Source organism: Brienomyrus brachyistius, chromosome 1 (assembly GCF_023856365.1).
Source record: "Brienomyrus brachyistius isolate T26 chromosome 1, BBRACH_0.4, whole genome shotgun sequence".
Lineage (NCBI taxonomy): Eukaryota > Metazoa > Chordata > Actinopteri > Osteoglossiformes > Mormyridae > Brienomyrus > Brienomyrus brachyistius.
In genome coordinates this window covers 19606040-20182755 of record NC_064533.1, presented here as the reverse complement: position 1 = coordinate 20182755, position 576716 = coordinate 19606040, and the positions used below count along the sequence as shown (strand labels likewise).

At 44.9% G+C, this 576716-nt stretch overlaps 20 protein-coding genes and 1 long non-coding RNA gene across 45 annotated transcripts in view; 7 read left to right on the top strand and 14 right to left on the bottom strand.

Moving 5' to 3' along the window:
* The window catches only part of rab18a (RAB18A, member RAS oncogene family), a 9384-nt gene extending 7993 nt beyond the window's left edge, over nucleotides 1-1391 (bottom strand). Inside the window, exon 1 of the mRNA XM_049006138.1 lies at nucleotides 1239-1391. Coding sequence (XP_048862095.1) covers nucleotides 1239-1306 — 68 coding nt within the window. The 5' untranslated portion in view covers nucleotides 1307-1391. The remainder of the gene's footprint in view (nucleotides 1-1238) is intronic.
* Nucleotides 1392-4666: 3275 nt separating this feature from the next.
* Nucleotides 4667-10492, top strand: ptchd3a (patched domain containing 3a). The gene is made up of 4 exons (XM_049006117.1): nucleotides 4667-5615; nucleotides 5983-6104; nucleotides 7343-7488; nucleotides 8207-10492. Exons 1-4 carry the CDS (start codon nucleotides 4773-4775, stop codon nucleotides 9955-9957), a joined length of 2862 nt encoding a protein of 953 aa, XP_048862074.1. The 5' UTR covers nucleotides 4667-4772; the 3' UTR covers nucleotides 9958-10492.
* Nucleotides 10493-15773: 5281 nt separating this feature from the next.
* Nucleotides 15774-25400, bottom strand: LOC125734299 (uncharacterized). Its single transcript, XM_049006112.1, has 7 exons — nucleotides 25329-25400; nucleotides 25074-25144; nucleotides 24608-24761; nucleotides 24109-24269; nucleotides 23353-23556; nucleotides 22360-22541; nucleotides 15774-22267 (listed from the first exon to the last, which is right to left on the bottom strand). The coding sequence occupies exons 2-7, from the start codon at nucleotides 25129-25131 to the stop codon at nucleotides 16718-16720; spliced, it is 6309 nt and encodes a 2102-aa protein (XP_048862069.1). The 5' UTR covers nucleotides 25132-25144; nucleotides 25329-25400; the 3' UTR covers nucleotides 15774-16717.
* Nucleotides 25401-33696: 8296 nt separating this feature from the next.
* Nucleotides 33697-35212, bottom strand: LOC125749538 (uncharacterized). The gene is made up of 3 exons (XM_049026899.1): nucleotides 34957-35212; nucleotides 33818-34858; nucleotides 33697-33708 (listed from the first exon to the last, which is right to left on the bottom strand). The coding sequence occupies exons 1-3, from the start codon at nucleotides 35125-35127 to the stop codon at nucleotides 33697-33699; spliced, it is 1224 nt and encodes a 407-aa protein (XP_048882856.1). The 5' UTR covers nucleotides 35128-35212.
* Nucleotides 35213-39387: 4175 nt separating this feature from the next.
* On the bottom strand, nucleotides 39388-48169 carry LOC125734403 (ATP-dependent zinc metalloprotease YME1L1-like). The gene is made up of 18 exons (XM_049006121.1): nucleotides 47990-48169; nucleotides 46500-46619; nucleotides 45631-45796; nucleotides 45358-45459; nucleotides 44849-44958; nucleotides 44466-44616; nucleotides 44097-44180; nucleotides 43388-43561; nucleotides 43119-43271; nucleotides 42886-43018; nucleotides 42726-42788; nucleotides 42302-42414; nucleotides 42064-42219; nucleotides 41681-41832; nucleotides 41445-41571; nucleotides 41282-41355; nucleotides 40807-40893; nucleotides 39388-40649 (listed from the first exon to the last, which is right to left on the bottom strand). The coding sequence occupies exons 1-18, from the start codon at nucleotides 48020-48022 to the stop codon at nucleotides 40506-40508; spliced, it is 2142 nt and encodes a 713-aa protein (XP_048862078.1). The 5' UTR covers nucleotides 48023-48169; the 3' UTR covers nucleotides 39388-40505.
* Nucleotides 48170-48230: 61 nt separating this feature from the next.
* Nucleotides 48231-57869, top strand: mastl (microtubule associated serine/threonine kinase-like). Of its 2 annotated transcripts, XM_049006119.1 has the most exons (13): nucleotides 48231-49346; nucleotides 49443-49580; nucleotides 49683-49822; nucleotides 49918-50006; nucleotides 50404-50510; nucleotides 50670-50835; nucleotides 51133-51290; nucleotides 52444-53556; nucleotides 53663-53801; nucleotides 54650-54763; nucleotides 54904-55005; nucleotides 55127-55236; nucleotides 56916-57869. In XM_049006119.1, the coding sequence occupies exons 1-13, from the start codon at nucleotides 49170-49172 to the stop codon at nucleotides 56976-56978; spliced, it is 2616 nt and encodes an 871-aa protein (XP_048862076.1). In that variant the 5' UTR covers nucleotides 48231-49169; the 3' UTR covers nucleotides 56979-57869. The 2 variants fall into 2 exon arrangements, with proteins under 2 accessions (XP_048862076.1, XP_048862077.1); XM_049006120.1 differs by lacking the exon at nucleotides 56916-57869 and having other exon boundaries at nucleotides 55127-55790.
* acbd5a (acyl-CoA binding domain containing 5a) lies at nucleotides 56939-66345 on the bottom strand. Of its 3 annotated transcripts, none has more exons than XM_049006130.1 (13): nucleotides 66258-66345; nucleotides 65771-65886; nucleotides 65185-65305; nucleotides 63993-64065; nucleotides 63790-63907; nucleotides 61126-61272; nucleotides 60829-61044; nucleotides 60590-60684; nucleotides 59788-60007; nucleotides 59514-59707; nucleotides 59015-59065; nucleotides 58753-58862; nucleotides 56939-58298 (listed from the first exon to the last, which is right to left on the bottom strand). In XM_049006130.1, the coding sequence occupies exons 2-13, from the start codon at nucleotides 65844-65846 to the stop codon at nucleotides 58286-58288; spliced, it is 1434 nt and encodes a 477-aa protein (XP_048862087.1). In that variant the 5' UTR covers nucleotides 65847-65886; nucleotides 66258-66345; the 3' UTR covers nucleotides 56939-58285. The 3 variants fall into 3 exon arrangements, with proteins under 3 accessions (XP_048862087.1, XP_048862086.1, XP_048862088.1); XM_049006129.1 differs by having other exon boundaries at nucleotides 66209-66297; XM_049006131.1 differs by lacking the exon at nucleotides 66258-66345 and adding an exon at nucleotides 66175-66248 and having other exon boundaries at nucleotides 65771-65890.
* A 424-nt stretch (nucleotides 66346-66769) lies between these two features.
* On the top strand, nucleotides 66770-94469 carry abi1a (abl-interactor 1a). Its single transcript, XM_049006139.1, is given in 17 exon segments — nucleotides 66770-66967; nucleotides 75438-75605; nucleotides 82363-82455; nucleotides 82457-82540; nucleotides 86349-86363; nucleotides 87017-87079; nucleotides 87081-87118; nucleotides 87690-87808; nucleotides 87811-87829; nucleotides 88990-89093; nucleotides 89799-89915; nucleotides 91139-91204; nucleotides 91207-91353; nucleotides 92145-92231; nucleotides 93458-93463; nucleotides 93466-93639; nucleotides 94243-94469. Coding segments are annotated over 17 exon segments (1593 nt in total). The 5' UTR covers nucleotides 66770-66850; the 3' UTR covers nucleotides 94419-94469.
* Nucleotides 94470-96418: 1949 nt separating this feature from the next.
* pdss1 (prenyl (decaprenyl) diphosphate synthase, subunit 1) lies at nucleotides 96419-100074 on the bottom strand. 2 transcript variants are annotated; one of them, XM_049006132.1, is made up of 11 exons: nucleotides 99846-100074; nucleotides 99229-99290; nucleotides 98993-99125; nucleotides 98614-98744; nucleotides 98366-98507; nucleotides 97999-98110; nucleotides 97736-97845; nucleotides 97570-97650; nucleotides 97361-97474; nucleotides 96984-97064; nucleotides 96419-96902 (listed from the first exon to the last, which is right to left on the bottom strand). In XM_049006132.1, the coding sequence occupies exons 1-11, from the start codon at nucleotides 99960-99962 to the stop codon at nucleotides 96762-96764; spliced, it is 1224 nt and encodes a 407-aa protein (XP_048862089.1). In that variant the 5' UTR covers nucleotides 99963-100074; the 3' UTR covers nucleotides 96419-96761. The 2 variants fall into 2 exon arrangements, with proteins under 2 accessions (XP_048862089.1, XP_048862090.1); XM_049006133.1 differs by having other exon boundaries at nucleotides 99911-99985.
* A 960-nt stretch (nucleotides 100075-101034) lies between these two features.
* On the bottom strand, nucleotides 101035-121646 carry LOC125734419 (amyloid beta (A4) precursor protein-binding, family B, member 1 interacting protein). Its single transcript, XM_049006122.1, has 14 exons — nucleotides 121179-121646; nucleotides 117440-117499; nucleotides 116163-116250; nucleotides 114615-114883; nucleotides 113790-113867; nucleotides 112025-112184; nucleotides 111124-111245; nucleotides 110390-110464; nucleotides 110045-110188; nucleotides 109095-109205; nucleotides 106785-106883; nucleotides 106348-106462; nucleotides 106147-106235; nucleotides 101035-105742 (listed from the first exon to the last, which is right to left on the bottom strand). The coding sequence occupies exons 2-14, from the start codon at nucleotides 117497-117499 to the stop codon at nucleotides 105293-105295; spliced, it is 1860 nt and encodes a 619-aa protein (XP_048862079.1). The 5' UTR covers nucleotides 121179-121646; the 3' UTR covers nucleotides 101035-105292.
* A 3688-nt stretch (nucleotides 121647-125334) lies between these two features.
* On the top strand, nucleotides 125335-131193 carry nell3 (NELL (neural EGFL like) family member 3). The gene is made up of 6 exons (XM_049029599.1): nucleotides 125335-125513; nucleotides 125655-125951; nucleotides 126297-126962; nucleotides 127711-128225; nucleotides 128389-128455; nucleotides 128741-131193. The coding sequence occupies exons 3-6, from the start codon at nucleotides 126314-126316 to the stop codon at nucleotides 130261-130263; spliced, it is 2754 nt and encodes a 917-aa protein (XP_048885556.1). The 5' UTR covers nucleotides 125335-125513; nucleotides 125655-125951; nucleotides 126297-126313; the 3' UTR covers nucleotides 130264-131193.
* A 10429-nt stretch (nucleotides 131194-141622) lies between these two features.
* gad2 (glutamate decarboxylase 2) lies at nucleotides 141623-158613 on the bottom strand. 3 transcript variants are annotated; one of them, XM_049020714.1, is made up of 17 exons: nucleotides 157948-158613; nucleotides 157219-157455; nucleotides 156727-156789; nucleotides 156393-156533; nucleotides 155667-155900; nucleotides 154503-154593; nucleotides 153697-153809; nucleotides 152203-152318; nucleotides 151579-151658; nucleotides 151422-151476; nucleotides 150816-150932; nucleotides 149467-149531; nucleotides 149092-149170; nucleotides 148539-148688; nucleotides 147537-147644; nucleotides 146333-146422; nucleotides 141623-144454 (listed from the first exon to the last, which is right to left on the bottom strand). In XM_049020714.1, exons 2-17 carry the CDS (start codon nucleotides 157289-157291, stop codon nucleotides 144281-144283), a joined length of 1749 nt encoding a protein of 582 aa, XP_048876671.1. In that variant the 5' UTR covers nucleotides 157292-157455; nucleotides 157948-158613; the 3' UTR covers nucleotides 141623-144280. The 3 variants fall into 3 exon arrangements, with proteins under 3 accessions (XP_048876671.1, XP_048876682.1, XP_048876693.1); XM_049020725.1 differs by lacking the exon at nucleotides 157948-158613 and adding an exon at nucleotides 157871-157910; XM_049020736.1 differs by lacking the exons at nucleotides 157219-157455; nucleotides 157948-158613 and adding an exon at nucleotides 157521-157856.
* Nucleotides 158614-159254: 641 nt separating this feature from the next.
* On the bottom strand, nucleotides 159255-212305 carry myo3a (myosin IIIA). 3 transcript variants are annotated; one of them, XM_049020693.1, is made up of 35 exons: nucleotides 212190-212305; nucleotides 206822-207005; nucleotides 205069-205203; nucleotides 195349-195453; nucleotides 193817-193916; nucleotides 190804-190880; nucleotides 189471-189616; nucleotides 187625-187690; nucleotides 185855-186010; nucleotides 183941-184040; nucleotides 182044-182160; nucleotides 181469-181573; nucleotides 181305-181388; nucleotides 180061-180263; nucleotides 179271-179369; nucleotides 179055-179169; nucleotides 178007-178133; nucleotides 177150-177360; nucleotides 175382-175529; nucleotides 173843-173996; nucleotides 172508-172596; nucleotides 172266-172395; nucleotides 170321-170400; nucleotides 169970-170047; nucleotides 169436-169641; nucleotides 169222-169333; nucleotides 168949-169111; nucleotides 168262-168348; nucleotides 168013-168136; nucleotides 166782-167748; nucleotides 166510-166654; nucleotides 164764-164855; nucleotides 163786-163826; nucleotides 161775-161924; nucleotides 159255-161435 (listed from the first exon to the last, which is right to left on the bottom strand). In XM_049020693.1, the coding sequence occupies exons 2-35, from the start codon at nucleotides 206987-206989 to the stop codon at nucleotides 161327-161329; spliced, it is 4989 nt and encodes a 1662-aa protein (XP_048876650.1). In that variant the 5' UTR covers nucleotides 206990-207005; nucleotides 212190-212305; the 3' UTR covers nucleotides 159255-161326. The 3 variants fall into 3 exon arrangements, with proteins under 3 accessions (XP_048876650.1, XP_048876643.1, XP_048876658.1); XM_049020686.1 differs by lacking the exon at nucleotides 212190-212305 and adding an exon at nucleotides 210285-210574; XM_049020701.1 differs by lacking the exons at nucleotides 190804-190880; nucleotides 193817-193916; nucleotides 195349-195453; ... (1 more) ...; nucleotides 206822-207005; nucleotides 212190-212305 and adding an exon at nucleotides 189718-190058.
* Nucleotides 212306-225877: 13572 nt separating this feature from the next.
* Nucleotides 225878-237241, bottom strand: anxa13 (annexin A13). Its single transcript, XM_049020761.1, has 11 exons — nucleotides 237084-237241; nucleotides 235427-235502; nucleotides 234558-234652; nucleotides 234061-234231; nucleotides 233652-233685; nucleotides 233202-233281; nucleotides 232699-232767; nucleotides 232330-232431; nucleotides 230165-230240; nucleotides 228274-228386; nucleotides 225878-227017 (listed from the first exon to the last, which is right to left on the bottom strand). Exons 1-11 carry the CDS (start codon nucleotides 237096-237098, stop codon nucleotides 226898-226900), a joined length of 951 nt encoding a protein of 316 aa, XP_048876718.1. The 5' UTR covers nucleotides 237099-237241; the 3' UTR covers nucleotides 225878-226897.
* A 16802-nt stretch (nucleotides 237242-254043) lies between these two features.
* gpr158a (G protein-coupled receptor 158a) lies at nucleotides 254044-309336 on the bottom strand. 3 transcript variants are annotated; one of them, XR_007381084.1, is made up of 12 exons: nucleotides 308022-309336; nucleotides 300983-301088; nucleotides 290103-290205; nucleotides 286189-286406; nucleotides 285673-285741; nucleotides 272954-273063; nucleotides 268161-268399; nucleotides 266341-266479; nucleotides 261147-261252; nucleotides 260754-260900; nucleotides 256443-260110; nucleotides 254044-256403 (listed from the first exon to the last, which is right to left on the bottom strand). XR_007381084.1 is itself a non-coding variant. In XM_048969771.1 (11 exons), exons 1-11 carry the CDS (start codon nucleotides 308903-308905, stop codon nucleotides 258296-258298), a joined length of 3936 nt encoding a protein of 1311 aa, XP_048825728.1. In that variant the 5' UTR covers nucleotides 308906-309336; the 3' UTR covers nucleotides 254044-258295. The 3 variants fall into 3 exon arrangements, 1 of the variants encoding a protein (XP_048825728.1); XR_007381083.1 differs by having other exon boundaries at nucleotides 254044-256442; nucleotides 256521-260110; XM_048969771.1 differs by having other exon boundaries at nucleotides 254044-260110.
* LOC125704317 (uncharacterized) lies at nucleotides 262238-262754 on the bottom strand. Its single transcript, XR_007381086.1, has 3 exons — nucleotides 262484-262754; nucleotides 262320-262360; nucleotides 262238-262278 (listed from the first exon to the last, which is right to left on the bottom strand). It is a non-coding gene; the product is annotated as an uncharacterized LOC125704317 (long non-coding RNA).
* A 21082-nt stretch (nucleotides 309337-330418) lies between the features above and the next one.
* LOC125732480 (threonine synthase-like 1) lies at nucleotides 330419-333794 on the bottom strand. Of its 2 annotated transcripts, none has more exons than XM_049005963.1 (2): nucleotides 333579-333794; nucleotides 330419-333341 (listed from the first exon to the last, which is right to left on the bottom strand). In XM_049005963.1, exon 2 carries the CDS (start codon nucleotides 333329-333331, stop codon nucleotides 331097-331099), a length of 2235 nt encoding a protein of 744 aa, XP_048861920.1. In that variant the 5' UTR covers nucleotides 333332-333341; nucleotides 333579-333794; the 3' UTR covers nucleotides 330419-331096. The 2 variants fall into 2 exon arrangements, with proteins under 2 accessions (XP_048861920.1, XP_048861919.1); XM_049005962.1 differs by having other exon boundaries at nucleotides 333644-333793.
* A 113-nt stretch (nucleotides 333795-333907) lies between these two features.
* On the top strand, nucleotides 333908-337125 carry enkur (enkurin, TRPC channel interacting protein). The gene is made up of 5 exons (XM_049005965.1): nucleotides 333908-334101; nucleotides 334363-334508; nucleotides 334808-335040; nucleotides 335545-335691; nucleotides 336421-337125. The coding sequence occupies exons 1-5, from the start codon at nucleotides 334031-334033 to the stop codon at nucleotides 336592-336594; spliced, it is 771 nt and encodes a 256-aa protein (XP_048861922.1). The 5' UTR covers nucleotides 333908-334030; the 3' UTR covers nucleotides 336595-337125.
* A 120-nt stretch (nucleotides 337126-337245) lies between these two features.
* Nucleotides 337246-352184, top strand: prtfdc1a (phosphoribosyl transferase domain containing 1a). Its single transcript, XM_049005966.1, has 9 exons — nucleotides 337246-337456; nucleotides 338305-338411; nucleotides 339427-339610; nucleotides 345750-345815; nucleotides 348323-348340; nucleotides 349499-349581; nucleotides 349800-349846; nucleotides 350072-350148; nucleotides 351840-352184. Exons 1-9 carry the CDS (start codon nucleotides 337415-337417, stop codon nucleotides 351885-351887), a joined length of 672 nt encoding a protein of 223 aa, XP_048861923.1. The 5' UTR covers nucleotides 337246-337414; the 3' UTR covers nucleotides 351888-352184.
* Nucleotides 352185-360216: 8032 nt separating this feature from the next.
* Nucleotides 360217-420508, top strand: LOC125732318 (rho GTPase-activating protein 21-like). 9 transcript variants are annotated; one of them, XM_049005950.1, is made up of 26 exons: nucleotides 360217-360330; nucleotides 361751-361974; nucleotides 389493-389669; nucleotides 391023-391044; nucleotides 397027-397119; nucleotides 397431-397509; nucleotides 398249-398303; nucleotides 400076-400099; nucleotides 401150-402908; nucleotides 406446-406592; nucleotides 407021-407123; nucleotides 407211-407256; nucleotides 407515-407634; nucleotides 411787-412086; nucleotides 412940-413004; nucleotides 413089-413231; nucleotides 413348-413490; nucleotides 413580-413738; nucleotides 413832-413910; nucleotides 414279-414352; nucleotides 414435-414524; nucleotides 414761-414886; nucleotides 414981-415022; nucleotides 415272-415377; nucleotides 417197-417225; nucleotides 417714-420508. In XM_049005950.1, exons 2-26 carry the CDS (start codon nucleotides 361900-361902, stop codon nucleotides 419340-419342), a joined length of 5685 nt encoding a protein of 1894 aa, XP_048861907.1. In that variant the 5' UTR covers nucleotides 360217-360330; nucleotides 361751-361899; the 3' UTR covers nucleotides 419343-420508. The 9 variants fall into 9 exon arrangements, with proteins under 9 accessions (XP_048861907.1, XP_048861908.1, XP_048861906.1 ...); XM_049005951.1 differs by having other exon boundaries at nucleotides 360239-360659; XM_049005949.1 differs by lacking the exons at nucleotides 360217-360330; nucleotides 361751-361974 and adding an exon at nucleotides 368410-368874.
* A 3720-nt stretch (nucleotides 420509-424228) lies between these two features.
* On the bottom strand, nucleotides 424229-566927 carry dpp6a (dipeptidyl-peptidase 6a). Of its 6 annotated transcripts, XM_049005958.1 has the most exons (27): nucleotides 566326-566927; nucleotides 566140-566215; nucleotides 465072-465186; nucleotides 458688-458786; nucleotides 449378-449472; nucleotides 448789-448863; nucleotides 447751-447803; nucleotides 447229-447310; nucleotides 442493-442613; nucleotides 435824-435978; nucleotides 435613-435710; nucleotides 435369-435492; nucleotides 435250-435288; nucleotides 434826-434933; nucleotides 434344-434435; nucleotides 433706-433753; nucleotides 433494-433612; nucleotides 432050-432097; nucleotides 431391-431489; nucleotides 431168-431237; nucleotides 430501-430695; nucleotides 430280-430334; nucleotides 429436-429535; nucleotides 428402-428460; nucleotides 427088-427160; nucleotides 426845-426918; nucleotides 424229-425903 (listed from the first exon to the last, which is right to left on the bottom strand). In XM_049005958.1, exons 2-27 carry the CDS (start codon nucleotides 566194-566196, stop codon nucleotides 425754-425756), a joined length of 2403 nt encoding a protein of 800 aa, XP_048861915.1. In that variant the 5' UTR covers nucleotides 566197-566215; nucleotides 566326-566927; the 3' UTR covers nucleotides 424229-425753. The 6 variants fall into 6 exon arrangements, with proteins under 6 accessions (XP_048861915.1, XP_048861917.1, XP_048861913.1 ...); XM_049005960.1 differs by lacking the exons at nucleotides 566140-566215; nucleotides 566326-566927 and adding an exon at nucleotides 551964-552505; XM_049005956.1 differs by lacking the exons at nucleotides 566140-566215; nucleotides 566326-566927 and adding an exon at nucleotides 522122-523002.
* Nucleotides 566928-576716: the final 9789 nt, after the last annotated feature.

The window sequence follows — 576716 nt, the reverse complement described above, 5'->3', positions numbered from 1 at the left end:
TAAAATATTAATCTTTAATTCTCTCATTGTGCAATACCCAAAGAGTAGGCTTACATTTAGTCTAATTCAGTTCATAAAATAAGGCAAGAATAAAAATAGAAAACCATCCGGGATAACATGTGTATGATCCTGAATCTGTACTTAAAATTGAACATACCCAGATCATAGTTTTAGTTTCAGCGGTGCTTAAAAAACTCTTCAGAATATATGAATATATAATTTAGCATCACATAAGGTGTAAACTCAACTCAAGCACATTATAGTATTATAATACCCGAGGAATTAAATATTGACTATTTTTATGCCATGTTCATTGAAATACTGTTGCATTTCATTAATAGATGCAAACAATCAGAATTAACAATTTGTTTACTACATCATTAGAAATGAAACCAAAAGCTTGTGGCATTACATTATTGGATTTAGCACGAGCATTTCTATGGTTTCCTTTCTTGTGAGTTCTCCTTAAGGGCTTCCAGATCTAAATTTGAAATCCCTGGATTGAATTAAACACAAGAAAAAACAAACAGAATAACATTCCATTTTCAATACTGTGCAGTAAACGTATAGTAGTTCATACGCGCAGTTTTACTACCAAAGCTGGGTGGCGTTAACCGGTTATGGACATAAACAATGCTTGCAAGTTGTTAGTTTGAGACTCAAAGGTGTCTTGCTTGTCAACAACAACAGATGTTTCTCGGACGTCCAACCATATAAGAATCTCTTTGTTACACGGAGTATGGGAATGAACCACCCCCTTCAGAGCTGAAATGATGTTTTAATTTTGCCCCAGCCGCATGATATTGACTCATATTAGAAAAAGATAGCCAAAACTGTGGATTTGGACATTCTTCTTAGCTGCCATTAGGAGTACAAGTACCTAGCCATCCAAGTGCTACTCCCACTACCTGTTAATCCGCCAGCTAGGACAGAGAAGAGTTAAAACATGTTTTTAAATTTAAATCCAGCATACTGCGAACTAGCAAGAGTGAATAATACTAGGCTACATTTCGCAACGAAAGATATCTAAAATACCCAGGCTTGTTACAGCGGATGCTGAATTGAACTACTTCGTTTCAGATCATTGTTATTGTTCATCAGAAGGCCACCGAAACACCCGGGCCTGCCTTGGCAGACGCTGGACATTTGTTAGCCGCCTAGCATGCCATTCCAGCCGGCCGCAGCCATACGCAAAAGGAGTCGATTCGCGGCGAGCAAGGGCGACTAAAATAGCTCACCTGGACTTCCCGACGCCACTTTCCCCAATTATGAGGATTTTCAAAGTTGTCAGGACGTCGTCGTCCATCTTCCCTGTCACTTGAAGCTAAGCGGGCGCAATGAGACTATCGGTCGCGAGCAAGTCTGACGTCGCCCAGCGCTTTGGCAGCGAAATCCGGTCGCGCGGTGACGTCACGCGGAGGCCGCCGCGCCGCCGACTGCCAGCAGGGGACGGTATAGGTGAACAAATAAATGTTACGTGTTCGTAAGTTATTCTTTCACCGTATTCTTGTATCAGTTGCTTATTGATATATTTATCTCAACTACATACTTGCCGTACAAAGTGATGTTTAATTTATTTAAATTAATTTTTTATTTTATTCTGAAACTGTTTTTGATAGATTTTGGTTTACATGAAATGTAGGTCTTATGATTTGGACAGTGTGACTTGGCACTTAACCATCTCTACTATTTGACTCTCCCTGCCGGCCCCTGGAGGATGGGCTCCCCCTTTGGGTCTGGTTAGGGTTAGGGCTTCCTCTGCTGCCCCCTAGATGATGGGTTGGTACTGATACAGCACTGATACTTTGAGTCTGGTCCCTCCCAAGGTTTCTTCCTTCTAGGGAGTTTTTCCTTGCCACTCTCGCCTATGGCTTACTCTTACTCACTGGGGGCTTTGGGTGGGGATGCTGTAAAGCGCTTTGAGATGATGTAATGTTGTGATAATGCGCTATACAAAAATAAATTTGTTGTTTGTTGTTGTGTATCTGTTTTTTTGTATATTGTAGCCTAAACAAATGTGTCATGTCCGGGTATGGATGATGGTCCATAATGCAGCTTTCAAGCTCAGGCAACTTTATTTCAAACTAAACTCAAAATACTCAGAAACAAAATAGACCACGATAGGTCAAAACAAAGGCAGGCAAGTGATTAAAGAGTAACAAAGACTCAAACTAAACAGGCGGGAACATGGAGTACATACACAGATGCAGGAAAGGGATTTCAACAGGGATCATCTAACAGCGAACACATTGAATAGCTGACAAAGGAACAGGAACAAGACAGGAATATATCTGAAGAAATAACCAGGTCCAGACAAGAGACATTAACAACTGTTCAATTAACTGAGCACAAGTATAACAGGAGATACAAAGAACACTGCGCGTAAATGCAAATTAGGCACAGGGGCAAAATATACAATTAAGGCACAGACAGGTTTAACCAAGAAGAAAGACTAACAGCAAGGACCTAATCAGAGTACAGAAACACATGGAACATGATTCACACGTCAGGTTGAGAAAAACAGAGTATTGGGCCATAAAAAACCAAAAAGTGCAATGTTGCTGAGCTTGGTCTCACAATGGTCTGAACCATTAGCCACACATTCAGCCCATTCAGCTAAGGCGCAGCCTAGTGTAGAAGGAGAACTATGGGTACTGTGACTGGGGATAAACCTAATAGCTGGGCTGCCCAAACTTGGTCCTGGACATTTAAATCCTTCAGAGCTTAGGTGCAGTTTAACACACCTGACACCTGACACTTCAGTAGCATCTCAGTATCAGAGCCAGTTTAGCTTCAACATAGTTGGCTCTGATGCTGTGATGCTACTGAAGGGCCTGATTATGTGTTAAATTGAGGTTGCACCTAAGTTCTGCAAGTTGGTAGTTCTCCAAGAACAAGGTTGGGCAGCCCTGACCTAAGGGAACACAAAGAGCTGAACAAGATGACTTGTGGCACCTGCTGGTCAAACATGGAACTACAACATAGGACTTTGACACTGGGAGAACACCAAGACATGGACTAGGCTAAGAACATTACAAAACACTAGTGATATGTGTTGTTCATCAGGGGAAAGCAGAAAACTTAGGAAAACAAAGGACAGAACAGGACAATACAGGATCCAGTCCTGACAGTAGGTGCCGAATCATTCAGTACAAATGTATCAGCCAAATAAATGAGTATAGAAATATGAATGTAAAAAGCACCTGAATGTTTTGAATACCAAACAAATCAGCAAAATAAACTGAAACAGCATCTTAAATGCCATGAATCTGCCATGAACACAAGAAAAAGGCTGATGATTTGATGACAGGTACAATCACAGCATATATATTGTATTACCAAAAGTATTGGGACACCTGCCTTTACACACACGTAAACTTTAATGACATCTCATTCTTAATACACAGACTTTAATATGGAGTTGGCCCACCCTTTGCAGCTATAACAGCTTCAAATCTTCTGGGAAGGCTGTCCACAAAGTGTAAGTGTGTTTATGGGAATTTTTGACCATTCTCCAAGGAGATCATTTGTGAGGTCAGGCACTGATGTTGGACGAGAAGGCCCGGCTTGCAGTCTCCGCTCAAATTCATCCCAAAAGTGTTTTATCGGGTTGAGGTCAGGGCTCTGTGCAGGCTAGTCAAGCTCCTCCATACCAGACTCGCTCATTCATGTCCTTATGGACCTTGCTTTGTGCACTGGTGCACAGTCATGTTGGAACCAGAAGGGGGCATCCCTAAACTATTCCCACAAAGCTGGGAGCATGAAATTGTCCAAAATGGCTTCCAATGCTGCAGCATTAAGGGCTCCTTTTACTGCAACTAAGGGGCCAAGGTCAACACCTGAAAAAAAAAAACCCATACCATAATCCCCCCTCCACCAAACTTTACACTTGGCACAATGCACTCAGGCAAGTACCGTTCTCCTGGCAACCGCGAAACCCAGACTCGTCCATTGAATTGCCAGACAGAGAAGCATCACTCGAGAGAACACTCCACTGCTGCTCTAGACTCCAGTGGTGCTGAATTCTTGAGAGTGACCCATTCTTTCGCAAATGTTTGTAGAAGCAGTCTGCATGCCTAGGTGCTTGATTTTATGCACCTGCGGCTATGGAACACCTGAATTCAATGATTTGGAGGGGTGTCCCAATACTTTTGGTAATATAGTGAAAGGACACATTGTCATCCTGGAAGATTCTTTTCCCATCAGCCCGAAAATGTTTTAGAACACGGTTACTTGGAAATTCAGGGTTTGTATTTATTACCAGTTACCTTGGATTCTAAGCGGTTGAGTGGTCAGAAACCATGGCAGCTAAATGCAGCCAAGCACACCATGTAATATAAAAGCCCCGCTTGTATAAAAAAGACGGCAACATTTAAATTGAAGCCTGACATTTTTTTTCTCCATCGAATTCTTTCACATTTCAACAATATAGGAAAATCTTTATCACAGTGTAATTATACAGTGTAAATGAAGCTATGTTTCACTGGAAATAATTAACCACTAGACCCTGTAATAATTTTCGGGAAGACATCATAAAACAGACTATGGGGTTTTCCCTAGAAGTCATGTACTAAACATAAGGAAGTAATGACGTTTCGGTGTATAAATTACCTTATATAAACACTGGAAGATAAGATTAAGTCAGAACATGTGATTTCCTGAGAATACCACCAATGCTTCAGTTGGTTTAATTTTTTTTTTTTATTACGGAAAAACTATTCATGACACAACAGTGTTGCCTAACGACGTGAATCAATAACTAGGTATAATATATGGGAGGAAATATCCTCGCCAAGCAGTTCCGTTATTATGGCAGCGTCCGTATCTCCGCTCTTTATGTCATCCAGGTAAGAGCGCTTTGTGAAGAGGACAGAGAGCTTATTCTGCGGACTATGGAGCGCTGCCGCACAGACTGCATCGAAAAGCCTCTATCTAGGCTTTTTATGAAGGTTGGACGCTTTGTCAGCTCATACCCGATATGGTTTTTCATAATCCCTATGCTGATTTCTGCAGGACTGGGAGCAGGGTTTTATTTCCTTAAAGAGGCGAATGACATCGAGGACCAGTTTACACCTGTAAATGGGCCAGCAAAGCAAGAAAGAAGTTTTATCAAGGACAACTTTCCTTACAACATGTCCATGTTTTCTAGTCAGAGACTCTACACCGAGGGGACATTTGCATCGCTGATTATCACTCTTACTAATAAAGAAAATATATTAACGAAAGAGGCGTTTGAAGAAATAATCGCCCTGAACAAGCAGATACAAGAGATCTCTGTGAATGATGGGGGAAAAACGAGTACTTTTCTCAATTTATGTGCCAGGGCTTACGGACAATGTGACCCTAATGCAATATTTAAAATCATAAACAACAACGCCAGTAATATCGTTAACACCAAAATTAAGTTTCCCCAGCATAATGCCAACGGTCAGATTTTTTTTCTGGGCACCACTGTCGGTGGGGTAAACGTGGATGCCAGTGGATTTCTCCAAAGTGCTCAAGCCATTAGACTGTACTACTACCTAGAGGAAGACACAGAGACCCAAGCGAAAGCTACTTTATGGTTGGAGGCCTTCCTTAGCTTCTCTGCCAATCTGAGCGTGCAAAATACTACGGTAAGGTTAGATTATTTTGAGAGAAAAAATTCGTTTAAGCTTACTTTATAGGTATTTACTTATTAGGTAGGTAATTATGCCTACATAAACGATCATTAATTAAATATATTAACTGTATATATTAAACTTGTGTATTAAATTGTACAATTATCTTTATTATTTGATTAAATAATCTTACAGTTTTTATCTATTAAAACACGGTTATGATATTCAGTTATGTACGTATTTATGTACAAAGGATAGTATCGTGTATACACGACGAAGGGCCACACTTTTCAATTTCTGGTGGTAGGGCTATATTTTTTAATTCAGATATTTACTTGTCTACTGATAGAGTCCATTACTTGTGTTTTTTTTTTTTTGACAGATTTCACACTTTACATCACTATCGAGGCAGCAAGAGATGGACAGAAACACCGATGACGTGATCCCATTGTTTTCAATTACATATTTTCTCGCCATAACTTTTTCAATTACATCGTGCATGAGGTTCGTGCATGTTTGAAATTCAAAATGTTTATAGGCTACCATAATTATTACAAATATTACTGGTTCCTTTAGGCATGTAAAATGTAAAAAAGAGTCCACACATTAAATCAATGGCTAAAAACCCATTTTTAAATAGCTTAATGTGTGACGCGTTGCAGCCATCGCGAAGGCAAATGTCGGAAGTAATTTTGAGAAAAATCTAAAAAAAAAAAAAAAAAAAAAACTATAAAAGAAAAACACACATAAGATGCTTGTTATTTATCATTTGCATCACTTGTAGATGGATAATTTAAAACTTGTTTTAAATAAAAAAAAAAATAGGAATGTCCGCGATCCTACATATGTCGTTTTAGTGTCTACACGATCTGCCAGCCCTTTTGGGAAAAGCAAGCAATTCGAAATACAATTTAAACTGTATAGATATCGCTTAAACAAATAAGCCTATCATAATACAGGGGTCTTCAACATTTTTAGGCCAGGGACCCCTTGGTGGGTAAAGAGACAGAGCAGTAGTGACCTCCCTCTTCTTCACACATTATGAAATAGTGTTACAGATTAGGCCTGGCCTGCATTAACATGAACATTAACTATATTAACCTGTTAATTTATGAACATATGAATAAATATAAATTATACTATTAACATATTACTTTACTTTGTCTTGATGCTTAAAATGCCAAAACTTTAACCATTAAAAGTATACAGAATTAAGATGAGCATTACTTTGTATGTGACTGTGCTCATTAACATAGCACATTTTCAGCTTATGTCACATTAGTCCAAGCAGGGTACCTGTACAATAACATCCGAGCTAAATAAAGAATCTAGATGACAACCAACCAGGATATGTAATTCAGAGAGCAGTTTACAGTGATTATTTAGCAGTGGTTTGACTTATTACTGGTTTGAGTTAATAGGAAATTTATTTATAAAAAATGCTTTTGAAAATTTCACAAAAAGTTGTTTGTCATTGTACAATGATTCGGTTCCGCTGTGGACCCCCTGGGGGTCACGGACCCCTAGTTGAAGACCCCTGTTTCAGCTATGACCTAGAGACAGTAACCATGTAATTTTCATTTACAAATATAATTTTTAAATGGAATGATGTTAACATCCCATTATTAACACAGGTAACAGTCACATACAGGTACGTTTGCAAAATGATTTTATGGTCACATTGAAAATGACAGATCTTTCGGTATGACTCTCTTGTGTTTGTCTTCCTCTCGATCTTTCAGGCTGGATAACGTAAGGAACAAGGTGTGGGTGGCTTCTTTCGGTGTCATTTCTGCCGGCATGGCAGTTCTGTCCAGTTTCGGCATGCTGCTGTATATCGGTGTTCCCTTTTCCATGACGGTCTCAAACGCTCCCTTCCTGATCCTCGGTGAGGCCATCAGTCGATATGATGTGCTTTTTTTATATATAAGTTCTCTGAAAAGGTGTGCTCGTTGCTGTTAAAATAATTGAGGAAAAACTCCGGAGTCTGGGTAACATTCCTTCCGTATTTTAACCATCAATTTAAATTCGGTAAAAACATTGTTTCAAACTTAGGCTAATTTCTGGGGTAACATTTCCTAGAGTAAGACAAGTCCTAGATATAATGTTATCATAAAAAAAATAGGACATGACAGACAGGGGGGCGGCATGGTGGTGCAGTGTTTAAAACTGTGGCCTCACACCTCTGGGATCTCCGCCTGGGTCACATGTGTGCAGAGTTTGCACGTTCTCCCCATGTTGTCATGTTGAGGCTAAATGGAGTTACTAAATTGTGTGAGTGTGCCCTGCGATGGGCTGGCCCCCCATTCTGGGTTGTTCCCTACCTCATGCCCCCAGCTTCCGGGATAGGCTCTGGACCCCCCACGACCCAGTAGGATAAGCGGTTTGGAAAATGGATGGATGGATGGACATGATAGACAAAGAGCTAATTAACAATGGAAAAAAATGTGTCATTTTCATTTAATTTCATCACATGATATTCAGTACTATGTAGTTGTGTGACAGAAAGTCTTGAATGAGGAAACATGAAAAAATATTCTATTATATTTTATGAACTTTGTCAATTACAGTAGATTATCCGTAAAACCCTGCTTTCTGCTCTCTAGGGATTGGGGTCGATGACATGTTCATCATGATTGCTAGCTGGCAGCAAACGAATGTCCAAGATGATGTCAGAGATCGGATGGCTCACACGTACAAGGAGGCGGCCATTTCCATCACTATAACCACCCTGACCGATGTCCTGGCCTTCTACATTGGCACCATGACTGGGTTCCGCTCTGTCCAGTCGTTCTGCCTCTACACCGGCACAGCTATCCTCTTCTGCTATTTCTACAACATCACATTCTTCAGTGCCTTCATGACGCTGAACGGAAAACGGGAGAAGAGCAACAGGCACTGGCTGACCTGCAGGAAGGTTCCGAAAGAACATTCGGCAGAATTCTCCAAAGGGTACAACATCTGTTGCACAGGAGGGGCTTATGACAAGAATACTGGAGCAGAGGAGATTCAGCCAATTAATTTTTTCTTTAAGAAATATTATGGGCCGTTTCTAACGAATTCCTTCACGAAAGTGTTTGTTGTTTTATTGTACGCAGGGTTTTTAGGGGTAAGTATTTATGGCTGCTTCCAAATTAAGGAAGGCATAGACTTGAGTAATTTGGCCCCAGATGGCTCCTATGTTGCTGATTATTATCATGATGAAAAAACGTACTTCACAAAATACGGGCCGAATGTTATGGTGGCAGTGAAAGAAAAATTTCCATACTGGAATAATACCGAAAGAGCCCGTCTTAAGAAGACTTTAGAAAAGTTTGACAACTTGACATTTATTGATAGCAGTTTATTTTTATCTTGGCTGGATTATTTTGTAACTTATGCTGGCCTTATTGGCGTAGATATAAGTAATGAATCCGATTTTAACGCAAACTTACCACTGATTCTGCAGTCAACCTACTTCCAGCAAGATGTTAACTTGACAAATGGTGCGTCCCGGTTTTTCATACAGACTGTAAATATAACAGATGCCATTGCTGAGAAGAATATGTTAAATGCACTCAGAGCAACTGCTGAGGAGGAATCAACCAACAATGTCGCTCTGCTTGTGTATCATCCGGCGTTCATTTATTATGACCAGTACGCTGTTGTGGTGGAAAACACTGTCCAGAACATCATAATTGCCACGGTGGCCATGTTGGTGATTTCGCTGTTGCTTATTCCAAGCCCCATCTGCTCCCTATGGGTGACTTTTGCCATCGCATCTATCATTGTGGGTGTGGCCGGCTTCATGGCACTGTGGGATGTCAATCTGGACTCTATTTCAATGATCAATTTGATCATCTGTATCGGCTTCTCAGTGGACTTCTCTGCCCACATCTCATATGCCTTTGTGTCCAGCAGTAAATCTAGTGCCAATGAGAAGGCTGTTGAAGCTCTTTTTGCTCTGGGCTACCCTATTGTCCAGGGGGCCATTTCTACCATACTGGGGGTGGTGGTCCTGTCTGCATCGAGTAGCTACATTTTTAGGACCTTCTTCAAGATCATGTTCTTGGTGATCACCTTTGGAATGGTTCATGGTATTATGTTCATTCCAGTTTTTATGACCTTCTTTGGCTGTTGCAATAAGCCAGGTAAAGTCAACAACGACGGAGGTCAGCAGGTAGATCCTACAAATGAACAGAGGAACAGAACCATAGCTATTTATGATAATATGGGGTATAAAGATAATGGGTTTGGTGAAATTACATTTCCTCCAGTCAGCAAAATAGGAAACTTGAGTGCTAATGCGCACTATGCTGATGATCTGCACAAGAGACCAATGCAAGAGACCTTCCACCCTGACCCTGACTGCTACTGACGTCACATTATCATCAGCTCAGGTCTAGGGACAGGCCAGTTTATGAAGCCTAGCTGATCGGACTAATTATTTTATTAAAGTTTTCTTCGGTATGACCTGCGTGAATCCTGGAGAGATGTTAGAACAGGAGGTGTTCCAGAAGATGCCTCTACAGCTGTGAGATGTTAAATCTTTATTTCGCTATAGTATACATTATGGATTTATTTTTATTTAGTTTTTGGTTTGCTTTACTTTATAGGGTGGTGAATTCATTTCTGTATTTGTTTGTTTTTTCTTCTTGTTTTGGTCTTTCTTTGTCTACACTGTTCTTTAAACCCTGTTGCTCTTCTGAAACATTTACTATACTCTAATATGAAGGATCTGCAGATATGAGTAGTTTGCAGTAGGTGCTTATATGGTTGAATTGTTCCAAGAGTTTAAAATGCAAGGATTACTTTTCTGATGAGATATTTAGGTAGGTATTCTAGGTATTCTAATTACTCTTTTAAAGTATACATAGTAAAATAGCTTCAACATGCTGTTTATCTCTGCTTAATTGAATTTTAAAAGACATACTTTATTAAAGTTTATTAAAGTTGTTACAAAAGCGTCCAGTCTCTGTCCACAGATTGAACTCATAATAGCGCCCCAAAATATGGAAAACCCATACACACACACACACACACACACACACACACACACACACACACACACACACACACACACTATATTGCCCAACGTATTGGGACTACCTTTACACACACATGAACTTTAATGACATCCCATTCTTAATACATAAGCTTTAATATGGAGTTTCAACTATTCTGGGAAGGCTGTCCACAAGGTTCATCCCAAAGGTGTTCTGTCGGGTTGAGATCAGAGCTCTATGCAGGCCAGTCAAGTTCCTCCAAACCAGACTCCCTCATCCATGTCCTTATGGACCTTGCTTTGTGCACTGGTGCACAGTCATCTTAGAACAGAAAGGAGCCATAACCAAACTGTTCCCACAAGGTTGGGAGCATGAAATTGTCTAAAATGGCTTTGAATGCTGCAGCATTAAGAGTTCCTTTCACTGGAACTCAGGGGCCAAGTCCAAGCCCTGAAAAACAACCCCATATCAAAATCCCCCCTCCACCAAACTTCACACTTGGCACAATGCACTCAGGCAAGTACCGTTCTCCTGGCAACCGCCAAACCCAGACTCATTCATTAGATTGCCAGACAGAAGCGTGATTCATCACTCCAGAGAACACGTCTCCGCTGCTCTAGAGTCCAGAGGAGACATGCTTTACACCACTGCATCCGACACTTTGCATCACACTTGGTGATGCAAGGCTTGGATGCAGCTGCTCAGCCATTGAAACCCATTCCATGAAGTTCTCTACATACCATTCTTGAACTAATCTGAAGGCTACATAAAGTTTAGAGGTCTGTAGCTATTGACTCTAGAGACAGTTGGTGACTTCAGCAGACTGTGCGCCTCGCCATGCATTGCACGTGCTTTGGCATTTTACTTACCTTTTTGTGGCTTAGTTGCTGTTGCTCCCTATTGCTTCCACTTTGTTATAATACCACTAACAGTTGACCGTGGAATATTTAGTAGCGAGAAAATTTCACCAATGGACTTATTACACAGGTGGCATCCTATCATGGTACCATGCTTGAATTCACCGAGTTTCTGAGAGCGACTCATTCTTTCACAAACGTTCGTAGAAGCAGTCTGCATGCCTAGGTGCTTCATCTTATACACCTGTGGCTATGTAAGCGATTGGAAAACCTGAATTCAATTATTTGGAGGGGTGTCCCAATACTTTTGGCAATATAGTGTATTTTACCGTATGTGCAGCATGAGGCAAGAACTGTAACAAACCAATTGTGCTGCTACCTTGTGGTTTAGCTAAAGGTGATATTGTACCTTAAGTTGTACAGGATGTATAACATCTCCCATATAATGATTGAGTGATGCACAGATTGACTTATGTCCAATTTTCTGGAACGTAACCCAGATGCAAGTCGATGGATGTGTGTACACTCCTTGCTGCCCTGATGCCATAGGCACCAGGCATTTCACAATTTGTCCTGCTGCCAATGTTCTTATTATCCCACTCCTAGTGTGAAAGGAATCTTGGCTGTATGTCTCGGAGGCATGGTAAACCTTGTTTTTAGACATACTGTATTTCATCCATCCCAGAACTGGTTCTTAATCAAGTCAGATGTCTAGTGACCTCCAGCTATATAAAAATTCAACTACTGCCAATTCAAATTGTGTTTCTATAGGTATTCCAAGATCCACAATGATGAATGCACAGCATTACTTTATACATGTCAGATTAGCTGCAGTCAGCCTTTAAAAGAAAGTGACACTTGTGTTACTTTGGTCAAATGCCTTGATGAGATTCATCCCTATTCCTTGGAAGAGGATGCCTATTATAAGCACTGCATGCAAAAATTCTTTTGCAATAGTTCCTTGAACAGCAATCAGATGTTTGCGTGTATCCATGCAAATGGACAGAGCCTTTGAATTTTGATCCACCAACATACAATGACAATTCTAGTTTTTAGAAGGGATGGGGAAGTGAAAAGTGACAGAAAAGGGAATCTACTGGGAGAAATTAAATCCCAACACCAACATTATCCCAACACCCAACACTAGAAACATTAAACAACGTAGATCTGTATGACCTGCCAGCAGTAAAGTGGATTACGGAGCCCGACGGACTACCTCTACTCACATACCTGGACATTATAAATTACCTTGTATTTGGAACAAGTGCATACATTTTGCGTGAGTTCAAGAGTTTCAGTGGGTTTAAAAAGTATTCGACCCCCTAGACAAATTTAAAATTTCGTGTAATATTTTTCTTTAAAGCATCTTTAGTTTCATACTATTACATACAGATGAGCGCCTCTCGGACAATACATTTTCATGAAAAAATCCTGAAAATCAAATTATGCAACAACGATAAAGAACATAACAGTGAAATCTGCTGTTGAGTAAGTATTGGACCCCTAAAAGCTTGGAGACTGTATGTGTCATGCCCCAATCGTCCGCTCCTTCCGTGTGCCATGTTCCTTCATTAACCCCGTGTGGATTCCCCGTGTTTACCAGCTGTTTCTGATCGTTGTCATTAGTCTAATGTGTTTAGTCCGCGTTCAAGTCTGTTTCCCCAGTCCGGTCATTGATGTTGCTAAAGTCTGTATGTCTTTCATGCTTCATTTATCCATTAAACCCTTTTATTTACCCTGGTCCCGTTCCCCGTGCCTGCTTCCCCACTCCACACAGTGTTGGATGTGACAGTATGATTGTTAACAATGCAATGAGGTTAACAAAAACAGGTGCAAACAATCAATGGATCCTCTAGCTTGTTGACTGGTCCATAAGTGATTATTTAGGCCAGTTCTTAGGAACACAGAACTGAGAAATCAGTCCAAGTGGCATATTTGGTGAAACCTCAGAAACTGACAAAAATAAAGACACAGGAACTTTATAATGACTGTGATTGATGACAATGGTGCCAAGAAGATTGTCATGCTCTTTAGCCTCAGTGTATCCACTGTGAAGGAGCATAGCGGAAGACAACTGGAAACAAAGAGTCCAGGGGCCTCATGTATAAACGGTGCATACGTACGAAAATGTTGCGTACGTCCGTTTCCACGCTGACGTCGAGATGTATAAAAACGAAACTCAGCGTACAGCTACGCACATTTTCACGGCAGCTCCACACATGGCGTACGCACGTTTCTGCTCGGTTTTGTACACGGACGGCTCCCAGGGTAAGTCATTGCTACTGTGGTTTCCCTTTTTAAACTCACGTTCATGACGCTGACTTTATCCAATACACCGACATTAATTGTATGTTGTTTATAAATGTATGGCACCTGATTTTTATTCAATTTGTAACAATAAAACGGTGCAGAAAATGACCGAACTATTACGACTGCCATGGCAGCTCTTGCGTTATTGGAAGACGTAGCTTATGGAAGAACTGGAAGAGAGCGCGTATTCAGGGATCACAGTCAGGTGATTTAGTCAACGCCAAGTCGCGCCATGCCTGCTGTATGGGGCGGTATAATCCGTTTGTCAACCGGATATATAAAAATTTTTTACACTGTGGTCGAACAGGCAAACATTGAAGCGTAATTTGCAGCGATGTCCGGTTTTCCCAATGTAATCGGAGCCATCGACTGCACTCATATGGCTACAAAAGAACCTTCAGAGAACGAACTTGCCTATGTAAAGAGAAAGCACTTTCACCCTATTAATGTACAAATTATGTGCGATTCGAACATGCGTTTCATTAATGTAATAGCAAGAATGTAAAGCAGGTAACCAAACACCACATTTATTTTTTAACTAATTCTTTTAATGTGTTGTTAATATCACACATCGTATCATTTAGATGTTTTAATTCATTGGTAACCTCTCTTACACCATGTGCTATTGCATTTTGTGACTGCAGCACAGCTTCAGTCAGCACACGGCCGGATGGTCGCCCCTGGTTTCCGAGGCACGGAAATGTGTGCAGCCAGCGCCCAAAGATGTGCTCGGCACAGCAGTACCATCGCCGCCTGTGTCGTTCTCGGCACTGGGGGCACCTCTTGTACTATTGTCTGTAAGAATAAACAAACAATAAACAAAAGTAACCCTACTTGTTATTCATAAACATGCAAGTCATTCAAACAAGTATGCTACGAGAAAAACTTACCCGCGCTGACATCGGCGTCCCGCTCATCCGATAAAGTGAGAGACCGGGGATTCCGCTCCCTCCGCCTGTGCTGTTAAGACTCTCGTTTTGTCACGTCGACTTTAATGTCGGACCACTTCTTTTTAATTTCGGCCACCGTGCGAATAGATAAAAACACTTTTAACTGGCTCCACCATGTTCTGCCGCTCCGTCAACTTTAGTGCTGATGCTACTAATTAAACCACCAAATAATACCCTTTTCTTTTCTCGATCTCTGTTAACATGACCTCCACTTCAAACTCACTAAAATACTTATTTTTCCCACGTGGTTTATCCATTGTTTAAGAAAAACAGAACAAAGTTTGTATTTATGCATATTTGCATATGTAAATCTGTATAATCATAGGCGGGTCGGGGGGTGGCTGTGGGCTCGTTCACGTACGTAAAATTTCGCGCTCATTGGGATTCATAAAGGGAATGTGCGTCGATCTGTGCTTATGCACAGTTTTGTGCATCTGGATTTTTTCTTGCTTACGCACATTCCTAGTTTTGTCCGAACGCCATGTCTAAGTGTGAATTCTATGCACGTCGTTATACATGAGGCCCCAGATCTGATTCCAATTGAAAATTTGTGGTGTGATCTCAAAAATTTCATTTCACAAACAAAAGCCTTAACACTTGGCCCAGTTGGAGCAGTTCTGCAAGCAAGAATGGGAAAAATTGCCTACATCCACATGTGCTAAGCTTGTGGATAACTATCCAAAGTGATTTCAAGCAGTTATTGGGTCAAAAGGGTGCTGCTACCAAGTATTGACTGTGTCTCATGTGAAGGGGTCAATTACTTTTTCAACAGCATTTTTCAAAACATGACTGTCAATTTGCATTTGTTTAATTCACCAAGCTCTAATTATTTCAAAATATGCACACAGAGAAATAGAAGTTCATTGTGTGTGATTTTTATAGGTTGTAATGATGTAAGATGGAAATTTGGTGGCTTTCCAGAGAGGGTCAAATACCTTTTTAACCCACTGTACTGTATAAATCTCTTGATATTCTGTGATTTATAACGCTATAATACATATATACATGCACTGAATTATATATATACATATACACACACACACACGCTAGAAACAAATGTCATTCCAAGTCTTTAATATTGTCATTTAAAAATTTGCACAACAGTGTCTTCATTGAAAGCATCCAAAATACTCGTAAAGTCAATTTTGCTCATGTGATGTGGCCTGGCGACATAAACAACATAAACCAGGTATTGACCGACAGAAATTGTCCTAACAGTCAAGTTACTTTTTAAAACAAGGACTGGATACAAATGATCTGGGAGCTGCAGTTACTTAATATCTTTGTTCAACCTCTAAGATTATGATTAGTGTTTAAGGTGAACTACACAGCCATGGGACTACTATCAGGGAGAGAGTCACAAAAGTACACTAACGCGACACCTGCACAGGGCGGCAGAGTACCTCAACAATCCTGCACAACACCGATAACACTCTCTATGTGTGACGTCTTCTTGTCACCTCCTCAACCTGCTTCCATTCCTGTTTTTTCCATGTAGGAAAGGCAAAAAAAAAAAATAATTCCATTGTCCAGTTTTCTCCTTGAAAGATGGTGTGACCTACAGTTGCAGTTCTTGATGCAGCAGGTCTGACATGCCATGGCAACGTTTTTCACAATCACAACAAAAAACCCAAACACAACTCCCGACATAGCGATTGCCTTAAAACATGGCGCATAAACAATCGTTATGCAAAATTCAACGTGGCATAACGTCAGTCGCATAGCTACTATTGCAGTTGGGTTCTGCAAACATCAGATGCATCTTCAGATTGTATGTGCTTGAAGGCAGGTAGATCATTAACAGCTGATTTACAAAAGAAAACAGGTAAATGTTCAAACATTACAGAAAACATCACTATCATATTAAAATACTTCCAATTAAAATGAGTATAACAGTTAACATACACAAAAGATTGCAATATAACAGAGTTGTTTTATGAATCTTTGTTGTGTTTGATTATTTTGTTCATGTTATTCAAACAATTTTTGTTCCCTGTCTTCACCTTCCTTTATCTTTAAAATTTTGTATCATCCATGAGTTTATGTTGCCCAATTGATTTCTGTTCTCTTTCTTTCCCATCCTGCATCATTAATACCAAGGAGGAAAGTGTAGTATTTGGGTCCAGCAGTTTAACGAGTGGGATGTTCACACCTCGGTCTTGGAAGATGAGGTTCTGGATGGTCATGACAGACATAGAGTCAATACCAAGGGCAGCAAGGGAACTGTCATCATTAAGCTCATTCTCATCCACACCGCAAGTTTTGCTGACTAAAGACCTGATATATTGATCAACAGAGGTCTGAGAGGTGTCCTGCTCCTCCCTGGTTTCTGGAATTACCTGTTTTTTTAATCCTTCAATAAGAAATGGAAGAAAACGCATTCTTTGTGGTTCACTCTGAGAAAGGACGAAAGTGTTCATCTTCCTGAACTCAAATTTGCACACGACCTGCTGAGGGTTGTTCAGCAACAGACTTTGTTCTAGGCTTTCAAAAATTTCTGGTACTTCCATAGTTCCCAATCCTTTTGTCTCCAGGAACTTTTGCAGGTGATCCTTGTTTGATAGGAGGCCGAGATTCAAAGCGCCCCAGTTGATGGCCTGCCCAGGAATTCCAAGGTTTCTCCGATAGAGACAGAAGCTGTCCTGGAATGAATTGGCTGCAGCATAATTACACTGTGCAGCGTTACCGATGAAGGATGTGACAGAGGAGTAGCAGACAAAGTAATCTAGCTTGCAGTGTCTAGTGGCATGATGCAGATTCAAAGTCCCACTGACTTTGGGTTTCAGGACTTTTTCGAAGAGCGATTTGTCAATTACTTCGATCAGCCCATCATGCAAGACCACTGCACTGTGAAAGACACCCCTGATCGGATAAGAAGGAAACTGTAGTTCAATATCACTGACTACCTTATGGACCTGCTCGGAAACAGAGACGTCACACTGCAGACTCACGAGTGACGCTCCACTTTGATTCTGTATTTCTCTAAGCTCATGCTGCATTTCAGGAGATGGAGCTCTTCTGGAAAGGATGACAATGAATTCACCCCCTTTTTTGGCAATGAATTTCACTGTTTCAAACCCCAGCCCTGTGAGTCCTCCCGCCACCATGTACACTGATTTTTCTTGGAAAAGTTGTTTCTTCCTGTCAGGCACTGGTATGTTGGACCTTTTTGCCTTTTCCAAGTCATGCAGCACAATTACTGGCATAGTCTTAGAGCAGAAATAGGACTGAGTTTCTTCATCTGCTAGATAACAAAAGCTTCCAGAGCCCATTGTCTGAAATGTGGTGCTGTGCAATTTTAAACTTTTTGATGATACATTAATTGATTTCAGCCAGTTGTAGATCTTTGCTTTCTCCTGCTTCAGATGTGCTTTCTGCAAAACTTTGTCCATGTGCAGGGTATGAATGTGAACATTTTCATTGTCCATTCTAATGTTTGAGTGAGGGATGGATCCTTCATTATCACAGATGACAACAATGTGCTTCACCGTAGAGACACTACATGCTTTAAAAACTAGACTAGCTGGAAACGGAGGAAAAACGACAAATGCATCACATTCATTCACTATTTCTACTAGTCCACTAAACTCTGTCCTTACTAAATACATCCATCCAGACTGCTTTGCCATGTACACCAAGATTTGCAGGAGACAGGAGTCAGGATGATTTGAGAAAATGCCCATCTTCCTGACCTGTTTTGATTTAGGCAATGCACAGTGCAAAATCTCCCATGATAGGACAAAGTAAGACACACAGGGCGCTTCCTTGAGAAATGGAAGTCTCTTGGTCTTGTAGCACACGACCTCTGGAATCATGACTTTGGAGGATGCAACAACAGGGTAGCATGAAGCAATGTGATCTCCCACCTTCAGCTTTCTCACATCCTTCCCTACAGCAGTAACCTTGCCACTGAAATCGAGGGCCAGAAGCTTGTGATTCTGAGTTGTGTGTTTGTTCCAGTACACTGTCTGACCGAAATTCAAGTCAGAGAAACTGACAGAGAAGTAGTCAGATGAATGAACACATAATTTATGGAGCTGCACCTCTACTTTCTGTCCCTCCACACAACTTTCCCCGACAGAAGGAACAGCTGACAAGCATGACATTTTGTAGGCATCTGTGGTTTGCAATGTGAAATGTTCTAAATCCACAGAATTAACTTTTTTCTCAGTGCTAATAGAGGAATTTGCAACTGTACGATTCACTTGTGCAAAATTAATCTGACCTTTGCTGATGACCAATTCAAGGTATTTGCTGCAGGGGCATGATTGTATCACATGATCTAAGGCTCTGATGTCCTCGTTTGACACAGAACCGACATCAATGAGCTGAAACGACATGTTCGTATATTCAATTGCACAAGATCGTACCATGCCAGGGAGCACAAAGCTTGGACTAATGGCATCAACTGTACTACCGTGCAACCTGTAAGTCACTGCCCTGATGCCACCAGAAAACTTCTCATTTTTCAGCTTTACAATCAGTTGCCGGTAAATCTCACAAAAATTAACCAGGCACTCAAGGACCTTCTCTGTTTTCATATCGCTAAAGTTTTGAATCCCCCACATGAACAGCACTTCACTGTAGTCCTTGCTATTAATGCGATCATTTGGCTTGGAAAACAAAGATTGAATGTCAATGTTCTTGTAAGAGTCTGGGTAAGAAATGCAAAATGACTTCTGGTGCAAGTACTGGCACAATTTCTTGGCAACACCAAGTGTGTCTGCAAAGACCAAGGCTCTGGGTTTCTCATTAACATGGACATCCTCTGAGACAGCTATCAGTTTATTCTCAAAGAAGAATTTCTCAATGACATTTGTGGGACTACCTAAAGATTTGACCCGGACATGTTTCAGCTCAATTAGAACATCACCATTTCTATTGGCAAAGCAACCACATACCTCATAGTAATCTGGCCCTTCAATGGTTCTTCTTAGATATATCACCATTTCTCTCTGAATGGGCATGGAAATTATCATTGATCCTATGGCTGTAGGGAATCCTGGTCCCTGTCTTGTTCCGCCATTTGCAAAAATAGCTGTCATTTGCAAAAAGTAATCCAGCACCACAGGATGAATGTGGTAGTCATGCAATTGGCCAAGAAGTTCCTCTGGGACAGTCACTGCTGAAGCAGCTTCCTTGAATTCCTCCCCAAAGTGCACATTACCAAGTTGTTTGAAAACTAAGCTGTACTGAAATCCAACATTAGAAAGAGTGTTGTATATCTGTTCAGCCTTCAGCACTGTTTTGCATCTTTTGAAGATAGAATCTATAGAGATGTTTGGCTCCTCGAGAGATACTTCATCGGATTGGCTGATAGATCCTGATGCGTAAGTTGCTAATGGAGACTGCACTCTAAACATTGCGCCTGTTTTTGTAGGCTGAAGCTGTACTCTCATTTCTGGTGAGTTTTTGGAAAGTGTGAATGGATTTTGGAAGCCGACCTCTAGTTGCAGGGAGCTAAGAGGCATTTTCGGTCGAAACCATGCCATGAATGATGCAAGACCCAGCTCAACATACAGAGATCCAGGGATGATGACAACTCCATGGTTTTTGTGCTGAGATAGATATGATGTTTCCTCAGAGTGCAAATTACAGATGAATTCTCCGTTATCAGTTGTCTTAGAAAGTATGGGATGTTGAAAATTGGACATTGTATCATCATTTCTCTGTGCTGCATGAAGATATGTTTCTTTCTTCACAGAATCAAACTGATATCTTGGTAAAGGTGTTGGTGGTCCTTCCCACCCTTTGTAAAACTGATCCCAGTCAACTTGCACACCCAACTCAAAGAGTTTGGACACAAGAGTGAGGAGTGTCTCGTGGTCTTTCTCTGGCTGTACAGAGGAGAACACTGGGGTGTCATTTCCCAATATCTCCTTGATGTTCCTTTGTAGGGCCCTTTTTGGAGCTATCTCTACAAAGACAGCATTCTTCTTCTCCCTTGCTGCTGACCTTACAGCTTGCTCAAATGCAACTGGATCCCGAATGTTCCTTGCCCAGTAGGTTCCAGTGGTGAAATCACCATTGGAATTCATCTTTCCTGTCACGGTTGAAAGCAACTCCGTCTCTGGTTCCTTCCCTTGCAAGGTACCTATGTTCTTCTCAATTTTGGTCAGTATAGGATCCATCATATGACTGTGATATGCAGCAGGGACATCTAAGATGTGGAGGAAGAGACTGTTGCTGTTTTTAGAAGTTTTCAAATTCTGATGAAGACTGTCTACAGCTTCTGCATCACCCGACAAGGTGCAGGACTGGGGACTGTTCATGGCAGCCAAGTAAACTTTTCCTGAATAGGCAGGGAGAAGCTTCAAGATTTCTGATACTGATGTGTTGCTGACAACAAGCATTTTCCCACCAGTGACTTGGCTCTGCAAGTTACTGCGAATATAGATTACCTTCACTGCGTCCTCTAGGGACAGCAGACCAGCGCAATGGGCAGCAGCAACCTCTCCAACAGAATGCCCAAGAATGGCATCTGGTCTCACACCCCAGTGCTTTAACAGACTGCAAATAGCAACCTGAATTGCAAATAGGAGAGGTTGCACAATGTCTGGCTTAGAAGAATCATCATTGTCATAATCACTTTCCAGTTTTTGCAGGATGCTCATGCTACTGTACTTCTGGAAAATGTTCTCGATTTCTAATATTTTTTCTCTGAAAATGCTCTCTCTTTTTAGCAACTGCTTGCACATGCCTCTGTAAGTAACCCCGTTTCCACAGAAGACAAAAACTAATTGGGGGTCTGACTTTGATGGCAAGAACTTTTTGTTAAGGGATGATTTAAGTTCAGCCTGTAGTTCACTAAGAGAGGAGACCATGAAGACTTTTCTGTACTTGTGCTTTGCATGACTCCTTCTGCAGGCTGATGTGTAAACTATGGCTTTTACTTCTAATTTATTGTCAGTACTTATCTTTTGCACTGTGTCCTCTATCGTCATTTTAAGTGATTTCTCAGAAGCTGCAGATAGTACAAATAACTGAAATGAATCTTCAGTGTTTGATTTACATATCTGTGGTTCTCTCCATTGTCTCACAATTGCATGGGCATTAGTCCCACCAAACCCAAAACTGTTGATTCCTGCGACCCTTCCAGCTGGACCAGAAATTTCCCATTTCTCTACTTTAGTAGGAATTTTTATATTCAAGGCTTTAGCATCTATACTGGCATTATCCTCAGAATAGAAGACGGAGGGAACTATGGTTTCATGGTGCATCATCAGAAGTACCTTGATGAGTCCCGCTACTCCAGCTGCAGATTCAGTGTGGCCGATGTTTCCTTTGACAGAGCCAATGTAAAGTGCTGCTGATCCTGGTGGTCTGCCTTTGGCAATAACCTTAGAGATGCTGGTAGCTTCTGTGGGATCTCCCACTGGAGTTCCAGTCCCATGGGCTTCTACGTACTGAACCTGTGATGGATCTGTCTGTGCAGAGTAAATTCTGCGCAGGAGCTCTTCCTGCTGAACCATGGATGGCTTGGTGATTGGAGTGACGGAGCGGCCATCTTGATTGACCGCAGTTTTACTAACGATCCCCCACACATGGTCGGAGCTCCTCAAAGCCTGTTCATAAATGATAACATATTTGCAAAATTGTTAGGAAATTTCTTCCACTTATTCATCTAAGGTCACAGTGACTCATTTTACCATATTACCTCCTTCAGCGGTTTCAGGATGACAATCCCACAGCCTTCTCCCCTTCCATATCCATCTGCTCTACTGGAGAAGGGCTTGCTGGTGCCATCCGGTGAGATCATTTTTGCTTTGCTAAGAGCAACAAAGATTCGTGGTTCCATGATACAGCTGACGCCTCCACACAGCGCCATCTCACAGTCCCCTGGAAAGATATAGAGTATGTCTAAAAAGATATTGTGTGTAATGCTTTAGCAGAAATATACTTGGATCAAAAGAAATATGCACAGTATTGTGGTGCGGGGAGGACCGAGACATCGCGGGAGCAGAGAAGGACAAAGATATTTGCTTGCCAGAGAAAAAGCGTTTTTTAATAGCAAGTCCTTAACAGGACTATAACAGCCACCCAACAAGCACTGAACCAAATACCCAGAGCAGAAACACAAGGTAAAGTAAGGTGCAGACATGGTGGGAGATTTATACAGGCTAAGAACACACGAGGATCATGTGTGTGCACACAAAAGACGGGTAAACACAAGCGCAACAATAGGGAAATGCAACCGTTGACAACAGCAATACACCAAGGGCCATTTACAATTGGCCTTGTTGGCACATGCACCCACAGTATTGTAAATTTTAGTAATTTGGGAACCCTTGGCATCTAAAAATTTTCAGCAGGGCTTATTCAACTATGTTTCACAAATCCTACTCTTTCCATTAGTATTTTTTGCTCAGTGTAAATAGATATTACCGACATACTCCCTATATCGTAGCTCCTGTAACTTAAACATGAATAGATCCCTAAAATCTTCCTGATTCCTATGATTCCAAACAGCTTGATATAAAGGTCAAACCAAAATAAACCTGCCAGTTGGACTTGGGACATTTAGCCATCCCAGTTGGGGTATTAGTGTTGCCATCTTGGGAGAAATATTTAATGTTTGCAGTTTGAATACATTAACTAATTTTCCCAGCATGTAAAGAGGACAGAGGAGATTGTGACAGAGTATGGTTACCTTGTCTTATGGCTTGACAGGCAGAGTGGAGAGCCACCAGGGATGAGGAGCAGGCACTGTCAATGGTGAATGACGGCCCAGTGAGGTTGAAGGTGTAAGAGATCCTGTTGGCAGCTATACTCATAGCTATTCCTGTGCTGGTGTAGTGGCATATCGACTCTGTATTCCAAGAAATTACTTGCTCATGATCTCTGTTCATGAGACCTATATGTAGAAAGAATATAATAATAATAATCAATACTTTATTGATCCTGTTGATGCAAATTGTCTTTACGCCTCCCTCAACTTGCTCTTTTTCATAGAGGAAGTTGTCTGCGAAGAGCTGCCACCCGTAGTGGCGCCCAGGGAGCTGGGGGTTCAGGGCCTCGCTCAAGGACCCACATGCTGAAGCTGGGTTTGAACCTGCGACCTTCTGATTACAGGCACACAGGCTTAGCCCACAGAGCCACATGCTGCCCCCAATAAATATTGAATATGCATAAATATAAATTTATAGTTTCACATACATCAGATTCCTTCAATTCCAGTTGCCTTAAAAAAAGTTTTTGTTTCATGGAAATTTTATCTGGACATTTTTATTGCTGAAATGACAAGAACTTCATGTACCTAATTATACACCATTGTATCAATGAATCAACATAAATAAGAAAAGGATAATTTTACTTATATAAATAATCAAATGCATATGTTAACTAATTTTTAATGCAATATTACTTGTTTATGGTGTTTCATTGCAAGAAAAGGACAAAAAGTTACCAATAAACACCCCTGTCCTGGTTCCGCTGGCCTTCTCCATCGGTATCCCAGCATCCTCTAGCGCTCTGTAGCTACACTCCAGCAGGAGCTTCTGCTGAGGGTCCATGTAGTCGGCCTCTGCCTCAGTGATGCCAAAAAACTTGTGGTCAAACTCATTAAACCTAAACAGAGAATGAAAGTCCAAGATTTTAATAAGTTAATCAAAAATGTGGACTGGATACAGGGGATAAAGTCCTGTATTTGTTGACCAGGAAATTATTGTTATTCCTTCAGGAATAATACAGCTCCTGAAGAATCCCTCTGTATATTTCATTATAAAGTATTACACACACATTATTATTTTCACCAAATTATACTTCCATAGATCAAAAGAACAGGATTATAGTGTGATATGTTGACAAAGCTAATAAATATTAGTGACCCTGACCGGTCACTAAACTGGTTGAAATATAAATGATTGTATAGATGGATGGATTTTATTTGAGAAGCATTGGAGTACCTGTCAATAAACGCGGCTTTGGCTGTGCGTGATCTTGCTGCCTTGTTCTCATCAGGATCATACCAGTGTCTGACATCAAACCTCTCCTCGGGAATCTGAACTGTACAGTTCCTCCCATCCAATAGAACTTTCCAGAAGTTCTCAAGACCTTCACCTTCAAACCAATGATACCAAAACTACATTTTTTTGCTGATATAAAACGAACATCTTTCAATTATACAACTGAAATTCAATTATATCTTAATTTCCTGACTTTTTTGCATCAATATCAATCACATTTCAAAAACAACTAAAATTAAATAACCAAGATTTGTTTAACTATAACGGCTTAACCTACAGCCATTCAGCTTCACATAGATCACAGAGAGTAAAAGAGTAAATTAAGGAAAAAGCGAACCAGACTGAGATTCGTTATAAATAACATATGCACATATAATTATTATGATAATGTACTCAGACCCCTTACCTCCTGGGAAATTGCATCCAATTCCCACTATGGCAATGTCCTCATTAGCTTCTTCCATTTTCTAACAGGTTCTGGGAAAGGAGTAAATAGCATGAACAAACAGCACGAGCATTCGTTGGATATGTACTCCACAGCTTTATATGCTGTCCACAGTCGAGCATTCCGCCATCACACAGGCATAGAAAAATAGCATGTGAATAAAACACATAAGCAAACTCAGGGGAAAATAGTGAGAGCTTTCCTTTGTGGACATACTTCTTGTCCGTCGTGTGTTTTCTGGTCATTCCTGGATTTGATGTTTTTATATGCAGAGACTGAAAAAAAATGACTAAAGGATGACTAATATACGCTATAAAGTTCTAAAAGGCACAGTATGAAGCAGAGGTCAAGGGTAGCCTTCCTTACAGTCAATACAAAAAATCCTGTGGGAGTGATTATTAACTTGAAATTACAGGGAAGTGCATTTCTTGCCAACAAATGTTGGGCTTTTCTTTTATTGACTCAATTTTTGTCAATTTATTATTTTGTCAACTTATTTAGCCGGTTTTTGTCCACAAACAAACTTTTAGGCAGCTATTTTCCCTGAATATGGAAAGGCTGCGTTACATTCTAAAATGTTTAGGGGAAAAAAAAATATTCATGGCACTATGAAAACACTGCTGCATTTATAGGAAGACATTCTTAAACTTGAATAAAATTTACTGGTAAATGAAGAATCTAAATATCAATTAAGATTTCCATAATGCCCTTCACATGCCCTTCGTATGGCAATTCACAGCTTGTTACATGTGCTGAGGTACAGTAGCTTATCTTGGCTTGCATCCACATCCCAATTACAATTGCTCTCATTTATAACCTTCTTTCCAAACATGATTGTCTTCTCCTCCATAGAAGTCAAACATAAAATCATTATATAACTGAGACACTTCCTTCTCGGAATAGTTCCAGCCCCTCCCCCCCCCCTTTCTCTGACACTGTGACACACTGACAACACCACCACCCCACGCATAAATACACTGGTAGAATCTATTTAGGTTTCCTATATTTGTGAAAAGGGTACATTCCTGTATACACATTGGTAGAGTTTATTTGTATGGTTTTTTTATATTTACGTATGGGTACCTATCTGCATACACACTGGTAGAGTATACTTTACCTTTGAAATTTATTAAAAAGGGACATATTTGTATTTGAGCAACTGACAAAGAAAATGTTGAACATTTCATATTCAGGTCCTGCTATAAAGTACTGGGCCCCTGAATCTGCTGGGAAATACATGCCCCTCCGACACCTGTGACTGAGGCCTTACTGAAGTTATAAAAATGAACTTCACGAGCAAGAATGAAATAAATAGAATCTGAATCTGAATTCACTTTATTGGCCAGACATACTTACATGTACTAGGAAATTCTCTTGGCAGTTGTGGATAGCGATATCTGCAGGGGAACAAGGACATAGAGGGAGGCTCTGTGCGTACCAAAGTTAATCTATGGACGCAGGCTGCGGTGACAGTCGCTAGGCAAATGATATAGGGTTGGCACAATAACTTGGAACATACAGAACTACACGTTGCACCAGATAAGCTGAAATTGCCAGAAAGTGGAAAAGTACGGACGGGGGGGTGGGGGGGGTGGGGGTGCTGCTTGTAGAAGTGGTATAAGACAAACGGTGAACAACAAGGAAGTAGAACTCTGTGGGGAGTTGCAGAGTTCCCAGATCGATCTGCTGGAATAAAGGTTATTTGACAACTCATCCACGCCTCCGGGTGATCTCTTCTCATCTACGGACTCGGTGGAGACGGCGAACTCCAACACAGTATTATTTAAATGATTAAAATATAAATATAACCAATAGTGCAAAATCTTAATACGATTCTAGAATGTTCATTTCGTTGCTACTTTGAATAATGTAAGAGCAATAACCAGTTCTATTGTTAAGCAATCTGAGAGCATCGAACTGATTCTATAAAGACTCTATAAAGTGTATATTCCTCAGCATTGCTGAATTATGCTGAATTATTTTCTTATGGTGCAATAAAAGAGCAGCACACTTACCCAACCTTAACCCTATGCCTATGCTGCATTTCATTTGAACCCGAAAGTGGGAAATTCCTATGTTCCTAATCATAAATTTCACCTGCCACAAACCCTGAAGTCGGCATTCTGACTCAGGAAGTCAGTGGAATCTCTGCAACCTCAGAATCCAAGATGGGGGTGCTCTTCATCAATACAAGAGAAAGCTATACTTGTATACCGTGTAGTAGCACCTATGTATTATTTGCAAACGTGGAGATTTCAGGTCCAGAGACTACAAATCCAGACCATGATTTTATTTCAACCAACCAGTTGAGTACTCTGTGACTGTGGCTCTTTATGCTCAACTGGTTGGTTGAAACAAAATCATTGTCTGGATTTGTACTCTCTGGACCTAAAATCTCCACCTCTGATTATTTGTGGCTCTTTAAACTGGTTCTACACAGTACTGTCCAAGCACTGTCTGAGGACTTGTTGCTACAGTGTTTCTATGTGCAAAATGAAATAAATGGATAATACTTTATTGATTCCCGTGGGAAAAGTGTCTTTTCACCTACCCCATCTTGGTCTCCATGACACACATGTAGGTGAGAACAAACCTGGCAACAAAGGGCAGCCACCCACGGAGGTAAGGTTCAAGGATCTTGCTCAAAGGCCCACAGACACAGACTATTCTGCTAAAGCCAGTCTTGAAGCAGTGACCTTCCACAGGGACAAAGGCTTAGCCCAGTGAGCCACACACAATATCAGGTGTTGTCATCAAATGATATTGCCAATAATGGATAACAATGAACTCCATTGAACGTGCTGAGTAATTGCACTTGGCCTGTCCCTTTTATAAGCTCATAACAGATAATATGTGTTATCTTGTCTTGCAAAATGACAGGAAATACAGAAATTCAAATTCGATACTTAATATTCAGCTTCCTGAGAACATAATCGTATAGAAAGTTCCAATTCCTTTTTACCATATCTGTGTCACGTGACCCTTCTTACAGAGAAAGTGGCTATAAAAAAATTCCTTGATGCAATTTCTGGCATTTATCTTAGTAGGTGTGCAGCCGTTTTACAGATAGCAAAAACGCAGATGTACCATTCAAAGATACAGTACATTCAAAATAAGTTAAATTGGGATTTGTTCAAGCTAGTTGATTTGACAAATCTCTTGTTGCTTTGTCTATATATTTACACAGAAATCGAGCTACTGTACAAATAGATAAAATAGGACTCTAGTGCTGATCGTAGTGTGTGTCTGCACCATGTACTACATGCGTTTTCTTGACAGTATTTGGAAGTGGAGAATCATGCACTTTATTGATGTTATAGAACCGGCATCGTCAACCCGTCTATATATGGGCAAACTGATCAGTGGTAAAATGTTTTGACTGAGGAAAAATCTATGTAGCCTACACTTTCAAATGCCATATCCATAAGTAAAAATTCCATTTTTATCTAAATGTTTATCAGAATGGAGTGTTTGTAAAATTAAGACTTTGTGTATAATAACAGTGGGGGTGGCGTGGTGATGCATGGGTTAACACTGTTGTCTCACACCTCTGGGACCTGGATTCGAGTGTCTATCATGCCTCAAGGTGTGTGGACTTTGCAAGTTCTCCTTGTGTCATCATGGGGTTTCCTCTGGGTACACTGGTTCCCCTCCCCTACCCCAAAAGCAAAAGGTTAATTGGTGCTACCGGTAGGAATAGGAGCAGAAAGGCTCTATAGTCTGAGGTCAGGCCTGCCAAAGATCCCACAACGAAGCACAACTAATTCATCAGAGTATCCATTTAAAATGCATGGCAGACATGACAGTGCGTGCAGTGATGCTGATTTCCTTGTTCTGTCATGGAGATTGCTATTGGTGCAAAACGTTTCAATTTCACTTTCTAGATCAAACTCATATAAATGACACAATTTTTCCTCTATGTTTGAGATATACATATTTTTATTTTTGTGGTGAAAATACAGATGATGAATTACTAATTTGCACAGTAAAGTCTAACGACTGCACTCGAAGAATGACTTCCATTAGGTGGCGGTGTGGATACATTGAGAGGAAAGCACCTGACCACAGTGCCGATTTCCACAACCTTTTTTATAACATAGCTCTCCCCTGCATTCTGATTACAAGTAATTATCTGCTTATCATAACTTAACTTCTACTTACATGTGTCCATCACTGTGTACGTTTCCGTTCGTAGTTAACCCAAAGTCCTGCTCGTCTTCTAGTTTATTTCCTCTTTCGGAATTGATGATGGTAATTAGGGTCAAAAGTGTACTATTTGGGTCCAGCAATTTAACAAGGGGAATGGTCACTGCTTGTCCCTGGAAGAAGACATTCTGCAGGGTCATGGCCAGCATTGAGTCGATGCCCAGGGCAGAGAGAGCAGTGTTGTCACTCATCTCCTGCAGGTCCATGTTGCATGTTTCGCTCAGCACGGACTTCACATATGTTTCTGGTGAGAAGGGAAATGTCGGCTGCTGGAGTCTGGCTTTTGTTACTCGCCTGGTTTTCAGTTCGAGCTCTATGAGGGTAGATAAGCGTGCCTGTAGGGAGATATTCTGGGAGAACACGTGGCTCTTGAGGTTCTTGAAATTAAATTTGCACACTACCTGTTGGACTTTGCCGAGCAGCAAACAGTGCTCCAGGCTCTCATGAAATTCTGGCACGCCCATGACCTCCATCCCCTTGGACTCCAGGAACCTTTGGAAGTGCTGCCTATTCAGCAGGAGGCCAAGGTTCAAAGCGCCCCAATTAATGGACTGACCTGCAAGCCCATGGTTCCTCCGGTAATGACAAAACAGGTCCAGGAACGAATTAGCTGCAGCGTAGTTCGCTTGGGAGGCATTTCCAATAACTGATGAGATGGAAGAGTAGCATACAAAGTAGTCTAACTGAAAGTTCATCGTTGCAATATGCAAATTTAAAGCACCAGTGACCTTTGGCTTTAGCACTCTCATGAAGGCTGATTTGTCAAGTGCCTCTATCAGCCCATCTTGCAAGACCACGGCACTGTGGAACACTCCTCTGATTGGGCAAAAAGGGAATCTCTGTCCAGTGACTGAGATGGCTTTCATAACTTGCTCTAAGTCAGAGACATCACACTGCAGACACATAATTGACACATCATATTGACTCTGTAGAACATTAATTTCAAATTGCACTTCTGTAGAAAGATCTCTTCTGGACAGAGTCACAATACATCTACCTCCTCTACGTGCAATGAACTTTACTGTCTCAAGACCCAAACCTGAAAGGCCCCCAGTCACCATATATACAGAGTCCTTCTTGAAAAGTTGTTTTGATGTCACCAGAATTGGAATGTCAGATTTCATTACATTTGTACCATTATCTAGCACAACTACAGATACTGCCTTGGATCTAAAGTAGGACTCAGGACTCTCAAGAACTGAGGAGTCACAGTCTCTAGATACAGATTTTTGAAAAGTAATGGCTGGAAAGTTTAAAGATTCTTCGTACAAAAGCATTGATTTCAGCCAATGATAGATCTTGGTTTTCTGCCTTTTTAGGTAGGCTTTTTGGAATATATCGGCCACCTGAATGTTCTGGATGTAAACATTTTCGTTGTTAATTCTCATGGTGTTGTCTGAGAGGGGACTTGACCCTTTCCTGTCACAAACAACAAGTATGTGTTTCATGGTGGAAACACTGCACATTTTAGCTACTAGGCTTGGGTTGAAAGGAGGCAAAAGAATTAACACATCACATTCATTCACATTGTCTATTGCTCCATTGTGGTCTGTTCCCACAACAGTAATCCACCCAGATTTTGTTGCTGTATGCACCAATATCTGGAGGAAACTTGAGTAAGGGTTAGAAGAACCAATGCTTAACTTTCTCCCTGGTTTTTCCCCTGCCATCGCAATATGGAAGATCTCCCATGCCAAGACAAAATAAGACAGGCACGGAACTTTCTTGAGAAAAGGCAGTTTCTTTGTTCTGTAGCATACAGCTTCAGGAATAATGACTTTAGATGATGCAACAACAGGGTAGCATGAAACAACATGATCTCCCACTTTCAGCTTGCTCACATCCTTCCCTACAGCAGTAACTCTGCCGCTGAAATCTAGGGCCAGAAGCTTGTGATTCTGAGATGAATGTTTGTTCCAATAAATTGTCTGACCAAAATTCAAGTCAGAGTAACTGACAGGGAAGTAATCAGAGGAATGAACACATACTTTATCCAGCTGAACCTCAACAGTTTGCTCGGTTACACTGTTATCCAGGCTAGGGGAGGGAATAGCGGACAGGGTTGTCACTGAATAAGGATCAGCAGTCTGCAGAGTGAAAGACTTGGAAGTAGAGATCTTTTTCTTAAAACGTTCAGTATTTTTGAAGAGGGTTCGAGTAATAGTACTTGAATGAATCTGCCCTTTCTTTATCATGACTTCTGGATACTTACTGCTAGGATATGAGTAAATAACATCAGCAAGGGCACCAATGTCCTCACTAGATACAGATGCAAGATCAATTAATTGAAAGGAAATATCTGACATTTCAATGGCACATGACCTTGTCATACCAGAGAGCACAAAGCCTGGACTGATGTGGTCCACAGTATTCTCTGCTGATCTATAGGTTATGACTCTGACCGTACAGCAACGTTTGTCCTTCTTCGTCATCAGGACAACCTGCCGGTAAAACTCACAGCAATCAGCCAAGCACTCCAGAACCTCTTCTGCTGTCAGTGGACTAAGGTCCTGCATGCCATGCATGAACAGTACATTGTCAAAATCCCAACTGACACCTGAAGGACTATTGGTACGAAGCTGCAGGCTTAACCATTTTCCAGAGTCAGTAAATGAGATAAAAGTGGACTGCGGACCCAAATGATCCTTCAGTGCTTTAACCACTCCCATTTGATCTTCAAAAACTAGAGCTTTTGGGTTCTTAGGGAGGATTTCATCCTCAGAAATAACATGGATCTCATTGTGATAGAAGCATTCCTTAACACCACCAGAAGCATCACCCACAAATGTGATCCTCACACTTCTTAGTTCAACCAGAACATTGCCTTCTTTGTCTGCAAAGCAACCACATATCTCAAAGTAGTCAGCTGTCTTTTTGGTCCTTCGGAGATACATGACCATCTCCTCCAACATTGGCTTAGAGATTATCATGCTGCCTATTTCAGAAGGGAAAGCAGGTCTAGATGTGGATCCACTGAGAGCAATGACAGCTGTCATTTGCAAAAAGCAGTCCAGCAACACTGGATGGACACAGTACTCATGCAGGTGTCTCAGTGTTTCTCCAGATGCCTTAATAACTGACACAGCTTCCACAAGCTCCTCTCCGTAGTGGATGCTTTCCAGGCACTGAAACACAGAGCCATACTGAAACCCTGCCTGGGACAGAAGTTCATAAATCTTCCCTGTCGTTATAACGGACTTACATCTTCTAAAAACTGATTCTAAAACAATGTGCTTCTCATCAATGGAATCTTTGGTGCATTTATGCCCAGCTAAGCTCACATGACGAATGACACCTGACGCATATGTTGCTATAGGAGAATGAATAGTAAAGTTTGTTTTTCCCTTTTCGGGTTCAAGCCGTATTTTCATTTGCCATGAGTTCTTGTCAAGAACACATGGGTTTTGGAAAGTAATACTGAGCTGCAGTGAGCAGACGGCCATTTTGGGCCTCACACTTGCAATAAGGGATGCCAAAGCCAGCTCAACATAAAGTGCACCAGGAACAACAACAGCACCATTGTGTCTATGTTCCCACACATATGATGCTGCATCAGATGAAAGGTTACTGACTAGTCCCTCTGCATCCTGTCTAGTCTGTATTAGCAGAGGGTGATGCAACTGACTAGTTATCTCATTGCCTCGCCTGACAGCCTCAAAATACACCTTCTTATTTTGACGGTCAAACTGATAGACTGGGAAAGGTGTTGGTGGTCCTTCCCACCCTTTGTAAAACTGATCCCAGTCGACTTGCACACCCAACTCAAAGAGTTTGGACACAAGAGTGAGGAGTGTCTCGTGGTCTTTCTCTGGCTGCACAGAGCAGAACACTGGTGTGTCATTTCCCAGTATCTCCTTGATGTTCCTGTGTAGGGCCCTTTTTGGAGCTATCTCTACAAAGACAGCATTCTTCTTCTCCCTTGCTGCTGACCTTACAGCTTGTTCAAATGCAACTGGATCCCGAATGTTCCTTGCCCAGTATGTCCCTGTAGTAAAGTCCCCTTCGCCATATGCCTTTCCGGTCACAGTCGAGAACATTTCTGTCTTCATCTCATTGCCTTGTAAATTGCCTATATTTTCCTCGATTTGTGAGAGAATTGAGTCCATCATATGACTATGGTATGCAGCAGGAACATCCAAACTGTGGAGGAAAAGGTCCCTATTATCTAATGAGGTTTTCAAATTCTGATGGAGACTATCCACAGCATTTGAATCTCCAGACAGGGTGCATGACTGGGGACTATTGATGGCAGCCAAGCAAATCTTCCCTGAATAGGCAGGGAGAAGCTTCAAGATTTCTGAAACTGGCATGTTGCTGGCAACAAGCATTTTCCCACCAGTGACTTGGCTCTGCAAGTTACTGCGAATATAGATTACCTTCACTGCGTCCTCTAGGGACAGCAGACCAGCGCAATGGGCAGCAGCAACCTCTCCAACAGAATGCCCAAGAATGGCACCTGGGCTCACACCCCAGTGCTTTAACAGACTGCAAATAGCAACCTGAATTGCAAACAGGAGAGGTTGCACAACATCTGGCTTAGAAGAATCATCATTGCCATAATCACTTTCCAGTTTTTGCAGGATGCTCATGCTACTGTACTTCTGGAAAATGTTCTCGATTTCTAATATTTTTTCTCTGAAAATGCTCTCTCTTTTTAGCAACTGCTTGCACATGCCTCTGTAAGTAACCCCGTTTCCACAGAAGACAAAAACTAATTGGGGGTCTGACTTTGATGGCAAGAACTTTTTGTTAAGGGATGATTTAAGTTCAGCCTGTAGTTTACTAAGAGAGGAGACCATGAAGACTTTTCTGTACTTGTGCTTTGCATGACTCCTTCTGCAGGCTGATGTGTAAACTATGGCTTTTACTTCTAATTTATTGTCAGTACTTATCTTTTGCACTGTGTCCTCCATCGTCATTTTAAGTGATTTCTCAGAAGCTGCAGATAGTACAAAGAACTGAAATGAATCTTCAGTGTTTGATTTACATATCTGTGGTTCTCTCCATTGTCTCACAATTGCATGGGCATTAGTCCCACCAAACCCAAAACTGTTGATTCCTGCGACCCTTCCAGCTGGACCAGGAATTTCCCATTTCTCTACTTTAGTAGGAATTTTTATATTCAAGGCTTTAGCATCTATACTGGCATTATCCTCAGAATAGAAGACGGAGGGAACTATGGTTTCATGGTGCATCATCAGAAGTACCTTGATGAGTCCCGCTACTCCAGCTGCAGATTCAGTGTGGCCGATGTTTCCTTTGACAGAGCCAATGTAAAGTGCTGCTGATCCTGGTGGTCTGCCTTTGGCAATAACCTTAGAGATGCTGGTAGCTTCTGTGGGATCTCCCACTGGAGTTCCAGTCCCATGGGCTTCTACGTACTGAACCTGTGATGGATCTGTCTGTGCAGAGTAAATTCTGCGCAGGAGCTCTTCCTGCTGAACCATGGATGGCTTGGTGATTGGAGTGACGGAGCGGCCATCTTGATTGACCGCAGTTTTACTAACGATCCCCCACACATGGTCGGAGCTCCTCAAAGCCTGTTCAGAAATGATAACATATTTGCATCAGCAAAATTGGTAGGAAATTTCTTCCGCTTATTCATCAAAGGTCACAGTGACTCATTTTACCATATTACCTCCTTCAGCGGTTTCAGGAGGACAATCCCACAGCCTTCTCCCCTTCCATATCCATCTGCTCTACTGGAGAAGGGCTTGCTGGTGCCATCAGGTGAGATCATTTTTGCTTTGCTAAGAGCAACAAAGACTCGTGGTTCGATGATGCAGCTGACGCCTCCACACAGCGCCATCTCACAGTCCCCTGGAAAGATAAAAGACAAACCTTCTGCAACTAGCAGGCTTACTTTCTTTTAGAAAACTCTAATCAGTACAGAAAAGCATTTCGTATCCTTCGCCGTTACCTTGTCTTATGGCTTGACAGGCAGAGTGGAGAGCCACCAGGGATGAGGAGCAGGCACTGTCAATGGTGAATGACGGCCCAGTGAGGTTGAAGGTGTAAGAGATCCTGTTGGCAGCTATACTCATAGCTATTCCTGTGCTATTATAGTGAGTTATTGTGCTGGGACTGTTGTTCAGAAGTGTTTCATAGTCCCGGTTCATGAGACCTGTTCAAGAGACCAGTAGACAGAAAAAAAGCTGAAGAAATACCTAATTTAATAAGCCGTTCAATATCTTTAAATGAAATATCAGGGTATATAAAGCATGTTATATAAAAATTTATGACAGCCCACTTTTTAAGGTCATTGTCATTAGACAAGGTGGTGATTATAAAGTTGAACTATTGACAAATGACAGTAGAAGAGGTGACAGGTATTTCTGTTTAGCTGAAAAACCTCTTCTCATTACCAATAAACACCCCTGTCCTGGTTCCGCTGGCCTTCTCCATCGGTATCCCAGCATCCTCTAGCGCTCTGTAGCTACACTCCAGCAGGAGCTTCTGCTGAGGGTCCATGTAGTCGGCCTCTGCCTCAGTGATGCCAAAAAACTTGTGGTCAAACTCATTGAACCTAAAAATAGGGAGAATTAATATACAAGAGGTCAATGAGTTAATCCCAGAGCAGAATATGTTGAAAGCCTGAATATCAAGATGACAGGAGCGCAAATGCTGCATTCTCCAGAATTAGAATTTAGTGATCAGTGGTCATTGTTGACACACCACAGCACACAACAATGAAATGTGTCCTCTGCATTTAACCCATATGTGACAATGTGACGTAGCAGGGGGCAGCTAATTCAGTGCCCGTGGGGCAGTGCTTGGGGGTGGTACCTTGCTCAGGGTACCTCAGTGGTGCTTTGCTGGTCGGGGATTCAAACCAGCAATCTTTCAATTACTGTGCTTCCAGAAACATCAAGCCACCACTGCCCACAATATGTATAGGTTCCACCTAGATTTGAACTCGGATTGCTGGATTCAGAGTCCAGAGTACCAATCATTACACCATGGAGGGGAGGGGAGCCCTCTCTGCACTTGAAATATAAGAACCTTATATTCCACGTTTTTGTTCCGGCAAGTGGGTGTAGGAATTAATTTAATTTTTTTCCATTAAAAGTGATCTGAAATTTCCAAACATTCCCTAAATATATAAAAAAAATCTTCAACAACACTCTGTGTGGTACCTGTCAATAAGCGCGGCTTTGGCTGTGCGTGATCTTCCAGCCTTGCTCTCATCAGGATCATACCAGTGTCTGACATCAAACCTCTCCTCGGGAATCTGAACTGCACAGTTCCTCCCATCCAATAGAACCTTCCAGAAGTTCTCAAGACCTTCACCTTAAAATGAAGCAAATCATACTGCCTGATCTCACAGAGAAACATACAGGACTATGTGGATAGTGAAAAACACAGTATGTACACTACACTATATGTATACTACACTATATGTATACTACACTATATGTACACTACACTATATGTATACTACACTATATGTACACTACACTATATGTATACTACACTATATATATACTACACTATATGTATACTACACTATATGTACACTACACTATATGTATACTACACTATATGTATACTATATACACATCGATCATGCATGCCAGCCAGGATCAGTGAAACATATGAGAATTCTATATAATGATTACTAATAAATCTTAGTGTGCCATGACTCTAACAATGTTTCAGTAGCTGGTTTAATGATTTCTTTCCAAGGCTACATTTCATTTAACTTTGCTATTGTACACAGAAGTACTAGAGTCACTCATTAAAAAGGTTCACAGTCTGACCTCCGGGGAAGTTGCACCCAATCCCAATCACAGCGATGTCTTCTTCGGCCTCCTCCATTCTTAATTTTCCATGATAAACAGAAGCAACAAGACAAACAAACCATGATCACATACATTTTCTCATAGATATTTCAGGTGAAGAAAAAGCACCTTTTTACCACAAACTGTGCATCACACACTGAGAATTTTAACAACCGAAATTACAATATGAAGCCATTATTTAAACATTAATGACGGGAAAATTATATAAATACACTTATACATAAAATACATGTACATACAAAATATAAAAGGTAATATACAAAGGTAAAGCCCAGACTGTTTATCCATTACCTGACGTCTTTGCTCTGAAAAGCCCATCTTTCCAGGGAGCACTTTATATAATCTTACACCCAGACCACCACAATGGGGGTGGGGTCCCAAAATAACATCAAAAAAGGGGGGGGTGAAAAAGATGTCTAACTGAGGCCATTCTTTTTCATTTTGGGAGGCACAGACATAGCATCCTTACTTGTAGTATAATGGCCTTTATTGTATGGAAGGCAGCCTCTGTTTCAGTCCCTAAAGATCTTGTTCATTATTCTGTGGGTCTATAATTTGACCACAAAAGAGCTTAATCGAGGCCTGGATGCAGCCGGGTGGCCAGTCCCTGGGGCTCTACTGCATGAATGGCACACCACAGGCTGAAAGAGGGCCACCTGTCTTCCGCATCAGGCAGTAGGGTTTTTCCTGTTCCCTTGTCCATCAGCTCGATCAGGCGCTGGGAACAGGGGTTCAACAAAAGCATTAATATTTCAGTACTTCCAGGTCCATTTTAACTCATTCCGTGGATGTATCGTCAGTCCTGATCCGATGATCCATCCAGGTTGTACATAAGCTGACTGTTTCCTAAGACAGGTAGCAGATAGTATTACCCATACTGGGTATGTGATAATTAAAAGTATACAGAGTGATGGATTATGGGATATGTGTTTTTTAATTTAAGATCTCATACTTAATTCAGCTCTCATGCTTTCAGGCATGAGTTTCTAGCTATTAAAAAGATCAGGGTCAAGTTTACATGGGGCTTGACTCTTTGTTTTTTTTTTGAAGGAAGATTGGCATCAGGGATAAAATACTCGGGGCTATAGGCCTGGGTGCTCCGACCTAATGACACCCATTCTTTCAGGTCACTATAAGCTGCTTTCAACCCAGCACTGGCAGAAAGGAGCAGAAATTTCCAATAGGCAGGAAAACCAAGTCAGGTAGTAATAGGCTTTAAAAGGATCAAACCGTCCTCCAGAAGACACGGCCCGTGGGCGGCACGGGCCATTAGAGTCACCAAAACCAGGACCAGAACCACCAATTAAACTTCTGAGGACTCAATGAATTGAGTGAATGCTTCTTGTTATTCTGAACCACAAGCCAGTGGTTTCTTTTGAAATTCTGAAGAACTTCCATGGAACTGATATGCTTGACGGTCAACTGGAACATTTGAATGTGATGACAGAGGTGGAAAGTGACTGCCTTCCTATCTGAATGTGGTAAATGAACACAGACGATTGGAGAAGCCCAGTCTGTCATATAAAACTGGCATGAAAATCTGATTTAACATTTCTTTGAATGTTAAATTTGGTTTATATGCACTGGCATAAAAACTAACAGCTTATGGACCTTTCATAATTAGGGCGACTAAACCCTAATCTGTATGCATTCCTCAAATGTACCATCACTGTATTTGAATAAAAAAACGACTTCAATGAGGGAAACTGCATGCACGCATTTCTGTGGTTTTAACTTGAAATTCTTTCTAATACTCAGAAAATGCTATTAAACCCTGCAATGTGCTGTTACCCAAAACACTCCAGCACACTTTTCTTTACCATCACATACCCTCACATTACAATAACGGGGCCCCTGAAATACTATCACACACCCTCCAGCTAAGCAGGTTTTCTCTGCAGTGGAGGCCGGCATCAACACACACATACTGAAGCTTCTTCCGTTGGTCTCTCTCAGCTATAAAATAAGAGGATTGTATTTGGACGCTGTTGGTTAACACCCCATCCTTAACCATTTTGCTGCTTGGTGCTGTTTTGACCGTAAACCAGGTTTAACCAGTTGAGTGCCACATATGGGACAGCAGAGAATAATTCATCATGAGAACAGTAAGAAATCCTAAGCATTACTTCAACTTCATTATTATATTATTTCCTGATAGACTTCAAATAAATCTAACCCCTTTTAATATTTGAGTGTAGCTACTCATCCCACCTTCAGCGTAATACCTGAAGTAATGTTTATGTGTATTAAAAGAAACACACCAGACATGCTTTGACTTTTGTTTACTTTAACAGTTTCAAAGAATGCCGAAAGAGTTTAAAATCCATGGGAAGCATCCCTAAATTCCAAGTCATACATTATATACAATAGTCCCATACACATCCAATGTGTAGCAGAGCAGAACAAGAGCAAAGAAACATGTTCGGTTTGGATAAATCCTATAGTACTTCATAAAGTACATAAATAGGTCACAGAGGTTATTACAGAATAGTGCTACACCTAACAGTGCCCAATGCCTAAAGCGAATATACAAATATAATTAAAATTCAGAGGAATTCACATATACACTAAATGAATCCCATTCCTGCATTGCACTGGTAGGGCATTTCCGTCACAACCTTCAAAATTTGCCTTTTTATACTTCTGTATTTGTATATTTTTTATAATCTGTAATGTTACCCACTCCAGGCAAATGAAAACCTAAGTCTTCAAGCAGGACACTCCTCCCAAACCAAACACGAGCAGCCGTATCATCAGAATACTGCCCATTTACAGAATATGATCTGACAAGAGGAGAGAGCGTGGGGTTCTCCTTCAAGGTAGTCACACCAAGTCCTTGATTTGAGACACAATACAGATTATCACCTCACCAATCCTCATCTGAAATCAGTCAGAGGGAAAAAGAGGACACACAGCTTTGTTTAAAGGGATATCCACGTAGCGAAGGGCCACGTGTTTAAAGCCCCAAGGACCTCAAATCAGCCCAAGCAGATTGTACACAGGCAGGGGACACATGTAGGGGGGGGGGGGGGGGAAGGGGGATCGAACAGTATGTTTATGCTACAATATTCAATAAAAGGGCCAATTTTGCTAACCAGAGATAATCAATTATTACATAAGACCTCAGAGAAGACATGTGACCCTTGAGGAACTGGAGATGGAGGGGCTCGAATTTTGTGCCCCCAATATACTCAGAAAGAGTAGGACAGCTTCTGAAATTAGCACCATTGTTTGAGAATAAATAAAATCCAAGGTGACTGAATTTCAGGTAAGAATGTGTGCTCAGCATGACGTCAAATCAGAATTAGTTTGTGTGGGTAAAGGCCACTGCTCCTCATCGTGCCTGCATATTCACATGGAAGGGAAGGTCAAGTCTCTCAAAGCATCATCTGGCCTCCAGTTGCTTGCCCTCAAGGACCATCTGGATTTCTTTGGCATCGAGGGTCTCGTAGGTCAGCAAGGCATCGGCCAAGATCTTGTGCTCCTTGCTGTAGGTCTTGAGGATGTGTTTTGCCCGCTCATAAGAGTCCTAATTTAGAGGGAAACAATTTGTTGAATAAATAAAAATCAATTTCAGGCACATTAAAATGTGTCTCATCACAAAGTAATAAAGCATTAATGCGAATGACCAGTTGACTATAGGTACAGTTTAAGTAGCTGGGAGGAAGGTAGAGAGCTATGCCTACCTTCAAGAGCTTCCTGACTTCCTGTTCGATAGCAGCCTGTGTCTCTGGGCTTTGCTTTGACAGGTCCCCGTATGTCATGACACCCAGCTGTGTTACCATGGCAGGAAAATTAAACAAATGTATCGACTTTAACAATCAACTGCAGCATCTATTTGTGACCTTTGTTTAGCTAGGACTTGCAAATACCCCATTAGCTACAATGGAGCTGTCAAATACAACAGACTGTTAAAAACAGGGGGAAAACCAGCAATGCAAATCGCATGCCATTTGACCTGAAATGCATATTCACATTCTGGTTACCCAAAAGATCAGAATGTCAATGAAGAGCAGGACTGTGGGGATTAATGTTTAATCTTCATGAATGTGACCTTGGAGATGTAGCACAGTGTATTTGTTTACAAGGAAGTATTCTAGGATTCTGGGAAATCCTGGGCTACACTGGGAAAAGCAGTGGTTCGAACAAGATAAATGTCACCTTGTCGCTCATCCCAAAACGAGTCACCATCATGTTGGCTATCTTTGTGGCGCCATCAAAATCGCTCGATGCTCCTGCAGAGACAGGGGCTACGTTTCAGGGGGCAACCAGAGACATGCTGACCGACGGGAAGCTTGACCTTCAGCAAGTTTACAGGCCCTACCGGTGGTGACGTTGTCGTTCCCGAATATGAGCTCCTCAGCCACCCTGCCGCCCATGCTAACGTCCATCTGCGCCATCAGTTGGGACCGGGTCTCACTCCAGCGGTCATTCTCTGGCAGCAGGGACACCTAGGGGTGGTCAGTTGCTTAATTAATGCATCACATGACTATAAATAAAAATAAATGCACCTAGAGCTGTCACTCATCCACCTGCCGATTGTCATCACAGGTGACTCACGTGGCCGAGGCTGGGTCCACGAGGCATGATGGTAGCTTTGTTGATGGGCATAGCATCTTTGGTGTAGTAGGCCACAATGGCGTGGCCAGACTCATGGTATGCGGTGATGGTTTTGTTCTTCTTGTCTATCTCCACGCTTCTGCGCTCAGGACCTGCAAAAGGATGAGGATGGAGAGGGAGGGCATTCATTAAATGGAGGCTATCAGCGAGGTCAGCTCTGGTCTGAAAGTAGTATGTATTTTACCAAGCTGTTCAAACTACAACCTCAATTCCAGCACCTACACCGCATAAAGGAATCATCAACTTTATACGAACTGAAAATATCCCTTCGTGTCACTAAAACATCAGATCTTCTATTGTGAGTTGCTATAGCAACTGCTGACCCATGAGAATCTTGTCCTTCGCGAACTCCAGCTCCTTCATGGTCACCATGTCTTTGCCATCAACCGCTGCCTTCAGAGCTGCCTGGTTGACCAGATTCTCCAGCTCAGCACCAGAGAAGCCAACCGTTCCCCTGGCGATGATCTCCGCTTGGACAGCTGCAAGGCCGTGACACCAAACATTACCATCTGCACTGTCAGGAACCTCAGCTGTGAGCCTGCGACGGCACCCTCTACCTACCAGAGTCTACTTTTATTTTTTTTAGGTACCAGTTGAGGATTTCTGTTCGGCCCTTTATATCAGGCCTGGGCACAGTAACCTGCATGTCAAACCTCCCAGGTCGGACCAGAGCACTGTGTGGAGACACGTGATGAAAAGTTGAAGCTTCCGTAAACCTCTGTGTAGCTGGAAGCTTCAAATACAAACCGCAAACTAAAGCTTGACAAAGATCAACATCATTATAAAACTCTCTACAATAAAAGGCCCAGGTCTCTAATTCATGCAAACAATCATAAAATGGAAAAACACACTACCATTAATAAAATTACATTTCCATGTGACTGACTATAGGGTTAAACCAATGGTGTTAGATGCCGAGTGACACTTATGAGAAAGACTGAGCTAGCTTCAGCGCAGTGAACAAGAATATAAACAGTTAACGTACTTATCAAGAGCTTCTGGGAAGTTTGTGGCCCCAATGATGATAATGCCTTCATTTGGCTTAAATCTGCATAAAACCAGAAGAATCAATGTCAGGGGTCTTAATGCATCAGAGCAGTAATTCACTGTGTACTTCAGAAGTGTACTTCTCATGACACACATACCCATCCATCTCTGCCAGCAGCTGGTTAATGGTCTGTCTGGAATACGGGTGCATTGGAGATTCAATTCTCTTCCCACCCACGCTGTCGAGCTCATCGATGAAGATCACGCAAGGGGCATTAGCTTTTGCCTCTTCTACAAAAAAAAAAAAAAAAAAAACACGTTAGAGCTAGCCAATGCACACTGTGGTAAACCAAAAGAACATTGGAGCTACACTGGTTCACACAAAGCTTACTGAAGAGATTCCTGATGCGGCTAGCTCCCACGCCCACAAACATCTCGTCAAACTCTGAACCTGAGGCATAATAGAACGGGACATCAGCCTCTCCGGCAACTGCCCTCGCCAGGAGCGTTTTGCCAGTGCCTGGGGGTCCCACGAGCAAAATTCCTGTGGAGTGTGAAAGGGATAGTGTCATTCTCATGTGTTTGCTCTCCAAAGCAAATTTCCCAAAAAAACCTTTGAGGAAGTTTGTCCCGTGACAAACGACTTAGCAGTATTCTCGCCTTTGGGTAGCTTCCCGCCAAGGACGGTGAACTTTTGTGGGTTCCTCAGGAACTCCACGACCTCCTGAAGCTCATTCTTTGCCTCCTCCACCCCCTTCACGTGCTCAAAAGTAACGTTCTTCATCTGGATTGGATCCACTGCAGAATCCAGACCCGAAGTAGTCCGGAATCTCACTGTTGGAAGCAACAAGAACAGAGCTAACATGCAAATACCACCTACCAAAGGTCTTGTTACTAAATCGACATCAATGAGCAGGACAAAGCAGAAGGTTCTCCAAGATGCTAAGAACCAAAATGTGAACACATCTGTCTTCAATGCGGCTTTGGTAAAAGGACACTCATCTAACTTAGTGCTAATGCGGCAAACCCAAAGTTTATCCAATTTTCCAGAAGTTTCAAATAGTTGTAGAGAGCTGCCAATGCTATAAGCATGTTACAGCCCATGGACCTCAAATGCTAACCAGAACAAATCTCTTGACGTCAGAGGGTGAAATTTTTCTGAAAACCTACAGCTGCTTCATGAGATAAATCTGCATCAATATTTAGAAAAGAGCGTGGAGATTTTTTGGCGGAATCTTTTCATTACTTAAGGGAAAACCTCAAACTATACTACAATATGCGGTGATTTATAAATGTGTAACGTGATCTGCACATGTGAGGAAAATGTAGTAAATCTGAAACAAACCAGTATTAGAAAAGGAGCTTTTACCCGATAAAAATGGGGTTCTTGAGAGGCCATAGATGCCCACCAGCAGAAGGACAAGCAGAATCAGCCGCGTCCTCCTCAAAGAGTCTTTCGGGATAAAAAACACAGCATGAAAGAAGCAGAGACAACATACCCAGCAAATTCTATTCAACGGCACCATCTAGTGGCAGGTTCTTCAACATATTTTTAAACCAGAAATGTTTGATTCACAAAGGGTTACCATTTTGTAGTAAAATACAGCAACGAATTTTAGATTTTATACACACACAAAATTTTGAAAAGTAAAAGGAACTTTTCTCCCTTGAAACCACCGGCCGAACATGTGAAACACAGCCCTGAAGTCCCCCCCAGGCACAGATAGAAGGTATGTACCTTGCGTCCTCTGGGTCAGAGCTTGAGCTTTGAGGAAGCCCTCCGTGAATCCCGTCTTGAAGGCATCTCTCTGCGCCTCTGGGAGGCTTTTGTTCTGGATAATCTTATCTAGGCTCTCCGTCTCTGGGCCTTTATCCCTCGTGAGGAGCCCCTGCAGAGCAGCACACGAGAACTGGCACCAGGAACCACCTGTAGTGGCCAACCCGACGAAAGTGTGGCCATATACACTAACCTGATTCATTTACCATTCCCTCAGATGACTGTACAGTAGCCATCGAAACATTTACAATATGGAAAATAAACAATTCTTTGCACCAAGGCAGAGATACCCAAATAAAGCTTTGAGTCTTGTGGCGTTTTGGCAAGTGGCAGGGAGGGCAGACCTTGAAGAAGCTTGGAGTGAAGCTTTCGGGTTCAGGGGTGCCCTCATAACCGGCTTGCAAGCGCCTGGTTCTGGATCTCAGTGTTTTAAAGCCTCTTCTTTGGATCCAACCTTCATAGTGGGAAAGGAGGGAGAGGGAGACAGTTTTGAATTAGTCCCCCAAAAAAAACACACATAAGCAGGAGAGATAAACCATGCATAATGTCTAACTTTTGAAACAGAAATCAAAGGGAACATCACATATTTAAAAATACACTGAATGAATCCATATAGTTCAAATATAGGCAGAGGGGCTGAAGCGTAAAAACACAGAACTGGAACGGTAGTCAGAGAAACTCCCAGAATAAGCATCCACTGGCTCTCTTCTTCCACCATTATAAATCAAATTATCAAGGCAATTTGCGCCTTTTGATCATATACCAAAATGCCACAACAGAGCCTTCCATTCCATTTCAAAGCGATTTCTGCCCTTGAGCTCCCCTGTGCACGTTTCTGGGCTCCTATACCGACCTGGCCAGTGCTGAAGGTCTGAGCAGACTGCCTGCAGAGGACCGGGGCTCCGTCTATATGGGAGCGCGGAGCTGAAACCATGCCCAGGTCTCAGCGAGAAACCTGGTAATAAAAGAGCAGCAGTCAATGACAGCGCAAACTGCATGAAATCATTTAATGAAATTTCCTTTTAAGAGGGCAAAAAAACAGCCAATTACGAACGCCTGACATTTGTTTAACTCATTGGCCCTGGTTCAAAGAAGAGGAGGGGTAGGCAGGCAGCCAGGTCCTCACCATGCTTGTTTTCAAAGAAGGATTCTGAGGAGATATGGGACTCTTTCCAGGAACCGGAGCCAGGGTCCCGTTCAAGGGGCAGCCCGGGCAGGAGGCTGTTCACCAGCTCATTCAGCTGAGCCGGCCTAAGCTCCAACAAACCAAGGTCCCTCAGGCTGAAGGTGGACTACAAGTGAACAATTCATGGTGAATACCGACGCTCCTCAACTTACGAAGAGGACTGTAAGCCCAAATTGTGTTAATTGGGCTCCCGTTTCCTCACTCATCTACCTGCCCATTGACATCACAGGTCATCATTTTTTTTTTTCTGCGCACTAATTCCGCCTAGTACGACCTCCGGCCGCTACTCCCGCCGCGCAGCAGCGTAGCGTGCGCACTCCAAGCATCCTAGTTCTTTGTACTTGCATATACCCTTAAAATGACGTTGAATAATGAATTACAAAGATTTCAAGTTACGAACAGCCATTTGGAACTCATCTCAATCATAAGTAGAGGAGCATCTGTATAATGCTTTAAGAAATTAGATCTATTTACACTATTAATAACAGAGTGCAGTTTCCTTAATTAACTTTAAATCTCATGATAACATTATATTTTCCTTTCACAAACAAACATGAATCCTAAAAAATCACAAGCCATTATTACCCTGTATCATCTACATTTACACTTTAGTGCATTTGCTCCCTCTAGTGGTCACTATTAAAGCCTTTGGCTGATGCAAGACTTATTTCACAGTGCAAGCACTCATTATGAACTGCTATGGGACACACGTCAGGACTAGTGGTCTGCCACAGCTACAAAGCAGAGAAGAAATCATTTCATTTCCCTTAGATGTGCTGAAGCTTGTGTTTTTGTTCCAGGAAACCCACCTCACTGATTGACAGGTCATGTTCTAAATGATGGTCCTTCTGCAGACCCCGAATAGACGCACTGGCTGAAGTCTTCAAGGAGTGAAAAGCGCTGAGAATGTGACCAAGTGGAACAGTTACCTGCGTAGGGGAACACGAGGGTGAACATATTTAGAAAAGCAAGCTCCACTGTAAACATTTACCTGACATGCCATTCGGATGTCAAGCAATTGAGGCTGCCCTTTTTATCCAAATTTATTTGCTTCTCTCCCCCCATAAAAACAAAACATAACATTTAGATAACATTTTCGTTTATAACAAGAATATCATGTGACTAGAACAAAATGTTCTAGCAAATGAGAGTAGCACAGCACCTCAGACATACATATGACACACCTCCAAAGACACGTGTATAAAAATACGAGCCTACAAAACGAGGTGACCAGTTATAACCTACCACAGGATCACTTGGAAAGGAAGCAGTGATTTTTCTGCCTGCGAATCATTGACTCACTGGACCATATACTCGAAAGTATCAGGTGTATTTCCCATCCAAACAGCGAATTTGTATAATTAGTACAGGGATGACACAGAACGATAGGTCTGGGATTGCCAACTTTGGTCAGCTGGTGGGCATGAGATTTTCATAGAGACAAGTCTGTGCACACACACACAAACACACACGTATTTACATGTATGTGATACTTTTAAACCTTGATAACACATACGTAAGTTTTAAACCTTGCAAATTGTCTGCAGGATTTGCAAACTGCCACAACGCTTTTGATGTAACTAATTTTAAGTTTATAATGGAACAACAGGGATTTGCCGTAATATTTCTTGCGTGAGTGTGGAAGCGTCAGTGTGAAAGCGTCAGTGTGGGTACAGAACGTGATGTAATACAGAGGCAAACATGCAGTTCCAAGTCAATGACAATAGTTTTACCAGTAAACGTGGGGGGAGAGAAACACCAGTATTTGAAATTTATCAAGAATTCGTCTTAAAAGATTGCGTACTGAGAAAGTTTGCGAAACATTAATCACACCATCATGCCGCCGTATTGAAAACCAGTTTCCTTAACATATTACCCATATGACAGCCTGTACTTATTAATCATAAGCTATAGAAAAATAGACAAAAGTAATATGATAACACAGTAGACGATCAGCCGATATTGTTCGTTATCACAGTTGAAGCAACAACCCTCGTCAAAATGACATCTTCAGATTGCCATATGGGCTACAGGAGGAAGGTGTTAAGATAGGTAGCCGGGCACCTGGTTACCCTGCCAGCCATTTAGCCGGCCGGCTTCCATTGTACTGGAAATCCTTCTTCATTAGACACAGATTCTTACACAGACTTTCATTACATGGCGTTCATGGCTTTAGTAGACAGCAAAAAAAAAACCGCATCAAACCGGTAAATTCTGAAAATCACTCTCGAGCTAACGTTATGCAGCAAAAACATGGTCAGGTAACGTTGTCGGCTATAAATAACTATGAATGACTTACTTGCGGCTGCAGGGTAGTCGAAAGGGAGAACATGCTTCCAATACCATATATTTTGGTCGACTCCACTTAGTTATTGCGTGTTAACCGGACGAAACAAACGTCTTCCGCTGCCGTCCTTTGAAAATTCCCTTCTTCTACAGTGAGTTGTGAAAATGGCTTCCATAGGAAGGTCGACCGGAATCTGTTGCGGTTCCACTTCCGGTTTATATTATTACGACACTAATGGAAAACCAATGCCGAAGACATCAATATGGCGGCAGCTGCACCCAACTCTATTCTTTTCTACTAATACTACACGGAACACGATAAGTTTATTTTCATTTTTATCTTGTATCTCAGCATGTCTGGGAGACTTGTGGAAGTGGATATTACAGAATCACCTTTGTCAAGAGCCCATACTCATTATTTCCTTTACGTGATGTACAGTTTTACGCATTAAAATAATATTTTACTGGAGAAATCCAAAACACCTTCAAACAGGCTCTCTTTTGAACATGAGCACCACCTTTCAGTATACAAATCTGCATCGTTTAGGGGTAAAATTCAACTGTAGAGTCCCAATATCAAATGTATCTAAAATTTGATTCTCTGCTTGCAATCTAGTACAATGTGTAGCTACCAACATATACTGAATTATGTCACGTTTAACTATGTAGTTTTAATATCCACAATATTTAATATATCTGGGTGGGTCTCAGTAATTATCACGTTTTCGTTTTCGAAGAAGCAATGACGCACGTCCCAGGATACATGTCGTTTTTGGCCGTAGTTAGGTGACCATAGTACTGCCTATTTTTGATTGCGCGTTAGTTCTTTGGAAACTCTCCAAAATAAAAAAGCGTTTACAAATATCATATATTGCTTTATGCCGCGAAATACGTTTTTATACTAAAGATTCGAAGTGGTTAATAAGGCGGGGTTCTGGTTATGAGGCACTTGCGTCATGAAGGACCCAAGCCTGGTACCGATTTCAAATTTTCAAAACAAGTCAGGCAGCTGTTTATTGAGAGTATGAACGGTGTCTTGCTTTTTCTTTCCATTCAAATCCAGCTTAAACAGTATATGTGGATGACGATCGGCTTTTGTCATTGTTTACTCTTTAGAACAGGGATTTATCGTGCAGTTAATCAGAAATAAACTCAGTTCGTTTTTACGTTTCTGACGTTGGTTGGCTAGCGATATGGAGGGAGAAGAAAAGGCTGACGATGGTTATCCACCCTGCTCCATCAGCACACTGCCTGTCTCTAAGCCCCCTTCCATCGAAGATTTCGTTGTGATTAAGCCGATCAGCCGAGGTGCTTTTGGAAAAGTGTATCTAGCGAGGAAAAAGGGCAACTCAACATTATATGCCATCAAGGTAACTTTTAGATCTTGTAACTGTATTTTGTGCGATTACATTACTGCCAACGTTTACCCAACGCATATCTTGCCCTTATTATCGTTGTTTTTTAAGGTAGTGAAGAAGGCGGATATGGTGGACAAAAACATGACTGACCAAATGAAGGCAGAGAGGGACGCCCTTGCTCTCAGCAAAAGTCCGTTTATAGTGCACCTGTTTTACTCTCTTCAAACGACTGCTAAAGTCTACCTGGTAAGATGCGCTGTTTTGTTCTGGCTGTCTTAGTGGAGAGTGACTGAAATATAGGAAAGAGCATGTATTTATAATCTTTGTCTTGTGTCCTATGTTCCTGAGGTGATGGAGTACCTCATCGGTGGTGATCTCAAGTCTCTTCTTCACATCTATGGCTATTTTGATGAAGACATGTCAGTGAAGTACATCTCGGAGGTGGCTCTTGCTTTGGATTATCTTCACAGGCATAAAATCATCCACAGGTATCGGAAGGAGGTGCACTCTGTGGTGACATCCTAATATTTGGTTCTGGTTTGTTTTCTCTGGACGCTTCCTGAAATTCTCATCGTCCATTTAGAGACTTGAAACCAGACAACATGCTTGTGTCCAACGAGGGACATATCAAGCTTACGGACTTCGGCCTCTCCAAAGTCAAGCTTGATAGAGGTCGGTGTACATGGACGGATTCTATGCTTCTGTGTAGAATATCAACATTTTACTGTGTTGTTTTTTTTTCTATTGACCCTTCAAGTTAATAATGCATTAATGATACATTATTACTAGATTTTTTTATATGATTTAAATTCAGGCCCCTCCTAATTTATTACCACTCATCTGGTATCTGGACATCAGTATGGTATCTGGTATCAGGATTAATTTTGCCACTAAATTATTTTGAAATTATTAGTATGGCTAGCAGTAATGCAACTATAGAAAGACCTTGGGAAGTGTAGCATGTTTATTTTAGCCATCATCCTGACAGCTCTGTGTTTTATAAAAAAATGCATGTAATTTATGCAGTTCGTTAGCTGCAGTCTTCCATGTTTCTGAACTACTTCTTCAGAGCTGAGACCGGCAGACATCCTGACGACACCTTCATTAGTGAAGCCCAAGAAAGTTTATTCCCGTACTCCCGGTCAAGTCTACTCCCTGATTAGCTCCCTTGGCCTTGTGAGTATTGGTGTTTTTAGGTGTAGATATAACTAAAACCTTGTAACAAACCGTGTGTATTATTGCATGCTGGCTTTAATCATCAAATATTTAAAAGTTTATAGTTTAAAGTCTTTTGTAACCACATGTATATATCTACCTTTTTCTTTTTTTTTTAAGAACACACCAGGGATGGAGGCCAATTGTCACAGAACCTCATTGGCCATGTCCAGCCCCATGTCTTGTGGTAAGACACAGCAGTTCAGGAGGTCTTTCTGCTCACCTCTGTTGAAGAAAGAGCCTCTGGACTCCCCAGCTTGCTCAGCCCGGGCATTACAAGGCTCCCGTGAGTGTTGACGTCCGGATCATAGTCTTTTTGGCTTTGGGGTGGGGGAACTAATTTTGAAATCATGCCGGTACCTGGGGTTTGGTCATCAGCTGTGAATGGATGCCTGAGAAATTCCTGGGTTCCCTGCCCCCCAGCAGCAGGGCAATATAAGGGGCAGCGTTTCCCTGCCCCCCCCCCCCCCCCCCGTAGCAGGGCAGAGGCCTTCACAGCAACTTCACAACAAACGGAAAAAACCAAAGTGTCACATTAAAGCTTTAGGTCGGACATGGTCGTGTGTTTTGGTTTCTCTTTCAGGTGTGTTTAGTCCTGCCATTCTGGCTAAGAGTCTGACTCCACGGCTTCTAAAGTCCAGGAAGCGGTTTGGGACGTCGAGTGCCAGCAGTCAATCCTGCCTCTTCCCATCCACCACGGATTCGGAGGCCTGTGTCAGCCCACTGTGGGAGAATGAGCAGGTTGGTGCTATTGCGTGCATGCTGGGAATTTGAGTCCTGTGTGAGATGCATCCTTTGTCAAATCTAGGTGTGTTTGTTGTTCTTCATGTTGTAAAGTTGCATACATTGTGGATGCAGACAATTTTCATTGTTATAAACAGAGGAGCAAATTTATGAAAATTTAAAAAAAGAATTACTATGGACTGAAGTTTTGGAAATTTAATGAAAGTTATGACGAGGAAGCCAGACACTATCATTTGAACTAATCTTGAAAAACAACAAGAGTGCATTTTGGAAATTTGCTGTTCAGTTAATTTGTTGTTACTTTAGTATTTTTGCAGAGGTGGACATTTCAGGTCCAAAAAGTAAAAAAGTAGACCAGTACTCAACTGGTTGGTTGAAACAAAACCTGAAATGTCCACCTTTGATTTTCATAAAATTAATGTTTGAACTAGTACTGTCAAAATTAGCACATTAATTGTGATTTAATTGAAAATAATTAACGTGTTAATGTGATTAATGTCATGGCGCATGACCTTCTTCATTGTTATCTTTGTGATTATACTACATTAATTTGGTGATTGTTTTTTACATTTAAATATGCATCATAGCATGCTTTACTCTTAAGATTAATTCAGCCCTATGACAGCCCTAATTTGAAGTCATTCGTATTTATAAATTTGTTTTGCTTTCCTTCATAAAGATAAAGAGTCCTTCATTTAAGCCTTTTAAATAAACTATCCCTGACTAATACTGAATAAATCGACACGACAAGTGGATGAAATAGGGAGGCATGGTGGTGCAGTGGTTAGCACTGTTGCCTCACACCTCTGGGACCCGGGTTCGAGTCTCCGCCTAGGTCACATCTGTGTGGAGTTTGCATGTTCTCCCCATGTCGTAGTGGGGTTTACTCCGGGTACTCCGGTTTCCCCCCACAGTCCAAAAACATGCTGAAGCCAATTGGAGTTGCTAAATTGCCCGTAGGTGTGCACGTTTGAGTGAATGATGTGTGAGTGTGCCCTGCGATGGGCTGGCCCCCTATCCTGGGTTGTTCCCTGCCTCATGCCCATTGCTTCCGGGAGAGGCCCACGACCCAGTAGGATAAGCAGTTTGGAAAATGGATGGATGGATGGAAGTTGAATGAAATATTGAAGGAGTGGTGATGTTTTTGAAGGAAATCAAGGATGTGGAGAACCTGCTGGAGAGTGATGTATTTGACAAAGGTGGCAGACCGGCGATCATGTCCAGTTTGCTGGGAAGGAGGATGGCCAGTGACCTTCGCAGGCCGGGTCGAGATCCAGCCCTCTGTGCTCTGGACAACATTGACATGAATTTGTGTCAGAGGGGACAGCCGGTGCCTGGGTCTCCAAAACCGAAAATCAGTGCCAAGCTGGAGCCTTTGGTGTCAAGGAAGCTGTCGTCATTAGTTAAACTGGTAGACGAGATAGCTCCTCCCACAACCAGGGAAAAAGGAATGCTGGGAGTCCTGGAGAAAGCCGTGGGCAAAGTGTCCATGAAAAGAGGGTTTGACCACGTGGAAAAGAGTCCTGATCAGTATGAGGCACAAGCTAAGAAGAGCGACTCCTTATACAAGCGCTGTTGTCAGATCCCGAAGAGCAGCAGCTCCAGCACCGGCCTGACAGCGGTGTTTGCCACCGTTCAAGTCAGCGCGTCTCCGGGGGATGTGGAGTCGAAGCAGTCCGGTCCAGCTTTCGTGGCGAAGAACCTGTTGCATGAGCTGGATGGGCCATGTGAGGGTGGTGGTTGCAGCACCGGTAGTGAAGTGACTGTGGACTCCAGTTTTACATTCATCAAGAATAACTATGAGGACATGGGTCCAATAAGGAATCTGAGCCTAGACTCTGATGACTCCCTACAGGACATGTCCATAGTCGCTGATAACACGCAAGTCCCGGAGCTGGATGGCGCGAAGGACTGTCAGTTGTCTGAGCAGGCCGAGGAGAAGGATATCTCTCTGAGTTTGCAGGACTGCTGCTCCTCATCTGGAGTGGTGACCCCCAGGCAGCATAGAGAAGAGCGGTCCAAGCATCTCCTGCCTGTGGAGTCCAGCAGCTCTTCACCATTCCTCAAACCCCGGAATGTGGTGGCCTTCAGGAGCTACTGCAGCGCCATCGACCGGTCCAACGCATCGGGCTGCTCGCGTCGGAGCATGGGCTCTGTCGACATGATGGACGTCTCCAGTTCCGCCTCCTTCTATAGCTTCCCTGCGGCGGTAACTCCGGTACAAAAGAGACGGGGCCCCAGTTCCCGTAGCTCGCCGTACCAGGTGGGAAGCCAATTTCCAGAAGTTTCTGTACTCTTCAGTATTTTAATGCGAATGTGTGTCTTTCCATGGATCAGTACAACGGTTTTTATGTTGGGCGGTTTATTAGACACCACAGCAGACGACCAGCCACACCCCTTTTAGGACCCCAAAGAGTGTCCGCAGAGGGCCTGAACCTGTAGAGGGAGGCCCGCTACTAGGGACCCCTGACTATCTGGCCCCGGAGCTGCTTTTGGGAAAACCTCATGGTAAGTGTAAGGAAGCTTCTTTTATCCCTGTTCCAGACTCAGATCAAAACATGCTGCCATTGGATACCTTACAGGGGTGAGTTTGCTGTTTCTGGGCTCCCACTGAAAACATCACTTCAGTGGCCCCTGCCAACCCCTAGTGTAGTCACTATTTGTGCAGATGTGGTAAACACCACCACTGCCTGCTTGTACCGTATGTGTTTGGTTCATTTCGCTTTGTGGTAGGCCCTGTGAGAAGTTTGATACTACTCTTCTCTAAGTTTCAGGGTCCAGTCATGGTAAGTACGCAGTTGTCAGGTTTGGTTGCTCAGTGCATGTTTGCAACTCTTGCTGCAGCTAAATGACATTTTGCCTGCCTGCATTTTCTGTTTAACCTTCACCCCCCCACCCCCATTATATTATGTATGAGTCATGCTGGGTTTGTAGCCACCTTCAGGTGAGGCAAAGTAACACCTTAAAAATCCTCATCCCTTAGGGTGCTGTCACTGAGGCGATTGGACTCACTTAACTCCAAGGCAGTCAATTCACTTCTCAGTGAATCGTTCATTCGTTCATTTTGTTTTAATCTTCTAAAATCTGCTTGAGGAAACTTTTCAGTGCTCTAAGATGCAAACTAGTGTGGTCATGCTTAATATTAATGAATAATAGAATACAAATAATGAAAAATTACCTTAAACTAATTTGTAGCTTTAAGCACACTTGGCTCAATGTGATGTTAACGTATGTGTATCAATGTTTTATTTGTAGATTTTTAACTAAGGTCCATAAGATTATTTTGTTTGTAATTGGTGGGGAAACCTGAACAAAATGAGGATGAGAAATTCTAAGTGTTGCTGCCGTTGTTTCAGACTTCATGGTGGACTGGTGGGCCCTAGGAGTGTGTCTGTTCGAGTTCCTTACCGGGGTGCCCCCATTCAATGACGAAACTCCACAGCTGGTGTTCCAGAACATTCTTAAGAGGGGTGGGTTTCCCCTTTTTCATCTCTGACTACGGATTCCTGTTGGTGTAGATGATTACCTGTCAATATCGGGAAATTTATGCAGTTAACTAAGATGTCAGCTTATTCAGTGTGTATTTTTCATGGATTCCAATCATTAAAAGACATTCCCTGGCCGGATGGTGATGAGGCGCTGTCACAGAACGCGAGGAGCGCCATCGAGAGTCTCCTGACGACAGACGTCACCGAACGGGCCGGTCTTAAAGGTGACCATGCCTCCTTCAGATAAAAGCTCCTTGACGTTGGTCTCTAAACCTTACCAAGCGGTCAGATGTGTTGAGAGCTCTGATTGGATGTTTGTAAGCTTAATAATAACTTTTATTTCAGAGCTGAAACAGCACACACTGTTTAAAGGCCTGGACTGGGACAGCCTGCAGAACCAGCCCATGCCGTTTATCCCTCAGCCGGACGACGAAACGGACACCTCTTACTTCGAGGCAAGGAACAACGCACAGCATCTGTTCATGTCCGAGTTTAGCCTGTAGGGGAAGCCCCCCCACTCACCACCTGCCCTCCTTGTTTGGGGGCTGGTGAGGGGGTCAGCTGAATGGAATGTGTTGAGTCAGCTAGGATATATCTGCACCTATAGTTTAAATCACTGAAGATGCAAAAATACAGAATGAAGGTATTCATCAATGCTAAGGAATCACTGCTGCTTCTCTGTTACAAAAAGATGGTCGTTCTACGCTAGGGACCCCTGAGACCAACACAAGTCTCGGCAAACTAGGCAGGTCACTAAGTAATTGGTTTGTTTAAAACTCTTAAATCATTAACTATTTCTGTGCGTCTTCATTATGCATGTTTGGTCTGCTGGTTGCGTCATATTTTAAACATTTCGTGGGGTTTATGGCTGATGTGGTTTTAGACTAATTTACCGCTGGTCAGGCATGCGGCTTCTTTTGAAGCAATAATGTCTTTTATTTATTTTCTCTTAATTTTAATGTAACATATTGCTGCTGGATCTTTATAAATCTGTTTTTGTTCACTGTAAGAGTCTTAATGGCATAATTCAGTTCTCATTTTATTGCAGAAAATGAAGGTATTTAGGAATCTGTTTTTCCCACCTTAACGAAAACAGCGTCTAACCAGACTCATTGAGTGCTTGGAAGTGAATGTTATGAAATCCGAGAAAAATATCCTGCATCCCCCTGAGACCGATATTATTGGATATTATTGGAATTATTGCCAATTATAAGTAAACAAATGTAAAAATCAGAAATCTAGGACATTTGGTTAAGTGAAAGTGAGGGATGCATGCGGCATATTTTGATGTAATGGTGTCTGAAGATGAAGCTCAAGGAAATGAATGGAAAACTAGCTGACAAACCCACACTCCCACCGAACAGACTGGTGCATGGAGCACCATTCTCCATGGAGAGGTGTCAACAGGCTCGTACCTGAGAGGCTATCGCCTGAGCTGTTAGGACACCTGGGCGTTAGTCCACTGATTCCAATCACATTGGGTTGTGTAACCCCGCTGCCCATCATTACTAATTTATTCATTGGCTGATTTTCTCCAATAAGGAATCGTAGTGCACAAATTATTGGTCACATTCAGTAATCACTTTTGTATTTCACACACTTTACCCACTTGTTGGATTTCTAGTTTTGGAGAAAATGCCCCACTTCCTTTGACTAAAAATTACCACATAATACTTTGTGTGTGTGTGTATGTGTGTGTGTGTCTAAGAGAGAGAGATACAAATTTATTGGATGCGTCCTATTTTTTCATGTGTATACCATTATCAGAATTTCCTATTGATGTTTTGAAATATTTTAGTATTTTTGAGATTAAAGATGAATTGTGACTGATGGACAAAGGCTCTCAGTTGAAGTGTAATGAACACAGCAGTAAATTGTGTGTGAAGTTTCTTTTCTAACGTCATTTTAAAATGTGTTTAAAGCTGCTGTTCAAATTTATTAAAACCTTTAATCAAAACTTTTGAATTAATTACAAAAGGCGCCACTGAGATGCACAGCTTTGCTTATCAAAAAACTGCTTTTGATAACCTAACTAAACAATCATTTGATAAAAATTCCTGTATGTGTTACCTAAAGTGAGAAGAGCGCTACTGCAATACAACTATAATGATCAGAAGCCATTTGTTTCCTGCAGGTAAAAGGCAGAAGATTACCAGGTGGTTCAAGGAAATTTTATTCATGCTTCAGGCCGCACTAATCTCATGCTAGCCGCCCCTTTCTGAAGGTAGAGAGAAGGAGGGAGGGAGATGTAGTTCATTTCAACAGAAACGTACTACTAGTATCACTGAAAGGGAGGCTTTAAATCAATCCACGGTCAATGCAAATCTTATATTACACAAGTATAAATGCTCATACTCTAAGTCAACAGTAAAGTGCAATGAAAATATTGCACCTTGTTTTAGAATCAACTGTACAGCTATTAACAGTAATTAACGCTAAAAGAAATTATGTTTTAAATCTAAAACAGTATTAAAGACACTGCAGAATCGTATTGCCCGTTCAATCTGCCACAGCCGTTTTACCCACTGCTGGTTTTTTTGGGGATTTTACAAGTTAGTACTTAAGAAATGGACTTTAACTGAAAAGTACTGGGAGAACAAAAACTACATACTGTCAACTACCTCATAAACCTCCCCCATATCCTGCCCCAGATTCATCACATCTTAGCAGAAATCAGTCCAGTAGTACATCTGCTATTAGGATGACAGCGATTATCCAGATGTCACCCAAAACAAACTGGTTTAAAGAACGATTCAAAAACCATTCAGCCTGAAACCAAAGACTGACCATGGAGGTCCTCTCACATCCCCCTCCACATAGACATTTCCCCATTTTAATTCCCTCCAGCCCACAGAACCTCCTTCCCACCCATAATAAATAGACGCCGATCGGATCAAATGTACCAGCCCCACTCCGCATTTAACTGCAGAAATGTTGGTACGTTAGCAGCAATGTCTGCGAAACTTCAATAAAATGCTGCATTTTGTTCCCAGTGCGGCTCGTACCCATGAGCTTACAGCAGCTGCTGTTGGACCATAATGCCCTTTTAACCTGAGGCTGACGGTGGTTTTTTTTTAAATCCCATTTTTGCATGCTTTAAAAAAAAAAAGTTGGAAATCAAAATTAGGGCCATTATTCTGTTAGTGGTGCTGTGACCAAACCATGGAAACCAAACATCTCTTCCGATCTGTCAACTAATATCTCAAAAGGAAAATTAAAAGATATAACCAACTACCTCTACTTCTGTTTACAAAAGCCTGCGTGATTATGATTCGCAATTCCGTACATTCCCATTTTTTTCCACCCCATTGTAGGAGGATCTGTTTTTAGTTTATCTAGGTGCTAAAGTAGTTGACATGTTACTCATAGTGTGGTCATTTTAGTGCAAAAGCTAAGGTTAGACGAGTGATGACGCGGTGACCGGCTACGCCTGGCAGGGAAAAGACGACCCTGAGGCTCTCATCCCGGGACGGGTCCTTCCTAGGCGATGGGCGGCACATGTGCTCAGTTCATTCTTCTGCAAGGAAGGAGAAACAAATTAAACAGAGGTGTACGGCTGTTTGTCCATTTTCAGAAGGTCGCCAGTTCAAATTGTAGCCGGCAAGGCCCACACCCCCCCCCAGGGATCATCTAACCCTGCTTTCACAAACCGACATAATTATTCTTCACAGGTAGCATGTCACCTGTTCATCAACCCACCTACCCACCTTTCCTCCGTATCACTTCAGGTGGCACCTATCCCAGGATGCCCTGGGAGTAAAGCAGAGGCTCCCACTGACCCTGAGGGGCAACTTGGATGCCAGCTCACGTAGCTACCTCACCCTATTTATTCACCTCTTTACAAATCCTGATAAATGGCCCACCCTATCCTCTTAATGTGCGTTTTTATTACTGGGGTGTGGTCTCCAGCCCCGAGTCCCCCCTCCCCCACCTCGGTGGACCGGGTCGTGCAGGCGTGCTGTCACACTCACCGTCTCCTCCGCTGCATGTAGAGACGCATCAGCCACTGCGCCAGAAAAGGCCAGAGCACGGCGAAGGCCACCGTCGCCGGGGAGACGTCAAAGGGCCACCACGACGGCTTCTGCAAGGCATCGCTGCAGTGACGCGTTTGTTCGGAACTTATTGGTAAACGGAAGGCAGAAGTACGGCTAGAAGCTTAATGTCGTCACTGACAGTCTGGACACGACAAGTCTTTCAAACCTATTTAAATCTGTTAAAATCATGTTTGCCTACCTTATTTGCAGGTGGCGATGGATAATTTGGTTGGAATGCTAATGACCTTGCCTTTGGAACAAAGGAAAAAATAAGATGATATCTAGATATGAAACACAATATTCAAAAACTGCACTTAGTAGTTACACAAGTAGGTATAAAAAGTAGAATCGAGTTCTACTTACACATTAAATACATTCAATTGAAAGAGAGATTATCCTAAAGATAAATAAAAAAAAAACTCGAAATCCTATCAAACAAATTCTTGTTAAAATGTACAATGGCCTTTCGGACCTCTTGACAATACATAGTCTTAACAGACTATAAAATATACCATAAACCACTTGATATTTCTAATGCATTGCCTGGCTGTATGATTCAAACACTAACACTTTTCACATTTACATAAATCTGAAGAAATGAAGTTCCTTTTCTCAAATGGTACTAGAGCCCCTCTTGGGACTTGATCCAACAACCTTCCCAATAAGTCCTTAACTGCTATGTCACCCCCTCCCCTCACCTGCGTGGCGGTGAGGGCCTCCAGCGTGTGCAGCCGCTGCAGCACGCTCTGCATGTCCTCCTGGAGCCGTGCCAGGGCTGTAACGATCTGCTCGTTCAGGCTGCCGGCGGCCCCTCCCTCGGGCCCCCAGCGCTCGCCGTCCCCGCCGCCACCGAGCAGTCCCCCGCGGCCCCCTTCACCAGGCATCCTGGAGCCTAGCGGAGAGGAACGGCCATGTCAGATGCAGATGCTACTCTGAAGCTTTAACTGCTAAGGAAGTCGACAGGAGGCTTACTCTTTCCTCTCCTGCCAAGTGAGGTGTCCATTCGGTCTGCGCTCAGCCTCTCTCTGGGGGGCCCGCCCCACTGGGCACCCCCGTCCTCGCCTCCATGCTGGACCCCATGTCGATCAGGGCCCCCGTGCAGGTCACCCTTCCCTGGCCAGTCCCCTAGGACTTCAGGCTCTTCTAGGGTGCTGCTTGTTACTGCAGAATGGCTGAGGGCGATTTCAGAGCCCTGAGGAGACAAGCGGCAGTCCCCAAGTTACAAACAAGATCCCTTCCCTATGTCTGACTAAGTCAAATTTGTATGCAAGTCGGAACAGGTGCAGTACATATGGTTCATATTTAGTGTCAGTTATTCAAATGTTTGTCTCGGTATACAGTAAATATTTTACCTTTCTATGCATATAAAACACTTAATAATATAGTACAAAATAATATAGTAACAGCGCAGCTACATATGGCACTGTACCTCGAGCCTACTGTAATGTATATATCTTAGGATGCGTAAATGCTCAAACTGACGCATGTGCTGTTTGTATAATGTTCATTTATACATCATTTGCATCATAACAGTAACAGTTTTGTTAAATAATTCAAGTCCTCATTAATACATCGGAGCTAACAAACCTCTGAAACCATGTAATGTCAAAAGCATCACAAAGTAGTGCGTACGTTTGTAACCATTTTTGTAATAATATAGACTTTAGGACAGTCCAATTGTAAGTACGGCTTGTCCGTAAATCTGACATTCTTAAACCAGGGGTGGGGACTGTCTGTACTCTACTAATGCGCCCCCCTGCTTGTGCAGGCCTACCTCCTCGAGACCAAATTGATCCATCGAGTCACAGTACACCTCGCTGTCCGAGTCACTGGCCAGATGATGGTGGCTTGATACATCCTCATTGTGATCTGGAGAGAAAACCAAGGAGATGAGGACTTCCGGCAGGAATGAAGTAGAAGCCACCGGCACAGGGAATCGGAGTCCATCTCGTTAATCATTACCGCCCCCTACTGGTATGAAGGAAATGGAAGCTAACGAGGCGTCATACATACCGCTGAAGTGGCCGTTGAGCTCGGCGCCGCCTTCCTTGACCTGGAAGGCTGGAGTGCTGTGCGCAAGCTCCTCTTCTGATTCCAGATCACCGTTGAGGTTGGACCTGGAGCCGTGTGTGCCGTTGGTCAGGGACAGCACTTCCTGTTCCACGCTGCCGTTGGGGATCAAGGGGTCGGCTGATTGCCCGTTCTGCCTCACAGTCTCGGCTTCCTTCTCTGGTGATTAACGTATACACAATAGCTGGTTAAATGTGAGCATTGGTTATCATTATTTATTATATGAACGCGCTAGCATACCAGGCTCCGACTGCTCCGCTTTGGTGTTACTGCTCTGGAGTTCGGCGCAGTCCCCGTGGTTCTGCAGCGTGCCATTCATCGCCAGGCTCTTCACTACGCTTTTGGTGATACTTTTTGGCGTTGGTGAAGCCAGCATGTTGCCAAAACCTGAGAACAAGCCATCATACAAAAATTGACCTCATTTTCCATAAAGCCATATAAGTAATTAATCAAATTACACCGAAACCAATTAAAATTTCAAATAAATGAATAAGATATAGGGGCGGCGTGGTGGTGCAGTGGTTAGCACTGTTGCCTCACACCTCTGAGACCCGGGTTCGAATCTCCGCCTGGGTCACATGTGTGTGGAGTTTGCATGTTCTCCCCATGTCGTCGTGGGGTTTCCTCCGGGTACTCCGGTTTCCCCCCACAGTCCAAAGACATGCCGAGGCTAATTGGACTTGCTAAATTGCCCGTAGGAATGGTGTGTGAGTGTGCCCTGCGATGGGCTGGCCCCCCATCCTGGGTTGTTCCCTGCCTCGTGCCCATTGCTTCCGGGAGAGGCCCGCGACCCAGTAGGATAAGCGGTTTGGAAAATGGATGGATGGATGGATGAATAAGATATATATTTTTAAAGTAAACCCACAAGAGAAACTCTCAATCTCTGAATAAAGCAACAGGGTTGTAACAATTACACAAAATTAATTACAGACACTCCTCACTTAACGACCAAATTCCTTTCCAACAACTACATAGTTAAGTGAATTGGTTGATAAGTGAGGAGCTGCTCCTTACCGATATTTCAGACATTACCATGTCAACCATCTTTAGATATTGTCTTAATGTCACCTTTGCATAATTTATAACATTTTAGTATATTTATGCATGTTTATACAGTAACGTATTGTATACCGTAATAAACAGAATAGGGAAAATCACCTCTAATATACATTTGTAAATACAGGTAATCATTCTTATTTATCCCGAATAAAGAAAATGTGTAAAGGTGCAGAGGAAACTCCAACTTGATAACTCTGTTTTAATTACCATATCTCAATGATTTCATCGAATTGATCAACAAAATTGATAAACGAGATATGAAATACACATGGAATACTGATCAACTGCAGGAACAAGACAGGTGATGCGAGATGAGATGCTTGACGCCGAGACGCCGGGCTGCTATTTCCACAGCCAAAGTTCTCGTACAGTGTGCGATATCGACTGGTCAGAGAGCTGCTCCAAGGTCTAGGTGGTCGGTAAACAAGTAGGTCATTAAGTGAGGAGTGTCTGCACTAACATTCAACTAAAAGAATCATAATGCACTGTTCTAATGATTTCACAAAGGCTGGTACGATCTTTCATATGGCGCATTTCCACTGCCACCAAGAACCGAGCCATACCACCAACTGGTGATTTTTCAATGTTAATCATGTGAGTCGTACCTGACCTGTATCTGACTTGTACCTGCAGTGACATAGTCCTGCTTACTAGCAGGGCCGAAAGCGTGACCAAACCCAGCTGGTTGCGTCACCACCATCTCATTGGCCGAAATGGATGGAGGTGCTGGTGTTCTGCACATGGATTTTCTGAAAAGCGTACATCCTATATTCATTAACAGTAATATCACACATCGCCATGTACTGACGCTTTCTCGATAACTTGGAACTTGAAAATTTCCAACGTCCTAAAGTACTATAGAACAGCTGAATGGAATAGATTTGTAATGCAAATTTATGCAAGTGAATGCTAATTCTGCTAGTGTTCGATACGGCAATTCTCGCAGACATGCTAGCCGAAATTAGCACACAGTAAAAATATAAATAAATGAACGCACATAGTAAATCATGATGAACTAGTCTCTCTTAGCAGTATGGCTCAGGTACACGTCGGTTTCTGTATGCAGTGGAAAAGCGCCAATAGTCTCTTCTAAGCTAAAAGCAGCACTGAGGATTTCACAGTGAGACACACACTTGCCTTCCAGTGACCTAGCAAATTGTTCCAAACGTGCTGAACGAAATTAAACAGGAAAAAAGTTATACATATTTGATGTTACTTGTATATTCTTTGTATCTCACTTCAGCTTATAAAATCTTTTTATGTAGTTTTAGTTTTTTTTATTTTTCCATTAACAATAATAACCCTGATACAGAGGCAGAAAATAGAGAAGAGTATAAACCAAACCAAACAGCATTAAAACATTTTAACTTCTTTATACCTACTGTTTGTTTAAAACCTTCTGCACAGCAAGCACGCTGCAACATTGTCATTATCCAGTTTCTGGCATCTATGAATAATTCCTGGACATCTTATAAAAGAACTTTGTACTGTTACTTTCAAAGTTAAATGTAAGCTAGCCGAGAGGCGATCGGATTGGATCATGTTACCGGTATGACGATGGACTCCATTCTAGGGATACATTTACACTTAAATGTGTTTGTCTGGTTAAACAGGGCTGTCAAGCCGACATTAACACAGAGCAGTAGCCAAGGGGGGTATTCCACAAAGTTGGACTTCTTCGTTAGCCAGATAACTTGAGCCAAATGTAAGGATTGTCCAATAGGAATGCCACTTACCCATCTTCCTATTTGACAGTTTTCAGGTTTGGCTTAAGTTATTCAGATAACTGGGAAATTCTACTTTGTGGAATAGCCCACAGAAGAGGTGCATGTTCCACGCCCGTACCTGTGGTCAGGTCAGACACCTGGCTGATCTTCTTTTTCTCATCTACGATTTCGTAGAACGGCCCTAGGACCTGCAGCAGTTCCTCTACCTCGTTGGTGACCGGCATGCTCTCCAAGATCTGTAGGGTTGATGCTCAGAGTGGATTCCAGCACATGATGACAACAACACACAACAACAACAGGCAGCCGCCTCTGAACACTTACCAGCTTCAGCTCGTCCACATATGCCCCCATTGCCTCCTCCCTTGGCATGTCTCCTAGAGAATTCCATGCGTCCCTGTGGGCATGGAACGGCCATGTATTAGATGAAATGAAGCTATGTTCCGCATCTGCACAACTGTGAGTACAGGTACACGGGAATGCTTCAATTTGCATAACCCATCGTTTTTTTTATGGGATATGCAAAAATAAGCATTCCAATGTAAGAGACATTCACACACATGTATATATGAAGCTTGGGATCCGAGAATTGGGTCAGCCCTTTATCCGGCACCCCTGAAGCATTTCGGTGGGGGGGAGGTGGTTATACGACTTCTCAACTGCCCAATGGACATCATGTGACTATTCTGCTGATCTGAACCAGTGACCTTCTAATCGCATATACAGAGGTCTAACCCCCCCCTCCCCCCAAAAAAGAGGCCATTCCCTGTTTTGCCATGTGTCGTATGTGTCACTGTGTTGCTAAATGGTTAATAAACTCCCCCCACTCTACATACACATAAACCAAATAATTTCACTGTACAGCTACCAAATGGATAAACAATAAATAGTTCTTCAGAATAACAAGGCAGCAATCAATTCAAGTCCAAAACAGCAGCAGAACACCAGGACAGCCACAGCGCCACCCTGTCCCTGACAGCAGTACTGCGGGAGCTCTGACCTTTGTCACATTTGGCAGTTTGAGCAAGTTCCGGAGGTAACGTTCTAAACAGTAATGACACTCCACAGCACTCCTCGAAGTGAGCTTTCCCACCCTAAAGCAGGGATCAATGTGTGCTCACCAGTGGGTGAAAAAGGACCTCTGCCTTTTGTGAAAGTTATTATCAAAGACACCAGTTGCACTTTTGGTTGTTCTGTCCAAGTAATGATATTAGTCAGTTTCTTTCCTTTACATTTGATACCGCTTTTCCCACAGCTTCTAAGAATTCGTAAATTTGAATTCATTACATATGGTTTCCCAATTTATTGTTGAAATACATGCTAGAAATTTCCAGTTCCACATTTTAAACTAGACAGACAATGACTTTAACTAAATAAATACAGTAGTCAACAACTAGACTATCATGAATGGCAATGGAGTATTTGGGGTAAGAAGGTGCATATTGTTTAAGCTTAAATAAAAAACTTACTGGACAAATAGTTTAAGCATACAATATCCCCCATTCTAATATTTTACCATTTGACTTTTCCAACAGGGTCCCAGAAGCCTGGCCTGGGAATATCACATGGGCCTCGGGTGGCCTGCTTGTAGTAACTGTAGAACTTCAGCATCATCTCATTGGAAGGCTGGAAGGAACCTTTGATGGGCATGAACATCAGAGGAGAAGCAGAAAATGATGCGGATAGCCTATTCAACATGTCTCCTCAACTGGCTTTCCTGGAAAAATTACTGGATCTAATAATCAAATTATAAACTCATTCAGAGCGTGGCAAAACACTGCGCTTTCTTAACACGTTAATCTTTACGAAATATTACTTTATCAACAAAGTCACTTTCTTGTTTGTGGTATCAACAACTAGGGACAGCGCCAGGTGCTCATTTCAGAGCAGAGGCTAATCATTGCAGCTAAGTAGGTGGAAAACACGCTGCTCATATTGCAGCTAATTATATGACATTTAATATAGATCACATTTCTAATTTCTAAATGGACCTAAGTATACGGCGTTCAGTCAACGCATCCAATTAATTTTCGCGAAAACACGCAAAACAATAACAAGTGAAGGCATAAGCATACGTGAAATTTGCACTGTTGATAATTTACCGTTTGGAGGTAAACTCTGAATCACTTTAACCGCGGCGTTAAACCTCCGTTCCTGAATCGGCTTGTCATCCGCCATTATGACACAAATGCAAAGTGTCAGCAGCAAATCTTTGGACCTGGAGATTATAAATAACGTCTGTCAATTGAATGCAGCGCTCAGCGGACGAAAGCGTCCACGAAACACAAAAGGAATACGATCTTCACAGGTATGGACAGACGCAGTTATCACAGACATGAAGCGATCTACAAAGTTTCCACAAGGTGCAAATGTCGAACATTTGCTATTGCAAAAACGCATAATAACATAAGCTGCCAATAGTCTTTCACTTCGTCGCACCAATATATCCAACACTAATACAATAACCTTACATGCAAGACGCCAATACAAAATCACACTTATCTGGTTTAAGTGAATACAAAACCAAAAACAATCCGCACCAGAGTATTTACTTGTACTTGTACCCTACATAGCAATTTAATAATCTACCTGCTGTAAGTACTGCGACCTCTCAAATACGTCCCAAAACATAAACGACACGGACTGCGATCCTTCCTGTATGCTCAGGGAACTGTAGTTTAAACATTTGTGAAGACGCGTTTATTTTGCTACGCTTTGCTGAACAGAATTACTTCAATGCCCATAATGCTTCATAGACGGCGGGGCATTTTGGGAGCGGTAGTACTTGGAACGTCAGTCTTTAAACCATCCAATTATGACCTTAACATGTGTGTCATAGTAGATAAAATAGTAGAAAGCAGTATTCAGTCCTCGTTTTAAAACTTCCTGGCATATTGAATTACATATATGTGACAAATATTGCAGTAAATGTATATATTTGCGCACCAAAAACATTTCGTTGGTTGCGGAAGACCAAAGACCGAGAATCTCTGGGCCGATTCTTTTAAAAGACTACATATCCCGTTATGCAATTTTTGTGTTTTGCGTCTTGTGAGGTCAAGAGTCGTCCTGACAACGAGTTCCAAATCCCACAATACTGTGCGGCGGAGCTCCCTTTTCGGGGGCAGAGCTTGCGGTCTCAATTGACGTGAGGGCTGAGGAGCGATGCTGAGGGATGTAAGATGGCAGAGCTACAAATGTTGTTAGACGAAGAAATTCCAGCCGGGAAACGAGCCCTGGTGGAGAGTTACCAAAACCTCACCAGGGTCGCGGAGTACTGTGAGAACAATTATGTCCAGGTAAGGGGCGAAAACGGTGAATTGTGTGCTGGTGATGGTTTGCCGGGGATGTTTTTTGGGGGTCCGCATGGGAAGCTGGCGACAGGAAATGTGGAGTATTCTCGCTAGGCAGACAAGGGAATTGGAAGAATCACGACCGGGCAGGAAACACGCTTTGTCGTTAAATATGTCACTTTTAATGTCGTGTCCATTTGTCGTCTGTAGTGCGTAACCCCCTCCAGCGCGGCATGGAAACGGGGAGTTTAATGTCTCCCATTCATTTCGTGTTTGGTCGCGGAGGGTGAGCCCGAAGAGGGTGTGTCTCTTATCAGGTATTGTCACGGCTAGACCGATCGCCCTCCGTCGTTGCGACAGCCCACATCGAGATCACCTAAAGCCAGCTTTGCAAAATAGGCAGGAATCGCCTTCCTGTGCCAGGAAATCACATCCACATAATGGTTAACTTGATTTACATGGGAAAGCGCCCCGCAGAGGACATCAGATGACCCCCCCCCAAGCGTGCTACAATTAAGATACAATCAAGATCGATCGTTCACCAACTTGTAACTTGTGTATCAATATCGCCTGTTAGTGAAAATAATGGGATTCATGTGTGATCTTTTTTTTTATTCGGCAATCTAGGAAATCATAGTAGAAAAATCTCGTTAATTTTATCGCTGTCACGTGTGGTTTTCCTGACGATTTACTTGCCAGCCTGGGGCATTTATTTAGAAATGGCACGGAAAACACCGTTGCAGCCATTAATTCCCTTGCATTTTCCAACGCTAGTATTTTTAATGCGGGTAGTTTAATATTTGTGCGTGTGGGACAGTTGGACCACCTACGTGTGGTTGATCGGTGCTGTATTATAATTATGTAATAATGTAATGTAGTAAATCCTAAAGTATTGTACACTGCACAGGACATACAGTTGGTCATGTTTTTACTGTAGTATCCCAAGGCAATATTCGAGTTACACAGCAATGTTGTACTAATTACTAATGTTTTTTTATGTCAGGCCCTTTCAGGCTATACCGGTTTTTTTCTGTAGTGGAAAAAATACCGTATCTGGATCAGTAAAATTTATCTTACGGGACAAATTCGTACTTCCTCTGCTACCGCAGAAGTTGCCTGTGTATTTTTAAGCCCATGGTTGAACTTAAACTCCGTGATCCTTACCGCAGATCTGTAGCGACACTCAGAAACCGGATGATACGGTCACGGCCCCAAACTTACATTTATATGGGGCAGCTTAGAAAAGTAAGAGAGAACCCGATGCATTTAATCAGAATACTTTTTGAATGTGCAAATGACTGAACGTCACAAGACTTTGATTTTTTTTATCTTATGAAATCTAATATTTATTCCAGAAACAGTGTTTTCAAGGCGTTTATGAAGGCAATCGAACAACTTTCTTGGCTGTTTTGATTTGATAAAAACATTTTTGTTATTTTGTCCTGTGATGGACAGACATCCTGTCCAGGAGACACCCTTGTCCTATTCTGTCTGGAACAGGCTCACATCCCACCCCTTAAATAACCCTTCCTTGGATAAGTGACTGTTAAATGGGTGGGATTTATTTTACATCATAATATGTATATTTACACTAAGATACTGCACATAAGACAGCAGTTAGGTAAAATAAATGTTTAAATATGAAAATGTAAATATTGATATGGATGTATCTGAGTATATAAATATGGTATGGAAGGTATGCTGTACATGCATATCAGCGTAAAGAGGCTGCAGCTGTTTTTGAGGATTATTTCACAGTGGTTGGGGACTTATTCTATGTTTGCGCCTAAGTTTGGTTTTGTGGTGATGAGCGTTGGGTTAGAGGTGAAATGAACCGATTTGTCATTTTGGTCTGTTTCAGTGCTCAGAATCTCAATGCGACATGAGTCAGCCACACATAAAGAGATCAGATATGAGGCGAGGTCAGTCCCGCTCACTGCATGCAACACACAGTGGGGCGTAGATGGGTATTTCACAGTTTGGTACTGTTTGGCAGGCCCCACCCGGGGACTGAGTCTTTGCCGGAATGCAGTGGCGGAGCTCTAAGGTGTGACTGTGTGCCACACTGGCAGAGAACCTGAGCAGTGCTCCTGTGTGCTGCGTGCAGTTTCGCTTCTCGTTTTGCTTGCAAAAAAAATCCTCTGTGTATGGATGGCACTTAACCCACTATAGCCTGTTTATTTGGACTTTATGGCCTCCTTAAATGGGCTGGACAAACTCTATCGAAGTTTTATTTCTCGGATTTAAGTGTTTGAAAAGCCCCAGTCGCGGTCAGTTCACAGCAATTTGCAGGACTTCAGCAAGTGTGTTTACGTGACGTTTTTTCACTGCAATCTCGCTGACACACCTCCCTTCTTAAACGCCACACATAACCACCCTCTTGCTCTGGAATGAAGCAGCCTCAGGTCGACGTGCCCCTGCTTGCTTTTCCCCATCTAACACTCATTCTCAGGTTTGAGTCTGTTTCCCGTCCCCTACGCAGTTGGCCGCCTGGGACTGTGTCTCCTCTGTCATTGGGTCAGTGCAGCTCGCCACCTCTGACAGCAGTTTGTTTATTATTTTATACGTGGCGCTTTAGAGAACTGTAGCTTTCCCCTGTGAGCTGTCATGGTCAGTCCTGTTTTCCTTCCTGTGTCTGGTGGGACAGGTGGGGTCACGTCCGCGACAAAACACAATGTGTCACTTTCCATCACAGATGTCGACCTCGCAGCTACCTGGGTGATCATGGTGGTTGTCTGTAGGGCAGACATAGTGAGACCTTCTCCCTTCGGATTTGTGTTGTTAGGGTTCACTGTAGGTTGATTTGTGCTACCTTCCAGTACTCCTCTGGTGGGGGGCTTACCGGCTGACCATACCATGGCCCCTCCCCAGAAATAAAACCAAGGGGAAGACAGGCCACTTAGGAAGGAAGCTATCCCTCACCATATTTCTTGGCCTTGTTCTACATGCCAGGAGAGTGAACTTCCTCTGTATGGAACAGCTCAGCTTTGTGTAGGTTTGGGGCCCTGCTGTGCTAGCCCGGTGATGATGTCCCCCCCCCCCCCCCCCACCTGCCATTAACACCTAGCTGGGTAGAGCACTTTACACAGCTGGTCTTTTTAATCTGCCTCTTGTCTATGTCAGGGAGATGTCATCACAAAACAAACTACTTCAAAGAACACCCTCAGACGACCTGCAGGTCACCTGGTAGTTCAGGTTGTCTGATTTTAAGCAGTTGGTTGCCGGTTTGTATCCTGTGGGTTTGGCTTTGTGGCGTTAATTGATGACCGTTGTGTTATAGAGGAGAAATGGACTGAATTGTGTAATTGTGTGTGAAGGAAATAAAATAGGTTTGATCTGGGATTTTCATATATTGTCATGTTTGTAATTATTATGTGATTTGGATCCTGCCCCGCCCAGGTACCTGCTACAGACATTAGTCTGTGCCATGATAGAATGTGGCTTTTTCTTATTTGCTAAAGAATTGCATAGAACATGCAATTCTGGCACCAGAGTGAGGCAACAGCTAAGTGTGAGAAGCCATGGGTGAGGCCCCACCCCTTCTCCCTCAGATAGGCTGTCAGCTCTATTGTAACCTGTGTAACTGTATTCATCATGGAGGTGGGCAGAAGTCTGTGATTGGTTGACAATATCAAATTTAAGTATATTAAAGCGAATCAAGTGCAGGCCTTTGTAATGTGAGCTGTAATTCCTCAAAAATGTTTTTCCCAGCCAATCACTGGAAGCTCACTTGAGCTGCACCTGCACCAAAGTTGTCCCCTTTGACAGCTTAATGCTTGTTATGCATTATCTGCCTGTCTTGTATGTCGCTCGAACAAAATCATCTATCCGATAAATAACTACCAATGTAAAGATTCTCACCTCTTCTGTACCTCAATTTTTGGCCAGTGTGGTGTTTTAATGTTTAGTTTTTAATTGGAATATCATCAATGTATCTTTCTATCAGATTCATGAGGTTTCCTGTTTCGCTCAGTGTGGGAACTTGTGAAAGATCTTAGAGTTACCAAAGAAGAGGATCATTCTGGTATGTTCAATAAAACCCACACTGAGCCATTTTGCAGTTTGTGCCGTTACGCTCTGCCCTTGCATCACCTTTCTTCATTAACAGAAGTGTAATTGGCGGCAAGCATAGTAATGCAGGTCTTGTTGGCGTGTGCCTCTCTACAGTGGAGGAGCAGGCACCTACCAGTATGGCTCCCAGGCCCGATTCACGCTCAGTGATGCCGACGTCGTCAGGAAGCGACCGCATAAATGCAGCATGGCTCTGTTTTTGAATAGTGGGCGGATCCCCCTGCTTGTTCTATGTTTAGCTGGTCTCTCATGGTGATCTGCACACAGTCGCTCTTGCCCTTTTGTTTTGCCTTGAGTGTGACAGGGCTGGGTTTCATGTCGTCTGACTTGGCTTCCTTTAAGTTGGATGCTCAGTTCCTCACTGGATCTAGAAGGTCTGGGGAGGTAGCCTTCTTTAATCATTTTTTCACCCCCCCCTCTCCCCCAAAACAAAGGGGTTTTCAGAAGGTTGCATCATGCTGAGATTCGGAACGCAGGCCAGGCGGACGCAGATGGCCACCAGCCGCATCGGCGGGGTGTAAATCAGGGATTTTCAATAGCTGGCTGACAGGTCAGATGGAGGCACGCTTTGGTTTGTGTGCTCCCCCCCCCCCCCCCCCCCCCCTGAATTCCCAGCATTCAAAGCGAGAGACTCCAAAGATTGGGAAGAATGAGCCACACGAGACATTTGGTGCCTCCTTGATGCTGCAATCTGCTCAGGGGTTGGGAACAGCCAAGCGGTGCTCAGGCATCTGGTACAAAAAAATAAAATAAAATAAAATAAATGACCACTGTTGGGTTTCCCACCCTGATTCCGCTGAATCCCTTTCTGGTGGCTGGTGCCCACCTCCCTCAAAGCCAGGGATCCTCATGTGGATCGATACTCGCCAAACAGCTGTCCCTGACTGCTGTTCTGAGTCCCGCTGACTGTTGGCTTCTGGGCATGTGGAAGTGTCTCCGCCCAGCTGTATCTTGGTGGGTCATGTTAGACCCCATGGCACCACCTTTATGTAACTGTAGAAATGAGGGTGTAAAATGGCTCTGGGATATGGAGGCTAGGAGCTGATCTGATATCCAGTGCTGCTTCTTACTCTTATTTGGAGTCATGTAGCTACTTGTGAATTTCGAGACATCATGTCCCCGCCTATCTGGGTAGCTGTGCTGCGTCTAGCGAGTTTCCTTCCAAATCAATTTTATTTTTAAATATTTTTTGTGGACAGTGAGTAACTTTACTGGCAGCTGACTAACTGCAGTGTACATCTCTGCCAGCTGGAACCCCAGTCCCTCTGACTCAGTCCTTCCGGTGGGCCGGGTGGGAGTTGCTGATTTATACTTTTTTTTTTGGGGGGGGGGGGGGGCGGAATTTAATTTTGGCTGTCATTTCCTCCCCCTTTGACCTCTCTCCCTGGCATATGAGGCCTGTGTTGGACGAGTCGCCCTTTCCATCACAGTTTGGGTCCGGGCGGAATGTTGCCTTTGCTTAGGGTAACGAAGACGTGGGTTTCTTTGTTGCTGATCAGCTCAGCGTTAGCCTAATGCGGTTTTTAGTTATGTGGACTTCCTACCCCCCCACCCCTCCCCCCAGGATGCTGCAAAGTTCAGAATAAGCCTGTGATGCCGCACTAATGTCGGCACTGTGAGTAAAACCAGCGTAGGTGAAGAAGATGAGTGATAGCGGTGACGGGATGCAGCAGTCCCTGTGATGCTGGCTCGGTGTTGGTGTCTTATCCTGATAGCCGCCTCACTGGCAGCTGTCATGAGAGTCTTGACTTTGGAAGCCCTGGTTCCTCATTTTTTGCATGGGGGGGGGGAACCTAGTATTAGTCATCGCCTTGTAGATTCTTGCTTTTAGAAATAGGTCTTACCTTTAGCACTGGACCTTGTCCTAGTTTGGGTGCTGTGCTGATAACTGGAAGGGCTTCTGTATTGCGCACCCCCCCCCCCCCCCCCCATTTGTGTTGTAGCAGAAACTGCACGCCAAAGTACACCTTGTGGTTAATTATTACCCGGCTCAGGTAGTCTTATCGACAGACTGCTTTATATGTATGCGTGTGATAAGACTTCAGAATGTTAGTCTATCTATGTGCTTGACTATATATGTCAGCATTAAACATGGATTCTTTGTGATGAAGATATTTTCTGCATCCAGTTTTGAATCGGGCAACGAGAGGACGGGGTTGTCGCCCTGGGTCACTTTTCCCCTTTGGCCATGCTGTCTTCAGGCATGAGTTTCACCATTTCAGGAGTTTAGTCACGGAGCTCTGCTTCAGGTCGTATGTTGGGCTGTCACCAGTAACCAAGGGTGAGATTCTGAGCAGTCCCCTCGCTTCCAACGCCCTTATCTCTGTAGCTTGCTGGTAGTTCATTCCGGCCCTCTCCATGGTGAATTTCACCTAGCGCTCCGTCCTGTTTGCTCTCATACTGGCTTCTCTCTTCACCTTCTCACAGTTTTCCCTTGAGGAGATTAAATGATCACGCTTCATTGGATAGCGTGTCGGCGGGGCCTTAACCGGCGTGTTGGCTGTCCGCTGTCCGCGCCGATGTGACGATAGTCTTGGCGGATCCGAACCGCATGTTCCCTCATGGGCTTTGCGGGGATTTCCGAGCATTTTGCCCCGTGAGTAGCTGTAAATGATGCGGCAGATCACGGCTCTTCTACTGCGTCATGAAGAGAGTACGGAAGAGAAAGGAGACGTTTTGTGCGGCGTTTAAAAACGTGCATTTAATTTGTCTTTCTATGCTGTCGGGGAGCGAGGATGCTGTTAACGGGCTTGTGTACGTCCAAAGGACTGGTTCAGCCCACCTTCCTTCCAGAGGCCCAGAATACACATCTGCTATATCACTCCTGTCTGGAGGAGGAGGCAAAGTGTTGTCATTTTCCTGTGGCAGCAGGAGATATGAGGATCTGAAACCAATGGTGGGTTTTACTCACTAGTTTAACCCATTAGGACCCAATTGACTGATATGGTTGATGTTTCAATGTACCACTTCTAGAGGAACATGACCCAAACTCGCCTCTTTCTTTTTTTTGAACCACACGGACAAGTAATGGCGTAATAATATAAATGTTCCAAATTGGTGTGGCGATGAGACGGCTACTGGTTTTACCCACTTCTTTGTGGTTACTTTCTTGGTCTATGTCGTTATCTCTGTGACCCTGCACACCACTTGTTTTGGAGTCATATCCCCAGTTTGGTTTCGTACCCTTTTCGCCATCATAAGTGGCCACGTACAAAGCCAGCAGTCGTAATAGGTTGAGGCCCTTCACTGGGAGTTTCCCCATTTAATCCAGCTAGCTAGCACTGGGTTTTCGCTTAAGCCCCACACTCTTAATTAGCACTTTTTTTTTTTAACTGTAATTATCCAGAGGCCTGAGTTGCCCAGTAACGCGTTTGCTCTGAAAGCCTGGCACCCATTAAAAACATCTTTCATTTTTATTTGGCTGCTCTGAAGATAACTCCTCTCCTTCTTAACTCCCTAATTGGCTTCCTGTCTTCCTGGCTGATGTGTGGATTTGATTTACAATTGTATACATATTTTTCCCAAGACCTAGGAAAATCAATCGAGAAATAAGGTCCAATCACTTTATCTTCACTATTTTCTGCCGCCCCCCCCCCCCCCCCCCATTACACACTTATCCCATCGGTCCTTATTTTGGAGTACATCTTTAAGTACTTGTCGATGGTAAGTTTGGCAATGCTGCTGGTTTGGCATGGCGCCGAACTAGGGGACAGCAGCCGCCGACAATCATGTCTGATCACGTGGCTGTGCTCCTGGCCACTCAAGATCTTTCATTACAGGAATTCTTTACATTCTTTGGAAGCTGCCATCTGCCGTCACCTTTGTGACCTCCCCCGCCTCAGACCCCAAGTTCTTGGAGGCTTTTCTGACTTATTTTGGAAGGTTTCACCTCCAGCTGCCTTATGAGTGAAATACATTTGCCTCGAAGAATTCCTAGACGGCAGAACATCTTCCTGGATCTGGATTCCAAAATTGTCGTCTGCAGTTGGATTATCCGTGAAGGGAGCGAAGGAGCCAAAACTACAGGGCTTCTTGCCTTTATAGCTCCATGCTGTTTGCACATTTTATAATTTAAATTCCATTTATTTAGTAAACACATCCATCCAAAGAAAACACGATCAGACAATCCCTGGAATTTGAACCAGCTACGTTCCCATCATGGGCATAGAATGCTAACCCAGTCACACATTGCCCCATAATTATGTATATTTCGCTGTTTGTCCCGTAGTTACTCAAATGACTTGTAATTTTTATCCAGCATATAGACCCAGATGATGAATCAGGTTACCCGAAGCACCTTCTGGTGTTTAGGTCTGCGACTGTTGCGATTCCCAACCATGACACGACACTCTCTGATCAACGTGCTGATTTTTGCCGCCTTCCACCCCCCCCCCCCTTTCCACAGGCCCAGGACAAGAAGGCGGCTCTGGAGGAGACCAAGGCTTACACCACGCAGTCCTTGGCCAGCGTCGCCTACCAGATTAACGCATTGGCCAACAATGTGCTGCAGCTGCTGGACATCCAGGCATCGCAGCTGCGCCGGATGGAGTCCTCCATCAACCACATCTCCCAGGTGGGCCATTTCTTACGAAGTCCACGTGGAAATGCAGCCCCCTGCACTGCTCTGCTTCTGGACAACTGCAAGTTGGACGGGAAATTAATGTATTGTATGCACTCTAATGTGTTACCGTAATGTACCTAGTTTGGCCCGAAGTATGTTTTTGGCCGGTCAGGAATAGAATCTGAGGGGAAACTGTCCTCTCTTCTCTGAAGAAATGGATGCCTTCCTCCTTGAAGGTTTTTAAGATCTTTAATCTGGTAGTCTGGGGGGTGGAGGCAGGAACCTGACTGCATTTACAGTCTCCCTGGAAACAGTTTGAGGAATCCCAGACAGACATGGATGTGTGGCAGGCAGAAGCCTCTTTCAGCATTGTTTCTATGTGTGTGCTCAGCAGAGCTCAGCTCCTGATCTCCCGAGAGTCTGGTGTCTCTTTTTAATAACAATAATTTCCAATATACAGTCTGGACTTAGCTGTTTGACAGCTGTTTTAGCTCATAAGATACCATGGATTTGTTGAATCCCTTGACATCTAAAGAGATTATGATGATGGTCATCGTCATACTGCTTGTCCTGGTGTGGGTTGCGGTGGGAATGTGCCAAGCAGTTCAGAGACCACAGGTCATTCCTGCAGTATCCACAGATCCCCCCCCCAATGTGTCCTGGGTCTGTGCCGGGACCTTCACCCAGTGGGACATGCCTGAACAGCTCCCTAAGAAGCCTTCCAGATGGTGTTCATCTCTAGATGTGAAGGAGCAGCGGCTTTATTTTGATAAACTGCGTTCCAGTGTAGACCCGCATGAAAGGTACCAAGAGTAATCTGCCCCGGACAAGGTTATTGGGTTCCACCCCTGAGCCCGGCCTGGGAATGGTGTTCAGCATTTGAGATCACCACTGATAAGGTGAAGGGCTGAGTGGATGCCAAGCATGAATGGAAAGGACCTGAATCCATCTAAAATGACACAATAAATGTGATGTATTAAGTAACAAAAATGATTCCATTGTGAGTTGGGCCTCGGTGGAACTACATTTTGGCTTTGCTTGCCTTTGAATCCATTAAGTTATGTTTTACAAAGCATGAGTCTGTCTGTCTTGAGGCCCCATCTGTGAGGAGTTTTAGCGGGTCGGAACTCAAGGCAGCGGCTTACCGTCAGAGCAGAATGGCTGTTTGATTCTGAAGGTTACAGGCATGTTTGCGTGTGACGGCCGTATCCATGGTGATCTGCAGGTCCTCCGTGGTCAGTGGAGGCCAGGGCTTTCTGGGAGATGTTTGCCTTTCATGTGCTGGCCTCTGGTGTTAATTGCTGTCAGACGATGCTCCATGTCCGGGGATGACAGCAGGTTCTCCTTTTGCAGAATAATCACTAATTGCCTTTGTTGTCCACAGCCCTCTGCCTTGTTCTGTTGGCTTAACTTCAGCCCATGGAAAATGAATTAAATTAAATGAACCCTAGCCTGGAAGCTTTTTAAATTGCTTTTCGTAATGGTGGGTGGCATCGCATTCTGCCCAACTGTCAGAGACTGCTGCGTACCGGTTTCTTCCTGTCTAGGGGTATAAGAGCAGAACAGACCCTCATGTGACCCTCCACCCTGTGACCCAGGCCCGCTACTCTTAAAAGTGGAACTTAAAACCATTACAGTTTGTTTTGTTCACTCTCTTTTATCCTGATAGTTACGTGCTAATGAATCCCTCTCTCTGGAACCATCTGAGGGTGTGTGCCTGGTCATCCCTATCTGTGTTGTTTTGAAGAATGTTCCCATTAACTTAACATTTAACAAATATCAATGAAATGGACACTGAATGTGGAGCTGGAAGGCTGGTGTCTTGTGCTGGGTGTTGGCGCTGCCGCGCCCATTGTCCAGCTGACACTGCTGCCTCCTTGGATGTGGGGCCTGGTGGCCCATCCCTTTCCCAGGGCACCCCGCCAAAGCGCTGGGGCGCCAAGTGTCTCCCCTCTTTCCACGGCCCGGCTGCCACAGGAGATCCGCTGTGAACAGTGGGGGCTTTGTTTACACCCACCATGGGATGTATGGTGAGAGGGGTCACACTTAAAGCATTGTGGGTGTGTCTTGACTCTGTCACCCTATTTTTTAATATCCACTGGGGAATTGGGGCTAGGAGAGAGACCTCTGAAAAGATGCAGGTTTTTGGCACCTCTGCACAGTAGGTCTGGGTGACATTGTGTGACATCACATGTCAGCCTCTCCCAGCACGATGATAATGGCTGTCATTAGCGTGGCTCTAGCATATCTAGGAGCTGCTTAATTGTACCTGTTGCGACGCCTTGTACGCGTCAGTATTTTGAATTCCATTTGGTTGCCATACCAATTAGGAGTATGTTTTGGCATGGTGATCTTGTGACCAGGTTTAGGTATTTGACTGGTCTGCAGAACCCCCGAGGGACATTCTGTGAGAAAGCAACAGGTCTTTCTGGAAAAAGTGCAGGCTAGTAACCTGATTAGTGAATGAAGCAGTTTCAGCCTGGAGAACGGATTCACATTGCAACCAGTGATCTCACACAGCCTGTCACAGGGCAGCTGGAGATCACCGGACTTCCTGTTGGTAATAGGAAGCTGGTTTTGACATTCCTCTGGTCAGCGATTGGTTATCTAATGCTGCCTCGCTTCCAGTAAAATCTCTCTGCCCCTGTATTTGCGTTAAAGTGTAGATGCCACTCATAAATGAAGAACAGCCAGACTTTGGTGTGGGTCCTCAAAACCGGTGGTTGACTGTGACGTGGGAGGTGCGAGTCAGGCCGGCTGTTGTGTTGAGGATTAGGCTGGCTTCTTAGCCTCTAGCCCGCATCGGCGGACTCGCTATGCTGGCCTCCTGGTGGCTTTTGGAGAGCTTATGGTTGGTGTGTCACTGCGTGCTGGGATTTCCGCTGTGACTCACCGCTCCCTCCACTGATCCTCATTTTAGTCTGGAAAGGCTGACCAATGGTCCATGTGGTGTCTTCCCTGGAAGTCCAGAGTCATCACACCAATCGTTCATCAGTGTTTCTTAAGCCAAGATGTCCGTCTTCTACAGGAAATCCTTTTCGTTCAAGAGAATATCGGCTTGAGTTTCCTCTCATGGAGAAGCCAGGAAGTCTATGTTGGTATATCTCTCTACTTCATTCTCTGCACTGATGGACCTCTGCAACCTTCGAGTTCTTGAAATTGCTGCCATACCCTTTAGATTTTTTTTTTAATGTGAGTCATTAGTTGGCAACACCTTAACAGAACAAACTCCTTGATTCAAATCCTGCGTGCATTGGCCCAGCCGTTCTGTCTTGGCTTATATTTAATGATTTCCTTGCTGTGAGCATCAAATCCACAATCTTCCCAACACTGGGAGCCCGTCAGGAGCAGCGTAGATCACTTAGCCCCCTCTTAGTGGCAGCCGCTAATGCTGCCGTTGGTCATTTCAGGGCATTTGTAGCGGCTGACCCCTCCCTCTCTCAGCCCGACCATCTCGCAGGGTTGGACCATCCCTGAGGGCTTTTGCTTGAAAACACATCCAGGAAGTGGGTGGAGGGGATCCTATTTGCGCTTGCTTTTCTGGCTCCTTATTTTATTTGCCATTGTTGTGTGGGGGGGGGGGGGGGGTGGGGGGATACCGCCATCACACACAAAGGTGCCCACCTTTTCCCTGCTTACTTTTGATGCTAAATCAATTTATTAATCTTACTACTTCTTATTGTGTGAGTCCAGATGAGAGTGAGGAATTGTGGCTTCGGGACCTGGCATCCGGAGAGCTGTTTGTGTGGGATTTTGCTGTCTTTCTTTTGTTTTTTTTTTCTCCCCCTTGAAATGCTGATTGCTAAAGGAGGCACGTTCTGGATTAAAATTTATAATTTAAAATGTGACAGGCCCACCCCTACCCACGAAAGTCACCTCATGTTTCTTAAACCTTTCACTGTCTGCTTGTTTTTGAAGCCTCCTGAGAGCTGTGTTAACGGGGTCTCTAGTGGGGGTGGGGTTTGCGGGGGGGGGGGTTGAACAGATGGACCATCTAGAACGTTCAGCAGGCCCCAGGGCAGCGAAGCTGTGAGGTTGTTTGTCTGCACTGTTCCTGGGTCAGAGGTGTGTCTCGTCTGTGCTCCGCTCCGCTCGGCTCGGCTCGGCCTCGGACAGCCCCGAGGATGTGCCCCCTCCCCATGAAGGGGCTGTCTCCTCATTCGTACCCTCAACCTTGTTGCTCTTGTCATGGCAGGAAGCTGCCGTCATCGGTTCCACCCTGTCAGTTACTGAAACCCCTGGGTGTGACTGCGTTCCCCCTTCATTTTTTCTGTGTGTGTGTGTGTGTGTGTTTTTAATGTTCTAAAAGTGCTTGTGTTATTTTTACCTATCACCACGTTTTGCTCGCCGGATTAACCACACCGTGACATTCAGAGCGTTACTCAAGCTGTAAGCATTTTGCGATCCTGTCTCCCTGGAGAGCGCAAGGCTGCACTTTGTGGCAGTTTCTGTGCATATATATAATTTTTTTTTTTTCATCTGTAAACTGCTGAGGTAGCTTGTAGATTGATGGAGTGTTTTCTGGCGTATGGCCACGCGGCGTATGAGGATAAAGCCTCATTTCCCGTGGCTCGTAAATTCCATTCTTTTGTAGTTTTCGTTCGCTGGTGTGTTTGCCCTTTGACCCCTCACAGACACGTGCGACTCGAGTCTGAGCGTGCGTGTGCCCAGTGGATCGCCGCAGGCGTGCGCGGCTGACACCGAATCGCAGGCCCAAAACCGGAACCGACACGGCTTAAGCTTTGGGCCAGAAGTCTTGTCCGAGAAGTCTAAAAATGGCCTCACGCAAACAAAGCCCTAAATTGTTGGAGATCAGCTCAGAGTCCTGTGAGGCTGTGTCGTCATGTGACCTTGGCCCAGATGGAGCCGCTGAAGTTCCATTTGCTTGCTGGGATAGGGCCTCCGCTTCACGCTACTTGAGGTCATTGGCCTGCCAGAACATGCTGAAGGAGCATGCAAATCGGACCCTGTGCACCCAGGACTAGGGAAGTCTTCCCAAAAATTCTGCACTCTCCTGCCCCCACACACCCACCCTCTAAGGGGATAGAGGTATGGGCGTAGGCTTTGGGAGGGTGGACTGAGAGCTGGACTGAGACGAGGATGGAGTGGGCTGAGGCAGGACAGCTGCTGGAAGGCCTTGGCAGTGCTAGTGTGGGGACGGCAGCTGCTGGTGCCCCCCCCCCCCCCCCCCCCAGCCCTGTAAGCTTCCCTGTGTACGAGTGGGGCAGTCATGATGTCAGCGTTGCTTGGAATTCTGGGACAAGATGAATCTCAGAGGCCGTGCCATTTAAGAACTTGATATCTCCCTAAAATTTTAAATCTGAAGTGTGTCTCTTCGCTGAAACAAGGAACATGTTGTACTCTCAAGAGAACAGTTAGTTGGTTTCACATTTTCCCCCACCAGGATTTCAGTATCTTCTGGACCCATCTACCTTTTCATTCACACCAAAGGTTCATGGGAAACGGGGGGGACGGTAAGCAGGTATCAAAGGACAAAAACACTGGAGCATATTGCAGCACGAAGGACAGCCTTTCCTCTTTCACCTGGGAGGAGAAACCCACCCACCTACATCTGGGTCTTTCACTTCCTCCTGCTTTAAGCTGTGCAGATGCTCACTGTGGGTTTGGCTTAACCCTGCTGAGTGCTGTGGTGTTTCAGGGGAGCCTGGGGCCAGTTTGCATCCCCCCTCCCCATGTGCCCGATTGGTGGAGCCTTTTTAGTATAACAGGTTAACTTGCTTTTGTAGCCCCTGTATTGTAGCTGTCTTTGGTACATAGGCTGGCTCAGACGCCACCCTCCCACCCTGCCCCCCCTTCTGAGACTGTCATTGCTTGGGGTGGGGTGCGTACAGGGTGGGTGTGGTAGGTGTGTTCCAGTTCAGTGGCTGCCATTACAGTGGCGTATGTCTGCAGCTGTGTCCAATGGTAGTTATGTCACTGGACATGGAGGGTTTTCTTCAGTCTGAACTTCCTAGTAGCTCTGAGTTGAACGGATAGAGTCCAGCTGTCTGGTAAAGTGGTCTCTGTTTGAACCGTCAGTCCCCCCCAGATGCAAACATTAACTGGGTATTAGCAAACTGGCATGCCAGGTGTGACAGGTGACTGACAGGAGGTGCATATCTGCAGGCGGGGGCCGTGGGCAGCCGGGCCATCAGTCCGGGGTGAGACCATGAGGCGTGTGAAGGGATCTTCCCCTCTTGTTGAGACGGTCATAACTTCCCTTTGAGCTTAATGTGACTTGGTGAGGAACCAGCCTCAGCATGGAGCAGCCCTGCCTGCATGTGCATGCTCCCGCGTTCCCTTGGGTTTTGCCCTTAGCCCTAAAACATGCCGTTTCGGTGGTATAGGGTAGGGCTGGCATCCAGCCCATGGTATTCCCCTGGAGAGTGTCCTCTGCTTTCCGGGAAATGCTTTAGGCTTTTCTCACTCAGTAATGTGTGTGGTGCGATGGACGAACGGATGGTTGGATGGATATTCTTTTGATGGAGTCCTTGAAAACATGCATGAAAGAACAAACGATGTTAAACAGGTGTAAGCCTGTATTCAAGGTAAAACTCGTGAGGCCATTGTGTTGCATTTTCTTTGCATAGCTGTTTTATGACCTGTGGTTTTACTTTGCCAGCATTTGTGTACGTTATGGGCTCAGAGAAGTGTTTGAAGAGTGGCGTACCTGTCTGGTTGTATTAATTAGAGTCACTTTAACATCCTCCATGCTCTCAGCTTTCTACATGCCATGCATGTCATGTTCAAGCCCTGTTCTCTCATCCAGACAGTGGACATCCACAAAGAGAAGGTGGCCAGACGAGAAATCGGCATCCTGACCACAAACAAGAACACGTCCAGGACCCACAAGATCATTGCCCCCCGCCAACGTGGAGCGGCCTGTGAGGTACATCCGGAAGCCCATCGACTACACCGTGCTGGACGACGTGGGCCATGGGGTCAAGGTGAGGGCCTGGGGAGTCACGGCACTTAGCGGCTAACATGCTAAAATGCATGTTTGCAATCCTGTTGACTTGAAGATTTGTAACATGCCTCTATATGCAGCTTTTTACACAGCTCTACTTAATAAAACTAGGACTCAAATTATTTTTAATTTAACTGCTGTTATCTTTTTTGTTCCTTTCACACTTAATTGCATCTCATGTCCACAGTAAGACCTTGGAAGCTTTTCTCTTTGTACATTTATTTCAGGGTTTGAATATTTACTCCCAAAAAAAAGATGATGCGATAGCTAATGGAGTCTGGATCTCGATAACGGGAGTCTGGTTTGCCTGCCGCTGGTGGAATCAATTTGTTGCCGTTGGATTGAATTAAGCGGCCAAGCATTGCCCGGGACGGCCGTTTTATGGAAAGATAAGCGGCGGTAATGCCAGTGAGAGCCAGTCACGGGTCAAAAAGGTCTCTGGAGAAGATGGATGCTTATGTTATTGTCTCTTGTAAAAAGTTTGTATGCAGGCACATCAGTGGTATCTGAGCGCATTCCTAAATGACTGAAAACTGTTTTACTAAATTAAGATGAACATGCCCCTAAAACGTGGACCAGATATATTTGATGATGCTTTGGTGGGGTAATGATGTGATCGATCCCCTTCGAGCAGAGCTGTACTGGTGGTATATGGTATTTATGTAAGCTAGTGCTGGCTGCTATACCGATTTTAATGTCCTGTACGGTATAAATTTTTCATATACCGCCACACCGTAGCATCGCTAAAGCAAGAGCTGTAACACTTCAGTAGGCAGCAGATGATATCATATTGTTCCCTGCTACAAGCATTATGGATCGCTGGGCAGAGAGTATTGAGAGGACTATTTCAAAATACGGTACAGCTGTTTTCAATGCTTTTCAAATGGCTGTACTGTACAAATTAAATTACTTAACTGTGCAATTCAGATGCTATAATACTATGCAGTACTGTATGTAAATATTCAGTTTCATTTAAACATTGTTACATTACATTGTCTCAAAACATTTATTGTAGTTTCACTGCTGTATCTCCGTCTCTATCTATATTTGTCATTGAGAGAAAATGACTTTCTTTTCCCCGTCATGCTTTCTCTGGGCACGCAGCATTAGCGTCAGGTAGCTAGCCAGAAGCAGACGGGTTACCGCAAGGCAAATTAGGGCGATCAAAGTAAAGGGAAAACAAAAATAGAATTACAGCAGTTTTAATTTTTTCCATGTGTTGTCATGTTCAAAAAGACCCAAAATGAACACAGCAAGCGGACTACTTGATTACCTTAAGCAAATTATGTAAGCAGTATTAAAAGTATGTAAAGGAATGATTCTACCCGAATCTTTTTGAACCATATAAGTGGTTGGTCATTATAGCCATGATCACTATAAGCGGTTTCCGCTGTATCTAACTAAATGCAAGCAATTTTTTATAATAGCCCGATTAGTTAAAAACAAGTATTAAAAAAAAAAACCATTTGTAAACACGTTTTATTGATGTAAGCGCTTCTTGTCGTAGTAAGGGTGAACTGGGGGGGGGGGGGGGGGAGTGGGTGAAACCACCAGAATCTTAAAACACCCTGCAACTATCGTCTGCCCATCCAGAATGTTGTTAGAAATGCATATCAGTCAGAGGATAATTGTGTATACACAATTATATGGTATAATAGTATACCCACATACCCCAGTCTAGCAGTACACCACTGCCTTAGAGACACAGATGACTTGTCTTGCGATCAAAAGATGTTTTCCCAGCTCATATTTAATTCTGGATGAGCGTTAGTTATCCTGCGGGAAAGCAGAAGGAGGAGTTTTCCTCTCCATTTGAACAAGCCACTGCAGTTCCCAGTTTTAATGAGAATTTCCCTGATGTGTTAATGAATGGTCCCTTATAGCCCCCCCCCCCGAAGGGATATTCCCTCCCCACTTGCAGGCCCTTCATCGTGTGGGCTGGATTTCAGAGGGGCAGCAAGTGTGAGAGTTGGAGCGAGTCTTTTCAGCATAGATGCTGATTGAAAAATGGGGCCTGTCAGGGATTTCACAGGCCTGGGGAGAAAAGCATCATTTATCGTCTGTCGGCGTTTCGGAAATTACATTTCGAAATTAGCTCCATGCCCTCCTCGGGAAGAACGCTTCCCATCATCAGTTTGTGTAGTCTGTGCCGAAAACTCGCCCGCATGGCAAAAAAGCCCCTCCTCTAGCTCTGTCTGCTGCTGTAATCACGCCGGCCACCCCTAGAGCCAAGGAAAGGGAACTGCGTAAATGCGTCCTGGTAATCCTGCGAAAATATAATTCTGCTTACTGAAATCCCTGCGGGCCTCCCAAGAGTCGTCCAATTCAAGGATTATCAAGCCCTGCAACAGTAGCCGTAGCATTTGCAAAATGGTTTATTTTATTCCATCAGCTCTTAAAGAGCATGGAAGGGATGGGCTTGTTTTTGAGCTTCTGAGAAGCAGTTACATGTATTATCAATAGCAAAGGGATTAGCCTTAATGCAGACAAACTGGACCTTGGTGAACAGTAAACATACTCCGACTGATCTCTTTGCCTCAGTGTGATGTTCAAGTCCACTGTAAGCTGTTCCCGTTTTCCTGGGAATTGCGAGTCGTCCTCTTTGTATTTGCTGTGATCGTAGCCAAGGATGCTGCACAATGTCGTTTACACAGAGCTTTTAATGCTTTAACAGGCTCAGTAGTTGCCAGGAGACTCTCATTTTGCCTTCTGATATTAGTTCTGTCTCTAGCGCCTCTGTGCCCAGCATTTGGGAAGCTGCTCGGGTGACCCCCAGGTTAGATGCCCTCCCTAGGGTACCACACCTGGGCCTTCCATGAAATTTCGGGCTGCCCCAGCTGCACCTCGGCTCATTCTGCAGCTTGTTTTGCAAGTGTGAACCGAGGACATCCCTCCCACAGGCTACAGAAATTGCTCATACCGCCGTCAGCCGTCTCATTCCTGACCTGGACAGGGTGGCCCCCACCCGCGGTGGGGTGTGGGATCGGCTCTGAACCTGTCTGGGCCGGTTCTGCCAGGCGTTGGCTCCCAGGCTCTGAGCACCCAGTGCCTCAGGCTGTGAGCAGCTGAATTTCCCCAAGTTTTTTCCAAAAATAAGTGTATCAAGTGGCGATTCAGAGGAAGTGCTTATTTTGGTTTTTATGTTTTATTTTGGATGGGCTTGGATCTCATACCCATACAGGCTTTGAACTCTGTGTCGTCTGCCCCACTCGCTCACTGTCTTCCCCATATCTCTGTTGCGTTATTTTCTGCTTTATCTCCGCCCATGAGTCCTGCTCGAGCACGCCTGTTCCCAGCCAGCCTTACCACATTACCCCCTTTGAAATCTCTTTGCCGATAGCTGCTCTGAGCCCCTTCATGTTTCCCAGGGACTGTTTTCTTCTGAGACGTCGCCTGTTCTCACGGCTCCCTAGGTGTTGAGTAAAGCAGCCTGACTGTGAGCGTCAGGTTTTGCGTTTGTGTAGCGTTGCTGTAATGTTTAGATACCCTGCTGGCCCTTTAACACGAGTCATTGCTGCTTTCATGCACTTACACCACGTTATATGTCACCAGTGCCCATCTGGGGGGCTACAGCCAGGCCCCTGCCCACGCCAGTGCCCCCTCCTCCCTGAAGTGTCAGGCGTCCTTTCTGTCTGATCCGACCTCCACCCTAAGACAATTTCTCCATCCGTGTCTCCAAGACCATTCAGATACTTGTGTGGAAAAATGAATGTTTACCTTCCGCTGCACCTTTTTTTCCTTTCCTTTGACATGTTCTTCTTTCTCTCTCTCTTCTGCCCCACATTAAGTGGCTGAAAGCTAAGGTAAGTGATGTTTGACTTGTGCCCCATAATGCTGTAGCTCACTTCGGCTGCTCTCTCTATAATGTGGCTCCTGTGCCTCTTAGTTCCTCATAGATGCACTGTAGCCATACTAGAGCTGCCATGTTTCACTCGCCTCTAAATGTCATTAGTGTAGTTTATGCCACGCTAGTATTGCCTATAAAGGATTTTCTATGTATTTGTATTTCCCAGGTTAAAGGATTTTAAAAAGTAAAAATAAGTACATGAAACTGCTGTGCTCAGTGGCAATTAAGATTTCAGTCTGATCTTCATCTTCTTGACTGGGCTGTGTTATGAAAATGGCCGAGATTCAGAATATTGTGCTTTTTTTTGTTAGGCTGGGCCTTTGTACTTTGAATTTTATCAAACGGAATGAGACTGAACATTTAGCTGACCTTGAGTTATAGACAAACCCAATTTGTGTAATAAAACCTCCCTCAGAAAACAGGTTTGCCAGTTAGAAACATGTTTTTGAGTCGGCTACTGTGTAAGTGTGTGTAAGAAGTATAAGTGTTTATAAGAACACGGTGAATTTTAAGATCGCTTTATATCTGGGAAGTACCGTTCAGTTATCTGTACGGACCACACTAAAAAGTTGTGATATCCAAAAGGTGTCCTTGATGTTTGCATTGCAGCATGGAAGCAACCAACCGGCGAGAGGGGGAACGCTGTCAAGGACCAATCCGCCGACGCAGAAGCCCGCCCAGCCCGCCCATGTCAGGCCGTGGAACCCTGGGGTAGGCTGCCCTCTTTGCTGCCGCTATTGTTGTGGGAATAACAGTTTGCCTGGTTTTGATCAGAGATGCCCGATGGGCCAGTGAGTGGGGGGCCCGTGGCTGGTACCAGTTAGGGTAGTTATGCTCGTGTGTGTGCTGAGCACTGGCTGTTTCACACATCTCTGCAGGATGTGCTGACTAAAAATTCTAAGATGCTAATTTTGTCAGCCTTTGCTGCTGGTTCCTGCTTAACTGAGCCCACCTGCGCTGTAAGAAGCATGGCCCCGCGTGCAATGCACTAATGCGCGCTCGTATTTGCATCGCTGTTAATTTTGGGGAACGCATTCACTTCTAGTTCAATGTGTTTTGGGTCCCTCTCAAACCCCAATTCAGATCGGGCTGGAAATTGAGGTGGCACGTTGTCTTTGGTGGGGGTGGGGGGGGGGGGGGGGGGGGTGTCAGAGAACCTCTGCAGACGTTTTCCCACAGCAGAGGCTCACAAAGACGGGGCGGCTTGTTCGTTTTTTCTTTCTCTTTTTTTTTTTTTTTTTTTTTTTTACTAATTCTCTCCCCCCCCCCCCCCCCCCCCCAGACGCAATACTCCTTACAAAACCCTGGAGCCCGTCAAGCCCCCCACGGTCCCCAACGACTACATGACAAGTCCCGCCCGCCTGGGCAGCCAGCACAGTCCGGGCCGCACTGCCTCGCTGAACAGAGGCCCAGGACTCACAGGTACCCCCCCGGTCCATGGTCCGCGCCCTGCGGCCTGTACGTCTTTTCACAGTCACTCTGCTGTACCGATGGATACGTGTGTATTTTAAGAATGCGATACCTTTAGAGGAAATGGGTTCTGTCAGCGTTGCTGCCGGATGGGGTAAACGTCAAGTCAAGCAACCCTGAGGGTTGTTACTGGTTTTCATGGTCACACTGCATTGTGTATGACGCTCCTCTCCATCGTTTGGGGACTGCTGGGTCTCGACAGCTCAGGAATGTCTGCAATAGCGAGTTGTTGGTTGAGTAGCTTGGCTGGTGAAAGCTGTTACCATGGCTGTGCAATGAAGGTCTCCCCCCATAAGAAATGGCTTCATACTCCTCCATCGTTATGCTTTTCTAGCATGTTAGGAGTGTGACAGCAGAGCATTCATTAAAATACTCATTCAGTGATTCATGGAGGTTGTTTAATTGAAGAGGTTTAGCATGTCATGGGACTCCAACATGTAAACATTAGCAGTAAGAATCCTGGAGTTCAGCTCTGTGTGATTACAGGGTGACACTCAGAATGCTCTGCCTGCCCCACCCTGCCCAACCCCCCGCCCCTGACATTACCTCAGCCTACGGAGGCTGTCTCACTTCCTGTTCCTGCCATAGCGATACGAGCGCGTGCAGAGGCAGGCTGCAGCACACTCTGCATCCGGGGGCGGTCATACTGTGGTAGAGGAGCCGGGATCGGTGGTGACGCTCTCGGTTTACTGTGGTTTTTGAGCCCTGTTTAACATACCAACTCTCGTTTGAAAGAGAAGAATCCTGTAGCTTGTAGTATTGTCCAGGCCCTCCACTATTACAGTTCATTTAAATATGTCCATTTCTGCATGAAGTTTAATTGTATTACACAGTCCCCATTGTTTCCCCCTCTGGGTGTATTGTCTGCATTGGATTGCAGATGACGTGCTCCATTGTGTGTCATTTAGAAATGTATCCAGTGAAACACCCCCGCTGTGAGTTCATTAATCTCATTTACCGCTTCCAGTAGAGCGCATGTTAACGGCGGCTTTCGGCTGGCTGTGAGTGGACCTCCGAGTGATGGTCACCCTCGGCCGTGATGAGCTGGCAGAGGTGGCGCTTTCCACATTAACGACACCATCGCTAACGACTCTATGTATCTCCGAACGCAGCGGCAGCAGTGGGGGCAGCGGCAGCCGGGAGAACAGCGGTGGCAGCGGCAGCGTGGGAATCCCCATCGCCGTGCCGACCCCATCCCCCCCCACCATGGGACCAGGTGAGACCAAGTTGAGGCGACAGAGGGGCCTGATTGCATTCGTATACCATAACTGCACCAAAATACACCAGTGAACAGAGTCAGATGATCAGATAGACTCATGCTGTGGAACATCCACCATTGGATGAAAGAGCAGCCAATCAGATCATCCTTTGTGGCCAGCATGACTGTCTCTGACTTTAGTGTGAACTTCCCCTCGCCTCTGCGATGGGTACATTGCTCTGCAGGTGATGTCAGAAAGAGGAACTGCAATTCCCATCAGCTTACTCACACCCTGCCTGCTCTGCGTCGAGAGCATTTATGCAATGACATCATGACTCCTGCATTCTGGCGGTCATTTGGTTCACTTGCTTTGCCCTTTCTTAGAGTATAATAGTGTCACACGTCTTGCTGGATGCAAATGTGATGGAGGAGGCGGCACTGTTCGGTGTGTTGGCCTTCACCAGGGGAACACATGGCGAGAGACAGGAAAAGGAAAGCACTGATGCTGAATGGGACTTTTGGAGAGCGTGTTTCTATAGCAACGCCCCCTTATATTTACTCACAAAGAAGTGTGTGTGTGTGTGTGTGTGTGTGTGTGTGTGTGTGTGTGTGTGTGGTGTGTGTGTGTGTGTGTGTGCAGGAAGTGACACAAATGTAATAAACATTATGAGGCTTTGTGTTTTTTTTTTTTTTTTTTTAATAATTTTTTTTGACACTGCCCAGTGCCGCCCATGTTCATTCCTTCCGGAGCCCCCCCCCCGCCTCCTCCTCCTCCTCCCCCTCCCCCTGTTCCACCCCCACTTCCTGGGCAAGGTCCCTTCATGGCAGCGTCGCCGATAGGTGAGCCCCGCCCACACCACACGGACCTCGCTGGGATGATGGCGTCCCCGCAGCCGCCTTCTCGCCCGCCTGTCTGAATCGGGGTCTCCCAGGTTTCTATGGTGATAAGTCTGTCCCTCTGCCACGGAGAAGAGTCTCAACGGCACGCTGACCCCTCGGACCCAGACCTCTCCTGAGGTTACTTACGCGGTTGTGGGGCCTCCTGTACTTTCTGGGTGATTAGCAGCATCATGTCTGTGTGGTGGAGGGCTCGCCTACGCCTCGGATGTCTGTCATGTGTATGTTTGGGTGGGATTTGGCAAAAGTGGGCTGGTCAGCTGGAGGAGTTTGTGCAACATGAGCCCTTCACATCCTGTAGTCTTTTTTTTTTTTTCTTTCTTTTCTTTTAATTTTAGTGTTATGTGTTCAGACGTGTTTTTAAGTCAGACAGCCAATGAGAAATCTTTGTGACAAATATGCTGGTAATCTGTCTCTGTGCCTACTGGATAAGACGCTCTCCCCCAACAAGCCCCCCCCCACCCTTCTGTTATCTGCCAGTGTAAACAGGAAATGTTTTATTGGGGCGTGGGGGTGGGATTCGGCATGTCCCCTGATGCCCTGAAGTTAATCTGAAAATCTGATGGTCTGGTCCTACGAGGGTCTGCCGCGTGAAGCCCGATGGAGGGGGGGGGTCTGCAAAAGGGGGGGGCTTTTTTTGGTGTTGCGTCTTAAAGATCAGCTCACAAACCCAAGCAGGGTCTCGTCACCCTCCAGGCCGGGCGTCTCCACCACCGTACCTCCCTGCTCCCCATCACCGTCTCTGCACACGGTTCCTGCACCACCATCACACACCCCCCCTCCCCCCCCCGTGCTTTTCTACCTTGCTGCAGAGGAGTTGACCTTTTCGCCATCGCAGGGCCTTGCGCAGCTGCCAAGATGCAGCTGCCCGCTGTTGGTGTGCGTGCCTGCGACCCGGCTGCTCGCTCTAATGGTGCCCGCCTCTGCTGGTGATGGGGGTGTTGGGGCTTGATGTTGCAGCCTTGAAAGTGCTTGAATGTTGCTGTTTTTCATAGTTTCCACACCTCCTCAGCAGTGCTGTCACCTGTTGGGTGGTAAGCTGGCTCTCCCCCCTCTTTTCTGCTGGATCAGTAGGTCCTCTTGGTGGTAAGGGTTGGCTAATTCTCCCCTCCTTGCTGCTCTCTTTCTCTCTGCTCCTCCCCCGGCTCCTCCACTGGTTCCTGCAGCTGCTGCTATGGGCCCCGGCCTTGGCCCCGCCCCTGTGTCACAGTTTGGCACCGTGTCTCGGCATATCTCCGGCACGGTTCGGCCGCCTCATCTGTCTCCAACGTGTCGGCAACAGGGACATACCGGCGGGCGCCGTCTGTCACTGCCCAGTTCCCCCCGCAGCAGCAGCAGCCGCACATTAACGGGGGTCCTCCTCTGTACCCCCCGAGCTCAAGTAAGCAGCCTCGCCCCGGCCTCCTGCATGCCCTGTCCCCGACAGACTGCACATCCACCCCAATCCAGCAACTCAGAGCTGCCTGTTTAGCTTGGATCACTGGCTGTTCGGCCATGTTGACTGAAGATCGGTGGAAATATAACCATCCCCACCATGACAATTTCACATACTATTTAATAACACACAACATAAAATAATCAATGTAATGAACACTCTTATTATTAATCTTACTAAATCCCCTAAGAAATGTACACAAACTCAGATGATATGATATAGTCTGTATTAGTTGCTACAGTTTTCCACCCCCAGCTGATTCACCCCCTTCCCCCTACAACACCTTCTCACGCAAACACACTCCTGTAGGTCAGGACCAGTATGATGGACAGCTCAGGTATGACATCGACTCTGAAATGAGCCCTTGACTAGTGGCTCCCTGGTGCCCTCTACACCAAACTCGCTACCTTGGGTACAATGAGCATATGAGCCTTTGCTGCCCCTGCTTGATCAACAGCAGTTTAGAAGAGAAATGGCTATGCTGAAGCCCCTCCTGCCTGCCTGCCCCCTGCCCCCCGTCCTGACCGCCTGCCCTACACTGCAAAGGGGTTTCTGGGGGGTTTCTGGGTGGCCAGTATCACTGCTGAGCCTTCCTCTGCAGCTTTTGGTCTCACTGTGACTGACATCTGGTTATGTTTGTCTCCTCCCTCCCTCCTGATCTGCTCTCGTGTGTGTGTGTGTGTGTGTGTGTGTGGGTGTGTGTGTGTGTGTGGTGTGTGTGTGTGTGGCTCCCTCAGTGTCCATGGCCCCCCCTCCTCCCCCAATGCCCCAGCTGACCCCACAGATCCCCCTGACAGGCTTTGTTGCCAGGGTGCAGGAGAACAGTAAGTCTGCCTGCTCCCACCATGCCTTGCTGCACCACGCCCCCCCCCTCCCTTCCTGCCCCAACAGACCAAACGTTTCCCTCCACCGTCAAACATCCCCCCCCTCGTGTAGCATCCCCATGCCAGGCTATCCAGCTCCCCTCCAAATGGTGGAGGAGAGGTGGGGGCTGGCAGCTGGGACGTCTGCAGGGGGCCCAACAGCATGTCAAACCTTCTCTCAAAAACATGAATGGAAATGTAATTTTTTTTGTTTTTTTTTTAGAAAGTTCAAAAAAAAAAAAGAATACAAATGGAAAAAATAGAATTCAAACAAGTGCTGTGGATCTGGCCGCCAGAAATCCAGCCTTCAGAAGATGCGGTGGTGATGGCGCATGTCGTGATGAGCCGACCACGTGATGCACTTTCCTCATGGCCCATCAGTCATTTTTTTTTTTCCTCCCAGTCTTACACTAATCTGAATGCCGCTTCAAGTCTGATGGGGCCCTAGGGAAAGCTGCTCTTGCTGCCATCGCCACCTACTGGCTATTCAGAGAATTGTTTGATAAATTCACAGTAGTATTTTGTGGCTGGGTGGTATTGCTGTGTGATTTTGTTCAGGCTATTAGTGTGCCCAGTGGAAATCCACACCCTGTTCTCTGAAGAGATACATTTCTGGCTGTTAGGGTGCAGTTCTGTGTGCTGACACTGCCATCTGCTGGTAATAAGCCAGGACTCTGTCTACCTGTTTCATTAGATCAGTGTTTCCCAACCCGGTACTTAGTGACCCCAGACAGTCCCATGTTTTTGCTCCATCCCAGCTCCCAGTAGGACTACAGCTTTAAATGCAAGTCTGTAAAGCACAGGCACAGATATTTTCACAGTCCAATTTTTGCTGAGTAAAATTAAATTAGAAGTTCGAGTGCCATTCTGATATTGTCGTGCCAATTAAAAAAAAAATTTTAAGTTTAAAAAAATTAATTTCAAATTATGTTGCAAATTAAGGCCAAACGCCTTCCTCCCTCAAACTGTTAGTGTAGCGTTAACTGCATGCAGACGCTTTACACTAACCACTCCTCCAGCTGAAATGAAATCTGCATGGTGACTGCATGAAGCAGAGGATGCAATGCATGACCTGCCTGTTCCGCCCATGCAGGCCTATTCAGGTCAGCTGGGCCTAACAATCAATCAGTCAATCAATCAATCAATCAATCTGACTCTCGTATGCCTCGAACGCCCTCACTTTGCAGTCGCGGACACCCGACTCCGCCCCCTCCCCCACCACCTGATGACATGGGCATGTTTGATGACTCCCCACCCCCACCGCCCCCACCAGTGGACTATGAGGAAGAGGAGCCGACCGTGGTGCAGTTCAACGACCCCTATGCTGATGGAGACCCGCACTGGGCCCCCAAGAACTACATTGAGAAAGGTGACCACTGCCATACAGTAATTAGGGATTATTCGGGGGTTGCTGCTACTCCATTTTTCCAAAAATATAGGGAGCTGCACACCTCTCTTGTTCTGGGTGGCTGCCTGGTCCTTGGAAGATGCCAGACTCTGGCCTGTTAGCGTAGCCTGGCTGGGTGTCTGATCCCCGTAAGAGGTCTAGACTCTGGCCCGTTAGCGTAGCCTGGCTGGGTGTCTGATCCCCGTAAGAGGTCTAGACTCTGGCCCGTTAGCGTAGCCTGGCTGGGTGTCTGATCCCCGTAAGAGGTCTAGACTCTGGCCCGTTAGCGTAGCTTGGCTGGGTGTCTGATCCCCGTAAGAGGTCTAGACTCTGGCCCGTTAGCGTAGCCTGGCTGGGTGTCTGATCCCCGTAAGAGGTCTAGACTCTGGCCCATTAGCGTAGCTTGGCTGGGTGTCTGATCCCCGTAAGAGGTCTAGACTCTGGCCCGTTAGCGTACCCTGGCTGGGTGTCTGATCCCCGTAAGAGGTCCAGACTTTGCCCTGTGTTAGCATAGCATGGATAAGTGTCTGATCTGCCTTTTCTCTCCCTGCTCCTCCCTCTCTCTTCCTCCCTCCCGGCCATCAGTCGTTGCAGTTTATGACTACAGCAAGGACAAGGACGATGAGCTGTCGTTCATGGAGGGCTCCGTCATCTACCTCATCAAAAAGAACGACGACGGCTGGTTCGAGGGCGTCTGCAATGGCGTCACGGGCCTGTTCCCGGGCAACTATGTGGAGGCCATCATGCATTATGCCGACTGAGCGAACTCCGTCATTCAGACACAGAGCACCAATCCACAAAAGCATAGACAAGTGCATTAAGATGAAAGCTCGTTTTGTAATTGCATCTGAGAATAACAATCTTTTTTTATACGAGGATAAATATGATAAAATGAGACGTGAGATGTGTTTATTTGTATTCTGACCGTAGATAGCTGTCAGTTTACTTTACTGTACTTCACCTCACAGGCTGCCCTGGATTTTGTGTAGTGTGTTCCTGTGACTGTCCATCCTGCCATCTTTTTTTTTTTAATATATATATATATTATATATATTTTTTTTTTTACCAGAAACAGGGGCAGACTGGGATAGGTGGGATTCACATGTTTTGGATCGTAAATTTTCTGACTGTGCCATTCCTATAGCCTTTTACGGGCCGACCAACACTAGGCGAACATATCCGATTATTGGAATACCTACTTAAAAAAAGAAAAAGTACTTCAAGGTACTACTGGTCTTTCTCGATTCCTGAAACGTAAATTTTAGTGCAAAGCATGCGTACAACTTGCAAAACATGAGAACTGTATTGTAACATAAGTACACTTATGCTTCCGTTGTGTCGTAACGCGTGTCTTGAGCGCTGTTTTGAACAAAAGGTTCAAACTTTTTTTAAGGTTTTTTTTTTAATTTTCTTCAAGATGCTCTCGTTTTGTATTTTTTGCATTTAATATCATATTTACACAATGGCTTTCTACATCTGGCCCTGATTTTAAAGTCTGCCAACAGACTGCAACACCTACTTGGGTCCGAGTGCTAATCAGTGTTGGGTTTTTATTATTATTATTATTATTATTTTAATTAGAAACACACCTTCACAGTGATCAGTTACTGCTCTGTAAAGAGGATGCAAACCTAAGTACTGTGGGACTTTTGGATGTCAGTACCAGCTGATAATTGCAAATGGCCAGTCTGGTGCCTAAAGGTGTAGTTTTATCATTTTTGATTATGTTAACTAGAGCCTGACCGATAGAGTTTTCCAATGATATTTCAGGTTTTAAAAGCCCAATAATGATATATGTGATATATATATGATATATCCAGTATTTTTTTTTCTCAAAACCATGTACAAATATTTTCCCTAACATTTATGTGTAGTTATTTAAAGTCCTCACCAAGATAACAGGACATGATGCAGTTTAAAAATTTGTTTTATTGTCATAGATAGTACTTTGGACAAAAATGCAAGAAAATATATTAAAATTTTGATTAAATGACAGTTAAATGTATGTTCCGTCTTGTATGTATGATCCGTATTCCGTCTCTGTTTCTTTTTGTCATTTATCGGCCGTTATTATGCCAATACTGATTTATCTGCAAATAGCTCATATCAGCCGATATCGGTACGCTGATTTATCGGTCTGGCTCTAATTTCCACAACCAATGGCAGGTGACCAATGCAATGGGAGGGCATTGTTTTTCCATGTCAATCAGTGGACTAGCCAATCACTTTTTGTATTCGTATATATTCATATAAAGAATTTTTCTTCGTGATTTTAGGTTGTCATAACTCAGGTTTATTGTATATAAGTTGGTCCCATTCTTCAGTAGTAATTCATCTGAGGTACACAGTGTAGTTATTGTGAATGTGGCATTTTAGCGGGCAGGCCAGAAGCTGGAGGAGGCTGGGTTTGTTCAGACCCAGAGCTTTAGGGTGGTGACTGTCAGTAAGCCACTGTTTTGTAGACACCTACTGGGGTGTCTTACTGGATCTGTACCTTTTTATATATGTCCAGCCTTTTGGCCATGTTTCTTCCCAAAGCAATGAGGACCATGCGTGAAGCACTTGGTCACGGATCCTTTCAAAACCGTGTTGAAGTACCGGTCAGCTTTGAGATAAACGCTGGAATTGTGGACTTGCATGGAAAAAAAGTGCCACTGTCCCCCTTAATTTGTATATATAAGTGTTGAAACTGTATGTACAGACTTTTATAATAAATAATCCTTATATCCAAATGTTACTGTAGTGGATGGAGACAGACAACTCAATAAAAATCATTTTTATTCGAATACATGACAGAAGTATTAAGGCCACAAATATCGCTAACACTGAAGCACCGCACCCTTGTCATACGAGACTGAGGAATCTCACGGCTCTCCAGGGACTTTGCATCCCCAGTGACATTTCCGCTCCCATCAACCCCGGGAGTCAAAGTCCCTCCCCAGTCATGGAGGCCTGAGACGGAGCATGTGGTACCGTGCTGCCTTAATCATCTTTCGTTCCTCGTTAACCTTTGGCAGGTCAAGCATGGCTCAGTGCCGTCCCTCCTGCTCTGCCACACGATCCTGGAGCTGCTTGGGTTGTCAGTGGGATGGAGGGGACAGCGATCACTTGTCCCGGCTCAGGACCAGCCCCGTCAGTCGGATCAGCGCCTCACGCTCCGAGGATGGGCGGAGCTGGCTGATCTGCCGGATGGCCTCTTGGCAGTAGCTCTGGGCGAGATACAGGGTCTGCTGGACGCCATCGCTCTAATGAGACAGCATATGTAAGTGGCCTGGCAGACCCACCCTCTCATTGAAAACAATCTGATGTCATGAGTTTGACCTCACCTGAAGAACGTACTGCCAGGCCCGGTCCACATCCCCACTGGAGCCAAACCTCCTCATGATCATGGCATGTAGTTCAGGAAACTGCCAGTGGTGGGAAATATTATTTGTAGAGCCAATCAAGTACATATCACTATGCAAAACGGATTGCATGCCATCAGATTGTGGCACATCCGGGTCAAACTGATAAGCCAGTAAACAATCCTGATATTTAGACAAACCAAATTAAATTTAGCATTTCAAAATCAGTAAATGTCAACTTTGCATATTGTTAAGTATATCTGGACCTTGTGGTGTGCCAGTACTGCTCAGTTCTAAGAGCAGGACTAACTGCAGCAGTAGATGACAGATCAGCAAGCCACACACACACACAATCCTACCTGCTGGCAGGCAAACAGAACTGGTCCTGTAGCCAAGCCAAGCTTGAGGTCAGCAGCAGAGGGCTTTCCTAGCTGGTTTGCACATGATGTAAAGTCCAGTATATCATCAATCAGCTGTGGGACAAACCACCAAGGTTGGGTAAGGGGGAAGACAAGATAAGACAACTCAGCAGGGCACACTTATGCTGTACAGCTAGAAATAGAATTACCTGAAATGCGATTCCGATGTTCCTTCCATACTGATAAGCAATTTCATGGATCTCAGGGTCAGAGCTAACAAGAATTGATACCTGATGCAGGAGAGGAGCCAGTTACTACATTCGACACCGTGCCCACCGGTCCCACATGCTCACTGCAATTACAGGACGTACATACTGCTTTACAACTGTTCGCGATCAGACTGGCGGTCTTCTTGAAGGTTTTCTCGAGGTAGTGTTTGAATCGCTCACTCTCGTTTTCTTTGGATCCCAGCTGCATAAATTCACCTGCGGAGTTCAAATGTGGTATAAACCCCAACTCTCGATGTTGGTCTTGTCCAGAGGAAAAGGGATAGTGTTGTGTTTTTCGGTAAAGTGTAACTGTCAAGCTGATTAGAATGAAGTACTTTCCAGGCATGAGCACGAAAGGGGCTGAATTACCTCTCACCAAGTCCTCAATGACTTGAGACAATACTGCTACCACGGTGTTGTTGCCAATCCGGGCCAGAGCCATGGAGGCTGCAGAGAGGATGAAATCCCCAGCCAGAATCGCCTGCGAAGCACAAGAGAAGAAAACCCTTGGACCAAATCTGTCCCTCAAAAAACCAAGGATTTAAGCCCAGGTAGAGACAGTATGGGATCCATTTGCCATAATAAACATTGGGGTTCCACTTGGTACTCAGAGACTTATCTTTTTTAGCCAATAGAAACTGTGGCTTCAGTAGTAAATCTGGAAACAATGAGAAGTTGTGGAATATCTGAGGGCACTTAGGAGGTCAGAGAGATGACCACATGCTCAGAGACTGACCTTTCTCTCGCCCCAGACATTGTTGACGGTGGTTTTGCCTCTCCTTATGTCAGACCCGTCGATGACATCGTCATGAACCAGACTTGCCGTGTGGATCATCTCTGAGATCATCGCTATAGAGCGCTGGGCTGGTAGAAGATCACTAACAAAACCCAATGGGCAAAATTATTTAGTATCACACGTGGGTATTTGAACCGTTCTAACCCTCCCACCATATAGCATTTCACCTTGCTTTACTGCATACCTACCCATCTCGGTGGCTGTGGAGGTTACAGGCACGAGCCATCAGCACCACTATCATAGGCCGGAAAGCTTTGCCCTTCCCGTCAAAGTAGTAGTCACACAAAGATTTTAGCTCTGCAACAGATACGAACATCTCCTGCAAAGGGCACGTTAATCAACACCCAGTAACATTAATTAGTGCCAGTTTGTAAAAAAAGTACTTGAGTATTAGATCTGACTGAGTCAATCACCAAATGCTAACTAGTGTACTTAAAGTTACATAAAATTGCCTCGATATAAAATGCACAACGAATGTCACAGCCAGATGCTTTATTCTGTAAACACCTGGAAAAATTATACTACATCACGAAAGTGTTAAACTTCATTAACATCAAAGACACTAACCTTCTTGATGTCCTCGTACAAGTTCCTCAAGTCTTTCTGTGCGAGCGCAAAGGGGTCTTTTATTTTGGCATCGCTGTGAACCTCGCCGCAGGTGCAGGCGCTTCCTGAACCAGGGAGCGACCGGAAATTATCCCTGAGTATTACAGGGAATCAAATCAAAGCATTGGTAAGCCCACCCAACGTCACCTTTGTTACATTCTGAGGGAAAAAAAGGTCATAAAACGTCGTGAATTTACCTCGAAAGACTCCTGAATTTCTTGACTGGCGTTAGATTCACAAGCCTGTCCCCAGACAAAATCTGAAATAAATTAGTTATATGAAAGCCGATCATTTCCCATAAGTGCCTATGAAACGATTTAGAAGATCACTAAATATATATTTATCAACAAGGCTTGGTGCTGTCCAGCTACATGCAGAAGTGCATAGTTTTTTTTGTTAGCGTGAAATTTACTTAAACCAGCCGGCTACAAACAAGTTGACATCGACTTCACCTGGTTAGACTAGCTGTCTAAGCCAACAGCCACCGGAGCAACAATTTCAATATATTACTGTTTACCTTCCTAATTATAAAATAGTGATAACGTTTACTACCAGGTTGCTGCTTAAAAAAATCTCTAAACAAATTAAATGAAGCCACTTAGCTAGAAGACAAATATTAATACTCGGCGGTTATACTGCCGCAATTTTAACACAAGAATGTAGTTCCATAAGCAACTAATAGCTGCATAGTATTGCACTGATACTAGCTTACTACCGGTTGACCTTCTTGAGGCTGACAGCACGCCTAGTGAATGTCTTGCATTTTCCTAAGCCAACTCGTTCCCCATATTAACTGTTTAACCCTTCTCCTCACCGACGCGGTCGCAATAGCAGCAGGACGTCCATTACCGCTACATACAGTATTTAATAAGGATATACCGGCACTACTCCCTAAAGTCCACCTCCAGCAGCGGCTCAATGGGAGCGCCATGTTGCTCGTAAACGCTCCAGTGCAGGTTACGAGAAGGAAGCGGAATGCAAGTTCAGAGCGTGACCAATCAGGACACAGAAAAGTATAAACTACGCACCAATCACTGACAAGAGGAGTTACAACACAGCAATCCCCAACAGCGAAACATTTAAGTGTACCAATCAGAAAGAACGAAACAAAATGTCAAACAACGAAGGACGGTGGAATATTACTAGGCGTCAATCAGGGACAGTTGAATATAATGCGAATAAATAATATTCCGTTATCTATATTTTTTATTACTCTTTTTACTCGTAGATTTTATTGTGTCATTGAATAATACCTCATGACGTTAGAGTGACATTTATATATGTCTCATACGGACTCGCCTTTGAGAATTTGTAATAAACCATCAAAGTTAATTGTCTCATTGGCGTTAATGGTCAATAAGGAAGTAGCGACATACATTCTTAAGCATGTCGTTTTAAAAAAAGCTTTCCCATGACAATATTGGGCGTTAACTTGTAGTGCCGGAGCAGTTGTAATAACTATCTTTAATAATGGTCCCTAGGACGATCTAGGTTGGAGGATTTCATTCACTACTTAAGTGATAGTGAACTATTACAACTCCATTATGCTCCAATATTAAGGCCATTGGGTATGTTACAGCCTGTACCACAGTTTTTTACGCCTGTATTTGCTCTTTATGCACTGAAACCGTCTTCAGTCTCAAATGTAATTTTCCTCATAAAAATTAACCTGGGAGATTAAGCTGGCTCATTTACTTGGTGAATACACCAACATATAAGTAGTATTGTAATCATACAAAGAATTATCCTGAAGGGGTTTGTATGTCATCCTTTCTCAGGCAGCCATTCACCTGGAAATCTAGAAATGCTTGTGCTAGATTATAAACCGAATGTAAATGTGAACTTCATCAGTGCAGCTGACCTTCTTCATGCAATTACACAAATTCCTCAGATATTTCTGGGCAAATGTGAAGACTGGAGTATACAACCCTTGGAATCATCACACTTAGTGGATGTTTACCCAGATTTGTTTAAACTTTGTAGCAAACAAATAACAGATAGGACACAAAACAGTTTTTGTTTATTAACTGAAAAATTTGGCTTTATGGAACATACCTCGACAAGAAAAATGATAAATATTTTTTATGGAAGGTATATTTTTGTCAAGATCAAGTAGAGGAAAAAATGATGGAGTCACCTTGTAATTTGCATTTCTAAAACAATGCAAATACAAATTAGTCTGTAGTTAAAAGAGAGTACTTACAAACCTTAATTAGCTGTTGGACTTGACTAATTGAAAGGAAACATGGTCCTAATAAGAAAGCTGTCATTTGAAACAAGGCAAAAGATTATAAAACTTCTAGAAGGAAATCTAAAATGGTGTATGGCAAAAGATGTTGGTTGTTCCCAATGAACTATGTCTAAAATTTAGTGCAGTTATAAAAAACGGGAATATTATATAAGAAAAACACATGGTTAGGCCAGGGAAGACATCAGAGTGTCAGGATTGAAAACTCAAAGCAATATGCCTTAAAAATAGAAAATGCCCAAAAAACAACAGAGAAACAAATGGGCTGAAACAAGAAATCAGCTGATTTACATACAGAAAAGCCAAAATAATACCATACAAGGTTACAGTGGGCTAAAAAGGAGCAGTCATGGACTGTGGATGATTGGATGAAAGTGATATTCAGTGATGAATCACGAATCTGCATTGGCCAAGGAGATGATGCTGGAACTTTTGTCTGGTGTCATCATGAAACATATGATGACAGTCTGAAGAAAACAAGTACATTTCCCAAATCACTTATGATATGGGGTTGTATGTCATATTAAGAAGCAGGGGAGATGGCAATCATTACCAATCAATGCACAGATGTACATAAACATTTTGGATACTTTCTTCATTCCAGTGATTTTTTTTGTGTGAAGATTCAGTCATTTTTCAGGATGATAATGCATGTTGCCACAGAGCATGAAGTGTTAAAGCTTTTCTTCAGGAAATGCATATAATTTCAATCACATGGCCAGCAAACAGTCCAGATCTCAATCCAAATGAAAATGTATAGTCTCTCCTTGGCCAGCAGATGTCGCTGTCCATTTCTTAAGAATCTAATTATCAAAATAATGTGTCATGGAAAAAATAACCAATTTGTACCTTTGAGGGTACAATTACTTGTTACTGGGGTTGTACCCTCAAGGGTCTGTGAATTGTATCCTAGTTGTAGATATTAATGTATCTCTTCGTCTAATTTAAGGACCTGAAATGGATGCTGAGGAACAATTTTGAACTATTGAGGGAACATTAACGTTGTTTGTACCTTGGGGAACAAAATTGTACCAGAGCTACGACCTTTTTTCAGACAGTACATTTTGCTAATCGTGCTCCATGGGTCTCACTGTGTTCCCCAGCTTAGTCATGTAGGTCAGTGTAATTGTCATCATCCATGTAGTTACTCCTGTATCTACCTGTGAGAGTCCTCTCTCTATGGGTCCTGCCCCGTAACTTTTTGTATTCGGTTCTTGTTCCCTTCCACCTTTATTTTTATCCTTAGTTACCAGTTTAATTCCTTGTGGTTCTGCTTTGTTTCTGGTTCTATTTTGCATAATAAAACCCCTTTGTCCTGGGTGCACGGTCGGATCTGGGTCAGTCCTCTCTCCCTGAATGTGGCAGAATACCAAGCTCTGTAATCGACCCAGCAGCCTACCCCCTTGACTCCCCCTCTGGGACTCCATATTCCCAGCAGATGCCATTGCTCATGTCCCAAGCCCTGAGAAGTTTAGAGGGACGGCTCCTTCTGAGGCAGGTTATGAACAGGCTGGCAGTCCTCTTCCCTGACTCAGATCCCCAGAAGGTTGAGAGGATCTGGAAGCACCTGCTGGAGTTCTACCAGCTGCTATCCCGTGGCTATAAGCTGTTGCCACTCCGCCCACTGCAGTCCCGCGACCAGAGGTTGCCGCTCCGTCAGCTGCAGTCACGCGCCTGACCTAGGCGAGACTGTTCTGCCTGCACCTGGCCCAGGTGAGACTGACCCTGCAACTAAAGGTTTGTCCACACCTACTCAGGAAGTGGTGTCTCTCCTGCTGTCCTTTCGGTGTTCTCCTCACCTGCTGTCCCATAGACACCTCCTGACGTTTCGTCTGATGTCCAGTCGGTGCCTCCTCTTCCCTCTTCAGGCCCCTGAATTCCCATCCGCTGCGTTTCCCCATTGTTTCTCCTGCAGTCTTGTGGGTTGGCGCCCCCTTTGCTCGTTGGTGGCCCTCTGGCCTGCTCTTGGACTAACCCTTTGGCACTTTTCACCTGTCATCTTGTTGACACTAATTGTGATTTTTTTTTTTAAATGGATGATTCCATCATTTTTCCTTACTTGATCTGGACAAAAACTGTCCCTGTTTCCTGAAGCCACAATGGATGGATGGATGGATGTATTTCTGCAACCTTCTGCAATATCTCCTGACTGCCTTGGCCAATCCAAGTGAAATATGGCAGATACGTACTAGGACCCAGCCTGAGGTCAGACAAGTACAATGGCAGTCATAAGTCCTAAAAGTGTGGCTGCCATCAACCAATCAAAATCAAGCAGCCATTTGACAAGCTGCTTTTTGACACATCTGCATTTCTGCCTACTTCTCCAGAACTGTCAAGCCTACAGTTGAAATTCATTGCTAGTCCAATTCACTATATCATGCCAAATCAAACAACATATAGAACTTGGTTCTCCATCTTTGCGTTTTCCCATGATTTATATAGGTCTGAAAACAGGTATTTTCGTTAACCTCCTAGGATTTTCGCCCAATATACATAAATCTGGTATCATTCAAATCAGGAGACAGTCTTAATAAATAATTATTCAATAAATCCTAACCTTTTTGTAAGGTACGGCCAGCAGGCACATCCTTACTGTACTGGTGCCACGCCCATTTCAATCAGACAGCTATATCTCAGACATGCTTCAGCCAATCATTACCAAATTTCACTCCCTAATGTAGGGCTGTACCCCAGACATACCATCCAAATTTCGTGATGATCGGTCAAACGGGAGCGCTACGGCTGCTGTTTATATATGTCTAAGACCCAGCTAGGCTAATTTAGCTAAAATGAGTTTCCAGATCAGGTAGGAAGCTCTCTGCCTACAGTATGTCACCCTTCTTACCCAAAGCCGTGTGTGGCTCAGTGGGCTAAACCTGTATGCTTGCAATCAGAGGGTGGCTGGTATTGGACAGTTATGTATTTGACAGTTATAACACCAGTCTATTGTTTATAATCTTTCCCAGACAAGATGCAGCAAATATGGATATTTCTGTTATTAATGTTCAACTACAGACTGGAAATAATGCCTGGATCAGTGAGAGCAGTCAGTCTGGATGGTTCTGCTGCAGAGTCGACTTGAAATCATAGTCGAGGGGGTCATCAGTAAAATCAACAGTGGTGACATCAGGTTACGGAAAATGACATCAGGACAGCACCTCCAGCTGCTGAAAGAGTACTTACAGCTTGTGAAGGGTGTGTTACTGTTCCAGCAGGAGGGCCAAGTGTAGCGGGTTTACGCGGCCCGCTCAGAAAGTGGAAGACAAAACCGCCTATGGTTCTCATCGTGATGAAACAAAGACCATGAAAAATGTTTTGTTTTGGTCTGTATACTCATGGTTGGCGATGAGCCTGGGAGGTAAGGCTTGGGGGGGGGGGGTCATTTTTAGTAGACTTCAGTCCTTTGTTAAGTATTTAAAGATTTGGATTACTGGCACACATTGTCTGCGATGGGCTGGCCCCCCATCCTGGGTTGTTCCGTGCCCATTGCTTCCAGGATAGGCTCCGGACCCCCCGCGAGCCAGTAGGATAAGCAGTTTGGAAAATGGATGGATGGATGGATGGATGGATGGCACACATTGTTCATTATAAACTGAACTGCCAGCTGCTCTTCCCAAAGAGACCTGATTGGCTGTTGATGAACCTTTCGGCCAATAGACTGATGACACTGATTGTGTAGCGGTCACTTGACTTCAGCAAGATGGAGTGAGTTTTTTTCACCTGGCACAGATGTACTAGATCGTTCACATCCATAAAAGCAGATTGACTTTGAGTGTCTTTACTTGGAATCTTGTCTTCGAAATGTATATTCAGTGACTGTCCGAGTTATGTTAACAGATGTATGGTAATTTAATGCACTGTGTATGATTTAAATGTTACATTTTTTTTTTAGTTTTCTACATAAAGATACGTTTGTAAGTTTTTCCTTTTTTTAAAATTATACATGCTAATTATCATGTTGTATTAAAATATTTATAAATATATTTTCCAGACCCTGAACATCCTGACCTCCTTTATAGGGGTTTTCGCTTCTTCTGCATTGCTAACATCAGTTCTGACATTAAGTCTCCACCGTCGGGCGCTGTGGCAGCAGGGGCCATCCTCTGTGGGGGAGCAGGGCTCACCTTCTTTGGTGCAGGAGCTGGATTTGGCAGCACTGCGGGCGCGGGTGGGGGTGGGGGTGGGGGAGGTGGAGGGGGTAGGTGAGTATGGGTTTCCTGTTCACCAGGGGCCGGAGGAGGTGGTGGCAGGAAGTCGGGGGGCAGCTCAAGCAGGTGGTCTGGAGGCGGGGGCGGAAAGTCCATGGCTGGTGGTGGCGGTGGGGGGAAATTTCCGCACTGCGGCTGTATGGTAAGTTTGTCTTTCTTGGGCGGAGCCAGTGGGGGTGGCGGGGGTGGCGGTGGTGGCGGTGGTAGAGTGGGGTCCGGAGGTGGCAGTGGCAGAGAAGACAGGTCACTGTGATCCTGGTAAGATGGATGAGAAGTGCATTCGTTGTTAGATAATTTCATACTCGCAGGGGACTGGTAATCTCGCTAAAGACACCAGCACGGCCTGAGAGTCACAACTGGACTCCAAAGTTTGACTTGAAGTGGGAGTCCTAACTGTAGCAGTAGCTGAAACTAAACTGAGTCACAGCCGACTGTTATATGACACCCTGGGCCTCTTCTTCTGCCTGGAATTAAGGAGCATCTGAGGGGGGGTCGGCGGAACAGCCCCAAGGTGACTTTTTCAATGGGGTCCCAGAAACAACGACCCCCTCCCTGGCAATGTCAGATGTCTCAGTTCATGAAAGCTTGTGGATGCATAGATGAATTCGGCACAGAACCAGTAACATTTCATTGTCATGCTGTAGCAATGGTCCACTCACCTTATTCTCAGCCAGGGTCCAAGCTTCAGAGAACGCCGTGGCGAGGGGGGGCGGCCCTGCATGTCCGTTGGCCTGAGCCGGGGTCTTAGCTGGATCAGGAGGGAAAGCGAGCTGAGAATCGCCGCTTTTGAGCCACTATATCCATCCTCAGATCTCAAGCGAACGATAATATTGAAGCAGGGTGAGGAGACAGGCTCTTACCAGCAGGGGCAGCAGAGGACGTGGAGGTGGAGGGGGCTGCACGGTTAGCGAAGAGAGACGACGTTGTGGCTTTCAAAACAGCGGCCTTGTAATTATCATACAGCTTCACCCCGTACTGAGAAGGGGGGGGGGGGTAGTTCATCAGATCATGGGAGTGTGACTCTACTGCGTATGACTCATTAACACTTTGTTCCTTTCATTACTAACGTTTTAAATGTATATTTAGAAGTTCTCGGTCTATATTTATTCCCTCCATTTTGTACTTACATTTTTTATCAGATCAGAGATTAGATGAGGTGTACGTTTGCATATGCACATCATGATAATGCATGAACCATATCCCATGAAAAGCGCATCTGTTTTGATCGGACAGCTAGGATGTGTCCTTAGTGTCACAGTTTCGCCGTGCAGGTCTCAGTCCCAGGTGTCGGGCTAACCTTAGCAATGCGAATGCCGGTCACCCACAGCGTCATGGTCCATGCATCATCACAGCAAAGGTACTTGATGTACTGGGATTCTTTCTGGATCTGCGGGTGCTGGAACAGGAAGATTTGAGTCACTTAGGACGGGAAACTCATGCTGACGTGCCAGTGTGACACCCTGCGATGGCACCTCCAGCAGTGGCGATCACTCTCGCAGAATGTTGGACCACTAGTCGCTATTGCGGGTAACACCCACATCTTCATGGTTCTGCAGTGACATGGCCCTTCTTGACCTTTTTGAGCAACTTCTTTTCTGAGACTGCAGTAGAAGGTCAACCCCCAATACCCCCCCCCCCCCCCCCAGATCCTAATCTCTGAAAACCACACTGCTGCTCTTCCCCATAATGACCACCAGATGGCGCAAAAGCGTCGCGGTTTACCCCCCAGTTCAGTCAAATCAGTAGAGGTGTAAGTGTAAATATTGCAGCGCTGTCTGCATACTGGAGCTGAGTAAGTGCGCTGAGCATGCTGGGAGCACTTGTAAATAACCCTTTTATGTGCCCTTTTGTAAGTAGCTGTGTGTAATTGTAGCGTAAATGTCTGTGCTCCCGAGTTCCAGTGTACCCTGACCTGTGTTATATGTGTAATTATCCATCTTGTGTGCCCTACTGTCCTTAGCGTCACTGTCCCGTGTTTGTCGGCCGTTCTAGGCTCCTGTGCACAGTCCTTTTCTGGACTATATAAAACCGTTGCTTCTCGTCATTTGATGTCGCTGCCCCGATGCGAAAACGAAGTCTCTTACTTAAATTAAGTTTTCAATATTTATTTCACCGGTTTAGATGTACCCTCCCCAAAACATCATGACGACAAGACTTGGAACCGCGATTTCCGACTGTGTGTGTGGTTCCGTGCGACGCATGCTCATCAGAATGACTACGGTGAGAAGAGAATGAACTAGAATCAAAATCATGTCTCTAGATCAGTGATTCCCAATCTGTTCCTTGAGGACCCACAGTCGGTCCATGTGCTCCCTCTCAGCTGCTTACTAATTTTGACTCTAGTCCATTCTCTTCTCAAAGCAGTAGTATTGATGCTTCAGCAGGTTTTATAATGAACAGCAGAGTAATACTAAGTAAAACTTTCTCCTCAACTCAGGTTTGTAGCAATGTAAGAAAAGTGTATTAGAAAAGGAAAAAAGTACATGCAGTTTACCACTTTCAGACCCTAATGTCCTAGTAAAACTGTGACTTTCATTATTACAAACATACACGTTAACACCTTTATTATATAGTGTTGGGTAGAAGTTATTTTTCTTTGAAACAGAGATGGTAAATACGGCAAACGTTTGCCAGGCAAGCTTGCGTGTTAACCATGCCGTGGAGTGTGCATTTGTGTGGACCAGCATCCCCGGTTGCCCTGCAGTTTCGTGAATTGCGTGTGGTGTGATTGTGTTACCCTTGTACCCACAGCAGCAGCAGAAAATGTCACCAGCCGTCCAGCTGTCTTGTTTTTCTCAGACTGTGATGAAGCAGCACAGGCCACCTTATAAACGGTGTTTCACAGTCTTGTCGCACCAGAGTGTATAATCCGGATCTTAACCCTGCTTTTTTCGGTGTTTGTGTAGGATGAGATCATTGTTTGTTCCGGCACCCCTGTATAGCTGACCGAACATACTTTTGGTGTCCGGCTTGACAAAGTGATGCTCACACTGAACTCGAAGTAACCCAGGGTGTGTCAAACGCACAGTAGTAAAGAAAATGGTGTTTGTAGGACAGGGAGGGGGGTCATACTTAATACTGATGTCTCCTGCCTGTCCTTTGGCAACATCAAACCTTCCTGTCGATCTGGTTCACATCACCCCTTCGTTACCCCCCTATCAATATTATCACATCCTGCAGTGACCCTCGCCAAGGTCGCCTTGCCGATATCAGTCTACTTCAAGAGAATCTGGGTTTCAAAATCTTACTCAACTGGGCTAAGGCAGCATGTAGGTAGCACGGCATGTTTATGCATTGAAAACCCCCGCCACCGAGGAGTTAAAACAGCTCTATAACTCTTCTGCTTGTATATGAACAGGAAATTATTTTGAATGGTATTATTAGCTGAGGTATTCTGTACTTTGCTCATGCATTGTGGAGTGTGTGGGGGGGGGGAGGGGGGTTTGACAGTTTTACAAAGACGTTCTGGTAATTAATCTTTCTTTCTCACTCATCCTTCATATTGTTTGTCCATATGAAAAAAACCCAGTACCAGACAGATCTATCGCTTATGCTGACAATAGGTAACAAGGTGGACCAGTGGTCTTGCTAAGGAGGACTGGCTTACCTTGAGGACAAAGCAGAAGTCCGTGGGCGCCTTGAACTTGTTCTTGTACTCCTTGCCATAGTAAATGTTGACGTTGTCGAACTGCACGAAGCATGCCAGGTCACGGGAAGTCTGTCCAGAAAGAGGCAGCAACCCCGTAAATCGCTATCAGTCCCACAAAACTCCAAAAAATTGCTGGCTGTACACAGCCCCTGTTCTTCCAGTGCACGCTAATGTCTGCGCACATTGTGTGGTTCAGCCAACTTGATGTTAAAATTACCTACTCTGTAAAAAGCATAAACTAAGATGATGATGCTCAATGTAAATGTAATGCAGTGTGACTCTGGTATCTTAAAAGGTCACTTTAAATCAGCCCCTGTCAGGCTGTTCTCAGGGGTCGTCCCAGACCAATAATGGTATGACCCTCTCGGTCCTCCTCTGTGGTGTCTGCTTACACTGGCCTCTTTAACCCCCTCAGGACAGAAAGGTGGGGGCTTTGGGGCAGCACAGTGCCCACGGCAACCAACGCAGATCTTCTCTCTCCTGTTTGTGAGTCTTTTATTCAAGCAGCACCACCGTATGGAACGCCATGGCAACCACAACTCAAACTGGTCTCTTAAAAAAATCAATACTCATTAGGTTTAGGGGAGTGCAGCTGTCCCAGCAAGGGTAGGACTAGTAAAACCCAAAAGTGAATCTGGATTCTTAGACCTGGATGCTTTTCAATATGCCATACTATCTCAATATATAGCTTTGGGGAAAAACAACATGTTTTATTCAGCCTTGGGCTAGAAACACCTCCTCCTGTCAGTTCCAGAATGTTCTCGAGCTCATGGCTAATGTTTGTACAAGTGTTTTTGTTTGGGGAGGAGGGGGTAGGTTACGGTCCTGTCAGCCGCAATTTGTAGGGGTTTGGAGGGGGGGTGTAGATTTATACCCCAGTCTGGGGGCTACACGAAAATCTTCCTCACCTTGGTTTTCCCTTTTGGGACATAGTAAATTCCGGACGCCCGTAGCAGAAAGTATCGTTGCTTCCACGATTTCTTCCCGTCCTCCTTCAGATAGAGGACTCCCTCCAGGTCTGGTACAATGATGGAGGTCCCGCAGAAATTCTCCTACATTGGGAAGCAAGCCAAGATGTGGCGGCTCACTTGACATTTATGTTCTCGAGCCTCTTAGTTCCACTATACCGAAGGTCATATTCTTCAAGGCCCCCTGTTTTTGGAGTAATAGACGTCTGTTTTAAGACTAAAGAGAAAATAAGCCCTCTGCTTTCTAGATGTGTCTTGAGGACGACGAGCAACGGGAATCCTTACCTTCAGGAGTAACTCCTTGTCTTTGTCTTTCACGTCCTGGAGAGCTTTTTTGTCTTTCTTCCAGAGGTAGAAGTTCTACAGAGAGAAATCCAGTGAAACAACATATGTCACCTTCCACTGTGTCAAGAACTTCACTGAAATAAAAGGCAGGATATGACATTATGCTCACTAGTAACCAGGAAGTACTAATGGACTCCACTGGCACATCAATAATCACACATGGTATAACATTCTAGTAATGTGCTGCATTAAACATGATTGTAATTGTTGTTAATTATACAAAGATTGCTTATGGTTGTTGTGTCTATCATCACTAGTTGCCAGCAGGTATACCGGAAGCTGTAAGCATGGTCAGGTTTAATGGCACTGAAATGTACATTCTTAATGGTTAAAAAATTTTCTTTTCTTGCCAAATTTTGAATCACGCTCCTGGATTTCCCATAAGCCACCACTGGAGGACATCTGAGACATCAGTCTGGCAACCACATAGCACTTTCTTTCAGAGCTATGAAAGTGGTGAAGGTGGGGCTGTCTGCAAAAGCTTAGAAGGAGGTCTATGTAAAGGGAGAGGCTCTTCCCCGCGAACGCCCAACCTTTCTGCGGCTGTTTCGTTCTTCTCAAGGGTCAGAGATCACTTGTGTCAGAGGGCTTGTAGCGTGTAATTCTCTGTACAAACGTATCCTGTATCTGCCCCACTGAACGCGATTTGGGCGACGCTTTCAGTATGACATTACCTGTGGGTTTTTAAAGACGGCATATTTCTCAGCCTTCTCCAGGAAATAGATTTTGTTCTCGCTGTCTCTTGTCCATGCAGATAAGGTCTCCACTAAATGTTCATGGTCTTCAAATCCTCTTTCTGATAAAAAGGAAGGTGATATTATTATTTTATCCTCCAACAACTATACCAAGTACACACATCAACCGTTCAGAGGGGTATCTATTAAGGCACTTCCCCCCCGCCCTGCGGTTGACCACAGAGACTCTCTGACTTTACAGCGTCAACAGTGGGGGTTGGGCGTGGTGACTCTTATGCTCAGTGCATAATGTACTAAACTAGTGGTGGCTCAATCAAGCCCTGTGCTTGTGTCCACACCCATAACTGCTCATTGCCCATTAGCAGAAAAAAATAAGGGGCAGCTTTGGAAATCTCCACAAGGCTCTGGGATGGAAATTAGTGAAACTTATCATTCACAAGATGCCACATGTCTGTTGAAGAGCCCAACTGGATGGTGACACTCATAATGACTCGGCAGCCTTAGCGTGCCACTATGAGTAACTCAAGCTCCACCCCACCCTGCCCCCATTCCACTTGGAAAAGTCCAGACCGGGATTTTGGTTCAACCAACCGGTTGAGCATAAAGAATCACAGAGTAGTCAAGTGGTTGGTTGAACCAAAATCCCGGTCTGGACTTTTACTCTCTGGACCCGGATTACCCATCTCTGATTGTTCGGCATCATTATGTCATGCAGTGCAAAGCAGAGAGTTCTAGCTGTGGACATTTACCAGCCACTTTTATCCAAAGTGACTATTAGAGGGGAGGGGTACTATTATGCATACTCCGAGGGATTTCAACTCATGATCATTATCCTCTTAGCAAAATATTCTACTTGCTGAACTACAGGAGCAAGTCTCACCAGTGTTTAGCTCGGGGTTGGTCTCGATCAGGGTCCAGTCCACGCTGCAGTTGCAGTGTGTCTTCTCAAAGAGGTTGTCCATCACATCTCGCACCATCTGCCTTTCGTCCACCATCAAGGTCTTGGAAGATTCATCGCTCATGGTGACCTTAGTGACGAGCTACGACAAGACGTCAGGGAGACATATGGAAGTTGGCGGTATCCTTTGACATTGCTCTCCTGGCTCATGTGCTAGTTAAGCTCATGATCCTCAAGGGAGTCATCCTCTCTGATACAGCCCACAGAACCCTGAAGAGCTACTCAAATGGAGGGACCTTAAATGATAGGGCAGTATTTCAATGTAACACTGAAAAATAAGTATCCTCAAAGTCTGGAGACCAGTAAGCTGGGTTGTTTCATGGAGGAAATGTGCCATATAAAAGTAGATTATGTCAAATGATAACTGGTACTGATAGCTGGGCCCTCACAAGGAGAAGAGGTGGGATGATGGGACATATTCCTGGAGGGCTGTTGCAAGTGTTGAATAATAAGTGTATTGCTTCATGTGACAGGCAAACAGAAATGGTTACTAAACAAGTGGAAACACACAGACCGAAACGACACCAAAGAAACATGTATAAGAGATTAGAGGGAATTGACTCTGAAGAAGCCCTTTCACAATAGCAGCTAGGTGTGCTTTAAGACGACGTGGGGGCATCCAGCTTCCTGTTTCTTCTACTTCCTGTATTTCCCAAAACTGATGTCAGCCATTTGCATGCTAAGAGTCTAATGAAATTCATTCACAATGACTTCTGGGTGGTTCTTGCAAAAAAGATAAATATTTTAAGCTTGTGTCATTATGTCACACTTAAAACTGCATGCCAGCTCTTGAGCCATGACCCAGCAGTGACATCACCATGAACGGTGGGACTTGGGGTGAAGGAAGCTGGATTCTCACTGAATCCCACTAGGCCTCTGAACTGAAAGAGATGTGAAGATGTGGCCCCAGGACTGGTCATTCCATGAGATCACTGTGATCATATAAAAATAAGGTAACAGATACATTTTCTTCTTGTGATTACTGTGATTGCAGCCCTGAACTACCATTTGGGTTACATTATTTTTTGGAAGTTATCTAGTGTAGTATTTCTCAACGCAGTCCAAAGGGACTTCCAGGTAGTCTACATTTTTGCTTCCTCCCAGCTCTCAACACGCCTGTGGTATTTATTGTTCTAATTGGAGGGAGCAAAAATGTGCACTGACTAGGGGTCCTCATGCACTGGGTTGAAAAAAATCTATCTAACCTGTGATAGAAGTTGACTGTTCCATTGTCAAAGACAACACCTTGTGCTACCAAGGGTCCGTCCAGAGATGTGCCTATTTCATTTTCACATGCCAGTCGACTGACTCCCCCGGCCAGAGGTGCCAGTAGAACCCTAGCACACACTGATGTTCTCCCCCATGCCTGGCCCCCACGCTGTGTGCAGTGGTGGCTTAATGGTTAGGGAAGTACACTTGTAATCAAAAGATTGCAAGTTTAAATCCCCAACCAGCAAGGCACCACTGAGGAACCCTGAGCAAGGTACCGCCCCAAGTACTGCTCCCCGGGCACTGAATTAGCTGCCCTGAGCAAGGTACCCCCCTCAAGCACTGCTCCCCGGGCACTGAATTAGCTGCCCCCTGCCATGTCACATTGTCACATATGGGTTAAATGCAGAGGACACATTTCGCTGTGGTGTGTCAATAATGACAACTGATCACTAATTTTTGAAATTGTAATTCTCACCTTCTTCACTTTGGCCTCCTTCAGCTTCTCCAGAGCCTGTTTTATTTTGTCTGCTTTGGCCTGAGCCTCAGCATCCTCCTGGGAAACAAATAATCATGAAATAAAATGTGTTTTACATTCACCTGTCAGAGGATTAAACAGCACTTTCCCAATGTTTGGGATATGATCTCTTCCACCATCACTAAGGATTAAATTTGTTGCTAACAATTTTGAGATTTTACTGCACTGTGATAATCATTATGCTACTTTACCATAGTTCTGGTTTACTGCGCTGGGATAATCATTAAGCTACTTTACCATAGTTTTGGTTTACTGTGCTGGGATAATCATTATGCTACTTTACCATAGTTCTGGTTTACTGCGCTGTGATAATCATTAAGCTACTTTACCATAGTTCTGGTTTACTGTGCTGTGATAATCATTATGCTACTTTACCACAGTTCTGGTTTACTGCGCTGTGATAATCATTATGCTACTTTACCATAGTTCTGGTTTACTGCGCTGTGATAATCATTATGCTACTTTACCATAGTTCTGGTTTACTGCACTGTGACAATCATTATGCTACTTTACCATAGTTCTGGTTTACTGCGCTGTGATAATCATTAAGGTACTTTACCATAGTTCTGGTTTACTGCACTGTGATAATGATTATGCTACGTTACCATAGTTGGCCAGCATTGCTGTTTAAAGTGTCTTCTCTGGAATACAGCATTTGAATGACAGCTCCATATACATATTCTTAAGGTTTTTTTGTGTCATCCCTTTAAAGATAGTACCACATCATATAAACAGCACCGAACAAGAGCGAGGACCCCAATTTACCGGCAGTTGTGGTTTGAGTGCTGGAGGTAGGGGGGTTAAATCCAAAGAGGACACTTGTGGGGAGGGCGCAAAGGCCGGGATGCTGGGGCCGAGGTTGTTCTGCACAGCGAGGTGAGGGGCTGCATGGTCTTGCGTTTTTGGTGGGAGGGGCTTAGGGGCCCCACCAGCACTCTTTGCCTGCGCCACGCTCTCCTCCACGGCATTGATCTCTGCCACCAGGTCCGCCATCAGCGCATCCAGGTCATTGTCCTCCAGCTCGTTCAGGGATTCTGGTAGGGTGTTCGACACAGGATTGAAGAAATAACAAATTAGGAACTTCAGGGCACAAGACTTCCAATTGTTTGGGTCAGTAATGACCCACAGTCCAGGTTTTGTATTATTTAGCACGGTCTTGTATTGCTCTGCACTATCTGCATCGTCTTTGAACCTTTCACAAAAAGGCCTTTTCACAGCAAACGCAACACAAAAAATGAAAAGCAAGAATTTGTGAAAATTTTGGAAGCGAATTTGACACATCAAAATCTTACACACAAAACATGATGTGAAATTTTCACAATTGATTTGAAAAGTTTGTATACCGAAAGGAAACCGTCAAACTAGCAAGCAGCACTGACAGCAGTGAGAAAAAGGTTTTTTTTCTTTCTTTTAAGCAAACAAATAAAAAGAAAAGGCAAATTACTGGATACTTCCCATTCAAAAAAGGTTTATTCTTCATATTGACTGGCTCACATGGTGATAAAGAGCTTTGGGCGTATCGATCTATTATCAGTTAAATAACTACAGGGGATATTCCAGAAAGCAGGATTATCTGTATTTCAGGTGAAGCAAAATTAATAATAAGAACATGGCAGCAACATCATCTATTATCAGTTAATGAATTAAAGGAACAGAGAAAACGGAGTTTATTGATTATTTTTTTATTGATTTTGATTTAATATTGGTTGCATACATGTCTATAAATCAAGAAAAATAAAAATGTTAATAAATAGCTGCCAAACCTTCAAAAAAAAATAAGGAAAAATCAACCGAAAGACAAGCAACCATAAGAGCTGCAAACAGCATAAGTCTCATGTCCCCAGTGTGGATTCTGTCGATCTGAATGTTTTCATTTTGAGAATCGAAACTGATCATGTATAAAAACAGACATCCTATTGGTTGTTCTTTTTTTTAACACATCTGAATTCCGCAGAAATCGAACTCTTTCCGAATAAAAAAAAAAATCTCGGATCTCGACAATGCAAATTTGTCAGACTTGGTATGAAAGCCTTCAGAGAAATATGTTTATTCGTTTCGGAATAGTGTCGTTCGTTTTTTGTGAGAAAAAAAATCAGACTTGGCGTGAAGAGGCCTTAAGGCTGAACAGCATTCCAGTGCACCTGATGCACATAGCCAGTAAAGGTCCTTTATACTTGAACCTTCAAGTGCTATTGACATTGATAATCTAAGCCCTATATTCTAAGAGATACTAGGTAGTGCAGGACTGCGAGGTGTCAGTCCCCTTTGGGAAGTAAACCACACTGGAACTTCGTGAGCTGCTGTCCTGTTTACCTTTGAGGTCTGTAAAACCCAGGGAGAAGTCCATCTCTACAGGTGAGGCAGATGGGGGCTGTGGGGGCTGGACCTCAGCGTCGAGACTCTGCAGAGAGAGGAAAGGGACGCTCATCACAGACCCATAAACCCAGCACCCTGCCCATTGGAATCAGTGTTTTTCTTCTCATAATGAAATACAGAAGGAGTTACTCCTGAAAGCACTTCAAAACCCCCCCCAACATCATACTGAAAGTCTTCCCCGATTGAGAACAGAAGTATAGCTACATTATATTCATGCTTTTTGATTTGCTGTATGTTAAAAATCAGAGTGTGTGTTTTTGAATGACTCACAAAAATATATTGCATATAAACGATGTAAATTGAAGTATGATGGTATGGACTTGGATGCAACCTTACAGCAACCTCTACTAGCCTGACGCCCCTCTATGCTCCCTAGACGTCTGCTCAGTGAATAGCAGTCTTATTGGGTTCTCCCTCTGTTTGGAAGGTGTTGTGTACTATTTACACTAGTATCTGGTCATTAATTGGAAGACCAGCCTATCGGCATAGTCAACACTTTGACAGCACATATGTTTGTAATGTGCTGTTTGTTTCACATGCCGTTTGCTTATGACAAAAATGTCAGCTAAATAAGAATAAATGGAAACGTAAAGCAATTTATTATGTGGGGGATTCTTCTGGGCGAACTCCTGAATTCAGTAATAGTGTCTTAAGTTCAAAAATTGCTTGTGCATTAATGGTCTTTCAAAGGGGAGTAATGGACGCGAGTATTTTATGTGTCATTTCAATGAAAAAATAAAATTGCCTCAAGATGTTTTTTTTCCCCCAGTGGAAGAAGAGGAACGGACTCACGCAGTACTTTTCTACTTCTCGTGTCTTAATTTCATAGGGAAAAACACACAGGAAATTTGGGTATTGAGGCAATCTGAGTAGAGTTCAAAGCAACGCAACGCCATGTGTTAACGCTCAGCTACAAACAGAAGCGTTAAAATGTGAGTTTGACCCCCGAACCAACTGAGGAAAGACTAGGATATATGATGATCTGCCCCTACTGAGCTCTTGATTGTATCTGTAGCCTTTTAAGACGCCCAAACATTATCAGGAGAAGCAAGACACATGGAAGATGTCAGTTTGGTCACTAATTCTGTTACAGTCGTAAATAATGAAAGGTGGTTGAATCTGACTTGAAGCTCCTCTCTGTTTGGCTGCATTCCCATTGGAGATCTGCCCAACCAATCGCGTCATCTGAGGCCAGCTGTTCCCGTGGAGCTCACCTGGGTCAGGGCATCCATCTCTCCGAGGAGGTCGGAGAACATGGCGTCGATGTCTTCCATCTGTCAGAGACAATGAAAGGGGTGGAAGGTCTGCTCAGGTCTTCGTGAGACATGGTGGTGATGAAGACCACCATTTGGAACATGGGGTGATTTGTAAAAATAGGCAGGATAGGATCTGAGGTAGATTTCTTATATACAATATGCGGGTGACTCTATAGTAATCAAATCACAACTGGCTGTACTCATGGTGCATATCAAAACAAAAGCTAGATACTAAGAAACAGAATCTAGCCTTGACCACAGAGCAGGAAGTCTAAGCACCTGGACAGGGACGAGATACACTGAGCCTCAGATGCATTAATCAGATACCAGGTGAAATAATCAGCCTCCAGCAATCTCACTCTTCTGCGAAGCTCTGACATCAAGCTAGGAAACTTGCATAGTCTTGCTATGCTCTGTTAAGACACGTAGCCTTGGAGAAAATACTATCGCTTATGAAAGATTTAAGCCCGCAAGAAACATGATTTTCGTGAAGCCACAGAGGTGTTTGAGCACAAAAAAAACAGGAGAACGAACATTTCTGTTACCATTTCAGGAGTGAAAGATTTGTAAATACGGTTGTAAATCCGCTGCCCAATTTAACAGGACGAGCACTGCGATGGTCACTAAAAGCAGCGTGACTGCGGTTTGGTTTTTATTAGACTAGTAGCCTCTTCTGTGCATTGAGGTGATGCTGCCTACGCTGTCAGAAGTTCTCAGGAAATAAATCAGTTATCCCTAGATCACCCCCCTCCCCCCACCAGACCCATCCCTCCCGTCACAGCCTCTCCAGGGCCACATATGTGGGACTAGCACTGCTTCAACATTTCCACAGACTGCTCACAGTTTCTGTGGCATCTAGATCTGTGTCCCTGCAAAGATCCCCAATGCACTCTTACTGAGAACAGACTACAATGGTTATGACAGTGTAAGTAATCCTAAAGTGCACCTGGAACGACCCGGAAAACATCCCACCCAAATTTACAGCCCAGATCAGCACAAGGCCCAGACAGTTACCCTGTTGACAAGAATCACAGGGCTCAGATCGCCACTGTGAAGACACTGTTTAGGATAGCCAATCGATGCCATCGTTAGATTCCAGAACAGACATGCTTGTTGTCCTGAAAAACGTCGTGTCTTTATGTGTATGTAAACAGTAATGCTTTGCATCGCACCATCAGTCTGAGCAACATGCCCTCAGGAAGTGGTTTAGTCACACAGCTGGAGGAGCAAGAAACAGGAAACAAAAGATATGTAACTTCAGCAAGAATGACTAAATCCTCACAAAGTGAAGAAATTTGCAAATAATCAGTGGATTTTTTATGGATTCTTTTTAAAAGAATCCTGACAAAATCATCATCACAAACAATGGAATGTATAACTTTGATGTCTTCATTTGAAATTACCTTTCTGCCTCTACTGATTAAATTAAACATAATACAATGACATAATCAAAGAAACAATGCAGCTTATGGTTTTTCGACCTGGGTTGAGTGAGAAGCTAATTTTTCTTCTTGAGCAGAACAGCCTAACTTCTTCTCAAGAAACTTGAGTGAGCAGATGAGGTAACTGTGTGACATGCAAATCAAGGTTTTTCATATGTTTGTACAGAACCACATCAACTACTGGCCGCATGAGGATAACCCCGGCCGAAGTTAAGCACCTTTTCATGGCTACACTGTCTGCAGCAAATCCCTGCTAGAAAAAAAAAACATTGAAAGGGAATTGTCACGTTTTTGGCCAAATCTTAAATAATAGAGACTTATGTTCAAGACCGGACAACTTAGCAGACAGAATGGAGAAGCAGCCAACCACTGAAAAATCATGCAGAGAACAGAGATTATTACTGTTTGAGAGCCTGCAGAGGAAAGGACACCTTGTTGAGAGTCATTTGGGTGCTTCTTCAGAGCTTCAAAGAAACCACCATTCTCTCAATGCATTCAGTAACGCAAATACAATCCAAGTAGAAGGGAAAACTAAATGTATTTCACGTGTTTTCTGACTGTAATATTGGTGAGAAGAGCTAAATATTTTATGGACACATTAAGTTTTCATATATATTTTTGACAAAGGTTCTCCAAATGGTGTGTTTAAATTTAAAATTTAGTCAATATAGCCTCATAAAGTGGGTCTATGTGGAGATTTTTATATGCCAATTCAATTGGTACGAATCTGTAGTCACCAATATGCTAACCCTATCCCCATGTCTGTGCCATGGTCTCCCCCGCCCTGGTGCATGTTGCGATAGTCGAATGCATGCATGTGAAGTTCTGCTTGCAACTGGTCTGCAGATCAGGCTCTGCCAGCGGAGACAAAGCAAAGGGAGGAGCGCTGCTGCTGAAATAGAATGTGGCACGCCAAGGTTGTGCGAGAGGCGCCTAGATGGGTCACATCCGTCGTCTCTCCACCTCAGCATGCGACCAGCCAACGACTCACAGAAGGGGACTTTCATGGTGGGGGGTACACTGCCACCCCTGACTCAGGAGGGAATTGAAATGCGCAATGCGGGGGAATCTGACAACTGGTTGTGAGCAACTTAAAGACGGACAGAATTTTAATCATTCGGGTGGTTTAGAAAAGCAGAGCGACAGAAAAGAACATTAAGTAGAAAAAAGGCTTTTCTGAAGATCTTCACAATGCATCCCATCACCTGATAGGTGAACCGTGGTCAACAGAGGTCACGGTGGTAAGCCGATGTGAAATGGCCTCCAGTGTGTTGTTATAACCCTCTGCTGAACTCCCTGCTTGCCACTGAAGGAAGGCGGGGGGCTGGTGGACCACGGTAAAAGCGGATGGGGCTGTGAACGCTGAGTGCTCCCAGTGGGACAGTCCACAAACCCTCCCGCAACCCAAACTGAAACGTGTGTCGCTGTCCTTCCCGAGGTTTGTCTAAATGATCTACGCCCCATGGTGATCACAGCGACTGCCAGTGAAGTCAGCCTCGTGCCAAGGTACAAGGAATACGCACGACCGGACAAAATTAACTAATAAATCATCCTTCTGAGCTGCTTATTCTGCACAGGCCAGACTGACACCTGTCTCAAGAAGAACAGGGTTTCTAGTACACTGCATTTGGATGTTTACCATCCAGCTTGGCGCATGTTCAGGAAACTGAGAAGGAATTTCTAATGCAGGTTTTCAAAATGTCGGCATGAGCTCTGAAAACGTGTCCCGAGGGAAGGGACGTGCACAGCGCTGTCACGAGAGCACACGTGCCCGTTCTGGCACAGAGCAGATGGAGGCAAGCAGCTTCTTTGTCATGTAGCGTACAGGGTCACATGCATCAAACTACAGCCAGGCATCACTGCTGACAAACCTCAATCCAAAATAGTAATATTAGCTAATTTTCTCTCCCAGTTCAGCATCCAGTACAACCCCACCCCCAGTAAAATTCATGACATCAGCTTCATACATGCAGCTATCACACTGCTAAGTTTCCCCCGTCATTGTTAACTTTCGCAGTGGCCCATTTCACTGCACACATGGGCGCACCATTACCTTAGTTTTAATCTTTAGGTATGAAGTCAAAAGTCTGTTTTCACACTGTTACCTGCATGGTCATGCCAGTGCCGAGAGAGATCATCTCACCATCGAAGGCAATAGCCCATCCAGCAGCAGAAAGTCCGAAAGTCGCACATTACACCATCTCGCCAGGTACCAGAAGGCAACAAATGTTCAAAAACTGTAATTTCATACTTACCTTTGGTGTGAATCTTCTTGCTCAGCTATTTGAAAGTCACATATAACAAGGTTTATGTTAAGTATATAAGTACAGCACCCAGGCGTAACACCGCGGTGTTCTGTGTCTGCTTGGCAGCGGTTAGCGATCAGCTTCCTGTATTTTGCGGAAGTCAGGTCCGGACCTGTTCGCATTCCAGCAGAAGCCTGAAGCAGCCCATCCTCGAGGCGGGGGGGGGGGGGGGGGCTCGAACTCTCATGAACGCATTCCCATCCCTCTAACCAGTAAGCCAGTGAGTTCAGGCTACTGGAAGCTGAAGAACCGAGAGGCCATGCAGTTCATGCGTTCATGTAGAGACCTTCTCTTTAAACCCCGTTTTGAAGCAAAGATGACATTTATCTTTGCTGACCACCCAGCTTTCTCTCCGTATAACTCCATTCTTTGTTTTTAGGTCTGGCACACTGAGATAAATGCTCCTGACAGCCGAAACAGCAGCAGGAAGGTGATGTGGAGGGAGGGGGGGGGCATGCAGAGATAGGAGTGTGATTTATTACGACACACTTACATGTCGGCCTGTCGCAACAGCCAGGGCTGCGCCTCCCTGGTCCGCCTTATAGTCAACTACTGCAGAGCACTGGATTGCGACAGATATGTCGCATTAATTGCACATTTTTCAACTGGTCAGTGGAAGAGGAACAGGGGAAAACTTATGAAATGGAACAGAACAAAAAATCCCCAATGTGGGGAAAAAATAAGAGAAACAGCCAACATGTTAACTCAGTTTCATTTTTTTTTTTTTGCATATTCAACTGCACGACAGAAAGGCTCCGCATGGCTGTTCACTAGGGTAGTAGCTAAGTAGCAGTAGCTTAAGTAATTACCCCATCTTACAAGGGAATATTACAGACATCAGCCATCCCTCCTGTGATGTCATGCCAGCACAACTAGCAGCATGTTTCTGGGGTCTAGCCAGTAATGAACAAACCCCCCCCCCCTTCCAGAAGGTACTTTTAAACTATTAATTAAAATATATAAATTTTGTTCAACATTAAAGAGGAGAAAAGAAGAATGTCACCAGCATTAGATATCCATCATTAGCTCTGTCATTCATTGTTAGGGATCTCAGTGACCCCTCCACCTCGGAGGACAGGCAGACCACCCTCTGAAGAAGCAAGCTGTCAGCATAACAAGACCCAGACATGTCACAGGGGCAACTTAAACATCAGAGGCCACTGGGCATTGACACTTTAAATAAACCCTCCAGGGTTGAATCAGTGGAGGAATTGATCAATTACTGTGGCAAGACCTGGAAAGATAGAATGTTCACAGCATATGAGATGAAATATTCTAAATCACCAGCATCCACAGGTTTGCTAACAACAGGACTACAGCCTCAGATATGGGAGTCCTATACTCCTTGCAGGACCACAGATGGACACACTTCAGAAGATATGAGTCCAGGTGGTGGTCACAGGTGAGTGGTCAGCTCGACAAACCGATGATGATGTGAAACCTGAGTTAGGACTGTATATTAATGTCAAGTTTTCTGATAATACACAGCAAAAGTAATCTGGTGATATGAGGAACCAATTAGTCTCAGAAAAAGAGGAATCGGATAAAAACTAAATCTTGTCAGCTTCAGCTGAAACTTTCTTTTATTTTCTGTTCCTTGGGAGAAGTTTCCAGGTTCCACATGACCCTGTAATGGATAAAAAACTGGATGATGGATGAATGGATGCATGGTTGGATGGATGGATACATGGTTGGATGGATGCATGGTTGGATGGATGGATGCATGGATGAGGCCCAAATTAAAAGACCAAAGGCTTTCAAGATGAAACCCATGAGAGACTAGAATAGAATAGAATAGAATAGAATAGAATAGAATTAACTGGCTTTATTGCCATTACACATTTGTTACACAATGAAATTTGCAGAGCAGTCTGTGGGATGTACAAATATCTAGTTACTACAACATAAGAAAAATAAAAACACAGTTAAAACAGTAAAAAGGAAAAATCCTATATAAATATAAATAGATATGCATTGTTTTGCCAAGTTATTGCACCGTAATCACAGTTATTATAATTTGCAGTTTCTTTTCATAATATTGCACAGTTTTCATAGTATTGCACAGTTATTGAGCCAAATGTGACTTGTTACTTTTAATCTGACTGGAGTTCCGTTCGGCGATGGCTTCGGGGAAAAAACAAACTGTTTTTCAGCCTGTTAGTGCAGGTCTTTGGGGTCTTGTAGTGCCTCCCTGATGGTAACAGGGGGAAGAAGTGATGGTAGGGGTGAGATGTCTCTCTCAGGATGGTGATGATTCTGCAGAGGCAGCGTGTCATGAAGATTCCTCCATTGAGGGCAGAGGAAGTACTATGATCTTTTGGGCTGTGTCAATGACTCTATGTATTACTCTCCTATCTACTCTCCTCTCTTTCTATAAGGAACTATAGGTGCTTTCACACTGTAGGAACTTTTTCAGGAACCAGAACCTTTTTCCAGAACCATGCAAAAAACTTGTCGTGTTCACAACGCAGAAACTCAACCCAATTGTAGTTCCTCGAAGGCAGTTCCAGAATTCGTTTTAGTACCGACTCCAGACTAGGGCTGTGTTCAAGTTTTGGGGCTGCATCCTGTAGCTCTGTCAGAATTCAGGGGCAACACTCTTCTAAGGTTGCATTCGAAGACTGAATGCATCACAGCGGTGTAGAAGGCTCCTTCGATCGTGGTTTAGAAATGCATCCTTCCTTTGCCGAGTCACAAAGGATCCATCTGATGGATCCTTCGCAGCCCAACATATCCCAGCATTCATTGTGCAGAGGTAAAGTGGGTGTGTCCCAGCTAGGCGACAGGACTGGTGCTTTGTGACTAAAGGGTAAGGGTGGGAACACCTGGTGATGGAAATAGGGAATTATCCACAGGCCAGACCATCTCATTTGAGCATATGTGTTATATGTTCACAACACATACACATACGCATCATGGCCGCGACACCTTTTCAGCATTCATTCCATGCGTTGTAGGTGTATGGAACACAAAACAGGTAAAAAAAAAAAATGTAACGTGTAGAATACACTTTAATGACAAATGCTGAGGGAATCATGAGACAGCACTCACCCTGCCTATCTCCTGTTTCACCTGTTGCCTTCCGGCCAGCGCTACAGGGCAATTAGGACCAGGACTAATAGGCTCAGAGACAGTTTTTTTCCCACAACCCATCACTGCACTGAACAGACACATACAACACACACCACACACAAAGACAATGTGCGATAATTTTTCACTTTTATAATACTATACTATAGTTTACTAGGCTATGTACTAATATAGCATAATACAATACTTAAAACTATGTGTTATTGCATCTCAATTCATCTGTTTACTATTGTCTATTGCAGAATGCTGTTTGTATTGCAAACGTAATATCCGTAAGTGTCTGCACTTTAGAAGTAGCCACTGCAATTTCGTTGTACAAGTAGCATCCGCGCTCCAGCATAATGACAATAAAGGCTTTCTATTTCTATTTCTATGTCTAAGTATATTGTGGCCCTTAGTGTGCCGCAATATGGCGGCGCCCTCTAGTGACTCACTGCAACATTCACCATGTGTGATTCGGGGAGCATCTGCAGTGAGTGGTGGTGCACTGCTGCCAAAAATCATTGAGAAATTACACCGCGATAAAAAAAAAAAAAAAACAATACTTAAGCTGTTAAAGGGTGGTATACTTGAGAGGAAAACTTTGACACGTGTGTTACCCATTTTGCGCAGCGTGGGCTTCACGTAACCTCCAAGTAGATGTGCCTGTTCTTCATCCTCCATAGAATAATCCTGGCCTGGATAGAGAAACGTCAATATGTGGCGATTACTGGAAATACTTGAAGGAAGAGCAGCTTTACAATGATTTATCCTAAGATAATGATCAGTACCTTCTCAATTCGTCATTACTTGGTGCAGATTTATCCTATAAAAGCATGGATGGGATCCCAAACATCCTATCCATGCTATGGAACCAAAACGTGAATGGCACGCAGTCCTTTAAAATTATATTACCAACGTGCGTTCATAATGAAAGTAGCGTGAAATGGCACAGGCAAAACGGTGATCTTTCAACAGCCTAATGCAAATTCCAGAGCTTCACCCGAGGTCTTTGGTGACCTGCTTAGGTCAGTGACATCCGTGAGCCTTGGCTCCATGCTGACAGGATACGTCCTACGCGAAGGACACAAACTGAAAGAATACAGCTGTATCAATAAACTTACGGTTAAAGTTTGGCACTTCCCACACCACGGACCAATACTCGTGCGCAAAGAAAAGTACAGCAATGCCAATCTACGCAACTGAGACTATAAAGTAAAAAGCACTGCATATGTTTCTAAAGAATGTTTCGAATTGATTTAATTTAGCTGGGAAATGAACGGGACTGGCAAAAACCCAAGACACAATATTTATACCGCCGGTGCATTTCATGCAAAATCTTCTTTTAAATGACAGATGGAGTGTATTTGATAGCGCAAACGGTGAAACGAGCATCCAGATCCCCCAGCTCCAGTGCCAACTGCAGCCTTAACAAGCGAGCCTGTAGGAAGGTAGAGGGTTAATGTAGAGACGGGGAAACCTGATGCTAATTAAGTCCCTGGAATGCCACATCCTGACATTCCCGTCCGGAATCATCCAGGCTTAGTCAGAAGCCCTGGATAAGGCAGCGAGCGGCGGGACATGGACACGTCCCGTTATTTGAATCCTTACTGACGTCCGCAGGACCCACGAACTGCAACCCAAAGGCTCAACGTAAGTTCCCCACGTCTGCCGTTTTTTATTGCATTTACTTATTACCAGCTTATTTTCTGATGAATTATTCAAACGGTTCTGTATTGAAATAGACCTATATGTATGTATGTATGTATGTATATTAAAAACCATATCACTTTAGAAATATTCGTTTGGAAAAAAGTAGCTTGTAATGATTACAGATTATTACAGTATAAAAACAAAATGCCAGATATTGAAAACAAATCTGAAAGTTGTTTCATTTAATTATAATTAATGTTTTATTGTTGTATTAATCTTAATAATAAGTTACCAGTTTGCATTAATGCGTTAGTCATTTTCCTTCATTTTTGGCATGAATTGCAGGAGGAAACACCTTCAAAATGACAACATTAAAAATCTGGCTTTTTCTCTTCTGCTGGACCGCTTTAACGTTTGCCAGCGTGAAAAGCTTTGAAGAAACATGCAGAGGAACGCATTGCTTCGGCGCGGGGATCGCGGACCCGAAGCCCTGCTCCGGGACCCATTGCTCGGGGCGACATGTCAGACCCATTCGGCAGTTCCCGGCAGGGACGCAGGGCTGGTCAGCACACATCGCTCCCAGCCACCACAGCGGACATCCGAGCAGCCACACCAGGGTGCATTCAGAGCCGTTTACGATCGTTAATCCTCATCGTGGAGCCGGAGACATGGGCAAGCAGGGTGCCCGGGGAAGACCCACCGACGGACTGGGTGCGGGGTGTGCCGGGGCGGATTGCGCCACCCCGCACCGACAAGGGAGCAACATCACAACGGATTGCTGGGGGATAGAGTGCAAACTGCCGCTCAGGATACGGCCGAAGCCCAGACCACGACCGTGCGCCGGAGAAGGATGTTCCGCCAGTTCCGACCACGCAGAGAGTCAGGCTCCTCTGCCCCACATGCCGGACAGGGCTGCCCAGTTCTTGGGGGAGTTTCCAGACTTCGGATACCCAGCGTCGGATCTTGGCGGTGCCCCCCTCGGAGTTCAGCTTACTTGCGACATTAAACCAGGTTAACCTCTTAACGCACTGTGTCAAAATATAACCTGCTTATGACAATTAACTAAGTGACTCACCAATTACTCCATAACACATAATTTAATTATTCTTCACCTCTTATACATCGAAATCTACTAGCAATCCAGAATAATGTATTCTATTTTAATAGAAAATTACCGATCTAAATAAGCTTCAGCAAAAGTAAGGCTACCAATATTAAAAGAAAAAAAAAAACAGATTGCTAACGTGCAGCGAATGCTTTGACAGCCCGTCCAAAATGTTGCTCCCCCCACCGCACCCCCCACATCCCCATCTGTAAGAGGGGCTGCTAAACTAGGAACACATTTGACAGGCGAAGCGGCTTGATGCGGGTTGGCTTGCGTGTTGAATCGTCTCCGATTCCGCTTTGGGTTTTGCGTTTCACTGTAGGAACAGGACTTTAATATCAACGCGAAATACTTTGATATTCTTCTCAGATCAAGAATTATAACTCTGCCCTGCGCCCATCAAAACGCAGCTCCTGGTTACGTGTTACGTCTCTTTCTCACGAGAGATTGAATGTGTCTGCCACCTAAGTTATGAATGCCCCTTTTCGAATTTTACAGTGGGGACCTTCCCCCAGTCCACGGTAAAGTATCTTTGCTAACTTTTACAGCGAGCTGTAATATCTTTTTAAAGGCAAACTGCCACATTTCATTGCTCCCAACACTGTAGACCTCTGAATGGAGGTCCTAAGTCACCGTTTTCCCCTGTCCTCACAGGGGAGAATGAGGTGCCCTCAGAGGATGCCCTGGTCCTGCAGCTGCAGCTAGCTAAAGGGCAGGAGCAGTTGGTGGAGGCACTGCGGAGCCAGACCACTGCGATCCGGGAGCTGCAGCAGCGGCTGGCGGAGCAGCAGAGCGCCCTGATTGGCCAGCAGCGTGAGATCCTACAGCAGCAGCAGGAGATGCTGGAGCAGGTGGCAGCGGTCAAGGCGCAGTATGGGACGCTGGCTGAGATGCTGAAGCAGGTGTCGCCGCAGGGTCTCCATGGCGACATCCAGGGCTACTTCGCGAGCCACCTGCAGAAGTCCTACGCCGTGCACAAGGTGGACTTGGATGCCAAGGTGATGGATATCGGGCCCCTACCATCAGCACCGCAGCACTGCGGAGCCTGCGAGCCCGAGGAGTACTGCAACTTTCAGAGGGAGCCCCCCCAGTGCGAGAGGTGCACCATGTGCCCCCCTGGCTTCTTCCTGGTGTCGCAATGTTCGCTGAACGCTGATCGCATATGCCAGGTAATCCCGTCCATGTCCTGTGACCCGGCTCAACCCGAATCGGGGGAGGAGATCCTGCCTCATTTCTGTTTTTCCAGCTCTCCGAAATTCCGGGTTTACTTTCCTGGTTTTCCATTGTTAGGTGACACATTGGCAACTTTAACCAAGCTGCTTTTCTCTGCAGGACAGAGATGAATGCCTTGAATTACCAAACCTCTGTGGCGAACGAATCAAATGCCTCAACACTCCAGGTACGTCTCACATGCAGGTACGGGTGTGTGGGCTTTAGAAAGGGCAGACAAACAACTCTCTGTAAATGAAGGTCTTATACGACCTTCTTATAAGGAAAACATAACTACACCAGTGCAGGTCAAAACACTAGTTTACATAGGCGGCTGCCTAGGGGATCATCTTCAGTGGCAATTTATCAAGCCAATTTCTCTTTGTCCTGGAGTGTGATGCTTGCCTAGTGCGGCACGTGGACTTTGAGCAGCATTAAACCATGACTGACCACTTGGTTGGGGTGTGTTGAACAGGTGGATTCAGGTGCCTGGGTGTCTCCGAGAGGGATGCCAGTGCCGGTTTATGTGGACATGACTACTTCTACAACATGGAGCTCCAGGAGTGCCAGGCATGTTCTGATTGCGACGGGGAGTCGGTAGTCTTGGCCTGCTCAGCGGTCAGCGACACCATGTGCGGCTCCCCCTCTGAGAACAGGCTGTCCCGGGCCTGGGCCGCGACGATCCTCCTGCCCTTGGCTAAGGAGTCTGCCGGGCACATCTACCCCGGCATGCAGCTCAGCATCCAGGGGAAGGAGGAGGGCCAAGGCCTGCTATCCAACACGGACGGAAGCCTGGTGTTCCAGCAGCATGGCCTGCTGTGGGGCGACTTTAACTTTGCCCTGAGACACAGCTGCCGGAACTTCCTCCAGGTCTCCATAAGGATGAACAACAGCGAGGAGGGCCTGGAGCTCAGTGGGGCGCGAGTCGAGCAACCAGAAGGGAAGTACTACCAGAGCGTGAGTGTAAGCGGTACGGCAGAAGTGGAGCCGGAGCACATGCTGTCCCTGTCCCTGAAGAGCCCCAACCAGTACTGCAACCAGAGCAAGGACGTTCACGTCTACGAGCTCATCACACCCTTCAGCCTCTTCTGGCTGTCTCACGACACGGGTGCCGTGACCATGACGGCCCAGACGTCCATGTCAATGCAGTACCAGACAAACTACCGGCCCACCTTCAAGGTGACATCCATCTCGGACCCCTACATGGTCAGTCTGTCGCATGACGGCCGGGCTGTGAGGTTCACTGACAAAGGGGTGGTGAAGTTCGTTTTCCAGCAGGCTGTCTACTCCATGGGACATACCTGTGTGCGGGACGGCTTCTCAGTGGCAGCCTACCTGAACTCCAATGGGACCAATTCAGAGATCACACAGGCATTCAAGTCAGGGGTGAACTACCGGGACACATCCGTCTCCGTGTCCGGGGTCAGTGTGGTCGATGCTGGTGACACACTAAGCTTTGAGATCCATTCACCGGCACAGTGCAACGTCCGCTACTTTGGTGACAACTCCGGCATCAGCACGATGAGCCTCGTCTGGATCCCCTCTGCTATCTCCGTTGCCCTGTCATCCACTGTCTCCAAGACGGCCCTACCGTCGGGGGCCGTGCGCAACAAGGCACTGCTTTTCCGCCAGGTGACGCCTGGAGTGGCACAGGTGCAGCTGGTGGCTTCCGGCCAGTGGGCGAGCAGAAACTTCGTCTTTCGGGAGACTGGCATAGCCAGCGTCAGCCTCAGCCTCAAGATGATCCATTCCTGCAACGTGGTGAAGCTCACGCTTCACCGCCAAGGGAGTGATCGGCTTCAGCCGGCGCCACTGGCCCAGCAGGTGGGCGGACACATGCCCGAGGGCACTGACTGGACCAGCGTGGGTCTGAGGGCCTCCTTCGAGGTCCAGAATGGCACTATGGTCTTCGCCACACTTGACTGTGTGCGCGGACGTGTCAACCAGATCGCTCACGAAGGGGCCACTGATATCTCCATCCTCTGGGTGGCTGCTTGATTCACAGCAACTGGTTCCGAAAAGATGCTGTGAAACACATTTATGGTCCTTGGGACCACGACATGTGGCACAAAATGCATTTTTGGCGTGCGTCATGTGACTTTCTTCAGTTTACGTTGTCATGTTTGTGTGACTTGTGGATGGGTGTAGTGTTTTATCTAAAGCTAATGTACAATGCACATATTTACTGAAGTAATCTAAAAAAAAAACACTTCAGTATTTTATAACACTGATGCTCCATTTTCTATCACAAGTAAATGTTTTTCTTAAGGGCTCTTTTCTCTATACATGTAGGCTGGTTGATAACTGACCAAAATCAGAGGACTGTTTTCATTGCATTCACTTCTGTGTGTTATTTTCTATACAAACCAAGTATCAATTGTACATTATTTTGTGTGTGCATGTTTGAAGAAGAAATACGTAAAATGTTTTCATTCAAGAAAATATTTTATTCATGTAATCTACTGTAAGCGTACAGTACAGTTGATTAAAAAAATGCATCACATGTAATTCAAATAAGCAAATTTAAAGTCGTGATATTCAATATACTGTACACCATTGTTTCACAGATAAAAGACTTTTAACAATGACAAATGTCAGTTTAGTTTACAGAGGTTATCTGCAGCTGTGCAGTTACATACATCTTTACATATGAGAAGCCCTGTGGTTGGGCATTGGCAGTTTAATAGTGTTACTTGGTGCTATGCCTTATCAGTGGCATGAGATTTCACCCCATACAGCCTCATGAAAACCTTATTTATCAGCTTTTATGGGACAGTAATAAGCTGCATCTTATGAGTCGGGACGATGACACTTGAAACACGGTAAGAATTTTATGGGTAACGTCTCGATATTATTTACCTATATATGTAATTAGTGTTTATACCCCTTTTGCAACTAATAAAATTCACGTTTATTTTGACAGATATAAAACAATTTACTGTATTATTCATTTTTATTCTTGCCATGCCAAATTTTTCCCAGGTTTGTTTACTAATTTTTTTCCGCTGCTCAAAGATTCCCTCTTCTATTCCTTCACACAACAATATGAACTCTAATTAGTTCATTATCTTTTATAGTTTTAAAAATGAGCTGTACATTGGACCAAGGAATATATAAGGTGCTAAGCAGGGGGCCCAGCACTTTGTAGGCCCCCCAAAACCTATCCTCCCCCCTTACAAGGTAACATTTTGCCAGGTGGGGCATAATTTCAAGGTACACCAACGGTTCTAAGTAAAGACGGCAATTTGAGCCCAGAAATATGCAATATATGAAATCATGCTGAGCCCTGGGGAAGGAGAAGGTGGTGACCTACAGTCAATTTCTCATATTCATCCAGAATGAAAAATAAACCCTGCGTTTCATGTGTTGGAAAATAGTTTCCGTTATTGCGTAGTGCATAAGGTACAGAAAGGGTCAGCCCGCATTTCCAGATTAGAAGCAGGTGTGGGACATGCCAGATGGATAGAGCGAGATCCCAGAGAGAGAGACGGAGAGAAAACAGGAGGAGAAGAGAGTGGGAGAGGCACCCTGGGAAAAGAAGTGGCTGAACACACGTCACAGTGGTGTCACCCCGCTGAAGGGCAGGCAGGAGTGTTTAGCCAAAGGCCCTTTATTTACATCTGCCAGCTCGGTGTAAATGCAGAGTGTGACTGAGCAAGCCAGCAAATGGGGGAACAGCTCAAAGGCTTTGCAGGCACGCTGGTACAGCAGGAAACCATCTGCTTTTTCTCTCCCACAGATCATATTGTACAGGCTCCCAGTTCCTAGTTTGGACTGACATCAGCTTGAGCAGAAGACATAAACACTGATATTTGCATAAAGTGGTCAAAATATTTCCTGTATATGGCCTAAAGTTAGCTGTCCTCATCATTTGTTACAGTACTGGGAACTGAAACTCACTCAGTCCTCATGTACTTCAATGAGAAACTTTTCTTACATTTCCAAAACTCACTAAGTCGACAGGCATTTTTCTCGTAAATGTATCTCATGGACTGAGTTTTGTCTTCGTATTTGTTTGGGGGAGAATTTTGGAACATACCACGAGACACGCATGCACTGGTAACTCACCCCAGACATCTAACCATGGTTCCTGATGGTGAACTGTAGCATAAATTTAAACTCTGCTTACAGTGTATCTCAATCATCCGCTGCAGGATCTCGCCAGGCACCAGTAACCATTGTATATGTACAATGACGGGGGTATAGGTCTTCCAGTATCCCAGGGGGCTTTGCATCATTTTTTGTCCAATTCCCACATGACATAATCATATAGCCATAAATTCTCAATTCTAAATTACCTGACAAAACATAACATGTATATCACACTGCTGCAGCTACACTGGTTCTGACTTTATACAGCACTGCTAGGGCTATGAATGATTTCGCCAGACCTGAACTCTAGATTAAACTGTAGCAGCTTTGCCCATTTGTCTCCATCTTGCACGTCGGTAGCCCTTTTCCGGTGAAACACAGGACATTCCCAGACATCTATTCATGAAAATCCGCCGTTTCGGGTTACGTTATGAGACGGGGTTCAAAGGCTCATGTCGCGCCGTTAAACGTCGGCTGGAGCTCGAAATGTGACCGGCTGCTTCCAGGGGGCAGCAGGAATGGGGGGGCGCTTTCCAGGAGCACACCTGCCCCGACACTCGTGCGCTCAGTGAATCGTTACAGCATCTGTGAATTATCCGCCAATCTGGCCGATTTGAGTTCAGCTCAATGACCGCAGTCTGGATGCAAATATAAACCCCGTTTTTCATCACTGTCTGACTGTGATAGCTGAAGACCTGCTTACTTTAACAGGACATCCCAGGCATGTCAAACCCATACAGTAAAATATCTCAAAAAACACTCTACCATTCACTGTTTTGCCCTGTGGAATTTTGGAGTATCTGGTAATACTGTAATTCAAATTATTAAGCAGTAGCTCAATCGAATGCAATTCTTCATGCTGTATAAACCACTGTGGAAATGTATTCTGTTGATTTTGCATTCTGTGTTCATTGTGCACCTACGTGTGGAATTAAGGGTATGCGTACTGGGCAAAAGTCTTAGGCAGTCCAAAGAAATGTTTAAAGCTGTTTACCAGGGTAGGAAGTGTACTTTGGCTTAGAACAAAAAACACAATTTAACATTAGAACATGTGCAAATTAAGAGTAACACAATGAAAACTAGTAAGAATTTCTTCTATTTCTTAAAAAGTTACTGGTATCTAGCCGGATGGCTAGATGAACATCGCTTCAAGTTCCCAAACTTCTCCTCAGGGGCACCTCAGCCGTTCCATGATTTTGTTAAATTTCACCAGCAGCTCAATTAAATAATTAAATATACTGGTTTAAAAAGTCGGTGAGAGATTGACCAGCTGTATGATGTGTGTTAGTGGCCAAGTCAAAAAATACATGGCTGCACTGGACGGTCGCTGCAAATACTAGGATGATTTTAGCAGAGGTTCTGAAATGGCGAAGCTGACACACTTTGACAGGCATAATATAGTTTTACACCAACACGAGGACAATCTGAACATCATTTTCTTTGTCTGCCTAAGACTTGCACAGTACTGTATGTGAGATGCAACACCACCAAGTATCTTGGGGGCAGTATGGTTACCTTTTGTCACAGAAGTATGTGATTATGTGACACAGTTATTATTAAAGTAGCCTCAGATTTTATTTTTTAGAAGGAGTGACCAGAAGATATTCAAAAGTGAATATTTTCAAAGGCAGAAGAAAAAATATTCAGAACACTATAGTTTGCCTCTGTGTACAGCGTCTTCAAAATGTAACGACAGTTTAAGTTTCTTCTGCTTCCCAGTTCAGTCTGAGCTAAGAAAGCAGTGTCATATGTACCAAGTACAATGTACAAAGCATGATGAAATTCCTACTCGAATGCCTTTTCCACAGACTGCGGATAATTAACAGGACAGTGTAATGTTACAATGCAAAAAGCACTAAGTTGGGCTGGGTGAAGCGTGATATTAATATTGACATCTAAAGTTATGGACATGCATCTCTGACAACACAGCCGGGCTGAGATCAGGCTTTCGCATACCTTCATACTATACGGACCTTATACCGCGGTATAAGGTATTTTCAGAAGCAATGCTCTTTAGTAAGACACATAAACTTAAAGTTTTGATAGGTTAAAATTAAAGCGATACACATTAATGTGAACGGATGAATCCTCTCCAATATAACAGGTTCATAATAACTTGAATGTTCAAAGTACACATTTTGTTTTGTTCACCACAGATTGAAAAGACATGGAGCCAAATGTTCCATAGAAGATATGCAAGACTATCCCCCCCCCCAGAACCATCCCACACTTACTGCAGTTCTGGATTAATTCTTAACAATTACATCCACAATCAAAACCTCAGCGAAACATTAACATAACCAAACTACAATCCCCCACCCTCGTGTTAAATAAACACGGCCATCTTCAACAAAACTTACTTCAATCGAAACGGGGAATGTAAAGCACATTGCGTTGTCACATACACTGAACGCCTGAACAGCACCTGACTCATTTCACACTGGAATTACATGTATCTTTATTGAGCAGGGACAGATAAGCCTGTTAAAATATTATTTTAATTTATGCAGGACAGTAAGCTACATGTATGCATCTTTTAGTAATTGGCCTACGGTGTGTTTATTATGGACAGTAAAAAGACCGAAGCAGATCTCATCTTTAAGGGCCTGTTTCATGAAGCAGTATTTCTTGCTTAGCCAGATAACTTGTTGGATTTAAGGTAATCTGGGATAATGTAAGTGAATGAAGATAGTTCATTTAAACTGTACCATAAATGTGTCAAGCTTTCCCGCTAAGCAAGAAATTCTGGGGGTTGTTCCATCAAATCAAGATTCCTCAGTTAGCTGAGTTAACATAAGCTAGAAGTCATGATTGTCCAGTAAAAGTATAGGTAAGGAGCATTCCCATTGGACCCAATCATGACTTCTAGTTTAAGTTAACCCAGCTAACTTGCTATCTTGATTTGTGGAGCACTCCCTGCCTCACAAAACATTGTGAGTTTCAACAGAGTAACTATTTCTCTAGTTTCTACCTGTTTACTCAATGTGTGCTCATATTGTGTCAGTCATACACAATTCAGTCCAACTCTGGAAACACTAAAGTAAAAGATGTCAGTGAAATGAGAGCCTTGTCTGCGGTCCAGATCACGTAAAACGCTGACAGCGCGAAACTTTCGAGGCGGCAAGGATGCAGATCCTCTGTGTATTTTTAAACCGCGCCGACAAGAGCTGCGAGGTTAATTACTTTGCCTCTCTGGCGCGGAGATAAAAGGCCTCCCAATGCATCCTCACATGTTGCCTTGAATACATTAAGCTGGTTAAAATTACGCAGCGCACACAGCAAAGCAAATAATAAGCGCAGCCCGTATTACATGATGCGTGATCATTTTTTCCTAGATAAATGGTTACAAACCTTTTCAAAACACGAACATTTTTCTGGATTAAAATTAAAGGCAATAAAAACCTTCAGACAAGGTCGATACATTTTTTGTAAGCGGTTTTTAAAAGCGTGCATGACTTCATGTTCTGGTAGGGTTGACAGATATGGTCTTTACAGCCATTATTATTATTTTTCTCTGTGGTTTTAAAGTGAACAAGCTTTCAGCGTTGATGATAATCGCTTCATTTAACAACCGCTTGCGATTAATGAGTTTTTCCCCTTATGATTAGGAAATGCTTCCTTCACCACTATAGCCAGGGGTTTAGTGAAAATCAGATGTTTGGCCTAAACATAGTTTCTTTAATCACATAAATAACCGTGATGGGTTCCAGTTATCAATGTGTAGCTTAAAAACGGTGTGAGGTCTCCAAGAGAAAATTAAATATTGTCTACTCTTAACCTCAATTTAAGTAAGAACAAATTAAAAACATACAAACGGTTTCCAACATAATTCGAAATACTTCAGGAAAAAACAACCACAAAAACGAAACCCCAGAACGAGCCGGCGCATTTGCCATTTACGGATCGCAAGATGTATTCGACTTTTTGAAATAATTTGGAGATCGTCAAGTTATAGACAGATACCTTAAGGCTGGCCACTGCATTTTTATGGCGGTATTAATGGCTTTGAATGCCTAGAAACTATTTCACATTTATTTGGTATTATTCTCCCCACATACTCAACGACGGATAAATCAGCGTCACGCAACAGTGATACTGGAATAAAGGGAAACAAAGTGACGCAAAATGAAACCAAGGTTGATAATACGAATTTTAAGATGAATTTAGTTCGCTTTAAATAAACCACCCATCCGTCTTCCGTTCCACTTCTCCAGTTCCTGTTTGTGCATCTACACTAGATTTAACAGTTTTAATAGAGTGTGTGAGGAGTTTATATGCGTTGTATAGGTTCCCTCCAGCAGTCCGAATGCATGAGGTTAGGCTAACAGGCATCTCTGTTCATTACCCATAGCTTGTGCGTGGACATGGACTGGCATCCCGTCAAGACTCTACCTCTGCTTGGTGCCCCATACTGCCCAAGATATGTTCCAATGTCAAGATTCAGTAAAACCTAGTTCATACTTAACTTTATTGCACAGAATCGTACTCATGCTACGTTTGTCCGTAGGCGCAGATGGTTGCAGCCGACGCATGCGTACAGCAGTGTTATTCCACCAAACCAGCAGAGGGCAGAAGTATTTTAAGTAACATAAATACAAGCAGTGCAAAGCAAATGAAGTTTGGAAGTTGCTACTAATTTAATGTAATACGGCATACCACGGTATTTTGAAATACTTGTGCCAACATTTTAGATAGATAGATAGATAGATAGATAGATAGATAGATAGATAGATAGATAGATAGATAGATAGATAGATAGATAAAATTAGTGCACACAATTACACATATCGCACAGACTCAATACACGTACATACATACACACATACATGCAGATTGCACCATCCATCCATCCATTTTCCAAACCGCTTATCCTACTGGGTCGCGGGGGTCCGTAGCCTATCCCAGAAGTGATGAGCACGAGACAGGGAACAACCCAGGATGGGGGGCCAGCCCATCGCAGGGCACACTCACACACCATTCACTCACACATGCACACCTACGGGCAATTTAGCAACTCCAATTAGCCTCAGCATGTTTTTGGACTGTGGGGGGAAACCGGAGTACCTGGAGGAAACCCCACAACAACATGGGGAGACATGCAAACTCCACACATATGTAACCCAGGCAGAGACTCGAACCCGGGTCCCAGAGCTGTGAGGCAACAGTGCTAACCACTGCACCACCATGCCGCCCCCACATATTGCACCGAGTGATGTAAATAAATGAGTGATGTAAATTCACCCCCTTGCTCAGCAAATTTAATGGTCAGGATTTAAAAAATTATGGAATAGTGTTGATCTGAAAATATGATATTCCGTAATGTCTGGACAGTACGGAAAATTAGACATTCAGAGATCCTGCACAGTTATGAAATATAGCAAAGGTCCGTGTGGATCATCGCCATTTTTGCATAATAAGGGGTGCTGCCTCTAAAAAATCCAGAAATGCGATGAATGCAGTTTACAGTGTCCCAGGTGCACACAGGTTGACGGTAAAGTCCCTTTTTTGTTTCCGTGGTAATATATCGTGTTGGATGCCCCCAACTTATACTGTAACCCCAGAAATGGTAACCAAAAACATATGTGCATGTGCTTTGGGTCTCAGACGCTTCCCTTAAGACCAAAAGGTCCGGGAGGGCCTGTATCTGCACCAACTCTGAAATCCATCAGGGTCGTCCTCTGACTCTGCTAACGAGAACAGGACAAACTTTTCCACATGGTCCAGGAGAATGCATCTCTGGGAGCAGCCTAAGGGGGGCACCAAAGTTCAAATGTCCTTCATCCTTGCTCACTCTTCATCCTTGACTTTTACTTCTCCAACAAGACTGACCTTTAATATTTTTTACATAGAACTACTTGAAATGAAATAATAGTGAAACTGGACTCTATAAGTCATCAGCTTTGACAGGTTTCATTTGTTGAGCCATTATCAATATGGATATTGAGCACTATTGCTGGGATTTTAGCCTACAGACCTAATGTGTATGAGGTTCTCAAAATGAGAGCATGCTTGATAAAACATCTGAGCTAAACCAATATTGTGATTAATGTGAAAAGAAGAGAGTTTTGAGTGCTTTATAAATTCTGATCACTAGGGTATGATGGTCAGGTCCTGGGAGCAGTGACAGTTCATTCTCCAGGTGTTTCTGTCACACGATCCTGTTCTGGACACGTAACATGTCTTACACAATGCACAGGCCAGTACACCCGTTTAAGTCTTTATTGATCACTGTGTTCAGACACAACTCAAAGTCAGACAGTACTAATGCCCTAAAACCTAACCTGACATGATGGAAATGAATTCAGCCACTGGAACACAGCGACTCCTTTGTGTAATTGCATCAAAACCACTGTCTGGCAGAATCACGCTGTTCTTATTAATGGAACACAGTGTGGAGACATGTTTATTGTAATGCAGGAAGGCCACCTAGGGGCAAACACTCTTTGCCCCCCCCCCCCCCCCCCACCAAAGCTTGTGAGTGGGAGTGGGCAGTGGGCTACGTTATTCTTGGCAGCCTCGGTGACGTGATCAGCAGCGCCGTTCCAAATTTCAGAAAATAAATGTAGCCTCCCCCACAATGAAAACCATAAGCACCGTGCCCCAAAGCTGCACCTCGATCGAACGATTGACGCCCCCCTTGCCTAACGGAAGAGCGAGGAGCTGGAGGGCAGTTCCAAAGGAGGCACAACATCTGGAAGTGCTTCCCCGGCGTTTTGAGGAGTGAAGGGTCTGCTTAAGCTGCCTCTGGTTCCCCACCAAAAGCATTCCAGCACATGAAAAGGCACTTCGGCTGGGGGGGTGGGGGGGGGGGGGGGTTGGAGTTTATGGAAATAAAGATTTGCAATGGAAGCCAGTGACCTGAAGAAAAATTAGCAAATAAACAAACTGATATTTTCAGTGAGCCAACCAATTAAGGCAGAGGCATTAAAACTATATGGAATTAGAATGGACGTGGCAGAAGAGCGAGAGAGAGCGAGAGAGAGAGAGAGAGAGAGAGGGAGAAACGTATTTTTTCCGAAAGGTTTTACAGATGTGGAAACAGTGACACCTAGAGGCAAAAATAATGATAACATCCCTGTGCAGGGACAGAATATTGCTCATAGGAAAGGGTGTAGATTGGGGTATGGACAAGTAGGTATAAGTCTCTACCAATACTGTGGGAGTACCGTGTGAGTCTGGGATGATGGGGGGTTTGGGGCTGACTTTGTTTCCTACCAATGTTGAAACCTATCCTACACCCTTGTTCTTAGAATATCTGCCTTCAGCGTTGCAGCAGAAATCGTAAATCATTTTTTACTTCCAAAATTTCAACTGCTCCTGGATTGAATCTGGAAATTCACCCTTGTCAAGTGTCTGCTGACAAACGATGCCTACCTACATGGTGTATATCCACACAGGGTACAACTAAAAAGAGTGTACCCACATGGTGTGTACCTACTTGATGTACGGTACTGTGCAAAAGTCTTAGGCAGCCAAAAAAATATGTTTAAATAAGTGTCATGTTGCTGTAAAACTATGCTGTTACGCCTGGCAAAGCGTGTCAGCTTAGCCATTTCAAACCCTCTGCTAAAATAACCGTTATTTCCAGCAACCATACAACACACCTGTGTGTTTTTTGACCTGACCACTAGCCCACCTCATATATCTATTCAATATCTCGTTCACTTTTTTGACTAATTAAGTTAATCAATTAAGTGAGCTGGTGGTGAAATTTAATAAATACATAGAATGGTTCGGGTACCACTGAGAAGTTTGGAAACTGAAGTGGTGTTCATCTAGCCATCCAAGTAGATATCAGTAACTTTTTGGGGAACAGAAGACATTTTTACTAGTTTTTATTGTGTTACTCATAATTTTCATACATCTACATGGTATATATCTGCATGATATGTACCCACTTGATGTGTACCTATATTGTGTATATCTACATGGTGTGTACCAACATGGTGTGTATCTGCATGATATGTACCTACTTGATGTATATCTACATGGTATATATCTGCATGATATATACCTACTAGATGTATATCTACATGGTGTGTACCTATGTTGTGTATATCTACATGGTGTGTATCTACAGTACATGGTATGTAGCTACATGCTGTGTAGCTACATGCTGTGCATCTGCATGAGAGACAGGCTAAGAGAAAGTCCAAAAGGGAGTGAAATGAATGAAGAAAAGTATGTTATAGTTGCAGCCTAGAAAGTTTTATGCAGTTAATTTCCTACACATTCATGGGTAAGCCAAATCCTACAGCTCAGGGAAAGAAAAATGTTTTAATGATTGACAAATATTTCATTGTTCCTACAAAGAAACCGAATCCAACCTCAAAACCACATTAAGTTTTTCTCTGTAATCTCAGCAGGTTTCAGTCATACTTACCTGACTTCTAATGAGTCACAATTTCAGCAGAGATCAGAAGTGAATCAGTGGAACAGCAGAAGCTGAGCACAGCAATTTAGATCTTTCGCATCATTAGAAAGGTTTGCTGTTTCTTTGTTCTATCATGTTGTTGTTTTATGCTTCACCTGCAGTACTGAGTTTCCAAATTTACACACAGTGGAGCACATTTTCGTGGCTAGATGTAGTAATGGAAGCTTGAGATCTGTACCAGCAGGAGATCTGAGCCCAAACAGAGCGGTTTAAATACAGCAAGGAATTATTCACAGATCAGCTAAGCAGCTATGAAAACACACCACATGCAATAATAACAGCCGTGCTGTTAAGTGCCCAAAACTTACAAGTGGTTGGTAGAGAAGCCTAAACCTTTCTGCTTTCCTGAACAAGCACTCAGAGATCCACTCCAATCCAGGAGAGGTTTACTCACATCCGTTGATCTGGGGTCTTATGTAACTCTTCCCCGTTTGATGGTCTTTGCTCCCGCTTAGAGAGCCCCTTTTACGCTCTAATGCACTCAGTCATGCCCACGCTGCTCTGTCTGTTGTGAATGCGGGGGAAGAGGAACAGACCTCACAATCCCAGTTAACTGAAAGTGTTTTCATCTCTTTTTGGCTCCAAAATTGGCAAGAAATTAAATTTGTTTCTGCTAAGTGTCTTCTTGCATTTTCGGAAGGTCACCCAAGTGAAAAGTAATAAATTCAGTCTGTCCTTAATGAATATGGCTTCTTAAGAGCGGGTTCTGTAGTGCATATTGCGATATCCAAGGGATGCAACATACTGTTTTTCAAACGTAGCATTGTTTAGCTCGACTCAGATGCAGTGCGCTCCGGGACGGACACAAGGAGTACCAGAAGACAGCTGGGCCAGTGTTCATCAAGTAAATATTTATTCCTTTATTGGTTCCCCAGAGATTTGACACAGCTCATGAAAAATAAAAACACCATTTCACAAAGGGGCTGGCCTGTACGTCAGCGCTATTCAAGCTGAAGATCCTCCCTGAATCAAAAAGTAAGATTTAATCAACTAAATATCTAACATCAGCCAGCGTATCGTTTAAAATTTTGGTCCTAATCTTACCCTGTCACACAGCGCTGAGAAGCAGGTGATGGATGATTACAAGGGACATATTGTCTTCATGCAATAAAGTTTGCGTTTATACGTCACGGCCTTCAGCGAACGGGCAGCCAAGGGGGGCTAGAGTGGCAAGGAACAGCTCCACTGCCTCGAAGCTGCGAAGGGGCAGAGGTCACGACATTGAGCGAGAGCCAAGAAGGTGACGGAAAGAGAGTTACGCCTATGATCTAGAGACAGACGAATTTCTACGTTCAGAGCAGAGGCCTGCTAGAGAAAGCAAAAAGGAGAGGCTGAGGCAGAGCGAGGCAGGCCGGCGGGCAGGCAGGCATGCACAGCATCGGTCAAAACGGGGAGGGCGGGCATTAAAGGGATCTAGCGGCATAGCATTTGGCTGAAGCTGGCAAAAGCGGCGGCTTTAATTTGAAGCTGGTGGGGTGGCGGCGTTCATGCAGGTGCAAAACGAGCAAAGTCAAGCAGCAGCAGCAGCAGCAAAACAAAAAACAGAAGGTCAGCGGCCATTTTTACTGCAAAGCTACACGTGTCAAAGTGAGATTGCCAATCTAGCATAGAAAACTGCAAGCATGTTCGCTTTGGAAACAGAAGAGGACAACCAGCATTTATATATATTTATATATATATATATATATGTATTTGCCTTTATAAAGTGACTTTTTATCTACAAATTACTCCAACAGACTACAAAAGCAACCGAACAGCAAACACAAGGCTTTAAATAAAATCTAGGCTTCCATCTTCAATAGACGCTGAAGTGGAGATTTTTACTAATCACAGATTATTATTAATTTTACATCAAACGCTGACTAACCATGGACATCATACATAACCACTTACGCATCAGAACTCTAAAGTGCACGATCCCAGAGAAAAAAGGACTACATTACACCGGCAACGGTAACCAAGGCAACAGGCGGTCACAAACACACAGAACACGAATTACACATACAACTCTTGGCGAGTATTATCGGCCTTTTCAAGGAATGGCTTCGAGCGCGTGCCTGGAAACGTGCAGCGCAGGGTGTGACCTTGCACACTGCTTTCCTTCAGGTCAGGTTTGATGCCCTCAGAAGCATCTAGAAACTCAGAGTCCTTCCCTTCCAGATAGGTGAAGCGGATAATGGACACGCTGGATGACAGAACCTGCCATCACAGCGTGACGTGCTTACAAGGAAAACTCAAGTATTTATACCGAGTAGAGAAAATATCAGTACCACACAAAATTCTCTTATAATATGAAATATATATATGTACATATATGTATAGACTCCTGGATATGTGATTAAAATCATATTTACAGTAGACAATAATGGTATCTTAACATATACTTATAGACTAATTGTGCTTCTTTTTGAACTTCAGATGGAAGCGACCTCCAAAGGTCATATGGAGAAGCTTTCGCTACGCCTGTCGAGCCGTATTGCTTGACGTAGGAGTATAAAAATCTGCAGGGCAGTGCAGCTGCCCGTCATTCCTCTAGGATTTAGTGCAAGTTAAGTGGGTTTTCCCTTTGAGCACCGTGCAATAGGCCCAGCTTCTGGTATCGGCACGCCTCGGAACCATCTGCAGCTCCCGAGCTCGTGGTGTTGAGAGAAGGTGACTGTCTGCAACTTTTGCAATGATGTTTTTCTTGAATTGTACAGTATTTCTGGGGTATGTGGAGTTATGCACTACGCTTTACGTTAAAACTGTCCGCACCCTCTAGTTCATTCTACACAGTATCCAGACACTTACTTCCCAGGTCCGTCATACTACTTCGACACGGCCGTACACAGTTCACTCTTATTACATCATGGGCACAGTCTACTTGGATCCTTTCGAGCTCCGGAACGACCAGCGACGTTTGCTCAGAGGACAGGGACGCTGAAACCCTGCACTGGTTTTTATCAAGTTTCACAACACAACAAGGCACCTCATCCTTTATCCGTTACAATCTACTGTAATATATGCAGAATCTATTTAAGGTTTATACCGGTGCTTTCTGAAATAGGATTTTCTCATCCCTGCAAGGGCATCACTCTGCAAACATCGACAGACAGAGCAAAAGCAGGCCGGTGGTGGCCCCTTAATCTATGCGCTTTGCATGGCTCTGTTTGTTTCCGAATAAGATCAAGGATAGCTCCTAATTAATATTTCTTCTTTTAGTTTATAACCAATTGCACCAATGTGGAGCAGCTGACTTGTACTGAGAGTGTAATATTTCCTCGACTATTCATGACAAAACATCGCAAATTCTAAATTATACACAAAAGCTAGACAAAAGCATCAAAAACAGCTCGGGACAACGTTGCTAACATCAACTACCATATGGAAATACATATAATCTGTGTTTTTCATAAGTTATATGTCGGCATTTGGAGTTACAACCATGACAGACTGGTACATTCACAACAAACGCTTCAATTTCAAGTTTCTCACAAAGCAGTGCATTACTCATAAGTCTTGTCCGAGACGCTCGATTTCCTCGATGAGAAAGTCGATATCCTCCACAGTGGCTGCCGGGTTCGAGATGACCATGCGGAAGAAATTGACTTTATCTCCCTGCGGCTGGTAGCTCACCATGGTCGTCCCATACTCCATCATCCTAGCCTTGATGACTGGTGCCACCTGCAGGAGGGAGAGTAGGGGAAATGGTTAACCTCTCCTTTTCCTTGTAAATATTGTAGGTTTGAGTATAAAACCAAGAATATCAGTCCAGGAATTTCAGTCTTAAATACCTCCCTCTAATGCTCGCCACAAATCGAACTGGCGAACAAAGTTATGGTTTTAATCTGATTGTCACTGTCAAAAAAACATCTTTCAGTCAGTATGTCTTGAGGTGCAAATTACGTCAGAAGCGGCAGAAGATGCTTTATGTATGGGGCAGTATCTGGCCAGGTTGACCAAGATTTCACAGCATCATTGACGCTTTATCTTGGGGGAATCGGAGCAAGACAATTTATTTTCTGGTCGAATCGTCATGGGGGCCAATTCGATTACGGTCTAAGGGGCTTTGTGAAAGGAACCGGTGACATCATCACTCTTGCGCTGAAGCTGCTTCAATAGGTGACCCGAGTTTCCCGCCGTTGACGTTATCTCTCTCAAAGCCAGAGAGACGCCAGAGTGACCAAGGAGACTTCTGTCCATCTAAAGACTCTCCATTGTGATGTTTGAAATTAGCTGTCAGATGTTCTGCAGCCTTTCATCCTTCGGAATCTTCCAATGCATTCAGGTCAAAGTATTTTAAATTGGTTTTGCTCTTATACTCTGATAAGCTTTTCCATTCCCACTGTACAGGATTAAATGCACAGATAATGTGAAGAAATGCCCACTGTGCCTAACGATTATCACAGACCAAAAGACAGATTCTATAATGAAAAAACACATTCTGGAACCTTCTGATACACTAATTAGCAGAGCCCAGATTACACTGAAACCTTTGAAAATTATTTCATTTCATTCAAATTTCGTTCCATTTCTGTTTGCTTTAGCTGGTTCAGCATTTTCAGAAGCATGAAACCGGATAAAGACCAAAAAAGCAAAAAAAGTAAATCTAATCAGGCACACAGATACACAAATGTCTCTATAGAGCTAAGCTGTGAACTTTATGCTAACACGTAGAATGTGTGTTCCCATGGAAACAAAGCTATCTTATACTATAGAATTAGTTCTCTGCTATCTTGAAAATCTGAATAAATTGAAATAAATTGAAAATCTGAATAACGCAGATGATTCCGAAGTGCCACCCCCTCTGAAATAACCCCCCATGCATCCAAACACAAATTAAAATACAAGCACCTTTGCACAGACAAACACACCATTAACTGTGCTGAGTAAATGTATCTAAATACCTTGCAGGTGTTCTATTAAAAATAGTTATTTTCATCGCACTACAGCGAAGGAAAAGCGTAACGCACCTCATTTTCCCTCCTTACTGAGACGCCAGAGAGGTTTTGCAGTGCGTAAACTGCACTTACAACATTTTCCCCAGAGTTTAATGGGGCCAAATGCCGGTTAATTTGAGCCTGCTTGGTTGAACGAGTGCGGCAGCACATTGGGGTGTCTACAGCAGGTATAGCGTGACCGTTTATTTTTAGGCCATTTTTCAAGGGTGGAGGGTCTACAGAGAAGGGCCCCCTTAGTATGACTGGCACGTATCGGCGTCTGCTCAACTAATTACGGATCAGAGGTCCCTCCTCCCAACGCCGCCGTCTGTGTCGAGCTGTCGTCTGAACGTGGTCCATCTCGCCTAAGAACCTCCCTGGAGGCTCCGCCATTTTGCGGGAGCGAATGGGGTGGGAGGGTCTGCAAAGGCATATATTTAGGGGCGGGGCCACAGTGGTAGTGGCCTCAGTTTAAAGCTGACTGGCCCCTGGGGGGGTGCCCTCCCCTGTCACTTACTAATTGAGTGGCCCCTCTGTGTGAAGTATGGCCCCTTTAATGCCCTGTACCTTAAAAAAAAAAAAATCTAAAATCACCCCTGCGGGGGGGGAGGGTGCGTCCTACCTTATGTAGGCGCCGCTTCTTCTCCTCCTTGTCCTCCAGGTAGCGGATGCCAGGCGGAAGGTACCAGAAGCAAACGTTGGTGTGCTGAGGCTGTGGTGGAGGGGATAAGCATGACACAAAGACAAGAGGAGACAGAAAGAGAGCGCTGACTGGCGTGTGGATCACGCCCCGGCGGGCTGCATGAGGAATCGGCAGAGTGCTACATGCCTGCCACAGCAGGTCATTCCTGATCACCCCAAACAGCATGACGCTGCTCTCCTACAGCCTAGTATTCCTGTTTATTCAAAGCAATAACAGCATCAGATTAGCCCCCATGTGTGTATGTGTGTCTGTGTGTGTGTGAAATGTTCCCCACAATGTGATAAAACGAAGATCTGTGAATGCAATCAAGAAACGAAAAATACCAAAAGTCTCGTAATTTGTTTGGTTACTTAGGGTTAAGGTTGTCATGTTGAGATTAGGGTTTTCCCCAAATAAATGAATGGAGAGTCCCCACAAAGATATAATTACAAACCTGTGTGTGTGTATTGAGGGGGGATGGGGGGGGTCTGATGCACCTGGTAGTGCTATGGTGGCTTTGTGTTATACCATCAGCCTGCCCCCCCAATTGGATGATGTGGGACTGGTAGGCGGAGCTTCTGGCAGCTGAAAGGCATGGAGAGTGAGGAGAGCAGCAGCCCGCCTCCTAGAACCACTGCAACCCATGGGCGTTTCAGCCAGCCTCATGCTGAATACGAGGGGGGCGCTGTTTATATTTTGCCTGAACCCTACAATTTTTGTAATATTCTAATTCTAATCAGGATTTAAACCATGGAAATAACACCCCCCCCCCAAAAAAAAGCAACAATATACACTAAACCAAATGCAAGCCATGGAGTATTTTGCTTTCCTTCCCCTACACATTTAGTGCGTACTGTGTGTTCGCTTGGCACGGGTGCCACTCCGCTCATTATATCAGCACGGAGTAATTATGCCTCGTTATGCATAATTGCGGGCCGTCGAAATAAAAGCAGGAGATAGGCTGGCACACAAAACAGCGGCAAAGCATGCCGCAGTCCCAAAATATGAAGCCTGCTCGAGAAAAACACGCTGGCGTGTCACGCTAGCTGTGAGACGAGCGTTATATCCCCGGCGTCAGGTTCCGTGATGCTTGACCTGCGTTACCGTCATCCGCCATGAGGTGGGGCCGTAAGCGGACACTTACTTTTCCATCGAACACCATCTCGTATCCCTCCCTGTTCTTGATGCGGTTGTACAGGTACTCGGAAAGCTCCAGGCATTTGTCGATCTGAGCCTCGAACCCGATGGTTCCCTGGGAGCAGGAGGAAAGGTGTGATATGAAGAGATTAGAGAAGCAATGCCAGGAATAACTGGGACTTCAGTAGCTACACAACATTGTTCGCCCATCTGAGGTTCCATGGGGTGGGTCTGTCTGTCTGTCTATCTGTCTGTCTGTCTGTCTGTCTGCCTGCCTGCCTGCCTGTCTGTCTGTCTGTCTGTCTGACTGCCTGTCTGTCTGCCTGCCTGTCTGTCTGTCTGTCTGTCTGTCTGTCTGAGTGGGGGGCTACAGCACTGTCTGCATTTTCCTTATTCTATCTGGTTAAGTCAAGTGGGGTTTCATTGTCACACCAGCTACATTCAGTACACTGCATACAGTGACGTAAAACAACGTTCCCCAGACTGTGGAGCTACATATATGGTATACATGGAAATACAGGATAAGCGAGGGGGGGCGGGGGGCACATTAACCATATCAACACACAATGTAAAGATAAACAATGATGGAATGTTTCAAATGAGTAAAGGAACCAGTGCAAACGATTGTTTAGTTGTGGGCCTAATAAATGAAGCACAGATAGGTATTTATTTTTCTTATTTGCACTGTATTTACTGTCATTGCACTCAGAGAGACCCGTTACAATGAAGCCTCCCTTACAGCTGCCTGGCAAGTTCTTTGCCCGGGAGATCAGATAATTCGTGACTTAACTGACTACACTGTCAGGTGAGACCAGAAGAAAACCATGCCACCACGTTAAGGGAAACTTGGTCGATGAATATCACTGAGCATTGAAACTGTCAAGGCACTAATGTATTGGGTCGTCCAATAAGAATTCAGCAATTGACATATACTTGGCTGCCATTGGCTGATTGGCTAAGGGATGGCTACTGGCTAAATGAACCCAAATTATTTTCAAACATGACCCACCTTGGCCCTCCACATGAGCCACAGCTTGAAGATGTCGACGTGCCGGCCGCACTGCAGAGCCTTGTCTCCTGTGTCGTACGATAGGTCATACTGCTTGTCTTGCTGGAACAGGTAGCAGGCATGCATCTGGTTGCAGTTCGCCATCAGTCCCTGCAGGGGGCGTTGAAGAGCAGCCCATTTCAGCTCTGCGTAATCATTTTTCAGTCAAATGCTTCTGTTAACCACAGCAAACAGTACGGCTATAGACCAAACTCTCCTTTAGCAATATTTCTTTAAAAAATCATGCCCATGAACTTCACACAGGACAAGCGGGTACAGGAAATGGATGGATGGATGAAACATTAAATGGAGGAGATGATGACTATTACTTCCAGTTGGTACTAAGATGCAAGAATTATTGAAAAGCTTTTCATTTATCTGTTAAAATACACAACGTGGAGATTTTTAAACATCTTCAAAGACAAACGGTCGCTATGGTTAAGGCAGCTAGCTCCAATTAACTAAGGAAGCATGATAATCTGAAGGCCAGACTTTGAATCTGTGCTAATCTTACCTCCTCCTTGACGAGCAGTGCAGAGCATTGCAGGGGAACCGACATCATCTTGTGGGGGTTCCAGGTGACAGAATCAGCCCTGTAACCAGCGGCATCAACATTCAACCGTCATTCCCATGAATCTCCCCTCCAGCTGTATCTCTGCACCATATGTCATGTTTATTCCGTAAAATAAGCTAAATTGAAAAGAAGACCATTAATACGTAATTATTAGCTTTATTATCTTCAAAGAATTTGATACTATTGACTGACAGATTATTACTTCCAGGTTAAGCAAATACAGAAAAATGTGGTACAAGTAAGCAAAATAACGTATGCAAACCGAACAGGTCGGAGAGTAATTCTGGCGGATAGTAACATTTTGAGCATAATGACCTTTCCACTCCATTCAGCTTCCACCTGTGCTTCCTGGACATGAGAAGGCTTCCACCCCAAGCACCCTGCGTAGTAAGAGGCATTTAGCACGCGAACATTAGCATGCGCTATCCACTGTCCCCTCCCTCATGATCCACTAACATCATTATTATACTTCCCCTGTTTTTCCGGTCAAAAGTAAGATATATTGAGATGTTCCCAAGTTAGCAGCAGAATACAGGTGCTTCTCAACTTCTGATAGGGTTACATTCAGATAAAGTCAAATACGAGTGCAATGCGATAAAAAAAAAAATTACTAACTGAATATATACAGTCACTGACTATCCATCCATCCATCCATTTTCCAAACCGCTTATCCTACTGGGTCGCGGGGGGTCCGGAGCCTATCCCAGAAGCAATGGGCACGAGGCTGGGAACAACCCAGGATGGGGGGCCAGCCCATCGCAGGGCGCACACACACACCATTCACTCTCACATGCACACCTACGGGCAATTTAGCAAGTCCAATTAGCCTCAGCATGTTTTTGGACTGTGGGGGGAAACCGGAGTACCTGTAGGAAACCCCACGACGACATGGGGAGAACATGCAAACTCCACACACACGTGACCCAGGCGGAGACTCGAACCTGGGTCCCAGAGGTGTGAGGCAACAGTGCTAACCACTGCACCACCATGCCGCCCCATACAGTGCTAACCACTGCACCACCATGCCGCCCAGTCACTGACTAAATAAATAAATATTTCAGCAGGGCTGCTGCCATCGTCTGGCATCGGTAGATAGTATCATACGACATATCGCTGCCCACGAACAGATCGAAATTCATCGTAAAGTCGAAATACTGTAAGTCAAACCACTGCAAAGCGAAGTGCATCTGTATTGGTCTTAGGGCGAAGTGCTGGACAGTGTGTTTTCCTACTTTTTAAAGAAAAAGCATGTGAGCACGAGAAAAGCGATCACTGACAAAGAATCACTATCTGTCCAATCGACAGAGGCCCCAATTTACTGAATGAATCCATCACACTCTGAATGACCACCGATCTCAGGAGAAGCTCTTTTAGCAAATGAGAAAATAATGATATCTCTTCTACAGTTTTAATTCTAATTTGCAATGAAGGAGATTCATTCATTGCTCTGTATTCAGGTCAGATGACAGTGGCCACGGGGAAGTCAATACATTCATCGGACTGTTCCGACAGCAAATTCGGCAAATAGATTAGACAGCAGATAGCAGTTTCTGATCTAACTAGTTGTAGTCCAAGGATAGATTATCTGGTGTATCACGGGTTTAAAATTGTCCTAGTTGTCACTAGGTACCAGAAACAGGTGGGTGGTGGGGTGGCGAACTCACATCCACGTGCATCCAGACGCCGTGCTTCTTGCAGACGTCGGCGATGGCGATAAGGGGGTCGAAGGCACCGTAGACGGTGGTGCCGGCCGTGGCGCTCACGAAGAAGGGCACCAAGCCCTGGGCAAACATCCAGTGGCATTGTCACAGAAAACATGTGGTTACACCATCAATGGGTAGGGGGCGCCTACATAAACAATAGGGTTCTGCTCTCTCGTTGACAGACGCCACGGCTGTTTATATATTAACGTGTCGGCGGTTTCCTTGGCAATTCACAGTTGACAGGCGAAGGGCTAATGAATATTCACTATGTTAAACAATCTGCAACATGTACTAGCCTGTTCCTGATCACATGAGACATTACAGAAAATGATTCATTTCCGGCAGTGAATTAAACACGGACTGGGGGAGTGTGGCTTGGTAAAAAATTACAGAGCAAAACATCAGAGGCTTCTATGGATGTGGTTTTGGTTAAACTCCAGACTATGAAGAACAAAAGGAACCATGTGAGCCTAAGGGGCAGCAACGGAAAATACTGAAATGAGTGACGTCACCGATGGAAGCGTTACACCGTCTGTGTGTTTTTCTTCCCCTCAGGCAGCCCCCTACCTTTTGCTTGGCTTCGACCAATCGTCTTTCAAGGTCAGATGGTATCATTTTTCCCCTGTGGAGGGGAAAGAGGTTTTTACCGCAGGTAGACTTGACATGAAAACGGGCCGCGCCATGGCGATGTGCCGGGGGGTGCCGGGCGACAGTTTCTTCGCACCTCTCGTCTACCTTGATGCAGATGACACTCTCTGTGCCAATTCCAAGGGCAGCGGCTCCCTTCTTTATCGAAAAATGGCTCTGAAGGAGAAGGGTAAAATCTGATCAAGAGGAACTGACCAATACACACAAACTATCTACTCTGAATACTGTTTCTGTTATTTCTGTGGAAATATCTAACTGTGGATTGTGTATATTTGCAGCAATAGAGAAGGAATGCTGAAGGAATTGACTATTTTCCTGTATTACTGCATATAAATGGAGAACATCTCTCAAATATTTAATATAAAGTTTATTTTGGTCTCTGATTTAAATTTGAATGGTGTGATATCCAGCTGAACAAATTTAATTTCCCAAAATGTTCCTGTTCTCCTGTTTATTGCCCGCCATGGAATATTCTAGAACGTTCTGAGGGTGAAACGGCAGAAGCACATTTGCAGGAGACATTAGGGGCAGGAACACCCCCGTGATGTAACAGAGTCATGGTGGAAATACAGGGCCTCTGTCTGCGTGATCGAACACACGATGCACCATGTGGTGAATATCTTCTGCACAGCTCCCCTGTGTGCTTGCTTTTAACTCTGGCCGTTCTGCGAGGCAAGCGCTCGGAAGAAGCAGGGCCTACGTGCTCCGACGTGAAGGCGGCCAGCCTCGGGATCGACGACATTCCTTTCTCCTTCACCTCCGGGAACATCTTGAATCGTGCCAGCAGCATGGCGTACATGTTAGAGATGGAGCCGCCTGGAGAGGAGACAATGACACAGGCCCTGTAAGATCTCCTGTAAGGACTCTCACCCCTTTCTAACTGCGGAGATGCTCAGGCAGGCCTTCCCGGCCTTTTCCTTTGGGGCTTCAGTCCTCGGAGAGCTTCCTTTCTGTAGTATCATTTCCCCTCATGGTCTATAGACGTGATTTAAGTGCACCGCTGTCCCCAAGCCCTCCATAGTGTGTATACTGTGATAGATTAGTATTCTGTCCATGGTGTCCCCAGTCGGCGACTGGCTCCAGACTTGCGATCACATATAGGCAATTACGCGAAATGCACTGATGGATGATTAAACAGGACCTCTTATTTTCCACGGTGCCATGTGTGGTTGATGGAGCTTTTATGCTTAGAGGAAGTCGCATCATTCCACCTGTCTATTCCGATTAGCTGCTTATTCTATGGCGATTCACACCAGCAGGATTCCCAGGAATCCCCAGACATGGTCAGTCATGTATACCTGCCCTCTCTTAGCCTTCAAGGGCAATTTAAGGTCACCAACTCAGCTGGATGTAAAGTGAGAGTAAACTGGACATACAGCCTTGGAAAAAAATTAAAACCACTATTTTTTTTAAACTAATCTGCATTTTTAAATACTGGTTTAATTGTGGTTCTGTTGTAAGAAGCCTGTTCTGAGCAGCAGGTTGCTTCCAGGCTCAAGGTTTCTAAGACAGCAGGACACAAGAATAAGGTGAAGCAGGAGACACTGGGAAAGACCAGAAACCGGACAGGGGAAAGGGAGAGGCGACTCCCTAATGCCAGAGACGACTGTCAACTTATCCGACAGTTTCTCATGAATCGGAGGATGGCGTCAAGTGACCTTCAAAAGGAATGGGAAACATTAAGTGGCGTGAAGTGCACTGCTAGGACAGTTCATACCAGGCTCCTAGTAGCAGGACTGAAGTCCCATAAAGCAAGGAAGAAGCCCTTCATCAATGAGAAGCAGGGAAGAGCCAGGCTGGAGTTTGCATATATATATATATATAATAATTCACAGATGCATGCCCATAAATTGAGAAATGAGTGAAACAAAAAACTGTTGCTGTGGTCCCTTAATTTTTTCCAGAGCTATATATGTACGTATTAAAGTCAGATGAGCAGGAAGAACACATGCGATAGGACTCAAACGCCCAGAGGTGTTGTGTGACAATGCTATTGTCTTAAAAATGTCAGGTTGCAAAACCTGGAAAAGACGACAATAATGTCTTTGTTCTGAAACATGATTTGGGGGGAAAAAGAAAACAATCCCATCTCCATCGCCTAGGGCACGTCGTCAATCCCACTGAAGAATAAAAAACAGTGATGACAGCTGAGGACCAAGCCGAGGGAAAACGGAAGGGGGGGGGGGTCACCTACCTGGTGAGAAAATGCCATCGCCCCTCCCCTCTGGCCAGCCAATAATCTCTCTCATTTTCCGCAGCGTGACGTACTCCAGCAGCACGAAGACGGGCGCCACCTCGTAGGTGAACCTGCAGATGCAAAGTCCTGCAAAGTGACTGCAAGACCGGAACCGGGAAAGCAAGATGCCGGCCATGATCTGCATCTCCTGTTCACGCTGCCCGCTGTACGTTCCTCAAACATTAAGGAAATGTTGCTTATTGGTTACACCACAAATCTCCCATTGAGTGACCAAGGGTTTAAAGATCGGATTAAGAAAATTAGAAATTGAAGATTCTGAAGTGTCTGCTGAGGTACACGCGTCAAAGCTAACCCTTCCCATCGTGGACACGTTTCTCTATGGCTGCTGGTGATATTTGTTCTGAGATGATAAGAATCTGTACATCTACGTTTCAAATGTGTGTTTAATTAGTCCAGACTGAAATCAGTCCGAAAATTAAAACAGTGGCTGTATTTATACCCATTTACAGAATAATAAAAACGTATGTCTTTGACCTGAATGAGTCAATACATCGCTAAATATTGCTATAAGTTATTTGCCTTATTCTTCTAAACACCATTCTAATAAACAGTAACACTTTCACGTCACCTCTGCACTCATCATCACCAGATTATGGAAAGCCTTTTAAAATTACTCGTATTGAATGTTTCACTCTTCCTACTTCCTGCTGTTGCAGCTTTACACTCTTTGACAGACAGGTAAGAGGGAAAATGCCCTGTTTCATGAAGGTCTGGTGTCGCTAGTGGGTGCTTGCCGTACTCACATATTCGTATTGGCGGTAGATGTCAGCCAGTCGGCCGCCAGTCCCACCATATCGAGTCCGGTGGAAAGCTGGTTAAAATACCTGGGGTGCGCTAGAATATGAAAAAACGGCAGAACTGTAATGACTGAATTATAAAACGCTCGTATTAACAAGAGCTCTCACTGTGGCCTGGCCGCCTCTTGAGTTTATTCATAGCTTTATCCATTCAGTGCCCACAGCCGTGGGCCTGGTACAATGCCGGTCCTGAAAGCGCACCTGCCGCTTAATTATAAACCAGGGCGCATTTGCGGTGCGGCGCATGCCGTTCTAAGCGCGCCTCTGGTACCGCTCCTGTCGTCGCTTTGAGTTTCAGATCATTTCATATATAATGTGTGTAATTTTAATTCGCAGGTGTTTGAAAGTAGGGAGCGAAAGGTTTCATCTGTTTACGCTTTTTATGTATATTTCAAATAAAAATAGTGACAAAAAAATGTACACTTAAGTATGCGACGATAACTACGCCCTTGTAGGAGAGTTTGGTACGGGGGGGACCCAACTTATTAGCATAAATGCTTTTTTTTTTTTTTTTTTTTTTTTTTTTTTTTTGAGGGGGGGCAAATGAAGCCAAATTAAATATGGTGGTTCCTACGCCCCTGCTCTCCTGCCTTTATCTGCGCTCCGGCGGCGCGGCGTTTCGAAGACGTCGTGCCGACTTTTTTTTCTCTGTAAGATGCTCACGTAATAATAAATAGTGTAGAATGAACATGACCGCCTAATCGCTAAATAAAAACGCTAAATAAAAATATATATTTTCCGATTAAGTGCAAATGTAACTAATTTTCATTTAGGCCTACTTTTTGCTCCGTTTGATTTGCAACCTTGTACGGCAATAGCTAGTATGTTATCGTAACATCGGTTTGGAGCCGAATTTCGTTATTATTACCAAAAGACTTTTTTTTTTTTACTTATCACTACTACAATTTTTAACTCCCAGTTATAAATTCGGAGGATCGTATCCTCTCAAAAAATCCCTCCTTCGCTTAATCTTTAAATCTAATGAGTGATGACTCGGAATTAAAGCTTAAACATGGTGTAGTTTTGGTGATAAAATGTAAATAATTATCAAGGAAATTAAAAATCCATTTGGAAATAAAAACGAATGAATAAAGAGATAAACAACTCTACCTGTCTTGATGGCATATTTCAGCGTCGCGCGGCAGCTCAGCAGGATTTCATCCAGTGTTTCCGGCTCGTCCGAAAGCTCCCAGTTGTTGGTCTGAAGCAATTCATTTGGATAATGAAAATCTATTACTTTCGTTGACCTGTCAAACGATTCCAGTATATACGACAACAAAATGTCCACAACTTCTTGCAAAAAGGTCATTGTCTTCATGTCCCCATTCCTCGCGGGCAGTAAATCTGCGGAACAAATTGAGCCAGTTAGACATCTGAATATATGCTTAAAATATTACTATTAATCTGTATGTATTACTTAATCTGCCTATGAATTGTTGCATCGATTTTATCAAGTGCGAAATTTTGTTTTCCATATCAATAATACGTACAACGTCAAATGATTACTAAATAGACCTACAATTAAATAGAAAATGAGCGCTTTCTTCAAAATGTATGTAGGCTATTACTGTGGCCTAAAAATATGTATTTTATGTGGAAAAAATTTATATCGTATGGTACCATTTAATATAGTAACATTTAATTTGAGAAATACGGTAAACAATTTGAGTAGTCAGTTTTGAGATGTAAATAAATCTTTAGAAACCATTTATATTGTAGTTTATCATCTGCGATGTATTTATTATCATTATTATCATTATTATTATTAATATTACTACTACTAGTAGGCTAGTGTTAGTATTGTTTTAGATGGGTATTTCCTAATTTTTCACGTACCTGTTGAATACAGATCGGAGAATCCCTGGTTTGTTCTCGAACAGTTGCATGGCTGGTTGCAGTCGCACGTTTCTACACCGGCCTGAGCTTGTTTGGCGGGGGATTCGGCCGACTTCTCGCTCTCTCCAACGTTAAGCAGGGCTAAAGCAGCAATTCAAAAGCGATGCAAACGGCTATTTATTTCAGCGATGATTTTCAGTTATATTTTCTTTCAGTAAATACGAAGTCAATTATTATTTTCTTTGTTTCTACATTTTACATTATTGCATTACATTATTATACTCGATATGTAGAACTGATCCCAATCGTAAAATGCCACATTTAAAACACATACCACACAACTTCGACCCAATGCCGCCCGTGAATTTCTGGGCAGCCGCCTGACACCATGCTCTTGCTACAAAGACAAATTGAGAAGAAAACATTAAATTTGCAACTGAGACAAAAATATTTTCTATTGAACATGAATAAAATCCAAGCCAGAAAATTCGGCTTAATATTTAAAATTGAATGGTTTAAACATTAATGGTATGAGTGCACAGTAATTATAATATATATGCACAATGATGCTGATAATGTATCATCTAATAACATGTTTTACCTTAACCATTAAAATATAAAAATAAATGCTAGGCAAGTAGGCAAATATTCTATTATTGACGCACTATTGTTGTCCATGCCTTTTGTTTGTCCAGCAATGTAACGTTTAATTCTTATCCAAATTTTACTATATTCCCTTCAGAGGAGTCATAGTTATAAGATTCACGCAGTAGCCTAATTCGCTTTTCCGTTATGTTTCAGCCGCTACGGTCTGGCTTTCACTTACTCGCACTGGGGACCTGGTTGCTGTTATCAGCCGAGTCGTCAGGTCTAAGAGACCAAAACCCGTGCGATGCCATCGGAAATAGTAGCAGCAGTTTTAGCAGCAGTCAGAGACGGAGGCAAAAAGCGCCCATCCAGACGGACCGCAGCACGCCAAGGGAGGGGGGAAAAGAACGGAGCTGTTTCGAGTCGTGGTGCTGATCCCAGCGCGTCTAGGTTTATCCCACTGGCAGCGATGCACCTAAAGGATTTCAACAAGCCGAAAAAGAAGAAGAGGAAGGAGAAGAAAAAAAGTAAAACACCAACCTAGTGACTGAGTCTGCTGCTTCACCGAAGGACTCCTATCCGGTCAGATTCCCACAGGTACACAGTAGATTAAACACAAAGCATCAGCAGTGTGGCTGCGCAGCGACTGCCCGCAAAATTCAGATTCAGCCAAACTACCGGGCGAGACAGGCATTTAGGTAGTGATGCGTTTACGACGTTTCGTCAACACTGGCAATTTATTGCATCTAATGAGGTTAATGTCTGGACGCAACCACGCGGTATAATGTCACGATGCACCCCTAGATTTATCAACATAGATGCAACTTTCTGCAGCCGTGTGTTAAATGCCCGGAAGGATGAATATCTGAAATGTTTTTGGATGAATCCACCTTAGAAATTATCCCGAGTTCACAAAGACCGACAATTAGCGTTTAATAAGTAGCTTGGTAGCCGGAGTAGAGCTTACCCATTTCCGCGTCACAGCGGACTTTCTTGCGTGACTCGCTTCATGACGGACAGCATTGCGTATTTAGTCGTGACCGCAAATGTGCGCCAGTTGTCCTCTTCTTTCTCTCCCGTCCCCCACTCCGGAGAAAAACATCGTGCGCACGACTGGAAGGAAAGTGCACTTGACTTCTTCGGCTGATAAGTTGTCCTATAAGAGATTAAGACCTACACGCCGTTGATTTCCCCTAAACTGTCAGGTTGCACGTCCTTCCAGTGGAGGAAATAACGCGACATCATTATTAATAACGCAGGAGCGCTTGCGGAAGAGCAAATTCAATGCCCACCGTAACCGATCAGCAGCCTCAGCAGTGCGCGGCTTGGGGATTGTCTTGTGAGGACAGACCTGATGGTTTTTTCTGTCACCCTGGGTTGCACAAACCAGAAGAAATGCGCAACGTCAAACGACCAGATATAGACTCGTAAACCAAATGTAATGCATTTGCTGAACCAAATTAAAATATATTTTGCACATGCTAGGTAGTCTTTTAAAAGTATTCCAGCATTTTCTGTACAATTTTTGACTATAAAGAGGGTATTGGGCAGTATATATGGATAAATAAAATAGTCTCGTTTGCGCAGCTGGTTGTCAGGTATTTGGACTAGTAGTGTCTGAGACCACGAAGCTCGTGCCAGTATACTGGCAATGTATACTGTACCACGGTGGTTGTACGCATATGTAAGCAGAGCGGCTGCATTTTACTATTCCTGCAAATAAACTGCATTACAATTTGTCACCTTCACATGTGCATCTAATTCAGATATTCTCAATTTTAATGCATAGTTAAGGAACTCGAAATGTTTCCTTAAGCTTGTCTGCTTCTCAGTGTCGCGGTTGTCTTGAGCAAAGTACGGTTGCATAATTGCTTCAGTATTAAAAATGACCAAAAATGGATGAAGTGAACAGTTTTGAATTATTAGTGTTTTGGATGATGCTTCTGCAAATAAGAACGCAACAGAATGAAGTCGCTTTATGTCTTCCTAAATTTATGTTCTAAGTGCCACCCAAGGGCGTCGTTAGGTCTATTTTATTTATTTATTTATTTATTTTTGAGGGAGGGGGGTTAATTTTTTTTAGCTCTTCTAAATGAATGTGTAAGTATAGCTTAAGTCCCGAATACTTTGCCATCGATTCCCCCTAATACAACTCCCCTGCATGGTGCCAACGCTGATGTGTGTAACACTGAAAAGGACAAGACATCTTGTCAAGTAAGCTATTGAAATATCTCAACGGTTCAATTCATTCTTATTAACCAAGCGTGTTATACACCTATTATTTTTCTTCACAACTTAAATAAAACTTTCAAAAGTTAAGGCACGAAGATCAATCAGAACACAAACATATTCAAAGAAATGTCTAAATAACTGCAAAAACATTAACTGTAATGAATCTTTTACATATATTTTATGACCAGATTAAACTAATTTGATGTGAAACTGGATTAACATGTTAATGTCTGACCACAAAATCATTGCGACCACAGCTCATGAATATTTACAGGGAAAAATCCAAACACTTTTAAATTATGAATCCACAATATCCCACACATTTCTCAAGAGCAAAACTTTTCAGTGATTTTTTTTCATAAATTGAATCTCTGATATTTATACCACTGAAAGGAGAAACTGGGCGCTGTCCAGACAGCTACAGGCCGTTTAGATGAGTGGTTTTCAAACTTTTTTGCTCTGCTACCTAATTTTTACCATGCCCGCTCAGTCGCGACCCTATGTCAAGTATAGCTAGGTTTAAATTAACGCTATGATCAAACATACTGCGTGCTCTGCAATATACGCCAATCGATGCCTATCGCACAAATCTGATTGGATGTGCCAGTGAATTTTAAATTAGGGATCTGTGGTTTGGCTTCGTGGATTGGTTGAGCGTCCACTAGTTTTTCCCTAAGCATTTGCAGACCCAAGACCCGTTTGTATAGCCTAGGTTAATTATACAACTGAGCTCAGAAGGAACTTGCTGGTTTTAATATGCTTACATTTCCATTTGTCTCGCGACACTTTCAGAACTTGCCGCGACTCAGATTTTGATCGCGACCAAAGGGTTGAAAAATCGCTGTTTTTAATCACTAAATAGTTTAGGACGCATGGGGACCGGTGACAAATGGAGACAAATATAAACCACAGCAAAATGCAGTTCTCTGCCTCTCCAGCTATACTGATTTAATCCCCGTTTAAAGGTTTGATTACGAGTCATTAAAACGAAACATGGCACAAAGGATGTAACAAATATTACGGCAGTGTATACGACATAGTAAACGCTACTGAAGCAAAATAAGCTACGTAACTGTGTTGAAAAATGCGTTAAACCTGTGATACATGAAAATTTGCGTCTAATTATAACAGCTTTGTTATAATTGAACACACTTCGCGTTTCAGCATTTATATACATCCAATGCAGGACAATGCGTTCTCAACAACCCAGCCGTTAGTTTAACTCTGTGACATACGCTCACAAAAATATATTTTCTGCGTCTTCTGTTGCCTCTTTATGTCATAAAAATATTACTTACTAATTGGGATGTAAACATATATTCTGCCTCTTTTTTTCTGATATAAAGAAACAGCACATGCAATTACACAGCAAAAACAGGCCTACATATAGCAAAAAGTATATGCATACATACTGTATGATCACAAAGAAGTAACACATACCAGAGTAAAATACAAAACAATCTCTTTATAGCAGGCAAGAACAGCCATAAGTGTAACATTTCTACAAAGTTTAATTTGTGATTGCAGTCCAGGTCTTTTGATCCCTGTGTATAGTGATCTCATGAGGTTTCGTCCTGACTGCTTACTTTGGCTCATGCAAAGTCACCCAGACTTCATGACATCATCATTTTAAGCAATTACATGGTGCCCCGGGAAGTTTAACACTCAATCTCTTTAGATCCAGCTGGTTTACATATCTGCCTTCAAAGGCTTTCAACCAGTAGTTTTCCTAGTTAAGTGTCATCAAAGTCCCACCCACTGTGTTTATCATAGCAGCTTCAGAAGATTCCAAACCAAGAACCTTCAGCTGGACATCTAGTCACGTCCCTCATGTGAACATCCTCCAGATCTGGACGGGAGGTAGTGAGTTGACTCCAGCTGTGTGACCTCCCAGTGGTGGGGCCTGGTGTTGCGATGTCAGCACCTGCCTTGGGCACCAATGCCAACAAGGCCGGTGACAATGCTAACGAGGTCAGTGAAGCCACTACCAATTCACATCAAGTGCTCAACAGAGCCCGGGAGGCCGAAACAGCTCATGGACGTGTTTATGAGACACTTCAGATGAATGAACTCCACCCGGCGCATCAAACACTGATCCTAGATCAGCACTAGCGTTATTTTACGAGCCTTTGTCTTTGAGAGGTCTTCCTGAGGAGCTTCCTGTAGTCGTAGGGGTTGTCATCAGCCTGGCTGTCCGTGGATGGCATTCTGGGTGAGGATTGCCTATAAACAGCACAGATTAGGGGGAGAAAATGTAAAGTAGGGCCAAAAATTAATGAGAAGGAGGGAAGAACCCAGATTGAGGGACCACTTCCTTATTCCCCCTTATATCCAGTATCAAACTGTCAAGCACATCATATAGGCCATATAACAGTAAGGTGTAGAACGTAATCAGCAGCTGTTCTGACTACTGTTGCATGACCGTTTCAGGATTCCTGGTTCAAACCTGATATCTGCTCATCTATACCACTGTGCTTTGTATCCCACCAGATGTAAATGCTACATGCTAACTGGACAACTCACACATACCCTACTGTGACACTAGCCATAAGCACGTCACACCTTTTTTCTTTGGGTGTGTCTGGCTCTGAGGCAGGCCTCGGGGTGGGCTTCTCGTCGGTGGACGTCTTCTCGCTGGAGATGGAGGGCGAGGACTTGCTGGTAGACAGCTCCTTGTAGTAAGGATCATCCATGTCCAGGAGCTTCCCTTTGCTGATGCCATAAAATAGCAGAAGAATGTCAACCTTAGAAAGGCATGTGTGTAAAGCCATGGTGCTGGAGTCATGCGCCACCTCGGAGATCGGCTGGTAATGCCTGTATCCCAGGCAGCACATCAACAGCATCAGAACATTCAACTGAAAGCTGCCGTTATCAGCTTTTTGGGTGATGGATAACCAGATGTCATCTTCTGCTTATGGAACCAAACGGAGCTATTTTTTTCTACTTTCTATGTTTATTTATCTCTCATCTTCAGATCGCTGGACCATTGTCTATGTACAATGTGTGTTGCCCAGCAGCCCCCAGGCTGCACAAACAATTACGTCACTCAGACCTGACCAAACAACCACAGCTTCACAGTTCGTCAAACCCGGGATGTAGAACACTCAGGGAGAACCATGAGAGCACTGATGCTTTGTGATTTCCGCAAATAAATCACAGAACATCCATCAGTATCCTACCTATCAGTATCATCATATATTTAGGGTTACAGACTATATGAGTGCTCTTAAGCTGCCCAGACAGATTTATTATTATGGGAGGGCAGGGGGTTTAGTCTTTCTTGGTCAGCATCCATTTTGCTGTTATCAATGGGGCCTTGGACTTGACGGCCCCCACACGGTGCATCTGGGTATAGACTTCTTACCCATAATGCCCCACGCTCCCCTATGGCTTTCCCCAAGTGACTTTTTGCATCGTTGCCTATAAGGCAGATGGGCTGTCACTGTAACACATTTCAGACATCCCCCCCCACCCTCGCCACACATCACACATTTCATCCAAACCATGCTGTCACCATCAGCTGCAGACGCCACTTCTTCACTGACCTTCACCCTCTTAATGATGCATATAAACTACTTCCTCCTTCCCATCACCACCTTTATTTATCTAGTAACAAACGATCACCCTTGATGTAAGCCTCACCCTCTCATCCTGCTGCAATAAAGCCCTGAGTATCTGCGTCCAACTCTCAATCTTCTAGGCTCCATTTAAAAGCCCCCCCGAGCACGACAGTCTATGGGCGGGGACACACCTATATTTTCTGAATCACACGGATGGCAAAGCCTCGTAACTGTCTTTAATTGTCCCTGTCATATAAAGCCATGCTTTTTCAGTGCTGTAAAGCAATCACTGATAATGACTTTGGGATCAGAAACCAGGAGTGATATTATTTATCAACAGAGAAGGTGACTAGTACAAGTTACACAATGAGTACAAGTAAGTTACACAATGAGTGTGATATAAACAGAAGTATACTAATAATAAGCTATTTGTTCTGAATTTTTCATGCCATTTGCTACATCCATCATCCACCCCTTCACCCATCCATCCGACCTTCTCTTTCACACACCACAGATTTCAGATCATTCTACAGGGTCCTCTGAGATTCCCAAACCAGCCCAGGAGATATAATTGCTCCAGCGTGTCCCAGATCTCCCCTGGGGGGCCTTTGTCTGGTCAAAAGTGCCCAAACACCTCCCTAGGGAATTGACCAGGTGGAATCTTTAAAAGAAGCCTGACACCCCCCATCCCTCCAGCTGACCTGTTATGCAGCTCAGCAGCCCTGTGGATGAACCTGTGCTCTTGACACTGTTCTCTTAGTTAGAGGCGTGGGGGCGTGGGAGGGGCATGGAGACCCTGGCAGCACTTTATAGGGGCCCCAAAATGCACTGCCGGGGCTCCCCCGTGCACGGCGAAATCTATCCTAGGTCCCCATGGTGACATTATGGCCCAGAATTTAGATTAACCAATAAACTATGGGCCATGACTTCACTGCCTTTAAGAATGTAAATAACATTCCCTTTCATTCCCCATGGACTGTAAGTGCCATGACATACGTAAAAACATACGGTACCTTTGCTTCCTTGGACGCCGTTTATCATCCTGGACTGATCTCTGAAAGCACACAGACAGAACACAGCGAGGGAAGCCCATCGTCAGGTAGGGAAGATTTCCGGGTACTCGCTTGTTTGCTAATGTAACATAAGCAGGGGCAGATTAACCTATCAGGGAGGCCTAAGATGACATCAGTATGGATACTCAGGGGTTGCCAATTTAAGTCATCACTCCATTTTTCTCAAGGTGAGGTGGGGCCCTGATCTTAAACAAGCCCATAGGCTTTATTATCTGCACATCATTAGGGTACTCCTTGCGCATTATTTTTGAATTTATCATTTATTTAATCTTGTTTATTGTTATTTAAATTTTTATATAAACATGTCTGTTGTGATGTATGTTATGTGATGCGTGTTATATGAGGTTACTTGTTGTTCCTATTGCTGCTATAATAAGAACATTTTCCTCTAAGGGATTAATATAGTACTCTCTCACGTTCTCTCACTCTTTCTCTCTCTCTCATTCTTTCTCTCTGTCTCACTCTTTCTCTCTCTGTTTCTCTCTCACTCTTTCTCTCATTCTTTCTCTCACTCTTTGTCTCTCACTCTTTCTCTCTCTCACTCTTTATCTCTCTCTCATTCTTTCTCTCTCTCTTTGTCTCTCTCTCACTCTCTCTCTTTCTCTCACTCTTTGTCTCTCACTCTTTCTCTCTCTCACTCTTTCTCTCTCTCTCACTCTTTCTCTCTCTCACTCTTTCTCTCATTCTTTCTCTCACTCTCTGTCTCTCTCGCTGTCTCATTCTTTCTCTCTGTCTCTCTCTCAATCTTTCTTTCTCTTTCTCTCATTCTTTTTCTCTGTCTCACTCTTTCTCTCTCTCTGTTTCTCTCACTCTTTCTCTCTCTTTCTCTTATTCTTTCTCTCACTCTCTGTCTCGCTCACTCTTTCTCTTTCTCTCAGCTGAGATGTAACTGGCCAATCGTATGACGGAGCCACTCACGTGGATAAGGTTATAGTATGTGGAGTCCTCTGGCGTGTTTAGGGTCTTCGGCTGCTGTGTCCTGCGCGGCGCCCTTGTCTGCTTCTGCTCAGCTGCAAATGTGCAGGTAATCAACACATTTACGGAAGCACAAATATCACCCCCAAGAGAAATGCAAGCTTTTTAAAACAAGCAGTAAAATCTGGACACGATATGGAGTCGACACATAGCTCAGCATACAGGAAATCAAAGGCTGGTCCTGTGATGGATCTGGATGTCACTTCCTGTCAGAGCGTAACACCTGAAAAGGGTTTCATGAAATCTGGTGACCTTTATGGACCGATGTAATGCTTGTGTCATGTGTGGTTATATGAATTTGTTTTTGAGAGTACAGACACATGTGGAAGCCTTCCCTGCACGATATCCCCCTCTCACGTGGACATTACACCATAATGAAACACCATCAGTCAATGTCCATGAAACCTAATTGGCCGCAGGAAAGGTGGGCAAATTTATCAAATGAGGCGTTTAAAAGGTCGTCATAAATATCGAATCGTCGGGACGCAATCGGAGACTTGGACTGGTTATTATAATCGTCACCATTAAAATGAAACATGATTATTTCATTACCTTCCAGCAAAGATAACAATGTTACTGACATTCAAACTTCAGGGGCAGCAATGCCCAGCGACTGGTACTAAATATTAAAACGGAAGTCTCGAATACCTCATGATTAAATTACCAAATTATCAGGAAAGGGTTCGGATGGTAAACCCATCGCTGAAATGATTCCAGTTTCGGCAGAAATCTGATCCGAAAACATGTTAGTGCATCTGTCATGTCAAACAGTTTCTTTCAGTCATTATTTGTTCAATATAAGACATACAAATACCACGTAATGGGACAAACAGACTATCAGAACAATAGCACAGGTTCCCCAAGATGTTGTGAAACACAACATGGACAACTGTATCTGTCCTTTTGGTAATATCTTACTCCACCAGAGACAGGCAGGTGTCAGTCATCATCTGTGGAAAAGCAGAGTTTGGGAGACAGGAAGGTTTGCCAGTATCAGGGCCTGACATGTCCTTTAAATACTTTGATTTTAATCTGGCTCAGAAATGTACCAATAAAAGCAGGGAAAAAAGTAAATAAAGCTGCATTTTCTAAGAAAAAACACATGCTCAATACGCCTACAGATGAAGGCACGAAGATGTGCTTAATTCCTCATATGAAGCTGTGAAGCTTCGTGGGATGTTTTCTGTACAAGCTGTATAACAGTCGTATCTAAAAGCGCATAGGAATGTTAGTGTACTCGCCTGACTTTAGTTTATATCCCACATGCATTTAAGGGAGTGCAGGGAAACTTCAGCGAGCATGATCAAAAGCATTTGTTCCAATAAATGTCAGAGAGCTTGCTCGCTGAATATGTGCCAAGCGAACAATAAGAAGCTATAACAACATTATTCATTACAGTGGCTGATACAGGTACTGTCTGGGTGAAAGCATTTCATATTTATTTTCAATGCTGGGAAATTCAAAAACTACAGAGAAAGACCTCCTTCTCTTGAGGTAGGTCATAACAGGTCATCAAACTGACATACTAAGGGTGAAAAGTCTTCAAGACAGACGAGAAACCAAAGGATAGCTCTTACTGGTGTTGGTGCTAAGAGGCAGCCATAGTATTTGGTGTATGATATGGACATCATATGAAACAGTCAGGACAGAGGAATGAAAAGGACCAGGCCTTCAACCAGGGCTACATACCTGCTTGGTGTTGACTTGTTGCGTAACTGTTGAGCTGGTTCCCTTTCATAAACATACCGTTGCTAGTTGGGTTTACCTGGTGGGCCAGAATGATTTCATTCAGTTTCCTCTGAAGAGCCATGTAGCTTTCAGATGCTTCGGTTACCTGTGGTAGGATTGAGAGAAGGAGCCAATCAATGCTGCCATCAATGCTAGAAGAACATCTTGCAGTAAACGCATTACCGCACCTATTCTGAAAGCATCCTCAGACACAATTCAGAACAATTTCTTACTTGCTTAGAAAAGTGCTCCAGCTCCTCCACCTCTTTCTGCGCTGTCATCTTTAAGTTCTTCCGGTCTTTATAGCCTCGGAAGTTGCTCTGGATTTTCACTGCAGCTTTCTCCTCGTCCATTGAGTCATCCTGAAGTAGCTCTGTACTATCGAGTGGAACGTCGGTATCCTCAGGGATCTCTTCCACAGCTTTTTCAGGTTGTTTTTTTACCTCACTCTCCTCCTTCAACCTTTTCCTCTCCTTATGGCCCCTGAAGTTGCTCTGGAGCACTGTAGCAGCTTTCTCCTCATCTATATCAGCGTCCTCACTGGGTGACCCTGGCTTCAGTTCCGGTTCTGGCTCTGGTTCCTGTTCCAGCTCATCTTCCGGTTCCAGTTCCGGCTCTGGTTCTGGTCCCGGCTCTGGCTGCGGCTCTGGCTCCAGGGCCTGATCCCTTGCCTGGTGCTCCTGCTTGACCACCTCCTTCTTATTGGGTATCTTCCCCTCCTCTTGCAGCCTCTTGCGTTCCTTGTGACCGCGAAAGTTGCTCTGGATGACGACGGCGGCTTTAGTCTCCTCTTCTTCGTCATCATTTTCCAGGACCTTCTCTGATGGGGACTCAGTGGGCCCTGGAGAAGGGGGCCTGTCCTGCTGAGATGCCATATCCCCTTTTCCCCTCTGAGGGATCTTCCCCTCCTCCTTGAGCTTCTCCCGCTCCTTGTGTCCTCGGAAGTTGCTCTGGATGACGGTGGCAGCCTTGGTCTCCTGCTCAAGGTCAGCTTCCTCTTCTGTACCCTTTCCACTGTGGGGGGGTTCCTTAGCGCCATCCATGGGCTCCATGTCTGACACTCCTATTGAGTCCTCCTGGTCATCTTCTTCTCCCTTGCTTTTTCCATTCAGTTGGCTGGTCTCCTCTGAGATGTCCGTCTCCGTTGGGGCACCTTCTCCCGTATCGGAGTTGCCTTGGTTGTCTTTCTGCATGGCCTCCCTAGAGGTAGAACAATATGGTGACATTTATAGCTGGGTTACTGAAGCACCTCAGCGCTTCATTTCCATTTTACCTCACTCTACCCCAACTCAACAACTGCAGTTATTGCTAAAAAAAAGAAAGAAAATAAGCCGCATTTTTTAGGCATGACAGGAGGAAGCTACAGGAGGGTTGTCATCACAAAAGACAGGCTCGTTGGGCAAAACCATGCAATTTACAGCAGTTGTCACAGTATGTCCAAATCATTCTGATAGCATCACGTACTTCTTCCTCTTAAAGCTTTTCCTTTCTTTGTGGCCCCTGTAATGGGCTTGAATCTTGGCTGCAGCTTTATTTTTCTCATCGATTAGCTCCTTGAACAGGCTCCTGGCGAGGTACCCTCTGCAAACTGACACAGAAATGTAATAAATTCAACCTTCTGTATAAAGGGGATGGGAAGATCCACAAAATAGCATCTACCATAAAGATATATGGATTCTGTTGACAACAAAAAAATATTGTGGACCATCTTACCTGCCTGGAACTTGATGATGAAGGCCTCCACTTTAACTGTATCCTTACCACCGGTGACTTCTTTCCGGACTTTGTATCCCCTGTAAGCTAATGACGAAAACGATTGACCAGACGTTAGTGAATAGCCAAATGGCCATAATAAGTTTGCAATATCAAAGTGTAACTGAGGACCCTCTAAGTCAGGGGATATTCTCTAGGTGGCAGGGAGCGTTATACTGTAGTATTGCTATTATTAGGGTGGAAACAATAGCAAGGCAGGAATTAATGTTGATATCATTATTTAATACATGTTAATATTTTCTGCTGATTTCAGGGTAACAAATAGTTTTGAGTATCGAGTAAAGTATTGAGTCAAGTATTGTTTAGAGTATTTTAATATCTACAGCACAACTTCGGGGCCGCCTGTGGCTCAGTGGGCTAAGCCTCTGTGCCTGTGATCAGAAGGTGACTAGGTCAAGGCCAGGCTCAGCACATCCGTGAGCCCTTGAGCAAAGGCCTTAAGCCCCAGTTTCCTGGATGCCACCTCAGGTGGCTGCCCTTTGCTGCTAAGGTTGCTCTCACCTATGGTGTACAAGATGGGGTAGGCAAAAAGAGGAACAGGGAACAACAAAGTATGATCATTTTCAGGTCACAGCAACGAGCAGGCCTGGTGGTATCATAGATCCCATCAGAGGATAGTGAGCTCACCAGACTGTAGGACCACAGCGCTCTGTTCCCTCTTCTCCAGAATCTTCCGGTACCTCCGGGCTCCCAGCCAGCCCTTCACGCACGCCTGCAGGAGGACCACCCGGTCCGTCACCACCCGCACAGCCAGGTTCAGCTGCTCCACATGGTAGTACTTCAGGAACACCTGGCCACCACCGAGATGCACACGAATCCACACACACCGCAGATTTAGCTTCTCTAGCCAGTGACTTTGTACGATGGTAAATTCATTTTTGTTAATGGTTTGGATGTTACTTTTGTTTTCCCGAGGACCCAATTCTCCAGTTTCATTTTCTCCAGAATGGCTGCACACGTTTCTGGAGTCAAGGTGGGCTCTTCATTTGCTTTGAAGGCCAGCAGTGAGTACCTGTAGCAAGAATAGTCTAAGCAGAACCATTCGACTCATAAAACAAACCCGTGAAGACCCGCTGACTGCTTGGCTTTGGAAAAGTGTCTTTGGTGTCCTCACCTTTTGATGAAGTTAGCAAAGAGTATGCGATGGGAGTAGCCCTGCCTGCGGATTTTCGCTGTCTCCAGGACGCCCGTGTAGCGAAGCTGGACCAGGACCTTCTCCCGATCAAACTTGTTGGCGTGACGATCGTTGTTCGGTTTGATACAGCGGACAAAATGGGGCTGCCCAGCTACCATTTTGGAAAGCAGGTCCATGAGAGAGTACTGGGGGATGGGGAACATGGCAGGGAGGGTGGGAACAAAAGATTCTTAGCAAAGATGCGACAATTCAATCAGGTGGTGCTTTTAAGGCTTCTAGCTTCTACTGTAGTTTTGCACAGCACGGTGGGAGGCCGTGTGAGGCTCATTGGGTTAGGCTGCTGTGCCTACGATCAGAAGGTCCTCAGTTCAAATCCCAATGTTGGAAATTTCACCATTGGGCCCCTTAGCTGGGCCCTTCATCCCACAAATACTCTAGGTACTATCTGGCTCTGATCCCATTCTCAAAAAATTGTATGTCCCTTTAAAAAAATGCAATAAACTTGTGTCTTACTCTGAAATAAGATGCTACTGTCTGCGTTCTCATGTTGGTCGTCTCTCTGGGATGATGTGAAGTCTCACCTGTGTCCGCCTCAAACGTAAATAAAGAATTACCAGGTTGCACTGTTAATAACACAGATGGACCCCGTTCATTAATCACACACTCCATACATATGCAAATGCCAGAGAGGCAAATGCACTCAGATTGTTAAATGCTATACAATGGGAGATAATGAGCCAAATTACATTAGCATTTGTGTCGTGATGAGGGGACACCAAGAGAGGGATAGATGGGGGGATACAGAGTTAATCTGTCTCAGTGAGAGACAGTGGTTTTTTCCCATAGCAGCACAGGAGATGGTACCTTGGACAAGTTGAGGGTGCGCTGGGAGGGGCCGGTGTGACTGGCCCCTGTTGTTTTGCCCTTGGTGTGAGCCAGGTTGCCTGAAAGAAAGCAGGAAGCTTCCATGTTAAGAGAGAAGGGGGTCATCCCAGGAGGTCTTCAGTGCTATTGGTACACCAGAAAATGAGCATAACTATCACAATCACTACCTAGTATAATGTAAAATCAAATATGTTAGTATGTTACTAACCAAATTAAATTTAGTTAGTAATAATCTCAGAATCAGTATATATTTGGCAAATATGTGATTTGTGTGGATGCCTCTGGATCTGCTCAACAAAAGAACACAATGGTACAGACCAAGAATTCCGAAATGGAAGTATGGAAACCACCGTCTGTTAAATGGAGTAAAGCCCCTAGCATTAGAGTGTGAGGAATTATTTTTGTAAAACGGTGTCACTTAAAGTCATGCCGTTTTGTGTTGGTGACAAACCTACTGTAAAACAAAAACAATAGCTTCTTTCCCTTGTTTAAGCAAGACTTTCACTCCAAAACAATTTTAACTCTTTCATTGTTTTTAGTCCCAGGATTCTCAGCGCGCTTGACTCAGCAGGACCGTGTTCGAACCCGACACGGCGTGACAACAGAGGCGGCCGAGTGTGTCAGGAGAAGGCATGATAAATCCGCAAGATAAGAGTTTGGGGGGATATCCGGTGACTGCTGGCCGATTTGGAATTAATTAAGAGGAAGAAGAGGAATGAGAAAGTGGGGGGGGGGGGGGTCGGACTGGATGGGCAGAGCACGTGGGACACCCAAATAAACAAACAAACAGATAAAGAATAAACAAACAAAAAAGAGGCTAACAAACAAATAAAATAATGCACCTAGTGTAAACTGAGAAAAACATACCAATGTAAGTAACCTATAGCTATCATCTGTAACTAGTGCTCTAGTCTATTTTAAGAGGTAACATACAAATTGCAGACAGATCAGAGACAAATTTACCAATTTCACACCTTATATGAGCATATGCTTAAATTTTGCTTAAAGCGATAGCTTGGTACCAGCTCCCTGTATCCAGAGACAAGCTTGGCCTGGGATGGTTGGGGGTTGGGGGAGCGGAGAGCTGCCTCAGGGTGATTAATGCCCCCATGCACGGCTGACTCTTCCAGTGAAGGGTAACAGAGCAGAGTGTATCATAACAGTTTTTATTTTATCCCTTGTTTCAATTAATTTCTTTGATTGTTTTCCTTTCATGGGGTCACATGGGGTGACTTCCTTAGAGGGAGGGAGAGAAATCTGCAGCCTGATTTGCTTTTGAAATGGTGATCGCTATCTACTTGATTGGTTGCACATTTGCAGTCCCCCTACCCCCACAAAGGGTACTCACTCACAAAAAAACGACAGCCTCCTGACAAAGGCGGGCACGCTGAAAAAAATCAAGAGCAGTTCGCAATACCCGTACAGAGGCTCTGTCCTCAAAATCTGAGCAAACAATGTAGTAATTTTAATAACACAACTCACCGCAGCATGAAAAACACAACAAAACGAAAAAAATATCTGCTTCCTCCTAATTTTCCTTTTCCATTTCACCAGCTATTTATTGCATATTTATCGTCATTTCTAATAATTCCTTTAGTGTTGCACTGGTTTGTCTCTTATTTCATTATTTACCCCCGAGTACCTGTTTGCTCTCCTGTAACTGCAGCATAAGAATCTCACTGTGTTTCTCGAAACACGCGATGACACAACTTCAAGAACAGAATCTCACAGTCATGTGGCGTTGCTTCCAACTTTGGTGCTGAATTGATAACGTTATCCTTTATTTGATGATCATTATCTAGAACAGTCAGGGACATTGTGGAGCACAGGACGCGTGGTTCATGCTGGGAATGTGAATCTCTGTGTTGTGAATGTCCGTGAACGTAATGGACGTGGTCTGTTTTGGCAGTTTGGGTCACTGTACCTATTCTGGTGAGAGGGTGCGTGACCAGTTTGCGGATCAGTTCGTTTTCAGAGGAACGGAGCAGAAGAACGATGTCGGCCGGAAGCGCATCTCTGTTCTTCGCCAGAAATCCATCTGCGTTATAAATGACCTGCGGAGAACAGAGCTTCAGTAAAACACACATATATAAGTCATCAATCTTTGATTGCAATAAGCAGTGAAGTTTTCTCAGTTGTCATTGTGATGTCTGTGATTGCAGTTACCTTTCCTGCATAATGATGGATGCCAAAAGCCAAGTCTACTCTTTTTGGCCTCCAAAAGTTTTTAGACTTCAAGTTGTCTTCGAACTTCTCTAAGGAAGTGAAAAACAGAAGATATCACACACATGCTTAGTATTATACTTTCACGAGAAAACGTGGGGCTTTGTGCTACGGGTCTGGAATAAATCAAAATTTTGCCTGAATGTATTTAAAAAAAACACACTCTGCTTGGAGTTATTCTGTTATGTTAAAAAGATAAATAGATAAGATAATGATAATGTCAGGTTAAATAAATTCATGGTGTCTCACTTTAGCCTGTAGAATATTTATGTGACACTTTGATAAGTGGGAATCAGGTGTAAACTTAGCGTGGTAGTAAATGTTTGATGAGCATTTAGATATTTTCAGTTGGGGTCCCTGTAATGTGATGCTTGGTGCTGAAAAGGACCCCTGTGCATGTGAAAGGACAGCAAGCTTCACAAAGTTAGAACCAAAGGCTTGTGGGGTTGGTTGCCAACTGTCCAGGTTATCCCAGGATTGTCCTCTTTTTTGAGCAAAATTAATTGTCTTTTCCGGCACATGAATTGTCCCGTTTTTTTCGTGAAAATGTACATCTAATTTCGAATTATGTAGTTTCATATAAAACCTCACTTGGTTTCCTTTTTTCCGCTATTCTTTGTTTCTTAAATTTTTTTTTTAATTTATATATCCAATCCTGTGTCCGTAAATGGTTAAAAACAGGTAAAACACAGCAGCGATTGGCCAAGTCTATACTTCTATTTGACTGGTAGCAGAAATATGAAGTTTACTTTCAAGCCATCAGCATCAAAGAAAAATCAATTTACAACATACAACAAGAAAACTTTTCTGAATGGGTACGGTCCAATCAAGGTGACTCGAGATGGTTTTGACAAAGTGGAATTTCCCAGTTAGCTGGACAGATATGGTGGAAAAGCACAGCTGGAAAATCATGCGGAAACAAATGCCACCAGGCAACAAAAAGGGATGAGAAATGTACATGGAAAAGAGGTGAGAAATGTCAGTGTTAGGGTGTCCAAATTCATTAAGTTAAAAGGTGGCTTATATTTTATTATAATATGTCTAATAATGTTTTCATTGCTAAAGGGAGTATAGCTCCTGACACATTTGGGTTAGGTTTTATAGCCAACTATAAGACTACAATTAGACATATACACACACACTCTTTAAAGCAAGACATCGAAAGCAGCAGACAAGGGGGTCCTGATTTTTCGCAAATCAAAGGTGGCAACTGTAAAGGCCTGCTAATAGCATATGCTAACGAAACAGGCTAGTAGCACAGGCTAATGGGGAACTTGCCCACGAGTGTCTGGTCTGTTGCCTGGGGGAATCGGCTCTCCTCATCCAGCAGCGAGAGCAGGCCCATGGGCTTCTGCAGGAACATGTCCAGAAGTGGTCGGTTGTCCTCGTACTCTATCACACGCGCGTCCACGTCCTCGTTCAGGTACTCATCCTGTACAGTGGGAGTGGCGGCAATGTGCCATTAGCACATTAGCATTAGCCTGTAATGCTATCGCTGGCCACACAAAAGCCACCATGGTGGAACAGCCGACGTTTAAGAAGCACAGGTTTTGCGTGGCACTTCTGAGGCTCCAGCCTGGACAGGGGAAGGGGCTGAAATTCGTGTGGAGAACATGCCTTTGTCTGATATTTATGGGATGTGATAAAAATCAAGTTCATGGGCTGGAGAAAACAGAGTGTATAAATCACACCGGGGACAAACTGTCGACATGCAAACAAGGTGTTAAGAAAGAAAGCAAATGTCTGCTATCTCTAGCCTTGCGGGTACCTAGAATGCACCCCCCCCCCAATAAAAAAAAAATACTCAGTGAAATGTTATGTGGTGTTTAGCCTGAGGTGAGGTGACTCTGTAGTCATAATGCAAGCTCCTTCCAGATGGACACCATGGAATAGCCCAGTTAAATCCCAAATGAAGCAAGATAATGCGAATCAAGGAAACACACTGCATGTGCATCTGCTTCCTCAGACGCCTTTACTGGGTCCGTTTTCATTTCGTTGGGATTTTAAATCCTAGATTTAAAATAAGAAGGTTTAAATAGGAAGAAACACAAGCACTACTGAAATTTCACAATGACACTTCCTTAAACAGGAGATACGGACCACTAAGGTTGTGAAAGAGACTCTGATTTTTTTGAGGGGGGGACGCAATTCCATAATAGTTCACAGGCCTGATTCAGATTGAGCCTATTTAATGTATCTATATCATTTCTAGTTCTATCACAGACCTTCACTGCAACACTTTTCTCAACAGGAAACTAACCTCTCACTTCCTGTTAGTATAATACTAGTACCTGAACCTGACCTGCTGTCTGACCTATTTACAGAGATGTGTTGGGCCTCACAGTGGAATGAGAAACATGTTAGAGTAACAGCTTAAATCATTTTCCTCCCCCTGGGGCTGAATGCACTCTTGTAAGAAAGGTCATGAAATAGCAGAGATCTTCACCTGCATTCATTTAGCAGGTGCTTTTATCCAAATGCACATACATATTTTTAAAAAAAAGCAGAGTCAGACTGTCCCTGCAGTTTCTGGACCTTGCTCAAGGGCACAATGGTGAAATCACTTGGCCAGCCTTGGGATTTGACATGATGACCTACCGGGCATAGACCCAGCAACCTAACCCTAACCTCCCCAATCAGAAAAACAAAGAGGATATACTTATGCTTTTGAAAATTTTTGTACTAACTTGAAACACAGGACATAATTCGATGCCATTATTTAGATGGAAATGAGGTCATTCCAAGGTGAAAGAGGTCACAGGCCTTTCATATTGCTTGCGGGCAGTTTAATCTGGATCTGAACAGGAAGTGCCCCACCTGCTCCCAGGCAAAGATGTGCTGGTTGAAGTAAAACTGGATCTGCTCATTAGCAATGTTGATGCACAGCTGCTCAAACGAGTTCCTCTTGAAGTTCTCAAACCCGAATATGTCGAGGATCCCAATGTTCAAGCCTTTCTCCTCCTCACTGTGGGGACAAAAGACAAGGAGGGGGAGGTAGCGGCGCAGTAATGTAAAAGGCAGGGCTGTTTCACTGGAAATTCCCTTTGATTGAGGTATGAGAGGTCCGGGGGGGCGGGGGGGGGGGGGTGTAGGGGTGGGGGGATTACTATATATGCCATGAACCCTTAATACAAAGTGTACAACTTGCATCCCCAGAAGCCAAATTCTGTTGATTCTATTTCAGGAAATCATAATTGTTGAACTGTTGGCCAAGTTAAGGAGCACTATGTATTATGCTAATTACCCAACTCCTCGGAGCGACCCAATTATTGTAGACATCTGTCGGATGAATAAAGCAGACAGACACTGGCTAAGAGGCCAGTGCCTCTTTAAAAACCATCACAGGAGTGATTATAGATCATCATGGACAGGCACTGTGACCAGGGACTGCATGAAGGTCACTTCGGAATGGTCAAACATCTCTTGCGTTTAGCTAGTGGCGTGACTCCATTAACCTGAATGGAATTAAGCTTATTTGCGAAGAACGGAATAAATCTCAGCACAAAAACAGTGACTGCAGGATCATCACAGAACAGCCTTCTGCGTAGGGATCATTTCACTGTGCATCCGCTTTATCAGGGACACCTCACCTGGCTTTTTAGGCATAAACCAGGTGCTGATTCTTCTCTCTCTCCCTCAGGACCAGGGATGGCCGTTCCTGGAACGGCATGTAGGACGTAGATCACGGGAGTCAAACTCCAGTCCTGGCGGGCCAGAGCCCCACACATTTTTGTGCTACCCCTCATTTAACACACCTGATTCAACCCCTTCTGCTAATTATCACACAGCTCTTAAGCTGAGTCATTTGTGGTGGAACAGGGACAGAACTAAGCTACACAGGGCTCCGGCCCCCCAGGACTGCAGTTTGACACCCCTGACGCAGATGACAGCAGCTTTTCCTACTCTAGATCCAAATGGGCTGCTTCTAGGGGCCATTCTTGGGCTTTTAAGTTGGTGGCATAGGAGGGGCCATGAATCATACAAAGGCACCAACCTTATCATTAGCCAATGATTTGTTTTGAATTGGTGAGTGACAGGGGAAGGGACACGTTAAATGAGGCTGGTGTTGGTGTGGCCCCGCCCCTGAATAAGCCAGCACACATAACACCAGTGCGAGGAAATGCAGCTGGTTCAGTTATAGAGCAGTATCATGCTCAGCTGAGTGGTTAAGTGGTCAGGAAGCAGAATCAAATCGTCCTTGAAAAGCCACCAACTCGTTGGCCCCCCCACAGAATAGGGTTTGCAACTCGTGAGGGTACAGAGATTTTGTGCTTTTTTATTTCTTTTGTAGAAGCTTTTATTCAATTGAAAAGGCAGGATCAGAAAATCCCTGGACATCCCGGCGTGTTAAGGGCCTTTCTCAAGGGCCCAATGGTGACATCGCTCTGCTGACCCAGGGATCTGAACCCATGACCTTCTGATCACCAAGGCAATTCCACTCCACTAAACCATGTTTTAGAAGGTCTCACACTGGCCCAGGCTGTGGGTCTCCTTGTACCTCTTCAATACCTGGCCACCACCTGGACCTAACTGCATCCTAACCAATTCCTGTGCTCACCTATCCCAGCAAACCCCCCCACCCCACCTGAGTTGGCCATCAGGTTTCAGCAAGGAGTTGATGCGGTTGACGATCCAGCTGAAGAGGCGGCCGTAGAGTGCCTTGCCCATGGCGTCCCGCACCTCGCCTGCCTTCTCCGCTGTGTTGGGCCGCACAATGGTCTCGCCGCGTGTCACCACGCAGTAGGACGTCAGTGCCTCCTGCAGTTCGTCGGGCCGGATGAACAGCAGGGAAGCCACTGCAGGGTGTGGGGCAAACATGAACAGCCACGTGACCGTCCAATCGCAAACGGCAGCCAGCGAGCACATTATCACTCCGTGCAGAATATCTGGGTCAAGCTGCTTGTCAGGATACTTACAGAACGGTAGCCATGTGTCCCCCCATTATGAAACAAGAATGGTACAACCCAGAACAAAGGGACGGGCCAAACCATTCAGTCCTCTCTGTCATATAAATATAATATAAAATGGTTTCTGTTTAGTCTCCTTGCCCCAAAGTAGAGTCATCTTGTAGTCTGATCCTAGTTGATGGCCACCTGGTTCTCTTGTGCTCCAAAATAGTTGTCTACAGTATGTTTTCGTTCCTCCTCTCTAGTTTAATGAACCCATCCCTGCCCCCTTTTCCTAGATGATGCCACCATCTTATCATCTCACACACCAATGTGGGCACCATGTAACTCTATTTCTGATTGGCGCAAGTCTTACAACATTTTACAATTATTAGCTAAAATCACTTGCTGGCATGTAAAATCACAGCATGGGTAAGCACACCCCCCACCGGGTGAAAGGTTGATGTGAAGTTTTATAGCTGAAGGCCGGCTGACCCCGTTTTTGCAGGAAAGCCGGGGGCGGAGCATGGCGAGTAGGCGATTCACCATCACTCACCACTCTCCAGCACGCCCATGTTCGCGATGTTGCTCTTGTCTGTCTGGTGCTCCGTGGCGACTGACGTGAACTCGATGTCGCCGGCATTGAGGATGGCAGCCAGGATGCTGTAAACGCTCCCCAGCTCCTAAAGGATCATGGAAAAACAGAAGCTCACAGCCAATGCCGATTCATGTTTAGTTGCCGTGACAAAATTGCAACGCAAACGCGATGTTCATCGTTCAAAGCTGCGCGAAGCTATAAAGTTGGTTTATCACAAATGTTAATAGAGTCTCTCTCCTGTTAATATCTGGTTCTGACCCAAATCTGTATGTTACTCAGCAGATTACATAAACAGCTTAACCAATCATCAAACCCAGAAATACTCGGATAGGAGAGCTGCATAGGGGATCCGATTTGCAGGGTCTGTGTCCTGATGGGACGCTGGATCACGCAGATAAGCAGTATTGACGTGTGAGTCTCACAGGCAATGTACTATGTATAGCTCGCTAAGATGCTCCATTGCACCCAGCGATTCAGGCAGCCCCAGATCCCCCCACCCCCAAAAAAAATGGAGGAGTATCCTCATTCTTCAAAAACACCCACCATACTCCTGCTGAGCCCTGACGACTGGCACAGCTTTAAAAGCAGGTGCACGTACATTTCTTCAAGTTGCACAACTTCAGTATTCCTGAATTTCAGGCATGGACAATTCTACGATTTTAAATTGGGGGGGGGGGGGGGCATAAGAGGGTCCATAATTCATACAGAGGGGCCAACCTTATTATTAGCAAATGATATGTTTTGAATCGGTTGAGTGACAGGGGAGAAGAACTCCAGGGGCCAATTAGCTTCCAGCTGGAGTCAGTGCCCTTGTGGCCCCGCCCCCTCTATACACCCCAGATTTCATGGCTGCCCTGTAACTGAAATGCAGTAATAGCATGTGAAAGTGAAGGTGGAGACAGGTTAATCACACAGGAAATGGGAAAAGGACTGGGATCTGCCCCTTTCAGCTGTGGCGGGGAACCCCATTTATATCTGAGTATGTCTCCCCCCCACCCCTACCTACCTCGAGGGAAAAGCCAATTACTTTAAAGCACTGCTCCACCGCCTCAAACTGCTCGCCATAGTACGTGCTGCTGACGATGTCGGGCACCACCTTGATCTGCTCGTTCTGCAGGTACCTTCAAACAAGAAGGAACAGTGAGGGCGTAGAGAGAGAACCGCGAGGAGCAAGGAACACAGGCAGTGCCTGCGAATCGTGATGGAAGGAAGGGCGCGTTACTTTGGCGTCTTGCTGTCCGACAGCTTGTAGTGGCCCAGTTTCCTCCTCTCAGCCAAACCGGCATAGATGTAGTAGAAGATATGGAAGTTCTTTTCACCTCTGTGAAAACGAGAAGGTATTTGAGGGTGGGCTGGGGATGGCTGCTTAGGAATCACAATCACACTCCATGGTTTTATTTTATCATGTGCATCATTTCCATGCTATGGTTTCTATGCTAGAATGTTTTAAAGGATTTTTAAGGTCAGATGTAGAGATTTACTCTGCAAGCCTTTGCCACCAAATAGGAGCTTTCCCATTATGACTGAAAGAACATCAAACAGGCCAGTTTCGATGAGAGGGAGTTATTTCAGGTGCAGAGTGGGTTAAATCTGAATTTGAAGGCAGACTCCTCCAAGCTGCTGATTACTCATTAGCAGCATGATTCAACATGAAACAGAAATCTTTAATTGACAGTCCCAGCTTTCGTTTATATGTAAGCATGATCTTGTTGGCTTAATATGCTTACAACCCTCATTTTCTATGTCAACTGCCGTTCTATCCTAATCCAATATCTTACCATTTTAGGGATATTTTGAAAAGTCGCCAAAATGGCTAAATGGTCCCTCGTCTATTTAATATTATAAAACCTGCCTGGCTAGACTCCAGAAACTCCATGTTATATAAAATGGCAAATAAAAATACCTTCCCATTTACTCTGTGTTATTACGCAACAGGTTGGGCAAATACCACAGGCTTTTGCTGCCTACTTTTGAGAACAAAACTGTGGGGGCAGAGGGGCTCCCCAACTTACACGGCCTGGTGGATGACCCTGGACTTCTCCAGGAGGTACTCGGAGATCTGGGCGCCGACTACGGTGCCGCCGTTGGTGAACCTCATTTCCAGGTACTTCCCAAACCTGCTCGAGTTGTCGTTTATGACCGTGCGGGCATTCCCGAAAGCTTCCACCAAGTTATTGACCAGCAGAATTTTTTCCTGAAGAGTCCGGTTGTTTGCCTGGAAAGACGAAATGGAAAGAGATGTAATAAAAACATATGAAAATAATTTTAATCTAGCATTTAAGCATCCAGTCACATCCATCCATCCATCCATTTTCCAAACCGCTTATCCTACTGGGTCGCGGGGGGGTCTGGAGCCTATCCCGGAAGCAATGGGCACGAGGCAGGGAACAACCCAGGATGGGGGGGTGGCAGCCCATCGCAGATCCAGTCATATCCATCCATCCATCCAGTTTCCAAACCGCTTATCCTACTGGGTCGCGGGGGGTCCGGAGCCTATCCCGGAAGCAATGGGCACGAGGCAGGGAATAACCCAGGATGGGGGGTGGCAGCCCATCGCAGATCCAGTCATATCATTTAAAATAAATCAAGTGAAGCACGGAAATATTTATACTATTGGTAAACAATATGCAGGTAATATGAAGCTACAGTCAGCCCTCTGTTATATGCAGAGAGAATATGATTTACATTCACATCTCATACAGCCTAATTATTCAGCCTTTTATCAATTTATCACAAAAGACATCCCCCTTCCCCCCTCGGTGCACATGCATTCTCATCCAGTCCATATTAAATCACATTTGATGAACTGCGGCTAGTCAAAATGCTAATTTCACATCGTCATGCGGAGTCAGTGCTGTCGCTCTCATCATCTGCCATGAGGTCCTCTGACTGGGGTCAAGCATGGCTGTTACTAGGGCAGACAGCCTTATCAAGGAATGCAGGCCTAGTCATCTAACATCTGCAGACTGCAGATCTTAAACACAGTTTACGTGTCCTGGATGGGATTTGTCTCTTTACTTGGAATACCCACCTATGAACCTCCATACGCCACTTATAAATGTTCCAATAGCCTTTATTATCCTTCATAGGCCTCTTATAAACATTCCTATACCCTTTTTGCACCTTCTCATTTAGAACAATCACAGTAGAAAGTGATAAACAGGAAAAACAACTCCTACAGTTTATGTAATGTTATGGACAGATGAATTGGGTGCATTTCCTGTTAGATGAAGGTGGATTCTGGGAAATGACGCACCTTTCCCAGCACCGTGAGCTGCTGGACCAGCAGGTGGGCGCTCTCCGTCTTGCCAGCCCCACTCTCTCCGCTTATGACAATGCACTGTGGGGTCAAAGGTCAGGTAAGCAGGATTTAAGCACAGCTCTCCCACCAGAGATGCATCGACAGAGATCCACATTGACCTGGTCAGCGTTGTAGGACACCATGGACTGGTAGGCGATGTCAGCGGCAGCGAAGATGTGGGGAGGGTTCGCCGTTCGCTTTGCCCCGATGTAATTCCTCTGGAACTAGAGGAGAGAGAGGACAACTCTGAGGAACACGTCACCTCAGGACATTTTAAATAGCACTACCACACTGGCAGGATATCAATCAATCAGATTGCTTGAAAACACCAAATGAAGATCTGAGTTATAAAGAAACTTATATTAAAGCAGTACTGGTAAGCCCATTAAACGACATAGGCGGCAAACCAACACCGGGGGAGGAGCTTATCTAGGTGACCACATGGGCTATGACCAGTGCTGTATTAAAGTCAGCTCATCTTACACACTCCTATTATAAACAGTTGTTCAAAGACTGTGGTTGTACTGTGTGCATTGCATTACACTCTCAGTACCAAGCACAAATAACACAAGAATAGCATTTTCTGTACAGGCTGAGGGTGAGCAGAGCATTCTGGGTAACAAGCAAAGGGGCACAGGGATTTAACAAGTCCCGCCGAGCGCTCAAAGACGAGAGAACGGGCGACCGAGCGCACCTCGCTGGAGTACAGGTCCATCTCGCGGAAAGGGTTGACGGCGATAAGGATGTCGCCCACATAGGTATAAATCTGGCCTTTGCCGTAGCGTTTCTGCAGCTGATCCGTTACTGTGTTCTGAGGATGAGGTGGGATGAAGACCGTTAGTATCCCAAGCTACATACAAACCGGAGATCAGCTCCGAAGACCTGGCTTTGCAGTCACATTTTTATCAATTCAATACACAGCTCCTCCTCTTGGCATGAACTCCTGCAGGGAGACCTTGCTTCTCCCATAGCTTTCAAATGAAATCAAATCACTTTGTCACATCTCTCGACACTTCGTAAGTGCAGGTGAGTGAAACACTTGTGTGTAAATTCCCACAGCAGCAGTGATGAAGTAGTGGAAATAAAACAAAACATGACATGACAATACTGCAAGTAGGAACTGGCACTGCACTCAGAAAGTGTATTAATAAAGTTTTAAAGAGCAATGTTTTCTATTTTAAATATATTTAATAGCGACAATGGCCATCTGATTACTTCTGCTTCAACAAACCAATAAGAAACATAAAAACATTATGGATTCAGCAGCTATGCTGCTTTGATTCCTAATAATAATGGTCTGTGATTATGTACAGAATCCTGCTTTGTTCCGGAAGGAAGTTCAGACGCGCCAAACAGTGCTGAATTGGATCTGCTGGGCTCATTGTTCCATACTGATCAATCTTTATTCAGTCACAGATGGGATGAATGGCATGATTCAGAATGATGTTAAAAAAGCTACAGAGGTTGATTATTGTCAGGGTTCGATTTACCTAAGTTTTGTTCAGTAGCAGTTTAATGTTTCGTCGTCGTAATCAAGGGAACAAATTCAAAGCACAAAGACACCAGCAGCGCAGGTTAATTGTTTAATGATTTAGTAATTATTGATTAAATGAAAATTAAATCAACGCTACTTGCTATTACTTGGTTTAAGATACCCAAAAGTTGATGCATGCCTATGTACTTGGTTTGTCTTTCAAAACCTCAAGAAATTCCTGCATGAACATGACTCATGGTTTTAATGTGCTTGGATCCGCCATACCAGAGGTATTTAAATGCTGGGGCATGGGCAGGAATTGCAGGAAAACACAAGTGAGGGGGAAAAAACTGGGTTGGGGGGGGGGGTATTCATCTTGAGGCAGATCTACTTCGAAATTGCAGTCTTCAGAAATATTAAACAGAATGTGAACATGATATGATATGATATGATATGACATCTGTACACATTATATGATTAACAAAAAAATAAAAATGTGAAAAATAGACAGGCACCACTGAAAGGCGCCTTTAAAATTTTTTTTTTATATTATTATGGAATACATCAAACTGTCATAACAAGCAACATAAGAAAGTTTGCGTGGGAAAGTTGCTCAATTACTGCTTTACAGAGGTGGAAATTTCAGGTCTAGAAAGTACAAATCCAGATCAGGAATTTGTTTCAACCAACCAGTTGAGTACTCTGTGACTGTGACTCTTTATGCTGAACTGGTTGGTTGAAATGAAATCCTGGTCTGGATTTATACTCTCTGGACCTAAAATGTCCACCTCTGCTGCTTTAATACTTGAAGGAATCATGGAGAAATTTCTTTCTGTTCATAATGTTAAATGAAATCGCGGCAGCAAAGCAACATCTAAAACGAAGAGAAACAGAATATATGATGAAACATATCCGGAATACCATTTTGTGGGGGGGGGGGGGGCGAACCAATATATCAGCCTAGGGGGGACCTGTCAAAAAAAGGTTTGAATGCACTACACCAGGAAAAAGTAATTAGTATCCTTGTATTTCTATTTTAGCTTTCCCTTTATTGACATCCTGTTAGCACACTGTCTTCAGAACATGACATGCCAGAGGCGTGCTGTGAATTCCTTACTTCATCTAGCACTTCCAGGACAGCGAGGTCATCGACGTCGTCTGGGACGGGGCTTGAGGACTTCATGTGGCTCCCTTTCTTCGTGTGGATTCGCTCATGCCTGGAAACACCCAAACAAAGGATCAGCCTTTCTACTGGATGCAAAGTTGGACCCTTCCAAATACAAAAACTAGACATGACCCAAATTAGTACCACAGCTGACCAATAAAGTTGCCGACAAACAAAGCCTTATCAATTTATTTTACAAAACTATAAAATTGTTAAAATTATTCAAGACAATCTGAAGTAGGCAAGAACACAAGCTAGCAGGAAGACACAGGCTAGACAGCATTTCTGACCAACCCCCGAATTGCTGTTAGGCTAATCTGTCATTCAGGTTGTGACCTCAGCATGATACAGATCTGGCCTCAATTAACAGAATGAGAAACCATGGTCTGGTCGCAACCCCCCATCCCCGTCCCCGTCCTGTAAAACCAATAGAGTGGATCACAAATAAAAACCTTTTGCTTCCTGCCTCTTAATGCCCCTCGAATGTGACTTCAAGAACTCCAAGCCACAGCACCCACACTGCATGCGATGGGTGTTGGGTCTAATCCCCTCAAACAGCTTCGAGATGACGGACCCTTTCTAAAACCTGCATTATGTTCGATCAGGGTTCCTGCTTTTCTGCACCTATAGGATAAACACCGGTAGCAGCCTTGTCCTTAATACCATTGCTGAACTGTAATTGCATCTTCTCCAGTAATTGAACTTAAATAAAACAGCTTTGATTCTACCTTCATAGCCATGTCAAAAAAATAAAAAAATACATTAAAAACAGCACTGATGATCTATCTGCCGGAGTTCATTTGATCAGAGTGAATCGATGGGCATTTTCAGTTCATTTCTTAGTAGTGTCAGGGTTAGTGTGAGAACATGGGCTAAAAGAAAAGACAAGACAGGTTTCTGGGGTGAAAACTGGCCAGTCAATGCGGGAAGAGATGGGGGGGGTTCTTCTGGTGGGGGGTTCTATTCACTAGATCTAGATTAAATTACAATATGGAAAGACGGCCCAATCAATGAGCTCAAACACCTTCAAGTTCCCAGTGAAGGGTGACATCAACGGGCATCGTTGTACCTGTCATCAGCACTCCTGCTTCTCTCGGTTGTCTCACTTTGGCTTGAATAACAGAAAGGGCATCGACATAACGTGACATCTTTTTGGCCTGCCCCCCCCCCTCCTCCTCCCTGCGCATTAAGCTTTCACCGAGATTCACAGAGCTGACTGACCCATACTGAGCCCTGGATGACGGCCACAAATGCCTCGGATCACGGCATCTTCTTGGGACGCCTCGGACGGCTTCCGTTTCATTTGGATCGCCGTCATCAGTTGGGAGAAAGTGCCCGTTTTTTGTGTTCTGCTTAATGAGGGCAGCTGCGTGACAGGGACGTGTCGGGATCGTGGTGAATAAGCCAAGAAACTCCCAGAACGGCAGGGTAGATGAACATGATACTCTCCCTCCGCTGCCGTGTTCTGTCGCTTGTTACATTACTTAGAGGCATCGCAGTATCGCGCGTTTAATTAAACATGGAGCGTAGGATCAGACCTCATAGTCGTGATTATGAGGAAGCTGCCCCTTTTAAAGACAGTGAGGGATGTCAGAGACATTTCAAAGGTATCTGGGTTAATGACGCTTATACTGGCATAAGAGCACATATAGAGTTAAAAGCAGAACTGTGGTGAAGCCTTAAAAGTGTTTAAAAATGTCATTAAAAATGAAATGCATGGAACTTTAAGATGATGGATTTCATGATGTTGCTCTCATTGAGGTCAGCTGACCACAGCCAAATGGCTCGGGAGGACTTTCAAAGGATTAATTAAGCATCGTCCGCTGGGTGCCGGTCAGCTGTGACGGCAATCGACGGGAAAGGTACCTGGTCTTCTCGATCACGCCCATCTGCTGGTTGAGATCAATGAGCTCCATCAGCTGCGTCTGGAGAAGCCTCTTCTTGCCGTCAGTCTGCTTGATGAAGACATGCTGGAGGAGGTCAAGGACATGTGGGCGAACCTCAAAGTCCTTTATCAGGCATCTGCGAGGGGCAGCACATGCAAAAAAAAAAACACATCCAAACATCTCTCAGATGCAGGTCAGAAGATGCAGGACAGATGCTGCAAAGGCCTTTTCGAAACGCAGTGCTCAAATGACTGTACCTTCAGTGAAGCCAACAAACATGGTTGTCTAACACAAGGATTAACAGTCAAGGACTTAAACTTGTGGATCACACCAGAACAAACACTCCTAATTTAACGACTGAGTTCCATTCCTGTGGCTAGGTCGTTAAGCAAGTTCATTTGCAAGCAAGGAGCCTCCCCTTACCCAAGCATACTGTACTGGTAGTTGGTCAACCATCTTTAAATATTGTTTTAATGTCACCTTTAATGTGCACAAGTACAAAATTATAGACAAAATATGCAGTCTTGGAGATTGCAAACGCTAGTGTAGTGAATACTGAGCAACTGCAGGAACGAGACAGACTGAGAAAGGGTGATGTGAGATGAGATGCTTGACTGTGAGACACTGTGCTGTATTTTCCATGCCCAAAGTTCTCATCCAGTGTACGACACCGACTGGTCAGAGAGCTACTCGTAAGTCTAACGACAGGTAGAGTCTGTACAACAAAATTTAGTAGCTGCTTCTGAAATGAAATAACCAACAAAAACAGCAACCATAAATACAAATATATATAAATATATACATAATCAACCTAGTTTTAAATAAATACTATACAAAACAGGACATATACAGCTGTGGAAAAAATTGAGACCACTATATATTTTTAAATATATCTGCATTGTTAAATCCTGGTTTAATCCTGGTTCTGCTGGCTGAAGGCTACACTGAGCAGCAGGTTGCTTCCAGGTTCAAAGTTTCTAAGACAGCAGTACAAGAATAAGGTGAAGCAGGAGACACTGGGAGCGACCAGAAACCAGCCAGGTAGAGGGCAGAAGCAACTTTCTAATGGCAGAGATGACCGTTAACTTATCCGACAGTTTCTCATGAATCGGAGGATGACGTCAAGGAATGGGAAACAGTGCAGGTGTGAGGTGTACTGCTAAAACACTCAGGCTCTTAGAAGCAGGACTGAAGTCCCATAAATCGGCATTCATTAATGAGAAACAGGGAACAACCAGGCTGCAGTTTGCGAAAGAAATAATATATTGTTCACAGACACACACCCATAAATTGACAAATGAGTGATACAAAAAATTGTGCTGTGGTCTCCTAATTTTACCATGGCTATATACAGTATGTTGGAATTTTCTGAGAACCATTTTGAAGAAATACACCGTACATTTCGCATTGTCATGAAGTAACGTGTGAAACACAATGTATGCGGATGTCACATGCCTTATATATAATTGCCAGAAAAGCGTATTCTTTACACTGCCTTCTGGGTCTCTAACACAGCTCTTGCAGTATTCATTTTCTAATCGCAATTTATTACAAGTATTGCAGTGTTATCTTCCAGTGTTATGAGAAACATGTTTTTACTCTCATACAGACAGAGGCAGTGAGGCTCCTTAAATAAGTCCATCTTCTATACTGAGTGACATGCTTGTGCAAGGATGTGCACAAGAGGCCTGCACGTGGGGAGGGGGGGGGAGAGACAGCCATTTACCCACGGGGGGGGACAGCCACTTACCCACGGATGAAGTCGTTGAAATCTTCAGACCACAACTCTGGCTGGCGCAGGGTTGGCGGAGGATTTCTGGCGGGGCAGAGATAAAACACGGGCATTGTACATGGCCAGTGACGGGGGGGGGGGGCAATAAGATGGCACTGGCTGGAATGGCGGGCAGATGAAGCGAGGGGAGGGGAGCTGACTGTATAAAAACAGTTATGAGGGAATGCTCCAGCGAGCATGGCAGAGATTAGGTAGATTTAGAAGCCCGGTGTTTGGTTATAGACCCAGGAGAGACGAGGACGAGTATCTGGCCACGCCCCCTGGCTCACACGGTCCATGTGCTGTCTGCGCATCACGCCCGTCTTCGCGACGGAGGGCCTGGTCTCCTTAAGCGGCGGAGTACGAGCACAACTGGGGTGGGGGGGAGCTAACAAGGTAGTAACACTGGAGAACAATTATGCTAATTTGATATAATTTGCCGTCCCATTTAAATGGCTTTTTAAAAGACACACTCAAGCTTTCCCTTAGTGCTGGAGTCAGAACTGAATACTAATGACCAAGAGGACCCTTGCTTTGTTGCTGTCGACAACGATTAATTACTCTAATGGGCGGCATACATCTTCCGGTTATCTGCCTTTAGGATCCCACCCTGAAGGAAAAAGCAGAGACCTAAAATAACCTTGAATATGTGTGTGCTTGGCAGGGGGCATTATGGGAGTTCTCATGTAAGCCACTGTGTGGGGTCTGGGTTCCACAGCTGCTCCCGAGGTGGGTGGGGGGGTCATTAACCTCAGGTTGGACCTGGTTGGACCCCTAGTCACTGGTCACCATGTTTTTGAAGGGGAAAATCCCACAACCCTGGCTACAGGCCAGCAGCCTCTCACCTCCTCGCTGCCGAGATGCCCTGGGCGCATCCAGGTGGAGTTGTCAGGCCCATAAGATTGGGGGGGGGGGGTACGTATGGCTGTGAGGGGCTAGTGAGTCCCTTCACATTTCCATTCCAAAGCAACAAAACACGACTGGATGCGTTTTCTGCCAAACAGGCTGAGTGAGACTTGATAAATTTGCTTTTATTGTAACTGGTGTGTGTGTCTGTCTGTTATGGATTCATTCTAAGAAACCGCTGATATATATATGAATCTACCCACTCATGTATTTTGATTGGCTTTTTGAGAGTCTTAATGACTGTTTTCACTTTAATTATTATTATTATTATTACAACTGCTACTACTACCTTATTTTCATATCTAGGATGAAAGGGGAGACAAAGGTACGTAACATCATTGAAATGATGTAAATTCTCTTCACTTTTAGTTATTACAAGAACATCCATCCAGCTTCCAGCTGATTATCTGGTGTAGGTTGGAGGGTATGACCAACATCTTAATTCCCTCATACACAATAGCTTTTAGTATCAGTTATTATAAAGGGCTGAAAATAGCCTTAAATACACGTTATATTGTCTTCAGTTTGTTGTATAGGTTGTACTGAGACCTGTATTGTTTAGATGGATAACTCAACAAATTTAAGGTAGTCAGGGCTAAATGCAAGTAAATGAAGATAAAGCCATTTGAACTACGGTACCCTAAATCCAAAAAGTTATCCAATTAAGTGAGAAATCTGGCTTTGTGGTACTGGCCCCTGGTGGCTGAATTGTTTATCATTACATTACATTTGTCTATTAGATGCATTTATCCAAAGCAACGCATAACTATGAAACCAGGGTTGACCTGTCTCTGAAGCATGGGAACGGAACTACTAGCCTTCTGATACCCAGTACAGCAGCCTATCCGCTGAGCCACACATGCCCCCTACAGCCACTTGTGGATGAACACAGAGTGGATGATGAGGTGAGAGCCGTTACCTGGGGATTTTGAAGAGGGCTCTCATTGGGTGGAGGTCGGCCAATGGAGGGTCCCCATCTCCGAGCTCGATGGCGGTGATGCCCAGCGACCAGACGTCACAGCGGCAGTCATAGGTGGAGTCCAGCTGCTGCTCGCACGCGATCACCTGCAGCGAATCCGGGAAAGAGAGGAGTATGGCTCTGTCAAAACCCGAGGCTCCCCTGGTCCGTGCAAGGCCGAGTGTGAACAGGGCGGGCAAAAGCTCACGTGCAAAACGACGGGGGCATTAATGAGGTTGACCCCTTCCACACGAAAAAACTGAAAATCACCAGCAAAGAATTCCAAAAATGGCTGATAAAATACAAGTAGGAAAGAATAAGGTCCTAAGAGTCAAGAAACCTGATTTCTGATAATCAGAAATACTCAAGATTTCATTGTGGGTCCCTCCTTGTTTCGAACGCTTCACTGATTTTCCATCCTGACTCTTCAGTTGCTGTCAAAGCCATCGACACGGTTGGAAGAAGAAGCAACGCTGCTGTGATTGAAGCAAATAAACATCCTGAGATGATTGACCTTCAGGTCTCTTGTCCGGCCACGAGTGCCCTCCATGATGGATGAAGTCAGAATGCTCCCTATCGCAGGAAATGACCAGGAAAAGCAGGCTCCTTCTACAGCTATCATTGTTCGTATGTCTAAGAAAATTTCCCAGGCTCCTCTGCATATGCAAAGCGCCCGGCCTGTGCGAAGACGCTGGCCACCGCCAATACGCCCTTAAGAGCAGTATTTTTCTTTCAAATCAGTTTTAAATAGGTTATGCGATGCCTGTTGAGCTTTTATATCACTATGCAAAGATTATGTAAACATAAGAAAAGCTTCAATCAGTCCGCACAAGAAAGGAAAATGAGGAAAGATATTTAAAAGAAACACGAAAAGCAAAAAATACTGTATGTACGTAAAATGTTTAAAGGGTAAAGGGAAGGGTAAATAAAAATGTCAAATACGCAAAGGTGAGACAAATACAGGAAATGAGGTAAAAAAAAAAAATTAAAATGATGACTACAGAATGAAGACAGTGTCTGGATGAATCCTTGAATGCCCCAAATCCACGTCCATGTAATGTGTATTTATTTATGGTTTAATGCAGTATTTGCCAACCTAGTGCTTGAAGACCCCTAGACGGCACACATTTTTGCTCCCCCCCCCCAGCCCCCAGTGCACCTGTACCAGGTATTCAGAGTTCTGTGGCTGGGAGGGAAACAGTGTAGTAATGTATGGGACTCCCACAAAAAGGGGGGCGAGGCGTGAGTGGCCTCCATAACAATGGAGGGGGCCCCCGATGGAGACAGGACCTACCTCCGGGGCCATCCAGAAGGGGGTCCCCACCGACGTGTTCCGGCGAAGGCGGGTGTTCGTCAGCTGGGCAGAAACGCCTGTGTGAGGGACCACAGCGAGATCCTTAGCGTGGGGGCCGGGAAAATTATATAGGGATGATATTCAGAAATAGACCTGGGAGTATTTCTCACCTGTATACTCACTCCTGCTCTCAAGCTTACTCATCAATACTCATTACTATATCAATTAATATAAATTAATCATATGTTTTTAAAATCCAGGATTCTAAGCATTCACAATAAAAAGTTAATCTCACTGTGACATTACCTAAGACTAGGTAGTGCGATATCTACAGTTAGCATTTCAAGGGGTCTTGCTCACCATCCACAGAATCAATGCCTAAAAGTAGCTGGGCCAAGTCATTACACTGGTGTGTGGCCGCTGTGGATTCACATGCCCTTTAAACCGGCAATTACAGATGCCACCACCCAGCAGTCTGGCAGATACCGACCAACCAGCAGCTACTTTTCATGCAAAGGATGGAGATGCTTTGCTTTTCAAAGCTTGGCCTCTGTACTACTTTAAACATGACTGGAAAAGGGGAGCAAATCAAAGTCATTCAAATTAATTCAGCACAGAGGATTTTTTTTAATTGCAAATATGCCAAGATGTCAAGGTGATCAGACAGGTGAATTTTTCTCCAAGATGGTCCTTTAGCCACATGGCCGAAAGTTCTCAATTACCGTGGCAACTACAGGATAGCATATATGGGAACTAAATGGAGAGTCGACTGGCTACAATGTCAATGCAATCAAAAGACCACGGGAAGCACAAACACGGACCAATCAGAAATCACAAACGGTCCACAGTCACTCATCAGGACTCTAACATAACATGGCAACAATAGTAAAATAAGCTTATAGAGAATCAGGGGGTTCTTACAAAAGTTGCTTCTCGGCGAAAGAATGCCAGCAAAAACATGCATTTTGCAGATAAAGATACATATATGTGAGATATATACGTATAAATGTACTGCATTACATACCATCTGCCCGCAATGTACTGAGGCCTTTGCACCACATTAGCAATTAGCCTGGTCCTGGGACAATGCTTAGCAATTATCAGCAACATAACACTGTCAATTAGAATATTCATGGGCCAAGTGGAAAGCTTTCCATTTACATCACCCCCCCCCCCCCCCCCCCGCCAAATAATGTCTTTTTTCTCCTCCTGTGATGAGTCACTGCGGGGGCTTCATCAATTCCACGGGGCAGCCATCCGTACACTCCCTCCGCAATGAAAAAAAGACAGGCAGCTTCACGCCTGAGATTATCAAGGGGCCACGTGTCAGGAAGGAGGCCCAGTCCCCCCCCCCCCCCGCTTGGCATGGAGGCAGCCGGAGGAGACAAACCCCACAAGGTGATGTCTGCCCCACCTGCCTGCATGATGCTGCCGGCCATTACTGCACTTTAGTTAATTATTCTTTGCCCACAATCAAAACAGTGTAAGAATTTATGCATGATGACAAAATGTACGTTTTTACTTGTGCGAGAAATAAATTAAACATTTCAGTGAAAATGAACATTCATTCAGCCCCTGACAGTGTAAGATATCATGGCAAGACCATTCAATTGTAGTAATATTAATTCAATTGTTTTCATTTTCATTGTACCTGAAAACAAATATACATACAGAAGTCTTGGTGCTCTATTTATTGTATGGTAAAGTACAATAGGTTCCGATTCCCCTGATAAATTAAAGGAAAGTACATTTATTCTTTTTAGCTGATGCTGAAGAAAGACCCAACTGAGATGCAGGCTCAGACAGTCCCTAGAGCCTTACTCAAGAACCCAATGGTAAAATTACTCTGCCAATCAGGAGATTAGAACTGGTGACCATTATAGACGCAGAACCACACAGCACTCCCAACACACTGCTACTGTAACCCTAAAATTCAACTGTCTGACGGATATTGTCCAGCACAAAAGTGTCAGAGCTGGCAGAGTTGTAATGCGCACTTTGCCAAAATTAACATCAAATTACCGCATGGAAACGGTAAACTTCGATATCATGCTGTGAATGTGCATATTCATCGCAGGAAGCGAAGGGGGGGCTTCCCACAAAGTAAACGGCGGCACGTGGCCGCAGCTGATCTTGCAAACACAAAAGCCCTTTCACGAAAATCGCCGGCGCTGGCAACGAGAAGCCCCTCTGGCAGGATCTCTGATAACTCGCTCCAATGTTTCTGCAATAGCACCAAGAAAAAAAATGTCCGGCCCATTATGAAGAGCCTTGGACAGAGACAATCACTCAGCTTACTCTGAATTTTACAGATAAGCTTAAATGTTATGACTCATCACTTCTTTCATTCTCTCTCTCCCTCTCTCTGTGTTCCTCACTCTCGCTATCCTCACGGCAGAGACTCCACACACCAACCCTCAGAATTCCCTTCATCTCTCCGCTACCTGTGATTACACAAATTAGATATTTTATCAGACTGTCCATCCTGTGCATCAGATTCATATTAATCAACTCTCTAATAAGCACAGTTCATATCAGCTATACTAAATCAAAAAATGTGCTACCTCGGAAACAGAATAATTAGCTGCGTTCAATCAAAACGTCTATATGCACGCTGTATGTGACGCTCTGCTGATTTATTTATAGCTACTACTGATTGACAGAGCCTGAATCCCTTCATGGAGTTTTCATGAACGTTCGGCCTTCCTGCTGGGAAGAGAAGAGGCATTAGGAACTTGTGTCAGCAGGAATGTCTGTGACTCATCGCGGTCGTTCCCTATTAGGTAGCCGATTTCAGCAGCAGGTCCAGAGAGAGTGTTTGAGCTTTCAAGGCATGTCCAACAGATCTGAACATCAGAGCCCCCGCATCCCTCAGCAAGAGAACTGGCCGCATTTCATCAGTGAGGGTCCCTGGATTCTTGTTAGCGGCCATTAGCCTCCCACGGTGGAGGTGATGTATGGTACACTGCCACCCTCCCGACAGGGGCAGGGACGGGCGGCACCCGACACATACCGAAGTCCACCAACTTGATGCCCCCCTGAGTCGTCACTAGGATGTTGTTCCCCTTCACATCACGATGGATTGTCTTGTTGACATGCAGGTGCTGGAGTCCCTGTAGGTTTTAATAGGGGAGGGGAGAAACCAAAAGAATGCCGTGGGGGGGGTCATGACCTCTAAACCATAAGCGCTTTCATACTGAAGTTCCGGAACCTGGTCCCGGTTTTCAAGTCCCTGGGCTCGACCAGGGACTTTTGTAGCTCTTGGCCACTTTTGTGTGTCATTTTCACACCACACAACAGGAACTTAATAAGTATGGAAGACTCAAAAAGTTTAACTTCACACATAATTTCATATGAAACTACGGCACCACACCAAAACAATGAAGGATAAATATGTTGTTTTGTTATTTATGGAGGGATTGATCATGATCTAAATGGGACACAGCCTTTTATTTTATTTTACTTATACATGTTCATGATTCTTATTAAATCTGACCAGCAGATTGATCTTTCGTTTATCACAGGATAAAAAAATTATGTAACATTATCCCGCTAATGAGTGCTGGCAAGTTTCACTGCCGGTACAAACAATATCAGAAAAAAGTATATCTGTTATCGATCGAATTTTCTAATGAAGAAATACGGAGACATAAGCAAAAAATGTATTAATTAATGCATTATATGTAGTTGGGGTGCAAAAATAATTCTATCTGCTCAATTTTTGCTCCACTACATTTATTTTTTTACACTTCCATGTAACTTCCAAGTCAGCGCTGGTGCTTCTGGTTAACTAATCATCAAGGTATCGCTATAAGCGCCTCTCCAGTAGTTTGTGTTTGAACACACAGTACCTCCGAGGAGCTACAGTCGGGGTGAGTTCCAACAGTGTGCACATGACAAAAGTCCCTGGCTCCAGAAAAAGGTTCTAGTTCCAGAAAAAAAGTTCTGGTTGGTGCGAAAGCAACTTATGAGGCAGGTCTGTGGTTCTCAGATAATGCCTGCGGTGTCCTCAAGAGTGCATTCAGAAGCAGAGCATTCTACCTTATTTTTTGGACAACCAAGTTAGCAGTTAGCACCAAGGGGCATACGTGCCTGCCAAACACCTCCACTCAGCTCCCCTGGGGATGTCAGGAGGCCTTATCTGCCATGGAAGCTCATATTTTTGAGTCTACAAACTGCATTTGTCATCGTTGACACACCACAGCACACAGTGCACAATAATGAAATGTGTTCTTTGCATTTAACCCATATGTGACAATGTGACATAGCAGGGGGCAGCTAATTCAGCGCCCGGGGTGCAGTGCTTGGGGGCGGTACCTTGCTCAGGGTACCTCAGTGGTGCCTGCAATCTTTCAATTACGAGTGCACTTCCCTAACCATTAAGCCACCACTGCCCATGGGATGTTGGGTTTGGAAGAGAACAGATACAGATTATGTGTAGAATGTGTGTATCGAGTGGGTGGCGCTAAGAAGCCAGCTGCCAGGTGGACAGTACTCATGTCTCATGTTCTTCATGTTCCGTAATTTGCACCCCCGTCTCCTTACCATGAGAGCTTCATGCAAGATGTAGGCAATTACAGCCTCGTCCATTCTGTCACCCCTCTTCAGCAAGCCTTTCGCAAGGTCTGTGACGGAACCGCCATTGCAGAGCTGGGATTACAGAGGAAATGGAGAGGAGAGGAGCGATTCAACACAAGATGAGAAGTCAGAGAAGTTAAATCTGGAGCGGCAGTATCTAATTCATCTCTAACTGGGTAGCATCTTAGATCTCAGAGTGAACCTTCCATGATGTCAGGTGAAACCGTATTCTAAAAACACTCCATATATTGTTCAATGTTGTAAAAACTTTACCTTTCAAAAACAACCAGGAATGTGGAAAAAAAATGTCTTAAAAAAAAATCATATGTATATGTACACACACACATTTCCATAAGAAGGATTTGCTCAGATTATGGATGACGGATCTCATCTTTATCTTTGAATTAGCCACCCTGTTAATTCACCAGGCTCTGTGCTATTTTACCACAGGGTGTGAGAACACGGAATTAACAAGAATATTTTTCAATAATAATTTGAAAAAAGGTTCTGTAATTTGATTGAGTTGGTTTATTCCTTTTTATCGTCACATGAATCCAGCTCTCTGATGTCTATTACAGAAATCACAGGTAATGACTCAGACTGTACTGTACTGTAAGAGGAGGCTTGACAGTTAAGCAATGGCTGCAGTGAACAACATGAACAACACTAAGATAAATGCTGGTTTAAAATTAACTTCATTGTTAGAGGTATAAGTACGCAGTGTCTGAGTAAGGATTATCTCTGGCAGTTATGTTCCCATTTCATTTAATTTTATATCCTTTATATTTAAAAACAAAGCACCATTATGATAGGAAATTTGAATTTCAAATTTAATATGACCATTGTTTCAAATCTTAACAAGCACCTATAGATGCAAGACTACATTTTTATGTCTTTTTTTCTTGTTTACATTTTAGCCAAGTTAACAGAAATTTCCCTGTGTACAGGGGGTAAAGCAGTGTATTGCACCATGCCATTGTTTTATAGGAATAAACTAAAGATCGTGATCATTTTTTGCAAAATATAATTCGGTTCAGATCACAACAAAACGCCCAAATATACCAGTGAGTCCTCATACTATTCAATAAAACTGAAAAAATGTAAAAACATTTCTTTTCGCGGAATTTGGAGTCAATTATATCTGTTTGGATGAACTGAGCTGCACTGAAAATTAATTATTTTAATACTACGAAATCGCATTTGCTCCGTCTTTGTTGTGCTGTCATGAAGTAAACAGAAGCAGCACCACAAGCAGTATTTTTGTGTTTATGAAAGACATACTAAACTTTGTAGTGTGCCGAAAGCCTTTTAAGAAAATTGCATGAAATGGTCTTGCATGTTGTCAAGGCAACAACGATAACCAGCAATTTTGTGCTGCCTGCCCCAAAAGAAATGAGAAATAAATGCCTTTTAATGAGACCCAGCTCTGATACAGAACGATTACCGGATCACACACAAAAAGCCACCTTATACGTATGTGTACATGCTGAACCTAAACCTAAATCCAAACGTACCGTAAACATGATCTTCGTTTCCGCTTAAACCATCACTCCGATTTCACGAATAGAGTTATTATATTCAAATAATCAGCTGTGAAATAATTGTATTCTCATGGGACGTGCCTGAGGAGTCATTGTATGTGTGTTCATAATTTTAGGCTCGAAAAATTGATGAGTTAAGCGCATAAGGGTAATGAGCACGAATAAAAGTTTACGGTCCAATATTCAGTAATTGTGTATTTATTTATTTAATTCTGTAGAGTTTTAAATGCTTAAATGAAACTTATTGACTTTAATAGATGAATGAAACATGCCTTTGGGGAAACCTTTACTTTTCCTTATCGTTTAAAATAAGTGCAGTTATTTTTCCTCCAAAGCCGCTATAAGACATTTTTTCTATAGCTTGTCCAGCAAAACAAGAAATTTTGGGGGATGCGATTACAATGCAATCGATCAATAAAGCACAGGCGTCTAATTCCACATATGATATTTGGAATTTACGTCTGCCGTAATACATTTTAAATATCTTGCTTATGAACTTTCTTCTATTAATGCAATAAAAATATAGTTTTAGTAAGAATTAAATTGAACAGATTTCATAATCTCCAGGGAACAACTACATCACTCCATGAAACATCAAAATGATTAAGCGTATATTGGCAAACATCATGATATCTAAATGCATGCAGTCCATATTAGATGAAAGGTCTGGTATACAGGCTGTCTCGCGCTACGGTACAATACGTAAAGCTGGGTGCCTCTGGGCCATTTTGGGTTGAATTCCCAGAAACCGGAAAGCTCATTACAAGCATGCCCCCGGGGCTGATCGCGACTCTCACACGTGCTCTTTTCTTTATGCTTCCCGGGCCATTTGCACCATTTCATTTAGCAAACCACGGGGAATTCTGAATTGTCCCAGGCGTATTGTATAAACAAATAATTCACAGTGATAAAACGCACTGAACACTTCTTAATCTTTGTACAGACGTCATAACACGCCATTTTTGCGTTTAAGGTATATTTATTAACTTACGTTTTTATGGTTATGATATTTTTATGTAGGACAGCAACTGACCTAAAAGATCAGAGAACTTACGGGCAGACTGTATTTTAATGTCCGCCAGGGGATAATTTATGCCCCACGTTTAATCGCTCTGCACAAATCAGTAAATATCTCATTCATTTTAATGGAGATAACCGTGAAATCCGTACGGAATAGGTCTTTCGGCGGACCTAAAAATATTTCATAGTAAGATAAGCACACGAACCACTAAAATGGCACCTTCCTGATTCATGGCGAAGTCCCAGTTACCGTGTTTCCTTACAGATAAATGTAAGCAAAGGGCAGAGCAGTGTAGTCAAGACCGTCTTTGTCCAGTCCAAGACAGGTCCAATACTAGGACTAGTCGATTCCAGCCCAAGACCGAGCCCAAATGATCCTCTTCCAGACCACTTACCAGTTTATAATTTTTGTGTGACGCTAGAGACATGGTATATCTTCAGTTTTAAGATGATCATTTATTATTTATGAATTAAAATCAACTGCACTGTAGGGTCAAATTAGGCCATAATATTTACTTTAAGTTTTGCCTCTTTACTTGATATTAAACTCAACACTTTCCAGAGGCATAACAGCACATAACCCCACCCAGAAAAGTGTTAAGGTGGGGCTTGAAGAAAGAGGGACAAGCCATGTAGCGGTTCTCAACAAATACGGTTTATTAACCAACAACTAATGAGACAGGAGGAGGAGCAGGCGTGGGCCATAGACAATTATCTAAACATTGGGAATTTAGATAACATGGGAGAGGTGAGAGTAATCACAATCAAATTCACAATTTCAAAACCTTTGGGACATATTTCCACCGTATCAGGTGTCATATTTTTGGTACTTTGAGAAAGTACCAAAAGTAGTGTACTTCAAGGTGTTGGTTTTCCACTGGCAGAAAAACTGATACCAGGTTCGAATGACATCACAGCGAGGTTATTTTGTATTGAATTCGAAAAATGGCAGTAATATATTACACAGCTTGGCGATGTGCAAAATTGATACCAACATCGCATGTCATGCACATACAATTCTTACATCACTAGTCAGCTATATTAAAATTCATATTAAAAAGGCTTCTTCTTGCTTTCAATTCTGTACGGACATTATAGTGCGTGGGTTAATGTTTTGAATATGGAGTTATATTCTTATTTTTACTCTGTAACTCTGTCTTAGGAAAATAAACTTAGCAAGCTTTACAATTGTAATTATTTAATTTATAGATTTGTATATGTTTAAATCATTTTAAAATTGTTACCTCCTCTGCTTTTGCATCAGTGCTGCATTTGTTCTCTGAGACAGTGGTAATTATCTTCATCCTTGTCATTTAAATCACTTAAAGACAGGTTTGTGAGAAATGTATGAATTCCTTTTTCATATAAATACCCCAATATTTATTACAACAAAATCACATCACTATATTTATAACAAAATCACATCACTAGGACAACACACTATATGCCTGCTGTATTAGTGTATCCAACAAAATACTTTGTAATTTCTTGTCTTGCCATCCAGATTATTTTGTTGTATAAGTTCTTACAACCAAATCGCATTCGTTTTTTTTTACTTCGTTTATCATTATTTTCTGAGTTCGCAGCTGTTTCCAAGGTGGTGTTTGTATTGTGTTTCAGAGGCTATTTGCATAAACAATTGACAAAGAAAGCATTTCAAGCCCCACCCCGAAGTACCAAAGAAGTACCCTAGCTGGCTTAGCACTTTCGGTACTGGAACTTTTGGTATTGGTACTCAACTGGAAGTCAATGGAAAAGCGAAAGTACCAAAAGTACCGTGTCAAAACGGTGAAAAAGCGCACTAGGATTCATTGAGCACAGGCAAAACAGAACGTAACTAAACTAGACACAGGAGGAGTAAATCATAAACAAAGGCACAAATGCAAAAACCTAATATAGTAGAGTCAACAAAGGACCAATCCAAACTCAGAAATCTCTAAAAAAATTGGTACTGGCCCATGGTGATGATGCCTGGTCCATAGCCACAGATTCATCCCACTTAGCTACGTGGTAGCCCAGGGAACAGTGAAATATGCTAGGGTAACACCAAACGGGATGGCCAGTGGGGACTGCTGGCCAAATGGGGAGATGATATATGGGACGGCGGGTACCGGTTCTGACAGAAAAGGGTGATTTACCATATTTGTGCTGATCCTTTATAGGCCCAAGATTATGACGTATATGCAGTAAACATGCTGATTAGCAGTCTCACAATAAAAATACAGAACAACTATTACCTGTCAAAACCTTTTAGTGTAGAACAGGGATGGCCAATCTTATCTGAGAAGGACCAGTGTGGATGCAGGTTTTGGGGTAACCTTTAGGTCAGCTGTTCAAACCCAGGTGTGAGGACTCCCTCAATGAAAACATTTAGGGCTGTTACGGTTTCAGATTCTCACTACATGAGTATCATAGCCAATGGAATTCATGGTAACGATATTATTGCAATATCTGTAGAAGATTTTAACAAAATAATAATGATGCTATCAATCAAATTCATATTTACATTTGTTTATTGTGTGTTTTGTCTCTTTTTGCCGAATGCATTATACAAATTATGAGTTTAATTAGGTGGAAAGTCTGTAACTATAACTGTACTAAAGCATACAAAAAGAACAATTACACTACTTAACGGATGGTGAAACGATAACCAGAGCTAAAGCCCCCTTTTGTGCTTATTGTGGATCGGTACTACATGCTGATTGGGGTCTCTAATACTCCGTCTTTTCCAGATAAACAACAAAGCGACTGCGGTAGTTTGCTGTAAATGCAAACAATATGCAAACGTGAACTTCAGAATAAAAATGAAAGGCAGCTGGACTCCGTCAGCACCAGCTCTTCCAATGGTCAAGTCCGCGACAAATCCAAGTGCAAATACTAAAGGAGTCGAAGACAACAGAAGAGCATCTTGAGATCAGACTCGAGTATTACAGCCCTGGCGAAGAGTAAAGTGACACTCAATCTGTGACTGATGCTGGTTTATTTTTGGTCCTCACGCTTATCATTTCCAATTACCTTCACTTTGCTGGGGGCATGTTATTAATGTCAACCCATCACTTTAATTCCACCCGTTTTCTTAAAATCTCCTGAGGCACTGCAGGCCCCACGCAAGCCGTCACTAAGCATCCTCCCGTGACATACTGCTGTTCTCCGTGTTTTACAAATCAAGGTCAAATTCAGTATCGATAACTGTATATTTAATACACGAAAACTAATAATATGGGATCTACAAAGCCCATCGTAGGGTTTCAGCAGACTGCTTGGGAATAAATACAATTTTCAGGGACGGGAACATTTGGTTATTGAAAATCGCCTCATTGCCTTACAAATGCAGGTGGTAGAAATGAATACATTATGACAGACAGATCAAAGGGAGCGAAAGATCAAAATGGAACCACCATCAATGGACTTTCCCTCCCTTAGAAATTAGCCACTGCAGCTTCAGCGGAAGCTAATTTAATCATGTGTTTCACCTTTAAAATCTGTGTGTTTACAGTAAATCGATTACATATCATAGCTCTGATAGCTGACACATCAGACATGGAAGAAAATGGTTTCAGGAAACATACAGCAGCTCAGATTAATTTTGTTTTAAAACACACTGTCTGCCATAAATACCTCTTAGCATCTGCTGAAGTTTCCCCGAATATGACATTAATCAGGGATTTAGTGCATACTCAAACTGCTAAGGAGAGAAGTAAATAGTGTTGACACCCCCTGTACCTCTTTGAGGATGTTTTATTCAATGTCTCTCATGTCAGCCCTTCTTTTGTAGTGATATGTTGGTGAAAATCTTGGAGGCTTGTGACTAAATGGTCGCCCTGGAGCTGCCAGGCGCAGACGATGCCCCTCATCATCCACCCGACAAACAGCCACTGTCCACATTTTATTGACATCCGGTTTGAGGCCCCAAACACAAAAGTCCTTCTTAATTGATATCATCACAAAAGACAACAACCTCTGACACTCATTTATCTATCAAGAACCTGGTTTACCTATTTATCTATTAATTTCATGCTAAGAACCTGAAAACATCTTTCTTTCTATATGTCATAGTCTTGTCTGTTATTATGTGCTTGTCTGTTGTTTCTAAACCACGAGCGAGGGAAGCATTGCAAGAATTCCAGCATATTTGTACAGTTGTGTCTGTGCAAATGGCAAATACATTTTCAATTCAGTTCAAGTCATTGGATCATGTGTTATTTTGCAAAGTCTAGGAATCGATGAAGGTATAGTTGTCTATGAAACTGATTATTTCAACAACTTAACTCCACAAACAAAATGACAGAAACGCAAACTATAATCGCACAATGACAAAACAAGGGATATAGTTTTCTGTGCGATCGGTGTAATTTGGTGACGTAATTTCCTGATCTACAAGATTCCAAGAATTTTGCTGCCTGGCAGTGCCCTGTTTGCTTTCAAAGCAGTGTTAAACGGGCTTTCAGGAAACGCAGCCCTGCATATTACCGGCATGTTCTGTGGTCTAGGACTTTAATAATAGCGTGCATCCTTCTGCTAGTGAAGAGCTCCGCAGGTTAACGCAGGGCACAGAGAAAATGTGCAGCCCAGTTCACGGGGGAAAGAGAAATGGACGTCTGGGAGAAGATCCAAGCAGGTGGAAGCGTCAGCCATTACAGTCCTACCCGTCGCTGGCAACCGACTGGACCGTGACCAAATGGATGGGCTAAAACTTAACCAGGATGAATGGACAAAGATCAGGATTAGATTAAGATGGGGGATCTGGACCGTAACCAAATGGATGCGCTAAAACTCGACCAGAGCGGATGGACAGGGACCAGAATTGAATAAATGCAGAGGAGTAGGATTGTAGCGAAATGGATGTTGTGTGAAAATAGACTTGAACAATGTGAGAACCAAAATAAATGTAGTAAATGTGTCTTATGAAACCTGAACTATTTGGTTAGTGGACACTCCCTAAGTGTATGGATGCATATAGACAAAAGGCACGGGTCATCATGCATGACTGCTGATACATGAAGCACACAGAAAGGAGGCCAGTCTTCCTTCCTGTTTTGTTGTCAGTGGTCATACAGCACACATTATGGCACGTTCCACAGGGAAAGAACCAAGCGCTACTTCTGAGGGTGATGTGTGGCTTAGCTGGTTAGGAAGGGGTGTCTGTGATCAGATGGGCATGGTTCGATTCCCAGCATCAGCAGAGTGATTTCACCATTGGGCCCTTAAAGTCTCTATCATGTGACAAAGAACACATATTTTCTTGTCAAACAGAAAATGCAGCTTTTTAATTTGTTTGCAATCCTTTTCTGAGAGTTGCAATGTTCATTAATTTAATTAAATTAGGCAGATTGAACATTTGACTGATTCGGCCTGCAATATCAATTTATGACAATTATTTTCAATCCACGGAAGGGATAATAAGCCATTAACTTCTGTTAAATGGAACCACAACAATGAACGACGGAATCTAAAAACAACTAAAAATGGGAGGAAAATAGCGTGGGTTTGAATAATGCTGTACAAATGTTTTCATCCAACTCCTCTCATCTGCCGCTACCTTTCTCCTTTAATAATATGCAGCTATAAAGTATTTATTACTACGATGTAAACCCGCACTGCCAGGGGAGGATGACCCTCCCTCCGTGTCTGCTGCCTCCCTGGGCCGTTGGTTGTCCCTGAGTGGGCTTCTCCCTGCCACTGTCACCTCTATGCACCCCGGATATGTGATTGGTGACAATCCTCCTTATACAGTAAAAACATCATACAAAAGAAACTGAACTGAATATTAAAAAGGCTTGTTTTAAAGTAATGAGGAAATCTACCACCGCCTCTACTACTGTTAATATTACTATTAATATTATTAATAATAATATCAATAATAATAATGATTTTGTTAGTAACTCGCATTTCTCATTTCTCAATGCGCTACACAGTATTAAAAAAGCAGGTAAAATACAAAAGATAGATTACAATAAAAAATACAATTGCAAGTAGATCAAGCAGGCAGTAAAACAATACAAGAAAAACAGAGAAAGAGTAAAATAAGTGTTAGATGCAATAAGAAAAAAACTGCAGCCACTGTGGCTGATAACAGTTCATTTAAAGCAAGCTGACATTTGTCACCCATGCGGCATGCAGTCGTGTGTGTTTAGCTGTTACGTAACTGCATGGGGAGTGCAGCCCCAGTGCCCTCGATACTTTCCAAAATATGACCACAATCTCTGCAGTTAATTATACCCAAACCGCGTGGTTATCTAGGCGACCAGGCATGGCGCCGCATGCGGAGTGTACAGACGACCGCTGGGAATGGGCTGCATGGAACCACCCCCACCCCCCAGGCCCCAAAGCTGGAGGGAGGAGCGGTAACCATGGCGATTGTCAAATCACTGTGGCAGGTGCTGATTTTCAGCGTCAGGATTAGCCTCCCGGATTTTGGCTGTCTATCTCTTCTTCTTTTCCTTGGTGTTTGCGTACAGATGTCCGAGAGCCACGGTGAAATGCAAACTCTATGTTTTTCCACTGTCTTTCAAAATTTTCTTGGGACACCTCAATTTTTGAGGCTTGTATATAATCATGCACGGGCAGCATCAAATAAGAAAATTACTCGGTTCTCTCCAGTACCATAAATTTCAAGAATATTATTTATAAAGAAACTACCTGCATGGGTTTTACCATGTGTGAGAAATGTTTTATGCATTTTTTCCCTGCAAGAAATCTGGAGCCCCTGGGAAGGATTTCCATGAAAACAGAAATTGCATTTAGTCAGCGATTACAGGAAACGTATCAGTGTGCTGACCTCCGCGACCACGGAACATGCAACACAACCCAGTATTGGGACGTTACCTGCTTAAAAACATAACATGGTCACTAACTCTGATGAACAAATTTACCCCCCGACCCCGACGTGAGCACGGGGCCCACATACTACAGACAGCGTAGGGGGGCGGTTTTGCACCCCCCACACACACAGGGAGAACATGTAAATTCCATACACACACACATAGGTGTAGTAATCAAACCCACAACCCTGGAGGTATCAGGCTACAATTCTACCTGCTTATTTTCCCTCTTTATTCCAACCTGGAACAGCAGCTATAGCTTCAGGCCCACTATGAAAAGGGAACGAGACCCAGGTCCCCCGTACCTCCAATACCAGCCAAAGCTGGTCCCCATCCTTCACGTCCTTCTTGAAGAACATCCCAAAGAACTTGACGACGTTGGGGTGGTCCGACAGGCCCTTGAGGATGTTGTACTCAGCCTCTATCTCCTCATCTATGTCCTGCATTTGGAGACAAAACTGCACTCAGAGCCAAGTCCACCAATAGCAAGAATACCTTTAGGCAGTACCCTGTGTCACAGGGGTCCTAAACATAACAGGATTGGTCTGGATTGGGGACTCAACATGATATATTATATATATAGTGAGTGGATAATTATACTATACTGTACTATGCTATGCTATGCTGTGCTATACTGTACTGTACTGTACTATACTATACTATACTATATTAGTACATCTGTTTAGTGTGACAAAGGCACAACAGACAATAGAATCTGGGACTCTGTAACCAAGGAGATGGGGGTGATCATGTGCTGATCAGTTTAATTTTATGGTAACCAATAAAGTTATCACTGGTGGACAGCTAAACCAGTCTGTGACATCATCAGCAAATACAGCATCACACCTACCCATCTAAAGGCTGTCATCTTTCCTCAGAAATAAATACATCAGTTAAAATGACAGCGGACATTTCTTCTCATGCTAAATTGCTGAATGATTAATGGTGCAATTGCTTAATTACTGAGAGGGAAAATTAGAGGAACTAATTGAAATGGGCCTGAAAAAATGGACTGGAAACTGTTTATCAGAGCACAGAGCAGTGATGTGTGGCTCAGCAAGGTAGGTGCTGTGTCTTTGATTAGAAGGATGCTGGTTCAAATCCCAAGACCACCCAAGTGGTTTTACTGTTAGGCACCTGAGCAAGGCTGATAACACCCCCCCCCCCACACACAAATTTCTCCAGAGCCTGGCTTTCTCAAAACAACAAAAAACACAGAAATAAAGTACTCAGCCTGTAGGGCGATAATGCAAGCTAATGGAACAACAGCATGCAGAAATGTCATGTTTATGTCGATGAGATGTGAGGTTATAACTCAAGGTTTGTGCTTCAATGTCGTTTAATTTATGGTAATGGAGACGCAGGGAACCAAGTGAAAAACTCAAATGAAACCAGAAAATGTACTGACATGGAAGTGGAAGACATGGAAAATTTAGAGATCCTTAAAAAATGGGTATGGAGAAGCCTCCAGCGAGGAAAAGAAGTAACAGCCCCCCCACAAGGAAACCCTTTCTTTGTGAATAGCCCTGTGATGAGAGTGAGGGTGGTGTTTGAGCTGGGGGGGGGATGGGCTCCTGTTACATCATGCAATTATTCATCCACTTAGAACCATAATAGATCTCTTTTTTCTTCAAAATGCAGTTCAGCTAAGGCTGTAACACACAATATTGAAGCCTACTGGGGCAATACTAAGGATGATAAAAGGAAGAGAAACTAGTGGATGGAAGAGGCAATGCAGGCCGACCCCGTCAGAATACCGGTAAGTCTGAGCAGGGGGTTAGAGATTGCCTAAAGCATAGCAAATTTTATCACCTGTGATTTGAGAAAAGCAATGTCAAACATAGCTAAATACCTGTATCAGGTACACCAGCTAAGATTCTCACACACATTTATTTTATTAACGATAACTCCAGCAAAACTAAACAAACTCTCTATCAATCTTGTCTGATAAAATGGACTTCTCAGAAACAATGTGTGATAGAATTGCCTAGTACTTCAGTATCATGATGGGTCTTTACTTCCACAGTATGGATCGCTGGAAGCAGGACTCCCACTCACATGGATCGGATCGAGTATTTTGACGGCGGCCTTGCTCCCGTCGGCCTTGCTGAGCACTTTGTACACTTTCCCATAGGTCCCCTTCCCGATGGTCTCGATGATCTCCCAGGTGTCAGAGGGGTCGGGAAAGTGGTCGAAGACGATGGACTTTCCTGACTTGGGGAACATCTTCACGAGGGACCTCCTGCCGATGTAAAAGATGGCGGTCAGTAACTCATGCGATTCTGGTCTAGATGCCATCATATGTCATTCAACCACAATACATAAAAGCTAACAATCCAAGAGCTAAATCTTGACTTCATTTGGTGTATTGTATATTTTGTATACAGTATGTTATTGTTCATTCTTATATTATCGGTAACCATTGTGTATTGTATAAGTCTGCAGGGAGGTAGACCAGCAAATATTTCATTGTTCTTGTACAAAAGGTAATAAAGTTTTTGAATCCTTTCATTCCAGGTATTCAACACAGATGGCCACTAATTACTTGTATTTTTAGGACCTTTGCATTGTGGTATCATCTTGGTAAGGGGGTATTTATAAATAGTAATCAATTCAATTGTAGGAAAAGCCTTAAAGAAACATTGCAACACAGTTTTGAGGTGATATTTGGTGAGTAATGGAGTAAAAAGAAAGAGGACATCACTGAGTAAGAGGAGCCGGACATCCATAGCCCCAATGTGTCAGTAGTTCTCCCTGAGGTGCTGTGATCACTCCCACATTTCAAAAACAATTAAAGTGTGTGTGTGTGTATAAAGAGGGCTCTGTAATCATCTGATACCTGCCCTAGGCCAAATGTTTCAGAGGATATGCAAATCCTCAATGTGTGTGTGAATGGTTACTGTGGATTATAAGAACTGCTAATAGTTATTAGGCCTTTCCCAGTCTTTAAAGGCCTGAAAATGTTCCAAAATACCCAAGATGCAATTTTTCCAGACTTGCAACAAAAGCTGGCGCGCCAGAAGGCTACCGGAGGAGACAACTGAGACATTGCACTGAAGTGTGACGCGTCAATGGCTGGCTACCCTAGCAGAAAAATGTCTCGCCACATATAATTGGTCAATTACACGATCAAAGGTTTCAGACGTAGAAATGGCAGGAGAGCCTCTGCAGCAGAGGAGGGATAAACAGGATGGTGTGAGGGGGCTCCCTTCAGGGGGCTCAGTGCTCAGTAGCCTGCTTCACCACATGCTATGATTTTGACACTGGACACAATGAGGTACAGTAATCGGAGGCTGTTTTCCAAAAATCGATAATCCTATAAAACAGAAACGACCTCTGTGATGGCGCCGAAGTGAAAGGAAACGCAAAAAACAGCAGGAGGAGCAGCAGGAGGAGATGGCAGAGCTTCACGCTCTCGCCATTTCAGGTAACCTCATTGTTGTGTAATACTAAATAATGCCGGATATCAATACACAGCAAAAAGTGACATCCAATATGCATTCTGTTCACACTCTGTATGTATAAGGCCACCTAAAGCCCTTATTTTAGCATTTAAGACCTACTTCAAGAACTATGCTTTTCTGAGTATGTCACGGTTTCAAAAATCGAGATCCAGATACATCTTTTCACGCTGAATGGTCCGGATCTGAGCTGAATGATCAGGACAATCAACTGCTTTCAAAAAACCAAAAAGGTTTTGCCCCAAACCTGGTTCTTTTTCTTTGTTTTCAGATTGTGGATATAAACTTAATATTCAAATAATTAGGAACTTGAGTGAACAATTAAAAAGAGTGACATGTGAGCTAATTAGTGAACAAAGCTGTGCAAAACTGCTGTACCCCTGCGTGACAAACTAAAGTATCTTAACTTTCATCTAAAGTGACTTTTCATGTTCATACTTTTCTAGAGATGGATATATTTATAGGGGCCGTTCAGGGAAGATACATGGTTAACTTGTGGGAATCCTTGCTGCCAGAGTTAAACTGCTGAACTGTCTGAAAAGCATCCCAGTGTAAACTGGATAAAGGGCTAATCAAACGCTATTCATGCTAAATGAGTCAAATGACGGCTATTAGCTTTTGTCAGTAACGTTACAGTAAAAGCAAAAGCACGGAAGGACCTCGAAATCCCTGTGACAGTCAGAGGTCCATCCCTGCTCTCAGTCCAGCACAGATCTTTGTGACAGACGTTACCAGTGGAAAATGTGACCTCTTTAATTTCCACAAAAAGGAGGCCCACTCCAAGAGAGGCTTTTATGAGACCCACATAACAGGCTATTATGTATTTTTTTTCCTCTCCCAGTTTCTGTCCTTCTCTCTCTCACACTCACGTTCCTCTACCTTCCTTTGTCTCCCCGCTGTTTTTATCCTTTTCAGAAAACAGTGTGTGTGCTCCCCCCACACCCCTTCAGAAATTGCAGTCATGCAGACCACCGTAAACAAATCTCGCGGCTCGCATGCAAATGTGAGCACTCGCGCTGAACCGCATGCGAAGTGCGGAGCATTTATCGTCTCTGCAGTGTCGGATTGGACGCTCAACCGCAAGTTTCTTTTCCAGCTGAGAATCCCGCAGATCTGAACCACAGCAGCCCCCATTACTGCTTGTTGTCTGATGACAACCACAGAGTACAGTCACAGAGACACCCCCGCATCACAAGGTTATGTCCTGGGCTTTTTGAACATGCCTGAACTGACTGAGCTCCCCAGATCTGACCAGTGAAAGCTGCACCTGCAAAGGTCTATTATTATTACAAATATTAGCATTAATAGAGACAAATAATAATAAGAGTATACAGTATAGGAGTCTATAGTTTCCATTTTCCCGAGCAGAGCCAGGCTTTAAGATTTGGACAGGAGGACAGACATGCTTTTATTTAAGCACAATCAGATACAGCAGGAGCAAAGCTATCAGTGGTGGAGAAGCAGCAGCAGCAACATTAGCGGTAGCGGATGCACAGCATTAGCACTGACTGTGGTAACAGCTGGAGCGGTAGCATTAGCTGCGCCACTGCCAATAGCAGAAGCAGTAACATTAGCAGTTACAATACAGCAGCAGAATGACATGCATTAACACCCTTGGCCAGCGTCCAGTTTACAGCCACGGATATCGCCCCGGCAACAAATTTCCCCCAGTATATCGCTCCCATTTAACATATGATACCTTTCAGAGCCGCAGCATACAGTGACATAGATGAACAGCTTTCATTTACTGTGACCCAGAAAATAAAACAAATAAACATCCCCTGGAACTTTGGCAGCGATGGATGAAACATGCCGAGTAACTATCAAGCGGGTCTAAAATATCAATGATAAGTATCAAACAAAGGATGGCGCCCTCTCCTGTGACCCCTCCTTTATGCATGGCTGTTGTTGTGGCAGGTATCTGTTACTTGCAAAGCCGAGTTTGCAAATACATTTCACCATCCAGTAGAATCCTGATTACACTGTGTCTGAACTGACACCAACCTTGACGTGAAATTGATTTCATAAAATAAAAAAAAAAAAAACTGGGTCCTACTTACATTGTTTTTTCAAATGGCCTCTGGACATTTTTCACGCGGTCGTCCATAAAGGTGTGCAGAGGGGTCACAGTGGTGCTGGCAAGATTGTAAACAGCTCCAGGAGGAGCCTTGTTGCTAATCTTGGCAGCAATCCCCTTGATGGCTTTGGAAGCTAAGCTAATCAGCAGTAGCTATACTCTGATTAAGGGAATTAGCTGAGGTTGCGCCATGGGTCTTATCCCTGATAGCCTCCGTTCATTCCCACCAAACTTGGCTAACATTGACTAAAATACAGCCCTGTCAAACATCATATCATTGACACATGACCTTCCCTTTGTAGGAGGGATCACTGCTCAGTGGGAGTCATCATTCTACTACCCACAATGCAACAGGCAAACTTCATGGCCTGTGCATTGGGTAGCAGTTCTCAAGATGGTTGGTCACACGAGACAGAAATAATGTGAGGGGCGGGTGGATCCCGTGGGGACGGGTTTAATGGATTCCACCTGGAGGACTCGTTACAGGAGTAGGTGACTCGGCACTAAGTGCGGTGAGATGTGAGCTGGGGTTGCCCGTGTGCTGACAGAGAACCGGAAGAACCACTGGCCACGTACGCTTACGTGGATGTGGGGATTAGGGTAACCTAGCAGCACGATATGGCTCTTTGGCTCTGGGGGTGGGGGGGAACTGAATCTAAGTGCCAAGCACATTGCTGGCAACCTGTTGCACAATGAGGAGAGAAACACATTTATCAAACGTAGGACACGTAGTACCTTTAATAGTTTCACTTCAGGAACCTTTCCTCTTCTTACCTAGGGACACCTTTGGGGGCAGGAGGAAGAACCTGATCCAAGATGTATCACACAAAACATTTTATAGGGGCAATAGAAATCTGACATGTTTTTTTTCCCAAGTTCCGAGACTTGTCGAAGAGGTTCTTGAATATGGATTTACTTTCAACTTACCCTGCAGGCAAGCATGGCTAACTGCTTCATATAACTTCTAGGACAGTGGTTCTCTTCTTGAGACACCCTCCTTCCATATATTTCTTACATTTCATCTCCAACAGAATTGAGTCAACTTAAGGAATTGAAGCTTAGCCAATTCATTTAATGAGATGGTCTGGTGGAGGATCAGAAGAAATGTATGGTATGGATGAGGAAGCTTAAATAGAGGTTCAGGGATCACTGCTGTAGGAGACCAGTATTGACATGTTCATGTTACCCAGACTGCTGATCCTTTGCCACAGGCTGAACGTCATTTCAAAAAGGTCAGCAACCTTCAGAAGATGTTCCCGTAACCTCAAAAATGAGTTCCAGCCGTTTACTTCCAGAGCGATGGTGATTAAATATAATGGAGATCCATCAGAGCCCCACTAATTAATTTAACGACCAAGCAGCTCACGTGACAGAAAAACGCAGGTACCAAAAGTCCGAATGAGAACCTGTCAAAGTCTTCTTTACGCTCTACTTCATGGTACAAGCGTATCCATTATACTCATAATTAATTCATCTCTTAAATTTGTCCCTGACACCTGTTATACACAGAGTATCATGTTATGGTAAAATCGCAAGTATGAGAAGCTGACAATATTAAAACATATTAACCTATAAAAGATCCAGCAATCTCTTGCCTTCTTCTTATGGAAACATGCAAACATATTCTACCCCCGACTACACAGCTTTCCCCCTCAAACTGCTCAGTTTCCTCACTCAATGACACATGCCTGGCTAAACGGATGCTTAGATGTGGTATATTTCTCATCATAAACTGACCATTACACATCCTTGAGGGAAAGTAGCTATCAGCTGAGTCAGCAATACCCTCAAGACCTGCACAAAATGCGTATAATTACTTTACAGGTGACTGCCTAAGGATCGAGCCGTGATGCACATTTGAGGGTTTGTTTCCCAGCGAGACACTGACCTGTACTTGAGGCAAGAAGGCTGCAGATGGATAGGTGTCCCCCAGGGCCACCAGGACTACTCCAGCTCAGGAGACCTCTGGTCAGCTTACCACCACTCCCCTGGCGGCGTCTTGCAAATAAGAACCAAAACCAGCAAGCTAAGCAGCACTGGTAGGAGCTCTAGAGGGCGATGGCCTCACTCCTCAGAAACCACACCTGCTCAATCTCGCAGTCTTTGCATGGCCTTGGGCGGTTTGTCCAGATAGATCAACAAAATGTACTAAAAACAGTCAAAATCCACAAGATCTTTCTTCCAACAGGGCTGAATTGACCTCCAGCGCAATCCTTTACAATACTTCTGCCTTGACTTTTGTCCCCATTCCATCTTCTGTGAAGAGATGTCATAGGTTGGCAACCTTGCTAATACTCAGTCTCCTTGCAAATATTCTGAACACAGCAAGCACCAAGCAAGTGGATTACCTACAGGTCTGGATGATCTGTAGAACTACATGGTTGGCTACCATTCCTTCATATCTGTCTCTGTCGGCACTGAGTTTGCTGTGGGGCCTTCCCAGGACCATGGACTGGCCTCCTTCCTCCATGCATTATTCATCAGCGACGGTAACACAACGCCACAGAACACGTTGAAATATTTACGCTGCCAATCATTGTAATGGTCAGCGGAGGTGCTGTGCTGGCCGGTGGCCAGATGGGTGGTCAAAATATGACGTGGACTTCAAGCAGGCCTAGGAACAATGCCAAGTGCTCTAAGGTGACCGGGCTTGGAGTCTCGTGTGGACATCGTTCAAACGCTTGAACGGCGTGGAAGACGTGTCAACTTACGACGCGGCAGCAAGACAAAGGAAGGAAGTCACCACTGGCCCGCGGGTCCAGTTTCAACCCCGTTTGGGTTCCTTTCAGAGGTCGGCTTATTTTTTCACCTCATCTGGCAGCGGTTCTGTTTAGATTCACCTCTTAATGATTCCATCAAAGTGGCAGATGGTGCCTGGAACATTCCATGCACAGAATGTGCGACGAGGCCTGCTGGTAATGATCCTCACGGAAGGAGAGTGTCTTGTGCCGAGGATCGCAGCCGTTTCACACATCTAAATCAGCCCAACCGCGCAAACCCAGAACAATAAACTCAATGGATATTTAAATATTTTTTTTCCAATCGTTTCTAATCCTGAATCTGACACCTGGCCTATCTGCCACACCCCCACCTCTGATAGACACCCCTTTTTTTATACACTGCAGACGGAAGCAGAGGCACATCTCTCACAGCTGGCCAGCCATGCAGAATTTCTCAGCTGGGATCAATAAAGTCTCTCTGTCTGTCTGTCAGTCAGTCCATCCATCTGTCTACCTATCAATCAAACATAGTCTATTTACATTTAACCTATTTATAAGACTTTTTTATCCAAAGTGACGTACATTATTGGGAAAGCAGGGTCAGACGGTCCCTGGGCAAATCTATCTGATCCAAATGACAGTCTGTCTGTGTCTTGTCTCGTTTTTTCTTTATTTTTGTTCATTTGAATTGTCCCGATGAAGTTGGCGCTGGTCAGACGCCTACGAGCAGCTACACCCCCTGGGACGGCACCGGTGGAGACGAGTACTCAGTTTAAAGGCCCATATTGCCTTAATCCATGTTTCAAGGATGTCTCTTGCTCACATTCTCTTCCCGGTCTATGGACATAAATTATGGGGGGGGGGGGGCAGGGTTGCAACCCACCACAACAATCAAAACCAGCCAATCCAACCCCCTGGACCCCCTTAAATGGGTGGAGGCCCATTACATCGCCCCCAATGCTCAACCTGAAGTTATGCCCTTGTCTTGGTCCCGATTAACGTCTCCCTGGTGTCCTTTTAACCTACAGCAAGGACCTGCATTGATACCGCCTCCTTTCTCACAGGACACCTCTAATAGCTTGTGTCCAGTGATCGCTGGGCTGTGCATTAAGTGACTTCCGGTCTTCACTGCCTGTGAATTACACCCTCCTTTTCCGTACCATCTCGTGAACCATAAAGGAGACGTCTCAGACCACTACTTCTGTCAAGATGAGGCAGCAACCTCTGTGTTCTTTTTGCTCCTCTGTTGTGCTGGCTTGCTTCTTCATGGTCCTGGTAGCCCTTCGTAAAGCATGAAAGGGCTACAGCGTTTCGGGCACTTCCAGCTGTCATTCTCACACGTCCCCTGAGCACGTCACCCACAGCAAACATCTAACCCAACCCTGGTGAGAGCACAGACAGGACAATAAGTACATTATGTACACATTATAGCCGTTTGGGGAGCTCACAGACCCAAATGACCCAGTAGCTTTGTTTCCCAGTGCCCTTTTGAGTGGGGTCCCGGTTCAATTGAAGCTTGTGCACTGAGTTCTCACAACCGGACCCCCAAGCTTCTGTTACTGGTGCAAACGAGGCAATTTCCTGCTCCAGTGATTTACAAATGGCAGGAGTCACTCCTGGCTGCGTGGGGCCATGGGCACGACAACAGCGGGGCCCTAATCACCAGCTGCCCAGCCAGGCATGGCCAGGCTGCCATGGCGACACACCAAGAGAGGACAATCTAATAATTCACCCTAAAATGTTGCTGCCATTTTTATCACGGGCGGCACAGTGACTCAGTGGGGAGCGATGAAGCCTCACGCTTCCAGCTTTATTCCTGTATTTATGGAGTATTTGTTCTTTTACCCCAGACAGAACTCAAGGTGTCCTGCAAGGTGATGGTCACATTTACATTCTTAGCTAATGTCTCTATCGAAAAATGTATTTTCAGACTTTACTCATTCATAAAGCTTGATCTGTTACTATTCAGGATCCTTCAAAGGAACCCCTGTTGACCTTTTCTTTTCAAAAGTCGTCGTACAATGAGCAAAACACTAATATGGTCTTATTACGCTGTTCATGTTCATGCCAATTGTCAAGGGGGGCCCAAATCACTACATATCCTTCAAACACTCTGCTGGAATAATTTGCCAAAAAAAAAATACATATTTGTGAAAACTTTATATTGCATCTGTGAAACATATAAAAGCTTGTTATTTTTTATCTTGCTAATTTTCCTTGACATAGTGCTCAAAAACAATTTCTTTCCCTCCCTATAATGCAAAAAAATGGCTTGGCCTGCTCTTTTAGAATAGGTATTCAGCTTTTTTTTCCTACCCAACAAAAACTGCTACCTAGCGCTACAGCGCATGTGTAAATCAAAATGACATCATACGTCTGAAATTTTTTGCTACCCTTGCATGCTAACGTGATTTATCTCAAACGCTATTCATATTTTGTTGATATTCGTTGCTAACTTGTTCATATTTCCCTAAGGGTTAGGGAATCGTGCTTGTGATTCAAAGGTTGCTGGTTCGAATCCCTGACCAGCAAGGTACCGCCCCCTAGCACTGTCCCCTAGGTGCTAAATAATAGCTGCCCACTGCTATATCACATATGGGTTAAATGTAGAGGACACATTTTGTTGCTGCGCACTGCCTGCTGTGATGTGTCAACAATAACAATTAATCACTTTCACTAATTTAAAAAATCAAGGTGATTGTTATTATATTGTTTGTATTCTAATTTCTTATGGACTCCAAATTCTTAAAATACTTTGCTCCTTGTTAAAATTACTTTAAATTGTGGTCTTTGCTTTAATTGAATTACAGCTATTTAATTTAAGTAACTAACAAGATGTATGTTTCTGTTTTACCAGGAACTAAAGGTGTTCGATACAAAAGCATTGAAGCTATATTGTGCTTTGTGAGTTTTTTTGAGTCAAGAAATAAAGGCAATTTTATGTTTACTAGGGAAAGGAAGTTATAATTTCTGATATATCTTTCAATATTTCATAGATTTTCAGAAATTGCAGCACTCTCAGAAAGATGTAGTAAGTGGATTGCGGCAGTCAGACTGAAAAACTGGCAGCCCACTGAATACACGCGTTTATGTAGTATTTATATGCATAAATTATGTATGTTTTTGTATGATTTATTTATTAAAAATAAATTTCAGTCTGCAGTCGATTCAATTTGTTGCTTTTTTCATCTTCTGAATCTGTTTAAGTGCAATTGAAAGGAATTTTTAAGAAAAATTTAACATTTAAGTAAAGAAATTACTTGGATTATGATAATTCTTGATATCGGCAGCTATGAAGGGGTGGCACGGTGATGCCGTGGTTAGCACTCACACTTGTGGGACCTGCGTTCGAGTCTCCACCAGAGTTCCGTGTGTGAGTGCAGAGAGTGCTGGTATGTTCTTCTGGTGTCATCGTGTGGAACCCTCCCCCAATCCAGAAACATGTTAAAACTAATTGGAGTGCCCAAAATACCCATAGGTGTGAGTATGTCCTCCGATGGGTTGGCAAACCTCTGGGGCTGTTCCCAGCCTTTTGCCCGTAACCTTTAAGAAAATGGATGGATAGGTTTGATATGGAAAAAACAACCATGATAGCATATATTACCAGATCGCCCAGCCCTAAGCTGATAACAAAACTCATTAACGCATAATTGTTTTACGAACTCTGTCTGTCATTAAACATTTGAGCGTTAATAATACAAGAATAAAAGTCAGACCTTCGGTACAATTAGGAATCATTTCCGGAAATTTCCCATACACCATTCCCGTGACATGACCAGCCAGAAAATACTTTTATAAGCTTTAAGCTGCTCACGCCTGTGTCGAGCCTTGGCGTGAACTGGCTAGCTGATGATGTCATATAATACTTCAGGTCAGGGATTTCCCCCACGCTGCAAAGCCGCAGAAGTACAAAAGGACTCGGTAAGGAGTATGGATCGAGTACGTATGGAGTTTCTGCTGATATGTCGTATTACTTGAGATTTACAAGTTATCTAAAAAACTACGTAGATAAAATAAGATCAACCACAGGTATGTCACTAACGTAATTAGTCATTATTCTGACCGATTAAATGGCGGTGCAAACATTTCTTTCAAACCTTCTCAGAACTACAGTAAAAGTGTTTTTTACCTCGGTTACGTTATCATGGGAACTACTAATTCATAACAACTACTGATTTCCCCCCACACAGTTAAAATATTAACAAATCTTATCAGCTCGTCAGCATTTCACTGCCATTATAATATAGATTATAACTGACCATGATAAGATCTGTTCCACTGAAGCAGCAGTAGCAAACCATGAGTGCATGGCCTCCGGGACTGCAGTTTGTCAGGGAACCATTGGCACAGCGGTTACAGTCATAAGTGATTATGTTTTTTTTTTTTTTTTTGGAGTGGTAATATGTGACTGTTTTCTTCTAAAATAGGTCAATAACTATTCATTTAACTAAATTTAGACAAAAATGCATTTTAAAACATTTCTACAATACAGTCACACAAAGCAGTCACTGTTTTCATTGTTTCTCAGTTCCAACAGCCATTTAGAAAACATTTCCGTGAATTGAATCAGTCCAAACCACCTATATATGTACCATCTACAGAATAGAATATACCATCTACATCACAGCATATACTATCTACAGCATGGAATATACCATCTACATCATGGCATGCACTATCTGCAGCATGGAACATACCATCTACAGTACACCATGGACTATACCATCTACAGCTAGGCATATACCATCAATAGCATGGAATATTGTATACCACCTACAGTCCTACGGTATAGTATACACCTTCTACAATATGGCATATACCATCTACAGCATAGAATATACTATCTGCATTCTACATCATAGAATACATCATTCAAATCATTTTCCTACCATAACCTGCAGTATTATTTGCTTTATGGCATATTTCTGACAGTATTATATTTCTTGATTTTTCATATTATTCTGTGTAATACATAGTTTTTTATCAAGCAATGGTCTGAATCATAAATTATGAAGTCCTAAACATATAAATTAAATTAGTTAAAAACATCATTATCATCAGTAATAATAATGCTTAAAAATAACCTTTATGGCCAAGATCACATCAAAACGTTTGCTTCATGTTCTAACAGATCACGGTATTCTTACCGGGAGTCACTGCTTGTCCGCACCTGACACATGGGAAACCTTCACAGGCACCAGTGATGTGATTCAGAGAAGTGCAGGTGCTTTTAAGCAAGGCGATTATCCCATCCAGGTTCGAGTGGACCTGGTGGGTGAAGCCCGACTGCCGTCCCAAGCCCACGCAGCCCCACTTTATGCATTATAGTAGCTTTTACAATGATGTTTGTTCCCATTTGCTGTTTGTCAAACGGGCATGTAGACAGCAGTGGAACAGAACAAACCCAGCTGGCTTGTTTACGTGCAGCATGGATCCAGGGCTTCCAAAAGTTAGCATCATATACCCACCACATATTCCTGTACATGTGTGTTGTGATTGCTATTCATAAACTCAGCAGTTTAAAAACACAGACACATGAAAAAAACAAAAACAGGAAGAGCTTCTAGAATGTTCTTACTGCCTACAAGATCTACAATGGGAGATGAGGGTATAGCCTGATTTCTGTAATATACTTAAATATCCATTGAAGGCATCAGTTTACATGTTGGTGAGATGTTCTGATGTAACTGAGACTATCATTATTCTGTCATAAACCTTGGGTCAGTCTTCACATCCCCAAGACTACTCAAGCTGACAGATAGACCAGCTGTGGTTGTCTGCTTCATCCGAAGATTGGCAGATACCCAATTTTTTCAGAGGCCGGACAGGTTACAGTTTAAGTGGAACTTTCAGATTGTGGCTGGCCTCGTCTGAGGGTGCTAATCTTCAACCAAACAGATGTTGGCTTATTGACATGAAGGGCAAGTGTGTCAGGCCATCTGAAGGGCATAGAAGCAGCATCCATCTTAGCTGGGGCAGACAAAGGCACAGGTTTGGGGTGCGTGAGCTGAATTCTCACCACCAGGGTGCTGCCAGAAGAAGCTAAAGCAGGACGTCGGAGGTGACGTGAGGAAACATCAGCAGAAGTAACGGTATCCTTAAAGAAGTAATAGACACTCTGAATGACTCAGAGCAAGAGAAGATGAATGAGCTCTGAGAAGATGAATGAGCTCTGTAAAGATCAGGTATCTGAGACATGACAGTGAGTAATATTACCAGTTTCCATAACTGCTTATCCAGTACAGGGTCAATGGGAGAATAGATGCATGGATGAGATAAGAGTTATATTACAACCTGCATATATTAATTAACAAACACTGGGACTGACAGGAAATCACAGCATTTCAATTAACACACAAGTATCACATGGGCAACTTCCTTACGAAAATAAGTCCAGCTGTGAAAATGTAAGATAAGGCACCCGGTAACATGGTAAAATCAGAGCAGAGGAAGGAGAGACCCGGAGTGCAGTGACTGCCACATTCTACTCACTTAAAGTATTTCGAAAAGAAACCATGAAAAACAAAGAGCAAGAATATGTATCAAACCCTCAGCTGGCAAGTAAAAAAAAAATAAAAGTTCATTGCGTCTTAAAAAAATAAGCAATCTGTCAGTTTATGTGATGTTAAATGAATGTACGGTTCTGTTGTTGACATTCACAGGATTTATTTGCATTTGATGTGATGTGCTTGTAGACATTATTCTAGCAATGATTGATTTCATAATTTTAACTCGCTTTGATGTATACATTCCTAATTAAATCTCCTTACAGGAAGCCCTTTGAAAATTTACAGGATTATTATTTATTATTTTAAATATGCTTCAGTGTGGTTTTCTGGGACAAAACAAGTCTTCCTGCTGTCCCTTATGTACCCTGCTGCTGATTAACTGAATTAGACTTTTTTCATGCTCATTTCAGTGTGAAAGCATAGTCTAATCACAAATTTTTATTATTATTATTATTATTATTATTATTATTAAATGTCAAGTCCTACCCGCCATGTCCACCTGACCTTCCTGTCTACTCCTTCACGTGGCTCTGATGGGCCGTGCCTCATGCTTGTTACCCCTTATTAATCTATGTATAAAAGTATCTGTTTGTCCTGTTTTCGTTAGTCTGGTCATTAAAGTTGAACCTTCTCGTTACACGTGCCATCTCCTGATCCAGTTCCCGTTTTGATCCCTCACAATCCAGTTTCTTTCCAGTCTTTGTTCCGTTGAGTTCAATAGAACCCCTTTGTGTTATACCACAACGCCTGCTGTCAAGTCTTTCGTCTGAAACATCACGGCAAATAATAATAATTGCTGTTTTGATTATGCTCAAACAGAAGAAAAAAGCTTTGATATTTTACCCTAATGTTTTGAATTACAGTTACCAAATTGTCCATAAGTGTGAATGTGTGCTTAAATGCTGTGTGGGCCCTGCGATAGATTGGTACCCTGTCCTGGGTTATTCCCTGCCTTATGCGCATAGCTACTGGGACAGGCTCCAGACCCCCGCAATTGTGCAGGTACAGAAAATGGATGGATGGTTGGTTTTGTTGACTCTGGTCAGTGTAACACACCATTTACTAAATGTACACACACACTACAGAGAGGTGCTGAAATAATGATTTCAATAGTGACTGTAATGGGGCTGCCCATTCCATGCACAAATACACAGGTGCAGGCTGATAGTTTTGTTTATTGGTTTGGCACTCAAACTCTAGGTGGGTCTATAAACTTAAAGTAGCTTATTGGTGGTAGCATGTTTCAGGTGGCCAGCTGGAATATGGGTTAAGATTGAGGAAATGGGTATATTTTAAGGTTCTAACTTACCATTCCCTGGGGATCAGGAGGGGAGGGTCACTAGCTAGACCGGAGCCTAGGTGGCTACTGGGTAATGTAGTTTGGGGAGCCCTGCTCAGTTGTAATGGGATTGCCCATATGATATTTTGATGGGGGGGTTGAATTAGGATTAAGGTATGTATTAGTAAGGGGATTATTTATTGTGAATTTATTATGATTTATAAAATGTAATTTGTTCATTTTAGTATATATTTATAGGGATATAGTGGATGTTTTTGAATAGGATAAATGAGATTTAAAGATAAATGACATTTAGTTGCATAGACTACATAGATATCCAGCTACAATTTTGTTTTCACCATCCAGTCACAGCAGCCAAACACTAACATGCTCTAAAAATTTCAGTGGCCTCCAGCATCAGGCAAACCCTTCAATGTTCACAGGGAATTGTGGAGCTGCGTCATTAACATCCGCTAGCGTGCCAAAGGTCAGGCTGGACAGTCTGCAAAACCCTGCCAAGCTTCTTGGGGTCTTCCCCCGGACAAGAGGGTGGAGCCTTGCTGTCCTGGTCTGAAAGTAACATCATGGAGCCCAGCCTCGTCCCATCCTATTATAGAGGATTGCCTTGGGGAAGTGAGGTCGTGCCTGTATACTTATGGCCAGTGGTGCCGTCCTACCCATGATCCTCTATGCCATTTGGACATGTCGTAGGAACCAGAACTAGGCCACAGACTCCCGCTAAAAGCACCCCCCCCCCCTTTGCTGTCGTCACTGGCATCAGCCCTTCTGAGCCAGCCTGATTGTTTCCAATTTGGCCTCCATGACGTCCACATTGCATCACTCCGAGCATCAGCCAATGGGAAGGGAGGAACCAGCGCCAGCCTCCATGTTTGCTTGCCCTCCCCCTTGTTATCGGGTCACTCCTGTACGTGAAGCGCAAACAAAGGAAATGTAACAATAACAGTGCACTGCTGCTATGCGCTCGAACGACATCAGAATGCGTCAAATCCAGTGCCAGAAGAGGCCTTTAAAAAACGAAATCACACCCATTTAGGTGGTGATATCTCCCATTATACTGTATATACGCACCTGCACACAGAAGCAGGGAACCGGAATATGGATTCGCCTGTACTCAGGCCTTACGAAGGCAGCCGTGAGTCTCTCAGCCATACACTGCTTTAACCTTTCTTATGAAATGAGCAATCGTCTCTTAAAAAATAAGCCCCCTGTGTCAATCACCATCGAAGCAGCTCAGACCCCCGCAGCACTCCCCCGTAGGGTGATTGTTGCCCTGCAGGCTTGTGTGAGACAGCATTATAGCTGCACTTTAAGCCGGCGACGTCACTACCCCGCACCCCCTTCCGGGGTCTTATCAGAGAGAACCAGATGGAAAACGAATCTACGGGGTCGACACACCCTAACTTGCAGCTGGGAAGGGGGCGGCAGCTGCATTTTAAAAACGTAATTAAACAGAAATCAGGGGGCCACAGATAAGAATCGGGCTTCGGATATTTGTAATGGAAATGTTTTTGCTTGCGGTTTTGGGCGTCGAAAGAAGCGAGAAGCCAAATCCTGGGGTGAGGGACGGAGGAATGTTTCGTTTTCCGGAAACACTGTCAGGTAACCAGACACGCATTTTAAGCACACATCTCTCGGAAGTACAGAAATTGATGTGGCCTCATTGGAGGGCGGGGGCTGGCTGCCCAAGCCTGGGGGTATGGGTCTTTGTTGGGCAGGAGGTGGCAGATGGCTCCCCCTGTTGGCCACAACTTGCACTGCCGAAAATCCACTCCATTTTCAGTCGGTTCAGCCATTTAAAGAGGGACATGATGTACATTCACAAGATGCTGCATTCCAGTGTCCCTACATGTCCTCCAGCTTCCAATGGATGGGTCACCGAACAGGGGCAAATGACAAACTGCTGCCACATTGCCACTTATACACAGGCATATCCCAAAATGCACTGTGGTAAAATAAAATTCTTTCTTCATTACTTTTCTCTCCAAGGCAAAGATACACCCTGGACAGGATGTTATTCCATGGCAGGGTGCAGTGTCATATATTATTTTTATATAACTTTTAGATTTAGAGTAAAAAAAAATAGAATAAACACAAGTAGCAAAATATTCTGTACTATTACATATCGGCAGAGCATCGCAGAAACAATGGCCTTACGGTTTTATATTTTGCATACACAGGCCTGGGGTCTGGCTCAAACAGTTGGAAATATTTTTCTTGAATGGCAAGTGATGTGCACTTTGAAGTGGGGGGGGGGCGATTTTCAGATCCATTGCTTGTAACAGACCTGAAATAGCATGTCAATTAATTTCATGAAGATGTATCACAGAGGAGACCAGGCTGGGGTGGGCATCTCACACACAACTGCCACTAAACAAAAATCATTATCATGTTTGGAAATATAAACGCAGGAAGAAGAAGTAGGGAGCGAGCAAGACTCTTGCAAGACTCAATCACGACTGATGAAGACCCCATCAGGACCCAATCAAGACCCCATCAGAACTCAATCAAGACCCCATCACACCGTAATGGGCTTTCTTTCTCATCACCCTCAGCCAATTTAAATTGCAACGTGGCATCTGGGTGTGAGTCTTGAAATTGAAATAATGGATTTTCCGTCAAAAAAAAAATAACTTTGATTTAGCTTTCCGAGCACCGTGCACAAACACACTGAACAGTTTTAATCACACTTTCAGGAATAGGCCTAATCCTAGGAAGATGAGCGACTGCGCGAGCGTTTAATGGCAGGTTAGCGCTGCGGTTCGATGTACCCCTTCTGCGTCCTTTCGCCTGTGGATTTAATCAAGCACAAATAATCGATACTGCAAAAAGGTTGCGACTTTTTAAGCCATAGGGGGCGGTGGATGATTAAAACAATCTACCACATGGCCAATGAAAACCAGAATCATTTATATAGATTCGCCATTTACTTAATGTCAAGTAAATAAACAAGAATAGCACTATTTGTATTTATGACTTCGCTATTAATATACATTGTTTACATCATTTAATACAATCTCATGGGAATGTGTCAAACAATAAAAACACTATAGCTATTTCTGTGTACATACACCCAGGGGAAGCTTCCAGTTCCCTTCTTTTAAGCCAAGTGAAAGCCGCCAATCGGAAGGAGGCGATGAGACTGGCCATTCATACCAGAACAGTAAGAACGTCATAAAGAATCATTATCTTCGAAGTCTGTCATAAAGGTTTTGAGCACATATGTCAATTTTAGCTTTATAATTATATTTAAAATAATGTACAGTAATATAATTATATAAATGTATTTACCATGATGGTGCAGTGGTTAGCACTGTTGCCTCACGCCTCTGGGATCCGGGTTCAAGTCTCCGCCTGGGTTACATGTGTGTGGAGTTTGCATGTTCTCCCCATGTCGTCGTGGGGTTTCCTCCGGGTACTCCGGTTTCCCCCACAGTCCAAAAACATGCTGAGGCTAATTGGACTTGTTAAAATTGCCCATAGGAATGCGTGTGTGAGTGAATGGTGTCTGGCCCCCCATCCTGGATTGTTCCCATTGCTTCCGGGATAGGCTCCGGACCCTCCGCGACCCAGTAGGATAAGTGTTTTGGAAAATGGATGGATAGATTTACCATGATGTAGTGCAGCATTTGGTTATATTACTTTGCAATAATAAATGTATATTCAAATATTGCATATATTTTAAATGAAGTTGAACCAGGCAGAATTAAGCCAAGAAAACATGTGCTGGGAAAATTGCATTATTGTTACCTTATTTGTACAGGGGTACAATTGTTCATACTAAATTAGACAAAAATTGTGTCACATATTGTGTGCCTTAAACGTCAAATAATTATTACACAAAAAGACAAGTGGTGATCTTTTCAGTCAAAAACAATCCTGAAATCTACGAAACGCAAGCCGAATACTGAAACTGCAGTACTAATGTAATCCCAATTCTCCTTTCAAATTATGTGACACCCCCACCTGGTGGCCACTGCGTAATAGTGTACAAGACATCACTGTTTCTGCGATTTTGGATTGGACAGGGGACCAGGTAGGAATATAGCGACTATAATACCTAACGTCCTTACCGATAAAATCATGTCTTAGACACATTGAGTAGCTCAGGTTTAAGTGTGTATGTTTTTATTCTCGTACAAAGTCTTTTATATACAACTTTTCATATAATGAATATGTTCATGGCAGTTATCTACGTCACAAAGTGGTTACTCTGCTGATCTTATGGTGATTTTACATGTATAATGTGCTTTCACAGTCAAATGTTCTTAAATTTGAAGTAGTTCTCTGTGGTACAATGAGACTGATGTCATCTCTTTCTGCGGGTGACAGTGAAGCCAACCTGCAGAATTGTTATTCTGGAAGCTTCACTGACATCCAGCTGAACGGAGGCTTGCCTCCGGACACTGCCACCTTCTGGCTGCAGCCGCACGGACAATCAACGCATTGACGTGTTTAATTTGGGAAGAATGGATAGATTAAACTGATTAGACTGGATCTGATTACAATATTAATTGCTGAGTTCAAGTCCACAAATATTAGCTTCGCAGTGCAGCACTCCCTGCTCTTTGCTACCGTAGTTCAACAAGTAGTGCATTGGGCTAACAACACCAAGGTTGGGGGTTCAAATCCAAGAAACACATGAAAATTGTGAGCCTCTACTCTATTATAAGTCATTTTGTATAAAAGTGTCACACATTTTAATTAAAAAAATAACTCCTTCATTCATGTTCATACACATATTCAAGGCTAATCGCCGAGAAGCATTATGGGTGATCAATGGATTCAAGATTTTATGTCAATATCATTTCATGTCGTACAAATATAATAATTAAACAGAATGTTTTAGAACGTAAAACTAGGAGGCTTTCTTCTGAATCACTTGGCTCTTTTTTTGCAATCTCATTATAATCATCTTCAACATAAATTATAGGGAACAACAGTAGTATGATGAATACTAATTGATTTAGGTTATTTTTTATTCAGAGGATAGGTATTATGATGAACACGCATTTTTTTTCTCAAATGTTTGACAGAAAACACACAAATGTTAATGCGCTTTCATTTATTCAGGAACTGCTTGTTTTTGCACACAAGGAGTTGGGGGGGTCTCTGCCTTTAAAGTGTCTTGGTCCCAAACATGTCGTTAACATTTAGTCTGACATTAACGTTTGCGTTGACCTGTGTTTCACAGCGTGAAATTGCACTGCAATGCTACGTGATAACCACTAGGTGGCGTGGGGGAAAAGTTTCAGAAACATAGTTAACACAGCTGCCGTGGTGGAATTAACTACTAGTTACTGTTAATTTCCAAGTTAATACATCATACAACAAGAACTAAAAACATATAAAATTGCTATTCTCTTCAGTTTCAGACTAGACACTTTGTTACTAGGTCAAATTTAGACTTCATTATCTGGTCTAATACATATTTCATTTAAAGCTATGTGAAATTAGTACAAGCAGCTCACGCTGTAAATGCAATACACACGAGGTTACATATTTTAGTTTCCTTTTTAAATAGATGGAATAAATGTGGGGAGCATAAGCATATATTTTCCGCGCTGTAAGACTGACAACTCAGAATATTTCAGTTAATTATCTGTTATTTTAAGAGCCCAACAACTGTAGATTGTAATCAGTCAAACGTACTGACAGCAGGTTAATTTAGAATCTTTGGTGGTTCTTTCCATTGTCGCGTTACATCCATTCACAGATAGTCTTCCAAGTCATATGTGTATAGTCCGTGTTTTAATGCCCAGCTGTGGATGTGGGAGTCCCCAGATTAAATCTATTCTGAATCTTAAATTTTACAGAAGATTGATATTGAGCTTCCTATCATGTGGAGGGAATTTTGTTTAAAATTAGGGTGAAATTAGGGTTCAATTTCACATTGATCCTGTATTTATCTGGGTGGAATCTGTTACAAGCCTCCCGCTGCGCAGGGCCTGGAGAGTGTTAAGTCCCTCCCACACACCTGTTACAGAACTTCCTGTTGGACTAGTTGTAAGTATTTTTAGTATACTGAACCCCTCTCTATCTTGCCTCTACTGGCACACTGCACCAATCTTCAGTGCAGAATAGCGAGGAGGAGACGCTTGAAGTCTCCACTACACTCGGAGCGCAGGGCGTCCTTCAGGGACACGTCATACTTCTCCAGGTACATGTCCTTGATGGTCTCCAGGTCGATCTGGCAGATCAGGAATGCACAGGTTATGAAAGAAATTGGATCCGAGAATATAAAGTGTTAAAACCGTCTGACACATCTGTCCCTAAGGAAGCGTGTTTCACAGTCACATGACGGCTGTAGTGTTGTTACTCCTATTCACGTTAAAGTGGGTTTTACTGGCGGTCCTTCGTGGGTCATTCCCATGGACCTGAGAACTTCCCGAAAACAAACGTTACAATGAAACAGTGTTTCTTTTCTTTTGTGGAGCAATTGACTTTTAATATATATTGACTTTTAGGTATATTAATACTATGTAATTCGTTGCTTTGATTTAATGATTTTTTTTTTGCTTTCCCCCAAATAGGTTACTAAAAACCACACAGTACAAAACTAGACAAGTTAAAAATAATTTCAAAATCTTTAAAATTTTATTGCAATATATTCCACAATAAATAATCCAGTTTTACGCTTATTTATTTTTTGCTGAATTTGGTAGTTATGTCATTTTTTTCTCATCTCTAAGTCTTGCCCTAGATTTGATTAAATGATTTTGTTTATTACAAAATAAATGGTAATAAATTAAAACTGATTAACTACCCCAGAAGCAATATTGACAGTTTAGACAATAAAGCTGTATAATTTAAGTTTTATCCATCCATCCATCCATCCATTTTCCAAACCGCTTATCCTACTACAGGGTCGCGGGGGGTCCGGAGCCTATCCCGGAATCAATGGGCACGAGGCAGGGAACAACCCAGGATGGGGGGCCAGCCCATCGCAGGGCACACTCACACACCATTCATTCACACATGCACACCTACGGGCAATTTAGCAACTCCAATTAGCCTCAGCATGTTTTTGGACTGTGGGGGGAAACCGGAGTACCCGGAGGAAACCCCACGACAACATGAGGAGAACATGCAAACTCCACACATATATAACCCAGGCAGAGACTCGAACCCGGGTCCCAGAGGTGTGAGGCAACAGTGCTAACCACTGCACCACCATGCCGCCCCAATTTGAGTTTTATACAGTTTAAAAAAATAAAAGAAAACTGATGTGATGGTAATGAGTGTGAATGATCCTATTGGTCTCATGATCTGACCTGACTGACACACAGATGATGCCTAAAGAGACCCTTCTGGAAATAAATGGACCACCTGGAGCCTTCAAACACTCAGAACCCCTGACAGCTTCCACCCTCCTGACGACGACGGCAAAAGGTTGAGAAATACCCAGATGGAGAGACTGGCCACCATTACGTCAACAAGACATACCTCAGAACGGCCCACGATGATGCGTACGAGTGTATCCTCATCAGTCCCGACCCCCTGCATGGCTTTGTGGAGACGACGGGCAAAGTAGAGCTGGGGGTGTTTAGCAACCCGCACTGTAGGGGGGTAACAGATAGCCAAAGAAAAAGCCCAGGAATGAGCCAATGGCCAAAAAAATTTTTGTCCAGGAAATGCTAATCAATGTAAGCTAAATTGATTGTTTCTATGCAAACACAACAACATGCACTAAATGGACAAAAGTATTGTAATACACCTTTTAATCATTGAATCCAGGTGTTTTCATTCAGACCAACTGCCACAGGTGTGTAAAAAAAAAAAAAAAAATCAAGCACCTAGCCAAGCAGTCAGGTTTACAAAAATGTAAATAGGTCATTCTGAAGAGCTCAGTGAATTCAAGCGTGGTTCTGTCAAAGGATGCCACCTTTGCAAAGCAGTTCCTCAAATTTCTTCCCTGCTAGAAATTCTGCAGTCAACTGTAATCAGTATTATTGCAAAGTGGAAGCGTTTGGAACAATAGAAACTCAGCCATGAAGTGCCAGACAACGTAAACTAACAGCGGAGTCACCGAGGGCTGAGGCACATAGTGCATAAGTCACCGACGTTCTGATGACTCAGTGACTGCAGACTTCCAAACTTCCACTGCCATTAACCCCAGCACAAAACTGTTCACCAGGAGCTTCATGGAATGGATTCCATGGCTGAGCAGCTGTACTGCATTCAAGCCTCACATCACAAGGTGCAATACCAAGCTTTGGATGGAGTGGTGTAAAGCACACCGCCACTGAACTCTGGAGCAGTGGAAACATGTTCTGTGGAGTTCGGAATCACGCTTCTCTATCTGGCAGTCTGATGGGTAAGTCTGGGTTTGGCAGATTCCAGGAGAACGTTACCTGCATGACTGCATTGTGCCAGCTGTATAGTTTGGTGGAGGAGGGATAATGGTATGGGGCTGTTTTTCAGGGGTCGGTCTAGGCCTCTTAGTTGCAGTGAAGGGAACTCTTTATGCTTCAGCATACAAAGACATTTTGGACAATCGTAGGCTTCCAACTTTGTGGGGACAGTTTGGGGAAGGAAGGGCCTTTTCTGTTCCAGTATGACTGTGCCCCAGTGCACAAAGCAAGGTCCATAAGGACATGGTTGGGTGGGTTTGGTATGGATGGACTGGCTCACACAGAACCCCGACTGGACAGAGACGAAAATCACCCCAGATTCACTCCAAAATCCCAGAAGGGTGGCAGCTGTTATACTGTAGCTGCAAAGGGGGGGACTAACTCCATATGGATGCCTGTGGATTTAGAATGGAATGTCATAAAAGCTCCTGTAGGAGTAATGGCCAGGTGTCCCAATGCTTTTGTCCATATAGCGTATATACCATACATGAGCATGTATAGGGTTAAAAGGACTATTACAAATGCTTAACGATCTGCCCTTACTATAAAGGAAACTCCTCAGAATACACTATTAGTCAGCATTCTTTCCATAATCTAACAAAAAAGCTTCTGCAATTCTTCATGGAAAATTTCTGACCCAGACTCATTTGCTTCCTGTTCTTGACATATTCTGGCAGGTATGACAACCTGAGTTTAGTTTAAGGGATTTCGGGCTGATGCTTACACTTGATGCCAATAGTTTACATTTTCTTGAAAAAGATGGAGCAGCTTCAGTCATATTCCTGATAAATCCCTTTGAATCCTTTCCCAGTGCTATTAAGAGTCCTGGTAACTATGATCCTAAGGAATATACTATGCATCCATACATGTCCTTCAGGACCAGCAAGAAGACTGGTTATCTAATAGCAGGCTGTATAGAAAGGTTTGCACGGTATAAATTTAGCAATTTATGAGCCCATATGCCCCAGAAAACAGATACCAACCAAGAGTACGATAGCAGGTCTTCAGTGTTCCAGAAGTCTCACTTTCAATGGCATCCAGGATCTCCGTCCCAGACAGCTAGAGTGCAGAGGGTACGGAGGACTCAATTATCAAAACTGACAGAGCACCAACCAGACAAAGCCCAAAAAGGGCTAAAACTGACACTAAATTCATGGTTTATTACAAAAAAGGGCACTAATACCCAAGACGGCCAATTGGATTTGGCAAGTAATCAATATTGTCGATAAATACAATATTTTTCTCCTTATCAATTTTTTCCTATTGACATATAGTTTTTGCAGTATTGATATACTGTAAAAAGCTTCCATTATTAATAACTTATTCTATTTTAAATGGGTCATACTGCATTAACTGATTAAAAGACAAACACACAAAAGAATCCTTTTTTCCTGCACTTCCGTGACAAGCACACCGTGCCAAAGAGCATTTCTATTGCATACACAGCTAAACCCTAGCAAAGTAAACATGCTCGTGTTTCTCACTAAAAATGCGTAAACTGGTTACTGTGTGTGTGTGTGTTTGTGTGTGTGCATACGCACTATTGTTCAAAAGTTTAGGGTCACTTAGAAATTTCCTTGTTTTCCATGAAATCTTACATGAAATTTGTCTGAATAGGAAATATAGCTAAATAATTAGGAAATAGTAATTGAAGTTTGAAATAATCATTTTTGAAATTAAAATAATAATTGCGTTCTTCAAAGCATCCTCCATTTGCAGTAATTACAGCCCTGTAGACCTTGGACATTTTAGATGTCAGTTTGTTGAGGTAATCTGATGAGATTTCACTCCATGCTTCCCGAAGCATCTCCCACAAGTTGGATTGGCTTGATGGCCACTTCTTACATAACATTTCATCAAGCTGCTCCCATAACAGCTCAATAGAGTTATACAGGATACCAGCTGACTGCTTCTTCCCTAAATAGTTCTCAGTAGTTTGGAGCTGTGTTTGGGTCATTGCCCTGTTGTGGGATGAAACCGGCTCCAATTAAGTGCCGTCCAGGGTATGGCATGGCGTTGCAAACTGGAGTGATCAGACCACCAGACCACCATGCTTGACAAATATCAAGGACTTCTGCAGCACCTTTTCATTCGATCTGTCTCACAAACTCTCTTCTTTGTGATGCGAACACCTGACTTTGATTTGTCCATCAACAGCACTTTTTTTCCCCCAATCTTCCTCTGTCCAGTGTCTGTGCTCATTTTTCCATCTCAGTCTTTTCTTATTGGCCAGTCTGAGATACGGCTTTTTCTTTGCAATTCTGCCAGCATAACAGAGTTGCCTCTTCACTCTTGACGTTGAGACTGGTCTTCTGTAGGTATTCCTCTTTCTACTGTGGTTAGAACCAGTTTGTGCTGCTCTGTGAAGGAAGGAGTACACTGCATTGCAAGAGATCTTCAGTTTCCTGGCAATTTCTCACATGGAATAGCCCCTTCATTTCTCAGAATAAGAATAGACTGATGAGTTTCAGGAGAAAGTTACTTCTTACCATTTCGAGCTTGTAATCGACCCAGAATTGTTGATGCTCCAGACACTCAACTATTCCAAAGGCGGCCAGTTTTATTGCTTCTTTAATCAAAACAAATTTTCATCTGTGCTGACGTAATTGCAAAGGGGTTTTCTAATGATCAACTAACCTTTTAAAAGGACAAACTTGCATTAGTAAACAACATTCCACTGGAACACAGGACTAATGGTTGCTTTAAATGGGCCTCTGAACACCTATGTAAATATTCCATTAAAATACTGCCGTTTCCAGCTGTGATAGTTATTTACAACATTGGCAATGTTTCTAATTAATCTGATGTTAATTAATGGACAAAAAACACTATTTTTTCCAAAAGCAAGAACATTTCTAAGTGACCCCAAACTTTTGAACGGTAGTGTGTGTGTGTGTGTGTGTGTGTCTGTGTGTACATTTGACAATTACAAAATTACGACACCATTATGATCATACCATTGGGCATTGTTTAGTTTCGTTATATATTTGATTCATAATTGATAATGAAAATTCAGATATCAGCCCAACCCTAACGTCCAAACTAGTTACCTACCCTGATCATGGTAGACCAAGTAATGGACTGAATCACCGTAAATACCAGAGTATACAGGCAGGTAAACTCTTAGCTGAGTGCCCAGCAGTCATACCGATTCGTATTTCTTAAATGTAGCCTGGAGCTGTAGGTAGTTCCTCTGAGTCAAGATGTAACTGAAGGTTGATTCATCTGTCCCAAAGCAACCTTCTCCAGCCTAAAGGAAAATAATCTGGATTTGGTACATCATCATGAGAACACCAGAACTTTCTCTACTGTGAAGATTAAAGAAGAACTTGGCTGTGGTTCCTTAGAAGTTGTGTCAGCTCTACAATGTAAGGTTAAGGTTTGCTACCTTTGGTGTTTGTCATAGACTTATTTTTTCCACTTGTCCATGAATGGGTTATTACTCAGTCCACCTCCATCATGACAGCATTTCCCACCCTGTGGGATGCATCGCTAAAGAACTCCAGACAATTCATACCTCAAAAAGCGCAGTGGCATCTTGCTCTGCCAGAATTTCATCTACCTCATAACCCTCGTCCCGATTACCCTGGGAGAGATAGAGACAGACAGGGAGAGAAGTTATGCTGAACATTTGTTTTTTTAATAAAACAAATGAAGGAAATCAACCCTTTAAGCTGAAGATCAACATTTCTCAAAAAAAAACTAGAAACATGTGAAAGGCAGCAGAGCATGTCTGCATCAGAACAATGGCTGAAGGAACTGGCTTTCCAGAACGTTCAAGGAGGAACCCTCTAGCCCAGTGTTTCCCAACCCAGTCCTCGGGGACCCCGTACAGTCCACGTTTTTGCTCCCTCCCAGCTCCCAGCCCCCAACCAATAAAGAACAATGAATACCTGGTACACATACGCTAGGCGTTGAGAGGAAGCAAAAACATGGACTGTCCGGGGTTCCTGAGGACTGGGTTGGGAAACACTGATCTAGCCATACCTGAGATAGTCCAAAAACAAGAGCTGCACTTACCTGCAGTAGAGCAACCAACAGCCTCTTCACATCCCCACTGGTGTCTCCCTCGATGTCCACCTCCAGGTCTCGCTCATGGACTGGAAGAAGAGAGACAAGAACGGTGAGGGGGAATTGGCATATCCTGTTTATTCTAATATCCCAATTGGAAAGTATCTGAACCATGAGATACAGAGAAAGGTTCCTGTTAGACTCAAGGCCAACAACACAACTGTTATTGTCATTAATACACATTCGGCAAACAAAGTAACAGGAAAGGGTGTATCTCCTGGATCCTGAAGATGATGTCAGATTTCCCTATCAACAGGAGGAAGCAGATAAGGCCTTCAGAGAATGGATAATTACAACTATTAGGGACCGTAAACACTTTATAACTGCAGGACTATACAAAAAAAGGTAGCTAAGACAGAAGAGATTTATTATACAAGAAATGTCATAATGGGTCCATACCTTGATAGTAGGCATCTCTATATCTCAAGATCTCCTGAATTAAAAGATAGGAAACATGAGTTATGAACATAGTAAGACCTGAGGACAAAAATTAAGTTCAGACAATGCCACTACTTCAATTTCAGGTACCTTTTTAAATAATTACCCTACCATAACTGTTAGTCTCTAAAACATTTAGCAATTTTCCACTGGTTGCCAGTGCTGGTCCCTCTTGAAACAACTCCTGCTTTGCTCTACAAAACACTATAATATTTTACTTAAAAACTAGGTGTTATTTGATATTAACAAGTTTTACAATCACGAACACAGAGCATTTAATCGCGAGCCAACCCACAAACAGTTTACTTTCTTTGATTTTTATTTTAAGCTAATATGACTAGAGGTCCTTCCGGATTCAGGGGTGACGTACCACGTTGGAGGCAGTGCACAGGATCTCAACCAGGGTGTCCTCATCCGTGCCTAATCCCTTCATAGCCTTCCGTAGCTCCTTGACAGCAAAGATGTCGGGCGGGTCCAGCATGGCGATGACGGCCTTCTCAAAGTTGCCCGACAGCTCTTTTCGCAAGACCTCCTCCAGCTCCTGAAAGATGAGCATTTGCCATGATGATTAAGCATCATGATTTGAGACTGAAATGTGACCAGTGTGACGCAAACCTTTCTCGAAGTACACGGCCTGAAATAATCACACACAAATTTACTCAGAATCTAACTATATAAACGAATAACCTGAATAACTAAGATGTCGCTTCAAATAAAAGCATCTACAAGCCTACCAAAATGAAATAAAACACATTATACTGGGGGTTAAAATGTTCTGCTGACAGATTTTAGGAATACTGTTAGGGCTGACAGCTTGATAAAATGTGTATTTCTTTATGGGGGGAGGAAGCAGAAGAAAACACTCACATCATCGTATTTCTCGAAATACGCCTGTTTGATTTCCATACGCTGGGCCGCTGAGCGGTTGGCCAAGATGTCGATGATGGCCTGTTCGTCCGTCCCTGATCACAGAGAGAGCGTGAAGGGAGACTATGCAGACAAGGCCTAAACTCTGAATCTAGGTCCGTACTGTAACTGCCATGTTTATTATCCAGCTGAAGATACCATCAATGTACTATTTAGTTCAAAAGTGAAAATTATGACATTAATTAGGCACCTTGGGGAGGTAAGGCGAGTGATGGACTGTGTTCAGCTTCAACATTAAGAACAATTGACTCCTGACGTCTGAACAATGAATCCTGTGATTTTTCGTGTCCAAGTATATGATATTTACAGCTATTTATCAGACATTTTTCTCCAAAGCTCAGGTGCCCAATGGCAGAGTCACTCTGTCACTCCCTGGGATCTAAGCTGGCGAACTTCCAATCACAGGACCGGCATCCTCACTCAGCGAGTCTCACCTCCAGGAGACGCATCTATCTCTGCTTCCTGGGATACTGCTTCAAATGTTTATCGGAGACTGGCGAGTCACTGAATTATTACAGTTAATCTCAAGCATGCCTACAGCAGACACTTTGTAGATTTTTTTAGATCTTCTCCGGGAGACTTGGGGCCTTGTCTGACACGGGCCGTGCTTACAGTTGGCAGATAAGTCGTTATGACTCACACATGGAACCGATGAAATTCAGCATCAACAAGCAGAGGTGTTTAAATCCTTCAGATAAACGGCTGTACTGTTGCCCATTACACAAGAAGGGCTTAGCATCACGGTAATTTGGAGTCTACCGTAGAGAATGGAGAAAATAAAAATAATAAAAAAACAACAGTAAACTTACCCAGCCCCTTGCAGGCTTTTCGGATCCCTTTGATGTCGGCCACAACATCAAAGTCTGCACAAGGGATGATTGTTGGCTGGGAGAATGAAAGGACACAGAGATTATTTTCATTTTCTTTTATTAAAAACCTAGACTGAAATGGACCTTACTAATATGCCTCGCTAACAGAAACATACTTTATAAAAGTATTAAACTATTATGCTATAGATGCGTTTTTATAAGGTGGCTTTTTGTGCGTCGTCTTGGAAGTTAAATGGATTGTGTCGATATTTGCTGTGATGACCATCTACTGGCGTAATTTAGGATTACAAAAGCAAAAGTTTGCTGATCATTAATCTTAGGCCTATGTTTGCTCTTGAATTTTTCATGTTTTCTTATAAAACATTCGTTTAAGCATCGAGCAAAATTTTTTGGCAACACATTTCTTGACGGAACACAAATACTTATAACTCAGTTACTACTGAAGTACAAAATATGAACAATCGTGAACATAGTGGCTACTTGAGGTAAAAAAAATGTCATGATTTATTAATGGTGAAGAAACATGAGATCAGTATTTCACTTGTGTTATTCATTACTTGTTCCTTCAGTAGTTCAGAAAGGTTTACAGAATTAACAGACATAGTAACAAATTTAGTAACTGTTTGAGGTAAAACATGCATCACGATTCATTAATGGTGAATGAATTAACATGAGATCAGTATGTAACTAATACTTGGTTTGTAGTTAATACATGAGCAATAGGTTCCGTCGAGTAAAGTATAACCAATTTTTACTATTAACAAAAGATGAACCAGTTGAATTAACCTGTGCGTGAGTAACATTCGTGTTTACCCACATTATCCATTATAATTTTTGCGACAGTTCAAATCAGCAGGATCGTCTTCCAAAGCCCATAACTTTAACACTTTCTGATAGCATACAGTTCTAGCCCAGTTAAAAATTATTTATGTCTGGTCTGACTTTTAAGCGTACATTTTCAAACAATAGATCAGAGAAGTGAACACTAGAGCGCAGATCATGAATGCCATTGAGTTTCAAACTTCTGTAACAATAAATTCCGCACCCGGGGTGTGTTTCCCAAAAGCGTAGTTGGAACCATGCAACTGAATGTGTCCAACGATGTAAGCTGCTAACGGAAACTTTTGGGAAGCGCACCCCCGGTGGTCAGATAGCGGACGCCTTCCACCGGACTCCACCTAACGGGACTTCAGCGAATTTCGGCCACTCTTACCCCCCGCCCCCTGGACACGAAAGGGGAATATAGGCCTAGCAAAAAGCGACGCAAATTGCCATATACCAAACGAAAAAAAGCCAAATATGTTAAAATTATTAAGCTGGCTACGGTTTTAAAACTGCGGGAACATAATTACCGTTAATCCTATACACAATACATGAAAATTAAAATGTGCGACTACACAGACCAAATTAATGTAACAACGTACCAGTTGGTACTACTTGGCCATATTTCGCCTTTTTAGTCTATATTAATCCGCATTAACTTCGGCACGTACGATTCGAGCGATTTACACAGCGATCAGCAGTAGCGCTTATTCCATCGCGACTATGGATGTACGTGACAAACACTATCCTCGCATTTTCCCGCAGACACAGAAAACCTTTCGTCGAAGAAGCGGTGCGGAGATGCGGTACCCACTTGAACGTTTCCCATTTTGCGGTTTTTCCGACCCTCAGCTCAATGCTACTCGGCTCCCCTGCTAAGTGCGTCTCTTCCAGCTGATGAGGCCCGGGACGTTGCTGCGGCGCCCCCCCTGACGTCAAGCTCCGGAACCGGCTTTAACCATTTACTACACAGGCACACCCACAATCCCCCAACTTCACGGGTCCGGTAACGAGGGTACAGCGAACCAAAGACCAGTGTTAGGACAAAATCTGAGTTAACCTGTTTTTTTTTTTTTTTTTAAATATGCCAAGGCGATGTAAATTGTTATCAAACTTCAAATTATTAAATGTTACGTGTAGGACCATTCTGAGCACTTAGAATGAAATAAAAACAGTAAATAAGGATCTCGAAAATATTACGAAGTTTGCTTGCTCAAGCAGTGGGTCTTTTTATTTGCTGATTTCGGGACAAGTCGGCGACATCTCTAAATATCGCTTAAAGAAGCGTAATACAGTTTTTAAATAATAAACATAGAATAACCTCCATATAGGCCTATCCATGCATCCACCCATACATACATCTCCAAAGCGCAAAGTAAAGAATCTATGAATCTCTGGCGTTTTGCGAACAGGCAGAGGAACCACACATTTGGCAAACACTTCAGTTTCGGGTATGTCAGTGCTTACGCCGGCGAATCTCAGGGGAAAGTGGGGTTAAGGCCGGATCACCACGGGTATTGCCCCCTACGCCTCTCATACACCCGCTGGATCCAATGTCTTTCTGGCTCTCAGTCCTCCATTACATATACCAGGTTTCACTTTCAGAGTGCGCATATCTGACACGGGAGACGTCGGGCGCTCCCTGCTCATACGGCAGAAGGGCAATAGTACAAAATGTAGGTTACCGGGAAAAGGACTCTGGTAAACCCGGATGGTAGTCTTTTTAAAGACACAAAATTAACGGACAGCGCAAAACACGCACAGTATTTCCCTAAATGCTGATGACTATAGTTTCAAGTTTGTTTTTTTTTAATTATTATTATATATATTTGCCCTTACGATTTAAGCTTTAATTACCCTTTGTATTCACTGTTACTTAGTAGACCAAACGTGCCTATTTTGTCTAAGTATTCATTCTCACGGTGCACCCATACAATTAACGTCTGACTCACTTTGTAGAATAAAGTCCATTTAAGACCTTGGGCTTTATAGCACATCTCGGTATAAGCAACCTTATAGTTTTGGCAAAACGGGGGAAGTTGTGGCGTTCAGGGATGTCGTCTGCGGATGACAGGAGATGTCTCTTAGGGGAAATTTGACAATGAGGGCACTGTTTAGAGAACAAGCTTTTGTGCAAGAATGCAACATCAGCCGAATTTTAAAAAGGAGGACAAACTATTCAGTCTGGGGATTGTTCTGCATTGTCCACAATTCCTTGTAGGTAAACATAATACGTTCATGAACGTATCGATATTTTTGTTTTTTTTATTCACCAAAACATTGTTAGTATGAATTACAAAATAACATTTCCATAGGCCTACACACGAAATGTTTGAAAATACGTCTTATTGTGATACAAGTTTACTAAATATTTACAGGCAAGCAGAATTAAAACTTCCTTTTATCTATCTATCTATCTATCTATCTATCTATCAAGACTGGTGTAACATGACAAGTGTTGAAATATCTTATTGTTTAAGAATGATCTTACTAAATCTATTGTAGTAGTAAACCGTTATCCAAAACACGTAGTGTCACGCCCAGCTCATATGATCCTCGTGTGTGCCACGCCCCCCCTGATTATCCACGTGTGCTTCCCTGATTATACCCAGCTGTACCCTGTTTGGTCTATTTCAGTCCGTGTCTTGCCTCAGTTTAGTGTCTGTCATTGATGTTAGTCAGTGTCTGATGTTTCCTGCCCTTAGTTGCTCCTTAATAAAACCCAGTTTACCGCCTGCCTGCCCGCTCCTTGCTTGTTCGCTCGCCTGCCTGTGCGATCACCCGTTCTCCCAGCGATCGCAACCAGCCCGCACGTAGCATATACAGCACAACGCGTATTTTTTATTTCTGTAAGATAAGCATCTTCTCCGCACCACCTATGGTAGGCCTGCTTGAAGCATATCATCTTTCACCTTCCAAAACAGTGCAAACCATGTTCCAGACTAATAAACAATACTTTGGCTGTCTGAAAGACCATCTGCAGACATTGGAAAATACTGTTTTCTCCGGCATTCAGCAGGAGATGGGAGTTAAGCACTGAAAACAGATACTCAATCCTGAAATTTATAAACATTACATGCACATTCATATACAACAGGAGAAAAGTTTAATTAACCAGTGTTTTAAAGTGCAGGTAGATTTAAAAATACACAGATCCGAAATGGAAAGACGCGTGAAACTTTGCTCAAGATTGACTATAATACTCGGATATGATGGGAAGTTAAAAAAATGTATATTGAGTCGTAAAGTGCCCAGTTATTTCCTTTTTTTAACGGTTCCGTTCCACAAAACGGAATCCTTGGCCCGTTTTGCCTCCCAAAGGGAAGTGCGTATGAACAGGGCCTCAGGAAGCCGATACGGGAGAACTGCATGGTCGGCAAAGAGCTAGCACCCTTTAAAGAGACAGTACAGCCTTGTGAGAAATGAGGCTTAGAGACTCACGCAGTATGATCCGCTGGGAATTGTGAAAGACCACAGTAACATCGCCCACTGCTGGTTATCAAAAGGCCAATTTTCTCTCAAGCCTACGTGGCGCTCTGACTGCTAGCTTGCTGCCAAGATATTTGTTGCCATCATAGGTCACACTTTTTTATCATTCCTGCTGGACATGTATGTGATTTGTCTGGTGATCAAGGTCAACACGTGACGGTCACCAGAAAGTGAGTAAAAGCTTCAGGCGGCATTCAGGAGATAAAATAAACCAGTCTTAATAAAGACGTCTGTAATTACTCCAGATACATAACTGTGGTGTTATGATGTTAACTGGTGTTTATGTGGTTATTCATTTCTGAATTGTTTTGCTTTTAATGTATTAAGTTTTATTTTAGGGTAATTTTTTCAAACGCATTAAAAAGCGATTTATAGTATATCCTCTGGGGACGAAAACAGAAAAGTAGCTTGCTACTATGTGGAGAACTAAACAACCTAAGTATCTTGAAGAAGACCGTCAAGCAAAGTTCAAGGAAATCTGTGTCTGAATGCGAATGATTTTTAAACGGAAGAATATGGGACTCGCCTCATGACTGACAGCTTTGCACCTCCTGTCACATGATCAGGCAAACACGTGATCAGATTGCATCGGGCCGGGTAATGAGAATCAGGGAAGCCGACATGGTAATGCAGATGTTTGATACTTTTCTAGAAACTCACCTGAAGTGTATTTAAGATTTTGCATTTCAGTTTGCAATACATTCTAAACAGCAATGTCGGCATTTAAGGTTTTGCCACCATCTTCTGGATATTTATAGAAACTACCTTGAGCATTTACTTGAGCCCGTTAACCAGTTAACCAGACCTATTAATTCCAGACATCCCAGCTTAGGGATATTGATTTCAGGGAGGCAGATGAGGGGCATCCGAGAGGGCGGGGATGCTAGGCTGGTATCACGGTAATACTGTATATATATTGCCGACTAGGTGGGGGCTAGACCATGGTCTGCAGGGCTAGACAGTGGCGGTAAAATTTAGGGCGAGGGTTTTACCACCGCTGAGTAACGGAACGACTGATTTCTGGAACATTGCGCATCATATATACAATGGGGCGAAAAAGTATTTAGTCAGCCACTAATTACAGGCCTCTCATCTTTTTAAGTGGGAGAACTTGCAGAATTGGTTGCTGACTAAATACTTTTTTGCCCCACTGCATGCAGGTGTCAGGGTGCTGCTGTCAATTGCGAGAGACTCCCAGGACTTTCGGGAGATGTGGGACGTCTGTAATTCCAAACGCCTGGATGAACAGATCTGAGCTCAGACCACAGTAGTAAGAAACTTATGCAGGAAGGCTTTTATCTGAAAATGATACGTGGGGGTCTTTCATGCAACATGAGCTCCCCAGGTGGGCTAATGGGGTCTTTCATGTAGCATGAGCACTCAAAGGTGGACAAACGGATCTCGAACCACATTTAGAGAGTCCCAAATTGACAGAGGACCAGCAATGAAAGGCAGCCAGAGTATCTTACTGACATAAGAATAATAAAGTTAAGCATGTCTTATTTTCAATAATAATAATAATAATAAAATGACAATTAATAAAAAAAGACATCATCTTATAGTACTATAGCAAAACAAAACATTAATTCAACCAGGTTGACAAATAATTTAACACTCAATGGCCGCCGGTACCGGTTGCTGCCCTTCACTGCCAAAGTTTGGTCTCTCCTATGCATGTGTCAGAGTGTTCTGGAGAGCAAGACTGGGTAGGCGAAAAGAGAATTTCCCCACGGGAATCCATAATGTATCATAATTTCATTTCATTCCATTTCATTTAATTTCATTTCAACTTGTTCATAAACGATCATATCGCTCACCACCCCACCCACCACCTGGTACGGCGCGTGCAGGTATCTGAAATAGTCCGTCGATCGATCCATCCGTCATCTATACCCGCTTGTAATAGATAAAATTGAACATAAACATTGTACGAGAAATACAAATTCACTTAATATTCAATACAGCTTTATTAAACATTAAAGGAACCTCTCGGACCGAAACACATCTAATATCAAAAGTGAACGAATCTTTTAATTGAACTAATTTTAAATAAACGATTCAGTAGAAAGTATCGTGATACTTCCCAGCGTTTCACAGAAGATAAATGAGTGGGACGGAGAATCATCTACTCGATTCATACTTTATGACGAAAGTGTTGTTCTTGTGTACGTAAGTCAGTATAATGCGTACAAACAGACGGTGATTAAACACCCATATCTACAGTAAAGGCTTGCTTTTGGATGTCTACAAACCCACGGAAATATCCATAGGAATTATGGGCAACTGATTTTGCAGTTGCTTTAACAAGAACGTTACTTTTTCAAGCATATTTGCCTATAATGCGTGCAGCTCCACGTTAGACATGTCTTTCAAACCACGGGGTGCTTTTCTCTGAAACCAAAACACTGAGCTCTAACTGGTACATTTGCTGTTGAGAGATTATATAGCTTTCAGCAATCACAATCGAAATGACGCTTCGTTTTGAATAGGACTGGGACTACCCTTCTCCCTTCCTATATAAATAATACAATGACTAGGAAGTGAGTTACCACTTTGATGACAGGGTAAATGATCCTACAGACCACGTGCTCTTAAGCTTAATTTCTCCACATATAGGTAATTGGAATAAAGTTTGCACAGAGCAGGACTACCTTCTAGTGGTAATGTTTAGCTACAGCAGTTTCTTAGATGCCTCTGAAAAAGCTCGTACAGGAGTCCGTCCCTTCGGTTTTGTTTACCCTGATTTAAAATTCACCTGCTGCTTTAAGATAACGATCTTTCGCCAACGGCTTTCTGGAGATACCAGCATGTTCTCTGGAATCTGCGGATCTCTGCTAACATCTTAACTACTGAAAAAAGTGTTCGGAAACAAGTGTTAAAATCAACCGAAGGGTGTGGTTGGAACTAGAGTCTTGAATCGGGACTGGGATGCAGCGGGAACGGAAATCTCGCAGGAGCGGGCGGTTTTAAGGTTGCCGCGGGCGGGAGCGGGCGGCTGAAAATAGACAGCGGGTCCCAAGATTTTTGGCAGGATGGAGAATGTAACTGATGTCATTTAGTTTCTGTTATATATTTGTTATTGTTCTGAGGCATTGTATTAAATTGTGATGTTCAGCTAGTTTAAATGCATTTGAAATATAGGTTCAGGGATCTCTTCTGTTTTTAAGCTGCTCTTGTTTATTTACAATAATGTGATATTTAAACATTTGTTGTATAGATTTGGTTATTGTTTTTTTAAATAACTGCAGGTATTTGCACATCTGATTAGTTTTTGGGCTCAGTTTACATTTATATGCGATTCAAAGTTGAAAGATTTTTTATTGAATTTGTCTTATTTATTTACTTCTTGTTCAATTGGAATAAAACATTTAGTGCTTATAAACTTATTCATCATACAGTATATCCGTTAATGGATCTGCGGGAGCGGGCGGGAGGGACAGACAGACAGCAGGAGCGGGATTAAAAACAGTCACGCGCAGGGCTGTAGTTGGAACCAATTAATTAACCAAATCAAACATTAAAAGGTAAAGAAAGAGGAGGTGTGGGGGATCTAAAGTTGTCAGTGCATAAATACAGTACTTTTTAAAGTTGTAAGACTACTGGAATGGAATAGAATAGAATACCTGTATTCAGGGGCGCTGTAAAGGGGGGGGGGGGGGGTTAAACAATGACGATTCTCGGGGCCCATGACTGAGAGGGGGCCCAGAGAAGCCCCCAATAAACTGTGTTGGGGGCCCTGTCAAAATTCTTTTCATGGGGCCCAAAATCCTTAGCAGCGCCCCTGCCTGTATTGTTATTGCAGAAATACAACTGTCACTGTGCAGGTACGAGCTTCAGTTTGCAGCTTCCGCACTCCATGTGATTACTGATAAATGAATTAAAAGTACAGCACCAAGACAAAAATGGCAGTACGTAGTAAATAAATAATGATAATGAAAGAAGCATGTTATAAAAATAGCTGAAATTATATTAACTTATTAATATAGTTAGGCATATTTTAGGTTTAGGGGGCGGCATGGTGGTGCAGTGGTTAGCAGTAGTAGTTGCCTCACACCTCTGGGACCCGGGTTCGAGTCTCCGCCTAGGTCACATGTGTGTGGAGTTTGCATGTTCTCCCCGTGTCGTCGTGGGGTTTCCTCCGGGTACTCCGGTTTCCCCCCACAGTCCAAAAACATGCTGGGGCTAATTGGAGTCGCTAAATTGCCCGTAGGTATGCATGTGTGAGTGAATGGTGTGTGAGTGTGCCCTGCGATGGGCTGGCCCCCCATCCTGGGTTGTTCCCTGCCTCGTGCCCATTGCTTCCGGCATAGGCTCCGGACCCCCCGCGACCCAATAGGATAAGCGGTTTGGATGGATGGATGGATTTTAGGTTTATTTATGGTTATTTGCCAAACACCACAAACAATTTTTATACGTGACGTTTATTGCAATTAATACGATTTCAAATAGCCAATAAACATATAATTTTAGCAGTAAACTGTAATTTACTATAACTATAACAGGCTTCCTGTTGAATATGCTTCCCAAGATGCTCTTGTCACATGAACGAAAGACCCCCAGTGTAACATTTCCGAGGTTAAAAGTTTTTTTTTCTTGCCTGTGAGTTTCTCTGACTCCACACCAAGTAGTAAAGTGCATTCTGGGATATGGGGTCCGTGTCCTGTAAGAGCACAAACACCTTGCACAGACGCACACAGCCTACAACACACTGTCAGAAAAAGAGCAGAACCCCGGTACAGTTTTATTCCCCAAGGTACAAACATCCAGTGGTACAAAAATGTTCCACTGAGTCCTTTTCTGTACCTTAAATCAGACTAAAAGATACATTTATCTACAGCTAGGGTACAGCTGGCAGAGCCAGCGACAAGCAATTGTGCTCTCAAAGGTACAAATTGGTACTTTTTTTCCGACAGTGCACACTCTACCTTGGAGTGCCTCTACAAATGTAGTCATATACCTGATACATTAAACCCTGAATTCGTTTAGGTCCACTCACGCTTCTCCCGTCAGTGACAATGTCTGTTGCTGGTTTTATTTCTCTGTGCAGTAAATCCACACTCTCCTTAAGGGCTATTTCTAAGGACTTGACCTTCTGTCAATATCAATTATTGTCCAAAAGAAAAAACTAAACCCAAAAAAAAGCTTTTTTCATCTCCTCACTCATCCAGGTCACAATACCGAATGCTGGATACTGAAATTGATTTTAAAATGACATCTTTAAAGGAACCATGAAAGAACCAGTGAATTGAAAACAAACATAATGCTTGTAAAAAGTAAATAAGGAAAGTGAGTGAACGATCTCAGCTGAACAGAAGGCAGACTTTCCTAGCAATGCTACACTATATGGATAAAAGTATTGGGACACCTGCCCTTTACACCTACAGAAACTTTTATGATGTCCCATTTTATATCCATAGGCTTCAGTATAAAGTTTGTTCCCCGTTTGCGGCTATAACTGCTGCCATTCTTTAGGGAAGCCTTTCCAAAAGTTTTTGGAGTGTGTCTGGGAATTTTTGCCCATGTATCCAGATGAACATTTGTGAGGTCAGGCACTGATGTTGGACATGAAGGCCTTGCTCGCAATCTCCGTTCTAGTTCATCCCACAGGTATTCAATAGGGTTGAGGTCAGAGTTCTGTGCAGGCCAGTCAAGTTCTTCCACACTGAATTCATCCAACCATGTCCTTATGGACCTTGCTTTGTGCACTGGGTCAGTCATGCTGGAATAGAAAAGGGCCTTCCCCAAACTGTTCCCACAAAGTTGGAAGTATCAAATTGTGTAAAATCTCTTGGTATGCTGAAGCATTAAGAGTTCCCTTTACTGGAACTAAGAGGCCTAACCCAGCCCCTGAAAAACAACCCCATACCATTATCCCTCCTCCACCAAACTATACAGCTGGCACAATACAGTCAGGCAGGTAATGTTCTCCTGACATCCACCTCACCCAGACTTACCTATCAGACTGTCAGACAGAGAAAGGTGATTCATCACTCCACAGAACATGTTTCCACTGCTCCAGAGTCCAGTAGCAGTGTGCTTTACACCACTCCATCTGACGCTTGGCATTGTGCTTGGTTATGCGAGACTTGCATGCAGCCACTCGGCCATGGAAGCTCATTCCATGAAGCTGCCGACACACAGTTTTTGTGCTGGGATTAATGCCAGAGGAAGTTTGGAACTCTGTAGTTACTGAATAAACACAGCGTTAGCAATTTTTATACACTATGCACCTCAGCACTCAGCGACCCCGCTGTTACTTTAAAATGGTCTGAGACTTCGTGGCCGAGTTTCCGTTGTTCCTAAACGCTTCCACTTTGCAATAATACCACTTATAGATGACTGTGTAATATCTAGCAGGGAAGAAATTTCACGAACTGACTTATTGCAAAGGCAGCATCCTATGACAGAACCACGCTTGAAGTCTCTGAGCTCTTCAGAACGACCCATTCTTTAAAAAATGTTCGAAAACCTGCATGAGGAGGTGCTTGATTTTATACATCTGTGGAAATGGGTCTGAATGAAACACCGGAAATTCAGTGATTAACAGGCGTATCCCAATAATTTGTCTATATAGCATATTTATCAGGAGTCGACATAGATAGCAACTGCATAGATTTGGGTATGGACGGTAGGAATATTGCGTGAGTATCGTGTATGTTTAGAGCGGCGGGTGTACGGTCTGGTTTGGTCCCTACCACTGCTTAAACCTATGCCCTAGATGTACGGCATCTAATAATAATTAAAATCCCTTTGCTCGTTCAATGGATCCTTCTGCTAGCTAAGCGTTCCAGGGTTCTTTGCCCACTAGAGGGCAGTATAATACCACCCAGCTCCTTCTGTACCTACCCTACCATACACTTACTCCTTCACACTCCAGCAGAAGCAGCTGATTCAGTTTTTTTTCCTTTCTCGCTTGCAAAATTGTGCCGTTGCTTACTTTTGCAGTGTGATCGTACTGTTAAGAATTAAGCCACATTACACCGAGAAGATAACCGCCTTAAGGATGAGCTTAGACCCGCAATATTTTAACCATCTGTGCAGTCATTCTTGGCAAATGTCTATAGGCGAGGGACAGCAGCGTGAAAGTATTTTAATTAGAAAAAGTGTTGAAAGGCCAGGATCATTTAAAGAGAGAAAAAGGAGTGCTGAGATACTGCAAATAGTTTGCTGAATGACTTACTGAAAGTTCACTTCGTGCGAAGAAAGCCTAATTAGAGTAAGAACTGCGTGTAAGTGTATATGTCCATATCACAGAATAAACAAATCACATTTTAAATGCGACGTGCCCATTTAAATATTTCACTTTGCTACAATTATGTCTATGTCTTCATTAAATTGCAAGCTCAACCCCTCAGTCCGTCTTTTGTCCAGGTGAAGGTTTTCATGTCATAACAAAAATGACCGGAAACCTGCGTGGTTTTGTGAATTCAAACGCCTATAGCGTTTTCCAAACAACCCTGTAATGATTATACTAATGCGTAAGAGTACTTGATAATTCGACTAATATATTTACAGAAGTGTAAATCATTACCAACTAAACAATCAACAGATGTAATACTACTAACGTTTAAGCTATGCACTCTCCTGCACTTTGTATTTTACGTTAAGGCGGCAGTCTGTAATTTTCCCTCTCAAGTGACTTTTTGACGTTTGCCTTCTGGTTTAGCTCTCAATCTCTGCCAAGACAAAAAAGCTACCTGCTATTCCCAGATCACGCCGTCCGTGATTTTATAATCGACCGAAATGTTTAATCTCTGCTCAACAGCACCGAGCTTTGGGAGACGCTGACAGAGACAAATAAGACCATTTGTCCCCATTCACAATGCGATGTCCTCCTACAGAGGGTCGGGTGTGACGCAGCCGTATTACCGGGAGAGCCCGCGGAGGGAAACACAAAAGAGCGGTGAGTCATGGGGATGCTCCACACTAGGCGGCTCCGATGGTGGGTGTGCGGAAAGGATTAGATTTACGGCACGACCATGGCGATCAGACATTTTCACCACCCCCGAGACTTATTGCTGTTAGAAACACTAATTGTTACAACGAACAGGCTATTGGAAAACAAAGCTGACTATCTCTGCTCACACTGGGATGTGTAACAAATACATTATCTGATTGCAGGGTAATATTTAACGTCCTTCAGTCCACGCATAACGCACTGGCGTATTGCAACCCCGTATCTGATGTATTAATTGCGCTTGACAGCCGGCCTATTTATACATCACACCTGTTCTCCATCCAAAGGGTGTCTTCCATCTACACCTGTTTTGCAAATACTGCATTTAAGGAGATATATGTTAGATATAAACCTCCGAAATAATGATTTTGTTAGCAAATGGGAAACGTGTTGTTCTCTAAGTAACATCTGACCACGTAACACAGATAGATATCCTTGACTATGTCATAGAATTTAGAGGATGATGGAGATTTGAGCTATTGAATAACGATAATCTTAGAATAACGCCAACAGTGTTTATGTTTGAGTGTTGACTTATTTCCTGCCCTGCAAAAGGTTGCCACCCTGTCCTAAGTTATTCCCTGCTTTGCACCTATAGCTTATGGGATAGGCTCCATTTCTCCACAACCCTGCATATAGGAAAAGCGGATCCAGTATAGGGGAAAGGGGCGGATGGACTTCTTTCCGTTGTGATATTATTTTGTCCACGGTAAGAAGATGGAGGATGTGACGCATCTTGAATGGCGGTCCGTGACTCTGAGAATGCACATTAAATAAAGCTATTAGAAGAAAATCAGGCTGAAATTGTGCACTAATCACTGTGCGCAGAGCAGATGGTGCCTATGGAACAGGCTGCTATCGTGGTGATATTTTCCTAACCTGCTGAATCAGTGCTGTGCGACTGTGAGCCCCAATCCACACGTGGTGACCTCAGAGGTCCCCAGGAAGGCAAATGCGTTCGGCAGCATGGTGAGTCAGTCCCAGGCTCCAGGCTCCCGTCTCCGGTCCTGCATCAGCCTCCATAATAGGAATGATTCATCGTAGCACAGTGTAACATTTTCAGATGATGCTGCCACAGTCATATTGCATACTAAGAAAGTACTAAAATATTCTCTTTTGGTATGCAAATACCATTATGCATATCTCTCCAGTGGGCACCGATCACACTAAAATACATTAAAAATATATGCAAGCCTGTCTGCTGTCTGCTGTCTGTGGGCTTTTCACCGTCAACGTGATGTGATAAGTTTGAAGAAGGATCGTTATGCACTTTTTTTCATTTTTGTAATTTATTTTGTAATTTATAGTGTACATGGGTCTCATAATATTCGCTATTCGTGCTCATTTTTATTAAGAAATCTTGTTTTGTGTATCAAAAACTTTAATTTTATCCGTTTAGTGCTTATCCAGTGCAGGTAAGCCTGGAGTGTATCCAGGAAGCACAGTGTGCAGGACAAGGGACACCATGGACACCAGGGACTAGATGCCCGTCCACACCTTGGACAGGATGCCAGTCCATCACAGCAGGGGACACCATGGACAGGATGCCCGTCCACACCTTGGACAGGACGCGAGTCCATCACAGAAGGGGACACCATGGACAGGACGCCAGTCCACACCTTGGACAGGATGCCAGTCCATCACAGCAGGGGACACCATGGACTGGATGCCCGTCCACACCTTGGACAGGATGCCAGTCCATCACAGCAGGGGACCCCATGGACTGGATGCCCGTCCACACCTTGGACAGGATGCCAGTCCATCACAGCAGGGGACCCCATGGACTGGATGCCCGTCCACACCCTGGACCAGTATAAATGTAAGCTTTTAGAGCAGTGCTTCTCAATCCGGTCCTCAGGGACCCATAGACAGTCCACGTTTTTGCTCCTTCCCAGCTCTTGGTGGACTGTCAGGTAGGGAGCTGGGTGGGAGCAAAAACATGGATCGACTGCGGGTCCCCGAGGACTGGATTGGGGAACACTGTTTTAGAATGTTAGGAAGTACTCAGCTGTGTAAATAGCTAATGTATCAGAGCCGAGTAACAGCTCCCTGGGAAGTAGTTCCTGAAACACTAGGAAGATCAGAAATGCTGAGTTTGCGATCAGATAGTGTGGGGGGAATCCTTGACAATGCCCACCTCTGCAATGTTGCAGGGATGGCAGGATTGAGTACAGGTGCAACATGGGTAAACCCAGCTTGCCACTGTTGTGGCCTAGTCATACATGGTGTCAGCTTTAAGTGAGCTGACCCATATTTCAAAATAAATTAAAAATGAACACTACAGGGTTTCAAATATCACTTTAGACATCTGTGCTTAGTTGATCCTGTTATAATAATGCATTCACACCTGATTTTCAGAGCAAGGAGTAATTCAGTTTAAGTCCTACGCTCACACGTACAACAGCAGGAACTCCGAAGCTGCGGCCTTCATCTCAGGAGTTGAAATCACCAAGTACGTACTCTGCCCCCTCTGGTCCTGGAACCAGCAACTGCCCAGGTTTCGATGTCTTAGGATGCCAGACACGTTCTGGTTCTTCCTCTGATCCAATTGGGTTTTCCAGGCTTTAGACATAATGCAGGAAGGCACCTGAGCCAAGCACATATAATCATTTACGCCACGTGGGCTCAAAGAGCAGGAGCAGGAGAGAGCGGGGGGGGGGGGGGGGGGGGGGGCACGAGGCACCTGACACTCCTATGGTGAGGTGGGAGGGGACTTGTGAGAGTGAGGCCTCCCATTGACTGCTTTTGAACCCAGCTGAGTTCAAGAGGGCCCTGACCTGGTCTTGTGCGTATATAAACATCAGGAGACTCAGTATGACTATCGCACGCCTTGCGGCGCTGACGGGAGGGGGGGCAGGTGAGGGGCCATATAAAGCACACAGACGTCATGAACACCTCCCCCCTGCCTTGGGCTGGAACGAGCAGTTCTGGATGCAGAGAGCTTAAAGGAAAATGACTCAGTGTTCATTGAACAGCTAAGTGAACACGGCAGCTATGTGGAATGGAGGCAAGGCAGAGACGCCTTACAAAAATGTCCCCTGATAACTGAATCACTTGTTTGATGTGCAATACCAATGCGAACCATAAGGGCGGAAATATGTGCAGTTATATACTTATTGTTACCGTACAGGTCCTCCCTGATGTAAATGTTTGTTGGGCCACATTTAGTCACAGGTTGAAGGACCTGCCACCCATGCCTACAATAAACATGAAAATGTAAACATATATGCACATTTACCGGAAACCCCAACATAAGTGTATGTCCCAATGTGATTTAAATTCACTTGCATATTACAAATCATTTAAGTCATCCTATTTATATTTCAGTAAGTTTATATAATTTAAGTCATTTAAGGGCAAACTTTTGCAATTTTCAGATTAAGTATCAGATTAATCTGGTTGGTAAAAACCTATTTTATTATTGAAGCTTTGGTCACATTCTGGCGATTGTATGAAAACATCAGATGGTCTTGCAGCTATTTCATCTTGAAGACAAAGTCCTTACAGATGTTTCCTGACACGCACCTGCCTCCATCTCCCTCCCAAGCCCATTTCTAAACTTGTTGCCCTCCGGTAGCAACATATCACGTTCCATCTCTCTCCATTTCTTCAAACAGATACCTCAACAAGAGTCATCGGTAAAGACAGTAATGCGCTATTGATCGAGTCATTAGGAGGGCAGACGAAGTGCTTTTAGGCTTCAGAAATCGATGTTAAAATGATTTGTTTACGCATTCAGAGTGCTTTCAGGTTACATTATGCCCTCCTGTGATTCCTGGATGGGAGGCATAAACTGCAGTGGCAGTTCTCAGATTCTTTAGCCTACAGGAATGATGAGCAGATGCTGGCAGGTTGCCGTGCGAGAGGGAAACTTCTGGAGATGCCTCCTATTGCATGTTACTCACGCTTAGATTCTTAGGCTTGGAGGGTCTTTGAGTTACAAATCACCAGCCTTATGTATTTTCATAAGCACAAGTAGTAAGAAATGTCCTGCAGGGGTGTTTACCACCAATCAACCCATACATTTTAGAGATTTCTATTTTTGATGCCTAGGGTGTGTTAATATATTGTTTTATTTCTTCATGTAGTTTTAGTGTTTTTTCACTCTCCTGATATGATAGTGTTTTAGAAACATGAGTTTTTCATTGGACAGCGATAAAATGGATCTCATATGCAGATGACTTGCAAACACTCCTTTAAGACGTGTATAACATACACTATATGGACAAAAGCATTGGGACACCTGGCCATTACACCTACTGGAGCTTTTATGACGTCCCATTGTAAATCCACAGGCATCCATATGGAGTTGATCCCCCCTTTGCAGCTATAACAGCTGCCACTCTTCCGGGAAGGCTTTCCACAGGTTTACAGAGTGTGTCTGGAGTAATTTTTTGCCTATTCGTCCAGTCAAGGCTCTGTGTGAGCCAGTCAAGTTCTTCCATACCAAAGCCACCCAACCATGCCTTTATGGACCTTGATTTGTGCACTGGGGCACAGTCATGCTGGAACAGAAAAGGGCCTTCCCCAAACTGTCCCCACAAAGTTCAAAGCACAGAATGGTCTAAAATGTCTTGGTATGGATCTAAATATCAGAAATATGCAAAAATATAATAAATATTTAGCAGTGAAATATAATTAGTTGATGGTTTTCCAAAGTGGCACATGGGTTTGATGGACATCTCTGACATCCAATAGAGACACTAATTAGATATATAACTTCATAAAATATCTGTTTATTGGTAATTAGACGTAAAATACTATCAGTAGATGAAGGAAAATATGCATGCAATCATATTCCATGTTCAGGTATGATAAAGTAATTCAAAGAAATGAGGTCAAAGTCAATTCACAGTTTCATATTTATTATTTGGGCTTATTATCTGTAGCTGAGTTGTAACTGGGTCCATTTCTTAATGAGTAAAAAGCACATTCCAGCCATCGGCATCACGTTACTCCGTTTACTTCCATTTGTATTTTTTAAAGGTCCATTCCGGTTCCCCTTCGATTATCTGTCACAGTTCAGCACAATGATGTTTTTTCCCATTTTAAACATTGATGGAAAATTTACACCGAGGATTTTACAACCTGGCAACCCAGTTCAGGGGTTGCCATGTCAGCAGTCTCTCACAGTGGGACATCTCGAGACTGGCTTTGTGAATCTGGAGCACAGTGACCAGTGTTACCCAAGTGCTTTAAGTAAAAACAGTCTTGCCACAGTTCAGCAGGCAAGGCTGGGGTTGCCATGTGAGCAGTGCCTTACCTCTGGATATCTCAAGAGCGGCTTTGTGAATTCGGGACACTGTGACTAGCATTAATCTGGCAAAATGAAAATGGTCCTACCTCCGTGTCTCTAAAGCAGCTAATCAATGTTAGGAGCAGGGAGAACAGACAGCATCATATATGGCAGAACTTCCTTTGCGTTGCTACGGAATGATGGCAAAATGTTTCTGTTACATTATTCATATGCGCGGAATACAATATTATTCCAAGAGACTATAAAGATTAGACATTTACCAAAGTGTATATTTGCTGTAGCAGCTCACACGAAGGATCTTAAAGGTACTGCCAGGGGCGCTGTAAAGGGGGGGGATGTTAGGATGATTCCAAAGGCCCCTGAGTGACAGGGGCCCTAATAAATGGAACATAAGTGTATTGGTCTGGGTTGGGGCCCAATATGATCCCAATATGATCCCATATGATCCCATATGATCCCAATATGATATGCTTTCGCAGGGTCCAGAATCTCCAGCAGCAGTCCTGGATACAGCAGCAGGGATTTCATGACTTTGTGGCAGCAATGGAAATTCACACAGCAAAACAATGTTGTTGCTAGCAAATTAAGTAAAACATATTTCATCCACAAACCCATCAGTTCCGTACAAAGGAATTATGGGAACACAACATACATTTGTCAGTGGCTTCTATCCATTTTCTATTACTGCTACTGCTGTCCTATTCAGGGTCATAAGGGGTCTAGAGCCTATATGTGCAAGGCAGGGAACAACCCAGGATGGGGCACCAACACATAACAGGACACACTTACACTATTCACTCACACATATACACTTACGGGCAATTTGGCAGCTCCAATTAACCTCAGCATACTTTCAGAAAGTGGGAGTAAACCAGAGTACCTGGAGGAAAGCCCAAAAAAGAGAGGGAGAGCATGCAAACGCCACACACACGGAGCCATGGCAGAGAACACAAGTCCCAGAGGTGTGAGGCCGCAGTGCTAACCACCCCCAATGGCTTTCGGCCAAGGCTAAATAAAAATTTACTGCCATACTTGTAAAGTAAAAAAAAAAAACTAATTCAGTTGCACAAGTCAGTTTAGTAGAAATATTTATTGCAGAGGAGGAGATTTTATTTACATGCTATCACAATATATCACAATATAAACCTACCAAATATTTTGGAGTGGATGCTATATGCTTATCGCACAGCATCTTGTTTTAACGAGCAGGTAATATGTCGGTTAAGGTACCATTTCACTCACTATACAATTCATAACAGTCCAAAGACTAGAGTTTTGTTTTCTTGAGGGCAGAGAATTATCTGTCTGACTATCATTTTCATGCAGAAGCTACAGAAAAGAAACAAATACCACCGTAAGCAAATCCCCAAAAACAGAATTTAATTAGCATTAAGTTAAAGCGGTTAGCCTGACGCTAAAGTGCCGTATTGTCGATTAACAGGAAAAGGTAACAGCTCCAGAACATTCCCTACACACGTTTATATAGAGTATAAAAGTTGTTAACACAAGAGGAATGTGTTGAGATGCCTAATTTTCCGAAAGGCAGCGGGACAACGGGAGACAATATCAAGGTCTATCTTCCTGCTTTTATGCCTCGAGAATGATTTGCTTTTATTTGACTACACTCTCGCCTACTTACGCATAATGCAAGGAATAGCTCAGCTCTGATTCGTCCAAAAGTGTCGGTTTGATAATTAATTTGATAAGTCGGTGCTCTCTCAGAAGATGGCGCTCCAGGCTGCCTCCTAGGTCGTCTAATGAATTAACTAGCACTGCTCTCTACCGACATAAAAAGATGGAAAGGCTGGAAAACTGCAATATGGGACTGTTCTGTGACTATAATACTGCAAGGGGCTTAAACCTTTGGGTCTGATGCATCTGATAACCCCCTAGTTGGACAGCTAAGAGTTCTGCAGTCATCCATTCCAGTTTTGACACTATTTACCACACTGTCTGACTAATAACTTTATTCAGGTCAACATACCTTACTGTCCCTTCGATTTTAAAATAGTCACTTGAGAAAAAGGGCCTTAAATGCCACCTTGTGTCTTCAGAAAAATATGTAAAGATCGCGGGAACCCTCTGACAGCCTTGGGACTTCAACCAGTTATCATGATTTTGGCAGAGAATCACATTTTACAGGAATTTGCTCAGCTGAGTAATTTTGATGGAAGACGACATTCATATTCACTTAGACACCACTGTTATGCTTCTAAGTAGACACTGTCTATTTTAAGTACATTTGTAAGCTTATCTGGCAGTAAAGGGTTATACAGGGTTAAACTGCTAAAATAAAAGAAGGTTAAAGTTGACACCCAAGCAGTTGTACTTATTGATTTCTTTGGTACAAGTAAATAAAGTAAACAAACCCCCGAAATAATAAAAAGAACATATTGCATGAAACATTTGCTCAGCATTAAACTATCAACAAATGAAAAAGCAAGGTATTATGTACTAGAATATATTTATATATATTAACAACACATTCCAGCAAATTCCATAAACCAAAAAGAACGGTATCAAATTACTGAACATGAGACAGCAGAGAGTGCTACAGAGTTATTAGGTCTGATGAGTCCTTATTGCATGGCCTCTACATCCTCTGCATGGTTGTTAGAAAGTCAACTAATGACTAATTAAGGCATGAAACTATCATACGTTAAAAAAAAAAGAAAACCGTCACAATGCAAGTTAGAGGATGCTGCACATTCTCAGATATAGTTTCACACAGCTAAACAAGACTATTATATATTATATTTCTGTTGAAAAAAAAATACAGACTTTTTTTCCTAGTATTTTTCAATATAAAAATAAACACATAAATAAAAATCTACACACCCTTTCTACTTTATGAACCATTTAACAAAGAGTATTTTATTTATTCTAAAACATAGCAACTACATTGAAACATTTCATTATTTAATTTACTTCATATTTAATTACACTGAAGTTCATTTGGAAGCCTCCAGGAATTAGTGGGCTTTTCAAGCTATATTGATTTGTTTGATATTGTTAGCTGACTCAATGATTGATTTGAGATGGTTTAGGTGACATAGTGCTAAAAGATTTATTTATATTTATATGGGATTTGTTGGATTAAATAATGTAAAAATGCAATGCATAAAAGCTGAAAACATACACGAAATTGTTCTGTAAAAAAAAGTAATAATAATATACAATATGTTATAACAGTGGCGACGATTGTGAGAATTATAACCCAGGTGCTAATAAAAATAAAGTGAGTGTATAAAAATCTCGAGGGATGATAAACATGACCTTTAAAAAACAAACTGAACCAGACTGTCGACCTGTTTAAATAAATAATGTCACCACCCAGGACAGCAGGACACATCTGACGCCAACCAGACACAAAGAAGGGAGCTTCGTATCTACTGAATTCTCATCGTATTTACTGAATTCCCATTTTACACCTGAATTCTCATCGTATTTACTGAATTCCCATTTTGCACCTGAATTCTCATCGTATTTACTGAATTCCCATTTTACATCTGAATTCTCACCGTATTTACTGAATTCCCATTTTGCACCTGAATTCTCATCGTATTTACTGAATTCCCATTTTATATCTGAATTCTCACCATATTTACTGAATTCCCATTTTATATCTGAATTCTCACCGTATTTACTGAATTCCCATTTTACATCTGAATTCTCATCGTATTTACTGAATTCCCATTTTACATCTGAATTTTCATCGTATTTACTGAATTCTCATTTTACATCTGAATTCTCATCGTATTTACTGAATTCTCATTTTACATCTGAATTCTCATCGTATTTACTGAATTCTCATTTTACATCTGAATTCTCATCGTATTTACTGAATTCTCATTTTACATCTGAATTCTCATCGTATTTACTGAATTCCCATTTTATATCTGAATCACCGTATTTACTGAATTCTCATTTTACATCTGAATTCTCACCGTATTTACTGAATTCCCATTTTATATCTGAATCACCGTATTTACTGAATTCCCATTTTACATTTGAATTCTCACCGTATTTACTGAATTCTCATTTTACATCTGAATTCTCACCGTATTTACTGAATTCTCATTTTACATCTGAATTCTCACCGTATTTACTGAATTCCCATTTTACATCTGAATTTTCATCGTATTTACTGAATTCTCATTTTACATCTGAATTTTCATCGTATTTACTGAATTCTCATTTTACATCTGAATTCTCATCGTATTTACTGAATTCCCATTTTATATATGAATTCTCACCGTATTTACTGAATTCCCATTTTACATCTGAATTCTCACCGCATTTACTGAATTCCCATTTTACATTTGAATTCTCACCGTATTTACTGAATTCCCATTTTACATCTGAATTTTCATCGTATTTACTGAATTCTCATTTTACATTTGAATTCTCACCGTATTTACTGAATTCCCATTTTACATCTGAATTTTCATCGTATTTACTGAATTCTCATTTTACATATGAATTTTCATCGTATTTACTGAATTCCCATCAACATGTTTGGTCATTCTTGCAGTTAACAACAGATCAGTTCAACAGATCATGTCATTCTGTTAATCTTCCAGCATAAGACATATAACTTTAGATACATATTATTTTAGACTAACATGTTATGCTTTCAAGTGCTAAAACTCCATTCTCCAGGCACATAATCTTGTTAATTCTTTGCTAGTTAGACAATAAAATGCTCTGTCTTATGTCAGTTCACAAAATAAGAATGTATATATCAAACTACATCTTTGGCATTCATCTTCAGTTGGTACTAAGCTCCAGTCTTTGCTAAACTGCCAAAATCACATTCAGCGGTACAATGTATATGCAGCATGTTAGCATGAGGACATTATTTACATACTTTCAGGTCCAGTTTGCTCCAGCAGGCTACAGTTTTACCATTTAATGAACTTGATGGTGGTGCAATGCATTTGAGGAGTGGCTCTATGATGATCTGAGAGGCTGAGGTGGATTATGAGAGCAGTTCGTAAGGTGTTCTTCACTGGAGGATAAAGTGACTCAGAGTTGCATAATTGTAAGATCCACACTAATCTAAGAATTCAAGCAAATACTCAGTATGAATCTGGAATGCTTAATATAAGACACTATTTTCCTTTGTTTTTTTTTCTCAAAAAAGGACAAAATAAAACACTGGAAGGAAAAGGCAACTTGGGCAAAATTCCTTCCAAAGGAATTCCTTCCCAAGGAATGCCCAAGTTGTGATAATGTTAGTAAAGGTTTGAGGGTTTCATATCAATGAAAAAACAATTATCTAATGGGACATTCATTTTGAGATGTCCAGCCACATCAAGTGTCATGCGCTTTTCCCTGATGTTGGCTCATCAAAGTCCCAGGGGCAAACGTCCGCCAATCTGGCCTTTCCAGAAGCACCTCCTTTGAAGTTTGGAGAGCTTTGTTTTGCAGCAGATGGATTTCTGTTCTGTTCTTTATTATCTGATTCATCTTGAAAATCCCATGGACAAATATCAGCTTGTTTATTTTGGGCAACGCCCAGTTTATTAATTGAGCTTTTTGGCATGTCTCTAGGCAATGTCTCTTTAGGGCTCTCCACATCCCAGGAACAGACCTCTTCTATTTTCGATTGGCTGGGCCATTTCTCTCTGCTCTCCCTCATTTTCTGTCTCCCTTTTTCATTATTCTTCTCCTTTGGCTTCTCTTTCTCCATCTCTGCCATCTTTGACAAAGATGTACCTCTCTTTTTTGAGACAGAGTCCTTTACTTTTGAAAACTGTGCTAGACTGGAACCCCTCTCAGAATTTGGAGATGTTGGACAATCGTGGTCCCAGGGGCAAATGTCCACCCGTGTTGTGGGCTTAGATTTTGGGTGATCCTGGCGAAGACTCTCTCCTGCAGCTTCTACCAACGTGTCACCCTTGCCCCTGTCTTTCTCTGATGATTTCACCCCTGTGACTTGCTTTACTGGCAATTCTTCAAAATCCCAAGGGCAAATGTCAGCTTTATTGCTCTCCCCAGCAGAATGTGCTGGAACAGAATGACCAGTGGTGGGAGGTTTGGTCCCATCCCCCAGGCCCCAGTTTTCGCCCTCTGGGTCCTGGAAACACAATTCTCCCTCAGCTGCTATCTGGCCAGAATGTCTGCTGTTTGACAAAGGTTCATCCATGACTCTTAACTTCTGCTTTGTCTTACCTCTAGTGCCACTTCCATGAACTGAAGTAGTCTCCTCTGGAGCAATGGAGACATGTTTCTGCATTTTGCTTTCAGATGGCATGGTGAGGTCCTCCACTTCCCAAGGACATACTTCAGAGAGGTCGTATAGATCTTTGTTCTTCCAAATTTCACTGGACATGGACGACTGGCCTCCACTAACCTGGGGTTTGATTATACCGGTCTTGCTGGTCAGCTGCTTGTTCTCCGCATACTGACTTGGAGTCATGGCGATGGAATCTTCAGGCAGTTTCTCTTCCATGTCTGGGTGGGTCTTGGCCTCTCTGCTCTTCTGATGGTTCTTCTTATTGTTTTCCTCCACATTCTGGGCTTTCCCCGCCAACCCCAAAGTTTTTTCCCTAGCGCTAGCGATAACGCTGAGGGATTTCTGTAGCATAGAGGTGCGGGGGTGCAGTGGCTTCTTATCGGCAGTCAGATTGTGAGCACTGGCAGACTTGCACACCAGAGGAACAGACTCTGTGGATTCGGCCTCGATCTTCTCTGCAGATTTTTTCTTAACCAGCTTCTTGCCCATCAAAGACTCCAGCAGGGAGTTCTCATTGGAGACCTCCATCTTATCAGTGGCTGAACTGTTGGAGTCCTCACTTTGGTCCCTTACATGATCGTAGCTACTATGGGACTTCTTGAGGGAGAAGACTATGTTCTTCAAGGAATCCTCCTTGGGCTTGCTGGAGTGGGAGGGCTCAAATGGGTTCTTTCTCAGGGTGCAAATGCTGTTCCTGTTACTCCCATGATCCCCCAGTTCCTTGTCCTCCCTGCTGCACTGCCGGCTCACCGATTCTGGGATCTCTGTGATGCGCCTCATGAGGGAACGCCCCAGACCCTTCTTGGAGCTCCTCTTCTTCTGCAGATGGGGGTTGTTGGCCAGCATCTTCTTCCTCTTGTAGACCTCGAGCTGGGCGTACAGCTTTTTCAGTTCCTCCTGTGTGACCATACATATAGTGACAAAAAAAAGACACAACAGCGTTGGAAACCCTCGATCAACGTTTCACAATGAGGTAGACAGCGTACCCTAGAGGTCACAATGTATATAGCACATGCAACATGCAGTACAAGTTTAAAAGATGTAACTCTTTCCAATTCTTCTAAATACATAAACCAACAAATAAACCAAACAAGAATACGACACAATAGCTTTGGGGAAGTAAGGAAACGTTGCATTCCATTGTTAGTTCTGGAATTGTCTCTATTTGATGTTTGGAAACTTTGTTTAAGGGTTATTTGTTTGAGGTTGTTTTAATGAAAATCGTAATATGGATACTGTGACTGTCATATTTATCATTTTAATAAATGATAAGCTAAAAATAATAAATAATAATAAATTTCAACAGCTAAAGTTTTTGTCCAGGTAGCGATATCTTCAGCTCTAACAAACCACAAAGCCTCCCCTTGCATTTTTATGTTTTACAGCAAGCAAACGAATGCAACTGAGCTGCCTCATTTTGTTCGGCATCTGCGATGGAAACAACTGCCTATTGCTCAATATTGTTTTTGTGTTCAAACAAGGTAAAAATTGGTATGTAATTGAACACACAGAGGAGGTGGGGGGAGGGGGAGGTACACACCCGGATGTCCTCAGGGTCCAGGCTGTGCTCACTCCAGGCAGAAGTGATGCTGCTGTTCAGGTAGGACCCGGACCGACCCATGTCCAGCTCATCCTCATACGCCTCCGTGGCGATGTCGTCCCGCGTGGGCGCGCCCGCGAACAGGAACTGTGCCAACAGATGGGGGCACATATAAGCAAGCGGCACCGACAAGCTTCGTTCAGTTAGAAACAGGAGAACAGCAGCCAATTGGAATCATTTCTCGGAGACTGTGGGAGAGGTCTAATGAGAACTCTCATTAAACTTTCTAGGCAATGGATTCATCGAGATGTGCCCAGCTCTGACAGGAGCTTCACTGGGGGGGGGGGGGGCTGAGAGACGTGTGGGCATGGAGGGAAGTGAGCGGTGGAATACCTTTGGAATGAGCAGCAAACCGATAGTCACTGTCACCGTCAGGTGTGTGTGGGCAAACCACAGCATCAGCGTCCAATCAGGGTGGAGTCCAGAGGCGGCTGTGAATCTGTAGGGAAACACGAAGGCCCATGTACGTTTCATTAGTTTCTTTTAGTTACTTATGATTCTCCATTACTCCTGTGTCCATATAGGCTGGTCATCTATCCATCCATCCATTTTCCAAACCGCTTATCCTACTGGGTCGCGGGGGGTCCGGAGTCTATCCTGGAAGCAATGGGCACGAGGCAGGGAACAACCCAGGATGGGGGGCCAGCCCATCGCAGGGCACACTCACACACCATGCACTCTCACATGCACACCTATGGGCAATTTAGTGACTCCAATTAGCCTCAGCATGTTTTTGGACTGTGGGGGGAAACCGGAGTACCCGGAGGAAACCCCACGACGACATGGGGAGAACATGCAAACTCCACACACATGTGACCCAGGCAGAGATTCGAACCAGGGTCCCAGAGGTGTGAGGCAACAGTGCTAACCACTGCACCACCATGCCACCCCCTATAGGCTGGTCAATTAACCAGAATTTCCATGACATTATCAATAATATTCATTATCCGTGCATATATTTACATTTTAATGCATATTATTTACATTTTATGTATGTATATTTTACATGGTTAGACACTTTTTATATACTTATCTACTGTAGTGTTTCTCAAACCAGTCCTTGGGGAGCTCCAGACGGTCCATGTTTTCGCTCTCTCCCAGTTCCCTGGGAGTTGGGAAGGCGCAAAAAACGTGGACTGTCTGGGGGTCACCGAGGACTGGTTTGAGAATCACTGATCTACTGTGCTTGTGTTATGCTTTTGCTGCTAGTGGTGTATAATGCATGGAGTGTCACAAGGAAATGACCTTTATCTACCTGATCAGTCACATCAATACGAAACATGACCAGCATATATCAGCATTACATTTAGCAGATGCTTTCATCTGAAGCGATGAACAAGTGAGGCAAATAATTTTTATTGCTAATTCCTTCTATATTTTCTTTTTTATCTGTGGTGTATATGTATTATGTTATTTGCTTATACCTTTAACTGTGGTGGATATGTATTATGTTATTTGCTTATACCTTAATCTGTGGTGGATGTGTATTATGTTATTTGCTTATACCTTTATCTGTGGTGGATGTGTATTATGTTATTTGCTTATACCTTTATCTGTGGTGGATATGTATTATATTATTTGCTTATACCTTTATCTGTGGTGGATGTGTATTATGTTATTTGCTTATACCTTAATCTGTGGTGGATATGTATTATGTTATTTGCTTATACCTTTATCTGTGGTGGATGTGTATTATGTTATTTGCTTATACCTTTATCTGTGGTGGATGTGTATTATGTTATTTGCTTATACCTTTATCTGTGGTGGATGTGTATTATGTTATTTGCTTATACCTTTATCTGTGGTGGATGTGTATTATGTTATTTGCTTATACCTTTATCTGTGGTGGATGTGTATTATGTTATTTGTTTATCTACTGTGCTCAAGGGCATAGCCGAGTTCTATAGTGTGAGCACAACTTCATAATTTAAATCCAAAGGTCTACAGTAGTTTTTTGGGAGAACAAATGAAGCCAAATTAAATATTTGGGAGAACATCTTCCTCTCCAATACCCCCCCACCCCCACCCGTTCCTATGGGCCTGACTGTATTATCATTTTCCGTTTTTGTTTTCTCTTTTTGTAGCATCTGAAGGAGAAAACAAAGTAAGAATTTCATTGTGTAGACACTGCACATATGACAATAAATTACTTGAAGCTTGAAAAGAACCAAGCCTTGAAAAGTAAACTTGGCATGGTGAAATACACATCCCCGAAAATTAAGAATCTCTCTAAAAATCTCAACTGTTTAGATTACATTGCATCACAACCCAGCCAATATTTTGTGTCATTTCAGAAAATAATACTGGTATCTCAGCTTTTGAAGCAGAACGAAGAGACAGATACCAGGAAACCTGCAGCATCTGAGATGAAGTGTAACGGGATACAGCGAATTTATTTTAGGCCTGGCCAGATTTACAAACCGCTAGTCATTTTTTGAGCATACTTTACGATCTCCTTTCCAGACGTTTCTTTGCACTGTTTAGCTAGAAACTTTCTTTTTTTCTGAAGGAAATGCTCTTCACCTGAGCTATATTTACCGCAAACACTGGCCTACATTGTTCACTTGCTGCGTCGTTTACATTTCTTTTAAGATAGAAGCTTGGGATTAGTACATATTGTCGAAGTCTAAGATCCACGGCAAGAAGGCTGGTGGTCAGAGCAGGGAATTGCAGCAGAAACAGTTTGGTGTCGGAACAAGGAGAAGAACTCAGGAAGAGGCGATGGGTGTTGGATTATGGGAACGGCTGCCGCAGGGATGGGTATGGGTTTCAAAATCGACCTCCAGCTCCAGGGGTGCTGTACATTAGCTGACCCTGTGCTATGACCCCCAAGCTATGGAGAGCAAGATGGGGTCAGCAAAGACAACCATGCCAATGTACCTGTGCAAATAAAGCATGTTGGTTTTGTTTTATATTTTATCTTTTTTGAGATGTGTGTTGTTGTGTATGGCACTGCAGGTTAGGACTCTGTTGTCTGCTGAAATGTCATGGTTGGCAGAGTGATTTTACTGTTGGGCCCTTGAGTAAGGCCATTAATCCCCATATTGCCCCGGGGTCTGTCTGACCCTGCTTCCTAAGTGGCATGTCACTTTAGACAAACGTGTCTGGTAAATAAATGTAAATGAGATTTATGTTCGGCAAGGTGGCTGGAGATATCATGTGGACCTAAATGTAACTGAAAAGGAACAGACTGCTACCTCTCTGGGTAGCAACGCTATTTACCTCTTACTGTTACTTGTCCATCCGTTCGCTCTTCAGTGAAAAATGATCAATGCGAAAGCCAAATACCAGAGTCACATGACTGATGGGACAGCGAATCAGAGAAGGGGCTGACCAAGGTGTGGACCTGCTGTAGGAGGCTTTCTCCCCACATGCACCTGCCAGTGACAGCTGCTAGTGGTGTTTGATGCCTTAGTTGTCACAAGGAAATGACCTTAGTTGGTATTTCGTTATGAGAAATCTGTGTATGATCAGTCCTATTAATACAAAACATGACCCTTATATATCTACATTTGCATTTATTTTCTTTAGCAGTGCTTTTGTCCAGAGTGATGTACAATCCAGTCACATGACAGGTAGGGATTTTCACCACTGTACTAACAAGGAAATTTTGATATCTACAGTTTTCCTGTCGTTTTTAATGGGCTGGCTTAGTTGTTTCTAGTTTCTCAGCGTAATACTTTGATCAGAGAGACAACATCCAAACAGTTTATGCAACTTGACAGCAGAAGCTCAGTCCTTCTGTAGATTTTGACAGTTCAACCTCGACTACAGAACTGCCAGCCACACTTCCTGCTCAAAGGACGTTCACATCCCCCGTACGATTGACAACCGTGACCTGGAAAGATCCGCATGAAGCACAACAATCCTGGCCAGTTAGAGTAAACACTGCAGTGATATTAAGAATGCACCAAATCTTAAGCTACTTTGCAAGCTACCTTATAACACGCTTAAAATTATTATAGTTTCTAACGTATGCTTCCAAATTCATGAAATATGGTCTGGAAAAGGGCAAAAAGACAACACAAAAACACATTTAGCTGCGTTCCCGTTGCGACAGGCTTCAATACTGCGGAGAGCGAAGACGGACCCTTTTAATGAAGTTACCTTCCAAAGACATTTATTACAGGTGAGGCACATTTTGTTCTCAGAGGGGGTGACACATTCTGTGTGATTAATAAAAGACAGCAGGAGGGGAGCTGGATAAATGACCTGGATTAAAAATGCACAGGAGTTAAACAGCAGGTGCGTTACGATATGGCGCTGATGCTACTGATGGTGTGTCTACCTGCGTCTCGGGACGTCGGGCCCCGTACATCAGGTGACTCCTCACCTCAAACCCCTTAGTGGGAAAATACGGGGCGTAAAAACCATTGCAGAGGCTGGGCACCGCGTGATCAGCGGAAAGACTGGTATTCCCATAATCAAATAAGGACAATTATAGCTATGGCCAATGTCGGTTTGAGTACCTCCCCCCCCCAAAAAAAATGTTTAAAAAACTAAATAAACAGCGGACAAGTAGAGTCAGAGAATTGAAGGGAGCCAGCAAGCAGAACATGCAGCTTCAGCATCTCCTGAATAAGGAATGTCTATTTAATATTTAATGCAGTGACTGTTTGTGGCCAACAGGGGGCCCCCACACAAACGCATGGCTGTAGTGGCGGTACACAGTGTCGCTGGACATATCCGACAGTCAATGGAAAAGCCAACAGTAACAGGTCTTCTTTTGTTATTTGGAAGCTCTGTGTCTGCTGGATTTGGGGGAGTCGAAAGAAAAAGTGCAATGACAATTGAAATACTTGAAAATTCTGGGACAAATGGTATGTGCTAACGTGGGCCAGTGAAGCAGTCCAGCACCCCCAGGTAAGCTGTGAAAGCTGACAAAGTGAAAGCAGCCGGTGAAGTTTTCTGCCGGGGTGGGGGGCAGGGCGCATGGGGTTTGACGAACGCTTTGCTAACAAATCCTCCATATGATAGCATTGACTATTTGATTTTTTTTTTATTATATATAGCTACATTTTCTACAGGGATATGCAGAGAGAGAAGGGCAAGATCAGCAAATTTTACCAAGGGGAACCGTAGTGGGGGGAGAGTGAGGAAGGGGTCCTAAAAAAACTGAAACATAATTGGATTGCTCTGGTTTGGGGGCCCTGTGTCATGCCCTGCTCGTCCGATCCCCATGTGTGCCACGCCCCCCTCGCTACCCCGTGTGGAATCCCAATGTCACCAGCTGTTTCCAGTCACGTTGGTTAGTCCTGTACATTTAAGTTCCCGTTAAAGTATGTTTCCCCAGTCCGGTCATTGATGTTATGTGGTTGTCTCCCTTTCCTGTGATTAAACCTCGTATTCCCCCTAATCTTGCCTCTGCTTCCCTGCTCTGCGCTCCCCAATACAGTACGTAACAATATGCTTTCACCACTGTTAAGCATAACATTTAGATCTCTACCACTTTTGTTCTATAGTCTTTTCCTAGCTCATGTTCTGGTCCTCCTTGCTTGATGAATAAGAATGTCATGTGACCACCCACCTGACCACGTGGAAGACTGCGGAGATGACGAGCTCATTGTGCACAGCGACGGCCATGTAGCGCGGCTCGTGGAAAGCGGAGGGTACTGTCCGCACGGCGTAGCAGAGGTACACGCCCCACAGGAGGAAGAGCAGCTCGGCTGGGGGGAGGGGGCAGAGGGGGAGGGTGAGGGGCATTTTAAAAGGCAACTTGGACATCAAAGTCATTCTTTATTTCTTTGCTTAGTAATGTATTACAAAACATCATGTAAAGTGCCTTGGTGGGACACTGTTGTGAATGACGCTATAAATAAATACAAAAATAAATTGAATTGAACTGAATTAAATCTGCAAGTGATAGAGCTGCAAAAAAAATAATACAGAATGTACTGAGATGGCAGAAAATGATGTTCAGATAAAATAATATAAAAGAAGTCTTGATCGCAGGGGGTAATACTGTGCAAAGTGCAGCATGTCATTATTTTGGTTGTTTTTATTCCACTGCCAAAGGAATTTTGCCAGCAAGCATTTTGTTCTCACAAAGAGCCACAGGCAGATAGTGAGAAGTTTATTGAAGTCATCTGCTGTACTCTGTCAGCTTAAATCCATCAGATCAGGAGATGAGGCAGCTGTGGTGACCGAAGCAACTCACGTGACGTCTTAAGGGCTAGATGTCGGTTTAACCGGCTGTTTCACCGGCATCGCCGCACTAAGCAGGAAGCAGAGACGGCCGCTCTCTAGGACCCACCAGGCTGGGACCCTTACTCATTTAAAGCCTTCTCATTTGGTGAGATGGTAACTGCACTGAACGATCAGCCATTTTCAACCAAAGGGGACCCCTCCGGTCCAAAATAATTACTGAGGGGGATCCCGCCGCTCCGGTTGAGCCAAGAATGTAATTCATTACTAGGCAGGACGGGGATCATTACTCGAGATAAAATTCTCGGCGTCTCTCTTTTTGTCCACTGCTCTGTGGCCAAGGAATCAATAAACTAACATCTAAATCAGAACAGAACCAGCAGGGAACTACGTATTTGCAGGATTTATGTTGCACTGTGGAGGTTTTTTCTCATAACGCATAGCAAACTGTACCTCAGAATTAATCTCTCAGGTCAGGGCCTGCATCAGCCCCCGGAAATGAGGGTATTTGTTGAATTAGGCCATGGTGGATTATCCGCCATCGGACACGCATGTTACACCAGGCCACTCTGGCTCGTGGCAAAGAAAACACAGCTCAGGATTTCGTTCCTTTTTTTTCCCGCGGCCTTTTCTCTTCCCCGTTTGCTTGTCAGAATTAATTGCTGTAGCTGTTCCTGAGCATCCCCCCCCCTCACTTGTTTGGGAGTGCACCTCCCTCTGTTCCCGCTTTGCGCCTCAGCTTTTGTCTCGCCGGTGACCTAAGCTGTCCTTTTTGCTGGGCTGTCGCTGACAGCACATTCCACATCTCTGTTCTTCCCCCTCTCTCTTTCTCCCTCCTCCTTTCTCTTGCTCCTCCCCCACTCTTTCTCTCTCAGGCATAAACACATCTTCTATGATTGTTCCTGTCATGGTTACTCCAGCACAGGTCCCTTCCTTTTATAGATCAATTCTCACTATATCCATACAGAACCTGCACAGAATGGTTCCCAGGTGAGTGGGCGGGGTTATCGTGCTTGATTACTGTTAGGTTCCCTCCCATACTAATTGCCATTGGCAAATCATGAGGTCCCTTGACATAAGTAACAAGTAAGAACCGCTGTGGTCTGTCCCCCAGAGAAACAAGCCAGATGTTTACTGAGCAAAGATTAGGGCACCCCTTGTTGGCAGAGGGTTTACACAGAAGAATCGCTTTTCGTGACGTACCAATGGCCATCATGTAGTCCCACCGGTCTAGCAGGCACATGCTGAACTGCAGGCCCTCAGCTGTAAGGCCCACATCAATAAGCGGTACATGCCGTTCCAGATTCTGGCAGACGGCTAAGGTCCAGGCCACCAGGAACCAGCAGGCGACGAGAAGGATGACGGCGAGCAGGTGGAGAACCCTCCAACTGGTCATGTAGGGGATCCGCTGTGCCGTGCGTGACAGGAACACCTTCAGAACCCTGAAACAGTCCAAAAGAACATGATCAGAACTCAGAGCTATAACCGACAGACCAGTAGGAGGCACTAATCCCGCAATACCATCATGCCGTACTAATCACATACTACTTCATACGTTTAGGGTTTTATGTTAGTTCCAGTGACAGTAACTCTGCATGATTGCCCATTTCACTAAAACAACTGGGCATCAAAAACTCTCTCCCCATCTATCACCTTCATCAGGAGCAGTTTTCCTTCCATCAGTAACTACGCTAGGTACTAGAACTGCTCTTCTAATGGGGTACCATGAGTTAAACAGGCTGTCCTCATAAGGGGTTACACAGGCAGAACCTTCTAACAAACCGCTGTGTCCTGCGAACACAAACCGCTGACTCTGAACGTTTTCAGCAGTGGACTCTACTTGGCTAATTGTTGTGCATCAAGCACTGAAAAAAAAACCTCATCCACTTCATTTCTGGGCTCCCTTAACCAGAAATACTTCCCCCAACTTCATCTGTTTATCTCAGTGTGCTGACTACAGCAGCTCAGGCAATTCCCAGTGCTGTAACATCCCAGTCAAAGATAAAGCCCAGTAGCGACTGTACACCAGCTTCAGAAAAAGAGATGTTTTCACAATAAAAATTAGGGAAAACAGGCACAAAACATGGTCTACATAATGGACTTTCTCAAACATTTTTTCACGCGGGAATGCCTATATCTCCACAGATCCAATCCAGTCGGTGGCGTTACAGCACTACCACATCACCAGCGGAGCCATTTTTGGAGTAATACAAAACACCAGTAATTCATCACCTTGGAATAAACCAAACGAACGTGAAGAGGGAGAAGACAAACCATTGTGAAACTACAATAAGCTACATTTTATGTGCAGTTCTGTAGCATATTTGAATTATACACAGTTCAGTGATTTAATTTATACAGTTCTGTAATTTGAAAAGCGATTGAAACAATAGTTTCAGTTGAAACAAATAATGACAACCTGGTTATAGTAATCTATTTTACCCAGACAGACGTGATCACTAAAAGCGGTTTCTGCTTCAGTTCAGCACACATCATTCAAACGCTTTCCTTAATGTCAAAATCTTGGTCTCGCCGGTTATCTTCCAACAAAAGGTTAATTTCATCTCTCCTAATCTGACATGCACTACAGTCAGAAACACTTTCAGGTTGCTGTGCCACCATCCGCTCTTCTGTCCCTCTTCTGCATTTGCTCCTTTATGCCTTTTCCAAGCAGGAAAGGAGAAGAAATGTAAATCATTTCTTTTCTTCTTGAATGGTCGTGTGATCGGTTGTGACAGTCCTTGATACAGCAATACTCTCCAACCACTGTGAACAAGGCACGGTTACTCGAAAAATGGCGACCGTAACAAACAAAAGCCACAATGCCTTGCGCAGTGACGTCATCGCCATGGGATCGATTAGGGTGTGAAAGAAATCAGAAATGGTGCTGTGCGAATTGGACTACAGTTAGCCTTTAGCCTGAGTAGGCTAAGGTTACCCTTTAGACTGTTCATCTACCTCTTCTTAATCAAGGACTGCATTAACTGTCCTTGAGCTCAACACCTGACCTGTAACATATTTTTAGTCCACCATCTTCGAATAAAGGGGCAAACATCTCATTATCTCTCCCAGCATGTCTGTGCCAGAGGCCTGACCTGTCACCGTTATATCGTCTTGTATGCTTCCCTTTTCAGTGAGAAGGTTCCCTTTCCCGCCCTGATTCCTGCCTTCCGCTTGTCTTTTGTATTAGAAAAAAAGCAGGAATATGTCCTGAACTCTTCAGCTCACTTCAGCTTTATCCGAAGATTTCCCATCCCGCTTAACGAGGCCGCAGACCTCTCACTCTGCCTTTTATGGACCAGAGGCAGGACGGAGTGTTTCCACTGTGCACGAACCTATTATGTTAACAGACAATTAAAACCGTATGAAATGACTGTGGTTTGAAGAGAGACATTTATCTAGGAAGGTTCAGCAGAGCTGAAAATCCTCTCAGCGAATGACAGCAAAACGTGTGTCAAGTGGAGTTAAAAAAAAAAAGAATAATTCAGGGGAATCCTGCCATTTATGAAAAATAAAAAATAAAGCCAGGTGCCCATTTAACCCATTCAAGCCTGCCCATTTTAGTCTAATGCTGAATGTTTATTGCTGTTGTTTTTCTGCCAATACTCTATGATTGGTAAAGTGAAATTTGAAAATGATATTTTTAGCCTTAAACAACAGACCAGTGCTGTAGCACATCATTGACTTTAGATGCGCGACGCGTTCCAGTTACAGAATGGGTGCCTTCTCTTTCAACTGTTTTGACGGAGCTCGACATCAAACATCCATACACAGACTTTTGTGAATAAATATTATGAAAATATCAAGGACTTCTCTTCCTGATAAATAGAACGCTGCGTTTTGTTGTTATTTCTAGTAGAACAGCAACTAATTTTTGAATGGTTTTCTGTCCCTTTATTTATAGGCTTATAATTTATAATTTATATATTTTTTTTCCCCAGAAGGGTAGTACGTGGATCATTACAGAAGAGAATGTGCACTTTGCTTTCCGTCTAATGTGAATGATATTGATGTACCATGGATTTTTAGAGGTGCGTTTTGATGGATAATGCTTAAAATATATGCCTCATTGCGCACATGATTGCTCTGGAATACTTTAGCAGATAATGTTGTAACTTAGACGGCCAGGTTGAGTAAGTTCCCTCCATTCCAGCGATACACAATTCACGTATATGCGGCATACCTATCCAAAGTAACAAGCCTGAGATTAATGGGCGTGAAAATCAAGGCATTTTGTATTCGTCAGGTTCTAAGGGTTAAATTGACAAGGCCCAACATTTCAGGGAGGAACAGGAGTCTAAGAGCAGCACTAACTCCACATTTCATAGGTAGCAGGTGAGAGGTGATACTGCATGAGCATGGTCCTCAAAGCGCCCATTGGCCTGAGGGGGATTTAGGAAACAGTTTTGCTCCAGGGCATAACGTGTCTCTTCCATGGGGAGAACTTCTGCCCTCACCATCCTAATGAGGTGCCCAAACTCTTTCCTGACTCCCAAAAGCGTTGGCTGAACCACCAGCAAAGTGTGACTTGGGCTGTCTTACCTATCCTGTTACCCTCCATACAAACCTTTAACCCCACCCTCAATGCCACATCTTTTAACCTTCTGATTGGTCTGCTTGCTGTCGTCTTTGGAAAATTCATTCAAATGTCTGTCCATCTGGGAGAAAGTCTGAAGAAGTTTAAGGGCATACTCACACTTGGCCCGGTTGCCTTGTATTGTGCCTGAACATGACTGCCCCCCTTCCCACTCCCCCACTGGTCTGCGCCGTGTTGCACTTAACGATCCTGGCTGAAGCACGCTTTCCTCATCACCATGCAACTTTTTTGTGTCAAAGAAAACATGGGAAGGAATATGCCGTGGCTCAGCAGAATGAAATTCATGATTAATGTCCTTATTTTGTGGCGTTTCTGGAGTCGTTTTGGGCACGATGACACATAGATTTATCATGTATGAAACGCAGTGATTTTTAGTTATTTGTGCTGCACGTATAAGAAGTCCCACATTTTACTAAATATGCCAGAGAAATGTCCCGAATGATGACTCAGTACAGGATTCCCAGTGTAGGAACACCATCCATCAAAAAAAGGAATCCAAATGACTGCCGAGCATCGGGTATGCTTGCTGGGCCGTGAACTGGAATTCCCCTTCCGTTCTGTGTGTGAGACTGTCAGGCTGGAGCAATTCCTCCTGTCTGCCACTGTTTAAGCTTCAGAATTTCATGGAGTGATCATGTCTTGATAAAACACCACATTTCCTCTTAGAAGTTTGATGGGAAAAGGAACCATAGGGGGAAACAAGTTGGTGCACAAATAAATCAATACAAACAATCACAAAACAACATCGTCTGTCCCACACAAATAATACAGCCAGGGTGATTTTATATACCGTGTTATGCAGTCAGAAGTTCCTTGCAGAGTCATAATCAGACTGCTACTGTGGTGTAATTTTAAAATTATATTTGTATATTTCAGCATGTGATTGATATTTTACGATTTACTACAGAGAATGGTCGAGTGATAATTGCATTAAGATGGTTGAACAAAAGTAGCAGTGAGAGCCTTTAAATCTTTCCCCTGCTACACTGCCCAGTTAGCTCATTGGCTGGCTGAAAGTTGTGCTCTTAGCTCCATTATGGGCACTGACAAGGCAGAGTAACGTGAGCTTACTTTAGCATTCCTGTATCTGGCATTCCTGCATCCAGAGTGTGTCCTGTTCTTATTGGCTCATGCAAATCATGTGAGAAACATGGACGAATTAAGGGTCAGGACACATTGCATAACTGATCTGTTCCTTTACTTCCTAGCACCATTTGTTTCTTCTGGACGAATGAATATGTAACCAGCCTCAAAATTATTATATAAAGCCGGGACATGTGCCATGCATTTTCTTGAAAGAGGAAACTCTCAAGCATACTGCAGACTTGGTATGAAAAGTGGCCCTAAGTTATATGATTTGCCACAAAGTATCGATGATGGTGTGTCAGTAATGTTTTACCTGTAAAGTTTGAGCGTCACCGTCCCATAGACAATAGCAAAGCCCAAAAGGCGAACCCATCTGAGGAGGATACAACGGAACGTGCTGGGCTGAAAGTATAGAATGAGAACCTGAAAAAGAAGAGAAATCAAATCAGGGATTTCAGATTGCGATGCTGGTTAAGTGCTTCTCTTTCATCTTTGACTGCATTAACAAAAGTAAAGTGCTGTTTGAGCCTGGCTAAGAAACAGCCTCCCTCCTTTGCTCGGATAGAAAACACTAGAAAATAGAGGCTGGAATAAAAGCCTGCACTCCGTATGTCATATAAGAAATGTTCAGTTACGAACGAAGAGCGCATTTCAGAAGAGCAGGAGAGGCTTTGGAAATCAACTTTTCAGGAACTATTCCTGAAACCATGACGATTCAAAGGTCAGGTCAGGCCGACACCGTCTTCCTTGCACAGCACTGATGTACTCCAACGAAATGAAGATAAGTTAGTGAAGATAAGGAAGTGGGACAACAAATAAGATGATCGGAAAGCCCAGAAGTTCTGAAAATGGTGCACTACGCGGTAGAAGACCCCCGGCCTACAGGGATTAGTAACATACAGAAAGCCAAACACACCCAAAGACTTTAGCCAAAGTTACCATTTGTAATGTTCCTATTCATCACCGGCGGTTATGTGTCAAACTGACTATATTTGTGTTTGAGGAAACGTTGATAACAGAACTTTCTACTGTCAGCTGCAATTATTTTTCTTTCTGTTTCATTCAACTTCATATTCAGGTGGTTATGATTGCTTGGCAAACCCCTGTCTACCCATAAAACCTAATGTGAGAAAATTATGGCTCACTATTATAAGAACACAAGGAGGATGATATCATTGTCATATCAGTGTCCTAACAATTAGTTCACAATTCTTATCCTATAAGCAAGATTTGTCTACCCAGTGTGTAGACTTCAGCATAATTGTTAACGGTGGCATAAACAATAGGTAAATACTTTCTGTCGCCTAATGATTTAATTCATCCAATTTCCAGAATTCCTCATCCATCTCAGGATCAGCTACCCTGAACCATGCCTGCTTGGGTGAAGGCTTCTGGTTTCAGAGACCAATGAATGCAGAAGAGCAGGAAACCACGGTGGACCTTTAACTCCCTCTCCGAGCGTGTCGAAGTGGATTGGGAATTTCCGCTCTCACGGATGCCGGGGCTGCCATGCTTCAGCTGTTTCCGGCGAAATATCCAACATCCGAATCAAAATTCGAGTCAAATGCCATCCCAGCCAGTGCCGCTGCCTCCAAAATAAACCCCCTATCCAGGTCACGCAAAGAACTCGCCGCTCTTCCCAAATCTTAGTGCATTTTCTGTAGACCTAAAAAATAAATACAATCAAAAGCGTGGCATACTGTAATTGGACAGCATCCAAACAGCTGGATACCTGCCTCCAGCAAACCATTAAAAAATCTGTCTCTGATTTCCCAGTCACTCAGTATTTGGAGAAATATTCATCGGTTACAATCAAATAAAACATCACAGGCACTTATTCAGATCTCAGGGACACTGGGTTAATTACGAGACATGAGTCAGTGCAGATTTTATCTGCCTAAAGGCTATCATTGCAACCAAAGAGACCCAATGGTTACTTCAACAAATTCACGGCCCAAGCCACAGGACACTGGCCAGACTACAGCACATTTAAACGAGAGGTCCTTCCAGATACTACAAAATATGTCACAATTTCTCCTTTTAGGCTAAGAATATATACATCTGGCAGTGAGAGCAGTTTATATCATAAATGTTAGCTTATTGGGGTTAGGCAGAGCCAGCAAGACAAACAGATTCAAGGAGACCGGCACACTGAGGACGAGTGAAGAGTAAATGCAAGAACTGGGCAAATTATGGCAAGTTGTGGGGAATGTAGAACCAGTCAGTAAAAATTATAATGATCCCCCTGAGATGGCCACACACCATCCCCTCACCAACAATAAGTAAATGTATGTTTGTAGATTCCAGAGTTGGATAAGTTTGCCCAACTTTTGGTCATCAGACACACAACCGCAAGGATCTTTTCCCAAATTAATGAGCTACTGTTGTATTATAGTGTCTGGGGTCAGTTGGAAAGATGTGAGGGGAAGCAGACAGCAGAAAGGGGGACCAATTAACAGTGTAAACACTAAAATCTTCAAGAATAACTCTGGCTCCTTCCTCAAAACAGGTCAGCAATAACAAGAAATGCCAAGAGTACCATGCTCTAAAGGTCTGCACACGTCACAGAGTCACATAAGCTGATAAATGAAGTGATCAATACCATGGGGATGCTGCTCCTCGTACTGGGTTACAGTCACATACAGAAGAGTTTCCTACCTACATTTTCATTCCTATTAACTAACACCAGTGTAGTGACTGTAATGGTGATGATCCTTAGTGGAAACCAAACCCTGATCTGGTAACCCTAAAGTATCCAATTGCTTTAATGAGGCTGAAATTGGCAGCGTATTTCATCTTCTGTTGCAAATTTGTATACAGACTTTCACAGGGGCTGTGAAATTAGCCATAATCTCAAGTGACAAACTCAAAAAAGAGGAAAATTAAAACTGGAGCAACAGTAATCAATTTTCCCAATAATAATAATAATAACAATAATAATAATAATAATACAATTATTCCTTTCTTCTTTTTCACAATTAAGCCACATGACAGACCTGTGGAAATGCCTAAGCAATAATAAGATAACCGAACTCATGGCTGAAGTCATCAGCTCAGATAGCAGGAGTATTAAAACGAAAGCAAACTACACAAACCACGCCCACTGTAACAAACAAAAACTGAAACCTGTCCAAAAATAAAGGAAAGCATCTGAAGCCAAATAATTATCTGGGCATTGCAGATACACTCTCATTTCCCAGCAGGATTGGATGCTAATCCGATTAGCAGAGGCATTAATAAGTTCCCAAAGCAGCAGCGAGGCGAGCGAGCAAGCAAACATTTTCTCCTCGCAGGTCTGAGGCAGCCTGGGAACCCCGGGGGAATACGAGCTGCTAGCGTGTTGCTATCACGTCTCAGACATGGCCTGTTTTCCTGTTCCTGTGTTGAAGACATTCTGCCAGGGTATGTGGGGTAAAAAACCTGGAGACTCCAGGAATGATCTCCCACACATGACGATCAGAGGTGGCGATAGTAACAGTCACTCCGTTGATTAGGAGTTCAGTTTTACATAACTGGAGAAGTCTGCCCAATCAGAAGAGTGGCTTATGATTTTTTTTATCAGTAAAAAGCAAGTTTGCCTTGCCATGGAGCTCTGACGCACACTGGGATCCTCGAGGGGCTGGTAAGAGGCAGATCAGTGGAACAGAAGACTCATGAGATGTATATATGCTTTCACCAAAACAGAGGGGTCCTCAGAGGGTAACCGGACTTGCGCACATGATGCTGACAGCCCTGTTTTACTTTGTCCAGGGATGAAAGCGATACTGGAACATTCTGTCCTACCTTTCCTTTCTTGTTCCAATTAAATTCTATTGTTCCATAACTTCCAGTCAATAAACTCTTCGCCAGTGTTGCTAACTCTTACGCATCTGGTGTGACGCTCACACTTTCAGACTCCCACGCTCACATAACAACGGCAAATCTATATCTTACGGCAAATCTCTATTATTCCATTATGAACCTAGCATTAGTTACATCAAACGTGATGTGGCAGTTTGCAAACCCTACAGACTACTTACAAGTAATAAAACTGTTACATTGCATGTGCATGTGTGTGCAGACTTGTCTCAAACTGAAAATCTCATGCCAGCCGCCTGACCAAAGTTGCCAGTCCTGCTTCACACACTGTTGCTGATTAGCGGATCGTTGGGAATGGACGCCCCAATCCTATTTTTGAGCCACAGAATCTGTCTTGACAAACATACCCATTGAGTTAGCCCTCTGTGCCATGGGATGTTCTGGAAGCATACTTCTGATGCTTCACATGGACAGCATACAGCCTCGTTTTTCCAGGAAAAGACAGCTAAGCTGCCAAGATATGAGTCATCATATCAGAACCAAAACTGAAGTAAGAGCCTCAGGCTAATTCTCAGCTCAGTCCAGCAGCAACTATAAGTGACTGACTTATTTAAATCAAAGGACTGGTACTGGGAAAATGTAGGTCTTGGTTCCAAGTTCAAGATTCAGAGGACATTGAGGATGTAATTAGACTTTAAATATCTCTACATACCACCAATCACTGCTGATCACTTTGTTTTCAAACATTCACAGCTAAACTGTATTTTCCAGGAGCTGTGAACAACACAGCAGATCTAAGTCTGCCAGTAACAGTCATAAGTATATTTCTAAAGCTATTCTGAATTGTATTCAGGGTCTTTCTAAATACTACTTTGTTATTCTCCCCCTAAACAGAGGGGTAGTGTTGCCTCCCCCCCAGATGCTGAAACACGAGAGCTTCCGTTTTGGGCTCTCAGTCCTGCTTTGTGAGGATAATCTCTGCCCCTCCTCCACTGCGGAGGGGCTTTCTGCACTCGTGTAATGCCGGACTGGGTTACATTCATCGGTTTGGATCGGCACGGTGAGAAAGACGCCAGGGTACTGGTGAGAGAGGGCACGGTACACAGCAAGCCACGTGAGGGGATGCAGGCGCTAGTCCGCAAGCTTTGAAAGAGGGAAAAACACTACATTAATAATCGATGCTAAGTACTGGGAGTGCAGAGGGCAGAGAGAGGTCAGTAATATCGTACAGGCTTTTACTGATGATCGTGCATCCATTCCTGAAATCCACCTTGGTCCTCACTTCAATCCATATCCACAATGGGCACATGGAGTATTGCGACAAGCCATCAGACTTGCAGGAGTGAGTTGACAAAACCATTTCATGCTAAAATGGAATGTTAATTTTGAAGACAAGGCGGCCAGCCATGACCGTTGGTCGGTCGAAGGCTCATCATATTTCCGAGCAGCCCTTGTGTGTCTGCTTCTCCCTGTTGTGCTTCTTCACCACTTGGAACATCCTGCTGTTGTCGAGCTCTTTGAAGTGCTATAAGCACAAGTGATCCAATGGGCCATGGCTTTTCACACAGCTGCCAGAGCAAAGCCAGTCCCTGCAAGTGGGATGCCATAAATGCACTTATAGCCTCCTGCCGCACCCTAAGCAGCATCGTCTGGGGCGCTGGGGGGTTGACTTTGAGGGAGGCCTGGGCAGAGGCATGATGACGCATCACCAGAAAGAACTTTTTGGATCACCTTTGGATCACTGGAATGGGTTTCTCCTCTTATGTAACAAATATTTCAGCCCCCTCTCCTGTCTCCTTTCCATCTTCTACATTCCACCAGCAATAATCCCATTACGTAATTTTTTGTCCATTTTTAATACATTTTTGCCTGAACCACATTTGGTGAATCACAGTCTAACAATAATAAAACAGACTATCAATGCTACAAGGCACTGCAAAGGCAGAGCGCTGTGATGTCATTTCCTGTCCTCCGTCACTCCTTCATTCTCTCTATGCTACAATGATCTTACGTTAACTCCTGTACAAAAAATTAGGACCTTCTTCTCTGAAAGAATCTGACAGATCCTGACAGCTGGTCTTTACAGATTATCCCCCATCCAAGGTCAAAATTTACTCAGCATTTGTCCATGTTTAAGATCTGGAAATTTTCTGCCATTAATGTCTAGGAGACCAGACTCACTCTTTCTTGGATTCCAAGTGAATTTTCTCCTGTACAAAACTTTCTTACCTCCATCTTTATTGAACCATGAAACTTTCTGTCTGTCAGCAAGGCCTCACACAAGGGCATAGGTTTGGTTTCAACACTGGTATGGACCAAATCAGCTCCAAAGCCCCTCCGAACACATAGTGCTCCCACAATATCAGTAGGTATATGTTCCTACCATCCGTAACCAAAATCTTTGCCCTTGGTCTCACATTTCCTATTTCGATACCTATTTATTTTCCATTATTTGACTCTGTAGTTTTCATACAGCCAGTTGTGTACGTAACAACTGCATTTACATAATTCTACGATGAAACTTTACTTGATGCAGTTTGACCCAATGCTAAATCGGTGATAGCACCAATAGTACATTTCAATACAAAAGCCTAACAATAAAAGTTACTCAGACACAAAAAAGAGCTGGATCTCCAGCCAACAGTCAGCCATCAAGAAAAGGGTCTTTATTTCGATGTCTGACATTTTCCTCAAGTATATCTATCTGTACCCCCTTTTGTACTACTGGTCTGACACTATGCATAGAGAAGGCTCTAGAAATTCAAGGAAAAGCTTGAATCTTTTTTCAGCTGCTAAATAAGCCAGAACAAAGACTAGAAGCAGTCCGGCACACAATAGATTAATCACAGCTAAAAGAGTGCAGGAAATGAAAAGTGTTCATGTATTGACTTGAGGGTACAATAAACTGGGGACAGTGGGTAGTGCCAAAATATATCGAATGATTTAGCATGAATGATAAAGTGCACTGATTGAATTTCGATTTATTGCATCACAAGGGCTTCCATGGGTCTGGCCAACGGTGGCACAGCTTAAAAGAAAACATGCAGGAGAGGAAAGACAGAAGCAATCTGACCTGTGAGTGACGGCAGCTAATGAAACCAGAAGCTTCCATCTCCACTGCACCACTGGTGCCCGACACAGCAGGAGAAGGAACGTGGCTGCGAATGTTTCCAGTGGAGTGAATGTTCATTGAATGGCGCTCACCAACCATCCTGTCGTGGCTCCTGATCATGCATCCTTTAGGAATAACAATTGTACTTTTCCAGATATTTTTATTTACTTGCTAAAGAAGTAACCACCTCGTAATCAAAACTGAGCCATGTCGGCTAGCATGCGGTGTCTCCATCCATCAGAAGGACTGACTGGGTGGGGGGCAGGGGTGATGTCATGTATTCGGAGCCTGAGTATGACAGCCCTAGACGGGAGGCACTGTGGCTCATTGTATATTTTTTAATCTGAAGTCAGCATCTTTTTGACTTTGTTTTGGCTGTATTCTCAAATTGTGAGTTTTCATAACTTCCCAGCTAAAGTGCAGCGTGACGTTGATAGAGCTGAGGTCTGCACTGCGGCCCAAACACAGTGCTTGTCAAGGAACCCAGCCGAACATTTCCACAGCCAAGCTCCTTACAGTTCCTAATTTCAGCATCGCCGATGATAGCTCAGGATCTCAGTCCAGCAAAGGGGAAGCCAAACTGCGGCACAGGGAAATTACCAAAGCTTCAATGAGAGTCTGAATTGTTTCTGTTGTGAAGATTTTTTGTCAGTAGGAATCTCTAGACTAGGGGTTCACAACCCTTTGATGACTGTGACCCAGTTGACAAGGGTGGCGTGGGGAGGGGGCTGCTGGTGGTAAAACTTGTTGACCAATTAGACCTTCAGTGGTCTTAAAAATAGGCGTGGCTTAAAAACATATAACTTGTTTATTTTTGAAAAAGAACCAACCCCTCCCTCAACCCCCCAGGGGGAACCCTGCTTTTGAAAACAAAATGTCTCAAGCTCAGTAATGACCAATCATGAGGATTCCAATGAATCCTGAAGAATAACAGTGCCCCCTTCATACGGTTCAGCGTGTAACACAGGAGCCACCCTATTACTAGCAACCCAAACAGTACACTGTCACCACTCCCTCCTCGCAATTTAAATTCCGCAGCCAATAATCTTGTAAATGAGGAATTAATCAATACAACAAATGGTTAACAAATCAGAGCGACTTAAAGGGCTGCTCATCTAAGCCAAGGTCGGGTCTCCAGTCGATGTATCGATCCCACTCCAGATGTCAGACATCTAGCACCTTCGGCGCTTTTGTTAACACGTTTTGGCAAAAAGATTAGTTTCACAACATCAGGAAACCCAAAAATTCATCTTAATTGTACCACGGTTCCTTGTGAAACATAGCACTGTAAAGTACATTCTGGAAATCTGACGGAACAGCCCATGTAGGTGGAGATGTGGAGCAATTTCTGGAACATTTTTGAAAACATCTATATAGAAGCGTGTGAAGGAAACTACAGAACATTTCTATTCAGAGACGTGTTGGCATTTTCAGTTCTCACTCAGCATGCATTTCCCTCCCCTTTAAGTCCTCTAAATGAACCTTTACCGTGTAATTCATATGATAAACTCATTATCCTACCAGATCTTGGAGTGAATATCATTAAGTCCCACACAAGTCATCTAAATATTTCCAAACTGTCACAATTGTTTTGTGTAGTAAATTCTTCAAATGGGCATTTTTATGAAGAGCATAATGGAAGAGAAATGCAGAAATCTGGGTCTGGGTTTGTTTTTCTCCCCTGATAATTTTTATTTGCTTTGGTCACATCGGTCCAGCGTATGGACATAATTCTCTTGCTCCGTGGAGGGTTGGCAGTCATCCTCCCCCCAGCATGGCTGCACAGAACCCCACTGGGCCTGGTGTCAAGGCCTCTGGTGCAAAAGCACCTTTAAGTGGCCGTCTGTTCACCGTCTGTCCATTGCATCACTGCAGCCGCCTCCGTGAAAATTTAGGTAAGCGGAGTCTGTCTGGAATCAGAACTACATCTATAGTGCATACTTGACTTTTTTCGCAAAAGCCAGCCATGAACGAAATCACTCAAATCACTTCATTTGTCATTTGCACAATTATGAGAGCAGGTTCAGTGGATTGTGTCAATTTTCACGTGTCCCATCTCGCTCTCCTTTGAACAAACACGCATACGGAGCTTGGGGACAAAGTGCACACATAGACATTCATTTAGTGCCTCAGGAGGATTGTTTGGGAGGGGCTAAGGGCCTTGCTCAAGGGCCCAACTAAGATGTGGCTACTCTGCTGAGCACAAGATTCGAACCAATGACCTGATCATGGGTCCAGAGGCCTAACCTGCTCTGACGGTCCCCCACACAGTTTTCACAGGACTCGGGAATTCTGCTGGATCACCCATGGGAACCTGGCTTTCGGGCCGTAACGCGGCGATTGTGTTTGTCTTCAGCAGTGACAGAATAATGCCACTGATGGGTTTTGGAAACCTGCCTTCTGCTGGTCACTCCCTCCCTCATGCCGCCTCAGCCAGCCAAGGGCTGCAGTGTGTCTATCCCTGCAGGTCTGATGTGGTCATTTTTTCAGTTCACATCTCCCGTTTTCTGATCTGTGAAACTTTAATACTGGCAGAACATGAAAAGAGTCTGCCAGGATATGGAAGACGAGCCCCTCCCCTCCATAGCTGAGGTGATGGCGCTGCTCCTCCATTGCCTGGCAAAGTGTAAATTACATTCGGCATGTCTTCCTCTGGGGCTGTAGCGACAGCTCCATTGGGATGACACAACCATTTCCCACAATTCCCTGAGTCCGCTACAACGGTCATTACCCCACCCCAGCAATTCTGGAAGTTGGGTTTACTAATGATGACAAAGGACTAGTTCAAACACTGTTTTCCTGTTTGGTCAGCCACACCCAGAAGGTCAGTGTCACTGACCTACACCCCTACGGTGACCCTGTGACATGCCCAAAATATCCCACAATACACCAGCTCCTATTGATGCTACTTCTACTTTAGTTTTTTATTAAAATGTGCAAAGAACCTGGACTTAATTTATCAGAAAAATTTCACTTTGCTCACAGTCATTGTTTTAAGTCAGAGGATGTAGCTAATAATTAAACAAAAGTATTATTTATAGTTAGCTCATTGTACAACCAGATGGTTACAGAGCCCAGGACCACACCTTCATTCCTTATGAATTTCACTGAGGCTGGACATGCAATCTCCTAATTAACAGTGAGTACTGAGCTAATACAACATATCTTGCTCACTCGGGTTAACCACAGTTTGCTTGACTATTAGTTGATTTGTTGCATGAACCAGTCAAACAGGGCCTGGTTGGCTGATTTCACACCATGGCTCCGCCCACAGGTTCTCATTCACTTGGGAATAGGGGATGCCCTAGCTCCACCAGGAGCTCCCATAACGTAAGGGGAAAGAGGCTTCCAGTTTGGTACTTTCTACCATCCCCCATGACCAGGAAGGTAATTAAACATTGAGGTGATTAAACACTAAGGGATAGAATACATAAACTAATCATTAATCATAATGGCATTGGTGGTTTTATCCTGGGGAAGATGGCAGTCCCAGAACGGAACCACTGAAACTCCAAAGGGAGCCAGGTATTGAAGTGGCGGTCCCTGCTGGAAGGGAGGGCTAGCTGCGAGGAGCTGCTGGAGCAGCGAAGCGGGAAGCTGCAGGTGGGCTGGAATTGAGGTGGCGGTCCTCACTGGGGGGGGGGAGATCCAGCTGCGGGTAGCTGCCGGAGCAGCGAAGCAGGAAGCCACAGACAGACTGGGAGATGGGCTAGGATGAGGTGGTGGACCCTGCTGGTGGGGAGGGGTAGCTGCAAGAGGCCCATCAGAGCAGCAAAGCAAGCAGCTAAGAGAGGAGGGGGACAGAGCAGGAAGAGAGACAGACACCGGGAGGGGGGTATCTGTGCGTCAGAATACAGACGCCAGACAGGCGGGGGGTGGGTGTTGCATCAACACTACTGCCTTATTTTTAGGCTGTTATGTCACACGGTACCTGTCACAGGTATAATGCAATTTGGGAATTCTTTCAGTGGAGCCCCTGGACAAAAAAGGCTTGATTTGAGACATTCTATGCATTTACTCCTTAATTCACCCTATATGACATGCTGGTTACTTGAAATAAACTTAGCCTTTATTTGTCTTTTCACGTACAGAATCTTCCATATCAGTGTTTCGGAAGCCAGTCCTCAGGGACCCCCCCCCCCACCAGACAGTCCACATTTTCACTCTCTCCCAGCTCCCAGCACACCCGTACCCAGAATTTGGTGTTCTTGATTGGCTGGGAGTTGGGAATGAAGCAAAAATGTGGACTGTCTGGGGGGTCGCTGAGGACTGGATTGGGAAACACTGATCTACATAATAAGCCCTATCCCAGGGAGGGGTGAAGTCACGTGACAGGCTCATTTGCACCCCTGTGCATATTTATGAATAATAACATAAATGAGTACTGGCTTCCCCCTCAGGCGCAGACTGCCCACCTTAAGCTTTTAGCGCAATCCCAGATGATACCCTCCATGAGCCCCAACATCCATCCACAGTGCATTTCGCTTGTGCTTAAGCAAAAACAGCTGCTTTATGTTCTTATTACCTTCTTACAGTTTTGCAAAACCAGAAACGAAGTTCCCTACTCCCGCCCCCCCCCCCCCCCCCATCCCCGAGTCATGTCGATCAGCCGGCCGTCCCACCCGGAGAGATTCTTCCAGACGTTCATTTCCTCCGGCGGCATGGTAATACCAGCGGGGTAGGAATGGAGGCTGCAAATGAATATGAACCTTTCCTTATGCTAAAAAACATGACAGCATTTTTACAGGGACAAACAGCAGTAGTTGGCAGATTACTAACAGCAAGCAGGGACAATCAGCAGTGGACCTCGCAGATTATAATCAAGAATAAACCTATTTTGGGCCAATTCAAGGTCGTAGGTTTGGTTTCAACATTGGCAGCAACCAAATGAGCGCTGAACACCCAGCTCCCTGAAACACACACTGTATCTCCCACAATATTGATAGAGATATCATTTGTTTAGTTATCAAATCTTTCCACTGATTGCCCCAACGGAATAGATTTGGGTATGGATGATAAAGACGTGTCCCTATCAGTATTGTGGGGGTACCGTGTGTGTTTAGGGGGCGGGATGTCCTGGGCTCATTTATGTGAGGGGTTGCCATGCCTGTGAACAGAAGGTTGTTGGTTCACACTCCGGGGTTTGCAAAGTGATTTCATCATTGGGGCCGTGAGCAAGGCCATTAAATCCAGTTGCTCCAGGGACCAACTGACCTTGCTGTCTCAAAAATGTATGTCACTTAGGATGAAAGTGTTTGCTAAATAAATACAATTTAATGTGAAGTGAAAATGTTCAGCTCATTGGATATCTTTCACTGGCTGGGGAAGTGCCAGTTTTGCATGGAGGTGAGGATGGTGGGGGTTATGCAAAACAAGCCCACAAATCAGGTGCATGCGTGGGCATCTGTCAACCCCAGCCTGGGTCCCAAACAGGATAATTCAGGCCTGTTTCATTGCCCCTACAGTCAGCTCTTATTTCTATCAGTGGGTGAAAAAGTTATTACGAGAGACGTACTGTGGAGGAGAAAGCGCGCGCGCACACACACACACACACACATCTCTCGACAAAGCTGGTCTGGTATGAATCCACTGCAGTGATGCAGTTGTATCTATTTCTCTCTTTACGGGGACATTTCTCCAGACTTTGACCTCACAAGGACGTTACAAACAAAACACTTCACTGATGTTCTAAGCATTAACTGAAATACTCAGCATTTGCAATTAAAATACTCCTTTTCAGATCTAAATGAAATATTCTGCTTTCTTCCAATTACAACCGCCCCCCCCGGGAGTCAGTGTGTGCTGAGACTCTCGAGAACCAATCCGCCGCTAGATCTCATCTTTAACTCCAGCACCTTATTAACCCTTAGAGTTTAACCAGTTAACGTCTTACCATTTGGCAGCGATTGCCGGCTCCAGAATTGGTTCATCTCAATTACGTTTATCGTCTGTGGTTAGGCAAGCCCACCACTTCAAGTAATTAATGCTCCCTGAAGGTCCAGATGAATCAGACATAACGTGAGATCTACACAAACCGTTGTTTAATCGCTATGGAGTTTTCCCCAGATGCACCCAGAGGGACCAAATGAATAAACGGTAAAAGAGAGGGAGAGGAGACTCACGGGGAAATACAGCAGCAGCCCGCCGAACAAGATGGCTTCCAGGAGCACGAGTCCCGATGCTCTGATGCACTGGAAGAGAAAAGATGCCCAGATGGTTGCACATACCTGCCTGAACCCGTTAACCTGCTTGTGTCGGGACAGACTGATTGTAATGGTACAGAATGTCCTTGCGCGGCTGTGCAATGAGAATACAAATATCTTTGTAGGGAGAGTTATAGACATAAGTAGGGGTGTTGAGTGAATAAGAAATTAAGATTAGCAGGGTGAGATTGGTATTGGTCAAATCCAGGGTTAAATCCCATTGGTTAAATCTGGGCTCTGTTTGGATCCCATTGGTCAAATCTCACCCACTAGATCACAGCCTCGTATCACCCAGCACTGGATCTTATTCATGCAAATATTCTGCAGTCTTCTCTTTATGTTGTTTTTCCAAGAGGAGAGGACTGGTGTGGTGAAATGCAGTCAAACAAAAGCAGACACGCATCACAGAGGCACTGCCACAGTGACCTTTGTTACCTTGTTGCCACGGAAACGATAGATCACCACCATGCTGAAGAAATCAGCCAGCATGCAGAGCCCCTGGAAGACGACAACAGCGACGCGGAGGGGCCCGTCGGCATGCGTGTGGCACGGTGTGTCGTCCTTGCAGTAGGCGCAGCCCTCGCGGCACGGCAGGCAGTGGCTGGAGGCCTCCCAGGAGTCCCTCCCTGAAGACTCCGCCCTTTCCGCCTTCCCTGGGGGGAGAGACGACGTGGCCAGCAGGCAGTGAGTTAGATGGTTTTGCCAACTGACAGAGATACCATGAGTGGAGCCTTCCAGGTACAGGAGCAGAGTGGGTGACGTCGCTAATCAATTAACTGACGATGATCCCCAGCAGGGGGCGCTGAATGTAAGTTCCTCTCCTCCATTCCCAGTTGCCGAGTCTTCAGAAGATGTCTGCCAAAAACGAGATGTTCATTTGATCCTGTGGTTCGGTGATCCTTATCAATTGTCAAAATCATCCACCTCTAGTTTTGCTAGGTTTCCATGGAACAGCCCTGATCCCCCATCCTGTCTGCCTCCTGCACTTCAATTTGGACCCAGTGCTCAGGTAACTGGCTCTGAGTGGGACCCAGCCACTGACACTCCTCTAACCCTTTTAGCACAGGTGACAGGCATCTTCCAGGTGGCGGGCAGGATGCTTATCTAGACTAAACAGGACTTAAACCTCTCTGAGTACACCCCTCTGACTGTGCTTTCTCAGCCTAACCTGCTTTGAAATGTATGCCCCCCCCCCCATTAGATTTCATTCAGTAAACCTGGTGGCCTTTCCCAGAGTTTTACATCATAGAGCCGTTTTTACAGACTCTGGCTTCTTTGCAGGCAGCCTAAAAATCCAAAGTGGAAGAAAACCGCGAGGTCGTTATGTGAAAATGGCAGCCTAAGCCACTGGTCATCCATTGAAAACCAACACGGACTCTGAGAAAGCCGGGTAATCCACTCGGATCTCGTGCAGAAGCCGGCACCGCTCGTCTGACCAGAATCTACCCGGATTTCTGCCCCTTGTTATCTATGAAGCATTGCTCTGGGGAAGTATGACCGGCACCAGCCCAGACACGGCGAGGGCCAGCGGCATTCGGATCTGCCTTTATGGGGCGTGCAGAGCTCAGCGGGAAGGGGCTTGTAGTTCTCCTCATTATGGCGCTATTAAAACATGCATGCCGATGTATAAACGGTGAATCTGATGGGGGAAGGAGATGGACGTCACACACACCTATTAACAGTGGCACGTGCAGAGGGTTAACGTGTGTCTGACTGCAAACGGCACTAACCTGCTCTGTGAATAGTGCAGTTTGCCAACAGCAGTGCTGCTTCATCGAGCTGTTCGGGGCGGGGGGTGAAGTCGCAGTGGGATTTGCTGTCTATTTTTAGACATTCTGAGCATATTTATATGCGGAGTAAATAAAATGTCACACTGAAGTAACTCAGTCTGACCAAATTCATACAGATGGTGTATGAATGGGGGGGGGGGGCAGGGGTGGGCAACGAGATCTAAACAAAATAAGTTAATCTAATGCACAGGATCACCCAGCTTCACATTAGCTTTACTACCGGTGTCACAGACAGACGGATTGAATGGCGGCATAAGACAGCACATCTCTCTCTCTCTCTCGCGTACACAGACATACACACGCGGTCACACTCTGCAGCAAGCAGGAATGCGCAGACCCGCACCGCAGGCACCTGCCGAGGCGATAACGCCTGTCTGCTGTGCGGCCAGACGGCCGGCGGTGCCCCCCCGCCTGCCCGTTTTAATGAGGACGGGAAAATAGAGTGACCTGTCAGCAGAGGAGGCAGCAGGAGCCCCCCCTCACGGGAGTCAATCAGCGTCGGTGGAGGGAAGCCCCCATGCGTGCCAGCCGCCGCCATTCCCGCACCCGGCCCCCGGCCCCCCATCTGTCTGCCCAGCCCACCCCGACCCCCACCTAGCTCACGACCCGCGTCCCACAAACCCGATGCATCGCTAACCTCACATCTGACGCCGCCAAAGGCTGCGGCGGAGGACTGTTAAAAACAGCTCCCCCCGCCAGCATCGTCCTGGCTGACCTTTTGCCAGCTGTCTGCCCCCCCATGGACAGGGAGAAGGATGAAGAAGACCAGATAGAGGCACTCGGCAAACACAAAAAAGAAGTCATACGGCAGGACGGCTAGCAGGAGAAGGCTATTTACATGGGGGCGGTCAAATTCAGATCAACCCACAAGCTCAGTGCTGAGAATCTCTGGGATGTTCCCTGAAGGTCTGGCCTGGTGCTGGACCAACTGTATCAGAGGGTCAACATGTGCTGAACACGCCTGACTGGGTCTCGCCTCGTATTCAGAGATGAGGGAGGCAGGAGGTGAGGATCAATAGGTGTCGGTCTTATGGTGCTGTGGTGTGGTGGATCTCGGTCTACAGTCAATCTTCGGTCTTCTCCACAGTGCAATTTCTGTGGACCAAGGCTTGGGCTGGTGGTGGCATTTTGCTGTTCCAAGGAGGGATATCCAAGGCAGCACCAAATCCGGACCACATCAATACACTGTGATAAGAGAGCACTAAGAGTCTCCATGCTTCACGTGCAAACATAGGCACCCCTTATTGTCCAGACAGCGCTCCAAGAATTCCAGCATTGCTCTGAGAATTCCCAGAGCTGTTGGATTCCACAGTGACTGAACATCACATCAAGCTGGTCCTTATCATTCACTGTCCCCAGAATGTACATAGCAAGATGTAAAGAACGTAAGACAATGCCATCTCTACGTTCATTCCAGGGACTTAGTGCCTTAAATCCGGGGCTTTCTTTAGGAAGCAGTGCGGACCCAATGGTGCAGACCCAAAGCCATATTTTCAGGGTCACTGATCCCACAGCACTGTTCCATGCTGAATTCAAGCTCCAGTTGATTTCTCCTTGAATGGCTTGGATCAGCCCCCTGAAAATCAGGATCGAGGTGATAAGGTTCGTGTGCATGCAGGGAAAGATGGGTCACTGAGTTTGTGCACTTCAAATAGCACCTCAAATTAGTCTTTGACTTAATTAGGATTAATCAGTGGCTTAATTATTCAGAGATTTTAAATTCCAGGAAATAAAATGCTAAATTATACTGGCAGATGACATTGGTCTATAATTTAAAGCCTCAAAACAATAAGGAATGTGCCTTTGTCCCCAAAGCACCCTACATAATAATGCTTCAGAAAAGGGCGAGTACATGTCAAGTTAAGTCGAACTCATATACCCCGACCACATATACCCCGACCACATATACCCCGACCACATATACCCGACACACAGCTCATCCATGGCTTATGAAGTTCAGCTTAATTAGGTAGAGGACGTGATTGAATGGAACACCAGCATCTACACAGAGGTCTGCCGAGCACTGCGGCAGAGAGAATTTTGTTTAAAAAAACTGCTGTCTGTACAGAGGGGCCTCGTCTTTATGCCCTACCTGGTTACCGTAGTGCCCCTCAGCCAGGGGTATCCGGCCTTATGGCCTGATGAAGAGCAGATGATAAAGAACATCTGCTTACTGAACAAAAACACAAACCCTTGAAACATGTAGTTGATTTTAGGGGGTTTTCAGCATGAAAAAAACACCTCAGAGACAAGTTTATGTAGCAAGTTCACCTAAAGGTGGTCGGAGTTCCCCATAACTAATCAGGTAAGGATGAAGGCAAATTTTTCCTTCAACAGTTTATTGAGCCTGCGACACAGCTTACTAATACAGTACCTGGACTTCCTCCATCCAACTTCATATTTCCTGTTTTGTCATTTTTTGTATCTAATCAGCATTTCCGAAACTCTGCTATGAAAGCTGATGCACCAATCAATTCCAATCAGCAGATTCTGAACAACACTAAGCAACATAAACATAAACTGCAGGCAACTCCGAGCTGCGGTCTTGCTGAAACTTACTTTTGAAGCTGCTGGTGGTCACTCGGCTCGGGTGATAGAAGCCCTCCTTGCACTCGCACCTGTACTTGTCCAGCACGAAGCCATGGCCTGGGTGGGACACGCACTGTGAACACAGCAGGCAGAGGGCATGACTAACACTACATGATACATGATGGGGTTGAAGCACGCAACCCATCCCGCATGCGGCCAGCGTCCTGGGGTGGGCTCTGGGCTCACCACGACGCACAGGCTTTAATCTGATAGATGGATTAATAATTCTAAAATCTAATTATTACTGCACATTTCTGCTCATTCAATTCCACGCCAAATACACACAACCTTCCTCATTCTATCAGATGGTTAACTGTCATGTTTATGTGTCTCAGTATCTATATTCGATTTATTACTTTTCATTTGCACTAAGAGCAATGACAGCAATAATTCCACTTAGTGTGTGACCCTTGCAGCATGTATCTAAAGCTGAGAATAAAGACAGTTTGGCTCTGATACGGCGTGAGCTCAGACCCAACTAAACAGAGCTGGATTTGCTAAGAGTGTGTTCGTGTCATGTGTAATCCTCAAGTGGGACCGTTGGCTGATTGTGTACATTCTGAATTCTTTCGAGAGAGGAATCCATACTTGTGAATTCTCCTGCCCCTTCACCACCTTGGCTACTGTGTGGTGAAAATACTGCATTGGCACAGAATGCCTGCCGGCACATCATCCAGGTGGGGGCTACACAGTGGTGGTGGTTGTAGCGGCTTCCCATTGGTTCTGTGGAGCGTTTTGAGCGTCTTGAAAAGCGCTATATAAATGTCATGTTCATTCATTCATTCATTCATTTATTTATTCATTCATTCATTCAAATTCCCAGTAATTCCATGATGCCAGTGCTGGTCAACTCATTAGGTGACACAGGCAGCCGTCTAGGGCACTATCTTCTGAGTAGGCGTCAACTTAGCAAGCCGATTTCACCAGTGGTGAAGCTTGCCTCGGATGCCACATGGGCTTCGATCACTGCTGCATGGTGCTGTGACAACCTAGGCTAGACAAAATGATGCCTGACGTTCCTGGGAATCACACGCAAATCCATTCTGATGGTCAGTGTGCATGGAAACAACCTTATCACTTACATATATTTAAATTACCCTCTAAAATAACCAGTTTTAAATGACACTCAGAGTATGTCTCCAGATCCAAACCATTGCATTGTTCTGACTTTAAAAATGAATGTTCCCTGTGAGGATTTAAGGCTACAGTGACTGTACAGCCTCTGAATGTGAATCTGTCCTCTCTGATCTTCGGAATAATAATATTAAATCCTGCTTAACATACAGTTACACACTGCTTGTTTTTCCCAGTGGCAACTTTTAGAATTTTGATGACAACTTCCAGGGGATCAGGGTTACCTTTGACCTCTGGTTGGGGTCATTTTGACCCTTCTGCAAAGCGATGAGAAACCTTAAGGCTGTCAATACTTGTGATGCCGTCTGGTGAAACTCAATCTGCTCCCTTTGCATCAAAAGGGCAGCAAAACCCCAAAATAGCGCTATATCGAACACGCCCACACCCAGATGGATGTCGCCCGGCAGACGGAAAAAAAACAGGAGTCCAAAAGGACTTCATACATCACACTAACAGAGGATAAAACCAGCCATAGTAGCTTCATTAGACTTTCACAGAGCTGCTCTCAAACACTATTAGGGAAAAAAATTATAGATCATTTGGCCTATATACTACGGCATTGATTAAGTTGTTAAGCTGTTGGTCAAATTGATTACTTGGCATGTCACACCAGCAAGTGTCCGTTTTTTGTTGAGCAAGGATGTAGGCATTAACATTCTTAGTGAGTATTTGTAGTTTAATGAACAGCTGGAAATCATGGAGTTATACTGCTCGATAGTTATCAATATTTTAAACACTCACTGGTCAATATTCAGTGTTATTGACACTAAAGGCCTCTTAGGCTGATCAGACAAACTGATGAAAAACACTGAACAGCATTATTACTGTTCACTTGAGATTATCATCTACAATGCCTTACAAATTTTATCCACTTCTATAACTGGATGTTTCAATGGAGTAGTTTGCTTAAAGGTACAACAGCGGGATCCTTCTGGGATTTGAGCTGGCGACCTTGTCATTAACCCCCATGCCACCTGTTGTCTAGCAGTGGACATGCCATGCATGTGTGCAAACAGCCATGAAGGGTCACCAGGATCAGCTGTCAGTGTAAAGATGAACCAGGGATGGGGGACTGAGTTTAGAAATCGCGACCTTTCATTAACCTTCAGCTAATGTTAGCGGAGCAAATAAACCAATATTCAGTGAAGGATGGCCATGGGCCTGGGGAAAAGGCATCTGTGGCCTCCAGCATCATGCTGTAGAGGGTCCAGGGACTCCCATGATGCCACCTGTTGCGCGACAGGACAGGAAAACAAGAAACGGCTTAATCAACAGCAAGGCCGCATTTTACAAAACAAAGCCGCGTAAAAAAAAAAAAAAACAATCAACAGCTTCTGTGGATCTTTTTGAAAAGCAGGTAATTAATCACGGAAACGACACTTTAGGGCCTAAAGAGAAATTAACATCACACAGGCCAGTGGCATTTTAAACAATGACCTTTTAAATAATGCACACATTGTCTCTTTCTATACTGTTATTTGTGTGGGTGGTGAAGGTTGATTTGAAAAGTTTCAGAAAAACAATTTACTGAGAAATGAATCAAAATGTATGAAATACAGATATATTTTGAGGTCGCATAACATTCTAACATTGTATTGCAGATGTAATTATTTAAAATGTGTTTATAGTGAACAGACAGTAATGAAATATCCCACATAAAAGGCGAGGTAACAGAGTTCCTAGTTCTCAAATCTCACCTTTAGGTGGGGCCATTCCAGGATTTTTTCTAAGATGGGGCCAGCGGCTCTGCCCCCTGTATACGTCCCTGCTCACAGCTTCAAATTTCCTTCACTCTTCGATAAATAAACAAAGCCCAGCCTTGCTTAATCATACAAGACGTCCCACCTCAAGGCCAGTGCTGACCTGCAGCTATAATTCATTGGGGGGGGAGGGGGGATTTATCTTGCACAGTGTCCCCCCCATCACGCCTCCGTTTCCTTGATGACACGCGTCTGAGTCAGAGTTAAAGCGATCTGACGCAGGAGGCTGTGGCATCAGCCCTGCAGGCGTGTCCATGACGATGTCCGGGATGGAAAAAAACCCACTTCCTCGCAATCCCCCAGTCTAGCTGACACATCCCAGTAACAGTCATCATCTGAAAGACATCGGGGAACCTTCAGCAAGACCTACTGGGAACAGCTTTATACTAGTAGGAGCAGAAGACTCTCCTCCCAAATTATCCTGCTCCATCCTGCCGCATCTCCTCACTGACGAGCTTCTTAATTGGCTCACGTCTGTACATTTATCGAGCTAGAAAGATCAAGCGTCAAGGTGGGACTCTGCACCGAACTGCCAGCTCTGCAACCCGTCTCCTTAGCGGCAGTTGTTTGGAAATAATTCATCAATCAGTAATTCCTCTGGTGTAAATACACAAAACACACAAACTTTAGGACCACACATATTCACTGGTGCAGATAACTAGGCGCTACAAAGACGGAGGCATGCAGAAGACATGGAGATTCTACCACTGACACTAAGGCTAAGCAGCCTAACATGTAGCTTAGCATGGGCACACCAGACAAAAATGCACATTATCCATTAACAGCTAGTGCCTTGAATATTATATCTAAGTATTTCAAATAAAAAGAAAATTGTATAGTTAATATCTGGTCATTTTGTTAGATTATTATTAGCCAATTTAGCCACATAAAAATTAATTTCGTATTAAGCTAACCTAGCTAGCAGGTTTGTTACAACAAAAATACTGACAATAGCCACATAAAAAATAATCTAGTGTTAAGCAGATTGGTTGTCAGGCTGCCCCCTTCCCCCCTTAATTCTCCGTGTGTCCTGGGATAACCTTCAGTCGAGGATTGCCCCGGGTGGAGATGCCTCGATCCGGCAGGCCATCCTGCCGATGACTCAGACGATGTTCGTTACCCTGAATACATTTGTCTCCCTACGTGCCAGAATTCAGATGCCAGTTACTGCAAAGGGCTTTTAGTTCATTGAGTCCTTGCCAACGCGGAATGTTATGTGCTTGACGGGGAATTCCTCTCCCTAGATCACGCCTCCATCCCAGTTTGCTGCTCTCGGAATTAATATTAATGTTAACTCAGTGAACTGCCTCTAGTCTAGGAGCAATAGGCTAATCTGTCAGACTGGCCCAGTGGCATTTCAGGTTGCACGTCGAGGCAGGAGCTCTGGAGAGGATGAAGGTCCGGTGAGATGTCACTCGAACTTCATCCCCAGGGAACAAGAGCTCAGGTTTAAACCTAGCTAGCGGTCTTATGCCTAATGATGGCTGGGCTTAGGTCGCTGCAGTCCCTGTGTATTCTCCAGTATGACCAGTAAGCGGAATGTACTTAAGCTAATGGTCCAACCTTTTACATAGCTGTGCCGGCTCTGGTTATGGATGAGACACGACATCCTGTCCTGCCACTTTAGCCCTACATCTTCATTAAGAGTCTGTGGTAGTTAACAGGGCTGCATGGTAGCTGAAATGAAACTGGATCCACCTGAACTGGATTTTCAAAGATGAGGTTTCGTAATGCTTCATAAAAGCTGCTGCCTCCCTGCGCAGACAGCCGATAAGACTCAACGTGCACCATGCTTCTGCCCTGACTGGGAAATGGCTTCCCCAGTTCCAGTTCATTTGTCTGCGGTAAAATTAGCAGTGCTGCGTGGCCAGTGCCGATTAACCCGTTAAAAGACGGAGGCTGCTGCCTGTGCCATCATTTTCTGAGGCGGATCCCTGTCTCCTGGCGCAAGAAGCATGTATAGCACCATCCAAGACAAAGTGAAATTGGGAGGTGATTTGTTTTCCAGGGTGGGGGTGGCTGTTGCCAAAGGTGCCACATGGGCTTTGACCGGCACTGTGTGTGGGCCAAAGATTTACCAAGTTGGAGGATGAGGGATCCGTTTTGATGTAAACATAAACACTCATTCATGATGACCAAGAGTAATGGCATGGAGACATCACAACCCCCCCCCCCACCAACCCTTCACGGTGAGGATGGTAATGAAAAATTGACAGGTGACATGGGGGAGCTATCGAGTTGAAGTTGCATTGACATTAACCACCCCCCCCCCCCCAAAAAAAAAAAATAAAACTTTGCTCAACCTGTCAACTTCTCCCATATCTGATTCAGACAGATCATCAGGGTACAAGTACAGCCCGAGGTGAGGAAACAAAGTAAGAAAAGTGAGGCGTATTCTATAACGACACCCGTGTGCCGTGTCCGTCCATCTTATCCAGTACAGGGTGGTGATGCGCCTGTCCCAGGAAGCACTGGGGGCAATTAGGGGACACCCTGGACAACAATCCGTTACAGTTAATATACTGACGAAATATCAAAGTGAGCTCTGTGTGGATCGGGCTGTAATTGGGAACTGGGGTAAATCCAGACGGACTAGGAAACAAACGAAGGGTCAAACACAGGAGAACCAGAAATGGAAACTAACCATTAACCACCATAACTCAAGCAAGAGAGTTGAGATTTTGCAGCGTCCCAGTGGTTTAAGTAAATGAGCACAGTCCATTTAGTATTCAGGCGAGGGGGATCCATATCCCTTATACGACGGTCTCTGAGGGCGTGACCATATCCTCCTCAGTGATGTCACACGTTTGTTTAAACTAACCAGCCAATCAAGTACATCAGCAACATATATTTAAAAATGCATCTGTACATCTACTTTTCAAGAGATTCCTGTCAATACCCCATAAATGGAGGATGTTCACTGACAAAGGTGCAGGATATTCCACATTTTACATATGTTGATTATCTAATTATCATTTTCAAGCCAAGCATAAGAAATTATGGTGTGGTGGAGGTATTCAAAAATGACACAAGTGCCGAGTTTCGGGTTGGAAGGTAGACTTTGAGGATCCTGAATTCCTCTTATCTTCCCAGGAGAAGAGCAGGGTGCCTTATAACAGAGAAATGTAGGTATAAATATTTACAGCAACTCTTGCAGACGTTTAGACAGTAGCTAATAACCTTTACAGAACTGCATAGCATAGGGCTGAGAGGGGAGCCAGTTCTCATTACCATCACAGTCCTTTGAAGGCATCCTTCTCCTTCTTCACTCTTCTGGAGGAATAACGGTGAGAGACGAGGTCGATTTTTATTAACTCCGAAATTCACACACACACGCCAGAATTTCGGAGGCTCTGTGATTATGTAAATTATCAGCACATGATAAGATCAAATAAGATAGAAAAGACGGACTTTTACCGAGCCTCCAGAGGGGAATGATTTGTTGTCTAGCCGCATTATATTAAAGAAACCCCCAGCTCAATAATAAATTAAAAAATAAATAACAGGAAAGCATGTCATCCGGGGTGTACGGCGATGTTAAGGTCCCGTCTTCCGTTGACTTGAAATTCACTTGCCATATGAATCTGCTCTGTGTATTTTAGAAGCTGCCAGAGATGGTGCTCATTAAAAATGTGGCAGAGGAGCGCATGACCTCACATGTGGTCTGTATAACAGACGACAATGGAAAGTAAATGATGGTGGTCATTACAGCTCCCAGCATGGGTAGTGCAGCTCCAGGCTCAAACGGTCCGGGCAGCTGAGCTTCTCTCACCATCACATGCTTGGCATTAAACTTCTGGGAGTCAGAGGCAGAAACCTCACTGCCTTTAATGGCTGGAAGCCCTCTGGTGCCATGGTGGCCCCGACTGGGTGAAGCACACAGAGTTATTCTCCCAGTATTTCCCTCAGCAAGGCAAGGAGCTCCTCTGTCTTGACCAGAAGCAATTACACGCTTCCATTAATCACTGCAGTGGCTTTCACTTGTTTCTGCTCTCTATTCCTCACTCTCCAACCTATACGCCTCTTCATAAACATTTAAATGTAGCTAATCAAGGCAAAACTAAACAAACAGAAAGAACCAGAAAAAAAAGAAAATATAAAATATATAAAATATGCTCGACATGGCTGCCAAGCACAGTGCCATCTTGGAGTATGACGTCCGGTCCACAGGGGGCACTGTGCTTTTCAGAATAAATGGATGAGGCAATTAACAGGGGCTCACTGTGGGACGACAAAGGCAAAGATGATGAATGGGCCCAGGAACAGACTTATAGGGGAATGCATCAGACCTGTTTGGGTGGAAGGTCTTAAAATGGAGGAATTCCTCATTTACTGTGAGTCAACAACACCAAGTTCACTAAATTAGACACAAACACCCTCGGTCTGATTCTTCGTTCGCTGTTTATCAAAGCTCGCCATGAACAGATGAATAGCAGGTAAATTCACTGATGTCGGAGCCCAGACGGTTCTAAATACCGGCAAGCAAATGTGCGTTTCTGCAGAGAATCCATGCCCTTAGCAAATCCGATCCGTCCCCCATGTGCCAGAGGGCACACGCACCATTGGATGGGTTTACTCGCAGTGTGTCATGATGTAAGACGCTCGCGACCCACATGACTGCAGCATTAGGACTGCTGGAAGCAGGTGGAAGCCCAGTTTCGGAGTCTCTGCTCCTGTAGGGCAAACAGCGCCCCCCTAAGGTTGACAGTGAGAAGTAGGAATAGCACCGCATGCCACAACCAAAGTTGTAACTTTAAAAATACTACACTACTAGAGAAAACTCTTTTACATTTACATTTTATTTTCTAGCAGACATTTATTAAAAGCAACATGTAATTTTTTTCTGAGACTGCAGAGTCAGGCTATCCCTGGAGTAACTGGGGATAAGGGCCTAATGGTAAAATCACTGCTAAGACTGGGATTTGATGCAGCAACCTTTCATCCTCATCCACTGAGCCACACAGAGCCTGATACTACCCACAAATATGGTTTAATGTCCTTTTCCTGCAGAAAGAGTAAAATCACCTGAAAACTAAACTGGTGAGTTCCTAACCTGAAAGATGTGGCACGTGAATGGTGAAATCTCCGGAATGAGCTCCTAATTAATGGCTGAACACTGACACACTCTGCCATAGCGGTGATTCTACAATTTTTTAAGGTATGAGGCAGAAGACGGCCCATAATTCACACAGGGTGGGTCAACCTTATCATTAGCCAATGATTTGTTTTGAAATGGTGTGTAACAGGAGAGGACCAATCAGCTTTCAGCCAGGGCCGGTGTCCGTGTGGCCCCGCCCCTGTATACGCCTCTGCACTCTGCTAACATGCAATTTACAGTATAGTATAGTATCTTGCAAAAGGAGATCAAGCATACCGATAAATAAACTTAATTGTATCATTCATTGAATCATCTTTTTATTATGCTGTAGGGATTGTGAGGATGAAAAGCACCCGCTTTTGGAAACGGTGGCACTTTGGTTGGTGTAGGAGGGAGAGGCCGGTCATTAGTGGTAAATTTAGCTGCACATTAACTTGCCAGGGCCGAGAGCAAAGCGCAGAGACAGAGGACAGGTCTTGGGGTAAACGGCACTTTTACACTCCCTGTCCACAGAGGGAGTAATGGGGAGTAGAAAGAGGGTAACAGCGGGTGCATTATGCTGAGGTCTTCTTCACAATGCCGACATGGGCCTGGGCGTATATAACAGCAGCACTGCCAGGACGCCACCCTAGGGCGGCCATTTGGGTATGTTAGGTAGGTCACAATTTTTGGGCTGTTGGCAACGTTAGTGTAGATAAGAATCTCACTCACTGAGTTTTGTGGCAGTTAAATAAAATACCCAGAATGCATCAATTTCATTTAATAATTTAATGAATTAAATGATTTAGTGCTTCTGTTACATCACTAATAAGTTAGATTTGGTTTGTCTCTGTTGGATGGGCAGATGGTCAGTTTGGGTGGGCAGTGCCAACCACACGCCCTGCTATAGCCATGCATTATACTCCTTAGTCATCAAACGTAATTTATGGGAAGGCCACCAGCCGTGCCAAGCTACCCCTAAGTCCAGGGCAGCGCGAGGCAAAAGCGTGACACCGAAATACAACACCAGTTGGTATAACCCAAAGTACGACGTGACGGATTTTGGGTATTTTATTTAACCGCCACAAACCGCAGTATCTACACTGCAAAACCATTACTTGGGGTGTAACTCCCCCCCATTATGGCCAAGGCTGACAGACACTCACACTAAGAAAAACAGGGTAACAACATACAACTCAGACAAAGCATGGAGTGAATTATTCAGGGGGCTCTCTACAGTCCATTAGAGAGCATGTATTATGGAGGAAGCAGATTCAGGCCACTAATCATCTATGGCTCTTAATAATGGTTTCAGTGACATTACGCTGAAACATTAAAAGGACAGCTGGAGACTAGTCATTGATCTCGGAGCTATACGTGAAGTCATTTTTTCCTCATTTCCTATCGTTATGAGGTCACGCGTGAGACTAAACCTGCTACAGCTTAATGTCCACTAAAAAAGACGCCCCCAGCGTACAGAGGCGCCAAGCTTTTCGGCACACTGCCCACTAAGACCAGTTACCCCTAATCCAGACCTTGGCTGGCCTGCCTCCTGATAAAAGGCTATGCTAATATGCTAAGGGGCGGTGGCTAATGGTGAGCCACGATAACGGGCTTTTTACTTCACACTTGAAAGGCATGCGCTTAGTTTACGTTAATCTGGAGGGTTAAAAGTTATGTCCACCAGAGGGCAGTGTGAGAAAACAATCTTCTTTGGCTTCTTCGTTTCTGGTCTTACTTGGTTCTGTGAGGCTGGTGCATGAAATGTTTTACACTGGCTGCCTCCACAGCGAGTTGCTAATTCTGCAATGCTGCTGCAGCATTCTCTATATTCTGCCTACTTCTGTACTTCATATTGGTACTTTGCTCTGCCATATATCACTTTACTACAGTACCTCATTTTGAATGTTGTATTATAGGTTGCTAGATATCTAATACTAGTTAGTATTTTGTACTTAGTATTAGGGCTGCATGATATTGGAAAAAAAAATGTCCCAGCTAAACTATGCTAAGGCACCATGTTAGCTTGAGAGCCACTAAGGGCAGCTCTTAGGTGAAGCTATGCTAAGGGGCCATGTAAGCCTGAGAGGAGCTAAGGCCAGCAGTTAGGTTAAGCTATGCTAAGAGGTTGTGCTCATCCTAGACATGCTAATCCTAAACACTGTACAGCATCGGAAAGCAGTGTTGAATGCACTAAGCAAAGTCTCCCAAACATTAGCGCAAATGTTTACATTTCAACCTGAAGGTGCTTTTGACTCCTAATATCCCAGTGTAAAGAAAGTAAAGTTCTTCACAATTTCACAGCATGGTACCAACCCAGCATGTACTAGGATATTGTTTTGGCAGTATTGGTGTTTATATACACCAATTTTTCTTTCTAGGAACGTTTACTGAACATTATAATTAAGGTATGGAAACATTCAAAGTGTCCAGTTTTCCTGATTTTCCCACGTTATCCCATTACTACAACTGCTACAACTAAGAATAATAATAGAAGTTAGGGACAAATAAAGGGGGCAGCAGAGGACTGGGAGCCCTGCGGCTTTGCCCTGCTAAGGTCATGGGCTGAAGGGTGGGCGGTGCATTTGCAGTATAGACACATGTAGCGTTTATGAAATGATTTTTTTTTCATAAAACAGTCATTTTCAATATTAATTATGTTAAAAGGATGTTGAGGTAATAATGTTATTGTGCTAACACTGACAGAACCACTGGTAAATGTGAAAATAACGTTCCATTAACAAGAACTCTGCCAACTTTGAGCAGATCTTTATATAACGCTGGCTAAAGTTCTAGGAATGTTCCCTGTTAGCTGGGTGGACGCCTGGGGTCATGTGCTGGTCACAGCCCTGCCTAATCTAAGAGTCACCACCACTCACCTCCATGCTGGTGGAGTTACATCGGTGAGTCCCAGCAAACCAGCCGCTGCTGGAGCATTGGTCGATGTCCAGATCCTGAAGGCTGACGTCCACCCGGACCACACCCCTGCAACATAGTGCAGCACATATTACTTTTCACATGCTTAAAATTCTATCCAGATAAAGCAATCTATATTGATTTTTCAGACAACTTTATCCCGAATACCATTTTTCACAAGCATTTGTCAATGGGTTTCATATTAGTTTACAAATGACTTCTATGTGACCTTATATATTTATATATATTTATTTTAGAATCAAAATTGGAATTCACTTTATTGGGCAGGTACAACTGCATGTACTAGGATATTGTTTTGGCAGTATTGGTGTTTACATACACAAATAACATAGAAGAACATAAATTAAGAAAAATAAATGAGTAAAATAAGATGGTTCTTATAATATTAATATAGCTGAACTTAGACTTTCTAGCTACTTCGAACCTATTCATCATGACTCTACCAGCCACCCGACTTATAAAGCCCTTGATTTTCTGCTCATGTGTATAGATGGAAACAGAGTGAATATTTGGACTGGCTCGGGCAGGAACGCAGCACTGCGAGCCGCTGTTTGGATGAAAGCAGCCAGCGATTGACAGCACCTACTAGTCCCTCCCACCATGGAATCTGAAATCTCATTTCTCCAAGAACTCTGCTCTGCATGAGCTTTCAAACACACTGCTGTCACCAGTGGACACAGCACTGCATTGGCTTTGCCCTGAAACCAGCTTCACAGAGCTCCAGCTGACACGTGCGTGTCGATCCGTACATCAGATATGAATAAAAAAAAATAACTGTTGCCTCTAAAATACCTGTAAGGTGTCTATTTGTGTCCTTATGGGGAGGCATGATGAAGAAGGGACTTCCCACGTAATGGCTCTCAATAAGGATTTAACAAAACGAACAGAAAGGGAGACCCAGAAGACAGGGACTACGAGGGGTCAAAACAAAGCTGATAAAACAGAAACTAAGGAAGGTAAACAATAGCAGGAACAACAATACTAAGGGCAGAGAGGAACACAGGAAACTACAATGCAAGGTAACAACGACTAAGAATCACAACACAGGAAAGAGCCACAATGAACCACCAAAGAAGAGGCATGCAGGACAGGTGAAAACCATAACCAAATCAACCAATCAGTAAGGGCACGAGGCAACAAGGAACAGGTGGAGGAAACTACAATTAACAAACACTATTGACTAGGAAACATGAACAAACACTGAGGGCTGTCAACAGTAGGAGAAATCAAGGAGCACAAGTAAAACAGAACATAGAGAAGGCAGATGCAGTGTAGCCATAAACAAGACATAAATTAGCCATACAGACACCATGGGATAAATACTCTAGGGGAAATGGGATGGGACCGGGTCAGACAGGCACCGACCCGGACTGTCCTGTGATGGACTGGCATCCCATCAATGGTGTACCCTTGTATTGTGCTACCAGGGATAGGCTCTTCCCCCCACAGTCCAAAAATATGCTGAGGCTAATTGGACTTGCTAAATTGCCCATAGGAGTGCATGTGTGAGTGAATGGTGTGTGAGTGTGCCCTGCGAAGGGCTGGCCCCCCATCGTGGGTTGTTCCCTGCCTCGTGCCCATTGCTCCCGGAATAGGCTCCAGACCCCCCGCGACCCAGTACTATAAGCGGTTTGGAAAATGGATGGATGGATGGATGAGATAGGCTCCAGCAAACCCCCCCCCCCCCCACAGACACACGCTCTCTTAGGCACCCAGTGGGCAGATAGTTACACATTTTTTATGTGCTCAAAAATACCTCAAATGATACCTTGCATTTTCCCCTGGGACTCCACAAACACCTTGTTTGGAAGCCCCTGTTAAATTTCATTAAGTCACATGATGTTTAAAATGAGCATTAAAAATACATGCGGCACACACTCACAGTCAGTCGATATGAAACTGCATTGGTGCTGTTCAGACTGCCTACTCTGCACCTCTGCCTTGCAGGAATTTTGAGAACAATGCAAGCCTTCACAGGGGTGCCACTAGGGATTTTTGACTTCTGGAGAGAATATGATATTGGGCCCTCAAACCAGCTCAATCCAATTATGCTTCAGTTTCGTTAGAGCCCTTCTCATTGTCCTAAAATCCCCCCCTGTACTGCACGCCAACACAGAGAGGACAAGTAATCGGAAAGAGTGAACTTCTTTATTTGTTTAGTGATACTTCATTAATCTCCAAGGGGAAATTCTCTTTCTGTCTTCTCCACCTTGTTCTCCATGAGACACAAAGGCACATATAGAGGTAAGTACCCCTGGATTTGAGGGTTAAGGGCTTTGCACAGGGATCCAATGGCAGCATCAGTCTGCTAACCCAGGGACTTCACAACATTTCTAACTCACTGAGCCACTTACCGCACCGCAGAAAGCCCCTTTTCTTTCTTATGTATATCCAAAACTGAACACAAAGAAACAACGTGGGAAGACAGGCTCATATACAGCAGAGAAGTTTCGTTCACACCTTTCGTACGCCTTCAGAGCGAGCGAGGAGCCCGGCGTCTTCCGTTCATGATTCCACTGGTGTGAGAGGCCTCCCGCTGTCTGCCGTTAGGTGGCTGCCAAGCTGGCCTGCTCTGCCAGCCGGAGAGGAACTCCGAGAAACTCCCAATATGTCCGTGGAACGTCCGAGCATCTGCTCGAAGTGGATCGCCCGCGTGGCGAGAGAAATTTGCCTGCTCATTGGAGCGGCTCCTTCCATCCTGGCGTGGGGGAAGCTCCAGAACAACACCTTTCTTTTTTTAACCTCACACCCCCCTACATGATCTTTCAGTTTCCTGTTGCTCCATTGCAAAGCCAGTCTATTTTAATTATTTAAAGCAACGTACATTTTTTTTGAGAATGAAGGGTCAGTCAGTCCCTGGAGCAACTGGAGGTTAAAAGCCTCCTTTAAGGGCCGAACGACGAAATCACTCGACTGATCGCGGGATTCCAACCCACAACATCCCCATCAGAAGCACAGTGTCTCAACCCAATGAGCCACACACGAGCGACCTTGGGATTCGAACCCACAACATCCCCATCAGAGGCACAGTGTCTCAACCCAATGAGCCACACACGAGCGACCTTGGGATTCGAACCCACAACATCCTCATCAGAAGCACAGTGTCTCAAACCAATGAGCCACACATGAGCGACCTTGGGATTTGAACCCACAACATCCCCATCAGAGGCACAGTGTCTCAACCCAATGAGCCACACACCACCACCACAGAGAATCCATGCTTTGCATCCTGTGTATATTAACAGGTGTTACCTGCACCCCCCAACTCGGCTAACCAAATATAAACATGGAGACAAGCTGGATTGATTTAATCCTGTGAGACAGATAGGCTAACAGAGAGATTAGATAATAATATTAATGCCAGTCACAGACCATCTGTTCCCTAATGCAATTTGCCTTCTGGGATGTAATCACATAATGTGCTTAGATCGAGCCCCTGTAATCCCAGTCAGGGATCTACCAGAAAATATCACACAAGCAGCCGCCCGTATTTATGACACATTTGATCCGAAATGTACAGGCAAAGTTATGCAGGTAATTAGGAGATGGCTATACATGTGTACATCTCCATCTGACCCTGTAAGATGCAGCCCGCAACTCTGTATATTGACTTAGAGTTTATAAAAAATTATATATTTCATAAAAACAACAGTATTGCTTAGGGGACAGTACAGGATGCTGGATGACCTTGGTATCAGTTTAGGAAGTATCCCACTGGTGGCAGGTTAAATGAAATAACTTTCCAACTGCACTTTTACACACTTCATTTTGTACATCTCATGATAGGATTTCTACAGATTAATGCGGTCAACCCAGTCTAAAAATAATAATCTATTCCAGGGAAAACTTCAAGTACCTAACATCTTAGACTAGAAGTTCCTGGTTCATCACACACCTGGTATATTCTGAATTCGTTCAGTAGGCAAATTTAAAAATAAAAGATGGTTTACAAAAATAAGCAGGTGTGTTAAATGTGTCGGCTTTAAATTAAGCCGGTGGTCCCAATGGAGCGTACACAAACATAAAAAAAATCAAGAACAAAAAAAAACAAGTGTGTGAAGTTATTACTTTAAAAATGCACTGTTCTGCGATGACCCTTGACGCTCTGATTGGTCACACTGGTAACATCGATTGGACCCCAGGCAAGCGGTGAAATCCCAGCTAGCCCAAACACAGCCCTGCTCCCATCACAAAAACAAATTGTTTCACGGTTCCTTTCCCGGACATCCTTGGAAATGACGAAGGAAATCCTCATCAGCTCAGCTGGACATTTGGATCCTTCACACGTCACTTGCCTCTCATTAGACAGGCACATTCTGAGACGACCCCGGGGTCCTCGGCCAACAGCAGGGCGAGCGGCAGTGCAAGATGTGATTTCATGTTGCGCTTCTGGAAGTGAACTTAGCTTTGACTTTGCAAAGGGAGCAAGTTACTTCTGCCACAGGAAACTCCCAGATTATGGACAATTAATCTTGAATTTAATCTCTTTGTCTTTCCTTTTTTTCTTTGAGGTTCACCCGACTTAAACAGGTGATGCGCAGCACCTGCTCTCTCTCGACAACAGCCAGAAAGATTAATTACAGAGCATTTCAGCTGAAACTGCAAGCAATGACCCTCCCATAGACACGAAAAGCTGGGATCCGAATCCCTTGTTGGTTTTTCGACTGGCTGCAAACAAATGTTGAAATACAAACTCAATTCACACGCTTCTTTTCCTTCAGAAGTGTATTTTGGCAAGTGATTCATGTTTCTGAACAAGGTCAGCCATTAACTATAAGCCACCGTTCAAAACAAGCCTCATTTCCTGTCCAGTCCATACTGTGATTGGTGGAAACAGGAAATAGATGCTTTATTTCTGAGCAAAAGCTGTTCATTCACCTCACTTTCCCTTCAGGAATGTGCCAGCCTTCATCCTCAGCCCACCAGACCCCCACCACCACTCACAGAGGGGGTTAAAACCAGTATAGGTATCATGTCTTACTCTTCATACACAGCAATTCAGCACCTGCCCGTTCCATTTTCGTTCTGTCTCTTTTTAATAACAAGGTGAAAATAGATCAATATCACAGGTATATAGCACCTTGTGCGGTTTACTTTATCACCTACTTTTGACTTATCCTGTTAAGGCAGCATTTTTTATCTGACCATCATCTGAAACTTGGAAATGAAGCTTAATTGCTGTTTAAGTTGCCCACACTTCACTAAATTATACAGGGATGATGACAAGGACTATAGAAAATACTCATCACTACGCCTACAGATGGCGTGAGTGCGAATTCAGTTAACTTGCATTTCTGTAGTGGGAAAACTATGAAGAAATTCACTGATCAGAACTGCTGAGTGTTGAGAATGACTTTTTATAGTATTATGGGATTTAAATCAGGCTACTAATGATATTTAAAGAAGATAATGATGTTCTTAATTAAAGCCTAATAAATCAGAGAATGGGGAACCGCATTCATAGGTTTCATGTAGTTATGGGGAGGGCACTTTTTCATCCATCCATCCATCCATCCATCCATCCATCTATCCATCCATCTCTAACAACTTATGCTGGTCAGGGACACTGGCCCATACATACATGTGATTTTAATATCTTAAAAGAAGAGTCTCTGCATATGTTATGTACCAGCGGATGTTACCATGTAGATCATGCATTTTTGGAAGATTATGAAATGTCAAGACAGGATTTAGGACCGTCTGCTGAAACTGCCGCTATAATCAATTGGTTAAGTCACGGCGAAGCATATTTAGACTAAAATTTATGTGAAGCTGGATCTGTCTCCATGACATTCCCTGTTATCTTTAAGATACAGTGTGCAGGGAGGCCTATCAATCAAAATGAACACCCCCCCCCCCCCTGCAGAAACCAGAAGCATGGAGGCTTATGCTTATTCATCTTTATGGTGACTTTGTAGCCAATCGGAAACAATCGAATCAACATCCATTGTGAAGATTTCATAAGACTGTCCAGTTATAAATTGGATGGGGGGGGGCGGTCAGAACCACATATGATGGAACAATGCCAACTGTTTGCACAGCGGAGAAATCTGTGTAATCCAGTCCACTCTGTTGTCATTGATCTCGCGTGTTGGTGTCTCGATGATGCACTGCATAGTGGAGACTCACTGATGAGCAAACTGCTAACTGATCAGGGGGAAGGTTGTTTAAAACAACAAAAGGGAAGCGTTACCTTTCAACAAGTTTCCTCAACGCCAAAACACAGCATCAACAGACAGGATCTCCTGTGATCAGTTTTCAACTAGATGCATTAATTGCAACAATACCGTATAGTAACCACGCACATTATAATGACCCCTTAGAGAACCTCCCAGCACCTTTATCTGTTACGCTGATTCACTTGTGTTAAGAGATACCAGCATATTAAAACATATACTAATTATTATGAAATTGCATTGGGTTTCCTTCACTGCTGTGAAATAACAGAGAGCTATTTTTAGTCGCATGCCATGTACCTGCAGAGATCGCTGCCGGCTCGCTATCAGTACTGTGACTTCCATGGTAATAACGACTGCTGTCGTTTGGGGCATCTGAGGCAACCTTATTCTGTCTCACAGAGGAAAGAGATACTCAAGCATGTGATGCGAAATATCCCCACAGACCTACCCGAGTATCCTGGATACAAAGCCATTTGCTTTATTCCTCTTAGTCCTGCATCCTGCAACATATGAAGTCAATTGACCTTTGATGTTATGTGGCTATATTTAGTTGTTACATTAATTGCCTATAAGCTGAAAAGGGCCACATTTTACCTGAGGTGCTCTAGCCTTTATGGATGTTGTGATGGTTACAGGAAGGTGGTCATGAAAGATAAGGCTTGAATACCCAGACAGGAAATGGAAGAAATGTTGAGGTATAAATTGCATGTGAAGGGCGACAATCTAGAGAGACTGCAAGCCTTAGTTTACATGTTTAAACAGCAGTGTTCTGTAGATAATTCCCAGAAGTTCTCCCACATACCTGAATTCCGGAACCTGATTCTGTTTCAGACCATAGAAGCCAGCTGATAGGGTGAGGAGCCACTGAGGAATGAAGGTCCCTTTGTCACACTCAAGGAAAGGTGCTGACCACTTGATCTCAGTTTTATCAAGGACATAGCTGTCTCCTCTCAAAGATACATCGGGAGACTTTATTTCTTGGCTCAAGACCCTCCGGTGGAGGTGGGGCTTGCGTCTGTCTCGGATCTCACTGAACCACTCTGTTTCCACGGTCTTGTTTCTCAGGCGATGGTGGGCCGTGGACGAGAGGTCTTGGAGAACAATACCACTCGCTGTTCTGGTAGCCTGGAGGAAGGTGTGGTGTCCCGGCAATGGCGGATCTTTGTTGAACGTGAGGACAGCCCGCTGAATTTTGTGATCCCCTTCCAGGATGCTGCGGACCAGCGCCCGGTACCACTCAGAGTCCCCCTGCAGGCTGTGCAGTCTTGACCTGTTGGCTTGCAGGATCACGTTCAAGAAGTTGGCGGCTTGTGCCACCGCGTCAAGCACACTGCGCAGGGACGAGTGTGGACTAGTGTATGCTGGACCGCGGAGACCGCTCAACTCATATCTTCTGGAACAGTTTGCGTGCCTCAACGTCGACGGATCTCCTGTGTGAAGGAAAGCCATGACCACCTTGGGCAGATCCTCCTCGATTTTCTGTAGGAAGGCAGATTGCTCCATTCCGGGTTTAAACAGACGAGGCAAATGATGAAGCTGTTCTTGGCTGTTAATAGGAGTGTTATAGATAAGCTGCTTTGCTCTGATCTCAGACTTCCTCTCATGGTCTGACCATTTATCATGCCTATAATTCGATCCGATAACAAATCCCACTCGCAAGAGTAACGAAAGCAGATAAACAGCCATACCTCTTCCCGTCTGGATTGAATAGGATATTTCAGTTTATACGCAAGAGCAAAGGGGTAAATGCTGGATTAATTAGCGCACCGGATCGCGTTCACCTGTGGATAAGTGAATCCAGACGTCTTTTCCCGTCGGCTCTTGAGTATATGGTAAAGATGGTCTCGGTTCCGCCAGGTTAAAAAACCCCTTTTCCAGTTACAGAGCGGGTCGAGCTTGTTTACGTTTGTATATTATTATAGCGGCGGGAAAATCATTTAGATCCGTACATGAAACTAGAGATCATTGCTCATAAGACATTAGTTTCCTGATGCCGTTCTCAGCTAGGGATCGCTTGACATAAAGCAGATCGACACCGGGCTTTTAAAAAAAATCCGATTACTGGGATGTACAGAGTCTCAGCTCACACTTCAGCGACAAACACACTCCGCCCTCCTCTGCCCATAACATGCAGTAACTAAACCCAACGGAGAGAGGTAGGAGCCACTTGCTCCCAGAGCCCGTCTCCTTCATTATCTTATAGGGTTTCCTAAACTACCCATGGTTCGTGTATGGTCGCTTTTTCTGTCAATCACCGGAGCTGGGGGGACGTTTGGTAGAGAGACCGAGGAGCTGTCCAGTGCTGAAAGCTGCGCGGGGAGGACGAGGAGGGGATGCCGGCACCTCTGGACGGGGAAATGCGGTGATCGGGAGAAAGCATCTGCAAAGCTCTTGAAGTCGAAATGTGAAAAAAACACCATCAGAGTTCGTATTTACCGACGCATTAAATAATGTCGGTGAAATGGGGAATACCCTTCAGATACAGATGAGGCAGCACAATCAAAAGAAAATACGGGGTATAATACAGAAATTCAGCTGCTGACCAAACATTGTTTCTCAATCTGTCGATTAATATTTTAATTTGATGTTAAGACAAGTGATAACGTGAACGCGTTTTTAAAATACAGGTAGGCAGAGATAAACGTTTACTTTAAATGTCTTAGTATATAGAATTTCTCTTAGACCCATATGGTAATGCAAATCACCATAAATCCACCATTTCGACGTCTTTTTCGATCGGTGAGTGCAAGATCAATTTTTGAAACTCAATTCTGTTTTGTACACACACAAGTAAAATGTGGTTATTATAAATCACTGCCTCAGATCTTATTTTGGTTTGATTAGAATTGCTGGCTTTAGTTGATTGATATCCTTGGAGAAAAGGTGGTTTATATTAATTTTGGGTTGATGCAAATTTAAAGGCATCCGTAGTAGGGTTGCCATGTGGTCTTGGAGCTTCTGCTAACTACGGCCGCTCACGCACACAGGGGGAGGATAACAGTCACCCACATCTTCCAAACACCAGCAATCCTTGATCTGAACCATTTAACAGTGCAGTGAGATGCAGGAGAAGGTCACAAAGATGTTGGATTTTGACTCTTTCTGTTGTGGTGGTAGGGTAGCACAAGCCATTTCCGGACAGAAGATTGCGAGCTCAAATCCCAGAGGAGCAGATTATGTTCTCTTGTTCTTTCAGTAAATACCCACAGGTATAAACACATAAACCATATTGTTTTTAGAATAGCTATTGCAAGTGGTTGTCATATGGTTTCCGGTAAGCACGTAATAGCACAGATACATGCCCTTAATGGAATTCCTGAACTTTCTAAGACTGGTCTCAGAACAGCAACAGAAGATAGACACTAAAAATCTAACAGGATTGGATGCCGCCAAACTGACCTGTCCAATAAAAACAGTCCCTTTCTGGTCATCTGATTGGCTGTAGGTCTAACAGCTGAGGAATTCAACCTAAGCATTGATCAACTGATTAAGGCAACAGTCTTCAACTGTGGGTATAAATAAAAGGTAGTGAACAATCCCAAACCATGGAAACATATTTAAGAGGTAGTTTATGGGTTTATCACACAGGCTTGTAGCCGGAAGGCCCTCAGTTCAGCAGCCAGGTGGCGCCATGTTGTATTATCACCAAGTCACACACTTAAGCTGAATGGCTTCATGGTTTATCAACTTGAATTTCTGCTTTAAAAAATGTCCTCGGATGCATTATTTCCTGTAGTCTGATTTAATTGGCTCAGAGCCAATTTTCAACAAATTAAGAAACATATTCAAAATAGTGCATTTGTTAAAAAAAAAAAATAGAAAAGATCTCTTGGTGGAACTGAAATATATATATAACTCATGGAAAATATCCTGATACCTAACAAGCCATGCCGGCTTGCATAACACAGAAAGTACAAAGTAATTTGTACCTTAACTCCGTTTAAAGTTTTGTATTATTTTTATGCAGGTGTTGAATTAATTGCCCACTGGCCTAAAGAGAAAATGTTCTTGGTATTATTACTGATCTGATACAGTTTGAACATTGTCTCTGACTTCCAATTAAATGATTCTAACCTGATAACAACTGTTTAATTAGGTGTTACATCACTAAAAAACACCACAAAAAACATAACAAGTGGGATTCATTGAACTCTGTCAATAGCAGCTGCTTTGATCGAGTTCCCAGGGATTATTCTGCCACATCCCATTGATTTAAACCATAGAGGGACTTATCAGAAAACCCAGCCTCTCTTGGACTAGAAGTTTGAAACCTTGTGTCACTACCCAGTTATCCGAATCAGCCATTTGTGGTGTGTGATTCTACAATAAAATAATTTGTGTATTCCTGCCCATAAGGGAGTGCAAAACATTTTTTCCTTCATATTTTTGTTTGAAATAATCATATTATGGTGAAACACGGTCTCTAGATCATCTAGCAGTGAAGAAACAGCAATTGCTTCAAGGGTATCAATAACAGTGAGAAATTACAACATAAATGTTACTAAATTCAATTAAAATAGCAATTTGGCGCAGTAGTATTGTTATATTTTCGTCGCTTTGAAGGACAAAGCATGACAGCTTGGGTGACTCTGTCTATTTGTGTGATAGGCGTCAGCTGGAGCCTGTTTTCACAGTGTGTTCTGGATAATGAATGGAGAAAAGGCTTCATGTCAGCTCAAAGCATAGGGTGCCATTAGTCTATTGTGCATTATTATTACCTTATTTTGAGTGCATTTAAAAGCCAAGACAATACACGTTAAAGAAGAAATTGGATTCGTTAAACGATCTCGCAAGGGTATTAACACAAAACAGCCTGCTTTGCTGATAGGATTTTTGCTCCAGTCCAAATCATATTCAAGTCGGGGAATGTGATGTTCTCAGGAATGAGAGAGAGGAGTGGTTTTAACTGTGGTGATTTAGATACTAAAATGTATCGCTCCGAATGTCCACTCCACAAGCAAATTGAAATCAGAACATTCTAGTAGCTATGGACGTTATAGCATGGCTTTGTATACAATAAGCTACGTCCATGTTGTTCTCCATTTAATGTGCCCTCCTCTGTGCTTAACCAGGTGCAATTAAAGGAGAACGTGGTCAGGATGCAATGTCAACCACGTAGGGCAGATGGACTGAATCATGGCACTGCTTTTCACTATCGGTGAGGAAGAGTCAGGGGACACATGGGCTAATTTTGTCAAAAATACCACTGATGTGTTTACAGGAAGTCCCGGTGGATTTGTTTACTTGGCAGGTTTTAGTGGAAATGATTCACCAAAGGCAGTCTGGGAAAAATCCCAAAGCGAGGGAGCAGCAGCGGGTAGTAAGTGACGATATGGGGCGCGCTTCCTGCCATTTTGTTAACGTGCACAATTTACAGAGTTTGTCCCCCGGTCCAGCTCATTTGAGGCCCTACAGGTAGCTGCTGAAGAGAGTGTAGCAGCCGGCCTACGTGGACAGAGGGGGTGGGCACCAGGGCTCGGGCTCATTATTTATTTAATGGGAAAAGAACCACCCCCCAGATGCTGGCTATCATTCTGCAAGTACCTCATTTCTGCACCCCCAGCTATAGGCGCCTATGGGTAGCACAAAAACACTAGCACTCTCTAGCCTTTAGCGCCGGTACAGAATAAGAATCAGAACCTTTTTATTCACCAAGTACAAAAAGGTACACTGGATTTGTTTTGGTGTAGGTGGTGGCATGACGTAAACAATTAAACAATTAATTCTCAACAAAAGTATAAAAAAACTACAAATTAAATAAAAGAAAAAATGATGAAGAAAAATGAATTCCAAACAATAAATAAACATGTAGATATATAAATGAAGTAAGACAACCAAATGTAGGGTACAAATAGTTTGGGATATGTGTAAATAAGCTTATAAAGAAGATCAGTGGTGAATAAACTGGATAATCACCAGCTTCCTCTCATCGGCTTCCTGTCCAGTGCTGTGAACAGTGAATTTCACGCCTCCACTGTTCTGTCCCTAATACTCAGCCGCTGTTAATCTGTGAAGTGCACCATTCAGTAACTAACTCCTCAGTTCTTACATATAGGTGAACTGTATTCAGCAGCAATCTCCAAGATTGTTTGTTGGTCATGTGGTGTGTACAAATATAACTTATGTGATTATTAGAACTCCAGTTCTCTGTGTGACATGCATTTCAATTTGTTCTCACTGAAGCCCTCCCCCACAACACCCCTAACCCCTCCCCCTGGACCACAGCAAACTTCACTGTCAAGTGTCACATGATCCTCTAGGCTCAACCCACAGGGCCTGTGAGGTAATTGGCTGCGATGCGCAAACAAACAGGCTTTCCCAGTTAAAATCAAAAGCTAGACAGCACCGGTATTAGCAGATCTGTTCAAGTTTCTCACTGAAGTGGACTCGGATAAAGGGGAAATATGAGAGAATCAGGTGCTGAAATCTGTCATCACCTGTCAGCTATCATCAGCCCTTTCGGTGTAGCACTGCAGAAATTGTTTCCTGAACCTTGTTTTTTAAAGCATATTAGAACAAAAAAGGTTCAAATGCGATCTCTCCACACAGTTAATTGTTTAATACACTTAGAAAAAAAGTATATTAAGTGATATTAATTTGCTCAAATCATCAAAATGCAGCCAAATACTAAAATATATTTTGTGGGACGTCTTCTATGTTTCCATGCTAAGCATAGTTAAAATAACCTACATTAGATATAAGAAATAATAATTAGTAAAAACAAATAGTAAGGACTTGTGAGTCTAAGCCGGGTAAGCAGTTAGAAGATGGATGGATGGATGGATGGATGGATGGGTTAATAGTAAAGAACTGGATTGAGGGGTGAGATTAATCTGCCCTTCCTAATATGAGTGCTTCTCACTAAGCTGTGGTCCAGGGGCACTGTAAAGGGTGGAAAGTTTGGATGATTCCAAGGGCCAAAGGAGTGACAGGGGCCTTGAAAAAGGTGGCATATAATTGGATTGGTTTGGTTTGGGAGTCAAATATGGTACCTTTCAGGGGACCCAAAATCTCTAGTGTCGCCCCTGCTATGGTCACTGTGAACTCTCTCAGAGGCTCTAGTCTTTCTCTGGCCCATTATGGGACAAAGACAGCCCCTGTTAAGGCTGCTAATGATGCACTGCTTCGGTGCTTCTTGACCTGAGTGCCATATTTAAAACCACAAGCTTGAGAGGCCCACAGAGAGCCAACGGAAGCATACTGTCTCACCCCATACATTTTAATCCATACAAATGAATGAAGCGAACCACTATGACCAAGGCAGGCATATTTTACTGGCTCTTGCACCCATGAGACAGAATCCACCCTTTGATGGGCACTCACCGTAACCACAGTACTGAAATGTCCCACACTGATGAATATCAGAACTGTGTTTATTTATTAATGTACGAAAAGGCTTGTTTGACAAAAGTGTTATAGCATGTAGGAGGTTCTATTAAACCTCGATAGCTGACTATTAAATTTAAATTGCATTTTAATAATGAGAGATTCTTTCTTGCTGTCGATGACGTACCAAGCATATTAAAGTTTCATTTTCAAAAGCCCCTCTTTCTAAAGATGTGTGTGAGCAGACAGCCTGGTTTCTCAAGTCTGAGAACTTTCTGGATAAAAAAAAATCTGGAAGGGGATTGAGCTATGGATTTCGGAAATGTTTTCTGGAACACTGATAATCTACTCAGGCCATTACACAGTGTGTAAGTTCAGTAGAACCACAAGCATCATCGTCGACATCTAAATGTGTGAATAAAACACAGGGCAGCATCCCAAGTGCCCCCCTCCCACCTGACAAGGAGGCAAAGCAAGAAGCTGAATTACTGTAATTAATCAGTCATACAAATAAAGCAACTATGTGCAATATAGGCATCACATTTATATTACAGTTTCCTGTGTGCTTAGCATTCTTCAGCCAAGATCAATGGAAAAGATGTGATACGTAGAGCAAAGAATTCTGTCATTAGCCAATTATAAGAGTCTTAAGACCGTGAGGGCATGTTGTAGGTGAGGAAATTACAGAGGTGTAGCATATGTGCGTTTGGGGGGGGGGGGGGATTTCTGACATAACAAAAGGCAACAAACAATCTTCACAGGATTTTCTGTTATTAGAGGTGGGAGACTTGTTCTTACATCTCTGTGGGCTGCTGAGGATCAATATTTATATGTGACAGAACAGGAAGAAAGGAGATTGTCTTTCGGGAGGAGATTATCCCAGGAGACTGTGGGAAGTGTGGGCAGAAACAGTTAACACAGCAAAATCAACGAGGCGTGCACCATTGAGGCAGATGGAATGAGCAGGAGCAAATTAAAAAATTAAAGTGAGCATTCCGGATTGACCACCAGTTTTCCATCATTCGTTTAATACTTTTGATTTTATTGACACATTACATTATTGACATATTTTATTGACGCATTATTATCCTAGACAATTTGAAGGGTATTTCGTCATATGGTATATAACCCCCCAGGTCAGTAAAATATTCCCAGGGGGACAATTTCAAGGGGGTCGTAAGGACCCCTGGTCGGTGAAATATACCACCAGGATTTGTTAGCTTGCCCGAGTATTTTCTTTGTAAAAGTAGCTCTTGCTTTAAAAAAGGTTGGACACCACTGGTATATACTGTTTGGGAGTAATGCAGTCTATGAGATATTTGAGGTATTTGTCTAAACTGCCTGTTTCCTCAAGTAATTCCTGTTTTTTGAGTTTATTAAACACTCCCATGATGTTTCCATGAGTTTATTATTTTTTAAATTATGAGCTTCAACTTCAACCCAGAAGTCATAGAGAAAATCCTAATTCAGAATGGATCTGTCACGATCACGCCGGAGATAAGCGGCGATCGTGCGGGTAAGGAGCAGGCAGGCAAGCGGGATACGGAAAAACGGGGTTTTAATAAGGATAAGCGGGTCAGGGAACACTGGACGGCAACAGACATCAGGAAACATCAATGACGGACAAGGGAAACTGGGGAGACCAGGACTTAAATACACAGGACTAATCAAAGTAACTAGACAAAGCTGGAGACGATCAGGGAAATACACGTGGGTAATCAGGGGGCGTGGCACACACGAGGAGCGGACGAGCCGGGTATGACAGAACCCCCCCCAAAGGCGCGCTTCTCCGGGCGCGCCAAGGAAGGGGGCGACGGACGGGACGAGGCAAAACAGGACCTGAAAAACAAAACCAGAAATCAACGAGGGACAGGGAACAAGACAGACAGGCAAAACTGACACAGAGGCAGAAGCCAGGACAAGACATGACACAGGACAGGAAAGGCAGACAGACAGACAAGAAACGGGGACATGGAGGGAACAGGCGGAACAAAAAGGCCAGGAGTGAACAGAGGGAACCCAGAAGGACGAGGAGCAGAGACGGGAGGAACAAAGCAAGGGGGAGCAAAAAACGAAGGGGCAGAGACAGGCGGGACAAAGGCAGGGGCGTAGGGAGACAAGGAGGAGGAAGGAAGGGGAGCCCGAGGGAGCCCCAGCGGGCGACGGGAGGCAGCCGGAGGGGCCGCAGGCGGCCGGGAGGCCGGAGCCGGAGGGGACCTCGGAGGGGCCGAGGAGGCAGGGCGAGGGACCCGCGGAGGGGCCAGGGAGGAAGCAGGAGGGAGCACCGGGGAAGGGGACGAGGGAGCAGGAGGGGCCCACGGCGAAGGCCCGGAGGAGGGGGGAGCCGCAGCAGGCGGCGACGTCCGGCGGAGGGTCGGAGGTAGGGGCCCCGCAGGCAACCGAGGAGCCGCCGTCGGGGAGCCCGCAGGCGACCGACCAGGCTCTGGAGAGGGGAGCGAGGCAAGGCGACGAGGCACCGGAGAGGGACCCGCAGGCGACAGCCGACCCGGAGGGCCAGGACCCGCAGGCGCCAACCGAGCCAGAGCGCAGGCGAGGGAGGGCGAGCCAGGGGGCAGGGCGGGCGGGACCCCAGCCCTGCGTCTGTGTCCCCTCCCTTTGCGGGACACAGACAGGCCGACCCTAGTTCGGGGTCGATGTCGCCGGGGCGAGGGACAAGGGGTCACAGGAGCGGGGCCAGGGACAGGAGCGGGGCCAGGGACAGGAGCTGCTGCAGGCGGAGGGGGCGCCTCGGGAGCTGCTGCAGGCGGAGGGGGCGCCTCGGGAGCTGCTGCAGGCGGAGGGGGCGCCTCGGGAGGAACTGGAGCGCGGTCAGGAACTGGAGCGCGGTCAGGAACTGGAGGCTGCTGCAGTGGGGGCGCCTGCCCGGAAGCTGCAGGCTGCTGCAGTGGGGGCGCCTGCCCGGAAGCTGCAGCAGGCGGCTGCAGAGGGGGCGCCTGCCCGGAAGTTGCAGCAGGCGGCTGCAGAGGGGGCGCCTGCCCGGAAGCTGCAGCAGGCGGCTGCAGAGGGGGCGCCTCTGCAGGAACTGGAGCGCGGTCAGGAACAGGAGGTGGCTGCACGGGAGCGGGGTCCGCCGGCAATGGCGGATGCACGGGAGCGGGGTCCGCCGGCAATGGCGGCTGCATGGGAGCTGCAGGTGGCTGCAGTGGGGGCGCCTGCCCTGGAGCTGCAGGTGGCTGCAGTGGGGGCGCCTGCCCTGGAGCTGCAGGTGGCTGCAGTGGGGGCGCCTGCCCTGGAGCTGCAGGTGGCTGCAGTGGGGGCGCCTGTCCGGGAGCTGCTGGCTGCAGTGGGGGCGCCTGCCCGGGAGCTGCTGGCTGCAGTGGGGGCGCCTGCCCGGGAGCTGCTGGCTGCAGTGGGGGCGCCTGCCCGGGAGCTGCAGCAGGCGGCTGCAGAGGGGGCGCCTGCCCGGGAGCTGCAGCAGGCGGCTGCAGAGGGGGCGCCTGCCCGGGAGCTGCAGCAGGCGGCTGCAGAGGGGGCGCCTCTGCAGGAACTGGAGCGCGGTCAGGAACAGGAGGTGGCTGCAGTGGGGGCGCCGGCCCGGGAGCTGCAGCAGGCGGAGGGAGCGCCTCTGGGGCTGCAGCAGCACGGTCAGGGGGCGCCTGCCCTGGAGCTGCAGGTGGCTGCAGTGGGGGCGCCTGCCCTGGAGCTGCAGGTGGCTGCAGTGGGGGCGCCTGCCCTGGAGCTGCAGGTGGCTGCAGTGGGGGCGCCTGCCCTGGAGCTGCAGGAGGTGAAGGGGGCTGCGCAGGCAGCGAAGGCGGCTGCGCAGGCGGCGGCAACGAAGGCGGCTGCGCAGGCAGCAACGGAGGGAGGTCCTCCGTACTGGCGGTCGCCGGTCTCCTCCGTCTCCCTCGCTGGCGCCTGGCGGTTGCGGGAGGCGGCGCGATGTCCGTGAAAACGGACGGCGGAAGAAAGGCTTCCGGCTCCGGGTAGAGGAAGGGCTCCTCGTCCTCGTCCTCACTAGAGAGCCAGTACTTCCACGCGGGATCGGGGTCTCGAGTGGTCAGCCTCCGGGCTGGAGGTAGGGCGGGTACCTCCCTCTCGTCCTCCGCCGGAAGCCAAAGCCTGGAGAGCGAGCAGATAGAGCGAGATAGATCGGCTCTTGTGGGAGCCTCTTCCTCCCTCTCCGCTTCTTTTTGTGGTCCGTCATTCTGTCACGATCACGCCGGAGATAAGCGGCGATCGTGCGGGTAAGGAGCAGGCAGGCAAGTGGGATACGGAAAAACGGGGTTTTAATAAGGATAAGCGGGTCAGGGAACACTGGACGGCAACAGACATCAGGAAACATCAATGACGGACAAGGGAAACTGGGGAGACCAGGACTTAAATACACAGGACTAATCAAAGTAACTAGACAAAGCTGGAGACGATCAGGGAAATACACGTGGGTAATCAGGGGGCGTGGCACACACGAGGAGCGGACGAGCCGGGTATGACAGGATCTACTTAGACGGTGAATTAAAGGTTCAATCGCTGTGAGTATTCTGCCGTGTGACGGCCCAAACTGTTCACACGCATTCACTTTTTCTTAAATTAGAATAATTCATCTGAGGATTGTATATAACCATAGCTTTGAAGTCTAGAAAATGTCCTACTGCCCCCACAGTTGTTGCAGCTGTAATATGTAATAATACGGTATCTTATCTTCCTTGTAATATTTAATGTTAAAATCCAGTACCAATCATTCTGGATTCTCTTAGGGCTGTAACCACAAGTCCATCTCAGCATCAATAGCAATACGTACAGAGAGTGAATTACTACATATATGCTTCAGTTTCTGAACTGTTTTAAATCTGCTACATATATATGTATGTATATATATATATATATATATATATATATATATATATATATATATATATATATATATATATATATATATATGCAAGGGGCTTCAACAGTACCCTGACAGTATCTGACGCCAGCAAAGATCACATCATAATGGCAGCTGGCACAAAGCACCCTTTAAAAGTCAAGATGCTCATGGCTACCCCTGTATTTTATAGCGGTATGATAATAATGTATTGCGACAAAATAGCTGAACATCCTGCCCATCATGTCCGCCTGACCCTCCTGTCTCCTCTCTGATGTGGCCCTGATTAATTACATCTGTTGCTTGTTATACCTTGTTAGTCTTTGTATTTAAGTACCTGTTTGTCTCGTCAACCCCAGTCATTGATGTTGCTTCTCCTGTCTGTCTGTGTCCTTCCCTGTACCCGCCTATTTTTTTTTGACACCTCACAATCTTGTTTGTTTCCCTGTTCCCGTTTAGTTCAATAAACTCCTTTCGTTCGCTAAACATCAGCCTTCAAGTCCCTTGTCTTGCACACCCTGACAGAATAACCAGACTCCAAAAAAGATCCAGCAGTCTGCCCCTCCACTCTGGCTTCCACGGCTCCCTGCATCTGGCAGGCCAGATACCCTGGTCGGATGCGAGGACTGAAGGGCTTACCAGCACTGCAGGAGCCACCCCTGCCTTCAAGCAGAGGATTTCTTCTCCCTCCTGGATACCCACCTGGAGTGGAGGAGTAATCCTGTGGTCTGGAGGATCCCCACAGCGAGGTTCTCTTCTGGGAAGCAGGGAGGGTGCTATGGAAACCCAGATGCGGACCCCTAGGAGGCAGAGAAGGTTCAGTGCGTACTGACCGACATGCAAAGGATAGTATGAGAGCGCTCAGCCTGCCACCTTTCAGCCACGTGAAGCCACTCAATCCACTACCTTGCCACAGCATGAAGTCGCTCAGTCCACCGCCTCTCCACAGTGTGAAGCCGCTCAGCCCGCCACCTCTCTGCAGCTTGCTGCAGCTCAGCCTGCTGACTCTACATAGCTCCCGGCTCTGGCCGAAGGAGGAGAAAGCAGAAGAAGCTGGTTGTGCCTGTGTTTCCCATCTCACCTTACCTGGTGCAGTCAGAGCCCTACCCAGGGGAAGCTGCCTCTGCTGCGCCCCCCAAAGCCCATCCTTGCCTCTGCTGCTCTGCCTGTCCCTCAACCTGTCTCCTCACCCCCTGCGAGGTCCCCTCCTGCTCCAGCCTCCTCCGGCTGTCGCCCGTCGCTCACTGTGGCTCCCTCGGGCTCCCCTTTGTCCCCCGTCCTTTCCAATTTGGCCTCCTGTGTTTCCTCCTTGTCCCCCTGTGGTTCCTCCGTTCTCCGTTCCCTCTGTGTCTCTGTTTCTGGTCTTTCTGTCAGCGTTCCCTGTCCTTTGTCAGATGTCGTCTTGGCTCTTGCCCCTGTGCTTTTTCTGTGTGTCGGTTCTGTTCCCGGTCCCTCGTTCATGGTCTTGCTTTTGTCTTTCAGGTCCCGTGTCCCTGGTCTCGTCCTGTCCGTCGATCCCCTTGGGGCACGCCCGGAGTGCATGCCTTGGAGCGGGGCTTCTGTCATGCGCATCCAGCCATCATGTGTGCCACGCCCCCCTGATCGACCACATGTGATTCCCCGATTGTGCCCAGCTGTTTTCCATTGGTCTGATGTCATGTCCTGTATTTAGTCCACGTCTAAGTCTGTATTCCCAACATCCGTCATTAATGTTCGTCGCAGTCTGCCCTGTCTTCTCTCAATAAATCCCGTTTTCCTGCATGCTGCCTAGCCGCCTCGTCCTTCCCTGCTTTCTGCCTGCCCTACTATCCCCAGTCACAACACCAATCAGTTTAACTTGCATAACTGGAAAAGTAATGGAAGCTATAATCCAAGTGAAAATGGTAGATTACATGGATTCAGAAAACATTCTGAGGGATAGCCATGGATTTAGGAGAGGTAGATGCTCTGTTTAACTAATTTACTTGAGTTTTTTTGAGGAACCTACAAGAGAAATTGATCACGAAAAGCCCTACAATGTGATCTACTTAGATTTCCAGAAGGCCTTTGATGTCGTCCCCCACAAATGGCTCTTGCTTAAGATCAAAGCTGCAGGGATTTTAGGAACTGTAGCAGCTTGGATCAAAAACTGGTTAACAGACAGGAAACAGTAGTAGTTATTAGAGGCATAATGTCACAGTGGGCCTGCGTTCATAGTGGAGTACCTCAGAGTTCAATTTTAGGACCACCATTGTTCCTAATTTACATTAATGATATTGACACCAATACATAAAGTAAACTGGTTAAATTTCCAGATGACACCAAGGTGGGTGGTGTAGCAGATGCTGATCTAGCAGCAGAGAGGCTACAATGGGATTTTGATTTAATTAGCGCCTGGGCTGATACCTGGCAGATGACATTTAACATAGGTAAATGTAAGGTAATCCATGCAGGGAGCAGAAATATAAAGTACAGATATTTTAAGGGTTCCACTGAAATAAAGGTAGCTGATTATGAGAAAGACCTCGGTGTATATGTTGTTGCTTCCATGTCCCACTCAAGGGTGCAATGTACAGTAGGGCTACGAGAATGATTCCTGGTCTTAGAGGAATGTCTTATGAGGAAAGGTTAGCTGAACTGAATTTGTTTAGCCTCAAGCAAAGGAGACTAAGGGGGGACATGATCCAGGTATATAAGATTCTAACAGGTCCAGATGCTGTTCAGCCAAATGGCTATTAGTTTACATACTAGAACTCATGGCCATAAGTGTAAATTAGCAGGAGAACGTTTTAAAATGAATTTGAGGAAGCACTTCTTTACACAGCGTGTAGATGGAGTATGGAATACTCTTCCTGCTAGTGTGGATCAAGCTGAAACCCTGGGCTCATTTAAATCAGAGCTAGATAAGATTTTAACAACTCTGAGCTATTAGTTTTCTCCTAACGAGTTTGATGGGCCTAATGACCTCCTCTCGTTTGTAAATTTCTTAAGTTCTTATGTTCTCTGCTGCGCCCAGCCCAGAGACGGCTGCTCCACTCGTACTCCAGGCGCCCAGCCTAGAGATGACTACTCTGCCCGCACTCCAAGCTCCTGGTCCAAAGAAGGACACTGCCTGAGTCCACGGCTCCCAGCCCAAGAAATACCACATCAACTGTACCTAGTCTCCCAGTAGCCATGCCATTCCCCAGTGAAACCCAGGGGCCATACAGGTGTCACGGTTTCACTCTGTTCGCCATCTCCAGCCTCATTGTCTCTTGCTGTGCTATCATCTCCTGGCATCCCATTAGCTTCTACCTTGCCAGCTGTCCCGTGGCTCCTGCCTCGTTGTCTCCTGCCATCCTGTAGGTGGCCGCCTCGCAGCCTCCTGTCGTTGCCTTTGCACCCACCTCACAGCCTTCTTTTGTTGCCTTGGCAGCCCCCTCGTCCCCTGCAGGTCACCACCAGGCTGACACCCTACTCCCTGGTCACCAGTAAGTCAATGCCCAACTCCCTAGTCACTGTCAGGCTAATGCCAGATTCCCCGGTTGCCACCAGGCCAAATTGGGATGACCCAGAAGATGCCCTGGCAGAAGAATGGGAAGCATGGGCCCAAAATTTACCAATCAACCGAATCCTTAATCCCAGTGTGGTCAGCAATATTGGCTGGAGTTCCGAAGAGGGGTTAGCGGAGTCTGTGTCTCCCGGAGGTGGAGATGGGGGCATACGATCCATGCTGGATACCAATCCAATTCGCATTTGTCCAACATTGCCCTCCTGAGAATCTCCCATGCTGAGGCTCGTAGGAAAATTCCCTCAGTGCCCTGGAGTTCTCTTTGTACCCTCCTGCTCTGGCCCTGCTGGTCCCATGACATCCTCCAGCCTCATTGGCCCATCGGTCCTGTGGCCCGGACAAACCCTACCTCACTGGTGAACAAGCCCAGGAGGGTCCAGGTTCAAGGGTTGCCTCCCAGTTTCAGGGTCTGTACCTGTCCGTCCCTGCCCTTCATGTCTCTTCCCCTTTTGGCAAGCAGGTATTGCTGGCCATCCTGTCCCCTCTTCTGTTTTTGTGCTAGACCCTTGTGTGTTTTCCCTACTGTTGGGATTGCCGCATGGCTGGATGGGTTGAGCATGTACCACAAAAACTATATTGTCATGAGTTCAAGGCTGGCTACAAACAAATCTCATGCTTAAATTCTTATTTGCTTTTCTGTTCCCCAGTGTTTTGTTAAATTTTCTATCTTAGTTTTTCTGTCCTAGGTTTGCCTTGTTCACACCCTGTTTGATTTTGGTTTTACTTATATATGTTGTTAAGCCTTAGTGTTTGCTACGTTCCCTGGTTCCTGGTCTTGTTAATTGTACGTTATTTTCCTTGTGTATTGTCCTTCTTTATGTTGTTAGCCTTTGTTGATTAGTTGTTCACACCTACCTTTTGTTAGTCCTCATCATCAATGTATTTATGTGCCTGCCTTTGTTCATTACCACAGTCAGTCATTGTGCTTTGTTACTGTGTGTTATGCTGTTGGTTCTGGTCCTGGTCCTGCCTGCTTCCCTTTGTATGTTAGCTTATTGGTTTTCTTTTAATTTGTTTTTTCTCTCTCTAGTTTTGTTCTGACCCCTCGTGGTCCCTTTTATTTTGTGGTTACCCTTTGTGTGTCTGTTTTGTTTAATAAACCCCTTCAGTCTCTGAGCCACAAGTTCATCATTCACCTTTTCCTGCCTGCTGTCATGACCTGTGCGTCCAGTCCTCGTGTGTGCCACGCCCCCTCATCATCCACGTGTGCTTCCCCGATTGTGCCCAGCTGTTCCCTGTTATTACGCCCTGTCTTACGTATATCAGTCCATATCTTCCTCTGTTGGTTGTCTGTCAATGATGTTAGGCGATGTATCGTCGTGATGTTTGCCCTGTCTACCCTGATCTCTCCCCCAATAAACCCCGGCTATTCCGTATCCCACCTGCCTGCCTCATCGTTCGCCTCTTCCTGCCTGCCCGTTCACCGTGATTGTCACACCTGCATCATGCCTCGAGTCTGTGATACCCAGTTCCCTAGGGTCCATTCTCCATTCCTTCCAGTCCTCCCTGTCCTGCCTTCATTTTGTTCTGGCCTGTGGCCCCTGTGGTCATCCTTTGTTTCCATCCCTGTCACCATGGTTCCTTTACCTGGCTGCCCTGTCCGGTTATCTGTCTTGTTGGGTGTCCTCAGTGCTGTTCCTGGTTTGCCCCACCTAGTATAGAAAATTTACCTCCACTCTTTAGCCCCGGCCCACAATTTTCCTGCCAGCATCCTCCATTTTGCAAATTTATTGCTGTTACCCCAACACCCCCCCCCCACCCCAGCTAACACTAGACTGGGACAGTATTGAATTTTTTATACCGTCAGATTGTCCAGACATACTGCGGTATATGGTATTTTAAAATGCAACACTATTCTGTGTTTCCTAATGTAACTAGCTGGGGGCAGGGTTATTACCATGGTACAGTCCTAGCCTAGCCAGCCCGGTCCCCGGTTGTCCCTTATCCACCTCCCTGAAATCAATATGCCTAAGGTGGGATGTCTGCAATAATGAATTCCTTTTCCACTTGCTCCAACGATGGGTTGGCACTCCATCCTGGGATATTCCCTGCCTTGCACCTGTTTTTTCCAGCATCTTCCCACAACCCTGCAAATGACAAAAAGATCAACAAATAAATTTCCACTTGCCTAAACCAGTTGTGATTCTTTTTTCATTAAATTTCATTGATTTTGTGTGACACATGCCTCCAGTCAGAAACCCCTGCAGCCTTATCCATCCAGACCATCCCCAGGCTTCTATACACACTGGTTTTTCCTTCCTTAGTTAACTCAAGGTAAGTACTGGGCAAAGCCCATGTGATGCCCTATGTAAGCTTCACTGCCGGTGCCCCCTGTCTAAGACACACAATAGAAGAATAGAATTAAATATTTTTATTGTCATTGTACAGGTCCAACAATACTATGTGTGCTTCCCACCAAAGGTATAGAAGACATGTAAAATAAAAGAAAAATAAATAAGAAAATAAAATGAAAAATAATATAAAATAGTATGGACAATATAGATGTGCTATATCATGCTGAATGCTGAATCAAAATGCAGTACTGCAATCACATATTCTCTAAGCGGCACAAAGCAGTGTAGATTTTGTTAAATTATCAGCTATGAAATTGGCTTGCAATGTTTGCAACTTCTCAGTAGATGGCGCCCTGAACAGTCACCTAATGCCTCAGCACTTGGATCTAGCAGAGCTTTCATTCCAACATCAATGCCTACACATCACAATTATTATTTCTCCCCAAGGTCTCTCCCCATGAATCATTTGAACAAATGATAAAATATGTTATACTAAGGTATGTATTCGTTTAGCCAAATTTGTGCCGAAAGGTGTTGATAGTGTCCTTGCTCTCCCAATGATGCATATTAAAAATCTCCAGAGATGCGGTTGTTTAAACAAAACCCAAACTCAAGATCCCAGTGACAAGCCAGTCAGCATCATTGACAACTGGAAGTGGCTCAACTCTGGGATGTGCAGAATCGCATTTATGCCTATTTTGAGAGCACCGCTGATCTAGCAGCGTTTCCTCGCACAGCAGAATTTATTCATATCACACCTGCAGGATTATGGGTTTGAAGACAACCCCACCTTTGTGAGCCCTCCAGGTGAACCGGTGACTCAAAATGCACCCCCCGGTGCATGATGTGTGTGACTGCCCATGTCACGTACAAGTGTTTCTTCCAGGACGTCCCTTCCCCCACCCCCGATGTTCCCCTAATGTATTTTGGATCAGCATGACCCAGATTTCATAAGCTCTCACAATATATGAATCAGTACATTTTTCTCTTCTTCAGCTTTCCATAGCTTGACACATAGCTCTTCAGCTTGATACAGCATATCTATATTGTCCATGTCCATTCAGCACGATGGGCAGTGGTGGCTTAATGGTTAGGGAAGGGCACTCGTAACTTAAAGATTGCAGGTTCGAATCCCTGACTAGCAAGGCACTACTGAAGTACCCTGAGCAAGGTACTGGGCCCTGAATTAGCTGCCCCCTGCTGTGTCATATTGTCACAAATGGGTTAAATGCAGAGAACAAATTTCGTTGTTATGTACTGTGGGGTGTCAACAATGACAACTAATCACTAAATAAATTCATTTCTTCCCACACTCTACGGTAGAAACACCAACCGTAACTGCTGCGGTTATTTAATTGTGACTTGATGAGGCAAATATGCAATTTTCTGGAGAAAACATCAAGCAATATGGTTCAGATTATCCAGTAACGTCGGGATCATCTGAAATATCAAGTGAAGAGCAACAAACATCAAATCTCATCAGGTGAAGAGGGGACATCTGTGTGGGGCCTTTCCAAAGATCTGCCTGGAAAAGCTTTTCGGATGTGTGTGACAGAAGGAAACAAATCAAGGAAGCAGGGAGGCACAGGAACAATGGATTTCTGGAAGTTTGATTTAGGTGTGTAATCAGGTTTGTCAGAAGTTCCAAGTGTATGAAACGGTACATGGTTTCTAGATGAACTGTATGAAGAAACGTTATTTTCAAACAAACCTTGAACACAATTAATAACCACACCTCTACGTCAGTGTCCTAACTCAGATATCCACAATACTCAGAATGATCAGAGGGAGTGTAGATGAAGGATTCCTATAACTTCAAGATCTGAGAGATGACCTTTCCAGCATGTGCATATTTACAACATACAGTACCTCTCAGAACAATCCAGGACAAATCCCAATGCTCCTCAAACAGAACAATCCAATTTAGCTTGATTTTTATATTTCTCCATTGTTAGATGCCATCTTCCCTGATGGAAAGGGAAAGTCTGGTAATGGTCAACCCCAGTCAGACACCTGTCAGCCATTGCTCAGCCCCACCCTTTGCGGGCCATTCATCATCCCTTTTTGTCAGAGTAGTGCATCCTGAATCAAAGGCAGAAGGAAACAAATGTTAAGCTTCTCTCCATGACAAATCTACAAAGGATGACCGCATCCAAGACCCCACACCCTCCAGTCTTATCTAAAAATGAATCCTGATCTTCTTTTTCCCCAAAAGCAGACATAAAATGAATTTGTCTAAGCTTGTGTGTATTTTTTTTATGAACTGAGCACTAATTGGACCAGTAGTGATCATGTGATTCTACCCACAAAGAAAAGGTCTGAATTAAGAAAAACAACTTTAAATGCTTCACCATTTGCAGACTCCCAGCAAGTGGCGGAGGAAGCAGGTGACGGTCACGCCTCTTTAATTTCAGAGAAAAGATTCCTATCTACTGGAGATCAAAGAAAAAAACCAAAAGAAAAAGCTTTTCAGTTCTTCGGACATCAAAAGGGAAACATGCACCTTCCGCCATCACTGGCCTAACCTACCTCCCATTGGTCAAAGACTTTTCCCTGCTAGTAAATAGCATATTACAATATAAGATCACAATGACCCTGTTCATGAACAATCTAAATTTTCTGGCCTGAGCAAGACAGGGTTTAAGGGAAGGATATATTTTTTCTTAATGGTGAGTGAATCGCCATGTTTGCCTCTACTACAGAACTTTCAGCGTCAGATGTCACCGTTTTTAATTACGAAGATAACACGGTTTAATTGCTAAGTGGAGGTGGGTCAGAGATTAGGGAGCAATTTTTTGAGATTGCTGGAAATCAAAATGGTTTTAGATAGCCGGGGTGGGGGGTGGCGGGATATCTGTGGGTTTGTGAAGAAGCCTATAATGAGAACAGCTTCCCATATTTTGTAGATGACACCCTCACACTGTGAGGATTTTCCACAAGGGTCTTGCTCTGCTCTTTGTTGGGACTTTGACTTCACACCCCGGGTGGGGGAAGGGAGGGCCAGGTCACACTTCCTGCCTGGAAAGCTGGGCCAGTATAGTAGTGGCAAAATGAAAAGCCTCCATTAGGCCGCAAGCTCCCTATTAAGGAAATGGAAAGAGCTGGACACATGCAATTATTCGTGTCCACTGGACCAAGGAGATCGAGCAGCTTGGGAAGTGCTGGTTCAGAACTCCCTCAGACTAGATCCAGCTACAGTGGAGGACCTGAAAGCCCCCCCCCCACACACACACAGCTGCCCCAAAGCTAGTTCCTCCTACTCTGACATCAGCAGTCATCTGACACCAGGCCTCTCTGTTGAGCTCCTCGCCCCCTCCACCCTGTTCCTATAACAGCGCAGCTACTGGCACCCCCTATAGGCCAGAAACCAAACCCACTCCATTTGCCCACTGAAACTAATCGGGAGAACCTGCATTACTATGCGTGGAACAAGAACCTTAACTAGCTAAGCTAATGACTCAAGTTCACGGCTCATCAGATTCCTGCATCAGTTCCAGAGGATGACATCATTCCAGTTTGTCTCTGTCTCCAAAGTCTTCACCGTGCGGGTGGGTAAAAATAAACATGCTGTTAGCTGCTGCTACTGCAGCATCAGCCTGGGGGTACGTGAAATCCCACAGACCCTGGGAGAAACACTGCGTTCTTCCCTCTCAACTTTAAAGCATCAGCATTTAAAGGTTTTGAAGATGCCCTGGTGATTACACAAAAGTGCAACAGAAATGTAAATAACAGCATTGAGAACTTGGCAACCTGTAGTAAATTATGCACTCCGGGGGTCCATCATCCTTCAGCAGGGGCTGCTGCCCATGCGGCCCCGCCCCTGCAGCTGACCTCCATCCCTAACAGAAATCCAGAGATCGCTGTATAACAGGGTGGCAAAGAGGGTGAAAATGGCCTCCCCAAAAACAGGGCCAGCTGTTCTGACGACACACTCTCCCTACTAAATGCCAGCTGGACATTTGAACTGGCTGCTGCTGGAGGAACCTAATGAAGGGAGCAGAAACAAGGGGAAATTCAAAAAATAGATTCGTAAGACTGGGGATTTATAAACGGCAATCGGCTAATCTGGCCTAAGCTGCTAACATAACCCAATATGAGTCTGAAAGCATTATAGCATGAATAGGCACCTGAATAGGCACAGCAGCCTATCGCAGGAGAAAGCGAGCACAGCACACGCTGAGCAGGATTCCAGACCCTAACAGAGCATATACTGATGGTCAAGATTCAAGAAAAGGTGGGTAAAGAACTGCAGTTTAGAGAGGAGATGAGAACCCCCCTCCATCCCCCCAAAGAGTGTGAACATCAGCTGCAGCTGAGAAGCAAGCCACTCCTCATCATGAAGTCCCATCAGAATTCAGCGTGAAATGCAGAGGCCCGCAAAAGACAGGCAAGTGAGCAAGGAGATCTAAAGCAGAGGCTTAAATATGCAGGAGGTCAGCCATCAGCCACAGTACCCAAACACCAATGGGGCACATTTCCAGGGACAGGCAACCCCGCCACCTGCAGGCCAATTCTGCGACACGAGGAATATTCCCTCAGCCGTTCCCATACAATCCCATGGAGTTCCACAGCTCCAAGCTCCAAATCCACCTGCCTCCAACATCATACACCATCAGCTGCCTCTTTATTTATTTGGTTCTCAACTACATTTCTCCCCACTTGCCTCATAATAATAATGATAGTAGAGAAAATTAGGTACTGCACCATAGGGGGTAGTAGTGAGCCCGTGAAAAGCAGCAAACTCAGAACTCTACATAAAGGGACAAAAGGACACAGACAGCAGGGGACCTCCGGCTGCCACCCCCAGCCATCATGGCCGTCTTCGAGGGTGGGGAGGAGACTCCAAACATGCACTCGACGCCTCCAATTCTCTACCAACCGCACTTGGCAATTATCGTAGCGGGAGCCTCGCTGAGATCAATTAATTATCCAGGTTGTAATGTCACAATGAGAGAGCTGCCCTGTCGTTTCAATAGCCACGCCCACTGCCTCCCAAAAGACCATATGATTCTCAGGCTTGGAGCAATTTAAGTTGTCTTGTTCTAGAGGGAACATTTCCGACCGTGAGGGGTACGGGGCTCTAAAAATAGCACGCATGTTCTCGGACGGCCCCCGGTAATAAATCCACAGACTGCACTGCCTCCCAAAATGAAGAATAACCACAAAGAATATACTCATAAGCGGTTTTTCACCAAAATCACGAGAGAAGACCTCATGGTGACAATGTTTAAAGAAGTTTAAAAGATGCATGCAGGTCTTATGTCTGAATTTTATAACATTTCTTTTTTTTAGTGTACTGTTTTGAGGACAGCAGCTAGAACATATTCATGCTTTGAAAGAGAAGACATTATGTAAACAGCCTTATACATGTGCTTACATATAAGCTAGATCTGAATAAATGTTTACACTGCTGGCTGATTATGTTGTATCCTCTGGTATGTTTTCAAATTACTCTGAAATTTCAAATTAAGCAAAACACAGCAGATTATGGGTGGGCGAGATTTAACCTTAACACCCATAATGAACCGAACAGATGGAAGCGGAAAATAACAGGACAGCAAATCAAGCGTCCGTTTGAAGCTCCTCTGAGACTTGTTAACCATCCTGCCTGCATTTCGTGGCTCACTGCTGTGAGTTTCCTCACCCTGTGATTGTGACAGGGTCATTTTTCAATGCGTGCGATTATTCCATGATGAGGTGTTAGAGTACACCCCAGACTGCCATCTAGTGGGGAAAAAGAAAAATGCAGTGCCAGAGACTAGTACAATTGTGAAGTAAGAGGAATATTCTGCGCATTTCACAAAATAGAAAGAATTCTGAAAAATGTTTGACTTTCTGCTACAGTTATTCATTATTAGGACAGATTCAGAGTAGATATAACTCCTCCCTTGGGAAGTCCTTTATGAACCTTTCAGGAACGAGTCTCGTATCATGGTTTCCACCTGCTCAGCCATGGAGCTGAAGTCTGCCCGGCACGTAGTATAAGACTGTCTCTTGACGTCCCGCAGGCACTTATTTAGGGCTTCGTGAATGACAGGCCGGGAACCATGTGAGCGAAACCAAGCCAGCTGGTCCAGGGGCGCCGTGGGGGTGTTCTGGACTTGAAGGGCACGCAGGACGGCAGGGGCAAACTTGGCATGATGAGCAGTGGAGGAGAAGATGACGGGGCAGGTCCGGTCCTGCAGACGGTCTGCCACCACCTTGGCGACAGCTGTGTGCGTGTCCAGGATGTAGCCGGTGCTTGCGTGCACCTCATGGATGGCGGCCAAGCACTCGGCCTCAGAGCACCAGCCGGCCAACACCCCCGACTGCACTCTCCGGAGCATGGCCTCAGGAAGCTCAAGGTACCCCTGCTCCTCGAGGCCACAGAACAGACCCCTCACCAGCTGCCCATTCCCCTCCAAGGCATGGAAGATGAACCTTTCGAGGTTGGAGGCTTTCAGGATATCAATGGCTGGTGAAATGGATGGTGTGAGCACCCGATTGCGAAGGTCGTAGCAGCCTGTGGCAATGAAGTCAGGCAAGGCGCAGTTGTGGTTGGAAGCACAGATGATCTTTCGAATAGGGATTCCCATGTTTTTGGCATACATGGCAGACATGGCATTGCCAAAGTTTCCTGTGGGAATACAGGCATCGATAGGGTCGCCAAAGCCAATCACACCATCTCTGACTAGATCCAGGTAGGCGGAGGCGTGGTAGACAACTTGAGGCAGAAGCCTCGCCCAATTAATGGAATTAGCCGTACTTAGGACTGTGCCATACTCTACCGCCAAACGTCCAGTCAGATTGGAGTCGACAAACATTCTCTTCACGGCCTTTTGGCAGAAGTCAAAGTTGCCATGGATGCCCACAGCCTTGGTGTTGCCTTTCTGGAATGCCGTCATTTGCAGCCGCTGGATCTCACTCACGCCTTCCTCTGGGAAGAACACCAGGACTCCGATGCGCCGTCGGTCGGCATCGTGCAGACTAGCAAAGCCGTCCAGTACTGCACCACCTGTGTCTCCAGACGTTGCCACTAGGACCAGGTAGTTGCACATCTGTGGGAGGCAGTGGGCGAAGAGCTGTGGCATAAGTTGCAGAGCAAGATCTTTGAAGGAGCCTGTGGGGCCGTGGAAGAGCTCCTGTACATACTGGTTCTGGACCAGATGTCTCACAGGTGCTATCACAGCACAAGCAAAGTTCTTCCCATAGGCTCGTGTCACCATTGCCTGCAGCTCTGTGGGTGGGATGTCTGCGGGGTGGATGCATTTCTCGAGAAGGATGGTTGCCCTTTCCAGGTACGACATGTGGATCATCCTCAGCCATTCCCGGGGCTCCAACTTTGGAAAACGGTTCCTAGGAACGTACAACCCACCATCTGAGGCCAACCCTTCGATAACCACATCACTGAAAAACTTTTTGGTGGCCGGTTCACCCTCACAGGACCGGGTGGAAATAAAGGTTTCTGATTCCGAGTCCTGATACCTCTTCAGGGCTCGGAGGGCTTTATCTGCCACTTCCTCCTCTGTGTCCCCACAACCACATAAGACTCTGATGTCAAAGCACTGGTTATAAAACCTTTGCCGGTATGCAAGAATGTCCCTCATAGAAACCTCAGGCTCCTGGCCTACTATGCGTTGCACCTTCATCCTGGACAGCCTCTGCAGGATGTCCTCTGTGTCCACGTCCAGGTACAGCACGATGCCCGTACGTCTCAGGCGTGCCATGGCCCCTGCGTGAAGTGGATTTGACCCAGTCAGTGAGATGACACTCCCACAGGCAGAGAAGTTTGACACAGCTGCTGCCTCCTCCTCCAGGAACCGCTGCCCGCCAACTGCTGACAGCTTGTCAGCTACGGACATCCCCCACTGACGCTCCAGCACGTCGTCGTCAATGTCGATGGCAGGGCGCCCCAATTGTTGAGCGATGATCCGTCCAACTGTTGTCTTGCCCGCTCCAGGTGGACCCATCAATAAGATGTTCTTCTCAGACTCAGGGAGGGGGTACTGTGAATGCAACCGTGCAGACAAGGGGAAGCGAAGCGGCGGAGCAAGCGCCAACATCCGTTTAACGGAGAACATCCCCTTAGACACAAGGCTGCCCCTCAGCCACTGGGAGGATAAGCGTATCATCTTGAAGATACGGTATGGAAACATCAGGGACAACCTGAAAGACAACATCAGAAAATCCAAGCAGCTACTGAGAATCCAGTGGGAATTAACTAATAGCATTTTATATACTGTATATTACACATTAATTACAGCAGGTACTGTGTCTTCCACTGCTCAGCAAAATAAAATGGTTTTGTTCAACTAATCTGAAATAATACAGTAGTATTGCTTTTTGCAATACTTGATGTCAATAATAGACAAAAAGTCAGTCACGGCAACAAGGATCAAGTACCTTTATAATACATGTATTGTAAATATGTGTAGGTGTACATAAACAGCGTTATATTTTGCAGTTACTTTTAAACCGCGTGCTCTTCCGCCCATTCCTTTCCCATGTTTTATACGTGTTTTGCAGACGCGTCCAAGTACATCCGACAAAAGAAAGCAAACTTTCAACCAATCAAACGTCACACACATTCTACGGCGAATCGGAGAGGACAAACAACTTATTTCACCTTTGCTGACAATCCACTCTGCGCCGTTCCGCAGTAGCGGAAGTGACGACAGTTCGTGACGTTCTTGCCGTCCGTCCGTACTTCGAGACAGCGTCAGTGAAGTGGAAAGCGTGGAGGTGGTCGCTAAGCAACCATCTCCGGGGGAACTACACACGCTAACACTATAAGAAACCCGAATAAGTTCCTTCGATTTCTTTAAATATCTATAAATATATCTTTTATTTTTCTGATGTCGAATTTGTCAGAAAGCATTTATAACCTCATTCCCCGTGAAGAGGTTAAAACTGAGAAACCACCAAGGTAGGTAAATATATGTGATCTGGTATTTTGTAATTTCACAGTGTTTGCCTTTGGCTAACCATAAAGCAAAATTATAGGTTTTTAAAAGGATGCAATTCAAAGCAGCAACAGCCTGAACCCAGACTGCAGCAATGATTAGAATGTATAGATGTTTATTTTAGGATGTTTATCAATACATTTCTCCTCAGAAATGTATCCTCTAATTTCCATATTGAGAAAAGTATCAAAATGCATGTTTAATTTGTCTATTAATGTCTTTAGATACATGTCAAAGTTTAGGGAGCAGGTAAATCAAGAAAAAGAGCTGAATAGGGCCAAGAGCAAGACAATGGGGCCTCCTAAGGTGGAAGTTCCATCCCCTGAAAAGTACCTGCTGAAACACTCCAAGGAACCCAGACTGCCTGAGCGTAAGTCACAGCAGCAAATCCATCCATTCGTCAGCCTTGCCCAGGGCTGTGACCCTCTAGATCCTGTGTGCCGGTCTGTCTGAAAGGAATCACCACAGCCCTGATGATCAGAGGAGGAAAAATGTCATCAAAGCACACCCACCTGGCTGCTTCTGAAACCAGGCCTGGCAGTCCATGTGCTTTCAAGCATAAAGCTCTGGATGTATTAATCAATAGTGAAGGCGCAGTTATTTCTGGTGATCATCTGCAAAGTTCTTACCCAAGAATGTTCTTACCTAACTTTGCCCTTGATCTAATAGGAAAACTCTTTGCCTACGCGGACAATGGAAAGGAAAAAAAACCCCAAGTTCCCAGCAAGACGGACAAGCCCCTGATGGGCATTCACACGCAGAAGAACTTCATCAAGAACAATGCCATGGAAACCATCGCAGCGGCACCAAAGAAACCGCAGGCGATCTGCGTCGACACCAAGAACGGAGATAAGCAGCTTCTGGAATCATCTGGCCTCGTCCCAAAATATGTGAAGAAAAAAGTATGAGTATCCGATTTGTAGTGTCAACACATAGGTTTTGTACTGTATATGTTAGGCATGAGTGGGACTGGATTTTCAGTTGTAATTAGACAAAGGACTGTTTTATTTTTACACAGGTGCTGGGATTTTTTTTTTTGGGGGGGGGGGGGCTAAGCGGATAGGATTTAAAGATTATCACATGATAGATGAATTTAGCCCATTCATTTCAGTTATGAATTTTCCCGACTCATTATTCATGATAATGAATTAGAGGAACATGGTGCCTCTAATTAGTTAAAAAATTAAGCTTTAAAGTGTACAGATGCCAGAAAGTAATATTTTCCCACATTACCATTTCTCTACTAAATCCATACCAAGGTCATCTCCATTTTACAAGTGTTAGTTTTCACAGCATGTTGAAATTTCGATCATATCTACCCAAAGAACAGAGCAAATATCTGCTGAAAGTTGACCGGCACTCCGCAGCATATCGTTTAACTTGCTTTCATGGAATGCGACTCGCAGGACTATGGGCAAACTCCCGAGTATTTGCAGCAGCGCAGGGACGAGGTGAGAAGGGCCCAGCAGGAGTACGATGACTATGTCAGAGAGCGGCTGCGAGAGGGGGCCATGAAGCAGGTGTCAGAAGAAGAGCGGGAAGCGGTCCTCCAGGTGCGACCTCGCAGACGCGGGAAGATCACGCTCTGCGTTTATCTTTCACCTTCATGGCTGTGACTCGGGCACCAATCAGATGTTAAGGGTCATCATTAAGTAAACATGGAAATGTTATTATTAATGATCCACCATGGGCAGGGGGACAGTAGGGACATGGATCCCCTGGCAGATCGAAGGGGGGAAGCCCTAAAAAGTATTAAATTATACTAACATTCGCCCAACTTGTCAACCGTGCCAAACATTACATCCCTTATTAGACCCCCTTTCAAATTATATGATCAGGGACCCAGGGAAGGAATGCGATGACCCCAGCATGGGCCCAAGGTGACATTCTGTCAGGGGGCCCAGAATTCCTAGCTAAACCCATGACCACAAGTATGTTTCAGTACAAGGCCTGTATCAGTGTCTGTGTCTGCGTTAACAGCTGGAATACTAGCTGATAGGTTACTAAGGTGGCAGCCAATCAGATGTAGCATTAAACAGCTCATACCCACTTATTATTTATATGACTGCATTGCATGGTTGACAAACCAATGGTGATAAATCATCTGGGAAGCTAAAATGCAATGTTTTAAAAGCGTTTTCTAGATGTTGTGCATGTGGAAATAAGAACAATGACTGCCAGATGAAGAGAGCCATTTTCTTTTGTATTGATCTCCTTTAAGGACAGTGTAGTCCTGTAAGCAACAGGAGCTGCAACCCACTCCTTGACTTGCATGTTTCCAGGGCCTAAAGATGAACTGGGAGGAACTGCATCGGCAGTATCAAGGCCTGTCAGTCGTCACAGACACCGCCCTCAAGAAGCAGCGCAAGGAACGGCTGGAACGGGAGATGAAACAGCTGGAGAAGGACATGGAGCTGGTGGAGAAGAACAAGATCATATATGTCGCAAAGAGCTGAAGGGAGAGGGCGGGACCTTCAGTTTATTTCACTTTAGACTTAACTAAATTTAAATGCAGCTAGTCTTACACAAGTTACTAACTTTTATTGGAGCATATTCTCGGAGGGCTATGTACTTTTAAAGTTGAGTAGTGCGGTTGACATTTCCTGTAGATATTTCCTTGGTAAAAAAAAGATGTGTTAATATCTGAATAACCATGAGGTCATGGAAGATGTGTGACTGGGTAATTCGATCGTTAACGGCGGATATCAATGAGCAGTAGCTTAATAATTTAAACACAGTGAAGGCTTGCGCGGAGTTGCGGGTATTCATATAAATATATGTCAGACATCTGTGGCACTACACTATGATGGTAGCTTTGGACGTATTATTACCTGTCTGATTATTCCATTTGTGTTGGGATTATTGTTCAGTAAACAGGAAAGCGCATTCTGCATTTAAACTGCCTTTGTTTGCCACAGCCAGGGATGAAAGTCTTGCTTGTGCTCCAGCTCCATCTGTATTACCAGTTGATAATAAAATTTAAAGGATGTAAATTAAATATTAATGAAGAACATCCTTCGAAGATGGAAATTAAGATATCGAAAAGCACGAATTACTCAACAATAACAATTAACTGAGGGTTAATATAAATCGTCACTGAGAGTCGCATATAGCAACGTTCAAAAAGTCCAAACTTTCCAGAAACAGCGAAGAGGCGGAGAGCCCGAGCTTTTACACCCCTCCTTCTGCCCGCACTCCTCCTCCCTCGCTTTCTGATTTACTTTCTTCCTCTTCGATCCGCCTGAAATCTGCAGCGGCAAGCGCAGGACCAACGGTATGGCAGACAGCGGGTCTGTGCGGGAGGACTCAAGGATCGTGGTAAATAGTTAACCCGCGTTAACACGTGCGCCTAGTCATGTATTAATTACAAAAAACAAGAAAAGTAACACTGTGATATGTATTATTATTATTATTATTATTATTATTATTATTATTATTATTTTCTATCTTCTATGTGCGCACTTGGTGTTCGGGTTCGTACGGCTGCGCTTGTTACAGTATCTGTGCATAATGGACAACGCGTGGTTATTCGGCTGATAGTAATACTGCCCCATTGAAGAAGTCATACACCCTTAGGGATCCTATGAAATATATCGGTGATTAAAATAAGTATTATTAAATGAATATGATAATTTGCACCAAAGAATTATCTTTAGCTGTACAGCAGGAGAACCATCGAGAACAATTTAACCACAGGGACATAATGAATTTCACATGCATCTTGTCTTATAAGGAAGACGTTATTCAACATTATGACAATAAATTACTTTTCAAAACGCAAGGCATGTCTGAAGCACCAGGTGATACGCTTCACAATTAAACACATCCAAGGGGGTCGAGGACCAGGAGGGGACACACGTCTCAGCTGAATCATTTACTTATCGCATGTTTGGTTCATACTCCAAAATCAGTCGCGGCTCAAGGTTCAGCCCTCAAACTTCACGGAAAGTGTTCTGTAGCCTGCTCAGTTTCTGACCTCTTCGGTGACGTAATTATTTGGACCATAGATGTAGAGGCTTTTGCCAGGGGCAAATTGTGACGAGACTCTTTTAACAGCAATAAGCTATCAATACAAAACATTCATCTCCTTCAGAAATACAGTATATGTCAGAGTTTTTAATATCAACTTTAGCCTTTCTATTTATGATTGGTTCTTTGATTTACAGATTGAAGATGATTGGCCGGGATACAGCTTAGACCTGTTTACTTACCCAGAACACTACTGTGAAGATATAGAAAGTGTCTATATCCCACACGGAATCATCATGGACCGGTAACAACTCCTTCGTGTCAGCGATTTTTTATTTTTTTTTAAAGCGGCATGGTCTCTGATTATGGATCAAATTCAAGTAAGGCTCAATACTCGTATGAAAACTGAATAGTCAGTTTGATGCTTCAAAGTGGCTTCAAATGGACACAATACAGAAAGGAACTCCAAAAATTCACTGCTGTAAAATCAATGGAACTTTTTTTTTTAAAAAAATACTGGTTAAATAACACTTCTAAGTACACATCAGCAACTGTTTGAATTCCTTCAAGCAATTATATGTCGGAAAGTATAACTAATACCATATATTCATGTAGAGTAATTTTAACCTTAAAACAATAAATATTTACATTGAGTATCGGCTCTGTATTGTGCGCTTATGTGTGTCTGAGGATGTAGTTGCATTTAGCTTTGATTTTGTATGGTTTTAATGATCTGTACAATACAATGCGGTGTTAAATATGTTAGTGTTAAATTTCAGAGTGTTAAATGTCCTATAAAACAGAGATGACTCGTGTTAACGTGTCAGTGTGCTACAAACAAAAGCTACACCAAGTGTTTAGGCAAAGTTTTGTGTCTGTAGGGTGTCGGGGTGTGTTCCCTCTCTCTTATGGCTCAACCAAGTAAGATTTTGATATATTCGCTCATGGAAATAATTGATATTTTTCTTTGTCAGACATTTTTCCCAGCCATATTTCTGTAACTTTTGAAATCTGTTCACCCGTTAAACACAAGGGAGCTTCCAAGAACAGCCAAACCTTTGTCCTCGGCTGGCTGACACCACGGCTGCCCTAGACATTCATCGCTACTGGCCCTTGCTCTTCTTCTGACACATGTTGCTTAATACTAGAAGTCGTTGTGTTTCTGATAGACATTCCATGCACATTTCAGCTGCATTTCCTTAAGCAGAGTAACATGACTTCCTGATTAGGTTACGTTTACTGTGTAGGAATCTTGGCGAATTATGGTAGAAAGGACCTTATTTCAGGGACAGCCTGGTTTGACTTTTGATTTTTTTCAGGACCGAACGGCTAGCCAGGAACATCATGGATGACCTGGGGGACCATGACATTGTGGTGCTGTGTGTGTTGAAGGGGGGTTACAAGTTCTGTGCCGACCTGGTAGAGTTCATCAAGGGCCTGAGCCGCAACTCCAGCAAATCCCTCCTCATGAGAGTGGACTTCATCAGGCTAAAGAGCTACTTAGTGAGTATGGGGTCCTGCCACATTTGCCCTTTGAGCTTTTTCCTTTTTCGGGTGTTCATAAATGTGCCTGATGGTTTTTTTTTCTTTGAGTCCCCATGAATATCAAGTAAAAACACAGTGCTTAAGGGGTGAAATAAACCTGTAAATGTTCAGAGAACCTGGTTCGTGGGTAATGGGTTTTGTTGGTCTTTTGCTACATAACACAGTCAGTGCCATTATCAATCGTCCATTTTGAGCCAAACACTGCAACTTCAGTTCAAGCATGTTGAGACAGGCTGGCTGATTCCTGCTTGAAAAGGATTTTCCGATGGTATAAATCGAGACTTGGAGCAGCAGGGCTTATAATTTACCCTGAAACTGTCAGCCCACAAGCGGGCATATGTTCTGGTTGACTATTAACGAGTGTGTGTGTGTGTAGTAATAATAGTGTGTGTTTAAGGATAATAATGTGATTTTTCCAGTTCTACTGTAGAGCTTAGTCTCTTCACTAACAGGAAGTCATTCATGGGAAAATGAGGTGAGACCAACTGGATTGGTTGATTTAATTTCCAGTTGGCTCAGGTTTCACTACGTGATCAATTAAGATGTAGCAATAGTTCAACAGTCACCTGGATGAGAGAAACTTCAAGTGAAACTTGTAAGGGATCCTCTGGGCGTCCTACATGACCCTCCCATCTGTTTCCACCTCAGCATAGTTCGTTCTCAGTGCTGCCCTCTAGGGGATGCCCACACTCTCAAGTAAACCTTCTCCGCCCTGAGCCGACGTGTCTGGTCCTGTGATGTTGCTGGACCCCATCGCATCGACACTCGTGTACAACAAGTGGCCAATTACCATCGAGCGGAACTAAAAGCTTTTCATTGTCACTTTGATGCCTCCCCCCAAGCCAGCGTGCAGCACATAACGAGTTTGGCTTTAATTAGTCATCCCTTATGCGGACGGTCAGCCACAGAAATCCAGTCTGAAAAGCACAGATTCAACATTTAGAGTAATGCGTTACCATATATCCAACCCTAGCTTACGGATAGTCACCTTTGTGGTCTAACAACCATCATATACGAGTAAACTGAATGTATATAATACGTGATTACGATGATGGCTAAAAGTAGTACGATGCCAGGAATTATAGTTAAAAATGAAACTATAGCTTCAGGTATAAAAATGGAGGAAAAATGGAAAAGTACAGATTACTGGTCATGACAGTGACATTCTACAGATTGATTTTTGAATATTCCTCGTATTTGTGCGCCTGATCCTTTCCAAATGTTTGCGTCACTAAGCCTGTAATGAAACACTCCTGCCAGCAGATGGCAATGTTGTAAGAGTTTAGTAATCAGAAAACAGCCCGGTACTATTCATATTGTGATGAATTGTTTACGTTCATACCAGCCTCTTTGGTAAATATAATATACTGATGGCTGTATTTGCGGGTTATTTTGTGTGAGTTACTGGAAAGGCTCTTAGCTGAATAAGATTGGGGGCTGCCCATATCAGAGTGGTTGAAGATATAGGGTGCCCCCCAGATTTAAGCAGGACACATAATGGATAGAGATTATGAGTTAATTATAAGCAGCTAATGTGTAGATACCTCTGCAAATTTATAAGCTCTTTCACTTTTTGCGTGAAGTCACGTGATCGGCACTTACTTTAAGCGTGCTATGAATGGACGCTTGATTAATGCGCGACTGATGGTTGCATTGTAATAATACACTTCATCAGTTTTATGTGACGTGAGTGGGGGACATTGATTGTTTCCGGTCCTTCATCAACATTATCGCGACTTCTAGAGACCGTGCGCGGAGCACTCGGAGAAAACTTTGCATCGTTTTTCTTAGTTGCATCGTTTTCAATAAATAAAATAAGACCTTTATTTTGGTGTCGTAATCCATTATCCTATCCAAAAATGAACTGTACCAGGACATACAAACACAGGGGAGGGCGCTTTTGCCAAGCTTCGTGTTTTGTAAGTACAGCCCGGTCCGTACACACCCAGTCTGGCTGCTGCGCTTTTGAGGATCTCCCATCCAAAGGCCTGGAGCCTTGAATGTAATGGTTAGGGGTGAGCGATCCCACGCCAGCTCCACTGTGTTTTCCCGTGGCTTTGCGGTTGTCTCCGTTTACCGGCGCTTTCCACCAATGTGTGTGTCCCCCCCCCCCAACCCTGGATGAAGGACTTTGAAATTTTCCAGCACGTCGAGCCTCTGCCAGTTTGGCCAGGTGGAATATAAACTCCATCCAAAGGAAATCTGACCTACAACATCGTTAACAAGACGAGTGTTTGCATGGCAAATGTCCTCGGAGAGCCCTTTATATGCAGAAACCCAAGCAGCAGATACTTGAATTTAAAGCTGGTGTTTAGGAAACACTCTGACTCTTCCTAAACTCCTATACCAAGTAGTCAACTTATCGATGCTTAGGAATGGAAGAATACAAAGAAGCCCGAAGAAGAAGAATTTTTGTAGCTCTATTTTCTTTATGATGGTTAGGTTAACAGCAATCAGCCTGTGCTTGGTTCTGACTGAAGATGTACGTGATTGTGACTGCATGCACTTTCTTGTTTTTACTTTAGTGTATTTTTGTGTCATTTAAAGACTTGCTGCATAATGTATTGCCCCATTTACAGAAATTTGGGTTAATTTTCTTTGTTCATTATTTGCTGCTTGTAACGTGTTGCAATACTTGTAGCCTGTAGGAGATTTAAAGTTTTCTTTCCAGAACTAGCTTATGAGAGATTAATTTGCTGGTATCGGTCGCTGGTATTTGGTGCTGACGGAATGTTCCAGCTTGACATAAAGCCTCAACAATCCGAGGTATTAAAGAGGCACTTCATTTCTATGTGCGCCAAAGCTAAAACAAAATCATGAAATCTAATTGTCTCTGGTCCCTTACCAATTCTTTGTAGAGGGGATGTAACTTATAGCAGGCTACTCTCCCTAAACCGCTCCTTAGAGACTTGGTGTGCATCTCACACATAACCTGTATTGATAAGTGTGACCTTTTTTGGGAATGGTCTGGTTTTTATAAATGGTCCATCATAATTGGATCAGGTTATTTATGCTCAAAACATGGAAAATAGTTTACCTGCCGAACTTCTGAGAGCACCCCCAAGCCTCAGCCGTGTTAGATTTCTTTAACAATAAAATTACAAATATTAGACTTCAAATATTTTCAAATGGCTCACAAATAACTGATGAAACACAATGTGAACAAACCTTTAATGATTTTGAATTAATCAAGGAACAGGAGTTTAAAAAATATATATAACTAAAACCAAACCAACCACTTGCCTGCTGGACCCTCCACTCAACTCCTTAAAAAATCCCTAGTAGTTCAGGCAAGACCTGTAACTGCAATAATGAATGTATCCCTGTCTTTTGGTGATGTGCCTGACCATTTTAAAGTAGTAGTAATCGGACCACTACTAAAGAATCCTATTTAACTAATCAATATTAATATGTTCAAGTGTCAAATAACTGTACTCCGTCATCAATGTCACCAGTCAAATATGGAGAACTGCAGGGATCAGTTCCTGGTCCTTTGTTTTCTCTGGACATGCCTCCATTAGGTAACGTAATGAGAAAACATGTTAATAATGTTAATTATCAGTCTTACGCCGACAATACCGAAATATACTCTTCAGGTATATTTGACACCACAACTATTGTCACTTTAGCTAATTTCTAGGTTACTTTTCATCACTAAATCAAGGTATTTGGAGGCAAGTCCGCAGATAGGAATGCTAATCTCCTCATTCCACTCCAAAGGGCTGAACTTCTCCCTCAGCAGGTCACCTTGGATACCAGCCTCTCATGCAAATCACATGTGGATGCAGTATCAAAGGTGTGACTCCTAGAGCTACGTAACATTGCCAGACTATGATGATTCCTTACTATTCATGACACTAAGAAATTGATACGTACCTTTGTATATAGCAAGTTGGGCTACTGTATTGCTCTGCTATCTGGGAGCACACATTGCACATTGAACACCTTGCAAGGGTATTAAAAATTCAGCAGCGAGTTTGAACACATAACTCCTGCTCTTAGTTCTCTACACTGGCTTCCTGTTAGGTTCAGAACTGACTTTAAAGTTCTCCTACTTGCATATAAGGCACTTAATGGTCTTGCACCTGCCTACCTGGCATAACTACTTCAAGTTAACAAGCCACATCGTCCACTCAGATCCCAGAATGCAGGTTTCCTTGTCGTTCCACATATAGATGACAGAAGTGACAGTTGGAGGGAGAGAATTCTTCCGAGGGTCCCAATATTGTGAAATGGTTTGACAGCCTATGTTCAGGTGGCTGAATCATTCTAAGTCTCTAAATCTCGACTGAAAACCTGTTACTTCCATTTAGCTCAGCTTAATGCATAACATACTGTAACCATGGCTGCTGGTGCTGATGTACATGCCGAGTACATCAGAGTTAGCACCCCTCTGCCCCTGCCCTTTGTATCTCTACCCCATTTGGCCAGCAGGTGTCGCTGGCCATCCTGCCTCTAGACTCCCTTTCTAACCCTTGTGTGTTCCATTGCTCCCCAGTCTATTACATGGCTTTTGGGTTTTGTGTAGTGTAGTCAGCCCTCTGTTATGTCTCCTAGTTCTGATTTTGGTGTATGTTAAGGTTCCTTAGTTTCATGCTTATTTAAATGTAATCTTCCCCGCCTGTTCCTTGTTGTCCCAAGTCCTTTTTGATTTGTTAATTTGCCAAGCACTGAGCTCTTGTTTTTTCTTTGCACGTCTTCGTTGTTTGCCCTGGCGATCCTGTGTATTTAAGTGCCTGACTGGGTTCAGTTCCTTAGTGAGTCATTGGGTTTCTGCTGTTCTTGTGTGTGCTCAGTAGCTATGGATCGCTCTGTTTAGTGTCTAGGTCTGATTCCTGTGTTACTCAGTTCCGAGTCTTTGCTCATTTTGGTTGTCTTTAGATTCTTGGTTTTTAGCTAATTGCTTATTCTTCCATTTGTTTTCTGACTCCTCCTGGTCCATTTGTTTTAACATATTTTCCCTGTTGTGTTTTTCGTTATATCACATAAACCCTTTTTATGTTGGAGCCGCGAGTGGATCGTCGGCCTCTTCCTGCCTGCACCGTGCCCCCCTATCGTGTATTAATGCATGATCTGACCACCTATGCTCTCTGCCTTCCTTCCCACATGTCTGGATGGTGCTCGGGGTGGGCACCATCTGAGCCGGAGTCCTGGTTCAGTCCCACGGAGGGGTGACATCATGCAAATGTAACATTGTGGGTGCAGACTTCAGTCTGTTACCCTACGCATGCCAACGTGGAGAACTGACTCATTGATGGCTTTGACCTTGATCATAGGTCACACCTTGCTTTTAGCAAGCAAGCCCACTCTCTTTTTCAATAATGTTAGCATGCCTGGGAGGGTTGGGCAGCCTGTTGTCCTTGGGCCCCCCAGGGGTTTTTCTTCTCCCTACTTGGGAGTTTTTAATTCTTCTTCTCTGTCATCCGGCTTTCTTTCTTTCTTTCATTTCTTTGTCCTCTCTCTCTCCTGTTTCTGTAGTATTCTTTCTTAATGATGTTGTACCCATGTAAAGCGCATTGGAGAGACTGGTGCTATATAAAAATGACTTGAATTGAATTGGCATGTGGGACAGGCAAACGAAACCGCCAAGCACTGAGCTCTACTTGATTTTTCTTTGAAGCATGAGTCTCTCACTTGTAACACCAAGCCTTGGAAAGCCCACTACAATTCCATGTGGTTTTATGAGTCGGAATTCTGGAACACTCCTGTAATGTCCCAGGAGACTCGGGCTGTCCGTTCAAGGCTCACGGGCGTGCTGTCCCTCACCATTGGCGGATCCCAAAACTGCTTCTTGGAAGAAAACAGGCCGCGCCTTTGTTCGGAGAAACCCAGCCAGACTGACTCGGTAGATCTTATCCGAGGGGAAATTCTGGGATCTGGGAATCCCTCGGGGAACGTGAGGGACAGAACAGAAATTTGACAATGACATAGAAAAGCCGTCCAGCCATATTTCATTCTGGCCCCGGCTAAGCTAATGTTTTGCATTAACAACATTTACAACCGCAAAAACAGAACTTCGACACCGAATGGACGGAAGGGCTTTCTCCTGTGCCGTCTTTTAAAGCCTTTTGTTTTTCTCACATTCCTCTCCCTCCAGAATGACCAGTCCACAGAAGATCTCCATATCCTTGGAGGAGAGGACCTGTCTGTTCTCAGCGGGAAGGTACGTACCACTTAGCAGCAAGGCAGGATCTCTGCCAACCAGCAGAGGAATTCCTGGATGGATCGGAAGAGCCGGTGTGTTTTGGTTGGAGTAGCTCTCCTTCTCGATTTCAAGACCATGAGGCAGCTAACTAAACATTTCAAGAATCCTTCACCGCGGTCATGTTTTGTGGGGTAAATCCTAGGGGATTTTTTTTTAACTTGCGTTGTTTTAACATGACTTTTCGATTATTTGTTTTGCTCGACCTGAATTAAGCACAATCACTGAACCAAAGTATTCTTGGAAAACATTTTCTGTTTTTTGTTATTGATGAATTGTCAGTGATTCTGTGGGCAGGTGGGATTTCCCAAATGACCACCTGATCATTTTGCTCTTGGGAGTTTTACTTGCGCAAAAATGTTCTGACGGCAGAACGAAAAAATGATTGGTTCAGAAAACGTATGCAGTCTGATTGGTTATCTCTCTGAAACCATTATTTTTCCTTCTGCCCCCAGAACATTTTTGTGTAAGTAACGAGCGTTTAGCTCACTGAGCACATGCATGAACTAGATGAGTGTGCTCGGTAGGGCGACAGAAACGGACTTTACAGGCTGCTATCTACGAATTGTAACTGACTGTTCTTGAGAAGGCACTGTAAGTACTCCCACTATCCATGGTGCAATTTGAAACTTACCCAGAGTATATGACTACAGCCCGGCCTAAAAAGACATCCACAATAGCATGGACGACGCTCAGAGCTGCCAAGTTAATGCATTTTGTCATCTCACCCATTGCAGTTGCATACTTCTGACACAAGGGGGCGATGCCTGACACTGACACTTGTGCTCCATGGGGTGGCAGACAGTAGATGGCTGACACCATTTAGTGGCTAGGCAGTGGCATGTCAGTATCTGTCAGTGACTTAATCGGGAATGCAGCCACGGGGGGGATCACAGGACAGACGGGTCAGCGATGAGATGTGCTTCCACGATACCTCTCCAAGAGCATCGTTTAACCCCCAGCTGAGGGCATGATTTGGGAGAAGGGTGCGTCGACAGCTTGGCTGGAACCTCTAGCTGGGTGTAGCCTGTTATTTTAGGGTTCAGTTTATTACTAATCTGAAAGATCCAGGACAGTGAGAGGACGTTGCCCCAGTCACCCACCAGGACAGTGATGGGGTTTGGACTGGTTAGTGGCAGACAACCCTGCAGCAATGCTGTGGCCCTCCATTTAGAAATGTATAGCCCCTTGTCGGAGATATGGCGGTTTATTCAAGAGAAGGCGATCAATTCTGTCATCTTCACAGCTCCTTCTTCCTGCCACAAAGGAATCTGAATATTCAAATAATTTACTGAGTAATACATTTTATCGGACGATCGCTGAGCTCAAGAGAGCTGCCATGCTGATGGATCTTTCGCCAGCCAGTTTTACAGTTGTGAAGGATGTCAGCTCCATCCTCATGCTTTTCAGGCCACTGTCGTGAAGAATTGGCCTTTCTGAAGAACGGGAGCGGCGGCTCGGCTCCTGGGAGACAGACACCAGGATTCCTGAGGATGTGACACTGCATTCCTAGATCCGGGTCAAAAAACGTGATACTTGGCGTTTCTGGCTGTGTGGCCCTGGGGTGCGGAGGGCAAAAAGAATAGCCCTCTGTTCCCTGTTAAAGGGGGCAGCCGCGGTCTGGAGCCTCGTGATGAAACTGGGAAACGGCTTAAAATTAAGAGCCATGGCAACGGCTCTCGGCCTCAAAACAACGTCTTTTTTTGTTAGCACTGGGCGATGCAATGTTGCTGTTCATATTAATGGCCACAGCCTGAATTGAGGGATTGAGGCATCGCCCAGCTTTTAGATCATCAAAGCACGTCCACCTCATCTGTGGCTTCATCCCCACCCAGCTTCAGCTCTGTGATCAGAAGCTGGCCTGCTTCACCTACCTGAGCTGAACCATGCAGAGGGAGGAGGCTGTCCCCTGGAGTACATACTCTTGAAATTTCCCTACAGAAACACTTCAGGAATGAAACTGACGCTATCAGAAGCACTCCTTTCACCTGGGGAGCTTTTGTGGATAATTGGGACCCCCGAGAAGATATAGTGTCCAACAATGCCTGTAGCTGAAGTTTAATAATAATCATAAACTGTGATGTCATCTGCATCCAGCAAATGGCATGAGCCAATCGGCTAAATGTCCCGCAATTGTTTTTTTATGGTGTGAAAACTGCAAGCTTTTAGTCACGATGACATCGGACCCAAGTGTGAATCTGTACTGCCTCATCACCATCAAGGAATCCTCTATAATGGTGCTGCCAGAAATCCCAGCTTTTGGAGAAAATTAAGTTCTGCATGGTGCCTGGATAAGAAGGATGTATTTGGGACCTTTATGGGTGCTGGTGGTTGTTTTACCCTGAAGATGCTTATATGTCATGCATGCCTATAGTGACAACAACAGTAACTGAATTAGTTATTGATTTTACTGTGTAAGAAATCATTTTTGTTTTCCCCTTTTCATGTTATTCTGCCATCCAACGAAGAACGTCTTGATTGTAGAGGTAAGAGGCACCAAATGTATTTTTTGATGGATATACAATGTGTAGATCCTTTTTTCAAATGGCAGAGCTTTAGAAGAAGTGTTCTTAGTTCCACACCAAACCGTGAATGTTGCTGTAACACAGACATTAAGACAGTGGACCTGTGGCCCAGTAGCTCAGGGTGAGTCCAGATGCATTTGGGGTCATTTTTGTGGCTCAAAGCCTTTTTTTAATTACATCTTTCTGGGAGGTTCTCTCTTGTTCTACATAAAATCAATATGGTTCTTTATCTGCTCCCCTTGTCACAATGAATTACATAATTGACCACTCTTTGGAGCATAAAGTAACAGAGAGAGTTATATGGTTGTTTTGTTTTACAAGTGTAGCTTTTATATACAAAGGGATTAAGAGGAATTTCTCAGAGGAAGTAGGTCTCATTAAAACATGACAAATGATTTTGTTTTAAGGGTCAGCCATTAAACTGTGTTGTGATTCATTTGAACACTGAGTTAAAAGACATTTACTCAGAAGTTATGCTTGACCCGGTTCTTATGTTGTGATTATACTACCCAGAGATGCATTGCTCTCGTTTCAGCGATGATAACAACATTAAAATCCCTCTGAGACGAGCTGATTGCGCTCTGAAAGTTTTACAGACGCATTTCAAAGGTCGTGGAAATGCGTGAGGCCTTCCCTCCCCGGCCCCTTTGCTTATTCATTAAATGAGGACCAGTGTGTTTGCTTGATGTAAAATTGAGCTGAGTGAAATTACACAGCCTGTTTTTACGGAAAAGAAGGATTCCGTTGTGGGAGGTTAGAGTGCTGAAACATTTGCAGTAAGAAGGGGAAAAACACTCAGATTAGCTGAGAAATAAATGAAAACAGATAAGTGACATGGGGGAAAAGACGTTAAATCTTATAACATTGTTAATATAATAAAGAAGTGATTAGACTATCTATAGCCCCAACGGTCTCTCTTGTGCCATTACCATCAAAGTATGGCTTCTCATGTAATAAAGCCATGTATTCCATTGAAGGCTCTCAGGATGTATCAAACACAACAAATTAAAAATGGCTACTGTGCTCTAAATATCAGTCGTTTGTGTTTATCCCGGCACCTTAAATTTGTAATTGAAATAGGACCGTTAATTTCTAAGACGCTTCCCCATTGTCCCACAGGCCATAGTTGACACTGGAAAGACAATGAAGGCTCTTCTGGAGCATGTGGAGACCTTCGGGCCCAAGATGGTTAAGGTTGCTGGGTAAGATGGCACCGTCTGGCTCCTGGGAGATTCCCCGCAAATGACAGAGCCCCCTCATTTTTTGTTTCATAGAGATATCTGACACTAGTGCGACAGGGACCTATTATCACACTACAAACAGCTTTCTGGCAATGTCAATGTGTATTTACGCACACAAGGGTGGAAGAGACCATTCAGGGGAGTGAGAGTTTTGAGGGCTCTGCTGTTTCTTCTTTCAGTTTATTGGTGAAGCGGGTGCCAAATGGACTAGGGACCCCCCCAGACTGTACGTAGTAAATCCATCCCTAATCACACTAACCCTTAATTATATGCCAAGTAAATAACATTTACGACCCCCCCCCCTCCCAAATAAGCTGCTCCAAATAAAAAAAATCACTGTAACAAGTTACTCTTTATTTAAAAGTGTTGTCCAAGAGTGCTGTGGAATTCATCTAGTTTTTACGTTACTGTCTCTAAATTTGAGTATTCACTTGCCTTCTGTTTTCTGCAGATGTTGGATTTGAAATCCCAAATCGTTTTGTTGTTGGTTACGCTCTGGACTACAACGAGTACTTCCGAGACCTCAATGTAAGACATCACACGCCACATGACGTCAACACGAGCAACTCTGTGTGGGATTTAAGAGGATGATGGTGGTTTTGCGGACCATAATTAAACAGCGTAGTGCTTCAGTATGAGATCCACAGTTTATTTATTAGTTTATTTCCTATTCATTTAATGAAATCCATATGCAGCCATATGTTTGTAAATGTGCGAGTACTTTATCTAGAATTCCACTGGTGTGAATTTTGTTTCCCGTAGATACGGAATGTTCGGCTTTCTTTGTAATTACATAATGGCCTGTTGAAGTTTGCTGCCCGGTTTTTCCTGAATTGCTATTTAGTGTTCATTTAGGATATTGGAAAGATGACGACTCTGGGTGTTACTGATTTCAGTTGGACATTTCTCTTCCTCGATGGAAGGATGACAAAGGCTATGTTTAAATATTGTTGGGATCATATAATTTAATTTTGGGGCGGCATGGTGGTGCAGTGGTTAGCACTGTTGCCTCACACCTCTGGGACCCGGGTTCGAGTCTCCGCCTGGGTCACATGTGTGTGGAGTTTGCATGTTCTCCCCATGTCGTCGTGGGGTTTCCTCCGGGTACTCCGGTTTCCCCCTACAGTCCAAAAACATGCTGAGGCTAATTGGAGTTGCTAAATTGCCCAAAGGAGTGCATGTGTGAGTGAATGGTGTGTGAGTGTGCCCTGCGATGGGCTGGCCCCCCATCCTGGGTTGTTCCCTGCCTCGTGCCCATTGCTTCCGGGATAGGCTCCGGACCCCCCGCGACCCAGTAGGATAAGCGGTTTGGAAAATGGATGGATGGATGGATGGATATAATTTATTTATTTAGATGCTGTATAGGGTATGCCAGGCTGACTCGCATGTTTGTACTTGGTGGTCAAGATCTACTTCTGTATCTTACATGCAGAAATCTTTTAACTGTCGAACACAGTTCATAGTATTGTCATTCTTTTAGGCAAAGATATCATTAAGCAAAGATATCACTTTATTGACTCTCTAATAGAGGTTTTTAGTAAAGTCAATCGAGAGCATTTATTTATACTTTTAATCAAAAGCTAATCTTAAGCATCTTATTACATCATTTAGATCTGTTTTTAATGTTTTAGGTTTTTTTGGATTTTTTTCATCTGTTTTAATATTCCTATACCTTTGCCATAAAAACGGCCCTATTTGTTGGAATGGCGTTAACTAACGTAACATAACTAACATCTCCTGGGCCTCCATGTTGGGGGTCGTGTTTTTGTCATCGGTGCCAAAATAAAGGTTCGAACCCTGACTCATGCCATTTTGGCATCAGATCAGTCTTTTCCTGGGGTCATTTTTCATCAGGGTACCCGGCAGAAAAATGCCCATGTAACTCTTTGTTGCTTGTGAACTTGGGTTCCAGGAGAAGATGAGAAATCAAGTCAGGTTGAGGAGGCGAATGAGAGGGGGAGCATGAGTGAGAGACTGAGAACGAGCCAAGCTTCAAGAGTTGACCTTCCTGCCAATATCTCTTGTCAACGCTTCCCAGTAATCAGGCAAAACCGCTTTGGTGTAAACTTTCAGCAGCGCTGTAGATGATTACAGAGGATCTGACCTTCTCGGATGTTCGTCAGTCAATACAGTGTTTCGGTCAGTCAGGAGAGCCGGGTTTGACGTGTTCCTGTCGCGCTCTGCAAACACTGATTCATCAATTTCCCTTGCTCCTCCAGCACATTTGTGTCATCAGCGAGGCGGCAAAAATAAAATACAAAGTCTGAAGAGTAAGACCGATGGCCTGCTGCGCGTGGACAAGGGAGGGCCCCATACGTCTCCATCGATACGGCGAGACTGTAAGAACCGGCCCCCGCTGGGCCAGCTGAGCTGCTTTACACTTAGAGAACCTCCTGGAACATGGGCTGCTGCCTTCCTGGGTCAAAGCAGGAAGCACTGCATGTAATCTGATTCACGATTGGTCGATATCTGCCAGTAGAAAATTAATAAATGCTCACTAACTTCGTGCCCTTCCCAGCTGTGTCGGATGTTTAATGTAATAAACTGCTGTTCCTGCTCTCATATTACCTTTTGTTGTTTTTATGTCTCCCTCAGAAGTGATTTTTTTCTCCCGTTCATTCCTGTGACCTGTCTCTCTCTCTCTCACACACACACACACAGACATATATGCTCTGCTTCCTTATGTCAAAATTGGACCTTGCCTGAGAGCAGCTCGGCTTGCTTCAACATTAACCTGTTTTTCTTAATGTCCCAAAATATAGTAAATGACTCAAAGTGATTGGTTTAATAAAAGGATAGTTTTGTGCTAAAAATCATGTTTCTTTTTTTCCATTAGCTTTATTGTTAATTTCCATTAGTGGCTCTGACCTGACATTCTATTTCTTGAGCGGATGAGATATTCTTACACGACGCCTTGATTTCTGTCCCGTGGTTTTTATTTTGACTTATTTCGCTTACTGTCCTGCTGCCAGAGGTAAGATGCAATCCGCGAATGACTGGAAATTTGAATGCATTTTCACGGGGACATTTTGAATAAGTAAGTAAGAATATTACTTGTAGTGATGAGTCATTTTGATGTATTTTGATGTATGAAAGTTACTTAAATTGTGATTTAAAAAAAAAAATCAACATAACTTTAACATAATGACAAATGAAGATTGTGATTATAAATATATATGATAACTAATAAAGTAGAGCGCGGTTTATTTCCCCCCCCTCCCCTTTTGATTCTGATTTAACCCCTGCATACATGTATCCCTGCACACATGTAACCCTGCACACGTGTCCCTGCACTCATGTATCCCTGCACTCATGTATCCCTGCACACATGTATCCCTGCACACATGTAACCCTGCACACATGTATCCCTGCACTCGTGTATCCCTGCACACATGTAACCCTGCACTCATGTATCCCTGCACACATGTAACCCTGCACACATGTATTCCTGCACACATGTATCCCTGCACTCATGTATCCCTGCACACATGTAACCCTGCACTCATGTATCCCTGCACACATGTAACCCTGCACTCATGTATCCCTGCACACATGTATCCCTGCACTCATGTAACCCTGCACTCGTGTATCCCTGCACACATGTAACCCTGCACACATGTATTCCTGCACACATGTATCCCTGCACTCATGTATCCCTGCACACATGTAACCCTGCACTCATGTATCCCTGCACACATGTAACCCTGCACTCATGTATCCCTGCACACATGTAACCCTGCACTCATGTATCCCTGCATACATGTAACCCTGCACTCATGTATCCCTGCACTCGTGTATCCCTGCACACATGTAACCCTGCACACATGTATCCCTGCACTCATGTATCCCTGCACACATGTAACCCTGCACTCATGTATCCCTGCACACATGTAACCCTGCACTCATGTATCCCTGCACTCATGTATCCCTGCATACATGTGGAACCCTGCACTCATGTATCCCTGCACACATGTAACCCTGCATACATGTAACCGTGCACTCATGTATCCCTGCACACATGTATCCCTGCACTCATGTATCCCTGCACACATGTATCCCTGCACACATGTAACCCTGCATACATGTAACCGTGCACTCATGTATCCCTGCACACATGTAACCCTGCACTCATGTATCCCTGCACACATGTAACCCTGCACTCATGTATCCCTGCATACATGTAACCCTGCACTCATGTATCCCTGCACACATGTATCCCTGCACTCATGTATCCCTGCACACATGTAACCCTGCACTCATGTATCCCTGCACACATGTAACCCTGCACTCATGTATCCCTGCACTCATGTATCCCTGCATACATGTGGAACCCTGCACTCATGTATCCCTGCACACATGTAACCCTGCATACATGTAACCGTGCACTCATGTATCCCTGCACACATGTATCCCTGCACTCATGTATCCCTGCACACATGTAACCCTGCACTCATGTATCCCTGCACACATGTAACCCTGCACTCATGTATCCCTGCACACATGTAACCCTGCACTCATGTATCCCTGCATACATGTAACCCTGCACTCATGTATCCCTGCACACATGTATCCCTGCACTCATGTATCCCTGCACACATGTAACCCTGCACTCATGTATCCCTGCATACATGTAACCCTGCACTCATGTATCCCTGCACACATGTATCCCTGCACTCATGTATCCCTGCACACATGTAACCCTGCACTCATGTATCCCTGCACACATGTAACCCTGCACACATGTATCCCTGCACACATGTATCCCTTCCTTCAGAAGCTCATCACCAGTTTTGTTCACATTGTCTTCTGGCTTTCATTCATTCCATCTTTCCTGTTTTCCCATGTTATATGTATTATTCCATATAAATGATGAAGTAATGTGTTACCGCACAACTAAGTGAGGCACCCTTGTTGTGAAAGGCACTATATAGCATCCTTTAAGCATGCAAGAATGCCCTGGAGAGTCTTTTAGTCTCCAAACCCATTTTTCTACACTGAAATTTATATTTTATTTATTTAGCAGATGCTTTCATCTGAAGCAATGTACGTTTTAAAATAATTGAATCTGGGACAATTCTGGTTATGGGCCTTACTCAAGGGTCTGACAGTGAAATCACTCTGCTGACCCTAGGATTTGAACTGATGACCATCTGATCACAAACATAGTCTCAGCCTCACACTGCCCCCAGATGTACTGATGGTGACATCTTTGCAGGATAGCCTACTATTTGTTCTCCTTTCTGGAGTCTTTGTTAGTAATGTGGCCTTGAGCTTTCATACAAATTCTGGCACTTTAAACATGTGTCTGAAATTTGTCACGTGTTAAAAGCCCTGAACGCGGAGGCTTATTGCGGTTTCCTCTAATCTCAGGATGAGTCTCAACTGTGCAGCTGCATGTTTTAGTTCAGAATCGCTCCCATAAATCTCAGCTTTTTACGTGTCTCCAATTTCATCCTGCAGGGATGCTTGGCTTTTGTTACCGGAATCCACAATGTATGTGAGCAGTTGTTCCAACAAATATCTTCCTGGAAATGTGAATTTGACTAATTTAACCACACAAATTAGTGTCAGTCAGCAAAAATATGTGTAACTTCAGAAGTCTAACGATTGTATCATTTCTGTGTGGTGACATTGTACATCATGTTTTTAGTGTGTGTGTGTGTGTGTGTGTGTGATCTGTTTTATTTCTCTGCTCAAGGTTGTGAATGTCCAGTATCTTTCTATTGCCCCCTACTGGTTTGGGGACACACTGCAACAAAGCAATCAGGTATACTTCCATTCAGCTTCCCAGTAATTGCTTGGTGCTTTATTTCTCAGCCTCCATTCCCTGCTGAACTTGCTTTCCCTCCCTTCCCCCCATCCCCGTTAATGTTGAATTGATGTTAAACAAATCTTGACAGTCAGAGCTGAGGGCTGTCTAGCCGCTGGTGCCCTGCCTTCTGAGCTTCGCCTGCCAGCAAGGTTCTGGGTGTGCTTGGATGTCCTGCCTTTATACCCCGCTGACTCCGTTAAATGTGCCGCCGACGCACTAGTGCAGCCTGCTCATCCAGAAAAAGCTCTTCTGCATGAATTCGTGCCTGCAGGGCACAGAGCAGAGCAATGCTGTTGCCGGAATCCTGCTTGAGTTACTCGTCAGAGGCGGCACCTTGGCACTGCTAACTGGCACTTGTACCACATCAGGCTACTTTTATTATACCACTGAATATTTTATATACCTTTTCTCTCTGTTTGAAGTAGTTTCCATTTTTATGTTTTTATATGCGTTGGGGTTGTTAGGGGCAATTCTTCAGATTTTTTTAAGGTGGGGGCATAAGAGGTGTTGTAATTCAGCCAACTTTATTATCAGCTGATGGTATGTTTTGAATCGATGAGTGACAGGGGAGGGGACACTTCAGGGGCCAGTCAGTTTTCAGCTGGGTCCAGTGTCCATGTGGCCCCTCCTCTGTACCTGCTGCTGAGCGACATTCAACATAACCAGCTACTGCTTAATTCCCCAGAACAGGCTTGTTTTAACCTCTCCGTGCTCCTTTGGCTTGTGGCTCTGAGTCTTCATCAGGTTTGACACAGGATTAAATTGCCTTACACATTCATCACTGAAGCTGCTCTCCAATGAAAACAGGGAATTGCCTGCAATCATGTAGTGGGTTTGTAAAACGACCTGAAAATGGGGGTTTCCAAATTGGAGACCAGAACACAGCAGTACGATTACACTCTGCCTGTGGTCTGACTTGGGTGTTGTGGTGGTGCTGCTCAGAAGGTCCAGAAGGGTATTAGTTCAAATCTCACAGTCAGCAAAATAACTATATCACCTTGGGCCCTTAAACCAAACTCCAGAGGTACTGCCTGACCATGGTCTCTGATCCTTAACATCTGCTGAATAAATGTTTAACTAATTTGTAGTTCATGAAAGCATATCTGGGGGGCGCTGCACCTGCGTTTCTCCTCATTCAATGGGCCTCTTCGTACCTCCAGGTGTCTCGGTTACAGCAGACGGGTTTCTGAAAGGGCTCAGCTTTAGTGGGGGAGGGTGGGGGTAACAGCCCCTCTCATGTCAGCCCACTGAGCCTTAAATCTACCCAGCGTCTGGCAACAAAGCGGCCCTTTGTGGCTCGAGCCCGCTGCCCTCACTGCCGCCCCGGCCCACTTACCCCTCGGCCGACTCCGACGGGGATCCGGGGAGGGTGGCCAGAAGACAAGCGGTGATACGTTGAGCTGTTCTGAGTAATCACCAATCAGCCGCACCCTCTGCCTAAGCGTCCGAACCCTCAGAATCGTGGGTGAATCAGGGCTCATTCGATACGATGCAGTTTCTCTCTCATCCAACTTTTGAGAATTGTTATTTTTACTACAGTGTTTCCACATCTACTAAAATACCTTAGTTGGCTTTACTTAGTTTTTGCTTAAAATCTGTTTTTACATGTTTCAGATTTAATTTACGCTTTTGCTGAAACCACCCTGGTATCAGGGTAAAGTAACATGGTGTCTATACAGACAGTGGATTTCAAAATTTAAGAAATGTTCTGAAATAACAATCAACAACTTGATTCCTATGAAATACTTCACCCTTTGGCCCATTGCAGGCATGCTGCTGATGTGAGCTTTTCAGTCTGACTCTGCCATTTAAGGCCTTTGCCTTTTTTGTTTTCCCCGACATTTATTTTTCTCCGGAGTGGACTCTGAGGTATGCGGGTTTCTCTTTCAGCCTCGGACAAAGGATACACTCCAGCGTTGGTCTCCAGCGTGGAGGTGGGACTCCTGGAAGAATGAGTGAAAGCCAGGCATTGTGGGGGGGGGGGGGGGGGGGGGGGGGGGCTCTGATTAGGATGGTGTCAGAACAAAAGCCGGAGCAGCCGGGAGACAGGTGGGCTGGTAGTAACAAGAGAAAGAGTGAGACGTTGGTGCGGACTGAAAACCGGGTGCATTTTCAGGGTCCCCTTTCAGAGCGTCGATGATGCTGTGGCCGGCAGAATGTGGCAGTTGGCAAGGCGGCTTTCACAGCAGTTTTCTTTTTCTTCCAAGGCTCTGACTGATGTTCAGGCAGAGCAGTAAGCTGATTGGTTGCTGTTGGCTAGCATGCCCCGCCCATTGGCTCCGCCCCACTGTACCTCTTGCGTTGGAAGGCCGTATCCCTGAGTCCAGACTGCCGCTGACACCTCACGGCCCAGAGCAACCCCACTGTGAACCGGCAGGATATGTGACTCTGATAATCCGACCAACCGGACGCCCTCGGAACCCCTGATCTGCGTGTGGCCGAAAGTCCTACTAGTGGCCCATTCCAGGGGCTGGAGGATGGCAGGGGTTTAAAAGTGAGCACTTTAGAGAGGAAGGAGCCTCAGGGTGTAAAGTATGTACACAAATGTGCTGGCAAGCCACTCGGGGAGGGCGGGGGCTGGAGTCGACGGGGACTCCTGCCATGCGACCTGAAATATGAGTTTGTGTAATTCCATGTGAGATTCCTCACTTGTGCCAAGAAGATTAAAAAAAAACAAACCTCATTACAGAAGCATTTTCTCTGAGCTTTGAAAAAAGACGACATTTCAGTCATGCGAATCCAGAAAAAGCACTGAAACACTTCAGCCTGTTAAAGTCCTTTGCAGCCAGCACCGTACAACTGTGTTGTTTGTTGAGTTTGAATCTTCATGTTGGTCGAGGGTCATTATTCATATTCCAGCAGAAAGGGGGGGGGGGACTGGAAGCTGTCCCAGGCATCCTGGGACACATGACAGGGGCAGAGGGGATGCCAGCCCATTACAGGGCACAAGGGTGTGTTGTCACCCAACCATGTAGTGCATGGAAAAACGGAATCAATGGCGTTGTTGTGTACTTCAAACGATGTGAAGAGAATGGCACATTATCCACCTGGATAATACAAATCCTTTATGCTCAGGCAAGAAAAACCACACAGACAATATGCATTCGGGGGGAACTCTGGTTTACGTCTCTGATCGCGCCAAGTTGCACTCTCTGCACCCTTTTGTAATGTCACAGAAAGGAAAGGATGTCTCCCTTTTTTTAAGCCAATGTCAACATGGCCTTTTGTTCAAAGTCAGAGTTAAAGCACCAAACTAGAAAAAAACAAGTAGTCCAGCCGCAAGAGGGAAACTCATTAACAAACATCGATGCACATTAAAACCAATGACTCAAGGGTGCGCCTGCATTAACTGAACGTTAAAGGATTCGCAGGTAAAATCAGTCACACTGTACGTGCGTGGAAAAGCACAATACATTTAACATCACAAACCACCCAGAAAAAGAACCCAGAACTCAGTAACCTCTGCCAGCTCCAGAGGTCTCGTGCGGTGTAGCTCAGTGTGCTGGGATGCTACATCTGTGATCAGAAGGTTGCCTGTTCAAATCCCAGGATTGATAAAGTGATTTCACAGCTGGAGTTCCTTAGCAAGACCCTTACAATCCAATTGTTCCCAACTGGGACTGCCACCTCCTGCTTTCAATTGACTGTCGTTTTGCTTAAAAACCATCTACTAGACAAAGTAGCTGTACTAGTAAACAATCAAATGAAAGTAAAATCCCAGATGTCAACTTACGGTGTTTAAATGATGGAGATATATATATATATATCATTATTGTTTTAAAGATTCTAGAATATTAACATATATTTTATATCAAAATGCTATATAATGACCATAAATTATATGAGATACAATGATTTTAGGTTCAGACTGGCAACTTTGCTCAACAAAGTTTAACCATGAAAAAGAATTACTACTTGCCCACTTCTGCTTTCACAACAGAAAACGTCCTCTATGTGTCACTGTAGAGCAGAGGCGACGAGCTACACGATCGAGTGTATTTTATCTCCACGCGTGTGCGGGAAACAATTTGTCAGTAGGCCAGGAGGAAGGGAACTCCAAGGTCATCCGGAGAGATCACTCTGAAGAGAGCGGGGATCACAAATGCACATGCATCTCTGATAGTGTACTGTAAACAGGGCAAGTCCACAGAAAGGCGATATTAAATACATGGCCGTGTCTCCCCCTGAATAACCCTCAGCTGGGGGTAAAGCTAGCCAGTATCGTTAATCATTAACATTATTCACTTTCACATCAAAGCCTATTTACTTATTGACAGAGAACCCTATCTTTGCATAACTCCGACATAATGTGAAACCAGTCAATGTCATTTGACTTAAAATCATTCCAATAAAAAAAAAACACGTGGTTGAAGTCCTCTAGCGAATTCCTAACCCTCAGCAGTAACCCTCTCCATCGCTCACCATTTCCAGTAGGTCCCTGTCCTTCACTTCGTTGACCAAAATGTAGTATTATTTAGAATTTTACAGTAGGTCTACAGGACAACATGACATAAGTTTGAAACATTAGCTGTAATGTTGGTTTCTTTCCAAACCTGTAGTTTAAAGGGACTGAAATCGCGTTACAAATGGGATGGTTAATAAACTAGGTGAAAGCGCTTTCAAACTCTCGTGGTCACGCCGCTGATCGGCCAGGCTAGCCATGCGAGGCGGCTTCCGGTTGGCTGAGTTTGAAATGCAAATCGGTCAATTTCGGACGTGATTGGGTGAGAGCGGCGCAGCCGAGTCGAAGGCGGGGCGTGGGGCGGGGCAACCAGGACCCGTCGATTAGTGTGTCCCTCAGTGTGCGGAGGAGGGGGGAGGCGCACTCACTGGGAAATGACTTTTTGTTTAAATCCTGCGATCGAGAGCACGCATGGAGTATATACACGCACATAGAGGTTAGTTTTTGCTCCTTTACTGGGATCCTTGTGTGATTGCATGCAAAATGTGCGCAGCTGGGCGTCTGTTTGCTGTGTAGTTCGCTAGCTGAGGGTCGTTTGGTTTTCTCCTTTTTAAATTATTATTGATGCTTTTTTAAAAAAGAAATTATTCAGTGCTGGCAGCCAGGGAAACAATGTATCACCACTGCAACTTTGGCTGATGAGGGAAGAATGGTGGCGCTGCCCGCTGTATTTTTTTCTCTCCGAATGAAATCATTTTGGGTAAAGATGAGGGAGGAGGTGGACCGCCGGAGTCTTGCTCGGTCTTTTCTTTGGATTTGCGGCAGGTAGGTTGCTTCGCCCGATCGCATGCTGCCTAGCACGGCTGATCTGCTCTGGCCACCTCCGCTCCCCACCAGTTCACATGCCACGGCGGTTGGTATCGCTACATTTCGACTCGATTGTCAAAATTAGGACGGGTAACAGAAATCGACAATAAATTGATGCAGAAAGACGGCAGTCGTCGTCAACGACGTGCATTTTATTGATACTGCAAGATGGCAAGCTGTCGAGATATCTGACCCGTCAAGCAGCTTTGCTACAGCAGCGTTCCGGATGATGAAAGGTTCCTCTGTTAATCCATAGCCTTTCGTGTAATTGGGGAGCCAGATATGGTCAGATAGTATGCTACAAAAATATCAATCGTACTAAATAAATAAAAAAAGCCTGACATAGGCCCTTTGTATACGACTGGAAAACACTACGCGAGATCCAGCCTGCATTCATCCCGAATAAGCTGAGCTGCTAGATCGCCATCTATCATGGCAATTGTTGCTACTAAAGTTTTGCCCGTATTTAATTATTTAAGTCCCTTTCCGAGTCGAGGTGGCACTCTGAATGAAGCAGAGGGAATAAGCGGCAGATCAGGGGAGGTCACTGGGTTTAGGACGCTTTGCTGGAAGATAGTGTGGCATGCAAAATAAAGGGACTTTTTATTAGGAAAACAGGTACGTATCCTTTAAAGCATTAGTAAAAAAAAATACACATTCAATGGGATTTCGTTTTGCCTCACATTTTCACATCTGTTTTAAATGAAATTCTGTATATTTTATGTTATTGTGTGTATATGTATACAATAAACACAAAATAGTTATTATACAGTTATTGCGGGTTCTGTAAAGCGATGTAGATCAGTTTTAATTTGTCCAGGGAGTAGGTGTTTCTACGTCAAAATAATAGCCAGACCTGTCAATATTGGCTTGATTTGACATTAAGTAAATATGTAGTAAATAGCGCTAAGTGACTGCAAAAAATAAAGTGAGCATTGTTAAGGAGATAAGACAACGAGTTTTTGGCAGTCCGTTTCACCAGCACTGGGACAGTGTTGGGACAAGTTTTTTTTTTCTTTGCCTAACTTTGGTTTTGTGTTTGATCGCAGAATTGCCTGACCGATGCGATGAAGACGGAAGTCGGTGTGGATTAAAATATTTTCTTGAAGGATTCTTCGCTTTGGGATCTGGGGATTTTTATTTTATTTTCTGCCTTTTCAATGCGGGCTCCGGGGTTTCTGCGATTTGAAATGAAATAATGGCGACACGCTGGACAGAGCCCCCGGACCGAGATGACGGGAGAAAGCGGTCGGCCGCGTCCCCGCCCTGCAAGGTAAGGAATGCCCGTCGGTGGCGCGCGTGGGAAGCCGGAGCGAGAGCATGAAACGCGGCGTTTCTGCAGCCACAAATGCAGCGCAGGAGGGTGCAGGACTTTTGCTTTTAATGGTTCATTTAAGGGTCGTTGCCCCCGGGGGCTGAAAGAAATGCATACTCATTTTAGTTGACTATCGATTGAAAAAAATGAACGTTTTAATTCATTTTAACTGGAGCACGCGGAGGCATCCATTTGCGGAGCAGGTGTACGGCCTGGAAACGGCTTTTATTTTCGCCTTTGATGGAAACGTGACATGAATACGGCGAAGTGCGCTGCGGTCTCATTGGGTGGGAAATGTACTGCTTTCTCCACTGTCTTGGCTCGGATGGCCCACATACATTTTAAAATTCCGTGTTTAAGTATTTTGGTCTAGGTTTTTGAAAGATGGATTTATTTCCTCTCTGATACCAGCCCGAGTTTTATCCATGTTACGATTCCCTTCCCAGCCCAAAGACCCTCTCCGTGATTTACCCCACTGAGGTTGTTTTTACCCATCGATATTGTCCACGTCTCAAAGTTTCGCTCTTGTGGGGTTTCTGTTTTGTTATTTGGATGTGTGATGCACACGGGTGCTTGAAAATAAAGAATGATCGGACTGTGTTGGCCGTTAATGGCAAATTAGGTAAATGGACACGCTTTGGGACGTTGTGTATATTCACGGAATTTGCAAGGTGGGTATGACATCTGTACTCTGTTAGGAAAGCACTTGAAGGCACCTGGCTGTGAATTTCGCTCCTAACCGAGGTGGAAGTTTGCAGCGGGACGGGAAGACTTGCCGTGCAATTAGCGGCAGATTTCCCAGCGCCACGGACAGGCGGATGATGCCGTGCTGGGATTCAGATGCCGGAAAGGTCGAGGAGCCGTGGGACTGCATTATTACGTCATCGGGGGGGGGATGGGAAATTCTGGGTTTAATCGTCCACCTTACAGGAGTTGGGGTATGCGTTCTGGAAACGCGGTGGCAATGGGGGGCTGGGGGGTTAGTGTATTCAAAGTCTCTGGGAAGGAGTTGTTGGGGTGGGGGTTAGTGTATTCATCACACAGTGTGCCTAATTTTGCTCTCATGTAAAAATATGCATTTCATTCTAAATTATGGTTTGCTTTGTATAATGGCATTAATAATTTAAGTTCTTGAAGGTGATGATGCTGCAGTCAGATATAATCTTCTGTAGGTTTCCTCCTCTGATCCTGGGAGATGTTGCTGTGGTGTTACTGTCTTTCTGATGAACATTGGGATCACCATGAGTTTGTGTGGTTTGAATCTGCTCTCATAATTGTTGATGAGGTCTTCCTCGAGCCTCTTTCGGCTTTATAATATAATGTTCTCAATGTGATTTAGAGTTTGTCTGCCATTGCAGATGTGTTGTTTTGATTGGTGGAGGTGTTGTTGGGGGGGGCTTCACACATGCGGGTGTTCCTAGGGCTACAGTGTGTAATGTCTCATCCCAAGGGGGCCCTTCGGGTCAGATGACCCAACAGCCGTGTTTCTGAGTTGGTACTTTGGTCATGCTGCTTATAAATATAGCTATTGTCGTTATTGTTTGTCGTTGCTGTTATAGCTACCCCTTGCTTCCAGGTGATCTCAGTCACACGCTTTTTGTGATATTGGTGACATTCTATCCTTTTCTGTTCCACTGTCCTTTTCATGTGGGTTTTGCTCTAATTTGACTTATTCCTCTTCTTTCCTCATCTTAAAGCTGACGCCCCTCCACCCCAGAATTGGCTGTGGATGTTAGGCTGTTTTGGGGTTTTAATTTTTTTTTTAATTCACCTAAGAATCTCTGCGGGACTGGGGGTGGTGTGTTTCATCACACCGCATGTGAAGGGACTGCAGGCAAACCTTCGCTTTTGTCAGGATCCCACCCACGGTCCACGATCGCGTGACAGAAATGTAACTGGTCAGTCTTGCTAATTATGCAGTCACCAGCATGCTTTGCACTGCATCTCACTTAAATATTGTAAATAAATGTTTATTTGATTAAGTCTGTCAATGGTAAATATAACCTTGTAATGTTTGCCATGGATTGCATTGGTTTTCCGATTTACATCACTTCTAGTATTAAAGCCGTCCGCTTGTTAAGTTTGACGTAACACATGAAGTAAAACTGTTTCAGGGTCCAAACACACCACGGAGAAGCCGGTTATGTAATTCACCATAACTTTCTTTAAGGGTGAAAAGGGGGCTAACTTAGAAAAAACCGTGAAAGGGGGTTAAATTCCTTTTATTCCGAGAAAGTGATGATTGCCACTGTTCTGCCAGAAGGATTTATCAGTGAAATTGTTCGGTACATCATTTTCAGTTTGGTACACACAATGAAATTAATGAACACATTTCTTGACCAAAATTTTAAAAAAAAACATTAAAAACAAACATTGCTAATTGTGGCTGTGGGTTTGCTATGGCTAATCCTAATTACAGTCTGTCATAATCGGCGGTTTGTGAACATTTGCTTTGCTAATAACTGGAGAGGGAGTAGTTGATAAAAGCAAGGCTGTCCGTTGGTGTTACACTAAAATCAGAAATGCTGCTGAAAACACATGAGGCGACATCACCCGTGTGTGTGTGTGTGTGTGTGTGTGTGTGTGTTTGCACGGCAGAAGCAGCCTCTGCCACTTGGCATCTCTCTCGCGTTTAAGCTGTTCCAGCTAGAGACAAGCGAAGAACAGTAAAAAGAACATGGTAAAGAACATGAAATTAATTTCATTTTGTTATTTGATTTTTAAATTTTGTATGTTTTTTACGATGTGCAAATAAGTGAGATACTAAGACACACAGCACAGCAGCATATTGGCTTGTCCTCTGTTTGGCCCCGGAAGCCGTATTGTCACATGATCTGTACGTCATGACTTACCAAATGGATAGTGGGTGTTAATGAAGGGAGCGGCTTCCATTGTAAAAGAGCTGTCGTCTGCTTTATTAAAATGACTGGTGCGTTATTTGCGCTCTGTATGGATCTGCTGCATCAGAAACGTCCTGCGCCCTCTTGAGTTGTGCTGTGACGTAGAGTGACGGATTGTTCTCGCCGATGTGATTGATTTAGTTTTGTCCCGATTCCGTTTGAGTTATTTGAGTTATTTAGCCACCTTAAGGCTTAGACCGTGGCTGAACGGGCAATAACAAATCGTCACTAGTCATGTGACCAAACTAGCTTTGGTTGCTCATACTTGGTGATGGATTTGTGGGTGGTTGACTGAGTACTGACCAATGTAACCCCCCCCAGCTGTGTGTCGTGCTCTTGGCGGAGACCCTGTTCTGCCATTTTTAGTGAGTATAGCTGAGAGCTCACACCCCTGCCCCCCTGCTCATTAATGAGCAGGTCTCCCAGGCCTGCCCCCTTACAGCCCCTCCCTTTGCATGGTGTCCCTGGGGGGGGGATGGTAGAGGGTATTTTGGAGCCAGCTGCTCCCAGTCATTAGAATTGCTTCCCCCCCCCCCCCCGGCTGGGTCCCTGTTACATGCCCCACCCTCTCAGAGCCCATCCCCCTTCTCGGACCTCAAAATGTGTACGGGTGCCACAGCAGACTGCCCATTTCCTGCAGCTTTAACCTCGTACGCTGCACCTGCCTGTCCGCCCAACCGACACCACCTTAATGAACCCAGAAGGCCTGAAAATCCTGCGTTTAATTTCCAGTTAACTATGTGACTACTCTTCATCTGTATTATGCTGTGTGCGGGGCAGGGGGGCTTCCCCATCTGCTCCAATTTTTTCAATTTAATTTTTATTTTCAAAATTACAATAATGTTGTAACATAAGGGTGCCCAGCAATGAGAGCCATTAATTAGCTTTTAATTTTTAATAGACAGGGGTGCTGAAGCTAGTTTCCTCATTTCAGTTAGGGGGCATATAAAGAGAATTTTTTAGGGAATTCCTCTAAAAACAGTTGAAAACAGTTAACGAAATTCTGTGATGCACATGTTGAATTGGGGAATGACTCTGGATTTGGAAAGAATTACTTACTGGAAATTTTCCCTGTTTGTTGTGGAGGTGGTTGGCAGCTTGTATCAGAGCCTTTTGAATTTCTTTCATTAAAAAAAACCTCTATTTCCCAGAATCCCTTTGTGCAAAGGAAAGCTAGGAGTAGCCTGGATTGGCATGTGGGTGCATGCTGGTAATTGTATTAGGCCAGTGAGAGCTGGACACATCTCCCAGCTGGGAAGGGCGTGGTGAGGCAACTTCATTGCATGTGAGTAGGTTGTGTTCGGGGGCGTCACACAACCAAGGGCATGTGAGCTGAGGGACTTCTGGGGTGAGGCTCTTTCAGGATAGCTGTCCTGGTTCAGGTCTTTATGGGAGTCGCATCCTGCTAGCTTCTGGTCTCCGTGGTAATGGATGATGCTTGCCTCTCTCTGATGGCTGCTTGATGTACCCTTTGGGGGGCCCATTGGCCAACTTGGTTCTACACTGGTGTCCCTTGCCGCCATCTTGGGATCTGAAACAGGAAAGGTATGACTTTGTCTGGGGGGGGGGGGGGGGGGGGGGGGTGAACGGTGGCTAGTGATGACCTCAAGGAAGTGTAATAGTGCGTTCATTTTTCTCTCGGAACTCGGAAATTCCGAGTTGAATGACCCCACGTCTGAACAAACATGGCTGCCTCATGAACACGCGGTACCTCAGTGGTACCTTGCTGGTTAGGGATTGGAACCAGCAATCTTTCAATCAGACCAATAGATCCAATAGATCACCACTGCACAGTAGGGTTTCTTCTAATAGTTGTACATTTTTTGTAATGTCTTTTAGAAGCACCACCTAGGCAGATTCCTTGTATGATTCCTTCTACACTCCTGCCACGCTGGATGAATCATGTAGTTCCTCTGTTGGTACTGGATGGGTTGGTACTGACCTATTTCCGACCTTGTATAGTCATTTTTTACAGCTTTGTCTCCTTTAGGTCATCGTTCTGGCTGTTCCCAGAAATCTCTACATTAATTACCAGCCAACCTGCATCCCTTGCTCTTTTTTTCTTGGCCAATTCAATTTTGCTGTGGGGGTGGAGCTCCTGAAGAGTTATTTTTTATTGAGGGGGTGGTGCTTTTGCCGTGGGGGTGGAGTCTCTGTAGGCCTGTTTTCCACAGAGGGAACGGTGCCTATTGACCACTTAGGCAGACTTATTCATTAATAAGTAATCTTCTTTGAGTAAATGGGAGGTGGGCCAGATGGTGGGTGGAGCCCATCCGTGTTGCCTCTTGGCTTCTTTTTTTTTGCTTTACTGCAATAAAAGCTAAACTAAGACACAATAACTCAGCTGTGAAGTAGCCAGCCGCCTTATGCTTCTGCTTGGTAGTAACTTCTATGTGGGTTGTAAAATCAGGACGTGCCTCATTTTGTGACCTTTCATAGAAGAATCATGCCACAAGGGCTCATGCATAGAAGGTGGTGGGTCATGGAGCAGCCAATAACAGCGCTGTCTGGCATCTCCTGTTGGTGTTGCCGTGCTCTGCTTGTTTCCCCGACTACGCACACCTGGTATGTCTTCTGGTGTCCCCCCCCCCCTCATGGCAGGCCACTGGAGTTTTCTCAGAGATGGGGACCTTTGCTGGGCTGCGGGGGCCCTCCTGGACCCCTGGGCAGGCTTCTCATTCCCTCCCTCCTGTTCAAAAGTGCTCCTGCACCCTATCGGGTGTGAATTGGCGCCACGGACCCATCGATCCGCGTCACCAGCAGGCCCCTGACGATCCATACGCCTCATCGATCTGCCTGCAGGATTATGGTGCTCTGCTTCAGCTCACTTATGGCTCTGGTCTCTCTCAGTAATGGGGACTCATCGCTGCCTCCTGCCTCCACAGGACTGCGGTGTTTTTAGTCATTTAACTGATTTTTGTGTGTTTGAATTATAACATTTAATTGTAAAATCAGATATATACATTACATGTGCACATGATTGATTAGAGAATCAGTCCCCGTCGGGTCGTCTGTTCAGAACCCATGTCCTGGAGCCAGAAGAGGGTTTCTTTGTGGGTTTCTCTCCTCCCCCTTTCCCCAAAAGTGAAAGGGCTTTCAATGGACATCTGCAGCGTATCTGCGCCGGCAAACCACCAGTGATCCTGGAATAATGGCACCGGCGCAGCGCCCTGCCTCTCGTGGCTGGCTGCCGATTCCTATGGGGGGGGTTTCTCCTCCCAGCAGACTTGGTGTGCTAACCAGCTCCACGAGCGATTTCAGCTGGCACCGTAAACATTGCGGCATTTGAAGCGGCTCTGCACCTCCTGTCTGCCACCCTCTCTGCCGCCGACTCTGTGGCAGTGGAGCCATGGCTCCAAGGGGGAGGGATGCTCTGATGGCACTGCATGCACTGCATGACACCGGCCCCAGCGGTTGGCTCACGGTAACGTCCACATCACGTCCCCTCCCTCCCACCGGCCGACGTCACACGCTGCGGTGCTCCGGAGCGATGCAGCAGCTTCGGACTGACTAGACGAGCATCCCGGCAGGTGACTCGGCGGGTTTGGGGGGCTAAATAAGCAGCCCCTCCGCAGACCTTCAGCAGTGCTGCTGAGTCAGGCTCGCTCTCCTGATCCCTGCCTCTCTCTCTCTGCTCCCTCCTCCTCTCCTCCTGCATCACTCTTCTCTCTCTCACTCTCCCTCAGTCTCGTTTACATCCCCGTCCTGTTTGTTTTTCGGCCTCTCCAGTTTCTGATGGTACTCTTTCCAGACCGGGGGGTTCTGTCTGCCATGAGGCGCCTACCGGGCAGGCAGGGATTGGCCCTCTGAGCGGGCATCCTTGCCGCCTGCCTCCCGAGGGGGTGGGGGGGCAGGGCATCCTGGCTTTGCAGTTATGGCTCACCTGAAAGTACTGGACCGCATGATCAACCGCAACTGGAACGCGATCTGCGACCTCTACTGCGCCTGGAACAATGAGGTTTGTGTGTCCCCAGCCAGCTAAAAACAACTTTTAGTTCTTAGTTTTTACACTTTTGTCTCTTTAATAGATTCCTGTTCGGAGTAAGTGTGGCTTCCTGTGAGCACTTCCCCCATCTCCCCGGCCCGCGTTACGTAACCCCCAGCAGCGCCGTTCCGGTCTCTACCTGCAGTGTGCCCCGCACACTCCCGGCTGCCTCCACCTGTGTCGCCCTGATCTGATTCTGGATGCTTCTTTATTTCGTCCTTGAACGCGGTTGAAGTTGTGGGTGACACTCTGAACTGCATAACCATGTGTCTGTTTACAGGTGAGCTGCGTGCGTGTCTGTCCGTCCGCGTGCGTGTCTGTCCGTCCGCGTGCGTGTCTGTCCGTCCGCGTGCGTGTCTGTCTGTCCGTCCGCGTGCGTGTCTGTCTGTCCGTCCGCGTGCGTGTCTGTCTGTCCGTCCGCGTGCGTGTCTGTCTGTCCGTCCGCGTGCGTGTCTGTCTGTCCGTCCGCGTGCGTGTCTGTCTGTCCGTCCGCGTGCGTGTCTGTCTGTCTGTCTGTCCGTCCGTCCGCGTGCGTGTCTGTCTGTCCGTCCGTCCGCGTGCGTGTCTGTCCGTCCGTCCGCGTGCGTGTCTGTCCGTCCGTCCGCGTGCGTGTCTGTCTGTCTGTCCGTCCGCGTGCGTGTCTGTCTGTCTGTCCGTCCGCGTGCGTGTCTGTCCGTCCGCGTGCGTGTCTGTCTGTCTGTCCGTCCGCGTGCGTGTCTGTCCGTCCGCGTGCGTGTCTGTCCGTCCGCGTGCGTGTCTGTCCGTCCGTCCGCGTGCGTGTCTGTCCCCTTGGGGCTGCTGGGTTTGGTGCAAAGCTGGGTCTGTGATGTGCCCTCCCCCCTACCCCGCCAAAGCTCTGACACTGTGCTCATTGTCTGTCGTATGCCCCCCCCCCCCAGACTCTGTGTGATCTTCCGTAGGAGCTATGCAGTGTCATCTTTAATTTAGCCCCCCCCCCCCATTCCGTTGCCCCCATGGCTTAATTTTAGCCGCTGCGTAGATTCTGAGCATGCCGAGTTGAACTGATGGCCCTCTGTTTAGTGCTTGGCCCACGGGGGGCTGCGGGCCAGGGGGGCGCTGGGCTCTTGAGAGTCGCTCTCTGTATCGGCTGCAGCGGAGTGTTGTGAAATATTCACGGACGAGCACCTGGCAGCGATGTCTGGTGTGGGCGGGTCCATGGGTCAAACGGGCAGCGGGTGTGTAGGACTGCTGTAGTTTTGGTGGGGGGGTGTGTGTTCCTTTCCTGCGTGTTGGGTTAAGCGAGTGTGTATGTGAGAGCAGAGATGACAATACCCTATGAGGGGGGCAAAGGTTTTATTGAATGCTTAGGTATTAATTATTCATGACCCAGTGCTGAGCTCTCCAATTATGGTCGCTCTCCGGTTTCATCTGTAGGCCCAGTGCTGCTTAATTGGTCCACCTGCTCCCCGTGAGGCCAGCCGGCTGGCTCTTTGTGTGGACCCCCGTCGGCCGCCTCGTCGGGGGAGCCCCCCCTTGCTGGCGGAGATCCCCTACACCCCCGCCTCGCTCATGGGGATTACAGGCAGTGCGCCACTGCCCTGGAGGGGGTGCTTGGGGGTTTAGAGCCCGCCTTTCTGTGGTGAAGGGGGTGTGGTATTGTGAGACTGGCTGGGATGCGCGTATTCGCACACACTGCCCGAGTGGACAGCAGCTGTCAACGGTCCTACTCGTCTGGTCAGTTCTAAAGTGTGTGTGACCTTGCTTTGAAAACCCAGACCCTTCATTTCTGTCCAGCCTAGTCAGTGTGTCTGTCCCTGGCGTCCTGATTGCATTGACTGGTTAACTGGTCACTGATCAGCGAAGGCTGGCTTCTCCTGCATAGTCAGTACCCTAGATGCTTTGGCAGATTCTGCCTTTTATGTAACTCTCCTGTGATTACTGAGAAATCGATGCAGTGGTGGGAAGGCCGCCGTAATGCAGGAGAGCCTTCACAGCATTCTGGTCTGTACAGTCAGTGTGAGGAACTGCAGGAAATGCTTGAAGAAATCCAGAAGCGGAGAAGCTGCTTCCGGAAGGGGATCTGTGAAGACAGTCTTGGCAATTCCATTTCTCTCTTTCCCACGGCCCCTAGTCACTGGCAATGGCCGGCCATGCCACTTTGTTGACTGCTGCCCCTGGGCCCGACACAACCCCCCCCCCCCCACTCCCCCCAGGTGCAGGTGGTGAGTTGGCACAGGGCGCTGATTCACAGAGGAATGCATCTCTCAGCATTTTTTTCAGAGTCAGCTTGAGAAGAACCTTGTTCTGCGAATGTAGTGCTGGAGGTGGAGCTGTGGCTGGGGGACACTGGCGAGGCAGGTTATTGTTTGGGGTGGGGCTCATGGGTACCGTCTTCATAGGATAGGGCTCTGAAGGCAGGACATCATTCGTGCGTAAGTTTCTTGAATGGGGCATTGCTCTGGGTGTGGCTTAGGGGGTGGGGCCTCAATCATGGGTGGGGCTCTGGAGGTGGGACTGTTCGTGGATGATGCATTGCTCTGGATGTGGCTTAGGGGGTGGGGCCTCAATCATGGGTGGGGCTCTGGAGGTGGGACTGTTTGTGGATGATGCATTGCTCTGGGTGTGGTTTAGGGGTGGGGCCTCAATCATGGGTGGGGCTCTGGAGGTGGGACCGTTCGTGGATGATGCATTGCTCTGGGTGTGGTTTAGGGGTGGGGCTCTAGAGACAGGACCCCCTTTTCTGCTGCCGGAGCTGGCCCTGATAAAGATGACTGTGGCCTTTGCTGGCCAAACGCTCATCGCTGAGCCTGGATTTCTGTTGTTTTCTGAAGGTGAGGGTGGCCTTTGTCATTTATCCTTTTGGTTGTATTGGCCGCGTTTTATTTGGGGGGGGGGTGTTTCCATGTGCTGCAGGCTGTCCGTGTGTGAAGCTGGCTCTGACGCACTGCAGGCACGCTGCCCCGTCTCTGTCTTTCTCTGCGTCTCATAAAGCTGCCCTGCCCCCAGTCTCCTCTGCACCGATGCGCGACCCTGGCAGGGATTGCTGCTGATGAGAAAGCGGGCCCACTTTGTGGTTGGGGGGGGGGGGGGGGGTTGTTGCTATGACGACTGTGCATGAGAGGCAGTGACGCTGCGGGGTGGCTGTACCAGGTGGTGTCTCCCTAGAAAGGTTACCGCGGCGCTAGCATCTCTTACGTGCATCTCTCTATTCCTGCCACTTCCCACCGACCGGCTGGCCTGAACAAAAAACACAATCTGAGGGTCTCTGTAAATGGGTGTTAATTGGTTACGCGTGGCGTACCAGAGCACAGTGTGCTGGGCATTGCTGGTGTGCCGTGGGAAGACTGGGCGCTCGGAGGTGCCAGTGTGTTAGCGGGCGTGCTAACGATTTGTGTAATGGCAGTTGTTAAAGGGATTAAAGTGTGTCTCTTCCAAAGGAGGTATTTCAGCATGTGCGTGCATGATGTGTATATCACTGCAGATGCGTCAGGAAGCCTGCGTGTGTGTGTGTGTGTGTGTGTGTGTGTGTGTGTGTGTGTGTGTGTGTGTGTGTGTGTGTGTGTGTGTGTGTGTGTGTGTGTGTGTGTGTGTGTGTGTGTGTGTGTGTGTGTGTGTGTGTGTGTGTGAGAGAGCTTCAATCTGCTTTGCATGTGTTTTTATTTTCATCTATTCGTGCTGCTTTTTGGCACCCGTGTCATGCGACCGTCACTCTGATAGTATTTCCTGTCTCCACACGCGATTTCGGGGGGGAGTGGTGGCAGTGATCAGCACTGAGACGCCACACAGCTGGGACGGGTTGGGGTCCGGTTACGGCCGGAATGCCGTGAGTGCGTCTGTGCGGCTCACGTGACGTTCCTCCCCCCGGACCCCATGTCCCATCCTGGCTCTGACCCCGGCGAGAGAGAGAGGTCACGCGTTCCAGTCACATGACCTCAGAGTGACATCATCCAGCTCACCACCAGCTGTTGATCAAACGCTTGCATCTGGCCAGTCTGTTCAAAGCGAGTTTCCACGCGCATGACCTGCAGGTGTGATATAACAACCAATGGGTGGCATGCGTGTCTTTAGTCATGCAAAAATGGGGCCTGTGGTCTAAATAACTTGCAGCCTGTTCAGTTAGGCATCATATTTATGTTTAATGTGTGTAGTGAAAAATCCCCCACAGTGTGCGTATCACTCTTATGTGCTTGTATGTGTTTCGGTACTGGCATGGACAGGTGGGGTTTTGTGTGCATGGGCTGCTCTCTGGATTTGTGCCCTCCCCCCATTCTCCATTATGTCCCTCCCCAGCTTTTACAGAAAGTGACCTGACCCCCAGGAAGTGCGCATGCACTTGTACACTCTCTGCCTGGCTGTGCACGCCCACACATACACACACACATATAGAGGAATGTTTGTCTTCATGTTTGCAAAGGCGTCTCCTCTGTGGCCTGCGCTGGCTCCGGCATGATGAACGCTGTTTTGTGTGGTTCTGTCCGCTTCCCCCCAAGACCATCCGAAATTCCTGCTGATTTTCCCTCTAGTTTCACGACTGGAGTGAGATGCTTTTTTAGTCTAGCTAAATCGCTCTTCCTCATTTGCTGTTCTAATTGTCCTTATTGTGTGTGTTTGTGCCTTAATCGCCTCACTTGTTACATCCTTAAGCAGTGTAATGAAGTGCGAAGCACCCAGAGCTGCGCCCCCTTGCCCCCCCCTGCTGGTTGTCGGTCCATGGTTTCTGACCCCCCCGCCCTTCCAGGCTCCTTAGTTTCCTGAGCATCCCTGAAAAGCCGCGCTGAACACCAGCGCGTCCGGGCTCACAAGTCAGAGGGCTGTGCGTTTTGCTGTCGTTCTAGGAGGGAGGGGGGTCATTCCTTCACACGAGCCTCCTTTTCAGCGCAGGGCTTGAGGGGCGAGGAGAACGGTTGCAGTTAATGTGAATATCTGTGACTTTGCTTTGTAAACTTGTCATTAGTTTCTTGTGTTAATGGCAAGTAGTGAAAATGACTTTCTGTGTTTGCGGAGAGCCTGAAGTCAGCTAGAAGCTCCACTTGTCATCCCCTCTTGTTTGCATTCCCTTGCCGGCGGGGGGGGGGGATTTGCTCCTGGCTCCTGTCAGCAGGGATGGGCAGTACAGGACAGAGGTAGTGCAATGACATCATCACCTCATTCGGTAGATTTGATTGGTCAAAGGGTCAACGGCTGACCCCTAAGGCAAAGGGGTCCCCCCCCCCTTACATGCATCCCACTGCATAGATCTCTGAGCTGATGCTACTCATAGGGCCCTGGGTGTGGTGCCTTACACCCGAATTTATATCTACCCTCCACCAATGACTTCACTCTCTCCCATTGGACCTGTTGGGCGGTACCACTGCTGACTCGGAACCCGCGGCCCAGCCCATGGCTCAGCGTGCGGATAATCCATCCATTCACCCCTCCCATGACCATGCATAGATGCGCTAAGCGACAGCTGTGGAATTTTCCAGAAGGTATTAATTCTAAGTTTCTCCTGGCCTGCCTGTGACTTGTTTAATCTGTCTGGCTTTAAGAGCATTGTTAATGAACATCAAATAGTAGTTTGAAGTCTGTCCCCCCCCCCTCCCCCACCATAGAATAGTTAACTAAAGCAGTATGTTCGCTCTGTTGATCGTCAATGAGTCAAATAATCATTTTCCCGATTGTGGAGCTTTGTTTGGTTTGCAAGGTGTAGTGCATCATTGGTGTCAGCGTGCTCCTTTGCAAAATTCCTGCCGCGTTGTTCAGCCCTTTAGAACATGGCCTTCTGTCTCAGGTAAAAGGTGCCGATGACACTTCAAGAAGGCTTGTGGGAAGAGAAGGGTCCTGCTCTTGTAAAAGTCCTTTTTCTAAAGATCACTACCTGTCTCTCTTCCTGTCTGCTTTTTCTCTCCCTCTGCCTGTCTCTTTACCCGTCTCTATCTTTCTCCCTGTCTGTCTCTCTCTCTCTCTGCCTGCCTGTCTCTCCGTCTCTCTGTCTGCTACTCTCCCCCTGCCTGTCTTTGCCAGTCTCTCGCTCTCCCTGTCTGTCTTCCTGTCTCTTACTGTCTTCCTTTCCCTTCTCTCTTTCTCCGTCTTGCTCTCTCTGCCTGTGCTCACCTGTCTCTTGTCTCCCTGACTCTTTCTCGCTCTCTCTCTCTCTCTCTCTCTCTCTCTCTGTTTCTCTCTCTGCCTGCCGTTTTCTCATTCTTTCTTAGCTTGGGACAGTGCCCATATTCACAGGGTTTAATGACAGCCACCATGCCAGACAGCGGTAGGGTTTATGTCGCGGCCCCGCGCGGAGGGCCCCATGTGGAATCGAAGCCGGCTCGCTTTCTCCACAGGGCGTTACTCACGCCAGCTTCGGCTGTGGAGCGCAAGATGATTTAGGGCACTGCTGCTCCGTCTGCTTCCAGATGTTGCTGCCTGGACTCAAGTTGGAGGAATGCTTGGCTTGAAGTGGACAGGTTTGAGTCACTGTACAGGTTTGTTTGGGATGGGAGAAAGGAGATTCAGATTTACAGAGGGGAGGGTTTTTAAAAGGTGTGACCAGTTTCCTGGTCAGATCCCACCAAGGTCTGGAAGCTTCTCAGATCTCTTATGATGCACCTCTGTCTGCTGGAGGCTTTTTGGCAGCAGGATGCTGCGCTTAACCTGACCTTGCTGGTTTTGACCAGTTTTTACGGACCTGTGTCTGTCTTTGGTTATATTCTACTGGGCCTGGTGTGTGGGTGGCCCTTGTCTGGTTCAGGGCTGATGTGAATGTGGGCCTGTAGCTGACAGTGAAGTCCTCAGTCCCCTGGCTGTGTACACTGGGTCTGCCCATCTCTCATGCCTCCCTCAGAGTCTGTCTGTTGGTGATGGCCGACTGTCCGTCATTAGCGGCACGCTAACTGAAAACAGACTTGACCTTGTGTTTTTGGAAACCACGTTTATTTTTTTGTTTGTTTTGGTTGCCCTCATCTATATTGGGAGCTGTGCGGCGAGTCTGACATGTTCTGCATGCCATCCTCCCTGCCATCTGTGATAGTGGAATGGGCATGTGGTAACCGCCCCCACAGCTATACCCATTGGTTCCTGACATTCAGTTTGGAGGGGGCTTCCTGCAAACTGAATCGCCCATCAGGTTTGAGTGACAGGCGACCTGTCCAGTCACATTGCTCTTGCATACAGTATTTACATTTCAATTTCCCTCTTCCCAGAGGGAAATCACATTTTTTTTAAGAGTTCGGTCCCGTATCGGAGGACCTGCTTCGCATTACAACGGGAACATGTGACATGGAATTCATTAAATACGATGAGTGTGGTTCGGGGTCAGGGATTAAGTTATTTGTCATGATTGCCCCTTTGTAACACCTTACTGCAGGGGCGCCTGTTTAGCGCCCCCTGTCTGTGCCCAGTAGCCAGGGCGATATCCAGTAGGTCCATGTGTCGACCGCAGGCTGCTTCGTCATTTCTGGATCAGGCAGGCACAGCCTCGCCACTAAAAGGATTAATCTTCCAGAACGTTCCTTCCTCCCTCCGCGTGTCGCCCTGCTCCGGTGACCCTGCTCCCATCTGCCCTTCGCTGGTGCTCACTGTACTGCCGTCCTTCGTGGCCAGCTGGATCGTCAGGGCGGGGCAGGCCACCTGCAGCTCCAAGGTCACAGACCCCCACCCCCCCATGTCACAGCTGATTAGATTTAGCGGTGCCTACTGAGACCCGATCAGCTGATACAATAAACAAATACTAAACATGCTTGTCTCTTTTGCCATTGCATGCTGGGACACATTCAGCAGGACAGGCCAGAAAAACCTGCTCCATGTGACAACGGCGACTTGCCGGTTTTGGTGTCCGTCCGCATCCCATAATGTCTGAATTATCCACTCGCTTTTCAGGGAAAATCATAGCTAATGACACAAAGGCTGATTGCTGAGGTGCCAAGGTCCATAACTTAGTAGGGTGCAGTCGGACATTTCAGTGACTTAGTTCCTCGGGAGGGGGGGGCTACGTGTGTTTCGCATATTAGACCGCTGTCCGAACAACTGTAGATTTACTTGTATAGTGAATCTCCTCTGCTTAGCCGGGGGGGAAATGAAGTCTCCCCAGTTTACTCTTCAGTGTCTTGATGCTAATGCATTACTGGCTCCTGGTTTTGTTGCCCCACTTGTGCTCGTACCTTGTCATCCATGGTAACCTGCTGATCCACTGCTAGTGTGGGACAGCCATCTGCACCTTGGGCCGGTCCCCCGCAGTGCCACTGGGCTTCCTCCCTTCCCTTGCTAGGTTTTGGTTCCCCCAGTGGTCCAGCCACCCCACTGCCTGCCCGGCCCACTCCTGACCTCAGCTTCTGTGCTGCAAAGTGTCCCTGCGAGCTGCTCGCCTGCTATCAGCCAGAGGCATCGCTGTACGCAACCTGAGATTAGCAGCTCGTTCCATTCAAACAAACATTTGGGCCCCATAATGTAATATAAACATAATGCACATGCACAAAGGTGCGCACACACACACACACACACACACACACACACACACACACACAAATGTACGCACGCACACATGGGCTAACATGTTTCATCTGCAGTGTTTATCGCTAATGCAGGTTTGCTGGTTATTTATAAACGTGAGTTGGCATTGCATTAAACAGGCTCCTCGTTTTTCGGGGGGCTCAGCAAATCCTCCACCCCCCTCCCCACCCCATTTTCCTGGCGCTGACATCCCTCATGCAGGTGAACTGTACCCCTTGTGGCCGGTTTGCTATTCGGCTCGGTTTGGGTCATGCGTGTGAAGGTTCTCTGCGTTCATCTGATGATGGAACCAGTCCTCGGTGTTCTGAAGAGGGAACGGGAGTGTTTATCAGACTTGAGCTTGGAACTGCTTTCCCTGGGTAGTTGCAGCCTGTCTGGAACAGACACGGGCTGTTGAAGCCCCCTTCTCACGAACAGTCAGTGTATTGTTGAGTGAGCAGGAGCAGGTCACGTGTGTGAGAAGGTGTAGTGGCCCCTCCCTCACAGACATCCCATTGTTTTATCACTTTCCTTTTCCCTCAGCTGCGGAAACCTCACATTTCCCAAGCATGATTCCATACAGAATTTCCATCAGAGCTGAAAGGCTCCCTCTTGACAGACATGCTTGGGTGGGGTCACGGTTTAGCTCTGCAAACGTAAATCGTAATGGTCTCTCTCTCACACCTCCCAGATGGAACCTGTGGGGATGAGCAGGGCGTGTAAGTCCATGATGCAGGTGCAGCTTTGGGTCTGTTCAGCAGAGTGCCATCCCTCTGTTTCTCCTGAGAAGATCCACGCTTTCACTTTTAAACGATGCCCTGGTAGTTCCCTTGTGGGGAGACGTGGCCTTTTTGGCTTCTTAGAGCCATGCCTCTCTCTTCATGCCCATGGCTCTACCTTGGCTCCGGCTCAGCAGTGAGTGAAGGACTCCGACTGCTTTTTGAGTGCATTGATCTGGCTCAGAGCCCCAGCACCACGTGGGGCGGTGTGCACCACCTCCCGCTAGCATCCCGGCATTCCCGAGGGTCCCGGGCTGGGGCGGATGGTTATCCTCCGGCTGGTGAGCACGGTGTCACCGACAGTGCGTACAAACTGAACTCTGTTTCCATGGCAAGCAAGGAAGGGCGTGGCACGGTGGCCTGTCTGGAAAGCATTTTGGGGACTGCACCCATTGGTTGGGGGTTGCGGGGGGGGGAAGGGGATGACCGTGTTTATATGGAAAACACCATTGCCACCATCTCCTGGCTAGCCAGCCGTCCAGCCCGCAGAGCCTGTAGATTTTAGTGACTCACTGCGTCTGACCAGTTAATTCATTACTGTTTTCCTTTCACTCTGTCTTGAACTTTGTACCCAGTTTACTGTATTTTTACTTTATTTTTTTAAGGTGCCGCACCCTTACCAATGCCCCATTTGGTCTAGCTTAGCTGGCTTCAGACCTTCTGCCTCTTTCCATTTCAGTTGCTGCCTGGGACCTTGTTTGACTCCGATGGTTCTGTTAAGTATGACTTTCCCATCTTCCTGGCTGGTGATAGGCCAGCCTCGCGCCCAGGACCAGCCAATGGGATTAGTTGTGCTTTAGCTTTACCGTGTCGCCCAACGCGACTGGAACTTCTCCGTGGATATCGGGCACCTGAAATGAGTCCCTGTGATGTTTGCAGAGTCCACTCCACTTGTTTGCTTGGCAGATAAGTATCTGTGAGCCGTGCTGTTGAAGCCCACATGGAATCCCAGACAATCTTCACTACTGATGGCCCCCTGAAGGTGGCGCCCTAGGAGGTCATATAATAGGTTAACTAGCCCTGTTTGTGAGGAAGACCCGGAAAGCCCACAGAAAGTTCTGGATACAACTCAAGTTTGCATTAGGGGTGACTTATGGCGGAGAAAGTGCGTGAGGAGGGTCTGGGACCCTCTCGCTTGTTAAGAAGTTGCGGTGAATATTTCACTGGGATACGGAAATGGAGCCATAGCCCGCAGCTGAGGGACACGTGCCGTTTTCCGAGCCGCGGGTGTGGAGCACTGGGGAGAGGCGTTCCCGTCTCCTGGAGGAACGCGACCTTGGGAGGAATCCTAAGAATCTTCCGTTTCTCCGCCTAAGCTCGGTTATAAGAAAATACAGCTTTTTAATAGTAAAATGAATGAACACACGCATACAGAATCGCGCTGTTTTCTTTTGCTCGTTGTTTCCCCTGGTCTTTTTTCATATTTGAGGAAATGTCCTGCTTGGATATGGGGAGGGGCCAGTGTGCAGATCCCAAACACAGATGGCGGATCTGGGGGTGTTCAGGGTGTGTCCCCATGCCTCGGAGTGCTGGCAGTCATGACAAATCCATCAGGCATGTGTCTGGAGTGGACAAGTGTGCATACCCCCCCCACCAGCAGATACTTGCTGGGACATCTGATCGCCAGGCACTCCCCCCCCCCCCCCCCCCAGTCAGTCCTGTCATACCCTCCGTACAGGCTGGTAGGAATCCACGGCCCCATCCTTGTGGGGGCTGCTTGAGTCACTGGTTTATTTCTGTAGTAACGCACTCTGTATAGCGGTCGTATGGAAAACTGAGAACCTGCATGATGACCAGTGAAGGCGCGTGTGTGACAGACTAGTGCGAATGCAGCTTACTCATGTCCCCCCTCCCCTCCCCATCAGTGGATCCTTTAGACATTTTAGACTTATTTTTTTTCTAGGCTCCCTTAAATGAGAGGTGTTTGTGCATCTGTCTTGTCCAAACTGTGCTAATATTCCCACTTCCACAGCTGTGAGTGTGAGTAACAGCAGTGGTTGCTAGTAGGCGTGTGTGTGTGTGTGTGTGTGTGTGTGTGTGTGTGTGTGTGTGTGTGTGTGTGTGTGTGTGTGTGTGTGTGTGTGTGTGTGTGTGTGTGTGTGTGTGTGTGTGTGTGTGTGTTCTCGCCCCTCTTTGGCCAGTCCCTTGTCCATTTGCATGGTGGTCTCCCTTTTAAGCTCCACGGACCAGCGGAGCTGACAGTGATGCCGGTATGAAGATGGATGCGGTATCTGATTCTGCAGAGCCGGATGTCCTTTAACTGCTTATGCATATAACCCTTCAGTCCAGGTACAGAGTATCAGTGTTTCCTGAGGGCAGCTAATCTCCCCATGAATGCCCCTCCCCCCCCAGGCGGTGAGGGGTTTGAGGGCAGGCTGGCCGTGTGCCCAATCCCTGCCTTTCCTTTGGATCTGTCACACTCCAGTGTCTATAGTCATGGTGTCGTCACTCATAAGGGCATAAATCCTGTAACATCTGCCGTCCCAGACAATTCGGTCTTAGCTTGTGATGACGAGGCTGGACTATTTTCTATCGATTTAAATCTGGCACCTTGAAACTTCATTAAGGACAGCTAGTTAATCACTTGGCCTTGCTAGGCTTGAGGCATCGATTGCTTTGAAGATCAACATGGAAGAGGCTGCCCGTCACAGTTTGTGAACTCGAGTTTCCAGTTCAGTTTCCAGAAATAAAATGCTTGTTTTTATTCTGAAACAGTCGATGGTTGGTTAAAATCTTTAATGGTGTCTGATATGTTGAGGCCATTTGTATCCAGCCAGAATGCTTTTTGGTTATATATTTGTTTAGAGTCACTATGCAAGTTAGTCAGTCCTGTTATACTGTGTGATATCACACCACAAATCTGTTCTAACGCGACTGATTTATCAGAGTACAACACGGAAATACATTAGTATTTGCACGATTTACAGTCATAGAGAAAAGCACTACGCAAACCTCAACGCAATCTTATTTTGGAAAGAAGCACCACTTGCAGGCGAAATCAGCTTCCAAGTGAACGATAGTGATGTTCGATTCATGAATGAATCGTTCTTCTGAAGCACCTCTGTACAGTGAATTGGTTGAAGAATCTAACTTTTTGTACATCCACGGATTGCACAGGTCAAAGTCTTAGATTCTACAAATCTAAAAATATTTGCCAAATTATTTCTGCTGTGTGCATATCTGGCCACATGGTGGCTGTGGCTCACCACTCACTCTCAGCAATCGAGAAGTTCACCAGTTCAGCAGGTTCGGTTGAAGCAGTTACTAGACAGTTCTTATGAGACTCGTAAGATGCATAGGAGATGTGTATGATATTATTTATTAATGAATAATTATTTATTATAAATGCATTTATATTAGGGCTGGGTGACAAAACGATAACGTTAATTATCACGATATATTTTCCTTGATATTGATATGCTCCATAAGTTTATATCGATATGATTTATGACACAACATGCTGCTAACAATGCAGTTTGCATCAGAAAATGAGGTCACTTTCTCTGTGACTACTGGTCAGGATTGGCAGTGGAGCACAAGTGCAAACAGCCGTGAAAACGGAGGATTTAAGGGACAAACAAGAGAAATGCAATAGGGAAGGCAGGCAGACAGACAACAGAAAAACCATTAAACCAACAGGGCAACTCACTGGGAGAGCAAGTAAGTTCAAAGCAACCTGTTCAGTAAGAGTAATCCAGCGAAATCCACAAGGAAAATCCACAGTAAAATTCAGTCCATGAGAATTCCCGATGGTAGTAATCCACAGAGAATTAAGAAAAGATGGGAAGAATGCCAGCTGTAGCATTTTTTTTGCAATGACTAAAATAACTTGCTCATCTTCGGTCTTGGACTTGTGAAATGCGAAATGCTGTTTGGTACTTGTGGTGGTTTTGGTTTCCCAGCATGCTTTGAGCCCTTTTTTGAACAGAGAGCTCCGTCTAGTGGGGTCAGAATATATAGCGAATTGTTCCCGAAGCATCATTTTGGCTATCACTACTGTTCGGCAAGTGTTGCGTTCTGACGATAAAGAATAGTTTGTAACTCTGTTTCACCATCTGGTTTCTTCAGTTTTAACTCTGAAGTAAAAATCAGCCTTTAAACTGGAGAGAAATGACAGGGAGTGACCGGCATTCATCGCGATAATTATCGACCTCAACCGATATGATGATTTTTATCATGATAACGTTTTTGGCCATATCGCCCAGCTCTAATTTAAATACATTATTGGCCTCTGGTTTCACTGTTTTTGTTACTGAATTAATTTTGTTTAGCATAAGTTAATAGGTGTTGGAGTCGCACTCCCCTGTCCCCCCCCCCCATTTGGATATGCAGCACTAACTGTAGTTTTGAGGAATGTATGCATGCTGTGATCGGCTCTTGACAGGTAATGCTTTTCATTGTGGCTGAGAGCGTTAGATGGTGGCGCTCCCACTTTACCTGGAGGCAATGCTTGTGGATGGAGTCAGTGCCGGTCAAGTCGTTTTATTCAACATAAGCAGCTGCCTAGGTTATCATCTTCTGAGGGGGCATCAACTTCACAAGCTGAGTTTGTTTCTGATGGGGGTGCTGATGGTTAAGCTTTCCCAGGATGCCACATTGACTTTGGTCCTGGATGAAGTCAGACTTTGTTAGTGGGATGATGATCAGGTTACCCATTGTTTAAGAAGTGGGTGTTTTTGCAGACATGATTGGTTAGAAAGCAGCTGAATGATTGGTGACCTTTGCGCTGCCTTTTTGACAAATCCCTCTTTTAGGGCTGTGCAATATGACCAAAATCCCATATCCTGATAACAGTATAAACAGTATCAAGGCTGCACCTCATATTTATGGATTTTTTCTATGGATCAGCTGTGGTAGGAATTGGACAAAAATCGGCAAAAAAAAAGGAGTGAATGTCACAAATGTAACGTGATCCACAAATAGACGGGAAGTGATTCACAAACGTGCAAAATCCAGATCTGGTATACAAATTGCTCCATGGTTTTGTGATTATGATTACAGAAATACACTAAAAAATACATATTTTTATGTGATGTATTTGTAAAAAATTCTTTTCTAAAGATCAGCTGCGGTATCTGGAGCCCCTAAGAGGTCAGGGTGGGAAAATACTTTTTGAAACGGTTTTGAGTATATTATTCCATTACTAATGATAATTGTACTATGTCCTTTTAAAGTACAAAACATAGAATTAATGCATTAATAAGTATAAACCTAAACCATACAGACATGTCCGGTTAAATGTGCTTTAAGCATTAAACTATGGGGGGACACTGCACACCATGTAACTTTCATATATGTGTTTTTATGTGTATTTTTTAATAATTACACTGTGTCCATTCACCGCCAGTGACTATAAGCAAGACAGCTGGGCTATTTAAGTTCTCAAACATAGAAATATAAAAATTTTCCCATGAAGAAATCTCGAAAACCATGGGGTGTTGCTTGCTTTTGTTGAAATTTCAGCCAGAAAACTGAATATAAAGCTATTGCCGCAGTGTCATAGTTATGGTTCAAACCCGAACCCACTCCCTGGGATTTTTGCCTGATGATGTATATGGGGATATGCGCATCTATATGGAAATATTCCAGAAAGTGGGTTTGAGTTTAAACCTTAACTCCAACACTGTGGTAAAGTTAGATTTATATTCAGTTTTCTGGCTGTAATGTCAGTGTTTGTTTGCACTTCAAACTCAGTAGCCCAGCTGTCTTGCTTAATGTCACTGGAGAATGGGCGCAATTATTAATGCGTATAAAAACACATAGTATTAAAGTTACATGGTGTGCATTTCCCCCCATAGTTTAATGGCTAAAGCTCACTTTACAGGACATGTATTACTTGGGTGCCATCACGTTGCAGCAAATAGCAATTGGGCTGGTGTAGTGGGATCACAAAGCTAATCCGCAATTCAAAAGGAGGGAAGGCACAAATACTAACGCGATCCTCAAATAGACAGGATGTGATCCTCAAACAGACAGGATGTGATCCTCAAATGTGCAAAACATGTTGTACATGGATAAATTGCTTTGTATTTTTGTGGGTATGATGTTACACAACACAAATTTAAAAAATACGTATTTGTGGATAGTTTAAATATTTATGGATCTTGGTCCAGCCATGGCCGAAAGTTTTGAGTATGACAAATATTTATTTTCAGAGTCTGCTGCCTCAGTTTTTATCATGGAAATTTGCATATACACCAGAATGTTATGAAGAGGGGTCAGACGAATTGCAATTAATTGCAAAGTCCCTCTTTGCCATGAAAATGAAATTGGTCCCAAAAAAATTAAATGTTTCCATCTCCACAAGGCTGGCGATCACTCTGTCATGCTGATTGCGTTAGAACATCAGATTGGAAGTTTTAAAAGGAGGGTGGTGCTTGAAATCAGTTCTTCCTCTATTAACCATGGTTACCTGCAAGGAAACACACGCAGTCATCATTGCTTTGCAGAAAAAGGGCTTCACATGGAAAGATATTGCTGCTAGTAAGATTGCACCTAAATCAATCATTTATCGGGTCATTAAGAACTTCAAGGAGAGAGGTACAAATGCTGTGAAGGCTGCTTCAGGGCGCCCAAGAAAGTCCACCAAGCGCCAGGACCGTCTCCTAAAGCTCCTATTCAGCTGCAGGATCGGGGCACCACCAGTGTAGAACTTGCTCAGGAAGGGCAGCAGGCAGGTGTGAGTGTATCTGCAGGCACAGTAAGGTGAAGACCTTTGGGGGATGTTGTCAAAAAGGGCAGCAAAGAAGCCACTTCTCTCCAAGAAAAACATCAGGGACAGACTGATATTCTGCAAAAGGTACAGAGATTGGACTGCTGAGGACTGGGGTAAAGTCATTTTCTCTGATGAATCCCCTGTCTGATTGTTTGGGACATCTGGAAAAATGATTGTCCGGAGAAGAAAAGGTAGCGCTACCATCAGTCCTGTGTCATGCCAACAGTAAAGCATCCTGAGACCATTCATGTGTGGGTTACTTCTCAGCCAAAGGACTGGACCCACTCACAATTTTGCCTATGAACACAGCCATGAATAAAGAATGGCACCAAAACATCCTCCGAGAGCAACTTCTCCCAACCACCCAAGAACAGTTTGGTGATAAATAATGCCTTTTTCCAGCAAGAAGGAGCACTGTGCTATAAGGCAAAAGTGATGACTAAGTGGCTCGGAGAACAAAACATCAACCTCAGACCTTAATCCCATTGAGAACTTATGGTCAGTCTTCAAGAGGTGGTTGGACAAACAAAAATCCACAAATTCTGACAAACTCCAAGCATTGATTATGTTAGAATGGGCTGCCATCAGTCAGGATTTGGCCCAGAAGTTAATTGACAGCAGCCAGGGTGAATTGCAGAGGTCTTGGAAAAGAAGGGATAACACTGCAAATATAACTCTGCATAAACTTAATGTAATTGTCAATAACAGCCTTTGACACGTATGAAATGCTTGTAATTATACTTCAATTTGCCACAGGAACAAAAATCTGCAAACACTAAAGCAGCAAACTTTGTGAAAACCAATATTTGTGTCATTCTCCAAGCTTTTGGCCACAGCTGTGCATATTTGTCGATTTTCTTCTGTGGGTTACAAATAATAAAGTCCAATAAAAACTTCCATACAAGCGACACATCCCATGTGTCCCCGTAAACAGTGTATTTTGCTAGACCATGAAATAAACAGTACAGCATAATATGAAGCGACAGACATTCTTATTTCGTCATCCGATATATATCATCATGTCGCAAAGCCCTAACCCCAGTTCCTCTTGATGCTTACACTTGGGCCCAGAATGAGGCAGTCTGTTTGAATTTGTGACGGTATTTTGTTGTTTTGAAGGCAGTTCCCTAGGCTGGAGGCCACATGTTGGATCACTGCATGCAGATGTATTGTGTTGAGAAGAGAAGCAGCACAATCCTAGAAAGGTCTAGATTTGATCATATATACAGTCTAAGATCTGGAGAGTGGATTGTTTGGGGGCTGTACTATTAACAGCAAGGACCCATGGTTTGGAGATGCTAGTGGTTCTATCTAAGCTGCAGGCTGGTGGATAATTGATCCGCACTAGCACAGCAGTGCACTGGGAAAGGTTTTAGTATCCAAGATTACAGCCAGAGACTGTTTCATTAGCCTCACAGAAAGATGAAAGACATGGGTTTGTAAAGATCCTTAATTCTGGGTGGGATTACCGTAAATGGACGGCCTGCTTCCTGAATCTTGATGCCTGGGGTTCGGCTGCTTCTTGGAACCTACTGGCACCTTTGGCACTGCAGGGAAACCGTGGCACTGCAGGGAAACCGTGACTCTGGGGAGTTCTCCATTCTCCACAGATGAGATTGGAAAGACCTTCCATGTCGGGCTCACCATGGACTGCTGAGTAGTGGACGGGAACCTCTCATGGACTATGTCCTTTATCCACAGTAGTCAGGGGATGTTTCATCTGAAGCCACATTCCTGCATTCAGGATGTCTGGGTCCCGTTCCCCGTTACTCGACCCCTCTGCTAAGGGGGCCTGTGCTCTTTGAGCACATTCTATCCCTTGCCAACTGCTCTTAAAGCTGCACCAATCCTGGTGGATTTCTGTTTACCGTCAGCTATTGAGGGACCATGCATTGCTGGCGTGTCTCTTATGTAACAGCCAGGGAAGGCGGGCCAGGGGGATGCAAAAGAGGTGAAACCACCCCGAAATAGCCAAGAGAATCTGTGGGGTAAAACAGGAACAAAATTAGCTCCATTTGGCTTTTCCCGATCTATTTCAAACCCGGACTATTTCCGGACCTCCCAATCCCAGATAGCAAGTCTGTGCCGTCTTTGTCCTTCAGCTGCTAGAATGTGCGACACAAGGAATTTCTCCTGGACTTAATCCCACATCGAAAGGGAACGGGGCGGGCTGTGGGTGTGGCAGGCGGCCCGAGAGGTCATAACTGATCTATCAGCGACAGCTGCTGTTCCGGTCTGGGAACGGCGAGCAAGCAAGCGGGAGAGTTGTGGAGCCCAGATGGGCCATAGCGTTAGTCATCCCCCCCCCCCCCCCCCCCCCTCCGAAGTCTGTCCAGATGTGTTTGCACGTAGTTGTCTCTGTGCACACGTGGTCGCTGGACTGTAGCACTCATGCAGTGTAAAGTGATAAGTCGTCTTCGAGCACGAGCGTGTCACTGTGGGAGTCGGCAGAGAGCGCACTTCATGCTGGCCGAGCACGAGAGGCAGGAGTAGAGAAACCAGCCCTCCGCTGGCTCTCCCCCGGCTCTCCTGGAGAAGGGCTATGCTGGCCCAAAGGATTGTATCCCTGGCCGAGGCTGATCACACCCCCCACGTGGAGGACAGCCCGTGGGCCCGGTCAGCAGGACCTGAGGGTTGGTTATCTGAATCCTGCTGGGCTCGCCAGCCGAATTGGGCCACCCTGGGGTTGGAATGGAAGCATCTCAGCGGAGTTGTTCAAGGTAGACAAGAACAGGCTTCGGATGGAAACTGTGATGGAACTGGGGTAAGATTTTGGGCCGTTCATGAGAATGAGGAACATTATTCCTGGAATTCTGCATGGCATGTAGTACTGTGTTATATCCTAGTTGGTAATGCCTGTTTTGAGTGCTGCAGTACAAAGTTGAACCACACTGTTAAAAACAGAGAAAAGTTAAAGGAGATCGTGGTCTTTTTCTGCACTGTCTGGCCATGTGGAAAGTGGATTTGAGTGAGCTTCCCTCTGCAGTAGGCTTGTGTAGTTTCACACTGCTCTAGAAATCCCAAAATGGAGAGCACTGGCTTTTCTGATGGAGGAAGACGGCATTCCCCACATTCTCAATATTTAGAAGGTACTTCAGCTGTTGCGGGCATGTGGGGGTTCACCTTTACAACAAACTTGTTTGAAAAACTTTAGCATTCATTAGTACCGATACATAGAGCCTGGCGATCTGTGTTTATTTTGGTTGCTTTTCGGTCAACTGGATGTCTGATGGAGGTCAGCTTCCTTCATGGTGGGGGAGGAGGCTGGAATGTCTGCAGACCCTCTGCAGACCCTCTGCAGCCTTGCTGCACCCCCCTCTGAGTCGCATACATCAGCCGAGAAACTCGCCCCTGATGTTTCAAATAGGTGCCGCCAGCAATCATGATGCGAGCCTGTGACACAGACGACAAATGAACATGACACACTTCTGTTGGTCACAGGTCCCAGGCTCACGCACCAACCAGCTGCTCCGATAAGCATGTTAACGGTCTGTCACACTGTGAGGAACAGAAATGTGTGAGAGGTGGCGATCAGTGGAGAATCTCTGCACCAAAACGAACTGCGTGTTTTCTCAACTAAAGCGGATTTTTCACACTTTATAGATGTTAAATATAGAAGCAGAGCAGGTTCAGTAAGCCATGACGAATGGGGGATATTTTTATTGAGTAGCATTGTTGAGTAACGTTATTAAATATCAGAAAATAGAGAGCGCGTAGGACACAAGCGCAGATAGCAGAGGTCTGCTCTGATGACCCCCCCCTCTGCAGAACGGCCCTCTACTCCAGCTGTTTGACTCACTGTTTCCTCCTTGGTAACGGGCCTAAGTTTGGGTTGCTGGAATCCCAGGTCAGAAAGATGAGATCATTCTCGGTTCGCGATCCCAGCCCACTCTCCGGAGGGCTCTCTGGCTGCTGCGAAATGGAGGGGGGGGAGAGACAAGGCCTTTACTTTGGATTAATACAGGGTGAGGGGCTGGTTTTGAGGGGGCCTGGGGGTGTGACTGGTTTCAGTAAGCCTCCGTGGTCCCTGTGGCACTAAAATTCCCGCCTTGTCGAGTTCTTGCGGTGTTGTGGGTGAGGTTTGCACCGTGGTAGAACGGCTGCATTGTCTGCATTGAGGCCCGTCAGATCAGGCCGTGCCTGCTGATCGGGATTTTCGTCAAAAGACAAACGCTGCAACGGGTAAGCTGATAGCACGTGTCGTGGGTGAGATGCAAATAATCCTGAGTTCGTGCGTGCAGGCTGTTTCGCTTTAACAAAAATGCGATTATAGTGCAAGGCTCGACTTTTGGTGAATTAGCAGCTATGTTCAGCTCCAGCCCGTATTGTGAATTTTAAATTATCCATCCATCTTGTGTAATAGCTTCCCAAGTGAGCCTGGAACGCTTCCCAGGAAGCTTGAAGCACAATGTATTAGGGGGTGCGCACAGTCATGCACTGAGGGAAACTTGGGCCATGTACACCAGCACAGGTGGGAAAGAAACCCCCAGCCCTGGAGGTGTGAGGCCAGAGTTCTACCCACGGATGTAAAACGCTGTCATGCCAGTGATGACAGAATGACACTGATGACCTCTGGAGTATTTGCAGTGGTTGTATACTGGAAGTGAGTAAAATCAGAATTAAAGTTCAGTGGTAAGCATACAATCTTCAGTTATGCTCTATGTCGCCCCCTGCAGGCCAAACGGAAGGACGCACCGGAGCAGAGCGAAGAGCCATCGCCCTGTGAGGAGGAGCCCTTCTCTTGGCCAGGTCCGAAGACGCTGCGGCTGCGCCGCACGTCTCAGGGTTTCGGCTTCACTCTGCGGCATTTCATAGTCTACCCCCCCGAGTCTGCCGTGCACCTCTCCCTCAAGGTGAGTCCCCTCCCCCGACACACACACACAAACGGCAGAGGGCAGCAGCTTCTTGACAGGCCCGCTGTTCGCACCAAGCAGCCGTCATGGCTGATGGGTGACACCGCTGTGCTTTCAGCACTGATCCCCATTGCTTTCCCGCCAGTGTTGTCATGGTGACAGGATGTGCTTTCAGGAAGGGATTTTGCAGCCTGTTGTCAGTTCCAGCTAACAGCACGTCTAAAATCTCTCGCGCTCACACTTTATTGCCATCGTTTCTCTCTCTCTCTTCCTCTGTCTAGTCTTTCTTCCTCTCCCTCTCTCTCCTCCTCCTCCCTCTCTCTCATGTGTCTCTATGCTAGCAGTGTTGAGCTGAGGTTTGCGACACTCTCAGAAAAGCTGCCCGTAGCCAAAGCAGTGACAGGCATGTGGCCTTTCTATGACAATTTTAGCGCCTTTAGCACATACAGCAAGTAAGAAAGAAGCTGGTTTTCGGCTGATAAACAGCGTACCCAGGGTGCTCAGGACAGCAGACGAGGCGTCTTGCCTTGAGATGTGCTGTGTGATTCCTGACTCTGCCCCCTCTGCAGCTCACCCATTGATCTGAAAGCTGGCGTGTCAAACTTGACACAATCAGCTTGGGTGTTATGGCCACCTTCATCTGGGAGTCTGCCACTGTGACTCGGTGAGGAAGAGAAAGATGACAAAGCGCAGGACTGCCAACATGCCTGATCTGCTAGAATAAAGGAACAGGCGTCCATGCAAATGCCCGCAATGCACTGCAGGCTGGCAGAACCGCTCACAGAAATTGAATGGTTACCCGGAGACCCTCACCGCACATGGAGTCATGCAGCAGAAACACTTCGAAGTGTTTTACTTTCGTTGGGTGACGGGGTATTTAATTATCTATTGATCTGTCAGCCACTGTGTTCACTGAGTATGCAGTGATTTTGTTTGCTACGTTCAGCTATAGGGGGTTGCAAAAATGGTTGCCAGTATGAAGTGCTCCGGTCCAGCCGTGTGCCGTGGTGCTCTTTACTGGGTCCCTGTGCAAAAATTCCATCCTGCGATACTGAAGGCAGCTAGCAGACAGGCTAATCTTTCTGGTTTCCCAGTAGTTTGCTTCCTCGATGTCTCTCTGAGGAAGCATCAAGCCCGATTAGATGTTTCTCTCGCCGTTTGTTGCAGTCCCAGCCTTAACTCCATGTCTCTTGGAGGTCTGATGCTGCCAGATGATCCCCTGAGTTTTCACTCGTTTCTGTGAACATCTCCATATCCCCGTTCTTGAGTTGGGAAGGCATTACTGGCTAAATATCTCAGGCAAGCAGTGGTCAGAAGTAACATACTCGCTGTTCTCCTCTTTTCCCCTCCCAGGATGAAGACAACGGTGGCAGAGGTAAGGATTTCCTCATGGCCGATGTCCCTGTCACACTGTCTGTAGCCCCTGTCATGTGGATGCCTGCCAGTCCGCTTTCGATCGTGTAGCTGCGAGGATTGACTCGCAGGGTTTGTGAGTGATGGGCTTCACCGATAACAAGAAGAACTGGGACTCACCGATATTAAGAACCGGAGCCACACCGTTCCCCGGAACTTATCACCGACTCGTCACGGTGATTCGTCACGGTAATAAGGAGGCTGAAACTATTCAGGTGCCACTGAGTAGTCATGATATTGATGTGCCAGGCATTTTGCACCAGGCATCTTCGCTGTTTACAGGTTTTACTGTAGTTGACACTGTTTCTCCCCTTCTCTCCCACGGTGGGGGTGGGGGATGGGGGGTGGAATGGAGGCAGAAAAGTCTGTTGTACTTCGACAGTTAAGCTTTGGGTTAAAAATGGGCAAAAAAAAAAATCCACATCTGTTCAAATATTTGTTTTCATCTTAAGTGGAATTCCCTGCTGGAGATTTGCAGATTCGAGGTTTTGTTCAGCAGCGGAGGAAGTGGTCACAAAGGCAGCAGAAATTCCCTGGCAGACCCCTGGGGATGACACAGAGCCCCCTTCACTCGCAGAGCTGGGTGTGATTCGGCCCAAAGGGTGGTGCTTTTCAAACCGGGGCTCCCATGCATTTATTTATTTTGTTCAAGCCTCCTGGAGGAGGCTTGATCTGCAAATAAAATGCAGAAATATTCCCTAGTCATTGGTAGCTGGCATGCTTTGTGCATTTTTAGAGGACTAGTGACCTGAGATGCTGTGGAGGTGTTCAGTCATTCATTCAGTCATTCATTCAGTCATTCAGTCATTCATTCAGTCATTCATTATCGTTTAATAATGACATACCGGATAAACTTTTGAAACACTGGTATGCCTGTAATTTGGTCTTGTATTTCACAGGCTGGTCTTGGGCTCATGTGATTCACTAGGAACGGGCGCTACCCCCCCAGGCCAGGACGGGGGTGGTAGTTGGTAGGCACTGGCGGATGTACTGAGCGTTTGGTGCCAGCTTGGCCACGGGTGAAGTCACACGGACACTGGTGGCCTCGTTCCACCAGGCAGCCATGGGAACATCCTGTTCCCGATGGTCCCCGCGAACTCTTACCCGGCACGCGGCATCTCGCTGCCGAATGTCGCCGGTCAACGCCGTGTCTTTGTGAGGGTGCTGGATTGGCCCTGGTTAATTTCCGCTCGTCTCAGAAGCAGCAGGGAGTCGATTTGAGGGGAAGTGGAGTTTCAGGCAGTGGAGAGCGTATTGGTTAAGGTACCTGTCCGATGTGGCCTCGGGTTTCGTGCCAGGACCTCTCGCGTATGTCACTAAGGCCAGTCTGGCCTTGCGTAGGGCGGAGATAATAATGTCCATTTCGTAGCACTTGCAGTGGAGCTGGCTGGAGTGAAAAGAGAGAAATGCTAAGGAATGCGGCCTCTTGCGTAACAGGCCGGCTCATAAAATGCGTGGGCCACGGCCCGAGCCAGCCCTGTGGAATAACATTATCGAAGGCAAAACAACACACACGCCCCGGCCCACACAAATTGCCTAGCCTCGTTGGCGGACAGGGGCTGCGCCAAGACCAGGACTATGGGAGAGCTTGTCTGTTTAAGTAGCCTAGCCGTGCTAAGACGCAAACCGGATTGACTGCTGAATGCTAAATGTGTTTAGCATAGCCTAGCTGAAGGCAGTCAGCTGGGGCAAATGCTAAATAGCGAAGTTAAATGGCATTTCGGGTAACGAGTTTCTATTACAGATGATTTATTTTTTTGGTACCTTATTCCTCAGCTGCTTCAGAAATATAGCATTTCAGTGACTCTTCTTTAGTGGCTACCCTGCGGATGTTTGGAGCAGTACATCCTGGTACTCTCATTCAATAGGGTTCATTTACAGCCCTGTCCAGCGCCTGAACGCAATGACGGAGCGATCTCGATGGTTGGTTGTTCATGCCATTAGCGAGCCGTCACCTGTTGGTACCCTGACAGTAGCTGGGGAGACCCACCACAGCTGGACTAGTTAGGGAACTCGCTCCTCTGTGATCTGCAGCCTCGGCCCCCCCCTTCTGCCCTTCCGAGTCGCTGGCTGCCGTGGTGCCATTGCTGGTCCTCAGCCTGACTGCCCTCCGAGGGTGTTTCACGTTGGCAGAACATCTGCGAAAAGCGGGGAATAGAGTGCCGTCTGTTTCCTCGAAATATTCAGAAATAGTTGGGGTTTCCCGCATCCCTCTCCCCCCCTCCTTTAAATCTCTCCCAGAGTATGTATCCGTTTGCCCTTGTTCTGAGAGGGAGACGTCTTACACGGTCAGATGAGAGCCTCAGGCATGTGCCCATATCAATGGAGATAAAAGGCACAGTGTTCATCAGCCGCAAGGGGCTGCGCCAGCTATGGGTGTACAGGATGTTTATCCATGGGGGCCCAACTTGCGAAAGGTCTCTTGGCTGCCCTCTAGTGGACAATAGTGTGAACAGCAGCATAGTTTGTTCCGGCAGGTCTAGATTAGTTGCAGTGACCATTGTCCCTCCTCATGGATGCTTGGAAGCCTCTCCTAGAGTGATTTCTTATGGGCCACATGCAGATGGAGATTACCTGCAAGGTTAAAGATTCCAGTTTGAATCCCCTTTGCTTTGGGTACTAAACCAGGGCCGGAGTTCGTGCTGTGATTTGCAACTGGTTTCTTGTGGTGTGGCTTCTTGCAGCAGGAGGCTTGTAATCTTGTAATTACATTTCACAAAAATCTGGGAGAGCCATAAAACTGGACTTAATGTCATTTAAACATTTTCCAGTCTTCATATTTTGAGGAAGTTCAATTCATGTTTTTATAATTTGATGAATTGTGTTATATACACTATATGGAGAAAAGTATTGGGGCACCTGGCCATTACTCCTACAGGAGCTTTTATGACGTCCCATCCTAAATCCATAGGCATCAGTATGAAGTTTGTCCCCCGTTTGCAGCTATAACAGCTGCCACTCTTCTGGGAAGGCTGTCCACAAGTTTATGGATTGTGTCTTATCGGAACTTTTGGTCATTCATCCAGGAAAGCAATGATGTGAAGGCCTGGCTCACAATCTCCAATCAAGTTCATCCTAAAAGTGTTTGGGGTTGAGGTCAGGGTTCAGTACAGGCCGGTCAAGTTCTTCCACACCAAACTCCCACAAAATCGGAAGCATAGAATTTTCCAAAGTGCCTTGGTATGCTCCAGCATTGAGTTCCCTTCACTGGAACTAAGGGGCCGAACCCAACCCCTGAAAAACAACCCCAAACCATTATCCCTCCTCCACCAAACTGTACAGTTGGCACAATGCAGTCAGGCAGGTAACGTTCTCCTGGTATCTGCCAAACCCAGACTTATTCATCAGACTGCCAGAGAAGCGTGATTCGTCACTCTGCAGAACACGTTTCCACTGCTCCAGAGTCCAGTGGCACTTTACACCACCCCATCTGACGCTTGGCATTGCGCTTGGTGATGTGAGCCTTGCATGCAGCCGCTCGGCCATGGAAGCCCATTCCGTGAAGCTCTCAGTGCAGCTTTTTATGCTGTAGTTAATGCCAGAGGAACTTTGAAACTCTACAGTTATTGAGTTAACCTAGTGCTGGTGACTTTTACACACTTTGAACCTTTGTTTCTAAATGCTCCCACTTTGCAGTAATACCACTTACAGTTGACAGTGGAGTGTCTAGCAGAGAAGAAGTTTCACTTGAATTCACTGAGCTCTTCAGAACCACGTGTTTTAAAGCTGACTGCATGGCTCGGGGCTTTTATACACCTGTGACGATGGGTCTGAATGAAATCCTTGAATTCAGTGATTAAGCCTGATGCTGAGCTGTTGCATACTCTGAAGCTTAAAAACCGGACGCAGTTTGCTAGTTGTACGTCAGTTTCAACAAGTCGATCATTTTAGATGTGTGTTGTGTTGTGCATTGCTGCCATCTTTTGGCGGTTGTAGGTACTGCGTGACCCTACGCAACGATAAGGTGGAGCTGAGCTAAAGGTAGGAAAGGGCTGAAAAGGAGTGATGTGATGAGTTTGTTATTGTAGCCAGCATGTGCCCTGAATGCCCACAGAGCTATTTCATTACCTCAAATTCACTCTCTTATTGGTTAGTATGTTTGCTAGAATCTGAGATGGTGCTGTATTGATTTCTGGAGGCAATGCAGGTATGATTTATTAAACTGAAAACTAACGATCAAATAACATTTTCCCCCCACTAAATCCTGTATTTTTCTCAGTCTTGTTAATCTAATTTAACAGTAGACCTTTGAATTAACCTTAATTTTAATCATTAATAGCCACAGAATGTGTCCCCCCCCCCCCCCGCCATAGACTTTCGTTAATCAGGCGCAAAGTGAGATTAATTCTTGGACTGCCTAGGCGCAAATGCGTAGTTCTGACCTAGGAGCTAATGTCTTAAGAGAGAGTTGGTATTGAAGTGTGGTGTAATAGCCAGTGTCCACCACCTGGGGCAGTGAAGTATCAGCTCACCTTTGAGTGAGGCGCTGTTGCATAATGTCACGGGTGCGTGTGGCACATGTGACTGTGTGTGCACACGCTGTGCTGAAATCCCTCGGCACACAGAAGGTCCTGCTTCTCTCTCCCAGCCGCCTGGCTCCTGGTGAGATGGAAGTTTAGCGGTAGTAGATAATGCCTGTGTGTTACCTCGGCAGCCATGTCAGAGATGTAACAGCCGACCAGTGTGTAATAATTTTTTTTAATTACGTGTTTTTAGGTATTTGTTGGAGACTTTAGGGACTTGCACGCACACTTGGAATTTTTCGCAGTTCCTGGTGTGGTTAGCAGCGTTAGCAAACCCCTCGCTTTCTCCTATTCAGCAAAGCTGTGAAGGAATGTGTGCCTCTGGGGGCGGGGGCGGGGGGGGGGGGGCGACATGCTAGCCTCACTAAGCTGACACTCTGTCCCGTTAAACGCAGAGCCTAATGGTGGGATTCAGGACATGTGTGGCACCTGTGCTCGCTCTCTCGCTCCCGAGAGGCTTCCACCCACCATTCGCCTTCAGATTTCTCTTGTCGCACAGTAGCTAACGAGCTCTTCTTCTTCTGTATTGTTAATATCATTTGTGCCACCTGCTGTGTGAGTGGAGCGATTCAGGCTGAGTGGCTTGCAGACCTGTGCTGTAGCGAAACCACATGTTTTTCAGTCTTGGCCTTTCCGTTGTCTGGTTAGCCTAGTTTCCCTTACAGAGGCATGTCCCACCGTTTTTTGGGTGGGGGTCTCCGTGTCCCCGTATATAGTCAGGCACAATGGACACTTGGGACTTGAACCAGTTAAATTTTAGTTAGGGGACGGTGTGTGGTTCAAGGGGTTAGGATGCTTGCCCTATGCTCAGAAGGTTGTAGGTTCGAATCCCAGTGTCAGCAGTGTGACTCCTGAATTTTTAATGTACCTTTCTTTAGTTAAAATCATTTTCTAAATAAATAAAATGCAAAGGTAAGTTCTAGTCCCTTAAGTACCCAGTGAGTCTCTCCGCCCCCTCGTTGACGAACCTGAGAGCTCGGGAACGTGCCTCCAGAGTGAAGCTTCTCAGATGAGTCAGCGGGGCTCTCACAGGAACAGAGGCTCATGCTCGCACACACCCACACACTGCTGCATTCCATTGCTCATGGACACATGCTTGACATGGTAGGTGAGCAATGAGTCGTCCAGGGTGAAGCTCATTCATTCATCTCTTACCTACTTCTTCATACTTATGGAGTGCGGGAGAGTGAAGTGTTTTTCCATGAGCTTAGCGAGAAGTCTGGGAGCGCCTCTGTTTCTGGGATGTGACTTGAGAAGGGGCTTTCCCTGGGCTGTGCCTTCCTGAAGTCAGCCTGAAATGAGCTGTGGGAGCATTGTGAGGGCCAACGGAGCCGCAGCGGCTCAGGAGAGTGAAGCTCTGCTACAGAGTCCAGATGATCGAACTCGCTATTAAACTGCCGTGGTGCCGCTCTCGTTGCCAGGGAGACAGCGGAGCAGGCTGGAACCCATGGACACCATCTTTGTCAAGCAGGTGAAGGAGGGAGGTCCTGCCCATGGAGCTGGACTCTGCACAGGTATTGGCTCGGGGGGGGGGGGGGGGGCAGGTTGGGTGCCACTGCCTTGGTCAGCTGTGAACAGCCTTTGATTTAATTGAATACTACGTGTCCATCATGAAAGATGCAACAATCTGCTTTGGGGCGGAAGATTCTCACTGTTTTCCTCTCCATTCTGTGTTTCCGGGGCGGGGGAGATCGGTATCACCCCCTCCTCTGCCCCGATCTGAACGACTGTCTGAATTGTGGCTCATACCACAGTGCAGCATGCAGATCAGCAGGGAAACGGCTTCAATCTGCGGTATTTAACGCCTGCCCCTACCCTCCTGTAGGGGACCGCATCGTCAAGGTGAATGGCGAGAGCATCATCGGGAAGACCTACTCGCAGGTGATTGCCCTCATCCAGAACAGGTGAGACGCCCTCCTACCTGCGGCTGTGTGTGCTGACTGAAGGTCCCCCTTTTTTAGGGGACTGCCACGTGTAACGGAGTGCTTAAGCAGTTGCATTTAAACCCCGGTGTGGTACCTAGCCGGGTTTTATATCAGTTTTTTTATGATTTGCCTGTTTTTGTGTGTTAACCGGTTTGCGAGTCTGTTAGCATCCAGTGTAATGCACATGCACCTGCACCGACCAAAATAATCAATCTGTTGGATGGAGCGGCCAGGGGCGCAGCTTGTCCTTCCTGGATTCTCTTGGCTTCTCAGGAAACTCTGGTGCTGTGAGATGGTAGCTCGGGCAGATGCCAGCCTTAATGACTAGTATAAAATGAAGAGGAACTTTCGTATTTTAATGGGCTTGTTTTCAGAAATGAAGTACAGTGCTGGGATCTCAGTCTGCAGGGAGTGCAGAGGCTGAGCTCTTTGGGGCTCATCCAGCTGTTGACAGCTTTTGATTCTAATTCCTATGTGAAAACTTTGTTTACCATTCATGCTCTTTATCTCCCCCTCTGTCATTCCTGCTTTCCTGTAAGTTATGATCCCAGTTATTACTCATGGTTGGTATTTCAGAGCTCTTTTGACCTCCAGGAGGTCATGCTATGAGGTTCCCTCACATGAGCAGGTGGGTGCGTGGTAGGGAGGGGGGCACGGCAGGGGCCGGGCTTGTCTGTAGATGGCTTGAGCCTTTAACTGTGGTGTTTTCCGGTTTTAGTGACGCCTCTCTGGAACTCTGTGTAATGCCCAAAGATGAAGACATATTGCAGTTGGTAAGTAAAGCTCATTTACTCTCAGCTCTCTCACGACTTTTAAACCCTGTGAGAGTCTCCACAAGTTCCTCTTGTTGGGGAGGATCCAGCCTGTGTGTGACGTAGCAGGGCCATGTCCTCCCAGTCGAGAAAATGTGATATTGCTTTTATTTTGGGCAATATATTTGTGCTGGACAGAACAAGGCGAGTGAGACAAGCTGGCAAAGCTGTATGGGTGGTTTTTTTTGTCATTTTTTGAGTCTCTTGAATGGGTCACAGGCAGCCACAGTCATTGCGAGTTTATATGGAAGATTACATCATCAGGGCAGATGATCGAGCGAGAGTAGGAGGTGCTAGGAGGAGCAGTGAGGCTATAGAACCCACGTTTCTGGTCGCTATAACCTGATGGGGGAGAGAGACCCAAACTTACATGTATCTCAGGTACCTCGTTTCCACCAACACCAGGGCTGGAGCCTGTGCTTGGCTGGTTCTTGCTTGGTGTCTACTGAGAACCGGCCCACGTTTCCACTGCTTTCAGAAAGGCATGGAGTATAAATGTTCCGTATGCAGAAGTCAAAGTAAAGTACTGAGGCGAACAATCATCGTGTTTTTCAAAATTGTTCTGTTTGGAATATTGTTACTGTTGTGAGGCCAAATTGTTGTATTTTAACCTCACAATAAAATGAGGTCAACTGTCATGGCTGACTGCAAGAAAAGTACCTTTGTTTTTTGCTTTTAAAGACCCTGCAAGTTGCAAAGGCAGGTTTGCTTTCAATAATAACATTAAGCAGCATTTCACGGCAAATTCTTTGACAACAGGTATGTAATGTCATTTTTTATTTTTATTTTTTGAAAACCATTGACTTGACAGATGTAACCTCATTAGCATTAGCCACAATAATCCTTTATATGATGCTTTTAAAAGTATTTTTATTATTAATGGTATTAATGAAACAATTATTACAATCATTCTTCGTTTATCATGGTGGCCAGTCCCACTTCCACTGATGTTATGGTTCTAAGTTCTGAGGATAGGTTTTAGTGCTGTGCTTAAGCATTTTTTCCTGGTCCAGGGTCATTTTTTATTTTTTTTTGCGGTGGAAACGTACAGAACCAGTTCCACGTACAGCACCAGCACCACGTTGGTCGAAACGGGGTAAAGGGCACAGCAGTGGGCTTTCTCTCCCTGGGGCCCTGGCTAAGGAAAGCAGAAGGAGGACCGCTTGGGGGGGGAGGGGGCTGCACGTGCCTCTCTCTCACCGTTAGATTTGCCATATTCTATCTCAGTCTGTCTCTCTCTCTCTCTCGTCTGTCTGTCTACATCTTTCAGTCTCTGTCTCTCTCTGACTCTGACTTCAGAGTTGCATGAGGACGTGGTATGTTTTGTGTTCAAGTCAGCTCAACCCTGATATCTCTGGGATCACATGTCTATGGGATCCCACATAGCTGGGGGGGGGGCAGCTACTCTCAGCTTACAGTCGTCTCAATACGGAAGGAGAAGGAAAGGGGGTTGTACCGACTATGTCACTGGTTCCGTCATCTGAATGGGGGGCCGAGGCAGCACAGTGACCATGGGGGGGGCTCATGACGGGAGGTGGGCGGCTGCTCTTCCCGCTCACTCCCTCTCCCATCACCTCCTCACGTGTGACAGCTCTGCAAGCCCTCCACTCTGTTCTTTATTTATTCTCTCTCTCCCCCTCTCTCTCCCTCTCTCTCTCTCCTTCACTCTTCACGTATCTGCTCTCTCTCCCTCTCGCCGTCTGCCCTGCCTCTCTCTGCCCTCCCATCTGCAGATTTCCCGGGATATCACGGCACTGGTAAGGAGGAGGGAATCGCATGCCGTCTCGTGTCCGCTTTCAGCACGTTCCGGCCCGTTACCGCGGTGCCGCGGCCCGCCTGTCTCGGGTTTACCGTGAGCGGTTACGTAACGCCGCGTTGTTGTCACCCGCTGTGACCCCCCCAGGCGCCGTGCCTGCAGGATGCGTTCCTTGCGTGGCTGCGATTGCTCCAGATCGTAACTGTGCTCGTAGTGCCCCCCAGGCTCTATGCTGTTCCGGAAGGCATGCCGGTCTCAGAATTATGGGCATTTGGCAATGCAGCCGAGGCACTGATGCAAATAGAAAAGGAGTGCGTAAGCCTGGGGGGCTGGGCTGGGGTGGGGGGGGGGGAACCATGAGCCGCGACCGTGATTGGACGGCATAGGTGAAGTGCTGCAGAGAGAAGCCGAGCTGTGGCTCTCCTGCTGTCGTCATGCAGCATTATTTTCCTCGCTGTGTATCTTCATGTTCTCCTCGCCACCTGCTAGACAGGGATTTCATGTTTTTATTCATGCTTTAAATTGAGTGATTCTCATGGGGGGGGAGATGTACCAAGCTTGGAAAACTGAGCTGCCATTAATTGCCAGGTGTATGGGGAAAGCCCCCCCCACACACACACACGCACACACAGGTTTGTATCTCCTGCACTCGGAGTAGACAGGTGGGCCGATATTCTTCCGTCGTGGGGGGCTTTTTATTTTTACTCTGGGTGAATGCCCCCGCTTCGCTTTCGCTACTGCCTGCCATTTGTTAGCATGTTAGTGCTTGTCATGTGGTCACCTACCCTGTTCCCTGTGTTGGTTCATTGTGGGATCCCCCCCGTTTCATGTTAAGCTGGTGTTGCATGCTGTTCATACTGTTGGCTTTTGTTTTTTTTCCATGACTGGTGATTGATGGCTAATGACATTCAGTCTCTTCTGCGGAATCCTCCACTGTTTTCCTCATTTGATTCTGTGTTCCTTCACACTTTTCGCCAAGTGTTTTCGGGCTCTGCGTGTCCTCCTCTGGGGTCTCTTCTCTAGCACTGACTTCCATATTCCCTCTTGACAGGCATATTCTCAGGATGCTTACCTTAAAGGAAACGACGCTTACAGTGGGAATGCCCGGAACATCCCTGAACCCCCGCCGATATGTTACCCGAGGATAGACTGTATACCCCTGGGGATGGCCCAAACCCCTGAGCCGTCCTCGTCGGCTGAGACACCGCGGACTCCGGGGCAAGGGGTTCGAGGGGCATGGCTGGGGGCGTCCGTGGGCGGCCAGCCTGACCACGGGTACTGCATGGAGATCCCGGTCACGCCATCGCCCCCGCAATGCCCCAAGTCCCAAACGGTGGTGTGTGTGTGCAGCGAGAGCGTCCGGACACTTGCGGTTCCCTTGGACACCCGGGCACCTCGAGCAGGTCCCAGTCACCGGACAGAGGAAAACCGGTACAGCCCAGCAGTGTCAGAGCACATCCTTGGCATGGCCAGGCCCATTGCATCACCCGCAGTGTCGCCCTCTGCTGGCGGACAGTCACAGCACCCCTCCCCCAGGTCATCGGACCCTTCCGTGTTTCCAATGGGGAGCAGGACCGTTGGACTCTCCCCAAGCCGCCCCGACCCACACACAGTGACCCCCCGGTCCTCTACAATGACATCCATGGACCCCTCGCCTGTGGCATCCAATCACTGTTCACCCTCGTCTCCTGCTTCCTCCACCACCTCCCCCGCTGCCCATCAGAACATAGACTGGCGCAACTACACCACATACAAGGAGTACATGGACACCAAGCGCTTATACATGTATGGCTGCCGCACCATCCAGGAGCGCCTGGATAGCCTGCGGGCCGCCTCCCAGACAGGGGCTGAGCATAAGCCACGTGCCTCCAGTGTCTCCCAGGTCCGCCGGAGGAGCACGTCACATGACCGGGCCCCCCAGAGCACCGTAACGCCACCCCCACCACGCAGCGCATCTCAGGAGCGCCTTGGGGGCCCAGAACGGACGACCCTTGTCAAAGAGTGGCCCCGCAGTGCCTCCCAGGATGCCCTGGCCTCCACTCCCCCTTGGCCAGCCAAGCCGCGGGCAAGATCCTGTGACTATCTGGGTCGGGAGGGCTTCACCTCTGGCCGGGATCGGCAGGGGTTGAGCCCGATAGAGCCCGAGGACAAGCCCCCCTGTTTCCGCGAGGCTGCCTCAGCTGGCAGGCAGCCCTCATCAGCGCGGTCTTTGGGCGCAGCCCACCGGACGCCGCCGGTGTATGGCTCTGACAGCCGGCTGGGTGCGGCCAGCTTTCGGAACTCGCCCCTTGCCCTGTCCTTTGCCAGGCCCCCCCGTCTGCCATTGACCAGCTCCACCCTGGCCCAGTCTCCCACAACGAGCAGTTATGCACTGCCTCTAGCCAGTCACCTGTCAGAGGCTCGAAGCAGAGCGCTGAGCCTGCGTGAGCTGACCTCCAGCACCCGTACTTATTCTGTACCTGCCATGACCTCTGCACAGCAGGACAAAAGCCCGCTGGTGGCGTCCCCCAGTAACGGCCCCGCCCCCCAGCCAGCAGCCAATGGGCAAAGCCCGGTGGAAGGGGAGGGAACCCCGGTGGTGGACAGCGTGGTCTTAAGGAAGAAGCCCACGCCCGGCGGACTGCATCCACTTCGGCACCCATCCTACATCCTGGCGGTGAATGAGCCGGATGGCGAACTGTCTCCTAGTGCCACCTGTTGGCTGCCGAATGACGCGCGCCGGGAGGTTCACATGAAGCGCCTGGGTGAGCAGCGCAAAGCCTCCAACTCCAGTAACCTGGGCGACTCCCTGGACTCCATTCCCTTCATAGGTAGGATCTTGTTAATGTGTCGCCATGGCAGCCATGTGCTCATGATGGGTGAGGGTGGGAAATAGCTACCTGGAAGGAGAGTGACAGGGTGGGCAGGGTATAGCTAGCCAAAGTCAGGTGCACATTGTTTACCTGGAGTAGAGAATAAAATTTGTGGCATCCTGGGTAATGGAAGCTCATGGGAGTTTTATATATACAAAAGTGTTTTGAGGGTAGAATGACAAACGACTAGAGAAGGTGGGACCAAGCAATCAGATATCTCGGCCCCACCTCCTCTAGTTGTTTAGGCCCACCTCCTCTACAATGTGATTGGTTATCTCTCTGAACCAGTCTTTATGTTACGTGAGGCTTCAGTGGCCTGACGTCATCATGCTTCTTCATTGCATCATGGAGGTTGCTGCAGTGTCGGTTTTTACTCTTCGTTTTGTGAATCCCAATTTTCCCTCACTGTCAACTTTCACATTCAGACTCTCTCCCGACATTCTGATGTAAATCAGCACATGAACACATCGGCACATTTGTACCTGCATGTGTCCTCTTGCCTGTGTAGACCAGCATCACAGGTGTGGAACTAGGGTGACCTGGTCTCGGTCATGTGACCTGGTCTAAATGGATAGGGGGGTAGAAAGACGGGTTCACCGAAGTCAGGGAGTCCAGATGGTATCTTTCTGCGCCTGGAGCGACCCAGCGAAGTGACGTCGGCGCCTGTTTCCCGTTAGCCTATCAGGTATTTGCCAGCCTATCAGGTATTTGCCAGCCTATCAGGTATTTGCCAGCCTATCAGGTATTTGCCAGCCTATCAGGTATTTGCCAGCCTATCAGGTATTTGCCATCCCCTCATATCTTCACCAATGACTGGGAGTGGGGGGGCAGGGGCGCCACAGCGAGTCACCTCACGTCTAGACGCTGACTCACCCCGGAACGACCCCCCACCCCACCCCCTGCTCTCTGAATTGTCTTACTGGGCGTGTCTGTCAGGTGTAACTGCAATGCTCTTAGGTTGCTTATTAATAAATAATAACTTTAAATCTGCTACTGCAGTTTGTAATATTTGAAAAATTGAAATTTAATGCATATAATATATGCATTAAAGCACTGCGGTTTAATAAGAGAACTTGTGTCCCCCCAAGCCTGCAATGTTACGTTTTTAGGGCTGGCATTTTAAGTAGGACGCAGCTGGAGTCTTGTCTTCTGCGGTGTCCTTCGGAGTGCCGGCCTCATCACGCTCCGTCCCACATTCGCCTGTTTTCTCGTGCCCCTTCCTGCTGCCCTGTAACTGTGCGGAGGGGCGCTCTCCCTGTTTATGGGCGGTCCTACCCGACACCTCTAGGGGGCATCGAGCTCTTAAAGGGAGCAGGCTGTGAGGGAGGTGACTGTATGTGTGGATTTTCCCACAGGGTCTGGACATGGGTTTTAAAAGCTGTACTTCACCCCGAAATCCAGCCCAGCAAAAAACTCGAGAGGTCATGAGAGAGCATTTATGAAACAGTCGTAAGAGATGCGTTTGGAAATGTTAACACAGCGGCGTCTCTGCAAGGTCTGTTTTTAGGTTTTCCCTCAAAAATGTCTGCACTGGGAGGAAACACACACACACACACGCATGCACGTACACATGCGCACACACACATGCACACACACGCATGCACATACACACACACATGCACACATACAGACACGCATGCACGTACACACACACATGCGCACACACACATGCACACACACGCATGCGCACACACACACACGTACACATGCACACACACACACACACAGCCTGGTTATTATTCTTATTCATTGGTTAGTCAGTTATTCTTTTCAACATTAAGAATGGGGGGGGGGGGTGTCGTGCCTTGATGCTAGTGGAATCCCCCCTGTGTAGTTCATCACTGGGGCACCCCTGTTATACTGAGACACTATCCATGCTTGAATCTTTGGCAGAGTCAAGTGTCCAATTAGACCCCCCCCCCCCGATGCAGTCTGTTTCCTTTGGTGGAGATGGATGGTGGTGTGGCTCAGGGCTACAAACACGGCATCCATATATGTGTGTGTGTGTGTGTGTGTGTGTGTGTGTGTGTGTGTGTGTGTGTGTATGGGGGGGGGGGGGGGTAAACAGGCTTCTGTTTGCTCCAGCAACCCGGCATCAATGGGGTCGCAGACCTTCTGGAGGGTTCCGTTGCCACTGCTGGAGTCATTTAGGCCATGCCGCTCGCAGAGAGGCTGCACCCGCTGGCGGCCGCAGGGCCGGCATGGCTGTGGTGGTCCGGTCCAGCCGCCTGGCTTAGAGGAGCCACCCGCTGTCCAGTCTGCCCTGACTGCGAGGGCCTGTGTCAGCCCATGGAGGTGGCCTCTGGTGGGTGAAGCTGCTCGTTCCGTCTCTGACGGCGTTTGTATTTGTGGGGGGTGGGGAACGTCAACCAACGCGGAGAAATGTATGCTGCCTGGCTTTGATTGCAGCATCCTTGTTGCCAGGTGACTTAGGCATCATTTTCAAGGTTTCCCCTAAGTTGAGATATATTTTCTGGAAACTGCCGTTGCATTCCCGGTATTCCGACAATAATATGACATCATATGTTCCTAGTGACCCCAGTTTGTTTCTGTTTTCCAACACGCTTCATCCATTATTCCCGCTAATCCATCCTGGAGCAGTCAGGGCTGGCTGCCTCATAATGTAAAGCAGTGATCTGATTATTTTTTGTATTCTTGCTTGGTATAAATATAAATTCTCTATGGTGCAGCTCTGCCTCCTCAGCAGCACTCGGTTTGAGTGTCAGTTCATTTTCTTGAGTAACTTGGCCCTAAATTAGCGGAACAGTGTAAAGTGTGGGTGTTTTTCAGGGGAGCGGCTTTTAGCTTTCAGCCCTATGTCCGCTCCCCCCTCCCCCCTCCCCGTCTGCAACGCTGACACGACACTCATCTCAGAATTGCTCCGGACGTTTCTGTTTAGTGTCTGGGATCGAACCAGCTGCATGGTGTTTAGTTTTCTGTTACTGTGAGTCAGTTTTCCAGGCTTCGCTCGTGCTGTGGTCAGATGTGGTGATGCAGTGAGCGATCCGAGAGATCACATCATCTTCTGTGTCCGTGTGATCCAGCCGTCCTTCTGCCTCGCTGCCGATTGGCTGATCATCTCCCAGTATTTGCTCCATGTCTCTCTGTATCGTCCAGTAAAACGTTACACGCTGGCCCAACGCTTAAAGGTTAAGATGATTGCGTGGTGTCTCTGACGCCAGTTCTCAGGAAATCTGTCGTTAGTTGTTAACGACACGGCAGTGAGCCTTTCACCAGTCACAAGTGTTTGCTTAATCCACTGATGCAAGTAGTCGCTGACAGAATCCATTCATCGCCTCTTAAAATCGAGTTAGTTGTTCATTTTAACAGTTTTTCTGTATTTCATTGTAGCTGTGGTTTAATAGCAGAATGAATTTCAGGTGCCATGTTCAGACACATAATCTCATAACCTGCTGCATGATCCCCGAACCTCTGGGAGGAGTCATCCCTCACTCCCTTCTCGCTGGTTTACACACGCCTGTCGTTCATTTCCAGACGAGCCGTCCAGCCCAAGCGCCGACCACGACGCACTGCACATTCCAGCCTCGGCCGTCATATCTGTGACTCCAACCATCACCATGGTCCCCCCTAGCCCCACCTCCCCGACTCCTGTCATTCGCCGGCAGCTGTCACATGACCAAGGTGAAGCCCGAAGGATTTTGATGCCGGTCGTGGTGCTTTTGTCTCGTTTTGATGCTTACTGTCTTGTGAGAACCACATAGCTGAATGTCTAAAAGAAACAACTTATTTAAAAATTGCACGTAAAACCTCCTATTACACAATTTACCCCATCCTTTGTGGCGCTTAGCTATTAGCTAGTGATGTTGGTCAACAATCATCCTAATGTGACCCAACAACAAAGACTGCAGCTCAAGTTAATCACCTTCATCCTTAATGCTCAGCTGGCTGTATTACATTCAATACTGTGGTGTATATAGCGCCTTTCCCCAATGATCTTGACATCCTTCAGCAACAGCAACTAGTGTTAGTTGTTTTCATGTCGTCTTCGTGACCAGATGCCCGTAGCTCTCTGACCTCTTTCTCTCCCGTCCGTTCCTCCTCTTCTGAAGATTCTCTCCGCCTCACCATTTTGGAGTCGGACTGTGATGCCAAGACTGAGCGCTCCAAGTCCTGCGATGAAGGGCTGGATAACTACAAAGAGGAAGGAAGAAGGTCGGTTCCCACCCTCCCCGGAATGCCTCATTTTCAAACCGAGAGTAATGCCAGGAGTTTTTAATGCTTTAATGTCCCCGTTTATAGGGGTTCATCCCTTAAGAGCATTGCGGGGCTAAGAGCTCTAAGGAAGGTGAGTATAAACTTTGGTTGTCCTCACAGATCAAACCATATGCGAATGTTGGGTTTCAGAATATCTTCTTTTGATCTAAGCTAAGAGTCCCAGATGGGAGGAGAATTAAATTTATTCAAGTTGTTATTGATTGTCTTGATTGTTTTGCAAAGTAAATTCCTGGTATGTAAAAGTACTTGGCGATGAATAAACAGTTTTACTTCTGAAGTAAACGATTCCGAGAGAGCCTTTTCTCAAAGTGCTCGCATGACTGCTTAGATGACAGACAGGTCCTCGGATGATTCCGGATCCCAGAAAGATTCCGCCTCTGAAGTCTTCAGCGATGCCACGAAGGAGGGCCTTCTCCACTTCCGGCAACTCGGCACTGACAAGAGCAAGGTAGTACTGCACCCAAAAACATAACATGACTAATAACTGCGAATACCTTCCTACCAGCAGAAAATAACTCCCAGCCCCCGCAGATATCGTTCAGATGTGGTTCGGCTTCACTTGTTTTCCGGGTGAGGGGCGCTGAGTAAGTCCCAGAGAAGATTACATTACAGATCCTGGCACAGTGTTAAGCAGGATCGTGTGTGCTCAGGTGAATGAGCTTGAACAGCAGTCTGGCGGCCTAGAAAACAAAACACGCTAAACCTTCTAGCAGCGATGCTCTGACACTTGCAAAACGTTGCTCTGACGGATTCTAATTCCAACAGCCACGATGCCACAGGACACTCTAAACCTTATGGCCATAATAACACATGTGCGTGACCTTACACCCGCGACGCTATGACGCATGCTGAACCCTACAACCGCGACGCTATGACGCATGCTGAACCCTACAACCGCGACGCTATGACGCACGCTGAACCCTGTAGACGCAATGCTATGACGCATGCTGAACCCTACAACCGCGACGCTATGATGCATGCTGAACCCTACAACCGCGACGCTATGACGCATGCTGAACCCTACAACCGCGACGCTATGACGCATGCTGAACCCTACAACCGCGACGCTATGACGCATGCTGAACCCTACAATCGCGACGCTATGACGCACGCTGAACCCTACAACCGCGACGCTATGACGCACGCTGAACCCTACAACCGCGACGCTATGACGCACGCTGAACCCTACAACCGCGACGCTATGACGCATGCTGAACCCTACAACCGCGACGCTATGACGCATGCTGAATCCTACAACCGCGACGCTATGACGCATGCTGAACCCTGTAGACGCGACGCTATGACGCATGCTGAACCCTGTAGACGCAACGCTACGTGCAGCATGTGCTAAGTCAGGATTGCCAGCTTGGGTCAGCTGGCTGGAGTGAGATTTTCAATTAGAGACAAGTCTGCACACACATGCACAGGCTCATGTATGTAACAGTCTTATTACCTTGTAAATAGTTTATAGGGTTTGCAAACTACTCCAAGGCTTTTAATTAGTTAATTTTAGTTTATAATGGAATAATATAGATTTGCCGTAATATTTCTTGCATACCTGTGAAAATCTGAAAGTGTCAGACTAGACGTGTGAGAGTTAGCAACCCTGGATAAACCCAACAGGTGTGACACACACTAACAACTGCGTCACTACAACGTGTGTTAAAACCAAGAGCCGCGACCTGCTCCATGACGCCATGACGCCTGTTAAATCCTACAACCGCAACAAGAAGCTTGCTCTCCACAGACAAATTGAATTAGTTTTTGCATTTTTCTTTGTCACTCATGCACATTTCGTTTTTTTAAATGCACAAATCTCTTCTTTTACAGGGTAGAGAATAATAATTACCTTTAACGCAGTGGAAAAGAGTGCATTGTTTACAAGGAATCACAATCTCTAAATGCGCCTAAAGTGTCTTTCCTGCTAGCTAAGCGGAATTTAGGTCGTACACAAAAGGAATAGATAAGCATCTCTCTCTTTCTCCGGAACAGGAATGTGTAGACAAGTGACAACTGTGAAAGCTTTGAGCTTATTAGACTCGAACGGTGTTTTGTGGGGCTGTCACTATCAATTTATATCAGCAGTTGAGTAAGCTGCCAATTAATCTGATGATTAATCCTAAAGTAATCATTTATATATATATATATATATATAATATCACATAATATATACATTGCAATTGGTGCAATGTAGGAACCAACTAACTGCTGCATGGTGCACACACAGTCAGTTTTGGCACTCCACTTAAATTTTGGAAACCAGTGGATCGGCCAAAAAGCCATGCACACGCAGGATGTGTGGTGTCACTATACCACCGTAAGTAGGCTTGCACAATTTGCAATGTTAATATCGAAATGGCGTTTCATGCATATGGACCACAGAAGACTTTCGGGTTCAAACCATCAATAAGTCGCGCTGAAACATTTCTTATTCAGTCATTGGAAACAAAACAAGTAATTAACAGAACGTAAGGATGGTTTCTTTTCAACATTAACCAGTAAACATCACTTACCGTCATTGCTTTTGCCATGAGTTCTGCATGTGCTCTGAGACGGCCAAAAACATTCTTGTCCTTTCTGTTGGCTTCACTCAAACCGTGTGGCAAGTTTTGGAGGAATAATACAAAAATAAGCAAAAAGAAGAAAAAGTAGCAAGAACTGGCCATGAACAGACATAGAAATATTTAGTATTCTGTAGAGACAATATTGAGCAATAGCAAGTGAACTGTGGACGCTGCTTCGCGTCTGTTGGTACAACTCAAGGCAACACGACCCCCTTATTTGACAGACTATGCTGGTAGATAAGTTTTCTTTGTCTATAGTTTATTTTCAGCTAAATATCGCTCAAGGGGCAGTGGTGGGCACTGCTAATCGAAAGGTTAGCTTTGATAACTGCTAATCCACTAAGTCCAAAGTTTAATTCCGTAACGCAAAACTGATAAACCACTAAAAAGTTTAGCGGAAGCTAATGATAGCACCTAGCTTATTATATGAGCTTCTGTTTGGTTTTTAGCTCTTAAAACCTTTAATATTCCTAGAGAGCTAAAATTCTAACCTGTTTTAACACTGAAGTCCCATGGTGTAGAGTGATTACCAGTGAGTATTTAGGACTTACCCAGTTGGGTATGGCTGAATTCTATTTCCAGAATAAATATGTATTGAAATTTTGTTTCTCTGATATAAGCATTTTTTGTCCCAGAAGCCCTATTTTGCAACTGGCCCATGTCGATATTTTGCCCTCAGTGAAGCCGCTTGGGGACTACAAACATGGCGTCGTTTACCCAGAACTAGGAAGGCGGGTCTCAGCTCTTTATTGGTCTATAGCTCTGTCAGTCAAAACCAGGAAAATACAACCTGGGGCCTGTATCACAAAGCAGGATTTCTTGCTTAGCCATATAACTTGTTGGACTTAAGGTAGATTGGGCTAATTGTAAGTGAAGTTTTGTGTTTGCACATAATCAGCCAACACTGTTTTGAATAGAGTGCTGTTTTTCTTCCCCCATTTTACAAAGTAATAAAGAAGGAATATTTTAATCAATGCTTTTTAATCGTGTGATTGAGAGTAATCAAGTAATTGTGACCGTTGTAATTTTGTTTTATATCCATGTGAATAGACCTGCATCCACAGTCTGGGACAGACCTTGTTTATGTTTACATAGTGCTGAATATCCATTTGCCCTGGTAATGGGCTGTAAGCTCTGGAGGCTTCAGGCTTTGCAGATGAGCCAGAGGGGGGCTGTCCTGCAGCTGGTCCTAAAACCATCACCCCCCGTGTAGCCTATGATAAAGATCCACAACCAGGGTACATGTATTGTAATCAGACAGCCTATGAGTTAACATCAGTTAAGAATCAATGACTAAATGCTTGACCCGAATGATCTCGCCGCGGAGGAGCCCGTGAGCGGCATAGCCGTCTTCAGAGATCACTCTGTCCCGCCTACCTCCACCCCCTTGGCCCAAACTTTCAGGCTGTAATGAGCCATAATGCCAGGAAATGCGTCTCCCAGCCAGCCACTGGGTGGTTTGTGTGCTTGTTTATGTTTAGTGTAGCTCTGGGCTGCTCGTGTTCAGTCTGGGGGGAAAAAAATCACAACTTCTCTTTAAAAACTGAAAGTAGGACTCAGTCACCATGCCTGTGCACATGTGAGGCCTGGATTTGGATGAGAGACCGCCAACAAGCTCCCCCTCTCTCTGTTCCACATCTTGGACTTTACAAGAAATGTTAAGAAAAATTAAATTTATGTGAAGTAAGGCTTATGGTTTAAATGGGGACCTAAGCACTGGCGGGGATGTGTGGTTCGGATAACCGGAGCGTAAAACCAGGGATCAGATTTGTTTTTCTTTTACGGGTGGGAAAAAGCAGACTATGCCAGCTGCATGGTGGAGATGTCATGTCCAGGACCTCTTTTCTTTCAGCTTTCCTAAATGTCCAATTCCATCACTTTCTGGTTAAAAAAGTGATTGAAAAAGTACAACAGATTATAATGTAGAAATCAGTAAACATTTAACCCTTCCTGTGTACTTTTCAAAGGACGGATGGTTTGCCAGATGTTTGCCAAATATGGTTATTAAATAAACTGTCGGTCGTTATGTTTTTCAGCGAGTAGGTGGGGGCATGCGGCCATGGAAACAGATGTACGCAGTGCTGCGGGGTCACTCCCTCTGCCTGTACAAGGACAGGAAGGAGGGGCTGGCCCACGCCAACTCCCAATCAGAGGACGAGCCGCAGCCAATCAGCATCAAGGCCTGCCTGATCGACATCTCATACAGTGACACCAAGCGCAAGAACGTGCTGCGGCTGACAACCTCGGACTGCGAGTACCTCTTCCAGGCGGAGGACCGGGAAGACATGCTGTCCTGGATCCGGGTGATACAGGAGAACAGCAACCTGGATGAGGAGGTGGGGCAGGGCTAATGTGGCGGGCCTCTGCAACGACGAGTAATAATAGTTATGCCACTTTTCCACTTGCGTATATGAACCAACATGTACTCGACTGATACCACAAAGAGAGACCAGTCACACGCGGTTCCAGCGCGCTTCGGTTTTCCAACCAGCTCCATTTGGTCGTGCTTTACTAGCAGGACTGTGACAACACACATGCAGGTTGGCTATGGCACGCATACTTTGCAGTGCAAAACCGCTATTTCGCCATACGGCGGTTCCATGTAGCAATGGAAAAGCGCCATTAGGTTCCTGTCCCGATTATCGACTAGGAGGCAAAACGGAAGCCACCCGCAGCAATGTGGTGGAGATTTCCGCTCCCAGGGTGGCAGCTTTTCTGCCCGATAAAGGATTGAAACCATTTCCTGGGTTCCTCTCCTAAGTAGGTCACACAGTCTTCATTTTGGTGCTATAAAATATTATATATATACCACCACAATTAATTTCAACAAATAAACTATTTGATTTCAAGCCATGTTTTTTTATTTTATTTTTAGGACCCTTGACGTTCTTGCATTCTTGTCACAGCTTCAAAAAATGGAAATGGCTAAACTCTTTTAAGCCCGTCACCCCGAATTGTTGAGCAGCATAAGCTGGTCCGCGGTCATTCAGGGGGTGTGGGAGCCCCTCCCACTAGGGATCTCCTGATCACCCTGGTGGCGCCGTGAGGAAGCTGCTATAATTATTAATTTGTGTGGGTAGCTGTTGATCGCCGGTGTCCCCACTCACTGTACCTACGCCGGCTTTGGTCCTGCTACTGTCCTGTGCTTGTGGTGCTCTGGCAGCACTAACTATGTGTGTCCGCTTTCAGAACGAAGGTGTCACGAGCCGAGACCTGATCAGTCGACGGATTAGGGAGTATAACAGCCTGATGAGGTGAGCAGACCCTCCCATGCCCCCAGACCCGCCACCAGTGGTGTGCAGTAATACAGCATGCCAATGCCTCTGTGTCTCTCACAGCCCCCCCAGCACAAAGACTGAGCCGTCACCCAAGCCCCCCCGACAGTCCCTCATTCAGAACTTCCTGGGGGGTAAAGGGGAGCCCAAGGCATCCATCCCGCACTCCCCAAAGCAGGACGCGGAGAGGAAGGTTCTGCACAAGGGTGGGACCCCATGCCAGTGTGCGGTGGCGAATATTATATTGTGGGGACCAAAAAAAAGTGCCATTTGATAAGAATATCTAAACTGCCCTCATGCTGTCTCTCCGCGCTCCTCCCAGACGACAGCAGCCCGCCCAAGGACAAGAGCACGCGGCGGAAGGGCATCCCCAGTCTGATCCGGAAGCCGTTTGAGAAGAAGACTTCCCAGGGAATCACGTTTGGCGTGCGCTTGGATGACTGTCCCCCAGCCCTAACCAACCCAGTAAGGCTGGCTGGCCCGGTGGCTGGGATACACGCACATGCAGCATAGAGGTGTGTCCAGGCTACAAGTTGTCCCCCCCTTCCCCGCAGTTCGTGCCCCTCATCGTGGAGGTGTGCTGCAAGCTGGTGGAAGAGCGGGGGCTGGAGTATACGGGCATCTACCGTGTGCCGGGCAACAACGCCGCCATCTCCAGCATGCAGGAGGAGCTGAACAACAAGGGCCTGGATGACATCGACATCCAGGACGACGTGCGTGCTGCTCACAAGTGCAACGTTGTTGTCGTGCCCCCGCCTGTGATGGAAGCCCTCATTCAAACTCCTCTTCCCCTCTCTCTCGTGCAGAAATGGAAGGACCTTAATGTGATCAGCAGCTTGCTCAAATCCTTCTTCCGGAAGCTTCCAGAGCCATTGTTTACTAATGGTGAGGGCCCTAGAGAATCTCTTTTATCATCAGATGGTGGTGATCTTCTGGTTTTGCAGGATGAATATAATACTCCACAATATTATAATTCCTGAACTTTTAATATAAAGGTCTACTTCAAATTCTGGTTTAATGCAAGTATTTCCACTTGGATGAGTGCATTTCATGGGGAGGTGTTTGACAGCCTTTGGTGTTTTTGTTAATGGTATCATCTTTTCGGCATGTTTACATGAAGCGTGGCTGCAGCTTTCTTCTGGACGTAGCGAAATGCCGATGATGTGCCACTTAGTGGCCAGAGTGAGAAGTGCAAGTCGCTGGTGGTTTCAGCAGAGATGTGGCTAATGACCGGTCTGCCTTCTGCATTACAGAAAAATATGGAGATTTTATTGAGGCCAACAGATTGGAGGATGCAACGGAAAGGTTAAAAACGCTGAAGAGGCTGGTGAGTTTATACTCTCCGGGGGCCCCTCTCTGGAGATGCTCAGATTTGACTGTTTTTAACAAATGATTGTCCATTATTGCAGCTCCACGAACTGCCAAGCCATCACTACGAAACTCTCAAGTTCCTCTCCGCACATCTCAAAACAGTGGCTGAGAATTCTGAAAAAAACAAGGTAAAGGAGTACATTTGGGGGCCTCCAGGGCTGGCTATGAGGCTCCCCATGGGGCCCTCCATGGGGCTCTGCGTAGAGCTGGCTTTGGGGCTTCTTGTGGGGCCCTCCATGGGGCTCTCCAACATGCAGGCAGTTAATTGTGGTGGCAAAGCGACCTGATGTGGATCGCAGGTGTCTCGCTTCTCCGGGCTTCACTCCTGACTGACTGAACTGGGCCCCGCTCTTCTGTCTCGTAGATGGAGCCACGGAACCTGGCCATCGTGTTCGGCCCAACGCTGGTCCGCTCCTCAGAGGACAACATGACGCACATGGTCACGCACATGCCCGACCAATATAAAATCGTGGAGACCCTCATCCAGCACGTGAGCGCCGCGGCTGCACACCACGCACTGTTCGTCTGCTCCATGCGCGGCCCACTGCAACGATTCCAACTCTCTCCCTCCATTTCTCTTTCAGTATGATTGGTTTTTCACAGAAGATGGGAATGAGGAGCCAATGGTGTGTATCGATGAGTGGTCGGCGGGGGGGGGCTGTGTCAGAAACAGGGGCGGGGTTAAATGCTGCATGGTTAGCATAATTGCTACTTTGAGAGTTTATAATGCGATTAAATCCCATGTGACTCTTTTGGTTACATAAATGACCCCTTGTCCGGATATCGAGGGGCCCGTCGAGGCAAGTGACTAAAGATCAATGGTTCGGTTTTCCTACCATGGCTCACCCAACCCCAACCCCCCCACCCCCTCCCAGACCGCAGTCCAGCAGGAGAACACGGTTGAGTGTCAGCCTGTGCCAAACATTGACCATCTGCTCACCAACATTGGGCGGACGGGCACCTCTCCAGGAGACGTATCAGGTAACGTCCATGGACCAGAGCATCTGCGGGGTGGGTCAGCTCCTTCTCGCACCTCTAGCGCTAGCATGCTGATCCGCCTTGGATCAGGTGGTGAACTCGTCGCTGGAGAGCGCGGCCGCTGCGCCGAGTTCGGAGTCAGAGTATGCACCTTTTCCATTCGCTTTCAGGCATGCCGTTTATGGGCGTACAGGGACTATTTAATCCCATTGACATGACGGCGTCATGAACCTTAAGAGATTTCCCATGAAAATGGGAAACTGGTTATGATAATGTGCCTGTGTCCACGTTCACTTTCATTTCCTGTTTCATCTCCTTTTAAGACACTCCTTTCTACTGAAAATGCTGCCTTAAACAATATGGATGTTTTTTAGTCCTCTTTTTCAGTTCCTGTTTCATCACTTAACCCCGTCTGAACTTGACTCCAGTGCTCCCCGACTTCTGTGTAATTCTGCCGTACTGTTGCACTAACTTGGAATGTTCTTTCCCAATAAAAGTGATCCCTCTGTCTAGTTTTCCTTGCGTGTCTGAGGGCTATTCCCAGCGTTCACACATACCGATCTTGAAACAGGCCAAGTGGGAGGAGTCTATCACACGGTGATGTCACTGATGGATTCTGTAATATCTCTGATGGACAGCTGGAACTGTAGGAAGAAGGAGGATTGTTGTCCCCAATGTAGCTGCCTAGTCTGCAGGAACCCCCGATTCTTGTAAATTGGAGAGAGCGCAAAAAACAAACAAACAAAAAAAGAATCCATTCTATCATCTGTGATGTGCGATCATTTAAGAATATCACCACACAGGCAGGTGGCGCCCTCTAAGCCTTTCTGCTGTTTCTTGTTGTCTCCGAAGCCGTCCGTGAGGAGAAGTAGAACGGTATGGTTCCTGGGTTCTTACCAATTCATACGACATAAAACGCCATGTCTCAAAAAGGGGTGGTTGGGGGCTGAGCATTTTTTATAAACTAATGGGGGGAAAACGGACCCCAAAAAAGGCTCAAATTTCCCAAAAACGAAAAGCCAATCTTGGAGAGATCGGGCACTTCCCCAGCTGGCTAAATGAGGGCTCTCCCGCCCCTCGGCTGCAGTATCTGGTGTTGAAAGCTAGCCCCTTTCTTCCCCCGTCATGTCTCTGTGGTACGTTCCGCCCCTGCCGCTGTGTGGTCGTCATCCTGCTCCCTGTCACATCACAGCCTGCTCCCCCTATGCCGTGGTGACCGGCGTGTCCATTTAACATTGGCAGCGCTGTCGTCTTTGCGTGTCATTGCACATGCTGGGAGTTTCCCTTCCTGGAGGGCAGTCGGGCAGTCAGAGCATCACCAGGAAGAGCAATTACACAACTGCTGGCTTTAGTGGTCCGGTCAGCATCCACTTGCTGGGAACATTCTAGCTAAACACTGGATTAGCAGGGTAGGAGTGGCATTTCCGGGTGTCTGTGCTTGATCGGTCATGTGACACTGTGCGTACACGTGCGCCCATACATGGCCTTACGGCACTCTCGCCCTCTGGAGACGGTGAAGACCTCAGTACCATTGTGTTGCTCCTGGGCTTCTCAGATGTGGGAAAGTGTCTGCATCAGTAAACGTTGGTGTGAACGTAACATGGTGCTTGTGAGTGCATGACCTACTGCTCTCACAAATCTGTCTCCGTCTGGTTGTCTTTCCCGTTTGCCTGGCTCTTCATATTCATTACGGCCCTCCTTGTCATGGTGACTGTTCTCTGTGGCGCTTCTGTGTCCCTGTGCTCTGACATCATGCTCAGCGGGGTGTGGTGTAGCCAGAGCCTTAACCGTCTCTTCCCTGTCTTCCTGTCTCCCTTTGCAGATTCGGCTAGTGACTCTGCTAAGTCTAAGGTGAGTGTCTGTCACGGGGGCAAAGAGCACCTGAGGGAATTTTGGAAGGTGAGGTAGGTGTCCCGGGGTTGTCCCCCCTCGGGTGGAGTCTTTCCCGCAGCATTCTGACGGGGTGTGACAGAGGAAATCCAGCAGAGAGGATCACTTTAAGGACATTCGGCTCTTTCATACCTCCAAAAAAAATAAAGATTCTAACCCTTGGCTGACATGCAGGCAAATGCTTGGCTGATGGATCAGCATGAGTACTGATTTTGGACACGGGGGGAATGTTTTTCTGATCAGGAATGCCAGACGTCGTCTTCTGCCGAACTCGGGCGGTACCATATTTCAAAGACTGTTTGCTCGCGGCTCCCCCTTGTGGCGTTTCCACTCGCCTGTTGGCTCCCGCTCTCTGCTCCCGCCACTGAGGCCGCGACGAATTTGCCAGATGGCTCACAAGCTTCTGCCGCTAACATCCGCTGCCCTGTCTCTCTTCTCCCCTCCACCAGCAGGGTTCCTGGGGATCCGGGAAGGACCTGCGCAAAGATCTACCGGTGTCCTGCATCTTTGCTGTGGCCAACCGCAGACGAAAGAGTCCCAAGGAGAAGCTGCAGCCTAGCAGTTCAGACGATGACCTGGATGGTGGGCTTCTCGGGCGGGGGCTAGCGGAGCAGGATCAAAACCGGGACGCCAGCTGGCTTCGCAATAGAGCCGGCCAGGAGGATAAGACTGGCGTTGGAGAGTGCCAGGAGTCTGGGAAGGAGAATGGAAAGGGATCTGAGCCAGCGGTCAAGATGGAGAAGGATCACTGGAACTCATTCTTGGTGAAAGAGAAGTCTTCCCCGGCACAACTATCACCCTCCCCTTCGCCCAGCCCCCGGCACACCGGTTCCCCCAGCTTCAGCTTCCGAACGGCAGCACCAGGGAAGTCCTCGCTGTCAGAGCCATCCTCACTGCTGGATGAGATTGTGTCTGATCTGGGCACCATGAGCTCCCAGGCCTCTGTGCACCGGGTCCGGCAAAGGAAACGGACTGGTCTGGAAGGGCGGGCTGGCGAGGCAGCGACGGCTGCAGCGGAGGTCAGCTCCATCACCTCAGACTACTCCACTACCTCCTCCATGACCTTCCTGATGGGGGCCGATGGCAGCACGCTCAGCCCCGAGGTGCGGTCAGTGGCTGAGAGTCGGGGAGACGAGGCGGATGACGAGCGCAGCGAGCTGGTCAGTGAGGGACGGCCAGTGGAAACGGACAGCGAGAGTGACTTCTCCGTATTTGCCGGTGGCAGTCCCGCCCTGGACAGCGAGAAGGTCATGGGGTGCCCCTTAGACCCAACCAGTGGCGATCTGGGCGACGCTGAGGATAATGACACGGCCAGGTCAGAAGGTCGGTGCCTCTTCTCCACCCACAAACTGGTCGAGTGTGACACGCTGTCCCGGAGACGGTCGCTGCGGCAAAAGACAGACAGTGAATCATCAGAGGGGGGGCGGAGCGATAGAGAGTCCAACCGACTATCCCGTGTCCTGGAGGTGATGAAGAAAGGCCGGTCTGGTGGGAGCTTAAGCACCCCCTCCAGGGCGGAGTCAGAGAGGCAGGAGCCGGCATGGAAGCTGAAGATCACCGAGAGGCTGAAGTTCCGGCTGAAAACATCAGCGGATGACATGTTCGGGGTGGGCACGCCGAAGGCGGCGGCCCCGGCACCACCAGAGACTCGCAGGAAGAAGAACGTCCGGCGTCGCCACACCATGGGGGGACAGCGTGACTTTGCTGAACTGGCAGTCATTGGCAGCTGGAAGGGGCGGGGCGACCGGAGCGCAGAGGCGGAGCTTTCGGCCATGGACCGGCTGAAGCCCAAGTGTAGTTCGCAGGACTTCTCGATTCGGGAGTGGATCGCCCGGGAGCGCTGCCGCGGAGGACCCGAGCCTGCCCCGGATACCGCTGCCGACGGGGGGGGCTGCGCGCAGCCGGTCCAGGACGAGACCTCAGCCGCCACATCTGCAGACCCTCAGCAGGTGGAGCAAGCAAACGGGGGTGGCCTACAAGCCAAAAACAAACAGGCCTTGAGCCTGGCGGCTGACGCCCACCCGCATAAGCTGTCAGGGGCGCAGGTGGTACGCTCCAGATTCTACCAGTACCTGTGATGTGGCGCGGCGTAAGCACCTGAGCATGCGTGGAGCTTTTTTATCTGAACCGTTTACCACGCAGCTTATTTTATACATGCGTGTATACGTATATGTGCGTGTATGTATGTGCATATGTATAGTGTAACAAGCGTAACTGGATTAAATATGTTTTTTTTTTTTTTAATGTAACCTCGTTTTAATTGACTGCACAATAGCAGAGGGGACGGAAACCTCACCCGACTCTGCCAGTCATGGTAAGATGCTTCTAGATGGCTCAAATTGGCTGTCGGAAACGCCCACAACCGGTGTCAGTATGGGTGACGTGGATGTTACCTGAAGGCTGCAGTAACAAGCGTGCCTCAAGCCGTACTGGTTAGCTCCCTCTCCCAAGAGGATCCCGTGAATGTAGGAGCCCGCTTGGATGCCCGAGGCGGAGCTCTCTGTCTTGTCCTCCGTTCAGAGTGTACATACTTCTCTCCGTACTTGAAGTCTGAGTTATCGCCATTCAGCCTGAGTGAGGGCTGCTTTTTCTGTGCTGTTGCGTCGTGGAAAGTCTTTCACGGCGTGTGCTAAACAGCCAGACAATGTGAGTTTAACAAAACCAACACAAATAATTTTAAAATGTTTTTTAGACGACAGGAAGGGAATCCCGGTCATCTGTGTCCATCTGTGTTTTGTCTTACCCTTCCTGGCATTTGATCACAATAAAGCAAAACATCCTTTTCTTCAGGAAAGTGCCTCGTCGACTTGCTACAGGCTTTGCCACGGAGCCGTAAGGTGAAAATCAAAACCCAGCCTCCCACTACCGACGTTTTATCCGGTCGTTTCTTGTCAGGTGTCGGTTGCAGTGGTGAATCATGAGTTTCCATTTGTCAGCCATTCCAGATGAACCTTAATGCGGTTTATGTTTATTTTTGTTCTAGATTTTATCGGGACTTGAATTTTAATATTTCTGTAAAATAAGTAACTTAAATGTGTATATAGATCATGTTTAGAGACCCCCAACCTACTCCAGTGCCATCATTGTAATATAAGCATGTCGCTAGTAAAGCAAACGGAACATATCAAACACTAGCCCCCTCCCTCGAAGACTGCATGAGAATATGCTTCCTGGAACTGGACCATTGTATGATGCTTGAGTATAGCAGGCCCCCAAGACACTGGAAATAAACTTCTTTATGTGATGACGCTTACGTGCCTATTTTTTTGTATGGATAAATTAGCGGTTGGTGGTAAATTATCCACCTAGTGATTACAGTTCAAAAAGCACCTGGGACACGAGTGGATATAAATCCGATCCTTGGTAATCATTCTTTCACTCCTACTTCCTACTTGACTGCATTAACAAGCTTACTCTTTATTTTGCCTATTGACTTCCGCTTACCCACCAGTAAAACACAAGACAGTTCCTCCACGTTCCTCAAGGGGGCTGACGGAGTTCACCATTACATCACGTTAGCTGCCACCTGCGCTCTGCAGCCCAACAGTGCTGTTGCATTTCTGAAATGCTTGTCGAGCCCGATGAAGCTGACTCGATCCTGTACTCCCCTCAAAGTCAACTGCAGCCTTGAGACTGTATTGCACATTTTGGAGAGGACAGTGCAGACATGGGGTTTAGTTGTATAAAAGGATGTTAAATCATGGAGGACTACCATACAAGCAGGGCTTATTCCACACACAACCGGGCCTTTTTCCGAGTCATCTTTCGGTGGCTTCTTTCTCTGTCATGAATGTCATTTAGGTGAAATAGGACATTATCCCTGAAAATGGCAGCTGGCAGTGCACCATCCCCATCACTGCTAGGGTTGCCAAGTCTTACATATCTGGTGTGACACTCACGGTTTCACACTATCATGTTCAAGCAAGAAGCCTTATGGGAAATCTATTTTATTAACTTAAAATTAGCTACATCAAAAGTGTTGGGGTAGTTTTCAAACCCGACTTACTATTTACAAAACAATTTACAAAGTAAAAACTGTTACTTACGTGTAAATGTGTGGGCAGACTTGTCGCGAATTAAAAATTTTGCTCTAGGCAGCTGACCAAAGCTGGCAACCCCAATCACTGCTAATTCCTGTCCTCTCTTTAGTTTCCTGGCTGCCAATGAAAATCTGTCCATGGAACCTGGACTCTAAGCCCTTGGAAGCCTCGCGCAAGGTTGACTGTCAGTATAATGGTCTTAGATTAAAACCATCGCTCACCCAATACAAACAAGCCAGTAGGTAAATTGCTGGAAAACGTAGCAATGACATACTTGTCATCACATGGTTCCGGTGACCAGATCAAAAATGTAATCTGCTTAAATTCCCCCAGGGGCCTGCATCACCTACTTAAATGTCCTTTTAATTGCTTAATTTAAAAAAAATGCCTAGCCTCTTAAGGAACAAACATGCGGAAATATTTTTGGGCACCAGGGGGAGCTGTGGTACTGCGAGTGTATTTTCGGTTAGCGGTCACGAATTATATTTTATTTCTGACAAGACTGCTATGAAGGTATTATCGTTTGGGTTATTTTAAACTCTTATTTTAAGCACTGCAGAAATTGAAACAGGGAAGATAAATGACAGCCCAAAGCAGTGAATGTTATAACATTAAAACACTTTTAAATACAGTTTTCCTCACTGGCTGACGATTTTACATTTTGATCTCGTACTGAGATTGTGAATTTTAAATTTCAAGACTAGAAATGGCTTTATAAGTCTCGAGGCAGCTAAAGGAGGAACATTTTTATGATGGTAGTCTTCAATAGGAAGTCATTTATGTAATTTTATGTACATTGAGGCATTTTATTCTCTGTGCAGTGCCAGCAAAAAGCGACTGAGCGGCACCTTTTGAATCTACCGCCTTGTTTCTTGCAAAGTCAACAGCCTGATTCGGCCATGCTATTCTTAGCTTTGTTTTACATCTTTTTTCAGCTGGACATGTGCTGTAGTATAACCTCAGTGTGTTAAGGCGGTACAGTTGCACTTTGACTTACGATGAGGTAACATCCTGATGAATGGAAAACATCGTAAGTTGAATATGAAAATGAGGCGATAAATAAGCAACTACTGTTACTGAAAAGGTGATTACGAATAATACTGTGTAAATAACTACTATAACTAAATACCAATAATTTACAAGTCAAATTAATTACTTAAAAGTTTATTTGCACCCGGATTAAGCGGAAGATGATGGATGGATGGAAGTTTATTTGGTTAAACGGAAGAACACACCGAACAATGTGGCGTCAAACACTACGCGACGTTTACGCTGGCGATCGCTACAGAGACTGGAAGCGGGGCTGCATGGAGTAGAGAGTATCGTATGGCATATCGATAGCCCGGCTACACATCAAAATTCAAAGTTTGATAACTGCCAAATGTGCATTGGTTTCGCACCATTATAAAGTGAGGAAAATCTGTATGCAAATAAGAGACCGCGCCTGTGGGGTACATCTTCTCTGGCCCACTGGGGGGCGCCGCTCACTCAGAACTGGAACCATCACTACAGATGGGTCACACATTGCCTCGTCCCTTTCATAGAGATTTGAGAGCGGAAACGCAAAATTACCAGTGCTTCAGACGCAGCCGTGCCGTTTTGGAAGTAAATACTTCAAATTATTTTTACAAATTGATTTTTTTTTAGGTAGTGGAAAGAGTGCGTGTAGTATCTAATGAGAGTCCTTGAGGGAATAAAAGCCCCATTCCAGCAAGCTGTAGATATGTTGCTGCTGAAGGATCCACTCACCTGCCTCCGGAGAGCAGGAAAAAGGCTCTGCTGTTACAGAAGCCCGGTTGCCATGACCCCACACCGGACAGGCTGTTACAGAAGGCCGGTTGCCATGACCCCACACCGGACAGGCTGTTACGGAAGATGGGCGTCATCATTTGTACTACTCTTCACTTAGAGGTAACACCAACTCCATCCACCCTCATGAATGGGCCACAACATTCCTGTATATCTGCTCAAAGGTGCATCAAGTACTATATTCTTCAATGTCTTTATGGTTGTAGTTAGTTCATGAGATGCAATTATTAAAGCCTTTGAGTTCGACCATCAAATCCCCATGTAACCAGTTCTACTTACAAAGATAGGGATATTTAAGAATGATTGCTGTATGGGTGTTGCACTGCAGGCCAGCATCCTACATCAAATGGCTCCTTGCAGTCGTGCATGGTCAGCTGACACTACATTAAGTACTGCTCTGTCCATCCACTAAGTTTTTTGTAGCATTTGCAGTTTAGTTGTTCACATTGGTCTCTCTAAATTATCCAGAATATGAATGTGTGTGTGTGTGTGTGTTTCTGCCCTGAACTGCACTGGCATCCCACCCTTACAGTATGTCCTATTAGCCTGGGATAGGGTCTAGGCTCCTCACAACCCAGACCAGCAGGTCGAAGAGGGGTGGATATATGGACAGCAAACTTTTATCATACTCTTGAGAAAAAGCAGACCCACACAGTTCAACACTGTCTGCCTGGCCACCTGGTCCACACATACATCATACTTACACCCAAGATCCAAAGGGATTGAGCGCACGCGGATGGCTTGCTTCAGAAAGTAAGGGCTGATGAAGATGAACATAGTTGTTTCCACTACATTCACAAGCTTACGGTTCAACTCATCATGAAAGCTGTAGGACAAACGTAACGTCTGAAAATGTCCATTCATGTCTCGATCATCACTATGGGCCATAAAAGCACAATAAGGAAATCTAAAGAGCCTTTGATTCCTGGGTCAATGCTTTATGAATCCCAATAGTCCTCAGAGTATAAAAATCCTGTATAGCTCTGTGGGTGATAAGGAGATGCATTAATGAGTAGAGGAGATGTGGCCAACACTCACAGCTCTAAATTTAGCTGGCTGGGGGGGTGGCGGGACAAGCAGCACCAAGGATTAAAAAAATATATAAAGTCACAGCATGATGGTAAAATAGCTTTTATTCTTACAACATTAACCTTCATGCCAAAGTCCTCTCTTCTGTTTCAGTTGAGCTCGCGGAGTGTGCAGTCACATGTCCATTCAGTAACAGCGATTCTCTCCCCGTCCTCAGACTACATCAGCGGGGCGTGAAACATGGGGGGCCAGAAAAGACGACCCATCTCTCTCCAGCTGCCGAAACGCACAGGTAACACTAAGATACTGACTAAGACGACGTTGAGGAACAGTTTTGTACAACAAGCCAATGAAACGTTTCACTCACAATACTGAGGATGGGATGCAACTCAGCGGAGGCAGTCACCTGACAGAGGTGAAAGGTCAGCTGCAGATGGGGGCTGTCATGCACTTTAACCCAACAATAATACACATTCGAACAAAGAAAAACACACTTGTGCCTCAAGAGCTTTCAAACTGTAAAAATGACCATACAGAATTTGTCAATCGTAAAGCTTTAACGGCAAAATTGTGACTGCTATCCCAGTTTTGCAAAAGAAGAGTGGCACCAGGATGTGAAAAGCCCAGTTCTGCAGAGCAGTCCAAGTCCATGGACACGCCCCAGTGAAGTTCGGAGCTCTCCGTAGCCAACAGGTGTCAGTGAAGGAGGGCGCGTCAGAGCGAGCCCCTGTTTGAACGCGTTTGAGGCTTGGCAAAGCATGCCACCTCTCTACCCGAGTAAGGCACAGTCACTAATATGGGTCCAGATGGTTCTGGTTCCGTGACACGGCGGAGACTCTGCGCCGCGGGAAAGAGAGGCCGGCGAGAAACAGTCGGACCACACGGCCATGACGCTGATTGAAAACAAACGAATCTGCCATCTGGGCAACTGGAACGATGTCAGTCCAATGGAACTTCACTGCAATGTACACTTGAGGCCACAAAGAGTCCAAGATCGGGACAAACACTGAGAAGGAGAGGAAATAAACGGAGGTGGGAGGGGGTCAACGACGCTTAGTGTGCTACTTTACATGAGAACGATGGACACAAACACTGTCAAAGGTGGAAAGTTCATCATGATTTAAAAATCGTACCACCCGGTCATATAAAGCCCCCCGAATACTTCAGAATTTCAGTAACTCTTTAAAGACTCTGCAGAAAGAGTCCTGACATTCAATCCAAATGTTTGTGCTATAAAACCTGCGTTCGTTTTTGTGGATCTGTAAGCGAATGGCTGGGTGGGGCAGGGGATGCTCAGCAGGAAGTGGGTGTGTCTGAGGTCTTCCGATAGATGGGACCAAAGGCACGGGGCCGACATAAGCCAGTGAGGTCCTTCAACATGCTCCGTGTGGTCCAGAGAACCTCGGGGGGGGGGGTGTGTGAAGCGGTGGGATGTCGCTTTTGCTGATGCTCTCAGTTCTTCGGAGGCCGAGGATGAGAAAGGAGGGTAGTGAGGCAGGTCGCCACTAGCGGGGTGGGGGGCACTCTCGAGGAGTCAAAAGAGGAACAAACCGGCTGGTTGCATATTGAGCGGCTGGCTCAGGGTGGACCCCCCCCGCGGGGCCGCTGCGGCTACCCCTCCTCCTCGTTCTCCTCTTCCAGTCTCTCCTCAAAGGCCTTGTCCGGGGGCCGGAAACATTCCTCGAAAAAGTTCACCAGTGACTGGCTCTCGTGCTGCCTGGTGCTCTTGCTGTGCAGGTAGTGCCCCTCATCTGGGTAGATCTGTATGGAAAGTGGCACAGGACCATTTAACCTCTCCTCACCCTGGAATACTGGCAAGGCAGGAATTAACTGGGAAAATTGCACCTACAAAAGGCCACATATGCAGGGAATTTATCAGGATTAATAAAACATTTGAAATCGCGGCACAGCTGCAGCTGATGCTAGGACTAACATTAATTTGACAAATGGTGCAGCCGTAAACTAACACTGAAGGATAACAGAAAGGATAATAGGTGAATATCAGGCAGCTGAGAGTGAGTAATTTCTTTAAGTACAATTAGGCCTTGCAAGGGGATTATAATGCTTTGTCAACAGAGACTCACAAAGCGCTTGTGGAACAGTCCCGCCGTCTGTCTGCTTTCTATCTGCACCTACACTACCAGTCAAAAGGTTTTGCATACCACAGGTTTTTACCACCTTTCCATTTATTTAATAAACTGCACATTTTTTGTTCTTGTTAAGCATTGGAATTTTTAGCGAACAACTATAAATGAAAATATAAGTCAAATAAAACACGTACAGTATGTAACGGTGAATATCTGACATCCTATTAACTGGTTGTGTGGTCTAGGCAAGTCTAGGCAATTTCTAGGCTGTCCTTTACCTTTAAACATACTAGTTAACTGTTTCATCCCAGTACTTAATGTCCCTTGTTGAAAGGATGCCTTGAATTTTCTCAGCCATTATAACTGCTAGCTGAAGTTACTTGGATCAAATCAAAGATATATTTTCTTGCTAATAATGGTACTCAGATGGTGAATATACCATAAATGTATTAGTTAGAAAGAATATTGAGTGTATTTTTAGTAAGTGTTAAGTGAGTAACATGCAAATGTAGAAAATCTCAGTGTGTGCAGAAACCTTTGATTGTTGTACTTCACCACATAATTAAGAGGCACTAGTCCGCCCAACACGAGTCCTAATGCTGTAATAGTGCTCACCTGTAAAGTGTAATTCGCCTTTTCGTTGATGAGGTGGCTAATGAATTTGGCGGTGTGCTGAAAATGGACTTTCTCTGCAGAAAGACAGAAAAATTAAATAAAACATTTTACTGCCATCAACTGTAATTTTAACGGATGACTTTTAATGCAGCAGTTTCCGGAAAGGATCCTCCTCAGATTTCACTGGGGTGCTTCATTTTCAAGAGCTGGGAGGTGTTTATCAGCAAATTGGACGTGACTCACCGTCAGCTGTTGGGTGAATGATCAAGAGCTTCTTATCTTCAAACTGCGATGCACGGTTTGCTAAATTTGCCATCTGTGGAAATAAATGGAGACTGCAAGCTGAAGCTAAGCTGGGCAGGATCATCATACGCTGTCAATCACTGACATTCATGCTGCTCGGTTACTTATTGGTTACTTATTTTGGAATCAGTATAAAGCCAACACTGACCGGTGTTGGACAGAGATCCCACCCGCTGTACCTTTTGTAGCCTGATTGCTCTTACACCTATCAACATTAATTTTTTCTGGTCTGATACCGATATTAAAATTTTGAGTATGTGCCGATGCTGGTAATCTGATAATTTTTCCCCCTTTATCATCACCTAAGCATTAAATGAGATATTTGTATGAATACATTTGGCAAACTGTCTGCATTTAGTGTTGTAGTGGCACCATTTGAGAAAGACTGTGCAGCAGCAGGAAAGAGAGGCTGGCAAGAAACAGTCAGACCGCACGGTCGTGACATCGATCGAAAATAAATGACTCCGCCTCCTGGGCAACTGGAATGATGTCAGTCCAAAGGAACTTCACTGCAACGTACACTTGAGGCCACAAAGAGTCCAAGATCGGGACAAACGTCGACATTGAGAAAGAGAGGACATAACTGGCAGGGGGGAGGAAGCTAAGAATGGAAAATATAATGGTCATGTTGCTCAAACAAACACTATGCAGCTCCGATACAGGAAGAAATCCACAGCCAACACGAGTCTGCTTCTTTGTCTAATTCAGTAACACCTTTCACAAAATTAACAGTAATATTTTTAACCTGCAAATTGTGCAATCAGTCACCAAATCTAATAATAAAGAAAACAATCATAAAAATATCACTATAAGCCCCAACTAACCATTTCTAGTCAAAATGTATACAATAAGTCTCCAAGACCAAATAGACAATGGAGCGCAGGTAAAACTTTTAAATAGAAATTAACCAAACTTTAGAAAGAATACAAGTCTGAAAACATTAAGTTTGTATAAATTTTACTGTGTTCAGACTTGAGAAAAATCAGCACCAGCCTTTCATACATTTTTTTGCTTCCGGAGTACAGTTACTATATTTTCACACAGCCCACATGGCAGCGCTGTCGCACATGCGCTCCTGAACCATCACCTGGCCCTCACTTCTGTTTACGGTGTGTGACAATCAGATCCATTTCTTACTCTCCCACCCCTCCGATATCCGATTCGGATTTTTTTTGCCGGTATCGGCCCAATACTGGGAGTGGGTATCGGAGTGGTGCCATCTCTAGTTTTCATGTCAATTAAGCATCAACATACCCCATATGCTCTCGGGTCTGGCTTCGGAAGTCCCAAATATCTTTCCGAAAATGCGGACGCTGAAATAAAGGGCAGAGATGATGTTAGCATTCATCCATATTAAATTGTGACTTGCATTTTAGATTCATGTTCCTGTTCCACAGACGGGTGCACATGCCACTCAATGGTCACCCAGGCTAACACACCGAGACCCATAAGACATTGACCAATCTATGTTTCCTCAGGTCTTTCTTGTGTCAAATATGCATCGTTTACTAATACATTTTCCTTCCCATACTCTAAAGAAAAACAGTGTAAACGTGTTTGCCACAGGGACACAAACATTATAGTGTCCTCCGTGTTTCCTGTGCATACCACCACTCCTTATTTGGCAAGCAGCTTGCTTAGCAACCATTCGCAAATATGACATAGGGCTGGGCGATATGCCTGAAAAATGTTATCACGATATTTTCACAATATTCATGTTTATCATGATCTAAAATTCATAATCGGAAAACAGTAAAATATGACAGGTGGTTTTTCTGACTATGGTGACCAAATTGTTTTACTAATACTTACTAATTTGAGAGTGACAATGATATGTTACACCAAGTCATACTGTGATGGAATTTGTGTAACAGTAGTGTAACAGTTATAACTATCACTTATACAAGAAATCAAGTATTTAGACTATGTCACAATACTCAAAATATTCAAACGGATGACAATATGAATGTTCTTGATTACGATATCAATATATCGACAGTAATAAAAAAAATCATTTTCTGACCAACGCATGCATTTCCAACCGAATTTCTGACACCTAACAACACTACATGGTGAAGTGACAGTGATCTTTGAAGTAGAATGTACAAGAAAATGACAGTAAAGCACAGTAAAGTCATACGCACATTCCTGGTCATGTCTAGGCTACTGTGATTTTCACTAAGCAACCATTTTGCTTACCAACCGTTGTTGGAATGGAACTCTTTTACTAAACAAGGAGGGGTTGTAATGTATGTCTATACCCTGCCTGACCCCCCTGTGCCCCCTACCGTATAATTCGAAGTCCGTGATGGGTGAGACTGCTGCTCCACACTTCAGTAAGGAATCCTCAGAGCTCAGGAGAAGGCTGCTTAAATATCCACCATAAACCTGCAGGGGGCACACATGCTTCCTGCTTCAGTCTCGGACCTGACACGTGGCCTACCCGCTGTCTCGCGGACTAAGGCCAGCCCCACCGAACCTCACTCACGCCGTTACGGCACTTCCCAGATGCCAGACTGATGTCATCACAGAACACTGCATGCAACGGGCTCACACCAGAAAACCATGTTCCCCGGCAGAGCGGCTCGTGCATTCAGAGGGTCAGGAGCCGGTAAGTGGAGGTAAGCGGAAAGATTTGAGTGTACAGTATCATATGTGGAACTTGGTGATACTGTCAATTCTTCTGGTCCCCCAGTGGGAGGCAGAATGATCTGTGAGGGAGCCTCTCAAACATCAGCAGGCAGGAGGCAGGCTTTACAACACTGGAAACACAAGAGTGGGAAAAGCCTGGTCTTTTTTAAATAATGTCTATTTATTTGTGCCGATGGATTTTCTAAACCACTGGAGCCCCAAACACAGAGCAGCCCTTCACTTTCTCCTACACCTACCCCCACTTGGGTTCGGGTTGTTATTAGCATGAGGGTTACAGCCAAGCCACTTCTGTCATTAGAGCCCACTGGATTTGTCCCTGCATTACCCCCACCAGTACTGAGCCTTCTTTACCACACTGCCAGAGTTTGGTGGTGTGGTACTTTAGTATTACTTTAGTATTTTTAGCATTCCCCCCCCCACCTGAGTGCTCAGTGGGGGTCATATGCCCTCATTATCGGGAGCAGCAGCGACAGTCTTTACCTTTCCGAAGACTCCCATGCGGGTCTTATCGATGTATTGCTCTTTGGATATGAAGCTGAAAGGGGGGAGGGGGAGGCATACATGTTAGCCATTTCTCATTGGATGTTCACGTCAGTATCCATTATCCATCAGCCGAATTACTGGTCCCAGGAAAAGTAGAGCAAGACAATAAGTAAGGTGATCCAGGCTCCGCCCCTGCAAGCTTCAGCCCCTGCACACACCTGAGCGCCTCCTGCTGGTCCTTCTCCTCGAACACCCCCAGCCTGCGTTGCACCTTATGTAGCAGGTAGGAGCCCCTGTATCCGCTGCCGCGGCCATCGAAGCGGACCACCACGCTGCCAAAGCTGCTCACCAGCACGGTGGCCCAGTCCACCTGGAAGAGCTCGCTGACCGTCTGCCCCCCGGGTGTGCCATCCCTGTGCGGGGGTGTGGGGGGTACCAGTGAGCTGTCATGCTAATCTGGGCCCTTTCATTCCCATCTCCACAAGTATCTGTCCGCACCATACCGACTGCCTGCTTCCCCCAGTCATATTAATGGTTACCCCCCAGCCCCTGATGTGACATTATTCTGAATGCGCAGTGCACCAGGAGATGAGACCAAAATTAATTAACAGGAACTGCTTTCCTCCGCAAACTAATCACCGAGCTTACGGAAGCAGGGAAGCGCTGGCGTCAGCCTGATTAGCTGCGTGATTACGGCTGCGTGATTAACAGATCTATCCGCATTGCCACAGTAACGCTCTCCAGAGGAAGGTGGAGGAGAGTCCGCGGGCCGGGAGAAGTGGTGGCTGATTGGCGTTCGCAGGGGTCCGATTGGAGGGGATCGGTGCTGAGTGACAGGAGCGACGGCCCCATTTTCACACTGCAGCATAACGATAAGACACTCACACCAGGAGCAGCAGCGGGTAATGAGCTGTGTCCAGGAAGCCGGCCGGTTTCAGGATCTGCATCGTCAGGCCTGGAGACAACAACAGCCGACAACAATCAGCCTGTACCCTGGTAAGTGTGCGCGTATCCCGGTAAACACTTCTAGACACTCATCAGCTAGCTTACGGCACATCTAAAGACCTGGCACCCGCACAGTGGATTCTCAGTAAGGAGGGTCACGTACTGTAGTCCTCAATAGTTATTTCCTTGTACTCCGTTTTAGGCATCTGCATGGATTCCAGAGTGTTCCGCAAGTCCTCATTCATCTCCAGGTCGACGACTTCTGTGAAGAAAGGCTGCTGTTCAGGACAAGAAACAAACTAAAACTAGTCTGCATAACAGGTCATCAACAAGGGGCAGTTAACTTAGGGTAAGACAAGGTTCTTTCATCACCCGGTCAACACTCCCAGACTCACATGCTGCAAGGAGGCTGCCGGTTGAGTAATACTTCCATTAAACTGAATTTGTTTCCCGAGTAAAACCTAAATTTAAGGCCCCTTTCACTGCCAGCACTGTGGGAACAGCGAGCCATAAATGCTCAATCTGACCACTCTTAAGAATAGGGAGATTTCCGATCAAAGACCAGCGAGACGAGGTGCTCAAGAGGTTGAGAAATGGCCCTAAAGAGTGGAATGTGGACTGCGGGTGGCGAGGAACCCCCCCAAGTTCCGGGCATTACTGCTCTTATTGCACTCTTTACCCCAGGGCATAATACACCAAAAAGATATCATTCATAAACGGAGCTGGATGAACTTAAGTGCTCTTATAAGCATTCCGGATCCTTCTATAAGCCAGACACGTGATGGCTGAGACGGTCACACTGCAGGAGGTCAGAACACTCACTTTCCTTCTCGTCGGTGCTGTACGCAGTGGAAAAGGGGACTCCAGGGCCTGGGAAGAAGAAATAAGCCTTTAAAAATGCTGGGTCTTTCATTCCTCCTTAACAAACAGCAAAACTCTGAAAGCAGCATGTCTACTCCCCCCCCCCCCCCCCCACCATGGCCTCTATTACCTGATCAGCATTTTTTGGGGACAGCTGTGATTTTGGGTCATCCAACTTACATTTTTTGTTTAGTGAAAAATATTTATACTGGGGGAAAAGGACCCTCGTCAGTGATGTAATGGGTGTGTGTGTGTGTGTGTGGGTGATGCAGTCTTGTTCAGGGGTAACACTGCCTCGTCGGGGGTGGGGGGTTTAAGTTGCCTCGTCGGTGAGGTGGGGGGGGGTTATGCAGGACAGTCTCCCTCCCGCAGCTGTATCCACACATTGTGCTGATTAATATGCCTGAGCTACCACCTGACATGCTCCCACACCTGTGTGCCCAGTTAGCTAAACTGGAACGGCACCGATGGCTGGAAGGGGGCGCTGCTGCTGCTGGACGTGCTGGATGCTGTGACCGGGTCAGCGCTCAGATAAACTTGGGGACAGGGAACCACAGAAAGTTGTCTCCCTTCACTGCTGATTCCGCATTTCCTTTTAACTCCTCTGTAATCTCACAAAACCTTCCGGATTTGCGAGAGGAAGCTGGCAGCTCCTGCTGCCTCTGCATGGACTGGGCTCCTGGGAGTAAAAGCCTCACACTGCTGACTAACGGAAGGACAATTTAAACAAACCAGTGATTCAGGTGGAGCAGGGCTGGGTTTCAAAAGCAAGAATTTAATAACTTTCAATAAAACTAAACAGCACCAGATTACATTAATGCAGAAAGTGGATTTCTGGTCTCAGATAAGTTAAGTGATTGGATAAAAAAAATAAACCAAAGCTGGGTGAAGAGGTGAAGAACTGGAACACAGTCCTTGTGAGTCGATCACCGAATTGGAGATGAAGTAAACCATGGCCGGGGTATTCAGACAGGCCACCATCGCCTCGGAGGCATGCGCGAGTCAAGCGTACCAGATGGCCATGGGTCACGGCAGAGAACCCTGAGCCAGCTACCGGCACGGCGATGGCACAGCGCCCTGTCCGTGCAGCTCCCTGCCAGATGCCCCCCCCCGCCCCCCCACCGGCTGTCCTGTCAGATCTGGGCATTTTTTTTTATCCCACGACCTTTAAGTTCTGATGCTCCAAACTGGGACTTTGGGTAACCTATTCAAGTAAAAAAATAACGCGGTAAAGCAGTTTAGTTGTCCTGGGGGCGTACAGTACATCCTGCGCTTTACGGTGCAAATTAGTAGCGCAGGAACACGGCCAAAACAGCACATGTAAATCATGGCATTCTGACTGCTCCTCAGAGGCCTGCACCCCTTGAAAGACGTAGAAGACGAGCATTAAATACTGAATACCCACCTTTACAGTTGAGCAGGAAGTAGCGCATGTCCTTGCTGAAGGAGCCACTGACATAGCCACAGTCATTGCTGAAGTCGCATGACAGACAGCGACGGTTGAAGTGGCCGACGGTGTGGGCACTGGCACAGGGATGGGGATGGGGGGGGGAGGTGGCATTAGGTGCGATCCTTGGGCACGACAAATGAGAGCAGCAGGATCAGCAGGGGCTTTACCTGTACAGGTGCCTCCGTTTCGGGTCGTCCTCGGTGCTCAGAAAGTATCTGTAAATCACAGACAGAGAGCAGTCTTCACACATGACCGGAGGGTTGCCGGTTCAAATCCCAGGGGTGGCAGAGTGATTCACTGAGTAAGGCCCTCAACCCCCAATTATTCCAGGGAGTGGTTGACCTTGATCTCTGATCTGCACCTGTACATCGCTTTGCGCAAAAGCGCAAAAATCTATGTAAATGGTTCTGGAGGGTTAGGAAGCTAAGAATTACACAAACTCAGTTATAATGATCTTGAAACCCTCACCAGAGCTACAGGAGTGACAAGTTCAGTCAATCTGGATCTGAATTGTAAATTGAGAGTGAAAAATCACCATTACCCAAGGTAACCACAAAGGACAAGAGTAGCTGTGTGAGGAGCATGGGAGGTCTCTGAGGTACAGCGGAATAAACACCCACACTGCATCTGGATAGCAAAGGAAGGGTCTGGAAATTTCTCTGAGGCCTTAGCATTCACACTGCATAAAACCATTTTAAATGTGTCAGATGTTCCTCCTGGGGGGCCCTCACAGTTACACCCCTCCCCCTCCCCCCATCTGCCACCCAGATACACCGTCCTGCTCCACGGCCTCGCAGATACTCACACGACCTGACGTTCCTCGCTGTAGGCCAGGATCTCGGTCACGTCCCAGTCACCCGAGGTAATGAACTGCAGATTATCGGTGGTGGCGTTGGGCTTGAGAGAAGAAATGCAACATGAGTGAGTTGTGTCCCTCGCTGGGGCGTGGCACCAATGCGCGTGTAAGGATCAATTAGGGAACCCACCGACTGGGAATCTGGGCGACTGGGCGGGAACTCTGGGTGGCGTCAGTGGAGTAACTAAGGATTTACTCCAGACGGTAAAAGTCCTGAAGGGTTTGCATAGCAAACCAGCCAATCTGCCCTTGTGGGGGCGCTACTATCCAGCCCAGTTAAGGGGAGAATGATCATAATCATGCAGCCGGAGACGTGGAACTTCAGAAACATCTCCCTGGGCAACTGCAGCTGCCATAGTGACGGTATGAATCAACGTGACCCGCCTCCCACTTCATGCTCGGCCGCAGGGTGGGGGCGGGGGGGAGCTCACCCGTGAAGACGACATGGCGATGTGGAAGAACTTGCCCATCCCGCCTTGGAAAACCGCCCGGGTAAAGAACAGCTTGTGGCCGTCTTTGGAAAACAGCGGGGCTTCGTTCTGTCAGAGAACACAGGAAGTGACATACTTCACAGGAAGTGACATACTTCTCAGGAAATGACCAACACTGCCGGAGCGTGACATTCACTTCATTCATACTCCATTAGATCAATGCAGACTTATTAAATCAGTCTAAATGCAAACTAATGACATGAAAACTATTTAAAGTGTACGTGGAACACTGAAATGTTATATTTACTATGGGAAACTGGGTGACTTTGCACATTTCTCCACCTCCGTGATAAAGGTATTTTGATCTCTGCCCTTTACCAGGGTGGGATTTGAACTGATGGTGTCTACAAAGTGCCCCGCTCACCTGTCTGTGCAGCCAGCCGTCACTCTCGTCTTCGTGTTTCTGGAAGGAAGGTTAATGTTCGTGTTAATCAGTGCTGTTAGCACGCTGGCATGCATGCACGCCGCGGGCATCCCGGTTACCTTGGTGCAGACGCCGGTGGTGGCCTCACACAGAGTCAGTATGGAAGCATTCTGGGCCCGGTTCAGCCAATTGGCGGCCAGCTTGGTGCTGGTGGCCCATTTCACCATGGTAACGTAGTAATCCCTGTCAAAATATTCAGCCGTTATTTTGCCACGCCGGAAAATGACACTGGACGCACTGTGATAAATGCCAGCGAGTGCGGCCAATCGGCAGCCACGGCTTCTTGTGCTGCCTGCTGCCCACCCTATCCTGGGGTCCTCGGGCCTTCTCATCTCCATGGTGTGCAGCGGGCCATTCAGGTTCACCACGTACAGCTGGATCTGCGGATTCTCCTCCCCGGCCTACAGAGCACAGAGAAGGTAAGGGGACAGAAGCAGGAACCCAGCCCAGCGCACACATGCATTCTCCTGTCACTCCAAGGGGCTAGGCTCTGCCTCTTTCCCAGCTAACTTACTTTAGTGTAATGGAATTCTTTTCCCATGGGGTAGAGAGAGCCCGTGTACATGGGGATCTCCATCTTGGGGACGAGCGTGTCATTGATGGTGGCGTATGCTAACCTGGCACCATCTGGAGACCACCAGTGGGCGATGTGGGTTTGAAAGATCTCCTCTGGAAGGGAGAAAGTGAATTATTTAAAAGGCACGTTACTCCACATTGCAAAGCTGGGTGCTGTGGAGATGAGCTGTGTGACGATCTCCATCCTGGGGATTTAGGCAACAAACATCCAGTACGTGATCCATCCTGTTCTAGGAGGAAATTATGTGCAGGAGACGCAGGAGGATCACAACAGGGTCTGCTAACGATCCCATTAAAGCAGGGCAATATGGACCTGACAGCGTTCTTCTTTGTGGGGGTGGGGGAAATCGGGCCTGTGGGGGTCGGCACGAAGTTGCTAAACTGAACATCAACTAAAAGGATCCGCAGAGCTCACCAGCACAGAAGACGGTCAGCTTATTCGATGTAGGCGAAGAAAAGAGCGATGGGGGAGAGACAAAAGAACGAGTACAGAAGCATCTCGAGAGGCACCGGCCACTTACAGAGCTCACTAATTATCTGCGTGGGAAATATACCTGACTGCCGTCCAGCAGGTGGCGCACTGGCTCTGGCTACTCACTTCTAACCTGACACTTACTGTACTTAACCTGCATGACTTAGCCTTATGAACAACTAGATGTCGGCAGTCACGGCAGAAAAGCACTCAGGGGAGCCCGAGGGCCTGATTAGCCGGCTCCCCGAAGCTGGATCAGGACTGGCCTGCGGAAGAACGATTCGCAGTGTGAATGTCGGCGGTGATTACGGCTTGCGGGAACGACCATGCCGCTACGTGTGGATATGTCAGACCCACTGCTGAATGCTGCACACTTATGGAGGTAGGGGTCACCAAGACACCGGGAGATAAGGTGCAGCACCCCACCCCGGATGTCGGCCAAGTAAGCGGAGCCTGGAGAATCAGCTGGGGCTAAATGGCACAGATGACTGGCTTCCGTTTTATTTCATTTCGCTTGGAAGTGGGGAGCCATCAATCACTGTGCTGCTTTGTAATTGGACTGATTCCCCCAGCTCGCCACCGAGATTCAGACGGCAATGTGTTTCTTGGCTGGAGACTCGTGCGCAGGGTCTTCAGATGCACTGCGTTAATAGTGATTCCCCAGAACACACCAGAGCTCGGGATTCATGCTGCCATGCCCTACAGGGGATGCGGCAGCCCTGATTAAACCCTAACCTGAAATACTCCATGTGTTTTGGGCTGGGGGGGGGGGGGGGGGAATCTCGGCCCTCTGTGATGTCATCATGTCCTTGAATGACTCATTAAAGAACCTGACATTGTACATTTACGTTTACTTATTTGATAGATGCTTTTGTCCAAAGGAAAGTATAAAGCAGGGGTCTCCAACTCCGGTCCTGGAGGGCTACCATCCAGTAGGTTTTCTATCCTACCTGGCTTCTCAGGTAAATATCAGGAACAGGTGTGGCTCATCAGAAGCCAAGTAGGATAGAAAACCTACTGGACGGTAGCTCTCCAGGACTGGAGTTGGAGACCCCTGGTATAAAGCTTGGGGTCAAAGAATCAAGTCAGTCTGCATCTATTTAGGGTTAAGGGCCTTGGTCAAGGGTCCTATGGTAATTTTTTCTGCCAGCCATGGGGTTTGAACCTTCTGGACGTGGGAGAAGACCACTAGCTTACTGAGCTCCATCCCTGTACCTGCACTCGGTTTGTCAATTACTCTTCCAGTTTTCAGTACTGTGATCAGACAGCCACATGGGAAATAAACATCTTAAGCCAACAGGCAGCTTAATTACCTCGAAAAAGTATTGAAATCCATTAGAGGCAATTTGTTATGCCAAACACCGCGGCTTTAGAAGTGCAGTGTTCGTTTGCAACTTTGTCGTTAACATCTGGAAGACGTTACCTGCCATTAATGTAGCCAATGAGGATGTGAGGCGATGTCATGCTCAAACAGCCATTACCCTCCACACGTAATGTGATGATTAGGTTTGTTTACCATTTAATGATTTTGTCCCTTCTGAATTGTTTTTGGGTTATTTTTTAAAAAAAAAACATGTTCTGGTACATTAGCAAACCCCACAAATGCACCTAATGGATTAATGACTGTCGTCCCACATCACTGGATGCCTGCCTGTCCGGCGGAGAAGCACCCATGCGTGCAGTAGCAATGCGTTGGAACCTTCCAGAAGCACCAGTGAGAGGGGAGGCCCTCCAGTCTGGTCCTCACGCCTATACTTGCACCCACCCCCCGCTGCTAAATGTCAAATTTTAATTTGGTCTTCCTGTGGAGAGCATTCAGGCCCCCCTGCCAGACAGTGATATATTTCCTAATTAACGCGGCCCGTCGATGTGGCTGAGAGCAGCGGCATTTTCATAACCCCCCCACTGGCCCTGGGTTCCTTTCGGTCAGGACAGTGGCAATACGTGGCAGTGGGGGGTAAAGGGACACATGAACTTCAGCTCTCTTTCCTGGTGCAGCTGGGTCCAAATCTATACTCTGAAGGCCAGGTGAGGCCAGATCCATAAGCAAGTAACAACCAAAACTAATCAGGAATCAGACAGCAATGAAAATATGCTGACTGCTGGCTCCCTAACCTTATAACACATATATCAATGGTAATGAGGCAGACCTACATAAATATAGCAATTATGATGAAGGTTGCATATTATTAAAACATGGTCCACTGGGGGAAAACCAACTTCAGCCACAAAATCCCATTTCCTTAATTGTCCACCAGGTGGTAGCAGAGATCTACCCTAGTTTCAGTCTAACCAGGCGCTACTAATGAGAGGGGAAGGTTGCAAGCCACGCCGGATGCCTTGTCTTTTTTAGGTGCAGCGCCCCCCCACAGGATGCTTCATCTCTTTGGTCGAAAAGTGGGTTAGACCAAATTTCCCTAAAGTGTCAGTCATCGCGTGCCCTCTACAGTTACCCTGTTCCAGCCAGCTGCAAAATGGGGGCGCCATCGAGCTCATTGAGCGGGCTGGCCCGGCATGCAACCTGAACCGTGACCAAAGGCTCCCAGAATCATTTAGGCAAAATGACACTAATAAGCCCAGAGCTGGTAAACGTCACATCTCACTTTTTACAGTCTTACCTAAAGAAGAATAAACTGATATTTGAACTATGCATATATACACACACACACACACACACACACACACACACACGCATAGTTAGTCTATAAACAAAATGTAAACTCCAGACTACAAGCCCGAATGCTTACAACTAAAATATATGTTTAAAAAAAGATATGAATGCTATGCTGACCGCCCCCTTTTAAGCTGGTTTACTGGTCAGCTCCAAAGTCATGGAGTTGGCCTCTCTATCCATTTTGCTGTTAGATGCATGTACAAGGTCATCTGAGTGAGGCAGCAAGCATTTATACATGCATCCATCCACACTGCAAGCCCTCACAAGGATATGTGGAACTAAGACTGACTGCTGAATGCATAAATGGATAGACGCGTAGAGATTTATTCTCAAGAACGGCCGATCCACATTTTTTTCAGTTCCGAACCGATTCCGATACACAACTGCCGGTACCGATACAGATTCCGATATAAGAGCTCTTTATACTATATATTTCACTATATAATATTTTAATGTAACTGTTCCACCTTGTGGGGTGGCATGGTGGTGCAGTGGTTAGCACTGTTGCCTCACACCTCTGGGACCTGGGTTCGAGTCTCCGCCTGGGTCACACGTGTGTGGAATTTGCATGTTTTCCCCATGTCGTTGTGGGGTTTCCTCCGGATTCTCCGGTTTCCCCCCACAATCCAAAAACATGCTGAGGCTAATTGGAGTTGCTAAATTGCCTGTAGATGTGCATGTGTGAGTGAATGGTGTGTGAGTGTGCCCTGCGATGGGCTGGCCCCCCATCCTGGGTTGTTCCCTGCCTCGTGCCCATTGCTTCCGGGATAGGCTCTGGACCCCCCGCGACCCAGTAGGATAAGTGGTTTGGAAAATGGATGGATGGATGTTCCACCTCGTGTGTATATCTTGTTTTAAATGTCTAAATCTAAATAAATAAGTATGGGTCGTGGATCGGTCACGTATGGTCGATACCCGATCCGTCTAATAGGTCTGGATCGGCGCTGATACAGATCCAAATATGAGATCGGTGCATCTCTAATTTATTCATTTATTACTTCAGAATAAAACAAGCTAGAGAAAGTGCTATGAAGCACAGACTTCATTGAGCAAAAAAAGGGTAAGATGGTGCATAAGAGTTATGGATCTAGTGTTTGAAAAGTGTAAGAGTTTGCTCCTTTGGGGGTGGGGGGGGGCATCATTTACTGAGGGCCAGTCTGTTTATATCTTTCACATGCTTTTGACAAGCAGCGTGCTGAATGCCAACATCATCCATCTCCCGGTGCACACGTGTCATGAGAAACTGCGATTAAAACAGGAAATGCTCACTTTGTTTTCCTCGGTCTAGGTCGGGAGTCAGTCTCATCAGTGTGGGATGTGCAGGGAAAGCAGATCGATGTGTGCCGAAATACTCTGCGCTGAATATTATCTGTCCTCACCAGGCACGCTCTAGTTTCACTCTCTTGTCCTCAGACATCAACTTCAATACCTGAACAGACCCCGAGTGGATAAAAGGGCGGGTGCCCACGGTGGCCCCCATAGGGCGGAGGGTTGTGTCGACCCTGGAACTGAGATCGTCTCCTTTGTTCAGGTACGACACAAAGCCAAGCAGGAAGCTTTGGGTTTAGAGGCTCCCTGATGCTCCCGGCACAAAGGCCTGCATCTTCAAAAACACCTTCATATACAGATCTCAGTTACACTTCGTTTCAGACTCGGATGGCTTCCCTGGACAGTGATTCTGGTTAATCTGCAAAAACACAACATAACCTTACAAGTCCCTTGGGGGGGCCCTGCTCTGTGTGACATCGACAACATGTGGCTTCGAATCAAAGATCGTCCTTCATTGTATTTGCCCATTAGACTCAGCACAAAGGCTTCCGTACTTACAAACAAAAGTTGCAGGGAACAAAAAAAAAGCCAGAGTATGAGTTTTGCCGAAGACAGACACCTATGAATATTCATCAGCAGAAAGTCCGTTGCTTGTTTAGGTCTCATTCCAGGCACTCAGATACCAACAGGGTGGCTGTAGCTGCCAATCACGCAGAGCCAGAATGCTTATCTGCTCATTAATATTCATGATTATAGTGAGAGACCGCGCATTTGACAGGCACGGGAAGCAGCGCCGCACATTAACGAGTTCCGGCTCCCGTCCGGAGTGTTCGCAGCTGCCTTTGTTGTCCGTGCCTTTTCTAATTTGCATGCCGCCATTTCCTAAAAATGTCACCCGTGGAAAGCCATAAACATTTAGAATGGACGACACTCCCCCCCTTCCTAATGATAACTGTCTAATTGCTGGTTTTCAAAACAAGCTCTTTGTAATATGTGTCTAAATGGTCAGAGCAGCATTAATCTCGAACCTGGCAAAAAAGAAAAAGAAAAACAAAAACAGATTTTTGCACAGCAGTAAATTTCACTTTAATAGCCATAAAAACTGTATTTATACCTGCATGCTTCGGTTGATTTTGGGTTCCAATAAACTAAGGTTTCCTTAGAGTTTGGCATCTCTTAGCCTGGCCATACTCACATTCAACCACCCAACCATCTCAAATGCTCTATGCTCTTCAGGGAACATATCAAATGGAGTCTTGTCCAGAATACACAGTAGTCTGTGGCTGGAGTGTCTGCCTCATTTATGTTAGTTTGTAATATTTGTGGTCCTATATATATATGTAACTATTAGTGGTAATCTCTGTCGGATCTTTCTGTTAAGCTGTGGCTCCATCCCCTGTCTCCCTGATATGTCACCAGCCTGACCACCTGCTACATGTTGGACTAATGTCAAGTACTGATTTAAGGCGTCTGCCAGAGTCCACCCTGCACCAGCATCCATCCCACCCAAATCAATACCAGCCCCTCTCCTGTTCCACTTCCCCCTGCACGAGGGGACATCACTCCTGCCAACTGGGACATTGAGTCTCTGATCTGATTATATCACGGCTGTCGAGAGGTGTCCCTCATGGAGCAAAGGCTCTGAAGATCTATCTACCAAGCTGCACTGACTGCATGGTAAAGGTTAAAGGGTCCCATCGACAAACGCAATGATCTGCAAAACACCTAATAACCACTACCGGCAACAACCGTAACAACCAAAAACTGGAATCAAATCAAGCAGCAACAACCGTTTAAACTGATACCAAAAAAAGAAACAGCATCATTAACAACCACAACAAGTCGCCAATATAACAACCAAAAACTGGATTCAGAACAAGCAGAAACTACAACAGCCAAAACTACAACAAGCATCAACAACTATAAAAACCAAAACACCAATAAAACCTGAAACCAAAACAAGCAAACAGCTCTAACCAACAACCACACAAATGGCCATAACAACAAAAACCAAAACGAATGGCAACCAAACACAGAAACCGCAACAAGCAGCACACACCACAACCAAAACCAGCAACAACCATAACAGACAAGCATGCCCTTCATCTTCATCTGTCCGGCTGCTGTGTGGACCTTCAGAAAATGAACAAACTTTCATAAAAGACACACAACCTGGTTAATATTCCTCTTACCTTCATAAAGCCAGTCACTCAGGCCATTAAAGACCACTCCTTCCCTTCCTGACGACACCAGGCGTATTGACCGGCTTTCCACAGTTGCCCGGTAGTAGATATTATTCTCAAATATGAAGATCTATGGAGGAGAGAACGAGGAGCATGAAATATTCACTTAATCAATATCCACATATATGGTATGGGATTAGTGATGCTGATGATGTGGTTCACAGAAAGATGGAAAAAAACATCTTATTAGACTGAAAGTTTTTCCCCCAACTGTTAAAAGATGTTTTATTTCCAGTAAAAATGACACTGAAGCATAGAAATGTAATTAGTTTGCATTTTAATGATGAGAGATTACCGTAGGGAGTTACTGCAGCACCAATGCGACTCTGCACCAAAATAATTTATGAGAAGCAGAGGCCATCAGTCGGACTCCAGTGGAATAAAAAAATAAGTTAACTGACAGGAGGTACCACAAGAAACCTACATCTGTAATCACCAGCAGGACAAGAAACAGGCACCTGCTATCACTAATAGGATGAGGAAGAGACACACATAATCACAGACAATCAGAAACAGACCCTCATAATACCTGGCAGGACAAGGAACAGACATTCATGATTACCGACAGTATGAGGAAGAGTCCTCCACGATCACCGAGAGAATCAGGAACAGACACACATGATCCCCAACAGGATGGAATGCAGAACAGACGCTAACATAACATGGAGTAGACACCCACGATCATCCACAACATGAAGAACAAATGCTCACGATCACTGTCAGGATGTTGACCAGACATCCGCAACCACTAACATGACGAGGAACAGACACCCACAATCACCGCCATGATGCGGAATAGACGCTTGTGATCACAGACAGGATGAGGGACAGGCACCCATGATAACCAACATGATGAGGAACAGACACCCACAATCACTGCCATGATGCGGAACAGACGCTTGTGATCACAGACAGGATGAGGGACAGGTACCCCTGATAATCCACATGACGAGGAAGAGACACCCACGATAACTGCCATGATGCGGAATAGACGCTTGCGATCACAGACGGGATGAGGGAGAGGCACCCATGATAACAGACATGACGAGGTACAGTTGCCCACAATCACTGACACACTGCTGAAGATCCTACATGCTACAACATCTGTAACCAGGCCTGGCACATTGTCATAAAACAACATAAGCACATTAGTGATAAGATGCCACTTTTCTTCCAGTGTGAAACATACTGACAGCCACATCCGGGGAAGACAGCTGGCCACCACTCGTAAAAAGTCATATACAGCACAGACAAGAAATCTCCGTGGCAGAGCAGGAGCTCTTAGCGGCATGGGAAGGAGGTCTAAACGGCCTGTGAACCAGGCTAGTTCAGCCACTGCTGGGAGGTCATGGAGCATTACCAAAGGGTTATCCCAGATACAGGGGAAGTGGGAGGAAAAAAGAAACCTGAATTATGAAAACAATTCAAGAAGCAGACAGACAGATATGAACAAGCAAACATGAAATATATGTATCCACAGCCTTTCAGACCTAAGAAAGTACAGACTTAAGCAGGAAAAATAATTTGCTAATATTTTATTTATTTCTGCCAATACAGCACAACACAGCATCAGGGAGTCCTGCAGAAAACATTCGGAGTGAACTGTTTCACTGAGTCAGGTTTGACATCGTGCCATTTTAGAAACATAATGCTTTAAAGATTAAACACAACAGCCTGGGAACAGCGCCTCCACCAGAATATTAATCTGAAAGTCACTATATTATTTAGAGGGAAGCAAAAAAGGTAAAAAGTGACTGCATGAACAGTATTCTAAATGCAAGGTTACTCTCATGCTGTATATACAAAAAAAAATGAGCAGGGCAGGAAGAAAGGAAACACACTGAGAGGATGTTTACTTTCCACATGGAAAGTGAGTACACTCCAGACTGCTAACACATGAAGTGATGGGGAGCTGGAAACATCAAACATCAAACATCAAACACATTGCAGGACAGCTAGGAGAGCATGCTGCACAGCAGTAGCCCCATTTCCCCATCTTCCTGGTTCCATCATGGTTGGGGCCAGAGCTGCATTTAAAGGAGCACATGGCATCTGTCAACCTGCCAGGAAAGGCGTGACGCCAAAATGCTTGGTTCAGCTGGGGTGGGGAGTGGATGCTCTGAGCTCATGGCTGTTGTTATGTCACAGTTTTCAAGGATGACCACCCTAAGGCAAGTTCCCTTGTCTCGTCCAGCCCCACAGAAGTGACCCTAGAAGGCAGGGCCCCCGCATACATGTATGATTTTCATTTTCACAGCCCCACAACCATCTGGGACATGTGGAACACACAGAAGTGGATCACAGTCATTTGATCTGAGCGAACGCTGCCAGATTCCCACTGAGTGACTGGGTGTCGGAAAAGGGGTGTGGCCTTGATCTGGGCAGATCTCCATGACAAGATGTGTCTGGCAGGGTGACCTACGGGCTAGTAGGACTGAAACCCCCGAGCCCACGTGTAAGCCCCTCCCACCTTTACCGTCCCAAAAACCTTAAAGCTGAAGACTTTTAGAAGATTGCAACAATCCAATTAAATTCAAACGACAGTGAAGAACAAAGAGGACATTAAACACAATTATATTATGCAAATTCAACAACATCTTAGTTCCAAGTAATGTGCTATTTCTGTTTTTTTTTTGTTTAGTAATCCATGCAAATGATGTAACGTATAATTACAGCTTCCATGAAAATGCCAAGAAGATGTTTATCTTTCATTCTTATTATCTTGAGGTTCTTTACAGACCATTTAATTATTTTTATTGTATTGGCTTGAGGTGAGAAGCATGAACTTGAATCCACCTGTTGTATTTAAAATTAACCTAAGAAAAATATATAGGATTTACAAACATGTTTTCATAGGTTTCAGACCGAATAATAATACCACTTAAAATTTAGATTTTTTTATCCCTGTTTTTTGGTTCTGAGCTTCCATAACTCAAAACATTAAAACAAAAACATAGAAAATCCACATATATCCCATTTTAGCGATGATCATCTGATTTTGCCGTCTCCTTGTACATGTGCCTAAAGGCTTAAATGATGTACTAACACACCTTATCCAAAGTCTCAGAAGACACCGGCCAAAGCCCAGTCCCGTCTGTGCTGTACTGATATTCAGAGCCATATCTAGGCCACAGCACAGACTGAGCTCGTCCCAATTCTAGTGGATTATAAAAACAAGCTTGGGTCATCTCAAATCTATCTGCTGAGTGTAACTAAGCACTGCCTTTCCTCCTCATGCCTCCTCGTCATCTCTCTCTCACCCCCTAGCTCAATACAGGTTACCACTACAAAACAGAGACTAAGAGAATGATCTTACTGAAAGGAATAAAATGGCCACAATCTGGGTTAAAAGGGACCACAGCACTTGATTAAAAAATAGGTCCCTGGTAACAGGTACAACAGGGCCACAGCACTGGATTAAACAGGTCCCCAGTACCAGGTCAAACAGAGCCACAGCTCAGGGTTAAACAGGTGCCCAATACCAGGTCAAACAGGGCCACAGATCTGGGTTAAATCAGTCCCCAGTACCAAGTCAAACACGGCCACAGCTCTAGATTAAACAGGTCCTCAATACCAGGTCAAACAGGGCCACAGCTCTGGATTAAACAGGTCCTCAATACCAGGTCAAACAGGGCCACAGCTCTGGATTAAACAGGTCCCCAGTACCAGGTCAAACAGGGCCACAGCTCTGGATTAAACAGGTCCTCAATACCAGGTCAAACAGGGCCACAGCTCTGGATTAAAGAGGTCCCCAGTACCAGGTCAAACAGGGCTACAACTCAGGGTCAAACAGGCCCACAGTACCAAGTCAAACACGGCCACAGCTCTGGATTAAACAGGTCTTCAATACCTGGTCAAAAAGGGCTACAGCTCTGGATTAAACAGGTCCCCAGTACCAGGTCAAACAGGGCCACAGCTCTGGATTAAAGAGGTCCCCAGTACCAGGTCAAACAGGGCTACAACTCAGGGTCAAACAGGCCCACAGTACCAAATCAAACACGGCCACAGCTCTGGATTAAACAGGTCTTCAATACCTGGTCAAAAAGGGCTACAGCTCTGGATTAAACAGGTCCCCAGTACCAGGTCAAACAGGGCCACAGCTCTGGATTAAAGAGGTCCCCAGTACCAGGTCAAAAAGGGCCTCGGCTCTGGATTAAAGAGGTCCCCTCCTGAAGGCCAGATGGCTGCCTACAAAATTGGATAAACTAGTCAATTTGGAGCATAGGAGACCCCACACCAAAGTGGTGAATGTATAAAGAAATGAAAATATGGAGACATGTCGGGAAAGCCTCGCAAGCAGATGGAAGAGGGACGAAAATCTGGGAGATGAGGAATTATGAAGGATGACGTGTGGCATCAATTCAGCTATGTGATGTATGACTTCCTGGCTGCATTACAGGAAACTAATTGCACAGCCGGGCTCCTTCTCATCAGTCTCTTTCCCACCCCCTCCCCCCCTCCCCAAACCCCAAGTTGAACAGCAACCCGCTGTCAGGAGCTCATCCCTTAGATGGCTACACGTCAGCATTCAGTGCTGCTTTCATGACCCCACAATAACTCCCCCATGTGCTGATCCACAGCTGGGAGGAGAAAATGTCAGTTCTACCTATCAGCAAGGCGGCTACACTTCAAGTGGATCGCGGCGAAAAATAAAAACGGTGCATTGGAGGAGGAGGGAATCTCACCAGCTGCTGGCCCTTGGGTCCCCAGCCTGCGTACTGCAGCTGGGCGTTGCGCACCTCTGGGGGGTTAAGGTTCCACGTCTCGCTGAAAACAACAAGTCACATGCAGAGTTAGCGAATAATGGAAACCAGTCATTCTAGGACTAGAGATTTAAAAGCCCTCTGGGGGGAGGGGAGGGGGTATCCCGGCCAATTGCCCACGAGCTGGTTAACCCCCCTCCCCAGTGTGTCAAACCATTTGCGGGAATGCCAGCCGAACACAAACACTGTGACGGGTTGTCACACACTTATCCTCCACCAGGTGGCAGCATGGGCAAATAATAATTTACCAAAGGCCCTGTTTATACAGTTAATGCACATTGATGATTATCACCACATCATAATGAGCCGGTTAATTAAATAACAGGTGTTAAAGCATTTAAGACAAAAACAACTGCTTGATGGTGCTTAAAAACCTACATATTGATAAAAATAAAACAGCATTCTGAACGTAGAAATGTATAGGAGGACAGGCACAGTACGTACGGGGTTATCAAGCTGCATATGATGTAGAAAGCTGTAAAAGAGTGCTGATACACCTAAAAGAGGGATAAAATAGGAGTCAAACTGAGTCACATGACCCCACCACATCCATTCATGTGGACAGATCAAACCGACCATTATCGTAGGCGCAGTGACATGATATTATGATCAATAAGGCCGGGAGAGTGCAACAGTATATCTTTGATAATAAAACATCCATATACACCTATTATATATTAGTATATACACAAAATTTAGTACATATGTTGATATTTAAGGTAAATATACGCATATTCTACATGTACAAGGACATGCAGTACAGTAATCTACTGAATAATGTTTAAACTCCCATAACGAAAGGAACAAGACAATGAATTTTCTCCCATTCAGCTCCCTGCTCACACCACAGTGCATCCTGGGAGGCTGCCAGACCAAAGTGCAGCCCACTTGGGCGGAATGGGGGCGGACCTCCCTGGCGTGTGAATTAGTTATCCCCTAAAAATCCCTTTTCTCCAGTTTATGAGGCATCCTTCCCTCGGGACACTTGTCGACGCTGGGTCGCCCTGACCTCCAGGAGAGGATGGGGGCCGTCTTCTCTCTCATGGGACGGGGCATGACTGCCTCATTGGCGTATTTAAAGAAATGTATCACAATGTAATATGTGCCCCCCCCCCGGGACCCCTTGAGATCTGGGACGTGCCAGAGTCTCCCGCTGCATTAGCGTGTCTGTTCCTACCCCCACACTGATCATCAAGACAACAGAGAGATGGAGGAACGAAGGGATGGAGAGAGAGGGGCTCCGATTTGGGGGAACGAGAGAGAGAGACTGGCACCTGGGATTCGAGTGACTGATGCTCACCACGGTAACAGATCATTCGTTTTGTTTGAAGTTTGCCGAGAAGGCCGCCCTCGTCCGCTGACAGAATCAGGTCCCCAGCCGCTCTCGCTCTGCCCCTATGCCGCCCTGTCCCGTCTCAGCGGGGTTTTAAAACAAAAAGCCTCCTGAAACTCGGGAAACAGGCAGACAGATGAGTGACTCACCGGTGCAGCGTTGTAGGCCAGAAGCACGTAATTCATGTCTGGGGAGACTTGGTACTTGCTGGCTTTGTACATTTCCTGGGGAGGAGAGCAGAGACAGGACCTTTTGGCCACGCTTGAGGTTTTCATTAATGCAATTCTTAAGCAGCTGCATATGACTGATGGCTCCGTAAAAAACGCAAACACAGAGTCATTAATCTTGCCTCTCAACTCTGACACTGAGCAAACATAACGTGCCCCACTGATACCCAGGCAATTCCTGTCCTGGTGCTTCACTTCACAGAACAATCACTGGGTAACGAGATGAAATGTTAACAAGCCACTTGTAAGCGCTGATAGATTTCACTAGAGTTGGTGGAAAGGGAGTTTAACCCACCACCCACTGGCTGCTTTGGTTTAAACAGGGTAGTGACTAGTTTGGTACAGTATTGACCATGGGTTAAAGCAGTCTACTTTCTCTAATCACTACAATAAAATGCTAGATAACCCCCAGCCCATGGAGCTGGGGGTTAAGGGCCTTGCCCAAGGGCCCACAGACATGTGACTCCTCTGCCAAAGCCAGGCTCAAGAGTTTGAAAGCAGGATAACTTACAAATTTCTTGTTCTCCACCAAAACAGTCTTCTCTTTGGTCTCAACGTTGAGCCGGACCACGTCCCCATCCCGTGTGCGGTACAACAGCTCATTTCCTGTAAGGCATAAAAACAAGAGAAGGGGGCTCAACACACGCACGCACACACACACACACACACACACACACACACACACACGCACAGAGGTTGGTGCTGATCGATCCAGCCAACAGGTCAGAGCATTCAGGGTCACACGACTAACACCTCACACCACAGGCTTATCAACCCACTATTACCACTTTCCAAGGAGCCAGCCGACTTTTTAATCTCCAAAAAGAGGTGATAATGAGTTTCTGTTTCATTCTGATGGTGCCCAAAGGATTTTTTTCTTGCCTCTTTTCAGTTCGAAGAAAAACGAGGAACCCAGCTGGGAACATGAGACTGCTTTTGCAGTCTATAAGGTTTTCGAGATATTTATCCATGCTAAGAGTTCTGGGTGGCCATGGTTAGCAGGGTACTGTCTCACAATGAACTAGAAAGTTAACCCAGCAGGTGGTCAGCTTATGACAGCCACCCCAAGTTACTTAATGGCACAAAACGCCAAACACATAGACACAGACACATGGCCCCTACAGGAATCTCTGTTGTGCCTGACATTCGCCCTGGGCGCCCGCCTTTGTGACAATGACTGCAAAGACACCGCTGCCCCACACTGTGTCTTTGACTGAAAACTGACCAGTTTCCTTTTGGGAACCTGTGCCCACACCCACCCCCACTCCACCCCACCCCAAGCATCAGGAACACCAAAATACAACTACCAGGATAAAGAATGACTTTTTCCATTTTTTATACCCCATAACAGCATTAAAAGTTTTACAAGAGGGTTACAAATTACACAGAAGCCGTGTTAATCTGTGTGAATCCCATAGAAAAATCTTAGATTTAAAGACTGACCCCAGCAGGACCGCTCCCCATTAGTACATGTCCAGCACATCCTACTAAAATAGGAATAATTACAGGGAATCCAAATGAGAGCCGGTGAAACAGCGCCCATTTAGAGCAGGCCTGTGGCAGAGGGGTATGTCTGTGAGACCCTGTCGTCAAGGTAATGGCGCCACAGGGCGGGCGCGGGGCAGGGCGGGCGCGGGGCAGGGTGGCGTCCCCAGCTGTGCAGTTTCATATCTGCTTGCTGGACATCACCTTCGGTGTCGAGAAAGGATCTATTTCCATTATGGATCATTTCGTCCGTGGGTTACGTCAGGAGGGACTCCCCTGCACCATGATTCCGGTTGGACCGCTTCTCTGCTACACCCTCCGTCTCAGCCTTCACCAGTATAAAAGTCAAGGCCACACCCTCGCTATCTGGCTCCAGATCCCCTGTCTGTCTCTTCCTCAGCCTCCTCTCTTCCCTCTATCGCCCTCTACAGTGTGTGCCAGGTCCCCTCCCACTGGTTTCAGCACACTCGTTATAGTGTTCCCACTGGCAATCACCCTCAGGCAACCTGCTGGCAAGACCTGGTCACATGACACCTGACTTTCTGACTGGTCCTACTTTACACTGTCTCCTCATCGATGTCAGTCAATCTTATTTCCAGGAGAGAGCAGACCTACAGGCTTCACCCATTCCCCACAACGGTTTTACCCTCTTCCTCCCTCTGATGTCTTGGCTAAGGTTTCATTTCCCCCATGTGCCTGCAAACTCTGGCCTCTGGATCCATGGGAATGGGCCCCATCAATTATCCTGCCCGAAGCCATGAGAAATTCACAGTGAGAATTAAGGCTTCATTTCATTTTAATGAAAGAGACAGGCATGACTGAAAGTTAAAAAATATAGAAAATGCTTAAAGCGTCAGTGTGCCTTCCTTCATGCCACGTTACATTAGCCCTGCAAGATCCCGACAAAACTCTCCCTGGCTAAGGAAGAACTACCACATTTAACCTATAAATCTTTGGCAGTGGCTCCCTTAGACCAGGTAACTGTCCTATGAAAACCGCTAAACCCATTATCACTTGGTGCCCCATCAGCTCCTCTTCCAGACCCCCGCTTCCAGTCTGCTCTGATTCGTGGCTTGAGCTCACTTTTCTTGCATCGCATCCACCTTCCAGTTGCTGACCAAGTACAGGGTGCCTGTTCCTGGCAGCAGAGGGCAGGAGAGACTCAGGATGGGACGTCATGCAGTGCAACAACTGCCTTGGATTATGGGAAGAGACCAGAGTATCCAGAGGAAACAGGGGCCGGTTTGAGGAGTGGGATTCAAACCCTCAACCCTGGACCTGTGAGGCAACAGCACCCCCCACACCTTTCAGCCAGGGCAAATTCATCTTCACAATCCTGGAACCCTGATGCCGGGAGCCCAACCAATTGACACTGCACACCTTCGTCTTGCAAAACGGTGCGTTGTCACGCATGTCAAAGCCAACCCAGCTATTTTCTCTCACAAACACGGCTCAGGGGGAGAGATATAGAAGCCATCAGCAACAAATAAAAACGCGTTTTCGCCCCCGCGTTGCCTCCTTAAATCTCAAGTGCCCGCTGGTGAAAAAGTACTATAAAAAGAAATGGATTAATAAAAATTTCAACAGGCCTTTAATTAAACCCACCGCACATTTGAGTAGTTTTATTATATCTGTCAAGCTCCAGCTAGTCAAAAAAAATGACTTTTGTTCATCCCAGAGCACGGGTGTAACTCATATTATTGTGTTTAAAGGTCTGATTCAATACAAACTATAAAACAGCTCAAGGTTTGAGTTTCCCTCACGTCTTGGTACACAATGCCGAGGGCGATTCAGACCCACCGGTGCTCAATCTTTTCCTAATGGCTTGGTGAGAAGGTCCTCCATCAGGTTCACAGTTGTCAGCGGTGGCAATCAAGAGCATCCCCAAATCAAATTTTTCACCAAATTGGAGCTCAGAATGGCTTTGCATATGACGCAAATGTTCATGAAAACAGGCGTGTTACTGCATAAATCATTTAACCATTGCCCCCCACGTCCCACAAATAAATGTTCCACACTCATGACTCTCATCAGGGATATGCACAAGTGAAAATAGGCTTACTGGACTATCAATGTGTGTTGTGGGGGGGGGCTGCTGGGTGGGGGTGGGGTTCTAATGAGAAAAGGACTCAGGCACCTGATTTAGGTGTCGTCAAACTCAAAATCCACCATTTGTGGCTTAGTGCCAAAACCAGACATGATTCAACGTCAACTTCAGATTGAAATGGTGACCACACTGAATAAACCATTAGATTATAAATTATGTATCATGAAAATGGCATGAAAACAGAGACATTTGATGTGTGAAGAAACACATAATGCACCATCGGCGGTTATGGCAACATGCGGTGTGTTGGTGCAATGGTTTGTGATGTGGGTGTGGACGCCAGTCCGACAGGAAGATTTAAAAAGCGAAGAACATACAGGACCACTGTGTACATCCTGGTGAGGGTGATGGCTGTCATATCCAAAATGAAACCAAGCCTAGAGGCAGAATGTGAGTCGTATCCCACATGGTGCGAATTTTCATATTCCGTGTCATATTTACTCTCAATGAAATACTCCTGCGGGCAGACAGGACTGCTGGACACTTGCAGGGCAGCATAGCACAACCATGACAATGATAATAGTATTAATCACTTTAGGTATTAACCTCAAGTCTTTAAACATCCAATTGGGGGTCTTTCCAAGATATAGGATCTCATCCTTTTCCAGATTATCTGTCCAGGCCAGCGGTACTCAAATAGCAAACTTTGTTTCTGCTCCCAGACTGAAAAACAGCGTAATCAGGATCATGCAATCCTGCCCCCCTCCCCCCAAGTTCAGCAACATTTACTAAGGGGAATCCCCCCAGGAAACTTTGGCTTTGTGTGGCTGGTGTAATTAGGGCCTGCACATCTACTCCAGGCTGTACCTTCCTGAACACCAGTTTGTAGGAGATTGAAAACTTATTTTAATGTAATCCTTGACTGTTTCAATCCTTGACTGATTATTGGTTTGTTTGACAGTGTCAATGGGTGTTGTTACTGCTGTAAATAGGCCAGCATTAGCTAAAAGGCTAGATTTCACTTGTAGTTCCTGCGTTCTTTTAAGAGAAGACCACATATAAAGGTGAAAACAGATAAAACTGTACAATACAGTAAAAGCAAAGAAACACATTTTGGCATTATACCAGTAATCTCATGTTTCTTGATTTCCTCTCTAAAATAATTTATGTATCAAAGGTTGTATAGAAAGCCTCAATCCACGGCACCAGCTGCGAAACAGGGACACTAACCGCAACACATGCTTGCAGGCCGGACTTTCCATGCCTCAACGACGTGCCCCGACCGCCAGTAAACCATCCATGGTTATTTATAGCATGTGACTCCATGGTCCTCTGCTTCAGAGTACCCCCACCCCCCCCAGCTCAGTGCCAGGGCTCAGTCTTTAATTGCCCCCATCGTTTATTTATGCTGCAGGCTTTCGCTGACAGCGGCATCAACTGAGGAGTCTGAAAACACGAAAAGTCACGTATCCACAGGCATTTGAAACAGATTATGGAACTAACATGTCATTGACATGAAAACAGTCAGGATCCATCATTATTTTAAACAGATCCCAGTGCTAATGTGTCATTAACATGAAAATAGTCACGATCCTTCATTAGTATTAAACATGATTAGAGTGCTGACATGTTATTGAACATGCAAACAGTCCCATGTTCATCATCATTTTAAACAGATCATGGTGCTAACATGTCAATACCGTGGAAACAGTGCCATATTCATCAGCTTTAAATGGATCACGTCGCTAACGTTATCGAACATGAAAATGTGCGCCTAGTCGCCATGAGTCAGTAAATTGCATCGTATGGCTATATGTAAATATGCGAATAGCTGCATCACTGCAGTCCTGAGAACTGCACTGTGTGCCTTCTGACAGGAAACAATCACGCCGTTTACTGAGCGTGAAATACCCAACCGCTGGAGCGGCGGTCGGGCTCATTACTGCGTTTCCCCGCGGCGGACAGCAGAATGTCAGAGAGATGAGCATCCTCCATGCAGAGACTGTGGCAGGACCAGAGGCAGCAGACATTAGCATGTAGGCATTGGTGCTTTAGCCCCACGCCCCTCTGTGGGGCCCTAGGAGTGCCCCCCACGGAAAACCTAGGCCACCAGTAACTCACTGTCCCAGCATGGCAACTTTTCCTCGCTGTTATCATCATCTTTCAATACTAATGAATATTCATGTTTGTGGCTGAGTCTGACATCTGACCACGCAGCCTGCATATTGAGCTTCCCCTAGCTTTAGTCACTTAAGCGGGGAAAGCTAACAACTAACTGGACACTGACTCAACAGCACTGGAGGCACCAAAGCAGAATCGATTAGAAAAGACAAAAGCATTCAGGGTGGCAATGCTCCCTGAGCCACTGACTGTCAATGGAGAAACACATTGAATTTGGTCTTTTATTTGCAAGCATTTCATATCTGTGATCATTCTGTCAAGGAGAAGCTTGCAGGCCCATACAGTGTGTGCCTTCGCCACTAGGGGGAGCCCTCTGGCTGGAAGCAGAGTTAACGTCCAGTTCCCGTCACAACCGCTCATCATGGCTAATAGGTTCTCAAGCTGCTAGTCATGTGTCTGTTAGTCTAATCGTGTTTTTGCTAATCGAGCATACATGTTCTGAATATGCCACGGACATTGTACCAAGTCACATGGAACGGATATTTTTCCAGGAATGTGATTCACACTAAAGTTCTGCGGTGAAAACACAATCCCAGCATTTCCCTGATGGTCTGGGTCACATTTCCATAAATCTGTCAGGCTGTTAGCTTTTTCCCTGCCGCGATCTCTTCGGCTGACAGAAGAGTGGACCCTATCAGGGAGGGGATTACATGGACCATTTCCCACAATGCATGTCCACATTTTTGAGTTGCAGGTCTAGCTGGGAAAGCTGGAGCCTGTTTCGCACATAGCAATTCACGTCTCGCTTGGACCACAAACATCCTGGACCCCCCCCCCCCCCCAAACACACACACACACAAACACACACACACACACATACACATACACATACCCCCCGGCCGTCAGATAACCGGCGGCAGGGATTGTAATTAACTGTTTGCGCCTGCTAACACTGCTGACCTTCACTTACCTGGGTGTGAAGCATAAGGAAAATTCAGGTAGATAATAATGACTTAGTTTCATTAGGCTGCCATGTTAAAGGAATCTGCCTCTCACACATGATATATCCCCCAGCCAATTATACATATTACATCAAACGCTGCACTTCATGCTGTGAAGGGGCTTTAACATTTTGGACGTATTAATCATTGACTAGTTTTATATACCAGTTGATAAGAGGCTAAGAGCAAACCCAGTCCGATAGCAACCAATCCCAAACTGATGACGGAATAAAAGGGCGATCCGATTGGTCAATGACATTTTGTCATTGGTATCAAACCCGTAGCCCACTATGAAAACAGCACAACCAAGCTAGCCAGACAATTTTGACTTCACCGCATTACCAGAATGTGGGGCCAAGCCCTGATTGGTTCATTTTAGACCACTGACATCATCAGCAGGTGACAGCCAGCTAAGCAACCCTGTCCTGCTCTGCCCTTGAAAGGGCCACCTTTACTTGAGGGCTCACTGACGCCCAGTAGTTAGTTGAAAAACCTGTTTGATATTTAATAATCACTATTATAAAAGCTGCTTCATATTCTGCTTTATTCTGCCTGTTTTGATCCAGCTGATGAGTGAACATATTATACAGATCTAATTTAAGTCTGTTTTCAAGGACCATGGCAATCTGCACCCCCAGGTATGCATTAAAAATTTATGGCACATTTATGTTTTAGCACCTCCAGGGATCTTGGCTGGCTTCCTGCCCACGGCTGTGTGTGCGTGCGTGTGCGTGTGTGGAGGTTGCACGGTTCCCGCAGTTTCTGCATGGGTTTCCTCCACGTGTTCCTGTGACAGACTGGCATCCCATCCAGCATGTCTCCCGCGTCGTGCCCTGTTTTTCCCGGGATGGGTTCCAGATGCACTGTGACCCTTTTTTGGATTAGTGCTTAGGGAAGATGGAGGGACTGTGTTTATCGTTCTCCTTTCTGCCTGCTACAGCACAGGGACACTTTCCAGAGTCAAATCAGAGAAACAAACTGCAGATGGAAGTATTGTAAAACACTCACATTCTGGAAAATCCTGTTTGCTGGCTTGTTGCTCAGTGATTTGAGGGAAAGCGCAGAGTCCAGCTAGAGGTACATATTTGGGGTTGACAACGTGACACCCGCTGCCGTCATCACCCTGTCCTTCAGATAAACTGGTGACACTTTTTATAAGCAGCCGTCGGAAGTGAGGGAATCAGAGATGAATGACACACGGACGTGAGCAGCTATAATCGTTTTCCTTCACCCTCTATCTCTCTCATTACATCCGAGATAAACTCATCCTGGCTTAAAGACGGACAGCCAAAATTTCAGGTGCACCGTTTGTTCCCTCGAGTGCTATTCAGCTATCTCTTGCTGGAGTTTTCTGCGACAGCCATGTGGACAATCAAGTTACGGGTTAAAAAAGCACGGCATATATTAACCATTAGACAGCGAGAGACCTCTTACGAGAACGCTGACACACATCATTAAAGACTCCCGCGACAATGCAAGGCAGGGACGCAGAGAAACGCGCAAGGAACGCCTCGCTGTGGATTCATCACAAGCTGCGAGACAACGAAAGGCAGAAACGGTGATAAATTGACGCTGATTGATAGGCAAGAAAGAGCGAGGTGGGGGGATTACATTGCTCTCAGATCTAAAAATACGTTTTCACCTGCGTTTGGCAAAATGGTGAGCACCAGCAATCCATACCTATAGGCTGCCAGCCAGATAAGAAAACCGATAATTTCGATCAGAAATCGTCATGTCAGCTTTGCTCTGAGTGTCCATCTACTGTGCTCTAGGTCTTTCCAGAACCTTCCATTTCGCGGATCCCCGGAAAATTCTGACTAGTGGCAAAGCTATGACGGCGTCATGCTACTCATGTACAACATCAATGACTCTGGAGTAATAAAAGAAAAAAGTAATAAATAGTCAAACAGCCTAATTCTGTTGCTGCTGCAGACGGGAGAAGCTCAGTATCAGCGACTCAGAAGGTGCATATTAAAGGGGGCGGGGCGAGGAAGCTGCTTACAGCAGCTATTTGAGCCAGTGAAACAGTTACGCCTGGTGAACTACGGCTCGATCACCCCAGATGATCTATTAGGAATTTTAAACACGACGCAAATGTCAAAGCAGAAATGAAGGGCTCGTAAAACCCTGAGTCAGTGTTTGTGCTGGCAATGGGAGCATTAGCCTGGTGATTTAGATACCAAAGTGGGGCTTTAACCGCAGGGTGTCCTCGCAGGTGTAGCTTCTTTCTCTCTCCACAGTTCCGTAATTACTTGTGTATGTGCCGTCGAGGGGAGGTGCTTCCGCACCCTCCAAACCCGAACAGCCTTCTGAGGAAGCAGCTGAAGCGAGTGCGAAAAGCGGCACAATGAAAAGGGACCATTTCCGCTTTCAACCCGACCGGGCCATGTGTCAGGCTGGGAGCTGTGATAAAGTGAGGGGGAGTGAGGAGCAGGTGGAGTGGGAGGGAGGAGGAGTAGGGGGAACAAGGAGGAGAAGGGGGGAATGGGGTGCAACAAGGAGAGAAGGAAGAGGGGGAGAGAGGATGAGGGGAAGTAAGGAGGAAGAAGAGGAATGAGGATGGAGGAGGGAAGTGAGGAGGAGGAGGGAGGAAGTGAGGAGTGAGGAGGACGAAGAGGAGGAATGAGGAGGGAAGTGAGGAGGAGGAGGAGGAGGGAGGAAGTGAGGAGGACGAAGACGAGGAATGAGGATGGAGGAAGGAAGTGAGGAGGAGGGAGGAAGTGAGGAGTGAGGAGGACGAAGAAGAGGAATGAGGATGAAAGTGAGGAGAAGGAGGGAGGAAGTGAGGAGTGAGGAGGACGAAGAGGAGGAAGGGAATTGAGGAGGAGAACAAGAATGAGGGGACTGAGGAGGAAAGGACAGTAAAGCTGAGCAATACTCTGGCCCAGGGTGCCAGTACTGGTCAGTCACTCCCCAGATGCACACACATGTATGTTTGCCATGCATCTAATCTGGAGATCTGAGAGCTATTTGAATCACCTGCCGGCCACACAGAGATCTGCTGTTTGCACGTACCCTCAGTTCAGCTTCAGCGCCAATGAGGGTTTCACTGGATCACACACAGTTCACCATGATCTTTCATTACGACCCAAACACTCATAATGACTCTTAATGTCCCATGTCTGCTCGTACCTCACACCTGCCCATGGTGTCTGAACCTCACTCACCGCTAATCCACTTGGCGTCGGGGTCATGGACGTTGAACTCCTTGCTGAAGATGTGCTCCACAGAAACCTTCTGCTTGAGAGCGAGGCTGTCATCCTCACCTGGGGGAACAAGGGAGTTTGCACAAGATAAATGTTTCAGAAGGGCAAAAAAACCCAGGGTGATATCCTGCTGGCATCTCACGGCCTCAGAAACACACAGAGAGTCCAGGAGGCAGGTGCCGTGAAATACCTCATAATACTATCAGCATAGGCGCGCTCCCTCACTGGCTTTCCGCTCCATTTCACCCGTGTGCAATTTCCTGGTACAAACTGCCCTTTGTTTACGCCGTAAGCATCATGTCTTCCTCCTGCAACACTGTTGTTCTGACCAAAAGATCAACTGCAGCGTGTTTCTAAACAGTGTAGTTTTTCGCAGTTATGCTAATCGCCATCTGACCTTACAACTCCGGAAAAAATTAAGAGACCGCTCCATATTTTTTTAAAAGTCTGCATTGTTTAATCCTGGTTTCACCCTCGGCCTACTGGCAGAAGGCTACACTGAGCGGCAGAGACACAGCAGCAAACAAGAACTAGGTGAAGCAGGAGACACTGGGAATGACCAGAAACCAGCCAGGTAAAGGGCAGAAGCGACTTCCTAATGGCAGTGGTGACCGTTAACTTCTCATGAATCGGAGGATGGCATCAAATGACCTTCAAAAGGAATGGGAAACATTAACTGGCGTGAAGTGCACTGCTGCTGTAGGACAATTCATAACAGGCTCCTAGAAGCAGGACTGAAGTCCCATAAAGTAAGGCCAAAAAATGTTTATTTTACACAGAAGCACACCCATAAGTTGAGAAAAGGGTGAAACTAAAAATGTTGCTATGTAACTTACACCTCCACACACTGGGCATGTGTTAGAGGCTGAAGTTGGACTGAGTCCCGAAAGGCGACACCTCCAAAGGGAAAAAATAGGGGAGGCGACACCCCTTGTCCTTTGATCTGATACATTGTTTTTTCACATTACAGCACCCTTCACAATTATTGGCCCCCAAAAATTTGTAAAAAGGGCTCCAGCTTTTGGTGAAGCAGCCTCATCTGACAATGAGAAAAATCCAACATTTCACTGAAATAAATTTATTCAAAGAAAAACAAATCCTTCATCAAGAAATAATTATTTTGTATTTATAAATATTATGTATTATAAAAATGTGCCAGTAGGGAGCGCCTGAAGGCACCTCTGCAAAAGTATGTGGTGCACATGCGTATATACATGCGACAGTCTCCTGCATATATTTTCTTGCACAGGTCCCTTCAGGGGCTCCGTATGTCACAATTATTGGCTCCCCTGGAAATTATAGGGAACACAATGTAACTGAAGCTTGTTCCCCATGTAAATTGTACATCTTTGAGTTAATTGGAGTGAGTAGAAACCTTCAAGCTGTAATCCATGACTTCCTGATTAACTAGAGTACAAATATAAGATGACAGAGGCTAAATCCCGTTAGTCATCCATCAACATGTGAAAGATTAGAGAACACAAACCAAATGAGGGAGAAGTGTGTTGCGAATGGGAATGGGCATAAAAAATTAAATAGTTACTCACCTGAAAATGCCCATTTCTACTGTTTGGGCAATAATAAAAAAGTGGACATCAACCTGCATGGAAGAGGACCCAATTTTATTTTGCCTCAACATACAGTAAAGAGGATTGTGAGAGCGGCAAAAAAAATCACTGTAGGTGAATTACAAGACAGTAAAATCTTGGGGTTACCACGTCTCCATAAAAACCATCAGATGCCGCCTTCATCTAACAGATTATTCGGTAAGTATGCCAGAAAGCGAGCCTTTTCTGTCAGCTGACCACAAACACAGGCGCCTAGAGTTTGTGAAACGCCACAACAACGTAAACTGGAATCAAATTCTATGCTCAGATGAAAAAAAAATGAGCTTTTTTGCAATAAACTTTCAAGGTGGATTTGGCATAAAAAGAAGGATGGCTGTAATGAAATGAACCTTATCCCAACTGTAAAGTACAGTGGAGGTTCTGTGATGTTGTGGGGCTGTTTCTCCTCCAAAGGCCCTGGAAACCTTGTTAGGGTACATGGCATTATGGGGTCCATGAAATACCAGGACATTTTAAATCAAAATTTGGCTGCTTTTGACTGGATCTTTCAGCAGGACAGTGATCCTAAGCAAGTGCAAATCAACACCAAAATGATTAGCTGACCACAGAGTCAAGCTCCTGCTGGGAAACCTCAGTCCCTTGACCTGAACCCCATCGAAAACCTGTGGGCTGAGCTGAAAAGGAGAGAACAAGTGAGAGCCCAGGACCCTGGGTGATCTGGTGAGGTTCTGTAAAGAGGGAGTGGTCTCAGGTGCCCTGCTTGGTATTATCCAACCTTTTAAAATGTTATAGAAGAAGACTCAGTGCTCTAATACTAGCGAGGTTGTACAAAGTATTAAATGCCAATAATTGTGGCACATGTGTTTTTGTCAAAAATTATTATTTCTTGATGAAGGATTTGTTTTTCTTTGAATAAATTTATTTCAATGAAATATTGGATTTTTCTCATTTTTTTAAGTGTGAGATGAAGCTGCTTCATCAAAAGGTGGATTTTTTTTTACCCCTATTTACTTATCTTTACGAGGGGTGCCAATAATTTTGCAGGCCACTGTATATTCACTTTCTGGACTTCACGGTTTCAACTGGATTCCCTTTGGTCTCCATCCAGCTGTTGACAAGACTTCTGCTGTTATTCCTCTCTGCAAATTACTTCACCTTATGTTGGAAGTTACGGCTATAAAAAGAAATAAGAAATAAATGAACCAATTCACTGATTTCACACAGCCTGGTTGAATGATTGGCCTGCCTCTCTGGCTGGTGAGAGTTGGGACGGGAGCAGCCGGTGGCCCCCAATCGCTGGAGATGTTGCTCTGAAAAGTAGGAATTCTCTCTGGCCACCTTGGGGGTACCTGGCTGGAAGACTTTAATGCCGTGCATCTTTAATTCATGGGTGCTAAGCTAACGAGCCATTGAGGACCCATGAAACTGTAATGAGCATGTGAGACACAGTGGAGGCTCGGCAAAATCCCATGTCCCAGCAGGGCTACCAGAACGACCATTTCTCATTGGGTAGGGAAATGGCAGCGTGTCCATGCCTCATCTCAGGGAAGGCATGCGGAAACCAATTACCAATACCCAGTGCTGCTGATGTGTGTTTGCTCAAGAAACCATGGCTCAATTTGGCCATCAGCTAACGTCCGAATAAAGCAGAACACGGCATTCACAGCATCAGGCACTGTACATCTGAGGGCTACTGGTGGTAAGAAGCCTAATAAAAAAATTTGAAAAAAAAAAACAAAAAAAAATCTAATTCAATCAGAGCACAGCTAGCAGAACCACTCGTGTTGTGCTACTTCCATCTGCTGTGTGCAGACGCACACTGGGGACTTCGGGTAGGTCCAGGGTCATAATTACATTTCACAGATCTGTCACATGGTCTGTCAGGCACCTACCATTCGCCAGGAGCTGCAACCGCACCCGTTTTTCCCAAGCGAGGCAGAAAGAAGGATGTGAAAACCAAGGTAACAGCATCCAGTGAGGGATGGGGTCACCCAGAGATTACCCTAAAGCCCTCCCAGGCGCCCGAACATGCACGGGCGTATGCATCTGAACAAACGTGTGCACAGTCCCAAACCAAGGTGCGCTTCATCTTTCTGGTTCCCAACTGCCTGTCACTGGATAGAGAGATGATAGCACGGTACCCAGAGAGACCCTATATGAACAAAGGCACTCATGCAAGGTCTCAATTGCCAGATCCAAAGCCAATTCCAGCACCTTGTCAGAATACACAGTCCAGTCATCCAGGTCTCCAATTGAACATAACTGGACAGACGGCCGGCAGCCTGACGGTCAGGTGACGCACGCCAGGCTGGCGACGGTGCGGAGAGGGGCAGCCAGCACACGTCAGTGCTCAGGGAGTTAATGACTGAGACGGAGTGTTTCCTCAGCATTGTAAATCCGTCCATTATCTCCCCGACAGCCTGTCATGTTAATTGAGCTGTTGAATAGACAAAGTCATTTAGGTCTGCTCTCCGGCTCAAAGGCAGCGATGTGAATTCAAAGGGCCCAGAGAGACAGAGCAGCGAGGCCACAGCGCAGCCACCACTTTCAGCTGTTCCTTATTATAGGGCTAATTCGGGGAGCGTAATACAGCCATTTTAATTAGCAGGAATCCTCCTCTTGGATATGCTTAAATAGTGGCATTAGTGAGAACTCAATAAGATGTAAAATGTGTTTATTTTCTAATTCGTGCAAAAAAAAAAAAAACACACAACATTGTCCTTAATCAGGCCAGATGGACCTTCACAGATTCGGTCTCAGACTGAAGGTAGCGTAGCAGGCTGGAGTCCTGGCTGAAAAGCTTTCTGAAGAAGCTTGACAGAGAAATCTGGATGGGTTGTGCTCCCCCCTCAGGGCACGTCGGTCATTTTGCACCAGTCCTACTTACCGGGAGCACAGGTGGGTCTCTCTAGCGAGAGAGAGGAAGACAGCAGGTCGGACTGATCACCTCGATCAGCTGCGGCCCTCGTCGGGGGAGTGCAGCGTCCTTGATGGCGTGTCACGCCGGGAGTTTTCTGGTGAAAGTGGAGTCCCCTTGGGGATTTGGGAGCAGAGGGACAGCATGCCACCGCCTCTCAGAGGCTGGTCCATCACGTTGTGGTGAGAGCTCAATAAACCAGATGCCGGTTCCAAGGAAGACGAGGAGCCGTGCGGCCAAATCTGCTTGTTTTTTGGCCGTCCATTGATCCATGCATCTCATTAATGCTTCTCTGTTCACAATCCAACTGATTTTTCTCCCTGTTACATTATAATCCCATTAATTCCAGCGGGTGCCACTCCGGCAGCCAAGCGGTGGGTGGTGGGGTGGTGGTGGTTTTTGGGGGTGTGTTTGTCAAGGTGGGGGAGAGGGGGCTCACTGGGCGATTCAATATTTGAGACACGGTGCCCTTCAGAAATCCCACCAGAAAACAAAGAACCGACAAGTCCTCGCCGCGTGAAAATCCACATCACCGTCTCTTATGGGAAAGCCTTCTGTGACATTTTCAGTGGCAGTAAGACAAACGACCTCCTCCCACTACCTGAATGCACCGCACCCCCACCATTTAACCTGTACGAATATTAACTTGCGGCAGAAATATTCCGCCATTGATTTTGATCATGGCCCATCTGTCACGCCTGCCAGCACTGGGAACGCAGGAAATTCTCGTGAAACAGTGAGTTCATTATATCACAAAAGAAGCAGAGCTCTCTGGCAGAGACAGGGACCGGCACCTGGCTCTGGCCCTCCGGACTCTAACCACACGAGCTTACTGTGCCACCCCTCAGACTATGAAAGCTTCCAGAAAGCCTCCGCGAAATGCGATGCAGCGTTGATGGAGACAGAAGAAGATGAAATGATAAGATGAGGCAGTCAGCCACACCTCTGCGAAGGCTACCATCTGCTGGAGGCCTCGTTCCGAAAGTCGTGAAAAATCCAGCACCATCCATCCATTTACTCGTAAGGTGAGAAAACAATATATAGCCAACATGACACATGAAGGTTATCCCTAACTCAAAAACAAATAGAAGTCAGATTGTCGTAATGGGGATGAGGGCCAGTCTCCTGGCAGGCAATCAAATTCCATTCATATTCAAATTCATATTCCAACAATGTGAAATGGAGACTAACAGACGCTGTGTCTCACCCCTTCGGAGTAGTGTAAGTGCTCTTATAGTACTCAGGACGTAAAGCAACACCTTGCATTAGATCTTACATAATAGAAACTATACCTTGTACTTCACAAAGAATTCAAACATCAAGGCTGTAGCTGATCCAAGGTCCCGCCTGCCGTTGACAGTGCACGGTGATAGTTATTTGTTCATAATCCTTAATGTGCGCGTCTTGGGGAAACGCTATGCTCCATCACCTCCAGGGCGAAGATATTATAAAACTTCGCTGTTCAGAGCTGACAGGCACCACACTGCCCCACAGTCAGCTGACGAAACAGGAGCGCAACCCTCAGCCAGAGTGTCTGATAACTATCGATCCAATTAATGCCACACCCCACTCTGGCATTTAACCGCGTCCCCTGGCGTTTGCACTCCTTGGCAGTCTGGTGATGGGACTTGCTTGATAGCCCTTTGCAGCTCCCAACTGTGATCTCCGCCTCCCCCATAAGATTTTTGCATAATTTGTGAAGGTCAAAAAAGCAGCTTTAGATGTAGAGAAAACGATGGAGCGAGAAGTTGCCATAGTATTACCGAACATAATTAGACCGAAATCATAAGTAAAGTGCGGAGCTGCACAGACAGGCAGCAGATGTAAAACAGGCCAGCTGGCCGTTGTCTCTAACCATACCTGGTGTCAGCAGGATGACAGAGGTGACTATCAGGGAGCAGATAACCAGGATGACGAGCAGGGCGATGGCGATTCCCTTCCAGTTCCGCTGTGGGGGGTTGCTGCCCACCAGCTCCTGTAAGGACACAAAACACCAAAGTGCTTCATGTTGGGGCATCCAGGGTCTCATGGGGCATTATTCCCAGCAAACACGGCTCAACTCCCAACCATCAAAATATCACCATATCATTGGGAGGTGGAGTAAAAACGTAAACTGAGGAATGCTGATTAACACGGCGAAATGCAGAGATTCTGCCTCATGTAACTGCTGGAAGCTAAGGGTGTATGAGCCACAAATTGTCAGACCTGTTTTTGCTTGCACCCACACTTGGGTGTGCTGAAAGTATGCAGCTGTGACATATAACCCTCCTTTGTTCCCCTAGCCTTCTCAACTTTGACATACACTATACAGACAAAAGTATTGGGACACCTGGCCATTACACCTGTAGGAACTTTTATGATATCCATTCAAAATCCATAGGTATCAATACAGCGTCTCCCCCCCTGGCAGATTAAACAGCTGCCACTCTTCTGGAAAGACTTTCCTCAAATTTATGTGTGTCTGGAGGAAGTTTTGCCTGTTCATCTAGAAGAACATCTGTGAGCTCAGGCACTAATGCTGGACATGAAGGTCTGGCAAACTCAGTTCTTGTTCACCTCAAAGATGGTCGATGGGGTTGAGGTCAGGGATCTATGCAGGCCAGTGAAGTTCTTATACATCAAAGTCGCCCAACAATGTCTTTATGGATCTTGCTTTGTGAACTGGGGCACAGTCTCGCTGGAACAGAAAAGGCGTTTCCCCAAACTGTTCCCATTACGTTGGAAGCCTATAATTGTCCAAAATGTCTTGGTATGCTGATGAATTATGAGTTTCCTTCACTGGAACTAAGGGACCTAGCCCAGCCCCTGAAAACCCCTCCTACACCAAACTTTACAGTGGGCACAATGCAGTCAGGCAGGTAACGTTCTCCTGTCATCCACCAAAACCAGACTGCCAAACTCTTCCACCAGACTGCCAGACAGAGAAGCGTAATTCATCACTCTACAGAACACGTTTCCACTGCTCCAGAGTCCAGCAGCAGAGTGCTTTACACCACTCCATCCACACATGCCACTGTGCTTGGTGATGTGAGGCTTGCATGCAGCTGCTCAGCCATGGAAGCTCATTCCATAAAGCTCCTGGTGCACAGTTTTCATGCTGGGGTTAATGCCAGAGGAAGTTTGGAACGCTGCAATTACTGAGTCCGCAACACATAGGTGACCTTTACATACTATGCACCTCAGCACTTGGTGACTCCGCTCTCTTTACATGGTCTGCCACTTGGTGCCTGAGTTTCTGTTGCTTCTAAATGCTTCAACATTGCAATAATGCCATATACAGATGGCTGTGGAATATCTAGCAGGGAAGAAATTTCACAAACTGGCGTACTGCAAAGGTGGCATCCTATGACCGTGCCACACTTGAATTCACTGAGCTCCTCAGAATCCCCCCATTATTTCACAACTGTTTGTAAACACAGCTGCATGGGTTGATGTTTGAATTAATACACCAGTGGCAATAGGTCTGATTTAAACACCTGAATTCAATAATTATGAAGTGTGTCCCAATACTTTTGTCCCATATAGAGTAGAAAAATTTTACTCAGGTGCAACACATAAAGATAGCATTTGCTACAAAGTTGTATGCAGTATTTTCTCAGTATTATGTAGTAATCTAACTCCTGCCTTCGAGAAATTGTTCTGCGCTCACTGCCTCCAAGCTCCCTGCCAGACAGCAAAAACGTGGACTATCTGTGGGTCCGCGAGGACCAGACTGGGAAACATTGGTCTACATGAATGCTGGCCTTGGCCATAAGTTCCCCCAGCTCCACACATCAGCACGCTAGCTTTACTGCTGTCAAATGCTGTTTTGTCTTCAGGCTTTGCAACAACTGGCAGGAGCCTCCTGATCATGTCTTCACCTTTTCAAAAAAACAAAATACACAAAAAACACTCCCTCTTCAGTTTTTTCACTGTCTCCAGTGATGAAGACTTGTGATGTCTGGGTCTTTCAAACATCAGGCCTCAGACACGAACCTTTGTGAGTTCAATGGTACACAAAGCTGAAAGAGAGGCAAGTTTTAATTAGCCTAAGGAAAATAAAAAATAAATGCATTCAGACCAGTGGATCCCCGGTGAGAGCCCAGCAGCTAGGCGTTAATGAATGCAGGATAATAGGAACAATGTGATACTGTGTGTGGTGTGCGGTGAAGCTTTTTAAGTACCCGGCTTTTAGCAACCATTCCATACTAATTTAATGGAAATGCAGAGATCATTAGGCGTATGATAACAGCGGGAGAAACTATTTACTGTGACTCCCATTACAAATCCCATTAAGTGGACTGTCCCCCACTGGCCCACCGTCCTCTGATCTGAACGGGACTTGCACCCAAAGCCAGCCGTGGGGCCAGCTGTTAGCCAAAGCGCTAAGGGGTTCAGATGTCATCCAGCACCAAGGAAGCCGGCAGCGATGGACGTTTGATGGGGGAGCACTTTGACGTTAATGACCCAGGACATGAATGCAGAGTTGGAGCGGACCACAGGCTGTGGTCTATTTACTTCTTATTTGTCTATTTGTTAGCTGTTTTGTGCTGGGTGTATCTTAACGAATAAAGGTATCGGATAACATACTGTAGGCAATCAAACAACCGACTTTCAGCATGACAGTAAGAGGTTTCAGGCATGGAGATAGGGTTAAACATCTGGATGGAAACTGTGGATCAGAATCTGAGAGCAGAACCTTTCTGGAGCATGGGTACCCAGATGAGGACCATGCAGGAGCCTTAGGGGCATGATCTGGGGTGGGGGGGGGGCAAAGTTCACCAAACTTGTATAGCAAGTCTGAGATTGAGGACACACTTGGTACAACTGCACCGAACATTTAATGGGGGATCTTGCCACAAAAAAGCAATTTCACTCGAGCTGCCTCGTTACCCCTGCGGTCGTTACGGTGTGTCCTTCGGCAAAGGACAGCCGGGGCTCTCGTAAAACACCCCATCGACACGGGTCACGCCTCACTGCCCCCTGTGATCAGCCTACCGAGCCCATGTTGCAGAACCCTGGGGTCCTAAGAGAACCACGATGTAGAACAGCAATTACTGCCGATCCTCAAATGGTTTGCAACCATACCAAGGAGTGGAGATAAGCAGTGGTGTCCACCACAGACGAGCAGAGATGGAGGAGGGACAGCATGCGCTTCATTACACCGATGCAGAGTGAAAGGAATCGATAAAGGCAGACAGGTGCCACGTGAGTAACCCCGTGAAATACTGAACTGACAATGGGGTGCTTTCATTTTCTGGGGGATCCCGTCAACTTGCTGCAGCTCGCAGGGTAGAGGGAAGCGATGGTAAAATGCGGAACACGTCTTGTTTGTAAAACATAGCGTGACGAAAACCACGTGAAATCCTGCCCTTCATAGTTACACGAGTGTGTATAGGGGAGGGTGGCAGGGCTGGTCGTGCAAGTGAAGATGACACACCCCTGTAATTCCACAATGAGACACAAAGCCCACATCCCTGTGATATTAATAATTAATATTAGGGGGGGTGGGGGGGGAGGTTCACCAACCAAACCAAACGGCCTGTCAGTTCCAGTTATGCAGTGGGACGTTTCCATGGAGATCATTATAAAAAAACATATTTGCGTTCAATAAAAAAGGTGGCTGATGAGTTGGATGGCGGGGAAGCGAAGCTGACCCCTAGGAGCATTATTATTACAAGGGGAGCTGCTTCCAGGGAATGACCTCTGTGAAGGTCTAGGAGCCCGTCTTTATATATACTATATATTATATATATATATAATAACGGATGTAGGATCATTCATTCTGGGTCACCCGAGTGTGAGGTGCTCACATAACCAGGGGCTTCTATCAGAATTAGGTCCACCATGCTGACCCCCCACATGATGGGCTGAGCTCAGCCTCTTCCCCGTACAGACTGCAAGATCTGGAGGGAGATGAAACGACCAAGAATGGAAGGGGAAAAAAAATCATCTCAGGAACGAGGAGGCAGGACATAATGACCCCTTAGCGGCAGAAATGAAGATTTAAGGAGAGATTAAGGAAGACAAAGAAAGCTGCAGTGTAAGCTGAATGTGCTCCCAGGGACGTGTGCGTCGATGGCCCAGGACGCAGAGAACAGGCCACAATTCACGGGATTTACAGTCACCAGGACCCGGTCTGGTTTTCCAGACTGGAATTGCACAAACCCGATTTTACGGTTCCAGAGTGGGATCAGCATAAGCGCTGGATAAATTTTATGAGAGCTGATGCAATTTTATGCTTTGGTACTGTGTGGATAAATGGAATTGCCCTCGTCTGATGGGGAAACATGGGAGGCGGGGCCATTCACATTATGGGGCGGATCAACCCACTGAGCTCCTCGGGGCCTGCAACGTCCGCATATCGCGTCTTTCTTCACAGTGACACATAAGGCTCCTCCTGTGAAGTAGCAAAGATCTACAGATGGATGATGTGTTTCTGGACGATTCGGGGTAAAGTCTACAGAATAGCAGCTGGAGGCCTTTTGGAGGGGCGTACACGTGAGCAGAGCCAGGTGGACACCCCAAACTGCTACCTGAAACGGCTATTACCCAATGGGAGATTGACATACCAGAGTCCAATGTACTAACATATCAGCAGGTGGCCTACCATGTATAAAGGTAAAATCCCTGATGGAGGACTTCTGTTGAACCACTAGGTTATTAAACCCAACACTCCTTCAGGATATGCCCAGCTGTACACAATTTGTACACTAATAGAGGACATTAATATTAGGATATTACATGAAATTAAATGATTATGTCTGTGAAAATGACCCCTCGTTGTAATCCTGCCTTGGGTCTTATAGGATCCAGATCAATTAAGATCAGTTAAGAGCCTGATTGAGAGAAAACATTGTTTTACGATTAGAGGGCACTGAACCCCCATGTTGAATGGCGACAGGAAAACCAAAGTCCTCTCAATAAACCCACAGAATTTCACAGGGACACTTTGAAATGTGTGATGGGGGTGGACTCTCCTATCCTCAAACCAGCTGCAACCACTTTGGGAATGATAGGGATTAAAACCTTCAAAATAACCTGTTTAGTTCAGAAGGACTCACAGAAAAGCTGTTTTGAAATAACTGTTTTTTTTTCCAAGTCAGAACTACAAGCCTTTAGTTCCATGTGAATCGAGGTCTGTGAGCCCAATCGTCTCCAAGAAAACAATCCTATTTTCAGCACATCGACTCTTTCATTTATCCCCCATCCTATCAGAGCTGGGATTTTCACCAGAGGCCTTTCCATTTCCTTCATCTGCTTCTGCCGGCTTCTGGCAATTTCCATGAGCTCCCCCCCAACCTCGGGAGCTTCGCGACGCAGGACGCTTCTTAACCCCACTTCAGCTTCCAGACAGGCCGCCCGATCCGAGCCCTTCGCTGAATATCGATCCAGATTGGGCATCTCCTGGTGATGCCGTGTTGTTCGCAGGAAATGCAACGTGTTGTTCAATTAACGGCTCAATCAAGCCTAATTAAGCTGGGCCAGAAAACGAGCAGTGTACACAGCGGGAACCCAGGACCGGGCTCAGAAAACAGCTTAGAGTAATTATCACAGACAGACAAGATGTGATTTGCATAAAGCCCAGAGCTTATCTTTGAGGTATGAGGGTGAGGCGAAGTGAGCATGGCATTCTGGGATGGAGCTGGTTCTTGACTATGGGCTGTCAGCAAGGGGGGAGCCACAGCTCAGCTGCTTTCCTAACTCTAACATCTCAGCTTTAATCTGCAAGGAGAGTCCATTACTTCAGCATTTTTAAATTGCTACTCAAATGACTCACCGGCCCGTCGCACAAATACCAGCTTAATTTTACCCCGAGGTATGATTTATTAATTAGTAGACGTGTAACTAATTACGTAAAATGCTTATGCCATGCCATTCAGACATTTGTTAAGATAACCTCAGAAGGAAAATCATGCTGCCTAATGATAATGTTGCTTCTTAAGATGTATAATCGCACCGATTGGTCTGATGCTTATTTTCTTAGCAGTAAACTACTGAAGTGCTGGAGAGTCGTTTGAAATTCACCAGGATGGAATTGCTTGCTTGAGGCTGAAGAAAGCTGTGCATCTGGAAAGCGGGAGTCAGAGCGGATGGTGATCCTCGTGTCCCTGACGCATCTTGCGAAGAAGGTGGAGGGGTGGCTTTCACTGTCTGCGTTCCTGGGCGTCTGGCTACCGTCCGTCACCATAAGAATCTTTGGTCTTTTCTGTAAAATTAACGGTGGCAAAACACCGTGAGGATGGTGGAAACTATGGCGATTTTCCAAGTGACCAGGAACCATTGAGCTCCCCCGTATCACATGCAGCACTGGACCAATTACACTGGACTTTAAAAGCCTGCCCACCTGCCTGTCCACCAGCCACCTTGCAATTATCATAGTGATTAGAAGGATTACCGCCACTGCCATGTTGGGTTAATTAACCGCCGATTAGTCAGGGGGTGAGAGTGAAGGGAGTTCAGAGTGGGGTCGGAGGATGGCCAGGAGAGAACATCAGTAAACTTCAACACAAGAAAAAAGGACAAGAGCATGGAGATAAAAAGCTAAAGGAAGATCGATTGGAGCATTAGAAAAGCAGGAAAGAAAATGTGTAGCGATAGCATCTCATTCTTTGATCTGAGGCGATGTGTTTATGCTGGCCCACTCCAGAAAAGCTTATACAATATTAAAGGGAAGAGCTCCACATATGGGTGGTCGGTCACGTGGGTCACACAAGCTTCCCCCTTCTCATTTATTTGTGTACTTTTCATTGTCTTTTCTCTGTGCCCCACCCCATTTCAAATGGCCAGTTCCATGGTCTATCACTGGAGGACGTGGACGGAGTTGATTTAGCGTAGGCCGGGAGAGGGCGGAAGAGGGGGGGTCAGGCTGCCGGATTCCGGATTCATCATACATATAGAAACTTTAGAAACAGCAATCTAAAAATCCATTTGTTCTGTCCAAGACACACATTTTTATATATTTACCCCAAGCTGTGCATGATTAATGAGTCAGTCAGAGGAAAGCTGCAGAGGAGACGCTGGATGGGGGTTGAAGACCTCCACTCATACCTCAGCTCTGAGACATGGGGAAATGGTGGGGCTGGCCGTACCCGTCCCGGTTGAGCTACAAGGGTGTCGCTAACAGGGGCCCGCATCAGCACGCTACAAGGGTGTCGCTAACAGGGGCCCGCATCAGCACGCTACAAGGGTGTCGCTAACAGGGGCCCGCATCAGCACGCTACAAGGGCTCAGCCGCGTGGCAATGACAGAGCCAGCGACCCCCACAGCTGACCACCCCCGCCATGTCATTTCTGGACCACAGGATTTTAATACCGCATGACATCATTGGGAGGGTTATCAGTCATGTTTGTGAAACATGTAAACAACACTGATGCTATGACAGGGCATCAGTAGAAGGAGAGGAGAGATATCATCTGGGTTCATCTCCGATCTCACTTGGGGCATTTATCATTCTCACGTTAAGCCCTCCATCCAACTCACAGTTAGATAAAAAACGAACCAAATCCATCTGGGACAGCAGACAGTCCCAGTACACCCTCCTCTGGTACACAGGGGCGGAGTGAGGCACAATAAACCCACAGGGGGTGATGACAGTAAGCAGAAACCTCTACAGTCACTATCACTGCTCATTTCTCCCTAAAATCCAACATAACCAAATTTACGGCTTTTGCAAATCATTTTTTGTGGTTGGTGGGGCGCCATTCAAAGCTGGCTCGCAATACTCTCACAGTCTGATTTTACTTGGGAGTGGGATGAGGGGCCGACTGATGCCTAACACAGGATTCCGCTTTGCCTCCCATTTCAAGCCCGACTCTGTTCCTCTTTCAGAGATGACTGCACTAATGGGTGGGACTGCAAATCCTCCTCCGTTGTGTCCGGCGTGCCTGTGTTATGTAAAGGAAAAGCATGCTCTTTTGTGATCTGCGTTCTTATCCAGCCGCTTTCTTCCTCACTCACCATAATTTCAGTGCCAGCGAGTAGATTCAGAGCAATCTGAACAATATCAGCGTTCCCCAGCTGCATCTGAACGAGCTGCAGGCCTGAGAGCAAAACGGATTAAACTAAATCTCACTTCCCCCTGTTCACAATTGAGAAACAGCCCCACCCATCCCCACCCTCCCTCTCTTACACCATGATCACCCCACACAGCCACAATCCCTCAGTCCTACACCCCAAATCACTCCGTCCAATCTGTTCTGTTGGATTTTATGGAGAAATCATTCATCTTCATTCATTTCACCACCATGAAAGTCACACACCATATAAATTTAGGTTAACAACTAAACAATGGTTGAAATACCAATGTTCTCATGTCCTCTCTCGTTTTTTTCAGCAAAAATAAATAAGTGAAAAATACATTCTAATACTAATAAGGCAGTTAATGAATCCGACGCACTCCTATTACACAGCGGTAAACATGGTGAAGAACACATTTTCCCGTGATGGGGGGTATGCCCACCACTCGAGAGATGGGCTTTGGGTGATACAGCTTTCAAACACATCTCAGAATCAAATAACGCCAAAGTCCTGTAATAAAGCACCACCTACTGCGGGTCTATTTCATTTCATTTGTTCCAATCTTGGTATGACCTTCTGAAATAAATCCATAGAAATAAAATCTGGCTGGTTTTTCTGAGGCTGTGCACCCAAACCATTTCCTCTATGCCTCCGTATGAAAAAAAGATGGGGGGGGGGGACCTGAGTTTTGGATTATGTCAGTTCTCTGTTCAGGAAATCACAGATAAGTTTCAACCTAATCCCAGCTAAATACATAAATAACCAGATACGATAAAAAAAAACAAATAATCCTATTTAAAACAGGTATATATTTTTCTAAATCATGCCCTCCTGCTTGCCTTTGATAAAACGATTATACAAAGAGAGGCTATTTTGGTATTTTCGTTATGTTTGGTATTTCCTAAAGGCGATTAACGCATACATACAATAACAAAGCCACAGCTGCGATACCCTGAAACTACAGAGTTAAGGCAGAAGTATGACCATCCCATCCAATCACCAGGGCTGATGTAAGCTCCGTCAAGCCAGTGTTGAAAACAATTCTCTTCTCCTTCAATAAGTAATGTGCCCTGCCCTCGTCCTCCATGACACACCAAGTCCACCGGCGGTCTCAGAATCTGCCTCTCCCATCCCCATCGCCTTATGTGAAGGTGGCTGTGTGGGCTGAGCGGCTCTGCCTGCGCCATAGAGTGACAGAGTTTGCCATTAGCAGCTATGCATCAGCCTGCATTCGAGGCCCCGGGCCTGTTCTGTGTTCGCAGGGGTGTTAAACTACATAGCAAATGCTCCCCTTCATGAAACGGCATCATATCCCGAGTCGCACCACTCAGAAACACATTACGCAGCTTGTCGTTAAGTCGGCAAATTATTTACTGTTTAAAGGCTTTAGCAGCTGTAATGGAGGCGTGAGCACCTTGTCTGAATCGTGGAACACAGGAGCTCAGCTACAGGAAAGACCATACATGAAAGCCCTGTATCCCGTAGCATCATTAGAGGATTAGTCATTCTCAGTTTAGAAGTTTCTAGCACAATACTGCGGACTGCATCCCCTCCCCCACCCCAGATGTTAACCTGGCTCACCTGAAGATTGAGACACCCGTGTTTATTATTATTATAAAGGAACAGTCAGAATTCATTTTTAAAACCCTGTTTAACCCCAAATCAGAAAACAATCTGTGACGTCAAGCACGGAGAATGAAATGTTAATAAAAAATGACAGTGATGGGAGCAGAATACAGGGGAGTGGAGCTACGAGGAGGGAAAATCGATCACGTCAGAAACAAAACAAACCGCCGCCGCAGCCCTCAGGCCTCCCTTATTGACAGTTTGTCAGACCCATTACGCTGCTGAAGCCTCGCACGCTCGCTTGTATTTTTTTTCACGCCTGTTCTCATGGCAACCGCACCAAGACTCTGGTAGTACTCGCGGCCCGCTGGCTGATGCAGATTTAATCGTCTTTATCACCCCGCGTTCTGCATACGTTTCACAGCCGTCTATGACAACTCGCAACCCCCCCCCCCCACCACCTTCCAACATGCAAAACAGGTAAAATTATTCATGCCTTTTTTCATAGCATGGACTCGATTTCGATGATGGGCCCTCAGGCTGTTTATGCTGATTTCTGTTATCGTCTGAGTTTTCTCTTCACATTGCAACAATGTCAGAAATACATAAGCGAGGCCTGCATGTGTGATCGTGATCTGGAGGCACATGAGGAGCCGTGATAAGCTGAGGTGACGGTGGGAAGGCCAATGTGAAGGTCACAATCCAGCTTTGTCCTTCTTGCTTCGGCAAGCTAATGGCCCGGCCTTTCGAAAAGCCAAACCAGAGCTCTTACAGAGCCTGGCCTCATCATTTGCTCGGTCCTCCAGACAAAACACAGCCGACTGCCCTGACAAGCCCTGCAAGTGGCCAATGGGACTTCAGCTACTGAACCAGTCGAGGGTGCAAGCTGACGGGAACTCGCACCGCTAACAGCCCTGCCTCATTACCGCCTTCAATGCATTTTTCAATACATCCATCTGTCTCCCTGCTGTGGGAACAGTCTGCTGAAAATTACTGTTCTCAGTTGGCTTTCAGACACTACGTGACACCCTAATTGTAGATACAGTGCCTTGCCCCCCCCCCCCCCGCAAAGTTTCTTTTTAACCTTCCTGTAAAAGTTCTTACCATCCATTCGTCTTTCAACCACTTATCCTGGCCTGGTCATATGATTGGGTCACACAATAGCAGGGATGACAGATATTTCCTCTCATATTTTGTCTATTATGCCCGTTTCTGTGCTTGCATCCATCCATCCATCCATCCATCCATCCATCCATTCTTCACAATATTAATACAAAATGTCCCCGTTTCAGGTTAATTCACCAAGGGCCGCTACACTGTTACTTTATAAAAATGAACAAAGCAACCGTAAAATCCGTAGCCACGGTGACGCAGAGTGTCCCGCCTCCCGGCCCCCCCACCATTACTGTTGTGAGAGAAGACATGATGTAGTAACCCCGCTCCTCAGATCTGAGCCCCAAATCAAACACTATGCTCACGGATGGGGCTGTTCTGCGCTGCACTGAGAGCAGCGTTTCACCCTGCCGCCAGACTCCTCAGTCCCACTCACCATTTTTCACGGCAGCAATTATTTTATGTTAACACATTACATTACTATAGCTACTAATAGCTCTTTCTGTCAAGCAATCCTCCAGGAGTCATCCTGCAAAGCAGCTCATCCTCGCCCACACGCTTTGCTGGACAGTCGGACTCAGAGATACAGACATAAAGCTACTGGGTTTTTTTGGATGTTTCCCCACATTTTGTGTTTGGCGGGGGGGGGGGGGTGGGGGGGGTGGAGGCTATTGCCAGTGGGGCCCGGGGATACGTAACATTCGAGGTTACATACAAACGACATGGTCTAGGAAGAATGCTGCTGTACAAGAACAAAGGGTGTGTGAAGAGTGAACATCTTATGATCCTACAGATGGATGAGGGAGGAGCAGGGGAAGGAGATCATATCTGATAGATATGGAAATGGGAGCAAACCAGATTTAGCTTCTCTGACGATACAATCCTGTGTGGTCACAGTGCGAAGGGGACACCACAGGCAACAGTCGCAACGTCTGATCCGTTAGTCACAAAAGTCCAAACTGAATAAGGAAACGGAAATTCCCTAGCGGCCAAACCCAGGTCTGTGTGCAGTCTACAGAATCACCATCCCCACCTCCCTGCCACCCTCAGGCCAGTGTCCTGCTCAAACAACAAGCTGGGGAAAAATGCCAACCCAAAAGGGAAGCTGGGGGCAATTTCCTCGGCTGTCAAGCGGAGCGCGGAGCCAGCGAGCGTGGCGAGGTCAGGCCGCGGTGGCCAGTGAACGCGTGTCCATTATGTCATTGCCTCGCATTAGTACGAGCGGGAAGCCGGCTCTTGCCGGTGCGCCTAATAGGGGCTATGTCAATAAATGAAGGCCATCAAAGCTGCTCAAACCATGGTCCTCAGCAGGGGTGCCTGGCAAAGAGAAGGTTATGTCTTTATGGCTTGTTAGACACAGCGGAGGACAGACGACAGCAGACGCGGAACAGACTGGAACTGCCTCTTCAGATGGGTGAAAATGAGGTTTTAAAGCAAGCTGTCCCCCCACCTCCGTTCTTCCTCTCTCTCTCTGTCTCTCTTTTTTTTGATTCCTGCCAGACACTCTTGTCTCGCCATGCTATGTGAAGTATGAAATGTATCTTTCTCCTAATATCTGCGTGCCCAGTTTCCAGGGGAACAGGAGTTAGCCAGGGGGAGGCGGGGGGGAGTAAGATGGAAGAGGGTGGGCAGGGCAAGCTGATGGAAATCGACACGTCGCAGACAACGGCTTTTGCCGGACCGGGTTATACAAGGCTCTCCCTGCTGGTCTGACAGTGGCTCAGTGGCTCAGTGGGGAGGTTAAGGGCCACAAAATGGTCTGTCCACACTTCAGCCTGTCATGACACAGGGAAATAGGAGGCAGACACCAAGGTGTGATCGAGGAAAGAGAAAGGGGAAACAGGAGCAGCACAGGATGACAAAGAGCATCAAACCAATGCCAAAAGCCCAAGATTCTAATGGCCAAAGCTAACAGTCTTACAAGAAGCTGTATTTTAGAAAAAAAAAAGCTTAAATGCACAAATCCATCTTCAGGTTTAATACATGGGATCGAGTTGTGCCTTAGACCTCTATTAATTATTAATGGGCATCAATCAAATGAAAAAAGAACACTTGCAGGAGGGGAATCAAATTAGGGTCAGCAGGGCTTTAGTATTTATTTTCCATTTGCATTTATTGCTTTAGTTGAAAATCTTCTCCAAAGCGTGCAGTGAATGATCTTGGCACCTGTAACGCTGAATCCAGAGGAGGCCGAATGGGAACCATAGATCTAAGCGGGAATCCGATCTGCCTGTCCTTCACATTTTGAGTTTCCGATGTGAGGTATATGGCCAATTCCTTGTGGAGGGCATATATGGAATCCTAAAAAACACCACAGCCGCCCAGAGAGGTACAGGTGTTGATACGGTTAACAACCACAAAACCGATCCTGGGTGCTGACTGTGTTCGGGTGCCATGCGACCCAGCCAAATGCGAGCTGCATCCTCACAGCTCATCTGGGGAAATTTAAAAATGATTCAAGGTCACAGGAAAATCCATGTACCTCTGACATTGGGCCATGGACGCATGTCTCGGAAGATGATGGACAGAATAAATATAAATACAGATACAAAACCGCAACACTGTAACATTCACTGCTGAAACATCTGCTGGGCAGTGATAACCACACTAATACAAATTCATCCCAGTTTATAATCTTAGTTTTTTATTTTTTGACTTGTGCCGGAGGGCTTGTGGTGAACCACATCCAGGACATAAATTAATATCCCAATGAACTGATATAAATAAACTGAGATATTTGGGACCGGGAAGGTTCTGTGGACTTTATATTCATTTTTGCTTAACTGGCGTAAAAAGTTCCTATTATAATGACAGGAATGGTCACCGCACCACATCCCCCAAACCTCACCTCACTCTTTCAGTCGAAAGTGTCTGTGGGAATGGCTGTGTGGAGAGTCTGCACCCCCATGTGATCCGTCTTTGTGTTTTCCCACCTTCTCCGACGCCCGATATAAAAGTGGCGCGAAGTAGCTGGTGGGCGGGTCCCTGGCAAACTGCAGGGTGCTCGAGCTTCCCTACTTTCCGCGGCTCCCATCCTCGCGGAGCTCTCCCTCGTGACAAACTGAAGATTTGCTTGCTGTTCACCGCCGACAAATATCGGATGAGGTTTTCACCCCCCCCCCCCCCGCCCCCACAGCATCCATCACTTGCTCTCCTCCCTTCACTACTGCAACATGAACGCTGACAAAGGGAACGTTGACGAGAGCATATTACTGGAAAATGAAACTACCCGCGTGCAAAACAGAAAAGCTTTTTTTTCTCAGTAATCTTGAGCCCGGTCCACTTTATATTTCTGTGCGGATCTGATCCAAGCTGTAAACACATTGTGGGTTTTACGAGGCTAAGGGCCAAGCAGCACCCGCATATCCTGTCCGTGCAGAAAACTGAAAAATTACCCAGGGTCCTCTCTCAGGGCACGCTGCGGCTTCATCTGACTGGCTCCCAAGATGATCCGGGTTTAACGATTTGTTTTAGACACTGTAAATAACTGCGGAGAGCACTTCAGCCGGCCAGAGGATGGCCCGTCCTTCACTGCGGCTACGGCGCTCCTAAAAAGCGACCAAAATTCAGATGCCTGGACATGGGCAGAGAACCACAAACGGGGTCTCAGCATCCTGCCGGTTTCCGGCGAACACTCGGTGTAATCCTCCAGATATCATAACAATCTACAGCGGGCAGCAGCAGGGCATATAGAAAAAGAAAAAAACACTTTCTCATAGCTGAAAATCAGAGGAAACATGGAGTATAGAAAATCCTCTAACATTCAGTACAAAAACCAGCAGTTGATTATCCTGAGATAAGAAATCCAAGAAGTACACGTGTAAAAGCGGCAGGAGGACTGAAAATCAGAGCAGCCCATCAAGAGCACCTCCACTCATGGTGGGAGAAACCAGTTCTCTCGGGCTACAGACAAACTATGAACCAACGACACTTAGGAATCATGAAGCCGGCATCCACAGAGCTACAATCACATCGGGGGGGTTAACCGGAACCTTCCACTTGTCGTCAGAGTACTGGGAGGTATCTGTGTCTGTTATGAATCACACAGCCATAAGGAGTCTGAATCACACGCTGAAGGGAAAGGGATATAAGAGGCTAACAAGCTGACAATCTAAATACACCGTGGCAGTCATATTTTTAACACGAGGATGATCCGCGAATAGAGCAGAGGTGGGGGATACCATTTCCAGGACCGATCCTCTGCCTCCGAAAAATTAAATGCAATTGATCAAGTACAGCAATGTTTTTTTAGTTAACCAGTGAGAATGTAAATAAATAACAAAAGTCAACTTCCGTAAGAACGTGAATGTGGGCTCAGTACCTTCAATTTTCACCTGAAGAAAGTAACGACTTAATGCAACACTTGGAACCTCATCCAGTTGTCTTCAGGAAGCCAAGAGTTTTTAGTGCAGGAATAATCTGCACATCAGGCAGGTAATACGACACTGGTTCGCAAGACCTAGGAAAGATTAAATATAGGATATCCAGTGTAGCCAATTGAGAGCACTCTGTATATGCACTGTTTACTTGGTTGGGGGAATAGCAGCCTTTGATAACACACTAATGACTTTTTTTGCAGTGTTAGAAAACCACGAAGAAAGAAGTCTATTTAGTAGAAAAATCAATGGATGCCTGATATCAGCGCATGCAGACGGAGACTAATCCGAGAACACGCTTCAATAGGTGCATGGAGGTAGGCCGCAGCACTCAGTGCAATTCCTTCGGCGCCCAGCTAATAACGTTATTTATAAGCTGCAGAAATATTTGCGGTGACTCAAGTTGGAGGTTCCTTGGAAGGTCCAGCGAGATGACAGGTAATCATCAACACACATGCTCGGGGGAGCCTCACACGCCATGACCCCTAATGTGTTAGAAGGTGTGGAGCCACTGCATCAGCGTCTCCTACCGTACGAGGCGGGGCTCTAACATTCTGGTTATCGGGCTGACGGAAGATATTTAGGCTGCTGTGAGCCTGTGATCCTTTTCCCTAGAGTTGAAGTCTGCATTTTGGAACAGATCAGACGTCCTACCAATGCGAATTTTCTGCTAGAACCTCTTCCAACATCCCCAAACTCCAGAATGTACTTTCCTGTCCCAGATACACAGAAATATCTGTGATTTTTTTTTATGAAAAACTAAGGTTTCATGGTGTTTAGGCTCAATCCCCTCATTCTGAAAATGGCTGATTATACTGTTTTATGCAAGGACAAGATGAAAGTTGAACCTGTGGCTCAGATACTGATTCTTGAACCCCTTGAACACAAGGTAGAGGATGTGCCACAGTCACCTGGATGTTGCTTGGATGCGTATCAATGCTCAAATCCATCACGTTGGCGACCTTTGCCAAGAAGAATCTCAATATTAATGTATTTCCATAAGCTCCTTCTTCAGACCAGAAAACCCATTACCCTCCCATGATAAGCAGAGCATGTACTGTGACATTGCCTCGTGGTTTCATAAACAGGCATTCATTGTGTCTGCAAATAAAAAGGGTCTCTCTCATTTTGAATGTCTAAGGTACTGTTATGATAATAATAATAATTATTATTACCAGTTGCTTTTTTCTGGAGCCTTACAATCAGGATGTCTGGCATACACAAGCAGCACAGAGCAATGAGGTTTCCCCTTTCTATGTGTCATAATTATTGTTATTATGCATTATTTCATTGGTTATCTGATGTATTTTTCCAAAGCAACTGCTGGGTAATTCAGTAGCACAATATAATCTCCCGGGAACTGAACCGGCAAAAGCCCAGTTATGCATCCTTAACCATGACGCCCCCTACTGGCAGAGAAGCTGAGAAGCACAAGCACATGCAAACATCCATCCATCCATCCATCCATTTTCCAAACCGCTTATCCTAATGGGTCGCGGGGGGTCCGGAGCCTATCCCGGAAGCAATGGGCACGAGGCAGGGAACAACCCTGGATGGGGGGCCAGCCCATCGCAGGGCACACTCACACACCATTCACTCATGCATGCACACCTATGGGCAATTTAGCAACTCCAATTAGCCTCAGCATGTTTTTGGACTGTGGGGGGAAACCGGAGTACCCGGAGGAAACCCCATGACGACATGGGGAGAACATGCAAACTCCACACACATGTAACCCAGGCGGAGACTCGAACCTGGGTCCCAGAGGTGTGAGGCGACAGTGCTAACCACTGCACCACCATGCTGCCCCCACATGCAAACATATTCCTGGTTATCAGCTGGGCACCAGCTGGATACATCGGAGCAGCAGCTGGTGGAGTCATGTTCAGAGGTACCCTCTGACTCTGGGGAGTCCGATTTACAGGCTAACTCCAACGGCGCAGTAACCCTTCCCATCCCTTGGGGGAGCACCACTCTACATTCGACTGAAGTGTGCATGCGATGGTCAGTCAGAGTTAAAACACTCCGGGAGTCTCACACTGTCTGAATATACACCTTTCTCTTGGACAATAAATAGTTGTCCATGTAGTTAAAAAAATGTATAGTTTGTAAATAAAAACTGCTCATGTGGACTTTGTCCTGCAATCAAATATGCATGATCTGCTCAGAACTTTGAGAACGTATGACAGCAAATGAAGCGCTTTCATGACACAACAATGACCATACATTATTCAATCCGATGTCTCTTTATATGGTGCTGGTGCCCTAAAGCGCTTGACAGAGATAAGAAAGATACGCACTGTTAGCATCTATCGGAAATTTGCCACTGCACGGCATAGTAATATTCACTCGGCTTTGCCACGGATTCTGTACGTGTTACGGGATAATCAATAGAGTGTGTCAAATGAAAAAGATCATGCTCATTTCTCCAGCGCATTTAAATTGTCATCAGGCTTTAAAAACAATGCACTGTGTAGTTAAGTAACTGGCCAAGAGCCTGTGCATGTGCTTTGTAGGTAACAGACGATAACCAGAGCCGGCTTGAGGCTTGTGCTCTTGAATTTTTGCATGCTGGGACATTTCCATTCTGTGAAGTTGTGCCCATTTCTGCCATTGACAGAGCTGGAGCCGGTGGGCAGATGCCACTCCCGATGCTTTTCGCATCTCCTGAAGGGAGGCGGGTTTCAAATCCACCTCGCTGAATGCCAGCCTTTTAAAATGGCCCACATTTAGCTGTCAGACAAGTCTGTAATAATGGCATGCCAGGGGACGGTAGGGATGCTAGTTCCGGTGCCAGCGAGTGGAAAAAAGAAGACTGGCACTCTGCCCACGCCCACCTCCAACACACAGAAGGTACCACCTCAATATGTGCAACAACAGCTGAGTCAAGGACTTAAATGAAATCAAGAGTGTCCACAAACATGTCACCCCAAAGTAAAAACCTCAAAAGTCGTTTTTAATAATAGGCATTCTGTAGATACAGCTGTAAAACATCTACGTTATATAACTGAAATATACTACCTGAACACAAAAAAAGTAGTGGTCATGCATATGTATACAATAAATCTATTTTACACAGGTGAGGCAGGGACGGTATAGCGCTCGTATAAATTAGCTGGCATCAGAATATCATGAGAAATAAAAACATTGCCGTGGTGTTTCATCTCTCTAGAGATACATTCTGTAAATAAAAGACATTTGCAGAGAGGCACATCATCTGATACGTCAGGAACAGAGGGAGCATTTGCCTACCCATAACCTCAGGCCTTACTGTGTACAGAGTTCCACCAAGCACATAAATGTGACAGTGGAGGTAATAGTTTTAAGAGAAAGGTCAGCGGACGGTTGTAAAAGCCTGACCTCAATGCTCCTTCTGAGGGCAACTTCCGAAGAGTGACAGGGAAGCATGTCAGTAAGCTCTCCACTGGCACAATCCTCACTGAACAGCCTCACACAACAAAGCTCAGTTGTAAACGAGCAAAGGTACAGGTTCACGCTTTAGCTGTGATACATTCACCCACCCAGTCTGCTTTTTGTGGACAGAATTTTATTAACATGATGCGGACAACTGGCTGTTTTCCTCTCCGGCGCATCCCCACTGACACACAGGTCTCCTTGGAGCACACACGCCTGTAATCACAGCCGAATCGGAGGTGAGAGTCACCAGCTGATGATTCTGTTGCTTCTGGGTGCTGGAAGTGGAGGGGACATGCTGGTCTCCTGCCAAGCATAAAGATAAAAGTCGGACAGCCTTCAGATGGACCCCCGCATACGACCAGGCCACGTCAGATCGCATCCATCACTACTATGCACAAAAACTATGCTACAAAAAGACTATCTATAAGAAGAATATCTGAAGAGACAGACTGACACTCTGGTACTGTTTAATGTTCATCTGCAGTAACAACTCCATTCCTTTTTAAAAGAAAAGCTTCCCTTTAAAAACAAAGATCTCACCGTTGAGGTGATCTGTCCACACGGCAACCTCCCCACCACATTCTGTTTTTAATCGGGTTTTAAATTCAAGTACAACTGCTGTTCTTTAAGGTGACTATCAAAGCCAGCCTCGGGCTGTAATCCACATTCAAAGATGGTCACTCTAACTGGTAAAGAAGCCAGTTCCCCTTTTAAAAATAAAAAGAAAACCTTTGTGGCTTTTGGAGGCTTTCCAATACCATCTCGAGGGGACGAGTGGGGCCTTATCTTCCCTGGAGCAAGCATGACTGTAATACAGGGCAATAATCTTAACCTTAAGAAATATATTCTTGTGTGCTAGTCTATTAGCACGCCAGGAGCGCTGTAGGATAAATGGGTGGTGAGTCAAAGAGCAAGGGTAGACAGTACATTAAAAACATTTTGTTTTACTATTTTAAAGCAGATTTTCTCAAGCATAAATCAGAGGATGGAGAGATATAAACTGACTACAATGGCAGAAGTAGCAGGACGCGATGGCCTACAGCCCACAGTGTCCTTGATGTTACGAAGAAGCTCCGTACCGAGGAAAGATCGGCTTCAGACACGGTAATGAGGTTCCTGCTTCATCCCTCTCTCCTGCCCATACAACCAACAACGGAATGAAAGTATAAGGAGAGCTTCAGAAGGAAGAGAGCTGACTGATGGGGGCGCCATCTTTCCCAAGCTGCTCCGTCCGTCAACTTGGCTCATTAAAACCGTTGTTCGTTGAAAAGTCGACACCTGAGCTGAGAGCAGCGACTGTCAGCATATACAGTGAGCGCGCACCCCTCACAGGTTTCACAGTTCATAAATCGTACCTCCGGCAGGTAGAACCTCATTGGAAACTCTCTAGCTTCCCCGGGGTTACAGCCTCCACGATGAGAATTGAAATGAGTCAGGGCCCGAGACCGGGACATTACCATTATTTATAAACTCACATAAAAGTTTACGTGCCACATAGACTAAATTTGTCCTCCGACGGGAATTTACATGTCAGTTTATGAGCAACAACGCAATAAAATTCCAGCTGTATCTAAATGGAATAACGCAAATAAACGTCTCGGTACTAGGAGCGTATTAGTGTCAGAGTAGTGACTGTTGACAGACATCATATACCAAAGCCTTTGCGGTTTCGCCTCTCATCTCAGCAGGGTGGCATGAACACACACGCCGATGTTTGGGTTCCCATTTCAGGAATATTACTCCGCACACCTCTACTGCCCAGAAGGACTGAGTCAGAAAAAAGATCTAAACAAGCAGGAAAACACAAGATATATTTATTTAGTAATACCAGTTAGAACATTAGATGCTATTTCAAAATTACTTTTTTATAAGTAGTCAGGTTTTAAGATGTATCTTTGTATGTTTTTTTTATACCCTAATTATAGCTTGAGGGTCTTGCAAAAATGCAATTTAACCTGAACCACCAACAGGAGAGAAGCTGGAGCATGTCTCTGCATATGGTCAAATCCAACAGGACTCTGGTGTTAATTGCAGTAGGTCTGTCAGGTCATCCGGAGAACGGGGAGGCTGCTTAGGGACAAATGCAGAACTCCAGAGCCGAAAGAACCCGCTTTTGGTCTGGACCCTCCTGGGCCACACATTCTTGCTGGCCATCTCGCTATTAGACCGTGTCCATGCCCGATGAGGCTCTAAGCCGAAGTGTAGACCTACAATCAACACCTAAACACAAACATGGAGTGACTGATAGAGCTAATTGAGCTGTAATTGTGCTTGCAACAAATCTCACCATTCAAAACTATTAGCCTAATTATGGCACCAGTGAAGTGAATCGGACGTTTTCCTCTCAATTATTTCCAAAGTGCTCCATGGCATTTAGTTAAAGGTAGCAGTATATCAAATACATTTCACTCCCAATTGGCTACGAAATAACACAGTGAAAGGTCTCCCACCAGTCCAATTTACAGCCACTATTTATTGTCTGTAGGCGAACAAACTGCTCACACAAATTAGCTCTGAATTTACTTCACGTAACTGAGCTTAGTCAATGGCTCAGTGTCATGGTATAAAATAAATAAATCTTCCTATGGACCCCAAGAACCACTCAAAGAGGAGATCCTTTCATAGTCATTGACATTTCCAGAATTAGAACTCCATAAATATCGTCGCAGCAAGCGGCAATTAGCACAGGCATAAACAACTATCAATCTACGGGACCGATATTACAAAAGGACGGTGCTGGCTGTCTTTGACGGAAAGATCCAGAATGAACCAGAACGTTCTGCTCGTTGGGCGCTGTTCGTACAGCTTGTTAGAAAACTGTATCCTCTCCATGCCTGCGACATGCACTCTAGGTTTTGAACAATTACTTTATTTGACACATAACATGTGCATGGTTTTGCTTGTGTGTTAGAACTGTAATAATAAACTGCAGTGTTACTTCGTACAGGAGAGTGTTTCATGTAAGCTAGTCATTACGCTAATATCTGGTTAGATGGTTGCAAAATGATGAGCAAAAGGTATTTTTTGATGAAAGTTTTGGATTCCCCGTCTACAGACAACGCATAAATCACAGCTAATCAATTGCCAGCAACATGATGAGCTATGACGTTTTGTAACAGAGCAAGTTTCTCGCGTTAAATATTTATAACTGTATTACAATTCAAATTCAACGCCAAGAGCTATATTGAAGTAGTAGCTGAGAATACATTTGTGTCAGATTTTTGGGGGCGAAAATACATAATGTATTACATTCCTGGTGAAAATACCAGCTCATCACAATCTCAGAGCCAACACCACGGTTCAATTGCTCATAATTACACTTAAAATAGACATATGGCAACAGCTCTCAGAACTCCAGTGAGGCTCTCTGTGAAATTCATCTCCCGTGTTTGTTTTATTGGTGGTAGCGCCCAGAAAATATTCATTCTCGTTCCAAGGCAGAACTTTTGGGAATCATCAAAAATTTAGTTTTTTTAAGTAGAGGGTCCTTATCGACAGCACCACAGAAATGCAGCGCTTAACTGGTAGAAGGTGAACAAAGTAATAAATGAAACAGGCAACTGAGAAAGTCCTGGAACGATTGAGCATCCTAGATATGAAGGTAACCCTAGTGCAGAGCAGTGAGCTGAGGTCAGCAGGGGGAATTCCGACAGGACCCGCTAACTGACAGCCACAGAGTGTCAGGAAGGCCACTCTCAGGCATTGGGTCTCAGGGTGCCCATTTTACAAATGACTTGTGGGGACATGAAGTTAACAGCCCATTGTAAAATTGTGGCTGTGGAACGTGGAGGCTCAGTAGTTTAATCCCTTTTATATTACAAGAAGCACAAATCTGAAAGTTTAATTCTTGGGCCGGATTAAGTGCCTTAGTATTGGCACTGGCTTGTCCCATCTGTTCGGCATGGATTTACGCAAAACTGTTTTGTCCACCAGCAGAGGACCAGTCGCACAAAGTCGGCCCTCATGCCAGACCCAGTGGGCAGAGGTGTCCCGGGACTGGACCACACTCCATATGAGAATCAGGAACAGGGGTCACGTCCTCCAACATGCTCGCATGACCTCATGCACCGAACACGTCTACCAGAGACACTCGTCAGAGTTCTCAGATAGCTAATTCAATTAGCCTCGATTCCGGCCGCACTCGAGGCGTCCTCCTGGCAGTAAGGAGGCGCCGTGATGTGAGGGTGGGAATTCTCAGCGAGGCTATTACAACTCCACCATGCACTGCAACTGGTGTTTCTAAAATTAGCATATGACAAGGCTGACATTTCGAATTTTCCTCTGTGAGTGTGGCTGGGACTTTTAAAATTTCATAGTGGTGTAAAGGACACACACGTTATGGGAGACTCCTAACGAGCTACGTCTCTCAGAAGCGGCCAATGCGTCTGAAAATAGACAGTATGTTTTTCTGAAGTCCTCCCACACTCAGCAATATGGAGCAGTGTGTGGCTTACTGGACTAGGCCTTTATGGCTGTGATCAGAAGGTTGGTGGTTCTAATCCCATGCTCCCATTACAGAATAGCTGGATCACTGTTGAGCAAGGCCTTTAACCATAAAAAAAATGCTTTGGGGTGCTGGTTAAATGGCTGAACCTGTACTCTGACCCCAAGCTATGCTCTTGTCTGTCTGGGTGTCTCCTAAGTAAGCAAGATGGCATGTGGAAACTAATGTGTTCGCCAAACCATCAATGGTCAACAGAGGATTCGAGCCTGTGAAAGACATCCTTCATGAACAGGCCCAGATCTACCTTTACAGAGGCCCTGGGCAAACCTTTATTTCGGAGGCCCCTGTACCAAAAAAAAAAAGAATAATCATTTCACTTCCTCCACAGTGCAGGTAGTTTGGGGGCCCTAGGCAACTGCCTATCCTACTTATAGCTAGAGCTGGCCATGTGTGTAGCTTATTTTTTTTTATTACGTTGTCTGGGGCCCCTTGTACAACAAAACTGCTGGTGTCCAGTACAACAAAACTGTTCTTAGGGTCTTTAGTTCATTAAATGTACCTACTCAATTAACTACTGAGTTTAACTCACTCTAAAAGCATTTTACAGTAGAATTAAAAGCTACAAACTCATTTTCTGTTACTTTTACAGGTGTTTAATTTTATAGCCATTTAATCTCACCTCTTGGTTAAAATGCAGGTCAAATGGCCTTGTTAAAAACAGAAACAAATTTCGAGCCTGAATTTCGAGCTGATTTCACATGAGTGAAGCATTTTCATGGATGGCATGGTGGCACAGTGGTTAGCACTGGTGCCTCACGCTTCTGGGAGCGGAGTTTGAATATCTGCGATGGCTCCATGTGTGCGGAGTTTGCATGTTCTCCCCGTGTCATCGTGGGGTTTCCTCCAGCTACTCCAGTTTCCCCTCACAGTCCGAAAACATACTGAGGTTAATTGGAGTTACCAAATTGTCCGTGCTGTGCACGCGTGAGTGGATGGCGTGTGAGTGGATGGCGTGTGAGTGCGCCCTGAGACGGGTTAGCGCCCTGTCCCAAGTTGTTCCCCGCCTTGCACCCGTAGTCTCCAGGATAGGTTCTGGACCCTCCACAAGCCTGAATAGGACAAGCTGTTACAGAAAATGGATGGATGGATAATGCATTTTCTCCTGTATTGTAACAGATCGTTAACGGCAGTTAAAAATAAACAAAAAGGCTGAAATTACGAGAAAAAAAATACGTCCAAAACTGGAGGAAATTCTTCACGCATCATATATGGTAATTGCTTTAAATAGGATATCACACGTTTCTGTCAGTAATTAGTGAAGTAATCTGTGTATCACACATCTCGGTATGTCTGATCAAAACACTTCCCTCACAGACAGGCTTCAATATTTCATATTCACACAAAGACCATAAAGAAAACACTCTGAAATTTATAATACATTCAGAAGTTGGAATACGCAGGCGAAAGGCAGAAAATACCCAATTTTTGAAATATTGCTTTGCTGCTGGGCACAACCAAAATGAATCAACGGTACAATGTAAGTGTACGTCTCATTAACTTTACATCCCCCCTTTTCTATAACATGATTTAAGCATTGGGCCTATATATTCCGTTTTTATGTCTTAAGACTAAGGACTTTATCTGAGATGAATTATATATCACGTCCTGTAGTAAGAGGTAAGCCTTAGGCACAGTATCCCACTAAAAGCAACTCAATTAATAGTCCAAATCATCTGAAACATGTTTTTATAAAGTTATCAGACTGAATCCTAACATTTATTTCGTATTAAGGAGTGATCATCTATTGTGGGGAATGAGGGGACCGCATGTGCTCTAAGCTACGCGGCGCAGCGTAGTTACCTTGAAATCAGTGACCGGAGAAGGTCTCTGATTTCAAGGTCTCTAATCGCCACAAAAAATACAAAATTACTATCCACCTATCCTAATTCAATTCTTTTTTAAAAAGATTTTTTTTTTATAAAATACTTGGCAAAATAACATGAGTTAACTGGAAGCAAATATTACCAACACAGCAATAGGAATAATACATAACATACGGATTTTTAAAAAGCCTGGAAGTACCTGATCCTGCTGTTGAGCTGCTTTCGCCGGCGCGTTTTGCTGTTTTGCCGTGGTCATGATCACCAGGGGCTCAGCTTTTAACCACGGAGGAAAAAACCCGGTTGTCTCGCTGGGATGATCGAGGAAAAACCACGGGCATCGACCCGAAAAAAACGAGCAAAAAGAAAAAAAAAACGAAAAAATTGATATGATAATAAATACAGATGGGGAGGCAGACGGCTGTTAACGCGTTTCGCTTCAAAAGCGAGGAGAGATGCTGTTCGCCGCCGCTGAAATTAGAGAGGATGGGAGAGTCATTGCGATCGTCACCGACACCGGATCAGTACCGGGGATGCGCGGTAAGAGACGGTCGCTGCCTGTCCCCCTCCGGACCGGCTGCCCTCTCAGTGGCCGGACTCCCTCTCACACACGTTTGGCACAGCAGCGCGTATTTCCTCAATCTGCCCTTTCCTCCGAATCACAATTTTCCCTCATGCGGGGAGGGTGGGGTGATAGAGGTGGTATTGGCATGGAAATCAGACTTCACTTAAATCTCTCATTTACTTTTAAGGAGCGTTTTGCATTCGATTGCGAACTGCGGGACGTCTGTACAATCTGGGGCTGATATCTGCCATTTTTAACTTTAAAACATTGGAAGTCTGCATTGACATTTCCGCGCACTGTAGAAATTTGGTAATTCACTTCATGCAAATCAATACCTCACAGTACTGATTAATGTTGCCTTCATTATTTTGACTACAGGCGCAACGTCTTGGCTTCCCGCAAAGCGGCAAAGCACTGCCTGATGTGCCGTTTTCATGTTAAGCATGTTGCGAGACTGACGTGAAAACCCGGTGACAAATATAAGGCTGCACACGAATGATGCCTGATCGCTAAAAACGCAGCGGAGCTTGGAATCATGCGAATAAAAAAGCGCCGGGAAGCCGCCGCGAGCTTTTCGTGAGCCAGAAACCTCCGGCTATTGCTGAATAACTAATAATGCTCACCTGTCAGTTCATTTGAGTTTTAAAAATTATAGTGGATCCGGTTTCATAAACATGTGCTCATATTTGACTTGAAGGGACCACACCGACTGATTTCACTGGACCCAAATCCTTTAGTTTACGTTCCATTACGACCCATTATCACTTACGCCAACGATATCTTTATATTACTGTATATAGGCCTACCACATCCTGCATGCAAAAAATTATTAAAAGTGCCGAAAAGTCTAAGACATAATTAATTAAGTGCTCCGCGTGACAGCATTTACTGCCACTCATTTTAGCTACTTAAAAATATCCACTTAATCAACCACTTACTAACTCGCAAGTGTTTTTGCCTGATTTACTTCTTTAACGTGTTCAGATAAAACTCTTAAACACATACTTTCTTTTGCTCTTGAGTAGTCTTTATGAATTAGTTACTTTTAAAACTGAGTGTTCCAAATGTTAATTAATACGAATCTATTATTCTGCCTTCCTCCAGGTCTCTGTTATTTTAATAAGCACAACGTCCTCCAGTAATTAAGGTCAGACCGTAATTCTATAGTATATTATCCCAGCATGCTTTGCGTGTCTGCTATCGTGGCTTTTGAGCAAAGCACAGGGGATGCAGCCGATGTCCTTTAGCTGCCAAGATCATTTTTGAGCCCTTTCCATTTTATTAGGCGTGCTCAAGAATGTAATGTTTTTTAAAGACCTGTCACTCTGAATTCTCATTGGGTCGGGTCTGTCGGGTTTCTTCAAGACAAATTCACATGGAGGCTTTTTGACGCCTAAGATGTGCAGGCTGTTGACAGGCAAAGGCATATTGTCTGCCCCAAAGGAAACTTACCAACGAATGCTAAAACATATACCCAGGGTCCTCTCTAAGAACTCAAAGAGCAGGAAAATCAGAGTCCCTGGAGGTCACATGTCATGCAGAGTGCCACCCACTTTAGGGAAACTAATGACAAAAACAAATGATAGCATAAACTGTTCACAGTGCAGGGCTCTCCCAGCATATTGCAATAGGAAAGCTTTAAATTTAACACAAATGCATGCTACACACTGTATCTATATTGATTCTTCCTCCATTAGCAGGACAGGCACGTGCTTCTAACAGAAGCTGAAGAAATGCTCACAAGTAAGGGAATAGCAAGCAATGGCAGTGTTTATGGGCACTCAGACCAGGCATTTGCATAGGGCCTCTGAGGTTTGGGGGTCACAAGCAGTCACTACACTAGGGGGACAAAGGGCCCCAGCAGCAGTAAACCTGCCCCTGGAGAACAGGTCAGCTTCCTGCACCCTATTGTCTTCATGATTTCACGGAATGCAATGAGCATTGAGCAAAACAATGAACATCATCCACCAAGCAGAGAAATTAGGGCTGCAGGAAGCAGAGCTCCAAAGGACTTGACCTGAAGATGCTCGTTCAATTCCCAGCAGGGCACCTGCTGTTGTACTGTACCCTTGAGAATTAATTAACCCAAGCTGCTCCAGTAACAGAGCAGTGAACAAGTGTTTTATTGGAAGGAGTGACAATCAAACACAGAGGTTTAAATATAAACTTAAACCCACACAATAATCTCCCTCCCTGCTCTGGTGTACTGCTCTACCACCGGCACCCATTGCTGACAGGCAAACAGAAGGGTGACAGATGTCCTTTGTAACAAATTCATTTAAGCGCACGGGCCGCCAGTGGCCCCACATTACCTGACTGACTGCAGGTAAGACTAACAGAGCGAGGCTTTCCGGAACCATCCATTCTGGGCTGCTAATTGTTTCACCCTGCTGCCAAGACTGAGACCCAAAGAGGACGGGATTAATTTAAACATTCACAGATGACCACAATATGTGGGTGCATTTGTGGCTCAAGGCACATTCAGGATGATTGCCGGAGTGTCCTGTTTCCTCTAGGACCACAGCCTTTCTTTCAAGTTCTAAAGTAAAAACACATAACACGTCTACAGTGGGAGAGCAGGAGATGAACATGATCAGTCAGACCATAGCAGGTAGTCTTGAAGAGGGTATATTTTATCACTGAGAGAGACTAGGACAGGTAGTGGAGGCAGTAGGTAATAGCCAAACCCAACAGCAATTTCCACTTTACTCCTGGCCCTTCCAAACAGCGGGGTCCACATTAATCCCTGGCTTTGTGCGAGCCATCCTCTGCCCAAGAGTATACCGGCTTTCCAGTGAGCTTCTCTAAATGAGATTTCAAAGATCCAGAATTTCAAAATCCCTGCCCAAGACTCCTGACAGCAACAAGAAAGCGGATCCTTTCCCTTTTGTTGCTTTATGCCATTCTGCATGGAGCCCAATGTCTTGAGGATCTGTCTTCTCGAGGGTCTCCGTTCCCTCCCTCAGAAAGATGCCACCGCTGCAAATCGTGACTTAAAACAATAGCGGGCATTGAGGGACTGTTCTTCTGCGTTTGACAGAGATTCAAAGAGGGGATAATGGTGTGCTTTCTGAGAGGTGTATGCAATATCTCTGTGCCATCCGATGGGAGGGGGGTTCTCCTACAGATGCGTTACAGAGACAGAGAGGCAATTGGGAGGCTCACAGGCATGGAGAAGAGAAAATGGAGTTCAAATTGGCCTTCCAAAAACATCTTCTACCCGGTGGCCCATGAATCTGTTCCCCATCTCCGGGGCTGTGCTACCAATGGACCTGCTCCCAGGGGAACACAAGACCATACAGATTATTTCCCAAGATTCCTGGGTACCTGGGAATACAACCCAGACAGCCTCTCCTTGCCAAGATGAAAGTCAGCACGCGCAGTGGCTGAGGGATCCCATCAGAGCCCTGTGGTACTTGGTTCAATACAGGAGTCCCAGTTGGTCCATCAAACCCCCCTCCCCAGTTCCAAGTTGGCTCAGGTGAAAATAAATCACTCTAGCATGGATAAAACAGATTTTGCCATTGGTCTATATTCAGAAACCGATTAAATGTCTGTCATATTTTCGGGATAAAAACCTCAGTCTGTTTAGGGAGCATTGGGTCAGGCAGTGAACCTGAAGGAATGGTAAGAAGGACAGATAAAGAGCTTTCCTGGGGAAGTTAGAGACAGTGATAAAATACATAGGGTGGGGGGAAAAGGGAAAAATAAAATTCAAACATATTCATATATCCCAAGGTGCACTGTTGCCACAGTAATCAACATGCGAGCTACCCTGAGAAGACCATCCCTCAAAAACCCCCCAAAGTACTCCAACAAGGAGGATGCTGCTCGGAAAAGCCCCTAAGAGGCCACCAGCCACTTTCAACAGCCTCAGGTCAGCAGATGTAAAAAAGTACACCAGTCAATAATGTCAAGGATTGTGTGTATCTTTATGAGGAAGGAGCTCTAAAGGAAGCGCTGTGTCCATTTGAACCTTCGCACACAGCAGAGGTCGATCTTGCTAAGTTGAGGAAAGCGCTTTTGTGGTCAAATGGCAGAAAATTCAGCAAAGTGATGATTCCCAGCAAAGGTCTGAAGCCGCATTGAGAATCTGGAGAACATCAAGGTGAACAGGCCCGTAACAACCACCCAAAGCAACCTTACCAGGCTAAGCCCCAAAAGCCGTTTAAACCAAATACAATACTATACAAATCCTGACTGGAATGAAGCATGCACCATTGATCTGAAAACTTACACAAAGTACCTTATAATCAAGCCAAGCCTTATTGTTGCAGGACTGAACTGACTGAATTCCTCTTATTGCAACTAAGGGTCTAACAATAGGCTGACTTACTCAAGGAAATAGTTCTTATGTGCTCTCTTAATGAAATCAGTCATTTCCTGTCAAGTCTGATAAGCTACCAGTATATACGGAATAGAAGAATATTTGACTACCATAGCCTATGAAGCAGCTGTAGTCATGGCAACCAGGTGTAGGTACTTGTGTGCGTTTGGTGCATTATAACTAAAACGCGATGCTAGTCAGTGGACCGAAATCCCCTGAAGCTGATCAGAATCAGCCATTCTGTGTGTTCCCAGTTGAAGGCTTATTTCAGCACCATGGCCATGGAGATTTGGGTCTGTGGGAAACAGAGACAGCAAACTGTGGGTCTGCTGTCCTAAACCATTCAGAACCAGAAAATGGATCTTTCTCAGTCCTCTAAGTATTCCCAGCCAGAAACAGTAACATGAATTTCCCATGAGTTCAGCAGGTTGTCTAAGTGTCCTGTAAACTTTCTAACTTACCCTTATCAAACAATATGAAAAAAAAAATCCAAAAAAACACCTCTGCGACATTCAATTACAAGAAGTCTAATCCTATAATTGAAATTATTAACAAATTAACTTATTTTATGTATGGCAAAAATAAATAAATCTTTGCTGTGTACTAGAGAGTTTGGATTTAGTTTAGCGCATATTTATACTGATTACAGACTTTCACACCTTCCGTTTACCATTTTATGGTGCACCAGTGTCATCCCTAGTCCAATTCTCATCATAATTAAACCTTTTTCCACTACTAAAGTAATAAAATAAGGTTAACGACCCTGTGAGACACTTTGCCATTTCCATGAATTTTCAAGCAGAACTGTCACTGCAAGCAACAAGTAATTGGTTATTTTACTTTTACTTTTTGATGAATTACACAGGAAGCAGATGACACTGCAAATGGGAATATCAAACTCCAAAGAATGGACACATCAAACCTCGGCTGTATTACGCGAGCGCAGAGTGTCAGGTGGGCGGTTCTTTCTGGGAGTTTGGGACAAATCTGGGGGAATCAGTCACCATCCATCCTCAAGGAATTCCTTAAAAAGTCACACCTGCTTAATAAAGAAGGACCTCGCGTCTACGGAGCCACCAGATGCAGGTCCGGCGTAATGAGATTCTGGCATAGGTTTGACAGATAACTAGATCCTGAAGGTCCTTAGGGCGCCTGCTGACCGCCTGGCGTGGCATGCTGGGGAGACGGACAGGGACACTAAGCTTTCCTCACGATGGCATGCACAGAGCTGAAGCACGTCAGGGAAGGGAACCCAGCGCTTTGCAGCTCACAATTCCAAGCTGAAAGCATAGCGGGGGAGGCCAGCTTTAAAGGAACCTGTATATTTACATCCCTGTGCCCACATGCTCTGTTCGGTTTCTCAAACAAGCACCCTGTTACAGTCTCTCTCTCCTTCTGATTTTTGTTTAGTTGCTAGGCAGAACCTCTCACCCGGAACAAAGCACATGGCTCACCATTTCCCCACGTAATCCACCTACACGGCCGGACACGGCTGCAAACAGATTTACTCCACTGAAGAAGTGTACTTAGGGGAACCTCTCTCCACAGCATTTCCATATGTTTAGAAGCGAACTCCCACCCACACCCCACGCAAAATGCTAGTCTGATGATTCTCCCCCTGCATTGTTCATCTGGAGAGCATGCTGGGAAGGCAACAGAGAGGAAACAAACACAAATGATGGCAGATCTCCAGGCATGCTGATGGACATGGGGTTGGTTATCACTCTGGGTGCACCTGGCACCTATTTCAGTGCTGCAGTGGGCCTTGGACCACAATATTTAAATGTGATTGGAGCAGAAAAAGGGCAAGTAGGGCAACGCTGATGAGTCAGGTAAATGCTGAGTGATCCTTATGAATTCTTTAGCATGCCACTCGGATTTAAGAGCGCCCCTGTTACGGTTTAAATGCCAGCATTACTTAAGAGTACTGATGCATCAGCTGTTAGCTAAACACAACACGACACCCCTGTTGGTAAATTGCAGAACATGCTCACTGCAGACACTGCACCTTTGCTATAAAGCACGTGTAATTTTATTGTTACACAACAAAGTAATCGGGCTGTTCCTGCTAGAATCCATCTGCGTTAACGAAGGTAGAAACTAGAGGACCATTAAAATGACACATGAAAGCGGTGTTAACGTCACAGGTCGATGGCGGTGACTGACATCGCAAACAGACTAGAGAGTCCTGTTTTCACACAAACCGAGGACATGGTGACAGGATACCACCCCTGTGCCTGCCTCTAATTACTGCCTTGTTTGATGAGTGCATCTAAATTAAGCTCAGTTCTGAGCTGGAAAAGAATTTGTGTTTTGTACCTAATATCAATTTGTTTTCATATGCGTGTCTAGATGTCACCCTTAGGAGGTAATTCATGGTACATCTTTCACCACTTAACAACATATAAAGGATACAATTCTGCAGAAAATGCTACCCCTCTGTATGGTCTTTTCCTGAGTGAATGTGATTTATTTCCCTGTGCTGCGCCCTCTATTTGAGGCTACACACTGTGCCAAAGACAGAAGAAAGCCAGGATGCTGATAAAGATTTTTTAAATCACTCTCTTCAAAAGGGCAAAGAGCCTCTCCGTTTCATGTCCAAGAAGATGACTGTCCTCCAAATATGAAGTTTAATTAAAGGCAACTTTGATTAGATCAATGAATGAACACTAACAATAAAAATCCAACATTTTCAATGAGCAAAAGTTATACAAGACATAATTGGGCTACATGGAATTAATCATGGTCATGGAATTAGGAAAAACATCATCCTATACAATGAAACCAGTAAAATGGGGTTTCAGCTCGGTTTAGTGGTGGCACACTGTTCTGGCACTTCAAGTGGAAAAAATAAAAATTTATTTAATTTTAACAGGCATCTTTAAGCAGTGGGTGATTTGCAGTCAAAGAAGGGTTTACTGTTGTTCTCACCTCACAGGCAGTCGTAGCCATGCTCCAAGCTCGCTGAATGGGCTGAAAACACACTTACCGCTTTCCCCTGGATGACGGATCACTTTCACTGAGCCACACCTGGCCACCTCCCCATGCCGTACCTGCACATAATTTCTTAGAGTACTTCCCAGCTTCTCCGCAATCTGTCTTTCTCTGACATGTCATGAATTATCCTCAGATTGGTAACCTGCAGAATATTACCACCTCCCCCATCAGTGTCACTGTCACTACTCCCTGGCCTGGAGAGAGAATGGGGTGAAAAGCAGCCTGGCAGAGGGACAAGAACCCTATTCATACTGGAGAAAAATACAGGAGGTTATGGCAGCCATGCCGGCTCCAGATTACTGAAGCCCACTTGGATATCAAACTCAAATACTCCACTGACTAAACCTTGCTTTTTGTGACCTTTCTGCCAATCTAAGTGTGTCATTCAGCACTGCAGGGAGAGACTCACGGGCTCTTAACTACACTGACTTCTTTAGGATTATCAAAACTATATAAAGAATGCAACAGAATAAATGAATAAATAAATTAATCTTCCATGGATTAACAGACCACCCATCTCAGGGCTTAACGGGGCTGGGAACCCATTAAAAATTAAAATAAAAATCTAGAAGAAAAATATCACGCAAATTAAAACCTTCATCTATGAAGACGTATACACACGAGAAAGAGTCTCATATAAGACCAAAAATCAGACTTCAATACCCAAACAAAAATTCATCCCAAAGGCCCACGCAGGTTGATGGAGCTAGGAAAATCTTTTTCTGAGTGGTGTGGATTAAGGGCAGGTTTGGAGCCAGGATGCAAATCACTCTCCTCTTCCAACTACTCAACTGCCCAGCTAGGAGAATGGAATTGAATCTGATGGACTTATACCAAGCATGGCCACATTATGGAGGTTATGCAATGCTGAGTGATGAGCTTACAAAGCAGAAAGAAACTCTGAACATCGTTAAGCACATTTAGGGAGATGTTATTTGGGGTTAATCATTGCACCTAATCTAAACCCACAGAGAAGTGGCTGCATGGGTGGACAAGGGAGCAATCTGCAGTCAGGTAAATGCTGCACCAGCCGGTAATTGTTGTACAGCTGTCTGATTTGGCCATGAAATTGCCTGCCTTGTTCTCAGTGAGGGGGGGACTGATTGCCTTTTGAGATTCCCACACCGGGACAGCTCATCAAACGTGCTGTGAGGCGGCCTGACCTTCGCATGGGGCATTCAACGATGGCGCCCCCCCAGTGGACTCAAGCATTTTCCAAATCACACAAGCGAAACATAGCCCCTCCCTGCTAATTTTCTCTTTTAAATCCCAATGCCAGCCACCGGACAGAATGAAGATTTAATCTGTTAAAGGTGGGAAAACGTTTTCCTCCTCTCAACAAGATCTGTCCTTACAAAGTCTGTGCTAATGAATCAAGGGATAGACATTGTCCCCCATTATAATCTTAGATTCACAGGGTCATAGTCTGAATCCTACCCCTGGCTCTGTGTGTATGTGTGTGTGGGTTATGTATATATTACATTGTGGGGACATTTTTTGGTCCCAACAAGGGGAAACTCCATCCATCCATCCATTTTCCAAACCGCTTATCTTACTGGATCGCGGGGGGTCTGGAGCCTATTCCGGAAGCAAAGGGCACGAGGCAGGGAACAACCCAGGATGGGGGGCCAGCCCATCGCAGGGCACACTCACACACCATGCACTCTCCCATGCACACCTATGGGCAATTTAGTGACTCCAATTAGCCTCAGCATGTTTTTGTACTGTGGGAGTAAACCGGAGTACCCGGAGGAAACCCCACGACGACATGGGGAGAACATGCAAACTCCACACACATGTGACCCAGGCGGAGACTCGAACCAGGGTCCCAGAGGTGTGAGGCAACAGTGCTAACCACTGCACCACCATGCCGCTCCTCAAGGGGAAACTCAATTTTATAAAAAATTGTCACTGCAATAAAAAAAAATAAAATTCCAAAAGTCTTGTATTTAGTTTGGTTACTTATAGTTAAGGTTAGGGTTGGGTAGGGGTTAAGGTGGTCATGTTGGGATTGGGGTCATGCCCTCAGAAAACCATCGGTCCTTAATGTGTCATGGTGTGTGAATACATGTCTCCTGCCCTGTGCCCTGTTCACCAAATAAGCCTTAATCAGTGTCCACAACAGCTGGGATCATATCAATCAGTGTTTTATTAGCTAGCTCAAAATATCAAGCCCTCTGTAGGAAGTGTAACACAGCATGGCGGGGGGCTGTATATCTACATGAGGAATCAGCCTGCTGAGCAGTGTTAATTTTGGCAAGAATTTTTTTTGTCAATGAATGAATACAAACAATAAAAATCCTACGTTTTCAATGAGCAAAAGTTATACAAGACATTTGAAAACTGCACATGAGCTCTAGCACAAAACTCATGGTCATGGAATTAAGAAAAACGTCATCTTACTGAAAATCGTAGTTGGAATAAAGTCACATTTTTGTCTTTTAGTTAAAATATAGTCAGTGGAACTCAGGATTAATTTTAGTCTAATTTTAGGCAGTTGTTTTAGTCATAATTGTTTCAGACAGGTTCATGATAATGACAGGGTGCTGAAGAATATTTCTCCTGACTGTGAAAATTCCCTTGAGAAGTAAGCATACCTTATGCATAAGCATACCCTATGACGCTTAGTCATCTAGTCTGAGAATGTGTTACTGACTTACTGTACTACATTCATATATATAAATGCCTAAAGTTTGTCAGAAAAGTGCAATACAATCATATTTCCTTCACAGGTCGTATTTATTTTCCACATATGTGAACAACATATACTTTTCCCTGTTTAATTTTTGCTATTCAAGCATTAAAACACCCAACAAATTTAACTACACGGCCATTTTATCCTGTAATAATTTTTATTAGAGCATCAAAAGAACTATCAAACACGCATTTAATTGAGTGCAAAAACCTGTCTTCACAATTTACAATAACCCGTCGTCAAAAACAGGAAGTATATAATACAGTAAAATTGCTGAAACGACAAATAGAGTCATCAGTGTGGTATTTAGGACTAAGCAGGAAGCTTATGTGTCTTTCCTTTTATTAGATACAGTGGTGCAGAGGAAATCGCACTCTTTATTAACAGTCCTTAAAGCCCTCGTATTGTTGTTGTTGTTACGTAATGTTAATGGATACATTTCCCTATTGTCGCGCATGTGTCTTGTACCCGGTGCGATTTTCGTGTGTATTTAGCGTATGTAAATCTTCCACTGTGTGTGCGTCTTGCAGTTCGGCATCTGACAACCTTGTGTTTCCCATTTGTGTATTTGGGTTCGGTGCTCGTTTGGTGCCTGTTGTGGTCCTTCTACAGTATTTGCAATTGCATGCAGGGCATGCTGGGATATGTAGGGCATGCTGGGACATGCACTCCACCACTGCTACACTAGTATAAAAAAAAGGAATCTGGTCGAGGATTCTGTTCGTCAACCAAGTGTTGTACACGGACCAATGCATTTTTTATACAACATTTTTGGTTGCGAACCAAGTTGTTCATAGTTCACAGCGTTCGTAAACCACAGGCACCACTGTAGTTTACTTATATCTCGGTTTAGTTTCAGGAAGGCAATTCTCTCAAAGACGACCCTTGCACATGTCTGTGTGTGTATTACATTTAAATGACTTTGTCAAAGTTTCACGTCGCTACAATTTAGTCATGAAATAAAAGGTCGTCAACAAATACTTACCGTCAAAATTTTCACTTAGAAAATTAACACTGCTGCGGAGCAGACTGAACATGCAGCATCCACTGAAATGGCAGACAGCGTTTCTGGGGACTTCCGGGGCATTCAGGGGAAGCAAGAAAGATGGAAGATTGAAGCAGAGATCTGCCTAAAGCACACATCAGCAGTGCAGCTGCAGCGGGAGGGCACTTACAAGGCCCATGAGGTCAAAGGAAAATGGGGTGTTTAAACTGAGAATATTCGGCCCTCTAGGGCGTGACGTGTGGCATTAGCACATTAGCAAGCAGCCGGTAGCAAACCATCAACCCTCCCTGTCCTCAGGAGATTTGCTGGAAGGTTGCTGACTCAGTGAGAGATAACGCTCGAGCGCCCCGAAACCGGGAGACGTGTGTCCGGGAGGGGCGTATACGGCGATAAGGCCGTAATGGATGTATGCCCAAGGGACTGATAATGCGTAAAGACGCCGTGCCGACTGTTGACCTTGTTTTTTTTTATTTCCCTCCCCCATTACTGATGCTGCCGATAAATAACTTATGGGGTCCTTGATGTCTTTCCCAGGCATCTGCGATGGGCAGTCTCATCCGAGCGTCCCTGTGGGCTCAGCTCAAACATGCTCCATGTCGGCAGACGGATTTAGCCTTGTATCTCAGTGATGGAAACAGAATCTACAAAGCCGGCGTCTGACCATCCTGAACCCGGCCCGGGAGACACAGTAGCAGAGCAGGGGGCAGTTCAGATGCGTGACACACGCAATCACTTTTCAAGGACAATTTAGAGTGACTGACACATAATGTAGCATTTTTGCAATAGCACCCCCCCCACTGAGGGACTGCGCCAGTTCCACCCAGCCTCAAACACAGGCTGTTTACTCTGTGCCTCATGCTTAGTACAGCACTCAGATGAATCTGCCTCTTAGCTTAGAAGCAGCATGGTCCCTAAATCGATAATGTATCACGCCTGCCTCCGACCCTGTCTGTGTGACATTCCAGCCCTTAATCTATGTCCTGACTGTGACATAGAGAGGACCCAAGTAGCCACTGTGTTTATGGATGTTAGAAATGCTGTCCTTCACAGTTGAGACGCTGGGGCATGGCTAAAATACAAAGGGATTCGCGGGATAGCTGATGATCCGTGGCATCCACAAAAAGCAGGTTCTCTGTCTCTGATGGCATTTCAGCACAGGACGCTGCTACTGACAGATAAGATGCCTGCTGATGTCCCCTATACACTCCCTCCATGGACGCAAAGTTAGGTGGAAGTTGAAAACGAGGTGACCGTGGGGTCTATTTGAGTCCCTCCTCAAGACTGAACCTGATAGGATACTGCTGGAGCCTCTCAGGACTGAATACATCAACACAGCGTTCAATAGTAGTGCTGACAGAAAGTCATCATGGTGGGCAGGGGACCAAGGAGATGCAGTAAGAGAGAATGCTGAACCAAGGTCATTATCAACATTAAAAAAAAAGCAAACCCACTTGGTTTTGGTTTGACTAAAGTACACCCAGTAGAACTGAAGCTCTAATAATAAGACACAGATAAACAGAAGCTACAAGCAGATCAGAGCTGTGGACACAGCTGAGGGATCAGCAGTTGTTCCGTGTGTGTGTGCTGCACACCCACCAGGCTGCTCCTAATGGATAGGGGACCGATAAACAAAGCAGAGACCTGGCCCTCAGAGAGTCTTTTCCCCATCCCAATAAGATGGAGGTCCTACCTGTGCGAAGAATGCGCGAGGTATGATGATGGAGTCAGGGGTCCGCTCATCTCTAGGTTCATTCCCGTCTCAGCAGGACATTGGAACATGAACACCCAACTAATCCTACATCTAATCCCACATCTAACCCACAACTAATGCCACATCTAATCCCATGACTAATCACATGTTTAATCCCACAACTAATCTTTAGTCCAGGGGGTCTAATGCAAAGGAGTTTTAGGGAAGCCCCACAACTTCTTTAAGCAAGATAAATTCTCATGGGGGGGACAAAACAGATGCATGGTGGAGGGAGAAACAGGAATAACATGTAAAGTATCAGAGAGGTAATGAAGTATGAAACATATGCTTCATTAATTGCAGAGAGTACAACTGAAAAAAGACTAGTGGGTTCCTGGGAGAGGACATCCACTATTTCGGAGGACCAAATGTCTTCATCGTTTGACATTCTGATGCGCCTGACTGGGAATACCTTCATTTATGAGCTCCATCCCAACAGGTACAGGTGTGTGACTGTCTTGGTCTATATAGTCTATGTACCACCAGAGTACCATATTTAACCCTCTGGGGTCGAGTGCATCGTCTGTGATGTAGCATATTTTACACGTCTATTTCAGTTTATATCTCGCTGAAATCTTTATGTAGAATCATGGAAAAAAAAACGCTGACTAAATCCGTAATCTGTGTTCTTTTCAAAACGTCCATTGTTGGAAGTATTAAAGTTTTTAAAATTAGGCTAAATCGGCAAAAAAATAAACCATGTCACTTTTCTTTGTTTTACCTGCATCAGGGGAGTGTAGTACCGCCCCCATCTGAAGATCGCTATTTGCATTCTAAATAGTGGGATCACCGCGTATTCCAATCGCATTCGCATGGTAATTTGATGAACAACGCAACAGTGAAACGCGATCCAGATACATCCCCATTAGCGCCATAAAAGGGGGAGGATGTGACCAGGTGTGAATGGCTCATGCATACACATGAGAGCTCCTACATTTCAATGGAAGGAGGCCAGAAATAGTGACATGAGTTAGGTTTTTCTTATTTATTTATCCAACTGAATGTTGCAACTGCACCATTTAGTCATCTTCATGTACCCAAGACTTTGGTGATCAGATATCTGGGATCAAAACAAACTGCCACCATTGCTTACTATGTACTTTTATAATGTTTCTGCAAGTGTTCCAAACTGCATTTTGCAATGTCTATACTTTGATTTCAGATTACAAACTTAACATAAATCTGACATATTTACAATAAACATTAAAATTAAGATGAGTATAGTGCCAAAACAAACATATAAGAAATCGTTTATTGGCCATGAATTAAGTTTATGATGTTTAAAGAAACGTGTGATCATGCCCCAGTCAGTGACAGTGTGTTCCCTACCCCTAGACCTCAGAGGGTTAAAACACACAGGACCATTCAGGACCCCCGGTCCCATCCAGAACAACATGTCAGTCCATTCCAATGATGGGTCACCCCTCTTGAGAAGCAGAAAATTTCTGAACTTGCGTCACTTTTATCAGAAAGAGTAACTACAATCTGATTTCTACAGAGTGAGATTTATTGGATTATAGCATATATGTGCAAGGTAATTTGTAGGCAATTTAATGGATAAACGAAGTCTGCGTTGTCACCCAGGTGAGCGCATGTCACATGTCAGTTCCAAGTTAATTTTAAAGTAAAATTCCGAACTCATGCAAGCCAGGGAGCGATAAACTGTCCCCCTTGCTGCCATGTCATGATCAGTACCAGCTGCAGGCTTGACAAGGTGCATAAAGTTGCAAGGATACATGCACATTACAGTTCGCACCGTTGCATAACGTCACGGTAAAATCAGCACCACCGCATGCCTCCGGGCATAGAAATGTGGTCCAAATCCTACCAAGAGCCCAAGGTCAGGGTAAACACGGCAAGAGCGAGACATGCCAGACTCACCCTCCATATCCTTCGAGCTGACTTACGGACGGTCATCCTCTGCTTCGACTGGTCGTAGTGCATCGGAGAGCGCTGGGGCAGAGGAGAGCCGCGGATGGGGTGCACCCCGGCTATTTAACCGCTGCAGCTAATGACTACTCAGCATCTCACAGCTCAGCACAACAGCACTCCAGGAGAAGGGAAGATGTAATCCTCACAGGGGCACAGTAATGGAAGGCTTGTTCTGGTTTATGTGGAGGGGGTTGAGGGATGTCTTCTAGGGAGGAGATGGAGTCCCCACCCTGGCAGAAGCCTCTGAGGACCAGTGAAAGCCCTGGAATCGCGGCAGAATTTATTATTGGGGAAAGGCTTCAGACAGCCTAGACATGACATGGAGACGCTGCGCTTAAAGCTAATCTGATACGCACCAGTATACCTGATCTGCAGTTCTATATTAGCCTTAAACAGAAAGCTGTACCTATCAGGTGAGTAATGTAATTCTTGTACCTACCCTGAATGTCATGCCAGACTGATCTGGGTGGGGGCAGTGCTGCCTTGTTTATCAACCCATTAGCCCCTCCATCTGGATTTAATGACCCCCTCCCCCCCAAACAAAATCACACACCCAGACACAAGGCCGCATGCTCTGCAATAAATCCAGTGATAATGACTTCTACCCCATGTCAGATCATTAGGGCAGAGAGGATATTTGTGCTGAGCACTTTTCTGGGAAGGTGTGCATGTTGGATAATGACCCCAGCCGCTCCAAAATTTATTTTACTGATAAATATTTCACTGTCCTACAGCCGAGGAGCTGACGCAGTTCTTTGTAACTCAAACACAGAGATGAGCAGCTGGCCTCCCACGACTTAAATCTGTAACTATTCCATTCCATTCTTCACTCTTTGACCTGATGAAACTGACTTCCCACTGACTTCCCCGTCAGACCTTGGGACGTGCTGGTAAAGACCGTCCTCACATGAGTCCGACAGAAAACCACTTCTCACTCGCTCCTCTCGTCAGCACCAGTCCCTGAGACGACAAGCACAGTCCCAGACAGCCATAACATCAAATAAATAAAGTCTCAGACTCCGCCAAACAGAGAGAGGTTTGTGGTCCCCCCGTCAACCATTTCCCACAGGTAAAAAATAAGCTCTGTTGTGACACATGCCTTTACAGTCCCTGAGTGTGAGTGTGATTCTGGGAGCGGCGGTTTATGACCCCTCCAATGTTAATGTTGCTGCAATACTTCAGTTAATAGCACTATAATACTTAATAAAGCGATGAGGACCCCACCATACGGTTATGAGGCTGCTGCCCTGTGAGAAGGATCCATAGTGAATTATTTTAGCCAAGCTGATTTGTGTTTAGTTACACATTCAGAAGGCAGCATGTCAGTGGATGGCACACGGTGAAAGAAGGTTATCGGGTTAAGTCCCAGGAGAAGTTCTACTGCTCTCTTCTAAACATTTTAATCGGCTCTGGGTGAAAGTGCTTGCTAATCAGTGCAGCTATCCCTTAATATTTTTACGTGGGAAAGCCACCCGTTAGTACATTCGCACTGTCACCCAGCCACCGCCCCATGTTCCCCTTGTCTCAGAGTTTGTTATTTCTTTTGAAAAATGCAAATTAGGAGGCATTTCAATGCTGCTCCCTGGGGAACTGGAGGCAAATATGCAGTTTTGTTCTTCAGGAAGCCACAGTTGGAGAAGCACTTGAATTTTTAACAGGGAAATACCATTAAAACAGGAGGTGAGGCAGATCTGTCAAAACTGCACACCTGAACCGAAGGCATGGGAAGCATGCAGTCACCCAGCTTTGCCCGGCCTACAGAAGTCAGGCGCAGACCCGAGGCTGGAATGCAGACAAAACCATCAGACTGGTGTTTTCACCACACTTAGTGACATACCTGAAATTGTAACTAGCATTACTTCAGCAAATATGCATTTTAAATCATTTACATGCTCTATTTCACAGTTATAGATATGTAAAGCAAAAAAAGAATTTTCAAAACGAAAATCCTGACTCCGTGGCAAAGACAGGCCTGTAGACTGAATACAGACTGAAACATCACTTATGTTCCAATGCTGGATAATAATGGAAATGGCAGACAGTGCTACATTCCCATCTACATTCATTATATTCAAGGGGTAATGAAAACACTCCACACTCAATGTCATCAGAAATCATAGCTTGATATTTAGCCCTCCTCGCACAAAAACAACATCCTTCCATCATCGCCCAGGAGAAGCCTCTCACTGGCATGAGCCACAGAAGCATAATTCATCGCCAGCCCAGCCGTATTCATTAACCTTCCCGCCCAATCAGTCTGTAGGTAGCACGCGGCATGAGGGGAGTTACTAATGCACAAAACACAGGTGCGCACACACATTCACTCACACAGTGCATTTAAAGGTAAATATTCGTTGCCTTGAATTATTGTCTTTGAACAAAGAGAACACTGGAGGGATGGGGGGTTGTCTGATCTGCATATACACTAATGCCAAATTCAAAATAATAACCTTGACAGAGGACGGGGGGGATGCTGCATCGCTAATTAATAAACATACTTTCTGTATGCTAACGGCAGTTTGTGGGCCACTTGCCTTCCCCTGCAGCCACGAGCAGACTGGCTAACAAACAGCCTCAGACCCAGAGAGATAGCGAGGGCGTCAGAAACCTGAGATAGCGGCTTCTTTCCTTACCCCCTAAACCCGAAAGAACCAAGATTCAATCGTGTCCTTTTTCAATTTGGGCCCGACTACCTGAGTGACATGCACATACCCCACCCCACTCCACCCCACCCTCCCCCAAGAGAGGGGTGATATATTACATGGTGTCTCTCAATTTCGAGTGCAAATAGAGGGATTCTGCAGAGTGGGCAGATGTTCCACAAGAGAAGGTCCGGAGCATGCCCCCCCATCGCCCCCCAGCCCGAGTGCCTCTCTGAGTGCTGAGAATCACTGGGCATGTAGTAATGTTCTGCTTCATCAGTGCAGCACTGCTTTTTGAGGCGGGGGTTGAAAGGGGGGGCTCAGGGAGAGAACTGAAACACAGTGCTGTACTTCCTAAACACAAAACCACAGGCAAGACCTGCACCTCTGCTGACTGATGGGCCGGAACCGCTCGACGATACGGAACAGAAATTCAACCAGGCAGGCGTCACGGCAACTGGGATTTCTCACTCCATTAACGGAGAGGTGAACAAAAGTTCATAGTGCGCTTTGATAAGAATCAATTTGAGAGCGCCAAGCTTTTAAAAACCCCTCACCGGACCAGAGACGCAGTAAAAATGAACCACCGAGGTTTAATTGTGCACACTGTATGGCTATGCTCACATTCCTGCTATCCGCTGCGCCCACACAGCTCTCCGGCTCCCAGGATCAAACGAAGCGTGGAAGAGCATTTTACCGGCACATAAATTGAATTTGTGGCCATGCGTCAAGCTGCCTGTATACTGTACGTGTTTACACGAAGCCCTGGGAAAGCCAAACGTCAGACAGACACCGTCACACACTGCAATCTTGCAAAGCACACCAAAAGTCAAATACAGTCCACAGCATTGTTGTACACAGGCAGGGTTTACAAAGTCAGAAAAATTTATTTAAACACTGTGCAGAATCCAAAAACAAGGAATTTAACAGATTTTTTTTTTTTCAAGAACGAACGATCTTTTTAACTGCTTCTTCAAAACCACCTAGAGGCTGGATCTAAAAGCCATTAGAAACTCCCAGCTTTTTCAGAACCCCAGAGCCAGCGCCTTAATGTAAGGGCTCTATAATTGCATATTTGTGCTTGTAATTTGCCAACTTATACGCAGAGCAGACAATGAGCACCAGAGAACAGAGATCCTGAGAGCGATAATTACGGGGACGATAAAGGCAGCGACTGATTCAAGCATGACTAACGGAAAGGCGATACAGCGTGGGATAATTAAGATACGTCTTCTGATTAGCTAAATCGTTGCCTTGGCTGCGCTTGTTGATTGCGAGATTGGTTGCATCCGTGAAAGTCTGCTTCACTTGAGGAAAAGCAAAAATAAAATAACTCTGAAACCTGTCGAAAATTACCGAACAAATTGGAGCTTCGGATAGATTCAAATCTTCAAAAGAATAACCGAAAAGTATCATTTTCTGAGTTCAAGGCCTTAAATTGTTCCCCAAAAACAGATTTTTCGCTGTCTCCCATATTTCAGTTCCGGGAACACTGTTCTTAAATGCTGTCTATCAACAGGGAAGTTTTGTCCTCAACACAATTGATAACCAAAGCAGAATAAGGCATCACGCTGTGAGGATAACAAATACACCAGCATGTGGAAGCTGCCTGCTATCGGACCTGGAGAACAGGCTGTTCTGATGTTGATTGATTAAGTCTGCCTTTGCCTGTAGTTTAAGTATGGCACACCGGCCTTGCATCAGCCTTCAGAAGGTGCTGGAGTGGGTTCCTCTGATAGGAGGCTCTGACCACCCCCCCACCTGATCTGACAGCAGGAGCTTGGAGAGGAGTGTGACAAGACTCTGCAAACAGAAACATAGGTTAGACTACATCTGGACACTTCACAACCTAAAGGCTAGCTGAAGGTTAAGCAGGGTGCAGCATCACTACACAGCCAGCAAGTTCCCTGCCTGTTCGTCAGCCAAACCATCAAAAACATCTGTGCCACTCCTTTAATCGGGTCTCAGATTCTACCCTTTCCTCAGGACCAATCAACTGCATGCTTAATTAATTTTATCTTAATAGGGCAGCACGACATTCATAGGACATGAAGCTTAACCATTTGAACTGAGAGCATATGGTTTCCCAGAATTCCCAGCCATGAGCCCCTGCGACACATAGCTGAAAAATTTACAGAAATGTCAAACTCCCAGAGTTACAGTTTATGGGCAGCTCAAAAGTCCACTGTTTTTTTGCAGGATTTCATTTCTCTTAACAAATGCATCAAGTCCCAGAAATGTGAAATATTAAAATACTAGCCTCGACTTCGCGGTGCATCCACATCTACGTGCATCGGTGTTTCCAGTCTACAAGTGTGACTGGTGCATGCGGCGCTGCGTCGCTGAAAGTCCAGGCATGGACTGATCATGAAAGACCAAGCGTTCAAGGGGTCCTTACAAGATAGCAAAACCGGGGAAACAAAGCTGTCAGGTCCCTTTGGTTTTTGTTCCGAAAATCTCCTTCCTTTTCTGTGGACCAAATTGCAAGGGATCTGATCTTCATTTGACAGCATTCTGGCTGAGAATATGCCTGTGCTGAGATCAGGATGGTCCTCTTCTCAGGCATAACAGACCCCACCTCACAAACCTGTTCACAAGGTGCAGGTGAAAAGAACAAAACTGGAAAATCAGGAACCATTGGCTATCATCACTGTGTTTGAGGCTCTGGGGTGCATTTCCCGAAAGCAAAGCAACTTACATAGTTGGAACCATGCAACTGAATGGGTCCAAGTATGTAAGCTGCTAACAGGAGCACAGCTTCAGGGGTGATGCTTGTAGGTTCACGGTCCTTCTGCACGGATTCTGGCCTCGTTCTCTGACTGAGATGGTCACCAGCTGAGCCCCAAAGCTGGTGAGTTTTGAGTCAGTTGTGGACCATGTCCCCTGTTTAATGAACCAGCCAGGATGTGGTCGGGAGACTTCCGACAACATGAAGCCCATCCACAGATGGGAAGAAAGTCAACTGTAGGGCATGATCACACACACACGCACACACACACACACCACAGGAAAAACCAGGCAAGTGGGGAGCGTGCGTATTCCTCAGGGACAATGTGGAGTCAGATTCAACCCTGCAATCCTCAGATTTGATCTCTCTGAGGTCCTCATTAATGGTGTGAGTTACAGAAACTCTCCCAGTTCTGTCCTTCCAGTCTAGCGTTGAGCTATGGGGTTTGTTACCATGACTCTCCCAAAGCCCCCCCCAACCCCACCAGGATCAACATGGGATTCAGGGCAATTTACCACCCTGTAACCAGGTACCGTGCACAAAATGGGCTGAAGGGGTAGGAATCTCAACACTCCCAGCCAATGGAAGAAGGGATTTGTGAGGATACAGAATTTGTAGAGGAAGCAGAGGCTGACTATGCTTCAGTCAGATTCTGTGCAAGATTCAGGGCAAGCAGTACAACTTACAGGCATGTGACAGTAGTTGGGGGAGGGGGGCAGCTAAGTTACCCATGTCCAAGAAAAACAGGAATGTACTGAAAGAAAACTGGTAAAATAGGATAATTGATAGAAAATCAGGTTTTCCACAGCATGTATGACGATTTATTTATGATTAGACTCTTTGTAGTGAAGGACTTGTGTAGGCGAAAGATCCGCATAAATCAATTCTTTTCTGACAATGGCATCAGTAAGATTTAATGTCCTCTATGCTCTATTAGCAGTGGACTCAGCAAGGGCAGCAGGGTCAGTGCAGAGCCAGAGCTGTAAACTCCACGGGACAGGAAATTACACCAGCGTGAAACTGCACCTGTGGTTAGTGAGGAAAAAGCAGAGTTTGGTCCCTTGAAGTTCTCTCATTGACTGGGATGTCCATGACCTGGAACAACGACAATGCAAGACAAATCTTTCCGCAAAGATGGTACAGGAAGCGCTGATCTCATAAGCTTGGTTTTAATATCTCTGTGTCACAATCACCATTTAGCATTTTCCCATTCACAGCTCTGCATAAAGGTGCTGCCATCTCCTGCTCGCGGAAAACTGTGAGAATCCTGCCCTCTGTTGATGAACTGTGGTAAGTGCTCTGTAGACAATTCCACTTCGTATCTCTGCACAGAGCCAGTTTTCAGCAGCCATTCGTCATCTTCTCTGAAACCCGCTTTGTTTAAATGAATAACAGATGAGAAGCAGAAGAGCGCCACCTTCAGAGCGGATTCCAGCATCACCTGCTGAGTTCATTATCTGATTTTCACATGCATGACCTCTATTATTCACAATCATCCACTCAACGTATATAGATATATTTGCAGCTGGTAGTAGGAATTTTATGAGGTCAACCATGGCATGGATATTAAATTAATTAATCCATAGAGTGCCCATCCTGAGGCTTAAGATACACACTGTCTCAGTGAGCTGTCCCAGAATTCATGTTTGCTGTTTTGAGGCGGCAGAAGCCATGGAGAGAGAAGCTTTTAAGAGGCCCAAAAGCACTACCTTAATATGAGTGTTTAATTAACAACAAGAAGACACAATCCCCCTGCTAGGATACTTCTCAGCATCGGGTACATGTGGTCCAACTCTACCCTGGCCAGCTCTAAAACATGACTGCCCCTAGTGGCAGAACATGCAGACTGCAGGGCAGGCAGGCAGCCACAACCTCGGAACAAAACCTGATTATTCACATACAGGTCGTCTTGCCTCCAAATGTTACTTTTGCAGAGGTCACGCCTGTTGCAGGTTCACTACACACTGGGTGAAATATGTTGCTTTTACATTTACTTTATGTTCTTCACAGGTTCTGTAAAGACACTACAGTCAGTACATGGTTACGTTGAAAGAAACAAGAGAAAGTTTCCCTGTAAAACAGACAAACATCAGCAAATGAAATTTAGGAAAGCAGACGAGCATGTCGAAATATGAAGGTGAACAAAATACAGCTACTATAATAGGCTTACATGACACCTTAAAAAAGAAAAGGCCCATCCCTTCAGTGAGTTCCTGAGGGAAGAGGAGAAGTTCAGCAGAAGTAGGTTACAGTTTCAAGAAAAGAGAACTTAAAAAAAAACACAATCAGCTAGTTTGAACTTCCAACAGCTACTTCAAGACCAGAGTCAGACAAAAGCAGAAACTGAGATATTCATACTGTTTTACCAACCCACGCTACTGTAAAATAACAACAAAACAGGATAAATAAAAAAAGGCGGATAGCAATCCAATCATCTCACCCAAGACGGCATGGCCTTGAAGATGAATAGGACGGCATTTTGCCAAACTGGAGAAGAGGAATTGCATCTCACTACACTCTGAACTCTGAAGGCTCGTCATTTGAAAACAGCTCAACAGGCCACCTTGGGTATTTTTAACAGGATGGTGGGATTATGGATGACAGCAAACCTTTACGTCGCCACCATCGGCTCATGCCAGGGTGGGGGGACCCAAACAAGAAGTACAACAAAGTAATGGGGAGAGTGCAACGTCTGACAGAGCATAAGGGGGAAATTAGGTTTTGAGACCAGCTGATAGGAGGCTATGCTCAGAATAAAATGTGAAATGATTGACTGCATGAAGGCACTGCTGATGCTGTGGGGAATGCTGGGTAATCCCCCAACAGTCATTTCAGCACCCTGTCACTCTCCCTGATCAGCTTTAAGGGACACAAACAAAGCAGTAAATTTTGTTCCAAAAATACTGATATTTTTCCCTGCTTTGTTTGCTCTATGGTCCTCTATGGTCCTCTTTGCATATTTTGTTTCCGTAACTCCCTCAGATCATACTTGAAATTAACAGACGTGCTTGTGTATCCTCATCACCTGTGGCCAACTCAATCTGCCTCTGGAAACCATGGTAACATGGGGGGGGGGGCCTTGCCGGAGCAGGCACCGCAGAGAGCAGTGAGTCCAGGGTGCCCATGTGTTACCTTGACCTGATTGGGGTGGCTGACCCAACAACAGTAACCCCCCCTCTCCCCCCAACTAAAAAAATCCCCATACAAGTGACAGCTGTGTGATTTCAAACCGGAGGTTACAAACCAAACCAGTCAGAAAGACGGGTCAGCTGCTTTCATCCATGTACCCCTGTTATAAATAAATAAATAAATAAATAAATAAATAAATAAATAAATAAAACCCAAGCTGAAATGGGGGGGGAGGTATAATTCTGGACAATGGATCTTATTTATACTACAGCCGCCTGTTAACCAGCTACATAATTAAGCCTGTTGTTACTTTGTGACAGTGGACAGTGGACCTCTGGAAGTATACATCACTAGAGAAAACAAAGCATTGTGTTATTTGTAGGGTAACACTGACACATGTTGGGATGGGGGAACTTTGATCCAGATGCTAGTAAAAATTTGGGTAAAACCTTCAGGGCTGAAGACAGCAACAGGAGACAGAGAGCAGGGACGTGCCACAGCCAACTGCTTGGAGATTTAAAGGGGACGTGACTAGAAGGGGAGCTCCTGTGTGATCTTCATGTTATGGATTAAATGCCTAATTGCTGGACAAGAAAACATGCTTCATCACAAGAAGACAGACGTGGTCTGCTTCCCTCAGATATAAAACGTTTTTTTTTACAGAAATCGAGCACAGTAGGAGCCAGGAGTGGAAATGGCTCTGGGACACACAGTACCGATGGCCTCTGGTCACCTCACTCGCAGATGGCCGTCATGCTAGGCCTGAAGCAGGAGGCCAGCTCGTCTTGTTCCTCTATGCTGTACATCCGCCTGGCGTCACTGTGTATTCATAATCCTTCATTCTGAACAATTTAGGCCAACGGACTGATAGATAGACCTCTGGGCCTGCAAAGTGATGACTCCATAATTCCAGAAAAATCATTACAAAAAAAGCCTTTGTTGTGGGTCTGGTTCTGTCTTTCATCTCTTCTGTGGTTTCCATTGCAGCACAGAAGTTAGAATTTATAGTAGCTGGTGGCACATAGATAACCTCTGTAGAACGCTATGGAACTGGACTTGAACTAATCCCATGCTTAATTGAAGGTTCATGCAAAGGGAGCCCTCCATGGCTTGTGAGTCAAACAAGTCCAGTCCAACTCTCGGACCTGCTCTGACTCTCCGTGGCTCTGCTGAAGGATATCACACTCCATCTGTCCCGCTGGACTCGTCTCATGCCTCACACAGACCCCAGTTCACATGCATGCCGCCGAAATGGCTAAAAGCACGTCACAGAAATTGATCATCACTTCGATGCTGTCATAAACAAAAAAGGGAGACGTTTGCAGGGTTTCGGAATAGAGAGAGCAATGAGGATCTTATCAGAAAAGCACCCTCCAGAGTCTGAAAGAATTTGATGGGCAGTTTGCTGAGAACAAGTGAGCTTAATCTGTCTATATGTGGTGGGCTGTTCAGTATTTCAGTATTCCGTCCAGTTGGTTTGGATCTGGCACTGTTTGTGTGTGTGTGTGTGTGTGTGTGTGTGTGTGTGTGTGTGTGTGTGTGTGTGTGAGTGAGTGTGTGTGTGTGTGTGTGTGGTTCCCATACATCTCTCGGTTTTCTTGCCCCCCCTACTTAGTCCCCATAATCTAATCACCTCAATGACCACAAACCACTCACCGTGTGTCAACACATGTGTACTGCGATGCGCTGGCATCCTGCCCAGACTGTAACTAACTTTACGACCTGCGTTTCCAAGAAGAGGAGCTGGATCAAGCTCTCGGTTCTTATAAAAACATCACTTGCTTTAAATTCAGTTCATAGGTAGTGTGTTCCTTCAGAATGACACACAGATGAGAGCCATATCTCAATCACAATACCACCTAGAGCAAATGACCTGGAACTGAACGCCTCCCAGCAGGGGCATCTCCACCAATGGAACCCACTCCTCTGTAAGCAGCAGTAAAAGCCCCGAGCTATTCATCAGCCTACACCCACCGAACTCGCTCTGTCCTCTCGCCTCTCCACATGGTGGGATTAAACTTAGGTGTTTCCACAGACGAGGGCGAGCAGAAATTTCACAGCTTCCAGCGTGATAATTGGAAAGCGGTCAGATAATAACGGCTCCGCCAGCCTCCTGCTGCCTTCAGCTTCGCTGCCGGTTACATATCCCGGCTGCCTTCCGACGACAGTGGGCGTGCCGTGAAGTGGCAAATGCCGTTTTCACCATCGATACGCAGGACAAGAAGCCAATTCTAATTGCTGTTGTCCTTTTCTCCCCCCTTTAGGCTAAGCAGTTAATCAGCAGGCAGCAAGAGCCGTTCGCTAACTGCCAAAGCTCACTTTCAAAAGGCGCACTCAAAAAAACATGTGCATTTTAGTAGCAGTATTAGCACAGGTATCATGAGAAGTGGTATCATTACCCTAATAAAATATAACATAATATACTGTATAAAAACAATTTTATAACAACTTTAATTTACATTTGCATTTTACATTCATTTTAGCCTTTTATATATGGAATCAATAAAGTATTATCTGATTCTGACACTGTTGTTTTTTATTTTTATTTGCATAATACTAAGACGACAAACCGAGTAAGGCTACTTTGTTGACATCTGGGCTAGGGCAGCTGCAACAGTTGCCTAATGGAAAAACTCAGTGGTGCACGAGTCACGGGCGGAGCTGTTAGAGCCCCTCCCCATTTGGGGCAGGGGAAGACATGCAGGCAAGGTGGTATTTGGGCGGAAATCGCCGCACAAATGCAGCATGCTGCTCAGGAATTAAGAGCAAGTCCCGGTTTGAGTAAAAAATAGCCCCATTAGAACCGTCGACCCAGCAGAATCGCTCTCAGCTGGCCACAGAAAATAAAAGCACTTTCGTCCAAACACAGTCCATCTGCTTGGCGTACATGCTGAGCACATCGCAGCACAACCTGCAATTTCCCCGACATCCTTACCGGGAGACAAACCCTGAGCCCCAAGTCTGACAAGTCAATGTGGAGAGTCTCAGAGATGCAACCAGAGATGCCTGACAGTGTCGGAAATGACAAGTTCAGAAAGATACTGACAGAGTGCGTGGAGATGCTGAGAGGTCTGGTGGGAGACATCTAACCGGCATCTTTCTCAGTGTACCAGCGAATTGAGTGAAAAACAGAACTCACTCTGTCACTTTATTTTTCCCACTGTTGGAGCATGGCGTCTGCCAAGAAGGACAGAGCTTTGCAGTGATTGCTCCCAGAAAGTAGAAGCTATTTCGGCTCCCATATCAGCAGATGTTCCCACTTCATAATGTCAACCTTCAGTGGCCTTGGGGAAGCCAGGCTGTTTGTTTGTTTGGAATATTCAGAAGTCCAATTAGCTGCCCTATTTTAGTCGACTCAGGGTCAATATTCAAACCCCCAAATTCCTTAGGATGTACCTCAGTAACAAAAAGAACGTCATCCGTCCAAATCCGGGTGAAGAAGCCTTATGACTGCAGATGTAATATATGTGTCATCGTGGAGGGTGTGAATGGCACAGACATCTACATGAATGCTCACGACACAGCATTTTTTTTTTTTTTGCACAAGCCATTTTCATAAATCTTAGTAAACAAATATGGATCATTTAACGCATTTAAATACCGATTCCAGATTTTGGAGTATGCTGTCCTTCATGAACTTGGAAAATGAATAATTGCTAAGTCAAACTATTGAAATTTCACATCAGAATTAATTTTGCTGTGTGGTAAGAGGACAAAAAGACATAAAACAGCAGGCAAGAGGATTTCAAGTTTCTGCTCTTAGGGATACAAATTTTTGTTTTAAAATTACCAATATAAAATAATTATACAGACGCTCCTCTACTTACGAACTTTCAACTTACGAACTTTCAGACATACGAACGAAGAGGACTATAAGTCCAAATTGTGTTCCTTGGGCTCCCGTTTCCTGTCTGCAACATCAATTTTTTTTTTCTGCGCGCCAATCCCGCCTAGTACGACTTCTGGCTGCTACTCCCGCCGCGTAGCAGCATAGCGTGCGTACTTCCATCATCCTAGTTCTTTGTACTTGCGTATATCCTCATAATGATGCTGAATAACGACTTACGAACATTCCAAGTTACGAATGGCCATCTGGAACGTATCTCAATCATAAGTAGAGGAGCGTTTGTATATACACATTACATAAAGACATAAACAAAACATCGAGGTGCTCAAAAAATCATGGTCCCTATTGGTTGTGTTTAAAAAAAAAGGATTTCTAGATAAGGTTTAAATATACTTATCATGACAAAGTCAAAGCTAACGTCCATCAAACTTCTTCATCCCTACATTAGCTGGCTTCACACAGTCTTATTATATTAGTCATTTTCCCATATTTTTGCAGGGTCAAATATTAAACAGCCCATATTTTCCAGCTGCATTATGGTCATTTGCATATGCATGACTGCCGACACACGGCCAGGCAAAGCACCCCCCCCAGTGAACATAATGCATGCTAATGCCATCCAACATGTTCAGTAAAGGCACTGGGTGCATTATCAATGCCGTTTAAAATTGCCCCTGCAAAGCCTGGGCAACAGAGCCCACAGACGTACATCAACATCATTAATATGGCCGTAGGTTGGACAGGGGGCACGAAAAGACAACAGCTTTGAAGACCTCAGGGTAATAAATCTCTATAAAAACAATGAGGTTTGGAATGGAACACGGACCTGGATGGTTCATTTTTCACCCCAGTAAATGCCGCACATCTAATCGCAGGCATTACCCCATATGTCAAGCTGAATTCACATCTCTTCACTGGCTATTCTGTCAACCTGAAATGCTGGACGAATGATGGAAAGTTACTGATCAAAAACATTATCCCATGATATCACCCACAATGCTACAGTGGAGCGTATGAATATGGTGGCATGATGGGGTCAAAACTGGCCTGATCGCTGACATTGGTTATCCTTACTTTTCTCCTCCAAGCTCCCAATGGTGAGGCATATAGCACTTTATACCAAAAATATCCCATCTTAACAATATTTTACAGGCCAGCGCTCAAGCCACCCTTAAGGAGAAAAGAGTTCTCTCCCTTAGGGCAGCTCCCCAAAGCCTCAAAACAGGCATCCAGCAGCCCTCACTACACACAACACCCACTCGGACTTTCCCGTGTTCCTGCCCACTGTGTGACAAGGGCTCACCCACGAGCCAAGCCACTGTTGTGTAAATATCAATTACGGGTGAACACAATCGCTCATAAAAGACTGGTTCCACTTCAGTTCCTACCTTTCACAGGGCGGCAACAGAGGCTAAATTAGGGGATCAGACTGGATTAAAGACAGAAAAGGAGAGGCTTCATCTGAATAGACAAATAGCGGCTTAAAGCATATTGTGTCCAAGGTCATAACTGTATATTTTGCTGATATTAACCCACACAACTAAAATCCCCATCCATAAGGAGATTTAATAAAGGGGCAGGATCCAGTGACAAACCTTCACCCCATTGTGAAAGCAGCTGGGACCTGGAGGAGGAAACCTAATCAAAACGGTTCAGAAATGAAGATGTGCGAATCTCTCCATCCTCGGGGTCGACACCGCGGGAAAGTCAACACATCAACATCAACAGAGGATTCCACATCAACAGAGGATTAATGGTCAAAGGGTGCTTTTAACCGCTTCAACCTGAAGGCCACTGACAGCTAATTAAGGCCGTTTGTATTGAATTCTACCTATAACACCAAAAGGTGCAAAAAAAGCATTTACAGCAACAAAAAGGCTGAAGCTGACAGTACAAGGAAGTGATTTTCAGTTCTGCCTCTCTTGCATCTTACTTTCGTCACACAGCCAATCTTCCTCACAACACCAAATCTAATGTATCTATCAATGTCCAGGTCACACCAAACACATTCACCTCCAGTACACCGCAACATGAAAGAGTCTCCGACACTTTTCTGCAAAACAGATCATTAGTAAGAACTGAACTGATGTTTCCCGGTCTGTCCCTGCTGCAGTTTTGTGCTCTTCAGATGAATCAATCAAGACTGAGTCGATATGTGCCACGGCTGTGATGACAGGTAACACGTCACCCAAAGCAACGCTGTTCCTCACTTTAATGTTCCTCTAACAATTTATCATTTTGGTGAACGCCCTAAATCACTGGAAAAACGGAACACAGGATCATTTGCGGCTGGAAGGTGCTAACAGAATCTTGCAACAGGCAGGCCACTGTAAACTATACATAATATCAGCAAACTAGCAAGGTGCAAAAATTTATGACTGGGCAAGAACGAAGAACTGAGCATGACTGAAGCTGACATTAAATAAACTCAAGTGGAAACACAGGAGGAAGAAACATGGTCACATCCCAAACATGCAAAACGGAGGCTCCACCTTCCTCAAGCAAGAACCCTGAACCCCATATAACAGCACAGACAACAAAGTCCATATTACGACCTTCATCTGTCCCCATGGTAATATATTCAGCACAACACACGGACACAGCCTGACTGTTAGAGAAACGCCAACATTCAGAGGTCTCAGTAGTAAAACCTACAGCCCTCATACTGTGCTTGCAGGTAGAGTTGTAACCAGGGGCAATGGATATAAAATGTATTTGATTTTTATTGATGATGAATTACAATAATCATTTTGGCCATAAAGCATCAGCCAGAGAGAAAGATGTCAGATAAAACAGATGTCAGACAGGAGCTTTAAGGTTAACGATTTCCTCCCAGTCGACATTAAATAATGTGAAGGTGCTCTAACCATTCTCTTTATGCTTAAAAGAGTGTCCATCAGCAGTGCAACTAGTTACCGTGTTTGTGTGGACAGCACATTCTGGGGACTCATATTCGTCTTAATTTGCCCTTTGTTTGTAGGAGGATTTCAGCACCCTGGACAGAGCTCCATGCTTCATAAGGCAGGGATGGGAGAAAATCCTCGTAACTATTAGGGAATATACGCGGCAATTTTAATGATTTATTGGCGCACTCTCAGTGCCGTATTAAATTGTATTTTTAGCGCAGTCTATACCGATTCGGAATTTTATTCGCTGTGTCACATAAAACGGAAGGGGAGCTGAAACCGGGTCAGTGCACTGTAAAACCTTAAAATCTGCGGCGACGGCTGGCATTAAAAGCCGGGAAATAAGGACACGGCACGTCAGCGTTTAAGGACTAATACTACTACCACATAAATAAGCAAGGCAGGCCAGGCCTGTAAAAGAACTGGTGTCATTTATTCATATAAAGAAACTGGAGGCGTTAATAAACCCGCCCGCCGATTTATTTTCAACCTGCGGGAACGCATAAAGTAAAAAAATAGTGTGAAAATTCACTTAAAGTTGAAACTTACAAGAAAACATATACATTTGAACATATATATTGGACAGTTAATAAGCTCACTTACATAAATTACCAGCAGTATTCAGGTTGGTTACAAATGGGAACAATGAAAGAAGCGTTTATTCTCAAAGTGGCGTCTCACGTGTTTTGTGGATTAATATTACGTATTTTTCGATATTTTGAAAATATGGACGTTTATGGCTGCAAACTTTTAGAGAGGAAAAAATTGCTAACAAAAAATGCCTATGTTAGCAATTTTTCACTCAGCGCTGTGCCACTAGTTGAATTACGTTCTTTCAACATCAGACAGAAGAAAATAAATTAGTGTAGTGTCGGATAAATATACGAAAGTTAATCAAAACCAATAATTAACAGCACGTCTACCATGGGTGTCGCCGCCATTAAATCTGAGATGAACGTGTCCTCCTCACATTTCATAATTATTCGTTTGGACCCCTCCACATTTAACATAAAATATTAGTTTTAAGCCAGTGTCCCCCCCCCCCATGAATAAAACACCTTGACTAAACTCCTGTAACTTTAAGAAAACGGCAAAAAAACATGAGGAGTAGAGTGAGTCCAAGACTGAGCGGTGATGTCCATAAATCCCTCCAGAAAATGACTAATCTAATAATACCTGGCGTGGGCTGGATCTGGCACCCATCTCTTTGATTTATCGCCTGTACTTTTTTAAATGACTCGCCAAATCCTAGGAAATACCGAACCGACAAGGATGGCTGACACATCCGTTTAAGTGACAACAGAGAAAACTGCATTTCTGACGCAGTTGATGAAAACATTTTTAATTATGCGAAAATGCAATGGAGAAATTTACTACAAAGCTCCCAGGTGTACGTATTAATTACGGATGCAGGTACATACTTGCACGCAGCGGTGCATGTAAATACTACACATGCCATGCTCTGAGTAATGTGAACATCACAAGCACAGGCACACATCATATCCTCAATGCAAACCACAACACAACTCCACCTGTCTGCAAACACAGGACACGGGGGGGTTAACAAGAGGAGGACATTAATTTGCCTTACATCCTCATCTTCACGTTCCCCCCGCCGTCGACAGGGGAGCCGGGGGCGATCGCCCTGTGAGGGGCCCGAGTTCGGTCTTGCTCCGTCCTCATCGGCTCGATTTCCGCCAAGCAGATGGCTGGCCTCAGGTGGAGCTGGGAAGGATCTGTTGGTGTTAATCTTCCCGGTAAATCTTTGATAGAGAGCAGCCATGAGTTTACCCCCGAAATGGTAAACACGCCGAGACAAAAGACCGCCAATTTGTCACACGGCGTTTATATCAGGACTTCATACCCTTACGTTTCTTTCACTGATCGTAGGAAGGAAATAAAAGAGGTGCCAAAAGAAGCAACTGGTAACGAAACTGCGGTCCCTGGATGATTTAATGCGATCGAAGCGCGTAAATGCGTGAAAAATCGTCTCGAAAATCCCATCCGCCGAGTTTGCAGGTCAGCGCGCCGGACGATGCAAACCAGCATTAACAGGGAAGTCAGTATTAGTTGAAGTCTGCTCGACATTCAAAGCACGTTGCTGGTCCTCCGTTTAGAGGGAGGAGGGGGATAGGAATCCGGCTCTCAGCGCGAAGCGACGACAATTTACTTTAAAGATCAAGTGCAAGTTGCGCAGAGAGAGAGTCCTGCTGTGGTAGAAGAACTGGAATAAGAGTAAGAAGAAGGTAGTTCGATGCAGCTACCGACCAGGACCCGGAACTGACGATGAACGAGGTTAAATACTATGGTTTCACTCTCTCTACACGCAAAGTGACCCCGATGCGAAGCCGGCATCTTGACGCTCTCCTCCACGACTCATCGACCGTCCGGAAGGTGGGCGAATCCCCCTCCCCTGATTCGCACTATAAAGCAATAATAGGAAGCTGATAATCCCGGCGTCGGAGCGCCCCGGGGGTCCGCGGGGTTTCTGTTCCTAGTTCACTTGCTTTTCGTCCTGCTCCGGCGCTGCAGATGCGATAAGGTGGGTGAGGACGCCGCCCTGCGGCCATCGCGCACACAGCGTCCAAGTTTTAAAGTATGGAAGAAGAATAATGCTGGCGAACAGCGCATAAACTTCAGTAAATACTGATAATAAATAATGCCAACGTGCCGCAAACCACACTATATAGGTATATGTAACCACACTAAGAGAAACACCCCGAAGGATAATAATCCTCTAAATCGCCTACTTACATCTTTCGTTATCTTTTTAAATAATTAGTGGGCTGACTACAAAAGTACCTTCTATTAAAACCTGACCTCACTCAGACTAATAAAACAAGTGTCTCCGTGTTTACGTGAATAAATTGCAAAATTCAAATATATCTTTATAAAATGTGTTATTATGTAGACCAATAGTTTTTACGAGGGAGAATGTACAACAGCACAGATAACGCATGTTCATATAATTCATATTGTTACAGCATGACTGAGATCTTCGGTGAGCTGAAGAAAGATAACATTCGTCTGCACACCCCCTTTACCCCCCCCCCCCCCAACCCAGCTAATCTGCTGCAATTTTAAACCATTTTTTAAAAACCGCCCATTTTTTATAAGCAATTTAGGCGGTCGCCTGCACCTTTTGGAGAACATGCCCAGTTTCTTAAGTATTGCCCCCCCTCCCGTCAGTCTGAATTACAGCTTCAAAAATATGACGGTCATTTCAACCAAAACCATAAACACAAATTACAGATGCTCTTAAGCCGATAGCATTATGAAAAAAATATCACTATTTAATTGTAGGTCATAAAGACTACAGCACTGCAGCAAGTCTGAAGAGTGCAGATAAAGAATATTACTGGAAATTAAGCCTGATCAGGGAACAGGATGGCAGGAAGGCGACTGATTATTCCACTTAGCAGCTCTCAGAGCTGCACAAACAGTGCAGGGTCTTGGAGGAAGAGCTGAGGGGTCACCGAAAGTTTAGGGTAGAGGAACATCATTTACCCAGCATTATTTGTGAGAGCTTTTTTGTGTCCTGTCATCACACAAAGGCCTTAGCAGCAGAGCTCACCCCTTACCTGACATGGAATAAACATCTAGATGCATTTACTGCATATATGGTCGTATTTTAGCATGGTATATGGTAGCATTTTAGTTTACTAAGTACAAGAGTTAGAGTGGTGAAGGTTATGTTCATCTGAAAGGGCCTCAAATGCACTTACAATGTGACTAAGAACACTGGGTCCATCTAGCTGATAGCTTTGGTCTGTCACTAGGCTTCTACAAAGTTGCGTATCTAAAATCAATTCTACATAAATAAGTAAAATTAAAATAATCAGCACAAAAATGAGAACCAAATCGGTAGCAGTCCCCAGCTATTTCCGATGTGCTATCACAGACTGCATTTCAAGAACGAGGGCCTCTAAGCCATCAACAAACAGCAAAAAACTAATAAGAACATGACCTTCCTGAATGGACATGAGTAATGGAGGAATCAGGCCATTTAAGGAGGAGGAAATGAGATGTGGGAGGGCTTATGGAGCAGAGCAGATTTAAACACCTTAAATATATAAATATACTGTAGATAAATTTGAGATGGTCCCTCCCATCCATCCATCATTTTCTGAAACCCCTTATTCGGGGTCTGGAGCCTGGATCCTGGACCTGGACCCTGACCTCAACTCCATCAAACAACTCTGGGATAATAAACTAGAACTGAGACTGGGAGCCAGGCCTTCACGTCCAACATCAGTGCTTGACCTCACAAATGCTCTTCTGGATAAATAAGCAAAGATTTTTATGGACACGCTCCAAAATATAATATATAATGATAATACTGTATATAAAAAATGATGAACAAAAGAGTGACAGCTGCAAAACGTGGGCCGACTCAATATCGGTGCTTATGGATATGGAATGGGATGTCATGAAAGTTCCTATTACATCTGGGTGTAATGGCCATATGTTCCAACGCTTCTGTCCATAGAGTGAATTTCAATCAACAGCTCGGGCACCGAAGTGAGGCACTGAAATCTGCATTACAATAAGGTCCAGTAGCCTACATACAGATCATCTCAGTAGCCAACCCTAAGCACAGGTCAGGTACATCTGTGGGAGCAAGCAGCCTATAGATTACATCAAGCCAAGTCAATAGAAGAGAATTAAATGTGAGAAAGAGGGTGACACTTATGCCCATCCTCAGTTTCAGTTATGTGTCAGCCCCCATCGAGCTTGACTAGTGGGTTGAAGACTTAAGAAAATGTGACTTGTCTCTTTGTTTGGCTTTTGTTTGCGATGGGGATATATATTTGATTAAAGGCAACAGAAAATTTATTTATATTTGATTCAACCTCTGACAAGCTGACAAGGGTGTCAGCATCACAGAGCACCGATATCGAGGGAGGTCAAACCAAAAGATTAAAGGCACCTGCAGGATCAAGGGCACATGGAGGATTGAGCCGCGGACCTGCGGAGGTTCCTGAGGGGCTATTCGGGTAGAATGCCGTTTCTTCAAGGTATAACAGGCAGCAAGCATCCCAAGAGTTTGTCTCTGCTACAAGGTAAAGCTGTCCTCTGAAAACTAGCATTTTGTGTTTGTCATATATTGATTTCTACCAGGAACTCAGGCATACAGATTCCTTATAACTAAGATTTCTGTGTACTTGATCTGCTCTACAATTATCATTGTTCTACTAAATAGGTAATCAGTATTATTGTTAGTATAATTTGACCAAAAATCTTGGCATAAAATAAAAAGTATTTGAACCACATGAAATTACTTAACTGGAAACAGAAACCTATCGAATAAAATTGCCTCAGTATTCCCCTGAATGTTCTCACAAAACAATTATCTGGTAATTTTACTTTCCTGGTATGTTGAATACTTTCTAAATCATCCAGAGGGAAGGGAGTCAATTTGTCCTGAGAAATAAACTGTAAACTTGAAATGAATAGTTTGCACATGCAAACCGAAGACCCATTATAATGCTAATGACAACCTGCCAGACACCGCTGCATCCTGATTGGTATCGGCTTACAGGGTGGGTGGGGGAGGGGTGTTAAATCCATCATTTGACACATGGATGTATGTTTTGGCCAAGGTTAACTTATCCCCAGCCTGGAAAGGCACAGAAGGTAGGTAGGGGTCATTTTTGAAGGTGAGCAACCTCAATAACAAAGTCATGGCTGAAACTCACCCTGCGTCCCCCACAGACCAGACGCGCAGAGAAATTAAATATTTTGGTCCACTTGATAATTCAGCAGCATCATCTAAGCAATATAATTAATCCAGCACAGTGCTATCGATTAGCAGGCGGCGCGTCTCAGTGCCAAGGATGAAGCTCCATTTTGCATGGGGGCGGTGGGAAGACAGTGGCATTCGTTTAGAATTCATAATTAGCAGAGCAGGGGCCACGTGACTTTGGCTAGCTGGAGCTAGTCAGCGCTTTCATGCTCATTCGTGTCAGGTTAGGGCCAGCCTTACTCTTCGGGATTTATCACCTTCCTTGAACACTAAGTGCCAACACGGTGGCTCCACTTACATGGACTTCCCAGAGTTTACCAATCCCATTCACACACAGAATTCATTATGTGAGCGCAGCACATGTTAGCATCAGCATTTATTCCCCTCTGTCATGTGGTTCAGCTGGCGCTTTTAGCTGAACCGACTTTCTGCAGTGATGCATATTTTTTTGTGTTTTTTAATCACTTTTTTCCCCTCATATTCATTTTTATCCCAGAAATGATGCAGAGGCATTCTTAAGAAAACACAGAAATCCTGAAAATCGACACAGTGCAACACAAACCTTTCAAACATTCAAATGAATTCAATCAACATGCAAATCTGTGGCTTAAAAACATTCAGCAAAAATGATTCAACACTGGCATCTAGTGGATGATACAACAGAATTTGTTTGCATAGATTAATTTACCGAAAAGCATATTTAAAAATAATGCATAAATATCTAATGAGATATAAGATAAGACTTTGTTGTCACTGAATTGCTGAGAACAACAACCAACGAAATTATAATGGCATTCCCTGATGTAACACGTCCAAGGCAGGGACACAACAACTATAAGGTGTACTAGTCACAAACAAGACATAACATGCAATAATTACAGATGATGACAAATAAGGTGTTATAATGAACATTTTAAGCGGTAATGAGAAATTAAAATAATAACAACAAAACAGTGGTGTGCTGGGTGGGCCGGATCTCGAATGATGCTGAGTGGCTGGACTGAAAGAGGTCCTACGATGTTTTGAGCTGTCTTTGTAACCCAGTGCAGATGTGCAATGGAAAGGATGTGACTTTTCTTCAAGCATACAAACCTAACCCTTCAAACTGAAATCACCCTTGTCTCATGTGATAGGTCTTCATTCGTAACACTCTGCAGGGTCTGTAATTGTACCTTTATCCATCTCTGGTCCTGATAACCGCAAATCCATTAAGTCTCTCATTTCAACCACAAGTGCAACGTAATTCTTTTAAGATGGATATTAACAAAAAATATAATGATGAACATGTCCTGACCCAGACTGAGTAGCAATGAGTTCAGTTATATATTAATATGATTAATAGTTAAATGAGCTCATTCAGGCCATGAGAATGGGCTGTGATGAAAACCAGGACATGCATGGTTTTTAATAATCAGGGGAAGGAGCTGGACTGAAGATCTGCGTAAACAGCCAGCCAGAATGCGCGTCACCTGACCTGCTGAGCTCACACACAGACATTTTATAGCTGCTTCTGGCCAAAATTTTTTCCAGGAGGGCGGAAGTCAGTTGCAGCTTAATTAAATTACAGAGGATTCTGGGATTAATCAACATGACATGACAACTTCAGAGATGAGGACCTGCCTGAATGTATAAGGATCAGATAATTAAAATATCAGAGATAATGGTAAACAACGTCATTACTGCGCACTTGTAGGGATCAAAATATAATTCTGCTCAAGTCAAAGGCACAACAGCTTGACAGGTAGAGCCTCATCAGTCCTGAATATGCCACCTTTGGTTTATGAGTCCGTGTCCCTGCTTTCCTCTCTGCTAAATAAATGTAATGAAATAATTCTGATCTAAAGAAGCAAACTTCCAGAAGACAAGCAGGGTGTAGGCAGTACCCACAGAGCCAGATGGGCTGGATGCCTTCTTATGCTGGTTCTCCACCCCTGGAACATCCCATACCGTATTGACAACAGCATCAGGGATCTCAACCTCCATCCACCTGTCTCAGACACTCATCAGCCATGGAATAGCAGCCATGGCTGCTGAACAGAAGGGTGTGAATCCATTAACACCTCCTGGCACCTTCTGGCCAAACCAGATTCTAATCACACCTGAAATCCTGTAGTTTCTGAGTATGTTCATACAAATACTGGATTTATCATCCTTGTGGGAGGAAATCACGAGAATACGTTTTCAGAAAATCACTTCTAAAAAATATGGTTGTTTATCAGTCTGGTTTTCAGGATATTTCCGTTGGCCATTTTGAGCCTCGTTTGTGCCATTGTACGACTGGATGTTGGGGCCAACCCTCTCTTTATGTACAACACTGCATTTGAATGTGGAGACCATGGACTTTAACCAGGGTGGTTTACAACATACAAAAGTGGAAAGATGCACAATCAAACCAGAAGCTATGCATCCCTATCCAAATGACCATCATTATCTTTGTTATCCTGGTTAAGGACTACTCAGAACAGGAACCTTTACCACGTGTTCGAAGTGCAACCGGGGGCAAAGCCATCACATTGCGTCATCTACGAATGTTTGGGTGAAGGGCACCAGAGCCTGCTTGTGTTTGGCTGTACGACAAGAAAACAGGCCTGCTAATGTGTGAAACTCAGTGGGAAACTCATCTTGAGCATGCACAGTCACATTCTTTGTGATCATTCCCCAACCTTATACTCAAAAATGATATCAGACTGGGCCAGAAAAGATATATACTGCTCAAAAAATTAAAGGAACACTGTGAAAACACATCAGATCTCAATGGGAAAAAAATCATGCTGGATATCTATACCGATATAGACTGGGTAATGGATACCACATCATTTGATGGAAAAGAAAATTATCAGCCTAAAGAGGGCTTAATTTAAAGACACCGCGAAAAACAACGTAAAAAATGATGCAGCAGGGTAGTTCATTTTGCTGAAATTTCATTGTGGCAATTCAAAATCATAGCCAGTAGTTTGTATGCCCCCCATATGCATGCCTGACAATGTCGGGGCATGTTCCAAATGAGACGACGGATGGTGTCCTGGGGGATTTCCTCCCAGATCTGGACCAGGGCATCACTGAGCTCCTGGACAGTCTGAGGTGCAACCTGGCAGGGTCGGATGGACCGAAACATAATGTCCCAGAGGTGTTCTATTGGATTTAGGTCTGGTGAACGTGGGGGTCACTGGTATCAACTCCTTCATCCTCCAGAAACCTGCATACTCTCGCCACATGAGGCCGGGCACTGTTGTGCACCAGGAGGAACCCAGGACCCGCTGCACCAGCATAGGGTCTGACAATGGGTCCAAAGATTTCATCCTGATACCTAATGGCAATCAAGGTGCCGTTGTCTAGCCTGTAGAGGTCTGTGTGTCTCTCCATGGATATGCCTCCCCAGACCATCACTGACCCACCACCAAACCGGTCATGCTGAACAATGTTACAGACAGCATAATGTTCTCCACAGCTTCTCCAGACCTTTTCACATCTGTCACATGTGGTCAGGGTGAACCTGCTCTCATCTGTGAAAAGCACAGGGTGCCAGAGGCAGACCTGCCAAATCTGGTATTTTATGGAAAATGTCAATCGATCTCCACAGTGTCGGGCAGCAAGCACAGGGCCCACTAGAGGATGTCAGGCCCTCAGGCCACCTTCATGAAGTCTGTTTCTGATTGTTTGGTCAGAAACATACACATCCGTGGCCTTTTGGAGGTCATTTTGTAGGGTTCTGGCAGTGCTCATTCTGTTACCGGATACCGGTCCTGTTGATGGGTTACAGACCTTCTACGGCCTTGTCCAGCTGTCCTAGAGTAAATGCCTGTCTCCTGGAATCTCATCCATGCCCTTGAGATCGTGCTGGCAGACACAGCAAAACTTCTGGCAATGGAACATTTTGATGTGCCATCCTGGAGGAGTTGCATTTCCTGTACAACCTTTGCAGGGTTCAGGTATCACCTCATGCTACCAATAGTGACACTGACCAAAGCCAAATGCAAAACTAGTAAAAAAAGTTTGAAAAGATGACGAGGGGAAAAATGCCAATGACCTCCACCTTTTAAACCATTCCTGTTTTGGGGGCATCTCATTGTTGCCCTTCTGGTGCATCTGTTAATTTCATTAACACCAAAGCAGCTGAAACTGATTAACAAGTACCTCTGCTACTTAACTGAGCTGATCAATATCCAAGAAGTTTAATTGACTTTATGTTATACTCTGATTAAAAAAGTGTTCCTTTTTTGAGCAGTGTACTTAAATCAAATAATATACAGTAAAACCTTGGATTGCGAGTAACTTGGTCTGCAAGTGTTTTGCAAGACGAGCAAACATTTAAAATAAATTTTAACTTGATAAACGAGCGAGGTCTTGCAATATGAGTATTATGTATATGCTTTGTCTGCCTAGCATCACGTAATCACAACTGAGCCAATGGTTCTTCTCTCTCTCTCTCTCGCTGCGGGATTGTGTTCCAATGTTCGTTCTTAGTCGGCGTGCCTCACACGTATAGTCAAAATTTAGTAGAAAAGCACCACCCAAGTATTGTAAGGGCGTGGCAGTGCGAGCAATAAATCTGTTTAACGACATTGCAATGTCACATTTCCACGAAATTGAAAAGGAGCCAAAAGCAGCTGTCATTGGATAAGTTCCTTGTTAAAGGTGCACAAAAAGAAAAAGATTCCAGTGAGCCAACAGATAGCAAAGATTCCGTTAGTTATAGTGAAATTCGTCCTGCAAAATAACCTTCCTCTACTCTCTCTCATCTCCCTCACACCATCCATGATTCTTTTCAAAGGTAAAGTGCAGGTTAATTTGTTTTATGTACTTTGTATTAATCATTTTTATGTGAATATTTTTGGGTTGTGGAACGAATCATCTGAATTTCCATTATTTCTAATGAGAAAATTCACTTTGATATACTGTACGAGTGGTTTGGATTACAAGCACGTTTCCGGAACGAATTATGCTCGCAAACCAAGGTACCACTGTATCTGCCTTTGCTTCTGAGGACAACTCTGAACATAGTTGTATTTACGCATTCAGAATCAGCTTTCTGTCATGAGGCAGGAGGCTTGCAATCCTATTAAAAGGTAGCAAAAACAAGCAGTCTGGAATATTCCAAAGGCAATGAGCAGGGGGAAGGGGGTAGAGATGAATGAGGTATGTATCTGCTTCTCATGATCTGCTGTAAAAATCGGAGGTGTCTCTGTGCAAGTGGAATTTGCCTCTCAGACCTTGGGAAAATGTCTCAATTAATGCTTCAAAATCACACTGAGTGGCCATTTTATTAGGTAGCTCTGTGTTGCACCAGGTAGGACCCCTTTCATCTCCAAACGGACTTCAAGGGTTCATGAATTGTGCATTCGCTGAAGCCCATCTAGACACCTCTGCTGTACTGACCTGTTATTTTTGTACTTGTGGCCTTCCTCTTGGTTAACGAATCTGGCTATTGTCCTCTGATCTCTGGCATTTCAGTGGTTTTTATCACATCCTTCTCTGGAAATGCTTTCGCACTGTAGTACATAAAAATCCCAGGAGGGTCTCTGAGACACTGGAACCACTGCACCTGACATTGTTTAGCCACTATAATGCTCAACCACACAATAATGGAACCTCTTGACCCTTCCTGTGCAGTTATGATTGGCTGTTTTGGGGGAGCAGGCTGTACCTAATAAAACTGCCATCTAGTCGTGCTCTGAAAAAGATTAATTTCAGGACCGTTCTCAACGACACTGCATGCTCAAGGCAAGTCCCAATGAAGGTGTATTCTCATAGCCGTGGTAACAGCCACCCAGAAAGTCTACGTACATTTGGCGGCGAGTGTAACAAGCCCCAAGATCTCAGCTTTGGCTGCCCCAGCTCTGTAGTCCAGCCAGTGCTGTTCACGGCAGGAATGGACTCACAGCTCCTTCATTATTTGTGCCTCCATATGTGCACCGATCTGCAGAGAAGAGCCCCTGTGGCATTCTGTTCCCCCATGGCAGTGAGTAAAACATTTTTAAAAAGTGTTGGCAGAATTTAAAGCATCTGGTTCGGGGCTCTGTATCTCACTGTGATTGAGAGCTTGTTTGAAAGCTCCCCTGCAGAGGGATGAAGTATCAATGGAGGATATGACTATAGAGATGACCCACCTGCCTGAATGGAGAGACCTTCCTCATCCATAGGAAAGGTGTATGTGTGAAAAAATGGCTGACCTTCTCCTTCTTTGACTTATCATAGGGATCACAGAGCCTAAAAGTGCCAATCAATCCAGAAAACATACCTAATCTGTTACAATCCCAGGGTGCTGCTCCTCTACCCTTGTGCTACACAGCCTTAATCACTCTGAAGAAGTTTTCTAGAACTGTTTCCTGAAATCGTATAAGACAACTTTAAAAAGCAAAAGTGGTAATAAAAGCAATCAAGATAATTTCTGAGGAATTTTAAGTGAATGGCCATGTCCGATAAAGGCAGGACACATTAGGAGTGGAGAGAGCACTTGCATTTACCGTGTTCTCATTCCAGAAATGACCCTAATGCAACAAAAAATACAAAAGAAAACATTACTACCCACAGGAAGAGGAAAATGGTGCGAAAGTAGCAGACAAAAATACAATTATCAGGAGTGACCCAATTCAATAGACGGATCACTGGCAGTTATGTAAATAAAAACCATAGGTATACAATACTAAAAACTATCTGAAACTGAGGAGGTGGGAGGGTTAACACTCTTTAGATGGAAAATGAGCTGTTTATTTCCATTGTTCTTTCCATTGAAAGAAGGCTGTCAAGGAAAGCTTTAAATGTTAAGTAACAAGAAGAAAGATACAGTAACATCATAAAGGGAGTCATAGCAGAACGCCGTTGTAATCTGGTAAAGGAGACGATGAAGTAGAAAGAGAAAGGGAGAGGAAAAGATGGGAAAACTTTTCTTATTAATGTGGAAGACGCATCTCCCACGGTCTGCAGATAAAGCACACGGACAAGTGGAATGCTGACACAGTCTCTGTGACCGGCTGCGTGAAATACTGTCACATGAAAGGTGAGAATATGAGATGAATTCGGAGAGAGGCAGGGAGAGAATTATGACAGCACAAAGCATCTCGAGGGAAAAGAGAATGAAAGGGAGGGGACCGTGAAAGTGAGAGATGCACCCGCAAAGTGTAAGGAAGACCAGGGACAGCCGCCTCATAATCACTATCACATGGTGACAAGTTTAAGCTGACCATATCCCACCTGAACTTCTGAACTGGGTTACACGTGGCAACAGCATTTGGTCATGACAGTGTCACCATCCAAAATGCTGAGGGACAGATATAAATGTCTCACTCTTCATCAAAACTGCGTCCACCCCATGCTAGGATAGTATGTGCATGATGGGACGGGGACAAAGTCAGTCAAAGTACAAGGAACTGTGCATCCTCCGTCCACCTGCTACAACTTAAGGGCTGTGCATGTGTGTTTGTGTCTGAGCATGCTCACATCACCCCTGCCAGCATGCAGACAGATCAATCCAATTAAGCTCGACCATTCCATCAATAGTGACACACGGTCCGAATTTCCACTGCTACAGTATGGCTGTAAATTGCACCTGTTCTCAGGACAGTGGGTCCACACTGCAGTTTCATTTACAACACCATCACATCCCTGTACTGAACCTTGGGTTTGAACCCAAACAGCCAATTTACAATAGCAGTGGACCCTGTATGAACAGAATGAAGCTCAGGTGAGAAACAAGAGGAACGGGTAGAGAGAAAACTCATGACCTTTAAAGGGCCAGATTCCCTCAATAACCAGAGGCAGCATTATCAGGCTCCCTTAAAGGGGTGCCATCAATCGTCTCTGAGCAACAAGCCTGGAGAAGAGCAACAACCCTGTCCACGCACCAGAGATGACTTCCTGTGTGACAGACGGGATCCCGCCGAATGCCATCTTACACACTAAGGGGCATGATGAGCTAACAGGCGTATTTGGAAGATTGTGCACCGGGGGAATTAACAGCCATGGTGTCATGCCCTACTCATGCCGATACTCCTGTGTGCCCGGCTACCTTTTGTGGAATCCCCATGTTATCAGCTGTTTCTAGTTGTGTCAAATTAGTCCTGTGTATGTAAGTCCACGTTACAGTATGTCTCCCCAGAGTATGGTTCGCAAGTCCAGTCAACGTCTTAACGTCACTAATGTTTCCTGTGCTCCTGATTCTGTCGTCCCTTTAATAAACCCTGAGTTTACGGATATTCCTGGACTCCTGCACTTGTCTCCCTGCCATGTCACAGTGAGTTCATGTTATGTTCATGTGAGTTCCAGGTTCATGTTATTTTAAATATAAAGGTTTCACTGACACTCTGCAGCAGAATAGAGCCATTTTCTGGACATCTACTCCATACCCATAGCAGAAAACCCATAATGTCATCCTGTCTAAGCTGGTTAGAGCTAAATACCCACTGCTTAGCATCATACATCCACCTAAGCTGTGGAGATTTTGGCACACACATGGTTATAACACCCAGAACATCCACCAAGCCGCACACAGAATCGCATTATGGGATTATACCAACACGACCACAACTTAATCTATCAGTGTCCGCATCTGTGGGGACTGACGGCTCCTTTATTACAGAGAGCTTCACACAGGCCGCAGCGGTGGCAGGACAGCCAAGCTCAGCAGACACGACTTTGCAGATAAATCCGTTTCCCTTGATACATCACGACCCTCTGCTTTCCTCTTCCAGAAAGAGTGACCCTCACACCTGTCGCTTCTTCCTCCAATGACCACAGCAGCTCCTGGCTGCACTGACTCTCCAGTTCATCTGTTTTGGATTAATGATGGCTGAGCCTCCCCATTTCAGATGGGAAGCATCTAAAAACCAAAGGAAAGGGATGGTTATCCTCTCTATGTGCAAGTGAATAGTTTTACTGTATTTCTTGTATTTCAGACTGACATACAATTTTCAAGCTTTACCCAATAAAAAATATGCAATAAACCACCAGGTAATAAAAAGTGAATTATTTCTTCCATTATTTTTATCAGGTTTTATTTATTCATAAATTTACTTAATTAAAGGTTTTATTGGCAACATCATTTATATTTATGCCACATTTTTTTACTATTATGTGATGATGGGAGGGCTGTATAACCAGAGCTGGAGCAATGGAATCTTCAATCATGAAAAAATTTGTTTTGTTTAATTGGTTTGCTTTAATGAACTGGTACAACTACTTCATTTTAGTAGGCCTGTGATTTTTATAACATGTTCATGCTCTGCACCCAGCTCAGTATTTATACTGCATAAAGTACAGCATGTTACATGTCCAGGATGGTAACCCTTAAGTGCAACATTGTTCCTGAACTCCTGAAGCTGCAATGCTACTGATACTATTACCAGGCTCAAGCTCTCTCCTGAAAAATGGATAGCCGTAAGACACCCCCAGCATAAAAAACAAGGTTTGTTGCCACAGTTAGCCTGGCTCTTAACCATGAAGGCAGTTTTATGACCTCGTTTACAGTACTTAGTAAAATAGACAGTTTAAATGTCTTTTTTTTACTACAGTGAACAAGGTAAGAAAGAGCAACATAACCTACTGACAGTGCTTGGCTCAGTATATGTGGTTTCAGGACCCTGGACAGCACATATCTTAGCAAAGGGTGCTACGGCATCATATATTCACATTCATTTCATTTAACTGATGCCTTCATCCAAATCAACTTACAGTAAAGGGAAGAGTTATCATTAAAATGTGCTCTCTGGGATTTTAACACAACCTTTGCATTGTTGAGATACCGGAGCTCTATATGCTGCCTATACTTAAAAATCAGAGTCTCAGAATGGTGCCATAAACTGCACCTGCACTTAACCAATTAGAAGAACCAGGAACAGCACCTAGAAGTGACCTATGCAGTTTCCGCACAAAGGATGTTGTCCATCAAACACAGGGGTCCCCAATCCCTGGCCACTGTGTGTATTGCACTGGCCCAGACTCAGCTGGGGTACAACTCATTGAAAACCAACCCATGTGGCCCTGGCCACCTTATACATTTGCAGAAAAATTGAACAGGCAATTTCAGGAACTAAGCCTGTTGTCATATTTCCCTCAGACCCTTTCCTTCTCACTCTAACTAAGGAGCTGCCTGCTAAGTTTCTGACACCAAATGGCCAGGACATGGACATAACAGTTCTGAAGTGACACCTACACTGAATCCCGATCAGACCATGACTTTTTAGGTACTTGTGAATAGAGAAACTCACCACTTTCATCCTACAAATGTGAGGTGAAGGTTGGACTTTCGATCTACAAACCTCTCAGAGATAGCACTTTCAAAAATGAAGATAAGTCTAAGTACTGCTCTCGCCGAACTGATGTAAGGGACTGCATTAGACTGACAGATCAACCATGACCCACACTACAAAGCACCAACAATTCCAGTCCAAACTCCTTGTTTACTGCTTTCCGGGCTCTGCTGATGATACTAATAGATGCAAGTAATACTTTACATTACACTGAAAATGTCTAGGCCTGTGTTCTCAAGCTCAAAAAACCCCAGAGACCAGCACAGACAATATGGAATCATACTTGACACAAACTCAAGCCAACTGACAGCTGCATGCTTAACTAGAGAGCAGCTCTGCTGACTGGGGGAACTTCAGAAGAACATAGAGCAGTTCAACCAACGAGGGAGCTGCAGAGAGACTCAGAGCAGTTCAGGCAAATTGGAGAGCTTTAAAAGGACATGCTAGTTCCTCCCCTGCCTATACACATCAGACACATTGACAGAGGCACAGCTGGGGTGACCCCTGCCTGAGTACCCCTGCTCAGATTGACCTTGCCAGATCGTCTGTGTGTACCACCTTCCTTAGTCTTTTAACTTTGCATCACTCGTGACATCTGATTATATATACAGTATGAAGTTGTCTGAAACCAAAAAAAGCACAAGTGGCTGCATAACTTCCATTCTGCTGTTTTTACATCCCATCAGGTTCCCACTAGAGGTCTCTCGTTAATCATCTGATACTGAAGATACACTGAGCAGGGTCCTTATATCCATGTGTTTAAAGGCCACATGCCCAGCTTGGCTGATTACTGGGGAAATGGCTTGATGGGGAGTGATGTAGGATTCTTGGTGAACACAGCCACCATCCCACACATAAGCAGCTTTTCAGTCAGTCGTTTTTGTTTCCTCTAGGCCCTGCTGCTCACATCACACAGCGGTGCGGCATTTCAGATGTTCCGAGCATGTGACGGCGGCCTCGCAGGCATGGGGGAAATAAAATGAGCTTGGACGGTTTCCAGAGGAAGGGATCATTTCCATCCAACCGTGTGCATACGAATGACGCAGGTTAACAAAGGTTTTGGAGAAGGGCTGCCGGCTGAAATGTCACCACATGCTAAGCGTCGACTTTTCGAAGGTGCCAGAACTAGCATGGCGGTACAGTTTGTCAAACAATATGGGCTCGCAATCGTTTAAATGAAATCGGCAAAAAATTTTGTGACACCCTGCACTACTCATATTCTCGTTACATTTAACAAATAATCGGCTTGCATTAAACCTCTTCTCACGCAGGCTGAAACCCATTCAAATGAGGCTGGAACCAGCACATATTCAGCACAAAAGCTGTACAATAAAAAGGGACAATTATCACATATACATGGACCAGGAAACTACTGTGTCTCTCAAACTTATTGAAGAAACATTGTACTGTTGGCTGACAGCCAACTAGGGGAATTTTCTAAATGGAAGGGTAGGGACCTATGTACATGTCACACATGGACCCTCCCAGACTGCTTCCTATGGTGCTGGCATTCTCACTGCAAAATTAAACCAATTCCACTCGCGGACTCGGAAGCGGATGAACCGTGATCCCGGTGACTAATCTGCTGGCCTCAGCAGCATGCTGAAGGAGCATCAGGTTTTCAAGCTGTAATATTAAATAAAAACATACGCTTACTCATGCTGGTACTGTTTAACATTTATGTAAAAAATGGATAAGCCATCCATCACAAGTGACACCCAAGTCATCGCTGTCAATGTGATCGGGGAAGCCAGATTTTGTATGAAGAGATTATGGTAAGACCATCAACAGCCCCTGGGTCAGTGCAAAAAGCCTTCCCTTTCATCTCTACAAGGCCTGGAGGACCAGCGACAGAAGTGAGGATGTGAAAGTAGAGATTTACTTGTAGAGGTTCCTTGGGGTGCATGGCAGCATCTTCTCTGCTCTTCCCAGACTCCCAGCAAGAGTGAGCACAAAATCTAGAAGAATGCAACACAACGGCTAAGCTGCATTAATCGTGGGGGTGCTTCTCGATATCCTCTAATCCAATTAGGCTCCCTGTGATCCGGAAGTGAGCCTGTAGTCTAACTGAAACCCACAGCAGCGCAACAACATGTTGTACTGCCCCCTGCTGGGCCACTGCAACCCTCACAGCAACACATGGGATTTCACCATCCCGCTCCCTGTTGCATTGATATGATCCCTCTTGCTTTAATATGAACACTAAAGTCAGCAGATCTTGTAGATGTTTGTAGTTTTAACCCTTCAGACAGGTACAGACAGAGCTACACAAGTACCATGGGCAGGACTTAGAGAATTATAAGCAGACAAAAAGGTATTCAACTCAAACCAATGCAAGAACACCAAAACATAAGGAGTGTTGATGGGTCCGGCACTCTAATTCCACTTATCCCTCTTTCCCTATGAAGGGTAATTTTTTTTTTACATTAATCATAATATAAGCTTGTTCCACATCCCCAGAGTTGGCCATCCTCAAAACATCTGCCTGGTTCTCATTTCCACCCCCCATTCCCCAGATTCATGCCCAGCCCTGGGCCACACTGAGCCTCCTGTCCCTACAGGTGATATACACCGACTCACTGTATGGTTCATGTGAGTTTTTAATATTTCATATATACAGCATCTCCCTGCTTTGTGTACTTTCCTGAATTAGATTCAGCATTGTTCCCTGAAGGTAAATTTAACTGAATATAACAGCAATAATGATTGAACTTACGACCCTGCATGAAAAACAGACAGATATTTGGGAATCAGACTGTCCCCATGAAACCAAACTGCACGAGCTACATATTTATATGCGCTTTTAAACTGCTCTGTTTCTAACCTGTATTATTGCTATATTTTGAAGCCCCCCCAAGATAAAGAGAATAGCTTTTATAATGATGCAAAATGACAAAAAAAATAAGAAAACATGAAAGTAGCCAAGAACATAATTCACAGAATAATTCATAGAATTCACACATTTTACTGGGGTCCACCCATGATGCAGTAGCTTTATTTTAAATGAAGACTAACAGAAAAAGCTGAATAAAGTCCAGAAGGGGGCACTAGCTATACTACTCCAAATATACCCTTAGGTCCCACATGTTGTGCCGTTTCTTATCAACTGATATTCAGAGAGTGACTGGATTCCAGGTCTCCCCAGATGCCAGAGAAAAGCTTGTGATTAACACCTCCCCACCCACCCCATCCATGAATAAATTCCAGCAGTATCACACTGTTTCTATGCTGACCTTTTACCACTAAAACTGTCTCTCAGTCCACCTCTAAAAACACCTTAAAGCAGCTTTCCATTATCCCTGTGTGCTTTAACATAAACGCGGGATCCATTAGAAAGGCCCAATATAGGCTGCTAGTTTAAGCATATGCCTGCCTCTGCTTGTCTGTGCACTTGTGTGAAAATGCATGAAGCATAAAAGCTGAGTTTGCTCTGCTTTACAGGCTCCTTGTCGTACTAATTCACAGACCATTCTGTGGTACCATTTGGCTACTTCTGTATTCAGAGTGCTGGCTACATTTAAACAGAAAACCTATCAGGAGATATTTGTGGAGATGAAGAATACCAGACAGGTACATGCAAAATAACAGATGTAAACAGTTTAACACACACACAGTAATGCAGAGTAAGACCAGGTAACACAGGTGAGCTGAGAATAACAGAGACATGCAGAGGCAGAGTATAACTGAGGGATATGCAGAGGGGACATGCAAAGTAACAGAGGAGCAAAAAATAAGAGAGATGCAGACTAAAAGCAAGTAATAGATACAGAGTGATATATACAGAGTAGCACAAAAGTAACAGAGGGACATGCAGAGTAACACAGAGGAGCAGAGAATAACAGTAACTAAGTAACTAAGGTATACACAAGGTAACACAGCCAAGCTGCAGAGTAACGTAGGATAACAGAATGTAGGAACGTGGTTCATTTAGATGGGGACAACTAAAAAATTAAAGGTGCTTCTTCTCTCTTTTGAAAAATTTATCAGGAAAATCAACTTGATATACATAAAGCCCATGCAGCTCAGGCTACTAGGATTTTTTTTCTTTTTTTTTGGGGGGGGGGGGTTGTGTTTCAGTGGCGAGGGAGTCACAGTTATTAAAGCAGCGGCCTGCAACGCTGACTCACCTCCCAGGAGACGTCTCAAGCTCTCCGCGACGTTTCTCATCAGCATACCAATTTCCGTAAGCTGAGCCCAGCGCCCGCACACAGATAACAGCCAGGTCAGAACCCACTACGGGGTCAGCAATTTTTTTGCCCCATTTCAGCCACACCAGGCCGCCTAACACACAATGATGCAACATAAAAATTTTGGTAATCAATGATCAAGTTTTGACATTGTGTACAAACATACATCTGTTCATTTTCACAGAGAAAATATAAATGAATACACACAGAGATGTATGCTAAATAAATATGTACAGAGTGCATCATTATATTCCATTACTAGTCCCAATATGTGTTATTAGAAAAAATGCAGGCAAGCACGACTGAAAGGTCAGGAAATACTACAAAACAAAAAACAGATAAGGACAAAAAGCTGATAATGTCTTGATCACAACATGCATCACCAGGGAAACTGGAGCCATGATAATAGGCATGTGATTCTCCCCAGAGAATATTCCAGATAAACAGAACAGTTTGTGAGATGTCTCATGGTTCACCAACAGATCCATGCCATCAGCACTCAACAGATTCTGTGAGTAAAGTGAATCCACTGGGCAAGACACCCTGCTTTTCACCCTGCTTTTCTGACAGGTTTTGGAGATTGCCAAGAAAACCCCCAGATTGGAGGCAAACTGGTATTCGATCAGCATTGGCAAATCGGCATCTCCAAATCCAGTAGTGTGAAAAGTGTTGCGACTGAAAATGAGTGTGATGACAAGCTAGAGCCAATGAGAGAGTAAGACACAGAGAGGGAGGAGAAACTGGGGGAGGAGTCACATGCTAAGTTTACACTTTACAACTATCAAAGTCGTCAGATCGCTATACATCATCAACAATGATGGTGGCAGCAAAAATTCGGCTGTCTGTTTGGACTCCAGAAATGTAAGAAAATTTGGTTGAACTTGGGCAAGACCACCAATGCCTTTTTGACATTTCCAACAATCTGTACCACAACCTAGGTTAGTGCATGGGATTGTGTTATTTCCACATGCCACTTCTCGTTTGTGTTTTGGTGACAAAAAAATTCGTTTGAAGACCAGACTCCTCCTTGTGAAAGATCTTGTAGTGTGTGACCCCCCGTCACTGATCAGTCATGTAGTGTGTAAAGCACAATGACTTAAAAACTCCCGATTACATCGTGTACTGTGAACTTGGCATAAGTGACAGTCTCCACCCACATGAGGGTCCGCTGCTCCGTTGACCGAAGGGTATTGCTTTGCTGGGAAGAAGGACAAAGCAGGTGGTTTAAAGTGAAAGCATCACAGGGTGGACTGCACATCGATGGGCAAAGTGCATCAAAATATTCCAATGACAATTTTAAAGATATTACAGACAAGAATTATAATTTCTGTGGAATTTGGAGAGCCGTTTTGACATGGTCAGTGCTGCGAACAGATGAACAGTGTCACCTAACAAACTTTTTTAAGCTGAAATTTCCAGCAATTTGTTAATTTCTTGTAACATACTGGAATCCAGTAACTATGACGAGATGTCTGTTTCAGACTGAAGAACAATGGTGAATAGGCTTGGCTCACGCTAGGCCCCAGAGATGCATCATCGCCTCACACTGTATGCTATTAAGAACAGTGGGGCAATGTGATTGGCTAGAGGGACTTAATGAACCATGCCAAGCCATATTAGAGCCACATGTGATGCATCACTACAGCCCTGCTGAGGACAGCCACCTGCTTACTGCCTAGCGAGTGAGTGGCATAGCTAAAACCAGGCTATGATCACTTAGCATGTGGTCACAGATTGACATGGCCCAAATTTCAGCACTCACAATAAAGCAATTAATCCCAGTTAACATCGGAGTTAAAAAGTCACATCAGATAAATCAATTACATGTGAATGACAATGATGAAAGGAATGAAGGCTAGGAATGAAGGCTAGGAAGAGCGACTCGAAATTCAGAGGTCTGTCTGAAGTTTGCAAGGAGGCACTAAATATGTGATGTGGGAGTCTCAGATCACGTCTTCTGTCCCAAGAATGGTTTAAGCACCGCCAACACACTGGACAGCCAGCCTCAAACGAAGCCTTTTAATGTTTCACTAATGAACGGCATAAGTCAGAACATTAAACAGCAGCCACCTCACAGAAAAGTGGCGCTTTACATGGCAGGAAAAATGATAAACAGCACCTCCTACATGGTGAGTGGTCAGTCATTGTTTTGATATAGCTACCACTATTCTGTTCAATTCAGTGTTTTCTTTTTAACAGAAATGAAAGCACATGACAAGGCAGGTCATGTGACTGAGTGGCATTCTCCAAATCCCGCAGCAGCTTGAACATGGCCAAACAAGAGAAGTGAGCAAATAGCCAGCTAGGTGAACATGGCTCCAAACAACTGCAAGCCACCCAGTTTGGGTGTCTACTCTCCTTTATCATTACCATAATCAGTAACAACTGCTGAAAACCTAGAATGCCTCACTGATCACAAACACTCTTTCAAAAGAGCATCCCTTTAATGTTGCCTCCCATGATTAACATGCTCTGCCACACAGTTTAATAACACGCTCATTCCATCCCTTATAAGGCAGGGAGGACAGCTATACTGACTTGCGATTTGACAAACGGAAACCCATAGTGGGTGGGGTTATGGCACCCTGCTTGGTCACATGCTGGGCTAAGCAGCATCCTATTGGCTAGCTATTTGGTCCTATTGGGAATGCAGCAGCGGTCGGCTGCATGATAATGTCACCCATCGCAGCATGCCGGTCTCATCCACCACCTATCGCCAGCCCTGAGCACGGAAGCTGAACCATCGCACCTCCTGCGTGGCCAGCGGCTAATTAATGGGTGAATGGCAGCATCCCAAGCCAGAAGTAGGCAGAGGGCACAGCAGGACGGCATGAAGACCGCATCAGCAGGTTCCACTTTTCCTCTCGGCATGCCAGGCATTGAGGGAGGGGGGTGCTGAGCATAGCTCTTAAAGCAATCTGGCTTAATGATGAAATACCTTCGACAGTAGACACCTGTCCACATGAAAATCTGTGGAGCGTTGCCCTTCTCCAACCGCTCTGATGTACAGCAATACATTCAGGAAGTTTCAGGACTTCTTCAGCTGTTTCCAGGTCACCAAAAGCATGGCCATTTGGAGGCTTTGATACGCCCCTTCTCTCTTACTCCAGTTTCCAGAAAGAAAGGCAAACTGCTCAGTTTGCTTCCACTGATGACTGTTCCCCTGTGGTTTTTAAAATGCTATTCCCCTTGAGGGGGTCCTCAGATGCCATCCCCCCCAAGGTCACATGTCCTCACCACAGTTTGCCCTGAAGCTTGCTCTGTAGACACCAAAGCTTCTGCCTGGGGCGGTTGTACTTTTCTCATGCTTCACTTCTCTAACAGGCTTCCAGAAGCTAACAGGAGCTCGATGGCTCCACGGAGCAGCCCGATGCGGCACACCTCACCGGAACTATGGCGAGTCAACCGCTTATCGGCACAATGCCAGATATGGAGCCCTGACAGTCACACAAAGCATAGCCAGTTCTAACTCGTCATCATGCTCCTCTGTGCCATCTGCCACCACCATGCCTCCCTGGATGATCCAGCGGGGAAGGTGACCCAACCCCCCCCCACAATATACTGCTCTCTCCAGCCAATACGGACTCCCATCACCCAGCCAGTGAGGTGCCATTCACAGCAACTCCAGCTGATGTATCACCCATTTTAAAGGGATGTTGTTTTTGCGTCCCCTTAAAGCTGAGCGACCACACAGAGGAAATTTAATTACTGGTTCAGGGAGCAGCAATCCTTCATTGTCTGGCCAAATACTTTCCGTCTTGTGGGCTCCCTTTGAGAGATACTGATCGAGATTAAGTTTGCCCAAATCAGTGATTCTTCCTAAGGAAAACATTTTCCTAAATTGAAATTATACCACATGGAGGAGAAAGGAGACCTACCGGAGTGGCTGTTTATGAACCCAAATCTCGTCTGTATTTCAAAAGCTCCCTCGCCCTTGGCCTCGAAATCCCCAGCATTTTGGCAGATTTGGATGGCTGAATTGTAATCAATTTAAAACTGTGAATCATAGACGAAGTTCCCCACGATGCATTTCACTGAGGGAACAAATGCAGCCAAGACTGGCCACACCCCCCACCCCACACCATCAATTCATCTATCCTTTTACACTAAAGACGTCTGTACAGTATGCAAAGAGACTTAGATGCCTTGTGACTTCTGCAAAGCTACGCAGCCGGGTCTTTGAGGGGTAAATGGACTGTTTGTGTTTGGGGACTGGAGAGATTTGTTAATAAAAAAAATTATTCTGTTAAGTGAACATGCCATGCATTTGCTCTTAATTATCCTCAGAGTGTCCAAGTTATCGATCGATCTGTAGAGCCATGAAAAGGCCACAAGAGCAAAGAGCCCCCTGTGATGGAGGTTCTGCTCATTGTCACAAAGTGTTGATTTAGCCTGGAGTAGCTAATGTTACAATGTTACCAGGATCCAACATGTTTCATTACAAAAACAGAGCGAATGCCCATATCTTCCCTCCCATCAATTAATTGAAGCAAACTGGATGACTGCAATTACTAAGTGATTTCAGCACCTGTTGACAAATAGCAAGTCCAGAAAAACAGCAGCTATAGAAACATCCCAAGTAGAAAGGTGTCAAATCATGGGAAGAAATAAGATTTTAAAACCCACAGTTGGTGGGATTATCCTCTGTCTCTCGGACTTGTCCCTAATTTCTATTGGTTACTGATACACAAGGGATTAAACAAAGACAGTGATTGGAAGAGCGTGGTAATCCCACCCACTGAAGACTTTTAAGTGAAATGAGGTTTAAAACAATTTAGGTGCTCCAAGAGGAAACATGAGGAACAATGCCCTTTAGCGATTCACCTCATGCCAGGACATGGCTCTGGCAGACTGAAAATTCTGCCTTCTAGTGTATTGGAGCGAAGACCCAAGGGGATATCAGCCTGTTTACAGGGTCAGGGATGATCTTCAGCGACACTCTGACAGGGTGACTGCAACAAGCAGGTTTCCCTGCAGGTCAGCGACAACTGCGAGTGCTGGAAACGCCACCAAATGATGGAGCCTTCCTGGCCCCACTCCTAAGCCCCCATGCATAGCCCTTTCCGGGGAAGGCAATTATAGTGATAGTGTGAGAGAATATGGGTGATAATGAGCACTGCTGGGGGAAATCAGCACTAATATACCATTCAGAGTGGAGCCCACCTCTGTCAGGATCGGGGGTGTAACTGGCAGAGGGATCTTGTCGATAAGTGTGTAAGTAAAATGTATATGTAAACACACACACACGCACATACACAAACACACAATCAGATATTTCTCAATCTTTACGCCCACTTCCATGTTGACGCAGCTGACAAATATCAGGAACAGTTGCTGTTGGAAATTATGCTTGTTGCCATTTATGTATTGCCTGTAAGTTTGCAGAGTGACACTTAGGCTGCTCAGGAAAGAGTGCAGGCTAAAGTGCACAAAACATGTTTTCTTGCCGATATATGCTAACCGCAGAGTTTCAGTTTAGTTAAAGCCATTCCGAAATAGATGTTGCAAAATCATATGTGCCTATACGTTATTATACACAATTGTCTTGTTCCGCTTAGCAACAGCAAGTACTAATAGATACACTCATGTGTTATCATCTATATATGGTATTAAAGGAAATCAAACTGTATCATGTGATCCTTCTGCTGTTCTGTAGCTAGAAGTGTAAAAAATAAAAGAAGCTGAAAGGGAAGTTCCCCTCCGAAGTCGGCTGAGTCGAGTCAAGAGACAAGTCTCTGTGACCGGACCGAGCTTCCCTCACAGCGAGATAAAGAGATCACCGGTGTTGCGTCTTGCTTTGTATCCAGAGACTGGTCACCCAGCAGGCGTTCAACACCTAGGCTGAACCCAACAGTTGCGATTTTCCTGAGAACATTTCCTCATAATATGTTCAGAACTTACAGAAAGGTCTGCAAACACATAAACCCACTCGCCAAGCTGGTTACAATGCCGTATGATGTTGAAGCTCACGCCGGTCAAGCCCCCACTGAGCATAACATACACCAGCAAACACATTGGCTCCCCAAAGGTACCCATCTCTCTCTCCTTCTCTATCTCTCTGAAACAGACAACCAAATTAGCCCCATTTATTTCTAGTACTAAGGCCTAGCAGAGGTCATGGCAGCCTGCCCAAACATCCTCAGCCGAGTTGGGCAGGTGCCAAGGCTATCGTTTATCATTCTGGACCAAAACTGGGCTGTGGCATTTCCTAATTTAGTTTAATGAACACATAGATGCTGTTTATGCACCATAACACACATTTAAATAATTAAAAAAAACTAAACCCCCAAAACATCAAACTGCAACACTGCTGACGTCCCACTTTATCTGCCCACATAATCTGCTAGATTAAACGGGAATCAAGAGGTGAAGTTTTCCTGTGGCCTAGACGAAATACTGTGGCTAGAGGGTTTCAATAAACTGCAGCAGGCAGAGTAGCAGATCTGGGGTCAGGAAAGCACCATGAAATATTAATCTATCATAAACTCATTATTTTGCTGGTGCTGTCTGACTAAGTAGTGATTGATTGCTCTAGACTGGCAGAAAGTGCAGGAGACAGAAAGGAGATGTTGGAGGATAAAATAACCTTGTGTGTCCTGTATGTTTTTCTTTTTTTTTGGAAGATTAGTTTTCAGTAAGGTAAAGACATTTTTAAATCACAATAATGTCAACTGTTAACATTTAAGTGTAGTGCAGTACCGTTTGTAGGACAGAAAACTTATTAACCTAAAAGCCACACAGCTGTGCTCCTCATTTCATGCATTTGCCTTTGTAACAGAACTATTGGGATAACATGAGCAAAAAGCAAAGAGGATTCACTGCAGTTTGGAGCAGGTAATCTGACAGAACAACTATCCGTGGTCTCTGTCCTCAAAAACCCCACTCTGAATTAATTTAAAAGGATTAAGAAATCCCCTGAAGATGCGACCTATCAGACAGAACATCAAAGAGCTACCTCTAATTATGCAAACAGCATAGACTTTCCCTTAATTACTCGTCTGCTCATCGAGCAGACTTGACATTAATATAGCGCGATGGTATCCATAGCCCACCTGCTTTTATTTCAGCACTGTCAAACACCCGCAGAGGCATGCCATACCACTGAATGCCTCTTACAACCTCAAAAAACTAATGAAATGCAAGCCACTGCCTATGGGCTGTTGCAGAGCCAATCAGTAATCAGCCACAGCAGGCCTCATTATTTATTGGCTGTCAGTGTTCCAAAATAAATGGCCGTGCATGACCATGAACTGGAACTACAACTGCAAGCAACACCGTTACATCACACAACCTCAATTACTGCCAAACGCCTTCCCTTTCAGCTTCAATGCACAATTGAGCTACACATGAGAACTCGCACAGCGATGTGTCATCTAGAAACTCCTTTTTCAAACAAATTCAACCCCAGGTCATGACCTCAAACCAAATCAATTCCAGACAGAATGTCAAGGCGAAACATTTATGCAACATAGAGAAACAGCCATTTAAGTGACATGGGCAATACTAGATTGAGATACGTTCAGTACAGCATTTAAGCTACACGCCAGAGTTTAAAAAGTAACTACATTATGTATTTAGAGCATTGAATAAACAGGACAGAGAGATGCACCAATGAAAGGGAGTTCAATCACGGGTCAAACATGGCAAGCTGAATTAACTTTACATCGTGATGCAGGAGAGTCTAAGATGGATGGAGTAATGGGAGGGTCACATGACAATGTTCATTCAGTCATGAAGCAGGAACTTCTGTAGATCCTCAGTTATAGAAGTGTTCCTCTCCAGCAGCCGTTCCACGACTCAGAGCAGCAGCTCAAGACTACAAGATGGTGTCCCAAGCCCCCAGTCTGTGAGTTGGCCCAGTATGGGTTAAAAAGTACATTACCACCAAGGCCAAAAGGAAGGGTCATGGCACAACAAATGTACAAGCACAAAAAATAAGCCACCCTCCCAGTTTTAGGCCATTACAGCATTTTCATGGAAGTTGAATTGCTGTTACGTTTCAGCACCTCGAAAACAAAGAAACCCTCAAGGGACATGGCCATGGCCAGTCAGTAAATAATGAGGCTCGAAAAAGCTGAGAGGAGGAATTCGATGACTGAGGAAATTATTTCCCCACATCCTTAAACATGTGTATCCGGCTCAGAGATTTCATTAGGCCTACAGGTTTAAAAAAAATTTTTTTTAAAAGAAATCTGTTTTCACAAGCTCATTGCTGTGTTCATTTCTCCATAAGTCTTTATCCTATGTGTCGCTCACCAGAGAAAAATGAAAGTGGGGTGGAATAAATGAACACAGCATCCCTCCTCCAGCACCTCCAGCTCCAGCTGGATCCCTAACAAACTGAAAAAATTATACCCACACAGGATTAATGACATGGTGGCTTAACCAATCAAGCAGTACGATACAAGTAACAAGTTATTCTGACTACCACCAACTTTAAAGGGCTAATTACCATAGGCAGAAGGGAAAGATAAGCCCTAAATGCATGTTCTTTCTTTTAAAGTGTAATGACTTTCTCTTACAATAATAACGGTTTAATTCAATTAATTCTGGAAAGTTTCTAACAGACTCATTCAGTGTTTTCTTAGGAGATGCTATGTTTTCACAATATAAGCGCCGTACAGGTAAAAGAGAAAATTATAGTGTTATCTGTTGACCCATTTTAGCAACAAGATAAATGATGTTTTGTATTGCACAGTGGGCAAGATTAAAATGCACTGTCAATCACTGAGTTTGACGGACTTCCCACTGGCTACTTCTCGGTTAGAGTTGTAGGAAACAAGATGGTGATTGATTGCACACTGAGATGCTAGCCACAGCATGTATCTAATTTCTCCCATCAACAACTGGACACATCATGTATTGAAGAGGCAACAGGCAGTTCAAGGACGGGACAGAAATTACATTTCTAGGGTTGAACCAAACAATTTTTTGTGGAAAGTACAGCCCCCGATCCACTCACTTCCCCTCCAACACACCCCAGGACCAGTTCAGTTTGCAAAAACATTTCTGCCTAGCTCACCCCTCAATGGCAGTAAAACGAAACCAGCAACTGTACGACTCTGCAACATGCATCTTGAGCAGTCAGAATACTACACATTGTTGGGTATGGTGGAAAAAGAAAATACCCTTTATCACTTTATACAAAGTCCAAAGTCATCCATCCATTTTCTACAACCGCCTGTCCTATTCAGGAGAGTCCAAAGTCATTAAAATAAAGACCCATAGGAAATGCCTGCTTGATCTCCCTGCATCTGGAAGACATTCTTGGGTCTAAAGACTGGAGAAAACTAGTCCCACATCTCAGAGAGAAGCCAGTTGTTTCCATGACTCCAGATGATAGAGTCCATAAATTATTTATCGAAGAGGCGGGGACCTCTTTTGACAGGCTGTTACTATTATTTATTTGCATGGTGGATGTTACTCATTTGTTATTTCAGTTATTCATTTAATTTATTGTTATTCAATATTTATTCTTTCATCTAAAATAAAAAACTCATTTACTTGCATTGTAGGGATCCATATTCATAACATTCCATGTATGTTTATTTCTTCATCCCACTAGCACATTCTGAAAAATGGAAGTCAGTCAAGTCACCAGTTAATCACTCAACCATCTGACCAGAAGTCATGGAAGCTGGGACAGTTACTTAACAACCCTTTCTTTACCGTGTCATCTCCAGAGTATTGGAACTTACCGGAACTTCACAACGACATGTACCCTGTTATGGAGTGGGACACTTTTCTCTGTATTGCACTGTGATTTTCAAAGTGACTGCAAATTATACATCAGCAAGGACTTAACTGCTGAAATAGGAGGAATTACTTCTCTCACTGACATTTCTCTGACAATGGAAAAAAGACTTCAAGTGCTTGTATAGAAATCTACCTGTTTACTTTCTTGGCCCAAAAGCACATCCATTTTCGTCGACTGTTCACTTCTTACATATACTCTAACCCAAAATCAACAAATGTCCCATTTCATTTTTGTTCCACTGTCCTGTCCATCTCCATGTTGGCATCCTGGACCCGTGGCAGACCAGGGACTATAATCAAATCTTACTACAACACCTGTACCATTGCTTCAAGTGTTATTGGAGCAGCGTGGTTTATTGATTTCAAACTAGGGTGATCACCTAATCCAAGTCTGCATGGACAATATGAGCTAGGACAGGATTTGTATAGGACCATTTCAATTAAAAGGAACAGGAACACTTAAGCACTAAGTTCTTGCTGTGTGATGATTGGTCAGTCTCCTATATTCATGCATCTGTCACCAATGTTAATGTGAAAAAGCTGAATGAGTCTTTCAATTAAGGAAACAAACCGATAAAAGTACAAGACGAACTGAACAATTCGGGCAAGCACAGCAACCTGTGGGTTTTATAGTGTTTTGTAAGACCTGGCGTAGCTCATAGTATCCCCTGTGACATGGATTAGGTGACCACCCTATTTCAAACCCTCCGAAAGACAAATGAACAGCACAGTCAAAGTACCCATTTTCTACAATGATGGTGGACCTGCCACCAGCTACACTAGCTACATCCCACTAGGAGCAACATCCAGAAATGCTGTTGTTGATTAATGTGGTCCAGTCCCAAGAAAAAAGCCTTCACCTTTCTACCTGACTTGGAGAAAGCAGTTTCTATAAGTCACTTGAAAGGTGCAAGATAATTTCCGACTACACAGCATCTCCTCTACACAAAAAACACACTCCAATCCAGCTTCAAGGCGTGGTGAAATTTAAGTAACTCTCGCGTGCGATCAGGCGAATATCTCATTATTTAACATCGCCAATACAAAATGTAATTTCTGATATAACAACAGAAAAAAACTTGTAAACTTATACAGTTACGCAACTACAAGCAAATACATTGTTAAATCGGGGTTCAGCTTGTAGCCTACACGTGAAAGAAAAGAGCCAGGATAGTAAGTAGCGCTGATTTACGATTTTTCATTTATAAATGAATCCTCACTTATCGCTCACGGATACGTTTCATTTATGCAGATTAATTCAAATGTCCGTCTGTCATCTGTGAGTGAGAAGCCAAAACTGCCCGTCTCAGCGGCGCAGTACAAATCGCCCCCGGAATAAAGGGGCTCTTTGATCGTATGGTAAAAGCTTTATTTCTCCGGACACGTCCGGACGTGCACATAACCTGCAATCAAAACACACTTTCCAAACATTTTTATTTGCCTGCTAGATCATTATACGGAATAAACTGGGGAGGGGACGGGGGGTCGCTCCACACTTACCAGCATATTCCCCTGCATTTTTGCCGTCTCAATCAAATCCTTTTCCTTCATTTTTATTTTCGAAACAATTCGGCTATTTTCCTCCGCGGCAATCCACTTTCCCTATCCTCTGGCAGTCCTCTCAGTTTTTCCCGGCAGGTTTGCCAGTTATGCGAACAGGTTTCCTGGGATCAGAGCCGCGCCGCGCTCCGCATCGTCGTTGTTTCCTGCTGACCGACAACTGACGATGTGAGATGTCCCTTTTTCCGCAGATGGAGGGGCAATCAAACATGGAGGAAAACTTGTTTTTTTATAGCAATTAAAATATATATTTAAAAAGAGGTGAGCGGAAGGCGCGTAGGAACTCCTGATGTACCTCCCATTCACCCGGGGGTTAGGCGTCAAATTCGATTCCGATCCGTTTTATTTCCTCCGGGGCATGGAGACACCGCCGGTCGGACACACGCAGCTCCACTAAATGAATGCGCTTATACGGCGGTGGGGCGGAGAGGCCAGGATACCTTTCGGAATATCAATTAATGTCTCAGGTCTGGCAGGAAAAGCTGCAGCACCGCCGCCCGATCCCCCTAGAAATGCAGGGCTGTGACTTGGTGACAGGAACAGTTGGCTCAGTACGTGGGCCGACATGGAAGTGGCGACCCAGTACACTGTAGGGACAGGTGGAGTGTAGGTGAGGTGCCTACACTCGCATCCCCAGCTGGTTCGGAAACGTTCACCTCCGTCTGGAGGTACCACACACCAGCTAACTCGTGTCTGAGCGATGACACAACCCTGTAACTTTAGTCAGGGACGTCAATGCTGGATCAACATAGCCAAAAAGTTAATAAAAGGCACTTCTGGCAGTACGTCACAATGCGAGTTTATAATACATTGTAGCATTACCTACTAATTAAAAGAAGCACTCTTAATATCGCGGCTACAGCCAGACTTCGCAAACCCGAACACTGCGAACAGAAACTAAAAAATCCAAGGCGCGAGCGAAAGCCCGCCAAATAGTCTCCCTCGCGACCCTACAGTATTTTCCTCTGAAATTGCTTTTATTACCGTTATATGGACGGTATAATAAATGAGAAAAAAACAACAGGCATGTTAAATTCGAGGTTTATGAATGTATATTGAGGACACACTAGGATTATGGTAATTATATATTTCTATATAAGGTTATAGGACATATGTAGTGTTACTTGATTGTTTAAAGGCAGCATAGTCCAAGACATTTTTTCATATCACAGCTGACTGAATGTACCCTAGAAGGTTCTACAAATACTTGTCTTAACCCCCCTCAGCATACCTCGCACCAAGGACTCAATCTTAGCAACAAGCCATATGGCTGCCAAAAGCTTCAATAGAGGGCCCTCAAACTCATCTCCAAAAGCAGAGTCACTGAACATTGCATGTTGTACATTTTAACTGGCACACTTCCCCAAAGCTCAGACTGTTCAGCCAAGAGCAGACATCATCCACAGGCCTGAAACTCCCTGAAACATCGATATGGACGGACTTAAGACCAGTCAAACTTTTCCAAATGTGGCTTGTCACTGCCTCACATGCCGTGACAGCTTATGACAGCTGTCACAGACCACTACTACCTGGTTCTGACAGGTTTGTGACAATTTGCTGAAATTAGTTTAGGGATTATTTAGGAAAGTATTGGTCAATTAAAAAACAGCATTTCTCAAAAAAACTATATAGGCCTGACAAATTGAAATATAAACAAGAAATAAAGACACAACTAAATTTGCATCTAAGCTTTCACATCAGAAAAGATTACTAGAAAAGGTTTAGTATTCCTGGTTTAAATTTGTTGGTTAAAGACAGACCACAAGCCACCCTGGATACATTCTCACATCACAAACTCTACATGGGAGGATCCTGGCTCGAAATCTGTCAGGTGCCGGAGAGCCCCACAGCTATCTGATGAAGGAGAATTCAGCTGAGATCAATGCATTCTTTCCACAGAATAGCCCATTTCTGTTGCATATTGAGGATGAACGAAACTATGGACTGAGCTTATCTCACTCACATGAGCTGATACATGAAAGAGATAGGAATCATCTAAACTGGAATTAATATTTTCTAAACAAAACAGCCCTGTTTACTTTGAGCAATTTCTCTTTTAATATTATATATACATGTTCCTAATGGCAATTATCTGCACCTAGACACATTTATTTGTCAGTATAGTTCAGTAAGAAACTCTGGGAGGCGTAAGCTTCAAGTAAGAGGATGTCACCCTCCATGTCATCAAGCTTCTCAGAAGATATTACTCTAGCTTTTGCTCCGGAGGCACAATATCTACCAGAGATCTTTGATCAGGAGTTATTACAGGGGCTGGTGATGCGTTCTGACAGATATAGGAGTAAGTTAAACCAAAAGTCTCAAAGGGAAGGGGGGTCGGGCAAAAGCCAAAAAATCTTAGCGTACAACACATGAGAGTTGAGCTGTGACTGGATGACAGCAAACATTAACTGACAGGGCATTAAACCGGAACACATTAAGAGGAATGAGCCTACAGCATCCGGCTAAAACAAAGGGCTGCTTTCCCTTACAGTGGTTTGCAGCAGAGACGATTCAAAGAGGGGCCACAATTCGTATAGAGGGGTCAACCTTCTCATTAGCCAATGATATGTTTTGAATTGATGAGTGACAGGTAAGGGGGTACTCCAGGGGCCAATCAGCTTTCAGCTGGGGCCCGTGCCCTATGGCACCTGCCCTGCATATATGCCCTAATTGGCCAGATGAAACAATTTTGCTTTCCTAATGAAGGTTTGCCTAACAGAGGCTAGTTCCTCATTACACAACACATAAACTTTCTTAAACATATGCTGAAAGATGCTCCACACTGTAGCAGAAACACATCACTATGACACCTCTGTCCTGTTCTACTGAGGCCAAACATGGTACATTATATAACAAAGAGTATATTCTTCCTTATAACTGATTATGCATATCAGCCAAACTGGGCATGTTGGCTCCCACTTTATCTCTGCCTGTTCCCAGGATCCCTGGTTTTGAATTGGACTCTGGAGAGCCTGTTTGCGTCAGTGTGTCTTGCTCCCAGAATCCTAGGCTGTGGTGAGCAGGGGGTGGGGGCGTGGTGGTGTTAAACTGTCCACGGCATGTGTGTGGTCCTGGGGTTACCAGGTGTCTGGTTCAGGCTATGGCCTGGTTACACTCTGAGGAGAGTCCAGTACGGGCACACAGGAAACACTGCTAACAGCACGTAGCCAATTACAATGAAGGGTGATATGGCAAACCTCAGTTTGTCAGGATCGGCAACAGGACTTTAGCCAGTATCAACACAAACACTGGCATCCCACAGGGTCGTGTCCTCAGCCCCATCCTCTACACCCTGTTCACCCACGACTGTCGCCTCCCACAAAGACAACATCATGCTGAAGTTCGCAGATGACACCGCAGTGATTGGTCACATCACTGGAGGGGACGAAGCGGCCTACAGGAGAGAGGTGGCCGGTCTGGTGTCATGGTGTGAGGACAAAAACCTCACCCTCAACACAGACAAGACAAAGGAGATGATAGTGGACATGAGGAAGAGGAGGAGGCCTCATCAGCCACTGTTCATTCGGGAGCTTGAAGTAGAGAGGGTGAGCAGCTTTAAGTACCTGGGCGTCCACATGAGTGAGGACCTCACCTGGGCACTGAACACCACACAGCTGGTCAAGAAGGCTCAACAGTGGCTGTACTTCCTGAGGAGGCTGAGGAAGTTTGGTATGTCAACCAAGATCCTCAGCAACTTCTACAGCTGCATTTTGGAGAACACACTGACCAGCTGCATCACCACGTGGTACTGTAGCTGTACAGCTACTGTATGGACTGCAAACACCTGCAGAGTGGTGACGACTGCGGAGATCATCCGGACTCCGCTGTCCTCTTTGCAGAGCAGCTACCACTGCAGAGTCCAGAGGAGAGCTGCCTCCCTCCTCAAAGACCCCACACACCCCCACCACGGACTGTTCACACTTCTGCCCTCAGGACAGAGGTACAGAAGTGTGAAATCTAGAACCTCCCGACTTAAGGAGTCTGATGGCAGTGGGGAAGTTAACAGCCAACCGGAGTATGATTAATGAACATCATACTACCATACTATATCATACTACCATACTACCTCATACTGTAATTTTTGTACATTAAGCTCTTTTGCACATTACACTTAAAGTATTTATTTTCTATTTTTTCTGTGATATTGTAGCTCGACATTTTGTGTGGACAGCAAAGTAAGAATTTCATTGCACAGAGAAATGCACTTTTCTACGCATTTCTTTTTTGTTTTCTTTTTTAAAAAATCTGGCTTCCTCTAGATCCCTCTTTCTGGCGTTTCCCCTCTTGGCAGCTACTCAGTTAAATCACCTGTCAGTTTCCTCCAGCGGGGCAACCCAAATCACAGTCATTACCCGCCATTGCCCTAGATCCCACAGGGTACTCATTATTCTCCCGTCGAACCATACTTGTCCGCACTAAACGCATGGTAAAGTGTGGCTATTTTGTTTCTTGGCCTATTATCCATTCTGGGAACTTCCATGTGGGGAAAATATCGAACGGGCTAAGCTGCAGAAATCACAGCCGGTATTTATCATCGTTTCGCACCGAACTTGATTTTAAAAGCCTTTGAATTCCAGTTCTAATTGGAGGCTAACTGGTTTCAGAATCCCTTCATGGTAAATTGTACTTGTAGGAAACACAAATACACCAGTTCATGTTCTGGGGGGAAGGCAAAGAAAAACAGTCAAGAGATTTTCTATTGATTTCAGATGTGGCCATGATCTTGTACTACATGTTAACATGCCAGTATTGAATCTGTCTTCATTTTGCAAATCTCTGAGAAGCATGTTTTAAAGTCCACTTCCTGAAAGATACTCTCACTGTCGCTGTCATCTTCGAGCACCATATCACACTATGTTTGCAATTCTTGAATATTCTGGATGCCACATTCTGATTTACATTTATTTATTTAGCAGTGACTTTTATCCAAAGCGATGTGCAATTGAGAAAGCAGGGTCAGCCAGCAATTGGGGGTTAAGGGTCTTGCTCAGGGGGCAATATTAATTTATACTTTACTGATGCCCATGTGGAAATTCTCTTTATGCCTCCCCCAACTTGCTCTCTGTAGGTGAGAGCAAACTGGCTGCAAAGGGCAGCCAGCCATTACAGCACCCAGGGAGCTGGGGGTTAAGGGCCTTGCTCAAAGACCTGCAGATGTGCCAAGGCCAGGCTTGAACTGGCGACCTTCTGATGACAGGCACAGAGGCTTAGTGCCCACTGAGCCACAGTCTGACCCCAATTTTACACATCCGCACATACAAAGATCCCCATAAACAATCTAGCACAAGCCCCCGTGTTGACCAGTAGATGACTTGATGTTCTCATAGCGTCACAGAGCTAAACTTTCCAGTGGGAACAGGTTTGAGGCTTCAGAATACATCGATGACAGGTAGAACCGCAGCTGTACCTGCCTCCAGAATACACACAGTGAGCTGTCAGGGAAGCAGCGTCATCGGTGGGACACACAGCCCAAATCCAACAGGAAAGCCATCCCGAAAACGAGGCCTGTTATGACAAAACTGGTAAGAGGCTGATACCGCAGAGCTCGAAACATACAGTAGCAAACTGTTTACTGTCAAAGAATTCCATACGTTACCTTGCTGTCTGGTATATTACACATAGCCCAGTATTTCTGCTTCCCATTCTCTTCAGTTAGGTAATTTGAACCAGAGTTACTCTGTTTTTTTCGGTTGGATTGGCCAGTACATCATTATTTCAAACCTTATTGCATTTGACGGCGTATTCTACAAACACGGCCCCACTTGACACTCAGCCCCGTCGCCGCCATGGAGGTGATTTACTCTCCCATTAAAAAAAAAAACACAGTCGTCCACAGTAACGGATCACGGTCGTTATGTGACATGGCCCTTTACGAGGTTTAGCGGAGATGGAAATACGCCCTCCTGTCTGTCAACATTGAGCTGTTAGGACCTACATTTTGCATATAGCTTAGTCTCTGGGGGGAAACAGTGATGCCATCAGTCAGTTGTGTGTGTATGTGTGTGATGCTGTACAGGGTAATGCAGAATGCCAATGATCACAGCAAATATCTGGTAAAACATGGGGGGGGGGGTTCTGTGCTGAATATCAGGGTCTATTTCCCATTTACCTCGTTCAGGCAGAATGTGGCACATACTTCACCTCCCTCTCCTCTGCAGACTGCAGCAACATCTCTCGCTCAGTGTAAGAATCGATTCACCACAAACAGTCGTGCTCACTTTCCAGCTATTTAGTCACGCTCTGTGAAGACAGACAGTTAGGAAGAGGACTTCATGCTTTGATATGTAGACACAATGTTTCTTTGGAAAGGGAGAGCGGTCCGTTCAGGCAGCAGCACCAAACATCACCCAGCAGTTCAGAACACAGAGAAAGAACTGCCTGCATGAATATAGAGCGAGACCTAACAGCCTTCAGTGTGTGGCAATCTGATGCCCAAACGCGAACCTTTACTGGGCCTATAATGACGTTCAGAGCAACGATCCAACAACTTCAGGTCTGCAGCTGGCTTGTAGGCCATCACAACTGACTCTGTGCCTGAGACTAGAGGATTGTTGGTTCAAATCCCAGAGTCAGCAGTGTAATTTCAATGTTGGGCCACAACTGCTCAAGGGACTGTCTGACCTGGATTTCTCAATTATATATCACTACTTTGGAAAGGGTCTGCTAAATTAGCAAATATTCTTCTTTTTAATGAATATGTTACTTGTATAAGCACATTGGAATTTTTTGTTTTTCTGACTAGCACTCTCATAAGGTACACACAGATGAGATTGAAGCTTGGGGTCAGAGCAGAGGGTCAGTCTTTTTTCCAGCACTCCTGGTTTTTTGGGGTTAATATCTAATTATTACACTGTTGACCGTGGGATTCAAACCAACAATCATCTGGACATAGGCACAGTCACCTAATCCACTGAGCCACACACCACCCCATCACCAAACTGGAAGTATAAGATATGCTTTTGAAACAGCTGAAGGACAGGATGCACATAACTAGATATGGAAATAAAACATCCTCATCGGATTCAGGGACTGGAGCACAGGAGGAGTTCAGATCCACCCACAGCTAAATGGTGTCTGAACAGACCCCCAACTCCTGCAACTCACAAACCAAGCATAGCAAAAAAGCAATTTTCATCAAAAAAAATATACCCACCTTTCCTCCACCTGGTGCACGGGAGTTCCAATCATGCAGCAGAAGTAGCTTTGGAAGCCTCTTCTAGCTTCTTCCAGCGGCCTGATACAGCGGCATCCTCAGAGGAGGCCCTATCTGACTGCCATAAAGAGCCAGTGGTCTCTGAGGTATACCTACAGACGTTCAGTGCAGGCAGCCAAGTCCTGTTTAATCGCTGCTGCCAGTTTAGCCACATCCACAAGCCCTTAGGAAAAAGATGGACTGACAGAAGCTCCATGCGCCGGAACGAGCAGCTCTCTCGGGTGTGAGCGTCCCTTATCGTCTCAGCCACAGGGTGACGGAGGTCCATCGTAGCAAGGAGCCTCATCTTTCCCTGAGCAAGGCAACCACGGAGAGCCCAGAGGCAAAACACTGACGCCAAATGGACCGTGACAGGAAAGAAGAACCCACAGTAATGTTATTACAGTTTTAATGTTATGGTGCTTTAGTTTTTAAATGTGCGTGCAAGGGGGAGATTTACAAACCCTTCTGAAAAAAAACTGATCCCTATTAATGGAAACAGTATATGCTAAAAGCAGAACATCCACCATAAAATGGGATGGGTGCCCCTTATGTGCAGGCATAACGGGAGGAGAAATTCAATATAACAAGACGCAAATGATTTCTTTGAAATTTGGGTACATGATGGCAATCCCAGGGTTCCCCAAGGGTCCCACAGCACCAATTGCACGGTCAGGAGAATTTGGCACCTCTCCATGGATTGGAAGCAGAGCTCGGCCTCCAAAAAGAGCCATGACACCTGACACATGTTGAGATCATGGCAGGACAAATGTGACAATCTGAAGAAAACACGACCGCGGAACGTTTAGCATCAAAAAGCTACGTCTTCTGGCTATGACGGTTGCTAAACACTGTGGGCATCTTTGATTGTTAGACACAGCATGAAGCCATGCATGCTGGGAAAACTCTGGAGGGAGAACAGATTACAGGAGAAGCAAATAAAGTTTAGATATAGCATCTAACAGCCAGCGCACCCACGCGGGTGGATGAGGAACTACACTGACTCCTCCTCTCACTGCCGACCTCCTGCTCTTTGTTCTCTTAAAGCAACATCGCCTGAATCGCTCAGATCTGCTCTGATGTCTCGAGATCATGGATCAAAGGCAGGGATGATGTGATCTTTTATCGCTTTCATGTCCTTTCATTAAAAACGTCCGCAGTTGAGGATGGTCTCAAAAGACATGGTAGGGAAAATCTGCCTAAATGCACTGCCTAATGAAGCATGCGCACATCACGAGGAGCCACAATTAGGAAGAATTATGAGTGGTCCGATTCTGGGAGTGATGCGTCACCATGCTCTCATAAAACCAAATTGTAGTGAACATACATTTGAAAATGTAAAAAATAGCCCAGGTTTGCTAGACTAAGGTCTGCTGTATGAAAACAACCTGTTTTGGGGTTGTTTGTTTTGACCAATCCTCCTTTCCAATATGTGTCTTCTTTAACCTCACTTCTTTGTTTGAGAGATCTCAGTTTGGATGGACAAACTGTAAGACATATTTAGATCACCTCTAAAACTGTACCAATCTCCTGAGCGGGGCCATTAAATTTAGAGTTTCTTCTTCCAGGATGTGTGAATGACTTTAGATGCTCCTCTTTTCCAGTCGCCATTATCCACAACCCTGACCAAGTCACCTCTCCTTGGTCCACCACTCTACTGTTGCACCTTCAGTAAATTACACAGTTTCAATGTTTCTACCTGACTTGTACCACCAGCAGTGTACTACACACTTTCCTGTTATTTTTGTCTACGGTAAGAATACCGTGTTACCTTGGATAATATAATCAGGCAAGCAAACAGGAGGTCGGCACGTACAACCACACCCCCCAAGAGCCATAGGAGGGGAGGTGTGTAATGGCAGAACACAGCAACCGTGTTCAGTTGGCCCACAGCAGCCAGGCCCGTAGGGTTGTCTTCAGCGGTCCATTCCTAAACGAGCTAGAAATCCCACTTCTGTGACCCATTTCAAACACCAGGGGCTTCCTGCAGGCTTCCTGAGGGCTTTCTAATCAGCATCTGTTTCACAACTTCATCTCCGTGCCGGATGTTTATCTAATTAATCCATTTACATTCATCTCACATTTAGTCTCACAGATGACACTTTCATCGAAAGCTGGTTATGATTCTCATAAATGAAAACAGCAGAGTATTTCGCAGGAGGAATCCAGGTTATAGCAGTAACCCCCCCAACCTCCTACCCTTGTGGTTGAGGCTATGTCAACCAGCTACTATGAAGAAAATACCAAGCAACAGTGATGGAAAACCAGGACACCACAGATATGTGTAGCTGGGTCCACGCATGAAGGCTGCCATCTTCCATTCTCACTGCATCTACGTCGTCATCAGTCAGGACAGGGGCCGATGCTGGCCACCTCCCTGGCATGACATTTACAAGCAAGGGCACCGCTATTGTGTGCTTAACTATCATTTTCACGGCCGTGCCACAACCACAGTGACAGAAATGCTTTCATGACACATCTCAGAAAGTCAGTCTTCTGCCCTCTCCCTTAACTTTAAGAAATCAATGTTCATTTCCATATAGAGCATTGCAGGGAAACCCAGCGGTTCCTATACGTTGAAATAGCCCTGTGGGATAACAGGATTTGAACATTTCATTTATACCCGGGTCACCCAGTCCCTATAATCAAGAAAACCACATATAACAAAGTTTCAGTCCCATAGCGTTTCTCTCATTGGCATGTCTTTCTAAATGATGAATGTGTGTGTGTGTGTGTGTGTGTGTGTGTGTGTGTGTGTGTGTGTGTGTGTGTGTCTATTCCCGAATACACTCATATGCTCATGTTTAACTGTATTTGATCCCATTCATGTTTTCTAGTTTTCTTACAGAAAAATTACACCAATAAGTAATCACAAGTTTTTTTTACAGAAACCCCTCTATGCCAAATACCAAATTTTCAATTAATATGAAAAACTTCAGAGTTCATACATATTTATAGTGCATTAATTCCCTTCCCTGATCAAAACAAACTGTTGTTTATCCATGTAAATAAGAAAGTAATACAATCAAATTTACAGTGTGATGCGTATATCTGAGGGAGAATTTTAATCTTAGCTCAAATGACAGCCTAATGATTTCATCTCATTAATAAATGAGAAATCAATAATGGCCACTGCTGTATGACACACTGTAAGTACAATACATTCCACAAATGAGAGCAGACCTTCTGAAGTCCTGTTTAACCAATAAGACAATTGTGCTATGAAAAGGTAGTTTTCTTTTATATCGGAGACAACAAATAACATGCTGTATAGAATTCTTGTTTGCCAGATCTGTTTCCCCCCCATACAGAAATATGAAAACTAGTGACAACGACAGCACTTGTTGCTTACAGTGAAATTATTAAATTTTAGTTTTACTCATGAGATCATAAAAAAAAACTGAGGAACTGAGTATTTAACATTACCACTCCTTTGATCTTTATGGTGTAAATCAAAGGACACATCTGTCTCAAATCACTATTAGCATTTCTCTGAAAATGTCAATTAATTATTTTCTATGAAACAAAGTGAAAATTATAAACCCAAAATGATTACTGATGCTCTCATGTTATGATTTTGCATATTAGTTCAGTTCCTGGTTATGTTTGAAATTTGCTTTTATAATACAGCACATTTGTATGAAAAAAATACATCCCTGCAGGATCTTTGAGAGCTCTCACTTTACTGCTGTATCTCAAATCTTTATTCGGCACTCTTAGACATCTCATTTTGAACACTTTCGTGCTTATTAATCTAAGCGCAATTTAGAAGAATCAAATTTACACCAAGGACCTTTACTGGAGGAAAGAGACACAGTTGTTGCCCAAACAAATTTAAAATAAATTGCAGCATTTTTGTCAACCGCAGAAACCACAGGCCAGCTGATATTTAATGAAGTACTCAGGATCTCAAAGAGAGAATGTGATCGTCGTGTCGGAGCTGATGAAGAAATGACAACAAATAATATGCACTAAACACACAAATCTGATTTCCTGCATCATTTCAGTCGTACAGAACTGAAGCAGAACACCAGATTCATTAAATGAAGAATAAGAGCCTGAGCAAAAATGTAGGCTTAGAGGTGTCTGATTTTTAATCCATTTAGCTACCGCTTTTGGGACAGGTATTAATGGTTTGTATTTGAGGCCCTCTAGTGGCAGTGATTGATAGTGGCTCATGAATCGTAAAGAATAATGATCACACAGGTTTGTTTTGAAAACCTGTTTATCCAGCTGATGATGATAATGATGAGGATGATGATAGTATATCCTGGGAACCGCAGGGACCAAAACACAGACACCGGTCAGTCCTTCAGTTCCTCTGAACAGTCAGTGTTTTCATCTGGCAGAAGGAAATCAGAGAGCAGACAGGAAATATTACTGTGGACAGAGTATAGATCTCCACACACTAAGGAAATATGAAATTTCAACCCAGAGCTCAACAAGTATGAAATCAAAGAATAACCTGCTGATCCAACAGACCACACTAGGAGGATCTATATGCATTTTAAAACCCAGGGTGGAGGATTGGGGAGGATTCATTTCACACGAGGAATATCCTGATGTATCCCTGCATCCTTTTGCAATAGGAAAATTAGCATTCCTGCTCATATCTCGTCCGTGGCCTATAGCCATTAGTCCGAATACCTGAAGGCTGTTTACTTGAGTATGTCAACAAGTCCGACCACCAGTGGTCACGGATGCTGCAGCCCATCGCCATTAAAAGAAGCCACTGGCCACTCAAAGCCCGGCCAGCATGGTGACAGAGAGCAACATGCGTTGTCATGGCGGTAAAAAAGTAAAGGTCATCGCTGGCGAGCGGGCAGGCAAATAGGCATGGCAAAATGTCACCAGGTATTTGCAAGCTTCTGCATGCCCTTATGAAGGTCACAGATATAGATGAGCAGGGTTTACAAAAAAAATGCACTTTCCCCCGTTAATTGAGGCAGGGCGCCTCAGATCTGCTCCAAAAACAGATGCAGGCTGACACCATCCTCAACAGCTCGGCTGCCACAGGTAAACAAGCTCCACCTCGCCTGCAGAGTCGGCGCTACAAAAATCATCTCCAGCTCCCAAAGCTTCTACTCGCACCGATCACATCAGTCCACGACTCTGCCGCCCGCCAGCACGTACCATGAAACTATCAAAATCATCAGCACCGCATGAGACCACTCAGGTAGAGCTTCCTCAGCATGAGCTGGAGGAATGATACAGCCAACAGAGGAGAGAAAAGGACGATAAGTGCATTTCATGGTTTGAAACATAAGCGTAGGTAAAGAGAGGCTAGATTCAAGAGGCGATTACCTAAATCTTTGTACCAGTGCACCATGTCGTAACCAAACATAGCACTCAGCCCAGACACTAGGCAGCACTGATGTACCTGGAGCATTCAGGTGGATTGCTGAAAAGCTAATGGCATTGAAATTGCTGAGGGATCAAGCCACAAATATACAGATCTTTAATACACAGGTCGAAGCAAATAAGAGGCTGGTGAAAAGATGGATCAGGTGCCTTTGCCCAGAAATAATTTCTACTACACTCAGGATCCTCAGCAAAGAGTTACTGGATATTTCATGAAACAATACTGTTGAGCCCCTGGTTTCAAAGTTTGTTTGTGCACGACTCAACAACAAATCAGCAACAAATTCCAGGTTGTGATCCTTCCCACACGCGACGTTAAACAGCTTATTTCAACATGTTTCTTTCATTAAAACATATGAGGTTCCCTCCAGTTCTGAGATCATCTCAGGAATTTGAAATCCCAAACATCGTCATCCAATAAAAGGAACGTAACCAACATAACGGAAAGTTCGAACCAAGACAAGAATATGTGTGTCTGTCTCAAATTAGCTCAAAAACATGGTAGGGCAACAATCTGACGGTTAGATATTTCCAGCTCATCTGAAAAGGTGTTAAAATTCACATCCCCATTAACATTTCAGCTGTGCTGACATATGTAAATAAAGAACCAACTGCTCAAATTAAGTTAAATCTAGATACTGATGTCTACATGACCCTAACCAGGAGCTAGGAAAACGGATGAATGGGTATTGATGCGGACTATCTTCAAGACTTAAAGTTTATTATATGGTGTTGAGCTCATATTTTAAACTACAAAGCTTAGAAAATGACAATAGATTTAATGGTACTTTCAGAAGTAGACCACTTGAAACCAGAGATAAGCGTACACCGCAGATAGTGAAGAAAAAAGGCTTCTGTGCGATTTCATTTGCTCTTCAAATTAAGTGAGACAATGAGAGTAATAGGATCTAATACAATGTCTTTTATCGATTGCAATCGAGTGGGGGGGGGGTCATCGTTATCAAGCAATTAAAATTCCTTAGAGTGGTTCTTTGTCCGTGTCCATCATCTAGAGCTACAGCTATATATCAGCCTGAAAAAGCAGACAAGGACAGCGAAGGTTTTAATTCAATATTTTGGGTCTGAAGGCGTCCAGAACCGTTAAGGATTATACGTTATGTGACATGGAGATGTTTCCTCATACAAGCGACCACAGAAGAAACCGCATCGCTCCGGATTTTCTATAATAAAATATTTAACTCGATACTCTCCTCTTACACCATGCTTCCATAAGATGGGCCCGTATCATTCAAATAGCTGCCATACAAACCAGCTAGTTCTTTCACTGCAATGTAATTTACATGTAAAAAAAACCTCTGTTACTGGAAAAGGAGACCTCATTCAAAACTATGAGTTATTACAGAGCTATTGTACAAGTAAATCTGGAACTTTGCAATATTTTTTTTGTTTGCGATTGCTGAAAAATGCATAAGGACCCCAACGGTAAACAGGACGAATGCACGAAACCCGTAGAAAATTACAAGGATAAACAGAAGGGGGGCATCGTCGGAGAGCATTATAAAAGCGGGAGGAGAAGGATGTATGAGATGCGGAGTAACTCACCTTGCCTCCCTTGGAGCACCTCCTATAGTTATTAGTAACACCTGCGGTCTGGTTCATGGCTCTGACCCCTCAGTCTCTGCAAGACCATAAAGTCGCCGTTTGTTTCATACGAAAACGAAGGAAAGAAACTTTTACTACTACACATCACTTGAGACATATCTATACATAAATAAAATTGCTCCTTACCTTCTATTCTGTGGTCTGTTTTCCCGTAATTATTTTGTTGATATTATTACTTTAAAAAACAAAGGTCTCATGTAGAATAGCGGTGTCGCTGAGGGTTTAAGACTCCATATGTGTTTTTTCTGGTATCTGTTCCACAGCAAATTAACAAGCTCCGAGGAGTAGATCTCCCCTCCTGCGTTTTTCAGCCCACCATTTCCATCGCTTACCGATTCTGTCCGCGAAACACAAACCGAGTCAAATTCACAAAAAAACACGGCTCCCAAAAGGATATCCTTTGGTCCATCCCAAAGCCCTGGACGATTGGGTATGAAGAGTGTAGAATAATCCGCCTACAGATCCGGGATTTAACTAGTCATGTCCTTACGAGAGACTGGGGGGGGGGGAGAGAAAAACTTTCGTGAACAAATGAGCTTCGGATTAAATTAAACCTGCAACACTGAAGTGTCTCCCTTTTCGCTACGAAACCCTTACACCTACAACCAATCACACGGACAAGCGCTAGCTATTTTTCTAAGTTTTATCCGGCCACCCTACAGTAATTAAAAACGAAAATAGCCGCAAGTTGACGGCGGGCGCTCGGATCTTCGCCCGTGCACTTTCTGCGCCGCAGTCGAAAGGTGGGATGCCGAACCCAGATCTGGGCTCTAAACGTTTACACAATCGGCTCGATCTTCCGCATAATTCCAGGCCGCCTTATTATTAAAAAGGGTTATTTTTATTTTGACATTCAGCTGACGATAGCCGTTTTCTATTGACATTTATAGTACTATGGAAACTATCACTATATATATATAAATCTAATCGCATCCCATATAATTATTGTATTGAATGGTACTGTAGACAACACAATAATTATCAAAAATATTATTGTATGGAATAGAATAGGAGACTGCACTTTGGCTGTCCTATGATTATCATGTAGCCTATTAATTAGGCTATCATATTGTTAATTCCCTTTAGGAAGAAATGACAAAAAATGTGTTTGAAATTATTGCTTTTTATTTAAAAGCTGGCTTGTAAGGGGCAATCCATTAATTTATATCACAGTCTGTCAGACCGTAGCTTCAGTCCGCTGGCTCCAGCAGCTTGATGAACCAAGCTGGGTCCGGTGAAATGACCGCAGCACCTTGGTCCATCACGACCATCGGCTGTCTCAATCGGGAAAAGGCGCTATAATAGTTAAAGCAACTAGAAAATGGAGAGCAACAGCGTAAGTGTAGCACCAGTGTCATTTGCTATGTATAGAAATGCAGGCGTTTCAGTTTTATTAATACCGGCGCGTTCGCCTTTGAGCTTTGTGATTGTATTATGTTTCAGCATTACATTGCGGCTAAAAATTGTTTTCTGTCTCGATGTCTGGCATGAGAGTACATCATGCTTCTAAATAGAAAATAGAAATGGGGTATGCTGCTGAAATTTTTTGTGACAAATGTTTAAATTCAAGTAAATCTGTGTTGTAGCGCGTTCAGGAGGCTGCTTTGGGTTAGTATGGGGAGAAAAGTGTTTCAGATTCCCGAGATGATAAATGTAAGCGTGGGACATTATAAAGGACTAATTCAACCATGCAGTCTGAAGAATCTAAACTTACCCTGCGTCTAGCACAATATCATTGTTTGGGAAAGAATAAGCCCCCCATCTTCTCAGTCCAGGGGTCGACTTTGGGGTACCCCACAATAGACTTTCCTGGGGGGGTCGGCCCGCAAACCCGGTACGAGATGGTCAGTCCAGGCCTTCTCATACACTACCCTCCAAAAACGAGAAAGGGTAGACTCTGCTATTTGCTATATTTACTAACTCTATTCTTGCCTGTAGCGACATCGCAAACAAACCAACAATATGAGAATTTAAATCCACTTTTGATTGAATGTCTGTCGATAATAGTTGACTCACAGAATAATGCCTTAAGCCAAAACACAGAAGTTCATAACCGATTTCAGGAGCGGTTCAACAGCGACGTGCGCTCCCTTGCCATAAGGATCAATTTCGTCCATTAAACGGGTTTTTCTCGTAAATTCTTAAAACGCTATCCATAATTTATAAGTCTAAAAAATACGTATTTTGCACTTATTACATTTATTTCATAACCCATTTGCAGTATAACTCACAGTGCATTGGGAATTGTCAAAAATATTTCAGGCTGCAGGCACAATTTAGTCGGATATAATTGTATGTCTTATTAGTCGGAAAAAAAACATCTCTGCTTAGGCGTGGGGGGTTTGACCACCCCAATCATTACTTAGGGGGGTTTGTGACCTGCAGCAGGGTAGTTAACCTAAACTATTGAAGTAAAACATACCCATATGCAGTACCAATGGAAAGTCTGGACACAGCTGCTTTTAATGCATTTGTCTCTATGTTAGCTTTCATTCACCTTATAGAGTAAAAGCCCTCAATGCAGATAGGTTTATTTCAACAACCAAGGGACTCTTCATGCTACCCAAATAGTCCTGAAGTTTCCACAAGTTCTGGGGACAATTTGGCTACTTTTGTTTCTTTCTTCGATCCGCTTCATCCCAAACCAGCTCTATAGGGTTATGGTCAGGGGATTGTGGGAGCCAGGTCATCTGTCACAGCAGTCCATTTATTTCCTGTTTCAGAAGATAATACGTAATACATCAAGGTATGCTTATAGGGTCATTATCCTGTTGAAAAACAAATGATTTTCAGTAGATGTGTCTAGACTTTTGACTGTCACTACACACAAACACACACAAAGAGAGCAAAGACCCATGACCCACCAAGACCTACTATTTGTAGTCAAGATTATTTGTGACGTTGATAAACTTAGGAAGATTTCTCACAGTAGGTAGGTTATTAGACACTGCTGTTGAACACAGAGGTACTGATGTAAACTCTGACTCAATGATTCGATAATAAATGATCCGTGTGACGTTGATGAATCTGGAGGACACAGCAAGGGGGCGATGCTAACTGCTGTTCTGGCACATCATGCAACTGGATCACCTCATTTGGATTTAATTGGTCAGTTTACATACTCCTGTTTTATATTACTGAACTACTAAACTGATTAGTTATGCCTGGAAAAATCACTGCATGCAGAGCAGACAAACAACATAGAGTCTGTCCACCTAAACCTTACATTTATAGATTTATGTACCGTAGTATTATATTACATAACATATATTCTGGAAATTTCTGCATGGATGATTCTGAAAGCAAGGGTGTTATGTAAGGCGTGAAATGTAGGCTGGATATCCTGTAGAAGTGCCCCCATTAGGTAGGTACTGCCCCGAGAGTGATCGGTCAAGTCAGACCATCTGTGTCAGACGTTCCTAAACGCCTAAGAGGGCTAATGTTTGGCACTGCTTCACGGGTCTCTGCCCTGAGATGGTTCTGGAGCTGCCAGGGACGTGGTCTCACAGGAAACGTGCCTGTTTTCCACTTTGTTACATCTTTGAGAGCATGACCCTCATTCACACTGTTGCTATCATATGAAATTTTACACGGAAACTAACTGTGAAGACTCCGACAAAAACATGGTTTTAACACGTGCTGGTCACTGGGTCCTAAGCAGAAACTTAGTTTATACCTGGGCTGGTCCTGTGTTAACATTTGGGTGGGGTGTTCCTACATTCCCCCATATCGATTCTGGGTATATGGATTTGAACCCTGACCTTGGTCACACAGGTACACTAATCGCAGGTCGGTGAACGTAGGGGAGAGTGATGTCTGAGGACCTGTACCTGTAATGTGTAATATTTTTCTCTGATACCACATCAAAGAACTGGAGTGCTCAGGATGTATTCCGCTCAGAGGAACAAAGCATCAATTTTGAAATAAAGGAAAATGGGTGGTCTGTGAGACCACAAGATGTTTCTAAGAGCCCCACACTGCGCCACGTGAGTCTGCACAATCTGTCTGCTGCCAGACTTTTAACCTAATCAAAAAATGAACTACAGATGGGATTTTCTGTATCTCCTCTCATAATTTAAAAAATAAGCAGGACAGATGCAGTTGTCAGACCTATAAAGGCAACACTTGCGGCAGCCACAACCTTCCCAAGTACCCCAAGGTGAGACTAGTAAAAAACTAGCTGTTTAGGGTCGTGATTACACTTCCTCTCACACTGAGACCACTGTAAATGCCTTTAGCTGGCCAGCTGTTCGGCTACGCTGAGAAACTGTTTGCATGCCTGTAGATAAATTGCTCTAGAGGACAGATGCAGTGTCTTTCTATTTCTCAGACATCTAGCGCACACTGCCAATGAGACATTAACTTTAAAGAGCTGTTTGTAATACCAAGCCGAATAATGAAACAGGGACTGAGAATTACCCGTAACTGCAAATGACTTCTCTAGAGATTCCATTTCTGCTTTACCGGTTCGTGTTCAGATTTGTATTTTACAGGGTCCATATCCGAATGCCTTCGCTTGTCTGAATGTTTCTGCTTGAAGTTTCGCCCAGACAAACTAGCTGAAACAGTTCAGTGCTAAATTGACCTTCCTCTGTCAGGTTAGTGAATTTTTGTGGCCATTAAAAGCCACGGGCAATTTGTTAGACGAATGAGTCTATCGACTAACTGATCAAGCAACTTAAGCGTTGAATGTACGGAATCCAGATTTAGTACTGACGGCTAAGCACGTGCTTCTGGATCCTGTGTCATGACTCAGACTCGGAGCATACAAGTTAAAATGTTTTATTTAGCCTTCATAAAACCAGTTCTGTGACAGAACACCTCAATCCGGGGTGTCAATCCGTCATGGCAGGGTTTCTGCCCCTGCGACCTACAGTCCAATCACTGCTGGCAACAGGGAACCAGGAGGACTTGGGCTGCTGGCAGATAGATTGACAGATGGACAGGTTGAGGTGAAATAGAAGGTAGAGTCAACTGCAGAGGACTGGAGAACGCAGACCAGTAGCCTGTACTGAGAAGCAGGGTTACTAGCTTATCGGGGTAACTTGTCAGATTTAAGGTAGTCTGGGCAAAATGTCAGTAAACGAATGTGAAGTCCATTTAAACTGTGGTACATTAAATCTGACAATTTACCCCGAGAAGCCAGTAACCCCGTTTCGTAGTACAGGCCACAGGAATAGGGTGAGCACCTAATCCATGTCGGGGGGCACTATGAGCTATGACAGGGTTTCTAAACTACCATTAAAAGGACCTGGATTTCACTTTAGCACTGAGTTCTTGTTGGGTGGTGATTGGTCAGTCTCTTATAATCATGCATGTGCCACTAATGTTAATGTGAAACAGCTGGATGAGTCTCTCAAACAAGGAAACAAACCAGTAAAAGCACATGAAGATCTAATTGCCAAGCACAGGGGCCTTTCAGTTTTAAAGTAGTTTGTAATCCTGAAGTAGCTCATGGTGTCCCCCCTTGACATGGATTAGATGGTGACCATAACCAGAAACCAGGGAACCTAAAAGGACAATTAACACAAAACCCATGACACGCATGAAAACCCCTTAAGACAGGACACCGGTAGAACAGCACACCAGCTGTGGAATGCTGATCACCAGCTCCCAACATAGACACTGGCCAAGCAGAAGCCCAAGGCCAAATGCCAATGAACAAGGACCATGAACCCCAAGCTTCTCTGGCAACAGAGAGATACAAAGGAAAGGAGGAAGATCAGGGAGAAGAAAGAGCTGAACACAGTGCTGAGATCCAGCAGTAAAGCAAAATTAACACCTTTAATTATCCTGGCAGATATTAAAAAAGATTATGCGTGTTGCTCGTTGTCCCGAGGAGACTCTAATTAGATTCAGTGCATGCTTGCCATTAAGTCATCGGTTATGCAAGCAAGTATTCAGCAGATAGTTAATGAAAAACTGCAAACTTTAGCGGCCTTTGATGAGACTGCCGACGTACTTTATCTTCAAGCTGGAGTGCTGATAACTCATGGAAAGGCATGGGGTGGGGCCCAGGTTTGTGAACAGCAAGAGTCAAGTCAAGTCAGTTTATTTATAACATTTGAAACAACAAAGGTTGACCAACATGCTGAAACTCAAACAATTTGCTCAGCTACTCAAAAGCTAACAAAAAATAAATATGTTTTAAGATTAAATTAAAAAATTTCAGCAGTAGGGGCAGATCTGATGGCAAGTGGAAGACTATTCCACAGTGTAGGAGTAGCAACTGAGACAGCCTGAATACCCTTTTCCCTTTAGACGTGTTTGAGGGACAGGCAGCAGCATTTGATAAGATGATCTCAGGGTCCTTGAAGTGGAATAGGAATATAGCAGATATACAATGTATTCTGGAGTCTGACTTTGTAAAGCTTTCTAAACAAATAATAAAACCTTGAAATCAATTCTGTTTTTCACTTGTGTAATAAGGCAAGTACAGGGAGAAAGGCAAGACTAAAAGTGGGGCAGACAGAAGACCCAGCTCCTCACAGCTAATTAGTCTTGGGTGCTACTAGGCACTGACTAATACCATGCTATTCACAATAGCGCAGCATGGTGGAAACTCACGGTGGCTGGATGGAACGCAGCAGAACTGCAGAACTTCATATATAGCAAGTCAGAAGATCGTAGCTAGCTGATCTAGTAAGCAGCATGCTCTGCTACAGTATCTCCAATATAAGGAAAGTGTTGACAGTACCAAATATTTAGTGTAGTGACTGTTTGTAGCCAACAGAGGGCCAAACTTCTGGGGCCCACATAGATGCACCAGCCAGGAAGCAGATGACCAAGCCATTCATGCATCACAGAATGCACAGCCTCACTCTCCTTCTCAATAATGGCGACAGGTTAGTTATCCAAATGATGGGGGGGGGGGGGGGGTGCTACACATTGATTCTCATTTGTTTCACTTAGAGCCGTGCTCTGCCTGAGGCAGCGGTGGCAACGGGAAAATAAATAAAAAACTGTCGGATAAAACACACCCCTGGTTGCTCCGCAGAGTAGAGTATAGAGTATAAACAGCAAAAATGAGTACATCTCTTTGAGGAAAAAAGCATCAGCTAAGCAACTAATTATAATCTGTGTAGTTTCGTAAGGTTTAGAAATCTTGAAGTTGATGGACAAGGAATCTCATGGAGCAAAATCTTGCCTGCAGCATCTCCGAGCCTGCTGTTCTGAGGTTGAAACAGAGGTGGGATTCGGCGCAGACCAGCATCGCCTCGACCCCAGCGCTTTGGTTAAAGGGCAGCTGTTCGGGGAATTCCCACGATACACTTGTGTTCACCCTGCCTCTGGTAGCGTGCAGCTGTCAAGACATCCAATCAATCTTCGGCCAATTTACTCAGGTCCTGAGCTGGTCTCTCTTTCGCAACTTGTTTCAGAACAAGAGGAGGAGAGGCTCTAAATCAATCATCCGTGCCATGACTTCCTGAGAGGTCCACCAGAACATAATACATTGAATACCCCATTGACACTTTCTGCTAAATAAACATCACATTAAGAATTTACCAGGGGCTTCCTTTGGCAATATCACCTGTAGACTTGGGATTCAACCTGGTCTAGGGGAGGGAAGGTTCAAAGGTCTGGCCTCATGCTGACCCAACCTCTTAGGTCAGGACAGCATTTGATGTTCCTTTGAGGTTCAAGTTCACATCGTCTCTAATATCTTCAGGCTGCCCTCTTTCATCTGTACATCTTACTTAGCAGATACCTTTATCTAAAGTGACATACTTTTTTGAGAAAGCACAGTCAGTCAGTCCTTGGAGCGACTCCTTGCTCACGAGCCCAAACAAAGAAATCATTTGTTCAACTTTGGGATTTAAACCAGCAATATTCTGATCACAGACACAACAGCCTATCCCACAGAGCCATATAACATCCCACTGTTGTTGCTGCAGCTTCAATACTATGCATTTTATTTCCATGGTAAGTCATGCGATCTAAAATAAGACATTTAATCAAAGGGACATGTTTAAATCTAATAATTTAACACTGTGAATTTGTAGCAGTTAAGTGGAACAGTGGATGGCTGCATGGATGATGATGATGGATGGATAATCTATCTTGTACGAAACGTGGTTTCACAGCGTGGGAAAGTCCCTACAATGGAATGTTTCTTTACCTGTTCTCTGGCGCACCGCGCACCCTGAAACAGCCGGGAACAACCAACATCTCGCACGACGGGGGTCCTCATTGGGGCCCATGAGAAACAGTGTAGGGGTCACCTATGCAATTTATGCACCTCTAAATCATCAGATTGTGTGTGTGAGTTGTTGAAGCGCCATTTCCCTGTGTGTGTCTCTGAGTATCTTGTCAAGAAAAAAATTGCTGATATCTCCATAAAGTCATGATGACATTGTTTTGTTTTGTCCAGCAGATAAACAGACATTAGGGCACCTCAAGGGACAAATAAATGTACTTTTCCTGTTGTTAATTTGGGTACATATGGTATTAGGTACTTGATCATTGAAACAGAGCTTGTTTTATTATACTGGGTTTAACTAAAATGACAGTATACGCTTTTTGCTGACGTATCATTGAACTTTTTGGAAAGACACAACAAATTATATAACTGAACTAAACAAGCGTGACAAATTTCTCTAGCTGATATCAGGTGGTCAGTGATGGATGAGAGATGTGGAAGATCAGTGTCACCGCACTCCCAAAATGTGGCAGAAAAGGCCCAGTACAGTGTGACTCTCCGCCGTTTCAGACGAGGAATGGACCACGTAAGCATTGTAGCAGAGCATGGTCTGGGGCTCCCGCGTTTGTTTGGCAGAGGGGGGGGGAGCGCAGCTTACGTTTGACACACATAGGGAACCGCCCCCCAAACCTGCAGCAGCTGCAATCCATCCCAAGCAGAAATAGGACAAAAGAATGATGTTTTCATGAAGCCTCAGGTCGATTTGCTGCTAAATGAGGAGAATTGATGAAGAGCTACTCCTTCCCTAATGCTACCAGGTAGACGAAAGCAGGCGAGCCAAAGCAAACCCTTATTAAGCATTAATTAAAAATGAAGCATTAATTAAACATCTCACCTCTTCTTCCATGACTGAGGGCCTGAAAAATGTCCTTCTCATTTGACAGTGTCAAACAACAGAGATGCATCTTTTTTTTGTCTTTGAAAAATAAAGCCAGTAATTTGCGTTCAACCCATTTAATGCATCGTAATTGCAGAGGAAGGCCTTTTGATGGCTCCCGATGAGGGGGAAATTAAATTAGAGCTTTTCTGTTAAAATGATGTGGGAAAAAAATCAGCAGACATTTCATTAGAAATTCTTTTCATTTAACTTGGAATGGATTTACTGGGGTTAAACGACAAGGTCTGGTTTTGCGATTTGCGCAAGCGTTATGTTTTTTAATGAGTGACCTCTGACATTTCCCTGTTTCCAAATGCGCTTATGAAATTTCCAGGCCCTAGCAACACACACTGGTTGCCGTGAACGCAGGCTGACTTCTAGACCTTGGGTTGAACGATGTCATCCCGTAGTCAAGGAGAGCTATGCAGCTGTAGAGATGTCACTGGAATCATTTTATCTTCGTAGAGTCACAGAGCGCCCCCTACAGGTGCATCACACACTGGTTGCCTGTGGCCAGCAGATGGCCCGCTGTTCCTGCTCTCATGCATGCCACATCATAGCCCATAATATCTAAGGAAGGACTTGGCAGGAAGTGAAGGAGAACATTGTTCTCCACTGGAAATCCTAGCAGGGAACCAGGGCATGCAAGGAGAAGTATGAGGCAGCTAATAATGAGGCTGTAGCAGAAGAAGTGCGGCTAAAATCCGGGGAAAATAAGTCCAGGCAATGTTTAAAAGTGGCAAAGTGGAAATAGCCTGCTAATGTGGAGTGTCTTGGTAGAATATTCTACCATGGACACCAGCCTGGATTCATTATAACTCATTTCGAAATATTTTACCCTTTCGTAGTTTCAACTGAGTCACGGCCAGCAGGATAGAAAAACAAGCTGAGTTTTGGCAAACGGTGCTATAGCAGACACAGGAGGCACCGGTGCTGTGATTTAGCCCTTTATAAAACACAGAGCAGTCAGCGGGTTCAAATGGCTGCTGTATCCCAGCATGGACCATAGATACTCCAGATTATACATCCTGCATATGCACTGAGCATCACTACCAGAGCCAAGTGAAATCTACAGACCATTTCCTTTATCTACTCGCACATGATCCCTCAGTTAGATAGATGACAGAAGAATAACAGTGTAAAGACGATAGTAGTCCAGGTAAAGTGATACACTAATTAGTGCACTAATTAGTTTAAATGCACCCCGTGTTTTACGTCCACCATAATTACTGCCATGAAAGACTAGGCCGAGTGGTTTTTCCAGTGGGTCAGCTTGTGCGCTAGTTAATTTAAAATGAAGACCGACATGCAGCTTTGGGTCCAGAGAATCTTTGATGTTACTCTATGGGACAGAGAACAACACCAACATCAGCGAAAGCCGTTCCACTGAAGGAGATGCTCATAGCACTAACATAATGGGATGCAGATCAGCACAGAGTG

What these genes read in the sequence shown, in the direction of transcription:
- ptchd3a (XM_049006117.1), top strand. Translation starts at nt 4,773, where the DNA reads ATGGGAGGAAATATCCTCGCCAAGCAGTTCCGTTATTATGGCAGCGTC. An exon ending in TGAGCGTGCAAAATACTACG is followed by an intron (nt 5,616 to 5,982) that starts GTAAGGTTAGAT and finishes TTTTTTTGACAG; the next exon opens with ATTTCACACTTTACATCACT. An exon ending in TCAATTACATCGTGCATGAG is followed by an intron (nt 6,105 to 7,342) that starts GTTCGTGCATGT and finishes TCGATCTTTCAG; the next exon opens with GCTGGATAACGTAAGGAACA.
- LOC125734299 (XM_049006112.1), bottom strand. Translation starts at nt 25,131, where the DNA reads ATGGAAGAAGCTAATGAGGACATTGCCATAGTGGGAATTGGATGCAAT. An exon ending in CAGGACAGGGGTGTTTATTG is followed by an intron (nt 23,557 to 24,108) that starts GTAACTTTTTGT and finishes TTCTACATATAG; the next exon opens with GTCTCATGAACAGAGATCAT. An exon ending in CTGTCAAGCCATAAGACAAG is followed by an intron (nt 22,542 to 23,352) that starts GTAACCATACTC and finishes ATATCTTTCCAG; the next exon opens with GGGACTGTGAGATGGCGCTG.
- LOC125749538 (XM_049026899.1), bottom strand. Translation starts at nt 35,127, where the DNA reads ATGGCGCTGTGTGGAGGCGTCAGCTGCATCATCGAACCACGAGTCTTT. An exon ending in TCCTGAAACCGCTGAAGGAG is followed by an intron (nt 34,859 to 34,956) that starts GTAATATGGTAA and finishes ATTTCTGAACAG; the next exon opens with GCTTTGAGGAGCTCCGACCA.
- LOC125734403 (XM_049006121.1), bottom strand. Translation starts at nt 48,022, where the DNA reads ATGTTCTCCCTTTCGACTACCCTGCAGCCGCAA. An exon ending in AAAAATAAAAGTAGACTCTG is followed by an intron (nt 42,220 to 42,301) that starts GTAGGTAGAGGG and finishes ACGGCCTTGCAG; the next exon opens with CTGTCCAAGCGGAGATCATC. An exon ending in AAGTCAGGAAGCTCTTGAAG is followed by an intron (nt 40,650 to 40,806) that starts GTAGGCATAGCT and finishes CCTCTAAATTAG; the next exon opens with GACTCTTATGAGCGGGCAAA.
- mastl (XM_049006119.1), top strand. Translation starts at nt 49,170, where the DNA reads ATGGAGGGAGAAGAAAAGGCTGACGATGGTTATCCACCCTGCTCCATC. An exon ending in TGATTAGCTCCCTTGGCCTT is followed by an intron (nt 50,511 to 50,669) that starts GTGAGTATTGGT and finishes TTTTTTTTTAAG; the next exon opens with AACACACCAGGGATGGAGGC. An exon ending in GCTTTTGGGAAAACCTCATG is followed by an intron (nt 53,802 to 54,649) that starts GTAAGTGTAAGG and finishes CCGTTGTTTCAG; the next exon opens with ACTTCATGGTGGACTGGTGG.
- acbd5a (XM_049006130.1), bottom strand. Translation starts at nt 65,846, where the DNA reads ATGGCGGATGACAAGCCGATTCAGGAACGGAGGTTTAACGCCGCGGTT. An exon ending in GGTGTCTGACCTGACCACAG is followed by an intron (nt 61,273 to 63,789) that starts GTACGGGCGTGG and finishes GCTTGTTCTCAG; the next exon opens with GTTTTGGCAACATGCTGGCT. An exon ending in ACTTGGCAGGAGAGGAAAGA is followed by an intron (nt 59,708 to 59,787) that starts GTAAGCCTCCTG and finishes CCTCTCCGCTAG; the next exon opens with GCTCCAGGATGCCTGGTGAA.
- pdss1 (XM_049006132.1), bottom strand. Translation starts at nt 99,962, where the DNA reads ATGGCGCTCCCATTGAGCCGCTGCTGGAGGTGGACTTTAGGGAGTAGT. An exon ending in CTCCACAGCCACCGAGATGG is followed by an intron (nt 98,508 to 98,613) that starts GTAGGTATGCAG and finishes GGGTTTTGTTAG; the next exon opens with TGATCTTCTACCAGCCCAGC. An exon ending in TCGCGAACAGTTGTAAAGCA is followed by an intron (nt 97,651 to 97,735) that starts GTATGTACGTCC and finishes CTCCTGCATCAG; the next exon opens with GTATCAATTCTTGTTAGCTC.
- LOC125734419 (XM_049006122.1), bottom strand. Translation starts at nt 117,499, where the DNA reads ATGGAAGACATCGACGCCATGTTCTCCGACCTCCTCGGAGAGATGGAT. An exon ending in CAACCCCGAGCTAAACACTG is followed by an intron (nt 111,246 to 112,024) that starts GTGAGACTTGCT and finishes CCTTTTTATCAG; the next exon opens with AAAGAGGATTTGAAGACCAT. An exon ending in ACTTCTGCTTTGTCCTCAAG is followed by an intron (nt 106,884 to 109,094) that starts GTAAGCCAGTCC and finishes TTCCTGTTCCAG; the next exon opens with CACCCGCAGATCCAGAAAGA.
- nell3 (XM_049029599.1), top strand. Translation starts at nt 126,314, where the DNA reads ATGACAACATTAAAAATCTGGCTTTTTCTCTTCTGCTGGACCGCTTTA. An exon ending in TACTTGCGACATTAAACCAG is followed by an intron (nt 126,963 to 127,710) that starts GTTAACCTCTTA and finishes CTGTCCTCACAG; the next exon opens with GGGAGAATGAGGTGCCCTCA. An exon ending in CAAATGCCTCAACACTCCAG is followed by an intron (nt 128,456 to 128,740) that starts GTACGTCTCACA and finishes TGTGTTGAACAG; the next exon opens with GTGGATTCAGGTGCCTGGGT.
- gad2 (XM_049020714.1), bottom strand. Translation starts at nt 157,291, where the DNA reads ATGGCATCGCACGGGTTTTGGTCTCTTAGACCTGACGACTCGGCTGAT. An exon ending in AAGCTGAATGGAGTGGAAAG is followed by an intron (nt 149,171 to 149,466) that starts GTCATTATGCTC and finishes CGCTGGTTACAG; the next exon opens with GGCTGATTCTGTCACCTGGA. An exon ending in AGATGGTGTTCGATGGAAAA is followed by an intron (nt 146,423 to 147,536) that starts GTAAGTGTCCGC and finishes CCTCCACCACAG; the next exon opens with CCTCAGCACACCAACGTTTG.
- myo3a (XM_049020686.1), bottom strand. Translation starts at nt 210,331, where the DNA reads ATGGACGACCGCGTGAAAAATGTCCAGAGGCCATTTGAAAAAACAAT. An exon ending in CATGGGCGTGCTGGAGAGTG is followed by an intron (nt 177,361 to 178,006) that starts GTGAGTGATGGT and finishes CACACCCTGCAG; the next exon opens with TGGCTTCCCTGCTGTTCATC. An exon ending in GCACCCTCAACTTGTCCAAG is followed by an intron (nt 170,048 to 170,320) that starts GTACCATCTCCT and finishes TTTACGTTTGAG; the next exon opens with GCGGACACAGGTGAGACTTC.
- anxa13 (XM_049020761.1), bottom strand. An exon ending in TAGAGATGCCTACTATCAAG is followed by an intron (nt 233,282 to 233,651) that starts GTATGGACCCAT and finishes CTCTTCTTCCAG; the next exon opens with TCCATGAGCGAGACCTGGAG. An exon ending in ATGCCACTGCGCTTTTTGAG is followed by an intron (nt 232,432 to 232,698) that starts GTATGAATTGTC and finishes ATTTTCCTTTAG; the next exon opens with GCTGGAGAAGGTTGCTTTGG.
- gpr158a (XM_048969771.1), bottom strand. Translation starts at nt 308,905, where the DNA reads ATGGCTGTTTATCTGCTTTCGTTACTCTTGCGAGTGGGATTTGTTATC. An exon ending in AATCAGGTTCCGGAATTCAG is followed by an intron (nt 301,089 to 308,021) that starts GTATGTGGGAGA and finishes ACTATGTTGCAG; the next exon opens with GGGTGTGGTCCGGGTGGACG. An exon ending in GTGACGCTCAAACTTTACAG is followed by an intron (nt 268,400 to 272,953) that starts GTAAAACATTAC and finishes GGACTGTTTCAG; the next exon opens with GGTTCTGAAGGTGTTCCTGT.
- LOC125732480 (XM_049005963.1), bottom strand. Translation starts at nt 333,331, where the DNA reads ATGTTTCCATACCGTATCTTCAAGATGATACGCTTATCCTCCCAGTGG.
- enkur (XM_049005965.1), top strand. Translation starts at nt 334,031, where the DNA reads ATGTCGAATTTGTCAGAAAGCATTTATAACCTCATTCCCCGTGAAGAG. An exon ending in GGAACCCAGACTGCCTGAGC is followed by an intron (nt 334,509 to 334,807) that starts GTAAGTCACAGC and finishes TTGATCTAATAG; the next exon opens with GAAAACTCTTTGCCTACGCG. An exon ending in AGCGGGAAGCGGTCCTCCAG is followed by an intron (nt 335,692 to 336,420) that starts GTGCGACCTCGC and finishes GCATGTTTCCAG; the next exon opens with GGCCTAAAGATGAACTGGGA.
- prtfdc1a (XM_049005966.1), top strand. Translation starts at nt 337,415, where the DNA reads ATGGCAGACAGCGGGTCTGTGCGGGAGGACTCAAGGATCGTG. An exon ending in AAGATGGTTAAGGTTGCTGG is followed by an intron (nt 349,582 to 349,799) that starts GTAAGATGGCAC and finishes TTCTTCTTTCAG; the next exon opens with TTTATTGGTGAAGCGGGTGC. An exon ending in ACTAGGGACCCCCCCAGACT is followed by an intron (nt 349,847 to 350,071) that starts GTACGTAGTAAA and finishes TGTTTTCTGCAG; the next exon opens with ATGTTGGATTTGAAATCCCA.
- LOC125732318 (XM_049005946.1), top strand. Translation starts at nt 387,359, where the DNA reads ATGCTGGCCCAAAGGATTGTATCCCTGGCCGAGGCTGATCACACCCCC. An exon ending in CCCGGGATATCACGGCACTG is followed by an intron (nt 400,100 to 401,149) that starts GTAAGGAGGAGG and finishes CCCTCTTGACAG; the next exon opens with GCATATTCTCAGGATGCTTA. An exon ending in GGCTAAGAGCTCTAAGGAAG is followed by an intron (nt 407,257 to 407,514) that starts GTGAGTATAAAC and finishes ATGACTGCTTAG; the next exon opens with ATGACAGACAGGTCCTCGGA.
- dpp6a (XM_049005956.1), bottom strand. Translation starts at nt 522,313, where the DNA reads ATGGCTGCTCTCTATCAAAGATTTACCGGGAAGATTAACACCAACAGA. An exon ending in TGGCCTACAACGCTGCACCG is followed by an intron (nt 447,804 to 448,788) that starts GTGAGTCACTCA and finishes TCCCTCTTTTAG; the next exon opens with GTGTATCAGCACTCTTTTAC. An exon ending in CCACCGGCGTCTGCACCAAG is followed by an intron (nt 435,289 to 435,368) that starts GTAACCGGGATG and finishes CCTTCCTTCCAG; the next exon opens with AAACACGAAGACGAGAGTGA.